Genomic DNA, 542645 nt, shown 5'->3' on the forward strand with positions numbered 1-542645 from the left:
CATTAAATCTTATTTTTAATGTTTTTTTACCAAATTAGAAAAGTCTCTCTATAAATTAATAATTATTAATTTATCGAGAAATTAAAACCTCTATAAATTAATAGTCCCAATATTATTAATTTATAGAGGTTTTACTGTACTCGGTTTGAAAAAGTGTATATTACTGGAAGTGCAAATATACAATTTTAACCCCAAAAAGGGTGCAAAGGTACATAATACCAACTTTGTTTTCTATGCATGAGAATTTATGTATATGATATATATAGTTTTATATAAGTAAAATGAGATAGAAATTTCTAACTCCTATCTTTCAATCTGTAAGAACAGAAATAATTATATATATGAAAATAGTGGCTGCTAATCTTTAGTCTCTAGTCATCAAATTTGGAAGCTTTATTTTCCCACATTTTTGATGTACCAATTCCTTAAGTTTTTTAACGGATGAAGCAAGAATCAACATGATCTAATATCACTTTATATTCTGAATATGAAATTACCTCGGAACATACGGTTGATAAAATTCGTCTATTATGTTGTGATCCCACACGAGATTTTTTTTTTTTTTTTTTTTAATTATCATCTAATCGACTTTCGACATCAACCTCACTGGGATGTCTAGAAGCCAGAATGCATGAGAGCATTTAAGAATTAAGACTATACTACACCATCTAGCGGGAAGCTCATACGCAATGAGACGTAATACCACCCAAAATGGTATGAATGTTATCACTGCTTTTATTGATACGATACGTTGTTACGATAGAGTGTCCTACGTACGGACGCTAGTCGTATTGAACCTTACTAGTCACTAGTTTTTGCGAACGACAAATGGCTAAATGCCTAAATCATCCACTAAAGTCTAATAACCCAGCCTGCTATGAATACTACTCCAAACATAACATAACCATAGATTTAGATCCGGGGGAAAAACAGACGAATATAGGATATAAGAAATCTGATAAAATTAAAGAACTTGAACACTAGTGCTCACTAAAACAAACTTGAAATTAATTCATCCGGTTGCCTCTTACTTCAAGTTACAACGACTGCAATTTGATTTTAGCGTTAGCTATATATTCGAAAACATCATAAATTAAATCCTAATGTAATTAATTTATTTCCAACAGGCGTTCCTTAATGATTTCATTTCAAAAAACAAATGCACGATGAATTAAATATTACGCGAACAACATAAATCATACGTGTAATATTTGTTTTGCTTATTCGATTAATTTAAAACGGCTGTGATAATAATATCAATATATTACTAGTTTAATACGCAAACCACGATACCAACAAAAAGTGACAGACAACGCTAAATTATATGCATACGAAACGAAAAAAGAACATTAATGTGAAAAAAGGACAGGAAGGGATCGAAAACTAAAGGCAAGTTGGTTCGACCATTACCATCTTCACGTGGAAGGGACGTGGAGCTCGAAGTTCCACACTCGATTCAGAATCCTAAGACAGCGAAGCACACGTGTGTCCTCGTTTGCCCCATAACGCTTCATCTCCTCAACTGTGAAGAATCTCCCAAAATCCAATGAGTTCCCATTTCGGACTTCATCAGATCACTTGTACTGATCTTTAATGATTAATTTTATAAGTAACCATACACCTTTTATACATAGTTTACTAACCATGTACAAAATGTATATGTTACAAAAAAAAAAAAAACACATAGCACGATCGATTCTTACTAACCCACGGTAATATACTAATATCCCACCATAAAAAAAAATAACAAAGAAACCAAAAGATTACTAATAATGGAACTGCTTTCAGTTAGTTTCCATATGGAATGAACAAAAGAACGGACAAATGTAATAGTAGCTACTTAATAGTATTAAAACTATATTTTGCGCCATGCACATATTTAACATTTCATATAAAAATACCCACTAAGGATATGTATTCTAAAACAAACAAAAAAGGATATGCAAAGTGATTATCGTATAAGATATCAAAGTGTTTTTCTTTAAAAAAAAATCACTTCATCTATTTTTATATGAATTTTATGCAAAATTAAAAAATATTTGATAAATCGCAACCTTCTATCAAGCAATGAATTTTATTTTTGATTGAATTATTTTTAATAATATTGCATATTTTAAGTGTAATAAATGATATAAAAATAAGTATACATAAAAATTTTGTGGTTTTAACCAAAACATTATAAATAAAAATTTGGTCAATATGTTACTAATTTTATTGTTATAAGTTGCTTTTCATTTATTAAAATCCAAATAATTCTAAAAAACTGGTGGAAAGATTTTGAGGATTTCTATGTCTAATCAATATTTGTTGTCGTAATACTTTGAGCCTATTATTGTACTTCAGATATGGAAATTGTGGTACAACAAAAGAAGTTTAGATTTAGATGGGATGTTCTTTCTATAGTTTCTATTTTTGATGAACCGAAAGAAAATATTTCTATTGTCATTTCATATTAACACGTAATTAATTGTTTTTGTTTTTGTTTTGGGGTCAGATTCACGCAATTACAAATTTAATTTGTTTGGTTGGATTATACAATGATCACTGAAACTTATCTGACCTGAGTCAGAGCAGTCCAATGAAAGCTGGAGCCTAGAGGAAACCACCATCGTGCCATCGTCCATCGATGACAAAATCCGCCGCACGTGCGGTTACGTGCATTTCCAAACACAAAATTAAACAAAGCTTTCGCTTTGGGAATGGGTTCTGGTTCGGGGACTGGTCTCACGTGTCTATGTCATGTGACTGGCTGAGCTGGCGCATTCGATTAACTGCTCAATCAAAAACGGCAATAATAATTTGCTTCATTAGAACCATGATCACTTGTTAATTAGTAATATGTTGCTTAAAAGCTGTGCCACACGTGCAACCTCGTTCATGGAATGGGATACGTTAGGATCTCTTTACTTTATTATATGACTCCATTGCTTCATTTACATATATAGCCCTTCGCTTATGAATAAAACTAGAATAAATTTTCAAATGTAATATGCATGTTTGGACTTTGGATGCGATTGTACCAGCATTAATGCACTGGATCCCATCAAAACTCCACACTTAAACGTGTTTGGGTGGAAGTAGTACTAGAATGGGTGATCTCCAGGGAAATCCTCGTGTTACATCCTTCAAAAAAAATGTTTGGACTTTGGAGTTTGGTCGGAATTTTAATAAGTAAAAAAAGCAAAATTTGGGACGAATAATGCTATATATGACATTAACGAAAACCTGAGTATAATCAAACAGAGCAATACCACTTACTGATTGCAATTATTGAGTGTTGGCAAAAGAAACATTTATTAGTAGTTGATCTTTTTTTCTTAGGAGTATATTACTAGTATTATAAAAGGTGGTGCGACCAATTCAACAATAAACCGAGATTTGCAATCAAATCTTGGGCATAATGATCTACATAAACAATTATTATTAGTATTATTTAACGAAGCTAAATGATAATTAATTTATATGGCCAAGCTGTCTTTCGCTTAAAATGATGGAAGTTGTTCCCCACAAACTTATATAGTACATACTGATTTTTTCATAATAAATAGTGAACATATATATACACCCACTTTAATATATTGATTCTACGTGCAATCAAGACAGAAAGGCTTTATATTATATTCTGATAGTAATTTTCCTATATAATCATTTAATCCCCATCTTTCATCTGTGAAATCACTAAACAAGAAGAACTTAAACTAAATTAACAAAAACCTTAATTATGAAAGAGGGAATATTTTTTAGTCTTTTTTTTTTCTCTTCTTCTTGGCAATGGAAAATGATTGTTTTAATTAGGGTTCTGCAAGAATTTGTCAGTAGACGGTTTAATAAATGTGTGTTACCAATGTAGTTGAATAGTATGCACCATACTTTAGAATGTGATAAAACGAGGAGAGGTCCAATGATGGATGAAGCAAAAACTATAAGAGAAAACGTGTTTGGGCAAAATGTCTTCTGTGGATGTGGCATTGGTATCATCAATATTTAGATGTATGGTCCACCTGCATTTATTATTGAATCTTCCATTAATTAAGGAATCACTGTCCTAAGATTTTTTTTTCTTCCTAAAATTTGTTGATGAAATCATTACGCACAATGCATTTATGTCCGAACCTATTAAATCAGGTCCATTAATGAGCAAAATAATCTACAATCATACTAGTATCGATCAAATATATTGACCGAGAGTATATGTCGTACACTCGTACATATCAACGTTTGTTGGTATATCAGGTTTAGCCATTTAACACTCTTCCTTCTTACTTTCTTGTTAAATGTACAAACACATTATCTTAACTACTTATTTTAATTGTCTGATCTTTAACAACACAAAATAACCCATTTAACATTTGGACCTTCAATCAACACCATGGCCCATTGGCCTTTTTCCTCATTCTTCTTCTTCCTCCTACGCACACAACACTTCCTTCTTCGCTTCCTCTTCTTCACACTCTTCCTTCGGCTTCTTCTTCTACTTTTTTCTCGTGCTTTATTAATCAAAGATGAGATTCCAACAACGTTTTCCTTACCTTCGTAAACTACATGTTAAACTCTAACTGTAATTGATTGTAATAATATCAACGGTGTTCAAAAAACTTTTTTTGATTAAATTACTGTAGTTGATATTATATTTTATGAATACATTATATGCCGCCGAGTCTACATCAAAATTAATTATATAGTTGAATTTTCTAAATTTTATTTCGATTGTCTTATTATTTTCTTTTACCGACTTTTTTTAGACAACACAAATTACACATTTGATTGTTTTGAATTGCAAACTGTAAGAGCATTTTGAGAAAACGGTGGTCCTCATATCTATTGGGAAAACCACATGAGCTAATGAAAAAACGGTGGTCCTATACTTAATGGGCCTAAAGCCCAGTGTATATCAAAACTCGTGTCAAAAAGTTAAGGAATAAAACAAAGAACGACGTCGTGCGGACATAATGACAAGTGCAGGCAGGTGCTTAAAAAGAATAACTCAAGAGAGGACTTGAGAGAAACAATGTATGAATTTGAATAGAGAGGGATAAGAAGTAATAATGGGAACGGTTCTCAAACTTCCGATCATCGATCTTTCTTCGCCGGAGAAGCTCTCTACTTCCCAATTGATTCGTCAGGTTCTTCTTCTTCTTCCTTCACTTGTCTTTTTTTTTTTTTTTTTCTTTTTTCATGGAAACAAAACGAAGTCATTGATTGTATTATCTATATACTCTCAACGGTAATTGCTTCTTTATGTTACTACGCAAATTTTGAGTTTAAACTGATATTTTGATGATTATATATATATATATTTATAAGGCTTGCGTGGATCATGGATTCTTCTATCTCACGAATCATGCGTTTCGCGGAAGAGTTGATGGAAAGAGTGTTAACGGAGAGCAAGAAACTATTCTCTCTTCCTCTTGATGAGAAGATGGTGATGGCTCGTCGTGGTTCTCGTGGTTACTCACCTTTATACGACGAAAAACATGAATCCTCTGCCACGTACAAAGGTTCTTAATTATATTATATTATTATAGGTTACGATCTTGGTTATATTCATGTTATAATGATCTCTATAATTGGCTTTGGTTGAGAAAAAGGAAAAGTGTGATTGATTGAAAATATTCATGTAAAAGGTGATTCCAAGGAGATGTTCACGTTTGGATCTTCAGAAGGAGTTTTGGGACAACTTTACCCTAACGAGTGGCCTCTTGAAGGTAAAATTTGTTTGATATATAATACTTATAAGAAGATAAATACAGTATAGATTATAGAAATTGATACTTTAATTGATGATAATAGTGCGGTATTACAATCTACAATTTACAAATTAAAGAAAGTGAGGAATTTGATAATGGAACTCCTATTAATATTCTAATAATTGTCACTCTTTAATAATAAACTATTTTCCAACTCTCGAGAATTATATATATAAAAATAGGAAAGTAGAAAACAAATAGTATACATTTAATGCGAAACAGGAAAACCAAACCGAATTTTCCAGATAATATTTGAATATCATAATTTAATAACTTAAAATATAGTACTTTATAAATATATATATATTGTTAGTTTATTATAATAGAAACTGTATTAATAATTAATGTTATCTTAAACTCTTAATAGTCTGATAACATGACTTTTTCTGTTTTTCTTGGTCCAGATCTTGATAACAAGCGAAAATTAAATAATAATTGATAGATTATATTTTACTGAAATGTTTGTTTTAGCTACCAAATTGTAAACGGAATTTCAACTGAATGAACTCAAAACGTTCCAACCAAAAGTCTTTTAATTTGATCTCCTAACCAGTCGGATCATGAAATCTAACAGGTAAACAAAACTACGGCTTTTAACATAGGACAATTGTTATAAATACCACTAAAATAGGTTTTTATTCCAAAAATACTATAATTTAGTTTTTTTTTTCCAAAAATATCACTAAAATATATATTTTTCCAAAAATACCACATAATTAAATTAAAGTTCTAATACTTAAAACTAATTCATAAATTCTAAATACTAAACCCTATCCCTAAAAATTATACCCTAAAACTAAATGTGTCAACCCAAACTAAAAAAAAAATTCTACATCCTTAAAAATTAATTTTTTTTTTGTGTTTGTGATAATTTTGGAAAAAAAACTTTTGTGATATTTTTGGAAAAAAAAACTAAAATGTGATATTTTTGGGAAAAACAACATTTTTAGTGGTATTTAAAAAATTTCTCTTTAACATATAACAAAACCATATCAGGTAGCGAGTTTAAAGGCTGACCTTGCGGGGTTGGTCTGAGGTTTAAAACACTGACAGAAACTAAAGAGCCTAACCTACAATAAAAACATATTTAGCAAGAAGTAGTCTCTGGGCCTTTGAACCTCTTTGTTTCTGCAAATACTATTTTGTTATGTTGATTATCTTATCTTATTGGTTATGGATGTTTGTATTAGAGCTTCTGCCGCTTTGGAGGCCAACCATGGAATGCTACTATAAAAATGTCATGTAAGTAGAAGGAAACTTGCTGACCAAAAATACTTCTAAATTAACTATTGTTTTTTCGTACTTATATATTGGATTGTACGTTGTGGTTTTTGTTTACTGGTCTGGTCTTTGTTGCTTCTTAGGGATATTGTTGGTAAGAAATTGCTTGGCCTAGTGGCTTTGGCATTGAATTTAGAGGAAAACTTCTTTGAACAAGTGGGAGCCTTCAATGATCAAGCAGCAGTTGTTCGTCTCATACGTTATCCAGGTCTTCCACCAAACCTGTGTTCTAAATGAGAAAACCACCACTGCTCGTTTCTGTATTTTACTCTTAGATTCCCTCCTTGTCACATTATATATAATAGGAGAGTTGGATTCATCTGGAGAAGAAACATGTGGGGCTTCTGCTCATTCAGATTTTGGAATGATAACTCTTCTTGCAACGGATGGAGTTGCAGGCCTTCAAGTATTCATCTCATATAATTTTTTAAAAAAATGAGAATTTCTTTTGTTTTTTTATCTTTTTTTTTTTTTTAGTTCTAATAATTAATGTTTGCGTACGTACTAAAAGGTTTGTAGGGATAAAGATAAAGAACCAAAGGTTTGGGAAGATGTCGCTGGAATCAAAGGGTAAGTTACATAATTAAAACCATAAAACATATGCGTTTTGATTGACTCTATTTGTAGTTAAGGCCTAAAACTTAAGATGACTTTGTGTAAATTATAATCACAGGGCTTTTGTTGTCAATATCGGCGACCTTATGGAGAGATGGACTAACGGTCTTTTCCGGTACCTAATAAATAAAACATCTATACTTTTAGTTTACAATATTTCTCATTTTTAGGATGAATAATTTGACTTAAGATATATCGCTTCTTGATTATAAGATCAACCATGCATAGAGTGGTGTCGGTGGGGAAAGAACGTTATTCGGTACGTACGATGTAATTTGTTTGAATTAGTCTCTTTTTTTTTTTACTAATCGTCATCATTATCGTGGCATAAACATGTTCGTTTAATTACTTGAAGGTGGCTGTATTCGTCGATCCAGACCCAAACTGCGTTGTGAAGTGCTTGGAGACCTGCTGCAGTGAAACTTCTCCTCCCAGGTATTTTAATAACTCTCCTTATATTGTGATAACTTAAAAAGTTTTGGTCTTCTATCACAAAGCTTAAAGGTACGGTTGATTTGTGAATTTCTTGCCTGATCAGGTTTCCACCGGTCCGGGCCAAAGATTATTTCCACGAGCGATTCAGTCAAACTCTCGCTTCGTATTCTGGTTCCGGCTAAAAGACGTATATGAGAAGCTCCTCCACATTTGCTTAAATAAGACATGCATGTGTCAAATGTTTGAGTTTTCTACGTTAATAAAACCTGTTCTAATGTTTGGGTTTGAGTCGTGTGCTTTGCGTGGACATGAATGTATTGTAATAAATTATTAAAGGTGATAAAGTACTTATAACTATATCACTGATGCTGTATTATTTGCGACTGGTCAAATATACTAGTTGTGGTCCTTATTGGACTATGATTCCGTATTGGAACAGATGTTTTCATAAAATGGTTTCATCTTGTTGAGAATGTTCTTGGTTTGGAAGAAGCATTCCGGCCGATTACATGAGGGATTACTCAGCAGTCATATGATTTCCAGGAGTTCAAGCATTCCCGATAACATGAGGGATTACTCTGGCCACTCTCCTGAGCTCTTACACGAAATCTGAGAATAGATTGGATAAAACTGAGGCTACCTTTGAGAAGATGAGAGAGCTTGGATTCCTCTTTAAAGTTTCACCCTTCAATTCGATGATTACTCTCTACGGTAAGCTCCAAAATCGAGATATGGTTCGAAAAGCTTGTACGTGAGATGCAAGAGAGAGAAAGGTCGAGTGTGACAGTCCCACAGTGAACAAGGTTTTGAGGGTATACGCAGACACAAGCAGCCAGTATGAAATCGATGGAAACACTTTCAAAATGTGGGTTGATGAACAAGGAATCAAACTGGAGGGAGGCGCTGCCGTTGCAATGGCAAAAGCGTACGTTAGATGTGGTTCTAAAGAAAAGGCGATAAAGATGTATGGTAACGTGGCAGGGAGTGAAAAAGAAGTGTACTGGTTAAAAAAAAAGTGTACTGATTAATTAAGTGTCTAAAATGTACTAAAACACAAACAAAGCCTTCAAATATTTTTCGGATTGGTTCGGTTCAAATACCGGTTCCGGTTATTTTATCTAAACCGTAGTCGTATTCCAGTATACGTCTCGTTCTCGCATATATGCCAAAACGATCAGAGCAAAATCAATTTCCAAACAGAGAGAATGGGGACGTCGCTTCCACTTCCGATCATCGACCTATCTTCGCCGGAAAAAATCTCCACCGCACAATTGATCCGTCAGGTTCTTCTTCACCTCTCTGTTACTTGTATCCTGCTTCTTCTACTTGATTAGCTGCTTCTTCTTCGTCTTCTTACCTCTTTCTCAGCAGTCATATGATTTCCATGAGTTCAAATTTTTCCAATTTCAGTTGTGGGTTAGTAAGTGATAGGACTAGTACCTGTAGCCATCAATTGACCAAGATTGGTTTTTTTTTTTTTTTGAGTGGTTCGGTCTTGGTCTGCGTTATTTAAGGAGGTCTTGTCTTGTGTATACTTAAGTTGAACTGGTTCAGACGATGTTTGTTTATGACATGTCTGTCTCTCTCTATGATTGCTGATAAACTATTTTGTTTTGTTATGTCGGTAAAATTAGGCATGTCTTGAACATGGATTCTTTTATGTCAAGAATCATGGCATCGAGGAAGAATTAATAAAAGGGGTTTTTAAGGAGAGCAAAGGCTTCTTTGATCTTCCACTAGTGGAGAAGATGGCTTTACTCCGCCGTGATTTGCTTGGTTATACTCCTTTGTATGCTGAGAAACTTGACCCGTCCGTGACCTCCATAGGTTCATTCAATTTGGTGGTTTTGTATATGGCATATGGTTTGTTTTCTTGCTGGAGGTGGTCTTTAAGATTTGATCTCTCTTTGTTAGGTGATTCCAAGGAAAGCTTTTATTTTGGCTCTTTCGAAGGCGTTCTTGCTCAACGTTACCCAAATCAATGGCCTTCTCAAGGTTATATCTTACTACCTGTTTCTTTAATCTGTTTTGATCTCAATCTCTCTTACGGATTAGGTGTCTGACTGTCTGTATATAGATCTCTTGCCATCATGGAGACACACCATGGAATGTTACTACAAGAATGTCCTGTAAGCACCTGCTTTTTAGTCGCTCTATTGGAAAATGAATCTCAAACTAAAACTTTATACTCTGTCTTCTCTATACATCCTCAGTTGATAATAGGTATTTCAAGTTCATTATCAACATTTAGATTTGAACCTCGATGGTAGGGACATATATAGTTTATTGTAGCCAATTACATTGGTACTATCTTTGGTCTCTCGATATATCAACTTCTAAATATAAGGAGATTATGATATTTTATGATTATTTTCTCCTGGATCAACTTGCTAGTTGTGTGTTTGCATTGCTGCTTTAAGGTCCGTGGGTAGAAAATTGCTCGGCTTGATTGCCTTGGCATTGGATTTAGATGAGGACTTCTTTGAAAAAGTTGGAGCCCTAAATGATCCTGCAGCAGTTGTTCGCCTCTTACGCTATCCAGGTATCTCTATGTACATCAGATTCTGGTTGGATTGATGATTGGTATTAATCTTGATTGACTTTGCTAAGAATTAGAACTTAACATACCCGAGGAACATGTATATCTAAACAAGTAAACATATGTAATAAGTGAAAACTTGATCCGTATTTGAGGAGTTCCAGTCAGGTTTTGATATCTGCACTTCTGATGATATATATAGGTGAAGTGATTTCGTCAGATGTAGAAACATATGGTGCCTCAGCTCACTCAGATTATGGAATGGTCACTCTTCTTTTGACTGATGGAGTTCCTGGGCTTCAGGTAAACTATTATTTTATTTTATTTTTCTTGTAACTCTCCTCATACTCGTCTTCTTTTAGTAACCTTATGTTCTTACACCGTCTGTTAAAACTCATAGGTTTGTAGAGACAAATCGAAACAACCACACATTTGGGAAGATGTCCCTGGAATTACAGGGTAAAGTTTAGCGTTTTTTTTATAGCTACTGGATTAATTTTGGATGCTTGTTGATTAGAAATAATTGTTGAATTCCGGGGGACTTTCTATAACTGTAGGGCGTTTATTGTCAACATTGGTGATTTGATGGAGAGATGGACCAATGGAATGTTCCGGTAAATTTTAAGAGTGTGTTTTCTAGGTAACATTTCAAGATAATTCATGTAATATATGTGAATGGGGTTTTAGGTCTACATTGCACCGAGTGATGCCGGTTGGAAAAGAACGTTACTCGGTAACTTTGCCTGATTCTTTGTAATTTCCTTACAAATTGATAAAGTTTTGGGCAAAAGTAGCTAAACTGAGGAGAAGTTTATTGTAGGTGGTGTTCTTCTTAGATCCCAATCCAGATTGTAATGTAAAATGCTTGGAGAGTTGTTGCAGCGAAACTTGTCCCCCAAGGTATTTGAGAAAACTCTTGTTGAATGAATCTTTACTCCATTGCACATTTGTTGAAATCTTTTTGATTTTGAATGGTAGAAAAATAAAAGTTTTGAGTCCGTTTCTCATATATTTTTTTATCGGTGTAGATTCCCGCCTATTCTGGCCGGCGACTATCTTAAGGAGCGTTTCAGGCTAACCTACGCAACCTCCTTCTCCTAGTCTACGTTTTTTGGTTACGAAATGTAAAAGAAATGGTGGTCTAACTTGCACTAATGTTAAATTAGTGAAATGTATTAGAGTCCAAAGTCCCACATTGGTTGGGATAGAGATCTTTGAGGAATAAAATGTCAAAGAATCCCGTGGGACTTGAAAATGATTTAGTCAAAGACGCACAAAAAAAACTCGTGGAACTTGAATGGGCGGTTACGTATATGGACCATACTTCTACACGTTGTGAATTTGTATGTGGTCTATAGCGACAATGTCTTTTGTTCAAAGCATAAATATGTTTGGTCTTTTACGATTATAATACAAAACGATATAAATGGATAGTTAACCTAACTGTACTTTTGATCGGAACACAAATCTTCATACACAGTTGACAAGTGAAAAACTCAAAAAAGACTTAAATATTCATGTACATTACAAGTTGTTTTTTCTTTTTATCTTCGAACTGCCCATAACGCAACTATATGTACGTTGCAATTTAAAAATAAGAAAACAAAACATTATCTTATCTGTTTAATCTAATTCCTTTATCTTATTTTTATCTTGTTTTGGCAACATGTTGGTCAGATTGCATGTCATTCATTATTTCATATTTTCCATACTGTGTTTTTTTTTGTTTTTTTTTTAATTATTTTAGGACAAAAGTACAAATTAATTTCTATTTGTTAGTCAAACATATATATGTTCCATATGAGGGAAAAATGGATATAATTCCATATTTTTTTGCCGACCATCTAATTTTTGTTCTCAATATACGTTGAACAATAATAGTTACTAGTATGGAAAAGAATTTCAAAAATTGATTCATTTCCACGTTTCTTATCTTGCAATTTAAAGATAAGAAAACAGAACATTATCTTATCCTTTATCTTGTTTTAGCAACATGTTAGTCAGATTGCATGTCATTCATTATTTCATTTATTATTATTTCCATATTGGCGTATTTTACTGTGTTTTTATTTTTTATTTTAGGACACAAGTACAATAATACAACATATAGATTAATTTTTTTTTCTTTTTAAGTATTTGTTAGTCAAATATATATGTTCCATATGAGGGGAAAAAGGATATAATTCCATATTTTTTGTGCCGACCATCTAATTTTGTTCTCAATATATACGTTGAAAAATAATTACTAGCATGGAAAAGAATCCAAAAATTGATTCATTTCCACGTTTTTTTTTTAATATTTATTATCTATGTCAACAGTGAGACATGGATCTGAGAGAATGAGATAAATACAAAATATTTCATCAATTTATAAAGAGAAAGAAAAACAAAAAAAAAAAAAAAAAAGGAAAAAAAGTCCTATTATAAAATTGATTTGTCTTTCTTCTTCTCTTTTTATATCCGAAATAAAAGTTTTTAATTTATATTTCGCTTCTCTCAACAACTCTTTCTTCTGCAATTAAATCGGTAGAAGAAGAACACGGCATTCTTCATCACCATCGTCATCTCTTAATAATCGCTGAGAGTTTTTTTTTTCTCTGGAAAGTTTTGAAATTTACCAAATCATGGAAGGAGTTGATCACCTTGCTGATGAGAGGAACAAGGCGGAGTTCGACGTCGACGAAATGAAGATCGTCTGGGCTGGTTCCCGCCACGCTTTTGAGGTTTCCGATCGAATTGCCCGCCTCGTCGCCTCCGATCCGGTTTCTTTCTTTTTTCTCAATTCTCCTTCTTCTTTCTTTGTTCTTTCGATTAGGATAAGGGATTTTTTTTTCATCGTGTTCGATTTGTTGAATTTTCGTGTTTTATCTTGTTTATTATATATAGGTATTTGAGAAAAGCAATAGAGCTCGGTTGAGTAGGAAGGAGCTATTTAAAAGCACTTTGAGGAAATGTGCTCATGCTTTCAAGAGGATCATCGAGCTTCGTCTCACTGGTATGGATGATTCCTTCTTCTCACGCTCCTTATTGTTTTCGTTGATTCTCAAGTTTTTTTGTATTGATCAGTCTTTGTTGGTTGGTTACAGAGGAAGAAGCAGGAAGATTGAGGCACTTTGTTGATCAGCCTGCCTACGTGGATCTGCACTGGGTACTCTCTTTATTTTGATAAATCAATAGATATGATTTCTGATGACACCATTTTGATTCGTTGATTCTATTTCTGTAGGGAATGTTTGTGCCAGCTATTAAAGGGCAGGGCACTGAGGAGCAGCAGCGGAAGTGGTTGTCGCTGGCGAATAAGATGCAGATTATTGGGTGTTATGCACAAACTGAGCTTGGTCATGGCTCTAATGTTCAAGGCCTTGAGACAACTGCTACCTTTGATCCCAAGACGGATGAGTTTGTTATTCACACACCTACTCAGACTGCTTCCAAAGTGAGTTGATGACTAGGAAGCCTTTTGATTGATTATGCACATTGATTTGACTTAGTTGTGTAAGATTCTTTATCTGCTTTGGTTTTTGAATAGTGGTGGCCTGGTGGCTTGGGAAAAGTTTCTACCCATGCTGTTGTTTACGCTCGTCTCATTACTGACGGCAAAGACTATGGTGTCCATGGTATGAACCGGAAACAAAAAAAGGTTTAGTATTTTAGTTTTGCTTGCTCCGGTATTGATTGCTTGAACTTCCTCTTCCAGGATTTATTGTGCAACTACGCAGCTTAGAAGATCATTCTCCTCTTCCAAATATAACTGTTGGTGATATTGGGACGAAGATGGGAAATGGAGCATATAATTCAATGGACAACGGGTTTCTTATGTTTGATCATGTTCGCATTCCCAGAGATCAAATGCTCATGAGGTCATCCCTCTTTGCCTTTATTGTCTGATTTTTAATAAGCAATTCACGATGTAATGATAGGTCTAGAGGGAATTGCTTGTGCTTAAATGCGGGCTTATGGTTCTGCATTTTTCTCCTCTTTCAAAACGTTTCAGGCTGTCAAAAGTTACAAGGGAAGGAAAATATGTGCCATCGGATGTTCCAAAGCAGCTGGTGTATGGTACTATGGTATATGTGAGACAAACAATTGTGGCAGATGCTTCCAATGCACTATCTCGAGCAGTTTGCATAGCTACAAGGTACAGTGCAGTGCGGAGACAGTTTGGCGCACATAACGGTGGCATTGAGACACAGGTACTCATTGAAACCCATTTCATAACCAAGGATACTCATAGCTGTGTACACCTATTGATTGATGTTGGATCATAGCAAATTTCAAAGTATTTCTACCTTGAAAAACTTACTTGTACGAATATTTTCCTGATTTAGGCAGATTGTTTGCTGAAGTGATTTTCTTTGACTTGCTATGTAGAGTTTTTTTCTTTTTCTTTACAATCATTATGTTGGCTGAAAAAGGGGATGTAATATTTTTCTGCATGTTGTTGTCACAGGTGATTGATTATAAAACTCAGCAGAACAGGCTATTTCCTCTGCTAGCATCTGCATATGCATTTCGATTTGTTGGAGAGTGGCTAAAATGGCTGTACACGGATGTAACGGAAAGACTGGCTGCTAGTGATTTCGCAACTTTGCCAGAGGCTCATGCATGCACTGCAGGGTTGAAGTCTCTCACCACCACAGCCACTGCGGTATGTTCCGGAGCTGGTCCTTTATGCTCATTAGAATAGTCTGATAGGTTTAGTTTCTCTGAGGGTCCAACCGCTCATATATTGGAACGTTTGTTCCCTCCTTGACATTGTCTTGGAGGTTTATTTAGAATTGGAAAATTCAGCCTAAGCGTTATATTGGGTGCAGGATGGTATTGAAGAATGTCGTAAGTTATGTGGTGGACATGGCTACTTGTGGTGCAGTGGACTCCCTGAGCTGTTTGCTGTGTATGTTCCTGCCTGCACATACGAAGGAGACAATGTTGTGCTGCAATTACAGGTACTTATTATCAACTGGGAGCTATTCTCATTTACTAGAATAATACTGTCAGCATATATAGATTTCTTAGCACGTGGCTCTTCATCTTATGTCTCTCTGGTCTTTCGGCGGTGAGTTCTTGATTTAACATGCTTTCATATTGTGAGTTTTGTACCTTTTTAGATATAATTATTTGAAGGTTTTTGTCTATTTCACCTGTTTCATATTTTTTGGCTTTTCTCACCTGCAACTGGTTTGTGTTTTCTTGGTTGATATGCAAAACACATTTGACAGCTTTTGAAGTTTTTTTGTTAATTGTTGTTTCCCCAGTGTTTCCAACAGTAAGAAAAGCTGTAAGCCCCTTTGTCATTTGTGGTTATTCATGCTATTGTTCGAAATTGTGTTTATAGGTTGCTCGATTCCTTATGAAGACAGTCGCCCAGCTGGGATCTGGAAAGGTTCCTGTTGGCACAACTGCTTATATGGGCCGGGCAGTACATCTTTTGCAATGTCGTTCTGGTGTTCAAAAGGGTGAGTTTTTAAGTTTATATGTTCTATCCTTCGTCCTGCTACAAAAGCAAACATATGATCTTTCCTCGATATGATTCCGAGTTAATGATAAAGTTGGTTTTATTCATTGGGCATGTAGCTGAGGATTGGTTAAACCCTGATGAGGTACTGGAAGCTTTTGAAGCTAGGGCTTTGAGAATGGCTGTTACTTGTGCCAAAAATCTCAGCAAGTTTGAGAATCAGGAACAAGGTACTGATCTAACTCCATGAATCCAGAATCTGAAGGCAAAAGACCAAACTCTCAAACATTTCTCCTGTCAATAGGATTCCAAGAGCTCTTGGCTGATCTGGTTGAGGCTGCAATTGCGCATTGCCAATTGATTGTTGTTTCCAAGTAAGCTTCTTGAAAAACCGTTTACACGGATCAAATAAGTTAAGTGGTTCTCCTCTGTGTGTCAGCTCCTGTATTTTGCCAATTTTGTCTCGGTTAGGTTCATAGCTAAACTAGAGCAAGACATAGGAGGCAAAGGAGTGAAGAAACAGCTGAATAATCTGTGTTACATTTACGCGCTCTATCTCCTTCACAAACACCTCGGAGATTTCCTCTCCACAAACACCATCACTCCCAAACAAGCCTCGCTCGCCAACGACCAGCTCCGCTCCTTATACTCTCAGGTTCAGCATCTCTTACTCACTGCATTTGATTCCTTAAAAAAGCTGAGTTCTATAGGAGTGATTTGGATAAGCTGGTTTAATGTGTTTGGTTAAGCTTAATAGAATAGAGTTCCGGTTTAGATTAGTTTCGGTTTACTGTACATTGTTGTATATAGATCAACACTGTAAAGTTAGTTAGGCTTTAATCAATGAGAAAATCATTTCACAAATCTCTTTGCTCATGAACACTATTAAGTTCTAACAATTTGTGTTCTTTCCAATAGGTTCGTCCTAATGCGGTTGCCCTTGTGGACGCGTTCAATTACACTGACCATTACTTGAACTCGGTGCTGGGCCGTTACGACGGCAATGTGTACCCGAAACTGTTTGAGGAAGCGTGGAAGGATCCATTGAACGACTCGGTGGTTCCTGACGGGTACCATGAATACCTTCGACCTGTGCTTAAGCAGCAACTTCGTACCGCTAGACTCTAAAGAGTTTGTTTTACTTGATTGCTCGATATGGTTAATCGCACGTTTGATTTGCTTCTTCTTAACGTTCCGGTTATTGCTTTGAATAAATTCGCCGGTTTAAAAACTGGCGATGCCCTTATTTATATGTAGTAATGTAGAGTAGCTAATACGGTGGAATTTAGTATTCAAGAAACATTAATAATAAATTGATCGTTTCTACTCTGAGAAGGATATGTTGTATGCTACTTTGTAATATTCGTACATACACTCCAATTTGAGGGATGTTATAATTTTGGAATGTATGTACGAAGATCATGTCATATGTTTGACATTTTTCTCTTTGATTGCTTTCGTAATTATTTAGTAATTATCTTCACACTGTAGAAATCTTTTCCTAATTTAATCAATTATTTATCATATGCTTTTTATTTAAAGTAACTATAAATTAGATTGATTTTTTGTTTCTTCTGAAAATCTTGTTTAGCTGTCATAAATAGTGGTTTGTAACTGAAAAACGTGTTTTATAATTGTTGTTTTCATAAAAAGTCTCTTTAGTTAATGCGATCCAAAAGTTTTTCTATAATACTGTATACTGATAATTAGATTTTTAAGATCATAAAACTTTTTTCGAATGAGACGGGATTTTATACGTTACCTGCAATGGCGAATCGAATTGAATTCAATTCGGCTGTGTATTAATTAGTATTACATCCGAATTGTTACCATCTTTTTTTTTGTTAAATAAAGTTAAATTGTTAGTTCTTTGTTGCTTTGGGAGTTAACTCACAGTTTGAATGTGATGCATTGTTTGCATCATCAATATATATATATATATATATATAAAAAAGGCTTTGCTGAAATTGGAACACGCATGTGAATCTGTTTCCAGGATTGTGCTTAATTTGTTTAAATAGCATCGTTTTCGGACATAAGACTTCCAGACCTTTGTATTTATTAAGCATTTAGTAACCGAATTTGGTAGGTGAATTAATATAGTGCAAACTAATGTTTTGGTTGTAATTCACTTTATCAACCAACTGTTTTTAGAAAATTACAGCAAACTAGATTCTTATCATATAGTCTTTGTAAATTGTATATCTATATAACACTTGTTACTTGTTTTTATTATTTTTTTTTGTTTCGTCTTAATCGTCAAACAGACCCCACGATAATATACAATTACTGAACTTGCTCTCTCTAAATGTTAGATAATGTACATATTTTTTCAACATCATGCTTTTGTACATATATACAGATATATACTACATGTGTTTACGTCGTTTTGCGTACGTGCATCGTCCATAGCAGCCTTCTAATCAATTTCTTTACTAAAAATGTGTCTTCTTTAAATTCTAAAATATGTCAAAAACTTCTACAATTATTCCGTATATTCGCAAATTTCCAAGTGCAAAACATAATCCGTCGATTGTTTATAGAGACTTTAAAGCAAACATCCAAGCGCATTTGACGACTGACCGGTGTTAATTACTATTGTCTCATTTCTGGATATATAAAGTTATCATCGTTTTGTCCTAAAAGATGCTCCGGAATCTCAACTTCAAACTATAATATAATTGTCTCTTTCGTTATGGTACACATATATTCTATAACAAAAATATGTATATATATCGTTAAGAAATGTCAATTTTAGAGAATTCATGAAGACGATTAATATTTAAGACAAATGCTTTCGTACTATAACCCCCGCTAAAAGGACAAGAAGTCAAGATAACATATATGATATGAACATATAGAAAATACAACTACAGTTTTACCTGATGTATTTTTTGCTAAGTTCACTTTTAAGATTTTTTTTTTTACTATTCCCTCCAATTTAAATTACTTGTTATTTTAGGTTTTCACACAAACTAAAAAAATAATTAAATTTTCAGAGTCATCCTTTTTAATGTATATTTTTATTTTTTTTAAATAGTTAGATTAAAATTATTTTTTTTATCAAACAAACTATTACGAAACAAAATTTAAATTCTAAAATGACAACTAAACAGAAAGAGAAGGAGTATATTATTATAAAACTCGCATGCACTATTAAATTTATCAACTACTATGAGATTTAGGATGTACTATCGTTAACATTAGTTGTTGTCTTTGTCAAACTTAATCCTAGTGGAAAAACGTGGGTTAGGCTTTGTAAGCAGAGACATGAGTCACGGTCGGGGGGAACGAAGATATTACAATTTTGGGGGAAAAAAAAACAAAAGATGGAAATTAGAAGAAAATTTGTAAAAGTAAAATAAAAGGAAATAACGACCCCAACTATTGAATCTATTTCTTCCCTAAAAATTACTGTACATGTAATTATTTTAAAAATGTCTTCATACACAGGAAAAAAAATAGATCTGATGTTATATCCACATGTAAAAAATGGTGAATCTACTCTCAAACAGATAATGATGGACCAAAGCATATATTAGGATTTTAAAACTATTTAAGTGTGAACATCAGTCTCGTACATCTAAAATGTAAACCTAAAACAAAATATAATTTCTATGGTTACTATGGCACATTTGAAAAAATCGAAATTAACTTATTTTTAAAGAAAAACAGGATAAATCAAACATTATTCTCCTCCACGCCCAGTTAAATATACGAGAATGAAATCATCTTCACAACAACAATCAACACAGAACCAACCATGGACATACGCAGAGAAGAAAAACAGGGACTAAGCCTACAAAGTCTTTCGTAAAATGCAACTACGATGTAGCCTTTGACCATAACACAAATCAAACTAAATGTGGATGGATACTATGAGATCAAAATGGTGTTTCTCAAGGATAGGGGGCATCAGCTTTAGGCTATACAGTGTCACCTTTACAAGCAGAAACAAATGATTCACTAGCAGCAATACAACAAAGTTGGATCAGGGGATTAACTAACGTTATGTTTGAAGGCGATAATGAGATACTAACCAAAGCTTTAAATGATCAAATTGTTGATGTATCGATAGACAACATAGTTCAAAATATAAAGACTTGGTCATCTAAATTCAGGACTGTTAAGTTTGTTTTTGCTCCTAAGGAGGGATTGTAATAATTCTGCTTACTGTTTAGCAAAATTTGGTTGTACTTTTTGTATTTTCTATTCAGCATGTTTCTTACCACCTGATTGGCTATCAGATCGGTTGTATAACGATTATTATCATTGAATAATATAATTCATTTTTGCTGAAAAAAAACAAATATAATTTCTTTTAAAGTTCTAAAAGAACTCCATGCTTAATAAGCTTAACCAATTGAATTCTCTCTTGTGTATATTTTTAATATTACTCCTAAATTACCAACTACGGAGTTTCATTCCACTTTTGATTCGTGAACATATTATCAAACCTAAATCAATGTAAACTTGGGTTATTTAAAGTTTAGAATGGTAGAATTTAGTATTTAGAATTTAGAGTTTAGAATTTAGAATTTAGAATTTAGTCATTTTATACATAGAAAAAAATATTTTTGAAAATAAACACTATAAATATTTTTGAAAAATGACATAAGAAAAGAGATATTTTTGATAATGTCCAATTAATTTATGTATCAATTATTCTCTTACGCAAGATTCTTAACAAATCATATTCATGAAGTAATATCAATTTCTATTACAATTTATATATTCTGGGTTAGTGGTTTAGTTATTTTAGGCCGTTTTCTTATTTTTATGTTCAAAACCAATCAGAATAATTTGAGCTAATACAATGCGTCCTGGTTCAAGTAGTACATATATATTTAAATGTGGAAGGAACGAGTGAAAACAGTACACTAGGAGTTGATACAAACGAACAAGTGTCCAGTTCAGGTCTAAAATAATAAATATCTTATTATATAAAAGTAAAGTAATATCATTGCAAGAAGAAAACAAAAAGAAAAAGAAAAAAAAAATCTTAAGGTAGTCAAGTCTTTTTTTTTAGCTTTTAATATTTGATTTATACATATAAGAAGAAAAAAAACAGACACACAAGAATAATTGCTTCGTATTTGGATGTATATATTAGAAGAAGCAAACCAAACTCTCACACCCCAAAATACAACCAAAAAAAAGAAAACAAAACATTTTAGTTTTATAATCTTCCTACCAAAATTTCTCTCTCTCTCTCTCTCTCTCTCTCTCTCTCTCGTTACATTAAATTTCTTTTAGATGCAAGACTCTTCTTCCCTCGGTTCACAACGTAATCTCCGGTCACCAGCGCCGGAGAGAACCGGAAAGAGTTCAAAGAGTAAAAATGAGCAGAAGGGTGTTTCTAAGCATCCGAGTTTTCGTGGGGTAAGAATGAGACAATGGGGGAAATGGGTGTCTGAAATCAGAGAACCAAGAAAGAAATCAAGAATCTGGCTCGGCACTTTCTCAACGCCGGAGATGGCGGCGCGTGCTCACGACGTGGCGGCTTTGGCCATCAAAGGTGGCTCAGCACACCTCAATTTCCCGGAGCTAGCTTACCATTTGCCAAGACCGGCGAGCGCCGACCCTAAAGACATTCAAGAAGCCGCAGCAGCAGCAGCTGCAGTTGACTGGAAAGCACCGGGGTCTCCTTCTAGCACGGTGACGTCATCTCCGGTCGCCGACGACGCTTTCTCCGACCTCCCTGATCTTTTGCTAGACGTGAATGATCACAACAAAGTCGATGGGTTCTGGGACTCGTTTCCTTACGAAGATCCTTTCTTCTTGGAGAATTATTAGCAGGCAAATTCTTGCCGGCGAATGAGTTTTCCGGTGGGGTTCCTGGTAAATAATGAACCGATGTCGTTTTGTACTTTTTTTTGTCTTTGTTGGGAATTTTTTTTTTTTTTTTTTTTTTTTTTTTTTTTTTTTTAACGTGTGAGTAAGTTTCCGAATGTGTGATGTGTAAGTAAGTACAGGTTATTTAATTTCTTTTTCTGTACAAATACGTACGTAATTACCAAAAAAGTTTCTTCATTTATTGGGATGCTTGCTATCTTCCATATTCATTATTATTATTATTTAGGGGCCTTGACCCTTTTATTTTCACATCTTTTAGTTCTGTGACAGAGACTATAAACTTTACTCCATAGAGCCGGCAAAGAATATATACATTTCGGGGGCTTATTTCGTTAACCTAATTATTGAAAGAGAATATGCACTATATACTACAAAAACAAAATATAATTAAGAAAATACTACAATTGTACAGTTTTTATCATTTTCTCTCTTTTCAAATACAATTACACTTATACCCATTTCATATACTATATATTTTTTTAATATTATATCATTTTTTTCATATAAACAACAAATTCTCTCTCTCTTTCAGCTTTCTCTATTTCTCTTTAATCTCATATCCACTCAACTTTCTCTATTACTTTTTCTCTCTCTTCTCTTCCCTCATGCTCTCTCACTCTCTCTCTCTTCTTTCATAATTGACTTTACAAACACATCAAACAACATCAATTCTTTCTTTTCCTGCTTATTTATTTGTTTAGGTTTTTCTCCTTTAAATTGCAGAAGATATCTCACTATATGTCTTTTGATTTAATTCATGGCATTTTGTTTTGTAACACGCTATTTTATCAAATTACACGCGTAGCAACATAATATCTCTCTCTTTAATAATATATTTTCTTAAATTACACGTTATTGTGAAGATTACATATGCTTTCGTTTGAAAACACGATTTTCAATATGAAAACACTTTTTTTTTAAAATGATACGCTTTTTGTTTTAGTATATACTGATATTTTTATTAACTCACATGTTTTTTTCACAAATAGCAATACGTTGTTGTACTTTTGTCTTTTGTTTAAGGGCAGTTTTGACTTTTCCCTTCTCATGAAAATGGTAGTTACCAAACTTTTCTGACAATATGGTATTTACTTAATTTTTTTCCAAAATTCTGGTATTCACTAATATTACCCTTATTGAAAAAGAGTATACGTATAACGTACTACTATTAGAATCTACATATGTAATCGAGATATACTATCATTATGACACCTTGTATTAGTTATTTGTTATGTAATAGCTCTCAAAATAATTTCTCAATTATTCGAAGGTAAGAAAAAGTATATCATGATTCATGCACTATGTACTTCTTGTATTATGACATTTATTTATAATGATACTAGTGTAAGGACTAACGACCAAAACGATACGGTTTTGTCTCAAGGCTCAAACTGTGCAAAGCCCAACAACACAAAACCTTCTCATCATATGCCCAAAGCTGTACAACGACTACCTGCAAACGACAAAAAGAAGATAATTGCAAAGAAAGACAAGTCTTCAAGTTGTATGGCAATGACACTGAAAAATAGGTTTGAAGCGCTTGGATTAGACGATGAAGTTTGTGCCACGTGAAGGTCATCAATCTCACAACTTGTAACAACCCGTACCATGGACCCCATTAGCCTCACTGCTAGCTTGCCCCTATAGGCCCAAATCTGGCCCTACAGGGCTTCGATCCTAACGCCTCACCGTGGCAAATGGAACTACTCATCCAAATCCTCAGTAGGTTATTGGTGCGCCAGGCGTTCCTTGAACCCTAGTCCCCACCCTTTAACAACCTTCCCACAGGACAAGTTGCCACCAATTGACCTGCAGCTCAATTGGTGGCAACTTGTCCTGTGGGAAGGTTGTTAAAGGGTGGGGACCAGGGTTCGAGGAACGCCTGGCGCACCAATAACCTACTGTGATTTTTATGTAACAACCCGTCCCATGGATCCCACTAGCCTCACTGCTAGCTTGCCCCCATAGGCCCAAAGCTGGCTCTGCAGGGCATCGATCCTAACCCCTCACCGTGGCAAAAGGAACTACTCATCCAAATCCACAGTAGGTTATTGGTGCGCCAGGCGTTCCTTGAATCCTGGTCCTCACCTTTTATCAACCTTCCCACAGGACAAGTCGCCACCAATTGAAGTGGGGTCCACGGGACGGGTTGTTACACAACTGGTCTATTCAAGAACAATCTAGAATCTAGGTCAAGAACCTTGCCTCACTATAAAAGAGAACAATCTTGTAATCTCATCTTTTTAAGCATCAATAATAAAGAAACAAACTTTCTATATTTTGTTTCTTTCTTCATGGTATCAGAGTCATGGACGGAACCATGGAACCCTATGCTTCTCCTTCACTACACATCTCAAACTGTGTCACCATCAAGCTCACTAAGGAAAACTACATAATCTGGAAGTCACATTTTGAATCTTTCTTACGAACACAAGCTATACTCGGATTTTTTAATGGAGCTGTCAAACCGCCACTAGAAGTAATTCCCATCCGCAACAACAACAATGGCAACACCGAAGAAGTTCTTAACCCAGACTTTGAAAGCTGGTCGAGATATGATCAAGTTGTCAAAGCATGGTTGCTTGGATCTATGAGCGAGAATGTCTTGAGGCTGGTAGTTGGCTGCTCCACTACACAAGAGGTATGGAACACTCTGGTTTCTCACTTCAATCGCACATCTTCGTCTAGGTTGTTTGAGTTGCAAAGGCGTATCCAGAATGCTGAAAAGTTAGAAAAGAACATGTGTGATTATCTTAGAGAAATTAAAGAAATTTGTGATAAAATTGCTTCTATTGGAGATCGTGTTAGTGAAAATATGAAAAATTTTGCTGCTTTAAGAGGTTTAGGCTGTGAATATGAACCAATAATCACAGTCATCGAGGACTCTATGGATAGAAAGCCTGAACCTAACTATGACAATGTGATATCTCGACTTACTGGCTATGATGATAGACTCCAAGGCTACTCTGTCTCAACTGAGGTTAATCCACACCTAGCTTTTAACACCACAAGATCACCAAGCTACCAACACCGAGGTCGTGGTAACAGAGGTAGAGGAAGGGGAGGATACTCAACCAGAGGCCGAGGTTTTCATCAAAAATTCACCTCGTCAAGATCATCTCCATCAGTTGCTCACACAAATGAGAAACATGTCTGCCAAATTTGCAACAAACAATGTCATAATGCCTTTGAATGTTGGTATCGGTTCGATGAGGAGTATCAGCAATCTGCTCGCCCTGCAATCAATGCTACTGCGTTCTCTGCTCTTCACATCACTGATGTCACTGAGGACAACAACTAGTATTCAGACTCCGCTGCAACTGCACACATCACCAGCTCCACTCAACGTCTATAAAAGGCTCAATCCTATCACAACACTAATATAGTAATGGCAAGTGATGGGAACTTTCTTCCCATCACACATGTAGGCTCTGCAAATCTTCCCTCCACATCAGGTAATATCCCTCTTAAAGATGTGCTAGTCTACCTTGAAATAGGTAAGTCCTTGTTGTTAGTTTCAAAATTGACTAAGGATTATCCTTGTAAAGTGTCTTTTGATTCTGACGATGTTGTTATAAAGGACAAAGCAACACGCAAAGTTCTGACAAAGGGAAGGAAAACTGATGGTCTGCACAAACTGGATGACTCAAAGCATAAGATGTTCTACTCCACAAGAAAAGTCAAGACGAGTGATGAGGCTTGGCATCAAAGGTTGGGGCATCCAAATCAGCAGGTCCTTCAACTTTTATCTACAAATAAGGGAATCCAAATCAAGAAAAGTACCAAGAAGGTGTGTGAGTCATGTCAGCTTGGAAAGAGTTCAAGGTTGCCATTTATTTCTTCTACTTTTATTGCTTCAAGACCCTTAGAGAGAGTGCATTGTGATCTCTAGGGTCCTTCTCTTGTATCTTCTGTTCAAGGATTTAGATTTTATGCAGTGTTCATTGATAACTACTCAAGATACTGTTGGCTTTATCCTCTAAAAAGAAAATCTGATTTCTACTCAATCTTCATCAAGTATCAACTACTTGTTCAAAATCTTCTATAAACAAAAATAGAAACCTTTCAATCAGATGGTGGTGGAGAATGTCAGAAATTTCTTACCTAGTTGGAGAACTCTGGTATCCAACACTTTGTCTCTTGTCCTCATACTCCTCAGCAAAATGGCATGGCAGAGAGAAAGCACAGATAATTAATGGAAATGGCTCTTACTCTACTATTTCAGAGTGCCACTCCACAAAGCTTTTGGGTAGAAGCTTTCTTTACATCAAATTTTCTAAGCAATCTCTTGCCTACCAGTGCTCTTGAAAGTAACAAAAGTCCGTATGAAGCTATATCCTCAAAACCACTAGAATATTCAGCCCTACGAACCTTCGGTTGTGCTTGCTTCCCAACTCTGAGGTCATATGCTCACAATAAGTTTGATCCACAATCACTCAAGTGCGTTTTTCTTGCATACACTGAGAAATATAAAGGTTACAGATGCTTTTATCCCCCAACTGGAAGTGTATATATTAGCCGCCATGTTATTTTTGATGAAGCAAGTTTTCCTTTTGCAAACACATATCTTTATCTTCAAAAATCCTCACCTACACCACTATATATACGGAGCCTGGATCAAACAACTTTCAGATGTCACAGTACCTTGTGCTCCTATTGAAGAATCTCATCCAGCTCCTGCAACACCAACCGTTTCAGACACAACGATCAACAACAATGCCATTAAAAATGACACATCAACACAAAGCATGCCTGACTCCACAAATGAAACTGGTGATGAGAGTTTTTGGTGTACGGCAAGCCTAGATCTTGTTCCTATAGGCAACAGCTCTCAATCGCCAGTCTCAAATGTGCAAAGCTAAGCCACCAATGATGATATCTGCACAACTGAAGCTACAAGTGAGTCTTCTTCAAATATTTCAACTCATCCAATGACAACACGATCAAAAGCTGGTATTACCAAACCGAACCCTCGTTATGCTCTACTTACACACAAGGTCTCATATCCAAAGCCTGAAACAGTAACTGCTGCTCTAAAAGATCCTTGCTGGACAACAACAATGAATGAGGAAATGAGTAATTGCAAAGAAGCAAATACATTCTCATTAGTTCCTCACACACCAGATATGCATGTTTTGGGCTCAAAATGGATCTTTCGAGTCAAACTCAATGCAGATGGCTCTTTAGACAAGTTCAAGGCCAGACTCGTTGCCCAGGGATTCAAACAAGAAGAAGGCATTGATTACCTTGAAACTTATAGCCCAATAATTAGAACAGCAACGGTGAGAGCTGTTCTTCATTTTGCAGTAGTTATGAACTGGGAAATTAAACAAATGGATGTTAAAAACGCATTTCTCCATGGAGATCTCAATGAAGTTGTGTATATGAAGCAACCTGTTGGGTTTATCGATAAGGAGCATCCCAATCATGTTTGTCTTCTCCATAAATCTCTCTATGGCCTAAAACAAGCTCCAAGGGCTTGGTTTGATAAATTTAGCAATTTTCTGCTAAACTTTGGCTTTACTTGCAGTCAGAGAGATCCATCTCTGTTTGTCTGCTTTAAAGGAACCGACATCATTATGTTGCTACTATACGTTGATGATATGGCTATTACAGGAAAATCTTCCAAGCTTCTCTCCACTCTTCTTGATGAACTCAACAAGCTTCACTATTTCCTCGAAATTCAGATCCAATATCATGAAAATGGTTTGTTTCTTTCTCAGCAGAAGTATGCTGAGGAACTTTTGGCTGTTGCTTCTATGTCCTCATGTAATCCTGTTGCCACACCACTTCCTCAACAACTGAACAAAGTGTCAAAACAGAATGCTCTGTTCGAAAATCCTAAATACTTCAGAAGCTTGGCAGGTCGACTACAATATCTAACCTTCACAACAGACCTGCAATTCTTTGTCAACTATGTATGCCAGAAGATGCATGAACCTCCAGTCTCCGATTTAAACCTACTCAAACGGATTCTAATGTACATAAAGGGTACCACTACGATGGGAGTCTCATTTGCTCGACACACCGACTCTAAGCTTCGCGTGTATAGTGACAGTGACTACTCCAGATGTCCGTCAACTAGCAGGTCCACTAGTGGCTTCTGTACTTTCCTTGGCCGAAACATGATTTCCTGGTCTTCAAAGAAACAACGAACGGTGTCAAAAAGCTCCACTGAAGCTGAATATAGAACCATGTCAGAAGCTGCCTCTGAAATCACTTGGATCGCTAATCTTCTTCATGACATAGGTGTCTCCCTGCCTGCTACGCCGGAACTCTACTGCGACAATCTCTCTGCAGTCTACCTTACTGCAAATCCAAGTTTCCATGCGAGAACCAAAAACATTTTGCGACGCATTACCACTATGTTCGTGAGCAAGTTGCCTTCGGTAATCTGATCGTCAGTCACATTCCCGCTGAGTTTCAATTGGCAAACATTTGTACTAAATCTCTTCCCCAAAAACCTTTTGAGTATTTCAGGCTCAAACTTGGCGTTGGCGTGCCACCTACTCCAAGTTTGTGGGGGAGTGTAAGGACTAACGACCAAAAACGATACCGTTTTGTCTCAAGACTTAAATTGTGCAAATCCCAACAACACAAAACCTTCTCATCATATGCCCAAAGTTGTGCAACGGCTACCTGCAAACGATAAAAAGAAGATAATTGCAGACAAAGACAAGTCCTCAAGTTGTATGGCAATGACACTGAAAAATAGGTTTGAAGCGCTTGGATTAGACGATGAAGATTGTGCCACGTAAAGGTCATCAATCTCACATCTGGTCTATTCAAGAACAATCTAGAATCTAGGTCAACAACCTTGCTTCACTATAAAATAGAACAATCTTGTTTTTAAGCATTAATAATAATAAAAAAAACAAACTTTCTATATTTCGTTTCTTTCTTCAACTATATCTCGAAATCCATTCGGGAATACTTCAAAAGCATAATTTTTTTAACGTTGAGGAGTCGAAATCTATATAGCAGCCAAAGTCACGGCAGGTAGAATAGATAATACAAAGAGAAAAAAATGGCAAATTAGTTCAAGAGAGACAAACTTGATGGTCTTTTCTGTCATTTTTCAATTTCCAATTTCCACTTTTATTTTCATTCTTCTGTTCATTTTGTGTCCTTATTTTTCTTAATCATTGTATTATTTTTATCAAATTTTAACGAATTCTTTTATAACTTTTTCAAATCAGTTCTCTAAATTTTATATTCTTCCTGTCTTAAGACTTTTCTTTTTAAGTTTCACATCAAACTTTCGTTATTATTTCTACAACTTTTCAATTTAATTAATGAATTTTATATGTAGCAAACTGTTCAAACTCTTTAATGAATTAGAAATATTAGTTTATTTATAAATAAAAGTTACTAAGTATGCCCTTTTTCATAACACAATAGATTTTGAATCACAATTAATACTCTCTCTCTTTATTTTTACTTGTTATTCTAGACTTAATTTTTTGTTTTTTTATTACTTATCGTTTTGTATTTACGATGCATTTTTATGGATCAAATTTTTAGTTTTACCCTTAACTTTTAGCTTATTAATTATTTATATCAAATGAAATAATATATTAATGAGAGGTAAAACAGAAAATTTGTTTTTTTAATATGTGTGAAATTGTCTAGAATGACAAATACTATAAAACAGATGAAGTATATACTAATTGCCAAAACATATATACAACTAGATTTACTTACCATTTTAATTAGATGTCTATAGCGGCCAAGATGCATTGTAAACTAGCGTGCATTTTGTTTGAGAGTTATATTGAGTGTTGATTTACAAAAAACACACCAAATATTCTTTTGTTGTTAGAATACTTGTAAAATCCAATTGCGTGAGATTTTTGTTTTTGTTAATGGGATAACAAACATATTGAATAAGATGTAGATCGAATGATGCCAATCTTTCATTCCGCCGAATAATTTCGAAAAACTGATAAAATAATAAAATTTGTAAGGCGGATTTTGTAATATAATAGAGGAATGTTTTCCTATGAAACTTTTTTTTTACGTACTGGCATTTCCACATGTCATAACATTTTCCAAATTATTACTGTTCTATGGACTTTTTTTTATACGTTCTATCAAAAAAAAAAAGAAAAGAAGGTGAGCTGGCTTTTCTCGTATTCTCTTTGTCCGTTTGTAATCATTTTGTGAACACTTCTTATACCTTTTTTCTGGAACACTTCTTATACTGTGGTTTTTCTTTCGCTCAATATGGTCATTGTAAAAGTAATGGATATATCTAAATTGTTTTGTTTTATATATATATCTAAATTGTTATGGGTTTTAGAGTTTTAGTCAACGAAATTGGTGACTAGTTGAATTTCATATATTTTTTAGCAATATATTCATAATAAATTTGAGTATTTTATTTTATTTTTGTAGATTATATATTAGTATATTACAGTATATAAAACTTAATTCAAACATTTTAAATCAAACTTAATTCAAACGTTTTATCTTTGTGTCGCGAATTAGAACACTCTGCTTGTTTTGGACGGACGCTTGATGTTGATGCTGTTGTGTATTTAGCAGCAAGTATCGAAGTAATATGCTAAAGAGTCTTTGAGATAATTGATTTTAGTATATTAATAAATTTGGGTCCAACTCAAAACGAATTGGCAATGAGTGGAGAGACTCATGTACTATATATATTGCTTCAGTTGATTTCTTTCGATGTGAGATTGTCTAATACATCCCCCTCACGCTCAGAATTGGATATCTGTAGCGTGAAGTTTGTGGGATTGGATATCTACGGAAGAAATTTTAATCCACAACAAGACATACCGCTTATATGGGCCATATAGTTGAGAAATCATTTCTTTATGGAAAATTGCTTGTTGGATCTAACCATAGGCTCTGATATCATATTAGTAAACATGGATCCAACTCAAAACCAATTAACAATGAATGGAAAGATCCATGTATTATATATATAGTGCCCCATAAATCTCTATTCTTTCTATGTGGAATATTTTAATATAGTAAAAAATATCATAAAATTCCTTAGAAAATATCATAGAATTCCTTAGAAAATATCCTTTATGTGGGAGGGTATGAGCCGTGCATTGCATAGACCACCAAATTAACATCATTGTTAAATAATAGCGACAGATTTGAATATGATTGAGCTTTGATGCTGCATTACATATGTTATTATTTATTAATTGATGTCATGTCAGTAAAGATTTTCAATTTAATTATTTAATTGGTTTGATTATACAAAAGTGTCATAATTAATATTGCGTCTAGAAACTAATCTCATGTTCATGTCGGCTGTGGTTTCTTTTTTGTTTGACCTAAGTGGCTTCTTACGAATAAAATAATAATCAGATATTAATTATTAATTTACATTTCTACTTAGTTGTATTTCTATCAATAGTTTGATGTTTAGAAAACCTTTTCGTTGCGAGAGAGCTCATTTTTATCTTCGGGAGTTTGTAAAAATATGTCTGCAGGATGGAGAATTATTCTTGTGGAGGCCAACTTCTGTTCATACTACTTTGAGCTAATTTTTGCACATAATTCTTAATGATTATTATATTTTTAATACTAATTACATTTTTAAATTTATTATTTTTGTTGTATTGATAATTTGAGAGTGGATGGATACAACAAATAATCATCTATTACTTACTCTAAAAAGAAAGCTACCTATATATATGTTGGATTTGCATCTAACATTTCTGATATAAAATTCAAGTTATGTTGCGATAACTCACTTACGTAAGAATTAAGAGGTTTGTGTATAAAATTAAAAAGAAACTCATTGAGTTTGTTCTACTTCTGATTTGATTTCATTGTATGTAAATTTTGCCGGTATACAATTTAGTTTACAAAATTATTTTACTGAAAAAATATTTATTCTAGAAATTATTTAAACTTTACGAAAATATTATACTGAAAAAATGTTCACTCTAAAAGTTAGTTAAACTTTTTTTTTTATAAAACCTGGATATTTAAGTTTAAAATGGGAGATATGGAGAATAACTGTGAACCGCATTGTTCAAAAAAAAAAAACTGCCGAACCACATTATACTGTGTAGTTAAGTCTACTTCATTCGAATCCTAACTCGAAAAAATAAAAATAATTTAGCACAGTTTTTAATTATTATTAGCACTTAGGCCATCTGCATCGAAAGAATAGTTTGGGTGTTCTTAGCCTAATAAAATCAAAAATATATGAAATAGTGGCAGAAGAACATGTTTTTTGGTCTTCAATTAGAACTGATTTTGGCCCAGTTCTATTATGACGTGGCAACCCGTGAATGTTGAGATTTTTTGCAAAGGAGAAAACATTTCATTTCTCCTTCTTTTTGAAATCGCATCTAGGTTTTCCTTCTTTCTCTCCAAAACGGTGAAAGCTACGTGGTCACCATCTTCTCCGACTAAGGTGTATATTCCGGCCATTAAAACACCAAAATCGAGAGCTCATCCATGTAGAAATCAATCTGTCCATAGTTTTTCTACCAATCCGTTAAAATTCTCTTCTTTTGTCGATTCATATGTCCGGCGATTCGAAGGCGAAGTCGAAATCCTATACTTGAGGCTTTGTCTCCTCGTCTCCTTTGTCTCGCAAATATCATCTCCGACGATATAGACAAGGTAGTCCCGTCGTTTCCTCTGTCAGTTATTGTTTCATCGATGTTTCATCGATTTAGGGTCTTGAAATCTGTGAATTAGGTTTGGTTTTAGTATCATGGTATAGGGTTTCGTCTCATCTGTTAATTAAAGGTTTTGATTAATCAATATAGGATTTTAGTGAGATTCCAGGATGTATGACTGAATTTTGAGTGTCATATGTTGTATTTGAAATCAACCTTAACAGTGATGAACATTAATCGATTTTGCTTTGTTTCTGAGGCTTGTAGGTGAGGTTGACCAGGGCAAATTAAATCGGATAACCATCAACAAACCTGCATTTACTCGAAACTAAAAGGTAAGTCACACTCACTATATGTAATGCAAGGTTGGTTTCCTGATTTGAGTGGTGTTGTGGTTTGTGTAGTAGTGTATAAGTGGTTATTCACAGATTTTATGTGATTGTAGTTGCTTGTAAAGTGTTGTTTGATTGTGTAATGAGTTTCTCAGAATTGAGTTGTGATGGTCTCGGATGTTTGATTGGTTTATGTCATGTATAATACGTTTGAGTGGTTTTGGTTTTTGTAAAATCCTATATTGGATAATGATCCCTGTTTCCACACTCACTATATAGCTAGTGCAATAATCTTAATAGTAATTGAACCAATTTTGTTTTCAGTATAGTAGTGTATTAAAGTTAGTCACATTTTTGTTGTGATTTTAGTGTCACTTAGTTTTGCTTTTTATGTTTGAGTATCTAACATGTTATCATCTGGTCATGTTCTCGGATAATAGTCTTAAAACTTTAAAAACTGATATCTACGAAAGCTTTGAAACTTTAAAAACTGAATAATATGAATGCTTTAACCCTTAAAACTTTAAAAACTGATTTACTAGATGATATGAATGCTTTAACAAAACTAGTTGAGTTCAATGCATTAACAAAACCAAACTTTTTGGTTTACATATAAAAAACACTCAATGACCATCAATTACTTCTGATTTGACTGAAGTAGGTAATGGTTATTTAGAATTAAAAGTCTATAACAACACAAAACTTTGGATTTAATGATCTTCTTAACTTCTCTATATTACATCCGAACCAAATACTCAAACTCTCATATCTTTTACTTCTCTTCTATCATCTATCTTATTTGCTTCTTTCTTAACCAATCTCTAAGAACACCCAATAATATCTCTGCCTCAGCTTCTTCCTTGTTTAAATATGATTGCTATGGAATCAAACAATACTCCTAATAGTCAGTCTCAATCCTACTTTAGCCTTCTTAACTTCCCATATGGCAGCTTTGCTCCCAATGTAAACATTGGTTCCTCTCAAATCCCTGCTTTTAGTTCACAAACTAGTTCACTGCCGAGTCAACCAGAAGAGACAGCAGAACAGCATAGGGAGAGAAGGATATGGTCCACACAAGATGACTTAGTCCTAATAAGCGGCTGGTTAAACACATCGAAGGATGCAATAGTTGGGAATGGCCAAAAGGCAGAGTCCTTTTGGATCCGTATAGGAGACTATTATGCATCAAGTAGTCATGTACTTGGTGGTGCTGAGCCAAGGCGCCCTGACCATTGTAGACAAAGATGGCAAAATATCAGTAAGGAAGTGAGCAGGTTCTGTGGAGCTTATCCTACCATTATGATCCGAATAATGATAGTTTTAACTAATTTTTTCAAGAGCAATTTAATAATCAATTTGAAGCTGCTGAAGAGGAAATTCCGGCCGAAAGGATTAAACGTACATATATCGATAGAAAACGGGAAGAAGGGCACAAACGTTTGTGGAACGATTATTTTACTGATAATCCGACTTACACGGAGAGGCAATTTCGCAGACGGTTTTAAATGAACAAGTCATTGTTCTTGCGTATTGTGAATCGTCTCAGTGAAGAAGTTCCATATTTTTAACCAAAAAAGGATGCAACCTTCCAGAATGGTTTAACACCACTACAACAATGTACTGCAGCAATTAGACTATTAGCATATGGGACTGGGTCGGACTCGGTTGACGAATATATACGTCTTGCTGAATCGACTGCTCGTAAATGTTTGGAACATTTTGTCGTCGGCATAGTTGACTTGTTTGGCACTGAATACCTACGCCGACCCACACCAGAGGATCTTCAAAGGTTACTCTTTTATGGAGAACAGATGGGTTTTCCCGGGATGGTTGGAAGCATCGACTATATGCATTGGAAGTGGAAAAATTGCCCAACCGCTTGGAAAGGAATGTATTCACGAGGTACCAGTAAACCAACAATTGTTTTGGAGGCGGTAGTTTGACAAGATCTCTGGAGATGGCACACATTTTTTGGAGCTCCATGTACTTGTAACGATTTAAATGTTCTTGATCAATCACCAATATTTAATGACATTATTTACGGTCGAGCTTCCGAAGTTACGTACTATGTCAACGAAAGTGAGTATAATTTGGCTTACTATCTGACGGATGGTATTTACCCCGAATGAGCGATATTTGTTAAATCCATCCCACAACCACAACACCCGAAACATCGTTTGTTTGTAGAACGTCAAGAAGATACACAAAAAGATGTTGAGCGTGCATTTGGAGTCCTGCAATCTAGATTCGACATGATTAAAAATTTATTTCTTTTATGGGCGAAGGATAAAATTGCATATATTATGAGAGCATCTCTCATACTCCATAATATGATTGTTGAAGATGAACGAAATTCATACACACTCTATGACAAACAAAAATTCCAACAAGAAGATGGAACCGGATCCACTCTGGATCTTACGTTTTCAGTAAATATGGCTTCAAATCTAGAGGGTTTAGGTAATGACCATACAAGAATTCGTGATAGACAAGCACGTCACAAATTAAAGGAAGATTTGATTGAGAATATATGGAATAAATTTGGACATTAAACTATGTATTAATTAAATAAAATGTTTGTGTGCTTTAATTAAGTAATATGTTTGTTTGGTTTTTTTTTATATCTTTAATGTTTTTTTGTTTCATAATAATTTGGTATTGTATTTTGAATTTTATTATAAGTTTTTTAAGTTTGTAATTTAAATATTATTTTTTAAAATTTTTAAAATTGTAATATATTTTAAAATTATTATATTATTAAATCTTATAATGTTAAACATGTTTTTGCAATAAGTAAGTTCTTAAAAATGTTCTCACAATGCAATGCCCTTACTAATCTAAATGAAACACGATGATGTGATATGACAATGATGACGAGACTAAATTGGGATAGAGGATCCTAGGCCTCTAGGCTCGAAGACCACCTTTTCTCCTTAATTCTTCCTACTTTTCTTGATAAAAATAATAATAAAAAGAGCTTTACAATCTCTATTAAAATATGTTGAATCAATGTGGTTTGTCTATGGAAACAGTTTGTTGTATAAACTATTAAAACTACAGAAAATATCATTTGAGAATATATAGTCACCTTATGACGAAAAAAGTAGACTAATACAAAACAAATAATGATTAAAATGAATTTTGGACTTAGTGGAATCATTTCATGTCTTCTTCATCTATTGTTGATTTACTTTTTTTTTATGTTCTTTATATTCAAACTCTTAACTAAACAACAGATTTTTTGAAATCAGTGTATGAAACAATTTTACCGTACATTTCTAAATCATAACAATATATATTATTACATAATCAGTCAATTCTATGCATAATTATATACACAAAGGAAATTTCATCTTCATATATTATAATATTAATTAGAAGTTTAGAACTAACATCTCCATCCTCATTTTTTTGTAAATGTCAAAAGAATAAAAATAATAAAATAATAAAAAATTGAGGAGAGAGACACAATGTCTATGCGACTTTCAATTTCAGAGATACTCTCAAACTTTTCTGGCTACATGTTAAAAGCTAATTGATTGATTTTTTAAAAACAAACAAAATATAAATTATATAATATTATTATATTAAAATAATATTATTTGAGAGCTCATTTTCAGAATATCAGCGATCTAACCAACCATACAACGATGGTAAATAAGTATATATATAGTATACTTTTTACCTGATCTGAGTAGGAGTTATCATGTACGAGAAATTAAAAAACTTAATATACAAAATTTCAAAATCATTAAATTTTGTTAGTCGAAATAGTACCATCTGATAGATAAATTAGGTGAATTGGCTACTCAATAACTATTTACCCTAAAAAATTAATCGGAAGATAAAAAACAGGAATAGAAAAGCGAGAGATAATTGATAAGAAAAAAAAGTAACAAATTGAGTGGGCCAAACAAGCCTCGAGCGTGTCTCTTCCAAATTGCTTCATTGACACCCTTTGTTTTGTTTTTCTTCCTAGAAAAACATACTACTAGATTCATTTCCAAAAATTAATAATTTTTCTCTTTAAAGTTTTTTTAAAAAATTAATAATTTTTCTATTCTATCTCTTTAATTTTTCTCTTTAAAGTTTTTTTCTATAATTTTTCTCTTTAAACATAGTTTTTTTAAAGTTTTTTTAAAAAATTAATAATTTTTCAAAAACATTGATAAGCTATTATATCTTACTCTTTAAAGTCTTTTAAAAAAAATTAATAATTTTTCTTTCTTTTTATAACCAAAAAAAAATTTCTCTTAAAAATAATATATGTGAAGCTCCATTTTTTAAATTTACCTTAGGCCTCTATGGACCTTGGCACGGCACTGATCATGAAGATGAGCACAACTTGGTACGTGACCAACACCTTGTAAAATTATATGTTCGACACCAAATTTACATATGAAAATGCTGAACCTTTTCCTTGATTATAACTTGAAAATGCTGAATTGCTGATAGTCTCTCTTATGTTTCTATCAGTTAAAAATGATTAAAACATTCTTTTCCTTCTCTAATTTACAGACGCAATTAAATAAATAAATATATATATATATATATATATATATTTTTTTTTTTTTTCTTCGACAAACACCAGTTCTACTTCTATCTTTACCACTGAAATGTTTAGTATGGCTATTAAAAGCAGTTAAAAGGGTTAGACAAACTACGAGAATAATTTATCTTGTATTTTATTACTATGACCTTATTTAAAATCATTTAAACCGCATACTACAGGATAAGATTATTTAGTAACAGAGTGACAATTAGAAAAAAATTATTATTCAGTAACAAAAGATTAATCTGTCGCGCGCTTTTTAATTTATTGTCCCTAGGTAAGTTGATGGAAAAAAAAAAAAGCTTAATTGTGTATGTGTTTGTATTTAATTGGATCTATTAAAATCATGCCTAGATAAAAGTTTAAATTTAATACGTCGAGTCTTGAGAACGACATATTGTGGTTCATGGTTCATACACTTACAAGAATCCTATTGGGAATGTGGACACTTTTACTCTCATGATGGTCTTCCACATATTTTAGTACACAAATACACACATAGTATATATATATACATTAGTTAACGTCAACAAACTTTTATTAAATACAATTTGATCGTCAACAAAATGTCTGACATCATGACATAGTTTACATAAATTTTTGTGAATTCCATTACTAAGTTGAATTCTATATAAAATCAAATTGTTGAAACGATGGCCTTTAAGGCATCTCCATTAATGGACACATTTAGGGTTTTATCGGTTCAAACGTAGAATTTGCAGTTGCAGTTGCAGAAGATTGCGGAAGCGAATGGTTACAATTTTAAACGTTATTAAATATTTTGAATGATTGATTTAGTGTTTTAAAATAACTGTGTTTATGAAAATTTTACGACTGGTTCACCAGCGAGCGTAATAATAGTTAAAATATAATAAATGTTTTTTATTAAAAGAAACAAATTAAAAATATATATATAAGAAAGAGTATAATAGTGTCTCTGCACAAACACTTTAAAACACATTTAAACCCTTATTTGCCAAATATTTATTTTTTAATAGTTCACATTTTTAATATTATATTGTTAAAATTTGACTCCATTTAAAGATATCTACTGATGGAGATAAGTTTCAGCCACCTAGTTAGTTAGAGTGAACTCTATCGTTTGCTTCTTCTTGATGCTATATAAACTTTTATTAGTCAGATATATGTGGATAAATTTGATACCAATAATATCGTCGATCAAATTTCTAGCCGAACCGAAGTTATTAATTTTTTGTTGTTGTTAGGCGTACTTATGAAATCTAGTTGTCCATAATTTTTAGGATATGATGTTAAACCATTCCAAGTTCATAGTATGTCCATATTAAATTTCTGTTTACAAGAGAGATATATACTGCCAAAAAAAAAAGAAAAAAAATGTAAGCAAACTTAAGATATTTAGTTATTTACGGAAGACAACGTCGCAATGGAGAGGTTGTCCCTGCGGTCCAACACTGTAAGCAAACTTAAGAGACAAAAAAAAAAGAAGTATCTTGAGAGAGAAGTGACAAGTGAGAATATACACTGTGACGTGTAAGATATTTTCGGTAGACACGTAGCAATGGAGGCTGTCTCTGCGGTCCAACATTGTACGGACAAAGGTTGGAACATTTAATAATCTCGTGCCTCCCAAACTGCTTTACAAACATTTGCACAACAATATTAATTACACGACAGTTTTTTTTTTTTTGCTTTTTTCTTACATTAATATATAACTAAATATTTAATTTAAACAGTTCAGCCAATAAGAAAAATATGGTCATTAATTCATAGATATTAAATTTTCCGCGTGAAAAGTTACTAAAATGCTCTAAAACACCCGTGGAACAAGAAAGGAGTATATTTTTGCAATTTTTTATTTCTTATATTTTATTCCCTCCATTTCAAAATAGATGATGTTTTAACTAAAGCACACAGATTAAGAAGTTTTTACTTTTAACAAGTTCAACCAATTAGAAATAATATAAAATACTAAATTAATCTAAAAGTTGCATAGAAACTTGAAAACATCATATATTATGTAACAAAAACTTCTCTAAATTATTTTATATTTTAAAACGGAGGGAGTATATTGTAAGATTATCTTGAATATTTACTTGAGACCATAAACCAAAAATTCGTAAATAAAAGATTTGAATTTATTAGATCTAATCTTAGCAGTTTATAGTATTAAATAAGCACATATTTCTATTTAAATGATCTTAGTAAGAATTTCATGAATTTTGAGATGGTTGGTTCCATCATTTTTATATATATATATATTTATATTTATGGATTTTTTATATAGAAAATTATGAAGTTTTTGTAAATACTAAGTAGTATTTCACTGGAATAATTTTGTATGAACTATGTCGTATATATCTATAATTTAAACGTTGTCTATAATTTTTATTTAAAATGAATATTTATAGGGTCGGGTTTGAAGGATCTAAAAATATGGGGACACTATATTAATATTGTGAAGTCAATTAAGAGTAGAAAAGGACATTGTATTGCGACATACCTTCACAATTTAATTTAAACCAATAAGTGGAAGTCAAGTGTCAAAACGTTACGTTAAAATATATGTAGGGTTATACTGACCAATATACGTAGACACAGACAATACTGCGTAGAGGACCACGGTCTATATATGGGTGTATGTATGTCAGTCTTAATAAGTCTATGTTATGATCGTTAGAGTTTGTCCTATTCTTTAAATTTGATAGGGCCATTTCAATAATATGTTACTTCAGTCCGTTCACAGAATTAGTTTTGCATGATGTACTTTCAATTTTTTTTGTTCTTAGGATATCAGAGTATTCATGTAATTATTCATATAAGTACATGTGACTGATTCCATTAATCCTCCGATATTATAGGATCAGCATATATAAAAAGGTTTTGTTTTGGGGTTTTACGATTTTTTTTTTCTTTCTATATGAACAACATCTCCCTTATACATATATCTTTTTATATTAAAGAAGATGACAGTTAAAGAGTTATTTAAATCGTTTAAAAGTTAAAAGGAATAGAAGTATATATATATATAGGCTATGAGTCTATGACTGATAACTTTTTACGAGTGCAGTATATATAAGCTATACTCTCTGCTAATATGATTAATATATAAACACAGTTGGTAATTCTAGGGGAAAACTGCAAAAATATACCCCAACTTTTTTTGAAACGCTTTTTTATACTCTAACTTTGACTTCCCACAACTAACTCAATTTTATTTTAAATATTCTACCTAAACTCTATTAAATTTGTCAATTTAGACATCCGTTCAAACGGTGTTAAGTGCAAGATTAACGGCTGCTTAGTCAGCATCGACGTGTAACTTCGGGTTAATAAAACGATGTCGTTTTATCGTTTTGGCGTGTGTTTTGCAAAGGAAAAAAATGTTGTCGTTTATCATTTGGGGATTAAAATCGATTTGGGGATTTAGGGTTTGTCTTCTTCTCCTTCGCGAGAAAGAGAGGGAGTGTGTTGGGTTTTAGTTTCGATTGTGTAGGGTTCGTGTTCGGGGGCCTTTAAGAAACTGCAAGGAATCGAGATTGTAGTGTTTGTGGTGCGAGTTATTGAGAAGACAAGATGAGGTAATGGTTTGATTTCAAACTTTCAATTTCGGGTCCGATTTCTTTTTTCGGGTTCGTGTTATGTGGATTGAATTGTTGTTTTTGTTATGTCGATTGTAGTGTGAACGATGTGGAAGTAACATTCACTATTTATCGTGGTGGGTATTGGACTAGCAATGGTGGGGAAGATGCTTATATTGGTGGTGAGATGTCAATCTTCGATTGTAAGGCTGAAAACTTTTATGCGACGATGGGAAATCGTTATGGAGAGTCTTTCTATGGGAAACAGTTGTTGTATTGTTACCCTTTTGAAGATTGTATGGAACGAAAGGAAGATTGTTGACTACCACAACACTCCTCCTAACTCTGATGATGAAGGTGGTGAGGAGAGTCATGTGAGATGCAAGGCAGGAAGTGGTGAATTAAAGATGCATCAAGTGTTTGACAGCTTGGAAGAGTTCAAAGATGCTTTAGTAGATTATGCCTTGAAGAATGGGTGTAATATTAAGTTAAACCGATGGGGAAAAGAAAAGTGTGAAGCAGTTTGTGGTGTAAAAGAGAGTGAGATCCCTTGTGCATGGAGGATCTACTGCTCCTATGAAGAGTGTATTGGAAAGTACAAGGTGAAATCGTTTGAAGATGAACATGCTTGCACTCCAGATGGATATTGCAAGATCTTGAAATCAAGAGTACTTGCGAAGATGTTTCTCGATGATGTTAGGTCTGATCCTGAGTTTAAACCGAAGACAATGGAAGAGGAGATTATGAAGAACTACAATATGATTGTCTCAAGAGACAAGTGTAGAAAAGGAAAGAAGAAATCATTAGATATCATTAAAAAGGAGCATGAGAAACAGTTTTTTAGGCTTCGAGACTACCGCACAGAGCTGATACGGTAAGTATTGATCTCCGATTCAACTTGAATATGCTTAAGCTTATGACAATGATATGAATATTTGACTAATTAAATCTTATTACTAAGTCAAACCCTGGATAAACAGTTGAGTTAAAAACTGTTTTGGATGATGAAGGATCAGAAGTTTTCCACAGATTTTATGTGTGTTTCGCAAATCTCGTAAACCAGTGAACCACATGGTGTCGTCCTATCTTTGGACTCGATGGTTGTTTTCTCAAAATCACACTTAAAGGACAATTATTGGCAGCGGTTGGGAGAGATGCAAACAATGGAATGTATCTATTTGCTTGGGCTATTGTGGATGTGGAGAATGAAGATAATTGGGTTTGGTTTTTAAGAAACCTTAAAGCAGACTGTAAAAAGCTTGGGGATGGTCAGGGGTTTACGGTTATATCTGATAGGCAAAAGGTGAGTTTTAAGTTTGAAATCTTTATAGTTTAACTCGTGTTTGTTGTTGACAGCTTTGATAAATAACTCAAGTCTGTTTGATATTACAGGGTTTGTTGAATGCTGTTGAGATCGAATTGCCTAAGGTTGAACAAAGGATGTGTGCAAGGCACATTTATGGGAATCTTAAAAAGCAGTTTCCATGTCAAAGTGAGATGAAAGGGTTGTTTTGGAGAGTTGATGAGAGTTACATAATGACCGAATATGAGGCGAATATGGAAAGGGTTAAGGCTTATGATATGCGGCTGTATGAAGCAATAATGCAAAGGAATTCACAGAACTGTAGTCTTGCCTTCTGCAAACCCACTTCATCATGTGTAGATGTGCACAACAACTTGTCAGAATCATTCAACAATGCAATTGATCCATCAAGGTATTTTCCAATGGTTGAGATGTTGGAGATAATCTAGCGAAGAACAATGCAGCGAATAGAATTGAGGATGAAGAAAGCATGTCTCCACAAAGGTAGGTTGACAAAGAGAACTGCAACATTCATAGCCGAGGAGCAGAAAAGACTTAAATTCACCAAGTATGTATCAGGTTTAGCAGTAGGTAAGTGTGAGGTTCTTGACTGTGGAAAGTCTGTCAGCTTACATATGGGAATGCGGACTTGTGCTTGTCGTAAATGGGAGATGAGTGGACTCCCATGTCGTCATGCATTACGAATCATTGCCGAGAAGAAGCTTAATCATGAGGATTACTTATCTAAATGGTACTCAAATGTAAAGCATAAACATATTTATTCTTCCAGTATAGAACCAGTTAACGGTATGCGTTTTTGGAGGAACTCAGGCGATGTTATCAAACCACCTGCTCATTTGGTTGAAGAAATTGAACATTAAAGGAAGAAAACCGAAGCCAAAGAGGAAGAAGCCGAGACATGAATCTCCAACAAAGAAAGCTACAAGGAAGAATAAGATTATGCACTCTGGACGTTGTGGAGAAGCTGGTCATAATGTAACCAAGTGTAAGAATATGGTTCTGGAGATGCATAGGCCAAAGAGGAAGAAGACTCCAACCGATGATGGATATGAGTCACAAGCATCTCAATCACAAGCATCTCAGTCACAAGGTCCATCTCAGTCTCAAGGACCAACACAATAATATATCAGGTTTACCTCCTCTCTTAAAACTCACTTTGATTTTTCTTAACTCGTTTCTGATTTAGCTTGTGTTTTTTTGAAGGAGTTGCGGTTTTGGTAGGTTTTTAAGGCATGGAGGAGTAGTGACAATTTGTTGTTTTTTGGAGGAGCTGTGATGATTTGGTGGTTTTTGAAGCATTGAGGATGCGGCTTAACTTGAATTTTAGTTTTCAAGTTTTTTATGATGTTGTTGATCTAAAGACCATGTATGGTGAACAAATTTGTCAATGTGAACAAGTTTTTTTGCAACTAGTTCTTAATTATTATCAGACATTACAACTTGTTCATTCTTATATATCCCACTTGATTACTCATTAGTCATTACATAAACACCAAAAACTAACATTACATACTCCACATTTCAAAATAGAAACATGTAAACGAAAATCATCACCAAAACACATCCGATCATATTCTTCAAGCAAGAACCTCCATTTTGCACTCTCTTATCTCCTTTTCAAGCACAGCTTCACAAACACGAGTTTCCATTTGGAGAGTTCCAATCTCTGATTCACAATCATTGACACACTTGTGAAATGTGACAGAGTCGTCTTCCACATTATCCATTTTCAATTTCAAATCCACAATCTCTTAAACCATACACTCATCAGTCCATTTAAAAGTGTGATACCATCGAGTCTGTAGCAATACACGATACTCAAATCAAAACTTAAACCAAACAAAGTGAACAAAATTTTTTCAATTTACAATACCTCATCTAAACCTCTTGGACAAGAGTGAAACAATATTCCTGGGTTTTTTCCCGTCCTCGACGTACCCATCCTTACAGCTTCACCGCATTTGTATCTCGTTGGGAACCCTCTTCCTTCATCAGCTATGTCGACACTCCCTCTCTTTCTCGCGAAGGAGAAGAAAGACAAACCCTAAATCCCCAAATCGATTTTAATCCCCAAATGATAAACGACAACGTTTTTTCCTTTGCAAAGCACACGCCAAAACGATAAAACGGCGTCGTTGTATTAACCCGAAGTTACACATCGATGCTGACTAAGCAGCCATTAATCTTGCACTTAACATCGTTTGAACGGATGTCTAAACTGACAAATTTAATAGAGTTTAGGTAGGATATTTGAAATAAAATTGAGTTCAGATAGGAATTTGCAGGATGTCAAAGTTGGAGTATAAAAAAACGTTTCAAAAAAAGTTAGGATATATTTTCGCTGTTTTCCCGGTAATTCTAGTGTATTGATATTAGTATTGTTATCTCTTGCCATAATTTTTTTTCCGTTAACGCTTATGTTTTCCAGTTAAAATAGTTTTACCATTTTGTCAATAAGTGCATGTTACGGATGGAGCGGACTAAACTTTCAACGAATTAGATGATAAACAAGAAAAAGATCGAATCTACAAACAGTTTAGGAATCCCCATTGTTGTATCCATTTAACACTCTTGTGTCAATGTAACACTAATTCGAGTCATAATAATAAATCGAGTGGAATCAGCAGAGCTTATAACATAAACATGAAAGATTAGTTTCTGCACATTCAGCTGATCAGGATCATCTATTCTATGCCATTCTATTAAGCCCATTGATATAAAAATATGGGAGCCTCTTAATCGATTAGGCCCGTTTGTTAATGGAAATATATTTGTTAATATATATTTTCAGTGCTTACATATACAGTATGTACAAAGATAATTAAGGATGATGTTGTCAGGAATCAGGATCATGATCATTAGAAGAAGTTTGGTTCTAATTGAGAAGGTTAAACCAAATGGAGTGAAGTATCATATGAAACACATCGTACTTTCTAGGTTTAGTGCTCCACAAGAAATGTCTCTGAACCATCTTCACGTTACTCTGCATCTTCAGATATCTCCTCATACGAATCTGCAACAGTATCTCCTTCAGCCGTGGGATCTCCTTCTCCGGCACAACTACTGAGAACGCTGACCAATCAAGAACATCACTGAACGGTAGCACGAAGTTATCGGCTATCACCACGGGGACGCACTCGTAGTATATAGCTTCAACGATTCGTGGACTGTTCACTTCGTAACCCATTGGACAAAGACAGTATTTGCTTGACTTCATGTGTTGCACGTAAGTCATTTTCCTAGCTACGTTGTGTGGAAGCGGACCGTAGATTTTCATGTCGTTGTCTTTGTTTCTCCAGTGTTTTAGAAGCTGTGGACGGACACGACCGTGGAGGTTTCCAGCGAAGAAAGCGAGTATGGGACGTTGGGAAACTCTGTTTCCGTTTCCAATGTAGCGTAGTGGTCTCCCGGCGTTTCTTATGGAAGTTTCCGGTAGAGAAACATCTTTTCCCGGGACAAAGACACCGTCTGATAAGTCTGCGTTGCAGAGAGCTTTAATAGTGTTTCGTCTTAGCTCAGGGTGCTCACTCACTGTGTAAGGACCCTGCACAAGGATGGTTTTGGAAACAGAGATCATAACAAAACAAAGATTGAAGTAATTTGTTAATTAAATATATAAACAATTTCTATTACCCAATCGTGGCAAGCAACGAGGAAGTGATCTGATCCGTGAGTGCGGTTCCAGAATGGGTATTTGATGGAGAGCATGTTGACGTAGTCTCTAAGAAAGATAGACAAAGGTTTGATGTTATGTGATCCAGGGACAAAGATAGTTTTCTGAAGCTGCTTCACACTGTATGGCATGTAGAACAAGTGAGCCCTCTCAGGGTCCTTTGTGACAAACTGTGTGTTCGACTCCATTAACTTCATAAACCAACCTTCTGAAGCATATATACCGTTCAAATGCGGTTGGTGAAAGATAGGTTTGTCACCGTCAGGATATATGTAGACCTTAAGTATTAATTCCATAAGCTCGTAGCTCCTATCACAAGGGTGAAAGAACATGTGTTAAGTGTTTAACTTTCGTTCAAACGCACTTGGGTCCCCCATCTGAGATTTGTATATACCTTTTGAAAACAGAGAGATTGCGAAACACCGGAGCAAACAGGTCCGTGTCATTTACGATCTCCGGGGCACTTTGAATCTCCAGTTTTGCATAAGCAAGAGCTTTCTTGGGTGGGAAGGAAAGAGCACGTCTCTGCTCAATTGTAGAGATTCTATTGGAGTGAGTTGAAATAAAAACACAGAGAAACTTATTAAAAAAAAACCTCTGATTCTGACCTCTGAAGAAGATATAACATGCCGTGGTGCTGGTGGAGGATCAGGGAGAATCAGATCATCTTTAGTCTTCTTTCTTTTCTTCCTTTTTCGCCTTTTTCTCGAAAGAGCAGTTCCACTTTCTTCAGAAGCATTCAGATGCACTTTAGGAGTCGTTGTAAGAGCATTAAAACTTTCAACTTTTGCTTCACTAACAATTTGGATATTCAAATGCAGGGAACCGTTTAAGTAAATAGGCGAAGAAGAAGAAGAAGAAGAAGACTCGGTCACTTTATCATCATCAGAGAAAACTGAAAACGTTGGTGTGTGAAGCAGAATCACAATGGTGGTCATTATAGAACCGAGAAGAAACGCGTTTCTCCATTTGATCCTTTGTCTCGTGAAACCCCTAACTAATTCCTTTATCGAAACCTCTATGAATAGCCGTAAAGGGCTTTTCACATTCACCATCTTAAAAAAAAAAAAAAAAAAATTAAGACCCTTAATTGCAAAATTTATCTATGCGTGATGAACACTCCATCACGAATTTTATATATGTATCCCGTTAGGGATTCCTTTATGTTTGTAATCTCCGAGTCAAACTCACAAACCCTAATTCCGCAATAGATCAATAAACCTGATCATTCCAAAAAAAAAAAATGATCCATTTGAGATTCTAGTAACTGCAAAAAAAAAAAAAAAAAAAAAAACAGAAAAAGGACCCTAAATCAAGAAACGGACATGTATACCTTGAATTGATCTTTGCGATTCTTGAAGTGGGCATTTTGGCTGACAGAGAAGAATGGATCGGAGATCTCTCGATCCAAAGAGAGAGATGTGGATGGAGACGTTATTGTTAAGTAGATGGTAACGGTAATGTTATGTTTTTTTTTTCCTTCCGTATTATTAGCTTAACTTGCCTATAATTAACCTTAATTAATTCCAATTTTAGGAATACAATTATAATCGGATCTTATCGTGTTTATTACTTATATCTTTAGTGAGAGAGCTGACGTTTACATACATCAGTCTATAGCCTGCTGCTAGCGTAATTCAAGAAAATCCATTTCTCTTTCCTTTTGCGTGCAATGTTATAATATATCCATACTTGGTTGAGAAAGTATTTGATATGTTGTTTTAATTTGCATAGATAATAAACCCCTGAATCTGAATGTTTTTTTCACATAAATTCATATAAAAGGGCCTAAACAAAAAATCTTACAGTATTCATTTTGTATTTCGCTTTCAATATAATCAAATGAGTAGGTAACAAGCCAGAAACCAAAACACTATTACAGGAAGGAACATTGTTAAAGCAATGGGATCAGTTGGGGAGGCCAACTTCTTCGGACCACTCTTTTTTTCTACTTTGTGGATCTCTAGGTCTCTCGGATAGAGCGTTCAGCAGTTGTATTGTACCTATGATTTTTTTAGGAAGTTGGGTAGGCCTATAAGGCATCTTTTCTTTGGTAAGAGGCTTCATGTTTAGACCTTATATTCTTTTTGTTCTTTCTTACAATTATTTTGTAGTGTTTATAACTTAAAGAATGAATTTTGAAGAATATATGTTAATACGTCATTAAAAAAAAAAATATTTTGTATAATACAAAGATGAGAATTTTGAAGATGACGTAAAAGAAAAACTAGCCACTATCCTCATTTTTTTTATACTTCTAAATGTTACAATTTGAAACCATATCTAACTTGATTTTACAAGCTCTTGATATTGAGAAAAGCTAACAAAAGTACACAATTTATATATAATTTGAGGAGAGAAGTATATATGCATCTCAACTCTTTGAACTAATCCAATATCTGTGAGTTAATATTTATTATATATTTGCACCCAAAAAAAAACATTATATATGAGACTTTATTAATTAATCGATTGGAACAGGGTGGACGAGCAAGGAGCGGACATGATCAATGGTCTTAGCTTTGTCGGGACAGCCATGGCCATCACCGTACTGATAAATGCACTGAGCCACACGTCCAAGATTAGTCGCAGCTTCTACGAAACCTTGATGTAGCCTACAACTCCTTTTCTCCAAGTTCAAGTCATCCCAAGCCACACCAATCATTTCTCGAATGTACGCACGTGACTCTGCTTCCGAAGCGCCCGTCTCATGCATGTGACATTGCACGGATTTCATGGTGTCACCTCTCGCTAATTCCTCCTGTTAAAACAACTATCTGTTTTTTTTTTTTTTTTTTTTGGACAAACAACAACTATCTGTTTAAGACCTCATTGAACATGATAAAGTTGAAACATTTGTGTGAGTCCCCAAAACGTCGTCCTACCGTTCCGGCTATTTGGGAACCCTTCTTGTATATATTCGTATAGTCACTTTCTTTCTTCAGCTTTTTTTTCTTTCTTTCTTCTGGTTGAGTTTTTTTCTTTATTTTAAAAGTCAGCTTGCAATTTTTGTTTTGAAAACACTTGTCATGATTTGTTAAAAACTTATATATTGTATGTTACGTTATGGAACCATGACTGACCGAAGAAGTGGCGAGATCATTAGCGAGACGGAGGATGGTGGCAGAGCTTCGAACAACAGAGTGATGATAGGAGACAAGAATATCTAAGGTTTGGTCGGAGAAGAGACAGAACAAGTGTAGAAGTATTGTAGGGACCGAGCTTGAGATACAACCATTTTGCCTGTATTCTTCAAAGTTGGGTTTGTAATCACTTTCGTACCACTTTGCCTCTTTCAAAAACGTTTTACACATATCTGCCCACTAGAGAGACAAAATACATTTATAAAGATATTCAGAGAAAAAAATAAAAATAAAGATTCATACTGAATTGAAAATATTATTTGACAAAAGTAAAAAGAACGTTAGTATTCGTTTGTTTCCCCTAAGATTGGAAGCAAGATTTTAATGTTTTTTTTGATCAAAAGCAAAATTTCAATGTAACTAGCGATTGATACGTTAACAACATTTATAGCTAATTAAACTTAATTAATGTACTGTATCACTAAACTAAATGACAACAATACAAGCTTAATCCATGCATAAATAGTAGTAGTAACAAGAATACGTACGGATTTTTTGAGGTAAGGGATCACATTAAATCCTTTATCTCTGAGAACAATATATCCAATCTGATTGATTTCGTTGACGAGGCAGAGAAAACATAACTTCATGTACTCGGGAAGTTCTTCAAGACGATTCACATCCCATCTACATAAAATTTCGATTAAATGAAGAAATAAACAAATAGATATACTATATAGCAAATTAAATATTTTGGTTAGTAATTACTTTTCAACTATGGTCGTGAATAGTTGGAGTTCCTCCAGTGTTCCATAAATATCATATATATCGTCGATAGTTGTGATAAGCATGAAAACTTTTGTAAGCATTTGTCGATGATAAGCAAACTCAGGCTCATAGATTACTCCAACACTCGAGAAATAACTCTCTGTTATTCGATCTCTTACGAAGTCAAGGTGTTTAGTTAATCCCGTCTTGCTCCACCAGCTGCTAATTCATACAAAATACGAAAAATATAATCAAAATATATGTCATTACCGTTTCAAACATACGTGTTAATTACTTATTAAAATATTGTGTTCATAGTTAAAATACAATTATAAAACACTCTATTTACTAAAAATCTGGATACACAATTAATCGTTTGCAACTTTGCATATATATCAATAACGTTTCGAAGATATAATGATTTTAAAGTCAATTCTCAGTTACAAAACAAATATTCTCAAGGATTAATCATGAAAATCAAAATAAAACACAATCAACACCAAGTAATTTGTATGTTATGTTTTGTCAACAATATGCAATATATATGGATCGATCGAGTGGGTTGCACAGCAACGACAGTACGACACTATCTAAACTACTAAAGCTAAGTTTAAATCATATAGATATACCATTTTTAATATGATAATTCTAACCCTTGGATAGAGCAAACTTTTTTTTTTATCGGTATATATATTCATGTTTATTTAGACTCCTAGAAAATATGAGAAATCAAGAGATTTCAGTTCAGAATTAATTAATAAACAATGAATAATATGTCCTTTTCAAAATTTATGTGTAATACTTAACATAAACATATATAAAGTGAGAAATCAGGCACACACAAAAACATAAAGAGTAAAAGGGTCAAAGTTCATGAATCATGTGTCACTTAAGTTAACGTACCTAGAGAGATATTTGAGCTCGTCTTGATGTATAACTTGTACGATATTGTAATCAAGTTTTGCGAATTCGAGCAAGATAGGGTTCATGTCGTGTCTCTCTCCGTACACGCCTATGTACCATCTTGCTTCTAGTCTTCCAACTCTCCGATGGTAAGGCATTTCTAAAGCATGGATTACCATTTTCCGAACATAAGGTTCAGTCTTCTTCATTTTCACAAAGTTTCTAAGCCGTTCTGTTGTAAAATATATGGTCTCTTTCAATTTAGTATCAAATCTGGTTGAGAGATATGAAGCTTCGTATAGTGAAAGAACACCCTTGATGTCTTCATTATCCAAACCATCTCCGAAATTTCTGTCGAAAACATCTGCAATAAAGAATTGCAGTTTTATTAGATTATATAAAAAACATGTTAATATAAAAAAAAAATAGTATGATCGTGTTCCTTTTGTTAATATCCAAAAACAGAATATAGAGTCAGAACTTGAAAACAACATTAAATTGTTCATTCCCGATTATAACTCAACCTTGTGTGATATTAAAACCATGTTGCCTTAGGAGTCGAAACTCGAGAGCAGTCGCATATAAGTCTTCCCATCTCCTTTGATCTATCCGGTTTTTTTGCGCTCTTACATTCTTTCCATGGACAATCGTTAGAATCTTCTTGATTTCACTTTCGAAAAGATAAGAAACTCCGAGTCGTTGTAAAATGTCTACGAGCTCTAGCTGTTCAAGTAAACCCTCCGTTTCGTTCAGAATTTTACACACTTCCTTCTCCAGTAACTTAGCTCTCTCGACGTTGTCGTCTTTCTGCATAGTATAAAATATTATCACTATTATAACTTAATAGTAATATACTATATACATAGCTATATTTAACGCGACGTCGTGTACATCTTTATATACGTACCACATATGTATTACCGAGCGAGAGGAGATACTCGTGCTCCCAGAGAGACGGTTGATAGTTTGCTGAGCGACGAGCAACAAGAGGCTGTGATGGTGTTTCCGACTCAGCCTTGCAAATGTAACGCGTATGAGTCTGTCGTTTAGGCATTTATTTTGCTTCAACACTAAACACTTATATATTTTGATGATTTCGTCTTTTAGACTCCACTATGGTATTTTATAGTGTCTATGGATTGGGTTTCGGACCACAGATTGTGAAGATAATTGTCATTTTTTCTGGTCTAGGGAAATAATATTTGTTTAAATCAATGTAGTCACGATTTAGGATGTGATCAACCCGCAAGAAAATTTCAGTGAGACTTCGCGTTCTCATAAATATCTTAATTTAACTTTTTCAAAAAAGAAAAAATATCTTGATTAAAACATCCTAGGAGAAGTATTACACCAGAAAGAAAAAAAGCCTTGAAGAAGTAATGGCTAAAACATTTCGGAATTATATAATCCACACAATCTTATTAGGGTTTGCTTTCAACGTCCAACAAAATATCTGAAATTTAGAAAAAATATTTTTGCTAAACTAATGTATTAAATGTGCGAAAATTAATCTCTATAGGCCTAGATATTTCTCTGCATACAGGATTTGTGGATACAAATGTTATGGAAGTACAACGCTTTGGGAGCAAACTGTAAAGCCAAGATTCAAGCACCATCTTACAAAAAGCTATCAACACAGAGCTAGCTTAAAACATTCACGTGATATAATTGTGAGCGTCTCATCTTCCACATACATTTGATCCATACCGGCTGCAGAAATATTCACAAATTAATTCTGCAAATGATTGTCGGTTTAAAGGAACGAGAACGAGTACTTGAATCTAATTAGATTTCAACCAGATTCTTCCAAAATATGCTATTTTATATATATTTACATCCATCCAAATTCTATTGGACTACAAATTAAATGGTTACATTTGTAGAAGAAAATATTCAAAATAAATCATATATAGCTACGTTTCTTTCAATTTTTACCGAGAATGTCAAAGAATTTAGCTAAAAAAAGTCCCACAATATATATACGATTAATATGTAATCAGTCAATCATCTTATCTATTTTTCCTAAAATTATTTAGTGAAGAAAATTTCGACGTTTATTATGAAATAGCAAAATCAATAGCAAATTTCGACCTTTACTTAGTAGTTGTAGTTATTGGTTTCTCTTTTTGTTTATGGGAACTCCTCTTTTGTTTCGCCAACTTAGTTTCTCTTTTTTAGATTTTAGATTCCGGGAATATCTTTTATTTCGCCGGCTTAAGTTGTATTTCACCTTGTATCCTTCTAAGTTTTATCAATAACATCAGTTGACAAAAAAACAAAATCAGTAGCACACACAAATTCAGATGTGATCCATAGCTCAAAATGTCTAAGAGCATTTCCATCTCACATCTTTGATTGAGTATCAATATATAAAAAATTAAAAAATAATAAAAAGTTAGAAACATTTTAGATATAGTGTCTCTAACCAGATAATTTAAGATATTATGGTAATGGATTTCAACCAGATGTCATTATGAGATTGGATTATATTTTTTTTATTAGTTAAAACTTAAACAAATATTTTATTTATTATAAAATTATTAAATTAATGTTTTCATATACCCTGTGACAGATGGGAATGCCCATTAGAAGTCACATAGCTAATCTTACAACAAAACCTTATCTTACTTGTGATCAAGGCCCTTTTCGGGAGAGAGTCACAACGACAACTGCCAGCGACTGAAAATCTGTTCTTAACTTTTTTTTTTTTTTATCTCTTCTTCATCTTTCTTAATAATCTGTCGCTGCTACTTCAATTATCAAATTTTAGAATCGCCCAAAAATTCAGCTACACAAGTCAAGCTTATTTTTTTGAAGATATATTGTTGTTGTTACTGGTTATAAGACTCAAGAGAGATGATCAAGAAGCAATGGGTAAACCTGATACACTAAGAGTACAGACACATATTCAGCGAACATTGCAGTGAACAAGTCTGATACGAACTCATGTTCAGACACATAAGCACTGAACAAGCTGGAGCATGTGTAACCAGCTACAGACACAGACGTAATAATTCCTCAGATAGAGAATCAGAGAATCTACCACAGCCAAGACAGCTCAATGTGAAGTCACATGGAATGAAGTGACATGCTGAACCTTGGAGTCTTATTGTAAAGATCCAAGAAGTGAGAACTCAGCCAAGATATTCTTAATCAGCTGAGGAACCTGAAAGCACATCAGAGCAGAAAGAAATGAGCAACTATAACAGAGCAAAGATATATAGCAGTTGAGTAAACCTGAAGTACAACAGAGGTGGAAACAGAGCAAACATGTTTAATGGCTGTGTAGTGCAACAGAGCTGGAAACAAGGTAAACCTCGTGAAGAGGTTGTGTAGTGCAACAGAGCGGAAAAGCGTCAAGTTGCAGCAAACAGTGGAACGACTATGTCAGAGAAGCATGCTTATGTTAGGTACGACAAGAACAAAAGTATGGGTCAAGTTGACAAAAAGAGAACAAGCTTTTACCCAGAAGACAAGAGGAAGAAGCTTGTGAAACCTAGGGTTTGTGAAGAACTCTAAGAGGTATAAAAGGAAGAGGTGGTAACAAGGAGAAGCTGGCGCACCCTAGACCTAAAATTGAGAGAAGCACACATGTTGTGTGTGGTGTTATCCCACCAGTAAGATAGAGAATCTGCTGGTGGTTTTTGTAGAGGTTCACACTCGTCGGAAAAGACAAAGAGTGGTGGTTCCTTTAGTTCATGTAGATTAGAGTGGTAGGCACAAGTGTGTGCTAGATACCATTGGCAAATGTGACTTTTGCGTTCTAATTCTAGTGAATGATTCTGGACTTGGTCCCGGGGATGTAGGTTATCCGAACCTCGTTAACAAATCTCTTGTGTCGTATCTTCAATATCATTTCATCTCTCTGTTAAACATCGCACATACAGATTTGTCATACAAGTCTGTAGATCTAGCACGCATCTCATTATTTCAATTGGTATCAGAGCAGGAAACCGATTTGAGATTATACTGTCTCTAACAGGTTAGATCCTGAGATGTGTCTAGATGAGGAAGAAGAGCTATGATCTTATTTGAAGAAAATCAAGTGATGGGTTCTCTCGAGGTTGGTGAAAATTAAGAACAAAGAGAAAGAGAGAAAGATGATGACGGCGGATCTGTTTTCAAACTCGCCGAATTTTGTTTGTACAGTTTCATCGGGATTTTCAGTGTCGTCTTCAAGATGTCTTGGTTCTCATGTCGTGAGAAATTGTAGTCGAAGAAAGGAGAAAGGTTTTCTTACATGGTATTTTGTGTTATTAGTCGGCCTTCATCTAAATTCGTAAATTAGGCCCAATAAAAGACCACAAGGAGTTGCTTTAAGGTGTTGGGCATGTGAGGGTTCTTGCCACGTGTGGATCGGGTTTTAAAGCAAATCAACAAGTCAACGAGAATCTTCTGCTCCAGGTATTTTCTCTTAAAGTTTCTGGATTTGGTTTGGAAGATTAGTGTTCAAGTTTTGCGATTGCCTTCATCACTGCTTTTGAAGTTTATGTTCCGACGCCGGACAAGCTGTGAGCCGTTGTGAATTTTTCCTTGAATATTTCATAAAATTCACTGGAGATTATGGTAACAGTATGAAGTATATATCGTGGATTTGAGGTGGAACTACATCATTTTTGAAATTATAAAGAGAGTTGGAGGCTAAGAAGATGTCACCAGATGCTCATAGTTGATAATCCAAATCTGGGGTGAGTCCTTGTCCTGTGTCTCTAACAGTAAAGAGAGTGACGAAGTGTTGTGGTTTACATCAGATTTTGAGTAAGAGAAGAAGACGTTCATCTCTCCGCCGCTGAGGATTCAATGGTTGTTTGATTGGTTCTTTGCAATCACAAGTGTTACTTGTGTTGGGACTTTAGAGAAAGAGTTAATAACACCCCTGGTTATTTTCTCCAGTTTGAAAAGAAAGGAAGTGATTCTCGGCAAAGAATTATGATCTCTGAATTTGGGTTCTATGGAAGTGAAGAAGAGCTTGTGTGAGGAATGGAGTTTGATCCTCACTAATATTGAAGGTTGTCACTGATGCGTCTTAAGAAAGATGAAGAATTGATCTTGTGTGGTTTTGTGATATGTTGGATTTATGGTAACTGTGCAAAGGCCTAGTGTGCTATTATATTTAAGCCCATTACAGAAAATGTTGAAGATAGGTCAAAGCTGCAGGTGACTATAGAGTTCGACGTCAACCACATGTTTGGGTTCAGTTTGAACCTTTATGTATGCTTGAGGAAGCACGTGGAGTATTGCGATCTGATGGAGATAGAAACAGTATGGTGAACAAGTGATCAGGGAGGGGCTGAATTGCATTAGTTGTGTTGCAGAGGTTTGTCTCAGCCTATCAAAGATGCTTCTAGCTAAAGAAGAAGACTTGAGGTCATATTGATTAGTTGAGATCACAAGAAAGGGAAGTATCATCAAAGGATAATCATTTGGATTATGGGTCTTAAAATGTTGCTAGCTTTTGAGAAAAGATCAAATGAAAGATTTTTCAGATACGGAAATATGTAGTCCTGTTATAATTTCATACATCAAAGAAATTGTTGTGTCGCTGGTATGTGTTCTTCTTCTACAATTTCCTTTGACTACAGAATCTTGGCTTCTAGTGCTGGCATATGTTATGAAAAATTGGAAATGAGATATTCTCAAGGTCATAAAGATCCCTTTATGGTTCTGTGTGATATTATTGGAATCTGCTTTTGAAGTTGGCTGTTTGCAGAGTTATCTTTCTGGTTATGTTTTGGGGATTTAGTCATAACTTCCAAACCGTAAACCCAAACCATGATCTGCTTTCACCTATGGCTCCCTATCTCTGATGTTGATCTTGCTACTAAGTTGCAGAATTTTCTGGGTTGAATTGCTGCTTCGTCGATGTCGTGTATCAAGGATGGTTAACAAGTTTTTATGAAAGATATATCAAGGTCTTTGAAGTCTACAAAGAGACAAGGTATGTGTTGTGTTGATTGTGTGTTTCCTATGAAACAGATCTTGGTTGAAACATATAATCAACATGGGGGAGAAAAACTAACTCATAGTGATAAAAGAAGAAGATATGAAGAAGTTATGAGTTTGATGGAGTTGCAGGTTCATGAAGCTGTTTTCTGTCTGACTTTGCATTTGCGTTTGACATGGCTATAGACCTCGGATTTTAGCATTGAAAGATATTTTGGAATCTTGAAAGCAGGATCTCTCCAATGATATAAAGTTATCCTTCTAATTCTGTGTCATTTGATGGGAAACTGTTCCCAAAGTTAGTTGTTCGCAGGGTTTTAGCATTTTGGATATGCTTTGGAAATTTGGTCTTAACTTTCAATCCACAAACCCAAATTGTGATCCGCTTTCTCCTGTAGTTTCATATTGCTGTCTTTGATCATCCCACATCATTTTGGAATTTTCTGGGCTGTCTTGTTAATTCGTCTATGCTCTGCATCAAGACAGGCTCTACATCAAGGCAGGAGAAGAAGCTCGGTTTAAGATCTCATGGTTGGAAAAAGAAACAGAAGTTCTTAATGTTTCTAGGTCTGGTAATCACAATCAAATTATTAAGATCCATCAATGAGTAAGACGAAGTTGATTGTGAAGAAGTGTGGAAAGTCATTTGATCTGAAGGTGAATATCTTGCTCCAAAGTCTGAAGTGTTCAAGGCAGACATTCACCTCTATGTCACTACCTCAAAGGTATGTCATTGTAAGTAAAATCTTCTGCGTGATGGAATATGTTTACAAGGAATTAATCTCTGCTGGGAGTTAGTGTCACGAGAGAAGTGCTACTATGGAGATGTGAAACCTATCTGTTTCTGTTGAAAATTTTTATGGTTCTTGGAGGTTTTAGTGAGGAATGACCTTGAAGCTCTTATCAGTTGATATTGATTTTGTTCTCAGTTGTGTCTGGTATTGGTTGGGATTGTTTACAAGTTAGTTGTTGCAGAATATTCAAGAAGACCTCTGGGTGTTAGAAGAGAAGAGTAAGAGCGCTCGATTATTAAAGTTTAAGAAAAGGATTCACTTTCACTAGTAGTATAAGATGGTCGGGATCAATCTGAGGTAGAATACTCAGAATTGTGTAACTCCGGTTCAGTTCTGCAAGGTTAGCGTAAGTGACATCTGCAAGGAGATGTTGTTCGGGATCAACCTGAGGTAGAATACTCAGAGTTGATTAAAACCGATTATGTTGTAACTCAGGAAGCTGAAGTGTCTTGTCAGTGAAAGTTGGGACATCGCTTTTGAATTTCAAGAAATTGTTGCTGCTCTAGTTTTTAAATCTGAGAATTGTTTATGAGGTTCTTCTTTTGTGTGCTGAAGAAGGATGTTCCAAATACTGAAACAACAACTGATTCAAAAGCTGCATTCGTCTATCTTATTCACTGGTTCAATGTTGGGATCAAGAGACGTTATGTAAATGTTGTCTCAAGGTGGAGTCTCAAGGAAATCATGGTTGTGGTATGTATTGTAATTGATTGATGGAAGGTACATGTCTACCTCATGAAGTACAATATACGAATCTCTAGTTTGGCTTAGTCAGAACGGTTTCTGAATTTTAAGGAGGGCATTCTGAAGGCTATATCTGAAAAATGGAAACAGACTTAAATCAAGGATACTTGAGCAAGCAAGTCTATAGAAGTTGGGGCTATTCAGTCAGTGCTACGTTTAACAAATCATTAATTCTTCGTGAGAATATATGTCTAAGTTTCCGCTGCGACTACAAAGGTATTAAGTTTGATGATCATGTTAGTTTATATTGTTCAAAGGCTGAACTTCGAAATGAAGCACAATGATTGCTAGTGCTAAGAGGTTCTGATCAAGTTAAGATTCATGAGGTTCAAAGAGGGTTTTAAGATGTTTGACAATCGTGTTCTCGAGGAAGTGTTCTCGGCTCAGTACTGGTTTGTGTTTTTGTCTTCAGAAATTAGTTGTTCTGTGCGTTCGGCAGGCTTTGATCCTGTTCCTATTGGCGACAGCGGTACATTTCTGAAGATGGGTTAACTGGTTCTGAGTTACTCTCATATGTGTCATTGTAACCAAGTGATCATTGTCAATGGTTTGATGGCTGATGTCGTGTTCTGGTTTTATGATTTTGGTATATGTGAATTTTCTGCAGTGTTCAGGCAAGTCTGAGCAGACTCTTAACATCAAAGCAAGAGGAGGATCAATATTTGCTTAATGAGTTTCTTATTGGACTATGCTCTTGATAAGTTACTTTTTACCTTAGTTATGCACTCAAGCAGGGGGAGTTTTTATGGTTGCCTTGCAGGATGAGTTAGTGCCATTGATTGCTTGAGTTTCAAACTGCGCTAAAAAGGGAGAGTTCTTGTACTTACTCCCATTTGCTAGTTGTTGGAGCTGCTATGCTTGTGTCATTGCTGCTGTCCCAACTTGAAGGTGTTTGATAAATGCAAAAGATGGTGTTACATTCAAAATCCAAGGTTTGATGATGATGAGTTGGTTTCATTGTATGAAGTGGAATATCAAACTGAGCTATAAAGGGAGACTCTTTGATTTACTCCCATATGCTAGTTGTTGTTGTTGCTATGCTATGTCGTGGTTGCAGGCAACACTTGGAGGCGTTTGATATTCACTGAAGAAGTGATCAGATCAAAATCAGGAACTTGATGGGTTATGATTAAGGGAGAGCTAGAGTCCTTCAACTCAGTCAACAAGGGAGAGATTGATTTGTGTGTTGACCGAGATTGAAGTTGTTTGAAACAGATGTGCCAAAAGAAACAAGAACATGATATGTGGAGGTTGCAGATCATCAACGTTTGTTAGTCCTACAACTCAGTCAACAAGCGAGAGATTGAAGATACATTGTGTTGACATAATTGTGAGACTGACAACAAGGCGTAAAGGAGAAACTTGTAAAATAGATAAGAGAAGATCACGATGATAGAATCCTCTCAAGGTAATGAAGATGCCAAAGTCTCAATTACAACATGAAAGCTTGAAGATCATCAAGTGCAAGAATAAAGAAAGCTTGAGTTCTATAACTCAGTAACAAAAGGAGAGATTGAAGATATATTGTTGTTGTTACTGGTTATAAGACTCAAGAGAGATGATCAAGAAGCAATGGGTAAACCTGATACACTAAGAGTACAGACACAGATTCAGCGAACGTTGCAGTGAACAAGTCTGATACGAACTCATGTTCAGACACAGAAGCACTGAACAAGTTGGAGCATGTGTAACCAGCTACAGACACAGACGCAATGATTCCTCAGATAGAGAATCAAAGAATCTACCACAGCCAAGACAGCTCAATGTGAAGTCACATGGAATGAAGTGACATGCTGAACCTTGGAGTCTTATTGTAAAGATCCAAGAAGTGAGAACTCAGCCAAGATATTCTTAATCAGCTGAGGAACCTGAAAGCACATCAGAGCAGAAAGAAATGAGCAACTATAACAGAGCAAAGATATATAGCAGTTGAGTAAACCTGAAGTACAACAGAGGTGGAAACAGAGCAGACATGTTTAATGGTTGTGTAGTGCAACAGAGAAGCTGACGCACCCTAGACCTAAAATTGTGAGAAGCACACATGTTGTGTGTGGTGTTATCCCACCAGTAAGATAGAGAATCTGCTGGTGGTTTTTGTAGAGGTTCACACTCGTCGGAAAAGACAAAGAGTGGTGGTTCCTTTAGTTCATGTAGATTAGAGTGGTAGGTACAAGTGTGTGCTAGATACCATTGGCAAATGTGACTTTTGCGTTCTAGTTCTAGTGAATGATTCTGAACTTGGTCCTGGAGATGTAGGTTATCCGAACCCCGTTAACAAATCTCTTGTGTCGTATCTTCACTATCCTTTCATCTCTCTGTTAAGCATTGCACATACAGATTTGTCATACAAATCTGTATATCTAGCACCATCTCATTATTTCATTTTTCATAGCGACAGTCGCTAGATTAAAAAAAACAAATTGTCATTCTCATATATGTAAACTGTATCTTCATCTTCACCGTAAAAACAGAAATATTTGTTGAGAGTTTGCTAAATTATAGTTATACCCCTTAGAATACCCATAATTACAAAAAAACATATAAAAAAAAAAAATAATCAGTCGCTGATATGAATCACGCGACAGTTAAAAGAACAGGGCCCAAATCACTCATGGCTAAAACACATACAGTATTTATGATCTCGACACCAACACGTCTCTCTAACTACTTTTCTTCTTAATTTTATTCTTGATAGCCTAGGAACCAAACATTGCCACATCGAAATTTAAAATAACTTAATTAAAGAGTTAAATTTCAGTTTTAAGGGAAGATCACATAGATAAGAGTATTTTGCTCACAAACTGAAAATTAATAAGAAATTATAGTTGCTAGTTGAGAGAGTTTCTCTTCAAAAACTATATTATAATGTTATTTCAAATAGAGTAAAAAAGAAGAAAAATATATATCTTACTGATTTCTTTTGATAGCAAGTTTGTGATAGATCAGTCATCAGTGTGGTTCATGGTAATTGCATGGCAAATAGTGAACCGAATTGAGTATTTTTATTGGTTATTTTAATATCCGGATCAATACATAAGAAGAGTTCGATGCAACCTTGTCTCTTGGTTCGGAAAAAAATCTTAATAAAAACCCCAAAGATTAATTACTATCGACTCGGTCGACATGTGATTATATATATATATATATATATATATATATATATATATCTAATATCTCTGTCTTGAATGACAACTGAGAGGGAAATCTTGTTGGACCACTAACAATAGAGGTGGAAATGAACAATCACATGTGAGCAAAGACGTCACGCCGATGTCCAACAGTCCAAGTAAAGACAGTACAATTGTATATAATATAGCTTTACGTTGTTATCTCATGGGACCTTCATGCTCCTCTCACTTCTCTGTCGTTCATATGTCATAATATCAGGAGCTCGAGTGTAAATGATTTGTGTTTACGTAGTTTCACCGGAGTTTTTAGCTCATAGGATTTTATAAGTTACTGCGATGTTATAACTCCAACTTAGATCTTGTGATCAGTGTCAGGCGATTCCTTTACGAGATAGATTCCAAATAGGCAAAAGAAACAAAGAAGTGAAATGGGATCTTGAGTTTAAAAACGACACAGAATAACTTTAGAGCCGTCTTATCTAAGAATGTTTTTTGAATACTAAGAAGTGGGCATCTACTCTTAAGGTTAAAAGGCGGCACAAAAAGACTAATATTATAAATCATGCAGGGAAATTATTTAAATCATGCTTTCGTAAATGTATCAGGAGTTAAAGTATAATTGACTTATAAACAAAAAAAATGAAAGTTTGCCATGAGAAATTTAATATTAAATGAAATTCAGTCAAACAACTAATTTTGTTTTTTGTCTTCTATATATTAACTTGAAATAACATCAAACGATTTTAGTATGTATAACTTGATTTCCTTTTACTTGTAACGTAGAACTTGATTTATGCGGACTCCATAGTCGTTTAGGAGACCTTAAATATGCAAGTACATCTATTTGTCAGATAGATGAATTTAATTGTTAACAACTTAACTTTTAACTCGCGTCTCAAAATGATTCAAGCTCTAGTTGGATTTAGAGAGCTGATTCCAAAACCAAAAAAAATACCCTAAGGAGAAAAGTAACTCTAAAGAATAAGGGTTTGTTCAATTATTAATTATACCAAACATTTTGTTTTAATGAATTATCTATAATACGGTAATTAAAATTACAGTCCTACAAAAGGAACGGGGTTGAAGAATAGGGAGCGGATATAATCAACGATCTTGGTCTTTTCAGGGCTGCCGTGGCCATCACCGTGCTGGTAGATACACTGTACCACTCGGTTAAGATTTGCGGCGGCTGCCACGAAACCACTAGGAAGTGAAGATGTGTGTGCCCTTTTGAAATCGGAGTTAATGACGTCCCAAGAGTCACTGATCATACTTTGCATGTGTCCACGGGCCTCTTCCTCGCTGGCTCCTGTCTCGTAAATGTAACATTGGACTGACTTTGGTGAATCTCCTCTTGCCATCTCTTCCTGTGAATAATTAAACTTTAGTGCTATATACTGTATATATATATATATATTTTCGGAGTTCATGAAACTATTTCAGTACGTACTTAGTGTTGTTTTTATTTGTCTGTCAGCAAATTAGTCTTAAAAGTTAAAACCTAATGATGTTTAATGGTAAATTATGAAGTTACAGAATTTTTTTCTTCTCATTTTAGCAATATTAGAAATTACAACGTGTCTTGGGAGTTAAATATTTTCAATATTTTGTAAAAAATTAGTTGAAACTCAATTGGTAAGACCATTTTTACCTATGAGCAACTCATTCAAATTGCTTAAAATTAAATATTTAATATTTTATTAATAAAAGATGAGTTACCTAATAAGAAAGAGAGAAAATAAGAGCAATGTTACTCGGTCAGTTCTTAAAGTACTTTAAGAAGAAACGTTTCTTTAGTTTCTCTTTTCTCAGTTATACATTTTTCATATTTTTTTAATTTTTTTAATCAAGAGCAACCCTCTACAAAACACCACTGGAGATGGCCTAAGAATCTTCATTATCTTTAATAATAAATATAATGGGGACTAATGGGGATTCCCAGTGATTTATATATTAATATATATATATATATATATTTTTTGTTCTTCATGTAATCTCCCAAAGCTTTATGACAATCCAAACTCACGAAATATTAAAAACTAATTATTGTAAATTACTGAGTTTCTGTTATTAAAACTAAGATGTCGGCATGTGCGTTACCGCACGAGAAAATATGCAAAAACTAACAAATTTGAACAGTGAATGTTGGGAGCACAACGAAAAAACACAATTGTTGGATCAAAATATTGCAACTTTTAAGATTATTAACAAATCTAAACAGTTAGAGGAGATAATAAAAACAATCTCATCCGTTATTTTAAAATTGATCTCTAAAAGTGAGTTTGCTGCAATATATAAATATATAATATATAAATCTATGAAAAAATAGAAATCACAGTCAATTACTTAGATTAATACTTGGAAGAGATGATCGATGTATGCCTAGATGGAAAACGACACCAAACAAAATTTAGATAAAGGAATCAATAAATAAAATAATCCAAACTTTAACGAAGATGAATGAATCATATTGATTAATAAATTGAAAGAAAATAATACTCATATTTTGTTCTACCGTATCTAACAGTAATAATAATCTAACTAAAACAAAATTAACAGGTTTGGTGAAGAAACACTAACAAGTCATTTACAACGAAAATATAAAATTACCTTGAATTAGAGATTGATGCTTGTTAGTTAAAAAAACACTTCAATAAAACAATTATTTAGATTTTATTTATTAACTTGTAAGTTTTGAAAATACTCAGAAAACAATTTTTCAAAATTTGTTTATGTAGTCTAGAAAAGTTTATATATAATAATAAACAAAAAGGTGTAAGACATAGAGGTGTGAAATAAAAAGGTGTAAAAATTAATGGATGTGATTTTTGAAACATACAGGTACAACAAAGAGATGCAAAATTAAGAGGTGTGATTTTTGAAAGATGGGGGTGCGATGAAAAGACACGATTTATAATTTGCAACTGTTGGAGTCATTAATAATTAATTTATATATATAATAAACAAAAAGGTGTAAGACATTGACGTGTAAAATAAAAAGGTATAAAAATTAATAGATGTGAAACATGGAGATAAAACAAATAGGTGTAAGACATAGAGGTGTGACATAAATGGTGTAAAAATTAATGGATGTGATTTTTGAAACATGGAGGTACAACAAAAAGATGCAAAAATTAAGAGGTGTGATTTTTGAAAGATGGGGGTGCGATGAAAAGACACGACTAATAATTTGCAACTGTTGGAGTCCTTAATAATTTTAAACCGTTAGATGGAAAAGTAGAACTAATACCATCCGTTGGATTAAAATTGACACGAAAAAGTGGGTTTGCTATTATATATAGATGTGTATTATTATTATATAGCAAACCCATTTTTTTAAAATGTATATGTTGTAAATGGTACAATTTACAAGAGAATCACTTTTTCTAGAATGTGAAAACATAAACAAATTATATAGTAGTATTGTTCAATAAAAAAACAAATTATATAGTACAATATAATTCGTCAAATCACCATCAATCATTTTTGGATCTGTTGAAAATTTTTGGGCTGGAAGAATCAATATTTATCTATGGTAATTATAAGTTAGATGGATATATACCAAATTTACGCGCAACTAATTAACTATTCAAGTGTACCTTTGAGGTGGCGAGATCATTAGCAAGACGGAGAATGGTGGCGCAGCTCCGGACAACAGAGTGGTGGTTTTTGGAAACATCGGTTAGGGTTTGGTCAGATATGTGGTCAGAGAGGACGAAATAAAGGTGGAGCAGTATCGCTGGGACAGAACTCGATATCACACCGTTTTGCATGTATTCTTCGAAACTTGGTTTGTGTCCAGTTTTGTACCACTTCGCTTCCGTTAGGAATGTTTTAAATAGATCCGCCCACTACGAAAAAGAAAAAAAGAAAAAAAAAAACTCTGTAACAACATTTTCTATTTACCAAATGGTTTATAGAAAAACTTACAACTTGTTTGAGGTAAGGAATGACGTTAAGTCCTTTGTCTCTGAGAACATCGTATCCGATTTGGTTGACCTCATTGAATAGAAAAAGAAAACACACTTTCAAGTATCTGGGAAGTCTTTCAACATGGTTCACATCCCATCTGAAAAAGAGTATGTATATATATTATATGGACTATAATTGATATCATATCATGGCGGTTGACCAAAAATATATAGCATCATGTGAAACACAATTCAGAATATGATATTTTTACCCTACATCATTTTAAGAAAGTTTTTAAACATCTAACTATTTATTTAAATTTCTGTCATGAATATTTGAAGCACAATTTTTTTTTTTTATTGAAGCACAATTTAATTAGAGGCACCCAATATTTATTCCATATATAAAAAAATAATAACAAAAACAATATCTATTTCAAAAACTCTATATATGTTAAATATTATATATATATATATATATCTTTGATGTAATATAATCGTTTTTAATTTCCTACATATAAAGTAGGAGACAACAGTTAGTTATTATTAAAATGATCCCATAATAGTTGTGTTATAAACATATTTTTGTATTTTTTATAATTAAATAATTCAAAAATAATTCTGAATGGTATCAATTATAGATACTGTATATACTTACTTTTCGACCACATTTGTGAAAATTTCGAGCTCCTCTACTGTACCATAGACATCGTAGATATCATCCATAATCACAATTAACATAAATATTTTGGTGAGTATCTTGCGGTGGTATTTAAACTCTGGCTCGTAAAAAATTCCAATGCTCCAAAAATAACTCTCTGTGATTCGATCTCTCACGAAATCAAGTTGTTTCGTAAATCCTGTGCTGTTCCACCAACTACATTAAATAATTGTGACAATCAGCTAATTATAAACATATAGAATCCAGTTTAAGAGACACAACACATGTATAAATATAATTCATATATAGTTACCTAGAAATTAGTTTAAGTTCTTCTTGATGATTAGCTTGTAACATGTTGAAATCAAGTGCTGCAAACTCTAGGAATAGAGGATTCATATCATGCTTGTTTACGTAAACATGTATGTACCATCTTGCTTCTAATCTTCGTATGCTCCAGTGGTACGGTGTTTCTAGTGCTCTTTCAACCATCTCTAACATATAAGCTTCATCTTCTCTGCGAATAGTTTTGCTACTTTCCGCGACAAATTCACTTAATCGCTCACTTGCATAAAGTCTATTCTCCTTGAGTTTAAAATCCGAATCAGTTGAAAAATAAGAAGCTTCGTATAGAGAGAGTAAACCTTTGATATCGCTGCTTAGAGTTCTTCTGAATACCCCGATCTCACTTTTGAAAACGTCAAAATCATCTGCAATTTGAAATCTGAATACTTATTATTTTTATAACGAAAGAATCTGAACTATTTAACTCCTTCTAGTTACTTATTTGAAAAGATTACTTGATTAGTCACACGATTGTTAAACTAGAAGTTGTTATAATATAATAGTGTTATATGTAAAAAAAAACCTTGCGAGACATCAAAACCATGTTGCCTTAGGAGAAAAAATTCAAGAGATGTAGCATGAAGATCTTGTGATTCCCTCTCAATTTTGCCGCGTTGGTCATGAATGTTTTTCAAAATATCATGGATTTCGTGTTTATAGTGATGCGAGATTCCGAGTCGTTGCAGAGAATCAATCATTTCTAGCTGCTCAACAGAACCTTGATCAATTTCACCTAGTTTCTTCCTCACCTCTTCTTTCAATAATTTAGCTTTCTCCGTGGTTTCAACTTGTTTCTATATATAAAGAGAGAGAGAGAGGGGTATAGTTATTATGATACTATGCAGGTCATGTTTAAACAAAACAAAAAAAAGTTCTACTTATTAAGCACTAATTAAACTTATAACGCCAATTTTTAGGAGACAAAAATAAACTTATAAATTATTTATTATTATTATTATAGCATAAAACAAATAAATTGTAAACGTATAGTATTAGTATGATATATATGTTTGTTTGTATGTACCACATATATACTCTGGAGGGAGAGGAGATATTGATGATCCCAAAGAGGCGGCTGATAATTGGCGGAACGGCGGCAGACTGTACTGACAGCATGAGGCGATGTCGTTTTGGAGACTGCGTTGCAAGGGAAATGCTGAGTGTTTTGATGATGACTGTTGCAAACAAAAGCTGAAATGAAGGAGATATTTTGAGCAGCCATTTGTAACGGACTTAAGAAAATGGAACACATACACTTTTGTGGTTTATTTTGTTCCCTCTCTCAAAGCACTACACTGGATGTACATTTATACAGTCTGCATGCACTTAGTTTCATATTTTCATAATAAGATTATAGGGAAAAATGCTAAAAAAAACCCGAAGTTATTTTTATTTGGACGTTTAATATCCAATGGTTTTGGATTGGAATAAAAATACATCAAATAATAAAAATGTGTCATTTAAAACCCAAAATAATAAGTATTGTTATTTTCATACCCACGATTTTTTAACAAAATCAAAATTCCTATTTTACCCTGGTTATCTAATTAATTATTAATATAAAAATTTTTGGTTTACTATTAACCATATCAAACCAGAAGTTAACCCGGTTATCTATCTTCTTCTTTCTCCTCTCTCTAATTGTTGTCGCTCCTCCTCTTATTCATCTCCACCGCCCCAAGAAACAATTTGTTTCTCTCTTCCTGATCTCCTCTCATCTCCTCTCCCTACGAACTCCTTCTTCCAAAACTTCACTCTCAAAAACGGCGACCAAGCTGAGTACTTTCACCCATACATCATCAAACCATCGGTCTCATCTCTCTCCATCTCTCACAAATCTGCTTTCTTCTACGAAGATTTCAACGCCGACATCGCCATCAACAAAACCGCAGCCAAAAACACAAGAATCTGCCAAGAACCATAAACATAAACGCAAGAAGCTTCGTAAGCGACGAGGTTTCTAAGAAATGTTTCTGTGTTGATGTGTCTAGGTTTATTACAGCGAGGTGAAACTGACCCGAGTTTGAATCGAATGAAACTGTTGAAACGTTACCGTTCGTTGTTGCTTTGAATCTAACTCCGGCTTTGTGGAGATCTGAGACTGATGGGATTGCAAGCTCTTCTACAAGAGGAGGCTTTTCGATATCCGGATCTGAAACCGATGTTGTTGTTGTTGCTGCCTCGTGTTCTTGTCTTGTGAAGAGATAATCAGCTGAAAGTTTCAGAGCCATTAAGCCAGGAAGATTTGCATATGATTCTCCACCGGAATCTCAAGATTAGATCTGCAGTTTGAGACGCAAAAAACCTTTTGAATTGATGCTTAATCTCTCTCAGAAACCTGATTGCTCTGTTTCCTCCATTGTCGTTTACTCTGTTTTCTTCGTCTTCTTCTTCCTCGAGTTCTTCTTTGATTCTCGGAACGATCATCTGATACAAAAAAAAATCTAAGATATGATTACACTCATTAAACTGAGCCTTTAAAATCTCATCATCTTCACCGATCAATCTGATCAAAGACGGCGTCTCTTCAATCAATTCCGGTGGTGGGTTTTCGAATCAATCATGGTTTTTGGGTATGATCCGGAGCAACTACGATTAGAGAGGAGGAAGAAGAGGGATAACCGGGTTAACTTATGGTTTGACATGGTTAACAGAAAACCGAGAATTTTTATATTAAAAGTTAATAATTAATTAGATAACGAGAGTAAAATAGGAATTTTGATTTTGTTAAAAAATCGTGGGTATGAAAATAACAACATTTATTATTTTGGGTTTTAAATGACACGTTTTTATTATTTAATGTATTTTTATTCCAATCTAAAACTATTGGGTATTAAACGTTCAAATAAAAATAACTTCGAATTTTTTTTTAGCATTTTTCCCTAAGATTATATCAAATATTTGTAATGATGATGTAACAGATTTGAAAAAAAAATGATTTATCTCTAATTCGTATTTAACAATATTAAAACGTCTATTCATCAATAAAAGCATACATCTGACCCCCAAAAAAAAAGTATAATCAAATGGGAAACACACATATATTAATATATGTTATAAATTGAAACACGTAAAAAACCAATGGCGTAAGCTCATACCAATTTTGTTTGATATTACATTGAAAGTTAGGTCATAAAAATGATATATAATTAAGAAAACGAAGTTTAACTACATTAACCAGTGATAATAGCTGAAAGCATCACATATACCAAATGAGAGTTGGATTGACCACTACAATTACTATGGCGGATATCAGATTTGAGAAGATTGATATTCAATGGACCAAATTACTTCATGAATATACCAACGAAAAAAACGATTTGGAAATAGGATATGATTATTAAATTGTTTTCTTTATAAACCTATGAACTAGATGGTTTTGTATTTATTTGATTCTCCGCGACAAATATAAGAAAGTGTTCCAAGTTTTCCATTTTTTTGGAATTGAGTGTCAAATTTATTGAAACCAAATTTACTGTTTTTACATCAAGTGCAACTTCTATTTAACAAGATAAAAACAAGAAAAAAATAAAAAAAACTTATGTACCCCTACAAGTTGCGAACAATAATTAAAGTGATCCTTATACGTGCGCCCATGAAGAACAATAATAGAGGAGTTTTGCATTTTCCACTAGAATAAGTCTAAAACATTGTGCACTTGTGTGGTATAGTTGTTAGTTGTTACGTAATTTACGTCTTAGGTTTGTCAAATTTCGTTGTACACAAGGAGCATGTGTTATAAGCATCCAACGAGATCAATACGAAAATGACAGAAGTTTTATCTTAGGAAAAACTCTCCATTCCATCATGCCTTAAGGAGATTATTCTTAACATGAGACATTATTATATCTTTGATAGTTTTTTTGTTCTCGGGTTAGGCGCGTGTATACACTAAACTATAATAAGATCATAAACTATGTCATTATTAAGTGTGTATCACATTAATATGTATGTTTGAAAATTTTTCTCTAATATAAGCATATAGATACCTATCTATGAGTAAAATTATTTAGTTGTTAACCTCTTCATGTTATTCATCATCACCTTTTTTTTTTTTCACCTTTTGTATACAAGCCATCATCATTCTCTATTTCACCTTTTTGTATACAAGCCATTAGCCCTGAGACGGAGCCGGATATCCGGCCAAATTGAAGGTTTCCGCATCCGTATCCGAATCCGTCGAATCCGTAATTCTACTCTCCGACTCCGACTCCGAAATACCGGATATCCGGATCCGGTGTATCATGAATATCACTTGTTTGAGTATCATGAATTCACCTGTTTTATAAAAATAAACGATTCTAGGGGTACATAAGATTTATGTTTGATACACCAGTAGGATATGTAGTAGAAGAATCAAGCCTTGAGTTTCGATCCCTCTCTATTCTCTTTCTCACAATCGCAGCCACAAGCAACCAGACAACAACAATAGCGTGACCTTGTTTTTTTTTTGAGACAGCGGCGTAACCTAAAAACAATGTCGGGATAATTGTGTTTCTTTGCCATTCACGATGAAGTGAAAATTGTTGGGCTTATGGGCTCTAATAAATTGTTATACTTTAAAATATGTTTGCCCAATTAAAATATGTTCAATTAAAACAAACATAAGTCCAATTAAAATATGTCCAACATGCAGACTCCAGATCCGCTCGGATTTGTAAAATTAATATCCGAATCCAGATCCGCCTGTACCGGATATCCGGTTTTTTGGAGCGAATATGAGCGGATCCCGAATCGGAGACCGGATACCGGATAATAGGTCTCAGGGCTACAAGCCATCATTTTTCAATTGTGTAGACCCCCAATGTTCAATAAATTGGCTTAGACGGCGACTAGACGCTCAATAGTAGCCAACACACCACGATTTATGTTAATTCAATAAAACAAATTGGTTATTTGATTTCGGTTAAAATCCGCAAATCACCTGATTGAATATTTGCTTTATTTTTTTAATTTGTTTTCTTACTTCTCTAGATACTACGTTTTAAAAAAAAAATTAACAAAAACAAAGAAATGACGTTAATAAACTCTTAAATTATGGATTGGGGTTAATTTCCTAATATCATTTTCTATTCAAGGGGTATGTAAAAGGGAAAGCTGGGACTGGGAATAATGGGCTTAATCCGAATTTCAAAGCCCAACGATGGTAGACGCTTATGGGCTATTTATATTTTTAATAAAAAGTAGCCCAATTTCATATAATATAAAGCTCCAGTGGAGATAAAACCCTAATCCTTTACTTTAAATCAGGAACAAACCCCTTCACTGCGCCAGTGTTGTGCGGCTCTGCGAAACTTCGAAAATGGGTAAATCGATCTTCTCCATCCTTGGTCTAGATCCGTTATCCTCGTTTCTTAGATCGATGTAGCGTCTCTTTTGTTGTTCAAATGATCTATGTGTTACGGATCTGTTATTGCAAACTACTTCTTAGCTTAATGATTTGATGGATTTGTGGTGAACCTTAGGTGCGTACAAGTATGTATCGGAGCTTTGGAGGAAGAAACAGTCCGATGTGATGAGGTTTCTCCAGAGGGTGAGGTGCTGGGAGTACAGACAGCAACCTTCGATTGTTCGTCTCGTCAGGCCTACTCGTCCTGATAAGGCTCGTCGTCTGGGTTACAAGGCCAAGCAGGTAACTCCATTGTACCCTAATTCTTCGTCTTCGTTCTAGTTTTTACTGATTTATTTGTTATATAATGACGGTCCGATGATTGATTTTGGTAGAAATGAGATCTTTAAGTGTAGCTAGTGAAATGTTTTTGTTGATATCTGTGTACGATCTAGCCTATGTTGGTTCATTCTGATGTTATTTTACCTTGTTAGTAGAGATTTAGATGCATTGCTCGTTTAGTCGTTATGTGGTTTCTTGAAACACGCCATTTCGTCTTTTAGAAAATTATAATAATATTCTTCTAGCGTTGGCTTTACAATCTGTTACTAATCTAGTTTGGTTGTTCATTTATGTTTAGGGCTTTGTTGTGTACCGTGTCCGTGTGAGACGTGGTGGACGCAAGAGGCCAGTGCCCAAGGGTATTGTGTATGGTAAGCCTACAAACCAGGGAGTGACACAACTCAAGTTCCAGCGTAGCAAGCGTTCTGTTGCTGAGGAGCGTGCTGGCAGGAAACTGGGTGGTCTCAGAGTTGTCAACTCTTACTGGCTCAACGAGGTACAGTTACTACTACCTTAATTCAGTACTCTTTAATTTTGTGATTCCTGGTATACAGATGTTAACATACCAATTGTTTTCAATAGGATTCGACTTACAAGTACTACGAGATCATCTTGGTTGACCCGGCACACAATGCTGTCCGTAATGACCCGAGGATTAACTGGATCTGCAACCCAGTTCACAAGCACCGTGAGCTCAGAGGACTTACTTCCGAGGGAAAGAAGAACAGAGGTCTTCGTGGAAAGGGTCACAACAACCACAAGAACCGTCCATCTCGCAGAGCTACATGGAAGAAGAACAACTCTCTCGTCCTTCGTCGTTACCGTTGATTGCCTTTTGCTTTTATTGTTACTGTTATCATCTTCTAGGTTCCATGTTGTTGCACTTTTATCTCTCGCAGGATGACTTGTTTTTGCAAATTTTGGAGACTATACAATTGCTTTCTAAGTATGCTTTAAACCTAAATTTTATATTTGCATACGTTTTTGTTGATCTATTTCCAGTTTTGAGATTTATCTATCTTAATAGCTTTGCAATGCCAATCCCATTCACAATTGGTAGAGTATTCATTCTACTTTACTTTTGTCCAATATATTAAACTCTTTATTCGAAGCTAAAAATTGTAGGTTCAGTATGATACAATAAGATACATCATTACATACCAATTGAACAAAAACTGATTATCCATTTAAACAATAGTAAAAGCTCTGCGCTCATAAAAATGAATCTATGACACCGGTTACATTGACCATCTATTCAGTTGAACCTGAAAACAAAACACATGTTTTGCATATGTCAGCTCAATCATCAGGGAATCCGAGGAACCTGTCGATGATGCGGGCAACAGGGGTTCCGTCCCCTGGAGTATATGGAACCAGAGACTCCAACTCCATTTTCGTCAAGGTTTGATGAAGAGTGTGAGGACGAGTGTAGTACAAGTGCTTCCTCTCTTCGAGTGCTTCAGCTAATTCACATTGATGATTGTCCATAAGATCTTCGTTCACTACCACAATCAATGGTTTCCCTAGCTTTAGTGTCTCAAATATGCTTCCGGATCCTGCATCATTGAGAGTTAGTTGACATTCTAGTGTTTCGAAATCAGTCTTATGTTAAAAGTTGTCAACTATACTAACCAGCGTGACTAATAACAAGAGATGCAGATCGAATATGATCTGCGATACTTGAGGAAAATGTGAAGTAATCCACAACTAATGATCCATCCGCTCCATCACACTGAATCAGTAATGATAAAACAAAACACATAAGAGCAACACAAGCAAGGAAAGATCAAAGATACATGAGTATTGTAACTCTTTTTTTTTGCTACAATGTTGTTAATTTGAGATTCATGGTGGGGTATTAAGCGTAACAGATTGAAAGGAGGGATAGCTCTGGATTTGTCTACGAATTTGTGTCGATGGTTAGTTGGTTACTCAGTATTCTCCAAATCCAATTATCATAATCACAGACCAATCAAGTAAAAAAGCGAGTGGAGAAGATGAAATAAGAAACCTTAGTTGGGAAAAAGGTACCACGACCCATCTGAATGAGAAGATGAGTGCATCCTCTCTTGAGCAACTCGTCTTGAACATGTTGAGTCACGACTGCTTTCACAAGAGCATCGAAACTTGTTGTTCCTACAGTCACAAACACTAGTCTCTTCTTTGCATTCTCTCTATCTTCCATACTTTTTTTACACACACTCGTTTCTGTCTCTGGCAATGAAGGGGATTTTAATTCAAAAAAAATGAAGGGGTTTTATACGTCACCGCAAATTATCAAAAAAAAAAAATTCCCAATTCCGAATCTACCAAAATTAGGCGAAGATGCTACAATACAATCAAAACAATAAGCTCAAATTAAAACCAAATTATGTGATAGTTTGGAGCTAATGTGTGTATAGACGAAATCTTAAATAATTCCGATCTAACATTTGAGATTTGAGGCAAACCTGAAAGCTGCGAAAACAACGATTCGTCGTGTAATAAGAGCAAGAAATACTCGAAGAAGCTTTTAAATTTCGAGTGATGGCGACGAGTCGATCGCAGAGGACGATGATCGATTTGGAGAAAGATCCCAAGTTTTTTTTTTTTGTGTGTGTGTGTGGAGGAGATCAAAGTTCCATCGGAGCAGAGTATGGTCAGATCGATGTTTTGGTTAATAACGTCGGAATTCAATGTATCGGACCTCTCGCGGTGATTCCAACATGGATAACATCTTCAACACCAATGTTCTTCGGGTGAATTGAATCAATTTTCGAATTTCTTCGTTTGTGCTCAAAAGTGTGGGCTATCAAAAGGCCCAATAAGAATAAAATGTTTTTGTTTTAGCAAGACGAGCAAAACGAAGTCGTTTTAGTAGTCGTTGAAAACTGTTTGACTCTCAACCAACCAACATAGTCAAACAGCAGGAACCCTAAAAACCCCTCTCAGAGTCAGAGCAAAAGGGCCACCGGAAATAACCGCCATGAGACCTCGATTTACTCATAATGTCTATCTGTTGGCTCGCTATACTCATCTCCGCCGCTTCCACCATACTCATCGCCGAACCTTCAGCTCTTTCCTCAACAATATCCGTTCAAATAACTTCGGCGCTCGCGCCACTCCTCTCGGAGGCAGCAGCAGCGGTGGAGGCGGAACCGGAGATTCCAAAGGTAATTCTTACAGATATGCTATGAAGCTCCTGTACGTAGTTATATTTTCCTGAGATTACAATCGAGAATCGTTTAATTTGCTTCTCCATTGTTTGCATTCTCCAATGTAGGCAATGCTTTTCTGGTGCCCGGCGCAACAATGGCTACTATTCTTATGCTTGGAGCTCTTCATGCTAGACGGCTCTATGAAGACAAGAAGGTAATGTATTGACTCTCAATTTGTTAGGTAGACATTGTTAAGGTTCTTTCCGTAGATTTTGGTACATCTTCTTAGCATTGTTTTCTACTGGTTGATGAACAGATCGAAGAGAAACGGGAAAAAGGAATAGAACTTGAGTTCCACCAAGATGTTAAGGTAAAACTCTTTTTTTGTTTCGTGTTCTCTTCAAGTTCAACGTCCGTAAGTTCTCGAATCTTGATATGTTCATTCGTGGGATTGTGATTGTCTAGGCCTCGTTTCTTGGAATTCTACCTCTGCGATCAATCTCAAGAGCTTGGGGCTCCTTTATGAGTCTGGTGAGTTCTTTTTGTTGAAGCACTTTTTGTAGTAACTATTAAATGAACATGGTTATCAATTGTTAGGTCTTTTTTCCTCTCAGGAAATTCCGGTCTGGATGCGTCCTCATGCTTATAAAGCCTGGGCTCGAGCTTTCCATTCAAGTATGATCGTTTTCCTCTTGTATACATCTGCTGTTGGTTTGAACTCTCGAGTTATGCAGATAGAGAAAAAAAAAGCTGATCTATCTGTGTGTTTCAGATCTTGAAGAAGCAGCTCGGCCTCTTGAAGAATATGTTTCGCTACAGGATTTTTTTGTTCGTAGCTTGAAAGAAGGTTGCAGGCCTATCGACCCCGATCCTTGTTGTCTGGTAACCGGTAACAATAACATTGTAACTTTTTTTTTTATGCAGACTATTTTTCGTAGTTTGCTCTCTAATATTTCGAGGATATCAGGTTAGTCCTGTGGATGGCACCGTTCTAAGGTTTGGGGAGCTAAAAGGAAATAGAGGGATGATCGAGCAAGTCAAAGGACATTCTTACTCTGTTCCGGCTCTTCTAGGAAACAACTCTCTGCTTCCCATGGAACCTGAAGGTAAGAATGAGTCCGAGGAAGAAGCTGTTGGAGATAAGAGCGACAATTCTTGGTTGAGAGTCTCTTTGGCATCTCCGAAGCTACGGGAGAACATCTCAGCTAGGTTAGTGAGAAGTCAACCTTAAACATCTCTTTACTATTATTAGAAAAACCGCAACTTATTTCATCAAGTCTTGGTTGCAGTCCAATGAAGGGGCTCTATTATTGTGTAATATACCTAAAACCAGGGGACTATCATCGAATACACTCTCCGGTTGACTGGAATGTAATGGTTCGTCGACACTTTGCAGGTTTGGTTACTCTCTGTCCTCTCATTTAAGTATACAGCCTGTGTGGTTGCGCTTTTGCAACTATTTTCGGAACCTATGCGTAATTAGCCTTTTGTAACTATTTGTATCTCTCGAAACCCTTTTTTCAGGCCGGTTGTTTCCCGTGAACGAGCGTGCTACAAGAACGATAAGGAATCTCTATGTCGAAAATGAAAGGGTAATTTTTGTGATTCATTGTAGCTGTCATAACCAAATATGTCCTGCCCATTTTTTTGCTCCAGACATTGATAATCAGCTGTTAATCTAACTAACAGGTTGTGCTTGAAGGGAAATGGAAAGAAGGCTTTATGGCACTTGCTGCCGTTGGTGCGACCAACATTGGATCCATTGAGGTAGGTCTGATGAAGTTTGAAAAACCTTAAGCCCTAGACATTAAGGAACTTGCTGACGTGTGCTTTGATAGCTTTTCATTGAACCTGATCTAAGAACAAACAAGCCAAAGAAGAAGCTGTTTCCTACAGAGCCACCAGAGGAGCGAGTGTATGATCCAGAAGGTCATGGCTTAAAGCTCGAGAAAGGGAAAGAGGTAAGAGACTAGGGTCCAAAAGAGAACGACTAAAATTCCAATTAAAGAAACGAACAAGTTTCTTTTGTTCACAATTTCACACTGGCAAATGGTTTCATGTATGGATCGATGCAGGTTGGTGTATTCAACATGGGATCGACCGTGGTGCTTGTTTTCCAAGCACCGACTGCAAACTCACCTGAGGATTCAAGCAGTTCTTCAGATTACAGATTCTGTGTCAAACAAGGAGACAGAGTCCGCGTTGGACAAGCATTGGGAAGGTGGAAAGCAGAATGACTAGAGTAACGTTATGCACTAACAACATACCACACACTGTTGGTTTTTTTGTTCTTTTAGGTTTTGCATATTATGCACAATCACGATCTGATCAAATTATAAATCAATTCCAAAAAGTGTTTATGCTCCTCTCTACTTTGAGGCTACTAATGAACAGCTTTTGTAAATTGCCGTAGTCGGACAACCAGATCTACTGTTTTGTAGTGTTCTGAAACTATGAACAAATTGGTTATTTAAGCATGTCATTAACATTTCATTTACCACAGAGAAACAGAAAATCAAATTAAAAAGTAACCCAATGCAAACACTAATCTCAATATTATATAAACTTGTGGTTCATCATAACTCTAGCCAGCGAATGATATTTTTCCACCAAAGAGAAGAGGTTGTGTACATAAATAGACCTTGAATAACCTAAACAAGAAGATTATGGTTTATGCATTCAATATCGAAGGATCTCTTACAACCCATGTAAAAAAAAACTAGAATTCCGCCATAATTTTACAGTCGTCCGTATCAATATGTCATCATCCTTCTCAATTCAGTTGAATTCAACCTTGGAGGAGCCTTCTATATCAAAACTTTGTTCCTGAAAAGTAAAGACAAGTATCAGATCATTAGTACCTATAGGGTGAGCATGATGAACTCCGGAGTTACTTGACTAGCAAAAGGACTACCTTCCAATTTTAGCCTAAACAAGCTTTAACGAAGAGGAGCAAGCAACTACAAATTTTGATCATCTATCAACCATGGATTCCCCACCTGAACTCGATCCAAACACACAAAGTACACTATAGCTTTCAGTCCCTACAAAGCAATTGAAAAGAGCTAACATTTTCAACAAAGCTTTTCAGTCTCTTATTCGCACTGGTAACAAACAGATCATTCACAACATCACATTGGCTCTAATCCAAGTTTGAGACTGGAATCAACATTCCCAAACAATAAGGATTAGAAAAACAATGCTAATTTACTTCCCTCACTTATTCAATTTCTAGACTTCAGCCTAAAACCCACAGCAACATGATTAATGATCTCATAAACACCAAACTTGTTTTTGATCTCCCACACACCAAAACTTGTTACAATACTATCCAATTCTGACCATTCTAATACATCCCTGTGAAGCAATCAACAACTGTGCCTAATGCTGCGAGTGCTTTTGCAGATCAGATGAAAGAAACACAGTAAGTGTGAAAGAAAAAGCACACCTACGTCTGTTTAGAGTACGAAGACGAGAAGGGGACGCGTTTGTTGCGGAACATCATGTAACCAGCGGGTAATACGACGCCAATCATCATCACCGCTGCTCCGATCAAGTACCGCAACAGACTCGGAGGCTCCACTTCTATCACCGTCTTATACTGCAAAATACGCAGGATGCGACAATTGAATTCTGAATCAATCAGCAAAATATTATACGGGAAAGAAACGCGGGAATTAGATCTTCTAGATCTGGAATTATACATTGCGTGAGGAGTTTACCGGCATTATATCGTCGGAGAAAAGGATTGTCGCCGGTGACGAACCAAAACTTTGGTGTAGAAGAGAAGAGAGATATAGACTCTCCGGTGAGATTCGTCAGGTGAGTCTATTTTTTCTTATTTCTACTTTTTAATGGGCCTCCACTTTACGGCCCAATTTATATTTGCTACAGAATCGTCGTAAAGCTCAATTTCAACTACTCATTAGTCCAAAAACAAGAGTATACAAAAAAAAAATAAAGAGATAACAAAAGTTAAACCCGTTTTGGATAATATATGTAACACATTTACACAATTTGAATCCTCAATTGCTCAAATTCATGTCTCATAAAATTGAAAGTTTGAAACGAAGTCCAACTTGTTTGATCAACTCATATAAACACAAGTCTATATTTGTTTGATCAACAAATCTACAATATAATGTAACACATATATATAAGACATTTAAGTGTCACAAAAGTTTCATGAAAAGAAACCTAAACAAATAAGTAGATTTGAACGAAATAACTCAATCTAGTAATTTCTAGTAACATTTGATCCTTCGTCCATTTTTGTTGAATCCAAATTTTATACCTAACAACTTTCCAAATTAGTTAACCGGGTCGCAATAAAATGTGGACTATTGGAGTAAGATTTGCAGTTATGAGAGAAGAGGAAAATGGGAGGTATGTTTCTCGAACGAGAGACGTTGAGAAACGTTTATGCGAAATAAACAACATGTGTCATTTAATTATTGGTGTCTTTATTGGAAATAAATTAAAAAACAAAATTATGTAATAAAAAAGTATATATAAATATATATATATATTTTTTTTTTGTGATACGTTGAAGTTTGAACGTACATGACCGATAGAGATGCTCTGAGATAACATATATATAACCAAGGTATCTTTTATTATTATTTTTAAAACAAGTATTTTAACAATCTTATATTTTGAAATTAATTTCTTTTGGAATATACGTATTAGTTTCCAAAAAAAAAAAAGGAAAGGTGTAATTTTCAAAATATAATACCATTTGTTTCCCAAATTTCCGTAAGTACTAGAGAGAAGAAAATAATATAAAAAATTTGGAGCGCTTGTGTGACAAAGAGAGGAGAGACGTACAGCATAGACGACAATGACAATAAAGATAATGGTTTAGGCCCAAACTGTACGTGTGGACCAAAACTGCATTCACTATTTGTGTACAAGCATACATAGATTGAGAGGCTCTTAATGCGATGGGAGGAGACGGTGGTGCTGAGCCCGTAATTCACTTTGTGTTTGTTCATGGGGCTAGCCACGGAGCTTGGTGTTGGTATAAACTCATCACTCTTCTTGAAACCGCCGGATTCAAAGCCACCTCCGTCGACCTCACTGGCGCTGGAATCAGCCTCACTGACTCTAACACCGTCTTCGACAGCGACCAGTATAACCGTCCTCTCTACTCTCTATTGTCCGGTCTTCCTCCATCCCACAAAGTCATACTCGTCGGACATAGCATCGGCGGAGGAAGTGTCACCGATGCTCTCTGCAAGTTCACAAACAAAATCTCCATGGCCATTTACCTCGCGGCTTCCATGGTTCGACCCGGATCCACCCCTTCTCCACAACCTTCGTCAAACGTGAGTCAGTGTGTGTGACCTGTTCTGTTACTAACTCACCTCTCTGTTTTTGTTCTGATATATCAATCTACGACGTACTCTCGATCGGTATTAAACTCTTTGTGATTATTTTATAGATGCATGCAGATGTAGGAGAAGAAAATATATGGGAGTTTACATATGGTGAAGGTAAGGATAAGTCACCCACCGGAGTCATCATGAAACAGCAGTTTATACGCCAATATTACTATAACCAAAGCCCTCTTGAGGTTACTCTCTCTTGACTACTTCTATGTTTCAGTACTAGTAACGTGTGGTGATTGAATATATATATATATATATAAATTAAATGGTTATTGGTAGGACGTAACTCTGGCATCTAAACTGCTGCGTCCTGCTCCTGTGAGGGCACTAAATGGTCTTGATAAGTTGCCTCCAAATCCCGAGGCCGAGAAAGTTCCACGAGTCTACATCAAGACTACCAAGGATAGGATGTTCGATTCTGCGAGTCAAGACCTGTTGGTGAAGAATTGGCCACCTTCTCAGTTGTATGTCTTGGAGGAGAGTGACCATTCTGCTTTCTTCTCTGTGCCAACTACCTTGTTCACTTATCTCCTCCGTGCGGTTTCTTTTCTTCAAAGATAAAACTTTAAAACTTTTGAGGTTTTGGTTTTGATCATATCTCATTCTTTGGTACTCTCTCATATATAGCAATCGAATACTTAGTTCAATGGTAGGAATGATTTGGGAGGAGTGATTGGAAAGTGGTTGTCTGGTTGATATGAGATTATATGAGTTGATCATCAAATAATTTCCTCTTATGTTATTTCATTTTGAGTTTCAATAAGCTTTACTTACATGTGAAGCAATGAGGGAGCTATTATATTGTAGGGGAATATTGTTTCCTTTGGGTTGGTTCCTTGTCAATAAATCTAAAGCTAAAAAGCAAAAAACAAAAAAAAATAGTTCAGAGAGGATCCAAATCTGTTCAACAGACACGAGATAGGAGATTAAGTTCAGTAGTTCACGTGTCTCTTTCAATTTCTTTTTTGAACATTTGTGATTTGTGAGTGAAACGTTATGAACTATCTTTTTTTTTTTTTTGATAATTGATATTTGGTTGAAATACTTGTCAGCTAAAAAAAATAAAAAGATAGTACAAATGTTGGTTTTGTCCAACACAGAGTGGAATAAATTGCATGCTGTTAATGTTTACAAAATTGAGTGGATTAGAGTCAAGGCACGAACATAGATCGAGAGTACGATGGGAGGAGACGGTGATGATGATGAATCCGGAAGTGTATCAAATCGATCTAACATTTTTTAAGTGTTTGTTCATGGGGCTCGGAGCTTGGTGTAATGGTGTTGGTCCCCATAATACTATACCAAACCCTGTTGATGGTTACTAAATTTAATACTGTAAATTGTATTCTTGCTTTCATATATATTATTAACTGAGAAATGAATAGTATATCATTCTATTTCATAAGATTTTACTAGGATGGTGAAAAGGAATGTATACCAAATAAGTAATTAAGAATTATTTAAATCTTGAAAATAATTTACTCCCTGTGTATCACACAATAGATGATGTTTTTGGATTTTTACATAAAATAAGAAAAACATTTAATGTTTAGTAATAAGTATATTATTTATTTATAATAACATATTTTATAATTATTAACCAATAGTATTTCATCAAATTTTTAAATTTTCATTTAATGATTTTTGAAATTTACAATTTCTTAACATTAATTGATAAAAGTATACAAAAAATCATTATTTATGATACAAAGAAAAAAATTCTAAAAAATCATCATTTATGATAAAGAGGGAATATCACTGATGTGAAAACATATTAACCTATCATATAAACAATATCATAATAAGCATGACACGTGATATAATATTAGGAGATTCTTACAAATGTCTGATCATTAAGATTTCAGATTTCTTTTTAAATTCATAATTTTTCATGTTTTAATAGCAATAAATTGTCATTATTTTGATTTGATTATGCGTTATAACAAAAAAAAAAGCAATAAAGTTTGCAAATTGAGGAGCTGACCTTTATTGCTTTTAATTTATTGCTTTTAATTTTATTGCTTTTAATTTCTAACTTTATTGCTTTTAATTTTATGCTTGGTCATCACGTTTACTTGACGTTTTTCATAAATAAAAATAAAAAAACGTAAGAATTCCCAAAACCAAATTGAGACTCTGGCCAATACGACAGCTATACATAAAATCACTTGTTTCCTTTTTTTTTGCCAGAACTATATAGATTAGGGTTTGGTTCTCGATCAATCGAAATCACAGATCTATCCTGGTGTAAGAATCGAAGAATGGAGAGCAGCAATGATCTGGAGAAGAAGACCCATGAATCCGCGGAAGATCAGGTACGAACATCATCATCATCAGATGAGAATCTCTATAAAAACAGGGAAGGAGAAGAAGAAGAAGAAGAAGAAGGGTTTATGTCGGTGGAGAAGATCTCTCGCCTTCCTGTTTCTATAAAATTCAATATACCCAAAAAAATCTCTACAAGGAAGAGAAGAAAATCTGAAGAAGATGATGATGATGATCCTAATGGCGAGGAGAAGAAAGCGAAACTGAGTTCTGGGGACAAGGTTTTGAGTAGCTATATGATTGAGATCTTGAGGAATGCCTCGAGACGAGGGTATCTCAAGGATCGAGAGAAGAAGATGGTTGAGGAGTTGAGGGATGAGATCGAAGACGAGATTATGTTGAATCATGGTGTGAAGCTTACTGAGAGAGAAGTAATTGAGTTTAGGTTTAAGAAAGAATTGTATGAGTTGTTGAAGAAAACAGAGGATGATGATGATGTTGAAAGGTATAGGATTCCAGATGCTTATGATCAAGAAGGGTGTGTTGATCAGAAGAAGAGATTTTCTGTGGCGGAGCAGCGTTATAGTGAGAGGAAGAGTGGGAGAGTTGTTACGGAGCAAGAAGCTTGGGAGGATCATCAGGCTCAGAAGGCGAGAGTGAGATTTGGTGCAAAGGATAAGCAGCAAGTTGTTGATGGGTATGAGTTTGTGTTTGACGAGTTAACATGTTTGGTTGAGGAATCTTCTAGTGAGGTGGAAACTGGGAGACACAGAGGTTGTCACTCGAAAACTGTTGCGGAGAAGGCTCGGGAAGAGAGGGAGTTTCTTCCGATTCATGGGTACCGTGATGAACTGCTGAAACTCATTGCCAAAAACCAGGTTCTTGTGATTGTTGGGGAAACAGGATCGGGCAAGACTACGCAGATACCGCAGTATCTTCAAGAAGCTGGTTACACAAAGCGTGGAAAGATCGGTTGTACTCAGCCTAGGAGAGTTGCTGCTATGAGCGTTGCTTCCCGAGTGGCTCAAGAGGTTGGTGTTAAACTAGGACATGAGGTTGGCTATTCCATTAGATTCGAGGACTGTACTTCAGATAAAACTGTTATCAAGTACATGACTGATGGGATGCTGTTGCGAGAGCTGCTCACAGAACCGAAACTTGATAGCTATAGTGTCATCATAATTGATGAGGCGCATGAAAGAACGCTGTCCACTGATATTTTGTTTGCGTTAGTTAAGGATGTAGCAAAGGTTAGGCCTGATCTTAGGTTAATCATCTCAAGTGCAACGCTTGAAGCTAAAAAGTTCTCTGAATACTTTGATTCGGCTAGGATTTACCTAATCCCAGGAAGAAGATATCCAGTTGAAAAGCTGTACAGAAGATGGCCTGATGCTGACTACTTGGAGACAGTAATACGTACTGTGTTTCAGATCCATCAGACTGAGCCGATTGGAGACGTTTTAGTTTTCCTCACCGGTCAAGAAGAGATTGAAAGAGCAGAAACAAATTTGAAGCGAAGGATGATGGATTTGGGTACAAAGAGCTCTGAGATCATTATCTGTCCTATCTACTCAAATCTCCCGACCGAACTGCAGGCAAAAGTGTTTGAACCAGCTCCTAAAGGGTCGCGGAAAGTTGTCCTGGCAACGAATATTGCAGAAACATCGTTAACCATTGAAGGGATTAGGTACGTCATTGATCCGGGATATTGTAAGATCAACTCATACAACCCGAGAACTGGAATGGAGTCACTTCTTGTAAGACCTATTTCCAAGGCCTCTGCAGAGCAACGAGCTGGTCGGTCCGGAAGAACTGGTCCTGGGAAATGTTTCCGGTTGTACGACGTCAAGAATTTGGAGCCCACCACAATACCAGAAATCCAAAGGGCTAACCTTGCAAGTGTTGTGCTTACTTTGAAGAGTCTTGGTATTCATGATGTGTTCAATTTTGATTTCATGGATCCTCCACCAGAGACCGCTCTTTTGAAGGCTTTCGAGTTGCTCTATGCTCTGGGTGCTTTGAATGGAAAGGGTGAGATTACTAAGGTAGGAGAAAGAATGGTGGAGTTTCCAGTTGATCCGATGCTATCAAAGATGATCGTTGGTTCGGAAAAGTACAAGTGCTCGAAAGAGATAATCACGATAGCCGCCATGTTGTCTGTAGGGAACTCAGTCTTTTATCGACCAAAGAACCAGCACCTTCTCGCCGACAATGCTCGGATGAACTTCTATGTAGATACAGAGAATGTTGGCGACCACATTGCTTTGTTAAGGGTTTACAATTCCTGGAAGGAAACAAACTACTCGACTCAATGGTGCTACGAGAACTTCATTCAGAGCAAGAGTATGAAAAGAGCTAGAGATATACGTGACCAGCTACTTGGACTTCTAAACAAGATTGGAGTAGAACTTACTTCCAACCCGAATGATTTTGACGCAATAAAGAAAGCCATCTTGGCCGGATTCTTCCCACATTCTGCAAAGTTACAAAAGAATGGATCGTACAGAAGAGTGAAAGAACCTCAGACAGTTTATGTACATCCTAACTCGGGCTTATTTGGGGCATCACCTAGTAAGTGGTTGGTGTATCATGAACTAGTACTTACTACCAAGGAATATATGAGGCATACAACCGAGATGAAACCCGAGTGGCTAATTGAAATAGCTCCTCATTACTACAAGCTTAAAGACATCGAAGACAGTCGGCCAAAGAAATCACAGAGAAGCAGCGAAAGAGCCTCGACGTCGAAGGTTGATACTAACAAGAAAACCCGGACATGGAAGGTTGATACTAGCAAGAAAACCCGGACATCGAAGGTTGATACTAGCAAGAAAACCCGGACATCGAAGGTTGATACTAGCAAGAAAGCAAAGAGGTAACAACCAAACTTAGTCATTTCTCTTTACTGTTTCTGAACGAAGTTGAAACAATTGTGATACTAGTACTTTTTCAATCATTCTCTCTGAAAGATACTTTTAGTCGACATCAGTTTTTTTTTTATCATTTACTAACTACTGTTCCTTTCCATCTTATAAACGCATGATTCTGAGTTATTTCGAGTATTTACTGGCGACTATAGACAACTGATAAAGAAAAGGGAAAATCAAGAATTCAACAGTGACAGAGAAACTCACGGGGGAAGATGTCAGGATTTTCACGGGTGCCGTGGGGAAACACCTGGACATTCTTCTGGTGAGATTCATTAGGCCTTATTATAATCTTCTTCATCATTATTTCCAGAAAAAAATGTTTACAACTGACTAAGATAAAAGCAGCTGAAGATGAAAAAAACATTACACATACTTACAGATATGTACATGTGCTTTAAAACAATACATATCATTGGCTTGTAATGAAAATAACCCCAACGCTTAAAAACAAGACATGACTTATGTGGTATTGGCAATGTTTGTAGTTTCAAGAGAAGTGTTGGTAACCTCAACAGCAGTTACTCGATGAAGAAGATTCCGGATGCTATCCACCCATGTCTGCTTATCAGCCTTGCTCTTGCACTTGAACTTTGTTAGACCTTTCCCAGTACTGATTCCGAAATAGAGCTCTTCTTCTTCTGCGTTTTCCGTTTCTTTTCCATTTTGCAGGCCCGAGACTATCTCGCATACATCATTTACAATGCCTGTAGTGATGTAACCATTGGATTAGCTAAAGCATTGGACAAAGTCCCAAGACTACTCGCCTTATACAAATGAACACCACAACCATTGAAAGAAAGAAGGATATCTGAAGGTGATACTATTAGCTAACCTTGGCTTTTCGTGGAGAACGCTCCTCTAACGTGTTTGCTTTTGATTTCTACAACAACCTGCAAGAAAAAACGAGTGAAATGTCAACTCTATAATTAGACAACCATAAAACTTCGTTTGCTTTGATTGAGTTTTCGCTTTTTAACCTGAGATCTCTTGTTGATGTACACTTTTATATGCTTCCACCGCAAAGCTCCTGAAAAGGTCCATAAGTGTCAGCTCTTTGTTGTTCACATTACAAAGGTCAAATAAAAACTTTCTTGAAATATATAATATCATCATCATTCACAGGAATTAGCAAAGAAGAAGCTCTCTTGCTGAAAAATATTACCGTTTCGTGTGCACTGCATTAGCTCTCCATCACAATCTAGTTTTGATTCTTCAATCCCCTCTGCAGATACATGTTCATCAGTCGTGCTAGCGCAATCGAGCTCAGAGGAACAATCATGAGTTTCTGGTAAAGCTCTTTCACAAGGGCTTATAGCTGCATTGTTCTTAGCTTCCTTTGGTAGTCTTGCCCTTAGAGCTGCTTCTCCTCTCAATGCTACAATATCAAAAATGCGATAAACATAAATCTTCTCATGAAACCAAATCAAATCTATTGTCCACTGTAGCATTCAAGAGAAAGATCTGATCAAGGTCAAGGATGAACTTACCAGTTGCAGCTGCAGCAGTTAGAGTCAGCAAATCGCCAGGTCCGCGAACATCTACGGCGGATCGGACAGCAGAGACGACGCGATCGTGACCGGCACCGGAGAGTTCCGCCAATTCGAGGCAGTGAGAAGCCAACAGCTCCGAAGCCGAGGCCAGCGCTGAACTCATCATCTTTGATTCCGTGAAGCCGTCATGGTTGCACGAAGCGGTCACGGCGGCGATGGCCGTCGCCAGAGACGCAATCGACACGGCGGAATGAAGATGCGCATTCTCCACACGAGCTTTATCTCTCTTCCTTACGGCGGAGCCCTTCCCGCCGACACTTTCTCGGTGGTGGAACCATTTACCGATCGTTCCCGTTCTCCGCGCGTTTACCACACTCGCTACCTTTCCCGTCTGTCGAAGAAAACAATTTAAAATATTGTGGGCTTTTTAAAATATATTGGTCTTATATAATATTGGGCCTATTAACATATTATTGGCCCATAAATTAAAACACCTTATTGTTGCATATGAATCATATGATATGATCGTAACCATTACTAATCATATCAACCATACAAATGAAAATGTATATTGAAGATGGAAAAGTAAGAGACGGCTTACTTGTAGCGGCGGAGGCGGTGGTGGTGGTGCCGGAGCCGGCGAAGGGAAGGCGGCGTCCAACTTAGAAATATTAGGGTTTTGTTTGATATGTTTATTAGATTTCTTAGAGGACAAAGCTAGAGAGATCTCAGACGTAGACATGCTCCATGATCTGCATAGAAACTCCATAGGCTCTCTCGGAGTTTTAGGCTGATGAGGGATCGGAGGATACGTCATCACCGGAGAAGACGAACACTCCGACGTCTCGTTTCCCGGCAGCGACGACAACGTCATGCTCTCGTCGTCATCGCCTTCTAACTCTTCTATTTCTTCTTCCTCAGCTACTTCTTGTAGTCCGTATGCTATGAAGTTTAACGTACGGTCATGCTCCATTAAAAAGATCAGATCTATATTTTGTGACAAGAATCAAATACTCGATCACTTGAGCGTACTGTATAAAATCTCTTTTACTATATGTGTATATGTGCAGGATATCTTATAAAATATATGTATGCACACACTGACACACACACCATGCATGGTTGTGATTTTTATATATAGAAGAAAGAGATGGCTAAGACTATAAAGAGTCAAAGTGAACATCTTTGACAAGGCACGTTTTAATGCAACACGTGGTTCTTGTCTCGATATCATTTTGATGGACTATTTTTTTCTTAGTAATTACAAGATCGCGGGCCATATTTCAAATTAATCTTGAAGGTGTGACATAACTAAGTACGTATTTTCTCATTAAAAACTATTTAGAGTGGCCTATTGTTATTGAAACCAACACTAGAATGACTCGAATTATTCTGGTCCCTTACATTGTGATTTGTGAGCCTTTCACCAATCACCATGAGTTGGTTATAAGAAACAAAAGAAAATTCTAAATCGTATTTATATATCAAATCACTAATTATGAAATGTATTGATTTGCGAAGAAGCCCGTTTTAGGGAAACACATATAATACGAGGGTTACAAAAAGATTATATCATAAATTGAATTCAATCACATCGATAAGACTTGCACATGGAAGCATATATATTGGATACTATTGTATACAACGAATTGATTGATATCAAATAGTGACAATAATGTAGTTGACGTAGATTAACTTTATGGACACAAATCATCTTATCAAAAGAGTACTTATGATGAAAAGTTACTTTAGAATAATCATATCACCAATCTTTCAAACTTACATTAACTTCTAGGTTGAAAACTTTCATATACAGTTGACAGAATCAATTAGTACGATAACTCATTAATCATCATCGATTGTAACCACCCTTCACACATCCATTGTTTTACTTTGTTAATTCAGCAGAACAGTAACTTTAAAGACTTTCGTATTGTGGTCATGATTTTGTTGGTTGATCCTTAATGATTATGGCTTCATATAATTCAGAAAACGAGTGGAAGCCTGTTGTTCATATCTCTCATCAAATTACGTTTATTTTTGGGAATGGTTCACATCCGTGTAGTATTTGTTTTTGACTTGTATTAGAACATAGCTGTGATCAAATCAATTGGTGCATATCCGTTTTCTTATACGTTACGTACCATTTTTTTTTTGTGGTCATGTTTGTTTCTTAAAGTTAATTATTTAATTTTGGCAATAGTTATTACTTCATATAGTAACTTTCTATATATTTCATCTTTAGCTAGTCCAATTCCAAACGAGTTTTATGTTTTTGTTTTTGTTAAAGCAAATTCCAAACGAGTTAAGTCATTGTCACTTCGGGATTGGAAGATAATAACCTGCATATATATTCTTTTTATTTAATGAAAGCTAACCAAACTTCAATAATGCTATGAGATACTGTTGTCTGGTCCTATCACAGTTTCTATTTTCTTAGTCAACTTATTTAAATAGTCAATAAGCTAAGTGATTAATTAACGTTACAATAATAGATCTAGTTTGTGAAAACGGTATTTGTTCTTACAAAAGTTTGAGATAGTTTTTACTCGTAGAATCAAAATTACGTATGAAAAGATACATACAGTCCCAACGTTTTGGCATGATCAATTACTAAAATAACTTTTCATATAATCATTTTAAATTATTTTGTAAAGAATAGAAAATTTTAGTTTTGGTTGGGTTTTATTGTCCTTGAGGAAAGTAACAAAGAAATGGAAAAAAAAGACAAAAAAAAAAAGGTGTTATTAGAGGATCAAAATCTTGCATGAATTAGGGGGAATTAATTGTTTAGTTTGGTGCAATGTCATTTTCACTTTCACATTATGGCGGTGCGGACGAAACCTTATTGATTGGAAGTTTGAATTAAATTTGCAAAGTCCCACCACACTCTACATACCAAATTATAACTATTTTTTATCTTTCAGCTTTTTAGGATGAGAGAATACGAATGATTTTGGAGTTGACGAAGCTCTGACGAAAGGATTTTTTTCATAAGTCCATCATTGAATAATCAACAAGCTCAAAATTCTACTATAATAAGAAAACAGCTGGAAGATTCACGGTAAAGACTGATCTCATTCTCATGCATGAAAACTAATTGAGAAATATTCTCTGAAATTTACCGTAATGTCTATAACATATATGATTATTGCTTGAGTAGATCAAGTTTTGGTTCAAGTTTAGTTAGTGTATATCTAAATAAACTAGAGATGTTTTTGTTTTTTTTTTTTGCATTGTTAAGTTTACTACAGCGGGATGATATGTTAATCATAATCTAGTAGATAAATTTCGGAAATATTGTACGAGTTGAGTCAAAACGTACGGTATTAAGTAATTAACCTAGAGTTTAATTCAAGATATTCGTGTTGAAAATGTTTAAAATGCCACTAAATTCAGAATATGTTTGGGTTATCAGTACGTACAATATATGTTTTTGCTTAATTACAATTTTTAAAAATCAGATACATTTTGGACTTTAAAGATTTGTAAGGAAAGTTATGTTTTAATTTAATATTGGTTCTTAAGATGTGAAAATAAAACTTATTTTTCTAAATTGTATAATAAGTATATATGTTTGGATTGAAATGGAATAATGAATTGGGTGTACGTGAGCTGTAGTGTCAAGTGTACTCAGAGCTTCAACGACATCCTCCACCTGATTTCAATGTGTTTATTATGTTATGTGTCTTTTCTTTCTTCTTCTTCTTCTTCTTCTATCTATATCTCTCACGCGTTTTTAATCATCACCTGCCACACCGACGCTTTCTATTATTAGTATGTAATTTATATCTATCTATATCTTCCCCCAACTAAGTTTTTTCATTTTTGTTTTATCTCCACCAAAAATATTAAATATTATGATGTTTGCATAATACATTAACAACAACAAAAAAATTGTGTTTGCAATTATATATGCATTAACACATAAGTTTTTTTGTTTTGTTTATCTAGGACGTACGGTTAATATGCGACGTGACTCATATAGCCCCATATAGTTCTAATCTACAAAAAGGTAGTAGAGGCCGGCGACACTATTGGTCCATCTTCCTGGAAAATTCGGACGGACATCAACTTGAACACCGAGATTTCTTATCAACTCAAAATGTTCTTACAGTCCATAGTATGTCCACATGGGGCTGACATGACACTAAATGCATTATAGTGCCTCGAGTATGTCAAGCATGCTCACCTTACGTGGGTAAAAATACATCTCATGTGCTATCTAGTTATGCCAAGGCTATCACGTCGCATCATGTTTAAAACACACTGCAATCAATCGCCTAGGATTTACGGCTATACAGCGACTTGACTCAGGCACTCAGCTATACTTGACATACAATCTCGTGACTGGGGCCTTGTTGTTATAATGTATTTTTCCTATAAATTTCTCCTCACTGTTTCCAGTGACAATGACAATGGCTCTACTACTAAATACAACAAAAAAAAATAACCGAATAATCAAGAGTGATAGCATAGCACACACACGTAAAGGTACTCCGACTTTATAATGGATATATTGCCTATATTTTGTTCATCTTTTACCAAAGTCTTTGACATCTAGTCCGTCTAACTATGTTCCATACAGTTGTTAGTGTAGGTAAAGTGGGTGTAGCAATCTATAATAATGTTTAAATGCCTTTTTAGACATGAAGGACTGATGAAAAATGTAAAATTTCACTACATTGAAGATTTTAATTAAAGGAAAAAAAAAAAAAAGAGACCAAAACTTGATATAATGAAAACAAAAACACAGAATGTGATGTAATGTGAAGAAGTTGAGGAGAAAAAAGGAACAAAATCCTTTTGGCTCATCTCAGCTGCCTAACTTTAATCCTATTTGCCATCTTAAACACACAAAATTTAGCTTTAATGAAAACTCTATTTATTATATTATATATGTTAATCAAAGCTCGTCTTTGGCAGCTTCATCGGAAGAAGAATTGGAGTCTGAGGCTTTTGATTGCTCCTCCTCCTTCGTTGTTGTGTTCTCCTTCTTGGTTGCTTTTTCTATCTTTGGCTTTGGCTTTGGGATCTTATTCACTTTTGTCACCTATCATTCATATTATATCCAAATGTCAAACCCTTTTCGCTCAAACAACTGACCTTGTACTCTTTTTTTACCAATCTCTTTTCTTACCTTGTCTTGCAGAGTAAATACTTTGGCGTACACTTCCGTGGACGTGAATACCGGTTTGCTCCACAAAGCAGTCCTGTGACAAGTTTGATGTTACTCTCTCTCTATGTGTAAATTGTAATTTAAAGACCGTCAAAGAAGAAAGGGAAGCAAAACTCACTTTTCCTGCTCAGCCACATTCTTATCCAGCCAGCTTTTTACTTTCTCTGCTTCCTTTGAGACCTGAATCGAAAAACGCAATTTAGCATTGAGCTCACCAAAATTTGTAGAGCGAGCTTTGTGTGTTTTTTCACAAATAAGAAGAGCAAAAACACACCTCGTTGATTTTTTCTTTTGGAAGCCATGTTTTGTTCTTCTCCCACTCTTTTGTAGTCTGCAGTGTGATTGAAACTCAGCGGTTTGTTTATTTATAATGAGAAAACTACAATAATCATGTTATGTCAAAGTACCTCTTTCAGTTCGTTTTCATATTTCCTAGCGTATTCAACTGCTACAGGTCGTGCTGTAAGCTCCTCTGATCTGTACAAATATATATCAAATGGTTTGTAAGAACATTTTCAGGAAGCTACTGTTCAATAAAACAAGCAGGGAACAAACCTGAAAGATATGGGATTGCCAATGGCTTTTAGTGAGTCAAGCCGCTCCAGAAACTCTGTCGCATTAGCATCCTCGCCGTCCATGTAAAGCCAATCTTGCACCTAAAACACACACGACCGTCCTTAGAATCAAACATCACACTCACCATTGGAACCAAAGATTAGATCAATATAAAATTGATACATACCTCATCAAGCTTCTCAACAAACGCCTTCCGCTCTTCTTGGGTGGATATCTTTTCAAACTCGGGTGTTTCTAGCTGTACAAGGACCAGAATAGAACCAAAGCTTTACATTTTCAGAAGAATATTAACTAACAACAATGTATAACTATAGCAACAAAAGAACCATGAAGGAAGTAGCCGAGATTGTGATCTATATAAAAGCACACACCTTCTCTTTAGTAGCATATATATAAGATTCAAGGTTGTTTTTCAACTCAGCCGTTCTTCTTCTTTCCCTATCTTTCTTGTCCAAGGCTTCTAATTTTATCTTAGCTTCGGCAAGAGACTCTGTCGTAAAAGGTGCTCCAGGTCCAACAGTTTTCTCTACTACCTACAAGTCATATCCAAACAAAATTGGTTAGTGGTACTGACATTAATCAAAAAAATCTTGGAAACAGTAAAGCCAGAATACCACCTTCAGAGGAATCCTGAATGTCCGCTTTTTCAGCTTTTTTTCTGTGCCCAGGTTAACTTCTGTTGTTGTATTTGAAGCAGTGCTGTTTCCAGCATCAGTTTGTAGGTCCTCTTTATTTTCTTCTGAATTCTCATCAGTGGCATTGCCTGTTGCTGTGGTTGTGTTACTATCAATGGTCACGTTCTTCTTAGGAACTTCTACCCATTCTGTGATTTCAATTACAGCATCTCCTCGATCTAGACTTAGAATCCCACTTCTACTTAGAGAGAAATGCAAATTTGCCTTGATAGGTGCAGATAGATTCCGAGAAGAATATCTGTCCACATCAATGAACTTACATTTATCAGCTTATATTGAGTAAAACATACTTCTCTCCAAACGGAAAGAATAACAGAACAATAAGAGAACAAATTAAGCTCTTACTTCTCAGATGTATCTGCCAAACCAGAGACAGAATACTGTGCAAAGACAGGGGAGGTGGTTCCTGGGGGTAGAATATCCTCGGACTCATAAGAAAGTGACACATCAAAATCTTTGTCAAGGACAAAGGATCTGAACATCTGTCAGAGAATCAGGTACACAAAATTATTACAAGACAGAAACATTTTCTAAGCTCAAATAGGTTCTGAATGTGATGCAGTACCTTGCTGGGTAGCTTTTTCATCCGTGGTACGAGTTGCTGCTTTGTGCTCTCATCTTTCTTAACATTAGGGCCTTCCAACTCAACTAGGAACCCATAGGGGGAACCATCAACTATACCTAGCCTACGTTGCAATTTAATTCCATCGCTCAAGTTAGCAGCATGTAGTGCTGCACCGAGGACAATAGCTTCATCAGCATCCAGATGTTTGTCTAACTGTTGTTTCCCAATAAATTCCTGGATTGTGCTCTGTAATTACAAATTAAAAATTAGATCTTAACTTCATTTGGAAAAAAAATGAAGCGAAATCCAATGATTAGCTTTGAGAGCATGAAAAACTACCTGTAGCTTGGGAACTCTAGTAGCTCCTCCTATCAGCTCCACTGCAGATATATCATCCATCTTCAAACCTGAATGCTTGAGCACATCTTTTAAAGGTGTAAGAGATCTCTCCCACAGATCTTTACATAGTTCCTCAAACTTCTCACGGGAAATTGTGCTCCTGAATAAACATAAGTACATTAGAATATCCCCCGCACATCAAAAGAATTATACCAATCATGATGCAAATTTGAGCATGTGAATCCATTATAACATTTTTGCAGCCAAAGTTTGGTGAGCTGGGAAAATAGTGAATCCTTGATAGATTGTAGTTATACCTGAAGTCACGATCATCATGAAGAGATTCAACAGATATTGGAGCCGCAGTGTTTGCACTCAAGATTTCCTTTGTACGCTTAACTTGCTTTTTCAATTTAGCCATTGCTTTGGGGAACTTCCTCACATCAACGCCATTACCGAGCTGTTTATTAAACTCATCTGCAAAGTGCTCTACCAAACGCATCTCCATACTCTGTCCTCCTAGTCCCGAGTCCCATCTAACATCCTTGACCTACATAAACATTAATAAATTATGACCCATAATGAAAACCACTCCAACTGAGAGCAGCCAAAAGAATAAGAATGAGTAGGCTGAGCTTTAAGTCACACATGTTTCCAAGAAGCAAAAAATAAAGAACCCACAAAATACAATATATCTGGAAGGAAAAAAAAAGCCTACTAATTTAAAAGAAGAGCATTATTAACCTGAAATTGGTTGACAGAAACAGTCTTGCCATATTCCTTCTCACTGTAAGCAGAGTAATAGACAAGGGCTGCGTAAGTACTACTTGAACCCATGTCATAAAATATGACATGTCTCGACCCATTAGAGAAATCCTTATCAATCCCATACTGCAAAGCAGCACCTGAATGCTCATTAACCAAGGAGAGGACATTAACTCCAGCCAACTGAGAAGCCTGGATCAAACCACGTCTCTCAGCCTGACCAAAGTAAGGTGGAACTGAAACAACCATATCCTTAACTGGGATCTTAGCATGGAACTCAGCTAGATTTGAGGCATAACCCAAGATCATAGCCAACAACTCCTCAACTGAGTAAACAGTCGAACCGTCATCGATCTTAATACCAACTGCACCTCTAGAATCTTCAACAATATCAAACGGCAAGTAGACAGAATCGATGAAATCCTTCACATGTTTGAAAGGCTTTCCCACCATATCCCTCAGCTGTGAATAAACTTTATTCGGATAACGTGCCGTAATACCCGCAGCTTCCTCGCCTAGTAACCTGTCTCCAGATTGAAACGCCACTAGACCTGGGGATTTCCTCTTTGACATTTCGTTAATGGCTACAGAGATTGGACTCTGTCCTCGCTTCAGATTAACTACGGCAACTTTAACCCATTCCGAACCTAAATCTACACTCGAAACAGCGGATTCCGATGGAAATGGGACTAAAGAGATCAATGACAAGAACACCACTAAACAACTAAACATCTTCCCCATATTCCGATCGTTAACTATAAACACCAAGAGAGTAGAGAGACCTGCACTTCCTCTGCAAGATTGAAGAAACAACCGCATTAGAATTCAAAAACCCTAGAAACAGAATAAATCCAACAAAAAAAGCACAATGCGATTAGATTTCAAAACTTCAAATCGATCACGGCCGATGAGACATAAAACACCGATTCATATCACCTCTAAGAAAGCTAAGCACAACAAGAGTCATATTACTAAACAGCACATAGAATCGAAGACGAAAACATCAAGACTAAGCAAATGTTCTCAGCAAAACACACGTAGAAAATTTCCGATACTCGAAGCAATCGAGGCAGGTAAGTGTGAAATCAAACAAAGTTGTAGAAAAGAATTAGCGATTTGTGATAGTGAAAAAGGTATTAGAGAATGACCAGTTTCCGAGCTCCGATCGCATTCTCCGGCGGAAATCGATTTGCAGATTCGTAATTTTTTTTATTTTTTTTTCTTTAATCTTCCGTCAGGTTCTGGAGAAACCTTAAGGAAAGAAAAGAAAACAAATGGAGACAAGAGTGCATATATATAAATTACTGAGAAGAGTAATACTAATACTGAGGTGGAATAAGATTCAGAGATATAACCAATCAAAATATTCCACGTGTGAAAACTGACACGTGTTGCGATGTGAGACGCTTCGTGTGTTGGTGATTACGCTACAAGTCTGGAGTGTGTTTTGGTTAATCCAGGTGAACCTTCTAGCACAACGAGAGACTCTTCTTAAACCTTTCAGGCCCATTTGTCTTTCTTTTTGAAGTTAAAAAATGCGAACTTTGACCAACCTCACCTCTGCTCATACACCTATGAGAATTATTTTGTATTCATAACATGTATGAATATTCTTTTCATGAAAGCATCTTTTTGTAGTAAACTCTGTAATATTCCGGGATATTTTTTTCTTTAAGTAAAGTTGATTGAATAAACTTGAATCGAAATCAATGCACATCTTTTCTGATATTCAAAATGAAATACAAACAAAAATGTTAGGAATCAGAGGGAAACTTGATTTTACATTTCAGGAAATCTAAGGGAATACCATAAGAAAAAAAAAAGAAAAAAAGACCAACGGGTTGAAAGACCAAAAACTAAGATATAAGACAAATACAAGATAAGAGATAGTTTTGGTGGTGGTGTTTCAAAATCAGAAAGAAACAAAGAGAAGAGCTGGGGTTATGTATGCCTATTCGATAGAAGTATCTATGAACACTTTAGAACCAACAAGTAGCTACGTGGGAAGCTCCTATTCCTCTCCTCGATCTACCTGTGTTGATCAATCTCCTTACAACAGCTGTAACAGCAACACAAAGACTTCTATTTAAATCATGTACATCTTTATGGTTGTATGTTATTATCCTCCTACAAAAAAGTTGGAATTTTGACCTTTACCTGGTTACAGTAAAATCTCCAGCGACCTATATTGATGCTGCAGAACCATTTTGCTAGTCTGGGAAAACTTCGTCACGCTCATGGTCAGCTGAAGACAAATGCTCATGTCTAGTGCTGGTGTTGTTGTGGTTCTCTTCTGGTATGTCGTCTTCTTCGTCGTCAGTTGAGGTTTTGTCATAAGAGAAGGGTCTCTGACATATGCAAGATTGTGGGTACTCGTGGAACTCACCACGTCCTGGTTTAAACTCATCTGGATCACCCATGAATCCACGCTGACAAGATTTCACTTTCTTGGCGAAAGTTTGCCACTCCATCTTTTCTCGGTCCATGAACAAAGCACTTAGCTTCTTTGCATTTGGCCTGATGGTCCTCTTGTGACCCATGTACCTCCTGTAAATACATACTCAACAGTGTCATGGTCTCGTGTCTGATGGGTCAAGTGGATTGAAGAACCAGTCAAGCAATTCATGCAAATGCAACCAGAAAGAACATGTGAATGAGGATGCACCGTGTAGCTATGACAAGCCTCAACCAAATCTACTTAATTCTCTGTGGCAGAGCAAGGGCAAGGGCAGGGCATTATATTTATATATCACCTACTTTATTCAAAGTAAGAAAATGATAAGATGCTATCGCCTGTTGTTTCATACTGGAAAACTTATTTTAACAGCAAAGCTCTAATTGGGACAAGTGGAAATTTTCCTAACCTTCGGCCTGCAAGAATCTTGGCCATATTCCCATTATTATTAGTGATAAAGACGTCGCTTTCATCACTAACAATGTAGTCAATGGCAGCAAGGCGTGAAGAATAGGGAAGCAGAGGCTTCAGCTCATCATTGGCAAGCATTTCCTTGGTGTAAAAGTTTGGAAATAGCTCTCTAAGTGGTCTCAGTGTCTTTTCACCACCATATATTTCTCCAGATGCAACATAGATATATGTGTCATTTTGCAAAGCCCAAGAGCACGCAGCATTAAGCCCACTTCATGAGGTGTAAGGGGGCATTTCCCACGCTTTCTTTCCTCCAGAGGGTCCAGATCCTGCGGTATGGTAGTGAGATATTGTAACTCCAAACAAAGTCTCCACAAGAAAAGAAAATTTGGTGTAATGCTCTTATTCTATGATAATAACATAGATGTAACAAGGTTTGTAAATATATTTCTTAATATAAGAAGCCGCAAACACACATATCAAGTTTCAGTTCACTGCACCTGTAGACAAATAACGCATAGAACTTGGATAATTAAGAAAGTTATGTAAAAGAACATAATGAACTCACAGGCAATGTGTCCCATCGTTTTCTTATTTCTGCTAGCTCAGCTCGCTCTTTTTCACCCCCACCAAAGTCACAACCAGAAAAGGCTAGCATGTCAGGCTCAAATCTGCAGTTCATCAAAGTATGGTTACATGCTTATATGACATGATTGAAAGACCATTAAGCAAAAAGCAGAGAATAACAATCTAGTATGCTTGTTAAAGAAACTTAATAAACCTCAAGTGGACAGCAATAAAACGTTTGGCCATCTTTCTCATCCTCTTGACCACTTTCATCCCAACTGACTGTATCCGCTTTGTGAATCTTAAAGCATGATAGTTGACCCTGCAGCGCAACTTTTGCATGTCTTCGTCTAGATCATTTGCTAGTCTGTAGTCAAACTTTGTCAATTGTAAAACCTGCAAGATTTCAACAAACATGATTTAGCTTCAACCATATTAACTGAAACAGAACCATAGAACTTTTGGGGATAGCAAAAAACAAATATAACTGGTGTATAATATGATAAAATTATACAATTTGATTCTTAGGTGACATAGACTTACATGTCTCCTCAAGAGAATTGGCAATACTTGGTCAAGATAATACTCAGGAGTAGACTTTCGAGGCACACGCATGGTATAAGGAGGTTTCTCCATCGAACGCATGACTCTGTCAGGAACTCTCTTTACTATAGTCACATCTTTGGCGAGAGAAGATATGAACCAGTTAACATCAAAAATGTCATTGAAGTCACTGCACAGCGATCAAAGCAACTTTTATTCAGTAAATATTTGTGTTTGATCAGATGATCCATTCCCATAAGAAATTGACATGGCTACTGTTACCTTCATTTACCAAAACTTGCTAAAAGTTACCTGTCATCTTTCCAATAAGAATGGTGATCCAACTCGGGAACAACTAAAGTAGCATTAAGAATCCGTGCAACAACCACTGCATCAGTTATCTGCTCAAAAAGATAACATTATTTTCAATTTCAAAACAAGCTGAGGAGACTTCAATGAAGAAACAACTGCTACATAACTCTATAAAGACGATAAGCAACATTCTATTGCTGATAGCCTAACATATTTATTCTTGAGACATAATATAACTTACTCCTGTTCTTTGCTGGTTAAGGCCTCCACTAGCTGCAATAAGCAAATATCCATTAGACGAGTGCTCCTGGGCAGCAGCTGTAAGATGAAAAAAAAAACAATGTTTAAGAGGACCATTGATACAAGAAGAAGAAATACTGAAGCCTAATCTTTCTTGTACATGAACAGAAACCCAAAATTGTATTGCTTATGCTTTAAACGAAACTAAAAGGGGTAAGTCAAATATGCAATTAGATCTTAATAAAGATACAGACTTTTTACCTAAAGTATTCAAGATCAATATGGAAAAAAGGACAAAACTTTCACTTTCTTATAACTTCTTTTATTCAACAAGGCAAGAACACATGTAAGAAGATCTGACTTACGAGGGAAGTTCCTTCCTCTCTCACTGCATCCATAGAAGAACTTGGAATATTTTGATTTCCATACATCAATTGGTTCTCGACGGCTCATATCCTGAGAAGAATAACAACAATCCAATTTCAAGAAATCAAAAAATTGAGCAGTAAGAAGAGTGACAATCTCAAGTGTTGAAAGTAACAAAAATGAAACACTAGTGTTAGCTTACTAAGCTGTGTTTGCTCAATTGCTGAGAATACCACTCAAGGTGAGAGACAACGTGGCCGGTTAAGAGTGAGATGACACCTAAGGAGAAAAGCATGAAACCACAAACCCATGTCCACATTACGGTTCTCTTGGGATGACTCGAGAAAGATCGCCACTTCCATAACGCAGACTTGTGATGATGTGAGCCACCGTTAAGCTGAGGCGAGTTCGTCAATAGCCTCACGCTCGACCTCCACACTTCAGCTACTACCCCCATAGATTAATTAAATTACTTCTCACTCCCAATTTCATCACTGATTTCACGGAAATGCCATCATCTCCCTCCCCTGAAACCCACGAAGAATCTCGGGGATACCCAAAACGGAATCTGACGCAAAAAAAAAAACTGAAGAAATCGCAAAGGTTAAGGTTCTTGATCGGGAGGTTGAACAGATCCGAGGATAAGGGTTTTCTGGGAAGTTAGCAAAAGTATTTGTAAGGATCTCTCTCTGTATAAAGTTTTTGAGATTTTTCGAAATGGTGAAGAAGACGGACAAGAGAAGAAGAGACAGTACCACGCTTTGCCTTTTTGTCCTAAATTTTTTTCTTTTCTAATTATTCGCCTGAATTAATTGGTTTAACTACACTAAATCACACAACAACCCGAAATTAACCTTAACCGAGCTACAATTAACATATTAAACCGGTTTCTACGCCACTTAACAGTTAAGATTTTGCTTCAAAGCCACACTTCTTTTTATTAATAGTAAGCTTAGGAAAAGAGGAAAAAAAAAGAAGGTGTAATACATTCATGTCTTTTTGGAAACATAACTAAAAAAAATAAACCGAAGAAATCACAGATGTACATGAGAATCTGGAAAAATAAAAATAAAATTCAGTAGTGAATTTAAAGGTAGTTACAGCTGAGTCACGTGATACATTTACAACATCCCACGTGTCCGTCGCAAAACCACCGGCAAGTTACGATCACACACGATAACCAAACCGGAACTAATCGAAATTTATACAGAATATTAAACCGATTTGTTACCAACTACTCTCCACTATAAGAAGCTAGAATGATTGATTGGACCACTTGATCAAACTCCTCCTGATATGTAGCTTAACTAATTTGGTCACGTTATGTTGTGCAATAATTTAATTACGTTTTTCAATTAATTAGCAGGGATATAATTCGTTTGTCAGAATCTTGGTGGCACTCAAAAAAAAGTCAAACGTCTATTTTTTAGCACCACAAATAGTCAATCTTTTTTTAAATACAGTATAATAAACTTTACAATTTAATGAAGAAATTGAGAGCACCATTTTTTATTTATTTTTTTACATTGAGAGCACCATTTTGGATGGGGAAATGTTTTCTACTTTTCTGCCTTCTTTTTGACCATTCTTCGTTTACCCATGATGTCTAACTAAGGTCCTAATTGATAATGTCTATTATTTTTGGTGGTAGAGACTTTGATTTTTAAATTTTGGCTGCAGAGAATTTCGTTATAGATATTTTGGCTATAAAAACTTTAACTATTAAAATATGATTGTTTACTAACAACTTTTAAAACTGTAACTGTTATTTATTATTATTATATATTAGTAATAAATATAATTATGTAAAAAAATAATTCATATATCAATTTAATGACAAAAATAAATTTTAACACAGAAAATTTAAAGTTCAAACTGTTAATTTTATCATTGAAATATATATATTAATAATAAATATAAATTATGTTAGAAATGAACTCATGTAGAAACTTAATGATAAAATAAATATTATTTATGATAAAATAAAATTTTTAAAAGTAAGTTCAAAAATGGTGTTTCCTATAATAATAATAAATTTAAGTTCAAAATATTAGTTTACTAACAAAATAATGTTATACTAGGTAACAATATGCAGATAAAATTAGTGTTATGAGTAAAGTTATTTTTGAGAATTTAAAATTTGTTTGTGTAAAAGCCAAATATATAACCCGTGAGAATATATGTAGATCAAAATACAGTGTATCAACTAAATATATAGTCTGATATTTCTTCAATCTATGCAAGATTTTTTATTTTGTTTAATTTTTTTGTGTAAAAATATATTTCACCCGTGAAATATTATACCAATGGTATTAAATAATATATTTCAATTGCCTATAATAATGATTATTGTGATAATTTTATTTTGGAAAATTTAAATATGTGAATAGTAATCAGTTTTTTAATAAGTGAATAAATTTAGGTTTTGAAAATGTTTTAGATCTAATAATGTTATAATAATTAACTATGTTAAAATGATTAAAATATATTTTAAAATTTATATGTTTGATTTTTTAATTAATTGAAAAGGAATATTCCTTTATCATTCAATAGTAATTATGTGTCAATATCCATAAAAATGAGGGCAATAAATTCATTGGTGTCTCGAGCTCTCCAACGACGAAACATCAGCATTTTCTTGAGAATGCTTCTCTATTAATATATAGGGAATTTTATTTAAATATTACCTTAATACGTTCATTCCACCATGCCTCGTCCCAATTGAGCATAGGGAAAATCCCATAGAATAGGTTTTAGTTTGTTTGGAAATTGAAAACAATTATTATAGTGATTATGAACAATTTTTTTCATAAACTCTTTATCACTATCATTAATAAATATTGAAATGGATCTTAAAAAAAAAGGAAAAAAAATGAGAATAATTAATTTCTAAAAATAAAATAGTGAAAAGATATATGTAAACTTGTAGAGAACTTTTAAATAGAATGGGGAAAGAACAAAATAAAATTTTTATACTTCTTTAATTTGAAAGCCTTATTTTGAGGATTATACTTCTTTAATCATATCATATTTAGAAATTAATCAAAATAAAAATAAAAAGACAAAACAAGTTAAGGAAACAAATTTTGTAGATTTTTTATTAAGGAAATTATGTCGGTTTAGGTTTATAAAATAAGGAAAAACGACCTGTATCCCCTCCAGAAACTTTCATATAGCACCACATCCACCCAGTTTTGAAACTTTGATCTATGTCCCCCTAATACATAAGTTTCAGTCCAGTATCCCCCTAATTATAAAGTTCGAAACCTCTGTCCCCATAGAATGCTAAAATGTGGTTTATCATTGGTTTACTGGTCCAGAAAAACCATTAACCGCGTGACAACAAAACTAACCCGAATTAACCCAGAAATCAATCCAAATCTACCTGATTCAACCCGTTAAACAATACCCATTAATCCTAAAATCCCCAAAACATAAAAATCCCCAATCGAAGAACCCTAGAAACACTAGAGAAGATAAAATCTCAATTGCGATGGATTCGAATGAGTTGGACCCGAATGCGATAGTCGTTCATAACGAGGCTACTACTACTGGTATTGGGTCTGTTCCGCCGATCGAAGACGATGAACCCGACGATGAAGATCCAAGGGAGCGAGACGCGTTTGACATCGAGAAAGCCGTAATGGATTTTAGAGACGAACCATCAATCGTTCATGATGAGTATCCGGTCATGCTCTGAAGACTGGATGCAACATCGCACAGTACATGTATGATAAAACCAAGATTGGATTTAGATGTGCTAGAGATGGATGTATTTAGCGAATATATTGTGCAATCACGAAGAAATGTAGTAGGTGGAGGGTGAATAAGTACATTGAAAAGCATACATGTAATCTGAATGGAGATTGTGAGATGTTGAAGGTTCATGTTATCTCTAGGTTGTTTCTAGATCAAATCAGAGAAGAAACTGGGTATTTCATTCCAATGAAGATAGAACAAACCATTAAAGCAAAATGGAAGATCATTGTATCCAGGCCTCAATGTCAAGCTGCAAGGAATAAAGCATTGAGATGGATTGAGAAAGAGTATGATGAGCAATTTGCAAGGATCCAAGATTACGCGGCTGAGATACGAGAATCAAACGAAGATTCAACTGTTGAAGTTGACACTGTGACTAACGATGCAGGAGAAGAGGTACTCAATAGGTTCTATATCTGCTTTGATGTGCTCAAGAGAACATGGAAAAATACTTGTAGGCCACTAATAGGTTTAGATGGAACCTTTATAAAAGGTAAAGTTAAAGGTCAGTTGATGGTTGCTTTAGGTAGAGATTCAGATAATGTTATCTACCCAATAGCATGGGGGGTGTGTACAAGTAGAAAACATAGTAAATTGGGTGTGGTTTGTGAGGAATATCAAGGCTAATTTGGGACTAAGAGGACCAAATGAGTCTCCTTCGAAAAAAACACCTAAACAGTTGAAAAGGATAATGCATTGTGGTATATGTGGTGAAGCTGGTCACAATTCTAGGTTTCACTCGAAGAAGAAGTCTTCTAAACAGGTTAGTATGTGTAGTTTTCTATCTACTATCCTTCATCTTCAATATTATGTGAAACTGACCTTTATTTGACTTCATCTTGTGTCTTAGACATTTGAACAAGAGAATGCTCTAGGTACTCTGATGAGGACATCAAGTCATCATCAACCAAGGAACATTCAGGAGACACATCTAACCATACAGGAGAGTTAGCTACACTTTCCCATGCTTGAGCACCCAGAGAATTAGGCGAATTTATATTTCCCTCAACTTTCCTAATTTAGCGCTAAATGCACTTACGGAGTTCACACTGCAACAGATCATTTTCTGTTCGTTTATCCACACATTTGAGACCCTCCAGCTGAAGAAGAGACACATTAGAAGCCCTTGGTTCGCATCCAAGTATAGAGGAGATCTTACTTTCCATCTTTGGCCAAGACTACATTTCTCTTTTGATCTCCAACCGGTAGGAAAATCAATGCACATGATTATCATTTATTTTCTCCTATTAGAAGACCATAATGAGCTCACCACCCATCACCAACGGCCATATTCATTGTTTCACACAAAATCTCTCATTTATGTTTCCTTTCCATACACTTTAGACCGTTTGTATTGAGCGTTATATAAGCTCTTCCATCATCATTGAATTATGCACCTTTCAATCATCTAAGAAATATACAAGTTTGTTTTGTTTTATTCAAAGAGTGTCTTTGTTTAAGCAAGTTTGTCTTTAAGTTTCATTTGAGAGATTCATTTGATTCTTGAGATTAAAGGGTTAGAATTGTTTGTGTGATTCAAACAAGTCTAGTTCTCCACCGATTGAGAGAGTCAATCAAGCCCACGGATTGAGAGATTCAATCAAAGCAACACCACCACCTTTACCGTCGTATCCATCTTCCGCCAACGCTTATTGATCAGTTCTTGATCACCGTTTGTTTATAAGATTGCGGAGTGATTCCGGATCCTATATCATACTCAAGGCACTCAAGGCACTCAAGTGGAACCGTCTCAAGGAGTTGTGATGTCTCAAGGATGATCTATCAAGGATGAAGGATTAGAAAGTGTTGGATGGGTTTGGTTTTTGTTTTCCCATCTAATTAGGGTATTTAAATCGGCTAATGTATAATTGTCTCTGTTTTAGGATGTTTAACTCGGCTTATGTATTGGTTTTAGGATGTTTAACTCGCTTATGTATTGGTTTCCCATCTGTTTTTTGTTATTTTGTTTCTTCTTATTTTGGTATCTCATTTTCTAAGGAAGGTAAATAGCAGAGCAAAGGAGAGCAAAACTGAAAACTAGGGTTCTTAATTTGTTTAAGTTCGGGATTCTTCTCAATGGGTATATATTCCGAGATGTGAATAACTCTAATCGGGTCGTGAATAACTCTAATCGGGTCGTGAATAATACTAACCAGGTCTCAATTCGGTTTACCATTTTTGGTTTTTGGTTTCGCATTGGTTTTATGTCATAAACCACGTTTTAGCATTCTATGGGGACAGAGGTTTCGAACTTTATAATTAGGGGGATACTGGACTGAAACTTATGAATTAGGGGGACATAGATCGAAGTTTGAAATTTGGGTGGATGTGGTGCTATATGAAAGTTTCTTGGGGGGATACAGGTCGTTTTTCCATAAAATAATGATTAGAGTTTAGATTTTCAATTAAACAAAATTATATGTCGGTTTGGGTTTACAAAAAAGTGGTTAGGGTTTAGTTTTTACAATTAAACAAAATTATATGTCAGTTTGGGTTTACAAAAGAGTGGTTAGAGTTTAGGGTTTAGATTTTACAATTAAATGAAATTATATGTCGGTTTGGGTTTACAAAAGAGTTGTTAAAGTTTAGGGTTTAGATTTTACAATTAAACGAAATTATATGTCGGTTTGGGTATACAAAATAGTGTTTAGGATTAAGATTTTAAATTTAAGCAAAATTATATGTCGGTTTGGGTTTATAAAATAGTGGTTAGGGTTTATATTTTACAATTAAAGAAAATTACATTTTAATTTGGATTTACAAAATGAGTGATTTGGGTTTAGATTTTCTAATTTAAAACTATAGTATAATGTTTAGAATTAATAATTTTAAAATTAATTAATATACATAATCTGATTCCTTAATCAATAATTTGTTTCCTTAAGTGAGAGGGGAAAGAAAGGTTCACCCCTAGGGGTGAACCCAAGAATTGTTAGGGGTGAACCTAAGAATTGTTCTACATATATAATAAACTAAATATTTTGTATAGTGAGCTTAGAAATAATAAGCTAAATAATGTTGGAAGCGGGACGTTTGGAACTGATTTTACTTGTGATATAGAAAATATACTAGGATTTAACCCGCGGTACACCGCGGGACAATATTTTTAATTTTAAAATTTATATTGTATTTATTTGTTATTTTATTATTATTTTATTAATTTTAAAAATATAAAATTTTACAAGTATTTGATATAAGTATTCAAAGTATAGATTTTTGTAGTGTTTTCAAGGTTTTAACCCGTGTGGTATATGTATAATCTAGTAATACATTTATCTCCTGGTACACATCTAAAAGTGTCTATCACACTTATTTAACCCGCAATACACCTCGTTATTTAACCCGTAATACACTATACCGCGGGTTAAATTTGTTACTCAAATGATGTTGTATCATTATAACGGAATAGGTCCTACAGTCACCAAACATCTATTAAAATGGATTCTCAGATTTTTATGGGATTAATCATTTACTGCATAGAGTTGTTTTAGGAACAAACGGAATGTATATATATTTTCAACCTTTGTATGGCAATAAACGTTTAAAATTAGGTTAGTTTAAATAGATCCATTAATTGAATTTCTACAAATGTTATTTTAGGAAAATTTTAAGGTTTAATAGATGTTGTGAAGATATTTATGGCAGTGAACGTATTATATTAGGTCGTTTTAAATAGTTTCATTAATTGAGTTTCTACGAAATGTTATTTTAGGAAATTGATAGGGGTTAATATTGTAAATAAAACAAAGTAATTAAGAAAAACTAAAAGGGCATAACACAAAATGTACTTCAAAAATGTTAATATAGATGCAAAGAGCTCAACATTTTTTTTTTGTTTTTTTTATAAGAAAATTCCATTTATCTCCCAAATGGGCTGGGCCGATAAATACAATTTTGATCCAGTTACAAAACAGGTTAATCATAAAAGTTGCCGGAAAAGAGAGAAAAGCTCGGATCCTGTTGAAATAGTTTAGGCGCTTTATCTAAAAATTTATTTGACCTGAAACAGAGAGTCCAGAGCATTAATTCTGGCGGATTCAAGGTCCACGGCTTTGAAGCGACATCGAGGGATCAGAAACCAAAGACGGAAGAATCCGGTTTCCGTCCATGGTCCTTTTCCGATGAGTCACCAACCCACTACAGACCTCCCAGAATGCCCAACTCTTCGACAGCCGGCTCTGCGTTATCAGATCCCGACCTAGCAATCTGACAATCTCAGATCTATCCCTTCTCTCCCAAATCTTAGCTTCTCTGATCTCCCCTGAGCATGAACTGAGAAAATTGGTCTGATGAACACAAAATCACAGCAGTTACAGCGGTAGATGGCTCTCTCCAACCCTCTGCAACCAAAACCCGCAACATCTTTCTAAGATCTAAAAAGCCTACCGTTAACCACCGAGACGAACAACGCTTGCCCACCTCTCCTTTGCCGACTTCCGCCATAGCCACAGAATCCAGATTGACGAGCGAGCTGTGAAAAACTTTGATGCTACTTTCCGGCGTCTTCAAACCAGATCTCGACTACAAAGCTCCTCTTTCGTCATATTGGAACCACAGCTACATCGACAGAAGGAGAATCTCGCCATCTCTGACAGCAAAGCAGAACATGCTCACTCCTAGATATCCCTTGAATTAATCTCGACCACTGAACATGAGGACCAACGGAATTTATATATAAGGGAAGAGGGAGAAGAACAGCCTCGTCGCCGGAACGGCGAATAGAGAGTTCAACCCCTCAAATCTACTATGGCGGCTAGGGTTTTTTTTTTTTAAGAGAGAGGTGGGAGCGTTTGCGTCTCAAAGGCCACTGAACATGAGGTGGGATTTTTCATTTAAGAGCTCAACATTTGGTGTCATCCATAATGATTAAAAAAATATCTTTAGAATTCATTTTGTCCTTTTCATTGTTATAGGGATTTTACATGATTTAGGTTCGTAAACCGAATTTTCAAATGGTTGGATTGGGTCAGGCTAGCTGTAAAAGTAGACGACTACAATCTGAACTGTTGGTGGATGAGACGTGACATTAATGACTCTTGCATGCTAGAGTAGTTTATGCGGTGTGTCAAGTATGTCCGAGATATATATGGTTTCGAAATGTTCTCCGAAGGCTAGTCATCACTATCATATTAATAATTTATCTCCCTTAGCTTTAAACAACCAAAAGTAATTCATATAATTGGTAATCTTATTACATTTGTGTTATTTACGTATCTAGTTTATAATATTGGACAATTAGTAGTTAATCAAACATAGCCTCCAACGACAAAAAAAAAAAGAATACAATGGTATCCTTCATGACATTTTTAAATTTGTTAGGTCCAGATAGTTATAGTTATGACTTATTTGGTAACTAACAAATGCAAAACTCCTGGTATTATGCGGATAAAGAGAGTTTGAATACGAAAGGTAATCTACAAAATTACAGTTGATTGGTTAGAATTGTTTATCCTTTTTGGTTCAACCTCCCTGTCTTGTTCAAGAGGAGATCTCTTCTGTTAGTTGTCTCATGTCACACGTAACCCTCTCCCCTAATCCCGAGGGATTTCTTCTTCAGACAAGTTTTCCCTATAACAAAGAATCTGAACTACTAGTAAACCTTAAGAAGGTCTTGATCCTTAAACAATCGTTATATATAAGGATCGGATATATTATTGAATTAAAACTGAAATTTACCTAATTCTGGTCAACAAACTCGTAAGACCTCAACTATACTCCAACGAACACATTCCCAATCATCTATGTCACACTCATAGCTTAATTAGCCCAAATTGCTCACAAATATCATCAATCAATTATATTAATTACGCATACATGCTATATGCTATTGACATTCTATGTAGACAAATAATTCCATTAATTTCCAATTTTCCAGTTACTTGACATATATTATATCTTTGGGATTTTGTCCTTCATCAACGATTCAACATATACACAGACACACAAAAACATCTTATATATCTCTTTTATATTATTGATACTTAAAACTCTCAAGCACAAAAGCTCCTTTTATACAATTCCAAACTCTCTCCTCATTCTTTTTGGTTAGTATTTTTTTTAAGATTTGTTTGGGTCAAACAAAGATAGTCTTTGGCTTGATTCCTTTTTTGTTTTGTTTTGCTTCTTTGTTATTCTCTTTTTTAACTCTATTACTCTAATCTGTTCCAATATTAGCTAGCTACTAAATCGTTGTCAACAAATTAGTCCGAAATTTTAAACATTGAATTCCAACTGTTGGCGGCTTAAACTTTTACTTTATGTTTAAAATATATATCCCATAATATATCAACATATGAATGCTGCATGGGTTATGGAAGTCATATACAAATACAATATGGAACGAAAACACGTACATCTAAAGTTCAGTTGTGGCTGGATTCGGAATATAAGAACTATACTAAATCGAATTTGATTGGGTTGTTAATTGTCCTACTCCTATTAGAAAAAGGAAAAAATCTACTACAATGTATTCTTAAACCGGTAAAAAAATCAGTTCACCCAACGAACCAACTTCCAAGTAGGAGTCCAAATCAAAGATTCTTTTAGGAGTATAAATGTACCCTCACGTCAGAATCTTAACATAACTCTTTCCCCTTTTCCTGTCTCTCTTTCACCTTTCTTCTCCATCGATCTTACGTACCTCCAATAAACTTCTTATTTAAATCAAGAAAAATTCCAAGAATCTTGCGTCAGACAAATGTCTCCTAGTTTAATCTATAGAAACAGAGTTCTCTGTTTTGTTTTAGTATTGTTCTGTTTCCCCCAACGTTTTGCCGCCCGAAACCTACCGGAGGAACAAGAACCATCCACCGCAAAAGCAACTCAAATAATCCACGTCAGCAACAACACGTGGCATGATTTCTCTCGTCTCGTAGACGTCCAGGTTGGTAGCCACGTCAGCGGCGTGTCCGAGCTCAAAAGGTACCTCCACCGTTTCGGTTACGTGGGTGATGGCTCAGAAACTTTCTCCGACGTGTTCGATGGTACTCTCGAATCCGCAATCTCTCTGTACCAAGAAAATCTCGGTTTACCGATAACCGGGAGACTCGACACGAGTACCGTCAGTCTCATGTCGTTACCGCGATGTGGCGTTAGCGATACGCACATGATCATCAACGACGAAGGTATCCACACAACGGCGCATTATACCTATTTTAACGGTAAACCGAAGTGGAACCGCGACACGCTAACCTACGCTATATCGAAAACACACAAACTCGATTACTTGACGTCAGAAGACGTCAAAACCGTTTTCCGGCGAGCTTTTTCGCATTGGGCAAGCGTGATTCCGGTGAGTTTCGAAGAAGTCGATGACTTCACGACGGCGGATTTGAAGATCGGGTTCTACTCCGGGGATCACGGTGACGGGCTTCCGTTTGACGGTGTTCTCGGGACGTTAGCACACGCATTCGCGCCGGAGAACGGGAGGCTTCACTTTGACGCGGGGGAGACATGGGTCGCCGACGATGACTTTAAACGATCTCCCGAGGTGGCCGTCGATTTGGAGTCTGTGGCGACTCACGAGATTGGTCACTTGCTGGGGTTAGGACATAGCTCTCAAGAGTCGGCGGTTATGTATCCGAGTCTCCGGCCGAGGACTAAAAGAGTTGACCTTACGGTTGATGACGTGGCAGGTGTACTGAAGTTATATGGCGCGAACCCAAAATTACGGTTGGATTCACTTACGCAGTCGGAAGATTCTATTCAAAACGGTTCCGTATCACTGAGATTCTTGTCGGGGAATTTTATCGGATATGTTCTGTTGGTTGTTGTTTTTATTCTGTTCCGATAGGTTTATAGGACATAAAAAATACTGTTTTTATTTTTTTAATTTATTTATTTATAACGAAATGTACATAGATAATTTAAAGGTTTTTAGGAAAAGGATATTTTTATGATGGCTTTCTCTAAGGGATTATTATTACTTTGAGTTTGTGTATATCATTATCTTAAAAATTGAAAGATAGTTATGTTTATGCACTGATATATATAGATTGGTCCCGCTCCTAATGACACTACAAGTACATAGTTGAGGTTGATCATGACCTTTATATTTGTGTTCCTACTTCGTAAGCAAAAATACTGTATTTATTTTCAATCATATAAAAAAATACATAGCTTATTTTGGAAAATATAAGCCCATTTAGATGTCGTATCATAAAAGCCCAGTCCAAGATAATGAGTTGAAACTTAAAAAAATTTCAAATGAGGGAGAAGGAAGGAAGAAAAAATAAGTTGGTTTCAGTTCGAACCAAACCTGTTTTTTTTTTATGATTATGAAATCGAACGGTTAATTTGGACAAACCAAGAAGAGATTCATATAATTGGACTCGGTTCGGTTTTTATTATAATTATTTGTTCCCAGACCTATTATTAATAAACCTCTTCATTCGATTAAACGGTGGCGGTCGTCTCTTCTGAAAAATTCCGAAAACCTCATAAACCCTAGCAATGCCGTCGAGTTTCTTCTTCGATGCTGCTAGCGACGACGAGCTCGAATTGCTACGCAATGAAGAAAATAGTAGTGGTGAAGAAGACGTAGAGGAAGACGAAGCAGAAGAGCGTATAGCTGGAGAAGACGAAGATGGAGAAGAAGAGGATGAAGATGAAGATAGCGAAGAAGACGAAGAAGAAGTTGAGAAGAGGAAACAAGATGCTGATGCTCAGTCTCCTTGGGATTTCGCATCTTATTCAAGCTCCGTTGGTGAAGAACACGCCCGCCGTCACACAACGTCTATTGATGAAAAGATCTCCAAAGCTATTCAGCATCGTCCAGTTCCCATTTCAATAGATGAAGACGAAGAAGAAGAAGAAGAAGAAGAAGATGAAGATGTCTCCGGTGCTGAAGCTGATAAACAAGTAAACCCCCTAAAATTTTGTTTTGAATTTGATTGAATCCGATTTCGAATTGTGTTTTTTTTTAAGAGAAATTGAAAGTGTGGTTTCTAACTGTGAAGGAGGAGTATATTTCGGAAGACGATGAGGCAGCTGAGTACAGACCAGAAGATGTTGTTCCCAAGCCATTCTTTTCTACAGTGGATGGAGTTTCATTTCATGCTGATACTTTCATGGAGCTTAATCTCTCTCGTCCGTTGCTTCGAGCTTGTGAAACTCTTGGTTACAAGAAACCTACTCCTATTCAGGTTCTCATTCCTGTCCGCAAGGGTGTTCTAAATTCAGTTACTGTTTAGAGTTTTTTCACCTGAATCGTTCGTTGGTGTTGCAAATGCAGGCAGCTTGTATACCTTTAGCACTTACAGGGCGTGATCTTTGTGCTAGTGCCATCACTGGATCAGGAAAGGTGTGCACTAGTTGTCGAGGCTTCTTGTGTAATTCTGTGATTGTTTCACCTTAAATTATGGAGTTTTGATAATGGTTTCAATTTACATTGTGTTTTATAATAGACTGCTGCATTCGCTTTACCTACTCTTGAGAGGTTACTGTTCCGTCCCAAGCGGGTCTTTGCTACTAGAGTTCTTATTCTCACTCCAACAAGGGAGTTGGCCGTCCAGTAAGTAGCATATTTTTGCCTCCCGCAAACAATACTAAACCTTTAAGGTTCTTTTGATTTATGTTGCTGAAAAGCTGATTTGTGTTTTTTGAAATGTGTTTCAGGATTCATAGCATGATTCAGAAGCTTGCACAGTTTACTGATATTAAATGTGGGTTGATTGTAGGAGGGCTTTCTGTAAGGGTATGGTATCTTTCTCTGAGGATGCAAATTTCTTGAAACCTTCATGTGTTTGATGTTTGATGTTTGAGAACAAACTTGTTTCCTTTCCAAGAAATGTTTCTTAAAATTGCTAATTCTATAATGTGACTTGTTTTAGGAGCAAGAGGTGGTTCTGAGGTCTATGCCAGATATTGTTGTGGCGACTCCTGGACGTATGATAGATCATTTGCGTAATTCCATGTCTGTTGATTTGGATGATCTAGCGGTCTTAATCCTTGATGAGGCAGACCGCCTTCTACAGACTGGGTTTGCCACTGAAATAACAGAGCTGGTATGCATTTATATGTGATACGATTTGCTTATAGAAAAGGATTTGATAGATTATAGAACTGGAATTACAAAAGGAACTGAGGATTTTGTTAATGGAGCTCCTCCCACTCCCCCTAAAAGACCTCACCAAATACTCGATAAAGCTCTCTAACCCTCTCCACATTGTATATATAGATAGACAAAAGAAATAAGCTAAACCAGCCCCGGTTTACTCTCACACTAAACCTTTGTTAAGTTGATACTTAAGAAAAATATGATTAAGCCATTGAACTGCTTCTATCAATACCCCTGCCTTTGAAAACAACCTTGTCCTCAAGGTTGAAATGAGCAAACTGTTTAGCCAACCCCTTCTTTGAGCTTCCCAGGACATTCAAAATATGGCATCACTTCCCGCTTCAGCAACAACTCTTCATGCCCTGTTTTCAGATTGTCCCTGGCCTCCAAATCCAAATTCAGCTCTGATCTGACTTGGAGATTTTCCTTTAGCTGCGCCAACATTACGTCTCTTGCTTGTATCAGAGTCTCACACGTCAACATGTCTTCAATTTCGTCATGACTAATATTCTCTGCAAAAGAGGACACTGAACTAGGCAACATGATTATCTGTTTGGCCGTGACATCATCCAGTTGAAACACCATTTCTATCTCCCAAGGTTTTTGCTCCAGATAACGAATTTTCCACGCCATGCCATTCTTTTCTTTTTCCCGTTCAGCCACCTTGTTTAGATAGACAACAAGAAACCCCCTCTCCATCAGCTTAACTTCTATTTTTCCACTAACAACAGCCACACTGATTTTTAGCACTATTTGAAATTCATTCGCCCTTCCACTTGCAGTAGTGTAGGCAAACCCATCCACTTGCAGTATTGTAGGTAAATGAAACTGTATGCTTCTGTTTGCTGAGACCTCCATTGCAGCAACAATTTCCAGAGAAGAATCATCACCACCCATGAAACCTGCACTAAGAACCAAGGGAACTATCTCCAGGCTAACACCCTGCCTCCCATCCAACGCTTTCAAGCCCGCACTAAATAGTTCTTCAATTCCCAGCACTGACAACTGAATCCATTTGTTAACGTCAATGCAAACTGCATGTCTTGTGGTAGCAATGGCAAACTCTTTACCGAGCGATAAGGCCCATGTTCTTTTGAAATATGTCGTTTCCATTAACCCTTTGCCTAGTGGAGTTTCTTCTTTCGTATACGTTCGCAACACCCAAGTGTTCCTGTACTTCTTTTTAAATTTGACTCTCTTCCCACTAGTCATGGAATGCTTCTTATCTACTGTCATCAATTCCCATAACAGCTTCGACTTGCGCTTATGTCGAAATTTGTGTCTCTTTCTACTAGACCAACTCATCATCTCCATAGCCGTTCTGATTCCCACTTTCAGCACGTCCAAGATCACTTGATGCATTTGTTTGTCATGCTCCTCTAAATACGCGACAACCCAGCTTATCAACCCTATTATGTCAGTCATTTCGCCAACTGTCATGTACGTCATGTCAAGGCTCTGCGATCCTCTCACTGTCTCCATTCTTTCACGTATGAACATGTTCAATCTTCGAAGCCAAATTAGCTTTGTCCAGTCCAGCTTCACAGTTTTGCACTTGACCCTATGTGGCTTGGTATAGTCTATCTTCCTCTCTACCTCAACATGTTCTCCTTTCCACGACTCTTTCTTACACCATTCCTGGACGCGTTTCTCATAATACTTGAACTTGAGTATAAAGTTCAATGTCAAGACAACCTGATTTCTAGAGAACCTCTCTTTATTCTTCTTCTCATGCTTGTTGCGTTTTTGCTTGAATTTGTGTTTCCTCCAGTTGGCGAGCTTCTTCAAAACTGTTAGATATCTCAACGACAGCTTTTCATACACCCATTGATGAACATATAGGTAGTGCGTGATACCCTTGCTCGCATACTCCATCTTCATCATGTTTTTCTTCTGTTGTGCGTGATACCCTTGCCACAACAACCTTTTGTTGAACGTTCGGTGGTGCATCTTCATCTTGACACATGTCTTCTTATTCCCCATCTCAACCGAATCTTTCAACAGACCACAGTTCCACCATTTTGCAACAATTTTCAGCATCACTCCTTCACTTTTCACACATCCCTCTGCCACTCCATGTGGGTTATAGTTATTTGAATGATTCTTCCATGGCTTCTTCTTTTTCTTTCTCGTGAGTCTATTATCTCCCCTCAACCTTTTGTTAAATACTTGGCTGGCAGATAGCAAATGATAGTTTTTTCCAGCATAGACCAATATAGTAGTGTCTGGTCTGTCATGTATGTTCTTCATCTGGATTCGAGAGGTCCCCAATTTCACTATTCCAGCTTTGTATTTAAACCCCTTAGCCTTTGTGAACTTCTTCCGAATTCTCTTCGTGGTAGTCTTTTTCCCTCTTTGAGACAATTCCTCGAACACCTGGTATACATGATTTGGCTTAGCTGCTTGTTCCCTATGGTTTCGATGTTCCTCTAACACCTGCGGCAAATAGAAGTTCATATGTTCTTCTATTCTCTTTGTCAATAGCTCCACAAAGCCTGTATCTCCTTTGAGTTTGAAACCACTTTCAGACCCATCAATCTTTGAAAACGTTTTCCATCTCTTCTTCTTTTTCTTCTTCGTGTTCACTTTTCTTTCCATAGGCATTTGATCGAACACTTGGTGGACATGTTCACTCTTCTCAATATCTGGCTCTTTTTGCACACCCATTTGTTCTTTTTGGAAGATATTATCCAACAGATCTTCTTTTTCTGCGACTCTTTGACATACCACCACTTCTGCTGCTGCAGTCTTCTCCTTCTCTTCACCACTTGGTTTTTCAAGACACTCCTCAGTCTCTAGGAGATATTTCTCTAGTTTGTCCAAACAGCTCGTCCATCTGCTCATCTTAGAGTCAAATTCATCACTCTGCGTTAGATCAGCCACAACGCTCTCTTTCCCTTTGCTGAATCGTTGAAGCAGACCGATCTTGATCTCATTCCAGCTTGTAAACGCAACATGTGACTCCTGGAACCACAATAGAGCAACACCTTCCATAAATCCATATGCAAAAGAGATCTTTGTCTCTTCTGTGAATCCATGGTCCGTGAAGTAATCTTCAACCCATGAAATCCACATCGCCGGATCTTCATCACCATAATAAACAGGAACCTCCACAGAACCATCACCATCTCCCATTGGGTCGAACTGCTCTGATACCAATTTGATACGATTTGCTTATAGAAAAGGATTTGATAGATTATAGAACTGGAATTACAAAAGGAACTGAGGATTTTGTTAATGGAGCTCCTCCCACTCCCCCTAAAAGACCTCACCAAATACTCGATAAAGCTCTCTAACCCTCTCCACATTGTATATATAGATAGACAAAAGAAATAAGCTAAACCAGCCCCGGTTTACTCTCACACTAAACCTTTGTTAAGTTGATACTTAAGAAAAATATGATTAAGCCATTGAACTGCTTCTATCAATATGTTTCATATGTTTGGTTCCTGGGACACCTCATATTGAATTGTAGTCAATTTCTTCTTTTCTTTGTTAGTTTCTAATCTGAAGAAGTGGACACTTCATAACTGACTTAACTGGAGAGATAATGTTTGACTGTTCGTTATTGGATTTATAAATGAGTCCACATCTATATGCAGGTTCGTTTATGTCCCAAGAGAAGGCAAACGATGCTCTTCTCAGCCACAATGACTGAAGAAGTTAAAGAGCTAGTCAAACTTTCCTTGAACAAACCGTTGCGTCTCTCAGCTGATCCATCAGCTAGAAGGCCACCAGGCCTGACTGAGGAGTATGTCAGCCACTACTTATCATTTTCGACCTTTTCAAGAGCCCAAATAGCTTATGATCTTGAATATACATCATGTATGCCATGAAGCTAACTTGTGATCTCTTAATTGTAGGGTGGTAAGAATACGTAGGACTCGTGAGGCAAATCAGGAAGCTGTTCTTCTGTCATTGTGCACAAGAACTTTTAAATCAAAAGTCATTATCTTTAGGTGAGACTTCACTATAAATTTGATGCCTTTCAAATCCAAGTTCCATAAAGTGCTTGCATAGTTTGGCATTTTGCATTTCACCTGAGAGATTTCTTGTACCTTCTTGCGCCAGTGGAACAAAACAAGCTGCCCATAGACTGAAAATTTTGTTCGGGTTAGCTGGCCTCAAAGCAGCTGAGCTTCATGGAAACCTAACCCAAGCACAACGTCTTGATGTAAGAAACTCGGACACGTCAGCTTTATTTGTACATGAATATTTATATTCTCTGTTTGCAAGTACTTAATGGTATCATTTTGCAGTCTCTGGAACTTTTCAGAAAGCAAGAGGTTGATTTTCTCATTGCTACTGATGTAGCCGCTCGAGTAAGTATAAGAAGCAACCAACTTATTTTCAAGATTCTCTTTTCAGTTGCTCTGCTCTTTCAGCTCTTGAACACTGTCTGGTTTGATTATTCTAGGGACTTGACATCATTGGTGTTCAAACAGTTATAAATTATGCTTGCCCGCGGGAAATAGACAGGTAAATCCGAGATATTTCCTGTATGATGATGAATTAAAAAGCTATAAGCTTTCTTCTCTTTAACTGATGTGAGGACAATACGCTTTGATTTTGCAGTTATGTTCACAGAGTTGGTAGAACAGCTAGGGCTGGAAGGGAAGGTTATGCTGTAACGTTTGTGACTGATAGTGACCGATCCCTTTTGAAAGTCATTGTAAGTGAATTTTCAGACATACATGGATCTTGCGTTTACCCAATTCATTGTTGCTCTAGTTTGGACATTTGAATCAATTTTGTTTTTTTTTGGTTACAAGGCTAAAAAGGTGGGATCAAAGTTGAAGAGCCGAGTCATCCCAGAGCAGTCAATCGTCAAGTGGTCTCAGATAATCGATGAAATGGAAGATCAGTATTCCGCTGTTATTTCAGCAGAAAGGTTCCATTAACACACTCATCAAAGAATTACTGTATCCCAGGAGAATTGATTGATCTGTATACTAAAGGCTTGGAGGTTTCATCAATTTCAGGGATGAGCGAGCTCTAAGGAAAGCTGAAATGGAATTTGCAAAGGTAGGCAGCTTTTGGTTCTTGAATTTGTTTAATTGTCTTGGGATCAACATCAAATTCTTGATTATGTGTTTCGTTATGCAGGCGGAGAACATGCTAGAGCACAGAGATGAAATATATTCACGCCCGAAGAGGACTTGGTTCATGACAGAGAAGGAGAAGAAGCTCGTGGCACAGGCTGAAAAGGTGTTCTTTTTATTTCCTGAGGTTGTTGTTGTTTTCGAGAGAGAATACACTTGTCTGAATCATTGTGGATACTTTCTCTGAACAGGATTCTGCAGGAAACCCTTCTGGAAGCGAACTAGTTAGTGCTAATATAGCAGAGGACCTCAAGATGAAGGAGAAGAGAAAACGTGAACGCGAGGTCCGTTTATCAAGAAGCTCTTTTCACTTCTCAATTGCATTATCGGTCATGTTTAGTGTTGATTTCTTCTTTCTAGAGAACTTACAATTCTCTTGATCATGCAAGTACAGAAGAATCTCCCAAGGAAAAAACGTAGAAAGCTAGAAGCTGCCAGAGAGATGCTAGAAGATGACGAAGGAGAAGAAGAAGACGAAGAAGAAGAAGGAGACGAAAAGCGAGGAAGATCAAGAGTAAGTATTTCAGTGATACACATCACTCCCTCTTTTGCAGAGATGATGAAAACATTGTATTGAATTTTAAATGTGTTTTGTTCTCAGGGGAAAGACAAGAAGAAGCAAGAGACAGAGAAGAAGGGATTGACACTAGTGGATATTGGTTACCGGCGAGCAAAAGCGGTGAAAGCAAAACAGAGAGCAATTGATTCCGGTAAGATGGATAGACCAACGCCGAACAAGAAACAAGTACGGAGTAAACCAAAAAGCCAGCCTCGAGATGAAGAGATGAAAGATCTGTTCAAGAGTGATATGAGCGAGAAGAAACAGGGAAGAGGCGGCGGCGCAGGTGGAGCAAAACATCGGACGCAGTCAAAGAACTCGTTCAAGAGCAAAGCTCGGTAAGAAACATTTCATTATAATCATAACATTTTACATGTAAATATTGTAATTTGTGGGGTTTAACTCGAGGTATTTTCTTTTGTCGTGCAGATATAAGCGTAGGTAAAACGAAATAGCATTTTTGAGAAGATATTGAAGGACAAGAACCCACGAGAAAAAGAGACATTTCTTAGCGAAGGGTTTAAACAATTTTATTATTGTTGTAATATCAAAATTTAGAACAAAGCAGGAGAAGATGTTCGAGATTTTGTTTTGTTTTTTTTTGTTTTGTTTTCCAATGGTTTTTCATAATCTTTCATAAAAAAAAGCTTACGTTGAATACCGTTTTAAGGAGGCAAGAAGGTCACGTGAGTTGGTGGCGGGTGGTAGACGCGTGAGAGGAATTTGTATGTTTCAGAACTTGAGATTGCAACCGTTGTCTGTCAGTACGTGGCACAGCTCATTAGGAATAGGAGCTATGAGCTAACAATGAATGTCTCTGCATTTTTTATGCCTTTTTCTAAATGTTCGATAGTTTTGATAAATTATATTCCAAGCAACAAAAAGGCTCGGTATCTATCTCGATATTTGCAAGGCGCAGTCCAATAAGAGACTCTCGCCTTTATATAGATAGACGCATAGTGCTTTTCGTTCCATGCAACCCTAAATCCCTCTCGATAGCTCTCCGTCGAAAGCATGTCTGGTATTATTTTCCCGGAGCTCGACAGTAAAACTATGGGTAAAGATTTTGTATCTCTCTATGATGATCTGGATTTGATTAACTTCATCTTCATCTGATCAATCTCTCATTGTTAAATCACGATCTCTGATTATTATTTTTTGGCTCTCTGATCCGTTTTGTCTCAAACCTCTCGCAGATGAGGATGCACTAATCATATGGGTCCTTGAGGATTGCTCAAACATCCCCAAAATTCCCTATTTTTATGAGGTTTACAGGAAACTCGAGACAGCTCTTAAAATTGATGGGTTTGACGGTGAGGTCACACATCGTGTTACCATTGTTGACCCAAATCTTTCGATGCTTTGCAAAAAGAATATAATGAAAAATACTCTATCTGTATAGAATTTGATAAATCCCAAGGTAGTCGATTTCTTCTTTACTTATTGAAACCCACCCTCTTTTCTTTTATATTATAGCTAGTATAAATCTAATAATGTCGTGTTGTTGGTTGGTATACTATACTATTACAGGGGATAAAGATGCAAAAATTAAATGTATGTTAACCAGCATTCTTGTTTGGTCCATTATAAGGAACGCTTCTCATTGCGAGTTAGCAAATGTGGTGCTAATCTCTAGTAACGAAAACTTTGGACAAGGCACCAAGTTCCCTTCTGTTCGTGACTCTTTGTCCAAGATAGGTTTCAGTGTTGCCGTCGTCAATCCTGATACTTTGCTCAAAAATATAGTGCTCCAAACTAGTGACGACGATCAAACCTGTGGTAGCTGTTCTACTTGAATTGAGAATGCTTCTATGATCAAAGACAAATTTGTAAATTATCTTATATATGACATCAATTTTACTATATGGGAGGTTTCTCGTTAATTTGCTAATCTATGTTTCTCGAAGAAAGACGTTTATTTTGATGTCATTGCTAGTAGACATTTATTCTCCTTTTAGACAAACACGTACCAACTCAAACAAAAACGTCATGTGTATATTAATTTAGGATCATGTTTTTGATATGGCTTCTTCTTCTTTCTCTCTCTCATCTTGTTCATTCTTCAATACGATTATATCCTCTCGCTTCTTATCAAATAGGCTCGTCAAAAACAAAGCTGATTCTTGTACAGGAGGTGGACATTTCGACTGAGGAGGTAGCCAATCCAAGCTAGTATCGGATAAAGCAACACCAAAACCTAACATGTATAACAATTGAAATCTACATCTGTGTTTTAAATGGCGAGAGGCGAGGTGAGGCTACGAAGGTGTGGCTCTCGCCTGAAGTCTAGGCGCCAATCGCCCATCGCCTTTGCTGCATGAAGCGAGCCTACACAAAAAACGTAAAGGTTAGTCACTGAATTAGCTCACTTATTCCTGCAAATGCATCTTTATACTGCTTATCAATGATTGCAAATACGTCTTTATACTGAAAAAACAAAGAAACAACCAATCCAACATCATACTCAACATCTTCCACATCCACTTGAGTGTCCTCATCTCCTCCTGTAAAGTCTTCTTCAATTTCATTCTCATCATCTTCATCTATCAAAGTCAGTGGAGTTGTAGAAGACCTTTGAGATGATCTTGGAGGAGGATTGGAGCTTGAGGCTATAATCTTCCCTTTCTTAGCTCTATTTGCCGATTGTGATGATGTTTTTTTAGCTCTAGTAAGATAGTTAGGCTCATTAGCTCCAGATGCTTTGCTTACCACATCCCATGTTAAATCATCATCTTCAAACACTAGATCATACTCAACAGTAGACTCTTCATCCATTCTTCCAACCAGCCACTCATTACAATCATCAATATCTTCTAAGATGATTGGATCAATGGTGTCTTTCAGCTTGTAACGGCGTTGTAAAGTGCGATTGTACTTAACAAACACCAGATCATTCAACCGTTCTAGAGCCAATCGATTCCTTTTCTTGGTATGGAGATGTTGAAACACACTCCAGTTTCTCTCACAACCAGTTGCACTACAAGTGAGACTAAGAACCTTAATAGCAAAGTCTCTAAGTGTTGGTGTAGATCCTCCATAAGAAGACCACCACTCAGTTGGTGCTTTTAACTTCCTTTGTCTTTTCGCCATGGAAAACCCAAAGAGCCCTTCAGCATTTTTAAACACCGTCAACTCTGTGTCTATCTTATCTTGAGATGCAAGTTCAAGAACCAACCTTTCAAGAACATCGTAGAGACCTTTCACAACCTCTTCACAGTTGACCCCAGACTCTAGATTATACTGAAATTCTGGATTCAGAAAGTAGCCAGCAGCATGCAAAGGATGATGGAGTTGACAATCCCATCACTTATCAATGATTGCAAATGCATCTTTATACTGTTCTTCCTTCTCATTGAAGGTCTTAGCAATGACCTCTTTAGCCCTATCCATGGCTTCATAAATGTACCCCATAGCTGGTTTTTTCTCTCCATCAACCAACCTAAGAACCTTAAGTAGAGGACCTGTCAACTTCAGTGCATACAACACGCTGTGCCAAAATCTGTCACTCATGATGAACTTTTTCACATTCATTGCTCCTAAATCCTTTGGCCACTTTGAATCATTCCATTCTTCAGAAGTTACAAAACTCCTCAAGTTTTTCCTTTGCTTGTGATACTGCGCAAGTGTGATGAATGATGTAGCAAACCGAGTAACTGTTGGTCTATGTAGATTTGCTTGGTTTGTGAATTTGCTCATCATATTCACAAGAGAAGTGTGACTATAGATGTAGTCGTTCATGTAGATGCAGTTCTTGATTGCAGATTTTACCATAAGAAGTTTTCCTACATCCTCCAACACGAGATCTATGCAGTGGGCTGCACAAGGAAGCCAATACAGATGTGGTCGATTCGCCATTAGCAATTGGACTACAATAGTAATAATAGGCAGACTTGTTAGTATCAATTTGGAAAAAATCAGAAAAAAACAGAACCTTATAAAGTAACAAACTCACCAGCTTTTACATAGTTTGATGCCTTGTCCGTTATCACTTGGACAACATTAGATTCCACAACTTCTTCCACCATACGATCAAGCTTATTAAACAGCAAATTAACATCTTTCACTACTGTTGAAACATCAACTGATTTGATGAAAATTGATCACTTTGGAGAGTTAACAAGAAAGTTAATAATGTCTTTTTGGACAACAGAATCACGCCATCCATCAGACATAATCGAACAGCCTTTAGTTGCCCATTCTGTCTTGTGCTCCACCATCAGATTTTCTGTTTCTTTTACTTCCTTCTTCAAGAAAGGAACCCGTAGCTCATACATTGTTGGTGGTTTAAAGCCAGACCCATATTGACCAACTAATTCAAGTGCTTCTCTAAAACTATCAAAAGTAACTGCATTAAACGGAAGCCCTGCATCATAAAACCACCTTGCAATAGCAGCACATGCCTTGTCCCTCAGTTCCTTATCAGATTTTCCAAAAACCTCTTTTCTATCCTTTCTTCCTTTCAAGATATCATGAGGAGTTGGAAGAACATACCTATCCATTGGACCCTTATGTTTCTTGGAAGGTGGCTGACTAGACTGACCTTCATCCTCATCTTCATCTACCACATCATATATATTGGCCTGTGATGGCATCATTTGAGTAGTGGCTTTAACTTTAGCCTTGTTAAACATAAAAGTTTTCACTTCTTCCCTTACACTATCTTGAACTAGTTTGCAGGCAGTAACATTCTTAAAACCACCAACGATATGATGTTTTGCACGTTGAACTCCACCATTTGTGATTTTGATACAAAAGATACACATAAAACTACCATGTTTACCCGAAACTGGAGTCGCATATTTCCATGCTGGATCTATTGGCTTAGTAGAATCAGACATGATGAGGAGTTTGAAGAAAGAAGAGTAAAAAGAAAGAGTAGGGAGAATGGAGAAATAGCTAATCTAGAAAAAGGCTGAATACGTGAAAAGAGGCTGAATACGTGAAAAGTGGTTTATATGGAGTTTATATGCACGACTTCTAATAGGTTTTTTAATTTTTAGAAATCAAATCATCTATGCATATATTTCGGAACAATATGAGGCAAATAAATATAAAACTTTAACAATTCTTACCTTTTTTTGCAGAAGGCGTCAAAGCTTTTGAGAGAGATACACCAGCGCCTTTGTCTTGAGCGAGCGACTTTAATTGTTAGCCTCGCTCCACCTTCTAGAGGCGATGAACGAGTAGCCTCACCTCGCCTAGAGCCTAGGCAAGCCTAGGTGTCGCTTTTTTAAACATAGATCTACATAGCGCTTTTTCTTCCAAGTTTTTTGAGAGTACAATCATATTTGTTGGTGCAGTATATTCCAGTGTCCACGCAAAAGCATCCACTAACAGCGGCAATGAAAAAGCATCCAGTGTAAGTAAAAAAAAAAAGATAATAATAATCGTGAAAGAGTAAGGGAATCATATATATTAACCTTTGGGGATGGTATTGATTGTGAATCCGGCATCTCGTAGCGATTCCCATTCATCCAAAAACGTATAATTCTTCTTCTTATCAATGTAAACATTGATTGAAACTTCCCCCACTAAAATTCGCAACCGCGAGTGCTGATCTGATTTTCTCCCCCATCTAACAAATATCGTGATTAGAAAGAATTGGGTAATCCTCCACGTTCCAAAAGACATGTCTTGGCATCCAAAGGCGGATCCACGTAAAAGAGAACGGGGTCAATTGACTCCTCATTTATTTGAAAAAAAAAAAATTTAGTAATACATATATATTTGTTACTTTTAATACGATTGCACTTGCACCTTATTCAACCCACATAAAAAACCCAAAAACGAAAAATACATATTTGGTGGACTTTATCATTAGTGGCCCACTAAATATTCTACTTAGCAAAACAATTAAACAGTTCTAACTAAATAACACAAAATTCTAACCTAAATAATTACGTGAAAAGATTTTTTCTTCTTTTGCCTTCAACTTCTCTTCCTCATCGTGGTCATCAACTCTTCATCTTAATTCAACTAAGTAAGTCAAACTTTCAGATCAAGCTTTTGTTTCTTTGATATTGTTCTAAAAATATATTTCATATAATTACATATTAAATTATTAACAAAATTGTGTTTGATAGCTTATTAGCTTGAGTAGTTTTGATTTACAGTTTTAACTTATTAGAAATTTATTCTTTGCAAAATTGTTTTGATTTCAGGAAGATGCAGGAAACAATGAGAAAGTTTTTGAAAAGGAAAGATCCATCTCCATCTTGCAGTAATCTAGATGATCTGCTATGGGATCCTGCTGACCGAAAAAGAATAGAAGACTATCATCCAAATCAAAGAGATAAGGTAATTCGCAAATATTTGGTTAGAGGTCCTTGCCAACCCCGAAGTCATAATTTTGAACAAAAAGACATAGGAGGTGTAATGAGGCGTTTTAACGTTGCTTGGTGTGATATGTTTCAAAACTAGTTAGAGTATAGTGTGAAGAAAGAAGCAGTTTTTTTTCTGTGTTGTTATTTGTTCAGAGATAATGCTGGTAAGGGTGGAAAAAATGAAGCATGGAGCACTGTTGGTTTTACTTACTGGAATAAGTTTTATAGAGTTTCAGAACATGTTGTATGTGGTTTTCATAAAAAAGCAGTAATGAAGTGTGAAAACTTGATGAACCAAGGTCAATCTATCAAACATGCTTTTCGAAAGCAAGCTGATATTACGAAGAATGAGTATCGAGTTCGGTTGAATGCTTCAATTGATGTTTCTAGATACTTGTTGCGACAAGGGCTACCTTTTCGTGGTCATGATGAGTCAGAAAAGTCTGTTAACAGAGGAAACTTTGTGGAGCTCTTAAAATTCACTGCTGAACAAAACGAAGATGTGAGTAATCAAATGATGTGTCCAACGATTCAGAAAGATATAGTGAACTGTTTTGCAGAAGAGGTAGTTAAATCTGTTATTGAAGAAATGGGTCATGATGTTTTTGGCTTATTGGTAGATGAATCAGCGGATGTTTCAGATAAAGAACAAATGGCAGTGGTGTTTCGTTTTGTTGATAAAAGAGGGATGGTCAAAGAAAGATTCATGAGTATTACGCATGTGAGTGATACAACTTCATCATCTTTGAAAGCTGCAATTGATTCTTTGTTTGCAAAATATGGATTGAGCATAAAAAAGGTGAGAGGACAAGGTTACGATGGGGCTAGCAATATGAGAGGTGAGTTCAACGGGCTAAGGGCATTAATTTCTAAGGAAACCCCATCAGCTTACTATGTTCATTGTTTCGCTCACCAACTTCAATTAGTTGTTGTGGGAGTAGCAAAGAAACATTTTGATGTTGGAGATTTTTTTGATATGATTTCTTTGTTGGTGAATGTGGTGGGAGCTTCATGCAAAAGGAAAGATATGATCCGAGAGAGTTATAGGAAAAAAATTGAAGAAGGAATCAATAATGGTGAAATCAATATTGGAACAGGGTTGAATCAAGAGGTGTCTCTTAATAGACCAGGGAATACCCGCTGGAATTCGCATTATAATACTCTATTGCGTTTGATTGAGCTATTCTCATGTATTGTCGAAGTGCTTGAATACATTGAGATTGAAGGTGTAGAAGATTTGAAAAGACGTCAAGCATTTGGTCTCCTCAAGTACTTTCAGAGCTTTGATTTTGTATTCTACTTGCAAATGATGATATATCTTTTAGGACTCACGGAGAACTTGTCCATGATGCTACAAAGAAGAGATCAAGATATTTTAAATGCTATGGATTTGGTAAACTCAACTAAAAGACAACTTCAGAAGTTTAGAGATGATGGTTGGAATTCTCTCATGAATAGAGTTTCTTCTTTTTGTGAGGAACATGATATTGAAAAGGTTGACATGGAGAAAGATTTTATCGACTTTAGAAGACCAAGGAAAAAACAGGAGTTTCAAATATGCATCACTAAATGGTCAATTGCCTATTTTCTGTTTTGGATTTGCAGATTCAGGAGTTCAACGATCGTTTTAATGAGGTGAACACTGAATTGTTTATTTGTGCTTCTTCTTTATCTCCCATTGATTTGTTCTCTGAGTTTGACCACTCAAAGTTGATGAGGTTATCTAAGTTCTATCCAGACGATTTTACTCATGAGGAGTACAAATCTCTTGACCAAGAATTAGATATCTACATTGATAATATTCAAAATGATGAAAGATTTACTCCTTTGAAGTCTCTTGGAGAATTTGCTCGTATGTTGGTAGAAACTCGAAAAAATATGTCACATCCTTTGGTCTACGGGCTGTTGAAGTTGGTTTTGATTTTGTCGGTTGCTACTGCAACTGTTGATAGATGTTTTTCAGCGATGAAGATTGTGAAGACTCATCGACGCAATAGGATTAAAGATCAATTTTTGAATGATTGTTTAGTTTGTTTCATCGAAAAAGATATATTTTTATTTATTGCAAATGAAACTGTGATAAAAAGATTTCAAGATATGAAAGCTCGTAGAGTGGTTTTGTAAAATATTTTTATATTTATATTTAAAAAAAAAACTTAGTTATGTTTTGATTCTAGTAAAAATAATTCCTAGATCCGCCGTTGTTGGCATCTACGGAAAGAGAACGAATACGTAATTACTATACGAAGACAGATGGACGATTAGATATACACTATATATACATAGTTAACCATGATACATAGATCATATTCAGATGAAAGCTAATCCAAATCATAGACAAAACAATTTCGATCAAGAGAAACAAGATAGATATAGATATATAAAATAATATTAGAGAGATGTTACGTACGTACCATTGTATGAATCGCAGGTAAGTCCATATATAATATATTTAGGTAACCGCGGATTAGACATAGTTTGGTCGGAGGACGGCGGATCTGACATATCTTCGTCGGGCAACTGCGTATCTGACATAGCTTCGTCGCCGACAACTATTCCTCCTCTGCGTCTAATCTTATATAAAGGCCAGAGAGTCTCTTATTGGGCTGGGCCCGGTAGTTATCACACATCTAGGTTTCTCTAACTATTATGATTTCTTTTTGCCTCGATTTCGCCGTTTCCAGGAGTTGAGTTTGGGTTCTAGTCGTCTTTTGGACCTCGTAGCAGGTAGTTCTTTTTTTGCTGGTAAGGATCCTTTAGTTCTCTTTATTTGTGAGGTAGTCTTAATTGTTAAAAGGAGAAGTCGCTGTTCTGTGTCGTGGGTTATGAGTTTGAGTTAGAGTTTTAATTTCCTCTTCACTGTGCTTTCGTAGCTTTCTTTATTTTGGTATTGTTGTCCATGTACCTTTGGGGTGATTTTGTTTGTTTCCCATCCGTTTGGGCTTTACGTCCGCGGATAGATCTTGTCACCCGGCTGCTTAATTAGTTTTCGCGGATATCTTGGCTTACCTACTGGAATCATGGATTTGATCGTCGGATATTTGCTTACTCTCTCCCGAGTAGGTCCCGTATCTGACGGAGTTTAACGCATCTGTCTTTTTTTTAACTCTCTTTTTCTTTCTCCTTTCTTTTTAGTTTATCTTTCTTTTCATTTTCTGCATATGCTTTAAAATATCACTTTATCACGTAATCTACTTGCATAAATTTGTGTGATGGCGATTTATTATCATTCGACCTTTTTTTTTTTATGATTTTACTGACAAAATAAAATGGTTTAGTCTTTTTTCTCTTTCACTTTTTTTTTCTTTTTTTTTTACCGATTATTCTATAGTCGTCTATTATGTTTAGAAAACATCGGACGAAATCAAAGAATAACTCGTTCAAGAGCAAAGCTCTGTAAGAAACATTTCATCATAATATAACATTTACATGTAAATTTTGTAATTTGTTGGGTTTTATTTTCGACCGAAAAAATTCTTCTTTTTCCTTTGTCGTGCATATATAAACGTAGTTAAAACGAAAAAGTTTTTTGAGAAGATATTGATGGACAAACAAACTCACGTGAAAAGGACATTTCTTAGCGAAGGGTTTAGACAATTTTATTATTGTTGTTGTGATATCAGAACTTAGAACAATACAGGCGAAGATGTTCGATATATATTTTTTTGTTTTTGTTTGGTTTTCCTGTAGGTTTTTGTTTTTTTATATTCGTTATATGGAGGCCAAAAGGTCGGTCACGTGAGTCGGCGACGGTTGTAACTTGTAGACGCGTGTGCACGTGAGAGGACAGGAAAGTATCTATGTTCACTGTTTAGATTTTTAGACCTTGAGATTGCAACCGTTGTCTGTCCGTACGTGGTACAGCTCATTAGAATGCGTTGAACCGATCTAGGAGCCTATTCAACATGCCTTTTCCACAATGATAGTGGTTTTAATAGAGATTAAATATCTACAAAACTTACAAGGTTCTAAACTTTTAAACGGATTAGATGTAAAAACTTAAATCGGTGTATAATAAATATTATAAGATTAATCGCAATACCGCATTATGCCATTATTAGCGTATATATTTTGATGGGGAGGAGAAAAAGGAGGCGCGGGGCATGGCTTCACAAGTCATTGGCAAAGAGAAAGAGTGACGTGTAAGGCTTCCCAAATTTTTTTTTGTCTTCCTCTGTCTTTCTTACACTCCTCTTTTATTCTCCTCTTACGCATCACCACCATATTTTTATACTCCACACAGTCCACACACAAGACAACAACAGCTCTATTATATAATCTCTACATATCCACTACACAATATATAACTAACTAATTCGTTATATAGAATCGATATTTCTTGACTTATAAACAAAAGACTTTATGTTAAAATAACTCAATAAGTGATTTTTTTTTCATAGGAATGATTCATCTGTGCTAAAAAACAATAAAATGAAAGAGATTGAATGCCAAGAAAAAAAGACTAAAAAAGTGAAGAGATGTGGACCTAAAACGAATAATAGAGGAGTAGATGGTAAGCTGTCGTATTTGTTTATCCAAAAATAACAATACAAACAACACAACACTAGCAATATAATATTAACTTCTTTTTTGGTTTTAGCTTTCTTTTCGTTTTATTTTCGGCACGTTTTCATACTTCACTTTATTTACATAATTTCATCTACTTACATATATTTGTGTGAGCGGCGATTTATGATCGTGTTCCACTTTTTCTTTTATGATTTTACTTACAAACTAAAACTCTTTAATCTTTTTTTTTTCCTCTGTATTTTGTTATTTTTGGTCTATAGTCTTAATTAAATCTTTTTTTTTTTTGTTTTCAACAATTTCGCTATCTTATTTGGCTAACTACATTTGAATAATTTGTTCTATTTAAGAAATATCAGAATTTTGGCCACAGTTTTTCAAACTCTTTATGACGTTTGAGAGCGGTTAGCTTTATCACGGATGAAAATTCATCATTTTTTTTCAAAACACAAGTCATATTACTCATATTCAAACTCACCAGATATTTATTTCTTAACAAAATTAAGCTAACCCCTCTCAAATTTTTGTTTTGTCTTATTTTACACATTAACCAAAGAATATTAAACCCACTACACCAAATTCTGAGGACTCTCTCTATTATGTTTATTATATGAACAAACATAATATAAACAATTTACAACCGTTTATTCTAATTGAATAAATTAAAATTTGGGCTTCCCAAAAAAAAAGCTACTATAATGGCGAGGGAGACACTCTATAAAAACCAATGCAGTGTAATGTCACATGTCTTCAACAAAAGCAAGAAGTGAAAGATAAGAGAGAAAGGTTTCAAACTTCAAGCATACGCATTACCAGATAAAGAGATCACAAACAAAGTGTCTCTTCTCCTGTTTTCATTTAACAAGAAAACCCAAAAAGGAAAACACTTAAAAAACTTGTCTTCTCTGCTTTTTTTTGTTTCTTTTAGTTACTTCACCACCCACAAAATCGAAAGCTCGTGTTTCCATTTGCTGCCAAATGGGTTCCAACTGATTTATCCGTTCGTTACTATTCATTCTTTTTTTCTTGTGTTGGAAAAAATGATGAAGAGAGAGACGTTACAAGAAGTAGGGATCATCGGAGGATTGGCCGGAGCTCAGGTGATTTACGCCGGAAACTCGGAGCTACTGAGTCACTTGTTGTCTCTTGGAATTGACCCTCTTCTTATCGTTATCTTCTGCACCTTTGCTTCATTTCTTCTCATCACTCCTCTAGCTTTTCTCCTTGAAAGGTAAAACCAAAGTTCCATACTTTTTTTTTTTTATTGTGTTTTGGATTTTTGTAAAATGGTTCTTGTTTTTGTCTTGTGGTTGGTAATTGGAATATTTCTATTTTTGCAGGAAACTTTGGCCGACAAGTCTAAGTTTCAAGTTGAAGACTAAACTAGTTTTAGTTGCTCTTGCTGGGTAAAATAAATCCTTTTAATTTCTGCATGTTCTTTTTATTGTTATAGACTAAACTAGTTTTACATGCTTACTTACTTATTCTGAAAAAGAAGGAGAAAAAAATAAAAATCATAACTAAAATAAAAGAGAAGTTGTGTTTGAAACAGAGTGACTCTGTTCCAGTGGCTATACTTAGAAGGAATGAAACACACCTCTGCATCAATGGCCACAGCTATGCCTAATCTCTGTCCTGCTTTAATTTTTGTCATTGCTTGGGCTGCTGGGTAAATCTTTTTATTTTCTTTTGATTTATTCTGTTTAGTAACGAAAGATTAAAGCATTAGTTAATGGGTTTTGAATAATTTGACATTGTGAAGGATGGAGAAAGTGAAGCTAAGTTGTATGTATAGTAGAGTTAAGATGGGAGGGACAGTGTTGTGTGTGATGGGAGCTTTCATTATGAGCTTAATGCACAGTACTGCTGCTACTTCGATCTCGGCGAAGACTATGCCTATTGTCCCTGACGAAGTCGTTTTAGACAAGGACAAGATCTTAGGTTGCCTCTATCTCCTCCTCGCCATCTGCTGCTTGTCCTCTAGTGTTGTCCTTCAGGTCTCACCTTATACCCCTTCTTAGCTGTAGAGCTAACATATTCATATATCCGGTTGTGCTAATCTGTTTCTTTGCTTGTGAAATCACTTTGATCGTCCTAATTAGGCATCCATACTAGCAGAATTTCCGGCGCCTGTATCAATGTTCTCGATAGTATCTTTGATGGGTGGGATCACCACGGTAGCTTTGCAGTATGCTCTTAAAGGAAGTATGGAAATAGAAAGTGCATCAGTCATCGGTTTCGGCCACCTTGTGGGATACGCAATGCTGGTACATATCTCATGAATCATATGCAAGATTTGAATGTGTTTAAAAATGTTATAATAAGTATTTTTGTTTGTAGGGAGGGTTGGTGAGTGGAGGAGGGTTGAGCTTCAATGCATGGGTGATTAAGAGAAAAGGACCAGTGATTGTGTCCATCTTTAGTCCAATTGCTACGGTGGTTTGTGTTCTTGTCTCTGCTTTTACTATGGAAGAGAGTTTCAATCTCGGAAGGTAAATTTTTCTTGCAGCTTTTCTCCTTCAAAGTAGGCCGTTTTAGACAGAAAGAGAAGTCATTTATCTTCTTTCTTTGTGTTTTTTTGTATGTGTCATATTAGCTTTGCGGGAATGGCGTTGATGTTCGGAGGACTCTACTTCGTTCTGTGGGCTAAAGGGAAAGAGGAAGATGCAGAAGGAGATGAAATAAAAGAAGATGATGAAGAAAGTGTGCTTAGAACAGAGTTTGATCTTCAGAAGCCTCTTTTGCTTTAGTTTAAAGTCTTCTCTCTTTCTTTTATATTCTTATGAATGTAGTTTAGGTTTATAGAAGCAAGATCAGTTTTACTTTATACTTTACATGTATACCGTATTCGGTTTAGTATATGTTCGTGTGTGTTACCAAAATAGTTGGTTTAAAAAAAATCACAGGCAAGTCTTGGAAAATATGGGCCTAAAAGGTGTCATGTAACACGTTGTTCAATGTGTATATATTTTGAAAAGAAAAATTGTCGGTCGAAGATTTAAGCAAATTATTTTCTTGCAAGTTCTTTGGATCGGTGATTCATTGTCTCATACTCTCATTCTAACGGTTTAATGGAAACAACGGTCAAAACCACTTGGAATACCAATGTAAATGTCTTTTGAGAAATTATTTACGTTTAGGTCGCATTCATGGTTTACCAAAGTTTTTTATACGTTATTTTAGTATTAACCCATCTCCTTCCCTGTTAAGATTAGGATATGTCGTCTTCATTTTTTTCCGGGTTAAGTTATCGGATACATCCACCTTTTGGCAATCTTTTTTGCTGTTTTTTTTTTTGTTCTTTTGGTCTATCTCATTCAGAAAAGGCATTACACAATGATTATAGATTTTATGCGACTAGCGAACCAAATATACGTAATACATTATAGAGGTCTGTAAAAAAGTTCAACAAATCAGAACAATGCTGTTTTCAGCTTGGTTAAAAGGCGTGCAGCGTGCTAACTGCTAAGTACATTACTACATTCTATACTATGTATTTAGGATATTTAGCTTCAAGCGTTTTGGTTGCTTTTACGCTATACTGAGGGTTAACCTTCAGAACGGTGTCAAACAAAAAGACTATGGCAAGTAGTTGAGTGACTTGAGTCTTCTATATCTAGTGAACTAGGAAATTGAGTTCCAAAACTTATATTTATAAGGGAACACTTTTATGTCTATTGTTATTGTTTGCATAACTTTCTTTAGATCTGTAGTTTATCTTAGAATAGGACTGAGAAAATAAAATGTAAGTAAAATGTTTGAATATGTTGTTGCATTGAATTTTCTAGAAAAGTGATATTTTCGTTTTTGATTAAAGGGGGAATTTATATAGGGTATTGTTTAAACATTTTTTTCTTGGATCATGCTTTACTGGTTGGGAATAAAGTGATGTTTTTGTTTTTCTACCGGGTTCTCTGGTCTTAATATTTAATTATTGGTGTCAATTTTTCTTGTAGTGATGACTCAATCGTACATTTATTTGGTTACCTTTCCGAATTATAAACACTGAACAGAGTTCTTTTTGTTTGAAGAGTAATGGATATCATATAGTTAAAATTGAGATTGAAGCAAAGCCAAGTAGTTAACACGAAAGATTCCATTGTGTAAGCCTCTTCTTTACTCAACTGTGTATAAAGTTCCAACAACTCAAATTCATTTGCCTTTTTTTATTCTTGGTAATGTTAAATATATGTATTCTTTGTCATCTTTTCAATAAAACCATGATTACCATAGGTATATCGTATACTTAACAATTGCATTTCTTAACTAGTGTTATGTCATCTCTGTGTATATATATGTACTTTATGACTGCAAATTTTTTGATGCATGATGTTTGTCTTTGGTTAAAAAAGTATTAGTATTAATAGCCTTTTTTACTATTTGACACCCAAATGTTCAGTATGGAACAAAACAAAAACTGTTACTATAGTCAAATACGACAAATAATAATCTTCTAATTGCTTACAAGTATAAAATCAAAGTTTTTTAGATTACCAAAAACTTTTGAACTTTATATGCGTAAATTATCGAATCGTAGAACATATCAGATTAACTAGTACGTACAGTATCATTTTGTATTATTTGCAACTGAAGTCATGATCTGTTTTATTATTCTCTCGTATTTTTATGACCAAAACATATACACCAATGCAACAGTCAAGTGTCAATCAATCCCTGTTGGAAAATTCAAAATATTAAGACACTAATCATATTCACAAGTACTTTTTTTTGTTTGTCTCTTTCTTGGAATTTTTAAATAAGAGCAAATGAGTAATAATCTCTTGGTTACAAACAAAAGATGAACGACAGCCAAGAGTTCTGAATTCAGCTAAACAAATTGGAGTTGAATGCAAAACCTGTCGGATAAACAACTAATGTAAAACAGGATTCAGAAACAAACTTCAGTTACGTTTCACATTTATATAATACGAACAAACTATACGAAATGAGACTGGACGCCCCTAATAAAAAAACCTTAGGACGTGGAATGAATGGTTTTAACGTACTTTGCACCTTGTCCTATCATCATTGTGTAGTCATTCAATCACCTTATGGGTCGACCATCGTATGTTAAAGGATATCAATCTAAGTACAATTATATACATTGTAAGATGATTAGATTAGTGTCTCAACTTTTAACTGTTAAAACTCATTACTATCAACTATCAAGTTATTAAAACGTTTAAACCGTTTAAAAATGACATTTCAGCATTTAAACCTCAACGCTCAATTAATAAATCAATGCAACTAATACAATCGTTTATATCATTAGAACCTCGACGCTTCAACCGATTTTGCCATTACATTTCCTTCAACTAACTCAACCAACATAATTCACACATACAACTTCGTTGTGCTTAGAAACTCTCTTCTTTTTGTTTTCTCTTTTTTTTTTGCTTTAAGAAGTCATTAATCAACTAAAGAAGCAAAACAACAGCTTTTTTGTTTTGTGCTTTGTGTTTATGAGTCCATCTATCTTTTAAGCAATACCACCTTTGTAGTTTAACTAATAATTCAAATTTTAATCTTTCTGCATTAACTCGAGATTCTTCACTTGGTGGTTATCGTTGTCAGCCGAGCATTAAAAATAGTATAGTTTTTAATCTTAATTTTTTTTCTTTTTACTAAAACTAAACAAAAAAACTTATCTTTACGTATCATTAGTAGTAGTTATCGTATGGACCAAAAAGTCATAATTGTTAATTTTGGGGGTTTGTGAAAAAGAGAGGAATGCTTGTTACCTACTCTTATTAACTTCTCTCATTCTCTCTCTCTCTTCTCTACACACTTACAACAGTCTCTCTAATCAAATTGAGACACACACATAGAAAGAGAGATTTGACAAAAAAGAAACTTATTAAAGTCTTCTTAGGTTTCTTTTTTTTTTCTTGCTTTTTGTTCTGTTCTTGTTCTCTTTGGCAAAAAAAAATGCAGAACAAACACAAATGCAAGCTCTGTTCCAAGAGTTTCTGTAATGGCAGAGCACTTGGTGGTCACATGAAGTCTCACTTGGTCTCATCCCAACCGTCCACTCGGAAGAAACTCGCTGACTCGGTCCTTTCATCTTCTTGCTCTTCCTCCGACGGTAAATCTCTCGTCTACGGCTTGCGTGAGAACCCGAGGAAGAGCTTCCGGGTCTTTAACCCGGATCCTGAGTCATCCACCGTTTACAACAGTGAGACAGAGACCGAACCTGAGTCCGGATCCCCGGTAAAGAAACGGGTCAGAGCGGAGGTTTCAAAGAAGAAGAAAAAGAAGAAAAAGAGTAGTAAGAGAGTTTGTGAGAACTCGAAGAAGCAGAAGACGAGCCACGAGTCACCGGAACCGGCGAGTTCTGTCTCTGATGGTTCTCCGGAACAAGATTTAGCTATGTGTTTGATGATGCTGTCAAGAGATTCAAGAGAGCTTGAGATTAAACCGGTTTTTGCATCGGAGGTAGTAGAAGAGACAAAGCCGGAAAAAATACATTTCCCGGAGCTCCGCCGCTGTATGATAGATCTGAATCTTCCTCCACCGCAAGAAACCGAAGCTGTCACCGTCGTTTCAGCCATATAAAGGTTTCAAGAGATTAGATAACATCGAAAATCAAAGAATCTTGATGGGTTGGTTTGTCTTCAAGATTATTATTCTTTAGTAGGAAAAAAAAAAAAAACCGTTTACTGGTTTTGGAACCTTTGGAATGATATTATCAAACAATGTACTTTTGATGTAAGACAACAACAAAAAGAAGCAAGCTCTGTTTCAAGTTTTCTTAACAATTTGAGCTTTTCGTGAAATATTTGGGGGTCATGGATAATAATTCTTGATTGTTTGTTGGATCTTTGTTATGTCGTTTTGATATTTGAAATTCTTGAGATGATTCTTTTGCATGATCTTTGGATCTTGGATCTTTGATTTTTATTAATGCTTTTTTTTAATGGAACTATTTAATTTCAACTGCATTTTTTTTATGACACAAGTGTGTGTGTGCTAGCTATTATAGATAATGTAAATATTATTCTTGCTCCGTAGTATATAAACTGTGGTGAGACTCAAACCATCCAAAATATGGTCACATAATAAAATATTCATAATATCTAAACCCAAAAGAGTGAGATATTTCACATAAAATACTAAAATACAATGAATAAAATAAGTATAATTCTCTTGTTGAACATGTATTAACCCTGTGAGAAACTATCTACGGGTAAAAAAAAAGAAAATGTCGTATATCATAAAATCGGTCTATATCCACCACCTTATGCATTACTACTTTTTTTCTTGAAACAACAAAGAGACAGTTACTTATTGACAAAACAAAAAAAAAAAGAAAAGAGAGGATAGTAACTTATTTGGTTCGTTAATTCCTAGTTTGTTTGTGGTGTAGTTTGTGTCGCCAGCTGCATCTGTGTAAACTCTGTCTAGTAGTAGTAGTTTGATACCAAAACAGAACCATTTATGTTTCTTTCTTGACAAAAACAAAAACCACACAACACTCTTCTTTTTTTATGGGCACCATTATTAAGTAACGTCCTAATTTAATGACAGAAGTATCCCTGCACTGAAGGCCATCTTTAAACTCACGTTTCTGCATGTTTTACCCTTGCCTGGCTTTCAGAGTTAAAATAAACAAATTATTCACTGACAGATCGACACCAGAATTTAAACGAAAGGTCTTTTTTTTTATTTTTATAATAAGTACGTTTTTAACTTTTTTAGTACGTAATTTTCTTATGAAGAAAATATATGTTGTTGCCTGAACAATTGGAAATATAATATTAGATGAAGGGTAACTTTGGTAAATGTGATCGTTGGTCATATCAGAGGTTAAAAGGGTCGGACATGTGGCACAACTTTTTCGCTTTAAGCTTCCGTTGGAAAATAAGGACCGACACCGACCCGATCATGCTAACACAAACACAATATATGAACCCAAATTCCTTTTTATTTTAATTTCTATATTTGATCTACAAAGGTATAAGTATATGAGATTTGGTGACGATCATATTTACACATAATAATATATTTTGTATAAAAAAGGTGTTCGGAATCATAACACATCGTATGTTTTGACAAAATAGATCATATGATATCCTTAGGAGTGCAGTGGCATTTGGGAAAATCTCACTGTATTGGCTCATGAATCTCTAGTGACCCATTTTAATATTCTCACTTCTCATATAAACCCCATTACTTGTGCAAATTAACTTCCCAAACCCAAAAGTGTTTTATTTAGTGAATCAAAAGCTATAAAAGGTGATGTGATTATCTTTCGTAGGGTAAATATGTCTTTGTTAATCCTCTCTAACCTTTTTAGTTTTTATACAGTAGCTATCCATCAAGATGATTAAAAATCTCACCGTCTTACTCAATACAATTTGCTGAGTCCACGGCTAATTCCGGATTCATCCAACCGCGAAAACATAACCTCTTTGTCAATCAAAACCTGAAGATGCGATGTGATTTTCACAAAGGAGACCCACAGAAGCGGTGCACAACAAAAGGCACACCCGAAAACCGACAATGCTCTGACAATGCCATCAGGATAAGAGGGAAAAGCCATCACGAGGAGCGTCCCCAAAATGCCAAGCCACGGTGTTAAGACAGGGAGCATTGGAAGCAAGAAGGCGTTGATGGGTATGGTAGAGAGAGCAAAGGAGCCGGTTAAGTAGAGCGACCAACCGATGAGCGGGTGTATCGTTTTTGGGATGATGAAGAATGGTATAATGTAGGCTGAGAGGATCAAGAGCAGTGCAACCAACTTGAAAGTTGTCTGGATCATGCCTAGATTCTTATCAGAACGTTGGTTACATAGCTTGGTCAAGCTGGGACGCACTAGACGCGTGACTAGTATGGTACCTAAGTAAAACACTGCTTGAATTAGAACCCAAGGCATCTCTGCGGAGTAACTGCAATGACAACTAAGGATTAGTGCACACCATACTTATCCCAAAAACGAGAGCATGTATCTAATGGGATTGAGACAGTAGTTGTAAGTTGTAAGTTTTAATTAGTCTCGGTTTTGGGCTGTAATAAATTCAAACGTACCTTATGGTGTAGCGGCGTTGGTGGTGCCATGAAAGGCCTAAAGGAAGAACAGGCCATGAACACCAATACCATGGCTTCAACCAAACTGCTCCTGGAAACGTGATCACACTGTTCGGTCCGCACGGTACGTTCCATCTGAGTTTAAGGTCTGATCAAGAGAATGACATGCATACACAGAAAGATTAACAAAAACGTTTTAGATATTTGGAGTTACTGAAAAGGGAGAGTAGTAGCCACTTACAGTAGTAAGATGCGTCCATTTGATATCCCAAAGGAAGCCTAAAATGTCCGGTAAGAGCATTGGTGTGGTTATCTAGAGGAGGACGAAAAAGAGGCTGGTCGAGTAAATCGGAGAAGTAGCTGACAAGAAACCCTTGGTCAGCTCCATCAGGGTTATCTCTCTTTACTTCAAGCTCATGAATCATGTCTCTAAAGACCTCCATTGACGGCTGCAACACGAAGAGGCCAGTGTGGAAGATGCAAGGGTTAATGAAGACAGCACAGAATTGGCCGCAATGGAAGAGCTCGTCCGTGTTCTTGAGGAAGAGATTGTCGACGTCAAGCATAACGACACGGCCATAATCAGAGAGAGACCAAGCATAGAGCTTGTTTAGACTAAGCTTGAATCTGTTGTCGACGTTAGTTTGTTTCTTGTATGGATTCTCAAGATTCTCTACTCTCACTACTTTAGCTCCGTCATCTTCTTCCCTACATATCCCATTAGTGTGAAATTATACTACTAATATAATCAACAATTTCTTGCATTATTGTATAAATGCAACAACAAAAAAAAGAAAACATTATATATATTTCTTACCAATTCCAGAAAAGGGAAACCAAAAAAAAAAAGTTGTGAAAAGGTCTGAGACTTTTTAATTTCTATAATAAGGCATTTGACAGCTATGCCATTTATTCCTTTTAACAATATTATCTTTTCTAATCTCTTTAAAATAAAATGAACAAGCAATTAAATACTCACTTTCCCCACTCACTAACAAAAGAAAAACACCAAACTTCCACCTAAACCCATGTCTAGGTAATAAGGTTTGAATATGAGATAAGGGTGATATGAAATTGAATACAGAAATATTAATTAACAACACTGACAAAAATAAATAAAAAATAAACCATTTTAAATGTAAGCTGAAATTTTCTATCAACAATAGAAAAAAAAGACAAGAAATTTAAAAAAGGTCGTGGAAACGAAACTGCGACGAAGACTGTATTTGTTCAGACATTTTCAAATTTTTATAACATTTTAGTTTTTTATTTTTTAACTCAAAGCTTCCTAAGCATATTCTTAATATTCTGATGTCCCTGTTGCTTCAAATCTAAAAATTATAGTAAACTATATTGAATATTGTTTTCATGCTGTTTCCCGCATTACTGGTCTGGTCTCTTCCATGTTCTCCTATATATATTTTTGTTTAAATGAAAACAAATATTATGAAATATGTTTAGTTTATATGAGCTTGTAAAAAAAATATTCTAGAAAATATTGTTTTAGCTTTGATTAAAAGAAGAAACCAAGATTATATTTTTATTTCTCTGACCAACTAAAACGGTAGCGTGTTGGAGTGGAGATGAAAAAAAGAAGAAGAAGAAAAAGAGGAAGAAGATGAGGAGGCACACTTACATAGCGTGAATCCAGTCGAGAGGGACGTCGAGGGAGGCGATGACGACGATATCAGCGTCCACGTGAAGACCCTTAAGCGATCTGATCAAGACACGTGCCGCAACGTAGAACTCATAGTCTCTTGGTGTTCCCATGTACATCATCGTCGCGTAAGCGTTCTTGTGCTCCGGCCGCGGCCTCGTCTTTAACCCTCGCTCCATCACCGCGGTCATCGCGTTTGCGTTTTCTGTTTAGAGCGGCTGAAAAAGCTGGTTTTTATCGTTAAACGCTGCCGTTTCGATGATTAAAAGTGACAGAATTACAACACAACAAGAGAAGAACAGCATAGTTCTTTGCAAACACATGCTTAATGTTGTCATCTCTACTCTACACAACATATAAGTGACTTCAAGAACTGGGTTTTGTTTCAAAGTTTTAAGATTATTTTATCCTATTATATTAATTGAGAAATAAAAATAAGAAATTAATCTAATAAAATATAAAAAATTACATTGTTAAGCCATTCGTTTTAAGACAAATGTTTAATTTTTCGCTAAGGATAAAAATATAATTGAATATTAGAGTAATAAAATCGTTTAAATAATTATTAATTCAAAAAAAAAATTCGCTATCTAATTAATTATGCACGAAAATTACTAATTAATTTTTTTTAAAATGGTAAACAATCAGAATTTTAAAAAGTAAGATTTTATATTTAAGTATCCAAATAATTATTTTAATAACTTTATTTGAAAGATTTTTTTAAGATTATAAATTATGATTCTCCTATCATCTTTCTTTTATTTCATTTACAAATTGTTTTGAATTATTATATAATGTATATGATAAATAAATATGTAGATTTTTTTCTGCATATGTTGTGATTTGAAATTAAAAAAACAAAGATATATTACTCAATATATGAAGAAAAATGTGTATTTTAATATTCCACATCAGTGGGTTGGTAAATCTAAATTTATGTGGTTGATAAATTAATAAATTTTATTTGCTCACAATTAGAATTTAATAACTAATACTTTTAAATATTTCATAAAATATTGATGCAAATACAACAAACAATAGAAAATGATAATATACATCAAAAAATAATATTCTAAAATAATTAGTACCTAAAAAAGATATATGTAGATTTAGTAAACAATTTTAATATTAAAAGTAAATACTGTCTCAAACAAAATAAATTTTTAAAACAAACGTAACAATAATTTTTATTAATATATTCTAATTTTTGGAAAAATATTGATATGTGCTAAAGCACAGGATATTTCCTAATTATTATTACTTGGGGTTGGTTTTTTACACATATATAAATGTAAACTAGGTACGGACGCGCACGTACGTGCGTGATTGATTTCAAAAACTATGTTTATTATAATATTTATTTTATATTATGTACACATAGAGTTACATTTATAGATATAATTATTTGTTAAATCATTTACAGTTCAAACTTATATTAGTTTGGTTTCATTGAGTTTGTGATTTTGAAATAATAAAGGTTTCAACATAAAATTAAGATTCACAAAACAACATACCCGAATCAAACGTTTACCAAATTAGTGATTAATCAGAATTGTATAAAACTTGTAAATTATGAAATGGATAAAAACCATCAAAAATATGAAAATTCTCGAAACGAATGACCTAAATTCTTAAGCGGATCAAACCCATCCCGGTAGCCATACTCCATAAAGACTACAATATTTTTTTATCTATAAAAACCCATCCCTCAAAATTTTTAAGAAATAATATTAAAATATATATATGATTTTATATTTTTTAATATGTTATTTGAAATTAAGGAATCTTTAATATACATTAGTCTTATATATCAGAAATTTTCTATATGGAAAACTGAAAATTAGGATTTGCATAAGTTTAAATATTTTATAGTTTAAAATAAATTTAAGATGGCGTCAAATTGTTTTTAAAGATTTTCTAATATCTATTCTTCAAAATTAATTTCAATTTTTTTTTGGTCAGAAAAATTTTAAACAATAAGAAATAATATTATTTATATTTTTGAAAATATGATTTAAATTTATATTTTTACATCTCTTGTTATATTTTTTATTATATTATAATACATATGTTTTGAAAATAATTTCGAAAATATGTTGGGGATACTATTTATTAATATTTGAATAATTTTAGAATTTATAGGAACAAAATATTGAGTATATATATAAATTGAATAGCAATGACAGTTTTACGTAATATTATAGAATATTAAGGGCAAGTAATAAATTGGGCATAGAGCTCTCTAGCGACAACACGCCAGCTTTTCTTCAAAAATGCTTCTATTTTAATATATAGGGGATAACTAAATGTAATGGAAAAATTATGAAAGAGACCTGTTTCTAGGAGACTTGGAGAAGACTTAAAAAAGGGTGTAGTTGTAAGTGGCCAATAGGAAACTACTATTTTTCAATTTCTTTTATTTTTCCCCAAGTATATACATTTAAGGAAAAAAACATTTTGGAGAGGTGTAACCAAAACTGGGGAGATTTTTGGGTTAGGTGCTTATATATATTCGAAACGAACTAGTGAAAACTGGTTGTTGAACACCCAAAATTCGATATTGAATGGGCGTGCGTTGAGAATTCTGATACATACTCTTTCTGTAAAATAGTATTCATTTTTCCTGTATCATGCATTATTTTTCTTGTTGGCCAGAAGAACATTGCATCTTGTTTCTTAAAGTTCAGTAGAGGACGCTAGTATCCATCCAAAGACAATAGGCATTTTTCCACAAAGATATAGCGTAAGAATTGGAACAGACCCACTAAGCCCTGCGTTAACAAAATCTCCACATTGTTGACAAGGGACATAATTAAGAAATAAGAATACCACAGAAATGTGACATTTGTTAAACAGTGAACCCTAGTGGAAAATTGGAAATACTAGTAAAGTTGTATGAACACTCCGAAGGTTCCATTTGGTTCGGTTCAATATTTGGAAGTTTATATTCGGGTTAAGGTTGGATTTTAAAAAAGTCATTGTCGAATTGAACCGAATTGTTATTCATTTCATATATTTGGTTTTTGTTTCTTTTTCTCTTCCATATTTCGGTTTACTCGGACATAAACTTTTAATTAAATGGGCTACACCAAATAAATGGCAAAGCCCAATGACAGTTACAAAAAAATGCGAAGTCCAATGAGAGATGGCACAAACCTCAGAAAGCTACTACAAATTTAACAGAGGCCGCAAGCTCGACGGTGAAACAATATAAAAGACATCACGCTGACATGAAATGAAGGAGATGCACGATGGGGAGATTCTTGCCAAAAATAAGTAAGATTATTTTCACAATGCTTAGGTGGTGAGCTATGCAGAAAACTCAGTTAAGTTTTATTTTCTTCTTCTTATTTAAAATGGAGATATATAGATATTTATTTTTATAACAAACATATATGAAAACATATTTTGACAAATAGCTACTCAGTTTAGAGAGAATAATAGTGGAATTATATATTAGTGCACGTACATCGTCTTTCAGTTAAGGGATGGATGATACAAATTAAAATAATGGGGAGAATTACAAAGTGGTGTATTTTTTTTAATAACTTAAATCCAGCGTGATGTATACACATTATAACACATTTAAACAAACAAAACATCTTATTCGTTATACAAACAATATGAGCTACAACATGGTGTACCTATAAATAATAATAAATAAAGCATGCACAAATGATGTGGTAATTAACCCATAATTATATAATTGGGGAAGGTTCTTAAGTTCCGACAAAACCAAAACCGGAGACGAAGAAGGCGGTGGCCTGAAGGAATAGATAGAAATGTAACCATGTGTGGCCATAAATCAGTCCATACAGTGCACATCCTAAAATGTATACCCCCACCATCACTTCCTTTGAGTTAATTCTACAACAAAATTACACAATTGTCTTTTTTGTTAGTAATGCATGTGTATTTGTTGAAAACAATACTTACTATATAACAAAAACGACAAAAAGAGGCATTATATTTTCTATAGTTCTACCATTAGTGTATTAAGAAATTTTTGAAAACTAGTACATCTCAAGATCACGAGCTCAAGTCTAAATGTTGTTAATAAAACTAAGTTTACTGTACTTGCTCTTTTTCTGATCTGAGGAAATTAATTATGGGTGAAAATTTTGTAACTTATTGGTGTGACTAATTAATCCCATAAAAATGAAATTATATGTTTTCTCACCTTTGATAACAAGATTTCCGTTGGACAGGGAGTAACTTTTTCTTCAAAGCATCACCTAATTTCTCGGTCACAACCCATTCGTTCACTCTTCCTCCTTCGAGTAGGCCAATCCAAGTTCCTTTTGTTCGATGCATAGCCATTACATTCTCGAACAAGATCCAGAATATCACGAGGTAGAAGGATCTAGTTGATTCAAATTTATACATGCATCAATTTGAAGACAGTTTAATCTTGATTATACAAATGAGTAATTAAATCAAGTAAAGGTATAAAGGTACCTTGGAGTTGCCATGGTGTGGAAGATAGTGATCAAAGAGGGAACGTAAATGGTAGACCAAGATGGGATGTAGATTTCAGGGAAGAAGACACTTGTTGGCACAACAATACAGTAGAAGAAGAATGTCAAGAAGTGTACTGCCACTTTCCTTACGAAGAAAAAGCTGTAGATCACATAGAACTTCTTCCATACTGATACTCTCTGTTCCAAATTAATTAAATATTAATTAGCCAAACTGATTTAATATACGACACCGTACATATCACACTACTCCAGTCCCACGGATGTGGAGACTCTAACGGTCTAACCAATCAGTCACCGAAACGTATTTTTCTAGATGACCCACCAGTTCAAACAAGACAACCTGCTTATCACTATCAGGGTCCTATTCATCTAGAGACAACAAAAAGAAAAATCTAGTACTAATTTCATTAATACAAAAAAAAAAAAAGAACACAGGACCATTCAGTCACTAACAGGAGGGGCCTGAACGAAGCAAAGTAACAAAAAAGGACCTTATTGTGAATGATCTCCATCGTCATCTTTCTAAATAGATTCGCCGGGCCACAGGACCACCTATGTTGTTGGAATCTGTAGGCCTTGAATTTGCTTGGAAGCTCGTTCCTCACCTGCAAACCTCCAAATTAGCCATTCATTGTTTTTGTTTGTGATAGCAAAAGGAGAATAATGTATTTATTCTTGTGGCTTCGCATGGTTTTGAGTGGTGTAACTTTACTAACTTTCTCATATATATAAACATGTGTTACCGTGAGGTCGTTAAGGTAGACAAATTTCCAGCCGTGAAGACCAACACGAACAGCCAAGTCCATGTCCTCTACGGTGGTCCTTGATTTCCATCCTCCTGCTGCGTCCAGTGCCGATATTCTCCATACACCCGCGGTTCCTAAGATTTATTTATATGTATTTGTCATGGTCCCAAACATCTGAGTCGTATGGCCAATTAGTTATTCGCCTACATGGTATTTAAAATGGGTCTAAACTGAAAAATCTATGGGGCCAAATTATAACCGCACATTCCCTTAATAATAAGTGAAAGTGACTACTATACTCTTCTTTGTATACTTCCTCATTTCCTTGTTAGGTTCCTAGCTAAACTATCCTCTCCCGGCCCTTAGATTATATGCTGGTAATCGTTGGAGTTCGTCGTCGTTGTGGATTGATCCCAAAAGAATTTTTATAGATATTTGATACTTAAGTTGGCTTTACCATGCGTAGGTTTATCAGTAGCTTAGTGCGTGGTTCGTGACCCTTATATTTGGCTATTCTTATCATCATTTTTTTATAGAAATTATATGTTATTTAAATACGGTTTGGAAATTAATTCATACCATTAAACCCAAAGAAAGCATGTCTAGTAGACCCTGATTCTTGTTCGACCTTAAAATGGTAGTTTAGGGACATCTCTTGCATCCTCGTCATCAAACATTTGTCCGCGTTCACTGCAAGAAAATCTCCGTTCATTAATATTAAAAAGCCTAAAGATCTCCATAATTGCATGGATCAGAACCAATTAATTCATAATACATATGTTTGTAAGCATATACCAAATATCCATCGAGCCTGAACTAGAGCAACCTCAGGGTTGTGGACGAGAAACGGGATGGTGCGGGTAAGGTAATCGGGCTCAGGTTGGAAATCGGCATCGAAGACAGCCACAAAGTCGCATTGCTTGACGTAGGTATGCGTAAGAGCTTCTTTCATAGCTCCGGCTTTGTAACCGTTCCGGTTATCTCTCCTTTCACACCTTATGTTTATGCCTTGGCTTTGCCATTTTGCAATCTCTACGTCCACACCTTCCTGTTCCCTCTTTCAAATTTATCATACTATACAATATATATGCATCTAAATATGTACGCGCGTAATGCAACGAATCGTCGTATTATTTTATTTAATCAATAAGTCATAATGTTAATTAAATGTTAGGCTCCCTCTTTCAATTATCATACTATACAATATATGCATCTATTATATTATTTAATCAAAAACTTATGATAATTGAATTGTACATAAATAAGGTACACTTATATTTTCCATTTATACAATTGATTTTCTATCTGACCAATTCTATCTTTTATCTATTTGGCCAAAATCGACACATTTGAATTGTGTTGGTCACTTTAAGCGACCAATTTTAAGAACATTGCAAAGTTATATATATATATATATATATATATATATATATATATATATCTAACAAGCTACGTACTTACTGATCTCCAAAAAAACAAAAAATAAGCTACTTACCCTTACGTCCGGATCCGTAGAATCATCTACAACTTGAACTACTAGACGGCTCGACGGCCAAACCAAACTGCAAACTGCCGCTATAGATAATTGATAGACCTACAACGAACCATAGATCAGGTATCATCAATCTGTGATAGGTCCCGTTATAGATATTAAGATATAGCAGAGAGTTTAATTAATAAAGGTATTTTATATATATACCTCTTTTTCATTGTACATTGGTATTTGGATAAGAACCATTGGGTAGTTATCGGGTCCAACCTCGACATCTGCTAGCATGGCCTCCCATTTGTACACTTTATGGGGTTTACGTCTAAATAACTTAACGAAGAGTATGACAAAGTTCATGTAAAAACTCTCGAAGAACACTATGATGGATAATACCAAACACATAACCACCAAACACTTGAAAACGGGAACTAGTACAACACTCCTCGTTTTTATCCACAAATATTGCATATGGAACCATTCAGACGACTGTGCAGCATTGTTGTCTGCCTCAAGCCTCTGTTGGGCTGCTGCTGCATCCTCTAGACTCCATCCATTGAACTAATTCATGCACGAGAAATAAGTATTTAGTTAACGTACAGCAAATAATAAATTATTTACTTATAGAGAGGGGAGCTATGAGTTACCAGAAGTAAGAGGAGACTAAGAGTGGTGTCGTATAGGAAGAGGAAGGGCTTCAGAAATAGAGACATAGCTAGTTGCTGCTCTATAACTGAAGCTCGACAGAGGAGAAGTGATGGACTTGATATTTTCTTTTCTTGTCACAAAATGACCCTTTTTATTGACCTATTTTTTAATTGTCATGTATTTTTACTATTCACTGGTTTGTACTTTTTTTTGTTGTTGTTGTGTGTGAAAAAATTGACTGGTTTTGTCTCCTTCTCCAACTTTCTAATTTTTCTTTATTTTTTTCCTCGCATTCTAATTTCAGTGGACGAGGGCGTAAACGTTATCGCAGCTTCTCTAAGCTGGTATCCACAGAAGGGAACGCAACAAAAAGGAATAATTTCCTCCTCATAATTTTTGTTTAGATTTTTCCACGTGATTCATGCATGCATTTTATTAGTTGTATTTTGTAATCTACTGACGTTCCAGTACGCCTATTCGTTGTATGTATTTTTGTAATTACATTTTTACTTGTACTATTTTTTTAAAAAATATATATATCAATCACACATGAATTAGCATTCATGATTGATATTTTGCCAATTAGAAGTGGGGAGAGTTTAGAAAATAAACATCAATCAGAGGAATGCGCTAAATAGTCTCCAAACATTCTTTAAAAACTAAAACTTAGATTTTGATATGTAGTAGTACTAATAGCTAGGAGATTAGTTTTTCATATATATTAGTAATCAAATGCATTATATGCATATATTCAATATTTATATACAGAAAAAGACCTTCCAAAATGGGCTCATATATATGATTTTTTTAAGGTTTAGATGTATTTTATAATGAAAAGACCCGTTTGACCAAAAAAAACAGTGAAAAGACCCTATTTCTATAATAAATATAAATGGTATATTTTAACTCTCTTGAAAAAGTGGCTATTTTTTTGTAATAATATACATATTTTAGGATAAAAAGATGCATGTTTTGTGTAAAATAATTTCAGTAGAAAATGGCAAATATAAATATAACATCTAAGTATCTAACTCTTATTTTCAGAAAATATTGCTATAAACTCAATCCCGACTAATCCAACGAATATAAAAGCATGACAAGATTTTAAACTGACCAAGCATAAATGAAAAAGTTTCTGAAAAATCAAAGTCGGAAAGAAGAAGAAAATAACGCGAGTTAAAAACGATCATACTCCATTTTTTTTTCCAACTAATTACCGCTTGGTTTTTATTTTATTTGTTAACTTTTAGTTTCTTTTTGTATTTTTATCAGTTTAGAGATATAATCGTTTCACTTGTAAATCATTGTGTCCTTTTTGTTTTGTTTATTTCATAAAAAGTTGTGAGTGTAATTCACATCCCATGTGCGTCCCAATTGCCTTGCCCCCTGTATTTTTAGCAATGGAAAATTAAATGAACTTATATGGTATAGATTTACTACAGTCGATCAGTACTTTCAAATGAATGACCAAGTTATCTTTTTAAACAATTTTTCATGATTACTTAGTATTTTAGTAATAATTAAATAAAATTAGTCAATGATGTAGCAGTCACCAACTATCGAATTCATAAACCGATATATTCCACATACATAAAAGTTAGATTAAGGTGTTAATGATATCAGTACTGAGAATTCTGTTTCACAAATTCGCTAAATTTAATTTAATTATACATGAGCCTCTAATAATTTGGGGAGTAGAAGCTCATGTATCACAGTTTATAAAAAGCGGAAACTCTTTAAACCCTATGAATGGACTATCTATTAGGGCCTAATCATTTTCTTGGTTTAGTTCGTCGTCATTAAGAGGAAAGAAAAGGTACGTTTTGTGTGTGGCTACGGTAACATCACAGAAATTGTTTCAGTTCTTAAATAATATGAAATAAGTAAAAATGTTAGAGCGGTCTAAAATGATGTGATTGTGACTTCCAAAGGTGGGATGCAGACATAGTAGAAGAGGAGATGCAGATTCACATGCACCCAATAGTATTTCGAAAAGTCATGTCAAATTTGGACAGTTTTGAATATACTCCCAATGTTATGTGCAAACTATGCCTCCTTTTTTTTTTTCTGAACTCAAAAGTACAAAAGAAAATTTTGTTTCTCTTCTAAATATTGTTCAAGTGAAACCACAAATGTTTGGGTTCTGAAGCTCTTGGTCACATGGGCTTTGGTTGATACTTCAATGGGCTTTTATAAGCCCAGTAATCGGTATGATATTTTTCTTCCACGACTCGGTGTTCTCGTTATTTTCTATTATTAATTTAATAAACGGCTGATGTATTGCCAAAGCAATGATCTAACGGCTGAGAATGACTTATATCAAAAAATATGTGAGAGAGGAACAGTCTGATCATCTCTGTACCCACCACGCGTTCATAAACTCTCTCTCTCATTCCGCAGACAGAAGAATAAAAAAAAGGATTTGAGACAATTCTAAAATTTTTTACTGGTTTGTTTTTTTTTTAGAACAAGCAAAAAAGAGAAGCGAGTTGCTTTTGACCACCAGCTTTATTTGTGTTTTGTCTTAAAAAAGATCAGATTTGGCTAGGGTTCTTTCTTGCAATTTCCATCTGGATTCTAGCCAATTTCTCTTTTCAAAATTTAATCTTTTTCTCTCTTTTTTTTTTTTTTTTTTTGGTTTCCCCTATTTTTATCTTCGCATTATCTGCTCTGAAGCCTGAAGGGTTGTGAAAAAAGAGAAGATTTTTGTTCTTTGGTAAGTTCCGAATTCGTCTTTGGATTTGAAGCTCTGCCTTTTGTGGGTCTGTGTTGGATCAATCGACGCAAAAAAATAGTGATGCTTAGGAAGATATGATCTTATCTATATCTCTGGTTATAATTATTACTGGGTTTCGAGTTTGTGCTTAAGATGTTAACTGTGAGAGAAGGTCTTCAGAAACAAGTTAAGATTTTGATTGGGTTAGCGAATTTAGGGTTTGGGGGTTATAGGGGATTGCACTCTAGGTTTACTAACCCTAACGGGTCTCTAGAACCTGCGAGCTCTGATTTGCTTTTGATTAACGAAAGGAGGAACCTTTCTGTCGTTGGTGCTGTTTCTCGAACTTTCTCTGTTCCTTCTGTATCTGGTCCAGCCTTTCAGGTCTGTGGATATCACATTGATCTTTTGCTTTCGGACCCCAGTGCGAAGGCTCCGGGGAAATCAATGGCTAGTTTAGGTTCTAAATCCTTGTTTGCGGATCGTCATTCTGATCATCTTGTTTCGAAGCGTTTTGGTGTTGGTATGGTATGTGGAGACGGTCCTAACCGTGGAAGAATCAGTATGAGACTCAGAGGGAAAGATCACTCTGAAAAGTCTACGATCTATGCGTATTTTGCTTATAGAGGTGCCAAGAGATGGATATGCATGAATCACCAAAGAAGAGGATTGGGATTTAGAGGCTTGCATAGCTCACTATCTAATCATTTATCAGCTGGGAATGCTCCTGATGTCTCGCTTGATAACTCTGTCACTGAGGAAGAGGTTAGAGATTCTTCTGATTCTGTAGCGGCTAAGCTTTGTACTAAGCCTCTGAAGCTTGTCTCGGGGTCGTGTTATCTACCGCATCCTGATAAAGAGGCTACTGGGGGAGAGGATGCTCACTTTATCTGTGCAGAGGAGCAAGCGTTGGGCGTGGCAGATGGTGTGGGAGGTTGGGCAGAGCTTGGTATTGATGCAGGTTACTACTCTCGGGAGCTTATGTCTAACTCAGTGAATGCAATCCAAGACGAGCCTAAAGGGTCGATTGATCCAGCAAGAGTGTTGGAAAAGGCTCACACTAGCACAAAGTCACTAGGGTCTTCAACAGCTTGCATCATAGCCTTAACCAACCAAGGACTTAATGCAATCAACTTAGGAGATAGCGGGTTCATGGTAGTCCGTGAAGGGCACACGGTGTTCCGTTCACCGGTTCAACAGCATGACTTCAACTTCACCTATCAGCTGGAGAGTGGAAGAAACGGCGATTTGCCAAGCTCGGGTCAGGTTTTTACTGTCGCTGTCGCTCCGGGAGACGTCATAATAGCTGGAACGGATGGGTTGTTCGACAACCTGTACAACAACGAGATCACAGCCATAGTGGTTCATGCGGTGAGAGCCAACATAGATCCTCAAGTAACAGCACAGAAGATTGCAGCATTGGCTCGCCAAAGAGCACAGGACAAAAACAGACAAACTCCATTCTCGACAGCAGCACAAGATGCTGGCTTTAGATACTACGGAGGTAAGCTTGATGACATTACAGTTGTTGTCTCTTATGTGGCGGCTTCGAAAGAAGAAGGAAAACGTTGATGAAGAGACAATTAGAGACGTGTTGATGTATTGAGTTTTTAAGGTTTGTGTTTTGCAGAGACCTCTCTTGTTTTGTTTGGTGGTGGTTTGTGAGCATTCTCCTCTGATTATATTTGATTTTTTTTATATATATGTAAATAAAAGAGAAAGAGTCCTTGAGTTGGATTAGTCCTTGATTCACACCCACCGACTCACTCAATCTGTTAACACGCCCACAGTAAAAAAGCCAGTGGAGTCTTTTTTGTCACATGTTTTACCTTTTTAAGACTTTTAATTTCTCTCTTCTCTATCCAATCCAATTAATAAATCCGTCGAAGTGGCTTCAATCATGATTTTGTTTTGCTAAAGTTTTTAACATCTTATAGTTAAGCTTAGCCCTTCAAGTTGACCAAAAAAGGGGTTAGGTCTCAACTTACGAGTCAATTTGTTCTGAGAAAGATAAAGTAACATAACAAATATGAATAAAATTTACTTACGATGGAGTGGAGTATTGTTCCTTAATTGCAATCAAGCAGCGACAAGCCAAAATATTACCAACAACCTTAGCAATTTTTGAAGGGTATATTTTGTATATGTGAGACACACATAAGTTTAGAACCAACTACAGCTTTCCTCGTAGCCTCAAACATGGATTGTCTTCATCTACTGTCACCAATATTGCGACTCTTTCGGTTGGTAATGTGAGGTGTAGATCTTCAGTGTGTCATCTCATCTGTCAAGCTTTGAGTATTCTTCAGACTGTACATGATGTTAGTTAGTACAAGTATGCGCAAATGTACCTTTGGATAATAATGGACACACCTGCACCTGCTCCTGCTCCTGGAGTTAACCAAAAACATACTGTTTCTAATGGTCACACCACCAGTTCCTAACACCCGTATTAGGAAAACCAAAACGGGTAAAACGAGATCGTTGGTCCCATTGGAGCTATATATATATATATATCAAGAATATATTATCACAATAATACAAATTCAGATTCATGTCAACCTGATCTGATCAGAAGTGCTTAAGTAACTTGTTCACATTGAAAAGCAACAAAAAGATCCCAAGAGCATATGCATATATAGTTTACTCAACAACCGGACAAAAAAGAGAATATCACCTCAAATGAAATTACGCAACAGAGAACACCATCCATAAAATAGATTAAATGTTTTGATAGGTTAAGAGAAAAAAAAACAAAGACTCACTAAATTCGAAACAACTAGTCTATATATGTTGAGGTGGAAAAAAGAAAGGGGTTCTGAATGCAGAATTACCACCACTGTATTCGCCTACAGCCAGATCGACATGCCCGGTTTCGTAGGAGTCATAGAGTTTGACGCAGTTAGTGGACACCCCGGGAAAGGAGCTAGCAGGGACACAGAAAGGTTCAGAAATTGAGAGGAAAATGCAGAGGTCTCCAATGTCTTGAGTGTAAACAGCGTTTCCTTCTTGGTCAAGCTTGAACACCATCAACGCTGTTGTTTTCAAACCTTCTGAATCCAATATGGGAGCAACAGGGTGGATGATGTTAATGGCCTTCCTGAACAACTTAACCAAGAAAGTTTCACCGGTTGTTGGCGACTCCACCAAGTGTTCGCTGGGGCAACACGAATGCAAAAGCTCGCGTTTGGTCTTGGTCAGCTCAGGAAGGTTTTCAAATCGCAGCTTCTAGAACTTTGGAATGTGGTTCACGAGATCCCATGATCCTATGAGGTGGCCTCCAGATGCGGGTATGCGAAACATGCCATCTTTCTTGGAGAACATGACTCGGGAGGAGTTGAAGCAGGGGTTTTCGATTCTAATGTTGATCCACTCGGAGTTGCTTTGAGCGGGTCTGCAAAAGCTAATTAACCAATGGTATTTTGCTAAGTTAAGACAGAAAAGGTAGTATCATAAGTATCTAATGTTGATCCACCGATTCTAATTTTGTTGCATCTTAATCAATGTACAATAAGTATCATAACTCTACACATGTTATACGACCGGTTTTCACATTTTCACATTAAAAACTCATTTTCAACTCAAACTTTTTCAAAACTTGCTTAGAATAAAATAATTTCTTTCAAAAGTTTCTTACTAAAATCAACTTTTTCAAAACTTTCTTAGAAAAATATCAAATTATTTAAATATTTTCTTAGCAAAATGAACTTCTTTCAAAACTTTCTTATAAAAAATCAACTTTCTTTCAAAATTTTCTTAGCAAAATCAACTTATTTCAAAACTTTCTTAGAAAAAATCATCTTCTTTCAAAACTTTTTTAACAAAATCAACTTCTTTCAAAATGCATCCTACGACATCCTTTTACAATTGAGGGTATGGAAGATGGTCGACGTGCTTACACATACCTGTACCAAAACCTTTCAAAATTTAAGGATGCATCCTTCAAAGATGGTCCATGTGCTTAAACGTGTTTTTCAAAACTTTCTTAAGAAAAACAACTTCTTTCAAAATTTCCAAAATGCATCCTTCAAAAATTGCATCATCCAGTTTTCTTGGGGGGGGGGGGGGGGGGGGGGTTTGTGGGTGGTTCAGGACTTGAGAGAGATTCAGAAGCGGTAGGAAATCTCTCTTTCAAGTTTAAGGATGTTGGGGTGTCCAAAAGTTTGATCAAATGTGGTGAAGAAGATCAGTGAGAAAGAAGAGAAAGAAGAAATAGGCGAAAAATATCTTACGCTTAAGTTTAACAACGATGTATGCCTCTTTGATGTTGTGATTGCATGCATGAAGGAAGAGTTTTACCTACCATATTAGGGAGCTTTGTACATGAAAGAGAAGAGATGGAAGGATCTCCTCGTAGGAGCAATCGATAAGGTCTTCAGTGGGCGATATCCATATAAAGTTGAGGGTATGGAAGAGGGTGAACTTGCTTGTGTATCCTAAAGAATACACATACACCATCGACGACATGATTTTGAGATCAAAAAAATTCTACCATATCATGGAAGAGAAGAATGAAGAAGAAGTGGAGAAAGAATCGAAGAGGAAAGATGAGGGAAAGAAATGAAAGAGACGGGAGGCCGAGGAGAACGAGAAGTGAGAACAAAATATTAGGTTACTTAAATGATTTATTATGAGAGGAGTCTTTTAATTATGTTGTTTATTTTTGGACCTAATAGCTACTATACTAGTATATGTTTACACTTCGGTAATAAATATGGAGAAAGACACTTTAACACATATTTTCTATGTTTTATTCATTTGAGACACTTTTGAGATATGAGTTAGCCTTATTCTAATGATGATTGTGCTCCCATTTTACAAAACCAGAAGTTGATCTCTCGTTAGAAAAATGACCTTTCTCTCTTTTACATCTATTTTCATTTCTTATTTTTCTCTTTTTCTATCTTCTTTCTCCAGTATTTTTTCCGAATGTAGTTGTTAATCTAGTAAGATTTTTTTGTACATTGTACTATAGTTATTATTTCTCTACATTTTATTTTTAACATCCATTTTAGGTATAGAATTGTATTTTTTAATAATCCATTTTTATTAAACATTCGTTTGTTGATTGGTAGACGGTTAATTATGATTATGACATGTATAAAAAGATACAATAAACAAGAAATAAAATAAAATTTTGGAAATTTTAAAAAAAAAACAGTGTTGTAAAAATTTTCGCTAAGAAAACATTTATATGTGTGGATGAGAATGATGGACAAAATAAGCTAGCAAAATCAAATCAAATCGTGTTTAAAAAGTGTGATAGAATGATATTGAGAAACTTAAAGTGTGTTAGAGTGTACATTTCTCATAAATATGATAGAGTTTTTTTTAATTATGTTGTTTATTTAGGACCTAAGAGCTATTATATTAGTAATATGTTTAGACTTCAATGTTTTATGATTAGGTTTTTCTCTTTTTTCTTTTATGTGATTATGTGGAGTAAGATTAGGTTTTTTTCTTTATCACCCGGATTGTGTTTTCAAATATAATAACCCTAAAAGAAAAATAGAAAGAAAGAAAGAGAAGTTGTCAATCAAAGTCATGAACTAGTCGGGTCATTGCTCTGTTTACGGTTGTTGCTCTGTTTTTACTTTTTATACAGGTTACATTGATATTGTGGAAATGCTTTTATTTTATAAAATCAGTCGGAACAAAAAAGAAAGAACTAGTCAGGTCTTAAGTTTTTCTTTAGAGTGTTTCTCTACATGTGATTTGTACTACTACTGATGCCTCTGCAAACTGTGTATGTAAACTTTTGAATCTCCAACTAACATACCTGCACTGACGGTCAAAGTTCTCTCATCGTAATTTAAGTTTAATTTAGTACACGTTTAAGCGCATGATCTTGATCTTTAACATCAATTAATGAACCATAACTATCAATCAATGGAGAAGGATCTACTTGTAAAGCTTATACTTTTTAACTATTGAACTTAGGCCTCCTCGTTGGCTAAAAAAAAAGAGTCGAACAGGATCGGAGAGCTATTCAGACATAAGTTGAAAATGGTCTTACAAAAATAGTCAAGAGAGAGTATGTGTGATGATGAGCTCGCTGTTTGAAGATAAATTTAAGGACGCTTGGATTCCTATGGATGAGGGACCTTCCACTCTCACTGTGACTGGTTTCTCTAGTAGCTTCACTCCTTGCTTCCAATACCTTTCATCTGTACGCAGACAATTTAATCAAAACGTTTGCTTTAATCTCATAACTGCTAATTATTCACCCTATAGATCATGCAATCCCTGAAACTAACATGTTGGAAAAGCCAGTCCTTTGCTAAAACACATTAAAGGACAATCCATCAGCAACTTCCTTTAGTTGTCAAATTAAATCCAAATCACAGGGTAACCGTAAGCATTAGCCAACAACTATTTCGATCCCCTTAAGAGCAATAAATGATTGGCCAGTGCAAAGAGTTGTGAGTATTGTACCTGGTCCTGTTGAGATCACGGTTGAGTTTTCCTCATCCATCACCCAATCCATCCACAATGCGATTCCATGGCATACACCAGATTTTATAAACTCCATCTGTTTGCAAGTAAAAAGCATTTCTTAACATCATTAATCCAAGTTATTTGTACTAATGATGCAAAACTGCATGAATCTGAATCTCCAACAGACATACCTCAACTTCCCCAGAACATGGACCTGTGATGGGCTTGGTGAAGTCAAACTCCATGACTGTAAATTCCTTGCTAAGTTTCTGAAAAAAATCCAAGAAAAGGAACAATCTTTACATTTCCCAACGTTCGTCAATACATAAATCTAAGAATTGTGTTTACCTTTGTCTCTCCACATTGCCAGATAAAAAAGGGCAAACAAGGACTGTCTTTACCAGTAGGTAGATCACCGCACCCCCCTAAGGTTGTATTGACCAGAGCATGGTCAAACCCTTCTACACTACCAAGGCAACAGCGGCTCTTCCAAAGATCCTGCACCAGAAGCCAATTAATAAATATAGAAGCAAACACTCTCTGTTTAATATTTGCTAAGAAACGATACAGTACTTACAGGAAGATACATAGCACAACCTCTCAAAACTCCTTTATACGGCACTACCACTGCATCTTCTGACAGGACAGAATCACAAAGAGTTCTGTCTTTCCTTCACGCATACCAGAAAGAGAATCAGGCTATTGTTAACAAACTGGCTTCTTTGACAAAGCTAAATGACCAACTCAATAGCAACATTTACCAGAATCTAAGGTTCTGCCACGGAAGCCCACTTTCAAGCCCGTAGAAATATGGCTCTCCAATCAGCAGATCAATCTGTCGACAAAGCATAGGGACACTTATCAAAATGGAACCCAAAAATCATTCAGAAAATTGGATGACTAAGCACAAGGACTGAACGAAAGGGACATAACTTTTCAAGAGTCCAACAACAAGCCATAATTTTATATGAATTTTGAATATGAAGTACATCTTGTGAAAGTGTACCTTGCTTGGATACGCTTCGGCCAACTTTGACTTTACTTCTCTGAAATATTCAAAACGATCTTTTGAAAAACCATTTGAATCAGCAACGGCTTCAAAGTATCTGGCAGCATTCTCTTGCAGCCCAGGTGACAGTGATATCACCCGTGATCTGTTGGAGGCATGCAGAGCCATAAGTGGTAATAGAAGACTATCATCAATGACGAGACATTGTGGATTAGAATTGCCCTGTAACTGGAAAAGAGAAGAAGAACCATTAAAGTGTGCACTGGAATGTAGAAGAGAAATAGTATAGTGTTTTTCTTCATTAGCATCAACAAGTCAAAATATCACCACAACCTTGTGCAGTTTTCAGAGGAATACTTTGTAAACGTAAGACAGACAAAGAAGTTTAGAACGTACAGCGTTTCTTGTGGCCTCAAACATGGATTGCCTGTATCTACTATCACCATATATTGCGACTCTTTCGGGTGACAATGTGAGGTGTAGATCTCCAGTACTCAAAGGAGAGTGTGTCATCTCATGTGTCAAGCTTTGAGTCTTCTTCAGATTGTACAAGATGTTAGTACAAGTATGAGCAGCATGCAAATTAACCTTTTCTCCTTTGGATAAGGACACACCTGCTCCTGGAGTAAACCAAACACACTGTTTCCAGTGGTCACACCATTCCCTAACACCTGTATTAGTAAAAAACAAAATCAGAATTGGTAAAAATGAGATCAAGACATCTTGGATCCCAATGGAGCTGAATGTAATGCAAGTCTGTGGAGAAAAGGGATTCCTCTACAACCAGTAACTACACATAAATTACACAGGAAGGTATAATTCACCTATCTCAGGACTTGAATCTATCCATCTCGGAGCGGTAGAGTAGAAGATTGTTCCTTCACTATCAAGCTGCAGCACCCACCTGAACCCAAAAAAAAAAAAAACGATTCCTCATATCATACTGGGAAAACAGGACAGATCTTGAGCCCTTTGCCTAGACATCTTAGCATATATATGCATCACCAAAAAGAAAAAGTATTTTTTTCATTGTAGAGAACTAACTACACCGCTATTGCGAAGATATAAGCAGTTAAAACGCCCCAAAAAGGAAAAGAAGAAAGACAGTAAAGGACATATTACCATGAAATTATAGCATGAACACTACCCGCGGTTGTTGCTTCTATGTGCACATCAAGCTCTCCATTACTTTCTGGTCGTTTCCAAAAGTCAAATTCAAATACTTTGACGGGGTCTGACAACTGGATGAATATATGAACTGAGTGTATAAACTAAAAACGCTTATTGCAAAACTGCAAGGGAAAGTTTAGGATAGTAGTACCAGTTTGATATCTTTCTCAATAGCATCGACATGCATGCTATACTGTTGTGACTTGATACCAAATAGACTCTCTAAGCCAGGAGGAACTAGACGAACACCATCAGATATTTTAGCCTCGTTATTTCGTAGATTGTGCATGTTACATAAGAATTCACTTTCAACAAGCTTCACATTGTAAAGAAAAAGAAGCAGAGAGATTCAATCAGGCACTCAAGATAAACAATGAAGACAAAACACAAATTCCGATAAAAACACAAGGACAAAAGAGCTCATGATAGATCAAGAAACGAACCTGGCAATAAGTAGTAGCTCGGTATGGCACTGTTTTTGGATTGTCAACGAGCAACATGTCATGAGCATGTTGCAAACTTGGGATCAGACCTTCACCAAGTAACTCAGAGTCCAATATTTCACTTACCTAAATGAAAGAAGAGCAATGAAAGAAACTTATATTTCGTCTGAAATTCACACTGAAAAAAAAGTATGGATCTTTGAATTACTCACAAGAACGTCAGCTCGTGAAGCAATGTCTGATCCAACTTCAATCTCATCAGATCGTTTGTTGATAAGGTTAATGTTCTTCGTCATCCCATTCTTATGCAAAACCTTCCTCATAAGCTTAACCATCGGTAAGTAGGACTCACACGCCGTCACTATTCCTTCTTCTCCCATTGCTCTCGCAGCCATCATCGATAACAACCCAGTTCCAGCACTATTAACACACACACACACACACACACACAAATCTCACATTCTCCAAGTCAAAATCAATTCAATCTAAGTGGTTTATAAAAGGGACACACTAATCTTGAATAATGGAAAATGAGAAGAAGTACCCAATGTCAAGGACATGGCAAGGTTGAGTGACCGTTCTCTCAATGGCGAGACGATAAGCTCTGTTGCGGCGAGTATCATTAAGCATGTCGAGATACGACGTCGTGGCGAGGAGGCCGTCTGAGGATGTTCCCGGTTGGTCATTGTCTTCGATGACAACCCACTCGGATTCGCCGGTGAGTGGGTCTTGTCTGAGCTGGAAGACGCGTTGACTAGACTGAGAGCTCATTGTTCGAGCAGAGAAGACGGAGCTTCTGAGGCGAGTCAGTGAGTGACGGCGGAAGGAGCGAAAAGGAATGAAGGTTTTGGGAAGTAGAGTAGAAAGAGACGACGACATTAACGGAGGAGCTCGCCGTAGTGAGAGGAGATTCTCCGGCCTTTTTGTTTATGTGTGTTTGTTTTGTTGATTTAGGTCCTCTAACTATTCTATTTATTACAATTAAACCCCATAGTTTTGAACATTAAACTTTCTTACCTCTGAATCTATTGAGATACAAAACTGCTCAGGAATTTAGGGGTTAAATCATCAATGCAAAATATTTATGGGGTTAAGATGGAAAGAACTCACACAACTAACAACTTTCCCATTTGCTCAACTTTGAAATCGAGAGAAATCCCAGTTTTCGAATTTGTTTGTGCTGCGATTTGAAATTCGTGGAACGTCAAAATTTGAAGGAAGAAGAAATGGCGGGAGGAGCGAATCAAGCGTGTATCTTCTGTGAGATCGTGCACAATCGCACCTCAACTCGTCTCCTTCACACCGTTAAGTTCTCTTATCTTCTCTCAACTCTCTTGTTGTTGTTTGGGTCTCGAGAAATTAATCAATGATCAGAGCCTAAATTTGAATAAAAATTTTGCTTACGTTTTGTTTCTTTCCGATGGTTTTTTCAGGATGAGAAGGTTATCGCGTTTCAAGACATTAAGCCATCCGCTCAGAGGTTTGTAATTTGTGTCTGCTCTATCGAACAATGTGAATTTAGTTTAGTTTGGAAGAAGTGTGGCTAAGTTTATGGTTGTTAGATGCTTGTGAATTTAGTTTAATTCCGTTTACTTAGCCTTTTCTAATGTGATCACTTGTGCATCTCCTTAGCTGCTGTTTACTAATAAGAAGCAAACAATGATTTGTAGGCACTACCTGGTAATTCCAAAAGAACACATTCCTACTGTGAAAGACCTTCAGAGAAGAGATGAAGACTACTCCTTAGGTTGGTTCGCAAGACATATAATATACATACATCATTTTCTGTTATATCTATGTTTAAAGTTTTGATACGGATGTTCGTTTTATGATTTGCGCAGTAAAACACATGCTTAGTGTGGGACAAGACCTGTTGCATAAAGATGCACCTCAAAGTATTCATAGGTGAGGGCTTTTACTTCTTAGTTACCAACTATGGATTTTGAGTTAGGATTTTCAAACCATAGTTGTACTGCTTGAAACATAATATTCTCACTGAATGCTTGATGTGTTTCTTCTCCTTGTGGTAACTTTATATTGCTTTGACGTGATCTGTACTTTCTCTCAGATTTGGTTTTCACCAGCCACCTTTTAACAGTGTTGATCATCTCCATCTCCATTGTTTTGCATTACCTTTTGTGCCCAGGTACTGATACGCTTCATAATCGTTGATCTTTCTCTTTGCATCTATCTCTCTTACTTTCCCATGGCTTGTGACTGCGGATAAGCTTTTTTAACATAATGTTTCCATCAAAACAGATGGAAAGCCATCAAGTACAAGTCTTTGGGACCTTTGGGTGGGTTTATTGAAGCAGAGACACTGCTGGAGAAGATAAGGCCTCTTCTTTCAAAGGTGTAATTGAACCGACTTACCTAACTGCATTGTGTTGCTTGTCTTTACTAAAAATTGTGCAATATCTCTTTTCTATTCTTTTGCTGGAAAATTTGTTTTGAAATGCCAAATATTATTGAGGATTTTGTATATGAAAGAAGGATATGTCAAGTAATTTATATGTAATTTCTGGCACTGTCAAATAGTTGTACACAGTGACGGCAATCTCATTGTTTCCATACTTAATGGGTATGACCGTATACATGAAGAATTCTGATATAATCTCTGGACTAACTACCATAAGATGGAGACTTAGTCGGAGACTTAGACCCCTAATTCCATATAGTATCTCTGATATATGTGGCCCTTCTTTCTTGTGTTGCTTTGATGCTCTGACATCTCTACATGTAGGGGAGGTACTGGTGCAGTTGTGTTCTTGCAACAGCATAGTTATCCGCAGAACAGATTACCACGTTTTGAATAAATTTGTACATTTCTGACCTTTCTGTGAGGTGGAAATACTAAGTCATGTAACAAATCTTAGGATGTATTAAGCACTGTAGCATGGGAACAGTAGATAGCGAAATCCTATAGGCTATATAGCATTCAAGTTTTAGAATATGGGCTATACTCAGGCCGCTGTTCAGATTGCTTATCATCCCTTTAAGGGGATCTATAGCGCGGATTAGATTTTTGATGTTATCACAACTAAAAACTTGAGCTTATCTAAGTAATGGATTCCAGTTAGATCAAATTTTCTCTGTTCACATGCAACTTGAGCAGTTAGATAGAAGTACAGCTTGCAGTTGCAATGCCCCTTTAGGCCTTTACCCTCTAGCTTCTTTGATTGATGTTCTGGCTACAGGACTACTATTTCTTAAGATAAGTTTTATTTTGTTGTTAAAAAGATAGGTTTTTCGAGAACAAGTAAAACTAAAAGATTTGTTATGGGTATAACAACATACTGGTGATGTTTTGATAGGAACCACTAGAACTCTGAGAATTTGAGCAAACAAACCAACAAACCTTCTTTATGGTGTTATGTCCTAGATGATGAGTACGAAATTTATGCAAATAATTGAAATTCTTGATTTGCCATTGTCTTAAAGGATTTAGGCCCACAAAATTATAAGCTTTTTGGATGGATTTACTTGTAATACTCAACCACCCCTGTCAAATACCAACTCTTTGTTTTGTTCTTAGTCTGTTTTTTAGTTAAATAACTTGTGTATACGACATATACACATCAACAAAGCTTCATATTTTCCTGATATTTTTAACTGGATTGGTCCTGTCCTTATATTTTTGTTAATGCCTTTGAACAAAGTTGGAGGTGATCATGCACTTCTAAAAGCAGATAATTTTGACAATAAAATAGCAAAACTGTTTGGTTGATTGGCAATGATTATAGATGAAGAGGTTGGTGAATTCGTCTTCTTGTCTGTTTGGTAATACAACTCTTATAGGTCTCTCAATATGTTACGATTTAATTTGTTGACCATTGTGAGACCTTATGATAGATACTACCACCTGTCTTAAGTATTTGTAGATTAACCAAATGAAATGTACACAATTTATGGAAGAAAATAGTAATTTAATCTCATGTATCGACTATCTTTTCAATTAAGTCAAATCTCTCTAATAACTTGTGTGTTTTTATGGTGTGACACAAGAAAGCTATTAGAAAAAAAAAGCTAAAGCTGGTGCTTGTGAGGAAAACAGCTCTGGCGAAGAAGACAGGCTTGAACCTTTTCTTCTTGGAGTGACGAGCCAAAGTTTCAGAAAACTGCAATAATAACGTCACTCTCAAGTCTCGAACCTCAGGTTTGCTTTTGCTTCATTGGTTCCTTCTCGTTTTTTGGTTTTATCGAGTACAGCTAATTTTAATTTTTCGAAATAGCCTCTCTGTTAACAGCTGTATCCAAAATCTAGGAATTAGAATATTGTTTATTTTTTTATTTTAAAGAAAACAAAAAGAATCCATGCTCTCTTAAATTAAGAGCTGACGAATCCCACATATCCAAAACGATTGACACGGTTTCGTTTCGTTTTTCAAAGTTTTGAATACCTTTTCTGTAAAATAAAGGCTAAGTTCTTCTTCTTTTTTTTTTTAATGTTCCAAATTGTTCAATTGGTTCCTCTTTAGCGACCCAAACTTATCCAGTTGTCCTGTAAATTACTTTTTCAAATAAAACAAAGTATCGGCTCGTACTGGAGGAGGTTGGTGAATTCTACATATATTGTCCCTTGTTCTCTCACTATTAGGCCTTTTGTCCTCTAGTGATTCTCTCTACCTAATTTATTAGCTAATGTATTTTATAGTTAATTTTCTTTTAATGATCGATTGGATTTAGATTATGGATATTAAAATAGGTGTTAAAATCAGAATAGGTATTCTAACAAGAGTATATACTTTCTTGGGATGAACAATGCACATTTGTAGATGAATGATAAGGTTCGGCTGCTTAAATAAGTTATAAGATTAATCAATTGGTAGTCTAGCAAATTGGCTAGGTGTTTTGTTCAGTTCGACTAGATGTTTAAATAATTTGGATATATTTTATATCTTCTATTCATTTCAGTTAATTATGTAATTTAATTTCGTTAAAAAGGAAGGGCCTTCATATTAGTATAGCAATGTTTAAAAAAAATGCAGTAAAAATATATTAGAACTAGATTAGGACTCGCGGTGTACCGCATGACAAATTATTTATAACTAAAACATGTAAATTATAAGTTGTATTTATAAGTTTAAACCATATAATACTGAAATATCATTTATTTTTTACATAATATTTATTAATCAATTTAATTAGATATGTTTATTCTCGGAAACCGATAGTGTTAACAAAATAATGAATTGATGTTTTACTTGTTTAACACCAAATTAATGATATTTTAAAATTATATAAATATCAACAAAACTCGTCCCGCTACATAACTCCTTCCCGAGATATTTTAACTCGAACTATATAATCTTAATTTTTAATATTTATTGCTTTGTATTGTAAATATTAGATTGAGTTGATATGTTATTTATTAAGGTTGTAACCATTTACATTTTATAAGATTGACGCTTCTTACAAAGTTGAAATATTTATTATACTTAGAATTCTTAAAACGGTTGAGTATTTCTCATATTTGAAGTTTTGTAAAAGTTTAAATCTATTATTAATATTTTAAAGGTCTTCTAACTTTTTTTAAAAGTTGAAATATTTATAATATTTAAACGTTTATGAAGTTTCAAATATTATAAATATTTAAACTTTATATTTTTAATATAAAGTTTAAATATTATTAATATTTTTAACATTTTATAAAGTTTAACTTTCTAAAAATAGAAATATTTATCATATTTATACTTTTTATAAAATATAAATATTTTTAAAAGTTTTAAATATTTATTGTATTTAACTTTTAAAAATCTTCAAAATAAAGAACCGGAATATACCAAATAAAAGTTTCTTAAGTTTGAATGCCTGATAAATCGAGCTTTTTACTCATTTGTATTATGAATTATTTTGGTATCTTTTATATTATGACTCTGAACTATTGCCCAATTTTTTTAGGCGATCTGAGATATTATACCTGTATTTTTAATTCATCTATTGAGTAATACTGTAATATATGTCCGTTTTAAAAAATTTGTATTACATCAAATGCAGGAAAAAATCACAATTTTTACTAACTCAATATATTATAAAATAATTCAAAATAATTTAGATATAACTTTAAATAAAAATGAAAGGGAATCATTTGAAGGAAGTACAAAGATTTCTTTATTTTTTTAAATCTTATCAATAATTAACTTTGAATTTTTGGTAACTAATATTAAAGTTAATATAATAAATGTAAAAAAATTTCAAAAAGTATTTTTGAGCAAAAATTTGCTCAAAAATACTAGTATAGATGTAGAAGAATGGTCAGGTGACCCTGAGACAATACCAAAGGAGAAGTGAAGATTTGAAGGTGTGTGTGGAAAATAGTAAGGTACACGTACCTTTCTCTCTAATCTTTCTTCTACTCTTTTACCCTGTCCATGGCATGGCCTGGCAGTGTTCCACCTGGCTTGGCTATGTGGCTTTCAACACTATTTTTAACATTTTATCACGAAATTATTATGGTGATGTTTTAGCCTCTCAAGGCTTTAATATCATCCGAGGGTGTGGATTGGATATGTTAATAGCCAATTATATATGGTTGAACTTGAATTTTAACTGGAACCTAAATACCTAATTAAGAGAAGGACAAAAAGAAAAAAGAATCGTAGATATAATAAATGTAGAAATGTATGGTTGCATGCAAAGTCCCCCATCTCATCAATGAACAATGCAGTTGACTTCTTCCCATCATCAATAAGGAGTAGCCAGACAATGAGTTAAGACTTAAGATTATACAGTGCAAAGCTTTACCATACGACTGCGATTTGTGCTTATAAGTAATGGTTGGTTAGTTTCCTTTCTAAATCTAATCCTAGGACTAACTCTGCATGCCACTCCTTTCATCATACACATACAGATACACTGCGAGTCTACGACTTTGTTTTCTTTACAAAATTATGTATACAAATATCCTCTTTTTCAACAGCATATAATATAAATATCTAGTTCTGCTGATGCTGATATGACACAAAAAAAATAATGTATTTAAATTAATTCATAAATTGTCTTTGCTCTGTCCTATATAAAAAAACACTTTGACCTCCTCTGCTTCAAATTCAAAACCAGTTTCCTTGGACATCACTGTTTCATCCGCCATGAATACTTGTTTGATCTTCTTCCTCTTCTACACAACAATTCTCAATTACTGTCTCTACTTCTCTGTTTCATCATCAACACCTCTTCTCCTCCATCTCTCTCACTCTCTCTCAACCTCAAAACACTCTTCTTCTCCTCTTCACCTTCTCAAATCATCCTCCTCCCGTTCCTCCGCTCGTTTCCGCCGCCGCCACCACCATCAAAAACAACAACTTTCCCTCCCTATCTCTTCCGGCAGCGATTACCTCATCTCCCTCTCCGTCGGCTCGTCCTCCTCAGCCGTCTCCCTCTACTTAGACACCGGAAGCGACCTCGTCTGGTTCCCTTGTCGTCCTTTCACTTGCATCCTCTGTGAATCCAAACCATTACCTCCTTCTCCTCCCTCCCCTATCTCCTCCTCTTCCATCACCGTCCCCTGCTCATCCCCTTCTTGCTCCGCCGCTCACTCCTCCCTTCCTTCATCCGACCTCTGCGCTATCTCCAACTGTCCTCTTGATTTCATCGAGACCGGTGACTGCAACACTTCTTCTTACCCTTGTCCGCCTTTCTACTACGCTTACGGTGACGGCTCTCTCGTCGCGAAACTCTACTCCGACTCGCTCTCTCTCCCTTCCGTCTCCGTCTCTAACTTCACCTTCGGCTGCGCTCACACCACTCTCGCTGAACCTATCGGCGTCGCTGGATTCGGCCGTGGACGTCTCTCTCTCCCCGCTCAGCTCGCTGTTCACTCTCCTCACCTCGGTAACAGCTTCTCTTATTGTCTCGTATCTCACTCGTTCGACTCGGAACGAGTCCGCCGTCCGAGTCCACTCATCCTCGGCCGCTTCGTCGATGAAAAAGAGAAACGTGTCGCCGATCATGATGATGATGATATGAAGAAGGAGAAGAAGAAGAAGAAGAACGAGTTCGTCTTCACGGAGTTGCTTGAAAACCCAAAGCATCCTTACTTATACTCTGTTTCACTCCAAGGAATCTCAATCGGAAAACGGAATATTCCTGCTCCGGTGATGCTACGACGAATCGATAGAAACGGCGGCGGAGGGGTCGTAGTTGACTCAGGGACGACGTTCACCATGCTTCCGGCGAAATTCTACAACGCGGTGGTGGAGGAATTCGATAGTCGGGTCGGGCGGGTACACGAACGGGCTGATCGGGTCGAACCGAGTTCGGGTATGAGTCCTTGTTACTATTTAAACCAGACGGTTAAAGTTCCAGCTCTGGTTTTGCGTTTTGCCGGGAATGGTTCCAGTGTTACGCTTCCTAGGAGAAATTACTTTTACGAATTTATGGACGGTGGAGATGGTGGTGATAAAGGAGAGAAGAAGAGGAAGATCGGATGCTTGATGTTGATGAACGGTGGAGATGAAACAGAGCTTCGAGGTGGAACCGGGGCTATTTTGGGGAATTATCAGCAGCAAGGGTTCGAGGTTGTCTATGATCTCTTGAACAAAAGAGTTGGGTTCGCCAAAAGAAAGTGCGCATCTTTATGGGATACGCTTAACCAGGACTAACATGCACTGAAGCCGGTTTGACCGTTAAACCGGATGGGTTACGTACTTACTGTATGGTCTTAGTCTTATGTCGAGACAGTAATTAAGTAAAGTAGAGATGTAGCCTTAATAATTCGATGAAACCATACTCGAAAAGTACATATATAAAAAGGGTTGGCAACGTTGTCAATAGAGTTTACAATATTAATTCAAATCATTATTTTTGTTTTGTGTCATAATTAAATTAAAAAAGGGGTTGTTATATTATTTGTTTGTTGGTTAAGCATCGCTTTTAAAAAATTAATTGAGAGCCGATTTAATAAATTAGCCGTATTAAATATACACCAAATAAGATAACTTTATACGAATGACTGGCAATTAGGGGGGAGGGCGGGGGGGAGGAACCAAAAGTAATTAATGGATACTTATCTAATCATAATGACGAGGCGACGAAGAAGCTAATGATAATTAATAAAATTTTAATTTTGCATGGCAACCACCAATAATGCTACTACAAGTGTTCATAATTGTTTTGTTTCATAGGATATCATAGTCTTTGACGATTGACATATACTAACCGTTAGGATTATTTCTCGTTTGAGAATTGTCCCGCTTGTGTTCACTCTATTTTATTAGAGGATTCTGTTGGGTCTGCGTATCATCGTCATGTGCGTGTTTAAGGTTTATTTTTTTTCAATAAAGTAAAGAGGCTATTGTCTCCTTCTGCACACCAAAAAAAAAGAAGGGAAAAAACAGAAATGACCATCAATTAATTTGACTTAGAATGAGAAACTTCTTACACATAAGAACTCGATGGTATTAATATCTGTTCAAATGATATGACATACAAAGCATATTTACAAATGTTCTTTCTACTTCCACGTTCATAAAATATACTCCACTGTATTTATTATCAGAATGCATCATCTATAAAATTGGGTAGATAATTAGCATTTTTCTTATTATATTAATTATTTTTATTCTAAGTCATATTTTTAACTGATAATAATAATAAAACATCAATTTATCTTATCAGCTCCACATCCACTTTCACTTTAAAGTTTCAATACGATGTACTGCACTAGCTAGTAAAGATTATGATAATTCAGTTCAAGGATGAACTCACACAGTCCGGTGAGCCGGCGGAGACAGCTAACACATCACACAAAGTCACAAATGCAAGTGCTTCTTCTTTCTATATTGTTATATATATCCAAATACAAGTCAAATGCACTCTACTCACTGATATAATCAACAAATTTATTTGAATTCGACCCCAGTGTCTTAACTAATGTTTATATTGCATGTTTAGTCATGAAATATTTGATACAAACCAGCTTAACCTTTTTAACACATAAAACAAACTCGATCTTTTTATAAAAATAACCCAATCACAAAGTGTACACGCGTGGAAGATAATTAAATAACAAATACTAGCTAGAAGTCTTTTTGATAAATGATAATGATATACATAGCTAATTGTATGCAATAATTAATTAAGAATTATCTTATAGCTAATTAAGGTTTAGTGAGGAACCATATCCGCGTTTACATATAGTATGATCATTATGAGCATTTTCTAAAACCAATCAGTACGAAATCTCTATGGACACGTAGACCAAACCCACGAGACCAAAAATTAAAGTCATTGAAGTTTCCGACAAATACGAGTAGGCCACGTGTATGAACAGGGAGAGTATGTCGTTTCTCACCTGACACCGCCATACTCTCTTCTCCCTCGCTGATTCACTTTGCTAATATAGCTTCATAAGACCTCCCAAAACACTAAAAACCAGAGAGAGAAAGAGTAAGAGAGATCTCAAAAGCAAAAACAAAATAAAAGACTCCGAAATCATCAGCCGTCCTAACCATGCCGATCTTGCACATTGCTCCGGCGCCTCAATTGCCTCGAGGTATCGATCTTTAACACATCAAGATTCTCATTTTCATCATCTCTTTAAAAAAATCTTTGATCTTTAGACTGATACGTTTTTTTTTTGTGTGTGTAGAATGGTTTTACGCAACAAACAATCCATACCAAGTGAGCGGACCAAAAGGGTTTACTGAGTTCAAGTACATGGAAGAGACCCATGATCTGTACGTGAGGCTTGATTTCCCTGGAATCACTAAAGAGAGCGTCTTGATCCTTCTCGAACCATCGAGGAAAGCTGTTGTCGTGATCGGAGACGCACCGAAAGAGAGCAAACACGAATCTTCTCACCGCAAGTACGGAACCGCCACGGGACTCATCTGTGACTGCTGTGTTATCAGTAACATCCAGTGTTTTGTTGGTGATGGTGTCGTTAGACTCATCCTCTCCAAGAAGGAGATCAATCTCCATGTTCCTACCTTCTGTTCCTGTAAGTTCAATATTATTAGCCTTCAAATGCATGCTTTTCCTTACCCTTTTTAGTAAATTAAAATAACATTTTTGTTTTGGTATTGATTTAGTCGGAGGTGCAAGGATGCCTACTGATGTACCAGGTAATGTCTCTAGCTACCTGTTCAAATTTTTTGATTATAATTTGTTCTTAATTATATGTCATTATGATATATCGTTTGATTATTAATTAATGTTATGTTTGTTTTGTGACTTTTAATTTGGGCAGCTAACATCATTCGTGGATATAACCCAGACGGTATGTTTTGTTTCTATTGTTTTCTGGTTAATAGATCAGAGATGATATGTCTTAATCGTCGATCTTTTGAGCTTCTTTTAGAAATCAGTCTTGACTGCTTTTATTTAGTATCGTATCTGACATTTTTTCATGGGTTTGTGTTGATTCCAATATTGTTGCAGTCGCAGGTGGCCATCCTCTTGGTATGTACCATTAATATTACATTGAAATTTGACTATACCTTTTTCACCATCCTTTTCTTTTTATCTTTGACTTGTTTTTGTTTTTTTTATAAATAATAAATCCTCTGTTATTTTGTTTGTGAATCTTGCAGCTCATCTCCGTGGACTTAACCCAGAAGGTACATTTGATTAGATATTTTTTTCATATATATACTCAGTTATTATGAATTAGCCTAATCAAAGACAACTTCATAAACCTATAAATGTGGTTGGTTAATTAATTAACTTCATTATCTGTTTTATTGTTCAGGTTGCCGTGGCACTGACCCTTTTGGTATGAACTTTATACTCTTTCCATTGAGATATAATCATAATTTCCAGTGTATTAATTGCATTAGACTACATGTATACTATAACTGTATAAGTAATCGTATGTCTATACCACATGTATGAATTAATATGATCCTCGTATATATCAATTGCATTATACTAAAACAAAAGACTTATATAGAGAGAGGCTTTACTGATACATATGTCTATGTTTTGTGTCACATTAATGACAGATCCGACGTTCACGGGTCCGACCATACTACCACACCCGTCAGTGTTGGAGGGATCCACGAGTGCTTACGAGTCAAGGCAGCTCTCAAACGGTGGTCTCTTTCTCCGTATTGACATGGCTGGTGTCCCGAGCGACAGCTTCATGGTGGCAGTGGACGTCGACGATGTTGTCAACGTCATTGGACGAGCTCCTGCGACCATGCACGACTCAAGTGGGCGTAATTACGTAGGCAAGGTCGCCATTGTCCCTAGAGGTTATGACCCCCGTCGGATCAAGATAATCGCCAAGCTTGGTGTCATCCGTCTCATTATCCCTCCCTACTAATAAAAATCATCGCTTCTTAATTAATTACTTAATTAGATCATGATTTTGGAATTTATTGTCTTGTTTCAAACAATGGACGACCATCCGTTCACCAAAAAATAAAAACAATGGACGACCATCCATGCATATCTGTTTGTGTTTTCTTTTGAATTCCCCAATATTTCAAGATCACTCATTAATTAGTAGTATGGCTTTAATATGTACGTAAGACGACGTTTAATTATGATAATATTCGCTCGTATGTTTATGATACGGTTCACCAGACTTACTATCGAAGAAGAGTGCCACGTCAGCTAAAGGAGAAAGAAGAAGTTGACTTTGGTCAAAGCTGTTGACTCTGGAAGACTTGGAAGGAAGAGAAAGAGGAATTTAAATGAATAAAGACGTTGTATCGCTTTTCATTTTTCATTATGTTGATTTTAGTGAGAGAAACTTGTGAGGACTGTTTCTAGCGATGTGCTAGTGAGAGAGAGATCTATGTTGATCTGAGAGTTCCGTTATCGAGATTACATTCTCTGTATTCTCTTCTTCATTCTAATAGCAAAGTATTATTCAGTTAACTCAAATCTATCCTTGGTGCGTGAAACTGCGATCGAAGCCTTATTGTGATGACGGATATGGAATATTCGGAGGATTTCGACGGTGCGAGCTATCAGGAAGATCCCATGGAGACTAAATTGAAGTTTCTCTGTGGCGGTTACAAGCGATTGGTTCAATCCAAGGTGGAGCACGACGATAAGCTGAATTCTCTCGATTCGACGATGCAGGAGGTGTTGAAGACCTTGTCGAAGCTCGAGATTCACCTGGGAAAGCGTCCGGAACAAGCGGAACCTTCGTTTCACTCTCCTCACGTATCTTATTCTTTAGATCCACGATCGCGTGGTGGTGAATTTGGGAATTTTCCTTTGGATAATCGTGCTAGCTTGTTACGGAAGATCGAGATGCCTGTGTTTGATGGTTCACATGCTTATGATTGGTTTGCTAAGGTAGAAAGGTTTTTTCGTATTGGTCGTTATACGGATGCAGAAAAGTTGGATTTGGTAGCGCTTAGTATCGAAGGTGATGTATTGAAGTGGTTTAATTGTGAGATGACTCGCCGTGAGTTTAGATCCTGGAAAGAGTTTCGCCAGCGACTGTTCTTACGTTTTGGCGAGGCGATTGAAGATGATCCGGGTAACAGACTGTTTGCTATTAAGCAAACTGGTACAGTGGTAGAGTATGTGAGTGAGTTCGAAGATCTTTCGGCTCAAGTGTTTGGACTGGAAGATTCTCATCTGGAGAAGATATTTTACAATGGATTGAAGCAGGAGATGAAGGAAGTGATTAAGATGAAGGAACCTCAGGGATTGGACCATCAGAAGGCTGCAGTTTTGAGGATGGAATCGAGTTCTTTCTGTCAGTTGATAAGTGAGAAGAGCACTAAACCTGGAGGTGGAACAAAATCATTTTCTTCTCGAACAGTCAGTACCTATGTGCAACCTCGTACTGTACTGTTACCGGCTGAAAGGGGACACGGTGTGGTGGCTCCAGTGGCACCTAAACCGGTGTTACAACCACGTCAACGTCATACGGCAGAGGAGTTAGATGCCATGCGTAGTAAGGGTATTTGCTTCCGTTGCAAGGGCAAGTATTCTTGTGGTCACGTTTGTCCTCTTAAGGAGTTACAAATCTTGACAGTGGTTGATGGATTGGACTTAGAAGTGTTGGATGAGACTGTGCAAGGGGAAGCTACGTTAGCAGTGGTTCCAGAGCCTGTGTTGGGGTGTTTGTCTCTTAACTCATTCATGGGACGCCATTCTCCTCGCACTATTAAACTATTAGGGGTAATTGGGAGATCTCGTGTGGTTATTTTGATTGACTCTGGTGCTTCTCACAATTTTATAACTCCTACGGTGGCTGCTAAACTAAAACTGAAAGTGGAGTCGGATCAAAACTTGGAAGTGGTCTTGGGTAATGGTGCGTCTGTTCATGGGACTGGAACATGTCGTGCGGTTTCATTTCATGTATCGGGTGTCGATTTTAAGACTGACTTTGTTACCTTAGACCTTGGTGGAGTGGACGTTATTTTGGGAATGCAGTGGCTGGAGACTTTGGGACCTTGTTTGGTTGATTGGCTTAAACAGGAATGGTCTTTCACATATCACGGTCGTACTGTGACCTTGTTGGGGGACACATCTTTACACACACGACCGTTGTCATTGAAGTCTTGTGTTAGACCGTTAGCTTGCATTACTCAGGCACCTCGTGACAGAACTTCAAGTCTTTCCCTTGCTTCCTGCTCTGAACCAGTTATTCCAGCGGCGATAGCTGCTGTTTTAGCTGAATTTGCTATGGTGTTTGCTTTACCTTCGGGTCTACCACCATATCGTGGTCAAGAGCATGCGATTGCTCTGAAACCAGGGGTCCATTCGATTACAGTTAGACCTTACAGGTACCCCCATGCTACGAAGGAGGTTATGGAAAAGATGGTGGAAGACATGTTGGTTGCAGGCATCATTCGCCCTAGTAATAGTCCGTTTTCAAGTCCGGTCTTATTGGTTAAGAAGAAGGATTCCTCTTGGAGGTTCTGTGTGGATTACCGAGCCTTGAATCGGGCTACAATACCGGATAAGTTTCCAATTCTGGTCATTGATCAGCTGTTGGATGAACTTCATGGAGCTGTAGTGTTTTCGAAAATTGATTTGAGGTCAGGTTATCACCAAATCCGTATGCGTGAGGAAGATGTTGCTAAGACCGCATTTCGTACATTGGAGGGTCATTATGAGTTTTTGGTCATGCCCTTTGGCTTGACTAATGCTCCAGCTACCTTTCAAGCCCTCATGAATAGGATTTTCAAGCAGCATCTGAGGAAGTTTGTTTTGGTGTTTTTCGATGACATTTTGGTGTATAGTAAGACGGTTGCGGAGCATGTACACCATTTGTCTGAGGTGTTGCGAATACTGGCTTCTCATCAGCTGTTTGCTAACAGGAAAAAATGTTTGTTTGGGGCAATGCAGGTTGAGTATCTTGGCCATATTATTTCGGCTGCGGGTGTGGCTACTGATGTCACTAAGATGGAAGCAATTCTTACTTGGCCTTCCCCGACCACTATCAAACAGCTAAGAGGGTTCTTGGGCTTGACTGGCTACTATCGCAAATTTGTACAAGGATATGGCTCTATTGCTCGCCCTCTCACGGAGTTGCTTAAGAAGGATCAGTTCAGTTGGACCGTAGCTGCTCAACAGGCTTTTGATGCTTTGAAACAAGCAATGGCTAGAGCACCGGTGTTAGCCCTACCAGATTTTGCCAAAACTTTTGTCATTGAATCTGACGCTTCTGGTACGGGTGTAGGTGCTGTGTTGTTGCAGGACAAACGGCCTATTGCATATTTTAGCCACGGTCTTACTAGTCGTGAGCAGCTGAAGCCTGCTTATGAGAGGGAATTGATGGCAATTGTATTGGCGGTTCTGAAGTGGAAGCACTATTTGATAGGCCGTTCTTTTGTCGTCCACACTGATCAACGAAGTTTGAAGTTCTTATTGGAGCAGCGAGGGGTTAACATGGAATATCAGAGATGGTTGACTAAGTTGTTGGGATACGATATGGAGATCGTTTACAAACCTGGAGTTGATAACAAAGCTGCTGATGGGCTGTCCAGGATTCCTCATTCGGTGTCCTTGTCAGTTTTGGATTTGACTGTTCCTTCGGTGTTACAGCTGCAGGATTTGTACAAGGAGATTGATCAGGATGCGAGTATTCAAGCTGTTATTTCTCAGTTGCGAACTCCGGCTGCGAGTAAGAGTCACTTTACATTGGTGAATGACCGTTTGTGGTATAAACAACGATTGGTTATTCCTCGTTCTTCTACTTTTATTCCGGTTATTCTCCACGAATACCATGACAGTAAGGTTGGTGGTCATGCGGGTATTCTTAAGACCTTGAAGCGTATTCAAGATTGCTTTCACTGGGAGGGTATGTATCGAGATGTGCAACGGTATGTTCAGGCTTGTTCAGTGTGTCAAACACATAAATATTCTACTTTGGCTCTGGCGGGTTTGCTACAGCCTCTTCCTGTTCCGACTGCAATTTGGGAGGACATCTCTTTAGACTTCATTGAAGGGTTGCCAACGTCTGGTGGTGTGAATGTGATCTTGGTGGTGGTGGATCGCCTGAGTAAGGCTGCCCATTTTCTTGGCTTAAAGCACCCGTTTTCTGCTTTGGATGTGGCTAATACGTTTGTGGATGGGATTGTCAGGTTACATGGGTTTCCCAAGTCCATAGTGTCGGATCGTGACCGCATTTTTTTAGGAGAGGTGTGGACTGCTCTGTTTCGCATTGCAGGTACAAAATTGAAGTACAGTACCGCGTATCATCCGCAAACAGACGGTCAGACGGAGGTCCTGAACCGCTGTTTGGAGACGTATCTTCGATGTTTTGCCTCTGCTCATCCGCGTACTTGGCGGAAATATTTGGCTTGGGCAGAGTACTCTTATAATACCTCTTTTCACTCATCGATCAAGACGTCTCCTTTTAAGCTGGTGTATGGTCGCGATCCCCCTCGCCTCTTGTCTTTTGAGGACGGTTCTACGGAGAATAAGGAGTTGGAGATGCAGCTGCGTGAAAGGGACTTGATGCTCCATCGCATTCGTGCTAATCTGTTACGAGCTCAAGATATTATGAAGCAGCAAGCGGATAAGCACCGGCGTGATGTGGTTTTTGCTGTTGGAGATTGGGTCTATTTGAGGTTGCATCCATACCGCCAGATGTCAGTGGTTCGTCGGAGTTGTCAGAAGTTGGCGGCCAAGTTCTTTGGTCCGTTTGAAGTGTTGGAGCGTATTGGTCCTGTGGCTTATCGTGTGAAGCTGCCTGATAACTGTAAAATCCATAATGTTTTTCATGTTTCCCAGTTAAAGGCAGTGGTGGGTGATCATCGTGTGATTCAGGTGGAGGTTCCTCCGGAGCATATCGTTGAGGAGGTCAAATACCCTCAGTCAATTGTGGCTGTTCGTTTTAACTCGACGGGTGGTAGGGAGTTTTTGGTGAATTGGCAGGGTCAACCTGATGATGCTAACTCGTGGATGCTGTCGAAGGAGTTTGTACGTCTGTTTCCTGCTTTCAAGCTTGAGGACAAGCTTGTTCTCCGGGATGGGAGTATTGATACGGTTCACCAGACTTACTATCGAAGAAGAGTGCCACGTCAGCTAAAGGAGAAAGAAGAAGTTGACTTTGGTCAAAGCTGTTGACTCGGGAAGACTTGGAAGGGAAAAGAAGGTTTGCAGTTGAGAAGAGAAAGAGGAATTTGAATGAATAAAGACGTTGTATCGCTTTTCATTTTTCATTATGTTGATTTTAGTGAGAGAAACTTGTGAGAACTGTTTCTAGCGATGTGCTAGTGAGAGAGAGATCTATGTTGATCTGAGAGTTCCGTTATCGAGATTACATTCTCTATATTCTCTTCTTCATTCTAATAGCAAAGTATTATTCAGTTAACTCAAATCTATCCGTTTATGTGTGCAGTTATAATACATTTTTTAATCTTTGTCTGATGCATATGGTTAAAATATTGCTCGTAATAGATAAACCTTTAATTTGGTCTGTGAAATTTTTTTGTTTGAGGAATTACGGCTTACAATGATAAAAGAAAATAAAGATTTACTAATTTTCACTGTTGATTGGGTATATAATTACAATTTTTGTTTTTATATTATTAATTTTTATGCTAAGTAAATTATAATTTTACGTTTATATATAGCATAAAATAATTTTACGTTTATATATAGCATAACATTATGAATATCATTCATATATCGTAGACAATGCAGTAATGCATTTGCCCATATATATATATATATATATATATATTTTTGCATAAGATATGTAGTAACTTTCTTAGCGACAAATAAAGAATAATAAACGTAACTATACATACATCCATTATTTATCTACACGTAGACGTAGACCAAAAAAACCCACTAGAGACGACCGCAAAAGGAATAAATATGTAAATTATTATTGCATCACGGTTCCCAAATTTTATCCTATAAATTATTTATCTGTACAGGTTGCTTCTAACTTTATCCAAAGTTCAAGGACGTCGCAGAAATTTTGGTACAATAGCCATAACTTCAACTTTAATATATCGATAAATTTCTATAAGTCTCATTATTAATTTGCTATGTACTGTGCGCATTAAACATAAATTAGTCAACTGTTTCTTCTTGTTATGTCAGTGAAGATTAATTGTATTAGTATCACACTAAACTCACTAATGCACTATACATACGTAGCAGCAAGTTAATGTTGCGCTAAGTGTATCTGTTGATGTTTTAATAGTCTTTTTGGAACTGAAAACTGCAAATATCTTTAAACATACACACCCAAATGCACTTGTTGTCTACATGCCACCACCATTATTGTCTAGCTCTCACGTCTCTTAGTTTTAAATAAAAGTAAGTTCTAGTCTACCTAACGTTTTCTATATACTATTTTCTAATTGAAGTGTTTTTAAGTACAGATTATATACTCTTGTAGAGAGAGTCTCATCCGTCAGATATTTTTCTCAATATATAAAATGTCCATGTCCATTATAATAATTCAATGCGGGTCGTGTGATTTGTAGATATTTGTTACCCTAACGCTATATTTTGTTTAGATACGAGGGAGTCTACCCAAAAACAAAAAATAGTTAGGATCCACAACCAAAAGAATGTACAATGATTATTATAGCTTTGGAGTTTTATGGCTTCCTTTGAAGCAATCACTGACCTCTCTGTCTCTCATTTGCCAGCATACTTTAGCAATAGGTTCTTCGCCTCTTCCCATCAACATCAGCATGAAATAAGTTGAATAAACTTTTTATGGTTGTAGATCATAACTATTTTTTATAGAAGATTGAGAGGTCATTCGTACTTTCTTATGGTTGTGGATCATAACTATTTTCTAATTTCATTTAAAAGGGCTTGTCATATCATCATCATTCTTCTTCTTCAGAATCTTGCTTGATCTTTATTCTTTTTGTTTTCTTTTGTTTTTTTTTTGTTTTTTGAAAAAACAAAAATCAAGGATATGTAATTAAATAGTTTTTCTTTATGTATAGATTATTGAAAAGGTGTGTTATTTTTTTTTTGTAAAGGGCCTTCTTGAAAAGGTGTGTTATGCAAAAATAACTTCGTATTTACCACACACATAAATACATTAGACTTTCTGGTAGGGTAAGAATCAAATCGATTTATAATAATTTCTGAAAAAACAAAATTTATTTTGTTAGGCTACATACATTTCATGGGTATCGTCGCAAGTCGTAAGGCCTTTTGATATCATTTAATTGGTAGCTATGGTACAACTAAAAGAAAGGACGAAATTTATTACACTTTTGGAGCTTTCTGGATTGGCTAAGAAGAGTCTCTCGAGCCTTTGTATGTGTAACCCTAAATTCATATTCTCCCATCAAAGAATTCTCAGCCAAAACCCTAAATTCATCTCCACTCACCATGGCCTCCTCTTCTACCGGACAGTCCTCGAACTCAGTTTATGGTAAGATTTGTCAAGGTAAACTTGAGCTCTTAATATTTTTTAATGAGTTTTACAACTCAAGCAGGGGGAGATGGTGTAAAAAGAATATGATTCTTGTTTATGGAGGAGTTTCCAAAATGTTGTTTGATTATGGGGGAGTCTTCAAGAAGTTTTGTTATGGATTTTCAAGAATCATGAAGTGTTGTGCTTGAGTTATAAAACTCAGTAAAAAAGGGGGAGAATGTAAGTGTATGTGGGCAATCTCAAGTTGAAGATGAAGTTCAGGAAGCTGTACAAAATATGCACTACAAGAAAACATCACCGTTTCCGACGGTCAAATCAGTCGGGAAACGGTCGGAAAGAGGCATTTCCAACCATTTACTGACAACGGTAAATCAGTCGGAAATAGCTGGTTGGAAATTTATTTGGTTAGAAATCGGTCAGGAATTTCCGACCGAAACGTTGGTTGGATTTTCGTTGGATAAAATCGGTCGGATTTCGGTTATGAAAATACCGACTCATTGCCAACGGTGTAAGTCGGTCGAGACTATATTACCGACCATTACCCAACCGTTTAAATTCCAACCGATATTCCGACCAATATTTCCCGACCAAAATATTGTCAAATTAATGTAAAATGCAGAAAATGAAAATTAACTAAAAATAAAAAATGCTAAATTAATTGAAAATCAGAAAATAATAAAAATATATAAATATAAGATATTGTCAATAATACCACATTAATAGATTCTTATATTAACCGTAACTCACTTTCTTAGAACATCATACAACAAAAAACCAGCAAAGTTAAAACGCTCTAATTTTGAGTTTCATCATCATCTTCTTCTTCTTCTTCAGGTGGACGAGAGTCTGGAAATTTGTTGAGAAGCTTCTCAGTAACATCCTTCAAGTACTGGATTGTCTTGGTATTTTCCTCTTTCTCCTTAACTAAGTCAGAAATCTGGTTGTATGCTTCTTCTAACTTCTTCTCATTATCCAAGCTGGGTAGGAAGGGAGCATTTAACTCTTCATGGTCTGGAAGAGATCCAAATCCAAATCTGTGTCCTTTCTTTTTGGGTATTGCCTGAGAATCAATGTTAAAAATATGGAAACATCATGTTATAAATCAAAAGACTGAAGAAGTGTCAAGGATCCAAGTGTTGATCTAAGATAGTAAAAAGCATGTTAAGAGTGAAAAATAAATCCATGCACCTTGCGAACCAAATCGTTTATCTCAGAACAAGAGAGCTTGGTAGGCTGAACTGATCCATCTTCAAGTGACTCTATAGATTGGAGGTCATGCACCTGTTCTTTTAAAGTCTCCACAATCTGCTTAGCCTTCTTGAAGACAATCTTGCCAGTTTTTTTTACTTTTATAAACATCCTCAATGAAATCCAGCATATTAGGCTCCACTCCACCATTTTCAATAGTCTTATATACATGGAAAAAGAACATGAGTAATATGCATTTGAATGATAATTCTTAAGAAATGTAAAAAACTCAAAATTACCATCTCATGTTTACGCCTATAGAATGATTTAGCTCCATTGAAGTGCACAAGAATTCCTTCACCATCTTGGTTGCTTCTCCTTTTTTGTGAGTTTGTTGCTGCCAATGCTTCCACTTTCTCATCACGCCAAAGATTAATGTACTCCTTCCATAAATCACCTGACATATGTATAGGTTTCTCTTTGTTGCATTTTCATTTTTGTTTCCACTCAGCTAAGTTCTTAGAGAAAGAATAGGCAGCTTGTTTCTCAAACTCCCTCTCAACTACTTTTGTTATGCTAGGATCCCAGTTAAACTCTTGCTGAGAAAAAAAAAACACATATTTGAAAAATGTCCAGTGTGAATCAAACATATATTATAAAAGTAATCTTACCGCAAAAGCTTTAAACCACCGTTCTTTTGTCTCAAGGGGAAGAGAACGATATGTCAAGAAAGCAGGTTTGACATCTGTTTTTTGCATTCTCAAGATAGACTTTGTAATTACACCATATGGATCACGCTTAAACCTACATAAAACCAGTTAATAACATCAATAACTAACCTAATCTAAACTAAGAAATCTTACATATTGGTTTAACTTTTAATTTACCAAATAGCTCCTCGCTGCACTTTGGGATGAAGATACTTGAGAGTTTCACGTCCTAGAGCAATGAGAAGGTCCTCCACTGAAGCTGGTGGAACAGAATCGTTTGCATTGGCTGGTGGAGCAGAACCGTTTGCATCGACTGGTGGAACAGAACTGTTTGCATTGGTTTCAGAGTCTGGAATAATACCTCTCGGGTCTTCACTTATGAAAGGCCTATAAAAAGTGTCAAACTCTGGTATTGAGCTACTAAACTGTTGTGACACATATTGAAGAAATGCATTACGATTGAAGTTCTACAATGAGAAAACAAAACTGTTAGTAAAAAAATAATACAAATAAGAGAATTGAAAATATGAGAAGCCTAAGTCCCATAATTGGATCATGTGTAAAGAAACACAGAATGAAAGTGGAGCCTTAATCCAAATGGGAAGCGTTCTAAGGGTTTATCGATCTATGAAGAAACAAAAACTAACCGGTGGTGGGATTGGTGGGTTCGTCATGGCGGAGCGGCGCTGACTAAACGGTGAAACGACGGCAATCAAATGCTGATTATGCGACAAACAACGGTGGATCTGCGAGGAGACTGTGAAAATAACGCTTAGGGTTATGAGAAAAGAATAAGAAGAAGAGACTGCAAAGAGGAGTGGAATCGTGGAAGCTTAATTAGTTTTATCCAAGTATTAAAAGAAATAGACAGCCTCTGTTCTGCGTTTCTTTGGTCAGGTCCAACCCTGAACACAAAGAAAGCGAAAGTGGCTTGGAAAGATGTGTGTGTCTCCCAAGAGAGGAAGGGGGACTTGGTTTACGATCGCTTAATGAAGCTAACCTGGTAAGCTACTTAAAACTCATATGGCGTCTACTATCCGCAAACTCGCTCTGGTCAAAATGGTTGAGAACCTACTTAATGAGAAAAGGCTCCTTTTGGTCGATCAAAGAAACCACGACAACATGTTCTTGGATGTGGAAAAAATTGTTGAAGTATAGGCACATTGCATCAGATTTTATAAAATACGAGGTCAGGAGTGGGAGATGCATTTCCTTCTGGTACGATAAGTGGTCGAGTTTGGGTTGTCTGTTGGACATTGCAGGCCTGCGAGGTTGCATTGATATGGGAATTCCGTTATATGCCATAGTTGTGGAAGCTTTAAACCATAGAAGAAGAAGACACCGTGTGGACTACCTCAACCAAATAGAGTCTTCTCTGGATGAGATACGTTTACTTGGGACGACTGATGCAGTTGATATAGTGTTATGGAAAGGGAAAGGAGGTCGATTCACTACAAAGTTTACAACCAAGGAGACTTGGATGCAGCTTCGGAAACCTCAGGGTAACAAAGAGTGGGTGAGAGGGATCTGGTTCTCTCAAGCGACACCGAAGTATTCTTTCATATCTTGGTTAGCAACTCTGAATAAGCTTTCAACAGGTGATCGCATGCAGTCATAGGGTGGTAATTTTAACACATCATGTGTCCTCTGCTCTTGCTCTCTAGAAACAAGAGACCATCTGTTCTTTTCCTGTCCTTTCTCCACGGAAATATGGACAGGCCTCACCGCAAAGCTCCTAACCAACAGGTTTTCGACATCATGGGGACACATCTTATCGCTACTCACGGATGCAACACAAAGCTCTGACACCCTATATCTCTTATGCTACACTTTCCAGGCCATAGTCCACACTATCTGGAAGGAACGCAATGGTAGAAGGCAAGGGGAACTCTCAAACCCTGCTCCTCTTCTGATTAAACTCCTCGACCGAAATGTCCGAGACCCACTGCTTTCTCTCTATACTCAAGGAAACGGCAAATACGCGGCTGCAATGGAGTTGTGGCTTGCTTCAAGATAATCTCCATTTCTTTTCAATTCATAAAATTTCTTTAGATAGATTTTTTTCCAAATTACTCTAAACATTTTAACCAAATGCTGATGCCAAACTATTTTTTTCCAATAAATTTTACATTTTATTTAAAAAAAAATTATTAGTGGTTTTAGACAATTAAAAAATGGGCTAAATGGAGAACACACTGGCCCATTAGAGGCTTTATACAATAAACAATGGGGAAAATAAGTTTAAAAGTATATTTACAATCATAAGTGTATACATTAATGTTGGTCGGAAATGTTGTCAAGACAATATAATACTCGCGAGTACCAACCTTAAACATAAACTAATTATATGTAATTTCGTTTTCCTAAGTTGGAAAATTTTTATAATTAAATTCAGTGGCTAAACGTGCTTTAACTATGTTAATCAAACTTCATATATTACAATTATAAATTTATGTGAACCAAACATGACGAAGCTCAATAATACACTTTATTACATCCAATAAACTATTACAGAATTAAAAAAAAAAAAAATTACATTCCATTAATTAATCAGAATCAGAAGAATATTTAGATGATGATGCTGAATTGATATATTCTTCAAATTCTTCCAGCTCAGCATCAGAATTTTCTAGTATCTCGTCAAGTGTGTTCTCTTCTAAACCGACCAAAACATTATTTTCCATGGAGATATCAATGGAATTTAAAATCCCATTAGAGCTTTGTTGCAACGGATCATGGTCATGTACCCCATTAACTCGGCCTCTTGGATGTATCTGCGTAACAGTTATCCAAGGATCGTTCTTCCGAGTTATTCTTGGGTAACTAATGTAACACATTTGGTCTGCTTGTGATCCAAGTATAGATCATATTTGGTGAGTCTCCTTCTAGAATGAACCTCTGTGATACCAAATTTATCATGTCGAACGCCTCTTCCAATACATGTATCGTACCAATCACACATAAATAATATGCATTTCAAATTGATGATGCCCGGATACTCTATTTCCATGATTTCTTTCAACACACCGTAGTATATAATATCACCCGCACATGTAGATATCCCAGAATTCACCGTTGTTTGGCTAGCTCTGTCACGAAAAATCTTGAATGTGTAACCACGTGTACAATACATTGGTGAACACATAGCAAGTGACAGTGGACCACCCACTAACTCTTCTAACCACGTTGGTAAGACTTCCCCCTGCATCTTACATGAATGCACCTATATATATTTATAATTGATAGATAGTTATTATTATATTCAGTCCCATAAATAAATTAACTGAAGAGTGTTAATTTAATATTTAAACTCACATAAAATTGCATCCATTGCGAAAACTCTTTGTATTTCATATTACCAAGTTCTTCCTGTATAATATTTGGATTAGTCATTCTTAGTTGATCAACATATATCCTGCCAAAAAAGAAAATTGTTAATTATACAATTAAAACTAGAATTGGAAAATATATGCCTAACTAAAATTAATTAATTATAAATAAAAAAATAAAATTAATTGAAAAAAACAGTTTAATCAAAATTAAATATACCTTTCATATATGAATATTTCTTCACAGTTGAGTAAGATATATGTATGCAAGTGTCTTTGTTCTTGATCTGTGAGCCACCCCTTCTTACGTTTTCCACTTAAACGTCCAACTTTTGCGAAGATGTCAGGTACAAGGGTGAGATAAACCGGTTTGTTCCCGTCATCGTCGTTACAGCCTGGCTTTCTGCTCTTTGTTTGGACTTTTGGTGCGAAATAGTATGAAGAGAAATTAGATGTTTCTTAATGCTCTAAGATACGATAAAACCTTCCACTTTGCTTAAATTTTTTACCTTTTTCTTTAGATGGAATATAAAACGCTCGAATGGATACATCCACCTATATTGAATTGAACCACCAAGTGCTGCTTCTTTAGGAAGATGAATCAGAAGATGCTCCATAACATCGAAGAAAGACGGTGGAAATATCTTTTCAAGATTACAAAGGATAACATGTATATTGTCCTCTAGATGTCGAATCCCATCTCTTGTGAGTGATCTCGTGCATATGTCTAGCTCATATCCCTAGTATTACAAAAAAAATTACAAAAATCAAGATTGCACAAATTAAAGTAGTTATTAATTAAGTATAATCTTAACTTATTTAGAATTACCTGCAATAGCTTCATGAACGTTTCTAGGTACAAGCTCCCGGAATGCAAATGGGAGAAGATGTTGCATAAAAACATGACAGTCATGACTTTTCATCCCAGATAACCTACCTTCTGAACTATCAACGCAATTTCGCAAGTTAGAATCGTATCTGTCAGGAAATCTAATACTTCAGATAATCCATTGGAAAAACGCCTCCTTCGCATCTTGATCCAATCTAAATACAGGAATTGGACCTTTGCCGTTTGCCATGATATGTAGGCCAACACGTGCACATATATCAGACAAATCTAATCTCGACTTTAAATTATCTTTTGTCTTCCCTTGAACATTAAACATTGTGTTCAGCAAATTATCACAAACGTTCTTCTCAATGTGCATGACATCAAGATTATGCCTTAATAGAAGATCTTTCCAATATGGCAATTTCCAGAAAATACTCTGTTTATGCCAGTTGTGATACTGGCCTACACCATCAACGGGAACATGTCCATTTCCACCGCAATCTGGAGTCATTTCTGCACCAAAATCTCTTAATTGCGTTAACAGATCTTGACTGCTAACCTCTGGTGGTTGAGTATCTCGAACAACTCTGTTCTTCGTAAACAACGTCTTACTTCTACGATATGGATGACGGCTTGGCAAAAAATGTCTGTGACAATCAAACCAACACGTCTTTCGGCCGTGCTTTAATTGGAATGCATCTGTATAATCCTGACAATATGGACATGATAATCTCCCATGCGTTGTCCTTCCTGATAGCATCCCGTAGGCTGGAAAATCGCTTGTGGTCCACATCAACGCTGTGTGCATCCTAAAATTCCCTTGACATGAAACATCGTAAGTTTCAACACCGTGCATCCATAAAATTCCCTTGACATGAAACATCGTAAGTTTCAACACATTAAGAGATCGCTTTGGATGTTCTGGTCCGGGAACAAGGATGATGAGGAACAAAAACTCTCGTTTCATGCACAGAGATGGCGGTAAATTGTTAGGTGTTACAATGACTGGCCATAATGAATACTGCCTCCCATGCTTCCCAAATGGATTAAAACCATCTGTACATAACCCAAGGTAAATATTTCTGCTCTCTAATGCAAAACTTGGATAAACTGCTTGAAAGTGTTTCCATGCCTCTGCATCCGAGGGATGTGCAATATCTCCTTGGTTAGAATGCTCTGCATGCCACCTCATATGAGCCGCTGTGCGATCAGACTGGTATAATCTTTCCAGTCTTTCACTCAATGGCAAATACCACACAGCTTATACGGAACTCGTACTCTCCCACTGGTTTCTTGATAACGAGGTTTGCGACAAAATTTACATGATGACCTGTTTTCATCGGCTCTCCAAAAAATCATACAGTTATCAATGCAAACATCAATCATTCGGTATGGCAAACCAAGACCGGACACCATTTTTTCCACCGCATAGTAGTTAGCCGGTGATAGATTATCTTCTGGTAAATAATCTTTCACAAAATCAGCTATTGCATCAACACAATCCTCAGAACGATTGTAATCCGTCTTTATGGTCATCAACCTAGTTGCAGCTGACAAAGGGGAATGACCTTCTCTACAACCATCATATATCGGCACCTTAGCTGCATCTAACATATCAAAAAATCTCCTTTCTTCTAAATTCGGTTTTTCTCCTATGTTTCTATCTTCTATAAATGAGGGAATATTTTCACGAAATGAATCATTAACCATTTGAACCATACCTATGTTTCCGCCTCTAGGTTCTTCTAATTGTTCCTCAAGAACCTCAACAGATGCACTAGTACTAGCTATATTCCCTAAATTAACTTCTCCGTGATAATACCACACCTCGTAATTTGGTTTAAACCCATAACTATACAAATGATTCCGCACCATATTTATATCTATAAATTTATTATTATCACAAATAGGACATGGACAGAGCATCATACCCTTTTTTTTGCAGATTTCTTGATCAGTGGCGAACTCCATAAATTCGGTGAGTCCATTAGCAAACTCCTCCGTCAAAAGCCCAATATTAGAATTGTATCCCGTATTATACATCCATTCTTTTTTATTTTGATTTTGTGAAGCCATTGTAAGTGTTTGGATTTTGTTTCTCACAACCAACGACACAACATATGTCCAAATTTTATATACCAATTTCAGATCGTAACCGACCGATTTCCGACCGAATTTGAATGTGACAACGGTAACTAACGAATCTATTGCAACAGATCAATTGCTACAGTAACATGATTTTGACCGTTTACCAATAGAATCCCAAACGGTAATCTGTCGGTCGGAAATGGGTAGGAAATAGATAACCGTTTACTGACGATTAAACCGGTCGCTTAAAACCGACCATTTATCGACTAAGTATAAAATCTGTCGAAAAATTAGTTGGAAAACAGTCGGTTTTTACCGACGGATTTAATGGTTGGTAGTTTAGTCGGTAATTTCCGACTGATGTCCAACCGTATGAATGTGTCACTAATTTCCAACCGATTACCAACCATCTTTTACTCGAGCCGCTTAACGGTTAGAAAATGGTCGTAATATAAACCGACCAATATATCGGTCGGAAATGTTGTCAGGATTGGTGATGTTTTCTTGTAATGATGTCTGCACAAGCTTCTGTCTCGGCACTTGCATCTGATGTATGCATAAGCGTCTGTCGAATGAAAGAGCATCAGAGGCCTGTTGATTCTGTTTGTATGTCTTGGTTTTGAAGATTTATGAAGATATACTTAAGGCACGTTTTGGGATATTACTTGGAGGTAAAACAAGAAGAAAAAGGAAGCTTGAAGATATTTAGAAGATTTAATGGGATTAGGAAATATTCGTTTAACAAGAATAAAGTTAAATGAAATATTTTTTCTTGATTTTAGGAAAGTTGTTAGCCTTGAGAGAGACACGAAATCCCTTAAATATAGGGTTTAGGACTTAGAAACTTATTTCTTCAGAACGTGAAAAAGAGAGGAGAAACCTTATAAGCCTTTTGGCATCTTTCGGGGAAAAAGGTGAGGGTTTTTGTTTCTAAGTAAGAATCCTGGGTGTAGATCAATGTTGTTGATCTTAGGGATCACTTAGTGGGTTGGGAATAGAGGGAACAAGGTAAGAAAAGATCTTAGATTTGTGTAAGTCCAATATTGAGCACTAACTGTAATTGTGCTCAAAAAATATTACCAACAAAGTTTGAGAACATAGGCATTTGCTGAACCTTTGTTAAAAATTGTGTATCTCTTGTCTCTTGTGCAATAACATCCACAACCAAAAGAATGTACGAAGTATTATTATAGTTTTGGAGTTTTATGACTTCCTTTGAATCAATCAATGACCTCTCTGTCTCTCATTTGCCATCATACTTTAGCGATAGGCTCTTCGCCTCTTCCCATCAACATCAGCATGAAATAAGTTGAATAAACTTTTTATGGTTGTGGATCATAACTATTTTTTAAAGAAGAATGAAAGGTCATTCGTACTTTTTATGGTTGTGGATCATAACTATTTTCTAATTTCATTTAAAAGGGCTTGTTATATCATCATCATTCTTCTACTTCAGAATCTTGCTTGATCTTTATTCTTTTTGTTTTTTTTTTTGTTTTTTGAAAAAACAAAAACCAATGATATGTAATTAAATAGTTTTTCTTTATGTGTAGATTATTGAAAAGGTGTGTTTTTTTTTTTCCTGGTAAAGGGCCTTCTTGAAAAGGTGTGTTCTGCGAAAATAACTTCGTATTTACCACACACATAAATACATTAGACTTTCTGGTGGGGTAAGAATCAAATCGATTTATAATAATTTCTGAAAAAACAAAATTTATTTTGTTAGGCTACGTATATTTCATGGATCTCGTCGCAACTCGCAAGACCTTTTAATATCATTTAATTGGTAGTTATGGCACAAGTAAAAGAAAGGACGAAATTTATTACACTTTTGGAACTTTCTGGAATGGCTAATAAGAGACTCTCAAGCTTTTCTTTATAAAGCCTTTGTATATGTAACCCTAAATTCATATTCTTCCATATGAAGAATTCTCAGCCAAAACCCTAAATTCATCTCCACTCACCATGGCCTCCTCTTCTACCAGACAGTTTTCGAACTCAGTTTATGGTAAGATTTGAGATTCTCAATCTCCTCTTGGAATTTAAATTTCTTGAGCTTCACATTCCACTCCATTTATCTGCTTCTCTTTAGATATGAACTAGGGTTTTTGTTTCCCCCATTCATCACTTGGCTATTGGCGTATCCTGAACAATCTTAGTATAATGTGTAGGCGTTTACTGTTTCTGGGTATTCTCATTTTCCTTTTCTCTTGGTTTGTAGCTTCAGCTCCTTCATCAACTTCACCTGCAAGTTAGTTTCTTCTTAGTTAATATAACTTTTTCTTGTTGCGATTTAACTCTCTTTTTTTTTTTTTTTTTTTTTTGCAGATGATAAAGTGTCTGTATTTTGGGACTTAAACACGTGCCCATTTACGAATATTTCTCAGCTCGAAAATGCAGTAAGATTGATAGAAGCATTGTTAGCAGACGTACATGAGTAAGACTCAGCTTTTCCCAAATATCGTCTTACAGGCACTAAGGTGGCCGTTGGAAATTTATACAAGCTTAGTCGAGTTTATATAATCGCCCTTGAAAAGCAAGGTTTTGAAGTACATCATGCAGTTGAAAGAGGCAATCATTGCTCTAAGCATTATGAAAAGCCCCAAGATCCAGCTCTGGATTTTCTCTTAGAATTGCATCTGATGAAATACACAATCAACAACGGCCACCGACCTCATGCGCGGAATATATTATTCATTACGAGTGATTTTTGATTTGGAGAGACAATGAATAATTTCTTTTTCTATGGAAACCTCTGACTCGTAATGAGATGAGTTTCCTAAGTGTGGGAAAGACTCTACTCTACAAGGAAGGTCTTCGGTTTGAGAAGTGTGTCACGAGGCACGTGCATCTCATGTGAGAGTGATGGAGCTGGTTTGTTAGCTCGCATACTTAGTCTCTTCTACTTCTTTGTTAGATCTTATTCGATTCAGTTGTAACAGAAGATAGAAAGAGATTGAGAGATCTTGTAGAAAGAGAGAGAAACATTGAGTTTAGTGGATTCGGGAGTGATTCCTCCGGTGAGACGTAGGGTTCCGATCTGGGGTTCGAACTCGTAAAAGCCTTGGTATTCTTTCTTTTACGCAAACACACACGAGAGTCGTGAGAGATAAGTGAGCTTGTTCGTGGATCGATTCAGTCTTTGAATCGTACAAAATCATTACATATGTTTAGCTAAACGCCGATATGCGCATACTGATATTGACAAATCTACAAACTTTGGCCGGGATTGGGAATGCATGGAGCTTGGGCTGAAGAATACTATGGTGATTTATAGAGTGTAAAAATAAAATAATAATTAATTTCCTATTTTATGTATTTTCAGATCTTATTTTTCTTGTAATTTTTTTTTCTATGTATTTTCTCTTTAAAAAAAACAAAATAAATGAAAATCTATTTTTATTTAAGAAAAAACCAAATCAATCTGAAATCCAATCAAACCTAAAGAGACTGATTTATACAAATGGTTTTATATGGTTGTAATTTAAATCGGAAATTTTGTAAAACCAAAATGAAGAAAAAAATATTAAAACAAACTGAAAAACCGAACGTTTGTGTTGAAAAATTAACCGAACATACTTGGGAAAAAGAATACCACCTGACCATCACTATTAGGTTTATACTTTTCTGTTTTAAAAAATTGTCGTATATTGTGTACATTATATTGTTGCAAATTGCAAATTACCGCTCATGACCAACCTTTTTGTTTTTTTCGTTTTTTTTTTTTTTTGGCTGTCGTCGTCTTATTAAAGAAACTTTATCTTTCACAGTGTACGGACTATATATGTATTGAAAAATGAAAACGAAACGTTTTAATGATTTTTTTTTTTGTTTGTTTTTTGAATATATTGAAAATTGAAAATTTTGGCAAATATGGCTAAGACACGCGTATAGAAATAGAGTTTGTCGTTTATCACCTGACACCACCACCACCATACTCTTTTTCTCTCTCTCTCTCTCTCTCTCAGCTTCATTTAGCTTCTTCGCCATTCATTAAAACCTTCAAAAACCCTAGAAAGACCAGAGAGAGAGAGAGGGAAGAAAGACAGATCTCAAAAAGCAAGAAAAAACCCTAAAAAGATCTTCAGCCGCCGTAACCATGCCGATCTTGTACATGCTTCCGATCCCTCAATCCCTTCAAAGTATGGATCTTTAAAACATAACAGATTCTCATTTTCTTCCATCGTTTCTTTAATAATACTAAAATCTTTGATCAGTACGTAGACTGATACGTTTCTATTTCTGTATTTGTTGTTTGTGGTGTGTTGTGTAGAAGGGTATTACGCAGCGAACAATCCATACCAAGCGAGCGGACCAAAAGGGTTTATTGAGTTCAAGTACTTGAAAGAGACCCCTGATCTGTACGTGAAGCTTGATTTCCCAGGAGTCAAGGAAGATACTGTCGTCGTCCGTCTCGAACCGTCGGAGAAAACTGTTGTCGTGACCGGAGATGCACCGAAAGAGAGCCCACACGATTCTTCTCACCGCAAGTACGGTACCGCCACGGGACTCATCTGTGACTGCTGCGTTATCAGTAACTTCCAGAGTTTTATCGAAAACGGTGTCGTTAGACTCATCCTCACCAAGAAGAAGACCGATCTTCATGGTTTTTCCTTCTGTACCTGTAAGTGATCTTCATTATTACTCTTTCCAAAATGTGTCTTTTGTTTTTGGTAATAATAATATAATCTGACATTAATTTTTGTTTTGGTATTTGTTAATTTTAATTAGTTAGGGGTGCAAAGATGCCTACTGATATTCATTCCCTTGGTATGTATAACTTTAATCTTTTGATTAATTGTGTTCTAATTTTTCATTATCTCTATCGTTTGTTTATTAATGTGATATGTATGTTTTATCTTTCATATGATGACTTTTGGCAGCTTCCATCACTCGTGACTATAATCCAGAAGGTATAATTTCCTATTATTTTCTGGTTAATAGATCAGAGAAGATGTCTTTATCATTTGAGAGCCTCTTTTAGAAATAAGTCTTTGGTTGTTTTATATAGTAATGTACATATATCTGACATTTTTCATGGGTTTGTCTTGTTGATTCCAATTGTTGCAGACGCAGATGGCCATCCTTCTGGTGGTATGTACACATTATACGTTTGAGTACTACATATATCTTTTTTTTTTTTATCTTTGACTAGTTTTTCTGAAATTTCATCTTTATGTTGTTTGTAATCTTGCAGCTGATCATCGCCGTGGACTTGACCCAGAAGGTATATTTTATTAGATATTATTCTCATCTTGTTATAAATTAGCGGCCTAATTAAAGACAACTTGGTTGGTTATATAAACTAATGAATATCATTGATTGTTTCATTGTATAGGTTCCCGTGGCACTGACCCTCTTGGTACGAACTTATAACTCTCTCCATTGTGACATAATTTCTAAATATATTTGTTTCATTAACTTAAGAGTATGAATCGTATGCCTATCAAATGCATGAACGTAACGTGTGTATTTTCTCGTATATATCACTTACTGACTATATCAATTACTCTATTGCTAAAAACAAAAGACTTAAGAGAGAGGGTTTTTTTATATATATTGATATACTAATGTTTGTGTGTTTACATCAAAATGGACAGATCCGGCGCACGCGGGTTGGACCATACTACCACACCCGTCAGTGTTGGAGGGATCCAAGAGTGCTGTACAGCCAAAGCAGCTCCCGAACGGTGGTCTGTTTATCCGTATCGACATGCCTGGTGTTCCTGACAACAGCGTCGCGGTGGTAATTGACGGGGACAGTGTTGTCACCATCATAGGACGAGCTCCTGCTACCATGCACGACTCATGTGGGCGTAATTACTTAGCCAAAGTCGCCCTTGTCCCTAGAGGCTATGACGGCCGTCGGATCGAGATAAATGCCAAGCTTGGTGTCGTCCGTCTCGTTATCCCTCCCTAGTAATTTAAATATTCATCGCATCTTTCTTTAATAATTAGAAGATCATCCATGCTTTGCTTTTGGAATTGTCTTGTTTGTTTTCTTTTGGATTCCCGAGTATTATTTATATGGACTTTAATTAATTTGTAGACGTAAGACAATTATGATACTTTCAAGTTACAATTTCGCTAATCAGTAATCATGTCCAATGTACACGAGTCTGACGTCGACCGTAGTTAATAAATGCTCTATTACTGCTAATAAAGTAGTACAGTAAAACGTAAGAAAGTTAATTTCATAAAAAGGAGGACAATGCGTGTCTAACTAGTATTGGTTGAAAACCACAAACATGTAAGAGACACGTGTCCCATTAGTGTTTTAGTCGTGTCCTTCACACCAGACTACTACACCGTCTTCTTGTTCCTTCCCTCTCATAAAGATATCCCAAAAACCCAGAGAGAGAGAGATCAGAGAGAAGAAAACCCTAATCTTTAAACTAGCTAAGCTACAAATCTCTCACTCGACGTTGAATCATGGTCGCCCCTGTTGATCCTGTACCTCAATCTCCAGGTAAGATCTTCTAACCAACCCTCAAGATCTCTCACTTACATTTTGCTCTTTTACCCATCAAAAAGTTTCCTCCTTTTTGTTTTTTTTTTTCTGGATAAAGTTCTCATTTTTTGTTTGTTTGTGTGTTTGTTGTTGTTGGGTGTTGACTGGTGGGTGGGTTTTAGATGGGTTTTACGCAATCAACAACCAGTTTCTAGAAAGTGGACCAAAAGGGCAAGTGGAGATTAAGATATTAGAGAACGAAGACACCTTCATCAGGTTTGATCTTCCCGGTGTTCCACCAAACGGTGTGACGGTTTCCATTGACGAGTCCAAAAGAGTTGTAAAGATCTTTGCCTTTGCGCCGAAGGAGAACAAACATGACGCCTCTGACCGAAGCTACGGTTTAACTTTTCAACCGAGACTCAAAATCGGCCGTACGAAGACCCATCTCGAGTGCAAATGCCATGATATCTCCGGCTTCACCTCCCACATGTCCGATGGTGTTCTCAGGCTTGTCCTCAACAAGACCCCCACCACTACACATGTCCCTACCTTCTGTATATTTCTATTAAACTCATATTTTTGGCTCACTGTTTGTTATTCTTTTCGATAATCTGATTGATGAATAATAACTTATTGAGTTTGTTAATTTCTACAGCGCTTATTGGTGGCCGAGCCGGCGATGGTAATCAGTTCGATCTGTTGTTTTCAATAATTTAACTTTCCATAATTTGGTATTTCATAAACAAACTTGTATAGTACCTACACACTGTCTTTAATTTTTTTTTCTGGTCCTATAGTTAGCTGTGACCCGGGTCATCATGGCTTTCTCCCTGGCACGGATCCTGATGGTATTAGTAATTCACATAGTTCCCTGCTTATACTATATCTTGTACTTATAAATATTCAGAATTGGTATTACTATATATAGAGATGTGGATATCCTTGTTGCCTTTAATTCGTATATATAGTGAGTTTGGTTATTCGCTAAAAGGGAATATTAATTTGTTGTTGTGGATATATTTATGTATGTGGAGCAGACCCCAACTTAACTGGTCCGATATTGATGCCATACCGGGGTGTGAACGAAGGATCGAAGATGGCCTATGAGTCGAAGCAGCTCCGAGACGGCCAACTATACTTGCGTGTAGACATGCCCGGGGTTCCAAAAGACAAGTTCACTGTCTCTGTCACGAATGGGAGAGTGAAAGTGAGCGGTGAAGCTCCTGCTCGTGACCATGACTCAGCTGGCCGTTTCTACTCCGGTGACGTGGCTGTGCTATCCTCTCCTGTTGACCTTCCTAGCCGTCGGATCAAAACCATCGCCAAGAACGGTGTGATTCGCCTCTTCATCCCTCCTGTTGATATGATTTCATGATGAGACTTTGTGTTTTTTCTTATATATACTATCTGACGTCTTTCATCTAGAATATAATGGACCCTTTTTTCCCCGGGATTTTGTCGTTGTTTTCTGGTTCATGTCGACTTATGTTTTATGGGTATTTTGGATAATGTCTCCACGACACAACTTATTTTGATAAGACAATTTTTATGTTGTCTAACACGCCTGCCCTTTATTTAATCTCTCTATCAGTTTCCAATATCTCTCTATTGAATTGCCAAGGATTTTTATAGGATTCTTGTCAACATATATTGACTCTCTCTTCTGAGCTAGAAGCCTAGAAACATTAATGGGATTATCAGCTGCCAAAGCAGTTCTCCAACCCAACACCACAAGCAGTCAAACCAAACCGAAAACAAGAACCGATTATCTCTTGGTTCAAATAGTGCTGGTAAAAGAGTTACTAATTGCTTAAGCAACTTGCTATATACTTTCAAGTTATTACAACTTCGGTAATTAGTAATTACTGTATCTGTATGTCCAATAAACACAAATTAGTAATTACTGTATCTGTATGTCCAATATACACAAATCTGACGTCGATTGTAGTTAAGAAATGCTCTATTTCAACTTAAAAGAAAGTTAATTTCAGAGGACAACGCGTGTCTAACTAGTATTGGTTGAAATTCACAAAAATGAACGAGACACGTGTCCCCTAGCTAGTGTTTTTGTCGTGTCCTTCACCAGACTACTCCGTCGTCTTGTTCCTTCTCTCCCATAAAGATATCCCAAAAACCCAGAGAAAGAGAGAGAGAGAGAGAGAGAGAGAAGAAAGCCCTAATCTTTAAACTAGCTAGCAACAAATCTCTCACTCGACGCTGAATCATGGTCGCCCCTGTAAATCATGTACCTCAATCTCCAGGCAAGATCTTCTAACCAAACCTCAAAATCTCACTTACATTTTGCTCTTTTACCAATCAAAGTTTCCTCCTTTTTGTTTTTTTTTTCCGGATAAAGTTATCATTTTTTTGCTTCTTGTTGTTGATTGCAGATGGGTTTTACGCAATCAACAACCAGTTTCTAGCAAGTGGGCCAAAAGGGTTGATGGAGTTTAAGACATTGGAGAACGAAGACACCTTCATCAGGTTTGATCTTCCCGGTGTTCCACAAGATGGTGTGATAGTTTTCATTGACGATTCCAAAAAAGCTGTAACGATCTACGCCTATGCACCGAAGGAGAACACCCACGACGGCTCTCACCGGAGCTACGGTATAACCTTTAAACCGAAACTCAAAGTCGGCCGTACGAAGACCCAACTCGTCTGTAAATGCCATGACATCTCCGGCTTCACTTCCCACATGTCCGATGGTGTTCTCAGGCTTATCCTCGCAAAGACCCACATTGCTACTCAAGGCCCTTGCTTCTGTATATATTTATCAAACCTTTTTTTTTTTTTATACAATCAAATCCCATATATTAAATTTATATATTATTGTTTGATAATCATATATAGTAGTGTTTATGAGTTTGACAATCAAACCCCATCTATTAAAGGTTTGACAATCAAACCCTTTCTTTTTATGTAGTAATGTTTATATATTATTGTATTCCATAAATGAATCTGATGAAAAAATCGATGAATTTTGTTATCTACAGCGCTTCTTGGTGGCTGAGATAGAGAAGGTAATTTTTTTATTCAGTTAGGTCTGTTGTTTTTCAATAACTTTCCATAATTTGGTATATATTTCATACACAAACTTTTAATTTTGAACTATATACTGTATGTGTATAATTTGTTAGTATAGAAGAGACAAGAGACACACAATTTTTAACGAGGTTCAGCAAATATGCTTACGTCCTCAAACTTTGTTGATAATACTTGTTGAGCACAATTACAGTTAGTGCTCAATATTGGACTTACACAAACATGTTTGATCTTTTCTTAGCTTGTTCCCAATCTATTCCCAACCCACTAAGAGATCTCTAAGATCAACAACACTGATCTACACCCAGGACTCTCACTTAGAAACAAAAACCCTCACCCTTTTCCCCCAAAAATGCCAAAAGGCTTTCAAGGTTTTTCCTCTCTTTTTCAAGTTCTAAAAAGATAAGTTTCTAAGTCTTAGACTCTCTATATTTAAGGGATTTCTTGCCTCTCCCAAGACTAACAACTTTCCTAAAATCAAGAGAAAATATTCCATTTAACTTTATTTTTTGTTAAACGAATATTTCTTTTTTCCATTAAATCTTCTAAATATCTTCAAGCTTCCTTTTTCTTCGTGCTTTACCTCCAAGTAATATCCCAAAACATGCCTTAAGTATATCATAAATCTTCAAAACCAAGACATACAAACCCAATCAACAGGCCTTTGATGCTCTTTTATCAGATAGATGCTTGTGCATACATCAGACGTCTATGCCGAGACAGAAGCTTGTGCAGACATATTTTGTACAGCTTCCTGAACTTCTTCAACTTGAGCTTGCCCACATACAATTACATAGTTTACTTCCCTTAAATGTTTACACTCTCTTTTATTTGTGGTATGTATATGTAGGTAGCTATTGCACGGCTCGTCGTCACGGGTTTGTCCCTGGCACGGATCCTAATGGTATTAACTCACATATTCCCTCTTCTGCAAGCTTATATATATGTTGTACTTATAAAAATATAGAATTGTTAGTATAGATCTAGACTAAGATCTTTGGCTTTAGTATAGTGACTAGTCTGGTTGTTCTAAAAGGAAATATTAATTTGTTGGTGTGGATATATATATGTATGTGGAGCAGACCCCAACTTAACTGGTCCGATATTGATGCCACACGCTGGTGTGAACGAAGGATCGCCGATGGCCTATGAGTCGAAGCTGCTCCCAAACGGCAAACTATATGTGCGTGTAGACATGCCTGGCGTTCCAAAAGAGAACTTCAATGTCTCTGTCACGAATGGGAGAGTGAAGGTGACTGGTGAAGCTTCTGCTCGTGGCCACGACTCTGCTGGCCGTTTCTACTCTGGTGACGTGGCTGTGCTCTCCTCTCCTGTTGACCTTCCTAGCCGTCGGGTCAAAACCATCGCCAAGAACGGTGTGCTTCGCCTCCTCATCCCTTCAGTTTGATGACTTCATGATGAGACCTTGTGTTTATTATAGTGCTGTGCCAAGCACTTGATCCTCTTCTTTGATGAAACATTAGTGTCAAGAAGCGTCACGCATTGTTTTGGGTTATTTTGTTTTTTTTTTTGTTCTGCTTTTATTATCTCTCGGTTAATAGACCAGAGATATGTCATATTATTAGTCTTTTGTTTTTATATAGTAATGTATCTATCTGACATATTTCATGGGTTTGTGTTGTTGATTCCAATTGTTGCAGGTCATCCCTCTTGGTATGTATGATTGTATGTAATGTATGTATTCACGTTTGACTATACCTTTCTCCACCATTTGTTTTTTATTTGTTCTTTTTTTCTTTGACTTGTTTTAAAATTAACTTCATTAATTGTTTGATTGTTACTTGTCGCCGTGACACTGACGACCCTCTCTTTGGTATGAATGATGACTATGAAACTTAAAATCTTGCCATTGTGACATAAAATCCAAATATAATAATAATTTCATTATACTATGAATCGTATGCATGAACGTGCTTTTCTAATTAAATTTCTCGTATATGATTTATATATATCAATGACTGAATGACACTTGCTAGCACTAAAAACAAAAGACTTACATTAGAGAGGCTTGTTGATACTGATACAGTGATACACATATGTTTTGTATTAAATTAATGGACATATCCGATTACAGAAAGAAACATGGTATATATAGAGTTACAACTTTCAACTTTCAGATAAATACAAATCTCAGACGAATAAAAAGAATACTTCATTAGATAATTACTTTACCATTCGAATTGCTTTTTGGTAATATAATTTATTTTAAAAAAAAACTTGCTACTTTCAACTTCACTAATTTAGTAAGTATGTCATTAATACACAAAACAAATGCACTATTTCTTCTGCTAAATAAAGCAACGTAATTAAGAAAGCTGTATCACAAAAAGAAAACAACACGCGTCTGATTATTATTGGTGAAAATCGCAAATAGTAAAACAACACGTGTCCCATTTGTGTTTTGTCGTGTCTTTCTTCACTAGACAGACAACACAACACTCCTTCCCTCCTCCTACATAAAAGCTCCCAAAACCCTAAACGCCAGAAGAAGAACTGAAGAACCCACAGAGAGAGAGAGAGAGAGAGAGAGAGAGAGAGATCTCAACCCTTATTAGTCTCACAAACCAAATCTCTGAGAAAAGCTTCACTCAGCCGTTGAATCATGGTCAGCCCTGTCTCTCTCGTTCCTCAATCTCCAGGTCTAACTAAAAAAATCTCATCAGTTTCATAAAGTTATCATTTTTGCTCCTTCCTTTTATTAACCCATATATAAAAATCGTTTCTTTATGATAAAAATCTAATCTTTTTTGTGATTTCCTTTGTTTGTTGGTGTTTGATCGATGATGGGTGCAGATGGGTTCTACGCAATCAACAACCCGTTTCTTGTAAGTGGTCCAAAAGGCTTCATCGAGTTCATGCCGCTGGAGAACGATGACATGTACCTTAGGTTCGACATGCCGGGAGTTCCAAACAACGGCATCGATGTCCTCCTCGACAAGCCGAACAGAGCCATTTGTATCTTGGGGAACGCTCCTAAAGAGCACAAGTACGACGCTACCGTCCGGTGTTACGACGGAACCACTCTTCGTCCCAAGCTTGCTATCCAAGGTATCAACTCCAAAATCGTCTGCAAATGCCATGGCTTCTACTCCGGCTTCACCTCCCAGATGTCCGATGGAGTTCTCCGACTTGTTCTCAAAAGGATCCACCTCCTCCTTGCATCTGTATGTTATTTATCCCCAAAACAAAAACCTTAACTTTATTTTATCATTAATTAGTTACTTTAAAAGATTCATAGGATAAATTATCTGATTAATAGATGGAATTTTGTTTTCTAACAGCGTTTATTGGTGGCCCTGACGGAGAAGGTAACTTTTCTTATTGAAATTTCTAATTTACATCAACACACAAAATATAAGTTTACATAGATTTTAATGTTTGCAGTACTCTGTTTTTCTTTCTTTCTATTCCGGTCATAGATTCCAATGGCTATGCCACGGCTCGTCACGTTATTCCTGCGTCGGATCCTAATGGTATTCACATATCTAATATTCTCTCCTCTGCAAGACTTACACTGTGTATATTATAGGAGAAGAGTGTTTGGTCTGGTCTAATTAGGAATATTTGTTGTTGTTTGTGATGTATATATGTGGAGTAGACCCAAACTGCACTGGTCCGATATTGATGCCACATCCATGTGTGGGTGAAGGATCTCAGATGCCTTACGAGTCTAAGGTGCTCCAAAACGGTGGTCTTTACGTTCGTGTTGACATGCCGGGCGTTCCCAAAGAGAACTTCACCGTCTCAGTCCAGAATGGGAGAGTGAAGGTGACTGGTGAAGCTCCTGCTCGTGGCCACGACACAGGTGGACGTTTCTACTCTGGTGACGTCGCTGTGCTCTCCACTCCTGCAGTCGACATTCCCATCCGTAAGATCAAGACCATTGCCAAGAGTGGTGTGATCCGTTTGATTATTCCTCCTGTTTGATGATGATTTCGTCATGAAGCTTTGTTTTGGGTCTCTGTTAAATCTCGTTTTCTCTTGAGTGGACCCTTTATTTGATCCGGATAGTGTGTCTCGTTGTTTTAAGGATTATGTCAGTTTTATGTTTAAGTACTTTGGATGATATCTCCACGACAAAACATATTTTGGTATGTTTGAAGTTTGAACGCCACAACTTATTTTGCAAAACGCACTGCCCTTGATGAGTCTCTCTAATTAGTTGTTTTATCTGTTTCTAAGGTCACTATCAAATGCAAATGTGTAAAAATCTACCACACTAGAGAAACAACCAAGACAAGACTAGCTCTGTAATCTATTGGGCACTGAAACCTTACAAGCCCTTGTGACAATTAGGACAGAATTCATCAACGTTTAGTCTTATGAAAATGTTCACACTTGCACATGAAACGTGACATACACTTTTTTTTTGTACAAAATGGTGTTTCAACATCTACATCTTATACACAAATAAAAGATCTTATGGTTACTATTACGATTTCACGAGTTAAAAACTTAAAAACACCAACTTGTTTGTGTATGAAGTATACAAAGACGATGATGGTTGTCTCATCTCTCTATCAAATTCCTCATCTACGGAAGTCTTTTTCCCTAGACAATTTTCTCAAAACAGTAATTTACAAATACAGAGTCGACGGCACTTCTATTGAGCGGTGTTGTGTTCTCATCAGCAATGCGTATACATGTAGTCTTCCTATAGCTTCTGGATAAAGGAAAGAACGAGATCTGTATGTACAGAAAAGAGTTGTGTATCCACGAATAGCTGTTCGCATCATAACATATAAGCAATACAGTCAGCAAAGTTCAGTCCTTATGGAAACTATTTTTGAGTATGAAGGCATCTAATGTGAATGCAAACCTTCATGAACGGGCGCTGTCGACTAGGAAAGGAGTCAATGAAACTTTCCTTCAGGAGAAGTGATACCTGAAAGAAAGAAAGGACAACTTTAAGCTTAACATAATCATATACTTGCATGATGTCTAAAGTTGATAAAGAGGATAGGCAAAACATATCTATTCTAAAACTAAGGAATGGGGCATAAGAAAGACGCCTTAGGCTGGAGATCTTTTAGTTGTAGATGAAAAAAAAAACCTTATCGTTGTTGGATTGCATATTTGTTATGGTGTGTGACTGCAGATTAGAGCAAAGGGAATCCAGGTACGACCTTAGGACACCCAGGAAGCCTTTTGCAGCATCCACCTGTGGATAATCAAACACAATTGATGACAAGTGGTTAGAAATAGCACGTGACATGGCTAATCTCTAGAGAACAGAAAGAAAGTAGACACAAGAAAGAGCGTCAGAGACCTGCACATCAGTACATTCATATACTGGTCTTTTCTTTGCTAGATAGCTTTCTCCAGCGAGCTTTGAATGATAAGGACTTAGCGCATTATATAAGTCTCGATACTGAGGCAGCTGAGGCGTACTTGGTGACTTAACCTGAATTGTCATTAGAATATAGACTGTGAACATGTTCAGGTGCTAGTAATTTTCCAAGGAAGATATGTAGCAGTTTCAATAAATCATATGAATAAGGAACTCATGATATACAAAGCTTTGTTATCAGAAATGTGATTGCTAAGAAGGATATTTTGCATTTTCAGAAGAACATAAAAAAAGCCCGTAACATGGTCAATTGGTCATTAACAAAAGATTACGAGGGCAGAGACAGAAACTGACCTGGTTCTTAAGAACTGATGCTGCTAAGATTCCCTGTGTATTTCACATAAAAGACCAAAAAAAACACAAATAAGTTAAGAGGAACATGCAGTATTAAAGATTGAAACAGTTGAATTAGATGATGTCACAGAGTATGTGCTTTACCTAAATTAGAGCAGACAAATACAATCTGTTTCTCAAGTAGTGCTCCTGATAGGATCATCAGATTTTCAGGTAATTCTGTCCAAAATGCAGGAAGTAGCATCAGTAGAAAAAATCAATTGCAGTCACCAAAGAAAGAATGCATTAGCATCATCATAAGAAACAAAGCAACTCGGCGTCTACAGAGTTCCAGCATATAACGCATATGAAAACCATATGAGACCACCGCAAAACAAGAATATCAGATTACTAGGAGATCATTAAATATGATCGTGTTTTTTTTATTTATATATTTTGTACACACAAATCAGTATCACAGAAACCGCAAAGTCAGGAAAACAAAATACGGAAAAGCAAGAAATCACATTGTCAAGCCGCAGTGATCCACATAACGAAGCAACAGCCCATGTTGATAGTGCAGCTGCTTCTTCCTCAGCCATGAGCGCATTGTGTGCCTGAAGACCAAGGAAGATAAGCGTTTCGGGACTGTCATATATATGTTTCAGATATGCAATGCAGCATATTATATGATTGTCAGAGACAATACCTCCGCGAGTTCTAGACTAGTGCAGCATGATCTTAGGTCAATTGCTGATCCAGGAGTATGGAGAGCCACCTCATCAGGTCTATGATATTCAACCGGATGAAGATGCTCCAAAGGATGAAATGTAATAGTTGAACCTCTTGCTGGGCATTTTAATTGGTAATACTCGCATAGTATTTGCAACGACCCATTTTTTTTGGACTGGTAGAGATTTTATTAAGTTAAGAGTGTTAGGAGTATGATGACGGCAGACACAACATAGGAAACTTCCAAGAGAGCAAAGTAGACGAACCTTCCATAGGATATCAAAATTACTGCTTGTGTCATCTTGACCAGAAAAGGATGCTTCATCTGTCTCCGTATTATCTGCACTAGTCCTAGAATGCCTACTCTCACAAGGAGCAGCCTGAAAGCTGAAAAAAGCAAGTTATATGCTTTGCAGCAGTTTGAAACTAAAAGTCGAACCACTAATGCACTGTAATTAAGGTTTCAGCTCAACAAATTCTTTTGATCAACGGGTAATACTTTACAAATATGGTCAACAAGATCATCGTAAAGATATGAGTACTGTTGGGCAATGGAGTTTGATGAAAAACAATCCAAAAATCTTAAATAGATATCTAATCAACAGACAGGTTAAAGGATTGCTTGTTATGCGACCAATAGATGAAGGAAAGGATTTGGTGATGTACCTAGTGCTAGAATCAGAGATCTCATCCTAAACAACTTTCTATGCCTTGCTTAATAGGTGTTAAGGAATCATCAGCTTTGACGACATGGTCGTTAAACTTTGCAAAATCAGATGTCTTCTCAACAACTCTCTTTATTGGATCCACGTTGAGGTCAACTTTCTGATTCGCCTCACCAGTCCCATTATCAGAAATTTCGTCAGCTTTAGTGAGTTCTGAACCTGCTTCAACAGTTTGTTCTTTTGTCTCCCCAATGTCTCTTTGTTGGGATTATGAATCATTTAAGCTATCTTCACTGCTGAAATCTGTCGGAGGTTCTAAAGATGCACAACTGATGCCACTCATCAAATGCTCCAGTCTTTCTTCCAAGAAGATGCTACATCAAAAAGGAGTATCAATGTGAGCACGCCTTCAAAAAGCGAAAACTGCAACAAGGAATTAAAGGATTTCTTGAAATATACAAGTCAAACACATTTGTGGGATGGTAAGATCCGTGCCATGATAGATTCTGTTTATGTCACCCTAGAATAATCTGAACTGCATGAAGGCAAACAAGATCTCAGAAGTTTAATACGCACCTATTTAATACACCAAAATGCAATTCGAAAAACGGCAGTCGGCTAAGGATGCAATAGCATCTGCGAGTTGTCATAACATAGCGACTTAATGATGAGCAAGCAGGTTGTTTGTCCAAAACCGTGGAAAGCAATCTGGACGGCTGGTTCACTATCTCTTCCACTAGTAAGCAACATCCATATAAAGTCGAATTATCAGCAACCTGAAGGGATAATATCGCAGAAATGACTCATCTAAATAGACAAGCTATAATGTAATAAAGGTTTTAAACAAAGAGGGATAGTTCGGCCAAGATGATGCTTACCTGTAACCTATATACAAATGAAAGATCACTTGGTCTAAGATGTTCCAGCAAAGTGAGCATCACCGGTTTTTAAATTAGCTTTGTGAATTGAAGTTGGCACTTGACACAATGGTGAAATCCACAATGTTTTCCCAATATTACTAAATTGAATCCACTACAAAGATCAATATTTACAATTAAACTCCACATCAGGCAAGTACCTGACTGAGAATAATCTCACTCAACTCGCTCATGGAAGGAGGTTCTCTCAACAGCATGGACCTGAAACCAACAGCCACCCGTATGAACTTAAAAGTATAAAGAAGGAATATAAAGTATGTTGTTCTTACATATAATCTAGTAAATCATCAAGGGTAATATGCAACAGAAGCATTTAGTGATCAAGGGAGATTTACTCGAAAAAATTGACTTGCATACTACCACTTTAAAAGAGCTTCAAAAGTGTGTGAATTTAAAAGTATACGTTATGTACTAGCGACGTATCATACATAGAGAACCAACATAAAATTTAAACTATGACCACCATGCGCTATTACTAGACAATGCATTATGAGGAAATTTCAGCTCAGAACTGTGAGACACGTTCTAAAGTGTCTGTGTCAACATATATATTCTAACCAGTTTCGGAGTTAATGGTTTGACCCATAGAGCACCAGAAAATTAGTTACATATTGCAGACTGAGAAGCAAAATAGGTAGGTAAAGATGAAAATGAATAAGCACCTCAGTGCCTCCAGGAAAGCAAAATGAATGAAGATCCTTGTATTTAATTGGAGGCTGCTTATCGGGAGGGTACACAAGTAAGACCTGAATATAAAGTAAATGCTTAGACTGGGCAGCTTGTAGATGAGAAGCAGCTTGAAGATGAGGAAATAATATATAAAAAGAAGATACATCACCTGTGGTTCGAGACTGGGTTCTACACGGGAATGGTTTTGAGATACCAGTGCACTTCGTAATCTTCCAGAAGAGCCTTCAGATTTTCGTGCAATGTACTGCTTCTCAAGTGCTTGAATATCACAATTAGGATGAAGTCCAACCACAACAACGCTTTCAAAAAGCCTTGATGGATCTTTTAGTGGTTTATGATCCTGTTTGAAATAAGTTATTTTTAAAAAAACGTTTACATATCCATCAAAGAGAATACATAAGTTGCTTCTCCATTAAAAGAGAATACATAAGTCGCACCTGAAATTTCGCCCACAGACGCTTCTGGCTGGTCAAAACCTCAGGATTGTAGATAACACTCTTGGTTTTAGGAGTTTCATAAAAGTTTTTAACCGCTTTAGACACCTGCCTTTGTAGCCTCTCCAGAGGGCTATCACTACCTTCATCTTTGGAGGAAAAGACAACAGAAGGCCTTGGAGGGTTAATCGCAGAAGCTGCAGCAGCAAAAGCCATAGCGACATCTTCTGAGGTGGGCATGAAAAACGAAGCACCCCAGCTCGGACTACCACTTCCTTCCTCATTCTTGGCCATCAATCACTTACTTAGACTACAACCATTATCATCAGTAACAACCACAATTGAGTGAGTATACAAACCAAATAAATAGTGATTCAACTTTAAAAATCTTGCCTAAGAAACAAGAGAGACTAAACTTGTAAAGGATCAGGCATTATATGACCAAGGTGGTCCATATTGGGGAGTCAAACAAAAGAGATAACAGAAGAAAACTCAAATTTGGGGAACTCAAAAATGATTATTCCACAGGTATCTAAAGACATAAGTTGTCTTTTACACAGCAATATTAATTAGTTCGAATATTGCCTAATGCTTATGCTATGCCTCTAGCTAGGGACGATGGCGACCTTACCTAATGCTTATGCTATGCCTCTGTACGTAATCACGCCCACTCAGTTGTACATGGTCGGACCTGTGAAGATCTGTCCAATATAAGTATGAACAAAAAACGATAAGCCTATATCTTTTGTTTTAGTAAACTGTGGCACGCAGCAGCTTGATACAAGAAGACTTTTAACATTGGGTCCATATCAAAATGCAAACTGTGTTGAAATCTACCACACTTCCAAGTGCAGGCTTAGACAACAAGTAATACAAGACTAGCTGTGTAACTCATTGGGCACTAAAACCTGATACGTTTTGTATGAGTAAAACCTTAGAACCGAACAAACGACAATGATAGGAAGTACTCTTTGATAAAAGACAACGGTTACAACCAAGAGAAATGTTTGATGGAGTCTCTTCCCTCTCCCTTACAATGTTTCACCCAAAAGATAGATAAAAACAACCTTCACCCACCTACTACATAAGTACTACCCTTGAGCCCCTTGTCCCCACACAAAAGATCCGTTACAGTCTTCTGCAGAAGGATAGTGACTCTTATTCCTTACTTTAGATAACTCTCTCTCCAAGGCCCACTACATCTTCTTGGAGCTACTGGATCCATTGTGATGGAGTACTAGCCACTTGGGCTTTGCTTCTTCTTCCTTCGGTACTGGTAGAGTATGGGAGGATGTGTGGTCTCAAACGTATCATTACCGCCCCCTTTGAAATTCACCTTGTCCTCAAGGTCAAATCCTGGAAACTGTCCTTTCATCGATTTGACCCATTCCCACGAACACTCATAATCTGGTAACCCCCTCCATTTGATCAGAACCTCAGCCTGCCCTGAAACCGGGTTCTTACGCTGATCCAGCACTGCTTCAGGTTCGGCCTCTAGCACCCCATCCTCAGTTAACTGGACTGGCACGGTTGTAGCAACCACCTGATCCCCGATAGCCTTCTTGAGTTGGGAAACATGAAAGGTTGGGTGTATTTTTGCTTCCTCCGGCAGTTTAAGGCGATATGCTACTTTCCCAACTCTTGCCTCCACCCGATAGGGGCCATAAAACCGTGCAGCCAGCTTCTCATTGATCCTTCTAGCCAGTGAACGACGGCGGAACGGACGCATTTTGAGATAGACTTGGTCCCCTACCTCGAAGTCGACCTCTGTGCGATGCTCATCAGCTCTCTTCTTCATGCGTTGTTGAGCTTTATGAAGGTGTTCCTTGATCAGACTCAACACTGCATCACGCTCCAGCAGCTGCGATTCCAGGTCAGCATTGGAGGTGGATCCGTTCTCATATCTGACCAAGGTTGGTGGTGCTCTTCCATACACCGCCTGGAACGGGGTCATCTTAATGGTTGAGTGGTAAGAAGAGTTGTAGTAGAGCTCCGCCCAAGACAGGTATTTCGCCCAGGTCCGAGGTTGTTCTCCTGCAAAACAGCGTAAGTAAGTTTCCAACCCTCTGTTTGTGACCTCAGTTTGCCCATCAGATTGAGGATGATAAGCGGTACTGAAGCACAAGTTAGTTCATGCCAAGCGAAACAATTCCTTCCAGAACTGGCTGGTGAAGACCTTGTCCCGATCCGACACAATGGACTTAGGAAACCCATGTAACCGCAGGACCTCTTGGATGAACAAGTTAGCCACGTCTGTCGCGGTGAATGGATGCTTAATCAACAGGAAATGAGCATATTTAGATAACCGATCCACCACCACCAGTATGGCGTTGCTGCCCCTTGACTTAGGTAACCCCTCTATAAAGTCCATGGAGATGTCTTCCCATACCTTCTCTGGGATTGGTAGAGGCTGAAGAAGCCCATTCGGAGCCAAGGTAGAGTACTTGTAGCGCTGACACACCTGACAAGCCGCTACATGTTTCCTTATGTCAGTCATCATACCCTCCCAGAAAAACAACTCTCCAATCCGCTTTTGTGTTTTCAACACTCCCCCATGTCCGCCAAGCTTCCCGTCGTGAAATTCTCTCATGATCAGTCCAGTAAGAGCCGACGACTTAGATATCACCAGCTTCCCTTGTCGTAACAGTCTCCCCTGAACCAGAGAGTAATCAGGGTAGGATTCCCCACCTGCTCGAAGGTCACTGATAATGTTCTGGAGCTCAGGATCCTTATCGACCTCCGCACAGATTTCTTCTAGTTGTATGGCTGTGGGAACTGAGAGAGCAAACAGCTCCGGCAAGACCTCTTTCCGTGATAAGGCATCAACGGCTTTGTTTTCCAACCCCGGTTTGTAATGAATGTCAAAGTCGAACCCCAGAAGCTTTGTCAACCACCGCTGGTACTCCAAAATGATCTCTCGCTGCTCCAACAGAAATTTGAGACTTTTTTGATCTGTCCTAACCAGAAACTTCCTCCCTAACAAGTAATGTCACCATTTCTGAATGGCAAATACAATGGCCATGAGCTCCCTTTCATAGATGGACTTCAGTTTCTGTCTATCGGTCAGGGTTTGACTGTAGTAAGCAATGGGTTTGCCCTTCTGCATCAACACTGCTCCCAACCCTGTTCCTGAGGCATCAGACTCCACCACAAATACTTCCCTGAAATCAGGCAAGGCCAACACCGGTACTGTGGACATAGCAGTTTTGAGCTTGTTGAAGGCGTCCTCCCTCTGCTCATTCCACTCAAACTGGTCCTTTTTAAGTAACTCCGTAAGTGGTCTAGCAATGTCTCCATACCCCTTAACAAACTTTCTGTAATAGCCGGTAAGCCCTAGAAAACCTCTCAGCGCCTTCACATTCGATGGTGCTTCCCATTCCACCATGGCACTAATCTTGCTAGGATCCGCTGCAACTCCCTCCGATGAGATCACATGACCCAGGTAAGCAATTTGCTCACTCCCGAACTGACACTTCTTCTGATTTGCGTAAAGCTTGTGATGTTGAAGGAGGTTAAGGACTTCCCTGAGGTGAACCTGGTGCTCTTTTCTTGAACGACTGTACACCAGTATATCATCGAAGAATACTAAGACAAACTTGCGTAAGTAGGGACGAAACACATCATTCATAAGGGATTGAAATGTCGCCGGAGCATTGGTGAGCCCAAAGGGCATTACCAGGAATTCGTAGTGCCCATCATGAGACCGGAATGCCGTCTTTGGGACGTCCTCTGCTTTGACTAGGATCTGGTGGTAACCTGATCGCAAATCCAACTTCGAGAAGACTTTGGCTCCATGTAGCTCGTCTAGCAGCTGGTCTATCATCCGTATTGGATAGCTATCCGGTATGGTAGCTTGATTGAGGGACCGGTAATCAACACAAAACCTCCAGCTGCCGTCCTTCTTCTTAACCAACAACACCGGGCTGGAAAACGGACTACCGCCCTCCCGGATGATTCCTGCAGCCAACATCACTGCTATCTGCCTCTCAATCTCCTCTTTCTGAGCTTGTGGGTAACGGAAGGGCCTCACATTCACCGGCTCTGCTCCCGGTTTGAGGGTGATGGCGTGTTCCTTGCCCCGCGACGGTGGCAAGCCTTGTGGTTCTGAGAACACCAACGCATACTCCTCTAACAGATCACAGAACTCTGCTGGAGTCAGGTCCTCTCCCTCTCCACACGCTCCCTGCCAATCCGCATGTTCTATAAAAAACCCATCTCCTTCCTTTTGTACTGTCTTCCACAGAGCCTTGAGTGAGACCGACGAGTTCCTCAAGCTGTGATCCCCATATAACGTCACCCATCCATCCTCCAAAGGGAACCCCATTCGTTGCTCCTTCCAGTTTACCTTCATATCTCCCAAGGTTTCTAGCCACTGCATTCCCAATATCACGTTAGCTTCCCCCAATTCCAGCGGTAAGAAGCTCGTCACGATCTTATATCCTGGAAGCTGCAATTCGACGTTCCGACACACTCCTCTTCCTCTAACCACCAATCATGTTCCCATTCTAACCCCATACCCCATCGTTCCCCGGGTCTCTTTTCCCAATTGTTGAGCCAAGGTCCATGATAGGAAGTTGTGGGTAGCTCCGCTATCTATCATTACCACCACTTCTGCTCTGAGGACTCTTCCTCTCAACTTCATGGTTCTGGGAGATGATATTCCGACCGCTGAGTGAATCGACAGAGCAGCGAACTCCGGCCCTTCGGCCTTCGTTTCTGCAGAATCATCCTCGTCCGCGTTATCTTCCTCCTCTGTGTCATCTACAGTAGCCACCAGAACCTGAAGCCCCTTCAGTCTACAACGGTGACCCGCGTGATACCTCTCATCACACCGGAAACACAACCCCTTAGCCCGGCGTTCATTAGCTTTGGCGTCGGTGAGCCGACGGTATTGAGATCGGCGAGTCTCTGAGGGTTTCGTCTGTAAAGTAGGGTTTTTTCACTAAACGAACGAAACTGCGTCGTTTTCGTCTCTTGAGAAGAGATGTTCTTAATATTTGACGAGTTTGCCCCTCCTCCCACGTACGCAGTCACGCATGACAATGACCTTTCCCCTGTTACGCGACCAGCTCCTCTGTTTGAACTTTCTCCGCCGGTTGAAGGTGATGTGTCACCTTGTTCATTCCACTCTTCCACAAGTTTTGAGTAACTCATCATCTTCTTAAGGTTCCTAGGTTCGAACATCTTCACCCCCGCTCTCACCTTTGGTTTCAAGCCTATCATGAAAGCCATCTCTAAGACCCTTTCGGAAATATCCGGAGCGTTCGTGGCTAACGAGATGAAGTCTTTGCAGAACTTCACAGCGGTCTCATCCTGACGAAGCAGCAGTAGTCGCTCCCCGGGGGTGAGATCTTGGGACTCCCCGAAGTTCTCCAGTACTCTGCTTTTCATCTGCTCCCAGCTCACGAAAGGATGTCGGTCTCGTTCCCAACGGTACCATGATAGGGCGTCGTTGGAGAAACACATCCTCACCGCTCGCAGTTTCTCCTCCTCTGAAAACTCGCTGAGCTCAAAGTACTGCTCCATTCGAGTCACCCACCCTTCTACATCTTCTTCCCCATCAAAGAGTGGTAACTCCAGTTTCCGAGTGAGAGGCTCTTTTCTTTCAGGGGATTCGCTCCTTGACCGAGTTTGTTCCCTCGTTGGTGTCACAATCTGAGTTGTTGGACGTTGCACCACCTCTTTTGGGCTCATGTCCACGCCGGAGATCTGGGTTTCATCTTCTACCCTCGGTTCTGTTTCCCCTGTTCTCCGCTCTTCCCCCAACAACCGCTTTTCCAGACGGTCTAGGATTTCAAGCTTCGACATCTGCTTCTCCATGACGTCCAGTTTGTTTAGTTGTTTCTTGATCTCCTGGACATCGTTCTCCAGCACCGATATCTGCTGAACATCCTTCTGGAGACTCTCCACGATCTTCTCAAGTTCTTCTACTTTCTTTGCTGGTGGCATTTTGAATGTTTCCCAAGATGGATCTTGCTCTGATACCAAGTTGATACGTTTTGTATGAGTAAAACCTTAGAACCGAACAAACGACAATGATAGGAAGTACTCTTTGATAAAAGACAACGGTTACAACCAAGAGAAATGTTTGATGGAGTCTCTTCCCTCCTCCTTACAATGTTTCACCCAAAAGATAGATAAAAACAACCTTCACCCACCTACTACATAAGTACTACCCTTGAGCCTCTTGTCCCCACACAAAAGATCCGTTACAGTCTTCTGCAGAAGGATAGTGACTCTTATTCCTTACTTTAGATAACTCTCTCTCCAAGGCCCACTACATCTTCTTGGAGCTACTGGATCCATTGTGATGGACTACTAGCCACTTGGGCTTTGCTTCTTCTTCCTTCGGTACCGGTAGAGTATGGGAGGATGTGTGGTCTCAAACGTATCAAAACCTTCCGAGCCTTTATGAAAATTAGGACACGACAATAATAGACTGTGTGATATCTGCAAAACGAACTCTTTAATTATATCTATCATGGTTCTATCAGCACAAAATGAAGTACTATGGAATAGCCAGGTTCACAATCGTAATTATCAGCAACCAAAACAGTTCTACAACCCAATGTTAATTGAAACATGTAAATATTACCCACATAGTTCCAATTTTCAGGGTCTATATATGTACGGGTCGTGGTTCTATATATCAGCATTAATAACGTACAAGCATCGAGTAGCGTTATGCAATAAACCAACACTTGGGACATGAATCAAGCAACAGTTAACTACTAAACAGCAAACACTATGAAAATATGAGTACAATCGGAACCACCAATATAACTAAAGACTCACCTTCGGGAAAAACCACCGTCTTTCTGACTCTGTTTCATGAAAAGGGCTCTCTCTCTTTCCTTCTCATCAGTCCTCTCCCTCTTCAGCCATTCCTCTCTCACCTCTATATCCACCATCATCCTTCTTCTTCTTCTTCTTCTTAGCCTCATCATCTCTATATCCACCATTATCCTCACCACGGACACATATCATCTGTGACACAGAGTCCATATCTGCAACAATTCACTCCAATATACATGTGTGTGTGTGTGAGAAGTAAAAGGATTTGAACCAAACTGATATATAAACAAGGAGAAGCACGAACCAGATTCAGCAGAATCCTCAATGGAAGACATCATAACAAAGTAATTAATCAAACGCCAATAAAAACCATATCCGACAAGTTTATATAGAATTGGCCATCACATAACATTTCTCAATTTAACAGTTAAGATAAATACAAAAAAAAAAAAGAAAAAAAGAAAGTGTAACGAAATTGTGGAAGAATGATATCAGACCAAGCCAAAAATAAATGGCACTGAAGCTCTGTTGGTAATGATAGAAATGTGAATGGCCTTCCATTCTTTCATTCATCCTCCAATTGATAGGATGACACTTTTTATTTTGTTTGTTTACAAAAAACTGATGTACCTCGAACTATATATAATTAAATGAAATACGAAATACGAAAGCCAAAAGAATCAACGTAAAAGCAAAAGAAACCTAACCTATAGGTCAACAGAAGTAACTAGTATAACATTTAGTAACCCTGTGGAGTTTAGAAGTCATCATCTTGTCTGCAGTTTGAACGGCATCCTCGACCCTTCCAGACTCAGCAAATGCACGAATCATTGCTTTATAAGTTTCATCGTCTGGCAAGACTTCTTCTTTCACCATATCATCAAACAAACTCTCAGCCTCGGACAGCCTCCCATTCTGACACAACCTTGTAATAAGGTTCCGGTATGCTCTGACAGGCAGCGAGTTGTAATCAACCTTTGCCTTGGCCTTGGTGAAGATGTTGAGGGCATCGCTGAACCGTCCCACCTGGAAACACTCGTTCACCATCAAATTAAGAGTATCCGCATCAAACGGAAACGAGCAGCAATGATTGTCAAGCATATACTCGAACAATGACCAGGCCTGTGTTTTCTTGCCGTACTTGAGCAAGAGTTTCAAATACAGATTGCCCACAGTTTCATTTGCTGTCAGGCCGTCCTTGTTCATCGTCACTGAGCTCCTGTATAGATCCATGGCCTCCTCATCCTTGCCTTGCTTGAACAAATACTCTACGAATAGTGATTCCAGGATTGCGATTTCATTGCGAATGGAACAAGTCTTGAAGTCGTCCCGGAGCTGATACGCCATGTCGAGATTCCCCTGTTCCAAGTAGCCACGAATAAGATTCATGTACATGCCTGGCTTTTGGAAATTGAACAATTCAGCTCTTCCTTTCAACAAGAGATCCAGAGCTTGGTCCATCATCCCGGCATCGACCATGGCTTTGGTCAAGATGTCGTACGTGTTGTGGTCCGGAGAAGGTTCTTTGGAGAGGAGGTGGGAGTAGAGTCGAAGAGCGTCATCAAGGCGGCCTTGATCGCAGAGGGATTTGATGACGAAATTGCAGCAAGCGATGTCTGGCTTAATCTTGGATTTGTTGAAAAAGAAATCGAACAGATCCAAGGCGTCGTCGGACCTCCCAGCGTTGCACATGGCTCCGATAATGGTTTTGCTGATTAAGGTGGCTTTTTCAGGGTCCATCTTCTTCTTCCTCGCAGCTAAACGGGCGTGCTCGGCTGCAACGTCGAGGTCCTCAATGTCATTGATCAGGAACCTGACTCGACTAAGCAGAAGCAGTGATGATGGACCCTTAAAGGCGGCGGGTCGTTGCTTCAGAGGAAGATCCCTCCCAATCGGATAAGGTTTTGATGAAAACATCATCCTCTGGAGGATGAACCGGCGGCTGCTTGACATCGCCAGCGAATACATTTTTTTTTTTTTTTTTTTTTTTTTTTAACCTTACATCATCTTGGACACGCCCAACATAATAAATATAATTTATAAACGATGTCGTTTGTATGTATTTATAACAAATCCATATATATTATCAAGTAGTTAAAAGGGTTTGTATGTTTATTATTCATGATCATTGTAAATTAGGTTCTAATTCATCCATGTCCTGCGAACCAAATTGTAGAAGGCGTTATTTGTGAGAGCATATGGTAAAAACGAGAATGGGTAAGCCAGAGAAACAAGCATACCCAAGGATTTAGAAAATATATATTGAAAAAATCTAGTATGAGATATAGTTGTTACCACTTAAGCAGTCCGGGCATAAGTTATGTCCCCTTGAACCTGGATAACACCTTCAATTGGAGCCATATATAGGCTGCAAATCTTTCTTTGGCCACTATATGATGAGGAAGATCTCCTTCATCTGCATCTCTCGTTTCAGCAACAACAAATCATTCTCAACAAGTGAGTTATACACTAATCGAATCTAAGTTGTCAGCTAAGTGAGTTTGCAACTCAATCACACTCCTATGCAAATAGAACACTGCAGTGATAAATAAAATAAACCATAATTAATAATCTCACAAGCTCTAATATTCAAGCTATAGACTTTTTAAAAAGAGATTTCTTTCTTCTATGAAAAATGGTCGGTGGTAGTTAACTTGTTTACAGTGGACATGTAAAGAGACCTGCTAATTAGTCTGACTAAACCGGATCACATAATGTCCAACGTGAATAAAACAAACTCAAGATCACCAGACCTGACTCCAGCTAGCTACCAGGTGCAAGCACATAAATCTACAACCCTCTTCAGTCCTGCATACGTACAGAAACAAAGTTTGGAAGTTCTAAGTAGTCGTTCTTTGATATGTGTCAGTCACATTGTTCAGCTGCAAACATTTCACCCAAAAGTACAGACGGTTCATGTGAGACTATTTCACTGACCATGTAATCCAAATCGGGAAGAAAAAGATTAAGAATTGACTCTCACCTTCAAACAATTTTGAATTCTGCATCAATCTGAAAAAGCACGACGAGTTTAGTAATCTTTCCCCGAGAAATGTGCACTATTCGATTTAAGCTCTTAAGAACCAAATAAATTGCAAGGCAAACATACCGTTTTGTCCCGAGAAGCTAAAAAAGGAAAATGAGTTGGTTAACTGCAAGGTCAGCGAAAACTGAATGGAACATGGGATAAGTTAAAGCAAACAAAAAAATGGATGTCTCAGTGGCACTCTATCGAACACATTAATTCATAACCAAACCAACATAATCAGCTCTTATGTATAACAACAGGACAATGCTCCAATTCCATGAGCACAAGCTTCGAATCTTGAGTACAACAACAATCACCGGCCAGATCTCACTTTGTTACAGGTAACTTCTATAGAGATCATCTTCGAGCTCTTCTTCCCCACTCTTGTCTTCTTCTACTGTAATGAAATGTAATCTGTATACATTGTGTTGCTACTTCAATTTTCTTGCAGTGCGCCAGCGTGATAAACAATCTCAGTATCTTTCCCACTTGATGAGTCCAGAAGACCAACAAGTAAAGAAAAATTAGAGAACAAGTCCATGTACCAAACAACAATACAAAAACAGAAAAGAAGGAGAAGAAGTTCAAAGCATTATAGATATATATATATATATATATATATATATATATGATAAAGAGGACATTAATGGTTCATAATACCAGTTTGATATCTTTCTCAATAGCATCGACATGCATGCTATACTGTTGTGACTTGATACCAAATAGACTCTCTAAGCCAGGAGGAACTAGACGAACACCATCAGATATTTTAGCCTCGTTATTTCGTAGATTGTGCATGTTACATAAGAATTCACTTTCAACAAGCTTCACATTGTAAAGAAAAAGAAGCAGAGAGATTCAATCAGGCACTCAAGATAAACAATGAAGACAAACCACAAATTCCGATAAAAACACAAGGACAAAAGAGCTCATGATAGATCAAGAAACGAACCTGGCAATAAGTAGTAGCTCGGTATGGCACTGTTTTTGGATTGTCAACGAGCAACATGTCATGAGCATGTTGCAAACTTGGGATCAGACCTTCACCAAGTAACTCAGAGTCCAATATTTCACTTACCTAAATGAAAGAAGAGCAATGAAAGAAACTTATATTTCGTCTGAAATTCACACTGAAAAAAAAGTATGGATCTTTGAATTACTCACAAGAACGTCAGCTCGTGAAGCAATGTCTGATCCAACTTCAATCTCATCAGATCGTTTGTTGATAAGGTTAATGTTCTTCGTCATCCCATTCTTATGCAAAACCTTCCTCATAAGCTTAACCATCGGTAAGTAGGACTCACACGCCGTCACTATTCCTTCTTCTCCCATTGCTCTCGCAGCCATCATCGATAACAACCCAGTTCCAGCACTATTAACACACACACACACACACACACACAAATCTCACATTCTCCAAGTCAAAATCAATTCAATCTAAGTGGTTTATAAAAGGGACACACTAATCTTGAATAATGGAAAATGAGAAGAAGTACCCAATGTCAAGGACATGGCAAGGTTGAGTGACCGTTCTCTCAATGGCGAGACGATAAGCTCTGTTGCGGCGAGTATCATTAAGCATGTCGAGATACGACGTCGTGGCGAGGAGGCCGTCTGAGGATGTTCCCGGTTGGTCATTGTCTTCGATGACAACCCACTCGGATTCGCCGGTGAGTGGGTCTTGTCTGAGCTGGAAGACGCGTTGACTAGACTGAGAGCTCATTGTTCGAGCAGAGAAGACGGAGCTTCTGAGGCGAGTCCGAAGGAGATAAAGGTTTTGGGAAGAAGTGAAGACAGAGCCGACGACATTAACGCCGTTTTAGTCGTCGTAGTGAGAGGAGTTTCTCCGGCCTTTGTTTATGTTTGTTTTGTTGATTTAGGTCCTCATACTATTCTATTTATTGTAATTAAACCCCATAGTTTTGAAAATTAAAATTTCTTACCTCTGAATCTATTGAGAAACAAAACTGTTACAGGAATTGAGGGGTTAAATCATCAATACAAAATATTTGTGGGGGTTAAGATGGAAAGAACTCACACAACAACAACTTTCCCATTGCACCAACTCTGAGAAATCGAAATCCCAGTTTTCGAGTTACTAATTTGCTTAATAGTAAGAAACTTGCTATATACTTTCAAGTTATTACAGGGGAGGTATTGGAGGCGAGAATGTTAAAGAATTTAGTAGACATTTGAATTCCAGAGTTATTGGATTAAAATTTTTATCAAGTCTTTTAAATTCATCTGTTATTAGATTAAGTACTTTTAAGTAGTCTTTTAAATTATTTCGGAATCTATTGTTATTCAAGTCGTTAACTTTTCATTGCTATTAAATTCTAGTGTTATTGGATGTTATGTATTTTTTAATAGCAACTAGATTTAACTAGAATGTTAAAGAAATTGTTAGTGCAAATTGTGAAGAAAAAAGTCTGAGCTTTTAAGGTAGGATTTGGATAGTACTTTGAACGAAATAATAATAAAAAAAAGGCCAGAAAACTCATGCAAGTTCTTCAGTACGATTCTTACAGCGGTGGTGCGGCTGGTTTGAAGGTTCTTTTTCTTGTCGCGGGATTGAGGTGAGCGACCAAAAAATTCAACGTCATGTCATTCATCACTGGCAATCGACGATACTTTACAGCGACACTTATTAATTATTTGATTCTAACTATAACGGGTGTCGCTAGTTTTCTCGGCGACTTGGTGAGTCGCAGCGTGTCCGATATTAACATTGGCGTTGTATACTCTTCCCAGATATTGCCTTCCAAAAACTTATTATTATAAAGCATTTTTTTGTCGCTACTTGTTGTTGCTAGCGACATGAATCCGAACAGGCTCTCTCTCTCTTTTGTACTGTTTCTCAAGCTGCTGCGTTATTTCGATTCCAACCATGCTTTCGGTCGATGTCGTTGTCTCCTCTCTTACATGATGCATTGATTTCAAAACTTTTGCAAATAGAGTCATGTATTCGTATGTGATTTACATCTTTTACTTCGATCTCTTTGTTCTCAAAACTAATTGGATATTGCGTATAGAGCATACGTCTTTTAAACATCGAGATATTGAAAGTGAGACTATTATTATTAAAAGAGGAACATTATTAGTATTTGTTTTAATTCAGACTGTGATTTGGTAAAAGTGTTACTGACTAAATATTCTTTATGGATATTCGAAAGATTAGTGTGAAGTTTGTGTTCTCATGTATCGGATAAGCTGATAAATATGGATATTCTAGCATGTTTGTTTTCAAATTTGAAATTACCATATGCTCTTATCAACTATATATCATAAAATCCCTAAAAAGTAGTATTTGTTACAATGATTCTTCTCCTATATAATATTGGAGATCCTTTCACTTCTCAAAAGCAAAACAAACAAATATCATCTGACGAAAACAATTTGAAGAAAACCACAGTCATCCTTCGTAAATTCTCTGTTTCAGTTTTATATAATTATTTACATTCCCATGTTAAGTCATTTCCATATGTTTTTTTTTTGTTTCTTTCTCTTTAGAATCAATGCAGGAGAAGAGTCCCACACAAAAGCAAAAACTAAGAAAGGTCCATACTTGGACATATGAAGAGAGTCAAGAGTTGCAGGCTATATTAGTTGAAGCTATCAAACGGGGGTGGCATGACAAAAACGGTTCGATAAGTAAAGCTACGGTAGAGACAAAGATACTACCAATGCTAAATAAAAAGCTTAAATGCAATAAGACTTACACTAATTACTTAAGTCAATGAATTCTCTCTCCTAGTCAATGAATTCTCTAAGGAGAGAATATAATGTGTATTCTGAACTCTTACGCTTTAGCTCTGGTTTTAGATGGGATCCCATCATAAAACAATTTACAGCTCCAGATGATGTGTGGGCAGCCTACTTGTTGGTAACTCTCCTTTGGTTAACTTTCCCAACTTTAAATATATTTTAATCATGATTGATAAATAATAATTAATGTATGATGTTTTTTCAGGGGCATCCAAGGCATAAAAACCTGAGGACCAACACTTTCGAAGATTTTGAGGATTTGCAATTGATTTTTGAAACTGTTATAGCAAAGGGAAACAACACGTTTGGACTTGGTGGTGATTCAAATGCTGAAACTTTTGAAGTCGAAGATGATGATCTTCAAGCAAGAGATGATTTGGAGAATGACGACAAGGTGAATGAAGTCTCTGTTAAACCAAAGTTACCTACTAGGAAAAGAGCTAAATCCGGTCGTAATGGAGATCCATCAAATTCAACTAATCATGGTGAGTCTTGAGAGAAGGCACTAACTGAAATTGTTGGAGTTAGCACTCATATCGTAAATCTGATTCAACAAAGAGAAGAAAGACAACAAAGAGATTAGAAATTCATTGATAATATTTGTTTCTGTTGAATTTTCAATAAAATTGCTACGAGGATGAATGAGCGAAGGGGGTCTTCCCATTTGTTGTTGGGACTAGTCTACTCTTTTATTAAATTTTGTAACTATCTTTCTAAAGTTTACATCAAACTTCGGTAATTCGTAATTATTAGTGTCTAATATACACAAATCTGACGTCGATTGTAGTTAATAAATGCTGTATTGATTTCAACTTAAAAGAAAGTTAATTGGTTCAGAGGACAACGCGTGTCCAACTAGTATTGGTTGGAAAATTAATGAATTTCGTTATCTACAGCGAAGGTAATTTTATTATTCAATTCGGTCTGTTGTTTTCAATAACTTTCCATAATTTGGTATATATTTCATACACAAACTTTTAATTGTGAACTATATATGTGTATAGTTTACTGAAAATGTTTACGCTCTCTTTTATTCTTTGTGGTATGTATATGTAGGTAGCTATTGCACGGCTCGTCGTCACGGCTTTCTCCCTGGCACGGATCCTAATGGTACTAAATCACATATTCCCCCTTCTGCAAGCTTATATATATATGTTGTACTTATAAAAATGGTATTTAAATGGTGTTTCTACATCTACATCTTATGCACAAATAAAAGATCTTATGGTTACTATTACGATTTCAAGAGTTAAAAACTTAAAAACACAAGTTTGTGTATGAAGGATACAAAGACGATGATGGTTGTCTCATCTCTCTATCAAATTCCTCATCTACGGAAGTCTTTTTCCCTAGACAATTTTCTCAAAACAGTAATTTACAAATACAGAGTCGACGGCACTTCTATTGAGCGGTGTTGTCTTCTCATCAGCAATGCGTATACATGTAGTCTTCCTATAGCTTCTGGATAAAGGAAAGAACGAGATCTGTATGTACAGAAAAGAGTTGTGTATCCACGAATAGCTGGTCGCATCATATCATATAAGCCATACAGTCAGCAAAGTTCAGTCCTTATGGAAACTATTTTTGAGTATGAAGGCATCTAATGTGAATGCAAACCTTCATGAACGGGCGCTGTCGACTAGGAAAGGAGTCGATGAAACTTTCCTTCAGGAGAAGTGATACCTGAAAGAAAGAAAGGACAACTTTAAGCTTAACATAATAATATACTTGCGTGATGTCTAAAGTTGATAAAGAGGATACGCAAAACATATCTATTCTAAAACTAAGGAATGGGCCATAAGAAAGACGCCTTAGGCTGGAGATCTTTTAGTTGTAGATGAAAAAAAAAAACCTTATCGTTGTTGGATTGCACATTTGTTATGGTGTGTGACTGCAGATTAGAGCAAAGGGAATCCAGGTACGACCTTAGGACACCCAGGAAGCCTTTTGCAGCATCCACCTGTGGATAATCAAACACAATTGATGACAAGTGGTTAGAAATAGCACGTGACATGGCTAATCCCTAGAGAACAGAAAGAAAATAGACACAAGAAAGAGCGTCAGAGACCTGCACATCAGTACATTCATATACTGGTCTTTTCTTTGCTAGATAGCTTTCTCCAACGAGCTTTGAATGATAAGGACTTAGCGCATTATATAAGTCTCGATACTGAGGCAGCTGAGGCATACTTGGTGACTTAACCTGAAATGTCATTAGAATATAGACTGTGAACATGTGCAGGTGCTAGTAATTTTCCAAGGAAGATATGTAGCAGTTTCAATAAATCATATGTATAAGGAACTCATGATATACAAAGCTTTGTTATCAGAAATGTTGCTAAGAAGGATATTTTGCATTTTCAGAAGAACATAAAAAAAGCCGGTAACAGGAGATAATGATGGCAATTGGGCAAAGACAGAAACTGACCTGGTTCTTAAGAACATCCACTACGATAACATTTGTTAGTTTTGATTGAACTTCGCTTGTCTTGTTCTTTACCCCAACCTAGAATGAACTAGCTTGTTAAGCAACATAAAGAATTATGATACAGATCTTATAACATAGGAATCATGATCACAAACTCACTATGTATGGGACTGGGGCGTCCAAAAATTCCAACATATCATCTGGCAAAACCTGGAAATCAAGGCCAGTCATTAATCCTACAGGTTTTCAGTTGAAAAGCAGCAGTTGAAAATGCAGGATAATACCGGCATTAAAAGGCTCTGCCACCGAAATGGACGGATTACTGGGATAATTGATAGAACTGATGCTGCTAAGATTCCCTGTGTATTTCACATAAAAGACCAAAAAAACACAAATAAGTTAAGAGGAACATGCAGTATTAAAGATTGAAACAGTTGACTCAATAGATGATGTCACAGAGTATGTGCTTTACCAAATTAGAGCAGACAAACACAATCTGTTTCTCAAGTAGTGCTCCTGATAGGATCATCAGGACCTGCAAAGAAAAGGGTAATATCAGATTTTCAGGTAATTCTGTCCAAATGCAGGTAGCATCAGGAGATATTCAGGTAGCATCAGTAGAAAAAATCAATGGCAGCATCAGTAGAAAAAATCAATGGCAGTCACCAAAGAAATAATGCATTAGCAACATCATAAGAAACGAAGCATATAACGCATATGAAAACCATATGAGACCACCGGAAAACAAGAATATCAGATTACTACGAATCAGCATCACAGAAACCGCAAAGTCATGAAAAGAAAATACGGAAAAGCAAGAAATCACATTGTCAAGCCTCAGTGATCCACATAGCGAAGCAACAGCCCATGTAGATAGTGCAGCTGCTTCTTCCTCAGCCATGAGCGCATTGTGTGCCTGAAGACCAAGGAAGATAAGCGTTTCGGGACTGTCATATATATGTTTCAGATATGCAATGCAGCATATTATATGATTGTCAGATACAATACCTCCGCGAGTTCTAGACTAGTGCAGCATGATCTTAGGTCAATGGCTGATCCATGAGTATGGAGAGCCACCTCATCAAGTCTATGGTATTCAACCGGATGAAGATGCTCCAAAGGATGAAATGTAATAGTTGAACCTCTTGCTGGGCATTTTAATTGGTAATACTCGCATAGTATTTGCAACGACCCATTTTTTTTGGACTGGTAGAGATTTTATTACGTTAAGAGTGTTAGGAGTATGATGACGGCAGACACAACACAGGAAACTTCCAAGAGAGCAAAGTAGACGAACCTTTGCCCACTCAAGGATATCAAAATTACTGCTTGTGTCATTTTGACCAGAAAAGGATGCTTCATCTGTCTCCGTATCATCTGCACTAGTCCTAGAATGCCTCCTCTCACAAGGAGCAGCCTGAAAGCTGAAAAAGCAAGTTATATGCTTTGCAGCAGTTTGAAAGTCGAACCACTAATGCACTGTAATTAAGGTTTCAGCTCAACAAATTCTTTTGATCAACAGGTAATACTTTACAAATATGGTCAAAAAGATCATCGTAAAGACATGAGTACTGTTAGGCAATAGAGCTTGATGAAAAACAATCCAAAAATCTTAAACAGATATCTAACCAACAGACATGTTAAAGGATTGCTTGTTATGCGACCAATAGATGAAGGAAAGGATTTGGTGATGTACCTAGTGCTAGAATCAGAGATCTCATCCAAATAAGGGCACCGAAGCAGTGGGCCAGGATCTGGTAAACAACTTTCTATGCCTTGCTTAATAGGTGTTAAGGAATCATCAGCTTTGACGACATGGTCGTTAAACTCTGCAAAACCAGATGTCTTCTCAACATCTCTCTTTATTGGATCCACGTTGAGGTCAACTTTCTGATTCGCCTCACAAGTCCCATTATCAGAAATTTCGTCAGCTTTAGTGAGTTCTGAACCTGCTTCAACAGTTTGTTCTTTTGTCTCCCCAATGTCTCTTTGTTGGGATGATGAATCATTTAAGCTATCTTCATTGCTGAAATCTGTCGGAGGTTCTAAAGATGCACAACTGATGCCACTCATCAAATGCTCCAGTCTTTCTTCCAAGAAGATGCTACATCAAAAGGAGTATCAATGTGAGCACGCCTTCAAAAAGCGAAAACTGCAACAAGGAATTAAAGGAATTCTTGAAATATACAAGTCAAACACATTTGTGGGATGGTAAGATCCGTGCCATGATAGATTCTGTTTATGTCACACTAGAATAATCTAAATTGCATGAAGGCAAACAAAATTTCAGAAGTTCAATACATACCTATTTAATACACCAAAATGCAATTCGAAAAAAGGCAGTCGGGTAAGGATGCAATAGCATCTGCGAGTTGTCATAACATAGCGACTTAATGATGAGCAAGCAGGTTGTTCGTCCAAAACCGTGGAAAGCAATCTCGACGGCTTGTTCACTATCTCTTCCACTAGTAAGCAACATCCATACAAAGTCGAATTATCAGCAACCTGAAGGGGCAATATCACAGAAATGACTCATCCAAATAGAGAAGCTATAATGTAATAAAGGTTTTAAAACAAAGAGGGATAGTTCGACCAAGAAGATGCTTACCTGTAACCTAAATACAAATGAAACGTCACTTGGTCTAAGATGTTCCTGCAAAGTTAGCATCACCAGATTTTAAATTAGTGCATGTTTTCATATATAAATCTTAGCTTTCGAATTGAAGTTGGCAGTTGGCACTCGACACAATAATGAAATTCAAAATATTTTCCCAATATTACTAAACTGAATCCACTACAAAGATCAATCTTTACATCCACATTTCACATCAGGTAAGTACCTGACTGAGAATAATCTCACTCAACTCGCTCATGGAAGGAGTTCTCTCAACAGCATGGACCTGAAACCAATAGCCACCCGTATGAACTTAAAAGATATAACAAGTAAAAAGAAGGAATATAAAGTATGTTGTTCTTACATACAGTCTAGTAAATCATCAAGGGTAATATGCAACAGAAACAATTAGTCATCACGGGAGATCTACCAGAAAAAAAAGACTTGCATACTAACACTTTAAAAGAGCTTCAAAAGTGTGTGAATTTAAAAGTAGTTGTTATGTACTAGCGACGTATCATACATAGAGAACCAACATAAAAATTTAAACTATGACCATCATGCGCTATTACTAGACAATGCATTATGAGGAAATTTCAGCTCAGAAACGCGAGACACGTTTCTAAAATGTCTACATATACATTCTAAACCAGTTTCGAGTTTAAGGTTTGACCCATAGAGCAGCAGAAAATTAGTTACATATTGCAGAACGGAGAAGCAAAATAGGTAGGAAATGAGGAAAAATGAATTAAGCACCTCAATGCCTCCAGGAAAGCAAAATGAATGAAGATCCTTGTATTTAATTGGAGGCTGCTTATCGGGAGGGTACACAAGTAAGACCTGAAAATAAAGTAAAATACTTAGACTAAGAAGCTTGCAGATGAGGAAATAATATATAAAAAGAAGATACATCACCTGTGGTTCGAGACTGGGTTCTACACGGGAATGGTTTTGAGATACCAGTGCACTTCGTAATCTTCCAGAAGAGCCTTCAGATTTTCGTGCAATGTACTGCTTCTCAAGTGCTTGAATATCACAATTAGGATGAAGTCCAACCACAACAACGCTTTCAAAAAGCCTTGATGGATCTTTTAGTGGTTTATGATCCTGTTTGAAATAAGTTATTTTTAAAAAAACGTTTACATATCCATCAAAGAGAATACATAAGTTGCTTCTCCATTAAAAGAGAATACATAAGTCGCACCTGAAATTTCGCCCATAGACGCTTCTGGCTGGTCAAAACCTCAGGATTGTAGATAACACTCTTGGTTTTAGGAGTTTCATAAAAGTTTTTAACCGCTTTAGACACCTGCCTTTGTAGCCTCTCCAGAGGGCTATCACTACCTTCATCTTTGGAGGAAAAGACAACAGAAGGCCTTGGCGGGTTAATAGCAGAAGCAGCAGCAGCAAAAGCCATAGCGACATCTTCAGAGGTGGGCATGAAAAACGAAGCACCCCAGCTCGGACTACCACTTCCTTCCTCATTCTTGGCCATCACTTACTTTGACTACAACAAGACAATAATAACCATTATCATCAGTAACAACAACCACAATTGAGTGAGTATACAAACCAAATAAATAAGTGATTCAACTAAAACAATCTTGCCTAAAAAACAAGAGAGACTAAACTTTGTAAAGGATCATGCTTTATATATAATTTGACCAAGGTGGTCCATATTGGGGAGTTAAACAAGAGATAATATAACAGAAGAAAACTCAAATTGGGGGAAAAAAAAAAACTTATTATTCCAGAGGTATCTAAAGACAGTGATAGGAGGTAGGTGATGAGAAACTCTCTTGCAATATAAATCATAACACCAAAATTAAGCCTTTTTTAAGTGATTGATTAAGAATTAGTACAAAACATAAAGGGACAAAAAGCGACGTCGGTAAGACTGAAACTTAAATCCATCTGTTCAATTATTAGAGACTTGAAACCCTCTTAAAATCCTTAAAGCCTTAGATCGCTAAAGTATCAAATTAAAAAAAAAAATATATATATATATATATATATATATATACGGAATTTGAAGATACCTATCCGATAAGCTTATGAACATAAAACAAAAGTAACTTTTGGAATTAGAGAAAACAGAGAGTAGTAATCAGATAAACGAAGATAACAAAAAAAAAAGGTAAGAAGATCTCACCTACGCAAAACTTATTTGTCAAGCAGACAAAACGGACATAAGTGGAGGAGGAAGGAGAAGAAACCAATTGAAACTTTAGTGACCTAGGAATTAAAGGTTCTTCAGAGCTTTATCATGAAACAAACAAGGAGGAGGATGATCCTCGTGGGTTCAACTTTGAAGGGGTCTTTCTTTTGAGAAATTACAACAACCAAAAAAAGGCTGCGACCAGCGAGAGTCGAGAGAGACCAAAGAAGAGACGGTCAGTTTCTTTTCTTTCTTCTTCTTCTTCGTAATAATAATAATATTTACAAAAGAAGTTTTGTCGTTTTGTGTCGTGATGAATTGATGCTACTATTTGACCAATCATGACATAATGTGGGAATTTGCCTGTTGAAATACCGTTTCTACCCCTTTCGTTTTTTTTTCTTTCTTCTTTTTGCTAAATTTTTTTATCTATTTTGGCCAATTGCATACTGTACTACTTTCTCTTCTCTACGATGATGATAGCTTTGCTTGTTCACAAATATATAAAAATCAAGAGTTCTTCAGCCTCTAAAATCAATGGCAACTTTTCAATCTGAACCAAAAAAAACCGAGGATACATCAAAATTGAACACACATAAACAATCTCAATTTTTAGTATCTTATACATTTTAAGTATGCTATGGCCCAAAAAAGTCTAGTATCTATGGACAAACTCTACTCCTCTTCAAGACTAAATGAATGAGACTGCAAAAAAAGGAGAAATCGTGTTTGTATTCAAAACCAGTGAATGAGTGAGAGACTGCAAAGCAAGTTTGTGATCATCTTTCTAATAACCAAAAAAATAGGAAAAATCGTGTTTGTGAATTGTGATCAAAACCACAAAAACCAGTTTGTGATCAGCTTTTATCATAACCACACAAATGAGTCCTTTCATTTGTTCTCATCTTCCAAAGGTCTCTCTTGAATTGCAAAAACATTTTTACAAAACTGTTGCTAGGGGATAAATAACTCTCTGAGAGCAGGAAGCAATAATAAATGATTCCACTCACTAATTACATCCTTTCCATTTTTTCTATCTGTAGAAACATCTCTATACACACATATAGATAGACGACAAAAGGGGCATCTGAGATTGAGACGTGGAACCACCTTTGAATCTTTGCATCAAGTCTTCTTTGTCATCTTTTTGATTTCCATCACCGCCTGCAGGAATTTCACAAACTAATTTTAGCAATCATCTATGATACCCTTCTACTCAAAATTATCACTTTGGTGTGCCTATTCAAAGTAGGAACCAATGGGATTTCAGCTACCAAAACACTTCTTCAGTCTTGGTACTGATATGTCATAGTAGCAGAGATAGTGTGTCTGAAGTGGTTATGAGCCTAAGGTTATATATGCACACACTCACCAAAAATTAGGCTACTTAAGTCTCTCTACCTCGCACCCATTACTGACTCTGGTATTGGTAGTGCAAAGAAGCTATTCAACTGTCGAAAAGGAGATTCTCGTTTTTACTATCAACGGAGGAGATACCTATGAGTCTATGACATTGATACAAGAAAACTCTTAACATTGGGTCCATATCAATTGCAATTTGTGTTAAAATGTACCACACTTCCTGTACAGGCTTAGAGTACAAGTAATACAAGACTAGCTGTGTAACTCATTGGGGACTGAAACCTTCTGAGCCTCAATAGAAACAGAGTAAAGAAATGCAATCAGAAACTCAAAGAAAAAAGCAGCATATACATATCTTTGATGATTAAACCCTTGAGTAATGAAATCATATATACACATGTGAAAGATGTATTCTTTTACCTATACTCGAATTGCGGCTGCTTTTCGGTTTCGAGTCACAGTTGGGAAAAACAACTTCAGCTACAAATAAAAGGAATTAAACTATATATATCAGTAAAAGCGACAGTAAAATATTATGAGCACAACATCTAAACTTACTTGACAGTTAAATTCATGAGCATAGCATCTAAACTTACTTCAGTAGTACAAGAGACTTGTATCTTTTCCGCGGAATATCTTTGCAATATATTTTCCACCTTCTTTAAGAACATAGGTTACAATCGTTAAGCCCTGTCAAAAAAAGGTTTGTTTGTTATTTGTTAGTAGTCATGATCATATACTTCAAGTTACTGCTAATTTTTGTACTAACACGACACACACTTGTAACAGAATCAAGCAACTTACCGCTAGAATGAGTTGGGACTGGACAAATTCATCCATGTCATGCAAACCGGTAACTGCGAACCAAATTGTTAAACGTGTGATTGTGAGAGCATATGGTAAAAATTGAACGGCGAAACAGACATTGTATATGCTGTTTTACCATCTGGAGCACCATCACAGACAACCAGGTCCGCTTTACAGCCGTCAAAGTGTCTAATGACATTGAGATAAAACGAAAACGGGTAAGCCAGAGAAACAAAGACAACTCCAAGCATACCCAAGGATATAGAAAATATATATATATATATATATATATATATTGAAAAATCTAGTATGAGATAGGAATCAAGAAATTTTACCACTTGAGCAGTCCGGGCATAAGTCATGTCCCCTTGAACCTGGATAACACCTTCAATTGGAGCCATAGACTGCAAATCTATGGCCACTATAAGAGGAATTAAGATCTCCTTCTCTTGGTAGCGTTTCAGCAACAACAAATCATTTCAACAAGTGAGTTACTAAACTAGCACAATTAAACAATGAAGAGAAAGGATATGTTGAAGAGAAACAGAGTGTAATAAATTAAGCAATATGAAACTTACTTTGACTCAGCTGACGTCTTTGCAGGAATATATATATAAAGGAAGACTCGAGACCTACAAATGAAGTGCACTGATAGGACTCAGAACGTGTTAATTTTGATTCTATCCACTAGAAAAGGAGGAGCAAGCAATAAACTAAGAAGAAAAAAAAACACCAAAGAACCTTTAGAAATGAATTTTCATTGAGCATCCCCCTGCTCTCCCAAGTCAAAATCCCCATGCCAATCAATTTCTGTTTTCCTCTATTTAAATCCAACTAAACTAATCGATCTAAGTTGTCAGCTAAAGTGAGATTGCAATTCAATTAACACTCCTATGCAAAAAGATCACCGCAGTGATAAGATAAGCCCTAATAATCTCAATAGCTCTATTTCAAGCTTTAGTAGACTTTCCAAACATTTTTTTTTTCTTTCTTCTATGCAAAAGTACTGCATTCGTTCAATTAAATAGGTTTTGGCTAATATCTATCTCTTCAGATCAGAATTTGGAGACTGTGTATGAGGGCTCATGTGAGACTATTTCACTGAACATGTAATCCAAATGGGAAAAAAAAAAAAAAAAAAAAAAAAGAATTCAGAGATCACCTTCAAAAATGTTGAATTCTTCATCAATTTGAAGAAGCAAATTCTGTAAGGCAGACAATTCGGAGATTAGCTCGATACACAATAAGGATACCGCCACGTTACTGCACAAAATGAAGCAGCTCTCGCTAACTAAAAAGAAATCAACTAGTCAGTCACTGACTATTTCACTGAACAAATAAAAATTCAATGAAATCTAGAAGAATTTATTAAGTACAGGAGGTTTTGTTTTCCTTCGGTTAACTCTTTGGTTCAACCGAACCGAACCGAAATAACCGAGAACCAAGCACTTCACCCTCCTCTTTGATAAAAAAAAAAACATTATTGGGTGTCAAAGAAGCCTTGGTTGACCGATGTTGTGATATTGTCTACTCGATTGAATGGCACATTATAATCTTCCCTTAATCAACATTATCCCAATCTTCACATATTCTGATTGTTTTGATAGTTTCACAGGTTTCAAGAGACTGGTTTTGTTAGTGTTGTCACTAAACAATGATGACAAATGTATTAGAAATACCTAAGTCCAAAATAAAACCACATACAAAAATTTTAAACATGTTCGTTGTACTGTATGTTCAAATATTTTTGTAACTGATTTTGTCAAATTTCTCATAAACGCTTAAATAGTTAAATTCCTTTTCTATTTCTTTTTAGTTAGACATATCCATTATCATCATATGCAAGTATAACATTAACTTAAGACCGAGAGACTCAACATCTCCCTTTATACACTTATCCCCCTTAAGGACAATTCCTTGATTTTGGGCCTAGTGTGTTTATTTTCCACTCTTTTATTTGATTTAAATAATGACATTTTTATTAACTCATAGAGATGATTTCATTTTTTTTGGGACCATTCATAGAGAGAGATGATATAGACCGTAACAACAGTAGACACATTGTACATTGTGTCACAGTAAAATGTTAACATAACGACAAATGGATCAATATAATATGGACCGAAATTGTTGACACGTAACAGCGATATCCAAAGAAATTTATATTCTAACTGAATATCAAACCGTTAACAACATTGAAAACAGTTATTAAAATAAAATAAAATGTGTATATATATCACTAAATGTGTATATATATCACTAAATAAAATAATGGATTTCAGGAAAAACTAATGTAAATTTAAGAAACAACATCAACACAAAAATCATATCACTAAATTTTCATTTATAATATTGATGGTATTATATATTTCTATAAGGTTTTCAAAAAAAAATTCTTTCTTTTTTTATTGAATTGTGTTTAAAATTATATTATATTCTCATATCACTTCGTCATAATAATATTTGTTTATGAGTAATATAAATCTCAATAATTGTTATGATGCCTTGTTACCTTTTACAATAATTTGTTGTACAATATCTTATACTTAAAATACATACAAATTATAAGTAGAATTGTCTGATTCATCATGATTTTTTATTTGATTTTTCTAACTAGAATTTAGACTTTTTACTATATTTTTTTTTTTATTCTCAAGTTTTTGTTTTGATGGTTGTGTTTTTTAAACTTACAATTATATATATTTATGAAGTTTTAGCTTTATTTATTATTATTTTTTTGAGATAATTTTTAGTTTTATTTTTTACTATATATTTTTAAATAATTTTATAATATATAATTCTAAATTTAAAATTTAATAACGTGTTTTGAAATAATTCAAGGGGTCTGAACGTCTCTCTCCAAAATAAAGCCGTTACGGAGTTTCCAATTAAAAACCCTAAATTGAGACTCTACTGGCTTTATAAAACCCCCAAATCACATTCCTCTGTTATGTTTTTAATTACTGAGTTTGAATGCAAAAGAACCCAGTTACTTGTTACTTTGGAGTTTGTATTTGATCTGACTGTTGTTATTCGCTATGTTGTAATGATAGACTTCTGAGAGAACCTTGGATGCACCTGACATTGTGGATGATTTCTACCTCAACTTGCTTGACTGGGGAAGTGAAAATGTCTTAGCCATAGCCTTGGACCACACTGTATACTTATGGGATGCTTCCACTGGTTCTACTTCTGAGCTTGTCACCGTTGATGAAGAGAAAGGACCTGTCACAAGTATCAACTGGGCGCCTGATGGTCGTCATGTTGCTATTGGACTCAACAACTCTGAAGTGCAGCTCTGGGATTCTGCTTCCAACCGTCAAGTAATTACTCAAATTTCTCTTCTGGTTAGATATCATAACCTGGTTGTCATGTTTTAACGACCCTGATGTGTTTATCATATTTCTGCAGCTGAGAACATTGAATGGTTGCCACCAATCAAGAGTAGGATCATTGGCATGGAATAATCACATCCTGACTACTGGAGGAATGGACGGGCAGATTGTCAACAACGATGTACGAATCAGATCACATATTGTGGAAACTTACAGAGGTCACTCTCAAGAGGTTTGTGGTCTGAAGTGGTCAGGATCTGGACAGCAACTAGCGAGTGGTGGCAACGACAATGTGGTGCACATATGGGATCGCTCTGTCGCCTCCTCAAACTCAACCACGCAATGGCTACACAGGGTTGAGGAACATACATCTGCAGTAAAAGCTCTTGCCTGGTGCCCTTTCCAAGCGAACTTGCTTGCAACTGGGGGTGGTGGAGGAGACAGGACCATCAAGTTCTGGAATACTCACACCGGAGCTTGCCTGAATTTAGTAGACACTGGTTCCCAAGTTTGTTCGTTGTTATGGAGCAAGAATGAAAGAGAGTTGCTTAGTTCACATGGGTTTACACAGAATCAGCTTACACTTTGGAAGTACCCATCCATGGTGAAAATGGCTGAGCTCACTGGGTCATACATCAAGAGTCCTATATATGGCTCAGGTAAATATAAATAAAATCTTCTTTATCTTTAGCTGCCAAGTAGCTTTGTGTTGTGAGGTCTTTGGTCCTAAAGTTGTGTTGTTTGTTGTATTTTTTTACAGAGTCCGGATCGGATGGTTGTACCGTGGCTTCAGCAGCAGGAGACGAGACTCTGAGATTTTGGAATGTTTTTGGAGTACCAGAGACCACCAAAAAAGTTGCTCCAAAAGCTGCTCCGGAGCCATTTTCTCATGTGAATCGTATTCGTTGAAATTGTGAAGACTAACAACGAGAAGGAAACCCATCGACAGTTGTGTTAATACAGAAGCCAAAAGAATCATCTTTTTTTTTTCGGATTCATTCTTCATGAACTGTATTGAGAAGAAAGGTGTAGTTGTACAATTTTATATCTGTGAATTGTTGAGTCAAACTTAATTGCTTTGCACAATGCTGAATAGAAAGATTTTATTTTACATGTGTCAGATGATACAAGAATTATTTATGTACACTTTATCTGGTTAGAAAGATTCATCAATCTCCTTTCGGAAAGTCTATAGCTTGAATTGGAGCTTCTGAGATTATTAATTATGGTTTATTTTTATCACTGCAGTGTTCTTTTTGCATAGGAGTGTGATAACTCACTTAGCTGACAACTTAGATTCGATTAGTGTAGTAGTTGTTAAACAGGGGGAAAACAGAAATTGATAGGCATGGGGAATCTGACTTGGGAGAGCAGGGGATGCTCTAGAAAAGGTTCTTTGCTTGTTCCTTGATTCGTAGTGGATATCAGTAAGAGAACACGTTCTGACTCTTATCACTTCACTTAATTTCTAGGTCTTGAGTCGTTAATTGTATCTTCCTGCAAAGTCGTCAGCTGAGTCAAAAAAGTAAGTTTCATATTGCTTAATTTATAACACTCTGTTTTCTCTTTAATTGTTTAATGTGCTTGCTAGCTCACTAACTCACTTGTTGAGAATGATTTGTTGTTGCTGAAACGATATGCAGAGAAGGAGATCTTACTCTTATAGTGGCCATAGATTTGCAGCCTATGGCTCCAATTGAAGGTGTTATCCAGGTTCAAGGGGACATAACTTGCACGGCATCCTGACCAAGATGATGATGAGTCTGGAAGGGTTGAGGATGCCGTTCAAACTGCAAACAAGATGATGACTTCTTAACTCCACAGGATTACTTAACTGTTTTTCTAGTTACTTCTGTTGACCTCTAGCTTAGGTTTCTTTTGCTTTTACATTGATTCTTTTGGCTTTCGTATTTCATTAACTATGTAGTTCGAGTACTTAACTTTCATCAGTGTGTAAACAAATAAAAGACAAGTGTCATCAACTGGAGGATGAATGAAAGAATGGAAAGTCATTCACATTTCTATCATTAGCAACAGAGCTTCAGTGCATTTTTTTTGTTTTGGCTTGATCTGATCATGTTCCACAATTTCCTTACACTTTTTTTTTTTGTAATTATCTTTACTGTTAAAATGAGAAATGTTATGTGATGCATGGCCAATTCTATATAAACTTGTCGGATATGCTTTTTAATCGTTTGATTAGTTACTTTTGTGATGTCTTTCACTGAGGATTCTGCTGAATCTGGTACGTGCTTGTCCTTGTTTATATCAGTTTGTTTCAAATATATTTACTTCTCATACACACATCACACATGTATATTGGAGCGAATGGTTGCAGTTATAGACTACCACATGTGTCACAGATGATATGTGTTCGTGGTGACTGGTGAGGATGATGGTGGATATAGAGATGATGAGGACTGAGAAGGAAAGAGAGAGAACCCTTTTTGAAACAGAGTCAGAGAGACGGTGGATTTTCCCGGAGGTGAGTGTTTGCATAGTGTTTATATTGGTGGTTCCGATCGATTTGCTTCATGACGAAGTTATACTCATATTTGCATAGTGTTTGCTGTTTAGTAGTTAACTGTTGCTTGATTCATATCCCAAGTGTTGGTTTATTGCATAACGCTACTCAATGCTTGTACGTTATTAATGCTGACAGAACCACGGACCGTATACATAGTTTGGAATGTGATAGATTTCTTTCTGGAGATCAACAACTTACTAGGTTCTAGCCTTTTGTATATATGACAGTTTAGTGAAGCATGGTTGTTAATATGTTAGTTTAAATGTTTGTTGGTAGCATATAGACCCTGAAAATTGGAACTATGTGGGTAATATTTACATGTAACATTGGGTTGTAGAACTGTTTTGGTTGCTGAATTATAATCATGATTGTGAACCTGGCTATTCCATAGTACTTCATTTGTGATGATAGAACCATGATAGATAATTAAAAGTTCATTTTGCAGATATCACACAGTCTAGTATTGTCGTGTCCTAATTTTCATAGAGGCTCGGAAAGTTTTAGTGCCCAATGAGTTACACAGCTAGTACTTGTATTACTTGTTCTCTTGGAAGTGTGGTAGATTTCAACACAATTTGCATTTTGATATGGACCCAATGTTAAAAGTCTTCTTGTATCAAGCTGCTGTTTGTCACAATTTAGTAAAACAATGATGTACACTATACTAAAACAAAAGATTTAGGCTTATCGTTTTGTGTTCATACATATATTGGACAGATCTTCACAGGTCCGACCATGTACAACTGAGTCGGCGTGATTACGTACAGAGGCATAGCATAACCATTAGGCAAGGCCGCCATCTTCCCTAGCTAGAGGCTAAGCCATGCATGTAGACATGTAGTGTCGTCCGTCTCATCATCCCTCCGTACTAATTAATACATCGCATCTCCATGCTTACGGAATTAATTAATCATCATATTTAAAACAATGGACCATATATATGTATCTGTTTGTCTTTTGCTTTGGATTTCTCAATATTCGAACTAATTAATATGGGCATTAATAATATTGCTGTAAAAGACAACTTATGTACTGAGAATTACTATATGTTTGAGGAATTACGGCTTATATTACAAAAAGAAAAGAAAAAGGAGTTATTATGTTTCTTAAGAAACTTGCTACTTTGACATCAAGAAACTAGCTACTTTCAACTTGACTAATCAGTAATTATGGCTTTATAAAAAATGTTACGTCAGTAGTTATTGATAACTGCCCTATGGGTTTTTGCTAATAAAGCAAAGTGTAAGACAGTTGTTTGAAAAAGAAGAGGACAACATGTGTCAAACCATTATTGGTGGAAACCACAAATGAAAAAGAGACACGTGTTTACGAGGTAGTGTTTTGTCGCGTCTTCACCTTACAACTCCGTCTTGTTCCTTCCCTCCCATAAAGATAACCCAAAACCCAAAGAGAGAGAGAGATCTATAAATGAGAAGAAACCCTAATCCCAAAGCAGCTAGCTAGAAATCTCACAAAAAAACACATCATCACTCGCCGTCCGTTGAATCATGGTCGTCCCTCTTAGTTCTCTTCCTCCATCTCGTGGTTAGTAGATCTCTCAAACCAATCTCAAATTTTCACTTACATAGTTACATTTTACCCATCAAAGTTTTGTTTTTCTGGATAAAAATCTCATTTTTTTTTTGTTGTTTATTGGTGTTGATGGGTTGTTTGGCAGAAGGGTTTTACGCAATAAACAACCAGTTTCTAGCAAATGGACCAAAAGGGTTTATGGAGTTCAAGATGCTAGAGAACGAAGACATGTACGTTCGGATTGATTTTCCCGGCGTTCCAAAAGATGGTGTTAGGGTTTTTCTTGACCAGTCCAAGAAAGCTGTTTGTATCTTCGCCGACGCACCAAAGGAACACAAATACGACTTCTCTTCCCGGAACTACGGTACCACCACCGGACTCGTCTGCAGATGCTGTGAAATTTCCGGCTTCATTTCCCTCATGTCCGACGGTGTTCTTAGGCTTCTCCTCACCAAGACCAACATCACTCCTCAACGCTCCTCCTGCATCTGTATGTTTTTACCCTTTCTCTTTCTTTATTTTAAATTACATTTATGTTGATAATAAACTCTTTTGGTTACTAACAAAAACTCTTGAATTAATTTTATGTGTTTTCTACAGCGTTTCTTGCTGGCCCAGATTTCCGAGAAGGTATTTTTAATTTTGTTCGATATGATCTGTCGTTTTCACCAAACTTTCTATTTTGATATATCGTCTCTGAGAACATTACAAAGTCTTCATTATTTTTGGTCAAAAAAAGTCTTAATTTTTCCTTCACTAACGTTTGAAAATGTTCTCTCTCTCTATCTGTGGGTCATAGATCTCCGTGGCGATGGTCCTCACAGATTCCCCCATGGCACAGATCCTCATGGTATATTCACATTTCTTACCCATACATATTTGTTGTATATATTGTAATAGTGTTTGGCTGGTCTAAAAATAAGAATATTTGTTGTTGTTTATGATATATATATGTGGAGCAGACCCGACGTTAACGGGTCGGGTATTGATGCCACACCCATGTGTGAACTACGGATCTGATATGGCTTATGAGTCCAAACAGCTTCAAAACGGTGGTCTCTTCGTGCGTGTAGACATGCCGGGCGTTCCCAAAGAGAACTTCACCGTCTCAGTCGTGAATGGGAGAGTGAGGGTGACTGGTGAAGCTCCTGCTCTTGGCCATGACTCAAGTGGACGTTTCTACTCTGGGGACGTAGCTATGCTCTCCACTCCTGTCGTCGACATTCCCATCCGTAAGATCAAGACCATTGCCAAGAACGGTGTGATCCGTTTAATCATCCCTCCGGTTTGATATTTCATCATAATGATGATGAAGCTATGTTTTCTGTTCCTTTAAATTCGTGACCTTTTGTGGACTTTCTTTAAGGATTATGGTCATTATTTTGAGTTAGCTTATGTTATCAACTTTGGATATGTTTTATTAAAAAGACAATCTTTTTTTTTGTGTCAAATATTTGGTAAACCTTTGGGTCGTCTTCTTAAAATTGTTACCATTAAAGGTCTATTGATTTGTAAAATGATACTCCAACAATTACAAAATTGTTGTCAAATAATCAACAATAAGACAGTATACGTAACGTGTAGACAACAAATACGATGCGAAATTAAAATAATTCTTCAAGTGTGAAACCAAATAAGATTGGACGGCTGTGATTTCTGCAAGTGATAATATGTACCGTCGGATTCACTTTCAGGTTTTTAAAACATTTCGTCGAAAGGTCAAAAGGTCAAAACTAAGCATGCCACGTCAGCTAAGAAGTTTAGATATTTTCCCTTTGTTGCCTTCTTCTTCCATATAAAGTTCCAGAAACTACTACTAAACCCAAAAACCCTAAAGCACTGAAAAGCTTGACTCTTGACTCTTTGTTGAACTCTCATCATGGCCATGGCCGTTCCTCTAAGTCCTCAACCTCAATCTCCAGGTATTACGATTCTTTTCTCAAATCTCATTCCCATTTTTCACTTTTTACGTCGCCGATTCGAGCTTTCATTTCTCTGATTTGTATTTCTCTCTTTTGATGTTGATAAAAAGCAGAAGGCTTTTACGCAATCAACAACCAGTTTCTAACAGATGGGCCAAAAGGGTTCTCTGAGTTCACGATGCTGGAGAACGCAGACTTGTTCGCGAGGATGGATTTGCCTGGAGTTCCTGAAGAAGGCGTGAGTGTTTCTCTTGAGCCGTCGAAGAAAGCTGTGGTTGTTTACGCCGAAGCACCAAGGTTCACAAACACGACTCCACTGACCGTCGATACCTTACTATGACTGGACTTGTCTGCAGATGCTGTGAGATCTCAAGGGTCACCGCTCACATGTCCGATGGTGTTCTTAGATTTCTCCTCTCTAAGACTCCCATCTTTCCACAACGCTCTTCTTGCATCGGTAAAATACCCATTTCCTTTTTTTTCCTCTATGTTGATTTATTGTTGGCCGATAAGCTTCTGATAAGAAGTTGATGTTTTGATTTTGACAGCATTTCTTCGTGGCCGGGGTCTCCCACAAGGTATTTTAATTTCCATTTTTATTCAGATACTTTCTAAATCTAAAAGTCCGTCTTTTCCTACACAAACTTTTGGAAATTGGTTTACTCATGTTTATATGTTTGTTAGATCTCCGTGGCAGTGGCACTCACAGATTTCCCCATGGCCGCATTGGCACCGATCCAAATGGTATTCTCCTCTGCCACCTTATTGTTGTTATTATTATTATATTAGTACTGAGATTGGGTGTTTAAAAACAGAGTATTTGTGTTGTATCATGCATGTATGTGTGGATCAGACCCGGCGTTAACCGGTCCGGTATTGCAGCCACATCCATGGGTGACCCCAATATCGGTCATGGCTTATGAGTCGAAGCAGCTCCAAAACGGCAAACTGTACGTCCGCGTAGACATGCCGGGAGTTCCAAAAGAGAACTTCACTGTCTCTGTCACGAATGGGCGAGTGAAGGTGACTGGTGAAGCTCCTGCTGTTAGCCACGACTCAGGTGGCCGTTTCTACTCTGGTGAAGTGGCTATGCTCTCTGCTCCGGTTGACATTCCCAGCCATCGGGTCAAAACCATCGCCAAGAACGGTGTGATTCGCCTCCTCATACCTCCAGTTTGATCATTTCGTGATGGATCTTTGAGTTTGTGGATTTGTCTTTTCTAGAGTGGACCCTTTTTTCTGGGATTGTGTCGTTTGTTTTGTGGATCATTTCGTTTGATGTTTTTTCAGTACTTTGGATGATGTCTCAACAACAAAACATATTTTCAGTACTTTATGATTCCTCTCATTTGTTTATCATTTTCCAAAGGTCTTTGTTGAATTGCAAAGCATTTTTACAAAACCTTTGCTATGGGTATCAAATATAGGGGACAGAAATATGACTCTTAGAGCAGGAAACAATAATAAAGGTTCCACCATCAAACTCACTACACATCCTTTCTGCTTTTCTATCTGTAAAAACATCTCTATACACACCTATAGATAGACGACAAAAGGGGCTTTTGAGACGTGGAACCACCTTTAAAATCTTTGCATCAAGTCTTCTTTGTCATCCTTTAGATTTCCATCACCGCCTGCAGAAATTTCACAACTAATTTTAGCAATCATCTATGATACCCTTCTACTCAAAATTATCACTTTGGTGTGCCTATTCAACGTAGGAACCAACGGGATTTCAGCTACCAAAACAGTTCTTTAACTTCACTCTTAGTTCTGATATGTCATTGTAGCAGAAATATTAGTGTGCCTGAAGTGGTTATGAGCCTAAGGTTATATATGCACACACTCACCAAAAATAAGGCTATTTAAGTCTCTCTACCTCACACCCATTACTAACTCTGGTATTGGTAGTGCGAAGTAGATATTCCACTGTCGAAAAGAAGATTCTAGTTTTTACTATCAACTGGGGAGAGACCTATGAGTCTATGACATTGATACAAGAAAACTCTTAACATTGGGTCCATATCAAATGCAATTTGTGTTTAAATCTACCACACTTCCTGTACAGGCTTAGAGAACAAGCAATACAAGACTAGCTGCGTAACTCATTGGGCACTGAATCCTTCCGAGACTCTGTTTCTATTAGGAAAGGACAATAGACTTTGATGTCTGCAAAACGAACTCTTAACTATCTACCATGATTCTATCAGCACAAATGAAATTAATATGAAGTAGACAGGTTCACAATCGCCTACACAATTTCACAAACGAATTACTAGATCATTCAATTGTATACTCTTTTCTGATGACCATCAGTTTGCTTTGCTTGTTCCACTTGGAACCAATGGGATTATCAGCAACCAAAACAGTTCTCCAACCCAATGTTGAAACAAAAATAATACCCACATAGTTCCAACTTTCAGGGTCTAAATGCTACCATCAAACATTCAAACTAACAAACAACCATGCTTCACTAAACTTTCATACATACTAAAGGCTATGACCTGGTAAACCATTGTCTATTGATTCTTAGATCCCCAGTTATCTATCACACTCCAAGGATCAAGTAGCACTATGAAATAAAACAACACTGAGGATAGGAATCAAGCAACAGTAAGTACTAATATGTACAAACACTAAAAAAAGCAGAACCACCAACGTAATCAAAAGACTCACCGCCGGGAAAAACCACCGTCTCTCTGGCTCTGTTTCATGAAAAGGGCTCTCTCTCTTTCCTTCTCAACCCTCTCCCTCTTCAACCTTTCTTCTCTCAGCTCCATCAAGCTCTTCTTCCCACCACTCATCTTCTTCTTCTTCTTCTTAGCTTCATCACCTCTATATCCACCATCATCCTCACCACGAACACTATCATCTTCATCATCATTACGTTTCTCAAGATACCAAGGACGCTTCACACCTTTACCAGCAACACCATACCCCAATCTATACTTCTCCTCATCTGGATCACCCGCCCTCGCTGCAGCATCCTTGGCAGAAGCTCTCGCCGTCGCAGCCGCTTCTTTCCTCATTTTTTTCCTTCTCTGATCTTCCTCCTCCGCAGGCTTATCGTTCTTGGGGATCTCAATCGGATCAAAGATCCTAATCCCTTCGAACAGATTAATATGACCAGTCTTAGGCTCCTCCGGTTCAACACTCTCCACAACAACAGCGGTGGATTTAACAGCAGCAGCCACCACCGCCTCGTCCTTACCCTTGTCTGCCTCCGGAGAAGCTCGTTTGAGAGGCGCTAAGCCACGGACGTTACGAAGCACCTCGAGACGAGACTCAGCATCCCGTTTTCTAGCTTCCTCGCGTTTGATCTGCTCTTCTCTAGCGGCAGCTTCTTCGTCCTTTCGGACTTTTTCTCGGTTGTCGAAGTTGTAAACGTTCCATCGCTTCTGTGGAAGAATGTTCAAACCACCGTGACCTCCCATGGCTGGGCTAAAGCTCCCAACTTTGGTGAATTTTGTGAATTTCGAAACCCTTCAACCAAATTATTATGCTTCTCAACAATTTGAACTTCCAAAACGATTGAAAAATTGAAAACTGAATTGAACGAAGAGATGGGGTTGAGAAGATCTTCAAATCGAATTGAAAAATTAGGTTTAGCAACGCCGAGAATAATTAATAAACTTGATCGGGATTGACTTTGAGGCCCATTACGTGATATTTTGACAACTATAGGCCCAATAAGTCCTCCTTTTTTTTATGTTATTGGTCTCTCTCTCATAGAACATGACCAGATTAAGCCAAAGTAAATGGCACTGAAGCTCTCTGTTTCTAATGATACAAGTATGAATGACCTTCCATTCTTTCATTCATCCTTCAATTGATGACACTTTTATTTTATTTGTTTGTTTACAAACTGATGAAAGTCAAGTACTCGAACTAACATAATTAATGAAACCAATCAGGTAACATAGTTAATGAAATATGAAAGCCAAAAGAATCAATGTAAAAGTAAAAGAAACCTAACCGGTTAGCTCAACAGAAGTATAACTAGAAAAACAATTCAGTAACCTTGTGGACTTTAGAAGTCATCATCTTGTTTGCAGTTTCAACGGCATCCTCCACCCTTCCATACTCAACATATGCACGAATCATTGCTTTATAAGTTTCATCATCTGGCAAGACTTCTTCTTTCACCATATCATCAAATAAACTCTCAGCCTCGGACAGCCTCCCATTCTGACACAACCTTGTAATAAGGTTCCTGTATACTCCCACAATCACCGAGTTGTACTTAACCTTTTCCTTGGCCTTGGTGAAGATGTCCATCGCATCGCTGAACCGTCCCAGCTCGAAACACTCGTTCACCATCATATTAAGAGCATCTGCTGCATCTTCCCAAATGTAGCACAAGTCGTAATAGTCAAGCATATACTCGAACAATGCCCAGGCCTGTGTTTTCCTGCCGTACTTGAGTTGAGCAGCAGTTTCAAATACACATTGCCCACAGTTGCATTTTCTGTCAAGCCGTTCTTGTTCAACGTCACTGAGCTCCTGTATAGATCCATAGCCTCCTCATCCTTGCCTTGCTTGAACAAATACTCTACGAATACTGATTCCAGGATGGCGATTTCATTGCGTATGGAACAAGTCTTGAAGTCGTCCCGGAGCTCATAGGCCATGTCGAGATTCCCCTGTTCCAAGTAGCCACGAATAAGATTCATGTACATCCCTGGCTTTTGGAAATTAGACAATTCAGCTCTTCCTTTCAACAAGAGATCCAGAGCTTGGTCCATCATCCCGGCATCGACCATGGCTTTGGTCAAGATGTCGTACGTGTTGTCGTCCGGAGAAGGTTTGTTGGCGAGGAGGTGGGAGTATAGTTGAAGAGCGTCATCAAGGCGGCCTTGCTCGCAGAGGGATTTGATGACGAAATTGCAGCAAGCGATGTCTGGTCTAATCTTGGTTTTGTTGAAAAAGAAATCGAACAGATCCACGACGTCGTCGGACCGCCCAGCGTTGCACATGGCTCCGATGATGGTTTTGCTGGTTAAGGTGGCTGTTTGAGGATACACCTTCTTCCTGGCAGCTAAACGGGCGTGCTTGGCTGCAACATCCAGATCCGAGATGTCGTTGATCAGGAACCTGACTCGACTAAGCAGTGATGATGGACCCCTAAAAGTGGGTCGTTGCTTCAGAGGAAGATCCCTCCCAATCGGATACGGTTTTGATGAAAACATCATCTCCTCTGGAGGATGAAGCGGCGGCTGCTTGACATCGCCGGCGAAGACATTATTAACCTTACTTTTTCCACACGCAAACATGTAAAGGAAATTCGGCGCCTCATATAAAGCTTTTTAGGCCCGTTTACGTGATATAAGGCCCAATAAATCTGCTTTATAAAGTGAATGGCAAACGTCAACAACAGTGGTAAGATGTGTTTCTTGTGCTCTTTGCTTCGTTGGAAACCTCTAAAGAAATGGCGAGACTAGAGGAGGCATTACTGATCAAAGATTTTATATGTGATGAGGTTCGCTTTGAGATAAAAATTTGAATAGATATGATTCGATGATACATTTATTACGTTCACAATGCAAACACATTACACAAATCCTTGGAACTAATTGAGAACTGAAACAGAGGCTATGAATTATACACTCCTTCTTTATGTGATCTATTGGCATATCAACGATTGCTTATGTTGTAACACCATTGTCTTGTATTATATGGTCAAGCTACAGAAACACAGAACCTTGAATAAAAGTGTGAAATGATAGAAATTAAAATAAAAACAATGAACCTTGAAACGGATCAAGGAACAAAGTATATTAAGGAATCCATTAATTAACTCCAACGATGCACAGATTTATCCAAAAAGAAAAAAAAAGTCTAATAAAAAGACCCTAATTAAAATCCCCAATTTGTTTTTTAGTCTTCTTCAATTCCCAAACCAAACCAAACCAAGAAAATACAAGCCCTGATCAGCTACGGAGCTACCACAACCAATTTTACAACAAAATCCCGATCGAGAATTGGCAAACCCGATCAACTGACATCGTCCTTGTTGTTGTTGGGTTTGCGATAATTCTCCTCGATGTGCTTGGCGATGACGAGACCAGTGTTGGTGAGCTTCTTAATATTGGGAACGTTGTAATTCTGGGCAACGTATACGCCATAACCCGTTCCAATCATGAACAAGAACAAGGTCTTCCCTATGCCCATCCTCTCTCTCTCTCTCTACTCCCCGGTTCTTCTTCTTCTTCAGATTTTCAGGGTCGACGGGTTCATCGGGTGGGTTTGTTTATGCAAAAATATTCAAAATGGGCTGCTTCTTGTTTCTAATGGGCCTATACTAAAGCCTTAAAAGCGACACGCTCAATTTCCATTTGTTACCCTTCGTTCGTTTAGTCTAGGTGCCAACAGTTTTAAGGGGTAAATGTGTCATATCGTATGCAGAAACGTGATCCCGGCATATCGGTTCTATTTTATCATCTTGTAGAAGCGCGACTCTAATGTGCACAGGTCTATCTACACCGTCAGTATCTATAGACGGTTGAGATTTCTACTCCAGTAAATTGCTAATTATCTACCGTCAGATTTTCACTTAACAGATTAAGCAATACCACGTCAGCTGAGGTGTTCAGATGTTGCCATACACCATCTGTAGATAATCTCTTGCTTAATTGCTTTTTCTTTCATATTCTTTCGTTAATTTGTTGTTGTTATCTTCAACGATAGCGTTGTGAGCTCTGGGGAAAAGTGTGTGATCGCAGAAAAAAGCTTCGTTCTTTGTAATCTACAGGTTTGATCATTGGGTTTTACCCTCTATATTTGGTTTGATTGCGCATCTCGTACTTCGTTTAGATTACTTAAAGGTTGCGTTTTTAGGTTGATCAATCGATGTAGGTTCGTCTGTGTCTGTGTCAGGGTTTTGGGGAGTTTTCTATGTCTGATACAAAACGGTTCTCTGGATTTCGTGTATTTTTTTTTTGGGATTTTAGATATTAGTCTCGGAACTGTTGTGAATCGTGGCATGTGGAACATGATCGAGTGATAGATAGATGAAATCTTGTGTTTAGTACTTAAATTTGAGGTTTTGAGTTTATTTTTGGGAACCGATGATTCGATTTTAAGTGTTGAGTTTGTTTGTTGATGGTTGTCTGATGATTGGTGGAGTCACCTATTTCTTATGTATGTGTAGGCGTGGAAGGAATGGCAAAAAGCTCGTTCAAGCAAGAGCATGAGTTAGGTTTGGATCCTAATTTTTTGTTCTTGATTTGATGTTTGATACTTGAAACCTTGCTTTGATCTAATATGATCCTGTTTTTGAACCTTCAGAGAAGAGAAGGGCAGAGGCTGCTCGGATTAGAGAGAAATATCCAGATAGAATTCCGGTGAGAGCTCTATATATTGATACACTATACATATTCAAAGTTTTCTGTGATTAGCATATTGTCCCCTTTTCTTTGCTCGGACCAATCATTTGTGTTTCACTGAGTTTATGCAGTTTTAAGTTGTTGTGTTTCCCCTTTTTGTGGCTCTATCCTTTCACATTGTTTGTTTCTCTCTTGGTTTTGTAGATAGCATCTGGCTTTTTAAGTGTCCATCCGACTAACAGTTGGTTATCATGCTTGTCACATATGTTTGCCACTATATCAAACTACACCATGGAGTTGTTTAAATTGCAGTGTATGACAACATTAGGACTTTGAATTTTATAGTTCTTTTTTGGAATCTGATTTTCTGAATCTCGATTCTTATTAAGTGCTTGCTTGGTCATCCTTACGGCTTAACAAGTAGATTTGCATATTTCATGTGGCTAAGTGCTTTATGATTAATATGTGGTAAAAATGACACTTTTATTGATGATAGCCACACATTTGTATTTTGGTGGGATCCAGGTGATTGTTGAGAAGGCTGAGAAGAGTGATATACCAACCATCGACAAGAAAAAGTAAGTCTATTAATAGGGGATCTGTTTCCTTTTCATTCGGACCTGACTTGTGATTGATGACTAAGCTTCTTCTGGATTTCAAATTTGCAGATACTTAGTCCCAGCTGATCTGACAGTGGGGCAATTTGTGTATGTCATCCGCAAAAGAATCAAACTGAGTGCAGAAAAGGCTATCTTCATATTTGTGGACAATGTTCTTCCTCCAACAGGTAAACAGATAGATCTCCTGTGTTATCTAAAGAGTTCTATCCTCGATACAAGCAACACGAGCATGAATGATAAATACACGTTTTACAAAATGGCTGAATCTGATAACTTCGCAGGTGCCCTCATGTCTTCTGTGTACGAAGAGAAAAAGGATGATGATGGTTTCCTCTATGTCACTTACAGTGGAGAAAACACGTTTGGATTTGGATCTCCATAGATCTCTCTTGCCTGGATATTTCATATAAACCATCTCTATTTCACCGAATATTTCATCTTCTTATTAATTATTAAGCAAGCCACCTATGTACTTCTTCTCTAAGGACCTTTGGTTGGGCGTTGTTAATGTGTACAGTAAACATAAAATAATGTATATAATATCCTTTGCTACTATCTACTTCTCTCAATGATAACCTACTTTTTTAGGAATCCATCTATCACATCTCCTCGGCTCCTCCCTTGACTTAGTTGTGTGTTTTTTTATGTCTTCAATCTATAATCCGACATCACATGTCGTAGGCCATGGCAGTTGCAAATTGCAAGGCCTATAGGAAATGAGAGAAGGTTATATGACCCAACTAAATAGAAGTGCAAGCACAAGGAGACTGTGCCACGTGGCAGACACGGTCAGTACAGGTTGAGGGGTGTGGCCGGTGATGTTAGTAAAGGTCCCACATTGTTGTTGACGGAGAGAGACGGTCGGACCATGCTGCCTTGCTTCTTCTTCTTATTTTACACTTTTCAGTATTGATTTTGTTCGTAGTTTCTAGCTATCGACGATATGCATAATAATTATGATCCTCAAAGATTCTCTCGATCAAGGTCCCCAACCGGTCACGTGGAACATTAGAAACGCGGTAGTGCTTTTACGGATTTTAGACAATTGAAGTGAAGTTGAAGTGAAAGTTGAATGTAAAAGCTTCATAACTTAGAAGAGTGTTTTGTCCAAAGACATCAATGTCAAATAGTGTCATGATAAGGTGGTGATCTAATACGACTTAGGAGAGTACCACGTCAAACTGTTTTGTAATAGTTCGATCAAACAGTAATGGCGCTGGTGAAAAGGGGGAAGAACCGAAGAATAAGGTGAGCAAATGTGGAAGAAAGGAAAATGAGAATGCATGAGATGATGACCCCACGAAGACTCTCAAGTAGACAAAAGGTTTGGCCGATCAAGACACCCATATACATACGATGGATATGTGTATAAATGCAGAAAATGAATGAAATATATTTGAATAATTAGAAGATAGACGATTGAAAGAAAGGAAATTAAAGAGAGAGGAACAATAGCATGTTATGATAATGAAGGACCCCCCCCCCCCCCCCCCCCCCACCTGCATTCAATGTTTGTCTTACTCTCTTTACTCTCTTCTGCCTACAAATACTCCTTCCCTCTTCTCTTCTCTTACACCAAATAACACATTTTAAACTGTATTTGTCCTGCTCTAGTCTCATCTACAAACACAGCATATATAGAAATACAAGTATCCCAAGAAGAAGAAGAAGACAAAGAGAAGTCATGTCTTGCTCTGTGAGGAGTGGACTCGCGATTGTGTTCTGCTTCATTCTTCTGCTTTTGTCTTCCAATGTTGGATGCGCTACTGCTTGTCGTCTAGGGTCACATAAGCACCATCATAGGGTTGCTTCTTTGGTACACAACGTCGTCAATGGTGGAGGAAGGAGGAAGGTGTTGGGTGGAGTCGAGACAGGGGATGAAGTAGTGGTCATGGACTACCCTCAGCCTCATCGTAAGCCTCCCATCCACAATGAGAAGTCTTAATTACCCGATCTATACCCCTTTCTCTATATATCATACTTTTAAATGCATGTATGCATTCACCATGTGTTGGTGGTTGTAATGACTCTTGTGCTATCTATATATATTCACGACCAACTTCTTTTGTTCTTTATTTCTCCTCGTATACAACAAACAAGGTGCATCCTTTTACTTAAATCTGTTGCATGTGGATGTGGCACAAAAGAACTTTTCAACATTTGAGATTGTAACAGAACTGTGATACTCCTTCATTAAGCTTGAACGAACCGTACAAGAGATCTTAAATTCAGCAACTAAACTCTAATAATAGGTATATAGACTCTAATAGGTCACTTTATCGCCATTTAGCTCTAAGTAGCAGGTAACCTTCATTGAAGCTAAAATCTTATGCTAAGTGTAACATTTGATAACAGGGAGAAAAAATAGTGTTACAAATATTCTTGATTTCAGCTACAAGGAACTATGAACGGTTTCACAAATTCAAGGAATTCAGAAGTTTTGACACCGAGCTTCAGATCGATTTCTCCACCACCCAACCAGAAGAAATCTGGTTTAAGTTTGGCTATGGCCTCATCCAATATCACCTGACATTTCCCAAAGCCCCCCATCTTAAGTCGTCAGTATCAATATATCGAAAGTATAGTTCAATTTCAAACCAAGATTAGTCTGAATATTCAATGTACACTCTAAACAAGCACTTTATCCATATCTCAAATAATACAAACTTCCTTCAAAAAATAACAAGTCACTCTGCACACATCGAATTGGGATCGAGGAATCCATCATGAGAGCACAAGCGTCAAACAACATAACTAATTACCTTAAAAGGGAAAGCCCATTTACTTAATACTGAGGTGTAAAGATGATTTTGAAAGACTGATGTGTCACAGTAGAATAAATAGTGTGTTGTCTGAAGTGGGGCACTTCCGGATAAGGAAAGGAAGATAAACACATCAATGCAGTAGGGTACGTGCCTAAGATTATATATACACAGACCAAACATAACGCCATTTAAGTTTCTGCCTGACACCCATTACTAACTCTGGTACTGGTAGTGCAAAGAAGGTATTGAACTGTAAAAATCGGAAGTTATAATTTTTTTTACTATCAATGGGGAAAGTACTAAAGACAATGAGTCCCAATCACTCAATCAGGAGCTGGCTCACAAGAAAACTCTAACTTCTGCTCCGTACTAATGCTAATTGTGTTATAATGCACCAAACCCTCCTGTCCAGACTCAGAAAAACAAACAAGACAAAACTTAGCTGTGTAACCCATTGGGCACTGAAACCTTCCGGGGCCTCTAGGACAGGACAATAAACTGTAGTGTCTGCAAAACGCTTGGCAAGAACATGTGTATGAAAGGGAAAACTCTCTGTAAGTATTTCTGAACACAAAATACAGCACTAGACTGGTTTTTCTAGGAGAAGAAAACACAAGTGGGTAGAGGTTCCTCTCATACTACTCCTATGTCTTATATGTAATTAATAGTGTAGAGAGCAGCAATGAGCAAAAACACCAAGAGACTATTGGCAGAACATGCAAATAATGCAAGATGTAGAAAAGTCGGTCAGCGTTCAATCAAACAAAAGGTCTGAATTGTATCACAGAAATAACGGTGAGGAAACAAAACTTACCGGTATGTTTGTCTTCATACCTATACAGGTTACCGCATTGTGCTCAAACCCTGTCAATTTAATCGACGTCTCCTCAGGAGCAAGTCTCACTATACACAGAGATTAGCACAAGCCTCAGCATAAAGAAGCAACATAAAAACATCAATAAGTTAATAGATCACACATATGAGAAGCACTAACAGTTAAATCTTTTCTTTGGGATCTTTCCCTCATTTAGTGTATAAAGAAACTGCTTTACTGCTTCGGCATTGAATCTGGCTGTATACTGCCATAAAAAAAAAGAACAACCAGATCAATAAGATGAAAGACGAAATAAAAGTGAGAATGCAATTCAACAAGTCAAGAACCATCAAGACCACCTGAACCACGACCACATAGTATTTTGAGTTGTTTCGATCACTGCAATCCACAATGTCCGATGAAGCTTGAGTATTAACCTGTAATAATGTAAGCACTTAGTGAGGAAACAAACACTAGCATCTTCAACAGAGAATATACTGATTCTTGAGTCAATGTGTAGTTTCATATATCAAAATACTGTTCCAAGACCTCTGAAACACACGAGATTCGTAAAGAGTTCACTGAATACAAAGAAGTACCAGAACAATGCTTTTGCAGAGATGGTCAACTGAGGAAGCGCCGAGAACGTCGCGGCGAGATTCGAGAGGCCAGTCGTAGTAATCTCGAGCGACTCTCTTGAAGCAGAAGTCGTTAACGCCGCCGGAACGGAGAATGGATGAGAGGCGAGCCACAGTTTCGTTTTCATCAACCGGTAGAGAAGGCGACGGAGCCTGTGGGAGAACATTGCTCTCGAGAAGGGAGATTCTACGGAGAATATCAATTTGGAGTTTTTCAAGCTCCGCCGCAGCAGCATTCATGCCTTCTCCTCCGTCTTCCATTTCGAATTTTCCGATCGTCGCCTCGCCGCAGCAAGCTAAGGATTGTTTTCGTAAGTCGATTTCGTTCGTAATCACCTGTGATCATATATCTACGGTAAAGAAAACAAGAACAAAAGAATCGGAGCCATTGATCTAAAAAAATCAACAATGCAACAAAACTACAAAGCGACGTCGTATAATTACTGATAATAATGAGTTGCCGACGCGATTCCAAATCGGCCCAATTTAACTTGTATGGGCCCATTTAGTGCTCTGCTAATATAATATAACTCCACTACGAGTCTCGTGACAAATACACGTGACGGGACAGCCCTCGTTGACTCTATAACGTGTTGTTGCGCCACGTGGACTTTATCCAGTTGTTAAATCCGACGGTGTGAAAGAAACAACTCACTCTCGTCACCGCGTAACACGATGATTGGGATCTCCGTTAATTTCTGGAACTATCATCTCTCTCTCTCTCTGCCCACATTCCAAAGCATCTACACAAGTCTCTCTTGGCTTATAAAAACATCAAACCTACAATACAGTTAAGACCCCCCGAAAACAAAAACAAAAAAGGTTAAGTAAGGAAACAAAAAAAAAAATGATGATGATGATGATGAAGTCGTTGATCTGTATCTCTCTCATCCTCCTCCCTCTCGTCTCCGTCGTGGAAGGTGGTCGTCTCGGTGGTGGTTACGGTAGCCAGAAGCCGATCAAGAATCTATCGGATCCGAACGTCGTAGCGATCGCCAAGTATGCCATCGATGAGCATAACAAACAATCCAAGGAGAATCTTGTTTTCGTCAAGGTTGTCGAGGGAACGACGCAAGTGGTCTCCGGTACAAAGTACAATCTGAAAATTGCGGGTAAGAGTGGTGGTGGTGGTAAGATCCAGAACTACGAGGCCGTCGTTGTTGAAAAGTTGTGGCTTCATTCCAAGAGCCTCGAGTCTTTCAAGGCCGTATAGATCTTAATTAATTTGGTGTAGATCGATCTCTCGGAATATTTAAATCTATCTACATATATGGCTGTTTGATGATTTGAAATGTTTAACATTTATGTTGTTTATTGGAAAATAACAAATAAATTAGAGAGATATGTTTTTGAGATCTCTTCACTCTGATTTGCGTTTTTGAGTTGGATCGACCGACCGACTCGATCTGATTTTTGTTTTTGTCGCTACTCGGTAATAATTCGAGAGATTGTTGTGATTATACTGAATGTGTAAAACTTCCACGTGCTAAACGCAGACGATCAAGTTATCGCTGCGAACTATTTTGTATAGAGATCAATCCTTGTTATCTCTTTCCTAATCCATAATGAAATTTCAATAAACTGGCCAAAAGTTTCTGTTTTGAGTTGTTTAGATCACTGCAATCCAATATATTTGACGTCGGGCCGGGATTCGAGAGGCCAGTCGTAGTAATGGAGAGCGACTCATTTGATGCAAAAGTTGTTAACGCCGCCGGAACGGAAAATGGGGATATAGACGAACCACCGTTTCGTATTCACCATCCGCTAGAGAAGGCCGAGGAACTCTGTGGGATAATAGGGTCCTCGAGTATTAACTTTGACGTAAATAATATTTCTCATTAATGAATCAATGTAGAGGTATAAGAGTATTTATACGAAACATTACTATGTCAGAATAGTAAGTTAAACGAGACTTAACTACTCTCATGTAAAACCATAAACTTATATGATATATAAGTTAATATCGAGAACATGGACTCTATTGAGGATTTCAATTTGGAGTCTCTTAAGCTCCGTCTCTGCCGCCTCCATGCCTTCTCTGATCGTCGCCAGCTCGCCGCAGCAAGTATTGTTTCGTCGTAGGATTGATTTTTTCTTAATCGTGTTTACCGTAGATAAGAAAGGAGCAGGATAATCTGAGCCGTTGATTTATTTTGTTGTCTTCGCTGGCGAACAAACGACGTCGTACAGTGTCATTATTGATTATTCTACATGTCTTCTCTACTTTAATTCCATTTAAATTTTCTTATGGGTCGACCTCAATTGTTATACAAAAAGTATTATTGACATGTATTGAATACGAATATGACTCAATTGTTACTATAAGAACCCTCGTTTACCATCATATAAACTCAACACGTGAAGTTGATGTAAAGTAGAAAATGATGATACTGATTACTAAAAGAGTTATGTAATTTTTGAAGGTTCCATTTGAAGATTTTTTTCAACATGTGTAAGTAAAGCAGACCGCTTTGTTCATTCAACCTTCTTTCAAATTTTCTCCTAATTGCTATAAAATTATCGAATATTTAGTTTAAAAAAAAGTTGATCGTAAATAATTTCCCACCTAAATCTTTCATCTGGAATTTCAACAAATGAAACCTTTTCCAAGAGTTTGGTTTAAAGCAGATGACAAAACCTTTTAAAGTAGAATTCAGAGTTAGTCTTGTAATTCTTTTTTTTTTTTTGGTAACATGTTAAATTTATTACCGTTTTCTGATTTTCTCGGTACACTGTTGATACAACTTATTTAAAAGAAAGACAACTAGAATGGTAAAAAACTAGAAAGGGAAAGAAATATAGCCAAAATATAAAGCAAGAAGAGATCATGGGACCGTGATGAGCCTATCCCTGATAGCACGATCCAAAGCTGCTTGCACTGACGATCCGGAATAGTTGATGTTGTTGAAGATCCTCGCGTTTCGTTCTTTCCAGATAAGGTATCTTGTTGTTTGCAGAAGCAGCTTGACTAGCGTCCCTTCACCTAAAAACCTTGGGTTTCGGAGGGGATGGAGCTAATTGATGCTGGCGGGTTACTCCAAATTCTTGAGGCAAAAGATTGCCAAATCCCTGCGGAGAAAGAACATTCAAAGAACAGGTGTTCGTGTGTTTCCAATCCGTTTGAACATAAAACACAAGCTGTAGGAACATTTAGTCCCCACGCTCGCAGCCTGTCCCTCGTAGGCAGTCTTCTTTTCATCACTAGCCAGAGGTTAAAAGAGAATCTGGGTACTCCTTCTTTAAACCAAACCACCTTCTTCCACGGTACCATAGGGGAGATTGTTCGCAACTGCTCCCAAGTTTCCTTGGAAGAGAATATTTTTGAGAACGAACATGTCCGTCGTCGCCATAGATAAACATCTTGACCCTGGAGTGCGTGGGGTGGAGTGATTGTTGTAAGTGTGATCATGAGTTGCTGGTGCGCCTCTGAGCGAGCTCCGGGCATCCACCATTCAGCGTTTCTCACCGCCTCTGCTACCTTGGCTTCCTTCCTAATGCGGAGATCTCTTGGCCCATTCTCGCCGATGAAAGAAATCAAAGGACCATGGCTTGTCCAATTATCAAATCAGAAAGAAGCTGACCTACCATCTCTTACTTCATACTTCATGAACTCAACCATATGAGAATTCAGGGAGATCATTGATTTTATTGTCCTGGATAGCCTTGGAGAATCCCTTAGACCCCAGAAACTCTTTCTTTGTAGAATATTCCCTCTTATCCAAGCTACCCATAGAGAACCAGCATTTGTAAATAGATTCCAGATCAACTTTAGTTGAAACACAATTGCAAAGTCCTCCAACAAATGAATACCCAACCCCCTTCCTATTTAGGCTTATAGACGTCTATCCAGGCAACTCTTGTCCCCACTGCTGAGGTGACTTTGTTTTTCCAAATAAAAGCTGCGCAAAGAGAGTCCACTTTGGCATAAAACCGCTTTGGAAGATTTAACATTGCACTCCAGAAGTTGACCATGCCATAAATAACCGAGGATATCAACCTTATCTTCCCTGCGAATGACAGAAACTTTACTGTCCAAGTATGCAGCTTGTTTGTGATTTTCTCGATGAATGGTTGCAGTGTAGCGAAGGATATTCTAGCTGGATTAAAAGGAAGACCCATATACCGAGTAGGAAAAACACCCACTTTAATACCTTGCATTGCACTAAGTACTGCCACCTGGATCTTTGAATAGCCTCCAAAGAAGATTTCTGACTAATCCGCATTGACATCTAATCCACTGATGCTCTTGAATTTTTCCATTGTCTAAGCAATTCCAGTAAGAGAGTGTCTTGCTCCATCCGAGAAAACCAGTAAATCATCAGCAAATAATAGATGTGTTACCACTGGAGAGGCAAAAAGAGGGTGAAGCCTAATATGTCCTTTATCTGCGGCATGTTCAAGCAGTTTAGAGAGCACGTCCATGACCATAATGAACAAATATGGAGAGAGGGGATCTCCTTGACGGAGTCCTTTTTTCCCTGGAAATAAACCCGCTAGTTCACCATTTATTGATATCGAGAATCTTGGTGAAGAGATGCATTCCTTAACCTAAGTACAAAAAATAGTTGGGAAGTTTTGAGCTTCAAGTACCTTGAGCACAAAATCCCAACACACCGTGTCAAAAGCTTTCCTTATGTCTACCTTGAGCATGCAACTCTCACTACAATTTTCTTTTTGATAATCCCTGATTAGCTCCGAAGCCAATAGCACATTCTCCCCTAAGCTTCGTCCTTTCAAAAACGCCGCTTGGTTTGGACTAATGCATTCCTGGAGAAGTGGTTTCAATCTGTTGGCGATGATCTTGGAGATGATTTTATATGTCAGATTGTAGCAACTTATCGGTCTGTAGTCACCCAGTTTGCATGCTTCACGTTGCTTTGGAATAAGAGTGATAGCCGTATTATTAAAGTCTTTCAACAGTCGGCCATTCCTGAAAAATTCCTGCACTGCAGAGATAACATCCGTCCCTACTGTGTCCCAAGATGCGCGATAGAACTCCACTGAAAAACTATCTGGTCCAGGGCTCTTGTCCCTCGGCATTGCAAAGACAACACTCTTGATTTCTTCTGCTGAGACCATTTTCTGTAGCTCCTGTCTTTGAGTGTCATTGCATCTAAAAGAAAGCAGATCATGTATCTCGGTTGTTGAGATAGGAGATATGGCCATCTCTGTGCATCCTATTATACCCTAGAAATAATCTGCAGCATGTTCCTTTATATCCTTAGGATCAACAAGCTTTCTATCATCTGAGTCTCTAAGGTAGTGAATATGGTTCTTTGCAGCTCTCTGAGAGGCGGACTTGTGATAGAAAGTTGTGTTCATGTCTCCAAGATTCATCCAAGTAGCTCTCGATTTCCAGCGAAAGAATTTTTCCTCTGCTGCCTTTAGAAAATTCTAGTGTTCCCTAGCTTGATGTTCTTCCCTTACTGTTTGAGCATCCGGGTTAGAGAAAATGTTCCGCTGCAAACTTATGACCTTTTCTGCTTGAGCTTTAACCCTTGTTGTAATCCCACTGAAGTGCTGCTTGTTTAAACCCCTGAGTACTGGCTTCAACTGTCAAAGCGACCGTACAAGCTTGAATTGACATGTGCCCTGGATCTCTTGCGGGTTCCATGCTTGTCTAACTGACTCGTGATAATCATTGTGTGCAACCACATGTGTGAAAAACTTAAACGGCTTCCTAACCTCGCGTTTAATAGACGACATCTGAAAAAGGCAAGCTGCATGGTCTGATTGCAGTGGCGCTAAGAAATCTGCATAAGAGTTTGGGAAGACTTGAGTCCAAGGTTGATTGATGAATGCATGGTCAATCTTCTTGGAAGCCGAGCTATCCTCTTGATTATTCCACCAGGTATATGTTAGACCTTTCGCTTGAGCTTTAAACAGATCTGCATTCTGCATAGCTATGTTGTAATTCATTTTAAAATATATAAGAAAATATAAACAAAATCACAACGACAAAAATGTTCAATTAACATCCTAGATGAGACGTGTTAGAACGTCCTCGTGCGACGCATATTTGCTGGTTATTATCACGTCAGCCATTGATGTTAAACGTCAGTAAATATTAAATATAAACAAAAAAAACTACAAAAGACAAATAAATATTGGATATTAAGAGAAATAACCAGAGGAGAGGTATGATGATATACTAGCCATGGAATGGTGTAGTGAACGAGAAAAATATGATTGCAAGCACCTGCAATCGATCGAGTGTGTTTAGTTAAGGAAGCACTAACAGTTTAAGGAATGACACTATAACAGTTTATGGAAGCACTAAATGCATAGTTTATGGAAGCACTAACAGTTTATGGAAGCACTAAAGGCACAGTTTATTGTAACACTAACAATTTAAAGAATAAATAAAGGCACTTACCCGTAACAATAGTACATTCCTTCATAGACTGAGTTCACAGGTCATACCTGACAACAGTCGGCATATACAGTAGAACATCTATAAATTAATACTCTTTAAATTAATATTCGCTATAAATTAATAAATTTTTCTGGTCCCAATTTGGGCCGATGTAAAAAATGACACATTTCGATAAAATGATAAAATAATATTTTTTGAAAATCTTATGTACAAATATAGTCTCATCAATATCATAAATTAATAATCAAATAAACTATATATATATATTTTTATATATCTAAGAAAATTTAGTAAAATATGACTTTATTGTTGTTTGTCTATTCTTGAATTTGCATTCTTGTTGGAACTCATCTCTAATCTATTTCATTGTTGTCTTCTCAATCGCATCCAAAAATTGTGGAGTGTCTAGATGAGATAATTGCTTATTTAGTAACTGTATCTAAAGGTACCGCAATATCTTTTTCGACTTCATCATTACTATAAAGGATAATAGTAGCAATTTCTTCTAAACTCTAAACTTTTAACATTTATTATTTTTATCTAGAAAATTTAGTAAACAATTGAAATTCATCCTATTATGATAGCCAATTGTACATTAAGAAAATTCTTTAAAAATATAAATGATAACAAAAGTATTTTATGTTGTAATAGAAAATGAAAAAAAGCTCTACATAAGTTAATAAAATATTAATTTATCGATAAACTAATAATTATTAATTTATCGATAAATGAAAATCTCTATAAATTAATAAAAATTCATGGTTCCGGCCTTATTAATTGATAGAGGTTTTACTGTAATAGCATAAAACAATCTGGAATTCAGTAATCAATCAATTATACTTGTTAAACTTACAAATATCGTCAAGGAAGAGTTTGCAGATTGCGCAAAGACCATGATATGCAACCCATGAAGTAAATGATTCCCACTTTTCCAATTGAAATCAGATCTACCTCTCTTGAGGTGGGCGAATCTTCCACCACTCTCTTAACTCATAGGCAAATGCTTTATTCATCAACTTAATGTATTGGTTTAGGTTAGAACCATGTAACATTCTGTCTTGAAGATCTGATTGTTGAAGATTTCTTAAAAGGCAAGTCATGGCATCAGCGAGAGACTATCTTGGTACAATGAAGTGTCTCCAAAGGTCCATGAAAGATAGGCAGTGTATAGATGATTAAAGTGGTCCACCAACCGAGCGTAAGAGCCTTTAATAAGAAGATTCACTTCAGGTTTGAAGCACACCAAAATTTGCAACCAACGGCAAAAAGACAGCACTTTTTTCATCTGAGAAAGCAAAAAAAAAGGCAAAAAAATGAGAATAATATCATCAATCAATAACAATTAATAGTAATCCAATGAAACATTTAGTTTTGTACCTCCTCGTGTAAGTGTAGAAGATCTGGATATCCATTAAACTCGTCGAAGCAGTCTTCTACCAACTTTTTCTTCCACCCAAGTAATTCTTTAGGCATCCCCAAAAGAGAAGACACATATGCCTATGTGTATTTCACACTAGCTATGATCGTAGGATCCTCCTCGAATCATGAGAACAATTATAATACACATAGTAAATACAAACATTCTAAACAGTGATACATGTGTTGGACTAATAATGAATAAACCAATTTATGTTTTGATTTCGGTATTTTCATTTTGATATTTAAGCTTATTGGAACTAAAACTATAAAATGATTTATATAATGATGATATTTCAATATGATCATATGCTGAAAGGAAGAAGTAACAACAATCATCGTGAATGACCTTCATATCTAACACCATGTAGATGATCCACATCCAAATTTTGTGCAAATTTATTATATTAGCAATATGTTTACTAATAGATGCACATGTTTAGAAATAGATTGACATGTAAAAAGGAAAAATAAATACAAAAAGTATTATTCTACATGTCTTCTCTACTTTAATTCCTTTTAAAAAAATTTATGTGTCGACCTCAATTGTTACTATAAGAACCCTCGTTTACCATCATATAAACTCAATATGTGAAGTTGATGTAAAGTAGAAAATGATGATACTGATTACTGAAAGAGTTATGTAAATTTTGAAGGTTCTATTTGAAGATTTTTTTAACATGTGTAAGTAAGGGAGACCCCTTTTGTGCATTTAACCTTCTTTCAAATTTTCTCCTAATTGCTAATAAGTTATTGAATATTTAGTTTAAAAAAAAGTTTATCGTAAATAAAACAATATAATATTTGACTTTTTTCCCACCTAAATCTTTCATCTGGAATTTTAACAGAAGCGATGTCGTATAATATCAAAACCGAGTTGCCGACGCGAGTCCACATCGGCCCAAACCAACATGGCACTTCACTACAAGTTTGTCTGTGACCAATTCACGTGACGGGACAGCCCTCGTTGACTCTTAATATGTTCGTACATTACTATTATGTTGCGCCACGTTAAAAAATATCCAGTTGTCAAATCAAACGGTGCTAAAGAAAAAAAAAAACAATTTACAATTCACTCGTCTCCGCATATTTGTGGAGCCTTTACATTTCGCCAAAGCAAAGCAAATTCTACGACTACAAGTCTCTCTGTCTATATATATATATAATAAACACCAAACCGACGACACCGTTAAGACCTGAAAAGAAAAGGAAAAGGAAAAAAAAAAGGATGATGATGATGAAGTCGTTGATTTGTCTCTCTCTCATCCTCCTCCCTCTCGTATACGTCGTGGAAGGTGGTCTTCTCGGTGGCGCGAAGCCGATCAAGGATCTATCGGATCCGAACGTTGTCGCGGTCGCCAAGTATGCCATCGAGGAGCATAACAAACAATCTAAGGAGAATCTTGTTTTCGTGAAGGTTGTCGAGGGAACGACGCAAGTGGTCTCCGGTACAAAGTACGATATGAAAATTGCGGCCAAGAATGGTGGTGGTCAGATCAAGAACTACGAGGCCGTCGTGGTTGAAAAGTTGTGGCTTCGTTCCAAGAGCCTTGAGTCTTTCAAGGCCGTATAGAGATCTTGATTTGGATTTCCGTAGATTGATCTCTCTCGGATGTAATTTAAATGAATCTAGCGTATGATGATTTGAGATTTTGACGTTTGTGTTGCTTATTGTTGTTGGTAATATTTTCTGTAATAAAAAAAAATAAATAAATTAGAGATATGTTTTTGAGATCTGTACATGTACTTTGAGTTGGATCAGATCAACCGACACGATCTGATGCAGTTGGAGACGTCAACCGGTCAACGACACGTGAGTTGTTCGTGACATATCTGAGTCTTTTTCATGTCGCTACTCGGTAATAGTATTATAGATTATAGAAGATGAGAATTGAGATTATTGTGAACTTGTGATGTGCATATTTATGAGCGAAGTTCCACGTTCTAATTAAACACAGCCAATCAAATTTGTTGCAGCTAAGACGCGCGATCTCTTCCTTATCTCTTGTAACATTTCAGTAAGATGCTAAAAGCTTCGGAAGTTTAGTATATGAATTTGATTTAGGATTCTGGTCATCAATACAAATATTAGATACCTTGCTCATCGAGATTCAAATTGCATGTTATGATTCGAAAAAATAATTAGAGATTGGAAATTATTAAGAGACTAATTAGTTCAAACGGATCACTGTTTAACATGGAAAGATATCATGATCTCGTATAACTTGCGATTATATCATTATTTTTATGTTTTTTTAAATAAATGTTCTCTGCTCTCATTCATTGTTTGTTGTGTGAATCACTTTGTAATATCCTTGAAGCAATTAACAGATATAAATGGAGAAGTTTTGACGATTTTGTGTTTGATCGCCGCGGCTCTTAAGCTTCCAAGAAATTTTGGGTACACAATGATAACCTAATATGGCTCCAAGTACACATTGTTTTTTTTTTTTTCCTTCCAATGACTTTATTAAGATCCAAAAATAAGGTCTGAGTTTACAACAGGGTACAAAAACATTGGACATACATTAAACAGAGCATATAATTGATTACTGTCAACTACCATTTTGCTTAAGATATCTGCACATGAATTCTGCTCTCGAAATGTGAAAGTGAATCATATAGCAGTAAATCTTGAGCACCACGCCATAATAGTATTCAGATAGTGTTGTAAGCGAGGATTTGTCATCTTATTATTGAGTAATCTGGTAATGGTGGAGTTGTCACCTTCGAAGTCTACAACACGATATCCTAACCCCCATGATGATTGAATTGCCGAAATGAGTGTTGTACATTCAGATTCTTCAATGGTAGCTCGTCCTTGGAATTTTCCCATTCCTGCTTCAAGAAAAGCACCAGTTGTAGTACGGAGGATCCATCCAAGACCTGAATTGCGATCTCCGTCATGGTGGGAGGCATCATAGTTACATTTAACCCATCTTTGGTCTGGTGGAGTCCATTTTGTACCTTGTGATCTGGCTCTGTGAACCTCATGTCCTTCGTCTGATTGTGGAGACATATTGGTAATCCATTCCTCTACATCAGAAAGTATTTGCGTGCTGATGATGTTTTGGTCCATCATTTTGTGGTTGAAAACCAGATTGTTACGACTCTTCCATAAGTACCACAACAACCAGAAAGAAGCATATCTACTAATTTGAGGGAGGTTAAGGTCTTGATGGATGTTGAAGAGGTACCTGAGTTTGTTATCTACTGCAATAGCCGGATCTGCTAGCATTGTGGTAGAGATTCCTAGTGTTCTCCAGATCGCAATAGAATTAGTGCATGAGAAGAATAGGTGTTCACTCGTTTCCAGTTCGGTACAGCAGATGGAGCAGTACGGGTTGACATGAATGTTTTTGCGTCTTAGGTTATCAACAACGCCTAAAGCTCTTGAAGCCATTCTCCAAAGAAAATGCTTAAGTTTTGGACTAATATCCAATTTCCAGATGTTAGCAGCAATATCTGGCGTAGTAGCTAGTGGAGCTTGAGGTGTATCTTCAGTTCTTGTCATAGTTAGGGTCTGCCAATAACCAGATTTCACTCTGTACAGACCATCCGTTGTGAGATTCCAGAGATAATTGTCTGACTCATCAGTCTAAGGGAGATATATCTTCCGTATAAGATAATGATCACTCGAATCAATATATGCGGCTAGCTTAATCTCGTCCCATTGTTTGGTGTGTTGATCTATCAGTAGTTGCACTGGTAGCTCAGAACTATGCTCATTGAGGATAGTCGGAGGGCGTGGGGGCGAGGTTGGTAACCAGGGGTCGACACCCATCCTTGTTCTTTGACCATTACCGAAGGTATATTGGATTCTTGTGGCTAGTAACTCACACCCAAAACGGAGGGAATTCTATCCATAAGAAGGCTTATGACCTTTTGAAGCATTAAAAATGTCTGTGTCCCGAAAGTATCTAGCCTTGAGAAGACGGTATAGCAAGCTCTCCGGTCTCTTGATGATTTTCCAAATATGATTAGCCAGAAGTGCTTGATTGAATAGATGAAAGTCACGAAATCCTAGTCCACCATCTTTCTTTGTTGAGAGAAGTTTTTTCCAAGCCACCCACGAGATCTTCCTTTTATCTTTTGTTGAGCCCCACCAGAAGTTTGCTACTAGACTATCCAGTTCTGAGCATAATTCTAAGGGTAGTTGGAAACAATTCATTGAAAATACTGGCATTGCATATGCAACAGCCTTAATAAGAGTTTCTTTTCCTGCAGGTGATAAGAACTTGGTTTGGCATCCACCAGTCTTTCTTGTTACTTGTGTGTGAATATATTGCAACATCTCTTTCTTTTTCCTGCCAAATTGCTCTGGTAATCCTAGATATTTGCCACCTCCTCCAACATTTGGGATCTGCAGTTTCTGTTTGATGATCTCTCGAGTATGTTGATAAACTCTGTTCCCAAAGGTAATCGACGATTTGTCGAAATTGATGATCTGACCTGAAGCATCTCCATACTCTTTGAATATTTCCAGAAGATTAGAACTATTTTTGTGGTCCGCTTTAATGAAGAAAAGAGAGTCATCAGCAAACAATAGATGTGAAACTCTAGGTCCCCCATTACTGATTTGAATACCCTGGATACGACCTTCTCGCGTTGCCTCACTCATTAGAGAGCTTAGTACATCAGCACACAGTATAAACAGAGCCGGTGATAATGGATCACCTTGACGTAAACCTCGACTTGGAGAGAATAATCCGTATGGACTGCCATTAACGAGTAATGAAAAAGTTACCGACCGTACACAGTTCATTATCCATTTGATCCAAGTAGAAGCGAATCCTTTCTTAACCATAACATCTTCAAGAAACCGCCATTCAATCCGATCATAAGCTTTGCTTATGTCTATTTTACCCGCCATATATGAATTCGCACAACGTTTCCGAACTTTCAAAGAGTGTAATATCTCATGGGCGATCATAATGTTATCAGTTATGTAGCGACCATGGATAAAAGCAACCTGACTTTCAGAGACAACAACTGGTAGTACTGCCTTTAAGCGTTTCGTAAGGATCTTTGAGACGATCTTATAAGTGACATTGCAGAGACTGATGGGCCGTAAGTCTTTCATTGTCTTTGGTTCAGTCACCTTTGGAATAAGGCACAAATTAGTATGGTTCCACTTCTCCTGAATTACTCCAGTTTCAAAGAAAGATTTCACTGCTCATAAGATTGATGGTCCGACAGTCTCCCAATATTGTTGGTAAAAAGCCGCATTAAATCCATCCGGTCCGGGAGCCTTTGTTTTACCAATGGAAAACAACGCAGTTTTAATCTCCAAGACAGATATCTCCTTTGTTAAGCCTTCATTCATTTCATCTGTGACTACACGATGTATATTACGGAGGACATGGGGATTGAGAGTCTGACTTTGACTGGTGAATAAATCCTGAAAATAACCAGTTGCTTCTGAGGCAATATCCTTATTACCGTAAACTTGTATCCCATTGGAGTCTTGTATTGAAGTAAGTCGATTCCTTGCTATTCTGTTTTTTGTTGAGGCGTGAAAGAACCTTGTATTGCGATCTCCATGGTTCAACCATAAGTTACGGCTTTTTAAATGCCAATATTTTTCCTCATCTTTATATGCCTTGGTCAAAGATCTGCGGAGTTCATGAAGTTGAGCTGTTGAAACTGATGCATCTGTGTGAGCATCGTCAATTTCCTGGATGAGCTCTTTAATACGAAGAGCAGAGTTGGTACCATGAGTTCGTTTCCAAGCAGAAAATTCTCGTCGACAATTCTGAATGCTCTCATACAGAGTGAGATCATACGAAGTCAGTCCATTCCAGCTCTCCTTAACAACATTTTCGAAGTCTGGATGTTGACATAGTCTTGTATCAAATTGAAATGGCTTGAAGCCACTGTCTGTGGTACGCTTTATTTTGATGATAGCAGGGTGGTGATCAGATTCTATCATTTCGAGATAGATAACTTCAGAAGCAGGGTAAGTTGCCTTCCACTGATCATTTGCCATTGCACGATCTAGCCAACACTGGACTGTGTGTTTACGTCTTTTACCAGCCCAAGTCATATTGTTTCCTTTGAAGGGAAGATCAGAAACTTTGCACGCCTTTACCATGTTCTGAAAATCTTCAAGACCCCAATTTCACGAACAGGGCCTCCACGTTTTTCATTGGAGTGTAATATTTCATTGAAGTCTCCACACATTAACCATTCTCCATGTCTAGTAACAGAAATTCTTTGTAAGCGTTCCCATAATATATGTCTTAGTTTGCGAGTCGGATGGCCATAAACACAAGAGAAGTAGAAAGAAACTTCTTTATTATTGATTTTGCAATCGATTAGTCGGTCGTTTGCATCATAGAAACAAACTGAAACAAAGTTCTTCCAAAGTAAAGCTAAACCACCCCTGTCCCCAACAGAGAAACACACTTAACATTATCATAACCCAACTGAACAGCAACATCCCGAACAACATCATCGGGATTCTTGGTCTCGACTAGAAAGAGTAAGTAGACTTTATTCCCTTTAGGCATCGAACTACCAGGGACCCTTTCAAGCCCCGGCAGTTCCAAAATGCTGTATTCATGGCGCCTCCGGTGGCTTATGGCCCACCGTACCATCACTGTTAGTTGTTGGGTTAATCGGAGTCACTCTCCCTAGTCCTTGTGTTGCTTGTGCGGATGTCTCCTGTGGTTGAAACCAGTTGCGAACCTCATACACTTCTGACTGACGAATGTTACGCTTAGAAAAGCATTGTTGAGTATCATCTGTAGCATAAGCGTGTCGCATATCACAGCAAAGTAGAGGCCAAGTAACGTAGTTTGCAGAAGTTGAGGCCTCTGTTTTCCTCTTCTTAGGTGCATTCGGATTCCCATCTTCAGGCTTGTCCTGTGTAGTCTGTCGAAACGGTGCAGGTTGTTGCATTTCAGGATTGTCTGCAGGGCCATCAGGATTGTAGTCAATGTCATCATCATCATCCTCCGGTGGTGGTGGCGGAGGAGGGTTATTCCCATTCGGACAATCAGATGCATCATGAGTCATTAGACCGCAGATAGAACAAAAGTTTCGGAGTTTTTCATACCGAAACTTCAGAACACAGGTCCTATCCCCAAACTGGAATTGTCTCTAGATTCGCAGAGGGGTATCAACATTCCACATGAGGCGTATACGAACATAGTCCACCATCACAGCCGCATCTCCGCCGAAGTCAGTTTCCATGAATTGGCCTAGTGTTTTGCCAATAAAAGTCACCATACGTAGGGTGAGATAATGAGTAGGAATTCCTCTAATCTGGATCTAGAACGGGATTGAATGAATCCCATCCTCCGCAATCGCTGGGTTCCATCTTTGGGTCACACACATCCAATCGTTAAACGACCAAGGGCCTCGTCGGAGAACTTCAGCCATGGATTCCTCCGAGTGAAACAAGAATTGAATTTTCTTGTTTTCCATTATCCGTCCTGAAACTTCATCAGGGACGCCCCACAGCCGTGGTAATGTGCTCAGCATTGCACGGAGATTTTGCTTGCGAAGGTTGACTGGCTTCACAATCAGACTGAAGCGAGTCTCTTGGATCGCTTCTTCACACAAATCAACAAGGAGGGTGATCGCATCATCTTCGATTCCTAGGGCAATTTCTTGCATTTGTCGCCGGATCTTGTCCGCCATGATCAATAAGAACAAAGGAAAAGAGTAATTTTCACTCTGATCAACCTGACGGATCCAAAAAACAACGCAGGATTTAAATAGGTTTAGATAAAAGACAGTTATGGAAGTTGTAACCGTTTTACCGTTATTATCCCCTGAAAAAACCGCCGGTAACCGGCGATCAACGCTCATAAGTGAGAAAAGACGCGACGAATCGATGCAATTATCGCGAGAGGGAGAGTATGACATATTTTGGTTTGTCGTCCATGTTTCCAAGTACACATTGTTTTATTGTGCTTTTGGCAAAACGAATAATCTTGCTCGCACTCTAACAAATGCGTAATTTGGACGTAAAATATGCACTGCGAGAGTCGCAGTCGTTGAAGTTGTTAATAGACATACCCACCCAAATTTCAAACTCTTGCTCTTATTGGAAGCCCATTGGACCATCAGACGAAAATAAGGAGGGATTAAGCTTTTCCTCCCCCACGATGCTTTTGCGGATATCGTTTTCAGTTATGAGAAAAATATCCAAATTATAAAATTATTTAGTTTTCGATGAACTTAGAATAATACTAAGAAAAAACTTGTATTTTAAGAAAATCAAAAAGAAAACAAAACGTCAGTATCTAACTAAATTCTAGACTTTAATTGAAAGAAAGAAAAAACTTAGAAACTATATATATAGTATTATTTCTTGGTTGTGTTAAAAACTTGAAATGTTAAATTTATTGGAAAATAAAAAGAAAAGGATGAGTTGTTTTCACACATAAAGCTTACTTTGTCCTTTCCAAAAACAAGAAGTTAAAAACAAAAACAGAAGGGACTTTATTTTGAAGTGAAAGGCTGATGATATATGGAAAAAAGAATAGTATATGGACCCTTTCATTATTGCGATATTTAATTTTTGCATACACTTTATTTGGTCAATCTTTCTTTGCCCTCCCACTTCCACTTCCTTTCCTTATTTTTCTATTATACTTTAAAGTCTTCTTTTATTTTTCAAAACCCACTTAATTTATTTTATTTTAGTACACTATCCGGCATATGTTTTATGTAGGGCACACGTGCGAATTTCAACTTCATTCTCAGATAAGTAAAAAAACGAAAATGTAAAAAATGATAACGTTTGAAATGTAAAAAAAAAAAAACAATTAGAAAGCTAATCATGAATATTCCCTTAATCCTTACACCGGCACATTCTTTTTTGGGCTGTCCGAACGAACGAAGACACGCATGTAGTTTAAATCAAACTTTGTAATTATTATTATGATGCATTCAAAATGAGAAGATTGGATCCACTTACTCCCTCCATTTCAATAATCTTTTTTTCTATTTTATTTGGCGGCATGTTTACTCATTACATGAGTGGTGTGATGATGGCCTTTGTTTGTGTGGCATTATATTAGTTGTGTTAATGTTGAATTTTTCCATTATTGGGATTGGTAATCTGAAAAATAAACAACATGTATACGAAAATCTTGTGGTCAATAGAACATTATTTACACGTGTGTTTAGTAATGTGATGACCACAAAAAAGAGTTGACTAATTAATAGTTATTGAACTCTTCTTAACCAACTCACTTTGATGTCAAGCATGATGTCATATAAATGTATACTCCCATCCCATTCTTTCTAATAAGTTGAGATGTCCCTTTATTTCTTCTTCGCCACCATTACGTATGAAACCTAAAGACTTATCCAGAACTACATACTTCTTCCACATATAATTGAGCATTAAAACATTTTAGGATCACTTCTTATCGTAACCGATACTTGGAATGTTGATGTTCTGCCAAATGTTCTTCTAATTGACCAGCGCAAATTCCATGATATCTTGTTTTACAATGAGTACTGATGCTATAATATAAATTAAAATTGTTTTACATTAATTTTTTGTTTATCAAATTAAAAATATATAACATAAAGTTGAATCATGGATATGATGAACACGTAGTATGAATTGAGATCCAATAAATAATCCTCTTATTTAGCAAAAGCATGGACGGAAGCTTCACAATCACAGGCACAGACTAGATTCTAAAAAATATTTGATAGTAAAACAACTAAAAGAAAAAGTTGCTAGCTAAAACTATTGATATTGATTCTTTCTAACAGTATTGTGGACATGCTTTTGTGAATTCCAAGCTTTTTGTTTTGGTCCAAAGAAAGTGAGCAACACGGTTCGAACAAAGTGAGTAACGCGTACCTGTTGTTATTATTGGACCATTAACTTTATGATATGATTACTATATAACTAACTAAACTAGATTAATAATGCATCGTACTGATAATATATCAAAACGCTATGATCAGTACCAAAACTGCATCCAATTTTGTATAATTTTTTTTTTTGGAATTATAGGATTTTAACTTATAGTACAATTGGTATAAACAATTTGCTACATTAAACACCTTTATACATATTGTATTTTTCTGTTTTTTTTCTGCCGAACCTAGCCAACATATGTGGCATAGGGTCGTAATTAAGGAGTGAGTACTGAGTAGTCAAACGAAGTGAGAGACATTACTGTTAAATCTCACCTACGAGTTCTTCACAATAGTATCGACCGTATGTATATCTATTTAGAATTCCAATAAACTGGTACACAAACATGAATACTTCCCCATTTCACATAATATTAGAGTCCTAATTAAATAGTAGTATTTAACAATAACAAGCATCGGTTATCTTGCACCTTTTTGGGAACATCTCAATTTCCTGCTAGTCACATGGTTATACTTGTGAATCGATCGAGTGTTGCATTTTTTTCGCCAAAAGATGTTTCAAGAATTTATTAATCTTCTTTATACACATTTGTTTCGTTTGCTCTCCAAAAGTCACACTTAAACACACGGACGCTTGCTCATTTTTTTTCCGAATCCTACCACCTGAAGAATTTGACCGAAGTTAATTATTCAAACATAATATATCGCCATTCATGCATTTTAAGTTTTCTAAAAATCTCAAACTTCTATCTATATAACCAAAATATATACAAAAAGGAAAAAAAAAAAATCAAATTCCTGGTTATGGTACAATACATTTTTAAATTTAATTAAACAAGATATCTCAATCATCAATTTGTCATTTGGTTTTTTGCTTGTCAACTTCAACATTTTTTACTTAGATAGCAGTAATCATTTATTAATATATAAGCATATAATATTGATGAACATAGCATGTACGCGCAGAAAATAGACATACAATTATGTACAGATTAATGTACGTACATACACCCAACTTTGCAGAAAATGACATTTAGTGATGGAAACATTCATCAAATATCAAAATGTTTAATTGCATAAAACGACAAAAAAATTTGTCTACTTATAGTTTAACTAATAGACACTTGAGAATATCATAATTATACATGGATTACGTAGTTCTTTATACAATAGTAGTATTTCCCCTATTTTGGTCGCCGTAATAAGGATATACCTACTCTCTCTATACGGCTGTCTAAAAACGATTGCTAGGGTGGGGACAAACACAATCTTTACAATCACATTTATTTAATTGCATTATTAATCATTCCAGATTCTAGTTGGGGTGTTGAACAACTCACCATATTGTATAATTACACATCACATTATTTAAAAAATGATCACACTGACATGGTTTGCCTTCGAAGGCAATACGAAGTAATTTGCTATAACACTAAAAATTGAGATTATATATATAACCTTTGACAGACAAAAATTAAACATGATTTATAAGTGTTTTTATACGTCGCTTTGACGGTTGATTGTTCATGTTTAATTTAATCGTATACGTGCGCTAGCTTATTCTTGTGTTTGACTATAAAATCACATAGTATTATTACTTATAAATTGCTTCAAGTTGATGTCTTACTCAATTAATCGTCTAAGCATATATCTAACGGATTGGTTAAGAAAAAGAAGAGTAACTCAATTTTTGGAACTTACGTAATTGCATGCGCAAACGTACAAGACTTGATTTCAGAGAAAAAAGTTATCCGATTCTATAATGATACTACTTTGTAAATTAAAGGACAAGATTTTTTTTTTTTTTCCTTATATTCTCATTGAAAATGATAATGATAAATAGGTATGACGAGTGATTATGCAGCATCCTAGTGAATTTCTTAGTGACAGAGAAGGATCGTGTTGATCAAATTCATATCCACCACAGAAGTGTGAGATGTTAACGTTTTAAACCACTAACTATTATATAAACTCGCAATTCTTCGTTTTGTTGGTACGCTATAAAAACCCAAACCGACCTAAATCAATCAAAGATCCCATTGCCAATGGTGAAGCTGATGAGAAGACTGAAGAAGTAGTGTAAAAACCAAGTCATTGGGCGTATCTATGTCGACAAGCACTGCACGTGGCATCGAGGTGTACCATTCAAACCTCTAACAACCGTTGGATTACATAATCCAACGGTGTAAAAACATCTCTCCTGCAAAACCGTTCATAAAACCCAATCGGCACACACACACACACACACAGAGGCCACAGCCGTGTAACGGAATTACCAAAAAAGCCAACTGTCCCCACGTGTCTTCTGAACTCGACTCTTCTGTTTGCAGGGGCTTTTTCGTAGTTTAAAATTTACAACCTTTTGGACCCAGTACACCTAAAAGTCACAGTCACATGGCTGGTGAAAACACAGACATGCAACCAATACGCTGCTCTCTCTAAACCGTCGATTTAATCACATCCAGCTCAAAATCTCGCCACGTGGAACCGTGATTTAAGAAACTCGTCACGGTCCCGTGAGTGAAGAGTCACCCAGATACCAACAGCTACAAGCTTTTAAAAACCTTCTCATCCTCTCTTCTTCAAGCCTCCTCCTCCTCCTCCTCTTACCAATGAACCTTCTCAGAAATTAGAATTAACAAATTCGTGAGTTCACTCAGATAGATAGATCTTTACGAAGATGGTGTCAGTGGAGGATCCGATATCTCATTTGAATTCTACTCGCTTCCCGTTATCAACCGACTTCTACGGTTCTTCTTCGCCGTCGGCGGCGAGGTTACATCGACAAGCTGGCCGTTCGATGAGGACAGTGAGATCTAATTTCTACCAAAGCGGTGATCAATCTTGCTCTTTCGTCGGCTCAATCGGCGATAAATCTGAGTACGCCTCGGAGTTCCTTTCCGATTCCGTCATCGACATGAGGCTCGGCGAACTCGCTTTGAAAAACAGTAATTCTCTTAATTCAAGCGCTTCCTCGGTGAAAGAGGAAGCGTTTCTCGACATTTCTCAGGCGTTCAGTGATTTCTCCGCTTGTAGTAGCGATATCTCCGGCGAGCTACAGCGTCTCGCTTGCTTGCCGTCGCCGGACGCTGCTGAGAGGAATGAGAACGGCGGAGATAACGAAGCGGAGCAGGATCCGGAGCCGTGTTTAGGGTTTCTACAGAGGGAGAACTTCTCTACGGAGATTATTGAGTGTATTTCGCCGGAAGATCTGCAGCCAACTGTGAAACTCTGCATCGACGGACTTCGTTCTTCTTCGGTGGCGATTAAGCGATCTGCTGCGGCGAAGCTGCGGCTTCTGGCGAAGAATCGAGCGGACAATCGTGTGTTGATTGGGGAATCTGGAGCTATTCAAGCTTTGATTCCGCTTCTTCGTTGTAACGATCCATGGACACAGGAGCATGCAGTCACAGCTCTCTTGAACCTCTCTTTACACGACCAGAATAAAACTGTAATCGCCGCAGGAGGAGCGATTAAGTCACTAGTGTGGGTACTCAAAACCGGGACGGAGACTTCAAAGCAGAACGCAGCATGTGCGTTGCTTAGTTTGGCACTATTGGAGGAGAACAAAGGCTCAATCGGAGCATGCGGTGCGATTCCGCCGCTTGTTTCTCTTCTGTTGAACGGATCTTGCAGGGGGAAGAAGGATGCTCTGACGACGCTTTACAAGCTGTGTACACTTCAGCAAAACAAGGAGAGAGCGGTTACCGCTGGAGCGGTGAAGCCGTTGGTGGACCTTGTGGCGGAGGAAGGAACTGGAATGGCGGAGAAGGCAATGGTGGTTTTGAGTAGCCTTGCAGCGATAGATGAAGGGAAAGAGGCTATTGTAGAGGAAGGAGGCATCGAAGCGCTTGTTGAGGCCATCGAGGATGGATCTGTTAAAGGGAAAGAATTTGCGATCTTGACTCTGTTGCAGCTTTGTTCTGATAGCGTTAGAAACCGTGGGTTGCTTGTGAGGGAAGGTGCGATTCCTCCACTTGTGGGTCTCTCTCAGAGCGGCTCCGTCAGTGTTAGAGCTAAGCGGAGGGTAAGAACTGTGCTTTTAAGCTGATTTCTCATTGCATCATCTTTGTTCGTTTAGCTTGATACAAAGAGTCTTCTTTTACGGATTAGAGTTTTAATATTGTGTCAGTGGTGGTGTCTCTGGTCTGTGATTTCTCAAGAGATCTCGAATCAGATCTAGTCCAACAAACCAGATTCATAGATTTAGTTGATCCCATTTGAGGATTGTGATATGGATTCCATCGATTCGCAGGGTCAGTTTGGTTCAAATGTTTGGTAGGATGTATGAAAAGCTTGAAATTGATCAAGATTCATTGTTTTGTATTGTGTAGGCAGAAAGACTTCTGGGGTATCTTCGGGAGCCAAGGAATGAGGGATGTTCAACAAGCCCTTGAAATGAAACCATGTGGACGTTTCATCAGTCTAGTAATGTATATACTGAGTTGTATGTTTGGTGGTTTTGTATAGCTGTCTTTTATGTAGACTGTAAAGAGAGATCAAATGATTAGCAGAAACTTGACTGACTTTTTGATCTCTCATGTATTGATGGTTAAGCTAGTTTTTGAGGGGGTTTCAAGGGAGTGCTTATTTGGATTACAAGTTTAGCATTTTCAGGTTTTGGCTTCTGGTTTGTGAGGTGTGGGGAGTATGCCTGATTTTTAAGGCAAAGAAAAGGCTTGTTCAAGAACTAAGCAATTTTTAATCGATATTTCTTGATCAATTGCTTTACTCGATTTGCGATCAATTATTGTTGGATCTTTCGAGCTTGTCTGTGGATCTGTCTGAGTCTGACGGTGGATTTTGTAGATGATTTGTTTGTCAGCATATCTGGCACCACTTGTATTGTCTTGTCCTACAATAGTAATTGGTTATCGTTGAAACAGTTGTTTGCCCCACCACTTTGACACTGATAGTTATGGCTTTGTCTCAAAAGTAAGTAATTCACTTGTTTATTTAACCTGATGCTTTGGGCTACACAAAGCTGTTTGCCTAAGTTGGTCGTATGCTCTTGCAAACTCATTTTTTTGGGGGTAAATTCACGTTAGTATTAGTGCTCTTATGGTCTTTGAGAAGCTTTGCTTTCAATCATGTTTTCTTTGAAGTTTTTAAAGGTCTTCGATACAATGTTGAATTTGGAATTGGTTGCGAATAACAATAAAAATATAGAGAGAAAGGTCAGTGATCATCATCGTCTTAAGCCGTATCGACCTCTTTGCCCTTCTTGTTCCTCCGCCGCAAGAGACTGGGCTTGTAGCCGGCCTCAAGCAACTTCTCAACCTCCTCAAACTGAAGCCCTTTGGTCTCAGGAACGAGCAGCCAAATGAAGAAGAGCCCGATTGTGGAGAAGCCGGCAAAGAGAAGGAAGGTCCCAGAGGAGCCGAGAGCGTGGGTGAGTGAGAGGAAGCTCTCACTCACAATGAGATTGGAGACCCAATTCGAGACGGCAGCTATCCCTCCACCAATACCTCTATATCTGAGTGGATAGATCTCAGAGTTGACAATCCACGGGACAGTGCCCATACCTGGAGCATACACTATGATGTAAAGACCCAAAAACACTATTGCTAAGAACCCAAACTTGCTTGGGCATCCATCTTTGAAATATGTTCTTCCTCTTGAGCCGCAAGTTGCTTTCATATCATCCGACAACACCACACATGCTCCTGGTGCATACGGCTGTACTCCGCTGGCACAGAATCCACATTCGGACCTGAGACACTTCATGCAGTTCCACCTTGAAGGAGGAGCATTTTCGGCTGCTAGCGGGACATACGCTGGACAAGTAGCATTTGGAGCAAACGTCCTCGACTCCATCGGATCAATCTTGGGGGCGTGAATGGCCGCTTGTGAGAACACAGTGGCTAATATGATAAGACATGTAATGATCCCAAACATAGAGATGATCATCAGCTTCCTTCTCCCGTACCTATCCACAAACATCATGCTCACTATCGAACCCACCGCGTTCAAACCAGAAGTAATGAGAGATAAGGCCATAGCTGTCTTGTTTGAGGCGTAACCAGCGAACTGCACAATTGAAGGACTGTAGTACATGACAGTGTTGATCCCCACAAACTGCTGTGCCACTTGCACTGTGATACCAGCCGCGAGTCCACGTCTAACAACAGGATTCCCGAAAGCTCCTTTGATCTTTGCGCTGAAGCTATCTCCGATGATCGCCTCGTCCGCCTTCTCCGCCTCGACTGACTCTTTCAAAGCTAACATCTCCGCCTCCACTTCGTCCGCCGGGTAAATCCTCTCAAGAATTGCTCTCGACTCCGCAATCCTATCCTTTCTGTATAACCACCGTGGAGATTCAGGCAGAGACAACATTAGCACAAACTGAACTATCGCCGGAACTCCCGCAACTCCCAACATCCATCTCCATGTTCCTGGAGTCTGTTTCAATCAAGATTTAGAGACTTTTCTCATTTTTTTGTGAAATAACAAACAAAACAGAGTTTAAATAAAAACAGAGAGCTAATCATTTTAACTTACATGGACAAAAGCAAGATTGATAAGGTAGGAGAAGAACTGTCCTCCGGTGATGAGAAGACCATTAGTACTAACAAGTGCACCTCTAATCCTCGCCGGAGAAGCTTCAGAGATGTACAACGGCGACGTCATCGAAGCCATACCAACACCAAACCCAACAAAGATTCTTCCAACGATGATAACCCACGGAGCAGGAGCAAACGCCATGACAATAGCACCGATCAAGAAAAGAACATCAGCGATAAGAATCGACATCCTCCTACCAAACTTATCGTTGATCCAACCTCCGACGGCAGCTCCGACGATGGCTCCGGCCACCGCCATACTAACAATAGTAGACTGAAGCCATGTTTTCTTATCAACTTCATCGAAATCTTCCCTGATGAAGAGAAGAGCTCCTGAGATGACACCGGTATCGTAACCGAAGAGAAGACCTCCGATACCAGCGGAGAGAGCTAATCTCATGATGTAAGGTGTCTTCCATGTCGTTCTCCAACACTCTGTGAACTCTGTTTTGTCTGCTTTAGCTATCCCTCCTTCCACCATTGTTGTATTGTGATCTCTGTAGATGTGATTCTTTCGGTAGAGAAATTAGGGAGAGATTAGCCTCTCAATCGTTGCCTGTAATTATATAGAGAAAGAGATTTAAACGAATATATTCGAAATCGGAAACTTAAAAAATCCATGATCATTCAAAGCTTTTGATATTTTTTTTTTTTTTTGTTCCTTTCCATATTAACAGATCTTAACAGTCAAAACAATTAAAACCAGACCAAATCGAATAAGACAGGCAAGTGAGAAAAAAAACATAATAAGTTAAAACAAAAAAAAAATAGAAGTCATCCGTTTGAGATTTTTTGAGTCGTACCAGTCACGAAAAATGTTACGGTGTTTGAGTGTACGATGAGATGAAAATGGAATCTTTGAACACACGAGACGAGAGGATAGAATTAGAAGATGAGATGTATTTTGGATAAGTGGGACCTACATTGCCTAATCTTTTTGACCGTTTCGTATTAATAAATCTACAAACGGTTAAACGTTTTGATAGTATCCTCTCCTTTTTTTATCTGGAAACTAAATACATTTGAGTTCAATAGATTTTGACCCTTGCACACAACTCGAAAATTTATTTGCAGTGGATAAATAATCTCAGTAATTTAATCTAAAGTAAAAAAAAAAAAATCCAAAACATAAACATGAGCCTATATCAACCCTAATGCATGGATGCCAGAAATGTAACTTATGTTTTGGTAACTAAACAAACCTAAAAAGAAAAAAGAAAAAAAAAAATCGAGCAGGGAAGAATTTGTAAGAGTTGATATCTTCAGGGCAATTTTTCTTACCTGGGAAGTTAACACTCTTGAATACGAGTTTTTCCTGCCAATACTTGATTTGGGTAAACAAATAGTTTTTTTTTTCTCCTCGGAATTGAAGTTTACAATATACTTTGAAACAAACACAAGAATGTGAGTCTTAAGGATACGTGAAACTGTATATATATAGATAATAAAGTCAGGACTCAAATGCTAAATTTAGAAGAAAAAGATAACAGTGTGATATGCTAAAACAAGTGGTCTAATATCCAATAATTAAGGATTAACTTTAGGTCAATATTTGAGATAAGAATGATTCACTGGAAAAATGGTTATGTAATGTTTTAGTGGTTGTGTTTTCTTCTGACAATCCCATTAGTCAAAAAATAAAAACCCATCTCCTATAGTTGTGTTAGTTAATAACTGTAACAGTTAGATCTGGCTATTATTGGTATATGACACCATCATAAGTTTATCAAAGTTTCGAGTTGGAATAATTTTTTCTTGTACGAGGGAGGAACTTCATCGACATTTACCTGTCTAATAGTATAGAAATAGTTTTATTCCTCTGTCTCTTTTCTTCTCTCCTATTATCTTATCTCCTATACTTTTTGTTTATTTTGGTTTGGAAATTGGATAAACATCTCTCAGTAACATGAACTTACTAATTATATATATGCATTACTGCATTATATAAGATTCAAATTTTTCTTTCATTGAATGTTTGTATGCTTTATATGTTGGATTCGTATGAGTCTTTTTTTAATTGTTCTTCTTTATAACTTTTGTTTTTTGGTAGCTGATAAAACTAAGAATCAGTGACATGTAAAAACCTGATGATGCGGGCAAACTCGACCAATTCCATCGTAATACACATTGTAAATATCATGACCACAACAATTTTATTTTCTTCATAGAAGAATTTGTTTTTTCACCTTTCTTATTTCTTCGGTCTTTTTATATTTTTGATTGTCATTTTCTTTTGTGGATAACCTAACTAGTTTCGTACGTGTAGATTCAAACAAGAAGGAATCTTCTTTTTTTTTGTCAAGAAGGAATCATGTTCGAAAGACGAGGCCATTTAGGCTAGTGATCCTCTCCACTTGACCAAGTCCTCTATCACCAAAGGGATTCGATCCCCAACTTTTCCTAAATGGGATAATATAATTGGTTCTTATTGTGGCCTTGTGGGTGCCAGACAAACATAAATATACATATGTGAACAAAGAGAGGAATCATGTTCCGAAGTTTATTATACCAGACTATCATTACTTATTCGAGATAAATAGACAATCATTTCACAACGGATATGCAAAGGTAAATGTTGGACCCAATATATACATATTTTCCAAATAATAAATAAAATTGTTATTTTCAAAGATCTATTAATACATATTTTAATTTTAAACTCAGGTGATAGCTGATAAGAGAAGATATATATTTGACTGTTTATTATAAAAAAAACAATTAAAAAGAAAAAAAAAAACAAAAAAAGATAAATGTCAAGAGTGGGATTTGAACCCACGCCCTTTCGGACCAGCACCTGAAGCTGGCGCCTTAGACCAACTCGGCCATCTTGACTCTTTGATATACGACTTACAATAACCTTTATATAATAAAAACATTATAAACCCGGCTTGAACCCTAAAATCGAGAAATCAAATTGAAGAAGGGAACAAACTCAATTTCTCCATTGATGGGAATGTTCGTTTTCTTGAATGAGAACACTACAAATCTCGTCTTCTCTTTCTCACAAATCCTATTCTTCTTCTATCTGCTTCACGCTGAACAGGCTCGCCATGGTTGTTTACACTCGGGAGTTACAAACAGAGGCGCCTCAGTCTTCGCCTTGTGGTGGTCCTATGTTTTCCGGCAACGCGACCACGATCCTACGCCGGATGCTTGCCGAGAGGATGATTAGCAGGTTTCTCTTCTCAGATCCTATCCTTTTTTCGATTACTCAGTTGCCTTTTCGTTGTTGAATCTGGTCTTAGTTCTTAATTCACACCCTATGATCATCTCTTATGATGTTGTAAAGTCTGAATCTTTCCCTTGATTAAGTTTGGTTCGTCACCTGAAACATGTTTCTAGCTTTCAGGTGGAGAATCAGAGAAAGAAAGAGAAGCTGGATAAGACACTAAAGGGTCTGTGTGTTACTGGGAGATTGAAAGAAGCTGTTGGGCTATTGTGGGGTAGCGGGTGGTTGCAAGTCCAGCCTGAGACTTATGCTGTGTTGTTGCAGGAATGTAAACAAAGGAAGGAGTATACAAAAGGGAAACGGATACATGCTCAAATGGTTGTTGTGGGATTTGCTCCCAATGAGTATTTGAAAGTCAAGTTGTTGATACTTTACGCCTTATCTGGGGATCTTCAAACTGCTGAGATTCTCTTTCGTTGTTTGCAATGTAAGGATGATTTGATTCCATGGAACGCCATGATATCTGGGTATGTGCAAAAGGGTCTGGAGCAAGATGGGCTTTATATATACTATGATATGAGACAGAACAGAATAGTTCCGGACCAGTATACCTTTGCTTCAGTGTTTAGAGCTTGTTCTGCGTTAGCATCCCTGGAACACGGAATGAGAGCCCACGCTGTGATGATTAAGTGCCATATCAAGTCCAACATTATAGTCGATAGTGCCCTTGTTGATATGTACTTCAAATGCAGCAGTTTCTCTGATGGCCACAAATTATTTGATCAGTTGTCCACCAGAAACGTTGTTACATGGACCTCATTGATGTCTGGGTATGGATATCATGGAAAAGTCTCAGAAGTGTTAAAATGCTTTGATAAGATGAAGGAAGAAGGTTGTAGACCAAATCCTGTTACATTTTTGGTGGTTCTCACCGCGTGTAACCATGGAGGTTTAGTTGATAAAGCTTGGGAGCATTTCAGTTCTATGAAGAGAGATTATGGGATTGAACCTGAGGGACGACACTATGCAGCTATGGTTGATACGTTAGGGCGTGCTGGTAGGATTCAAGAAGCGTACGAATTTGTTATGAAGTCACCTTGCAAGGAGCATGCTCCGGTATGGGGTTCGTTACTTGGGGCTTGCAGGATTCATGGGAATGTGAAACTGCTAGAAGTCGCAGCTACAAAGTTTTTGGAGTTGGATCCAACAAATGGGGGGAATTACGTGGTGTTTGCCAATGGATATGCGAGTTGTGGATTCCTAGATGCTGCGTCAAAAGTTAGACGGAGAATGGAGAATGCAGGAGTTAAAAAAGATCCCGGGTATAGCCAGATCGAATTACAAGGGGAAGTTCATAGATTCATGAAGGATGATACGTCTCACAGACTATCTGTAAAGATATATGAGAAGGTCCATGAGATGACTTCATATTTTATGGATGTTTACTGCTATTCAGACGACTTAGACGCTAGCTGTCCTGTTTGATGGACTGATATCTCGTCTTGCATTGTTTGACCAAAAACAACCTGCAATTAGCTAAAAAAATTTTGAATCCAAAGATGTTGTTGGAGTTTCCAAACTACTATGAATGTAGTTGTACGGTACGAGTACGACCTATGTTTGGGTTGATTCACCCGTCTACGTTCTTTTGAAAGGTATGAAACGTATGATCTTCTAATGTCTCGTAAAAAAAGTACAATCTTTACATTTATAATAGATTATATCTAGATACGTGTTGATATGGATAGCTTATACTCAACTACAACAATGGTAGACCGAAATGGCTCTTTGTTAGCGACATTCAATAAGAATCATAAGCCAGTTGGAAGAAGGACCAAGTTTCGAAACCATTTTTAAGTAGATTTCGAGATAGTCTTGTAATTCATTTTAAAATATCTAGGAAAACATCACAACGACAAAACCTTTCTAAGTAGATTTCGAGATAGTCATTTTAAAAAATCTAAGAAAACTAGGCAAAATCACAACGACAATGATCTAGTTATTGTAACGCCAGCCATCGACGGGAATCTGTGAAATATATTTTACCTCATCAATATTAAAATATAAACAAAAAACTGCAAAAGACAAATATAAATATTAGATTAGAGACATACCCACTGGACAAGTACGTTGTTTTGTTAGCCATGGGCTGATGCACTGAACGTGGAATGTATGATTAACGCACTAACAGTTTACATATGTCAAATTACGCATTAAGGAATAAATAAAGGCACTAACAGTTTATGCATTTCAAGATATAATTAAATAAGACTTACCAGTAACAACAGTGCATTCCTCATGGCCTGAGCCTCCTGACACGACAGGCCTAACAACAACCAACACATAATAACGAAGTTAACCTAAAACAATTTGGAATTAGATACAAGTAGATCTGTATCAATCAATTATTTGTAACTTATATTTATCCTCAAGAAGGACTTCGCAGATTGGGCACACAAAACAACTATCTACAACGACCAAATACACAGATGAACCAAAAAAAATACAAAAGCAACAACAAAGGCTTAAGTATTTTGAGGATTACCACCCAAGAAGCAACAAAGTCCCACTTTTGCAATTGGAATTAGATCACCCTCTCTTGAGGTTGACAAATCATCCTCCACTGTCTCAACTGAGCAGCAAATGCTTTATTCATCAACCTAATGTCTTCAAGACTTGTTCTCTGATTGGTCAAGAGGTGATACATAGCTTGAGCGGTAGAGTCCCTTGGCTCAACAAAATTGTTCCAATGATAAATGTAAAAGGGAGACATAGCATCAATAAAAAAAACTATTAATAGTAATCCAAAGAAATGATTTGATGTTCCAATTATGCACCTTTGCTTCCTATATTTGGAGGAAATGATTCAATGTTCTACTAACAATTTTAATATAAACTATAGTTTATATAAGATTGATTTAGTCTTAAACCTGTTTTAGAGTATTGGATGAAGATACTTTAAAGTTCTACTAAACACTTTTTGTTGTTGTTGTTGTTGTAAGATCTAATAAAGTGTTATAATTCTTTAACAAGTTTGGATGAAAAAGTATGTAAATAATAACAAAGAATCGTATAAAATTGATTAATCAAAATAAAATTATAAATAATACGCAGTATAATCTTTATATGTAACTTTTAAACGCTTTTAGCTCATATAAGCTAGATTTCAGAATTTTGAATGTAGATTTGGATTTATCATTGTTGGAGTTTAGATGATAAATAAAAAATTTGATGATATAACTATAAGTTATATTGTATATTATTTTTTACTTTATAAGAGTGTTTTCCTTATCCATTATTGGAAGTTGAAGAAAAATTTTATTCAAAATAGAGATGTGAAAATTTTATTTACATGAAAATCCTCGTAAAAAAAAAATCGGTTAAATTTGATTTACACAGAAAAAAATCCTTTAAAATCAGTTGACTAGAGGTGACAAGAAAAGAAAAGGAAATTCTCATAAATAGCATTAAAACAAGTTTTATTTTCTTCCATTTTAGGTAACCAAAACTGTGAGATTTTATTTTAAATTAATATTTAGTTGACAAAAATCTAGCACAACATCTTTAAAATTCCAAAAATAACATTATATTTTAAAATTAATTTTAAATTCAAAATACTAAACTCTATCTCTCAAAACTAAACTCTTAATGTGAAATTGATAATTTAAACCTAATTTATTTAAAATATTGTAATATATTAAATAATGTTATTTGGAAGTTTATAGAATGTGCCATGTAATTATTATTGGTATAAATCTTTAATCAATCAAATTGGTTGACTGGAAGTAATATGTGATATACCAATAGCAATTATTCCGAAGATTTACTTCCAGTCAACCAATTTTCTTCCGGACAAATGTACTTCTCTTTCTTTACTCGGAAGATTACTTCCAGTGAACCAATTTTTAATCAACCAAATTTTATATTTAAAAATCTTTAATCAATCTTTCTACTTAAATATCAAAATTTGAAAATTAACCTTTTTGGTATAAATCTACAGTTTTAGTCTTGTAAAGGAAAATTACAGAGGCCAGCTTTGTTATTTATCCTTCTTTTAAAGGGTATATCAAACATTAAAAAGTTATTTTGTAAATTTTTGAAAAGTGAGAACAGTTTTGAAATAAGATTCTGAAAGCATATTTTGTAACCAATTTTCTTAACAAAAAATCAATACCAAAAAGTTAAATAAAATATACCCACAATCATTTAAAACAGAATAGTATCTTTTGAATTATGTGAATGTCTAATATGATAAGATTATTGGCTTAACTACAAGGACGAGCAGTGCCACTTTTCCATGTCAAAAATAAAAAATTAGATAAATAAAAATTTTATATAATTAAGAGGGTTCTGTATAGTTATTTATATCATAAAATAGATCCTAAAAAGAAACTTTGTGAAAAAATAATACATAAATTGGTACTAATTTTTCTTACTATCAAAATAAATGGAATTTATTTTAATATATTAAAAGATATAGTTTTAAATTTTACGAGTGTGCTACAAAATGTTTGAGCGGACACTCATGTTATATTGTTAGGGAACTCTTATTGTTATGTAATATCTTGATAAAACCACAAAAGGATAGTTGATAGTTTAATAAAAAAAATTTACGTCGATGAAAGTTACGTCGCTTTCGTAACCGACGTGTATATTTAAGTCAGTTTATTACCGACGTGAGATATTAACGTAAATAAATAAATAAAATCGAATATTCGAAAATATTTAAACAAATATAGATAATCAATGGGTCAAAAAGTCTTGAATTTTTGAAAATCAAATTTTCCTAGAGCTCATCACATTTTTGTTTGCCCTCGATGATTTACATAATTGTGCACTAATTTCTTTTTTTTTTTTTTTTTTTTTGTCAAAGTTACAACATTGATTTTTTTGTTTAAGGAGTAATACTAATACACTTAGGATAAAGTAATTATTGGTTTCGAAATATAATTATAGAAAACTAATAATAATAATAAACCTCCCAAGAATAAGAACATCGTCAAGAGTATTACAGAGAGAGAGAGAGAGAGATTAGGATCACACATATTAAAAGATATGTTTTAAAAGTTAAACGGAGTCCACGTCTATCTCCCCACCAAGCTCTCTCACGAAGACAGCGACAGTGATACGACTCCTTTATGGCCGGCATTGTAATGTGCAAGTGACTTGTCATCCCGTAAAACAAACCCGTCATTTACCGTTAACTTGAGTCGGTTTGCCAACGGACCCTGGGAGGTTCAAGCAGTAGCGTCCACACAAATTCATGTGAATCAACCGCAGCTAACTCAGCTCCCTCAGGCAACTTCTTCTGTTCCTCAAAAAAGCGTTGGCAGGAATCTTCATAAGCGGCCATCGCAGACTCAGAGGCCACCAAATTGCTTTATTCAATATCTGGCACTTGTGAGAGACTTTTAAGTCTCAAAAAAAAGAAAAGAAAATTGCTTTCATTGAGAGTTGAACTCAAGACCTCCCGCTTACTAAACGGGTGCTCTAACCAACTGAGCTATGAAAGCTACGCGACAGTTATTGCACAACATACTATAAATCTGGTACAGGCGTTGGACGATCATATTTGTTGCAACATGTCTTACTTTTTGATGTATGCAAGTAAATCCAGTGACAGTTCTTTTATAAAATCGAAATTCCTGTTACCAAATATGTTATATATAATAATCTCAGTAGAACTTATTTTTTAACAGTTCATTTGAATCTTACAATGTTAGCATTTTTTTGCTCCACAAATGCTTTTTATCAGCAAACTTCCATCCTTCTCTCTTTATAATCCATACATACTTACTACTTTTATCCGGAGCTCCATGATTGGGACTACCAAACTTCATCATCAAAATATTTAATTTTACGAGATAGCCCCCCTAGTCATACCAAACTTCTTATGGCCATCCTTCCTTCTCAAAGATTCAAAACCTATTATGTAAATCTTTACATCCATCAGTCAATAACAAGAGAATTGTCACATTGTCAAAATTATTATCTTGTCTGCAAAATAGGTTTACTCAACTATGATATGTAAACTCTCGTTTCTTCTTCCGAACTACAAATAATGATAAATGTCGGATAGGAAATGGCTGTGACAAGAAAAATACCGAAGAATATGATGTATTCTCTCACTTGCATTTGAAAACAAAATATGGTGAGTTTCCTAGATGTATCTCCAAAACAATAATAGGTTCACTTTTACAAACACTAGTTGATGATGAGGTTTCTCGTTCAAGTTGTACACTCTATTGAAGCTCAGGTTCTGTTAACAAAAGAAGAAGAAGAGAGTCAGTTAGTATATTAGTTGAACGGAGAATATTGGAGAGAGCTAAATGATGCATGAGAGAAAGAAGTGACTTGATTTGTAATCATCCAAAAAAATACCAACTTTATATGTGAATTTGTCTTAATTTGCAAGTTATTAACCAACCTTGCGTTTGGGAATGCGACAATGACCCTTCTTGCTGGCCCTTTGATCTTACCAGTCGTTTCATCCGACTCAAACGTAGCCCACTTGACATTGCACCTGTCCATTGACGTAGCCTTAATCAAGTTAGATCTCTCTCTCTCTTTCTGAATATAGTGTTGTTATATATGTGAGTTAGCTAGCTTAATTACATCTGGTCTTTGCATCTGATGCTCCTGTGTTGCTGGACTCTGCACCATTAGTACTGGACTTATTCAATGTCCTAGCCAGATGTTTCAGACGGCTCAGCCTTATACTACCCATCATTTTAGCCAGCTCCTCCACTGGTATTCCCACACCTGCAAGTCACCAAACACACACACACACATGATATACACTTTCACAACTATCTAGTTCTGAATTTACATTAATTACCTTTAGATGGAGCTAGAGCCTCACTCTGATCAGACGACTCAACCAAGCTGGCTCCAGAATCAGGCGGTGAATTCATTGCTCCTTGGCTGCATCCACTGATTGGTTGGATCTGAGAGTCAAGACGGTTTATCTCAGCTCTCTGCCTTCGCAGCTGATAGTTTTTGCGGCGCCTAGCCAAATGCTTTTCCCTCTCATCTTGGCTCATAGATTGTCTTCTTTCTCTGTCTCTTAGACGCCGCCTTTCTCTTTCTTGCTCCTTCCTACTCTTCCTCGATTCCACAGCCTCTTCCTCCATTCTACTGCTCGCATATGACTCTGTATCTACTTAGAATCCAATTCGATATAAAAGGGTTACGATGACACCAAAAATCAGAATTCGATGAGACTATAACACTATACCATCCAAATTGACCGGTCCAAAAGAATGAGGACAGATGATTAAAAAGGATCCACATTTGCGTGTGGATCTATTGAACCAATAAACCCTAGACTCTCGACTACTTGATAAACACGTTTTAGAACCGAGGAGCCCTAATTTCGGGAATAAGCACATATAGAGAAAACAAATCCTTGGCGAACAAAAAAAAATCTTTTATCCATAACACGGCACTGGCAAAAACTGTGACGAGAGGGGGAATCAGAACTACGAAGACAACGGGCGTGATTGATTACACAATTGACAAGGGGCGAACGGAAACGATGCAGAGAAAGATTCAACAACTGACCTGAACAACATATGTCACCGAGTTGAAGCGTCGGCGATGGAATCGACGAACGTTTTCTTGAATTTTTTCCAACAAATGTGTTTTTTTTATTTATTCGATTACCTTTTTAATCAACCGTTACCATATGTGATTTATGACATTTCCATATTGCATTATCGTATTTGCCTAATTCCTCACAACTTTATATCCCTACTATATTATTTAAACTGTAACATCTATATATACATTTTTGAAGTACATTTTTGGTTCTACCCTTTTAATTTTGTTTATTTAAAATTTTACTTCCTACAAAATTGCACTAAAAGCAATAAGTAAAATTTGCTAAATTGACAAAATCAATTTTTTTTATAGAAACTAATTAATTCTACTTAAATTCCATATTAATAGCAAATTTCTTTTCTATATATGTGTTCCAAAATAGAAAAATCAATCATTAAACTGTATACACTGAAAAATAAACAATCAGTTAAATTAATTAATTATATATCAAACAAAACAATAATAGTATTATTTTAAATAAATAAAACAGTTAATTATTCTGATTAATTATACATTATACAAAAAGTTATAATTCATAATTTTAGTGTTTTATCCTGATAAAATTATAATATTATAAGAATAATTATATCACTAAATATAAAAAATATTAAAAATTAAAAATATATAATTTTATTACTAAATAAGTTAAATCCTAGTGACTTTTTATAATAATAAATTACATGTGAAAGTTTTGTTAGGAGATTATGTCATTCAAATTTAATTTACGACTATTATGACATTTAAAATTAATAAAAATATAGTTTAGCAGTTTCCTTTTATTTTGTTAAATTAAGAATCAGGTTTTCAGTAAAACCAATCAAAGAATTATTTCCAAATTTTGACCAGTTTTTAAATCTACCACGAAAGAGAGAATATACCTTTCCCTTTCTGATATTTTCGTTCTTAAATCACTAAAAAACAATATTTACACGTATTAAACCTTTTACAAAATTAAAACCAAATATGTAGCATATTTCTCAAAATCATCTTGACCGAGAAAGCATACCAAACAACATAAACATACAAAAAAAAACACATACATAAACAAATTTTGATGGCATATAATAAAAAAATAACAATACATATCTTATAAAATATATGAAAATAGCTGCTTCCCCACGCAACGCGTGGGTTGTGGTGTAGTTGGCACTTTCTTGTTTTTTTTTTGTCTTTTTTGTTTTCTCTTTTGTATTATTTCGTTTTAGTTAGGCATATACGGGCTTCGCAGTCACTTGTATTTATACACTATATCTTTATACCATTTCGTTTAGATGTGTACAATTGTGGCGTTTATTTCTTATGAATCATGAGGATATTGTTTTTTGCTTTTGAGGATCCAATCTTATCATTGACTGATATTGTTTCCAATACATTTATTGTATTTTAGATTTTCTAATTAACTGCTTATGTAAACCTTCATACGTTGATGTTGCAATAATAAGTTATTTTTTAAAAATAATTATCTTTGTGTAAGTGATTATGTTTGTATGCCCATGTTTTGGTCTAATATCAATAAGATCGTTTCTGTTTTTATTTAGCTGGCTTTGAAACCAATTTTGAGTTAAGCAAATAATGGGTCGAATTATGGTGATAATAAGTAATATAAATTCTTAAGTATATATATATTGTATATATGTGACTATAAGTTTAGCTAACTAAAAAATTCTGTAATATTTAAATATAATCTTGAACATATATATATATATATATGATTTATGGGAGGAATGTATGAAATTATTGGATAGAAGTTATTTTTGAGTTAAATGACATTTTATGCCTTTAAAGTGAGTTAAATATTAATAAATTTTTATATGTGTCTTGACTTTTTTTAAAAAGGAATACCAAGTGTTTCCTTCCAAATTTGAAGTGACATAGTATTTTAGTTTTCTTATATGATTTTATGAACTTCAATGTAAAAGTTTTTCAAAGTAATAAGTACACTCACACTGATTGAATTAAATTTTTTTGAGAAATGTTTATTTTGATTAATCATCTGCTCTTTTAAATATATTAAATAAATATGTTGTTGTTCCTACAAATAGGACAACATATGTTATAATTTAACCATAGAGTTAAGCAATGGAAATAGAACTTGTGATTGCAAGACAAAATGCTTATATATATTATGTTACATCGTTTAAAAATGAATAGGAACATCTAATTATCAAATAAAATTAAATTTTTTGTAAAAACCAACATATGTGAATTTAAATTTAACTATGCAAATTTAAAAAATAAATATGAATAGATTAGAAAGGCAAGAAATATAAAAGAAATATTTTATTTTTATATAAATAAAATAAAAATTGATACAATGTTAAATATATATAATACTTTCTAAATTAAAATATAGAATCAAACTCTTACAAGTTACAACACATATGAGATATAACAACATTTGATATTGGTGGGAGAGAAGGAGAGAATGATTACTATAAGATGGTAATCCAAATCAGATAATGGAGATGAATCTTTAAAAAATAGAACAATGTAAAAAAAAAAAAAAAATATATATATATATATCTATATATATAATACTTTCTAAATTAAAATATAGAATCAAACTCTTACAACACATATGAGATATAACAACATTTGATATTGGTGGGAGAGGAGGAGAGAATGATTACTAATAAGATAATAATCCAAATTAGATAGTGAAGATGAATCTTTTAAAATAAGAACAATGTAAAATATATATCATGTAGTCTCGAAAATTAAAATTTAGCATTAAAAATTTACAATGATATTTCATTTGTTTTTTCCAACCCATAAACAAAAATAAGAAATCAAAAATAAATAAAAAACGAAAAATGATTTGAGGTATTGTAGAAGAGAATGAGAGAATGTGAAAATGAGATAGTAAAAGAATGCCAATATGAGAGAATGCTTATTTATATGATAAGAAATAATGGAAGTTACATTTAGAATTATGGAGTTACAATAGTAATTTATTGTGTTTGAATAAAATTGAATGGTAGAATATGGTTAATGCATAATTTATTTTATTATCAGTTATAATTTTATTTTAATGTGTGAGTTAAATGTATTGTATTTATTGGGTCTTAAATATTGTTTAAAGCAATTAAAAAGCAAATAAAAAATTAGAAAACATTAAATAAAAATCAACCAATAAGGAGAGACCAAAACCTTACTTTTATATATATATATATATATATGATATATTGCTTTAAACTTTGAAATGATAAATATATTATAAACAATAATTTTACATGAGAAATATATTAATTTAGCCCACCAAAATATGAATATAAGTTTAGCCAACCAAAATAATTAAAAAATATTATAATTTAACAAAAAATATTTCTCTTGAAAGATAAATAAGTTAGTTGGAGGAATGAATTAATGTACAATTATTGGATAGGAGTTACATTTGAGTTAAATGGAGTTACATGTCTTTAATTATAAAGAAATATTTTAATTTTTTATAACCTAAAATAAAAGGAATACCAAGTGGCCGAATCAAAATTCACATGATTTGGTTGTTTGTTGATATAAACTCAACACTTACACATAATATTTCAAAATAAAAAAATATTACTTTTGAAGTGACAAACTAAATTAGTTTTCTAATAAAATTATATGAATTCTTCAATCTCAATAATTTTTAAAACCCCAAGGATAGCTTATTTTTTTGGTTTTTTGTTTTTGTTTTTCACTAGTTAATTTAATTTATAGTGCTAGATTTCATACTAATGGTTTCATCTTTAGAGAATTTAGTTAAAAGGTATTTTTGAAATTATATTTTTATTTTTATATTTAAGTTTTAGTTGAATATGATTTCTTTTTTTGGATCATTTTTTAATGTGAGATCAGGATGGTACATCCAGCTCAAGTAATCGTTCCACTTCTAGTGTTCATTTTTCAGGAGCAGCTTTTGATGAGGAGAAGGAGGGGGGATCCGAGGAAATTGATAAGAAGAAGTCTAAAAAATCAAGCAAGGAAGCAACCTTAGGTAAGAGTAGGTAGAAAATGAGATGATAGGTATGGTAGGTAGGGATGGAAATGTTATGATTACCTTAAGGAACAATAGTCGGTTGAGATGAAGGAGATGTTATGATTACCTTAGAGAACAGTAGTCGGTTGAGATGAAGGAGATGTTATGATTACCTTAGGGAACAGTAGTCGGTTGAGATGAAGGAGATGTTATGATTACTTTAGGGAACAGTAGTCGGTTGAGATGAAGGAGATGCTATGATTACCTTAGGGAACAATAGATATCTAAGAGTCGGTTGAGATTGAGATGGTACTGTGTAGATAAGGAGATGTTATGATTACCTTAGGGAACAATTGAGATGGTACTGTAACAATTATAGCTATTAACTGTTGGAGATGTTTGGCTTATTAAAATTATCTTGTTGTATTGTTTTGCAGATGAGCATGTGGAGACACCACCACCATGCTGATCGCTACTCATGTTTAATGATTTTTGATGATCCTGTTTACTCCTATTTGATGATCGCCACAGTCATCAAGGAAATCCACCTTATCTACTCTTTATCTCTATTGTTAATTCAACTGTTTCCCTTTCAACTTTTCCATTTCAACTGTTTCTATTACTACTCTATCTATAACTCTGTTTCGTTTTCAATCTGTTTTCGATTCATTCTGTCTTGCTTCTTTAGACTCGTAATTGTCTCCACATTTAACCCTTGTTTTGATTAGTTCTTCACATAATATGAATAGATATGGTGATAAATATTTTAGGGGCAACATTGGGGAGCCATTGATTAGGATTAATTATCATATAAGACACAAAAACCAATTGTTTAATTATATTTTTTTTTTGTTTTCAAAAACCTCAAATCATAAAAAAAATATATATTATATTGATCTTTGCAGATTTATCAATTGGATCACAAAACAAAATAGTCTTTATAAATTGATAAATGGATAATTACATTGATCTTTAAATATTATATTGAAATTTATAAATGATTAAAAATGATACATGAATATGTGAGATAACCAGAGACATAATAGATAATTAGATATTGATCATTTCAACTTCATGATCTTATTGTGTGGTGAATATTGTAAGAAAGTATGAAAATAATGACTTATAAGATGTTATATAAAATAGAAAATGGAGATAAATCTTTTAAAAGATTAAAAAATATATATAAGATATACATATCATACAAACTCTAAAACTAAGCTCTTACAATGATATTTGATTTGATTTTTTATTACCCATACAACAACAATAACAGAAAAAAATACAAAAGAAAACAAAAAAAAAGATTTGAGAGTAGTGGAAGAAAATGAGAATATGAAAGAGTGATAGACTAAGAGAATAATATAATGAGTATTTATAGGAAGAGAAATGATGAAAAATTACATTTAGAAAAATGAGAATTACAATTCTAATTTATTGTTTTGTTTTAATACAATTGATTAATACAACTTAGTGGAGAAATAAAGTTAATGCATAATTTATATGATTTCAGTTTTCTATTATGTGAGTTAAATGTGAAAATTAATTGTTTTTAAATTTGTGTTTTAATATAATTATTTGTTTTTTGTTAAAATTGCATTACCAAGTGGACCAATAAGGAGAGAGTTAAACTTTACTTTTATATATATGTGATTTTCATAAGCCAAAACTTAGCATATGAGGTAACAAAACTTTTAGATGTCAAACAAGAATTTACCTTCCAAATATGAAAAATTAGCTATAAGTAATTTTTTTTTCAAAACAAAACAATAATAAAATACTTTTAAAACCAATAAAATAAAACATATATGTTAAATTTATTTAAAATTACAAAAAAGCAAAAAAAAATATCAGCATGAATCCTATTCTTGTTATTACTTGAATAATTCAAACAAGCCAATCCGGGGAATATTATTCATACATATGAAATAAAATGCGGTTGTATACTATCAATGTGCTCCTATTTATACAATTTAGCTAGCTCAATGAGAAATTAAAAGATATTGAAAAAAGAGACAGTTTTATTTCAGTTACATTTCATTTAATTATTTGTTTTGTAGATTTCACACGCTTAAAATTTAGTAAAATTTAAGGTGGTATTGTTTAATTTGATATAGTTGGCACTGTTTATATGAGTGAACCGATTGATGTAAAGTCAATTAATTGTAATCAAGTTGCATAATAATTCTTATCTTTACTATTATTTGTAAAGTCGTTTAACTAATAAATCTTTGTTTTGTAAGAAATTACAAGAGTATGATATTGGAGTTATGACCAAATATTCGATTTAATTAAAAGGTACAAAGGAAATTTCTCCACCCATCTAAACGGATGAAGACGCGGATCATTTTTGACCCGCTTATATTATTTTGGATCATTCTATTTAATCTTGACTGTTGATTCATTTTGATCGTGTTCGTCAATTTAAAAGACCTAAAAAAAATTGTTTCTCTCTCTATGCTCTTTGTCGCCGTCTCCAAGTTCTTTTGCAAAAAAATTGTTTGTCTTTTGCCGACGAAGCTGCACAGATGAAGCAGGATTCGGACCAAGCAGCATCGACCAACAACAATTATTATTTGTATTTGGATTGTTGGGTAAAAGCTTTGCAGATGGCCAAAGGAATCTATCTTTTGGTTTGGCTCAACTTAAAGATAGCTTACAGATCTGATCCTCATACTGAGTTTTAAGTGTATTCTTATTGCGTTAGTGTTTGTAAAAATTTTGTTCGTAAAATTCCTTTTTTTTAACTTAAAAGAAGATATGAAAGTTTTGTTTATGATGTCTAAGAACCGTAAGAGGTAGGTCGAAAACTTTATCCCAAACGAAAAGTGGGTCTTCTACTAATGTTTTTGATTGAAGTTTGGAATCAATGGTGAGTTTTGGATCTGTTGATTATGAAATTCAGCTAGTGATGTGAATTTCTTTAAGTTCGTTAGACTTGGAAAGATTAATCGAATCCATAGTTATCATCATAATCACTTAAGATATTCCCCCACATTCTCACTATATTTGATGCTTTGTTCGTTGCATGCGTTTTAAGAACTCAGTTTCGGATATGTTGATTTGGAGGCGATAGCTATACAACAGTTTATATGCAAGTTCAGCTCAGAATTCTGCAATATGACAGGCTACCTTTTGGTGATAAATGTTTGAGCTTGCTGTGAAATTTGCACTGAACAATTGCTTATAAGATAGTTACAGTATGCTCAGCTGTTGTATATATCTAGCCTTTCTTGGCTAATGTTTGGATCTATCTTTCTTTCTATTATTTAGTTTCACACAACGATTCACTTTTCTGCTGTGCCAGCTATATTTCAATCCTGCTACTGTTAAGATGCTCAGCAATCTAAAGGTTCTGGTAATTGCTGTACTACTGAAGATGATAATGAAGCGACGGTTTTCCATCATACAGGTCAGGTTCAATTATTCTTGGTTACTGTATGTATAATTTTTTTAGTATTACACATATTCTATTTGACCTTCCTTACCTCCAACTCAATGGGATTTAATTTCTTATTTTTTGTTGTAGTGGGAAGCACTTGCGCTCTTGCTGATAGGGATTAGTGTAAATCAGCTGCGTTCTCTTCCTGAAGGTGCTACTGCTGTGGCTGTTCCAATTGCTACGGGTGCATACATCTGTACCTTTATCTTTGTAAGTTACATTTCTTGGCTCTTATATATCCTTCCCTTGGAATTTAGTATGGAAGTGATTTCATGCACATAGTCTGTTGTAAGTAATGCAATTGCGAACCTGTTGCTGCATCAAAGAAAAGTTGTAATTCGTGCTTACGCTTATTCAGCACATCATCATGCAGGTTACTATACATCTTTGGCATCCGTCTACAACGAGTATGCTCTAAAGAGCCAGTACGACACAAACATTTATCTTCAGGTTTGCTAATCTTGATACACAGTTTTTTTCTCCATATAGCATCAGAGAAATGAACTCTCTTTTCAGTTCTCTGGTTGAGTTGGTTGTGTTAACTAACGCTGTGGTCAGTTACTGTCTAGATCAGAACTTTTGGCTTGTGTTGTTGAACTTTCTCTGTTCTCTGTTCTTAGGTAGTGAGGTCTTTGTATGAACTTGATGTGAAGACACTATTCTCAACTGGTATCACAAAGGAACCAACCCGTTGCTTTTCTAACGGCAAGTTCAGATGACTTAAGTGGATAATATTTTATATTTCATTATTGTTTACTTATTAACTCTTTTTAAATGGTATATTTTTGTGAATATTTTTGTAACATTTCTTCAAATCTAAATTATATATCTGTTTCACAACATTGATAAATCGGATATTGAATGGTGTAGAAGATATTCGGTTTTTTTAACTTCATAGTTAGGTAAACTCTTCGTTGTTATTCGAAAAGATCTCATATACTATTCAAGATTTGTTAATAAACATGACCCATTTTCATTTCAAAATAATTAGTTTTGGATTTTATGTAATTCAGTTGAACTTGATATAACTTAACAAAGAGTTGTATTAAAACCGTTTAAGATTTTTTTTTTAATCAATTACTAGAACTCCAAAATAATAATTTTAACATTTTTGAGAAAAATGATGAATATTTTAACTTGAATACAAAGAGTTTTCGTTACATAAATTCATTGTTACATTTTTTTGTCTATCACATAAATTATAAATATTAAATTTGGAAATGAAATATAAGTATTCCACTTATGAATTATGCCATTCAATTTTCAAAAAAAAGAATTTAAATATGTAATTGGGAAATTATTTACCCAATGAATTAACACTGCATATTATAATATTACAACTTTAACATATTTAGTTATTAACCAGCTGTCTTAATACGAAAAAGGGAATGATAACGATGATCAACACAAAATAATCACTATATTGCATACTAACACCAACAGAACTAATTAAATAAAATTATTTATAAACAACAATAAGCTAATTCGCTCTTTTAGATCATTGTACCAATATAATCCACGGGCCACATCCATCATCACAATTTAATATCAATCTAATAACACAAGTCACATGGATTACAAACTAACAAAACAAGTATATTATAATTAGATAATATATTAAAAAAATAGAAAATTTAAAAGAACAATTAGCCTGCATTACATTCTTAATTAATGCAATGTCGATTTTTTAAATTAAAAATAGTATTCAATTGTAGGTTGTATGTGAGTTTTAAAAAATATAACAAAAAAATCTAATTAGATATATTTATCTAATATAAAGTCTTAAAATATTTAAATAATTTGTAGTGTATATCAGTACTTATCAAATTAAATTATTTTCAAAGAATATGTGTATTAATGTTTAAAATTATGTATTATTTTCTAGCTCCAAATATATTTTATAAATTAACAAGAGCGATTTATTCATATGTAAGCGTAAATGGTATGAAGCAGACATACTATTTACTCACGCGAACGCATGACATATTTGACATGTTTAACAGTTTTACCTTAAGCCACTTTAAAATGTACATTATGGGGAAAATTAGAATGTATGTAAAAATCTTATCCCACATGTCAATATTTTAAAATGTTTAAATCGTTTAATTTGCATAAAAACGACAAAATTTCAGCCTATGCAAATATATTAGCGAATACGAAACGTGACGGAAAGCGACAGGACGAGAGGTGAAAATATGGGATAAGAAGGGTTTCCTGTTCCAAAATCTAACTAAAATCAAAGTGGAATATGATATTCTGATTTAACACCTCTAAGCAAACTATGAAAAATATTTTGATTAGTTTGAAAATACATAAGTAAATCACTTAATATTTTTAACAAACACGGGGTGTGTTTGGTTTTTATGGATATCATAAAAACACTAAATAATTTCAACCGAAATCGAATCAAAAGATCCAAAAAAACACTAAATAATTTCAACTGAAATCGAAATAAAAGACGGATTGAAAATCTTTAATCATAAGATTAATATTTTTCTTATAAATATACTCTTAATATAATCAGAAACATATTAATGTTTACGCATATGATTTCATATCATAACAGAACATGTAAATTAAACTATGATTAAAATTCCAGTCTATTTATGGTATTGCGATGAGAAATAGTGGAGAAATGACAGAAATGGGTTATTCATATAATAGAAAACATTGTACTCAAACGATTTTCAAAATTTTTTTGAGTAATATTATACAATTAAAAATTTAAGACCCTAAAAGGGTTTATTATTTAACTTAATATATGTTTTACCACTGTTTTTGAAGTAATTTAATTTACTAATTAAGTACATATACTTTAAGAAACAATAATTAAATTTTGAGAAAAATTCCAGTCTATTTATGATATTAAGACAATAAATAATATATATAAACTGAAACGGGTAAGTCGAATAATGAAAAACAATAAATTGAACATTTTTAAAAAAGGGACATAAATTTTAGATAAAAATAAGAAATAAAAAAATATAGGTAGATAAATTCAAATGTGACGCTTTCACTAATTTGGATAAGGATTAACTATGCAACATGTAATTAACTGTTTTGGAACGAGCACTTAGAAAATTTTGGTATTTTTGAAGACAATTATATAGTTTTTGAAATTATATTTTTGATCATTTCAACTAACTAAAAAAATATAATCAATGGAGAACTCTGGTATCCCGTCTAAATTTCTTACTCAATCTCTTTTAATAGATATTGTCTAACGAGTAATTATTTAAAAGAAAAAAACATTATAATGATACAGGATGCAACGAGAGACGAGATGAGACGAGAGAAGATGAAACAAGATAAAACAGGTCACCAGGGATAGGTTAGGACGAGACGTATTTCCCGTTCCAAACTAAACACGTCTAAGTTTGAATTTTATTAATTTACATGAAAATAGCGCACATGTGCTATGACGCCCGAGTTAATATAATTCTTAGTCATTTGACGAATTTAAAATTTATATTAAAATGTTTTGTCCCGTGCTGTAGCACGGGTTACTACCTAATTTTGTTTTATTTTGGAGGCATGAATCCTCTGAAAGCTAAAGAAATAAGAGCTAAATAGTGTAGTTCTAAACTTTCAGGTAAAGAATATAATAATAGCTGAAGCCTCCACATATTGACCATGGTGCGTCGTTTACATATGCAACACATTTTGGACATCTATGTAGAAAGTGAGAAGGGGAAAATATGATTAGGCATGGAAGCAATGCACATGAGACCAAAATAAAGAGGCAGATCAAAATATAGTTGTTGTTGATGCATCGAAGTGTTAGAGATATAAGTCCTGGCCACGACAACCACTTTATTCAGTCAAGGCTCGAGCCAGCCACATCAAGGAATTCCACGAATTAGAAGGTTAGGAGGAGAAGGAAGATCGCATATTCCATCAACAATGCAAAGTCCATCTCTATCCATTGTTGACTAACTCTTTTGTTCACGACCGTTGAAAAAAAAGGGACTGAGTCATGGATCTTGAACAAGAATCAGAACACTACGAGATGGAAAGACAAACTGACAGCAAAAAGGGTTTCATCGATAGAAAGGTTACATAGAGCAGTATCAATTAGATCGACTTTCTCACTTCTACCCATTGGTACTTCCTCTCCAAAAGCTACACAACAACTAACCAAATCCAATCAAACCACAGGCAAAGAAGCTACAACATCTGATTCCTTTGGGTGCACCAATCCCCTCAAGGTAGCTTTTGCACCATAATGTCATAGGAAACATTCCAGAAGCTACACCACAAGGACAAGGTATCTCAAAGAGATTCGAATGCAGTTGCTCCTTGTTTCATCTGGGACTGTTAACACTGGTATATACACATCTATCTACAAACCAATACTTAACACAACAAATATCATACCTATCAAGTCACTAATCTGATTGCAGAACCAAAAAAATCCTTTATTGCAACATCACTCAGAATCACAAGAACATATATATATATATATATATATATTCATCAGAATTTCATTGTCACAACAAATCTTATTTGATCATCATCATAAGTCATAACAAACAAACAGAGGAGGCACATATTATATCCTCAAACAGCAGAGAAAATAAGAGTTTTCAAATGAAGCCCAGATCCAGAATAACACAAACAAAATAACACTAAAGTCGTCACTTAGAGAAACCACCACGCTTCTGGTAACTAGCAACCTCACCGTCGTTAGGGAAGAAACCCATGAGTCTACCAGCTGAGTTCTGGTACGCATACATGAAACCACCCATGAGTCCGATCAGTCCTCCAGTAACCATTGACGGTCCTTTAATCCCAGGCTTAATCCCTACAGAAAACACACCAAATCAGCACATTCTCAAAACACATATTTCAACAGTGAGAGGTATAGAGAGAGAGAGAGAGGTGTGTGGACCAGAGAGATAGCCGACGGTGACGGAGATGCCGGTGATGGTAGAGAAACGGAGGTAATCGAGGGTGCTGAAATTGCCAACGACTTTAGTAAACGCGGGGTTCCGATCAACGACTGGGTATTGTGGCTTCTCCAAGGCAGTGATGTCTGTGTTCATCTTCGATCTATATCTCAAATCTACGAATCTCTCTCTGATTCTATCTTCTTCCTTCTTCCGATCAAAATCCTATTTCTACTAGGTTATATTCATTCATTTCAACAGGAAGCTGAGAGAGCTTCTACTTCATCCAGAGACACTCTCTCTCTCTTTGACAGACCCTTTGTTGGGCTTTATCGTAATAGACCCAATGGGCCTAAATTAAGAACATTAGCATCTCTGAATGTCGTTGCAGTTCTTCAAATCAGTGCTTGTTTCAAGAATCATATCACTTTTTCAACTATAACCATATTTTAGTCCATTTAATCTCAATACTAATCGTTTCGATCGTAACTCAACGATCAGATCGATCAACATTACAAATATTATCGCTGAAGCTATTATCATTACATATTTGAGATCTCTAGCGATATATATATATATATATAGATAGAGTCATAGAGAAAAGGAGATATCTTGTTTCTTATTCGAGCAATGTGCATGGTTTTAAGTTATATTACTACTTATGTTCTATACATGGTAAAAATTTCGATAAATATTGCGCGTTGATTGCAATATTTTTGTGTGGTTTTATATATCTCCAATTGTATAGATAGATCATTTCTTCATTGAAATTCATGTTAATGAACTAATTAAAGAATATTTCGATTTTTGAAGAAGAACAGATTAAATCAAGTGTCTTAATTAACTTGTATTTGAATAACAATATGGACTTTGAAATCTCTAAAATCTGATATATTTACAAATATCATATCACTACAAGAAAACATGTCTTTTGCGATGGACAAATATATCGCGAATCCCTCGCAAATCGACAAAAGCGAGAAATTTGCGAGGAAAGTCCGTTCCTCGCAAATCGCGTCTCGCAAATCGGTCAACGTTGCAATTCCCTCGCAACTTTTGCGAGGAAATGTTGTCCCTCGCAAATCCCACGCATTTTGCGAGGAACTATTATTCTAGCAAAATCCTAGCAATTCTGGATCTAGTAAATCCCTCGCAAATTTGTGATGCTTTTGCAATTAAAATTTCCGTTGCAAATTTTAATAACGGTGCAAATTGTAAAAAAAATTAGAATTTTCATTTTGGTAAGCTTCATTAAATTAAATCTGTAATTAAAATTAAACCTGGAATTATAATTAAACCTTATACTTAAGTAAATTAATGCTGTAATTAGAAAAACTAAGTTTACAATAACAAAACATAATAACCGATTTTGTTCTACACAAAAAATAGATATGAGAGGATAAAGAGTACTAAGTTTACAAAACAAGTTCATCAGTGTTTACTGTCCGGTGGTTCCATCTCCAGTGGTTTCATCTCCGGTGGCAGGTCTGGCCGGTGAATCTTCTCGGCAAAATCTAGCAGCAAACTCTGGATCTTTAGATGCAAGATAATCAAAGTATGCATCATAACTATGCATCTTCTCTGAATTTTCTTGCATCTTTTGTGCATTGGCCTGTAGTTGAGTTGCCTGAGTTTCAAGAACAGCTTCGGCAGCAGCAAGCTTCGCAGCTAGAACAAGTGGATCTTCAGAAGGAGGAGGCGGTTGAACAATATGAGCTGAAGATGCTTCTGCTTGCATGTTACCAACACCATATATTCGGTTCTTTTTCTTCGGAGCAACCTGCCAACAAAACATATAGACACCATAAGTGTTTACACAAACACAAACATTAACATAAACAATGAAGCATGTTTTACCTCGGCATAAATTTGGTTCTTCACAATTAGTGATAACCTATAGAAGCACTACTCTCCATGTTATCCACTGATATTAGGGAAGACTCAGCTTCAGCTATCTTTGACGACACTTCATTGAACACCTTCTCAGACAGTCCATCAACAAACGACCCATCAGGTTTCCTATGAGTATCTTCTAGTACTCGCAGGAAATCAGGTAGTGGCTCACCAGTACTCTCAGACTAAAAACAGAGAAATCAAACAACTATATTACTATATTGTATATATGATATGATTAATGAACTTGTGTTAAACATAGATACTTACAAGCTTTCGTGCTCGGGCTTTAAAAGAGGTCTGACCAGAACGGTGCTTATGTACTCCGGTGCCATCAGGATCACTATAGCGAGCATTAAGGCTATTGATACTCTTTGCTTCTGATTTTGGTTCACACCAAAAGTTGACCAAGCCATCCCATACAGTAGGATCAAGCCACCGCGACATTGCGTCATTACCTTTCTTCCTCCACTTACCCTTCCACCAAGACACTTGATCACTCATCCGGGTCTTCAACTTCTTTTCAAACTCAGCTCTAACTCTTCCATTGATGGACGCATCCCAATTGTATGTTTGCTTGTAAAGACATAAAATGAATCAGAAACAGAATCAGAACCAAATTCGAATGATAAACACACAAAATCTGTAATTTAAACACAACAACAATTTGTAACTTACCGCAAAAGTTTCAAACCACCGGTTTACAACCGGACCTGGTGTTTGGGTCCAATTGGCATGAGCTGACTTGAAATCTCTTTCAAAAATGGCCCGGACAGTAGCAGCAACCGAAGAATCCTGGTCAAACCTACAAAACATAAGATAAAAGGAATTAGGATCATTGAAAATACAAAACATAAAGATAAACTATATGTTAGATACATAACATTCTCACCAAATAGTACCCGGAGGTCGCTTAGGATCCAGTTTTGGTAAGCCAGCATGCCCGGGACTTGCAAGTAACTCTTCCAAAGTGAAAAACACTTAAGAGGCACTTGCACCGTTCACACACGACGTTGATTGCTGAGGAGGATCATTTTGCTGAGGAGGAAGATCATTTTGCACCGGTGAGATACCTTGAGAAGAGGCGTTAGAATGTAGCCTTTGAGCAGAGCCAGTAGAGCGTACCCCTCGAGAAGGGACGGGAGGAGATAATCCTTGTGAAGATATGAACCTTGTGTAATGGTTTTCGTTGACAGATCCGTTTTGGTCTCGAGAAGACATCTGAGAAGAGAAGGAGAACATGTAAAATTAATCATTACCCTAAATTAAAAACAAAAATTAAAACCCCTAAAATCGAATCGAAACCCTAATCCCAATCGAATCGAATTAAAACCCCTAATCCCAATCGAATCGAATTAAAACCCCTAATCCCAACCGAATCGAATTAAAACCCCTAAAATCGAATCGAAACCCTAATCGAAAAACCCTAAATCGAAACCCAAAAATTGAAATAAAAACCCTAAATCGACAAACCCTAAATCGAAACCCATCTAAAAAACAACAGAAGAAGAGAGAGGAGGAGGAGATTAGTCGGAGAAGGGATGAGAGGAGGAGTAGACTAACCTGAGAAGGGATGGGAGGAGGAGTAGACACCGGAGAAGAGATGAGAGGAGGAGTAGACAACCAGAGAAAGGATGAGAGGAGGAGTAGACAACCGGAGAAAGGATGAGATGAGGAGTAGACAACCGGAGAAGACAACCGGAGAAGAATGAAATCGGAAGAAGAAGAGAAGTTTTTAGGGTTTGTCAGCTGCGGGTGTTGGTTTGAGCTTCGCTCAAACTAGGTTTTTTACTTATATAGGAAATTAATGGCGTCGCAATTCCAACGCAAAATTTGCGAGGGATTTACTAGAGTCCCTCGCAAAAGCATCACAAACAATAATTAATATAAATTTTCTTATTACGAGTTTTTTGCGACCAAATTGCGAGGGAACGTAGCAAATCCCTCGCAAAATCTTTAGGGTTTAGGATTTGCAATTGTCATTAGTGCCCTATCTTATATTATAAATATTGAATTATATCAATTTAATAATTATTAGTAATGTAATTAGTCTTAAAGGTCAAGGTTCAACGGTTTAGGGTTGTTATTTGCGAGGGAATTGCTATGTATTGAGTCCTTTGCAATGGATTTGCGACGAATGTGCTATGGTTCTAGCAAATCAGTCGCAAATTTGTCGCAAACCTTGAATATCTAATTTGCAAAAACCATCAAAATAATTGTAACAAATTAGTCAAATTAACTTTCAAGTATATTATAAGGTTCAATGGTGTCATCATACTCTTTTCTATCATAAAACTTTCCAAAATTGTCCAATTTTGCATCTTACTCTAAACATGATGATGTTCTACACTATATCACATATATGTTCAATACATTGAGACAAATATTTGCCAAATTGTCCAATTCTCTAACAATTTTGTGTTGCACTGCTATCTTTGATTAACAATTTTGGATTCATCTTTTTTATTCATTAATAGTAATGTAATAAGTCTTTAGGGTTTAGGGTTTAGGGTTAAGGGTTTAAAGTTTTTTTGCGAGGGAATTGCTATGTTTTGAGTCCTTTGCAATGGATTTGCGACGAATTTGCTATGGCTCTAGCAAATCAGTCGCAAATTTGTCGCAAACCTTGAATATCTAATTTGTAAAAACCATCAAAATAATGTTAAAAGTTAGTAAATTCACCTTATGAACACATTCAAATGTATTTCAGAATAATTCTATTAAGTTTTGTAATATTTATAAAAACTTATTATCCTAATTTTGCAATGGATTTGCTATGGCTTTCGCAAATCACTCGCAATTCAATAGCAAATTTGCTATGGAGTTTGTTCTCGCAAAATCGTCGCAATATTGCGATGGATTTGCGAGGAAAGGGACCTTCCCAGCGAATTTGTCGTAAATGCGTCGCAAATGAGCAGCGGATTTACGACGACCGAGTTCCTCGCAAATTTGCGAGGGATGTGCTACGGTTTTTTATTTCCTAGTAAATCCCTCGCAAATCTATCGCAAATTTGCGAGAGCTGTACTCCGTCGCAATGTGTCCTCGCTAAAGGCTTATTTTCTTGTAGTGTATCTAATAACACTAAAATTTAAGTATATAAGTTAAGATAACTTTGAACTAATAGTAATAATTTGTACTTGAATTTATATCCTCTTTAACATCAATGCATGATTGAATATTGTCGACACTTTAGTTTCTATCTCTCTTTATCTCAATTATTACTGACATATATAAGAGTACTGAATCGAATACGATGCAAGTAGCTAGGTTTTGATTGATTTGTCATGACTCGTTATAATGAGAAATAATTTCTTCCTTTATGAAAAAAATCGTCAATATATAAAAGCAAAGCTGCAAAATCAGGGTTTCAACATGCGCAAGCGGAGCCCAACTGAAGTCGAATTTCAAGTCTGTCTCCTTAACCAGTCAGGACATATTTACCTTACCTTTTTTTTTTTTGGTGAAGTTAAGTTACAAATAATTAAAATTATTTATAACCACATGCCTTTATAGCTAGAGACTATACATATCACCACCAGTTTGACAGAGTCAAATGCTGACTTAGGTCTTTTTTCTTTGTTCATCTTAGTAATTTTAGTACGAACAAACTTAGGTCTTTTTTCTTCGTTCATCTTAGTAATTTTAGCACATATACATGTGTGTGTGCTTCCATATGCAAGACACCTTTATCTATCTTACTTACTATTGGGGTTTGGTTGTGGAGAAGTTACTGTGTATATATAACATATTAAGGAAATAGGAAGGCTGATCAAGCTCTACATGGGGTAAGAAGAGACTTGAGGAATTAATGATATGGTAACCATCAACAAAAAAAAAACTCAATGAGTAGATCGTTATCATTAACTTCGAACTAATCAAAATATAAAACATAAACATAATCATTAACTTCGAAATAATCAATATATATATATATATATATATATATATATATCTGATTTCCATTTTAACCATACATATCACCACCACCTACATGACTCTTTAAAGGATCATACCGACCAAAAAAAAGGTTATACATACATATTTATAAACTAAAAGGAAAGGAAAAAGATGGATCGGATCGGAACAAGTTTTAGAGATGGAGAGACGTGTCAACATCGTCGAATCGATCAAACCCACCAATCTTCTTATCGTCTTTAGTTGGCCACTGATGACAAAAGCTTGGTTTTTCAATGGATTCAGAGGTGGAGTGTGGACATAAGGAGAGGGAGAGAAGCTGCTGTGACGAGGATGTTTGAGAGTTTAGAGGTAGAAACTGGAAGAAATCAAAGCTCGTGGGTTCGCTGTAATATTGCAAGATGTTGTCTTGGTTGTTAGGTTTAGGGTTAAGGAGCTCTCGCTCAGCTCTTAACTCCCGTGCTCTCTGAAGTTGTCGGAATCTTTCTTGAAGCAAGACGATGGAAGACTGGATCACCATTTGTTCTTTTCGGTCTCTTGCCATTGAACTCATGACGTACAAGTATAATATTAGTGGTAATGATATGAGTCGTTGAGAGTGTTTACTATAGGGTTTGGGTCCATGTTTACGTGTATTGTGCCTATTTATATACGGAGGAAAAAGGTCTATTTTTCTGATTATTTAATCTGCATGAGAATATTGCATAATAAAATAAACGTAAATAGGGTTGTTGAGTAGTTCGATGAAATTCCGAAAGGAAGAGAATCAGGAGTAAAGTGGGAAGAGAACAAGAGGAAGAAGGCAAAAGGGACAATCTAAGGATTGTAAAAAGAGAATGTATAATGTGTGAGTGGAGATTTGCATTTTTATTTTTCTTTTCTTTCTAAGTAACAAAAGAAAAAAAGTTGGCCAAAGTAGAAAATGGTTGGGAGGAAAATGACAAGAAGAATGTCTGAAGGGATGCACATGGATTGGTTTGTCTGGATGATTATATTGTGAAGATATATAAACCCCTTTTTTCATGCACCCCACTTACCTCCCTCTACGGGCTCTTTTTATTTCAAACGGAAACTTTATTATTTTCCCACGAAATATATATTTAGAGTATTATGTAGGGGATTGTCTTGTTAATGTCTGATATGATTTGATTGTATGCATAACAATGTTTTCAATGAATAAATTTTCGATTTTAAACACAAAAACCTTGCGTACGTATATTATGATCTAAGGACATTTCAAATCATAATGTACGTAGAAGACTAATCTATGTTTACATATTCTTACTTTTTCTTTGTCAAAATTTTGAATATATTCGTATTTTCTATGTTCAAAATGATCGATGTTTAAATATTCCTTGTAAAAAAAAACGTGAATAAGAAAAAGGGAATGACAAAAGGGTTTAGGAGAGATTTTGGTGGCTTGGGAGATGGTGAAATGGAGCCACTTCTTTGTCTCCACATCAAATCTTCTCTCGGTGGGATTTAAAGTTAATATTATTGGCATTCAATTTAAAATGAAACACACTTTAAAGAAGAGTGTCAAAAGTTGTTAATGGTTTCTATAAATTATCTGATCCACTTTATAAGTTTTAACTTCTTATGATTTGGCAAGGAGGAAAAAGTATATGTAAAAGTGGGCCTATGTATTGATAAAATGACAAAAGGAGTTCAAGAGTAGGGAATAATTATATCATCAGCATATATATGAGATGTGTTTTGTGTTTTGTTTGACTGATAAAATAATTGTGAAAAAGACCACTCGTTTTCACACAAGACATTCTCTCTCGATCTCCTCATTTTCTCTCCAATCGAAATGCTACTCTAAAGCTCCCTTCCCATAATGAAATCATCCATGCATGTAACATTGCCATAAATGTATTTACTTATCTAAGGAAAAAATAATTTACCAAAGTAAAATATAGATTTGTCTAATATATATGATCAATATATGTATCATGCGCAAAGCCGAGGCAAACTTATATTTGATCGATTGTGATAATCTATGTTTGATATGAAGTCTCAACATATATACATATACATATGATCATAACTTTCCATTAGCATAATTCTAACACCCATATAATGTAAAATTTTATAAGCCACCTCTAACACACGTGTACGTTTCGAATCTCACTTCATAGTTGGATTTCAACCCACATTAAGTAGTTGGTCCACAAGGTACAAAACTTAATTATCTCGCATAATATCATATCAATAATACACTGCCTTATAATGTATCACTGATCTTGATTTTGATATTAGATCAAATTGGTAAATATGTATTCTTGTTACGATCTCTAGACTCTAGCTAACGAAAAAAGAAAGAAAGAAAGCGAGACAGTATACCTACAAAACGGAGCGGGTTGAAAAAAAAGAGGAAGAGGACAATGGGGATACAAAGTTTGAAAGGCACATCAAAAGTGGTGGGAGCAAAAGTTTGTCGTCAAGTAATTGGAATATAATGGCATGCATACACCAAAGCTGAAGATGCTACGACGTTTAGGATTTGGATTTACATTGTGCCTTCTTCCCTTTTTTTTTCTTTGTTTTTCCACAGCTTCGGTATCTGCGAAGTTACCGATGATAATGCTCTGATTTGGTGGTAAACCCAATTAGATAGATGGTTTTTAACATAATTATAATTAAGTGGGAGGGAGGGGATCGGATGAGACAAAACATAAAACGTCTTTAGATTAGTTGAAGAGAGATTAGAGACAAAGCGTGCCAGTTCTGGTAAAACCATTACAACCACTCCTACGTAAAAAGAATACATTATTATGTTTTTGTTATATTTTCACCTTTTTTTTTTTTTTTTTTTCTTATCGTTTTTTACCCTCCTCCTCCATGTTGTGATTTATTCATGTCTATTTTTATCCTGTTTATTCTAAATTTGGTTACTCACCTTATTTGTTTTATACTTGTAGCTTAGTGATTGTTTCTTTTCACATGTACTCAAGCTTAATTGTATTTTGTAATAAAGTTAACCAAAGAGGTCAAGTGTTAACATAATGGGCCCAATAGAGCCTGTTGAAAAAGGATAATTCCTTAGTTATCTATCATTTGTTTGCTTTACTAAGGGCTTGATTTTTTGTTTATTATACGAAAAGAGTAGATACTTTTTTAATTTTACAATTTAGACCTCTCCTCCTCCTCTTTTGAGTTTCAGACACCAATCTAAATTCCAAATTTCGTTTGAAGGCTTGAAGTTTTCTGGGAATCTACGACGGAAACTGTAAGTTCCGATCATATTCACGAGGATCTCGTTCTATCTCCACTCGCATATTTACCTTCCTCCATATATTTAGGTTTTATAGAAGATGATGGATCAAATTAGGGCTTTTGTTCTTTTTGCGGATTGTGATTGTTATCGAGTTTTGAATTGTTCAATTTTTGGGTTTAGCGGATTGCTAGAATTTGATCAGAAGAAGGGGTAATGGAAGGAGAGAAGCTAATGATAGAAGATCGCGGCTTTTTGGCTGCTCCTCTGACCTTCTTCGTCGTCGTTGTCTTCCAGTTGCTATCCAAGTGGCTTGAACAATTGAAGAAGGTAACAAAAAGATTAAACCTTTTTAGGCGTTTTTATTATCCACCCGAACAATCCAATTTAAAGTCCCCTTTTTCCTGAAATAATTATCAGAAAGGGTCGAAGAACACGAGGGAATCAGAGCTGCGGTCTGAAATTAAGCAGCTTTTGAGAGAGGCTAGTGCATTGTCTCAGTAAGCTGTTTGTTTTCAAATTTGTGACATTTTTGTTTTTTTGTTCAGCTGATTAGAGTTAAGGGAGGTGCAGTGATTGAAACAAACTAGAGAGTTTATTGTCTATGGTTCTCAATTGCAGGCCAGCCACTTTTGCTCAAGCGGCAAAACTTAGGAGGTCAGCAGCTACTAAAGAGAAAGAACTTGCACAATGTGAGTATGCATTCCTTCATATTAGCTCTACATTCTTATTGATTGCTCAGTGAGCGTAGAGTTTACGATATTTTAGAAATATATGATGCAACAGTTAGTTAGTTAGCTTTAGAAATGAAAATTATCTGGTAGCAGCTATACCTTATTGGATCATAGTGGTCTAGTATAGGTGTGTATACCTATTAATGCATCTTTTTTGAAATTCAGATCTGGAACAGCATAACAAAGTAATTAATCTCTCATATGATCTGTATGGAAAGGTTCTGCTTGTTTCAAAGGTAACTTGAGTGGTGTGTTTAAGCTTCTCTTTTCTTCGTAATTGAGGTGTGCTAAGAACTTTGTCTATAGGTTGTAATATACCTAATCCTGGTATTTTGGTTCTGGAGGACTCCAATTGCCATTATCGCTAAGCAACTTGTTCAACCGTTTGGTGAGTAGTTACTTTTACAGGTTTAAAGCTCACATTGATGTAACATATAGGTTTTAAAAAAACTGAATATGGTGTACTTCACAGGGACTTTGTTATCTTGGGGAACAGGAGGTCACATAACAGGCCATGTGTTGGTATGTACCTTCTTCTCAGTCCATTTCTTTGGGCTTGTGTGAATGATAGTGTAATTTTGTTGGGTGACAAATGCAGGTTGGGATCATACCATGGCTGATACTCTCAACCAGAGTGAGCAAGTATGTGTGTAGGTTCGTGGAGTTCTAAATCACATCCCTGAAGAGAGTGGAGATTAATGGTTTGAGTTTAAAGTTATAGCGTTTTAGGAGACACTTGACTTGTGGCAGAATTGTGCCTTTTTGTTCCTCATCTATATCTACCTTGAATTTTTTTTTTTTGTATAAATATTATATGAATCTTATTCTCAATTTTGGTTTTTTACATATAACAAAGTTGTTAGGTTTTTAACCTTTAAGAGGCGGGTAAGAATTAAGATTGTTACTCTTGAAGGAGTCCTATATAGTCCCCAATGTGAGAACTAATCATTATCATCACAGCACATTGTCACCACTCCCCCATTCGTGTTGTCAATTTTTATCTTTTAACACCGAATTTTGTATAACCATATTCAAAAGACGCGTGTACTTATCTAACACACGCTGCAATGCATGTGGCTCATGAAGATGTTGCATTATATCACCGAAAATGGAAGAAACACAAAAAAAGAGAAATAAAACAGTTACTACTAGTATAAAAAAGTGGGTAGCTTTGTGAAGGCACTAGATTAATGGGAGAATCTTAGCAATTAATTGTAGGGCATCATTATAATATTCACTTCTCCACCCACCTTCACACACTCATGCACTAGCGGGGATTTTCTTAATTAATTTAAAGAAAACAACTTAAATCATACTATGTTGTTTGATAGGAAAGGAACGTGCACGTGTCACACCATCCACACTTGTCTTTCTAAAACAAAGAAACTTGATTGGATTTGGCTTAAGTGAGAGTTTAAAACTAAGAAAAAAAAGGGTTAGGTTTTTAATGCCTAAATTGGGAGATGGGAAGTGCAATAAATAAGGAGGAGGAGAAAACCAGGTTCATTAAATAGTGTGTATGTGTATGTGTGTATGTGTGTGTGGGCATCCAAAGTCCCATCTTAATAATTCAAAAATCCCTCTCGGGATATCAAATCTTCTTTTCAATTTTTTTTTTCTTTTGTTATCACCACTTTCCTAGAACATTAAAAGACAAAATATGGAGCATCGTAATTGTAATTAATCCTAAAGCTTCATTGTGATATTTCACTTTCGTCTTTATGGGAGAGGAGGGGGATGTTAGACAAATGTGTGTGTGTTTTGGGGTTGTGATGAGAGAACCCACATTTTCAATTGAATGCATCTTCATAATACGTATTTAACGTCTTCAAGAACATTTCTACCACTTGGCAGATTTAGGAACTATGTATGTTTCCGTGTAATTCAATATCATATCACAATTCAGTACTTTCTGAACAACAAGTCACGACAAAATGAGATAATTGTGAAGGTAAAAAAGAGTTTACTAGAAAACATCGTGGATATCATGCAGTAAAAAGTACAATGAACTATCAAGTGAATTCATTCTACCTTTATTTTCTTTTCTAAAAGTGAAAAGTGAAAAAAATGGAATATCAAGATGGTGATGCTAGGAAACATCTTTATCATTTTTGAAGAACATGATTACAACAACTAAAACACTTCACTTAAACTCTAGTAGTATAACCTTTTGTATGTAGTTTATCATGGTGATGATATGTAGTCTATATAATATAGTAAACATATTTTTCAGTCTTGTAGAAACTGATTACATTAACTAAAAACACTTCACAAACACTCTAAGTACAATCAACATAAACTTTTAAATATCGTTTTTTCTCATGTATTTTCAGAAAAAAATATCTCTATATATATATATTTATCAAAAGGATACACACAACAGGGTAAAATGAACACTGTAGTAAAATTGATTACATAATATGTATGTGGATCAAGACTTTTCTTAAACTGATTGATATTTGTGAATATTTCTTTTTCTTTTTCATTGAATTATTGTGGATATCTTTTTTCATTTCAGTAATAATTAAAAAGAAAAAAAAAATATCATCCAGCTTTAATTTACACAAGAACTAGTAGCAATGTTATGCACTCAATATTGGTGATATTTGTTTTCAATAAAGGAATAAGGGACCCCAAGCGATGGGTGAAGTTAAAGCAATGAAGCTTCTCTCTATTTAAGTCCTCAACAAAGCCGACTAATCACACTATTATCTCTCTTGTCTCTCTACGGAACCTGTCTTCCTGTCTTGTCCAAAATCGGAATTTAAGCGTACTTACTTGAGGGGGGTTCAGAATCAGTCCACGGAAGCAAGATGAAGCTTATTGATCGAAGACTGAGGCTAACGGAGCTGCTCTTACGGATCTCCATCAGTGTGCTCGCTCTTCTTGGGCTTATTCTGATTGTTACAGACTCTGAGGTCAAGCTTATATTCACAATCAAGAAGACGGCCAAGTACTCTGATATGAAGTCGGTTGTGTAAGCTCGTCGATAACCCATTTCAGAATTTTACTACTTATCCAGCACCATTTCACTTGAGGGAGATGACAAAGTTCGCAACTTTTTGTTTGGTGTGGTTCTTGTTTGGGATGCAGGTTCTTGGTGGTAGCTAATGGGATAGCTGCGGTTTATTCTTTGTTGCAATCAGTTCGTTGCGTGGTGGGTACTATGAAAGGAACAGTTTTGTTCAGCAAGCCTCTTGCTTGGACCATATTCTCTGCTGATCAGGTGAGTTTAGTTTAGTTTTGTGTTTCTCTTTATCCCTACATTTTGTTGCCTAAATTAGTGTTTTGAGTTGTGAGATTTGTGGCTTTTTGCTTTGTCATTTTGAGATCTCGGGGGTCAAATTAGAGAAAAAGTAAGGTACTATGTTGAAAAGTCTCTCCAAGCATTTAATTTGGTTTGGTTGGATATTAGAATTGAATTAACTTATTAGGTATGAAAATGTTGCCTTGCTTTGTTTGCAATTCGAAAATTGAATCTAGGAGACGAAGTTTTGTTGGGGCATTTAAGAGTGTAGTTGGCAGCAAATGTTTATGATGTGATTTTGTTGAATGAGCAGGTTATGGCGTACTTGAGTGTGGCGGCCATAGCAGCAACAGCAGAGTCTGGTATGATTGCTAGGGAAGGAGAGGAAGACTTGCAATGGATAAAAGTGTGCAATATGTATGGCAAGTTCTGTAACCGAATGGCTATAGGAGTCTCCAGCGCCTTGTTTGCCTCAATTGCTATGGTTTTCGTCTCCTGCATTTCTGCTTTTAGTCTTTTCCGCTTGTACGGTGCGACAAAGGACCGCAGAACCTCGCCGTGGTGAAGGGAAATGCGCATTGTCTTTAGTAGTGTAGGCCCTTGTTTTTCTTCTTCTTCTTCTTGATGAATGATGATCTTTCTATGTGACAAATCATATGTAAAACTGATATGTTCTTTGTGCCCTGTGATAAAAAAAACAAGACTATGAGCTTTGTTTTGTAACCTCTTAATGGTAAAGAATGTACTGCTTCTATAGTTATGTGTAGGGAAAGATCATATCCATGTCTTAGGGTTATTGACGTATTGAGCAAAGCACCACCAAACCTCATAGTGTTGTTTCTCTTTTACACTACACCGACCTATATTGCAACTTTAATTATATTTAGGCCCTTTTACACAATAAGATTATTACGAGGCCCGTTATTGCTATTTGCGTTTTTGACTATTCAACCCTTTTTTTTATTAAGGTTTTGAGTTCGTTTATCTCTCTCTTTCGTTCGTCGCTTTGATCGAACCCAAAAAGGAAGAAAGAAATCACCTTTCGTCGCCGTTCTGATTTTCCGATAGCCACAGCTTCTCTGATACCAATCCTTGATCGTCGCCCTTTTGTTTTGGTTCTGCTTCGCCTCCAAAGTTCAGTAATTGTAAGTTCTGAATAGAAAGCGATATGTCGAAGAAGTTTTCGCCGACCTTGAGGCTCGGAGATCTCAACGATTTCATTGCTCCGTCTCAAGCTTGTGTTATATCTCTTAAGGGTACAAAACCTATTATTAAGAAGACTGATCGACCCCAGGTTCGAAATTTACATGCTTTCCCCAAGATATATATATATATATATATATTTGGTTGTGTTTAATTGCTTCGTCGAGTAGTCATCTCTTTCATTCTCAACTTTATATTGCTTACTGCCTCTGTTGATATGTTCACCAGCTAATAAAAGTGTTCCCTCTGTTTGCTGATTTTGTATTTGAAGGTTGTGATTGCTCCAAAACAAGAGAAGTTTGAACCGGTCAAAATTTCTCTTAAGGATTGTTTGGCTTGCAGGTCAGTTCTACTCACTTACTGATTCTGAGTTAGTATAGAGACTTTATAGAGTGTAATGGTTTTTCATATGATGATGATACAGTGGATGCATCACATCGGCTGAGACTGTTATGCTTGAGAAGCAAAGCTTAGACGAGTTTCTCTCTGCACTTAGCAAAGGCAAGGACGTGATTGTGTCTATTTCCCCACAGTCCAGAGCTTCCCTTGCGGTTCACTATGAGATCTCTCCTCTTCAGGTTTTCAAGAAGCTGACTACGTTTTTGAAGTCTCTGGGAGTTAACGCTGTGTTTGATACTAGCTGCAGCAGAGACTTGGTACTTATTGAAGCTTGTAATGAGTTTGTGAGCCGTTACAAGCAAGCTAATTCTGAAGATGGCGAAAATTCACTATCCTCTTTACCTGTGCTTTCCTCTGCCTGTCCTGGTAAGCAGCTTTACTCGTTTGATGTAATTGAATGTGTCTGTCTATGTGAGAGTAATGTGCAAAATTTTCTGTGTGTCAAGGTTGGATATGTTATGCTGAAAAGCAGCTTGGCTCTTTTGTTCTGCCGTATGTCTCTTCTGTTAAGAGTCCTCAGCAAACTATTGGAGCTGCGATCAAACACCATTTGTGTCAAGCGTTGGGACTCAGGTACTGTGGTACTCTTGAAACTTCGGTTATCATTTAGTTGGTTTCCTTAATTTTTGGATTTATGGGTGACTGTTCCATGGAACTAGACTGAAGGAGGTGTACCATGTGACTGTGATGCCCTGTTACGATAAGAAGCTCGAGGCAGCGAGAGATGACTTTGTCTTTGAAGATGGAGCAGATGATAAACTGACTGAGGTTGATTCCGTGCTAACATCTGGTGAAATCTTGGATTTAATAAAGGTGAGACTGTGATAGAGATTAAACCCTGTTTTCATTGTAATTTTGCAACCACCCCGCATAAATTGTGAATTTGGTTCTGGATTATTGCAGTTGAAAGGAGTCGACTTTAAAGATTTGGAGGAATCTCCACTCGACAGATTGTAAGTAGGATCATTATTTCATCTTCTCTGCTACTGAGTGATGAATTCATGTGAAGTATAACATTTTAAATTTGCATTGCAAAATCAGGTTGACGAATGTTACCGAGGAAGGAAATCTTTATGGTGTAGCTGGGAGTTCAGGTGGCTATGCGGAAACAATATTCAGACATGCAGCAAAAACACTATTTGGACAAACTATTGAAGGTCCTCTGGAGTTTAAAACTCTCAGAAATTCTGATTTCCGTGAAGTGACTCTTCAAGTAAGTTCCTAGCCAGACCGTAACAGTTTTGAATATTTCTCTCATTAATCCTTGGTTTTTGTCTCATGTTCTTCATGTTTTGTCTCGCAGTTGGAAGGTAAAACAGTGCTGAAATTCGCGTTGTGTTACGGTTTCCAGAACCTTCAGAATATCGTTCGGAGAGTGAAAACGCGCAAATGCGATTATCATTATGTAGAGATTATGGCGTGTCCTGCAGGTTCATCTTCTACTTTGCAGAAAGCAGACCCTTGTTGATAAACGTATCCTATATGTTGAGTTATTAACAATGCTCTATCTAACAGGTTGCCTAAATGGTGGTGGGCAAATCAAGCCAAAGACAGGGCAGTCTCAGAAAGAATTGATCAACTCACTGGAAGCTACTTATATGAATGATACTGTAAGTTACCCGTCTCTTAAATGATACCATGCAGTGTCTAAATTCATTAACTAAGCTAATAATAACTTTCCTTTTTTGGATCCAGACTTTGATTACAGATCCATACCAGAATCCAACAGCCAAGAGATTATACGAAGAGTGGCTTAAAGAGCCTGGTTCCAACGAGGCCAAGAAGTACTTGCACACTCAGTATCATCCGGTGGTGAAAAGCGTTACAGCGCAGCTCAACAATTGGTAGACAAACCGGAGGTGGTGTTGAAATTTTGACTGGCTAGGCAAAAGACGTTTCTATATTTGTGTACTTTAGATATAGGAGACGAAAGAAGCTTTTTTTGCTCAAATTTTTATGTATGTAAAAGACAAATCTCAACATTACATAAAAGTACAATTAACACATCTTACTAATGAGTTTGTTTTAATCGGCTGGTAATAATACATTGATACAAGCCAACACTTTTACTCTATCACATAGCAGTTACTGCGCGAGAGAGGCAAGGAGCCTGTCCTTCAATTGCTCAGCGGTGCAGCCACCCTGAGGACGGAGAGTGAATGTGTGAACCACACCCTCCTCTGTGACAGCCACATTGGAATCATGAGGTGTAACTTCATTCTCCCTCAAAGTTTGTATCACCTTTGAAACAGGATGAGTTTCCAACGGACAGCTTAGCCTGACCACTGCGTCATCGTGCCTCTGTTGATAATCAACCTCTGCTGGAGTTATCTGATTACTCTCCCTCCTCTTCATAATCTGCTGCTCTGTTTCGTATACCCTGATTTTCTTCTGCATATCCGTGATGTACGTGATTGCATCCGCAAGGAGCGAAGCCTTATCCATCTTGGAGATGTTAGGCACCACAGCTCTCAATGCGTAGAATCTCTGGTTCAGCTTCTCCCTCCTCTGCCGTTCTGCTTCCACATGGTTTAGAGCCTCTTCTCTTCCGTTTGCAGGTTTTCTCCCTCTCTTCCTCGGCTTCTGCTCGTCAGTTAGATACAATGTCTCATCTTTCCCTTGTTCATAAGGGTACACTTGATTAGAACCTCCGATTGCTTGTACCTCAAACGATTCCAAGGAAAAGCCAGAGTCATCCTCTGTCTTGGGGGAGAAATTAATACTCATAGACCGTGGTTTCGATCCACCAAGGCTCAACTGTCGACCAAAGATTTTGGGAGCTTCTTTAGCCTGAACAAAGTCAGATCCACCAAACACTGATTTGACCATCTCAATCACACTCTTGTCTTCTGGAATATTTCTCAAAGAACCAAGCTCAACAACCCCACAATTCACAGGTACAGACAAGACCGTCTGAAAACCAGCAGATCTAGCCAAGAAAGACCTAACCCTATAATAACTCAAGCAGCTAGGCAAATCTGCAGCCCAGAGAGGCTTCCCAGAGACATAGGTTCCAGCAGGACCGTACTTGTTGGAATCACACCTAAAGGAAAAGTACAAAGAAGCCAGATAAAACATGTCGAGATCAGTAAGAGCCCCTGACTTGGCCAAACGATGATCCTCATCCGAACCAACAAATGACAAGTGAAGCTTGCGAAGCACACGCCTTTTGGTCTCATCTTGCTGAGAATAGTCCTCACCTGATGAAACCCCCTTTTTGACACGGCAATGACCATCTCCCCAGATCAAGACACAACCATCGGAGCTATTAACGTTGGAAGCTAGCCAGAAAAGTGCATAGTCCCAATCAGAACCTTCAACAACGTGACGTAAACCTTGCTGGAGATTGGAATCGCTCGGCGGCGAGACTAACTTGGTCAAGGCAGTGTTGGAAGCTGAAGCGGTTGAGATGAAAAAGTCACAAGCTTCAGAGCCTATGGTGGATTCCACCATCGCACGATCTTCCAGATTCTCCCAAAACTTTTGACCCATTTCTCCTAAAACGTTCACTGAAATGGATTACCCCACAACAAATTTAGGGTATAGAATCAAAACGAATTTAAAAGGTATTATTGGGTTGAAACCGCCGCTTACAAAAGGGGGGAAGAGGAGATGTGGGGAAGGATCACGTGTTTCTTGCTGGGGACACCGATTTTAGGGTTTGCTGATATGAATGCAAATCCCTTTAAACCAAAGACTTATCTCTAATTTATATTGCCCGAGCTAAAGACTGATCAAAGAGAAGACAAAACCTTGAGCTTTGATTCACTTAGATCTGTACTGTAGTTTACGTTTGTCTGAAATTGACGAAGAAACAAGAAATGAAAGATGTGTGAACGTGAGTTGAATCGTATTTAATACTAAGGACAAGATTTCCTTTTTTCTTTCGTTTTCAACTGCAATGTTTTCCTTTTCTTACAAACCAAACCCCAATAATGTAATTGGATTTCGTTTAAACCCCATAACCTCAATGCGTCGCTCTCGTGGGAACTTTCAGAATTACGAAGACCCTAACTCAGAGGTTTCTTCCTTAAATTCACTCACAATTTATTCTTCCCCAAATGGTTTTTTTTGCTCGTGTATTTCTCTTTTGTAATTGCCAATTTCTGCTGAAATATGATTTGAATTTTAAGTTTCTTTGAATCTGTAACATTGGGACAATGAGCATCGCCTCAAAATTGAGGCTTTTGAAATCTTTTTTTTTTTTCATCAGTCTCTTCTATCTTCATCTATGTAGTTAGCACTTAGCAGTATCTGCTGAATTGATTGAATTTCGAATTTGTTTGAATCTGCGTTCATTGCTTTTATTGCTGGGACAATGAGATCATCGCTTCAAATTTTGTGGCTTTTGAAAACTTTCAGTAGCTACTATAGTCTCATACTATCTTCCTCTCTGTGATTGTCTTTTTACAACTGTTGAAGCTGACGGGAGAGATATTGTGTTTTGCGTGTTTTGTTGCAGAAACGAGGAAAATGAGAAATGCGCTTGAACCGTTAAATCAAGAAATTTAATTGGAAGAAGGCACAACAATCAATTTCTCCGTTGATGGAATGTTCATTGTTTTTTGGATGAGAACGCCACTAGTCTCGTCTTCTCTTTCTCAAAAATCCAACTCTTGGTCTATCTGCTTCACGCTGAACAGGCTAGCCAAGGTTGCTTTCACTCGGGAGTTTCAAACGGAGGTGTCTCAGTCTTTGGCTTGTGGTCCTATGTTTTCCGGCAACGCGACCACTATCCTACGCCAGATGCTGGCAGAGAGGAGAATTAGCAGGTCTGATTCTGGTCTTACTTCTTTCATTTGCCTGATTCTTGTTTTACTTGTTTTGTCGGTATGAATGCTGAGCCCTGTTATATACTTCTGCTTGAATTGGTTCAATCACGCTATGATCATTTCTTATGAGGTTGTATAAAGTCGGAAGCTTTACGTTGATTGATAGATCAAATTTTTGGTTCTTCACCTGACCTGCAACATGTTTCTAGCTTTCAGGTGGAGAGTCAGAGAAAGAAAGAGAAGCTGGATAAGACACTAAAGGGTCTGTGTGTTACTGGGAGGTTGAAAGAAGCTGTTGGGTTATTGTGGCGTAGCGGGTGGTTGCAAGTCCAGCCTGAGACTTATGCTGTGATGTTGCAGGAATGTAAGCAAAGGAAGGAGTATACAAAAGGGAAACGGATACATGCTCAGATGGTTGTTGTAGGATTTGCTCCCAATGAGTATTTGAAAGTCAAGTTGTTGATACTTTACGCCTTATCTGGGGATCTTCAAACTGCTGGGATTCTCTTTCGTTGTTTGCATTCTAAGGGGGACTTGATTCCATGGAACGCCATGATATCAGGGTATGTGCAAAAGGGTCTAGAACAAGAAGGGCTTTATATTTACTATGATATGAGACAGAACAGAATAGTTCCGGACCAGTATACCTTTGCTTCAGTGTTTAGAGCTTGTTCTGCGTTAGCATCCCTGGAACACGGAATGAGAGCCCACGCTGTGATGATTAAGTGCCTTATCAAGTCCAACATTATAGTCGATAGTGCCCTTGTTGATATGTACTTCAAATGCAGCAGTTTCTCTGATGGCCACAAATTATTTGACCAGTTGTCCACCAGAAACGTTGTTACATGGACTTCATTGATGTCTGGATATGGATATCATGGAAAAGTTTCAGAGGTGTTAAAATGCTTTGATAAGATGAAGGAAGAAGGCTGTAGACCAAATCCTGTTACATTTTTGGTGGTTCTCACTGCGTGTAACCATGGAGGTTTAGTTGATAAAGCTTGGGAGCATTTCAATTCTATGAAGAGAGATTACGGGATTGAACCTGAGGGACAACACTATGCAGCTATGGTTGATACGTTAGGGCGTGCTGGTAGGATACAAGAAGCATACGAGTTTGTTATGAAGTCACCATGCAAGGAGCACGCTCCGGTATGGGGTTCCTTACTTGGGGCTTGCAGGATTCACGGGAATGTGAAACTGCTAGAAGTCGCAGCTACAAAGTTTTTGGAGTTGGATCCAACAAATGGGGGGAACTACGTGGTGTTTGCCAATGGATATGCGAGTTGTGGATTCCTGGATGCTGCCTCAAAGGTTAGACGGAGAATGGAGAATGCAGGAGTTAAAAAAGATCCCGGGTATAGCCAGATCGAATTACAAGGGGAAGTTCATAGATTCATGAAAGATGATACGTCTCACAGACTATCTGGGAAGATATACAAGAAGGTCCATGAGATGACTTCATTCTTTATGGATGTTGACTACTATCCAGATGACTTAGACGCTTGCATTGTTTGACCAAAACAACCTGCAATTAGCTGAAAGAATTTTTTTTTGTGTGATGCTATTGCAGTTTCTCATATTAAGCCTGGTAAAGAGAAAAAGGTACAGTTTGTGGAGTCAAATATCAGGTGGGTATAGAGAAACTCCAGTGACAGGCTCTGGCAAATCTGTCATGGTTCAGACAAAAGTTTAGGTTTGGATGGGCATTAACAAATTGGTTTGTAAAATGTGATTTGTAGATAAGTTTCAAAACTCAATACAATTGATGTGATTGGTGATGGAAACACGATTCTTTGTATAATACATTGCAGACTAGTATAGTATCGGTGGTGGTTATATAACAAACCATAGACAAAATCATATATTTACTCACATCCATACATTAAAGATATGTTTTAACATTTAAAGAAAAAATGAAACAGAGTTAAAAGATTGAAAGGCAGGGCCGCAGGGGGAACTAAATCAAGGTCTTTCTCCCACATACATTGTAGTATGCAATTTAAAAACACCTTTGCCTCTTTGGCTCAGACTTGGGAGGTACTAGCAGTAGCGTCCACACCAGTTCATGCGAATCAACCGCAGCTAACTCATCTCCCTCATGCAGCTTCTTCTTTGCCTCGAAAAAACGTTGGAAGGACTCTTCATAAGCGGCAGTCTCCGACTGCCCTCCTCATGAGAAGAACAAACAGTGGCAGCATCAACGATTTGGTTTAACATGATGAACATCCAAAAACCTTTAAAGTTGTGCTCTTCTTTCTTTTCATATCCTTAAACCAAAAATATAAAAAGCTAACACAATAACAGAATCAACAAGGCATAAAATCAAAGCAATGATGATATGGTAAAACCCACCAAAGATGCGTAAATGCATTAAAGAAGGAGGATTGAAACTCCCAGTTGCCACAAGCACTAGACAAGTTTTGTCCCTGATTCAGACAAAACAATCGAATAAAATTCAAACATCCAAGCAGATCAAACCACAAAAAATCGAAGGAAAGAAACAAAAATAAATTCGTAGAAGCTAAAAAATTTATTTACTCATCTGGGTTTGAATCAATGGATGATAATTTATCAACTGGTGAAGGGACATCCATTGAAGTCTCTGATGATCGAATCTGAGTCTCTAACGATCACTCCGGCGAATGTTCCAACCTCCTTTGATACATGAATCTACCACAACATACAAAGAAGTTATGAAACTGTATTGTTGCGATATTTTATAACTCTAAACCCTCAAATGGATTTGGAGAATCAAAAAAGACAGCTTTAAGATTCTTCCCTAACTACTGACTACTGTAACATTGTTGTTTCTTCTACTCAAGATTGCATCCAACCGTAAAAAAGCAAACGTTTTTTTAAACAAGATTGGCAAGAGAAGAGAGCACTACTATTCTGAATCTAACCAGTATTCGATACTGTACTAGTTTCTCAAAGGTTCGAGATTGAAATTCTAAAAAGTGAAAACTGTTTTGATTTTGAGAATCACACTGTGTGATTCACAAAAACCAAATTTACTGACACAGAACAGAACACAACTTTCCAGATTCGACTAGACAAACAATAGACATTTTTGATTATTATAATATTGCAATATTGAATTGAAAACAAATAAACAACATGAATCTCCAAGATCGTTAAACAGAGAATAATAACAAGGTAATTACGTAATGAACAGATCAAGTTAGAGTTTAAAAAAATATTAAAGGACGGTGCTTAAAGGACTGGTTCTTGGAATATACTCATTATGTCATTATGTCACTCTGTTTCCCATAAAGATTCAACAAATCCATCATCTTGTTTCAGCAAGTAACCGGATGATGAGTCGCGGTAGAGATCTTTAATAGCGAAGGTATGGTTTTGGTCATAGTAACAAGTAGCTTGTGATGAAGGCTCGCCACAGATCTTCTCGAGGGAGGAGAAAGTATAGTTCTGTTCAAAAGAAGCAAATTCATCACAGGAAGATGGAGTAGAGGACTTTGGGTTTTCGTCGAGAGAAAAGGAGCTAGGGTTTTGATGATCAGAATTGGAAACAATTGTGATTTTTCTTTCTTCTCAAGGCAATCCATCAGATGCTTCCTCGTTCTCATCATACGATCCTCGATCACGTTTAACTCAGAGATATCGTTACGTCGCAATAACGGTAGAGATCAGTGTCTTCCCACCAAAACCCTAGCTTGGATTGGGGGTTAATAGAAGTCGGACGCTTGCCGTTGAGGTAACAGTCAGCAATTTCAGAGGCAGGAGAGTAACCGGAGAAGGAGTATACAACGTCTGAGTTCTCTGCCGGAGAGGTTACGAAGACGGCGATGTTGGCCCCGGAGAGAAGGCATAGATCAGCGGCTTTGGAGAAAAGAGTTTGACGGCGTTTGCTGCAAGCCACCGAGCGTTGTTGTTTAGTGTCCCGTTTCTTAATCTCAATCTTTCTCTTTGTTCCTCCTCTTTTCATCGCCATCGTCATCGTTAGGGTTTTTGTTTCCTTACCGAGAAAATAAGAGAGATGAAAAACAGAAAGAGAGAGAGAGACTGAAGCAAAAAGTAAGCAAACTCATATTTATAGATTCGATATCCTAATTAGTAATGTGTTTTCCATTTTTTCTCCTCCTTATATAATAAATTCGACTTGTATGCACTTAAAGAAATTATTTATTTTTACTAAAACTCAGTTTTCTTTTCTTTTTTTCTTTTGTATGAAATAGGAGACAATGTCCCCTATGTTTTATTAGAAGAAAAAGAAAAGAAATTACAACCGAACATTACATGGGATCGAAGATCCATTAACATCCTCAACCATTGCGGAACGAACAACATCCGGACAAATAGAAAAAGAATGATACCCAAGCGGTAAAGAGAACGCATAGTTCGCTAACCGTCTTCGCTAACCCATCAGCAAGACGATTAGCTTCCCTATACACATGAGAAATACGGACTAGCCAGTCCCTTGAAATACAGCCATAGCACAAGCGTACTAGGAAGGACAAAGGATGCGAATCATCGATCCTTTTCTTAAGAAAACCAACCACTACCTCCGAATCCACCTCCAACTCCACACAGGTGGCACAATACTCCCAAGCAATATGTAAACCATAATAAACTCCCCACACTTCCGCTAAAGTAGCAGAACATACCCCAATATTCAAACTAAATCCAGTACACCACACCCCATCCGCGTTCCGCAGCACCCCTCCTGCAGTCGCCAAACCAGGATTACCCCTAGAAGCCCCATCAGTATTTAATTTCCGCCAGTTCTCCCTCGGTTTAGTCCACGAAATCAACCTCTCCACCCGAACACCCGTCCGCCTCTGGGATCGTGACTTCACATGCGCCTGAATCACCTCCTTAGCCAACTCTTTAATGAACTTCACACGATCCCTGCACTTACCATTAGTTCCAAAAACGTTTCCACAATGCCATTTCCATCCCCACCATATAGACATCACAAATAAGGTAGACCACAGACTCTCACCCACTACCATGTTGTCCCTAAGATTGTCATACACCCATTCAATTAACGATTGTGTAAAAAAGCTATCCCATTGTCTCCGTGGAATGATTCTACTCCACACTCCAGACATAGCAGGACAATCTCTTAACACATGAAGAATAGTCTCTTCTCCACCCTTACAGACATGACAAATACCATTATCACAGAGATGTCGCCTCTTCCTCTCCATATTAGTCATGACAACCTGATTTACTCCGAGCCACAAAAAGACCTTCACTCTTTCCGGGGCAACCACCTTCCATACCTGATCATACAATTTGCTAAGATTTAATCGAGGTGTATAATCGCGAGTTAAAAAACTATACGTCGACCGAACCGTGAATTTCCCGTCCAAGCCCTCACCCCAAGAAAATGCGATCCTTCGCCCCAGTAACATTATCCAACACGACAGAGTACAAATGCAACCGGACATGCTCTGGCACATACTGAGCAATCTTGTCCAACCTCCAACCTTGCCCATTCCTCCATACCTCTGAAACAGTCACTGAAACTTATACAGGCTGTAACGGTTCTATCAAAACATCACACAGCGGTACATCTAACAACCATCTATCCTGCCAAAAGAGGATCCTCTGGCCATTCCCCAAAATCCAGCTTAATCCCGGTATCACTACTTCCCTCAAGCCTAAGCCCACACTCCGCCAGGTAGAGGACCAAGTACCTTTTGGCACCAGCCAAGAGAGATCATGCACATCTTTCACTTTATATTTGCTTTTCAACACCTTAGCCCACAAACTCCCTGTATCATTCAACAATCTCCACCCTAACTTGGCCAATAAAGCAGTATTCATCATCCTAGCAGACCGAATCCCCAAACCACCTTCTTGTTTAGTCTTACAAACCCGTGTCCATGACAACAGATGTTGCTTCCTCTTCTCAGGCGTGGAACCCCATAAAAATGATCTTGAAATCCTGTCCAGTGAGTCAAGAGTTGATTTAGGTAGTGCAATAGAGCTCATCGAGTGAACAGGGATTGATGATAACACAACTTTGGTTAAAGTCAAACGCCCTGCAAGGCTCAAAGATTGACCTTTCCAGCCTGCCAATCGTGAGGAGACTCGTTCAAGTACCTCTCCAAAGGTGTTCTTGTTTATCCTCTTTTGGAGAACTGGCATCCCCAAATACTTCCCCAAATCAGTGGTAGAATTAACGCCACTTGCATCACTAATCATCCTCTTCAAGTCTTTATGCACATTACCAGAAAAATAAATCTTGGACTTTTCCAAACTAATTTTCTGACCTGAAGCAACACAAAAAGTCTCCAAAACTCGACTTAACACTCTGATTTGATTAACAGAAGCTTCAGCAAACAAAATGAGGTCATCAACAAAACAAACATGAGAAAGCTTTGGTCCTCCTCGCGAGAGACCTATCGGTTTCCACTCTCCAACACCCACAGCTCTCTCAATCTGGTGACATAACCTCTCAAGACAAAGAACAAACAGGTATGGTGACAAAGGGTCCCCCTGGCGAAGTCCCCTCAAAGGTGTGAAGGATTCTGGTTTCTCTCCATTCCACAATAAGGTCATCGAAGGGCCCGTTACACACTTCATAATCCAATGGACCCACTGTTCTGGTAATCTAGCTGCATAAAGCGTATCCTCAAGGAAATCCCACCTGATCCTATCATAGGCTTCTCTAAATCCAATTTTAACAACAATCAACCCTTCCTGCCTTTCTTCCTACGCATAGAGTGAACCGCTTCTTGGACCAGAACAATATTATCCACACTCAATCTCCCTGGGATAAAACTCGACTGTGCAGGACCTATCAAATTAGGCATCACACGTTTCAATCGCATCACCATCGTCTTAGTAATCATTTTAAACAAGACATTACAGAGACTTATTGGTCGAAACTGTGTCATCGTCTCTGGTTTTCCCACTTTAGCTATAAGAGTCAGCATTGCATCGTTCGTCCCACTTGGTAATAAACCAGTCTCCAAAAATTGCATCACAAACTGTGTTGCAGATGCTCCCACAATCTCCCAACAGTCTTGATAGAACACATGTTGAAATCCATCTGGTCCCGGGGCCTTAAAACGCCCCATACTCCTTACTGCATTCTCAACATCCAGACCTAAGAAGGGTTTCCTCAAGTCTGTTATCTCCGCAAAGCTTAACGAAGGAAAACCTACAGGATCCAACTTCTCAACAAACTCATCAACATCGTCAAGAGAATAAAGTCGTTTGTAAAAACAAATGGCCAATTTTTCTGACTCAGAGGGATCATCAACCCATCTTCCATCATTATCCCGCAACATCTCGATCCTATTCTTTTGCCTACGAATAATAGTGGAAGTGTGAAAAAGGTGGTATTACGGTCCCCCAATACGATCCACTTTTCACGCGACTTCTGAAACCAAATGATTTCCTCTTGTTCAAGCACCACATCAAACTCTGTTATTAGATCGTCCTCCTTCTGAATTAAATCATCAGTCTGTACCACTTCCAATAAATCTTGGACCTCCTTTATCTCCTTCACAAGTTTATCTTTGCGTCGCTGAACATCTCCAAAGACTTCTCTATTCCAGACTTGGAGCTTCATACGTAACCCATCCAATGCCTGTGGAGTAGACAAATCTCTGCTCCAAGAGGTATCTAACAGATCCTTGAAGCTAGGGTGGGTTAGCCACGCAGCTTCGAACTGAAAAGGTCGCCTAGTAGGATCCCTGACTACCACGGGACTCAACTGAACATAAAGGGGAGTATGATCAGATGACAAAAAGGTAAATGTGTCACAACCGCCTCTTGCCACTTTAGCCTAGTATGACCACAACAAAACACAAGGTCCAACCTTTTTGCAATGAAATTATCCCTTACACGTCCTCGTTTCCAAGTAAACTTTGGCCCCTTGAAACCCATATCAATAAGTGACAATCGGTTAATCCAGTCACCAAATTCTATGGAGTCTGGTGAAAGACGACCATTCCCACCAGTTCTTTCATCAATCCTAACAATGGTGTTAAAATCACTCCCAATAACTAATGGTTCCACAATGCCCTGAACCACACTACTGAGATGACTCCACAACCCACTCATGCGACTAACAGAAGGAGCCGCATACACAGAAATCAAGTGTATCACTTCCAACCCATTCACTACCTTAGCATGAATGAACTGATCCGCTGATTCCACTATTGTCAAATCCCCAATTCCATTCCTCCAAAGCAACCATAAACCCCTACTCTGTCCCACTGCATCCACTCGAAATGCGTTTTCAAACCCCAATCCTTGACAAATACGTTGCGTTCTATCACCATCGGCATGTGTTTCAAAAACTGCTAAGACATCCGTGTGAAACTTCTTCAAAATATATCGAATCGATCGTCTGAAATTAGGTTTATTTGCCCCCCGACAATTCCACATCAAACAATTAATCATAACTAAGATAAACATCCATGAACGAATTCCCGGGGCATGCTCCTACAACCTCCGCCTCACCCTCCGGCGTCACACCAAACATCACAAGCTCACGACTTTGAAAATTCACCAAATCACCCGACTGACCGGTTTCCACGCGATCCTCCTGGTCATTAGTCGTGCTCTCTGTCACTCCTTTCTCCACTAGACCAGCCATCAACCCCTCTCCTTGCCGACCAACAAACTCAGACTCCATCAGTAACCTTTTCCCGGAAGCTGACATCTCCAAATCTCCACGGAGTGGACCAAACACCAACCCCCTAACGGGCCTTACAATATTATTTCTTTTTGTCTTAGACCCATAAGCTTTCAATCCAGTTTTCCCAATGGGCTTAGAGTGAACGGCCCGTTGTTCCTTAAAGACACCAGAGAAACCTCCTTCACTTTCCCGTAAACTCCCTCCAATTGAATTATCTTTTCCTTGCCCAACAACCCTTCCTTGACGAGGGTTCTCCAATATTTTCTCATTTTCCTTATCTTCCTCCCTCATAACCACACCTTCCTTATGTGCAGAAGCAATCTCATCAGCATTCAACCTTCCAAATCTGTTCGAAGTAACAATATTCTGGAATACTTGATTGATCGGAATTTCCCGAAGATTCCTTTCCTGGACATGTCCATCTCCACCGGCACCCGACCGTCCCTGCCCGGTCCCCGATACTAGTTTCTTACTCGTTCTCCTTACCACTGTAAACCCATCGCCAAGAGGCGGTTCCCCACCAACCCCCATAGACTCGTCTACCGGAGGTATAGCCACCACCGCCGGTGCTCGCACTCCTTGAGGACAGGCATTCACAGAATGTCCATACACTCCACAACCAGAACAAATGTGGCCTAACCCCTCATAAGAGACATAGTACCTCTCACCATTAATCAATACTGATCCCTTAAGGGGCCTTTTCAAATTCACCTCCACGCAAACGCGAGCAAACCTTGCTCTCTCATAATTAAGTGTCATAAGATCCACCTTCACAGGATTTCCCAAGCCTTTCGCAATGCTTCGCAAAATCTCCCTATGATAAAAATTAACCGGTAGATTTGACAACCTAATCCACACTGGGGTCGTGCTAATTTCATCCCTCAGCGGGTCGAAATCAGGTGACCAAGCCTGCGTTAACAGGTAGCTCCCAAAAATCCTCCATGGACCCCAGTTAGTGCTGCCAAATACTCCTCTTCCCTCTCAAAACGTATCATAAAAAACTGCCTAGGAAGATCCATAACAAACATCGCCCCCATTGGTTTCCACATCTCCCTCAACTTCCGAGACAAAACAGCAACCGCCATGTGACGTCCCAACACCTTAACGATCATACATTTCTTCCACATGCCATTCATTGCAGTCAACACCTCCTCCCCAATCGTTATCACAGGCTCCCCATCCTCCCCATTTGGGAACTCCAACTGTACTCTCTCCGTCACAAAACTATCCTCCAACACCGCCTCCGGAGACAAAACACCACCAGAACCACTCCCTGTCACTCTACTCACCCATGACTGCTGCCCATCTGGAGGATCTCCTGGTGGACGAACGTTAACCCCGACATCCATCATAGTCGCATCATGGTCACGTGAAACCCTAGAATCGCCTTCAGCAGCCGTCATTTTATGAATATCCCCGTTTTTTTTTTCTTAAACAGCTAGCTACTAAAATTCGTTTTTTCTAAAATATTGTTCTTTTTTTTAATAATATATTTTGATAAAACTAAAACAAAGTTATAATACATTGCAGACTAGTATAGGTTCGGTGGTGGTTATATAACTAACCATAGACAAAATCATATGTTTACTCACATCCATACATTAAATATATGTTTTAAGATTTAAAGGAAAAATGAAACAGAGTTAAAAGATTGAAAGGCAGGGGAAACTAAATCAAGGTCTTTCTCCCACATACATTGTAGTATGCAATTGAAAAACACCTTTGCCTCTTTGGCTCAGACTTGGGAGGTACAAGCAGTAGCGTCCACACCATTTCATGCGAATCAACCGCAGCTAACTCGGGGCTCCCTCACCCTCATGTAGCTTCTTCTTTGCCTCGAAAAAAAGTTGGAAGGACTCTTCATAAGCGGCAGTCTCCGACTCTGACGCCACCAACTCTATCTTGTCATCCCTCCTCAGGCTCTCGACGAGATAAGCAGCAACAAGTTTCTTGAAGTATAGATGCCTCCAATCACCTTGGTTAATAAACTGAAACTCATGAGGATTCAAATTCAACATATGAGACATCTCATGCTGAGCCACAGACTTGGCAGTGGACTTGATAGTTTCAAGATCTTTGGCAGTGATCCCTTGAGGGAGTATAATGACATATTTGCGAGGTGGTAGAGGCGGACGCCTTATTCTAGGTGGAAGCATCATTCGAGGTTGGAGCTCCAGGCGAATTGGAAGTGGCAGCTCTGGAATCTTGCAAGGAACCCTCACCCTTAATGGAGAATCACCTCCTAACCCATAATCACTAGCCTTAATCTTGATATGATCAATAGGTCCATCGTGTTTCATAGCACGGTATTCAGCAAGCTTCTTCTGGTAATAAGCGTGATAAGGATCTGAGCTCCACAAGAAGGAGTACTCTTTGTTCCCATCTTGATCTCTCATCATCTTTCTCTCCATCTCGATCCCTTTTTTGGTAACAAAAAGAGCGGAGCTATCGGCATAAAATCTACTACATCCGCCATGGGAAACGACTTACTTAATTAGGGTTTTGGAGAAGTAACAGACACGCCGCGAGAGCTTCAGTGACGTCGTTAAGAAGCCAACAGGGCCGTCTCTACCCCATGGCAGAGTAGGCAAATGCCATGGGTCTATCCCAAATATTAAAAATTTTATTTAAGCAAAAGGGTCCAATTTTTTCAAAAAAAAAAAATATTAAAAGTTTTTAGGTTTTTTAAAAATTTGACAGAGGTCCCATATTTGTTTAAGACGGGCTTAGCCAACTATTGCAAAGAAACGGAGAAGATCCTCAGAGAACAAATCAACGGAGCCCTAGGCGTAGCCTAACACTTGTATGAACGTGAAAACACAAGAGCTAAGCGATTGAACGATATCACACAAGTAACACAGGGGATTAAGCAACTCTCTATCGATTTATTAGAAAATAAAGAACCTTTCAAAACCCCTTAACCCTCCTTGAATCTTCAAGCTATTATTTCTTCAAGTTTAAGATTCAATTGGTAGGAATTGTGAGTTTTTCTCTAGCCTCAGTACCCTATTTATACTAATAGGTCTAAGCCATACAACATGCTAATTCCCTATTCTAAGTAAAATAGAGATTATCAATTTCCTTTTTCTTTATTATCAAATAAGAAATTAACAAAAAAAAAAAAAAAAAGAAATTAACAATCTTTGCAATCTTTTAGTTTATGGAGATAAAAGGAAAGTATTCAATTATTCTTTATGGATGTCGAGTACTATCTATTCAGATGACGAATCATGCACTATATATGGTCTCGAAGCTGTAGGAATCATTTACCAACCAGTTAATCACGTTTGTTTTTTTTAACAACATAAGATAAGGATATTAACCGCGTCCAACGTACTTCCACACCATCTTTTGCAACATAATTACACCAACATCCCATTTTAAAAACCTTATCCAATTTTTTTTTTTTAAATTTGAAATATATTCGTGTAACCTTATAAAAGCATACACAAACTATCTTTATACTTTATAATTCTCCTATAAATACCGTATAAATATTATTAAAAAAATCTTATAAAAACTTTTAATATCTTGTAAAACTTTATAAAAATCTTCTAAAAGTTTATAACACTTTACAAAAACTTGATTGAGTTTTTAAATAACTGTTATCATCAACAAATACTTTCAAAACCTTATAAAACTTTATAAACATTTCAGTAGTAATATTTTTGAAAATTGTCACCTAAAAACAATATTTTTGAAAGAAACAAACTAAAAGGGCATTTGTCAAAAAATCTCTAAAAACTTTCTCGTTTAGCAAAACAATATTTTGACAAATGCCCTTTTAGCAAAACAATATTTTGAAATATATAGGAGAATATATTTCAAAGAAACAAACTAAAAGGGCATTTGTTAATAATGGGAAAAAACCATCTCTATAATGGGAAAAAACCCGAAAAATACGCCATCTAATTTTTTTTTGGCCGTTTAATTTCTCTATTTATTAAATTTCCTAAAAAATACCTGGTTTAATTTCCGTTGTCTTTAAAAACCTTCATTTAATTAATAACGGTAGATCCATACTTACGACATAACGACTGTTAACTCTAATGAAGGAAATGTTAACTAGGATTAAAATATAACCCCACATGGTTAATTAGAGGGAACTAAAGACATTGTTGCCCTCTTCTTCTTCCCCCAAATCGATTTCGAGTTTTAGAACCCTAAAACCCTAAAAGCGATTTTTCTTCTCAAACTTCAAATCCCGAATTCCTTTGATTGCGATGATAGTTGCCGTCTGAGTAGTTGTGGTTATAGTTGATTGTGTGGTGTGTTCGTTGCAATAATCGACTGAGATGAGGTATGAAACCGTTGTTAATTTCAATTGTAATGTTTAGGGTTTTAGGGTTCAACTCGAAATCGATTTGGGGGAAGAAGAAGAGGGCAACAATATCTTTAGTTCCCTCTAATTAACTACGTGGGGTTATATTTTAATTTTGGTTAATATTTATGTCATTAGAGTTAACAGTTGTTATGTCTTAAGTATAGATCTACCGTTATTAATTAAATGAAGGTTTTTAAAGACAACGAAAATTAAAGCAGGTATTTTTTGGAAAATTTAATAAATAGAAGAATTAAACGTCTAAAAAGAAATTAGATGCCGTATTTTTTGGGTTTTTTCTCTCTCTATAATATAAATACAGTTGACAAAAAAAAAAAAGTTTAGGATTATTGCGTTGACATAAGTAAAAATTTGTTTTTTTTTTGAGCAAAGGTAAATTAGCAATGCTTATTAAAAAATATATATAGTAAAGAGAGCATCACCCGAAAAATCTAAAAGCACAGTGCTTTACAAAATTTCGTCAGCTTCCCTAATTTTTCTCAGGTCAATTTACTACACAGATCCGACCTGACAAATTCCGACCGAGTTGAGTTTTGTTCAATTCCGATTAGATCTTTCTTCCGTAAATACTTAGTTTTAGCGAATACCCCACAAGCTAAAGTACCCTTCGATCTTGTCTTCGATGCTGGTGGCATTACGTTAGGGTTCTTCAATCCTTTTTGGTTTTCGGCATAATTCCCAAACTTGAGAAGCATCAATGGGTCGCTCTCGTGGGAACTTCCACAATTACGAAGACCCTACTCAGAGGTTTCTTCCTTTTAAATTCACTCACAATTGGGTTTTTTTTTGGTCTCTGTTGTAATTAATTTCCCAGTTTCTGCTGAATTTGATTTGAATTTCAAGTTTCTTTGAATCTGTATCATTGGGACAATGAGAGCATCGCTTCAAAATTGAGGCTTTTTTAAATCTTTTTCACTAGTGCTGAATTGATCGAATTTCGTATGTGTTTGAATCTGCGTTGCGCTATAATCATTGCTTTTTGTAGTTGGGACAATGAGTGTTGCTTCAATTTTTGTGGCTTTTCAGTAGCTATAGTCTCTCCTATGATCTTTGTGATAAAATTGTGTTTTGCCTTTGTTTTGTAGAACGAGGAAAAAGAAAAATGCGGCTAATGTGGAGAACTTTGAGTCGACATCTACGGGTACAAATTACTCATCAAACTTTTTTTTTTTTTTTTTGTTCTCCTGTCAAGATCCCACTTTTGTTCTAACGTCTCTACTTGTGGAGACAGTTCCAGGTACTGAGGGAGGAGGCAAGTATAACTGCGATTATTGCCAGAAAGACATTACTGGCAAAATTAGGATCAAATGTGCCGTCTGTCCCGATTTTGATCTCTGTGTTGAATGTATGTCTGTTGGAGCTGAGATCACTCCGCACAAATGTGATCACCCTTACCGAGTTATGGTTAGTTTGGCTTTCCCTTTCCCTTTACTTTTTAGGTTGCAGCAAAAAGTTTGATTCTTTGAGAGAGTGATGAGTTTTCTCTTTACTCTCATCACCTAGGACTCAGTGGATAGATCTTTTGTTTGAGTTCCAATCATAACCAATTATATTTCATTTGCTTTCTCAGGGAAATCTAACTTTCCCGCTTATTTGTCCTGACTGGAGTGCTGATGATGAAATGCTTCTCCTGGAGGTACCACTTGCTTTTATCATAATGATATGTGGTTCTATAAATTCTGTTTCTTTCAGTGGAAAGAAAAGTAATTTCTTTTAATCTTTCAATTCAGGGACTTGAAATTTATGGCTTGGGAAACTGGGCGGAGGTCGCGGAGCATGTGGGAACCAAGAGTAAAGAACAATGTCTCGAGCACTACAGAAACATTTATTTGAACTCGCCATTTTTCCCACTTCCAGTATGCTACATCGATCTGTTAAGATAACATATATTTACCACAATAATGCTTAGCCTTGTGCAACTTATTGATCCAGGGGAGATACGTTTTATTTCCCAGGATATGTCACATGTAGCAGGGAAGAACAGAAAAGAACTTCAAGCAATGGCAAAAGGACGCATTGATGACAAGAAAGGTATGTGCTACTCTACTTTAATTGATGGCTGTGTAATTCTTCGTTGTACGTTTTGCTATCTTAGTTCTGATATTGATGGGGCTTCTTATTTGGCAGCAGAGCAGAACATGAAAGAAGAGTACCCGTTCTCTCCTCCTAAAGTCAAGTATGTCTCTCGTTCTTCACAGATACTGTACAGTGATACCTTATCATTTTCTCATCTTTTATCCAATTTTCTCGCAGAGTTGAAGATACACAAAAAGGTGGGTCCTTTGCTTGGTATGTTATATGTTTGGTTTAAAATATAGGTGTGCTTGTTGTTGTATTATATAGTTTCTCTAGTTTACACCAATAGTTATATCTAGATCACAATCTCGTAAATGGAATCATCTGGCTCTTGTACGTAAGAAGTTTAAAGATCCAAAAAAGGCCCAATATCGGTCATTGTATTTATACTGGTTGATATTTTCTCCCTTTTTCTTTGTTCTGACGTGCTTTGTGGGTAGAGTCTCATATAGACAGGAGTTTTGGAGTAAAGAAACCTGTGGCCACCCCGGTAAACAACTCTTTGGTTGAATTGAGTAATTACAACCAAAAAAGAGAAGAGTTTGACCCTGAATACGACAATGATGCTGAGCAACTCTTGGCTGAGATGGAGTTCAAAGATAATGATACTCCTGAAGAACATGAGCTGAAGCTGCGTGTGTTGCGTATCTATTCGAAAAGGTACATCCTTTAAGATAAAACAGTGAACATAGTCTCTTTTTTTTGCCGCTGCCCACTCTGACACAGGTGAGTGTGATGTTTGTAGGCTTGATGAGAGGAAACGTAGGAAAGAATTCATAATAGAAAGAAACTTGTTGTACCCAAATCCCTTTGAGAAGGACCTGTCTCAGGAGGAGAAAGTGCAGTGTCGACGTTTGGACGTTTTTATGCGTTTTCATTCAAAAGAGGAGCACGACGAGCTACTCCGTAGTGTTGTAAGCGAGTACCGCATGGTGAAACGACTCAAAGATCTTAAGGTAAGGACATTGCTACTCTCAAACTGTGTGTTTGGTTCCTTGGACTGGATGTGACTCACTGTTTTGGGTTGGATGGGGCAGGAAGCTCAAGTGGCAGGGTGTCGTTCGACGGCTGAAGCGGAGAGGTATCTTGGGAGGAAGAGGAAGAGAGGGAATGAAGAAGGGATGAACAGAGGGAAAGAGAGCGGTCAATTTGGTCAAATTGTGGGGGAAATAGGCTCTAGACCTCCTGTGCAAGCTTCTTCAAGCTATGTGAATGATTTGGACCTGATTGGATTCACAGAGTCGCAACTGCTGTCTGAATCCGTGAGTATCTAGATACTGAACAGTGTGAAATGAGTTTTTGTTGTAAGTTGTAACTGAAAGAAGAGTTGTTTGTTTTGCAGGAGAAGCGTCTGTGCAACGAAGTCAAGTTGGTTCCACCGGTTTATCTACAGATGCAACAAGTGATGTCACATGAGATATTCAAAGGGAATGTGACGAAGAAGTCTGATGCATATAGCCTGTTCAAGATTGAACCAACCAAAGTGGATCGAGTTTATGATATGCTTGTGAAGAAGGGCATTGCTCAACTTTAAAGGCTTGTGTAGTGTTGTATCATATATATATGTGTGAGCTCTGTTGAGTTATTTGTTGACATAACCTTGTTTATTACACCTTGTCAAAATTAGTTTATAATAGAAAAACAATTAAGTTATCCACAGATTGTGAAAAGAGATAAGGTGAATGATAGCCACACAATCTAAACCCCAATGTTTTAGTATATAAGAAAGAATCTGACTCCTACAAGTACAAGGAAAGGAAGAGGTGAGATGACGACGATGATGTCTCTCCCCAAAATGAAACTATCTTGTCTGCAACCACACCTCCATTTTAGCAGTAACAGATCATTTGAAATAGCTCAAGCTTTTCCGAGCTCAAGCATAAGGAACAGAACATCATGTCTTGTTCGGTGCGGCTCAGCCAGAAGAAGATTAATTTCAAAAAGGAGCAGAAGCAGCAAGCTTGAAAAAGCACCAGCACCACAACCTCAGGGTTTGGAGCGGCACTGGAGACATGCTGTGGTGGGTGGAGTTTCAGTAGGGTTGATGATGGCTTTGGTATTGGGAATGGATGCAGAGAAAGCTATGGCGCTTGGACCAGAAGGTCCTTTAATGGAAGAGTTTTGGGACAACGTAAGAAGGTACGGTCTTTACGCTCTCACGGTTAGCACCGGAGCCCTCTCCGCAGTCTTTGAGCCTATCTTCGAACTCCTCAAGAACCCAATCTCCGCTGTTCTCATTGTGATCATCTTAGGTGGAAGCTTCTATATCGTCTCCCAAGTTGTCTCAGCAATGATCGGTGTAAACGAATTTGCTTATGATTACAGTTATTAACCAACCTATAGTTTGTTTTGTTCTTCTCTTCATTAATACTCTGCTTTTATGCTCTTGTGTTTTTGATCTATTTATATTTTTGTTACACAATCATCAATCACATTTTATTTGACATAAAAGTTACACCAAATCATGTACATTGTAAAAAGCTCTTAGAAGATGTGAGAATTGGTTGTCAAATGTTTTCAATAGTATTTGTAAGAATCTTCAGGCCGTCCGGCGACGTAATCCATCAGTCCCTCGCCGGTGGATTCTTCTGAGACCTGTTGAAAGCCACCGAAGGTGATTGCCATAGCCAAGAAGGCTCCAGTTGACGCAAACAGAGGCCAGAAATAGGCTAAAATGTTCACAATCCTTGGTGCTGCGTACATGAGCGACACCACAATCACGCTCACCATGATTGCCACCATGAAATGGAATCTGTATTCCATTAGCTTTGTTTGGATCTCCATTTCTTTGTGATTGAACTCGGTTAGAGAGAGAGAGAACAGAGGTGAGAGAGGGAAATTGTTGAAGCCAAAAGAACTCTGAAGACTGCAATTTATGAGGAAGGAGATTGAGATGGTTTTGATTTGAAAGTTGGTACCTTTGGGCTATGTTGATCAGACGCAAGTTCTCAAGTCCTTTTCAAGTGGCTGTGTGTTTGGTGAGATTCCATTGTTTACAATAGTTTAACCCACTAATCAATGATTACTGACTTGAATACCCTATCTTTAGTGAATGTTAAGGGACATAATCGTCATTATAAGATGATGCTTTTGTCCGGAAGATGGGTTTTGTCTCTTTTTCTTCATGATATGATTACCAAACGAAAGACTTTGTGTAAGAGAATAAAGAAGGAATAAGGAATCGCTGATCGCTTTGCAAAGTTTCTTCCTTTTCTTCATATCCAATGGAAAGGCATAACATCCTCTTTCTTTTCTTAGTTTACATTATAAAACTCCACATTGGAACATTACCACTCAAGTAATTGATTAACATTATAAGATTTTTAAACAAAAACTCTTAACCATCAGAACAACTCTGACATTCTCCATTAATGGGTTTTTCAAAAACAAACCCATTATTATAAGAATTAAACAATTACTCAGATGTTATCCAAAAGTTGGTTTATTATTCATATGTTATTAATCCAAGAAAATTACTCAAATGTTTAGTGCCCTAAGTGTAATTACAATTTACCCCTGGGTTTAGTTTTTCGATTTTGAGTAAAAAAATTAAAAAAAATACACATCAGCAAATTAAAATACACATCAGATCGACACATAAACAGTTTTTTTTAGATTGACAGTTGTTTTTTCTTGTTTATATCAAAGAGAGGGAAAGTGAATAGTTTTCACTGTTCACAAACCGCAAAATTAAAAAAAAAACTCTCTCTCATCGTCTCTTGTCACCGGCGATACTCGCTCTCTGTCTACTCTCTTGCCGTCAATCTCTCGCCGTCTTTGCTCACAAAACCCTGATCTATTCGTCGTCGCTCTCACTCTCTTCGTCGTTGCACTCTCTCTCTTCGTCGTCGTGTTCGTCTTCGTTTAAACGTTCCGGTATGTGTCGAGTGTTTAGTTTCGAGTTTTCCAGCTGAATATAGGGTTTTATCGATGATTTACGGCTGATTATCGCCGTCGTTAATGACGGCTGATTATCGCCATCGTTAATGACGGCTGATTTGTTAGATCTATTTGATTCGATGGCTGATTTACTTTTAGGGTTTACGGCTGATTTGTTAGATATATTCGATTCGACGGCTGATTTGTTAGATATATTCGATTCGGTGGCTGAGTTATGTTATACTTTGTGTATGAGTTTGTTTTATGTTATGGCTGATTTATTTTATGCTTTACTGCTGAATTATATTATTTATCAGATGTCGATGGTGATTATTTCTGAAGAACAAGCAAGGGATTACCCCCAAGAATATACGCTGAAGGAAACTCTAATCTAGAGTTAAGAGATATTAATACCAATTTCAGGATAGGAGAATTCCCTGCGATTAGGGAAGCAATAGGACAAGATGTGTGGGAAAAAACGAAAGATCTACCTATTGGAATAATCTCTAAGCTAGTTGATAGTCAATTCGTCTGGTCTGGTAAGCTAGTACATTTCCTACTTTGTAACCAGTTAAGGGTACATAAGAAGGAGCTTTGGTTTGTCGTCGGCGGTCAACCTATCAGGTTTGGGTTAAAAGAATTTGCTCAAGTGACGGGGTTAAACATAGACCCAATGCGGACATAACAGTTTGAACTTGAAGAGGAACACAAAGAGTTCTTCAGACTTTTGAAAGTGCATGGTGGGGAAGGTCCATCATTAAATGAACTCAGGAAAGGAGTGAAAGTGTGCCGGTCATGGATAAACCATGATCACCGTAAATGGTTGGGGCTGTTGCTTCTTCAACACATTGGACTTTATGGTTTGCATCATAACTGTAGAATTCCATTTGAAAGTGCCAAAAGAGTTTTTGATGATGAAAAAATGAAGACTTATCCGTGGGGTCGGTCAGCATTTGAAGCCCTTGTTGATGGTATAAAGTTGTTGAGGCCTATAGGGAAATCGTACACCCTTAGTGGGTTTACACCCGTGTTACAGGCTTAGGCGTATGAGTCCATCAAATGCTTTGGAGATCGGTTTGGGAATGCATCAGCTGAAGATGATGCCATACCGTTGCTTCGATGGCATGGAAACTGTACACGTTCAACGATGGAAACGGTTATTGCTGAAGAGATCAGAGCGCTTGGTGAGGTAAGGTTTTGATTGTGTTATGATAGACTGATAGTTACTGTCTGAGTTATTGTTTTAAATGATGGCTAAGATATGGTTTATCAGTGGTTGAGTTATTATTTAGTTTAGTGATTGCTGAGTTATGGTTTGGTGATTGCTGAGTCAAGGTTTAGTGATGGCTGAGTTATGGTATGATTGCTGATTTATGCTAATTTTATGGCTGATTTATGTTTATGTTATGGCTGAGTTATGATTTAGTGGTGGCTGAGTTAAAACTTACTGATGGGTTTCACAATCTCTTATGTTATAGTTGCGTGTCTGTAAAATGGTTATGATGGAAAATGGTTGCGATCTATTTCATATGTAACCAGATCAAGAAGACGACCCAGCTGTGGATCGCCTGATCGAGGACATACATATGGATACCTTTGTTAAAGGTTTTGGGAGGCTAAGGGTGGGAGTGATAAGAAGAAGAAGAAAAAGAAAGCTATCGCAGCGGTTGAGCCTGAATCTCCTCCCCCAAAGAAGCGGAAAGTCCAGAAGGATGAAACTTCCACCTTTCAGGGTGGTGGATCAGGTGAAGGGGCAGGAGCTGCACAGGAGAGGAAGAAGAAAGGAAAAAAGGTAAGTTATGTAGTGTATAGTGAGTTTATATTTTATGTAACCTTTTGTGTATTTGTTTTAGTTGGCTAGTGAGGAGGAAGATGCGGGGGAAGATGTGTCTTTTAGAACTCTTGCTAACTTGGTGATGAAGTTAAACTCAAGGTTTGACACCCTTGATACAAACATTGCCAATATGCCTTCTGATCTGGAGAAGAAGATTGGAGATAGTTTGGAAAAGAAGATGAATGAAAGGATTGAAACCAGGTTTGGGTCTTTTGCGCGTGATCTCGAACAGATGAAAGATCACGTGCTTTCCATGGGTGTTGGACAAACTGGCCAAAAGACGGAACCTACGGAAAACACAGCACTTGAGGATTCAAATTTCAAAATAAAGACCCTGGTACCACCAAACCTTCAGGCAAAACTACTGTCACCGAAAGGTCCACCAGTCATTCCAGGAAAAATGCAAGAAAACTACTCTGTCAACAGTCCTCCGATAATGTCTGATTTATGTTAATTTTATGGCTGATTTTCCAGAATGTTTAGGTTGAGTTATCATTAACTTTAATTGTCTTTGCTATGTTATACAGGAAAAGAAATCTGTTGTTGGGAGTGGTTTGGATGGGATCAGTAAGAATCTGATGAATGATTATGATAATCCTCTTGATTTCATTCAAAGGTCTCCAGCTGCTAAGGATTCTCCAGCTGCTAAGAAGTCTCCAGCTGCTAAGAAACCAGCTGATACGATAACAGGGCCTTTCACGAGGAGAAATGCCAAAGAGTTAGAGGCGGCTGCAAAGAAGGCCAAAGAAGTAGCTGCGGCAAAGAAGGCCGAAGAAGTAGCTGCGGCTAGAGACATTCAGGAAAAGAAGAGAGGTAGAGGTAGAAAGCTAAAAAAACCTACTGCTTTTAGGTCGTTGAATATTGTACCATATGTAGGTTTGACAAAAGAAGCTGGTGCAGAAGCTGATGCAGAAGCTGATGCAGAATGTCTATATGATATGATAGCCGAGTATATTGCTGAATCCAACAAACTTGAACCTGAATCTGAGGATGATGAGGAGGAAAAGATTAGGCTTGATAGAATTAAAGCTTTTAGGCTTGATAGAATCCAGCTGCTAAGGAAGTGCATTGAATACACAACAAGCTACATAAGAGAGGATTTTTCATTATATTGGAGATGACGGACTGACGTGCATGAGGAATAACTGTGTACCTGGACCTAGAATATATGATCCTCTGGCACCTGTTGATCCGTTCAAGTTGAAGAAACTTTTGGAGTTCCTAAAGAGCGCCGAGTATGACCCTTTAGACCCTTTTTCTTAACAGCTTGTTAATCACAGCTTGTTAACATTATATTAACTTGTGTTTATTTGTTTGTTAGGAATATTCCGTTAGAAAAAGGCGAAATCGAAATTGAATTCTATAGGAAGCTAATCACCGAACGAAAGGACTGGCCAGTGAGGACAGATAAATATGGTACATATGAGTGGCTTACTGATGAAGTAAGTTTATCTTAATGTCTTAGTTATTGTTGTCGATGTCTGAGTTATTTAAAACATAGTGGCTGAGTTGTTGTTTTTTACTCTGTTACCTTTTTTACAGCACCTGGCCGCGTTTATGAGACTCCTTAGGAAAAGGTACAACCGAGATCCCTTCCCATATCACAACAAACGCATTGCGTTTATAGACCCGTGGTTCAGTAGTATGATGGTGTTTAGCTATGATCAGTTCAAGATGAAACCCAAGCTGTTTAAATTAACTGGCAATAGTTTTGAAGAGGTAGTGAAAGGTCAATCACGTTCAGATGAAAAAACTAATTTGAGGTGGATTGAAGATGTGGATCACCTGTATATTACTACACAAACTGGAGGCCATCACTGGGTGGCGCTGCACATGGATCTCATCAGAAGCCATATTGATTGCTATGATAGCATCGTCGGACAAGTAACCAAAGAAAGTGAGGAAAAAATATTGAATGCTTGTAGGGCGTTTACGCGGATGATTCCAGAAATGATGAACGAGAACGTTCCTCACGAATTTCGTACACCTAGGCACAAACAACTTACCTTCAGGAGGAGGACTGTCTCCAAGGTCCCGCAAAACGTACAGGTTGGTGACTGTGGCGTGTACGCTTTAAAGTTTATAGAATGTCTAGCGCTTGGTGTGTCTTTCGATGGCATCTGTGTTGAAAATATCCAGGCTCTACGCGTTAAAATGGCAGCAGAAATCTACGATGAGGCACCTGATTTTATGAATCAGTTCAATTAGAAAACATTTGTATTTCTTTTGGTAGGACTTGTACTTGGATATTGAAAACATTTGGATTTCTTTTGGTAGGACTTGTACTTGGATATTGAAAACATTTGGATTTCCTTTTAGTAGGAATTGTACTTGGATAAGAAAGTCCTTTGTTTAGTATCTTTTTAATGTTACGGCTGAGTTATGTACTTCACACGGCTGAATTATAATTAATCATTAAATAAACATATATGTTATAGCTGAGTTATGTACTTTTACGACGGAGTTATGTAATTCGTACGGCTGAGTTATGTATTTGGTACGCCTTCGTTTAGTCTTTCGTGGTGTGCCTCAAAATTACAAAAAGTGTTGTTGGGAAAGCACAAACAATAAATCTGTGCCTGCTCAGATCCACACGCGTAATAAATTTATAAAGTTAGTTTTTTCACAATATATTATACAAAATAATTAAAAAATTGAACTCCATAATTCAAATAAAAAATAAAAAATTCCGGGAAAATGACCAAGTAATGGGTGAGTTATTGACTTATACGACTGACTAATGAAATATTTGTAATTTTACATTATTATAACTCAATATTTAAATGTACAATTGAAATTTGAATATTACAATTATTATAACCAATAAAAAATAATAATTATAGAGAAAAATTGAATTTTACACATTCTCATCAGAATGTGTAAAACATAAAACAGATGTCGTTTAGGGGTTAGGGTTAGGATTTAGGGTTTGAGGTGTAGGGTTCAGATGAGTAACATTTTTTTTTTTTGGTTTTGGTTCTAATGTGTTTTAATGTGTTTGGTTTAAGGTGGTAATATGGAGAAGTCTAACATTATTATCATTTGAATATTTTTTAAAAAAAACAAAAAAAAAATTTGGTTATTTCCGGTCATGGGTCGGTTAGATTAATATATAACCATAAATAACCCAAAATATATTGTAATTACGTAGATTAGCCTGATATAACCAAAAGTAAGCCGAATATAACCGAAATTAACCAAACATACCAATACAAATTTACCAAATTGGAAGAAATTATTTTTTCTGTTCAGTTCGGTTTGTTCGGTTATTTACTCATTTTAATTTGAGGGTTGACTGAGATATCGTTTATAATGGCTGAGTTATGATTAATCATGACTGAGTTACTAAAATGGATTGATAAAACACCACAACATAGAAAGTTCATATCAATTCCAAATAAAAAAAAACACCACAACAGAGCTTGACTAATATCACAGATACTTGTTCAAGCTCTCAAACTTCTTCTCCAGTGCGTCATATTTTTTTCCTATATTGAAGATCATTTCTTCTTGAATCTCAATGCGCTTCTTGGCTGCATCCAAGTCCTTCTTCATCTCATTCTTCTCCTCCTGAATAACCCTAAACTCTTCGCGCAATGCATCAGTCCACCACTTCCTGAAACCGCATCCTTGACCGGGACCCTTACAAATAGTACATAATTCATATTACACTAAATAACAAATCAGGAGCAGAACACAAAACTCAAAAATAAGAGTACAAAAATCTTTACATCTGTGATGTCATACGGAAAACTGAAATAACGTTCTCCTCTCGTGCTAGGATCATTAGAAGTGGCAATGAGAAGCACCGCACCGCAACTACACCCGATTGGAACGCCCTTGTCACTCCTCCGGATTTTACCGTACCTCATTTTCATATTTATTTCATTACGATTCAGCTCCTACAGTTCCACAAACACAATATTAAGATATTGCTTTGAGATTTAAGATAGTCCAGAGATCTACCTCAGCTAGAGCTTCAGAAGGAGTTTTCTCATCAGCCCTGGAGTTGCCGCCGTAGATATCTCTATGCGCCATCATCTCTACTCGATCTCGATTACTAAAGCAATAAATCACTTAAAATCCCTTAATTTATACTAAAACAATATATCGAACGACGTCGTTTAACAGTAATATACGTGAAGGCTGAGTTGTGTTCTTTACACGACTGACTTAGGATAGTCGGTTAAATTAACATTGATGTTACGGCTGAGTTATGCAACAACCATAACAATGGTGTTACGTCTGAGTTATTCAATGACCATATTTATTTATTATATATCCGCTCGGGAATAAAAAAAGTGTTGTTGGGGAGACGCAAACAATAATTATGTTTCTTGTTATTATCCACACGCATAATGAGAATATTCTAAACAATTTATTATTAAAAAGGAATTCAAATTTTTGATTTTTTAAATTAAAAAAAGGCCCAGTAATTTGACATAGTAATGGCTGAGTTATTGATCTAAATGGCTGAGTTATGAGATATTTGTAAAATAAGATTATTATAACTAAAAATTTAAATTTAGAATGGAAAAATGAATATTACTATTATTATAACCAGTAAAAAATAATAGTTATAGAGATAGAGTGATTTTTACACATTCTGATCAAAATGTGTCAAACATACCAAAACATGACGTTTAGGGGTTAGGGTTAGGGTTAGGGTTAAGGTTTAGGGTTTAGGGTTTGATATGTAGGGTTTAGATGAGTAATATTATTTGTTTTTAATTTAACAGTTTGGTTTTGTTACTAATCTGTTTTAATGTGTTTGGTTTAAGGTGGTAATATGGTTATACTAATATGATTACCATTTGGATATTTTTTAAAAAATTAGAAATTAATTTTTGGTTATTTCCAGTTATGGGTCGGTTAGATTAATATATAACCATAAATAACCCAAAATATATTGTAATTAAGTAGATTAACCTGATATAACCGAAAGTAAGTCGAATATAACCGAAATTAACCAAACATACCAATACAAATATACCAAATTGGAAGAAAATATTTTTTTTGTTCAGTTCGGTTTGGTCGATTATTTAGTCATTTTAATTTGAGGGTTGGCTGAGATATCGTTTATAACGGCTGAGTTATGATTAATCATGACTGAGTTATTTTTTCTGTTCAGTTCGGTTTGGTCAGTTATTTAGTCATTTTAATTTGAGGGTTGGCTGAGATATCGTTTATAACGGCTGAATTATGATTAATCATGACTGACTTATTAAAATGGATTAATAAAACACCACAACATAGAAAGTTCATATCAATTCCAAATTAAAAAAAAAAACACCACAACGGAGCTTGACTAATATCACATATACTTGTTCAAGCTCTCAAACTTCTTCTCCGGCGCGTCATATTTTTTTCCTATATTGAAGATCATTTCTTCTTGAATCTCGATGCGCTTCTTGGCTGCATCCAAGTCCTTCTTCATCTCATTCTTCTCCTCTTGAATAACCGTAAACTCTTCGCGCAATGCATCAGTCCACCACTTCCTGAAACCGCATCCTTGACCGGGACCCTTACAAATAGTACATAATTCATATTACACTAAATAAAAAATCAGAAGCAGAACACAAAACTCAAAAATAAGAGTACAAAAATCTTTACATCTTTGATGTCATACGGACAACTGAAATAACGTTCTCCTCTTGTGCTAGGATCATTAGAAGTGGCAACGAGAAGCACCGCACCGCACCGCAACTACACCCGATTGGAACGCCCTTGTCACTCCTCCAGATTTCGCCATACCTCATTTTCATATTTATTTCATTACGATTCAGCTCCTACAGTTCCACAAACACAATATTAAGATACTGTTTTGAGATTTAAGATAGTCCAGAGATCTACCTCAGCTAGAGCTTCAGAAGGAGTTTTCTCATCAGCCCTGGAGTTGCCGCCGTAGATATCTCTATGCGCCATCATCTTGACTAAAACTCGATTACTAAAGCAATAAATCACTTAAAATCCCATAATTTGTACTAAAACAAAATATCGAACGACGTCGTTTAACAGTAATATACGTGAAGGTTGAGTTGTGTTCTTTACACGACTAACTTAGGATAGTCGGTTAAATTAACATTGATGTTACGGCTGAGTTATGCAACAACCATAACAATGGTGTTACGTCTGAGTTATTCAATGGCCATATTTATTTATTATATATCCGCTCGGGAATAAAAAAAAGTGTTGTTGGGGAGACGCAAACAATAATTATGTTTCTTGTTATTATCCACACGCATAATGAGAATATTCTAAACAATTTATTATTAAAAAGGAATTCAAAAATTTGAATTCAAATTTTTGATTTTTTAAATTCAAAAAGGGCCCAGTAATGTGACATAGTAATCACTGAGTTATTGACCTAAACGGCTGAGTTATGAGATATTTGTAAAATAAGATTATTATAACTAAAAATTTAAATTTAGAATGGAAAAATGAATATTACTATTATTATTACCAATAAAAAATAATAGTCATAGAGAAAGAGTGATTTTTACACATTCTGATCAAAATGTGTCAAACATACCAAAACATGACGTTTAGGGGTTAGGGTTAGGGTTAAGGTTTAGGGTTTAGGGTTTGATATGTAGGGTTTAGATGAGTAACATTATTTGTTTTTAATTTAACAGTTTGGTTTTGTTACTGATCTATTTTAATGTATTTGGTTTAAGGTGGTAATATGGTTATACTAATATGATTACCATTTGGACGTTTTTTAAAAAATTATAAATTAATTTTTGGTTATTTTCGGTTATGGGTCGGTTAGATTAATATATAACCATAAATGACCCAAAATATATTGTAAGTAATTAGATTAGCCTAATATAACCGGAAGTAAGCCGAATATAACTGAAAGTAAGCAAACATACCATTACAAAAATACCAAATTGGGAAAAATTATTTTTTCAGTTCGGTTCGGTTTAGTCGGTTATTTAATCATTCTAATTTGAGGATTGCCTGAGATATCGTTTATGACGGCTGAGTTATCTTTCCAGAAACGACAGTTTCTTTGTTTATTTAAATGAGAGGGAAAGTGAACAGATTTTAACTGTTTAGAAACCGCGAAAAAAAACTCTCTCTCGGCGAAATCTCTCTCTCTCTCGACGAACCGTAATTCTGCCGGCGATAATCTGTCTTTCTCTACTCTCTCGTCGTTACCTCTCGCTGTCCTCGCTCGATATTCTCATTCACTCTTTCTCTCTTCGTTCGTTTCCGTCTAAGCCGTCTCGTTTTCGAGTTCCGATATGTGTTTTCCTCTTTATTTGTTAGATATATTCGATTCGATGGATGAGTTTGTTTATTGATGTGGTTGAGCTATGGTTAACAATGAATTTTGAAATGAGTTATGTATTACTGCTGAATTATATTTATCAGATGGCTTAGGATATTTCTGAAGAAAAAGCAAGGGATTACCCCCAAGACTTTGGCCAGAAATGAAGTCTATTCTTTATAGTAAGCAAGTTAATACCAATTTCAGGATGGGAGAATTCCCTGCGATCAGGGAATCAATAGGACAGGATGCGTGGGATGAAACGAAGAAAGTACCTATTGGAATAATCTCTAAGCTAGTTGATAGCCAATTCGTCTGGTCTGGTAAGGTTGTACATTTCCTACTATGTAACCAGTTAAGGGTACGTAAGAAGGAGCTTTTTTTGTCGTCGGCGGTCAACCTATAAGGTTTGGGTTGAATGAATTTGCTAATGTCACGGTGTTAAACATAGACCCAATGCCTACTGAACGGTTTGAACTTGAAGAGGAACACAAAGAGTTCTTCAGACTTTTGAAAGTGCCTGGTGGGGAAGGTCCATCATTAAATGAACTCAGGGAAGAACTGAAAGTGTGCCGGTCATGGACAAACCCTGATCACCGTAAATGGTTGGGGCTGTTGTGTTTTCAATCCATTGGACTTTATGCCATTCATCAGAACTCTAGAATACCATTTGAAAGTGCGAAAAGAGTTTTTGATGATGAAGCCGTGAAGACTTATCCGTGGGGTCGGTCAGCATTTGAAGCTCTTGTTGATTCTATAAAGATGTTGAATCCTACGGGAAACTCGTACACCCTTAGTGGTTTTACACCCGTTTTACAGGCTTGGGCGTATGAGTCAGGCCAAATCTTTGGAGAATGATTTGGGGCTGCACAAAAAGAAAAAAATGGTGGCTTACCGTTGCTTCGATGGGGTGGAAACCGTACACGTTCAACACTGGAAACCGTAATTGCTGAAGAGATCAAAGCGCTAGGTGAGGTAAGGTTTATATCTGGTTGAGTTATAGTGTAGTGATGGATGAGTTATGATTTAGTGATGGCTGATTTATGGTGTAGTGATGGCTGTGCTATAGTGTAGTGATGGATGAGTTATGATTTAGTGATGGCTGAGTTATTCTTTACTGATGGGTCTCATATTCTCTTCTGTTACAGCTGCGTGTGACTAAAATGGTTATGAAGGATGATGTACGCGAGCTATTTCATACGTGGCCAGATCAAAAAGACGACCCAGCAGTTGATCGCCTTATCCAAGACATACATGAGAATAAGTTTGTTAAAGGTTTTTGGGATTTTAAGGGGAGTGATAAGAAGAAAAATCTAAAAGCTAAATCAGCTGTTGATTCTGAATCTCCTCCCGCAAAGAAGCAGAAAGTCCAGAAGGTGGAAGTTTGCAACAGTCAGGGTGGTGAATCTGGTGAAGGTGTGTCGGTTGCTAGTGGAGAAGATGTGTCGGTTGGGTCGGTTGGAACTCTCATTGAGTTGGTGTCTAATTTAACCTCAAGCTTTGACACCTTGGAAAAAACATTGGAGATAGAATAGAAAAGAGGATAAATGAAAGGTTTGAAACCAGGTTTGGATCTGTTGAGAGTGATCTCAAACAGATGAAAGAGCACCTGCTTTCCATGGGTGTTGGGCAAACTGACCAAAACACTTTTGATGCGTGTTCAAATTATAAAAATTTCAAAATAAAGAACATGTTACCAGAAGACCTTCGGGAAGGACTGTTGACACCAAAAGGTCCACCAGCAGTTCCAGGCAAAATGCAACAAAACTACTCTGTCAATAGTCTTGTGGTAATGTCTGAATTATGTTAATGTTTTGGCTGATTTTGCCAGAATGTATAGGTTGAGTTATCATTAACTTTAGTTGTCTTTGCTATGTTATACAGGAAGATGGCAGTGGTTTGGCTAGGGTCAGTAGGAATCTGGATAAAGATTTTGATAAAGATGATCCTCTTAATTTCATTGAGAAGTCTCCAGCTGCTACGAAACCAAATAAACGGCCTCACACACGGAATAATGCCAAAGATGCAAAGAGCCACAAAGAATTAGATGCAAAGAAGACCAAAGAGGTTACGGCCAAAAAGGCCAAGGATGAGGCGGCGGCTGCAAAGAAGGCCAAAAAGGTTGCGACAAAGAAGGCCAAAGATAATGCGGCGGCTGCAAAGAAGGACAAAGAGGTTGTGGCAAAGAAGGCCAAAGATGAGGCGGCGGCTGTAAAGAAGGTCACAGAGTTGGCGGCAAAGAAGGTCAAAGAATTGGCGGAAAGGAAGGTTGGAGATAATCCGCACAAGGAAAGAGGTAGAAAGACTACTAAGCCTACTGCTTTGAAGTCGTTGCAATTTGTAGAACCTGTTTTGAATGAGGGAGATGCCGATGGTGGTGCAAACGCTGGTGCCGACGCTGCTGACAGCAGTCTATGTGATATGACAGCCGATGTTATGGCTGAAAACGATGTCCTTGAACCTGAATCTGAGGATGATGAAGAGGAAAAGATTAGGCTTTATAGAATTAAAGCTTTTAGGCTGGAGAGTGTTAAGCTGTCCCCGGATGGAAGTGCATTGAATAAACAACAAGCTACACAAGCGAGGATTTTTCCTTATATTGGAGACAACGGACTGACGTGCATGAGGAAGAACTGTGTACCTGGACCTAGAATATATGATCCTCTGGCACCTTTTGATCCGGTCAAGTTGCAGAAACTTTTGGAGTTCCTAAAGAGCGCCGAGTATGTCCCTTTAGACCCTTTTTATTAACAGCTTGTTAACATTTTATATTAATTCTTATTTGTTTCTCAGGGGTACACCATTAGGCAAATTCTATAGGACTCTCATCACCGAAAGAAAGAACAGGCCAGTGAAGGATGGTACCTATGGGTGGCTGTCTGATGAAGTAAGTTTAACTTGATGCTGAGTTATAATATTTACGGCTGAGATATAATACATAATGGCTGACTTAATGGAAATTTACGGCTGAGATATAGTACATAGGGACTGACTTATTAGGTTTAAGTATGAGTTATAATACATAATGGCTGAGTTGTTATTATCTGTTTTACAGCACATGAGCGCGTTTATGATACTCCTCAGGATTAGGTACAAACGAGATCCCTTCCCATTCCACGATAAATGCATTGCGTTTATAGACCCGTGGTACACCACTACGATAGTTCGTGACTATGCTCAGTTCAAGATGAAACCCAAAATGTTTAAATTCAAAGGCAACAGTTACGAAGATTTAGTTAATGGTTTGGCTCCACTAGATCAACCGACTAATTTGAAGTGGATAGAAGAAGTGGAGCACCTGTATATTACTCCACGAACTAGAGGCAATCACTGGGTGGCGCTGCACGTGGACCTCATCAGAAGGCATATTGATTGCTATGATAGCATCGTGGGTCAAGCAACCAAAGTAAGTGATATTATAATGATGAATGCTTGTAGGGCGTTTACGCGGATGATTCCAGCAATGATGAACGATATAGTTCCTCACAAATATCGTACACCTACTTTTGATCAGTTCAATATCAGGAGGAAGAGTGGCTCCAAGGTCCCACAAAACGTACAGGTTGGTGACTGTGGCGTGTACGCTTGGTTTGTCTTTCGATGGCACCTGTGATCAAAATATCCAGGCTATACGGGTTAAAATGGCAGCAGAAATCTACGATGAGGCACCTGATTTTATGGATTAGGTGCGATAATGCATTATGCCATTCGTTTTGTCTCTTTTGGTAGGAATTTTACAATGATTTGTAAAACATTTGGATTTGTCTTAGTATGAATTTTACTTGGGTATGTAAAACATTGATTTGTCAATTTTCAAAGTTATGGCTGATTTACGGTTGAGTTATATACTTCACACCTCTGAGTTATGAATTTGCGGTTGAGTTGATATTTACGCCGTAGATATCTATCTGCGCCATCATCTTGACTCGATCTCGATTACTAAAAACAAAATCATTACAATCACATCATTTATACTAAAACATTAATTTATTATATTCCATCTTGAGAATACAAAAAGCGTTGTTGAGGAGACGCAAACAATAATTACGTCTCTTGATATCGTCCACACGCGTAATAAACACATTTTCTACGATTTATTATTAAAATAAAAAAAAATTTAAAATTTGAATTCAAATTTCTGAACCTTTTTTGATTAAAAAAATAAAACTCCAACAATTGAATAGTATGGCTGAGTTATCGTCATAAACGGCTGGCTTATGTAATATATGTAAATTTAAATTATTATAACTCAAAATTTAAATTTAGAATTGAAATTACTTTTCGGTTATTTTCGGTTATGTGTCGGTTAGATGAATATATAACCATAAATAATCCAAATGTTATCCAAATTAGGTCGATTAACTTAATATAACCGATAGCAAGACGAATATAACCGAGAGGAGGAGAAACCATTGTCTCTTAAAGTGCAAGGGAATCAAGGGGTACGTCGGCCACGCATGGTGCCAGTTGTGTTGAAGTATTCCTCCAATCGCAATAGAGATAACGTGAAGGAACTTGAACCACGTATCAGTGGTTTTGTCAACCCAGTAACCCACACCAGGGTTTAGAACCGGAATATTCTCTCGATCAGTGGCGCAAATGATCTCTTCGACGTCTCTAATAAACTGTCCATCGATATGAGGAACAACTTCCATGTCGATAGGAAGATGTAACAAATAGAAAGATCTGTGATCTAGGAGAGTATTAAGAGAAACAATAGTAACGAAGAATGAGATGAAAGAGAGACAGACATATAAATGAGGAGAATATAAAGAAAAACAATAGGAAAACGAAAGACCGCGTGTATTATTAGGTTAACTTATGGTTTCCCGCCAAAATATGGCCTATCGGCTGAGTTAATGTTTTACGGGAAAACGAAAGGTCTCGTTGATTCATGTGACGGCTGAGTTATAGTAAAATTTATGACTGAGTTATCCGTAAATTAATAACTCAGCCGTCTAGTTTTATATCAGCCTTAGGTCATTATAACCCAGCCGTCACATTACCTTTTGCTCTCCCGTAAATATAAAAACTCAGCCGTAAAGCGATATTTTGGCGGGAAACCATAAGTTAACCTATTAATTGACGAGACATTATCTTTGTATACATATACCTCTCAACTACAAATAGAGCCGTCAAGTGACTGAGTTATAATATTCCCATTTCTTTAGACTATTACCTCTCAGCTACAAACCAAAAAAAATTATTTTTTGCAACACTATGTCTGCTCGGGCACCCTTATTGCCGGATCTCCCCAACGATGTTTTCATAAAAATCGTTTCCCTAGCTGCGAAATATCAATGGTGGTCACTTGGTTCTATTTTAAGGGCTGGTCGTAGGGGAAGAAATGCAGTATACATGAAAGAAGTTCTGAAGACAGCTGCCATCTATTGCCTTTGTACTGATCCATCACATATCAACACATCCAATGCCCCTGATGGTGGCGTCCGGCAACCCCATTGCCATCTACTACGAAGGGCTAAGGGTTGTGGCTGAGGATAGAGATATCCTCCGTGGGATTGATATTCTCAGTCGTATTGTACCGGTTGATCGAGATGCCACCTTCGCACGTGGGGTACTAAGTATTTGTCTAGGGAATGAGGTTCTGGCCATCTGTTACCTCCAGCTGTTTGTTGCACATCATTATCATCTGGAGTCTTCGGCTGCTATGGCAACCGGTAATTCTTTTTTGTTTGAATTATCTCGTTATAAGACGGCCCGGAAAAACACATACATGGCCTCCCATCTCTATCCTGACAGCCCGTTACTCCCTTCACCCGCTTGTGCTGTGATATGTGCTTTGGATAACCGTCCCTATTGTATCTTTTTTGGAGACTATGAAATCATGTGCAATAACTGTTACCTTTGGTGGTTGTCTCTCAAAGTCTCTGAGATCCTTTAGGGTTTCTAGCAGTGATTTCCAGTTTATGATAGAGAATTTTGTTTTTGCTTTTATTCATTAAATGGAAATATTTTTATTGAGCATTTCCAATCCTTTCGTTATAGTAAAGTTATGGCTGAATTTATCCGTATATTTTATAACTCAGCCGTTTGGTCATATATCAGACATAGTTTAATATAACCCAGCCGTCACATGACCTTTCGCTTTCCCGTAAATATTATAATTCAGCCGTAAAGCGATAATTTGGCGGGAAACCATAACTTAACCTAATAATAGACTGGTCATATATCAGACATAGTTTAATATAACCCAACCGTCACATGACCTTTCGCTTTCCCGTAAATATTATAACTCAGCGGTAAAGCAATAATTTGGCAGGAAACCATAAGTTAACCTAATAATAGATTGGTCATATATCATACATAGTTTAATATAACCCAGCCGTCACATGACCTTTTGCTTTCCCGTAAATATTATAACTCAGCCGTAAAGCGATCATTTGGCGGGAAACCATAAGTTAACCTAATAATAGACTGGTCATATATCAGACATAGTCTAATATAACCCAGTCGTCACATGACCTTTCGCTTTCCCGTAAATATTATAACTCAGCCGTAAAGCGATCATTTGGCGGGAAACCATAAGTTATGGATTTGAAAACTAAAGAAGATGTAAGTAAAGTAGCACACACCACAGACTGAAATATTTTATTAATAAGATGTAAGTAAAGTAGCACACACCACAGACTGAAATATTTTAAAATAGATTTGAACTATTCAAGTTCATATTTCAGTTTATTTAGCAAAAAAAAGTTCATATTTCAGTTTCCACTCCCAGCGTATTGGTTTGTCATCTCTCTAGTCATTGCTTCAAACCTTGTCCTATCAGATTTGTAGAGGTTGGCAAGTTTTTCATTGAATTTCTCCTCATCATCGACCTCTAGTTCAATCAACTTCTCCACTAATATCTTGAAAAGCATATTAATCGACATGGGATGCCAATAAGTGGGCTTCAACACTCTTAGGTTATGGCTCCGTGATCTGATATGTTTGGGTGGCAAACTTTTGTGACGAAAATAACCTACATAATCAAGAAATTATATTTAAAAAACCATTGAGTTGCTGCAAAAAGAGGAGTCCTAATACACATGCTTGCTAAATAAAAGGGAGTATAATCAAAACAGATACCTTTGGGAGATTATTTGGGTAATCAGGCGGAAAATGAAGTCTCATTTTAAACACTCCCCCTTCATATGGGGTGTTCACCGGTCCGATTAAAGTAGTCTCCCAATGGAAAATGTTGTCATCAACAGTTACTAACAAAAAGGCAAACACACTCAATCTCTTTTTGATCCTTAACAGTAAAACAAAACTAATCTGAAAATATATGCGTTTACCTGATGTGACGTTTGTCGAATGATCCTTGTTCAGATATTTCAACCCCAACCTTAGATGGCTTGAAGAAAGATGCGACATTTCTGACGGATTGAAGGAAGAAGGTAATAGGATTTGTCAACTCTGAGAGATGATTTTTACGATTTCGTGAGACAAAGGTTTGATGTGTAAGTCAAGAGCAAAAAGTATTTATAATACACGAAGCGTCGCTTTGGTTTACAAAAAGTACCCCTTCGGCTTCATAAATACATAATTCTTACCCCTTCAACGCGTAATTATAACTGAACCAAAGCGACGCTTCGCGTATAACGCCTTCAATCAATTTGGCGGGAAGCGATAATTTGGCGGGAAACCATAAGTTAACCTAATAATAGACTAGACCTTTCATTTTTTTTATAAATATTATAACTCAGTCGTGACATAGAAATAAATCAGCCATCTATTTTTATGATACGACTGAGTTGTATTGATTTTTTTAGGTTAGAAACATTGAATGTTTATTACGGTCTTCTAGAGTGATTCTCGGGACGCAGCGAAAATACTGTCGCAATCTGATTGGTGGAAGGGGATCGCAGTTGCGTTCCAGCTTTTATTTATTAAATGGGAATATTTTTATTGACCATTTACAATCCTTTCGTTATAGTAAAGTTATGGCTGAGTTTATCCTTAAATTTTAAAACTCAACCGTCTAGTCATATATCAGACATAGTTTAATATAACCCAACCGTCACATGATGATATGATCATAAGACCATCCAAGAAGATCCTTGAGCCTTGTTCAACACGAACAAAGATGAAGATCAATTATTCCAGCCAAACAACCATTTGCGATACATTCCATTTGCCAAAGGAGGTTAATCTAGTTGTTCACTTGAAGAGTTTTAGGTCCAACTGGTTTAAGAGCTTCCAGAATTATGTATGGCAACCAGGTGTTGTTTCTACTAAGCCAAAAGTGAAGAAATGGTACAGCCCATGTTGTTTCTCATCAGGAAAATTGGACCAAGGAGTTAAAGAGAGAGAAGTTCAATGTTGCACTTATTGGGCTAATTCAAGAGATTATGGGCAAGGAGAGCATATGAAATTCTATTGGGGATGTTGTCTACCAAGTCCAGTCCATTTTGAGCCTAATTCAATTCCAAGAAAGCCCAAAATAATCACTTTATTTTGTGGTCAAAGAGGAGTGACGAAAATGGAGTTCAACTCACCTTGGGAAAGACATCTTGGGAAGACAAAGTTCAAGAGTTGAATCTTCATTAAACTATCTATCTTTATTGTGTTTTAGTTTCAAGAATAATACTTGGCTTTGTGACCAAGTTTTCTATCTCTATATAAACTCATGTAATCTCATTTGAGAATAATCAATCAATTTTCCTTTTCATTTTGTGAGTTTATCTCTTTGTTCTTTGTCTAGAACATTTATTTGTTTCTTGGTGTGTAATATCCAAGCAACAGCCTCCTTTTTCTGGACTACTGTGTCATATCTAGCAGTGATTGGAGTTGGGAATATCAGCAGCCTTCCGCAACTGTTGTGCGACCCCTCAATCCATCAAATCTCGCTTGTTGCACCTTGCACTTTGGCGAGTTTCTATCCTTTTTATTCCGGCTGAGTGATCCTCGAATTTTGGGCGTATCAAGTGGTATCAGAGCCACTCAACCGGTATTTGTCCGTTCATCTTCTCATCTATCCATCTTTTCATCTTTTTCTTTCTTCTTCTATCTTTTCATTTTCTATCATTTTCTTTCTTTCATCTTCTATCTATTCATCTTCTTTCAAAAAAAAAATACAGAGAAAGAGCAAAAAAAAAACAAGAAACAAGAAAAAAAAAACAGAAAAAAACAAAAAAAACAAAAAAAAAAAAGAGAAAAAAAAAGCAAAAAAGAAAAAAGAAAAAAAAATGTATAATGATCGTCGAGAACGTGGGATCATCGAAGACGAAGGGCTTGGGATTCCAAATCTACAGTTTCAAGCACTTATGGAAGAGACGCGGCGGTTGTTAAGGGTTAAGATGAATGTCCTCTACGAGAGGTTGGATGTTAGTTCAAGCGGAGGCACAACCGAGACGACCACAAATGTTGCATCATAGAAGGGAAAGAGATCAACCTAGAGTAGCAAGGTCTGACGATTATTACAATAGTCAATCATCAAGAGGGAGCCATATGAAACCAAGAAGTGCTAGAGAAGCAAGAGGAAGAGTGGATGCTAACATGGGTATTTTGAAGTTGAAGATTCCTACCTTTCAAGGCAAGAACGACCCAAATGCATATCTTGAGTGGGAGAAAAAGATTGAGTCGGTTTTTAGTTGTCAAAATTATTGCGAGATGAAGAAGGTACGATTTGCAGTCACCGGATTTTATGATTATACTATTACTTGGTGGGATCAGTTGGTGATAAGCAGGAGGAGAAATGGAGAAAACCCCATTGAGACTTGGGCAGAAATGAAGTATATTTTGAGGAAACGATTTGTTCCCCACCATCACCATCGTGGTTCAAATCATATTCTAAGGAGGACTTCTAGACCAACTGATGGAGCATCTACTGTCACGCCAAGTTACCAACAAGCAAGGACGTCTCTTGTTTCTAAGGAAGAGCAAGTTGTATTTGATTTGTTACCATCACCAAAGAATCATAAGGAGGTGCTAGTTCAGGATAATCTGTTGGAAATAACAAATTCACCAAGTGAGAAAACAAGAGTTGAGGAACCAAAGCAGAAAGAGATCAGCAAAGATCAGAGTGAGGAAGCCGCAGAGGAAGGCATGATCATCAACAACCTTGGCAGTATGGATGATTCACCTAATGCACCAACAAAGAGAGAAAAGTCAATGGTACACTTTTTGTCAAGTAAGACGGAGCAAGTTTTGGATCTTGAAGGGAAAAAAAAAGGTCTCACAGAAAGGGGTGCATTTCTGCTTCATGGTATGCAATATGGACTTATATTTTCTCTCAAAGAGAAGCCACCAAAATCACTTCAACACTCTCCAAACCATGGCCGTACAGTTTTGAGGACGAAACTTTTTCAAGGGGAGGGGTATGATATGATCATAAGACCATCCAAGAAGATCCTTGAGCCTTGTTCAACACGAACAAAGATGAAGATCAATTCTTCCAGCCAAACAACCATTTGCGATACATTCCATTTGCCAAAGGAGGTTAATCTAGTTGTTCACTTGAAGAGTTTTAGGTCCAACTGGTTTAAGAGCTTCCAGAATTATGTATGGCAACCAGGTGTTGTTTCTACTAAGCCAAAAGTGAAGAAATGGTACAGTCCATGTTGTTTCTCATCAGAAAAATTGGACCAAGGAGTTAAAGAGAGAGAAGTTCAATGATGCACTTATTGGGCTAATTCAAGAGATTATGGGCAAGGAGAGCATATGAAATTCTATTGGGGATGTTGTCTACCAAGTCCAGTCCATTTTGAGTCTAATTCAAGTTCAAGAAAGCCCAAAATAATCACTTTATTTTGTGGTCAAAGAGGAATGACGAAAATGGAGTTCAACTCACCTTGGGAAAGACACCTTGGGAAGACAAAGTTCAAGAGTTGAATCTTCATTAAACTATCTATCTTTATTGTGCTTTAGTTTCAAGAATAATACTTGGCTTTGTGACCAAGTTTTCTATCTCTATATAAACTCATGTAATCTCATTTGAGAATAATCAATCAATTTTCCTTTTCATTTTATTAGTTTATCTCTTTGTTCTTTGTCTAGAACAGTTCTTTGTTTCTTGGTTTGTAATATCCAAGCAACAGCCTCATTTTGCTGGACTAGTGTGTCATATCTAGCAGTGATTGGAGTTGGGAATATCAGCAGCCTTCCGCAACTGCTGTGCGACCCCTCAATCCATCAAATCTCCCTTGTTGGACCTTGCACCTTGGCGAGTTTCTATCCTTTTTAGTCCGGCTGAGTGATCCTCGAATTTTAGGCATATCACATGACCTTTCGCTTTCCCGTAATATTATAACTCAGTCGTAAAGCGATAATTTGTAGGGAAACCATAAGTTAACTCAGCTGTAAAGCGATAATAGACGAGACCTTTCGTTTTCTTATAATTATTATAACTCAGTTGTGACATAGAAATAAATCAGCCATCTATTTTTATGTTACGGCTGAGTTATATTGATATTTTTAGGTTAGAAACATTGAATGTTTATTACGGTCTTCTAGGTTGCGTTCCAGGTTTTAGTATAAATAGAAGAAGGGTTGGAAATGTTCAGAGCAACACTAAAAACTAGAATTATTAGGTTAACTTATGGTTTCCCGCCAAAATATGGCCTACCGGCTAAGTTAAAGTTTTACGGGAAACGAAAGGTCTCGTGATTCATGTGACGGCTGAGTTATAGTAAATTTTATGACTTAGTTATCCGTAAATTAATAACTCAGCCGTCTAGTTTTATATCAGCCTTAGGTCATTATAACCCAGCCGTCACATTACCTTTTGCTCTCCCGTAAATATAAAAACTCAGCCGTAAAGCGATATTTTGGCGGGAAACCATAAGTTAACCTATTAATTGACGAGACATTATCTTTGTATATATATACCTCTCAACCACAAATAGAGCCGTCAAGTGACTGCGTTATAATATTCCCATTTCTTTAGACTATTACCTCTCAGCTACAAACTAGAATAAAATTATTTCTTGCAACAGTATGTCCGCTTGAGCACCCTTATTGCCGGATCTCCCCAACGATGTTTTCATAAAAATCGTTTTCCTTGCTGCAAAAGATCAATGGTGGTCACTTGGTTCTATTTTAAGGGCTGGTCGTAGGGGAAGAAATGCAGTATACAGTAAAGAAGTTCTGAAGACAGCTGCTATCTATAGCCATTGTACTGATCCATCACAAATCAACACATCCAATGCCCCTGATGGTGGCGTCCAGATTGAAGGGCGGTACTTGCCTTTCTTCGTCAAATGCTTTGACGCCGGCAACCCCATTGCCATCTACTACAAGGGCTAAGGGTTGTAGCTGAGGATAGAGATATCCTCCGTGGGATTGAGGTTCTCAATCGTATTGTACCGGCCAATGCTGAAGCCACCATAGCATGTGGGATACTAAGAATTTGTCAAGGGAATGAGGTAATGGTCGTCCATTACCTCTAGTTGTTTGATGCTCATCATTATCCTCTGATGTCTTCGGGTGCAATGGCAACCGGTGATGAGTTTGTGTTTGAGTTATCTCATTATAAGATGTCCCAGAAAAACACATACACAGCCTCCCATCTCTATCCTTACAGTTCGTTACTCCCTTCACCCGTTTGTGCTTGGATGTGTGCTTTGGAGTATGGTTTCCAATCTCTCCTCTATGGAGACTATGAAATCGTGTGCAAAAACTGTTACCTTTTGTGGTTGTGCCTCAAAGTCTCTGAGATCCTTTAGGGTTTCCATTTCCAGTTCTACCTTATCAACTTGTGACTCTAAAATAAGTATTTTCCATTTCTGCAGCTAGTATCTTTTTTTTCCTGTATTAAAGGTCCCTTCTTTGTTGGTTTACCTATATATGTTCTACGTATCCACCTTTTATGTTTCCACATTTTAGTATCTACTCTCACTTTGAGGCTGAGTTTTAATTTTACGGGAAAACGCGGTGACGTCTTTCTTTGGACGGCTGAGTTATAGTGACTAATGGCTGAGTTATCGAAATGAATAATCTATGACGGATGATTTATCAAAAGGAAAGGTCGCGTCTATGATTAGGTTAACTTATGGTTTCCCGCCAAAATTTTGCTTAACAGATGAGTTATACTTTTACGGGAAAACGAAAGGTCTCGTTGATGGCTGAGTTATAGTAAGTAATGGTTGAGTTATCATACGGAACAATCTGAAAGTAGATAGCTGATATATATGACTTGACGGCTAAGCTAACAAAAGGAACAATCTGAAAGCAAACGACTGGTTTAAACGACTTGACGGCTGAGTTATTACACAAAATAAAACAAATCTCCCTAACTACATCCGACAAGTTTTCACATTGTGCCCAACTTGCTTACATCGCGAACATGCTGGTTGCTTCCTAGGGCGTTTATTTCCAATGGCAACTTCCAAAAATGATTTAATCCTACGCTTCTTGGGCCTTCCTGGCTGGTTCACAACAATCGGAGGCAAGCACTTTTGATTATCCACAGCTTCAGGAGCCGGGAATGATTCATCTGGAGGCATGATTGAACCGGCCCATCCGTTAACCAAATCGACACTCCTAAATTTTGAATCGCACATGGATATACGAGACACATCCAAATGCTCTGCAGCTGCGATTGCATGGATGCATGGTATTTTCTCGTGGTCAAACGACGGCATGTGCATTTTTTTAGTTCCAAATTTACAACATGCAAACATGATCCATAGCTCACTTGCACATGTACAACATCAATCGTTTGTACCTCCATAAGTCTTGCTGCAGTGACATGTTCCTAGTAGGGAGTAGAACAAAAAAAACGTTTTAGGCTGAATTATGAAAAGAATAACAGCTGAGTTATGGAAACTATAATGGATGGCTGATATATGGAAACAGTTACGGCTGGTATATGAAAGCTGTTATGGTTGAGTTATGTAAACTTACCTGTAACAGTTTCTCAACACCTCGAGTGATCGTTGTTAGCTGCGATTTCGCATCCTCTCTCCGTTCAGCAAACCATCTGGTCATCATATTCCATATCGATTCTAGAAGTCGAACTATGGGAAGACTTCTAGCATTTGACAGTGCATGGTTCATTGATTCTGCAATATTCATTGTCATTAAATTGTACCTTTCAAACCGGAAATGAACACGCGCCCACATTCGGACACCAGCTCGTTGGAGGTATCCATGTAATTCGGGATGACGTGCTTCAATCTCAATGAAAGCCTCATTAAAATCAGACAGCCTAAAACACCTTGCCGCTTTTTTCACCAGAGGGAACAAATGTTTTCCTTTGAACTTCACCAAGATGTTCTTATACAAATGGTAAGTGCAAATTCCACGCGAAGCCAACGGATACACTTGACCAATCGCTTTCCCTATTGACTTATGTCTGTCGGAGATTATCGCAAGATCCTTTTCGTCAAGAATGGCAACTTTGAGTTGTGTAAAAAACCAACGCCAAGACTCATCATTTTTAGTGTCAACAACAGCGAAAGCTAATGGAAAAAATTGAAAGTTACCATCCTGAGCTAGAGCTGTTAGAAGCGTCCCTTTGTAACTACCATGGAGAAACATTCCGTCGACAACAACAACTTTGCGCATGAAAGCAAACCCAGCAATACTCGCACCAAAAGCAATAAAAACATATTTGAATCTGTCTACATTATCTATTTGAAGACGAGTGACTGTACCCGGATTTTCCCTTCATAACTTGTATATGTAAGAGGGCAACACGCTAAAACTATCCTCAGGAGTCCCCTGATCGATCTGCCTTGCATTCAGCAGCGTTCGATATGCCTTCCAATATCCCATCTGTTGACACCAAACAAATTAATAAATCATCCATAACATATAGATTACTCAGCCGATACATTCGAATAAGTCAGCCGTAAATAATGAATAAATCAACCGTAACATGTAAATAACTCATCCTATACATACCTATAAGTCAGCCATTATTATCAATAAGTCAGTCGAAACATAGTTATTACCTTTAGACTAAATTTCTTATTGAAAATGACTCCAACACTTTTAGGTTTAACATCCGGACCAAGATCACCAAGATAGTCCCTGTAAAGACCTGTCAATACATCAGCTGTTGATTGGCGGGATCTAATAGAACGTTCCGTCACAGAACATGTGTGTTCCGAATCGTACATACGAACATGAAAATCTGGGTCATTCCCTTGTACAGATGCACGAACTCTCCAAAGACATCCTTCAACTCAGCACCTAAAAACCACTTGTCTCGGATTTGATACTGGTACATTCAAATCAAATCCATCCCTAACCAAAATAAGTTTCACGTGATTCCTGAACTCCTTTTTGCTCATGTATCTTTGTCCTACAACAATTTTTAGCGTTGACACCTCCAACCTAATAGCCTCCGGATTCGATCCGGCAAAGTTATCATCTTTATGAGCTTTCTTCTGAGGAGGCGGAGTTAGTGGGTCTTCCTCTTTACTCTGAGGCTCGCCCAATATAGAAAATTGCTCGTCATCAGATGACTCACCATCGGAGTCGTCGAAAAAATCAAATCGGCTTGAAAATTCATCGTCTTCTCTTCGTCAGATGCTACTTCGACAGCTTCTTCTTCTCCTCGTTTTCTTTGTCAACGATCTTACCATAATCAAAACAAGTTCCTTCAAATCCCCCACCGTACACTTCGTATGTAGGTTCTACTTTCAAGTCACTGCTAATCATACTTCCTCTAGCTCCACTAGTTTCTGTAGACTCTTTCGCCGAAAATTCTACACAGAGACGTAACTGATCGGTTTTCCATAGCCCCAAAAAACATTGCAACTGTCGATCATTGGAGACAAAAACTGGTGGAGAAAAAAAAAAGATGACATGGAATGCTGACATGGATGATGCGTCCGACGTGGCAAGTCAGCCATCAAACAATAAATAACTCAGCCTATATAAAACTCAGCCACAACATGAAAAACATTACAATAATAAAAAAAACATTACAGTAATTAAAAAACAAAAAAATTGCTGCCAAATTCAGCCGTATCGTTTAATAAGTCAGACGTATCGTTTAATAAGTCAGCCGTAACTGAATAACATTCTAGTAATTAATTTTTTGTTAATAAGTCAACCGTCAAATGGTTGAGTTGTATGATAAGTCAGCCTATCACGACTGAGTTGTACGATAAGTCAGCCTATTACGGTTGAGTTGTACAATAACTCAACCGTAACAGTTGCTCATAAGTCAGCCGTGTCGTAGTGATAACTCAGCCGTGTCGTAGTGATAACTCAGCCAAACTTTTGACAGCTCAACCATCAGGTGAAAACTCAGCTGTAAGGACGGTTGAGTTATAGCATAACTCAACCAGATTTTAATAAGTCAGCCGTAAGGACGGTTGAGTTATAGCATAACTCAACCAGATTTTAATAAGTCAACTGTAACGCTTGGTTGAGTTATGCTATAACTCAACCGTCCGCTCTTACTCAAATGTTTTTTTCCATAACTCATCCGCAACATTTATCTGTAACGCGTTACGGCTGAGTTATGGTTACACGTCAGCGATTTCTGACGTGGGGTCTGACGTGGCAATGACATTTTTGTAATAACGTTTTTTCCGGTAACATAAAACAAGGGCACGCTGGGTATTTTGAAAATATCCAAAATATTCTAGTAATAAAATCTTATTTTTTGGATTCTGTTAATATTACCTAATTTGGATAACACTTGAGTAAATCACCCTTATAAGAATAGTATTGATCACTTCACATATATCAGAAGTCATAAGTTCTTCTGAACACAAAATTTACAACTACTAGACTGAGTTGTTACTTGTTATCAAAACTTCTCTCCTTTCTGCTACTCAGCTTCAAACCAAAGCGAGATTCAAAACGATACAGCAAAGCGACTATCAAAAGCTATCTACCTCTACTATTGTTTGCAAAGATGGCTTCCATTTCTGCTGAAACAAAACGCCTTGTGGATTTTTCCGCAGCAGCAGCTCGAGCTGTTTCCTTGTCAGCGTGATCTTTATGCACCGCTTTCTCCCAGGTTTGCTCTCAGCTGCATCCTGAAGTGATTCCTTGGCCTTCTCTGTTGATGCCTCATCATCTGACCAGACATCTGTGACCTTGTTTCCATGCTTGCAGAGCGATGAGTGAATACAGTTTCCCATGGTTCATAGTTTATGTGATGATGCCATGAATCAAACAATTTATATTCAGCTCTTGGACCAACGTGCAGACCATCATATGCCCACTAACCCTTTTCTTTATTGTGGTCAGCTAATGTAGCAGCACTTGATAAACATATCTAGTTGCACATGCAAATGTCAAAGTCTTAAATATTAATGAAGCATGCTTCCTAGGAGGAAGGCAAAGTCAAATCAACACCGCCCCAGTATTAAACTCAATAGGAGGATATGAAGAGAAGACCATGAATTAATTAATGAGAAGGAGACTTAATCAGCTCTCTAAATTGTTTCAAATGTGTATAACCCGAGTTTGCTAACATTACAAAATCTTTCCTGATCCAGAATATACTGGTATCAGGAGAAAGAAAGCTAAACAGTAGATAAAGCTCGAAGCCAAATAGAAATATCAAACCTACATACCGATTACAAAAGCTACACAGAAACTCTTCCAGATGAGCGTCTAGACTCCAACCATGCCTTTGCCGCAACACTAGTAGTCAAAAACCAGCCAACCTTATCTGGGGCTTCATGGAAAGGAGCATTTAGCTCTTTTAAGTGAGACTCGAAAACAGCTGCCAGACCTTTGTCTGAGTATTTGTGTTTCCCATGTCCAGTGTTGATTCCAAGCAACGGAGGGAACTCTTCTCCAGATTCCAGAGCTGCCTCTGATAAGTCATTCATCCAAACATGAAGAGCTGTCAAGGCTGCCCCCAGAGAGAGACTTTTTAGATGTAAGGACCATTGGGTAGCAGATTTTGATTGGAGACCCGTATAAATGTCACACTCAAGTCCCAGTTGTAGGATCTCACAAGCTCTTTCCAACTTATTGAGATTGACACAGAGATCAATCAAGCAGTTCAAATATGCTTTCTTTACATCAGAGCCAATGGAATCAATCAACTCAGATGCTTCCTTCTTGAACACCCCTTCCTCGCAGTTTTGCTCCTCGACCAACATCTTTACCACTTGACCAAGCTTTGGCTTGGCCTTCTCGACACAGCCAATGAGTTTACCAATTTCCTCACTCGGTGTCTGGGTCATTACATTCAGAAGGCACCCACAGAATCTATCATCCGGAGTAATGCCCAATTCCAACACTTGATCGAATGTCCTCACAACGTCATCTACCTGTTTTGCTTTCCCATAACACTGGATAACTGACGTCAGAACAAAAAGAGTAGGCTCAAAACCAGCTTCTCTCATTTGAAGAAGAGCCGCCTCAGCCTCTGAAACCCTCCCACTGCAAGAGTACACAGTGATCAACGAAGAGAAGGTCCAGCTGTCCGGATCACAAGACCCACAATTCTTCATATCTTGAAAAATCTCAAAAGCCTCATCCACATATCCAATATCAGCACACATGGACAAGAGAGTATTGTAAAGAATCACAGTTAAAGACAATCCTTTATCCTTCATCTCGCGGTAGATAGCAAGTGCATCATCCCCATAACGAGCTCTACCATAAGCTCTAACAAGAGCAGCATAAGTACTCCAGTTGGGTGTAAAGCCATTGCTAATAAGATCCTTGTAGATTATCTTAGCCTGCCAAGGCCTCTTAGCTCTACCCATTGAATCTAACAACCTATTGTAAATAACAAGATTAGGCTTCACCCCAAGAGCCTTCATCTCTTCATAGATATTAAGACACCCATCATAGTTTCCAGAAACACCATAAATCCTAATCAAAGTCGAAAAAGTAACAGCGTCAATACGCCAATTCTCAGTCCTAGCACGGTCATACAAGCTCAAAGCCATCTCAACATCACCAGAACGCCCGTAAGCGTCAATCATAGCTGCCAAAGTGACATTATCAGGCTCACATCCAAAGGAAGACATTTTCTCAAACCACTCAACAGCTCTCTTAGGTACACCACACTGCCTAGCACAGCTAATGATCGTAGTGAAAGTTGCATTATCCGGTTTAACACCGCTCTCAAGCATTTCGCCGAACAGCTTCTCCGACTTTTCAAGATCCTTGCTTTTCCTAAACACCTTCATGGTAACATTGTAGAGAATCACTTCCCTGCTAGGTTTCATCGTCTCCAAGAGATTGTTCAACACAAGTGGCGCAGTTTCAGGGTTATTCATGTTATTGAGAGTAACAACAGCATCTTGCTCAAACAATTTACCACCAAAGCCAGTAATGACATCGCAAACATCAGCGTCGTTTGGTTTACAGGCGTCAAGAGACTCTGCTAGTTTGATAAGAGAAGAGTACCTCGAATCGTAAGATTTCCTACGGAGCTGAGAAGCTCTGGGGCTTTTGGGGTTAACCCAGACGTAGCTTTTGGAAGCTGCGGGAGGTTCTGGTAATGGAAGATCCGCATCAAGTTTGGATTTTTCGGTCCGGGTTTCTTGCGGAATCGCTTCTTGTACTGAAACATGGGTTGCTTGGAGAAGGTTTCTGGAGTGGGAAGGAGAAGAATTGGGGTTGTAAGAGCAGAAGAAGCTTCTTGGAGTGGATTTGGGATATACTGAGAGAAGGTTGCAGAGAGGGAGAGGGTCATGGAGAAGAGATGAGGGAGACGAGCATAGATGATGAAATGACATTTTTGGGGTGTTACTACTTCTTCTTCGTAGTTGCAGTGTAGCAGCCTCGAGAGACCTTATCCAACAGAGCGATTTTTGTAAGAGAAGAAGGAAAGGAAAGGAAGAAAGTTGTGCTGTTTAAGTATTCCTGGATATAACTGCGTGCTGTTTTAAAATGTTGAAATCCACACCGCGTAGTGCGACTAGCTTTGTAATAGATGACGGCGTATTGGGTTTGGTATAGGCCCCATTACGGCTAAATAATAAAAGCCCATAATAGTACGACTGTAATAGTTTCAAGAATTCAAGAATTGTGGAAGGGATATATATACAGTTAGGTTAGGAGATCAAAATATAGAGTTAAGAGACTTTATTTCAAACGAGGCTTTATAGTTTCGTTGAAAATATGGTCTCACGAAAGAAAGTTAGATATCTAAACAAATTTAATAGAGCATTGGCAATAAAATTAGATTTCTAAACAAAGCATGCATCATGCCTGTAGAACAGTAGAAGCTAGCATTTTCATGATTAACGTTAACCTAAAGGTCCTATGGGTGGAAAGGATGAGATGTTCTGTATTTGTCACAGTCGGATACTATTTAGTCCATACAATTTGAAATCTTATGAGAGGAGTCACTTAAAGAAGCCAACATAAAATGAAACATCTCAAGATATATATGTAGATCAGTTTGTTATGTTCTCGTGTTTAACTCTAAAAAAGTAAAATCGGAATCAAATTAAAGTCAAAGAAATGGTATCTTGAGACACGCAAATATATCATGTCTCTTGATGTTATATTTGATGAATTTTTTCTCATAGTCTTGATTGAGTAAAGAAAGTTCTTCAAAGACCGATAGGTTAGTGCTAACAAAGTTTCTTTATAGTTAATTAGTTATTGCTTATTTAAAGTACCACAAATAGCACATTCGAACACTTGGCACATACGAAAACCATTCACATATGGTGTAACTCGTCTTTGAAATGTCTACACGCTAATAAACTATAATCCTAATTGAGGGCCGACATACAATCTTCGAACTAACATGTATAGTAGTTCTGATTCAACTTATGACAAATCTAGTTCTAGTAAAGTTGACCTTAGCAATGCGTTCACACATAAAAGATATGGAACTTGTTTGTGGACCATCAGTCAATCCTTTTACACCCGTATTGTTTCTTGGTTTTTTCTCTTCATTGCTTCTTAAACATATTTTGTGGTCATCCTTAAGAGTTTGTTTTTCAATAACATAAACTCTTAACCTCCTTTCTCCTACGAATATTTTTAAATGGCATCATAATAGATTAATAGTACTAACTTCGTAAAAGAATAAGGTACTCTATAGTCTATACTATACAGCTCATGTGCACGAATCCTTCGTCAAACTTGTAATAAAGAAGAAGAAAAATGTCACACATCCCGATAATTACCACCGACGCTACTTTGGAAAGTGAAAAGAAGAAAGAAAGCTAAATCAGTGGCACATCACAAAAGGCATAGATTAAAGAAATAAAGCGAAGTACTATTATGGGTTCAAAGAGTATAAAGAAGATAATGAAACAAATTTGCTTTAATGTTTACAGTTGTTTTACACATCTTTCGAATGGGACAACCAAATATTGAAAATGGCTACCAAATTACAAAATACAACGACCCTTCTTCCTTCCTTATTGGTTCTCATAATCACAACATTACACGTAAATGTCTCTATAATATGTATAGTAGTTCTGATTCTTATTATTATTTGTATAATAAAGAAAAAAGATTGAAGTAAATTAAAAGGATATTTTAAAAGGTAATAAAAAGAAGTCAAATCACATGATGGAGCAGCTTTGTGGATTCTCTTCGCTGAAGTAATCACATCTGGTGACGTGGCATGTTCGGTAAGCAGGTGGCGGTGGGCAGCCCCCACCCCAGCTATCGTAGACTGGTCGTCCATAGCACTCGTATGGCTGCGGCGGCGGCATTCCATATCCATTGAACGCTGGCCCTCCGTAACCATCATAGTATGATGGTCCACAACACATTGCTGGCTGCCCTTGCGGCATCATTGGGATCACCTGTGGTGGTGGTCCCGGCTGCTGCTTCGGGGCAGGAGCGGGTGCTGGCGCAGGTGCGGGAGCTGGTGTCGGTTTAGCGGCGGCTGCTGGCTTCTCGGGTTCTTTAGGCTTTTCGGCTTGCTTCGGCTTTTCGGGTTCTTTAGGCTTTTCGGGTTCTTTAGGCTTTTCAGGCTGCTTAGGCTTCTCAGGTTCCTTGGGCTTTTCTGGAGCTTTAGGCTTCTCAGCATCTTTAGGCTTCTGAGGAGCTGGTTGTGGCTGAGGCTGAGGAGGCTTGGGTGGCTCGACGATCTCGATGGTCTTTATTGAGCCGCCGCCTTTGGAACATAGTTTGTCCATGATCCTCTCAGGACTACAGCAAACCACCTTGATGATGACAATGTTGGCCTTTTCATCGAACAATTGGTCTCTTATTTCTCTTGTTCCCAATCACATAAGATAAATCCACTCAGTCCATTTCCAACAAAAACAGACAAAAATAATTCACCAAATAAAGAAGAAAGAAAAAGAAAGAAGTAACTCACGAGGGAATTTGCATAGAACCTTCTTCACTTTCTTGTAACACTTGGCACAATCAAGATCCACCTTCAACTTCATCATAGTAACCTGTTTTTGAGATATCAACATCACTAAATCCTCAGCTTCTTCTTCTTCTTCCATAGTTTTTTTTCTATATATTAATTGTATATACTTTGGATTTGACATTTATAAGATCTTATTACTGTAATAAACAACCAACACCAAAAAAGAGGGTAGAAGAACAGATTCGATCTCTGACACAAAAAGAGAAAGAGAAGAATCTGATCTCTTCTTCTTTTTTCTTGTTTTTATTTTGGGGTTAAAGAGAATCTGATTTCTTCTCATAGTTTCCACAAAGTTGGTGCTGTCTTTTTTAATCCACACAAAAACAAACACAACCCACATATACAAAAAAAACTCTCCATGTTAATAATAAATAAACAAAGAGATATATGCCCACAAAGATGTTAAATATCCTCAAGACCCACATCATATTAAAACTCACAAACTAAACTGAACAAAAGAAGAGAAGAGAAGAGTAGAGAAGAAAGAAACCTTTTCCTTGCCCTTCTCGGTCATGGCTTTGGTATGAAGAGCTGAGATCTGAGATCTGAAATCTGACGGTGGCTCTAGCTTAGAGTCTACTTCAAGAGAGAGAGAGATAGATGGGTGGTGGTGAGAAGTGTAACTTTTATAATACAGACTCAAATCCTGCTCAACCAATGTTATGGTGACACGCGTTACTAGTTGGCGTCGATTTTGATTAATCAGAAAAAAAAGCTTTCTCATATCTCTTATAAAAATAAAAAATGCTGCAGCCTAAGGTAGTACAATAATGAATCACCAGAACCCTTTTCACATCTCTAACTTTCATAGTTGCCATTATTTGACTTAAACCAAGATCTTTCTTTCTTGATTTGTTTGTTTTTTTCATCTGTTACCAAATGCCAAATGATATTTACTGCTCATCTCTTAAATTCATTGTTTCTTTTCTAGTTTTATACTTTTAATATTCAATGTTTCTTTACTAGTTTTACTATAAACACATTGACATGCAAGAAAAAAAAGATTTAGACTATTTTAAGTAAAGGAGTGGGATGTGAGTCGGCTTATATTCAATTTTCTCAATCATTCTTCCTTCAACGCAACTCTTTGTCTCCTTCTATAATTTTGTTTGTTTATATAATACTTACTTCTTCTTTTTTTTTCATATGGTATCTTTGTAATTTTGTATATCCAGCTCGATTAATCAACCACTCCAATAGTCCAACTCCCACATCACATGTTTTGTAATTATCTAATAAAAATTAAGAGAGATAGACATAAATTTTGTATGTTTCTATCTTTTAATATTTTCATTTTTAACTAACGAACAAAGAGAGCAATCATCATCATCATCAATTCTTCATACGTAAGAAGAAGATAGAACGAGAGAAAAACAACAACAAAAGAAAGAGCTGGAAGATTCGTCACATGCAGAATAGTTGGTCGAATAATAACACTTTATCTTTTGAGCGTTTTGTATTTTTTTTACAAAGGCCAATAGAAAAAATGTCCCTATGTGATGCATATTGGTGGTATATGAGTCTTGAATATATCATTAGACCCAATGGGCATTTCGTAATACAAAAACATAACTCTTATTGGACTCTCTCTACCTTTAGATCGGAAACTTCAATCCTACTCACCGAGTCCAACGGGCCGTTTCACATTCATTTTCATTTTCATACACAATGTATGATCTAAAATATTAGGGGTAGGACCGTAGGAGGATTACCAGTTTGGATTCGATACGGTTCAGTTAATTGGGGTTTTATAAATCTTTAGCAGAAGGACTCTAACAAAAATTTGTATTTGACATTTTTAATTCGATACAGTTTCAGTTTGGTTGGAAGATCTTAGCCAAACAGATTGCATATAAACTGTCGTTCGATTTAGGTTGGTTTGGGCTCGGTTAATATGAGTACGTCTAATGAAGCTGGAATTAAAACATCATGATAGGTTACATATGAATAAAGCACTTAAACATCATAAAGTTTCATGAAAGAAAAATAAAACAATACATTTTCTAACAATATGTGTTTGTTTCAGTGACGATCATGCCCCAAAAAGTGGCCTTCTAAGTACCAAAGACCAAAGTGGCTATGCCTAGTTATGATGCACCTCATACCCCAATTCTTGCTCTCTCTTATCTTATGTCAACTTTAAAGTTTCTCCTCTTTTATATATCTTGCAAGACAATTTTTCAGTTGTTGTAGTTTTTTTTTTAAAAAATAAAAAAAGAAGAGATACCATTATATATATGGAGAAAATACAGTGTGTTTCTTTCTCCTGAGAGATTACATTAGGGGAGCATCCAAAGAGATTGAACTTAAACCGGTTGGAAATTTGAAAACCAGAGATAGAGATAAGTGTCTTGTGGTGATCTTGGTGGAGTAGATTTAGTGTTAAGTATACGATTTAGTTGAAACAGATTGACAAGAATATATAATACTGAGAGAGACACACGGGAATGTACAAAACAAGGAGTCGTCGTCGTCACGGCTGAAAATTCAAATAAATAATGAGATTGGAAATCTGTTGGGTCCCAATTTTGCAACTCAAAAGTCAGGAAGACTTTGATAAGATTCTGTCCTTTTTGATGTGATTGCCAAGATATATATCCTCTCTACTTTGTGTGGCTCCGAGACATGTACTACTTAGATACTTTCTACCTTATCTTTTATCCATTCACGCATTAACAAATTTGATTGGTATCATTCTATTGTTTTTTTCGCTATGTAAAGAAATGGTACGGAGTTGATGATGAGTATTTTTACCATACAACGTTTTGTACCCTCTACTTTTGTTTGTGCCACCACTTTTTTGTGACGGCAATTTTCAAAATATTTTAGTTTAACGTACGTACATCATTTTTTCTTCAACTTTTATCTCTTATCCATTATTTAATGTCTCTATTTTATATATCACTAGTTTGATCCGACAACATTAAATCTTGAGCGAGCATCTTTCAACTCAAAAGATCATCTATGAAGTATAAAGTAAACTATATACGTATCACATATACAGTATATTGAAAATGAGAAGCTGGTCCGAGAACGACAAGCACTCGAGACAATGAAATGTTAATGGAATAGAAGAAATTCGTTTTGGTCGATGCAGAAGCATGCCCGGCCCGCAAGGTAGGTGATGTCTCGTTCGCTTTTTGCCTTAATGAAAAAAAAAAGATATGAACGGTCCAAATGAAATGATTGCTGTAATTTTTGTGGTGCGTAATTATTGAATGATTTACGGTTCGTGAACAACAATGTGTATACATAGTATTTGTTTTAACTTTTATGTGATAATAAGGGAAAGTGAGGAGGAAAGCGAAGAAATATAAAAAGAGGCTTTTTAGGGGTTTAGGACTGTAACGGAATAAAGGGAAAATTAACAATAAGGAAAATGTCGTTTTCTGTGTGGAAGAAGAATAATGAATAATAGTGTGGGGGATTGTGTGATGATGTGTCATTCGCTCAATTCGAAAATTCATTGCTTCAAAATTACTCAAGAATCATATTAACTAGTAGTGGTGTTTGTCTCTACAACGATCTCTCTTACCCTCCCATGGACTTATTCCTTCAAACAGAAAGAGAAAATAAAAGACAATAAATATTCCTTTTGTTAAAGTTCTTGATGTTTTTTGTGTAGAATTGTGCATATTTCTTTGTTGTTCAACTAATATAGACCTTTGTGTTTTTTTCTTTTCTCATAGCAAAGTTGAAAGCCAAACAATGTTTTCATATATATGTCAGGAGGCTCATTTTAACCAAAACGATAGAGCTTTGAGACATGTCACTGTCTAATTAACACTAATCCATCTTGCATTTGTATAACCTTCATTCTAAAAAACATAGTATTAGTTATCTTTTGCCTTTTTTAATTTGCTTAAAACGTTTGAGTGCTTTACTCTTATGTAATCCATTTTCCTAAGAATCGAGTGAATAGTTTAACCACTTTAACCCCCTTTTACTTTAATATTATTTGCCGTCGTCTCCTCAAATCACTGTTTTTTTAATTGGACTTTTCACGGACACAACCAATGGAAAAGTGCAAAAAAGCATATTCAAAGGTTCTCATCTCAAACCCACTCGGACAAGTCCAAGTGTCACAGCAGTCAGCAGCCCACTCTGTAAATAACACGTTAGCATGATTGGCACGTGGATGGAGTTTTGTTATGTGCGCACCACGAACTTACCACGCCTACGCAACACGACCTCCGTGAGAATACTAACGGCCGTTCACTTCCACTTGCCTATTTCTGAATTGCAATTCTCACGGCGTTGGAAACGTGAAACGTTGCGTCCTAGTCGAGTGTCAAAAACAGGCCCACTCGAGACAAGCATCGAACTAGACAGAGTCCTGAGTGTGTCGGACGTCTAAAGACACGTGCGTCTCACAAGCTTGGAAAAAATAGGAAAGCCAGACCATTTAGAACCTCCCAATGTGCCTTTGCTGGTCTTGCAGATCTCATCTTCCTTAATTTAATTCTTTTTTGCCTTTTTACCATACTCCTTAAGTCCTAATTAGTCAAAGATCAGTATCATTTAATTGTGATTATATGAGTATTTATTGACAAAAGATTTTGTATTCGTGAAAAAGTGACACGTAACGTATAGGAAAAAGGGGTAATAATGTAATTCGAAACAGCATTCACAATTTATGACAGTAGTTCCCCTGTCTTGTCCTTTGGTTATATATAAACAAGAACAACAACGAAACATTGTATCTTTGTTTGGTACTTCAGGGAAGAAGAAGAAAGAAAGAAAGAGATGGACGCCGAGAAGGGTAGTGATAAAAACAGTGCCCATCTCTCCTCGGACCACGAGCGTTGTCCCGTGGAGGAAGTGGCTCTGGTGGTTCCTGAGACGGACGATCCAAGCATACCGGTGATGACATTCAGAGCTTGGTTCTTGGGTCTGAGCTCTTGTGTTCTGCTCATCTTTCTCAACACTTTCTTCACCTACCGCACGCAGCCGCTCACCATCTCGGCCATCCTCATGCAGATCGCTGTCTTGCCCATCGGCAAGTTCATGGCTAGGACTCTTCCCACCACTTCTCGCAACCTTCTTGGGTGGAAGTTTAGCCTCAATCCTGGTCCTTTTAATATCAAGGAGCATGTCATTATCACCATCTTTGCCAATTGTGGCGTCGCTTACGGTGGTGGTGATGCTTACTCCATTGGGGCTATCACTGTTATGAAGGCTTACTATAAGCAGAGCCTTAGCTTCATCTGTGGCCTCTTCATCGTCTTGACCACTCAGGTATCTTTCTCTCTCTCTCTTTGGCTTTCAAGATTCGTTTAAGATCTGTTAGTTGACCAACAATGGAAATGAAATTTTGTAGATTATCGGTTATGGTTGGGCTGGAATTTTGAGGAGGTACTTGGTTGATCCTGTTGACATGTGGTGGCCTTCTAATCTTGCTCAAGTGTCTCTCTTCAGGTTTTAAATCCAATCTTGATTCGTATATTACCTGCACTGCGAGAAAGCTGATTCCGTTGAAGTTGAATTGTATTGTTTCTGTGTTTTGTTTCAGAGCGTTGCACGAGAAGGAAGAGAAGTCTAAAGGCTTTACGAGGATGCAGTTCTTTCTAGTGGCTCTTGGTGCAAGCTTTCTTTACTATGCGCTTCCAGGCTATCTATTCCCAATCTTGACCTTCTTCTCATGGGTTTGTTGGGCTTGGCCTAACAGCATCACGGCTCAGCAAGTTGGCTCAGGGTACCATGGCCTTGGTGTTGGAGCCTTCACTCTTGACTGGGCTGGTATCTCTGCTTACCATGGTAGTCCCTTGGTGGCTCCATGGTCCTCTATCCTCAACGTTGGTGTTGGTTTCATCATGTTCATTTACATCATCGTCCCTGTTTGTTACTGGAAGTTCAACACTTTCGATGCCAGAAAGTTCCCAATTTTCTCCAATCAGCTCTTCACTACCAGCGGCCAGAAGTATGACACAACCAAGATCTTGACACCGCAGTTTGATTTGGATATTGGTGCATATGACAGCTACGGGAAGCTTTACCTCAGCCCTCTTTTCGCACTCTCCATTGGATCCGGGTTTGCGAGATTCACTGCAACTCTAACTCATGTGGCATTGTTCAATGGCAGGTTTGTTACTTTTGTGATTCAGTTTTGTTGAGTAGGTAGGGCACTGTGAGAAGAGAATCATCATCACTTGGCGTGTTTGTGCAGGGATATATGGAGGCAAACTTGGTCTGCAGTAAACACCAGGAAGCTGGACATCCATGGGAAACTGATGCAAAGTTACAAAAAAGTGCCTGAGTGGTGGTTTTATATATTGCTGGTAGGAAGCGTAGCTATGTCTCTCCTCATGTCTTTTGTGTGGAAGGAGTCAGTGCAGCTTCCATGGTGGGGAATGCTCTTTGCTTTTGCATTGGCCTTTATTGTCACACTCCCTATTGGTGTTATTCAAGCAACTACAAATCAGGTTAATTAGTAGTTTATATGAGAGACAAGGCCTCCTCCAGTAACTAATGCTCATATCTTTGTATATTGTTTTCTTAACATTTGCAGCAACCAGGGTATGATATAATAGGGCAGTTCATAATCGGTTATATCCTGCCTGGGAAACCCATTGCAAACCTGATTTTTAAGATCTATGGGCGGATCAGCACAGTCCACGCTCTCTCATTCTTGGCAGACCTTAAGCTTGGCCATTACATGAAAATCCCACCGCGCTGCATGTACACAGCTCAGCTGGTTGGCACTGTGGTAGCTGGTGTGGTGAATCTGGGAGTGGCCTGGTGGATGCTGGAGAGCATTCAAGACATATGCGACATCGAAGGAACCCACCCTAATAGCCCCTGGACTTGCCCCAAGTACAGAGTGACGTTTGATGCTTCAGTTATTTGGGGATTGATAGGACCAAGACGGCTGTTTGGACCAGGAGGCATGTACCGTAACCTTGTCTGGCTCTTCCTCATTGGAGCTGTCCTGCCTGTTCCAGTGTGGGCGCTGAGCAAGGTCTTCCCAAACAAGAAGTGGATCCCTCTCATCAACATTCCGGTTATCTCCTACGGCTTTGCAGGAATGCCTCCAGCCACTCCAACCAACATTGCTAGCTGGCTGGTCACAGGAACCATCTTCAACTACTTTGTGTTCAATTACCACAAGAGATGGTGGCAGAAGTACAATTACGTACTCTCTGCAGCACTCGATGCAGGGACTGCGTTCATGGGGGTACTCTTGTTCTTCGCCCTGCAGAACGCTGGACACGACCTTAAATGGTGGGGCACAGAAGTAGACCACTGCCCTCTCGCCTCCTGTCCCACGGCTCCTGGAATCAAAGCCAAAGGCTGTCCTGTTTTCTAAATTCAACAACTTTGATTAGATTCAGACATATAAATCACATGTTTTGCTCTTTCTATTGCTTCTTTCTGTACAGCCTTCTAAGGTTAGATAGTGGCCATCAGAATGCAATAAACTCTATTTAAGATTGATTTGAGAAAAGATCTCTCCTGCAGAAAGTGATGCTTTGTTACACATCTTTTTATGTTCTGCTACATATAGCTTTTGACCAAGGACGTCAATGTTATAGATATTAGAACAACCACCTAGAGACTCGAATAACGAGCAATAGGAAAATGCGGAATTGGGACTCTAGCGAAAGCATAACCAACATCTTCCTAAACAAGAAAAGGATCTCTCTCATCAACATTCCAGTTATCTCATACAGCTTTGCCAGCTTGCTTGTCACAGTAACCATCTATATCTACTCTGTGTCCAATTACCACAAGAGGTGGTGGTAGGAGTACAATTACGTACACCGACCGCCGTAAGTGGGGGTGCTGTTATTCTTTGTCCTGCAGAACGCCGGACATAACCTCAAACAGTGTCCATCAGAATGCTGTACAGCCTTCTACTGTTAGATAGTCGCAATCATAATACAATAAACTCTACTTTAGATTCTTTTGGGCCATTAAGAAATCTGTCATCTTCTGCTTTTCACCGGTATATAGTTGATCTGCATATGCTTTGTTGCAGAAGCATATGATCATCTGTCACAATCACACTTGACTTTGCTAGATTTGAAACCAAACAATAATTTAAGAAGACTGGCAGGTGACAACTGTTGTGAAAACTTGAAAGCCCCAAAACAAAACCATAAAAAAAGATTTGCCGGTTTTACAAGTGAAGTCGTTCCTGCATTCTTCTTTTCTAAATTATACTAAAAAAAACAGATGATGAAGTCTTCGAATCAAAAGATTACACAGACACTGACTGAATACTGCATCTTCATTCTGTTGGTAAACCTTATTGACAACTTTAAAGACAACAAAATTCGCCGTATCGAGGGAATACTTTGCCTGCAAATAACTCTCTTCGTGTGTCTCCTTCCTATAGCCTCACCCATTCTCCATGAGTTTAACTTTTAACACCAAATTAGATAGGGAGCATGTCGAGTTTCCACATACTACCCATTTGGAATTGGCATCATATCTTCTCACCTCTGCAATGACTTGTAGAGCACCACAGTTACATACTTTGCTAAAAAGCGGTGAGTGGAACCAAGCGCAACCACAGAGGGACCACTTTTGCCCTTCTGCATGTAAAGATGATTGAGGATGACATGCTGAGGTCTCGGCAGCGGAGATGGGATGTCAGGATTGGCTGCTGGCAAGTTCAGCAGTGTCATCTGTAGGTGCGGGGGAACCACAGGCGGTTCTTTGGAGTAGTCCTCAGCTCCCAAAAGCAAGTTGCTGTAACTATTCTCAGGAGATTGCGGAGGCTCAAACCCAGATATGCTTTGAATGTCTTCAGGAACATAGTCCTGCATACATCAAAGTAACTCTGCTGTTTTCACACGCAAAATCGAAAAAAGGAACTACAAAGCCTTGTTTTTTAAACTTGCAAACCAACATAGATCTCTTTTCCATTCCCTATAATCCTGGTTATGCAGTTCCAATAGTCTCTCCTTAAATGTTTCACTTCTCCACCTACTAACCGATTCGAAAAGCTGATGATATATGAAAAGGTACCTGAAGGTCCAAAATGTTGAAAGTGTTCCCAGCATCATCTCTTGCCAAGGGAAGCTCAGGGGCATGCCTCCACTGTCCATCAACAATGAACCTGTACTCATAGACTCCTGAAGGCAACACTTTCATGATTGTGAAATCTTTCCCAGATCTCTGCAGCCGACTTCTGATCAAACCCCCCAGAAGAACAACATAAGCTCAGATTTCGAAATGATAAAGAAGCCAAATAAAAATTGAAAACAAAACATTGAGCTGATAAAAACCTTGTCTTCCAATTGTCCCATGATCCTTCAACAGCAATCTCCTTGCCACCATGGCACCAAGTGATCATCGTAGGGATACCTTGCTCGTTACAAGCCTCTTCATACAACGAAGATGGCGATTGCATCCACGACGGATTAGGGATGTGAATTTCATCAGGTCTTTGAAGTGGAAGCACCGGAACCTTAAAACAAAAAAAAAGACACAAACTTTTTCAAGCTCCAGATCTCTCTCTTTTCATTACATCCTTCCAGATAAAGACAGCGAGAGCAAAAAGCGAATCTGAAAACCTGAGGAGCGAACATGAGAGGAGACTGAGTAGCTCGAGGGCTATGAGGAGGAGATTGACCCATAAGCTCAGGAGGAGCTACATGGTGGTAGTTACCATCGGAAGCAGCAGACATGGCTTCACGGGAACAAATCTCAGCGTCGTCGTCTTCAACCGCAGAGGCGTTGTTACTATTCGCTTCTTCTCTCGCGTTCACGTTACCCATATCACACAAATGATAAATCTAATCTCAATCTCTCTCTCTCTCTCTCTCTATATCTCCCCCTTAAAAAAAGCTCCTTTTTTTTTTTAACAAAGAGGTAACTTCTCAAACGGATCTCAACAACACAAATTCATGAGTGACAAGAGCACACTCGATTACAAGGACAGACCCGGGTATGAAAAAAGATTCGAGCTTTATCGTTAGAAATTGATCAAAAGAGCAGAGTAGGGACGGAGAAATTGAGGGGGGCAACACAACAATTATAAAAGCTTCTTCCTGACTGACTGAGAGAGAGATCAGAGAAAACTAAATAAGAAAGCAAAAACAAAAAAAAAAGCAGGAAAGAGAGGAAAAAACGACCAATCTTTTGATTTCAACTCAAGACTCTTCTTCTCTCTTCTCTCTCTCACACAAATATCATATTGAAACGATCCTATATTTGTTGTTGTTTTGTCATTTCATCAATTGTTGTTGTTGTTCCCATACACTCTCCCATCTTCCCCCACTCACATTTTTTTCCCCCATCTCTTTTACTTTCATCTCTTCGTTTTTCTTTATTGTATTTATTACCCTATAATTTGATTTGGTTACATTTACCCCCCCCCCACCCCCCCCCCCCCCCCCCCAACCAACATTTGGTCTCCAGTTAAATCAGTGGTAATAGGCATATCAATCACCAAATACTTCAATAAGTCACTCATTGCTATGCTCCTACACCAAGATGAAGCGACTTTTTTTTACTATTTAATAGTACTTTTTTCTTTTTAGCCATCAATTACGTTTGTTTTGGCAAAGAGGCTGTGGCTAACAACAAGGTGAGTACATATACTTCAGCTTTTGACTTTATCAAATTTCTATTTTTGGTTAATGTATGTTCCCCACTACTGAAAACTAGTAGTGCTCATATATAGATGATGGATGGAATCAAAATAATTATGAAGAGAAGAGATGGAGTGGGAGAGCCTAGCTATACTAGCCTAACTAATATGTGTTTCAGTCTTTGGAGAATGGAAGTGGGCATTGTGATGGTTCCTGCAGTATAAGCTCGGATGTGGTTGCCAAAGGATGAAAGGGGTTTTAGCTTTTGCTGTGACTTGGGAGCACTTTTTTGAAGCTTATCACAACAAAAACAAACAATCACCTTTACATCAATAAAGTCGAATGGTGGGTTTGTCTGCTGTAAAATAAAGCAAAGTCAATATCTTTACCATCACTTTCGATTGACTTGTATTCAAAGCCACAAACCAGAGACTAGTCAAAAGAAGTAGCACTAGAGGATCAGCTAAGTTTGAGATTGAAGCATATATAGATCGTTGGTGGTCAGAGGGGCAGGACTCATTCTGTGCCAAAGCGTATTAACTTCACCCTTCAAGGCTTGTTTTGTGAATGTTGTTCCCTGAAACCGACATTTTATGGTCTTGAGTATCTTATTAGTTATGATGAGTCCATCATAGTATCTTCTTCCTCTTAATTTTTGTTTTCTCTCTCTCGAAATGTCAACTTGTTAAAGTGGTCACCAACTAATTAGAGTTGACTTATTTAAGCCAACGAACTTTAGATCCTTTACCATGTCTCAGCAGCCAACTACAAACTTTTATGGAGAGAGAGAGAAAGATAGATCGTGGCCAAAATAAGAAAAGACCCTTGGAAATAGTCGTAATCTGAAGCTTCTCTACACGTTAACGAGAAGAAAAAAAGGAAAGGTATATTTTCTTGGTGCATCATCTTCTTCTCTGCTCTCAAAAGTCAAGACTACATTCACTTGATGTCTGCATCGGATCGGCAAATTTATGTTCGATTCTTGAATTTTTATTTTTATTGATCCAAAACTTTAGAGGGTTTCTGTTGATGTTCAATGGGATTAACCATTTATTTTTCATGTTTGTGGTAGGCATGGGAATAGTGAGTCGTGGGAGAGATGATGATGCAATGCTTAGATGGATTAAAGCACTTATCCTTAATTCTGTTGACTTGTTGTGATGCTGATCCTCCCAAGGGTCGTCAGAACCCTAAGGATGTGGCTAGAGGCACTGTGTGTATGTTTTATTTCTCTTCCAAAAACTTTACTACTTTTGATTCTAGCTCACAACCCCCAACAATAATGTCTTAATGTACCAAATGCAGTTACTGTGAATGAAATTGAAGCTCTTTACGAACTGTTCAAGAACATTAGCAAAGACGGGCTTATCGATAAGGTAAGCCTTAATTCGTACTATGTCTTTGTGCTCCTCTACATTATAACATTAACTAGGATCCTTTCAAATGAATTTCAGGAACATTTTCAATTCGTACTATTCAAGATAAACACAACAAGAAGCCTTTTTGCTGATAGGGTAAAAAGACTTGGTAACTTACCCATCTGGATTTCATTGCTGTACGCTTTGCAGGTGTTTGACTTATTTGATACCAAGCATACTGGGATTCTAGATTTTGAAGCCTTTGCTCGTTCTCTTTCCGTCTTTCACCCCAACGCTAAATTTGAGGATAAGATTGAGTGTAAGTGGCAGAGTCTTCACCTTTTGTTATTATTGTTTTCATATCCAAACCTTGGCATGCTCATCTTTTGCCCCTGCAGTTTCTTTCAAGCTGTATGATCTGAAGCAGCAAGGCTCTATAGAGCGACCGGAGGTGAAGCAAATGGTGGTGACGACTCTAGCTGAAACTGGCATGAACCTTTCTGATCATGTGATTGAGAGCATCATAGACAAGGTTGGTTTGGTAGTTGATCTCCACTGACATTGACTAGGCCTTCTCATATATATTTTTTGAAATGAGATGTAAAAATTTATTGGTGTAGACTTTTGAAGACGCTGATACTAAAAAGGACGGCAAGATCGATAAGGAAGAGTGGCGGACTCTTGTATTGCGCCATCCCTCTCTGATACAGAACATGAGCCTTCAACATCTCAAGTAAGTCATGTCTTTGCCTTGTTATCTTCTTCGGGTGCAAGGCTGATAGGTTTATGTGTTTGTGTTTGTGTAGGGACGTAACGAAGACGTTTCCAAATTTTGTATTTCACACTATAGTGTCAGACAATCATAGTGAGCTGGAGGCATATGGATGTTCAGGGATATGAAGAAAGGACCAAAAACTTTACAAGATTCATTCTTTCTCCTATATTTCTTCTCCATTAGTCCATTATTTTTAACAAATACAAGATCACAAACGTTTTGAAAACTACATTGTCTCTTCACAGGTTTGTTATCCGCAAACTTGTCCCGTTTATCTTATCTGTTGGATTGTGCAAGTTGATAATTTTACTTGGCATTAAGAGATTATGATATCCTTCTATGTATGTATAAACTTTGTTTTCACACCAATCTAATTGTACCTGAAAACTTGTCTAGTATTAAATTTTTGTAACACATACAAAGAGCAGTGTGATATTATGATTTTTGGAATCCACTTTTCAAGTTCAGTTCCTTTGCTCCAATAGCTTCTTTGCTCAAAGAAAGTGTAATTTTTGAAACCGTACCTTTGTTGGTTAAATGAATCTCATTCAAGCAGCAGAGGCAGATTTTAATCTCCAAACCAAAGCCAACATTTTGTTGGTTTTCATGAAAAAATGCCAATTTCATTGAACCTTTTGACCGGTTCAATTTGATTGGTCATTAACCGGTTTAAATCAAAATATTCGTACATGTTTTCAAGCTCGATTAGATGGAATTCTGTCAATCAATTTCGTTTGTCTTGTTTTTTTTTTCTTTTCTTGAGTCAACTTAAATTTGTTTTCAGACTTTCAGAATATGTAATACTTTTAAGGCTAGGATCTGGTAAATTACTGATTCCTGAATCTTAGTTTTAAATCACTCTCCAAACTATATATATCAACCATCAACAAGGATGAGAATGAAGTACGCATGCAATAAAACAAAACGTGCTGCAATGAAATAGACTGTGATGTATGCAAAACGGACTCTAGACAATCTACCATATTATCACCACAAATGAGGTCTTACGCAAGTTCACAATCCCACTCATATGTTGATATGTTTCAGATTCCCTTCTTTTGCAACCAATGCCTAGTTTTCCGTCTCGGTTAACTCCTAATTCTCATGCCTCAACATGGAAATAATTTACCTCGGCGAGATTGACATTTGGAGCTGCAGTCCGCCTTCCAATCAATCTTACAACTCTGACATAACGTCCTTTGGCTCGTACGATTTCACGAAGCTCGGGAAAAATGCCCATCATAAAGGTTCTTGATTCATTTGATATAGCAGGTGACCCTCTTTTTTAAAGACTTGAACAAGAGAACATGTGGGATGATGTTGGTATCGTCCTGCCAAAATGAAAAAAAAGAAAAAGAAATACACAGTTAGTTAACAGATGGACTTATTCACAAAATCATATGAGATTGATTAGTAAGAAAGGAAAAAATACATGAAAGTTAGTTCGGCCTATAGCAAGAGCAGGGGCGGATCTACAGCCAAAAGGGGTGGGGCACATGCCCCACACTCATTTTTAATAATTATTCAAATAGACTTTGTTGTAATGTATCTTTTAGCTCATTTGGAAAGGAGTGTCTTATGTTGTGTCTCAGGACAAGGGTTCAAATCCTCTCATCGACATTACTTGTGCTCCACATAATTTTTGATCCTGGATCCGCCATTGAGCAAGAGTGCGAGACGAAAAAAGGGTTGCGGCAGCGAGTTGTCCATCAGTATATCCCAACGCGGGTGTGAGGCTGGTCCAGTGGCTTCTAATGCCTCGTAAGAGCTCTTTTGCAAGTTCACCTTCAGCGTTGATACAATGAAATCCCAGCCAAACAGAGATTTTGTTTGCAAGAGCTGGATCGCCGACAGCTAAGGTTTCACCAGCATCACAATTACGTTGCAAAAAATGGATCAGATGTATGTTTAGCTCCCCATCCCTCAGGTCGCGCAGCTGAATGTTAACTCGATCTGGGGTACTGCCATAACGTCTGAAAGCTGTGAACACCACCATCTGTGATGCTCCCTCATAAGAATTGAACTGTTGAGCCAAAACCTCGACATCATCTATCTTTTCTTCTTCCAGAACTCTAAAGAGGAGGAAACCCATTGGTGATTCGAACAGTGCCTTCATCTTTTATGAGTATGCACAAAGAAAAATAAAAAAAAAGAACCATCAGAACTGGAAAGATACATATCATAAAAACCTACAACAAACCATAACGAGAAAGAAAAAAAGAAGAAAATATGAGATTGATTAGTAAGAAAGGAAACAATACATGAAAGTTTGTTCGGCCTATAACAAGAGTGCGCGACGAAGAAAGGGTTCCGACAGCGAGTTGTCCATCAGTACATCCCAACGCGGGTGTGAGGCTGGTCCAATGGCTTCTAATGCCTCTCAAGAGCTCTTTTGCAACTTCACCTTTAGCGTCGATACAATTAAATACTTAGGTGACATAACAATGAACTAATCTTGCACTAATCTAATCGACCAAGGAGCAAAAGATTTTGATCTCCAAACCAAAGCCAGCATTTTGTTGTTTTGCGTGAACAAGTTCAATTTGATTAATTACTAACAGATTAAGATAAAAATAATCTTACATGCCTGAACATTTTTTTTTTGTCAACAACTTAAATTAACAAAAAAAAACCCTATAACACATGTTTTCAAGCTAGATTATATATTCTGGAATTCTGTCCATGAATTTAGTTACTTTTTTTTTAATGCGTCAACTAAAATATTTAGAGGGGTTATTGGTTCTAAGATTTTAATGGATTTGGAAATCCAAACAAAAATCATGTGTTATTCAATCATTGATTTTAAAATACTTATCAAAATTATGTGTTGTTGGTTATATGATTTACAAATACTTGTTAAAATCCTCTGTTATTCATTTAATGATTTGTTTTTGGATTTCAAAATCCACATTATGTTTTAAATAGATTAGAATGGATTTGAAAGTGTAAAATAGAAGGATTCAAATTAAAGGATTCAATAAAACATGTTATTTCAAAATCCATGTGTTTATTTTTAAAATTTACAATTCCATATGAATTTAGAAATCACCTCTCCAATAACAAACCCTAGTTTCTGACATCAATTACTTAACATTTATTTATGCATTAGAATTTTTAGTTTCGCTAGCTAGTGTTTAAAATGATAAAACCTTAAATAAAGACCCTTTGCCTGAATAAGTTCAAAATATTCTAGCACTTTACAAAATTTTAGGAAACTAATCAACAAAACTCTTTAGCAATCTTTAACAATCTTTCACTTATTTACTTTTAATGATTTTGTTGAACTTTTCAAAAATCTTTATAAATTAGAATCCAATAACACCCATTATGTTTTTCTGCCTGATCCGGCTTTGTCAAAAAAATTCATTCGACAATTTTAATTTACGTTTCTGTACGGTTAGATTTTTGTATTTACTGGATGGATAGTTAATGTTGTGGTAGTAAACTGATTGATAGTGTTCACCGGAAAACTGAAGATGCACTCTCTATAGCTGCGAGGAAACAGAATTCTGCATCAGACCACATACATATGCTGTTCGACAAGGACGCAGAGCTGACGTGTCACAGTTAGATTGGTTAAGATGATGTGTCGTTAAAGTGCTGTGAGTTAAATATGAAGATAAAGCCGAGTCGGGAGAGAAGATATTTGGAGAATATTCATCTCGACGTTTAAGGAATGATAAGACTTGGAGCACAAGCGGTTACTATAAGAAGAAGATACAAAGATATTATTGTTAAGGTTTAGAGAAGCTTAGTATAAATAGCTAGACCCGCAAAATGTTTTTAACACTTAGAAACTATTGTGTGAGATTGTAAAACTTCTAGGCTAGCAAAAAGAGCTGAGAATAAGAGTGTTGGGTTTCTTCTCTTAGATCTACACTAGGGTGTGCTTCGATAGAAAAGAGAAGAATGCTTAGATTCAATCTTGTATTCAATAACTTTGTTTAATAAGATTGAGTAGAAAAGTGTTTGCTTGGCATGTTTCCAAGCAGAACTCTGTGTTGTGATCTCTATACCCCTTTCAATTGGTATCAGAGCGGACACTTGATAAAAGTTCAAATATCTTTTCAACAGGTGTGATCTTGCGACAAAGGTATTGAGAAGTCACTAGGGTTTGTTGCGCTATCAAAACTGAATCCGGAGCACTATGGACATTGGAAGGTGTCAGTCAAGGAGGTAATTTAGAGCATTGACATGGAAGCTTGATTCGCTGTGGAAGATGGTTGGACATAGCCAATGGAGAAAGATGACAAAGGTGAATTGATGCCAAAAACAAGAAAGAATTGGACAGAAGAGGAGAAAGTTGAGGCAAAGTATAACTCACAAGTCTTTTCCGTTATCTTTAACGCTCTACCATTGACTCAGTTAAACAGTTTTCAAGGATGTGTATCAGCTAAAGAGGCTTGTGATATTCTTCAAGTCACCTTTGAAGGAACTAGCAATGTCAAGCGAAAACGTCTTGGCAATCTGGCCTCCTATTTCGAGAACCTATCAATTGGAGAAGGTGAAACCGTTGCTGATTACAGCAAACGTCTGAGCTTTATAGCACATGAAGCTGTAGTTTTGGGAAAACGGTACAAAGATAAGAAACTGGTGGAGAAATTTCTCAGGAGTTTGCCACATAAGTTTCAATAGCACAGATCTGCTATTGATGTATCATTAAACTCATATGAGATAAAGTTTAATCAAGTGGTCGAGAATATGCAGGCATATGAGTTGTAGTTGAAAAAAAAAGAACAGCGCACTGAACGATCATTTGCGTTGAAAGCTGTTGAAACACAAAAGGTTGAAAAGACACAGGCTGCTGCGCTGGTAAGAAAATTCTTTCGAAAAATGGAGTGAAGTCAGCGCAGAGGAACTTCATCAATTCTAGACCTGAATCAGAGAAGAATTTTAAAAAGGGTGATAAACAAGAGCGACAATGTATGGAGTGTGAAGCGTATGGACATCTCAGGATGGAGTGCCCCAAAAATAAACGCAGAGGGTCACTGCAGTGTTATGGTTGCAAAGGTTACAGACACACCAAGGCTGAGTGTCCTACGAAAGAAAGCAAATCCAAGTTGTTTGTTATATGGAGCGATAACGAGACAGATGATGAGGAACAAGATGGTGAAATACACAATAATTATGTTGCCTTACTAGATGTTATTGAAGAAGATGAGGAAGATGAAGGCATTGAGATGACTGAGGAGGTCAAACAAACCGTTGTGTCTGACTTAGAAGATGATGAACCAGATCTATCCGATGAAGAACAAGTTGCTTTACTTATTTCAAGTTTGATTCAGAAGAAACATGAGAATGATGAGCTGATAGCTGAAAAAGAAACTTTGACAATGAAGTTAGCAAATCTGACTTTAGAGCTTGATGAAGAAAGAACTAGGTCTCAGAGACTTGAGAAGCAACTGGAAGAACAACTGAAAACATCAGGATGCTGAGCAAAAGAACAAAGGATCTCGACACAATTCTAAGCAGTGGAAGGTCAAGTACTATGAAGTGGGGTCTCAGCTATCAAGGCGAAGATAACTCAACATACACTAAGTTTGTCAAAGGTTGGACATCAGAAGACAAGGCTGCTGAAGTTCAAGGATCGTCACACATGACACAAGGACCTGCACCCTCTAAGGCTAAATATAGGAAGACCGAAGGAGTTTTTCCTCAAAAAGGATCTCAATCCGCTTACAGAGCTAAGTACAGAGTCACCCCTTGAATTCAGACACTTGCTACATATGGTCTATCGGGTAATCCTTATTCATCACAACATGCTTATGGAACAGTCTTCAACATACATCACAGTCGGAAAAATGGATGTTGGTACTCGTAAATCTTAACCATTACAAGGCTCAGTGCTATGGGTACAACAATCTTCTATCAGGGGTCATGCAGCATAAGAAATGCCATGGAGTCACGAGACGGAGTAAGCCGTTGTATGTCAAGAAGAGTGACTTTTCTGTAATGTTGCATGTACTGCTGAAAAGATTCGGTATGATCAGAAGAAATGGTACTTTGACAGTGGCTGTTCTAGACACATGACTGGGACCCACAACAATCTTACTGATTTTGAGAATGTTACAGCATGAAGAGTTACCTTTGGAGATGGTGCTATGGCAAGATCAAGGGTAAATGTGTTACAGGTGGAGAAACACAACCCAGTCTTAAAGATGTGTTTCTTGTTGATGGGTTGAAAGCTAATCTCATTAGTGTCAGTCAGCTATGTGATGAAGGTCTAGATGTTACATTTACTAAACATGACTGCAAATCTGTTGATCAACAAGGGTTTGTGAAACTCAAAGGCAAACGATCAGAGAACAATTGCTATATGTGGAAGGCAACAAGTCACTGCCACCATGTGTTTGCAGGGACAAACACAGAGCTGTGGAACCATAAGCTAGGACATCTAAACATCCGCACAATGTTAAAGCTGGCACATCAGGAAGTTGTTCGAGGGATACCAAAGCTTAAGGCTGATCAACACTTGGTGTGTGGACCATGCAATAAAGGGAAACAAGTTAAGATTTCACATAAGCATGTTTCTGATGTTCCAATCAGTCATGCTATGGAGTTGGTTCATATGGGTCTCATGGGTCCCATTCGTGTTCATAGTCTGAATGGGAAACGTTTTATCTTTGTTATGATGGATGATTATTCTCGCTACACTTGGGTCAGATTTCTTCAAGAGAAGTCTTATACACTTGAGTGTTTTCGAATTCTCGCTTCACAGATCAAGGTGAGAAGTGGGCCATCAAGACAATTCACAGTGATCATGGCGATGAATTCCAAAATGATCTATTTGACCAATTCTTCACAACACAGGGCATTATTCACCAGTTTTCAGCGCCTAGAACACTAGAGCAGAATGGTGTGGTTAAATGTATGAACAGAACTTTGCAGGAGATGGCCTGCACAATGCTACATGGAAATCATATCTCCCAACACTTTTGGGATGAGGCTGTCAACACGGCATGTTACATTATCAATCGAGTGTATGTTCGACCAGGCATAACCAATACACCTTATGAATTGTGGAAAGGAAAAACACCTACTGTTAGCTACTTTCATGTATTTGGGTGTGTCTGCTACATATTGAACGACAATGATCAGTTAGGGAAGTTTGACTCCAAGAGTGATGAAGGTTTTTTTATGGGATATTCTCGAAACAACACCGCGTTTCATGTTTACAACAAGCGCACACAGACTGTTCAAGAGACTGTTAATGTCGTGTTTGATGATTCTTCGTTTCAACGAGTATCACTGATCCCTATACCGCATACCAATGATCTGGTAACTAATACACTTGCGGACTCTTAATATTTGGATGTACCTCCCACTGCAGCTGTTGATGAATCTGCCGCTACTAGTTGTTTCTCAGAGCCCTGCCATCTTCCTCAAACCTCTCAAGTGCATCAGAATCACTCTACTAATGATTTTATTTGCGAGATTCAGGGGGTAGAGTTACCAGAGGGAAGCAGATCGATATTTTGCATTTGGCTGGGAGGAAACGAAAACCTGTACCTGAGCAGTTGCCTATGGACTCTGAAATAGTTCCATTTGCCAGTTTTGTCTCCTCAATTGAGCCTAAGAATCACAAAGAGCTTTGGTGGATTAGTTCTGGATAGCCGCGATGTAGGAAGAGCTTGAATAGTTTGCTTGAGGTGATGTGTGGGAGCTCACAAGGCGACCTGATGATGTGAATGTTGTAGGAACTAAGTGGATCTTTAAGAACAAGAGTTATGGAAATGGATGCATTGTAAGGAACAAATCACGACTAGTTGCTCAATGTTATTCACAAGTAGAAGGAGTCGACTTTTATGAGACCTTTGCACCAATTGCAAGGTTGGAATCTATCCGATTTTTGTTTGGAATGACATGCGCTCTGAAGTTCACGTTGCATTAGATGGATGTTAAGAGTGTATTTTTCTATGGAATCCTTCAAGAAGAAGTCTATGTGGAGCAACCGAAAAGGTTCGAGGACCCTCAATATCCACAATATTTGTACAAACTAAAGAAAGCTCTATATGGGCTTAAGCAAGATCTATATGGGCTTAAGCAAGCACCTAGAGCATGGTATGAGAGATTGACTACATTCTTGTTAGATCAAGGGTATGTTCGAGGGAGTGTGGACAAGACCCTGTTCGTGCTCAGCCATAATAAAGATCTGATGTTTGTTCAGAAATTTGTTGCTGACATTGTCTTTGGATCAACTCATCAACCGCTTGTGGATCAGTTTGTAAAGAACATGACATATGAATTTGAAATGAGCATGTGTGGTGAACTAACTTACTTTTTTGGGTTTGTAAGTACAACAGTCTGCTAATGGGATCTTTGTTTCTCAAAGTACATATGCTAGGAGCTTGGTGGCAAGATTTGGTCTAACAACTAGTAAGGAAGGTAAAATACCCATGGGGGTAAACGACAAACTCTCAAAAGATGAAGCTGGAGAGGCTGTTGATGAGAAATTATATCGTGGGATGATTGGCAGCCTGCTGTATTTGACTGCAAGCCAACCAGACATTTGTTTGGCTGTTGGAGTATGTGCAAGATACCAAGGAAGGCCTAAAAAATCTCATTTACTGGCGGTAAAGAAGAGCACCAAATACATCAAAGGGACAACAGAGCTTGACATCTATTATACCAAGGACACAAGTACCAGTTTAATAGGATATTGTGATGTAGATAAGGCAGGCTCGGTAGATGATCGTAGAAGCACAAGTGGTGGATGCTTCTTCATGGACAACAATCTAATATCATGGCAAAGTAAGAAGGAGAACAGTGTATCCCTATCAACGGTTGAAGTTGAGTACATTGCCTTAGGAAGCTGTACACAAGAAGGGAGAGATGTTGACTCGGACTTTGATGAGTGAAGGGGGGTTTAGATTATGGGGGAGCTTGTGTTCTGTTTTTGCTCAATTATGTTTTTTTTTGTGTGTTCACAGAACTAGTTTTTTTTGGCTCTGTAATATGTTTGAACCTGGTATTTTGGAATGACTCAGCTATGATTGTTGCATTAGTTTTTTTGGTCTTCGTGTTGTGGTCCGTCTTTTGGTCTTGTGGTTTTCAGGATGAGTTGCATGGAGTGCTTGTTTATCAAATTGAGTCAAAAAGGGGGAGATTGAACTAATTGATAATTTTCATTAGAAAACTGAAGATGCTGTCACCGTAGCAAATCATTGTGCGGAGCAAGGAGCTGCGAGGAAACAGGACTCTGCATTATACCACAGACATATGTTGTTCGACAAGGAAGCAGAGCTGACGTGTCACGGTTAAATTGGTTAAGATGATGTGTTGTTTAAGTACTGTGAGTTAAATATGAAGATAAAGCCGAGTCGGGAGAGAAGATATTTGGAGAATATCCATCTCGACGTTTAAGGAATGATAAGGCATGGAGCACAAACGGTTACTATAAGAAGAAGATACAAAGATATTCTTGTTAGGGTTTAGGAAAGCTTAGTATAAATAGCTTAGGGGGAGCCGCATAATGTTTTTAACACTTAGAAACTATTGTGTGAGATTGTAAAACTTCTTGGCTAGCAAAAAGAGATGAGAATGTGAGTATTGAGTTTCTTATCTTAGATCTACACTAGGGTGTGCTTAGATAGAAAAGAGAAGAGTGCTTATATTCAGTTATATTCAATAACTTTGTTTAATAAGATTGAATAGAAAAATAGTTGTTTGGTGTGTTTCCAACCAGAACTGTGTTGTGATCTCTATACCTTTTTCAAAAACATTTTTTTTTTTGGTTGGGATCATAACGACCACATTAAACAGTTTAAACCGCTATGTTAACTAACAAAATTTTATCCTTTTATTTTCAGTCAATTGGGCTTCCTATTCGATAATTAAACGAGTCTAAGACAACAACATCCGATAAAGAAAAATATGAATTATCATCTTGGAAACTGTCTCATACCCGAAATCAGAAAATTAAGAGACTTTCTAACTAGTCAAAAATTAAGTCGAGATAACAAAAAAACTAAAAATCTAATCCTAATATGCCTTTAGATAAGCTAGAAAGAGTTTTTTTTTTTTTTTTTTTAATAATAGAAATTACAACCGAAATATGAACCTGGTAGGTACACTATAATGACAACCCTGAACCATGGCTAGATTACCGAGATTCACTGTGGATCCCAAAGAACGTAACATCAATCCTACTTTAAAAACACAGAGTGTGACAATTAAATTCTTTTACTGTGTACAATAACACTCCATTGTATCTTAGTACAAAGGAGCATTTGGTCGTGTCGGAAGATATGGTTAGTTGTTTGGTATAGTGAGAATTGGTGAAATTGGTTACTTACTCCAATTCTATGTTCTTTTATAAAGTTGGTTCAGGTGAGGGGGAGGCTTCGTCTTGGTCGTCCCAATGATTGACTCTTAATTAAAAAAAAACAAAAGAAAAAAGGACAGTGGAGTTGGACTCTTGTTGGAGGACTTTTGACGACTCCAGCTCGACTTGGGTGGGGGCTCCCCTCTCTCTTTAGTTGAGTAATCTTCACACTTTTTCCCCAACTGCTTCCTCTCTTTCTCACGGATCTCTCTCCGTCTGCGTAAAGACAAAGATTCATCCTTTAAGCTCCACACCCCCACTCAGATCTACACCAAAATGTACTTTTTCTAGGTTTTCACAGTTAACACAAAACCCCCAATTTGTTTTCCCACAGATGTGGTAGCGGACATTGTATTTAGATCTCTATCTCTTTGTCTCCGAATTCGGAAATGGAGAACAACAATCTTGGTCTTCGTTTTCGTAAGATACCTCGTCAACCTGTTGCTCTCCCCAAGCTCGATCCTTTGGTAACCGCCTTCCTTAATTGTCTTTTCTCTCTCTCTCTCTCTCTCTCTCTCCTTAATGTTTCGTTAACCTGATTGATGTGTGTTTCCTCTTTTTTTGTTTAGCTTGATGAGAATCTGGAACAATGGCCGCATTTGAACCAATTGGTTCAATGCTACGGCACTGAATGGGTTAAAGATGTTAATAAATATGGACACTATGAAAACACTCGACCTGATTCTTTCCAGAGTCAGATTTTTGAAGGACCTGACACTGATACTGAGACTGGTAAGCTTGCATTGTTTTTTGCCTTTTGTCAAGTTTTGTGCTTCAGTCGTCAATTATTGTTATTAACTTTCTTGCTTCTTCAGAAATTCGTCTTGCTAGTGCTAGGAGTGCAACCATTGAGGAGGATGTAGCTAGCATTTCTGGGAGGCCTTTTTCTGATTCTGGATCCTCCAAGGTGTCTTCTTCTTCTCAATTTCATTGCCCTATTCTATTTATTTCTTCTCGTTTGGTTCTTACTTTGAATTGCATGGGGGGGTTTTTGCAGCACTTTGGGCAACCTCCCCTCCCTGCTTATGAACCAGCTTTTGACTGGGAAAATGAAAGAGCTATGATATTTGGACAGAGAACTCCCGAATCACCTGCAGCTAGCTATTCCAGGTTCTTATGCATGTCACTTTACTTGTTCTTTTTTTTTTTATGTTTGAAATCTTACTATCTTTGTCTGATTTATCCTTCTGTTCCCTCTATTATCTACACAGTGGATTGAAGATCTCGGTCAGAGTTTTGTCTCTAGCTTTTCAGTCTGGCTTAGTTGGTGAGAAAACTAACTAAATCTTATTATCTTTGACCGATTTATCATTCTGTTCCCTGTAATTTTAGTTAGTCTTACATCTTTAAGTTCCCTTTTGCCGCCCTTCCCTGCAGAACCATTTTTTGGCTCGATTGCATTGTACAATCAAGAGAGGAAGGAGAAACTCTCTGAGGATTTTTATTTTCATATTTTGCCGACGGAAATGCAGGATGTAAGTCACTGAACAGAGCAAAGTGTCCCCTTTTCGGCTTTGTCCTTCTCATGGTTTATAAAAGTTGGTTTAAGTTTTATCTCACTTCATTTTTGCTAACTTGCGCCGCCCCTTGTACATTATCTTGCAGGCTAGACTTTCTTCTGAAAATCGTGGAGTATTTTATCTAGATGCTCCATCAGCTTCTGTTTGCCTGCTTATTCAATTAGAAAAAACAGCAACAGAGGAGGGAGGCATTACAACATCTGTCTATTCCCGTAAAGAGCCTGTAATTTCCAAAATCCTGAATTTTCCCTTACTGTCTAGTCTCTTGCTCATGTGTATGGTGATTGTGGCTTTCAAAATTGATTTCGAGTAATTTGGAGACAGCCTGCGACGTGCGACACTGCGACGTATAATATCGGCTGTCTTTACTGTGTGTTTTGAACTTTTGATTATATATTTTAGAGTAGTCATGGTGATAGCTGGATCTATATATCACAATTAGGAAGTACCCTGTTATTAGTAAGTTAGTAACTAAGTTCTCTGGCCATTTGTGAATCAGGTGCACTTAACTGAGAGGGAAAAGCAAAAGTTGCAGGTCTGGTCTCGCATCATGCCTTACCGAGAGTCTTTTGCTTGGGCAGTTGTTCCACTTTTTGATAATAATATCACCACAAACACTGGTGAATCTGCTTCCCCTAGCAGTCCACTTGCTCCCAGTATGACTGCGTCAAGTTCTCATGATGGTGTTTTTGAACCCATTGCAAAGATCACATCAGATGGAAAGCAAGGTTATTCAGGTGGAAGTTCTGTCGTAGTTGAAATATCTAATTTAAACAAAGTTAAAGAGAGCTACTCCGAAGAGTCAATTCAGGTAGGATGTTTAGTTTTCAAATCCCACACAGTTTTTATTTTGTCTTTATGATTGATTTTACATTGCTTTGAATTTGAGATGGTGTGGAATAGTTTTTATATATTTCGTTCAATTTGAAAATCCTATTACGTCTGTCACTTGCTAGGTACACTTCGGTTGGTTGACATGTATGTAAGCAAGTAGAGTTGCATGCACAGTCGATTGAATACATGCTTTGGTAATTTCATAGATGATATTCTTTTTGTTTCCTATTTGAATGAATCGATTTTGGTAGCATTTGGCAATCAGGTCATGGGGTTTAATTCATTAGTTTTGAGAAAGAGAAGTTCCTCATTTTTTTTCCCTTTCTGAAGTGTAGTTAGTAACAGTTATATATACTAGATACAATCACAAGGAAACAAAATTTGCGAGCTGTCTCTTCTTTTACTCACATGAAAAGAATTCAGATACTAATTGTTTTGGTAACTTCATCAGTCATATAACAGGAATGCTTTATTGATATAACAACATACTGCATATTGTTGCTTTCATCTGGAGGAAACGCATATCTAAAATCCCTATAATTCGTCTTGATCAGTTGGACTTATTACATGTCCTAATGTGCTAATTATCTAATAGATTATTGTTTGATTTTTACAGGACCCTAAACGGAAGGTTCACAAACCTGTTAAAGGGGTTCTAAGACTGGAAATTGAGAAACATCGGAATGGACATGGAGACTTTGAAGATCTATCTGAAAATGGAAGTATCATTAATGACTCCCTTGATCCGACTGACCGCCTCAGTGACCTGACACTTATGAAGTGTCCCAATTCTGGTTCTGGTGGACTCCGTAGTGGCTGTTCGAAGTGGAATTCGGAGGACGGAAAGGATGTTTCGAGAAACCTAACAAGTTCAAGTGGGACTCCTGACTTAAATTGTTATCATGTAAGCACATCAGCTTTATCATTCTTTCTACCAATTCCCTGATCTACTGCTTATAGTTATACTTCGTCTTTAGCTCCCATCTCTTTTCAACAACCTGTTTTCTCAATAGAGGATAAAAGTGCAATAGAGATATTCTTTTTTCTAACTCTAGTTAGATGCTGGAAAGCTGTGTATAGTCTTCGGTGTAATTTACTCGCAAATTGATATGTTTATCGTCTTCCAGGCTTTTGATTTCTGCTCTACGACAAGAAACGAGCCTTTTCAACATCTCTTCCATTGCCTTTATGTGTATCCTGTAGCTGTTACTCTAAGTCGGAAGAGGAATCCCTTTATTCGTGTAGAATTGAGAAAGGATGACACAGATGTCCGAAAACAACCCCTCGAGGTAATTATTTTGATTATCACAAGTCCTGTAAACGATCTGACCTTTTTCTTGAGTCTTATTTGTTTCTTACTATTGATTTGGCTAGGCAATTTATCCAAGAGAGCCTGGTGTTTCACTTCATAAGTGGGTTCATACACAGGTTGCTGTTGGTGCTAGGGCTGCTAGCTACCATGATGAAATTAAGGTTTCTCTTCCTGCCACATGGACGCCATCACATCATCTGTTGTTCACTTTTTTTCATGTTGATCTCCAGACAAAGCTAGAAGCTCCAAGACCAGTAAGATTTACATAGAGTTATGTGCTTGCTTCTCTCTGATGAATCTATCCCCCAGTGTCTAACTATCTTTTCTTTTCAGGTAGTTGTTGGATATGCATCACTTCCATTATCTACCTATATCCAGTATGTATATGATATTCCCTATTTGGTCTCTGAAATCTTATGTACTGCTAAAGAAGGCTTCTCTTTTAAATTTCCTTATCACTAATTGTTAAGAGATGCGTTTTTTCATCTGTATGAGCGAAAATGCTAGTATACAAACAAAAATGAAATTTTGAAGATGCAGTATATCATTGATGTCAAACTTATCTGAACAACTAGATTACTTAATAAGCTGGGAGAAGTGTATGCCTTGATTTATTCATTTTTTCTTGTTGCTGACAATTTGTTTGATTACTAATGCAGCTCACGGTCTGATATTTCTCTACCAGTAATGAGAGAACTGGTTCCCCACTATCTTCAGGAAACCACCAAGGTATGTTGTCATAATTTGAAAGCATCAGAGTTAGATATATTTTTTGCATGTTAAGCTAGTATAATAGTTCAAATCCGCATGAGTGTTTGAAATTCAAAAGTTGGAAAGGGATTATGGAAAATTTCATGCATGCAAGGAAGATAAAGAACAATAGGCTAGACTGTTAAGAAGGTTCTGTAGCTGATGACTAATTAAGGGGTTGTCACCTGCAAGCATTGCAAACCTTTAAGAAATCAACAAAAGTATACTCTGCAACCACATTGAGAAGAAGAACTGACTAACAGGTTTTGGCGTTTGTATTAATCTAGGCTGTAGCTTCTCACGTTACAAAAAAGGATTTAACTTAGGTAACTCCAAACTTTCCATCGTCAGAAAATTACCATTGTGCATATCCTTCAAGAGATCAACGAAGAATACAAGGGTGGTTGTAGATCATCTCACTGTGGCATCTATTGGTGGAAATGAACATTAAATTCCGCATAGTGCTGGAGAATTGTGTATAATTTGGTATTATATCCTAGGAATATTGGTTGGTGGACCTGATAATCAGTTCTAGTTCTCAACTTTGGTATAACTAGTGAGATAATTCTATCTTAGGTGTCTTTTTATTATTTTTACTCAAGCTAGGAATTGTGTAATAACATTCTTATATATTGATCATAGCAACATTACTTTAAACATAGTTTTACAATTATACTCTTTGACAATTACAGGAAAGGTTGGATTATTTGGAAGATGGCAAGAATATTTTTAAGTTGCGACTGAGACTTTGTTCATCTCTTTATCCAACCAATGAACGTGTAAGGGATTTCTGTCTAGAGTATGATAGACATACCCTCCGGACAAACCCTCCCTGGGGTTCGGAACTGTTGCAGGTATCCACAGGAACTCTGTCTCATTTGATTTATTTTCTCCACTGTTATTTTTAACATGTTCTTTTTATATCTCTTAAGGCAATAAACAGTTTGAAGCACGTTGATTCTACTGCCTTGCTTCAGTTTCTTTACCCAATTCTTAACATGCTCCTTCATCTTATTGGCAATGGTGGAGAAACTCTTCAGGTTTGTTTGAAATCTTCTAGTTCCTTTATCATAGATTTTTGATATAAGCATTCTTGACTCTTATTTCTGTCCATGTGACTATTTCGCACATCATTTAACAATCAAGTATTTTCAACTTGCTTCAGGTTGCAGCATTCAGAGCCATGGTGGATATTTTAACTCGGTATGCATTTCTTAGTGTTAAGCTTAGCTACGTTTAATCTAGAACAAATAATAAATTTGTAAAAGGGCTTGTCTAGTAGGATATATAATCTGCTCCAATTGAAAATTTAACCCAAAGGATCAGGGGACACTATTATTAGAACATTTATACAACAAGGGTTAGAGTTTAGCTAAATGACCAAAGAATGTTATGTCACAATGTCATTGGCCTTTAACTTTGAATGGTCTATTATCAGAATATCATTAGAGTTGCAAATAATGTGTCTAACTGGACGCTGGTAAATGTATTACAAGCACACGAACCCTTGTTCTTACCAGATCTTTCAATTTGTTTCTATAGGGTGCAGCAGGTGTCGTTTGATGATGCTGACCGAAATCGTTTTCTGGTCACCTATGTTGATTATTCTTTTGATGATTTTGGAGGCAATCAACCTCCAATTTATCCTGGATTAGCAACTGTATGGGGAAGTTTAGCTAGAAGCAAGGTACAAATTGCACATGTTGTCTGGATGAAACTAGCTTATCTTTGTTCTAATGTGATATACATTTCATTATACTTTTCACCAAAGTTGAGCAATCTCCATGTTACCTATTCGTTCAGCTATCTGCTGTGAAATTTCTTAGTTATTTCGCTTTTGGTTGATGAACACTTACTGGCCTTACAGGCTAAAGGTTACCGGGTTGGACCTGTATATGACGACGTATTATCAATGGCGTGGTTTTTCCTTGAGTTGATTGTTAAATCAATGGCATTGGAGCAGGCACGTCTTTATGATCACAATCTACCTTCAGGTATTATTGGGATATTCAGTTTCCATTTTCCATAAATTTTTCATTGTCAAGTGGACATGCAATACTGTTTTAGGAATTGGTCAATGAAAAAACTGGATGATAATATTTAACGAAGAACCTGATGACATGTAATATGAGTGTTGTTTTGAACCTAATGGCCAAGAACTCAAGTAACTATTTGCACCAAAATGACGCATATGTTGACATATAAGAAAAAATTTATTAAAGTTGCTCTCTGTTCTACTTTCTAAACCTGAATGTATACGAGAGTCTCAACAAATTATAAGTGCATATAACTCGAATACAAGTTCCAATAATGATCACTCATCATGCCAGTGCCACAATGTAGTATGCTTATTAGTGGTTGTAATTACAAAATACATTGTGGCCTTAGATTAATCATGGTCTATCTATTGCCCTAAATTGTGCGTTAACTAGTTTCAGAGTGATTAAGGTATTATACGGTTACCAAGTACCGTGCTCATTTTTTCTTCTTTATCATAGGCGAGGATGTTCCACCCATGCAGCTCAAAGAAAGTGTTTTCCGATGTATCATGCAATTGTTTGATTGTCTTTTAACTGAAGTACATGAACGTTGTAAAAAGGGCTTAAGCTTGGCAAAACGTCTGAACAGCAGTTTGGCCTTCTTCTGTTATGATCTTTTATATATCATTGAGCCCTGCCAAGTCTATGAACTGGTATGTTTTTGTTTTGTATCTTTCAGATTATCATACGTCGCAGCAACGGTTTGCATTACTAATTGATCGATCATGTGCATCTGTATGGTTTTCAGGTGTGGAAATTGTATGCTAATATTGTTCATGAAAAAAATCTTTAATTCAAAAACGTTTATTATCTTTCAACTGATTTTTGGGACATATCTTTGCCATCGGTAGTCAGTAGTTTAGAACATGGGAATAATTTATCCTTCAAATAGTTTTGATAGTGATAACAGTTACACGTCCTTCTCGCTCTCAACAGGTATCATTATACATGGACAAGTTTTCTGGTGTTTGTCAATCTGTTCTACACGAATGCAAGCTCACGTTTTTGCAAATTATCTCCGACCATGATCTTTTTGTAGAAATGCCTGGCAGAGACCCATCAGACAGGTACTCCACCCTAGATACTCGTTACCTGTTTATTCATTTTTGCGTTGTCAAACATTTGCATTTTGTAGCACACTTGAGCTCATAGAAATAGAACATAAAGAGGCCACTTCTGCAGTAAGCATATGAAGTCTTGAAAAGATGCAGTAAACTGAACTACAGTCTTCCATCTTCTTTTATGTGTGTGTGCATCCGGATGGATTTTTTTTACTCAGCTAACTCTATTTGTATGTTCTAGGAATTATTTATCATCCATATTAATACAAGAATTATTTCTCTCCCTGGATCATGATGAGCTGCCTCTGCGGGCGAAGGTACTTCTAATTCTAAATGTCTGTACGTATAAGATACATATCATGTAAGAATTTCACACTGTGAATCGTTTCCTTTTTTGGTATCCTTTCAGGGAGCAAGAATTTTAGTGATCCTCTTGTGCAAGCATGAATTTGATGCGCGGTACCAGAAAGCCGAAGATAAGCTGTATATTGCACAACTATATTTTCCTTTCGTCGGGCAGGTATGTTACAGTGGCTTAATAAAAATAATGCACACATTCTTTCATTTAGGAAGTCCTTTTCAATACTTCTGCTTTGAATTTTTTTGTGGTCAATGGTATTTAGGAAGTCCTTTCCAAGGCTAAAAAGCAGCTCAGAAGCTTGTGTAATTCCCTCAATAATCGTGTCATAAGCATCCATTATTACAGGAACATTAATAATGTGTTAGGATTTAAATGGTGTGGCAACCTTTTGACTGATTGCTTTGTTTATAATTTATACAGTAATAGCTAAGGTCAGCTGATAAATGCTTCTGACATTTTATGTTGATTTCTTCCTTTTGCAGATTTTAGATGAAATGCCTGTTTTTTATAACCTAAATGCTACTGAAAAGCGTGAGGTTTTAATTGGTGTGCTGCAAATTGTTCGTAATCTGGATGACACATCCCTTGTCAAGGCATGGCAGCAGAGCATCGCTCGTACTAGATTGTATTTCAAACTCATGGAAGAATGCCTCATACTTTTCGAGGTTCCTTTCCAACAACCATTTCTTTAAATTTGGGAAAAGGCTCAACTATTTTATGTAACTCACTGTTAAAGGAAGCCAAAGGAAATTGTTATCCATAGAACTATGGATACTGGTGGTCTATGGTAGCTATTATATAACTTATCTACCATTCTCCTTTTTTTTTCCTTTTTTGGGAGAAAATTTTATTTTAGCTAGTTGTGTGGATGTGGTAGAATGATTTGGGGACTGCCTACAACCTAGTAGAACTTAGAGTTGATGTATTACCTCAAAAATGTTTGTATTTGTAGTCCACTTACTGTTCGAGTCCTAATGTCCTATGGTGATTTGATAATGTTGAATTAAAATAAAATTTCAGCACAAAAAGGCTGACAACATCCTTGGAGGCAACAATTCTCGTGGGCCTATTAGTGAAGGAGCTGGATCACCAAAGTACTCCGAGCGACTTTCTCCTGCTATTAACAATTATCTGTCAGAGGCTTCTCGCCAAGAAGTCAGGGTGAGTTGCTAAATTTATCCTGTATGTTTGTTCCTCTCTTCTAATTTTTGGTATAAAGTATAAACCTACAAGTTCACCTAGAGTTCCATAACATTGTTGCTTTCTTTTGGTGGGCTTCTCAAAACTAAGTTAGAAAGTTCGACACTTTTTACTTATTTTATGTTAAACCTAAGGACCGTTCAAATGCCTTCTGAATTTTTACTGCAGCTAGAGGGAACACCTGATAATGGGTACCTGTGGCAGAGAGTTAATTCTCAGTTGGCCTCCCCTAGCCAACCTTATTCTCTAAGAGAAGCTTTAGCGCAAGCACAATCTTCGCGGATTGGAGCTTCAGCCCAGGCACTAAGAGAATCGCTGCACCCTATTTTGAGGCAAAAACTGGTATAGTTTATGTTCCCTTCATACCTCTCCTGAATGTTACTCATCATTTTTCTCGCATAGTCTTCAATGAGATTGCATTCACTCTCACCAGGAACTTTGGGAAGAGAATGTAAGTGCAACTGTTAGCCTCCAGGTTTTGGAGATCACTGAAAATTTTTCATCAATGGCAGCCTCTCACAATATTGCGACAGACTATGGCAAATTGGACTGCATTACTACAATATTGACGAGTTTCTTCTCTCGAAACCAGTCACTAGCCTTCTGGAAAGCCTTCTTTCCAATTTTCAACAGAATCTTTGATCTACATGGGGCTACACTAATGGCCAGGGAAAATGATCGCTTCTTAAAACAGATAGCCTTCCATCTTCTCCGGCTTGCTGTTTACCGCAATGACAGTGTCAGGAAAAGGGCTGTTATTGGTCTCCAAATATTAGTTAAGGTGAGACATCCAGATTCCTGTAAAGACTTATCTGTTTCTTGCGAGCTGGTATGAATTCAATTGCTTTGTTCTTGCAGAGCTCGCTATACTTTATGCAGACTGCTAGGCTGAGGGCTTTGCTGACAATTACACTTTCAGAACTCATGTCGGATGTCCAAGTGACTCATATGAAAACAGATAATACATTAGAAGAGAGTGGAGAGGCACGGCGGCTTCAACAGTCATTAGGCGAAATGGCTGATGAAGCTAACAGTGTCAATTTGTTGAGGGAGTGTGGTCTTCCTGATGATACACTGTTGATAATTCCCGAGAAATTTACTGAGAACCGCTGGTCATGGGATGAAGTGAAACATCTTTCTGACAGCCTTGTTCTTGCTCTTGATGCCAGCCTCGGGCATGCCCTTTTGGTATGGTTTATAATCGACTTTGCATTTCGTAAAGATATTGTTTCTGGTGTTAGTGAGGAAAGATATGTCTTCTGCTCGTCTGTCTTGATTGCTAAATTGATCCTTGCCTTGTTATGTGGTGGAAGTGTCATGTTTTTTACTCCCCGTCAACACCTATTTTAGTATTTTCATCGAATTGATAGGTATATAAGATAACACAGGATCTAATTTCTGTATGGAAGTTGGAAATTGACACTGATGAAAGTGTGTCCGAGTACATCTGCATTTTCCTGTCATGATTGTGTGGTCTCATCATATATAGGAAGATAATTTTACGCTTATAGAGAGTTGATTCATGTCCCTCCCTTCTCTTTCCTGATATTTCCTGAACTTTTAACTTGGGAATTTTAGGTGAGTTTAGATATTACTGTGAATGACTGTTTTGACATCACTGGTCTAAATTCTCACAGACCGGCTTGCCAAACTTACATAAGTTTGCTAATCCTGTTTTGTGGCATCACTTTCATGTTTGCACCATTTCCCATTTCGTTTCTTCTTTGTTCCTATCGTGATGAAGGAAAAACTATTAGACTCAACCAGTCTGTATGTTATTCTGTACTTTTCCAATGCAAAATCTGTTATTACAGGGATCTGTGATGGCTATGGATCGATATGCTGCGGCTGAGAGCTTCTACAAACTTGGAATGGCATTTGCTCCTGTTCCTGATCTTCACATAATGTGGTTGCTGCATCTATGTGATGCCCACCAGGAAATGCAGTCTTGGGCTGAAGCTGCACAGTGTGCTGTGGCGGTTGCAGGTGTTATAATGCAGGTACTAATAATATATAAATCTAGTATGTGTTTTAGATGTGCAGTGAATCATCTCTGCAGTATGGTTGGCTTTTATGCTCTACAGTCTTCATTCTAGTCTTCCCGTACACTAAATACTACTTCCAGAACTTATGCGCATGTTTTGGTTTTCGCCAGGCCTTGGTGGCTAGAAATGATGGTGTGTGGAGCAAGGATCATGTGTCTTCCTTGCGTAAGATTTGCCCGATGGTAAGTGGCGAGTTTACAACAGAGGCATCTGCAGCTGAAGTCGAGGGTTATGGTGCTTCAAAGCTAACAGTTGACTCCGCCGTCAAGTATCTACAGCTTGCTAATAAGCTTTTCTCTCAAGCTGAGCTCTACCATTTTTGTGCCAGCATTTTGGAACTTGTTATTCCAGTTTACAAGAGCAGGAAGGCTTATGGGCAGTTGGCTAAGTGTCACACTTTACTTACCAATATATACGAGTCTATTCTTGACCAAGAATCAAACCCAATCCCATTTATCGATGCTACATATTACCGGGTGGGATTTTACGGGGAAAAGTTTGGGAAGTTGGACAGGAAAGAATATGTATATCGAGAACCACGAGATGTGCGGCTAGGGGATATAATGGAAAAGCTGAGCCATATTTATGAATCAAGAATGGACAGCAACCATATTCTGCACATTATACCAGATTCGAGACAAGTGAAGGCAGAAGAATTGCAGGCAGGAGCGTGCTACCTGCAAATTACGGCTGTTGATGCAGTGATGGAAGATGAGGATCTTGGGAGCAGAAGAGAAAGAATATTTTCTCTTTCGACTGGAAGTGTTCGAGCACGAGTGTTTGATCGCTTCTTGTTTGACACACCATTTACAAAAAATGGTAAGACACAAGGTGGATTAGAAGATCAATGGAAGAGAAGAACAGTGCTGCAGACGGAGGGTTCATTCCCTGCCCTTGTGAATAGGCTGTTAGTTACCAAGTCTGAATCCCTTGAGTTCTCACCAGTGGAGAATGCGATTGGAATGATTGAAACGCGGACCACTGCTCTGAGAAATGAGCTAGAGGAGCCTCGTAGCTCGGATGGGGATCACCTACCACGGCTTCAAAGTCTGCAGAGGATTCTCCAAGGAAGTGTTGCAGTGCAGGTGAGTTTTGTCCCATATTATCTGTAATAGATTGTGTTGTTAAACGTAGAAATGCTTATCATATGCCTTTCCATGGAAATATGCAGGTGAACAGTGGGGTGTTGAGCGTGTGCACAGCTTTCTTATCAGGAGAGCCTGCAACTAGATTGCGTTCGCAGGAACTGCAGCAACTGATAGCAGCACTGCTTGAATTCATGGCAGTTTGTAAGCGTGCCATTAGGGTTCACTTTAGATTAATTGGGGAAGAAGATCAGGAATTCCATACGCAGCTTGTCAATGGATTTCAGTCTCTCACTGCAGAACTCTCACATTACATTCCTGCTATCTTGTCCGAACTTTAGATTCTTTGTCAGGCTTTTTTTTTCTTTTGCTATGAGTTTTGTGCTTTTTCTTCCACTATTTTGGTTTGGCTATATGTTTGTCATTAGCTTATTTCTTTCTTTGAGAGAGTGATTAACAAAGAAAAAAAAAGAGTCAATTCAGTAAATGACAGCGAATGAAAGATAAACTAGAAAGGTAACAAATGGATTGACGTCTAATTCAGAAACATTTAAGAAAAGAAGAGACACATAAGAGACGTTGAAACACAAGGCATAGCTTGTAACTCGTCAATCATCTTCTGTTTCTCTTCAGGATTGCAGGTTGAATTCATCGTAATTTCTGCCCTTTTTAAACACACGGAGTTTTCCAGAATGTATCTCATGAGTTGTTTTTCAACTTCTCTTCCTTCGTATGCTTTCCATTTAAAGATCATGAGATGAGACGACAAGCATTTGGGAACAGAACTCGGTTGGTTCCATAAAACTGGAACATGATTCTCAGACCAATCAGTCTTAAATTTGGAGTCGACCATTAAAACCTCTAGTTTAGGACAATTAGAGAGCAAAACCACAAGTGACTCACACCAGTCCGGGTGAAATCGATTTATGACACACTCTTTAAGTAGAGTGTAAATAACAGCGTTGCACCATGGAACCATTGTATGAGATCCACCTGGAGATAGCTGAAGATACTCGATCGAGGAAAGAGATGTCAGAAAATTGTCATCAGGGTAAAAGTCAACACCAATAAATGCTCTCATAAGACGAGGCATATGGTTAATCGAGGAAGAGTGTCCCGATCCGTTAACAATGTGGAGATACTATTAAATCTGGGGTGTCTATAACCAAAGACGCCTCGGTATCATCATCGTCTTCCTGAAAGAATATATTCGTATAAGTTAATCTCAGTAGAGAAGGCACTTTCACAGTAAACTTTCTCACATTATCATACACAGAATAACTTCGAGTCACATCCAGATCCTTGAGAACGGGGCAAGTTGATAAAAGCCTGACATGAGAATCTTCGTCTCTGAATACAACATCTTCAAGAACAAGCTTGTAAAGTGAAGGGAGATCAGCCTCACAAGGAACATCCACAAGAATCTCGCCCATGAGAACCAATTTCGTAAGCGTTTTGCACGTGTAAAGATTCTTCGGCATTGTAATCGGCTCGCCAAACCAGTCGAGGTAGAAGTTTAGCTTACGCAAACAGCGATCAACTGCTTTTGCAACACACTTTGCAACATCAGCATCAACGGGACATTGTACACCGAGATTAATACGCAACTTTTCTATTGAAGGTGCATTGTGAAATCGCATTGACTCGTCAAGAAGCCACCAGACGCTCTTGCTACTACTGTTTCCCGTTTCTTCGTAGTCAAGTCTAGGCAACTTTCTCCACACAAACCGCCATCGTTTAGACAAAAACGTTGCATCTTTTGTCGGAAGAAACAGTAGTATCTCTATTAGTAGATCATCCGACAACTCACTGATTCTGTCTTCACCGCCCATCGATCGATCTCTTCAACTTTTGTTGGAGAACGTTCAGCTTCCTTCCGCCACAATTAAACAAAAACCCTAATTAGAGAATTGGCTTCGTCTCATATGTAATTAGAGTGCCACGTCAGCACCATTTGATAATTATAATCTCCTCCGCTCGATTTCAGATCACATCAGATTCAGCTATGGAAACAGCGGCGGCGTCGTCGTCGTCGAGAGTAGAATTGATTGTTAAAGGCAACTTACCGGAGGTTCCTTGTCAGTACATTCAGCCACCGGAAGCTCGACCTAATCTCCATAACTCCGTCGATGGAGCTTCGATCCCAACCGTCGATCTCTCGAGCTCCGATTCGGCGAAAGAAGCCATCGGTGACGCTTGTCGCAACTGGGGAGCCTTCCACGTGATCAACCATGGCGTTCCTATCCATCTCCTTGATCGGATGAGGTCTTTAGGTCTCTCTTTCTTCCGAGACTCACCCATGGAAGACAAGCTCCGCTACGCCTGCGATTCCACCTCCGCCGCGTCCGAAGGCTACGGCAGCCGTATGTTGCTGGGAGCTAAAGACGACGTCGTTTTGGACTGGAGAGACTACTTTGATCACCACACGTTCCCTCTCTCTCGCCGTAACCCTTCTCGTTGGCCGATTCATCCTCCTGACTACAGGTACGGTTCATCTCTTCACTAAAGTTCTCATCTTTCGGTTAAAGGTTTCATCTTTCTGTAAATTGATCCTTGGGGTTTGGTAGACAAGTAGTTGGAGGATATGGTGATGAGATGAAGAAACTGGCTCAGAAGCTGTTAGGGGTAATCTCAGAGAGTTTGGGTCTTCCTTGTTCGTCTATAGAAGAAGCTGTTGGAGAAATCTATCAGAACATCACTGTGAGCTATTACCCTCCTTGTCCTCAGCCAGAGCTCACTCTTGGTCTCCAGTCACATTCCGATATGGGTGCTATTACTCTCTTGATTCAAGATGATGTTGGAGGTCTTCAGCTTTACAAGGATGACCAATGGCTCACTGTTCCTCCTATCTCTGATGCTATTCTCGTTCTTGTAGCTGATCAAACCGAGGTAGTATCTATTCTATTTGATTGAGGTCACACAACAGATTAAGCTAGAAAAGTCTCTGACCATGTCTGTCCTTTGTGCAGATCATAACCAATGGGATTTACAAAAGTGCTCAACATAGAGCCGTAACTAATGCGAATCGGGCGAGGTTATCAGTCGCAACCTTTCATGATCCTTCCAAGACTGCAAGGATAGCACCAGTTTCTCAACTCTCACCACCGTCCTACAAGGAAGTTGTGTATGGTCAGTATGTTTCTTCCTGGTACTCCAAAGGTCCTGAGGGTAAACGAAACCTCGATGCTCTCCTCTGCTAATCTTATATCTGTTTCACTGGCCATCTTTTATTGTTCTTAAGTTTATGCTAGCGAGTGTGTGGATTTCAATTGCCACGATTTCACAATGTTTGTGTTATGACTATTGTTTACAACACAAGAAAGGGACACATTGGCTGTAAAAAACTCAGATGATAAATAAATAGTTGAATGAATTCTGATCCCACTGTTTTCAGTAACGACGACTTTGTTTTGCTTTGCACAAAAATAAAAGAAAATATTTGATATAATAGACGGTAAAGGTTAAGAAAATATCATCAGAGACTACCTTTGCAAGTACCAAACCTGACGATCAAACTGAATTTTGGTGATATGAATCCATCATAAATTTGATCCTTGATTAGTGGTCATATATGTAAATGCAATTGAAAATTTACAGAAAAACATGGTAAGCATATATGTACCTCCCATCAACAAGCAGAGTGATTTTTTGAATCAAGGTATCTATATCTTAAGTCGTAATAGCTTCGATTACAAAGATTCCAGCTGTCAGCAACATGGGTCAAATTGTATTCAGCCAAGTCTTACGTTTCCTCTCCTGCTAAAGCCATCATCAAACTCTGCACAAGCGAATAGCAGCAGTCAAAGCAATCTCACTCTACCAAGACCCTCCAATGTAAGTTTCTACATAGATTGTTTTGTTTCTACATAAATTATGGTAAATTACTTTTAATGTAGATTGTTTTTTTTTTTTGTTTTTTTTTTTTGTTTCTTGTATCATGTAGGTTATTGTTCAATCAGGGTTAACTTCACTTATGGGCAGGGTTAAGTCCTTGTGCTTAGATGTTGAGGCAACTTATTGTTATTATTGCTTGCAATTTAAGTCCTTTCAGTCGGTCGTCGTGTTAACAAAGACTACTTGTCTGTTGAATTCAGGAAGTTGCCGTAACAAATAAGACGCTTGTGCTTCAGAGTCTCCCTCGCGAAGCAAAATTACCAGATATGTAAGTATAGGTGCTAATGGCTTTAATTTCCACTGTCCTTCTCAGAGCATGACTTATACTCCTCCGCTTTTACTACAGCATCTCTTTCTTCAGTGATGTTGGACGTTGTTCATGCTCGACTTATTGTGCACCACTGGCGAAAGCATAAGGGCTATGCCTATGTTGAGCTTGATTCTGCTAACGAAGTAAAGATGGTGAGACTTGTTTTGTAGTAACGATGTTTCAATCAGCAAACGTACTTGTTTGAAAGTGCCAACTTAAATACTTTTCTCATCGTTACTACAAAAACAAGTCTCACCATGTAAGTAACACTTTAAAATTTCCACTTTCTTTAGATAGGAGCTAGTTTTCCGTGACTCATATTTTATGCTCCACTTTTGCAGCAAAGGTTTATTTAAAGATATTGGAGTTGTTAGTGTTCGACTTATTGTGAACAACCAGGGCAAGCATTTGGGCTATGCCTTTGTTGAGTTTGCATCTGCTTACCATGCAAAGAAGGTGAGAGCTGTTTTGTAGTAATGATTAGAAAAACCATTAAAAGAAAAAATATATAAATAGTCATTTGACAATTATAGTGTACGCTTATGATAAGTGGGTTATTTGAAAGAGCACTATAGCTGATTATATCTTTTATACTGTAGGCTTTGAATGAGAAGAATGGTGAATATCTGCACGATCATCAGATTTTTTTGATGAGAGAACATGATGAAACTCCCGATTATGTTGAGGTACCTCTTCTTATATATATATTTTTTGTTTTTGCAGTTCAAGTATTTTTATCCTTGGAATTTTGCTAATTTGACTTGGCTGTTAAATTTAGGCAGTTTCCGTACTAAAGAAGACTATCTTTGTCTCCCATCTCTCTCCCCAAACTGAAATATCACACATGTAAGTAACACCTTTAGTTTCCTCTTTCCCTTCTTGGAGCAAGTTCTTCATGACTAATATCTTATCCTCCATCTTTACAGCATCAATTTCATCAAAGATGTTGGAGAAGTTGTTCATGTTCGACTTATTTCAGACAAAAAGGACAGGCATGTGGGTTATGGCTTTGTTGAGTTTTCTTCTGATAAGGAAGCTGAGAAGGTGAGACTAGTTTTATAGTAATGATGAAATATATATATACAAGTAGTTAATTTGAAAGTACGATTGCTGATTACTGATTAGATATTTGATATTGTAGGCGCTGGAAAAGAAGAACGGTATATTTGCATGATGGCAAGATTGTTCTTGAAGTGGCTGAAGCTCCATATTATCCACACAAGTAAATTGGTTTTCCATGTTATGCAGATTTGTTTATGTAACAGTACTGGTTGTAACTTATTGCTAGAGTTTTGATGCCATTACAGAAGACTAACGCTGTGTTTTTGTTACTTAGGTATTGCATAGATTACAATGTTTGGTAAGGGGTTTTTAACTATTTGCCTTTTTTCACCAAGAGCATATTGGGTGAAGTTTTTGGGTCTACATAGGGTTTTTGATGTTCCAGGCACGAAGACTACCTTAGACAAGAAAGCCTTCCGTTGGAAGAAGAAAACGAGGCAGTGAAAGGACTTGATGAAACTCCCGATTTTGTTGAGGTATATACCTTGTTCTTAATATGTCAGGCTCAGAAGAAACACTTACCCTTTAATAACAGAACTGTTTCCATAAAGTCGAAAGATGATTTATTCTGGGGATGAATCAGAATCTTCAGATGAGTCTACTTTTTGTTGTTATGCAATTGAAGTCCTTTTTTCTACTTTGAGTTGTGCTAACACACTTGGCGGTTAAATTATTCAGCCATTTGTCGTAACAGAGAAGACGCTCTTTGCTTCCGGTCTCTCTTGCCATACTCAGTTATCAGATATGTAAGTAGCACCTCAAATTTCCACTTTCGTTTGCGGAGCATTTTTTTCGTGACAGATATAATATTATCTATCTAATTTTACTAGCATCAGTTTCTTCGAAGATGTTGGAGAAGTTGATCGAGTTCGACTTATTGTAGACCACAGGGGTAATCATGTGGGCTGTGGGTTTATTGAGTTTGCTTCTGCTGAGGAAGCAGAGGAGGCTGTTGAAAAGAAGAATGGTGTACCTTTGGGCTACTATAAGATTTATCTTCAATTGGCAGAGATAGCTGCTCCATACCCTCTCCCACCCAAGTAAATTGATTTTCCATTAGGAGATTTGCTTGTCTTATAAGTTATTGCTATATATAGTTTTGATGTCATTACAGAAGATTAAAGCTATATTTATTTTTGTTAATTAGGTATGACCTTGTAGAGAAGCTTTGGTAAGGGATTTAACTATTTTCATTTAAAGTTTTGTTATCATCACATTGGGTGAAGTTTTTGGTATACATGGAAAGATCACAAGAGTCTTATATATATATATATATTCCAGGTATGAAGACAAACTTCGAGGAGGAAGCCTTGATGTGGCGACCAAACCTAAACTGAAGATACCGGAGGTAGCTGAATTCTGCGGTAAGAAGATTATCTTCTCTTAACGAAGACTGATGGTAGAAGGGCTTTGGTCTTTTCTAAGAAGAAGGTTGGAGAGGTAGATGGAGAGGAATCATTGAGATAGCGCAGACAACTAAACTATGGATGCATGACCAGTTGTGACGACTAACGTATTCCCTAAATATTAAAAACTTAAAGTAGCTGAGGCTCATATCTTTTTTTCCTATTTCTTTTTCTTATCCATCTTATTCATATTAGAGCACTAAATGGAAGCAAAAAAAGTCAGCTAATAATATAATTATAAGACACTAATGGAAACCTTCATGTGAAATCGTATTTTAGTTGGTTTAACCTGTAATAACGTAACACAACTCTCTTGTTGGTCACAAAGACAATGCGCTTCTATGGAATAAAGAAATGCTCTTGATCATAGCAATCAGATAAAGGGAATCTTGAGGGTTCCCTGAATATTTATGTACAGCCAAAATGCCAACTTGCTTCTGCTAGGTGAAGGAGCATCTGCAAACCCATATAAGAAACATAATTCAGAGTTTCGAGCATGAGTGGCAAGCTTGACCTAGAAGAATGTAAGCTTGAAGCTTGCTGTAATATTCTTTACAACATATTGCAATAACTTAGAATTTAAAACTATTAAGATTGAAATCTTAAATAATAGGATACTCAGACTTGTAGTCATTGAAATCCTTTAAGGAAACTGCCAAAGTGATCATGTTCAATATTAATAGTAAGAAATATGTACCCTGTTTTGCCCGTAGTTGCAGGAATTGACCATTAGTTGAAAGCTCCTGAGCTACTCATACCCAAAAACATCTACTGAGAATATCAAATGGAAGGGATTGTGAATCAGATCTCTCCATATGCGATTCCCGATGGCTGGAACGATTGAACTTTTCCGTATAAACCGATCTTTGTGCATTACTCTCCTTAATGTAGACATAATTTTGAAACATTAGCAACATTCTCGCTCTCTTTTTTTTTAACAACCCCATTTGTTGCAAGCCATCGGTGACGCTTGTCGCAACAGGGGAGCCTTCCACGTGATCAACTATGGCGTTCCTATCCATATCCTTGATCGGATGAGGTCTTTGGGTCTCTCTTTCTTCCGAGACTCTTCCATGAGCTACGCCTGCTATTCCACCTCCGTCCGCGTCAGAGGATAGCACCAGTTTCTCAACTTTCACCACCGTCCTACAAGGAAGTTGTGTATGGTCAATACGTTTCTTCCTGGTACTCCAAAGGTCCTGAGGGTAAACGGAACCTCGATACCTCGGTCCTAATCTTAAGAACACTGGCCATCTTTTATTGTTCTTAAGTTTATACTAGTGAGTGTGTGGATTTCAGTTTCCACGACACTGTTGTTTCACAGATGTTTCTGTTATGATTATTGTTTACAACACAAGAAAGAAACACATTGACAGTAAAACTCAGATGACAAATAAATAGATTGAATGAATTGTAATCCCAGTGTATTCAGTAGTAGACTTCTTTAAAGTTTCAATAACGACTTTGTTTTGCTTTGCACAAAAATAAAAGAAAATATTTGAGATAATAGACGGGAAAGGTTAAGGATTGCTCAGACGACACTAGGATATGAAGGAGAAGGGGAGGTACTTGCAAAACTGAACACTAAAATTGGCAATATTATTGAATGAACAATGGCATGAAAATCATATATAAATCCATCATAAATTTGATCCTTGATCAATGATCATATGTAAATGCAATTGAAAATTTATAAAAAACATGGTAAGCATATATGTACCTCCTCCCATCAAAAGCAGAGTGATTCTTGAACCAAGGTATCTATATCTTAACAGCTTCGATTACAAAGATTCCAGCTCTCACCAACATGGGTCAAAGTGTATTTAGCCAAGTCTTAAGTTTCCTCACCTGCTAAAGCCAGCATCAAACTTTCAGCTACATTGCGGACAAAGGCATCATTAAGAAAATGCTGAAGTAACACACACAAAGCAAAGAACCTGCATTTTTGCAGTTCCTGTTCCACAAGCTGCTCCTAAGTCTAAGGCACTGAAGAACATCAATCCCGAAATGCCTGGGAGCTGAACCAATCGTTACTTTCCATTCTTTGATGATCCATCTTTTACCTGCAAGAGTAAAAGTGATACACCTGCAGCAGGGGTAACTCAGAATTCTCCTTCAGAAAGATAGGGAATGAACTTACCAACGGAAGTATGGCTGCTGCTATTATAGGAAATTCAGAACATAATATCATATTGGCATCTCTGACTTAATCCATATTATCATTGACATTATAAAGTGAAAAAAAAATTCTCTTGGGTTCAGAAAATGTCATATGAATCTCAAGAAATGAATTCAGATACCTAAAAGTAGAATTTGTCTAACGGGGGTTAACACTAAATCTTGAGCTCTATACAATTACTAAAAACAATCAGGGTGAGTTGAGAACATGTATCATCCAAGGGGATAACTTATGAAAGACGCATCCACTAGACGGAACCTTGATCAGAAAATCCTCAGAACATTGTCCCCAGGAAGAGAGAAGATGCTTCACTCATACCTTCCAACATAGCAAGACCAAATTCTTCATCATATCATGTTAGTACCAAAAACTTGTCTCTGCCAATCATATAGTATGACAAAATCTCATGCAAAAACTCTCTTCTGCATCAGACCATCTGCTTCTTTGAGATAACCTTCCTCATAAAATGAGCGATGATATGTGGTTTCTATAAAGGGGCTTGCCCTCCCATCGGATACCAACTCAACCATTGGACATTACTGTAGATCCTAACGGTCATCAAGGTTTTGGAACTTGAGCTATCGCCATATACTTGTCAACTTGTTTGTCCACAAAGTCACGAATCTGTATACACATCAATCAAATGAAGTGACAATTAATCAGAAACTGTTCTAACATAGATGTAACTATTTGGTTATATTTACTATGAGAACCTATGACCAAGTTTATTCATCACAAGAAAAAATCGATATTTCGCCTACACCAGAGAGATGGATAAACTAGAAACTTAAGAGGCCATAACTGTGGCAAAATAAAAATCTGAAATTTTTGAAGCTTTTACAAACCTTGTTTTTCCGCTTTGAGTCGAGGAATTGCTGAACAGCCATGGCTTTCTCCACATCTGTTGTATGTTGCATAACCTGATAAATGTCCAAGAGTTTCAGAAGACTCATTTTATAAATTCAGGAAGAAATAAGAATCGCAATATACTGGTTAAAGAATTTTGAGAAGAAGAAAACCACAAAGTTACAAACCTTTGTTGCGGTCTTCTTCATTATTGACTTGTATACATCTCTATCAATTTTCTTTGCTTTATAAGGGGCCATAAGCAACGATGCAACAAAATCTACAACCCCCTGTTTCAAACGATCTGCACTCCGGATATGAGTTTTATGTGACTCTTTATTCACTGTAACCTGTGACACAGAGCATTCATTCGCTTGTTGGTCATTCTTCCAACTCGGAGGGCCTGTTGAACATGCAATCGAATCTTCATCATTCTTAATATGCAAAGTACGATTGAAAAATTCAGGATCAGCAGCAGCAGCTTGAGATTGCCATCTATCGATAGCCTGGGAATCCTTGAAACCATCACTACTACCACCAGTATCAACCCATGCCCCAGTTAAAAAACTGGTATCCGCAGCCCCACTTTCTCCAGAACATTCTCTGAACTTGGAATGAGATACAAGCTCATTTGAATGGCTACGCTGTGAATAGTCATCGACTGGAATCCTTGAATTGTCAAGGTCAAGACACGAGGCAGGAAAATCATACCAGTCCCGAACTTTGCAGTTCCTCGAGTCTATCTCTGACATACAATCTTGTCTTCCAAAGACATTGCCAGGAAACTTTTTCCTGAAATCAGATTCGTCCATCTTTGCATACTGCTCTCGCCTGGCAAACTTATGAAACGAGGGAATCTTAGGAAGCTGCAATGAAGTATTATGATAGGCCTCAGAAAATGCCTGCAACACAAGAACATATAATTTATTTGTTAATAAACAAATAGAAAAAGGGTTGACTTGATAGGAAATCACATTCCCGCCCCCAGAGAAACCAATCAGCAAGCATCGATCGCTACATTTCATTAATTTGAAGATTACAAAACTTGCCTTGGCAGCTGCTTCTGCTGCTGCACGAGCTGCCTCAGCTTCAGCAAACACAGCCTTCTCTTCCTCTGACATAGGTAGCTGGTTGTCTTCAAGCTCTCCATCTGTTTTCCCATCGTTGCCATCGCTCAGTTTTCCCTTACTGTCTGTGTCCGCACTATTCAGTTTTCTTCTTATTCTAGAGGTATTTATAGTATTCGCTTGTCTCGATGATTTCTTTCCACTATTAGCTTTTTCTTTCCGGTATAGTTCCAGCCACACATTAACAAGCTGACTTGCAATGGCGCGGATATCACGGCTCGTGTGTGCACAAACCTTTTCTTTCACAGTCTTTCCAATGCCTGCATCAGAACGTGGAAAGTAAACAACTTAGAGAAAATTAAACAGGGCTAAAATCATGAAACAGATAACAGATAATATGGAGTCTTAAGACAGAACTGATTGTATGTAATTTGGGACAGAAAGTGAACTTGGAAGAAATAACCAATACCTGAGAGCCTCACGGCAAAGAGATCACTCGTAACTCGAACAAGAATATGTACACAGTGACGTAAAAGTTGGGTTCCATTCTTCCCCATCGAATCCTAATAGAAAATTTTAAATAAGCAAGACTATGTAAAAAGAGCCAATAGAAATTCGTGAAACAAACATATAAGCCAGGGAAAGTTGTACTATGTGCTTTGGGTAAAGAAACCATCTCACTGAGCTTACCAGGATCCAAGAGTTCAGCACTGCAAGCCCCTCTTTTGTACCTGCAAAGGATTTCAAGGCTTCACCAGGTAGATTAAGCAACTCCTTGGCTAAATGCAAACGCCCAACAGTTGTTTTAGCAGAGAAGAACATGTTCCGTAGCAATGATTGCCTGGCCAGCACATTAGACAGCTCAACAACTTCAAGCCTCTTTATTAGGTCTTTGACTTCATCCCTTACAGGAACAGATTTCCTCTGCGCTTTTTCTAGTGTTTCTATTTCTGCTGTGTAATCATTTCCACTTCTAAGTATATCAATTATACGCACAGCTTCCCGAACTCCAGTCATCATTGCACCACCAACTGTGTCAGGATGCTCTTTGCATGTTGCCTCACCAGCAAAAAACAAACAATTCTGAACAGGCCTTCCCAATACATCATAATCTTCACCAGAAGCACCAATAGCAACATATGAGTAGGCACCATAACTGTAAGGATCAGTGCCCCAGTCAGTAACAACAGAGGCAACAGGATCAGGAACCAGATCCCCACCAAAAAGCTTACGAAGAACCATCATTGCATGGTTCACGTGCTCAGACTTACTCTTGTTTGTATATTCAAAAGCAGCCTTCCCAACCACCAAAGCTATCAGGACAGGAGCACCAACAGTTTTTTTGACATTCCAAAACATAAAGCACTCACCTCTTAGATCTGCTTCCTCCGCCGTTGCCCCAAAATAATCAACACTATCATCCCAAAATACCTTTGGGAACTCCAACACAACTTTATTTAAAACTCCAAAACCAAGTTGCTTGATTGACGAATACTTCCAGTCCGGCAAGGGTGGTGAAAACTTAATAGTTTCTGCTTTCAAGCATCCAAGAGGAACAGTTACCAGAACAGCATCTCCAAAATACTCACAGCCATTTGATGTACTAACTCTGACTTTATGCTTGCTGTTATGTGCGGCAGAAACATCAGAGGCGTAAGATACCTCAGAAACTATTTTGTTCAAGTGAATGTCAAGTCCTTCTGCAAGCGACTCAACAACTCGGCTATAGCCACCCTTAATCATAGCATGTGGCCCTCCAAATCCGCCATAAAACTCATCTTGATTCCAGTGAGGAAGCGACACTTCCTTGAGAACAGCAGCGCAACCATATTCTGTGTGAGCAAAATGCCAATTTATAACTCTTCGCTCCAGAGGATTCAAAAAATCATCTTTCGAACAGGCATCAGTTTTTGAGCAGGAAGAATCCGTTGCATTGACAAGCCCAATTTTTTCAATGTTCACCTTGTCATGTGGCATTCTCAGCCGTTGAAGGCCAAATTCTAAACCATCCTCGAGGGACAATTTATCTGCTCTTTCCTTGCCTATTTCCTCAACAAGCAAATCCACATCATCAATTAGACTGTTGAACTCTGCTTGTAGAGCATCATCTAATTCTGCAGGAACCTTTTCCCCTGTTACAGTATCATAAAGAGGACAGAATCCATGCAACACGCTCAACTCCAGACCTAACTGGTTACAGACCAATACCGAAGGATCTGGCATTCTTTCAGATGGCACATCAGCCTCAATGCCTGTAATTATGCTAGCCCCAAGATCCACAGGAACTGAAAGAGATGACCGGTCCGTATATACACGACCACCTACTCTACGCCTTGCCTCAAGAACGGTTACAGAAAAACCCTGGCGCTGTAAATGACGTGCTGCTGTTAATCCAGCAGGACCAGCCCCAATTACTATAACTTTCTTCTCATCTCTAACCTCACATTGAACCCAGTTCCTATCTCTCGTTTGATTACTATTTGCGGACGAGAGTGTGCTAGACAAAGCAGGTTTCGCTACTGAAAGTGTTTCAGGATGCTTTTCAACCTTAGATGCAGTACCATCCTGTAAAGCATTTATGCTCACAGAATGTTTGCAATCATCAACTATGTCTTCCTCGCATGTTTTCCTGGTAGATCCCAACATTTCCGAGGTCGCGCATCCTACCAGGTCCCTTTCATCATTTTGGAGAGCACATTTCTTATCCTCACTAGTCGATTCAACGGCTTTGACCTGACCAAGGATAAAAGCAACTCCCTCTTCAGAGTCTGCCACAGAAGCCATATAACTTTCTGCACGCTTTTTCCCTTGGAGGAGATCATAGTCTTGATTTGTCGAAGATCCCTCTTTCCCCTTCACAGATGAAATTCCCGCATTTATATAACCCTGTAAAAAAAAAATACCGTTTCACATGTGGCCTATAAGAAACCAGTACTTTTCAATTATGCTTACAAATTAAAAAGAAAGTAAAGAAAAAAGTTAAGCATCTCGAATTAATAGGAGACAGGATAGAACAGCACAAATAAAGCAACATCACAGACTTACTCTCTGATCAAGAAACTTATAGACTTCTCTGATAAGGGAAGCTGATGGCAATTCACTCTCAGGAGGGCCACCAGTAACACCACACTCAGTGACAGGTAAGATTCGAGTGACATTTTTACTCCATAGGCCTAAGATATAATTCCTGTATAACAACATATATCAGTTATAATAAATCAAAATAAGGGGGGTTATGGTCTTCAAGAGGATGAATGAAAAATAAAATAGAATAACAACTTAAAAAAATTCTTGAATATCATTGCAACAATACAGTAAAGTGAAAACGGGATTGACATCTTAAGGTACACTCTTCTTATAAGATCATAAGAAAAATACAGTCTATACAAAATATGAAACACTGAAACATTTGAAAACATACAGCTACGAAAAAGGAAACTAACCTGCAAACTAGGTACTCCTGATGGCTACCTTTGCGCTTCAACACCTCTTTAAGTATAATCTTCTCAATTGGACTTACTGACTGGGCTTTAAGTCCAGCTGTCACCGCAGCTGCTCTACCAATATCAGTTACCTTGGGAATAGATGGAACAAAATCACACTTGTCGCTTCCTTTAAAGGACCTGTCACTTCGACAATCAAGAAAGCCTTGCTCATTCTCCCAATTCATGTCTCCTTCATACACCATGTTTCCAAGCTTACGCTTTCTAGCAATACGCTCTGGGCGTTGCAAGGTAGATGTCTTCCCAGAAAAAGGTAAAGAAACTGCATCACCACGGAAATGTTCATCTTCACAGGGAGTTACAGAAACCGGGGAAGCTTCAGCAGTTCCATCTTCTAGAGTATTAACTTGAATACCACTTCCATTAGAAGCATTATGATGTGAAGAATACTTGCACTTATGACAAAGAGTAACCTGAGTATTAGACTCAAAGGAATGATCCTCCACATTAACTTGGATGCCACAATCACACATAACTAAATTTTTCTCTCGCGAATAACCAGACTCTGAAGCTGGCTCTCTCAAGTGTCTGTGCTGATCAGGAGCAATAACTGCAACTTCTTTTCTATCAGTAGGAGAATAAACTTCGCCATGGACATCTGCCATGGGAACAGCCACCCTGGAAAGCTCCACAGCCTTCTCCGACAGTGGCCTTTCGGATTCCTCATCTGTAATATGATGAACGACATTTGCTTCCTTCTCGCTGGATACTGTCATAGGTATTTCTAATTTTTCATGACCGGGAGAGGCTGCCTCATCCTTACCATAAATTTTATGCAGGAGGGGTCCAGTTTCTGAAGCACACTTTTGAATAGAACTAGAGGCACCGTTTTCTGAGATGCAATCCATTCTTTTAATACTCGTGCCGGAATCTAAGAGAGTCCTATGAGTTTGACATTCTACTGTTGAATCAACCATCTTCTTGACAGATATGTTATTCAAACCTTCCCCAAGTAACAAACTCTGCACCTCATTTGTGTTGCCTTCCTCAATCAGGTTCAAATCCGCATTTGTTACAGTATCAATAGGAGGAACCCGGGTTCCTGATCCAACACCTTTCTTGGTGCCTTTCAATCTCTTCCTAAAACTGGCTAAGGTGTCATCCATATCTTCAGAAACCTTGTCCAAAGCACTCAGTTTCTTCTCCACAGCCTGTTTGTGCCTCCGTTTACCAGTACTTTCTGTCTCAGCCTTATTCTTCTTGGAAGTTTTATGCTTCATGACCTCTAAAAGAGATCCGATAGGTTCATCATCATCAGCATCATCTTCAAACTGAAAAATCTTGGATCCTCTCTTGGAAGCAGATTTCCTCCCCTTACCATCCATCTAAAGACTTAAATTTGAACGCAGAATTGACAAAAGCTACCCCTAAGCTTCTCACCTGAAAAATCAACCCCGTATATCACAAATTCCTCAAAACCAACCTAGTAAAATGTGCGCCACTAAGAAGACGAGCGCCAATTTAACAAACGTACCTTGATAAAATTCAAGTCTGCTCTGATTTGAAATTCGCCAGGGGAAGTTTACAACATCAAATTTTAGGGTTTTCTAGCAGAGTGAGCTCGAAACCTAAAACCAGAGTAAAACGAAATGAACAACGGCAGAGACGGATTGGGGGCAATCACAAACAAGAAACAGAAAATGATAACGCAGAGATGAATACACTGATGCAGAACGCTAGAATCAGTGGATAGAGAAAAGGAAGCTACTTGTGAAATGAGAGAGAGACGGGTTCAAGAAAACTCGAATTTTAGGGTTTACAAAACATCCACTCCCATAGGATATAAATCGAGAAATTGAAATACCTGCCAGTAGCCGAAGAGCTTTTTTTTTTTTTTTTAATCTTCGTCGGAGATCTCAGAAGCTAAGAGCCACGCTTCAATGTTCAAAACAAAACAAAAAGTTAAAAAACCCAAACGAACATGGTGAAAGAACTAAATTAGGAAATCAACTGATTAAAGAGAAAAGGAGTATTGCGACGTACCCCAAATCAAGAAACGCTTATAAACGCCGCGTTTAGTTTAGTTTCGTATCGTATCGCCTGCGGCTGACAAAAAATGTTATAGACACGAACTAGGCTTACGTTAGCATCGGCCTTGATTGATTATATATATATCTTTACAACCGTACGACGACGGGACAGCAATGGTTGCAACATGTGTCAACCTTTTTTAAAAAAACTTATTACATTTTGAGGGACGACTACCCAAGTCATACCTTTTGAAAGATTTATTTTATACATACAAAAATCATTGAAAAAATTATTTAAAACTAAGAGAAAGAGATTCACAAAACAGCTTAATAAACCAACCATTTCCCTCAAATTCATGAATTGTGCGTCGTAAGAATTTCAAAAAGCATCATAGAAATGTCTAAGTGACCACCCTACGCATGTTTATTTTTCTCTCCAGCTCTCAAGGATCTGAAGAAGCAACTATTTAACTGTGATATAGTAGTACTTAAAAATCTTTTATAAACAAGTAATATTTAATATGTATCTAACAAAAGTATTCAACTTTTTTAACAAAAAAAAGTATTCAACTTTTTTAACAAAAAAAAGTATTCACCTTTTTTACTTTTAGTGAATTACTGGATTACCTTAATTAATACTAACAGTCAAAAATATACTATATATTAAATATCTATTTAGTTGAGTGACCTTTTAAATTTAACTTTCATCTATGCATACTCTTAGTCTTACCAATTGTTGGTGCGGGATTTAGCACCCACGACATACCGATCTAAACCAAATAGACTTTGTACATTAACTAAACCGAGGGACCCCTTTTTGGGCTAGCTAAACTGGCCCAAAAGCAGAAGCTCGGCGAAGTCACTTGACCGACCTCCGAGACCGCCCCCTAAGCCCGACTAGATCATCAGAAGAGGAAATTTACCATATTTGAAGATCAGAGATTTAAGGAAAATAGACTTATTTTATAATTAATGTATTCATATAAATAGGGAGATATCCTCTCATTGTAAAGTATCCAGCAATTAATACAAAAACCCTAGTTCTTCATTGTTTTTGGGCAAAACCCTAACTTCTTGAGTGTTTTTGGGCAAAACCCTAACTTCTTTCTCAAGAGATCAAAACCCCTCTTTATTTTCTAGTTTTAATCCATTATTTTAGAGGGAGATCTTAAGTGAATTTGTCCCCCACTCAAACAAATTCATTGTGTAAATTCTAGATTCAACAATTGGCGCCGTCTGTGGGGAACCTTACACTAAGTTCTACGTTTCTTCTCTCTACTACCAAACCTAAGACAAACCAGAAGATCAAGTTCAACCATCGGAACCGCCACCTTGCAAGGCGATTTCCCGGTAGCTCCCGACGAACTGGAAGATGAATAACCCATCCACGGATTGCCCCGAAGACCAGCTTTCCATAGAACTCAATTTCATTTCAATCGGAGCTATATTCAAAGAGATATCGCAGTTTCACAGCAGCATACTCTATCCTTCAAAATACAGATCCGCCTGCTTACCGCTAGTCAGCTTCGGGATCGATTTTTCAGCTGAATACGACGAACCACGTTACGCATAACCTAATCATAGATCGCCCCGAGAGTCATCTTTCCATAGAAACCGGTTTCATATTGATCAGACATGTCTGCCGAAAGATATCACCGTTTGTCTGCAGCATATACAATCTGTTAAAACACAGATCCGTCTTCATCGCACCAGGCAGCCTTCGGATCGATTTCCCGACAAATTACTATGACCCAGATTACGCACAACCCATCCATGGATAGGCCTTAGAGTCAACTTGCCGGAGAAGGCGACCTCAACCCAATCCGAAGTGTCAATCGAAAGTTATCACCCTATTTCCGAACTGACACATCTTGTTCGAAACCCTAGCTATCAGCTCGTCATCACGAATTGGAGTGTAGTTTACCGCCGATCTAGAAGAAACAAAAAATCGGTATTCATATGAAACTGAAGCCCCGAGGCTTAGCTTTCTAACAAGATCGACCACGCCTCAATCGGTGCTCTATATCTCAACTTATGACCAGTTATCTTGATCAGATGCAGCCTGTTCGCAATTGTCAGATCCTCTTCCATCATGAACTTTTTCCCATCGATCTAGAAAGAACCAGGTGTCATAATGCATATACATCTTAAGCCCCGAGTCTTATGTCTCTAAAGAGATCGACCTCGCCTCAATCCGAGCTGTTTCAAGAAATATATCACAGAATTCCCTCAACTGGTGTGATCTATCGAAACCCTAAAATCGCAGATCCGACCTTTTAAGAGAATCGACTTCGAAAGCATTTTTCTATCGTTCTAGAACGAACCAGACGCCGATCTACATATCAAATTGAAGCCCTGAAGCTTATCTTTCTAACAAGACAAACTTCGAGTTGATTGGCTATTCCTCGCGAAAGATATCACCGTATTTCTGGAACAGGAACATTCAGCCCGAAACCCAAAAAAAAAAAAAAAGAGGAAGCAGATCCACCTTATCAGTTCGCCCTACTTCATGGCCAATTTCGAGCAACCTAGATGAAACCTGTAGTCTATCTACATATCAATCCAAAGCAACGAGGCTTACCTTCGCAACAAGATCGACCTTGTTTCAGCCTCGTAATTCATGAGAAAGCTGTCGCTACATCTTCATATTACTAGCAAAATCATAAACTTCATTATCTCAAGACGCTTGGACGAACAATGGAGAAAACAGTCACAACCAACGGTAAATTAATCGATACTTTTCTACTCTTCTTTGGAAATTATCAGCTCTCAACAGCTCACTACAGCTTATCAATGGGATTTTTGTAACTCGTCCCAAAAAGCGGAGCCATGCCTTGCTTATAAAAAAAAGGGGACCAGTTACGAACTCGTTAGTTTTTTTAAAAAAAAAAAGTCGAGCCATGCCTCGCAAAAAAAAAAAAAAAAAAAAAAAAAAAAAGCCGAGCCATGCCTCGTATAACCTCAGTTCGGAACTTCGAACTCATTAGTGCTAAAAGCCGGGCTCCACGCTTGCAAATCAAGAATGAACATCCTTTTAAACGAAAACTTTTCAGTTCATCCTTCGGACAACTTCTCAGTTCGTTCTTCGGACAACTTCTCAGTGCGTCCTTCGGACAGCTCCTCAGTTCGTCCTTCAGACAGCTCCTCAGTTCGTCCTTCAGAAAACTTTTCAGTTCATCCTTTGGACAACTTCTCAGTTCGTCCTTCGGACAACTTTTCAGGTCATCTTCTGACAACTTCAGTTTCAGTTCATCCTCAGACAACTTCAGATTCAGTTTGTGTTCAGACAGCTTCAGTTTCAGTTCATCCTCAGACAACCTCATAATCAGTTTGTGTTCAGACAGCTTCGACTTCAGTTCAACTTCAGATAGCTCTAGTTTTAGTTTTTCTTCGGACAGCTCCATTTTCAATCCATCTTTAGACAGTTTCAGTTTCAGTTTGTCTTCAGATAAGTTCAGTTTCAGCTCGTCTGCATACAACTTCGATTTCAGTTCATCATCAAATAGCTTCAGTTCTGTTTGAATCTTTGTGAGTCATACAGAATCTTTCGACATCCTGGCCAGATGCTCGACTCGCGTCAAACCGCAAAAGGGGAATAAGCCGAGCCCAGTATCTCGCTCTCCTCAAAATTTTAAAAGGGGAATAAGCCGAGCCCAATATCTCGCTCCCCTCAAACTTTTAAAAGGGGAATAAGCCGAGCCCAGTATCTCGCTCCCTTCAAACTTTTAATCGAGGAATAAGCCGAACCCAGAGTTTTTATTTCGCACCTCAAACTCTCTGACGAGAGATAAGCCGAACCCAGAGAATTCTTTTTTGAATTGTTTCGCAAGTTCCGGTTTGGACGGATATGTAAGCCGAACCCAGAGTTTTAAATTCGCCGTCGACTTCCAAACTGGAACAAAGAAGGTAAGCCGAAGTCCCGTACTTCGCCCTCCGCCAAAGCGCATGTACGCTTGGGTTAAATTACCCAATAAGGATTACTTGATGTAAGCCGGGAGACGTCCCGCCTCGTGTAAAACTCCGAATAGAGTGAAAACTTTATTTCTTGCAAAAACAATTCTTCCAAGAAGACTGAGAGATCGACGCAGCCAAGGCAACCATCGGCGAGACCGTCTGTATGAGGGCGCTAAAGACGTTAGGATCATGACTCGTACTCTTTTTCCTTACTTCGGGTTTTCTCCCATGTGGTTTACCGGAGAAGGTTTTAACGAGGCGACGAGTCCTGACGCACAACATCAGTTCGCGTGCTCGGAATTCAGTTTTCCTAAAGTTTAGATCAAATATTTTTTCCTATAGTTCGGAAACTCGAATGGATAATCGAATCTACCGAACTGGGGGGGGACTAATTGTTGGTGCGGGATTTAGCACCCACGACATACCGATCTAAACCAAAGGTAAACCAAATAGACTTTGTACATTAACTAAACCGAGGGACCCCCTTTTTGGGCTAGCTAAACTGGCCCAAAAGCAGAAGCTCGGCGAAGTCACTTGACCGACCTCCGAGACCGCCCCCTAAGCCCGACTAGATCATCAGAAGAGAAAATTTACCATATTTGAAGATCAGAGATTTAAGGAAAATAGACTTATTTTATAATTAATGTATTCATATAAATAGGGAGATATCCTCTCATTGTAAAGTATCCAGCAATTAATACAAAAACCCTAGTTCTTGAGTGTTTTTGGGCAAAACCCTAACTTCTTTCTCAAGAGATCAAAACCCCTCTTTATTTTCTAGTTTTAATCCATTGTTTTAGAGGGAGATCTTAAGTGAATTTGTCCCCCCACTCAAACAAATTCATTGTGTGAATTCTAGATTCAACACCAATCTTTTAAGTATGTAAGTGTTGGAGTTTTTAAATGGGTTTTCTATTAGGGAAAAATTAGAAATAAAGGATACAAAAGGTTTTTTTTAAATAAACTTTTTTATTAGAAATAAATGGGGGTTTTAATTGTCCTTTTTTATTAAGAGATAAAAAAATACAATTACGGTTTTCTCACATGTACTTGAGATATTAATTTACATAAGTATAAAATATTAGGGAAAAATTAGAAATAAAGGATACAAAAAGGTTTTTTAAATAAACGTTTTTATTAGAAATAAATGGGGTTTTTAATTGTCCTTTTTTATTAAGAGATAAAAAAAATTCAATTACAGTTTTCTCACATGTACTTGAGATGTTAATTTACATAAGTATAAATTTACATAATTTAATATCACACAAGTTAGAAAACACGCGCTTCTTTCTGCCATCAGCTGTCGTAAGAGAAGATAATCTTCTTACGGCAGAACTCAGCTACCTCCGGTTTCTTCAGTTTAGGTTTGGTCGCCACATCAAGGCTTCCTCCTCGAAGTTTGTATTCATACCTGGAATATATCAAAGACTCTTGTGATATCTCCATGTATATATATATACCAAAAAATTCACCCAATGTGCTGATAACAAAACTCAAAAATGAAAATGGTTAAATCCCTTACCAAAGCTTCTCTACAAGGTCGTACCTAATTAACAAAGATAAATAGCTTTAATCTTCTGTAATGAAATCAAAACTATATATAGCAATAACTTAAGACAAACAAATCTCCTAATGGAAAAATCAATTTACTTGGGTAGGAGAGGGTATGGAGCTGCTATCTCTGCCAATTGAAGATAAATCTTATGGTAGCCCAAAGGTACACCATTCTTCTTTTCAACAGCCTGCAGTAATAAAAGGTTAAATCAGAAATCGTACTTTCAAATAACTACTTGTATAATTTTCATCATAGGTAGGTATACACTACTTTTTAAATGACTATTTTTCATCTATTTTCATCATTATATTAAACTACTCTCACCTCCTCTGCTTCCTCAGCAGAAGCAAACTCAATAAACCCATAGCCCACATGATTACCCATGTGGTCTCCAATAAGTCGAACTCGAACAACTTGTCAACTTCTCCAACATCTTCGAAGAAAGTGACACTGTAAAAATAGAAAGATAATATTTTATCTGTCACGAAAAAATATGCTCCGCAAACAAAAGTGGAAATTTAAGGTGTTACTTACATATCTGATAACTGAGTATTGCAAGCGAGACCGGAAACAAAGAGCGTCTTCTTTGTGACAACAAATGGCTGAATAATTTAGCCGCCAAGTGTGTTAGCACGTACAACTCAAAGTAGAAAAGGACTTAAAGTGCATAACAACAAAAAGTAGACTCATGTGAAGATTCTGATTTATCCCCAGAATAAATCATCTTTCGACTTTATGGCAATAGTTCTATAATTATATGACAGATAATAAAAGAACAATACCTCAACAAAATCGGGAGTTTCATCAAGTCCTTTCCCTGCCTCTTTGCTTCTTCCAACAGAAGGCTTTCTTGTGTAAGGTAGTCTTCGTACCTGGAACATCCAAAATTCTAGTGATCTCTCTATGTAGACCAAAAACCTCACCCAATATGCTCTTGGTGAAAAAAAAAAGGCAAATAGTTAAAAATAAACTTACCAAACATGGTAATCTATGCAATACTTATACCTAAGTAACAAAAAAATAGCGTTAGTCTTCTGTAATGGCATCAAAACTCTAGCAATAAGTTACAACCAGTACGGTTACATAAACAAATCTCCATAACATGGAAAATCAATTACTTGGGTGGATGGTTTGGAGCATGAAACATTTCAAGAAAAATCTTGCGATCATGCAAATATTCACCGTTCTTCTTTTCCAGCGCCTACAGAGTATTAAAAGATCTAATCAGCAATCCTACTTTCAACTTGTCTATATTTCATTATTACTATAAAACTACTCTCACCTTCTTTGCTTCTTTATCAGAAGAAAACTCAACAAAGCCATAACTCAGATGTCTGCCCTCGTTGTTTGAAATAAGTCGAACATGAACAACTTCTCCAACATATTTGAAGAAACTGATGCTGTAAAAATGGAGGATAAAATATTAGTCATGCATGAAAAAGTACTTGCTCCAAGAGCGAAAGAGGAAATTTAAAGGTGTTACTTACATATGTGATATTTGAGTTTGGGGAGAGATATGGGAGACAAAGATCGTCTTTTTCTGTACGGCAAGTGCCTGAATTTAACAGCCAAGTTAAATTAGCACGACTCCAAGGAGAAAGGGACTTGAATTGTATAGAAACAAAAAGTTGCCTCATCCCCGGAATAAGTCATATCTGTCGACTTTGTGACAACAGTTGGTTCTGTTAGTAAGTAAACACTACGCTTCTTCTGATCCTGACATGTTTTAAAGATAGTAAGAGCAGGTACCTCAACATAATCAGGACTTTCATCATGTTCTCTCATCAAAAAAATCATATGATCGTGCAAATATTTACCGTTCTTCTCTTTCAAAGCCTACAGTAAAAAAAGATTTAATCAGCTATAGTGCTCTCAAATAACCATTTGTCATAAGCGTACACTAATTGTCAAATGACTATTTATATACTTTTTCATCTAATGTTTTTTTTCATCATTACTACAAAACAGCTCTCACCTTCTTTGCAAGGTTAGCAGAAGCAAACTCAACAAAGGCATAGCCCAAATGCTTGCCCTGGTTGCTCACAATAAGTCGAACACTAACAACTCTCATATATTTGAATAAACGTTTGCTGCAAAAGTGGAGGATAAAATATGAGTCACGGAAAACTTGCTCCCAGAAGGAATTTTAAAGTGTTACTTACATATCTGATATTTTAGTGTAGGGAGAGAGATTGGCGACAGCAAGTACTTTCTGAAATTAAAAGGTCAAGTGTGTTAGCACGACCCTAAGGAGAAGAATTTTTAAATTACATACAGACAAAAATAACAGTAGCCTCATCTAAAAGAATAAATCATCTTTAGACTTTTGTGGGAAGAGTTGTGTTATTTTGAAGATAATAAGAACATGTACCTCATTGTAACCAAATCCTACGTCTTCTTCTGTCAGAAGGCTTTCTCCTCTAATGTAGTTTTCAAACCTGGAATATCAAAAACACTAGCTAGTGATCACTCCATGTATACCAACAAAATCCACCCAATGATAACAAACTCATCAAAAGGATTATAGTTTATATGAATTATAATCCTTTGGATCTTCGGATTATTTGAGAGCTTTGGGTTTACGAAACTATATTTAAATTATGTATAATTCATTGATTGATATAATATATAAGTTTATTTTATGCAAAAAACTTTTACAAAACCATAAAAAAATATACATAATATTCCGACAAAAAGAACATAAGAAATACCGAAACTGTATCATGCACACAAGTTAGAAAACACCAAAACGCTTCTACCATCGGTCGTCGCAAGAGAAGATATAGACATATAGTCTTACCCTTTTAACAAAATCACGTAAGGTTTTAATACTAGTGCAATTGTACAAATGCTCATACACTATGCATCAATAGTTTTGTTATCTAACGCAGATTCCTAAAAACTCTCCTATTCACCTCCGTCTCCAACCTTCTTCCTACATAAGCTGTGTAGTGAAGCCCATTTCATTAGCTACGCCCCATAGTCTCCCGCATCAAACCTAGCTGCAAGAATGCACTTCGCAGCTAAGGACCGGGAGATTCATTTGATGAGGTTTTTTTTGGATGAAGAAAAAAAAAACAGTTCCCTTAATTTTATCATCCCCAATATTTTAAATAAGGCTTAAGAGAAAGAATCCAGTTCATCAACGTGATTACAATACCTGTCTTGAAAGAGAAACTTCTGCTCGCCTAACCTAGTCAACAAAGCTTCATATCCCTCACCTGCTCTTTTGTAATCTGTTCATACAAGACCATGAACTCTAGTAACTAGTTCGAATGTTCACAAATATAAACCACAGATTACTAGCAAATCGACAATGATCATGGTTAAGAGTCGTAAAAACACTAGATTTAAAAATGTGAGCCAAATGAAATTAAAAAAAAAGGTGAGATTAGACTAACTAACCACCCATCCTGAGCCTTGCACAGCAGTAACTTCAGCACTCATCTTTCACCAAACCTTCTAGGGAGCCAAAGTGAGTGTCAATATCGCTGCCAAGAGATCTCTTCATCCTCTCTAGCACAGAACAGAATCAAAAACTTATTTCCCCATAGCTTATCAAACCAATCCAACTGGTTCTGAGCTCAAGACCCAGGAAACCCCAAAGTACTTCTAAGCCAGCGAGTGTTTGATTGACTCTGATACAAACCTTCATCCCAATTTCAGACTCTATTCATCAAAACTAATCATCAGCTTCATAACTCAAAACCAAATTTTCTCCACGAAATCAACTGATTAAATTCCTAATTCCTTACGCTCAATTCAATGGATCACGAGGCCGTAACATGCAACTTATTCTAAATTTCAACAAACAATAACCCCATCCAAACACGATCAAATCATTCAAAATCGAGATCGGAACAAAAAACGTCAAACACACACACCTCCGCCGTTGAATTTGATAGGGCTCTGCAACTTAACAACAGCAGAAGCATCATCACCCTTGTTCACAATCACAGCCTTCGCCGTCGAACCAATCGCCAAATACAGAAAGAGAGAGAGAGAGAGAGACGCGACAAGGCAACGAAGAGTAACAAAAAAAAAAAAAACTCAGCCAATCATCTGTTGACACGCATGTGGTGCACCACCATTTCCATTGGAGCTGCTCTAAAAGTTCAATAAAATCAAACCGGTCCAAATTTGAACCTCACCACCGGTCCAAGTAACTACTAGACCGCTTTTATTTATTCACACTTGGACCAAAAAAATCAAAAATTTGATATAGGAAATTGGAATTCTCAGCTTCGATATTCTTTCTTTTTGTTTCATTCAGATCCCAAATTCTAGGGCTCCAAAGTCCTTTGATTGATTCGCCTGGAATTGCCATTTTTTCTGAATTCCCCTAAATTTCTTCAAGCTGGATAGGCACCGAAGGGATCGCCACGAGAGTGGCGGCTACGATGATTCCTACCATAACCACCGATCTCATCCTAGAGGTCCGCCTCGTCCACCAGATTCACGCTTCGAAGAGGATGATGATGACTTTAGCCGCCGTCGTCGTCGTCGTGGAAGCAGCCCTAGCAATTATCGAATTGGAAATGGGGGTAGAGGTGGAGGTCGACGCTGGGAAGGTGACAGCCCTACGGATTTTGATGGTCCCGGAGATGGAGGTGTCCGTCAGATGAATGGTCCTTCTGATAGAGTAGATTTTAAGCAGCCCATGGGTCCTCCTCGCCATGGTGGTGGTAGTTTCCGTCCTATGGGTTTTGGTGGTTTTCGTCCCATGGGTCCTAACGGTCGCGTAGGAGGAGAAGGGAAGCGGTCAATTGCTGGAGCTGGCGTTGGCAGAGGTGGATTTCGGTCTAGCGGGCATGTGAAGTTCCCGCCTTCAGAGAGTCCTGATGGAAGGAGATTTATAGGTAAAGCAAAGGATTCTGATTATTCTGTTAGACCGACTACACCGCCGGTTCAACAATCCCTTTCGGGTCGTAAAAGAGGGTATCCTATCTCAGAGCATGATAGCTTTACTGGAACTGGTAATCATGAGTTCACTCTTCTTTCTTCTATATGTCTTTATTCTTGTAGTCTTTTAAGGTTCCCGAGGTTCTCTTGATTTTGTGGAAATCAACTATTTCCCATGTATGTATCCTTAGCTCGGTAATTTTGATTTGCAGATGTTTCTGATCGTAGCAGTGTTGTCAAGCTTTTTGTTGGCTCCGTACCAAGGACAGCTATAGAAGAAGAAGTGAGTCACTCTGGGATATATTTATTTAATTTGCTATCTATATATGCACATTGCTGATGTATTTTATACCTGACTCTTTTCGTACCTAGATAGTTCTTAGGTGTGATTTTACCTTTTCTAATATCTGTCTGTTGGATTTTTGACATTCCAGGTCCGTCCCTATTTCGAACAACATGGAGATGTTCTGGAGGTTGCTCTGATCAAGGACAAGAAAACAGGACAGCAGCAAGGTATGTTACTCTCAATTTCACTAGGATATAGTCGTGATTTATACTTTTTAAAAATTTCAGGTCTCCCTGAAAAGACTGATGGGAAGCAACCCCAGTCTCGTCAATGGCCTCCATTTGTTTGCAACCATTTTCGGGCTTATTGCTTATGCTTACGAGCGTCTTATCTGTGTTCGATTCTGTCACAGAAGAAGGCTACCTCTGTAGTTTGTTACGAAAGGGTTTATGTACTGACCTTGGGCAAATAGTTTGTGCTCCTTGTGTCTATTCTAGAACTTTAGATGTGTTTGAAAAGTGTAGCAGACTTTATTGAGGGTGTTTTAGAGTTGGAATTAATGTACAGAAAACTGAAAAGATGGTTTGCTGTTGCCTTTATAGTGGGTGTTGGTTCAAAGAACATCGCTATTTTCCTCTCCTATTGAATGCATATATCTTTACTCTTCCCTTACATTATTTGAAATGTCGTGTATGGTCTTGACAGAATGAATGTATTCTTAGGCTGGTAGTTCAAAAGATGGTTTACCTTATTTGCTACCCATACGGGTCAAGATTTGGCCGATTCTTATTAATTATATAATGTTGGATGTTTGGCGTCTTCATTTCTTTTTATCCATTTTTGGATGTTCTGTCTATTGGTTGATGAAGGAGTTCCCCTTTTACCTTTTTGGATGCTTGATGCCGGAATGAATGTTTTCTTTTCCTTTTCCTGTGTTAATGACCTGAGGAACTAGAATGACTGTTTTTCTTTCCCCTCTCTCTGAATGGTCTGAGATATCATTTTTATGTATGGTCTTCCCTCTCTCTATTTTTTGGATGGTTGTGATATGATATACCACATTCCGTCATAGATGAATGAATGTTTTGTTGGGTAGCTCTTATTTTTCTGTATGTTCCTTGAACTATTGATCTTTATTTATGTGGAAGAGATGTTTGATGGTAGATTTTTTTGTATGCTCCCTTTCGGCCAACCAAGCCTCTCTGCTTGCTGCAACTATTCTTTTTATATTGAATTTCCTCTTGTACAATTACATTTAGTTCTGTCTTCATTTTATCAGAGTGAAGAATTACTAGATGATGATTGGGCCAAATGGCGTGATTGTATGTGTTGCATAGTTATTAATTAATTCTTGACTTTCCAAGAATTTTTGTATCTCTAACTGCTACACCTTTGTGGATGGCATAACAAGTGCATCTGATTGTGGTTGACATAAAAATTTTGATCTCAGTTTGAATGTAGTAGATTCCATACAACTCTTTCTTCAGTCATGTGAAATGTTAGGTGGTGCGAACACATGGAAGGAAATTGATTGTTTTAGTTTCTTAGAATAGTTTTTAGAATTAGAGTAGTTTTTAGAATGATATCTTGATTCACTTGCTCTCCCTGGATCGAGCATCAGACAGAAGTCTAATTATGTACCACATGAAGAATGCATATTCTTTCTGAATTGCAATTATTTTCAGTGAATACTGATAAATTGGGGTTATTTTGCTCATAACTGTAGTTTATTTTTTGAAGTTTTCGAACGCTTGATGTATGGTGACGAAAATGTGATATATGTTCTTGTTTTAATTATCTGTTACTTATCAGTGGTTGTGATTCTACATGGTGAATCACCTTGGGCATGTAGTCAAATTATATGTTGGTATTAACTTGTACAGCTCTCTAGATTTTTTTCCCAATGTATGGATCTTGTTTGCACAAAATCAGCCACCCTTTGTCTGAAAGTCCCTCTTGTAGATACGTTATTTGCAGATACCGATTATGCTATTTACAAAATATTTTATTGCCATACGCACCATTAAAAGACATTAATTGATTCTCTCCAACAACCTTACCAATGATCTAAGTGGAGGCCGTCAGGGCATCTCTTATGACTTTGAACAGTGCCAGTTATTTCTTCAAGATTGTGGTTGTGTGGCTTGTACATTTATAATGCAGTTTTTATTAGTACCACTTGATGTTGATAGGGGGGAAAGTTGAACTTTAAAACAGACAGCTTAAGTATCATATTTAATGCAGGCTGTTGTTTTGTAAAATATGCAACGTCTAAAGATGCGGATAGAGCCATTAGAGCACTGCACAATCAGATCACTCTTCCAGGGGTAATTACAAATGAGGCTTTCTCTTATCAAGAACAGGAAAATATAGGTCGTTTCACCTTTCATATTTTGTTAATTTTCAGGGAACTGGTCCTGTTCAAGTTCGATATGCTGATGGGGAGAAAGAACGCGTTGGTAACTAACTTCCGCACATATTATATCTATGTGGCTGTCATTTTCTGGTGTTCATAGTGATGACCAGACGCTGTATAATTTCAGCTTACAAAATTGAGATTATGTGGAAAAATGCTATGATTTTTAAGGATGTGGATCTTTGTTTTTTTTTGTTGTCTTTGCCTCATACTCAAGTCTCAACTGATTTAGTTATCTTCTTCTGAAGGGGCGCTAGAGTTTAAGCTTTTCGTTGGTTCACTAAACAAGCAAGCCACTGAAAAAGAAGTTGAGGAGGTATGTCTCATATTCCTACCTTTTGAAGTTGTTACTTACTTATGGCAGATTAACAGAACATGGAAGAGTTTTAAATTTCGATATTATAATGTCCCTTGTTGCAATGCTGATAATTCTAAATGATTTGATGATGCTTTAATTCTTAATGATTTTATGATAATTCTTAATGGTAAGTGGCTGGAAAAATGATGTCAATAATGCAAGCGCTTACCCATTTTACTAACTGATTAATCTCTTCCTTCAGTTGGATCCAACTGTTTGAATGTCAGGATTCTTTTCTTACTAAATAAAATTAATAAAGATGTGAAACGGCTACTCAATTCAACTCATTCGTTTTCAGTTCTTCCTATATTTTTTTGACAAACCATTGAATTGATTTTTCGTTAACAGATCTTCTTACAATTTGGCCGCGTTGAAGATGTTTATCTCATGCGTGATGAATATAGACAGAGTCGTGGTATGTCTTGTCACTGCTACTAGATTCTATAACTTTTTTGATGCATGCTGGGTGCGAAGATGGTCATACTGTTTTTCACTCATGTAGGATGTGGGTTTGTTAAATATTTAAGCAAAGAGATGGCGATGGCAGCTATTGATGGTCTCAATGGAATTTACACCATGAGAGTAAGCTGTGAAACACATAAGTATTTAACTTTTTCACGTTATAACCCTTTGGACCTGTTTTGTTTACTGGCCTCTATCCCTTCCCCAGGGTTGCAATCAGCCACTAATTGTTCGGTTTGCTGATCCAAAGAGGCCTAAACCTGGCGAGTCAAGGTATTGCCTTGAAGACTATGTTTTGATTAATAATAATTCTCTTATCAGGAAAATTGTAATATACCTTTATTCTTTGTTCTGTCTGAGTTACATTTCTATACGTATCGACAAGTAGTTTCTATTTCCAGGGACATGGCACCTCCTGTTGGACTTGGTTCAGGGCCTCGATTTCAAGCTTCAGGACCAAGGTAACTGTGAAAAGATCATAATTATGCTCATCAAGTAATTATATATTTTGACTAACTCTGGTCTCCTCATCTCTATTTGTTAGGCCTACCTCTAACCTTGGTGACCTTAGTGGAGACGTAAGCCACACAAATCCTTGGCATCCGCCGAATTCACCAAAGATAGTCCCTCGTAGTAACACTGGGATCCGTGGTATCGGAAATGACTTTTCCCCTAGACCATGTCAAGCATCGTTGCCTTCAAATCAGGTGAGAACAGCTTGATGATCATATATATCATCTTAAATCTACAGACTTATACAAGTAACCGCTTGCGTGTTTGTTCATATAATGCAACAACCATGATATGTGTTGCAGTCAAATGATATTGCCTTGGTTTGCAGTTTGACAGTTACTGAGGCAATTTTTTGTTTTCAATAACTTGACCTTCTGAGGATGTGATTTGTTATATGTGACATTTATAATGTTAGGGTGGTCCATTGGGTGGTTACGGTGTTCCTCCCCTTAATCCTCTTCCAGTCTCTGGAGTTTCATCTTCTGCCACATTGCAACAGGTAATTTAGCTAAATTTTTCCAATTACGCAAATCTGAACATGTTGTGATGATTAACTTGGAGTTCCAACTGTTTCTAGCAAAAACGGGCAGCTGGCCAGCAAATATCAACATTACAAAAACCTCTTCACGGTCCACAGGATCTCCCCCTCCGTCCACAGACTAATTTCCGTTGGGGCCAGGCACCCTTGCAGAATCCTTATGGTTTTAGCAACCAGTTGCCTACCTCTCAGCTGCCGCCACAGCAAAATGTCACTCTTGCAACTGGTCCTGAAACTCCATTGAACATTAATCTACGACCAACAGCTTTGTCCTCTGCAACTGCTCAATTTCCCCTTCGTTCCCAGCAGCAACCGCTACAAAAGATGCAAAATCCTCCTTCTGAGCTAGCTCAGCTCTTGTCACAGCAAACTCAGAGCCTACAAGCAACATTCCAATCATCTCAGCAAGCAATTTCTCAGCTGCAGCAGCAGGTGCAGTCCATGCAGCAACCAAACCAAAATTTACCACTCGGCCAAGCTGGTAAACAGGAGGTTCGTATATAATCTCTCAGTTTCGTCTGCCCTGCCGGGTTTTTCAGCTGCTGTAGTGTTGTTTTAACTATTATTTCCTGATAGACATCAGTTTTTTATCCTTCTTGTGTATAGTATTCTCTCCCGTTTGTAATATACCTCCGTACTACTTCTTTATCAGTGGGCTGGATCTGCAATTCCAACAGTTGTTAGTACCACTGCTTCGACACCAGTTAGCTATGTGCAAACAGCTGCACCTGCAGCAAGTCAGAGCGTGGTTTCTGTCAAATGTAACTGGACCGAGCATACCTCGCCTGATGGATTTAAATATTATTACAACGGTGTAACGGGTGAAAGCAAGGTGAGAACTGAGAAACGTTGTTCCTTTTTAAGTATATTTCCTTGTGTTTGTTGTGCTATTTATAATCCTTAAACAGGCAATACATGTATATATGAAGTTCGTCAATATGTGCCATAACATGTGTATAATTTGACTTTTTCAGTGGGAAAAACCTGAGGAAATGGTAGTGTTCGAACGAGAGCAACAAGAACAGCAACAGCATCAACCGAAGCCAACTATACAGCAGCCCCAGACCCAATTACAGCCGATGCAGCAACAACCACAACAAGTTCACCAACATTATCAGGGCCAGCAGCAAGAACAGCGACAGCATCAACAGAAGCCAACTATACAGCAGCCCCAGACACAATTACAGCCGATGCAGCAACAACCACAACAAGTTCACCAACAGTATGAGGGCCAGCAACAACAACAGCAACAGCATCAACAGAAGCCAACTATACAGCAGGCCCAGACCCAATTACAGCCGATGCAGCAACAACCACAACAAGTTCACCAACAATATCAGGGCCAGCAATTACAGCAGCCGTTTTATTCTTCACTGGTTGGTTTCGTTTTTGTGCTGGTTACATTCATATAGTTGTCTCACATGGTCTCTAACATGCATATTTACTCTTTCCAATTGGAGTTGCAGTATCCAACTCCAGGGGCCAACCATACTGCTCAGGTGTCTATCTCTTAAATATGTTTGCTTATTTTCTATTTGGATGGCTAATCTTGTGGTAGGAGGAGATTGACCACCTTATTTAAAATGCGATAAGCCATAGTTTTACCAACTTGTTCAAATACAGATAACAATCTCTAACGTAAATGTCTGTTTTCCATTTCAAAATGCAGTATCCATCATTGCCACTTGGTCAAAATAGCCAGGTACATATCTGAACTGTGAACTTATTTTCACATTGAACTGATTGATGGAAAATCATTTTTTCTTTTCTGGGATGCAGTTTCCTATGTCAGCAATTGCTAAAAATACTCAGGTATATATCTTATTATGTATAGCAATCTCTCAGATCTTCTGATTACCTTTAAATTTAATCGAAGAACAAACATGAATTTAATAACATTTCGAAAAGAAACATAATTGATATGAGTTCCTTGGTTAGAAATGGTAAGGGCAGAGATTATTTTCTAATCTGTTTGGATTGTCTAGGAATATGGTCGGACACATATACCCATGGGAGCTGCTTCAGTGAATGATCTGTCAAGAACCCAACAGGTGATTATAATTTTGTCTTCCTTTGGTATTCAGATGTTCTTTTTTGTTGAAACCTTTTTCTTATTCTCTTACAATCATATCTCTGTTTCCAGAACCGTCAATCTCCCCAAGAAATCATGTGGAAAAATAAAGCTTGAGGTTCCTATCTTCCGTTTCTCTCCTGTCTTGTATCATTTTTTGTACCGAAACACAATCCGCCGTTATGATGTTTTTCTAGTTTGAAGTTGCATCTATTTCTGTGTTGATCAATAGTTCAATACTGTCCAGGTACATGAAACGAGGAGCTAAAATATCTCAGTAACTAAATAGAAGAACTTCTGGAACTAATTAGTCAAGCAGAGGAAAAACAGCAATGGCAGTGGTCTTAGTATATGTATTTCTAAGTTAACCCCTTCAGGTATTATAGATAGGTGATTCGACGACCATCTACATTCTTTCTTTTCTCTAATCAGATATTTTCTTCTTTTTCGTTTCAAGAGTTGCCGAACAATGGCTGTTGTAACATAGCTATCGCAAGTCAAGTTTCATGTTTTGTTAGTATTAGTAACTTAGCTGGGAAAACCAAACTTTGATCCAGTTAGGAGTCATATAATTATACGTACATTCATTAATTGATAACAGCCCTGTTTTAGAGTTCGAACTTGATTGTTCATCCATGTGTTCGTTCCTTCCGTAAATTTTGTTAAACCACAGTCCTATGTAGTCTTCTTTAAATTTTTATATAAATATCAATAAGTCTGGACTTGGATATACATAGTTCAATCCATTTATTTTTAGTTAATAACTCTGCAATTCCTCCTAATCTCGCTATTAGCACCACCAGTTATCCCTCCCATTTTAACCATAGCATTCTTAAAATCCTCAAAGAAAACAGACTGATCCGCTGCGTAAGTTCCAACAATTGCCCTCGTTCCTGGGTCCTGAACCGCCAAAGCTTGGTCAGATGGAAGCAATCCCTCACCTGAGAGGAGGTTAACATAGTACTGGTTGTCAAATGTTGATGGCGTCACCAAGTCAAGCTGAGTGATAGCTACAGAGGGGTCAACGGTTGAGCACAGCTGCTGTAGTGACTCGAGGAAGTCAAGGTTATCTCCATGGTTAGCCGGTTCTCCAGTTTGTAGCGGCAGCAATCGAGCTGTAAACGAAGTGCAACGTGCCTTTCCCAATGTATGTCCACCTGGTTTACATTATGGTTAAGTTTCATTATCTTGGGTTTTCTTCCAAAACGGTTGGTCTAGGTAAAGAGAAAGAAGGGTACTGAAGAATGCATACCGGATAGAGCAACCATGTCGGTTTGTGAAAGGCCGAGCTTTTGGAAGATGGAGATGAGAGTTGGTACGGTTGAGTTTGGTGAGGGCAAGCCAGTTGTTGCTGCCTGTTTGCTCGCTGTTCTACTGTCTTTTCTGCCTACTTCCACCTCCCAGCTTGGTCCACCCGACTTCAAAAACCCAATTTCAAAGGTAATCAACCAAAACGTTAAAATGGAGTTCAAACGGTTTATAAGATTATATGACTAGTAAAGGCTGAAGATAGGTACCACAACGACTGAATCTCTAGCAGCCATAGCAAGAATATCTGCGCATGAGACGGTCTCTGGACATACAGATTCAAGATCAGACTTTATAGAATCGATAACTTCGAACCCTCGGAGAGAATTAAGATTAGGAGGCGCCGTCTTTTCACCGACCAGTCCTTCTGTGTCATCCAACAACACCGAAGCATCACATCCCTGTAATGCAAGGTAAGTCAAAAACACACATACCGGTTCGTACGTACTCTTGCTCTGCTTAACCGGCACCAATTAATTTGGATTTGTCACTTTTTGACCGGCATAATTAAATGGTATATAAAAAGACGGGGATTAGTTAGTTAACCAAAAACTACTAAAACAAAGAGATGAGACTTGCATTAACAAAACAGTCGTGAAAATGAAGACGGAGAAGAGAAGCTGCCATTCTTGGATCCTGTAACACCGCTGTTTGGACCCACGAGTAGACGATAGACTCTGCTTCAGGGCAGCTATTCCGGTACAGACCGAAATCAAGAACCAAACCAAACCCTATACCGAAGCTAGAACCGGTTTCTCCACTTCCGTCTTCGCAAGTCTCGCTGAAGTTGGTTGGATTAGACTCGGAGAGTGAGAGAATTGGCATTGCAGCGAAAAGCATAAGGAACAAGTTAAAGACCTTCTTCATTATTGCCGTTATAAGATATATGATCTCTCCACTTTCTTCTATGTTTTAATATTCAATGGAGTTGGTCCTATTTTTTAAAATCTAGTGAATGTGTGTCCATATTTATAGAAACACATACATAACACGTACATATATTGTATATATGTTATATGTGTAACTGCATGACTGCATCTGCATGTGCACTTTCAACGAACGAATTACATATATATACTTTCCTCGTCAAATTTATTCATATATACGTCAATTAATAATGTATGTATATATAAAACAAATACAAACTGTGAGCGATGTGTTATAATATAGGATTACTGATTCGCATAATGCAATCTATGATCATCATATATGAAGACAATTAATGCATTACTTGATAAAAAGCCTTCAATTTTTTGTAGGTAGTATATAAAAAGTCGCAAGATAAAATTGAAACCAAATTTGCAAAAGGTAGGTCTCTTTTCTTCATTCTTTATTTGTCTTTTGTTTTGTAATTAGTTGTTAAAAATACAAATAAAAAATAAAGGAGGAACAAAAGAGTTGTAAACTGTAATGAATGAAGAGGAAAAAAACATAAATAAACCATGTTGCTGCTACTAGACAGAGAGAGAGAGAGATGTGTCGGTGAACACTGTAGAGTTAAAACTTGAAAATGAGAGACCAATTCAATAGTTGGAATCTGAATGAGGTAATAAATAAGCTACTTGTATGAACGAACCATTATGATTTTAACTTTAGAAAAGTAATTAAGTGGACAAAATAATTACAGAATGATGATATAACATAAGGTGCAAGCCTGCAAGGGGGGTATGCATGTGGTTGTTCATGTCAGTAAAGAAAGAAGATAAAAGTACATTACACATCAATGAAGAAAGGGTCAAAATTTATTTCGTCTTGTCCTCTCTTCGTATTTCTCTATTTATTTGTTTTACCGGTACAATTTATATGGGCCGTCGGCCCATTAGCTTTACGTAAATGCCCGAGAAAGTTTGTGAAATTACATACGATTGCCACTACACAGTCTTTTTACTGGAGCTTGACCTGTTTCTCTAATGTCCGAGTGAACGATTGATCCCGCCAAAGACACTTAGCTGAGGAGAGTGAGTAATCAAGAAGCATTCAAAAACTCCTTAGCTAAAGGAAAGATTCTGCGAAGATGAGTACTATGAAATTTTGTCGCGAATGGTACGAATCTGTTCCCTTTGTTTTTTGTTGTTGGTAAAAAACGAATCTGTTCGTCTTCTTCTTTTATACTAATCTCTTAGTTCATCTTGAATTCTGTATCGCACCCAGTTCGTATAAGTCCATAAATTTCTGAAATTTCATCGAATGTTTTAGTTTTTTTGTTTGTTTGGGGTTTTTGATTATGTTGTCAAATTCGATTAAAGTTCCATTTTTTTTTGTGCTCTACTTTGATATTTGTGTATTGGGAAATATTGCAGTAATAACATTCTCTATCCCAAGGAAGACAAGGAGCAGTCGATTCTACTCTACGCTTGCCGTAATTGTGATCACCAGGTAAGAAGTTTAATATGCTGCCTTTGATAAAATTAGGGTTCCATAGTGTTAGTAACATAATGTGGTGTTAAATCGTCTTGAAACTAGGCCATGGCTGAGAAACTAATAGACTTTGAAGTTGTTCACTGGTAGAGATTTCTGTAAAGAGTTCATTTTAGCTCTCTTATACGGTTAAGAGTCGAATGTAAAATTTATAATGAGTTTAGAACTTTGGATCCTCATTCCAGCTCATTGTCATTGTCTTTTAGATCATGATACTGATTGGTAAAGATAATGCCATTCAGTATAGAGTTCCTTGAGACCTTTTTGAACAAATGCAAACTCTAAAAGCGTTTAGACAACTAGTTATGCAACTTCTTACTGTTTCTAAAAGCGTTTTGAGTTTCAACAATAGCCATTGGGTGCACAAGCATTTCTTGTTATGGAACTTCTTACTATTTCTGAGTCTTTTGTGTTCTGTTTGTTAATCCGATCATTGAGCCTTTGTTAGCTTCTGAAACTTATGATATCCCATATGCCATCTTCTGAAACTGGACATGCTAACCGAGCTATCAAACTTATTGTTAGCTGGATGCCTGGATTTACTGTCCTGTTGCTATGAATGTACAAGATTTTGAAATTTGTATTCTTTTTGAGCATTTGGCTTTGCAGGAAGCAGCGGATAACAACTGTGTTTACAGAAACGAGGTTCATCACTCTGTAAGTGAACAAACTCAGATCCTATCCGACGTTGCTTCCGACCCTACTCTTCCACGTACCAAGGCAGTGCGCTGTGCCAAGTGTCAACACGGGGAAGCTGTCTTCTTCCAGGTGAATCATTAAACTTGAAAGCTTAATCGTTATTTCTTCATCATTCAGGACTTTTTCTGATCTAACTTCAAGATCAAAAGAGATCACTTTCTCTTGCTTATCCTATTTGGTTATGCTACTGCTACACTCAACATCTGGCCCATTCGGTTTATTAAATAGCTTGTGCGTATCATTGAATTTGCAGGCCACGGCTAGAGGCGAGGAAGGAATGACGCTGTTTTTCGTTTGCTGCAACCCGAACTGTAGTCACCGCTGGAGAGAATAGGAACTATAGAAACATTACATTTTTTCCTAATTTCATGTGTATCTGAGTTCCTCTTTATGAGTTTCGTGAAATCCAATTTGGAGTTTTATGTGTACTTACAAACATGAATATTGTTGAGGAATGTTCTCGGGTTCTTGAACTTTCAGGGTCTTTTGTGATCATTTCAGTTTTTAATTGGGTCTAATTATAAATCTATTGGTATCTTGGGGGTCTGATCCGAAAGTTCGTCGTTATCCATGGATACGTGGAAGCTTGAAATCGTCGGAGAGATTAGTAGTGACTTCTACTTCTAGTTAGTCTAAGCCGCCGGCTGCTCTAACTTTGCAATAACGTGTGATATTATTAATAGTAAGTTGATTAATTTAATCTTCTAAATAAAATTATTATCATAATGCTGTGTTTACTTAGTCAATATTGAATTTGAAGTTTTATGTTCAAATGAATGATGGTATTCGCCCTGGGATAAATAACCGACCCGACCCGAACCAAAAAAAGTCGGTTCGGTTCAACTTCGGTTATTAAGGAGAAACCGATCGGAAGGATTTCAAATGAGATTCGGGTATCACTTCGGGTCGGGTTTGTTCGGGTATTCCGAACGGTTAACCGATATTTTAGCCTAATACCACCTCGACACCACCTCCTTAGTTGTTTACCCTAATATCACCTCGACACCACCTCTCTCTTACAATTTCTCACCGAGTCACGACCACCGACGAAGCTCAGTATCACCTCATCTTCTCGTCTTCTTCGTCTTCTTCATCTCTCTTGGTAAAGTATAATTTCTCAGTTTGTGTTAATTTGGGAATTAGGGATTGAGTTTCTGCTAGTCTTGGCACAATTTCTCAGTTTCTGCTAGTCTTGGCACAATTTCTCAGTCTTGTACTCTTGTTTGTTCGTGTAGATGTCTATATCAGACGAAAACACACCCAATGTGTTGGGTGAAGAAGATGAAGTTAGAAATACAGAACCATCTGTTTGAGAGAAAAGAACAAATACAGCCCGATCAAGAAGTGAGGGTCCTCCGAAGATAGCAAAGAAGAAGAAGAAGCAGGTTCATAGGGCTGAGGTTTGGCAACATTTTTTGGAGAAAGATGATGTCCAAGGTTTCAGTTACTGTCAGTATTGTAACCAAGAGATTGGTTGTGATACTAAGTTACATGGGACAAGCTCCATGAAGAATCATCCGGAGAGATGCAAGTTGTACAAGGCATATCAAGAGAGTGATACTCAGAAGGTTTTCACAAGTGATACCGCTGGTGCAGTTGCAGTTGTTGCAGTTAAGCATGATAAAGCTTTGTTTAGGAGGTCAGTGAATGAGATGATTGTTTTGTATGAGTTACCATTTGCATTTGTCGAATCAGAAGGCTTTAGGAGGTTCTGTGCAAATATGCTCCCAATGTATACGGTTCACTGTAGGAGGACAGCAACAAAAGACATATATGCTATGTTCTTAAGAGAGAAAGCCGCATTGAAGAACCTGTTTTGCGCCGAGAAGAAGAGAGTGTCTTTGATGACTGATCTATGGGTAGCTCCTACAACTGCTTGCAGCTACATGGTGGTGACTGCTCATTGGGTTGATAAGAAATGGGATTTACAGAAAAGGATTATCTGGTTCAAGCCTGTGACAGATCATAAAGGGGACACCGTTGCTGAGCATTTGAGTGCATGTCTACAAGAATGGGGCATTGAAAAGGTATTCACCGTGACACTGGATAACGCTAAGGCGAATGATAAAGCACTTAGGCAATTCACAGATGCTTGTAGGATGATGGGGCCTGATGCATTAGTCAGAGATGGTTCAATGATCCATATGCGTTGTTGTGCGCATATATTGAACTTGATAGTCATGGATGGTTTATCAAAGGTAAATAAGAGCATTGTGGGCATTAGAAATGCAGTCATCTAAGAAGTTCAATTATAGTGTAGAGAGCAATCATCTAAGAAGTTCAATTATTCGGAAAGTGATGAAGAATTTGTATGAAGAGTATGTGCAGCGATCCAGTCGCCATTCTCAAGCTGAAAGTACAGGAACCCGAAATGAAAATGTGCCTGAAACAATTATCCTTTTCGAGGATGATGATGATGACTTGGAGAGCAGAGATTCTTTGTATGAAGAGATGGAAACAGAGACAGTAAATGAAGAAGTTACAAGTGAGCTTGACATTTACTTGATGGAGAATCGTGTGCCAAGAAAGAAAAACCCTTTGGGTATGGATTTTGATATCTTATCATGGTGGAGACGCAATAGTCATAAGTTTCCAATATTGTCAGAACTTGTAAAAGATGTGCTTGCCATTCAAGTGTCGTCTGTGGCTTCAGAGTCGGCATTCAGTACAAGTGGAAGGATTTTGGATCCTTTCCGGAGTTGTCTATCTCCTCACATGGTTGAAGCTCGCATATGTACTCAACAATGGCTGAGAAATACCATTCAGACAGAGAAGCTTGATAGTTTGGTTCAAATGTTAGAAGAACTGGATTTTCATGAGTCTTTGGGTAAGCAAGTTTGATGTTTGTCAATCTTTCTTATGATATACAATTTATGGCTGAATTCTTTTATCTTTAATTGCAGTAACCAAGACATTGGAGGATGTGGATGGACCTATGGAGAAGTCGTAAACACCAAACTTCTCTTTCACTTACTCTCTAATCTCTATTCTAAGTGAAATGGTGGATTATGCCTTGGTTTGTTTTCTGTTTTGAATATTTTGCTTGTGATTCAGTTTTTTTGGATTTGGATAATGATGAACTTATGATGACTTGTTTCAGTAGAATGGATATGATTGCAGTTGCATTTAGGTTATGAAAGCATGAATTAGGCAATGTAAGTGATGAAAATTTGAAAATACAGGTTTTTCGGTTCAGTTCGGTGGGTTTTCCAAAATTTCGAATTACCCAAAACCCGAACTGAACCGACATTTTCTAGATAACCGAATAACCGAAAAACTGAGATAACCAACTCGACCCCACCCGAATACCCGAACTCATAGGCTGAGATGGTATACACTTCACGATTTGATGATGATTAGGTTTATGTAATGGAGGTCTCCTGGGGCTGCTCTCAACTCTCATCAGTCATCATATATGAAAAAAAAAGGTAAATAGCCAACTTGGTCCACCACAAAGTCAAATAATCAGTTAAGAACCTCATTAGTGGAATTATACTTGCTTTTGATTCAATGACACTGATTAGGAGCTTATCCTTTTGTTGGGCAGCGATTAGGAGATTATCTAAATTTCACTAGTTAGAAGTTGTTTACACGTAAAAGCAAAATATCAAATGTTATATTTTGTGATTGAAGTTGTTTTACGAATTTGATCGATCCGTTGTGTAATCGAGTAATGTTTCTCGTCATTCATTATAAACATTGATTTAGTCATAGAGAAAAAATTAAAAGCAGAATATAGCTAGGTTGATTTTGTCAAAGTTTAGAAAATATAAGCAATGTCTTAATTTCTCGAGTTTAGAAAGAGACATTTCTCTACCCAATTTTTTGATAAGATCTTCTCTTTTGCATAGATTGTTATATTGACCATATGCTTGCAGCCTTGCACTCAAGCTAACGTTATGTACTCAATTACTTGACCTGACCAATGACTCATACAATTTGAATTAATAAACAAAGATATTTGTCACACACTTCTACAGTTCTACGTATATGATACAACCTATACCCATCCATATTTTAAAATAAATAAAAGAACTTAACGTACGTACCAATGTTAATTAGTATATAAAGAACAAATCTAATTAGACAAAACTCGTTCAACATTAAATCTCAAGATGTCACAAATGACCCCAGCAATATTTCTCCTTATTGCTTTCTTCACAACCATCCTCACTCCAACATGTCTCTCTCTTAAATCCTACATGATCTATTCTCATTTTTACTTGAAGATTATAAACTTAACTAACCGTAGTTACGTTTTATGATGAAACCAGGTGGAGAACCAGTAGGTGTGTGCTATGGAATGATGGGGAACAACCTACCTTCAAAACCAGACACAATCACTCTCTTCAAAGAAAAAAACATCAGACGTGTTAGACTTTACGACCCAAACCAAGCCGCTTTAAACGCTCTTAAAAACACCGGCATCGAAGTCATCGTCGGCGTTCCAAACCCCGATCTCCGTTCACTCACTAACCCTTCTTCCGCTAAGTCGTGGGTCCAAAACAACGTGCTTAACTTTTACCCCGCCGTTAGCTTCAAGTACATCGCCGTCGGTAACGAGGTCTCTCCCGGGAACGGTGGAGATCTTGTGCTCCCTGCCATGCGTAACGTTTACGATGCTCTAAGAGGTGCGAATCTTCAAGATCGCATAAAAGTGTCAACGGCCGTTGATATGACCTTGATTGGGAACTCTTTCCCTCCTTCCTTGGGAGAGTTTCGTGGTGACGTTAGGTGGTACACGGATCCCATCATCGGGTAATTATCATCACTTAACTATTATCATACTTCTTTTTCTGTGGCGTCGACTCTAGAACAATTACCAAACCATGTCTTTTTTTTTAGTCTAATGGTTTTATATCAAACAAACCAAATAATATTATAACCGTGTAACGAGTTCAAATATTCACTACACAAAATAGCTTAACTAAAATAGTTATGGTATCACTTGTATAAAACATTACATAGACTTTTGTCTTTTTCACATAAACCGATTCTGAGAAATGAAAAAAAGTTCAAATATGCGAAATTACCTAAACTCTTAATAATCAAATCCTATATATCATGTCACGCTCGAAATACTATTTATATTGTATTTCTTGTAGCTTTGGCCATCAAATCACCTATTATGCCATACTATTTTGTTTTACAACGTGTTATTTACAAATATTTTTGTTAAACAGTTTTTTATTTAATAGGTTCTTACTTCTTAGAGTTCATGCTTGTTTGAATAATTATTTGCTCTTACGTAGGTTTCTAACGAGTACAAACTCAGCGTTACTAGCCAACATCTATCCTTACTTCAGCTACGTAGACAATCCACGTGACATATCTCTCTCTTACGCTCTCTTCACATCGCCTTCCGTTGTCGTATGGGACGGCTCTCGCGGCTACCAAAACCTCTTCGACGCCTTGATTGATGTCGTTTACTCCGCTGTCGAACGATCAGGCGGCGGATCTCTTCCCGTGGTCGTGTCCGAGAGCGGATGGCCTTCGAACGGAGGAAACGCGGCGAGTTTCGACAACGCGCGAGCTTATTACACGAATCTTGCGGCCCGAGTGAGAGAGAACAGAGGAACGCCGAAGAGACCTGGAAGAGGAGTTGAGACGTACTTGTTTGCTATGTTTGATGAGAATCAGAAGAGTCCTGAGATTGAAAAGAACTTTGGTTTGTTTTTCCCTAATAAACAGTCGAAATTTCCGATCACGTTCTCCGCTGTGAGAGCTGGTACGGCTGTTGAGTGATGATTTTTATATGTAAGCTCGTCTGAGATTTATGTGAATGTTTGCACTAGTATCGACTTGGGAGAGATAATCCCATATAGATAAATTCCAAATAAAAATAAAATTTCAAGATCATGCACAAACTTAATTCGTCATATATATATATATATATATTTATAGCTAGAAAAGCAAAGTTGAAGATTTCTTTGTTCTTTGAAACCGAACAACAAAATCAAGAGAGAGTTGTGAAGATACCAATAGAAACAGTACTCGTCTTTGAGGCAAACGTATCATGTTTACAAGAATATTTCCCAATTCCTCAATCATATAATAAACCTTCTCATCATTAATTCTTTGTTTTATACTAGTTTGTTTCTTATCATTCTTTTCCAAAATTGAATAACAGGACCATTGGTCCATTGGAATATTTATCTCTTTTAGATGTGCATTTGTTTTTACAATTCTACCATATTTGATTAGACCAAACAAATAAAAATAAAATAAACTAGACCTTAGAATATTTCTATTATCGAGTAAAAGTTGAAAATAATTCTATAGTTTTGAAGTAATTCCAATTGAGCATAAAAAAAACTGTAAAATAATTATTCAATACATTCAATAGAATTTGATTTTAATATTTTACTCATTTTCAGATTATATATCTATGATTATTCCTTTTTCGGTTTCTAAAATAACCAGTCAATGTTAAATATGAATTAAGTTTAGCTATTATTTTTTGTATAATATGTGATGTTATACAACTATTTTCACGGCTCCAAAATATATATACATATTTGTCACGATTGATTATTTTCTATTTGGATACAAGATTGATTATTTATATTTACTATGTTTTGAACCCACGCTATGCGTGGGTTTATTTGATATATTTTGGTGGAAAGTATATATGATTGATGACAATTATGAATATTAACTTATAGAAAACTTTAAATAACGATTAAGGCAAAATTTTATTTCATATACACAAATTATAAAATATATAAAAATTAGTTGTACTAAAATCAAATCAGATCAAAAGAATCATGAATTTAACTGGACGTCTAGGTGAGACAGTTCAGACATTCGAACTGGTGATCTTGCATATACTAAACCATTTCTTTAACCACTAGACAAACAAAACATTTTTAGAATAATGAATTAATCTCGTTTTCTCATATTTAATTGACAGCCACCATCTATGTCTTCATGCTCTTTTTCCACTGTTTTCTTAGTCTTCGTATTCTTTCTCTTCATTTTTATAGTCAAATTTCATGATAATTGTCATCATTACTTTTACAGTCCGGTTCTTCGTTATACTCTTCTTCTTCATCTTTTTCGTCAGCTTCCTCACATTCGTCTACTGAATAATCATTTAAAACTTTTAATTTAACTACCACATAACTTGTTAACCCATCAAACTCCAAAACCAAAATCATTGCCTCTTTTTCGAAAAATTTCATGGATCAGCATAGTCACCACATGCACTCAATTATTGATACTTTCACCCATATATTTACCCAGTTTTAGATCCACATGTATTTAAATCTTTAATACTACAAAATTGCAAATTACTTGCAGAGAAAGTAATATAAACACATACTAACAAAAATGTGTTTGTCGTTGATCTTTTTTCATTAAACCTCAAAAATTAACTCAAACAACATCAAATCAAGGTCTTACGATATTAATCTTTCCTCCTTAGACCCAAAAATAAAATTTTTACTGAAACATTATCAAATCACCTATAAAATCATACACAAAAACATGTTTTACAACATAAGAGATGTAAAACAGAAAGAGAGATAAATAAGATATTTTCAAGATATTAAAAAATCAAATATATCATATTTAATAATACTTAAATCTATAATTTTAATAGAGTTTAAATATTTATAATATTTTAAAATTTAGATGTAGTTTAAATATTTATAACATTCAATATTTTTAGAGTTAAATATTAATGATACTTAAACTTTTGATAGAGTTTAAATATTTATAATATTTTAAACTTTCTATGGGGATATTTATAATATTTTTAAATATTCTATAAATTTTAAATATTTATAATATTTGAACCTTTTAAAAGATTCAATAATTATAATACTTTAAAATTTTATTTTTAAAGTTTGGACGCATGATAAATTAAGCTTTCTGCTCATTCGTAGTTGGAGCATATTAATCTTATGTATAATGGTTCTCAACCATTGTCTAAAATTTTCTAGCCGAGGTGGGATGTTGGACATACACTTACTTATATGTATTTAATATAGATTTTTTTTCATAATTTCAAAAATGTTAAATATTGAGATGTGTGATTTCAATTGGTCGTTTTCAAAATGTTAATATAGAAAATCCTGAAAATTTTTTAAAAATGTCAATTAGTGATATGTCGAATCCCTAAAGGTTGTTTAAAATCCTATGTGGACAGCCTTAGAAGCTTATAGCTCCTACTTTTATTTAGTATAGATTAACTTAATACATTTACTAAAGTTTTTGATGAATAATTTTTTATATAGTATCTTATTATATAAACCTTAGTTTTCAAAGTTATTAATTCATATAATCGATACATGTGTCAAATATATCAATAATATTTTGACATGTGTGAAAAAATAATTATTTAATAGTTACAAGAAAATTATAAAATCCTAATAAATAAAGGATTACAATTAATATTTTTGAAAGTACATAAAACCAAAGGTAATCTATTATATCACTAATTATAATAGGAAATTTATCTATTAAATTAATAATTTCAATAGAAAAATCTATGCAATTAATAAGGAAAATATTTGCTATTTAATTGCAATTATTATTTATTGTAATCATATAGTAAAAATAAATTTATGCAAAAAGTGATTAAAGTATGAAATGTTTTAATGTGTTAAAATTAGTGATTAACATATGTACATATGTTTCCAAAACATTTCCAATTCCTAATTTTTGAAAAAACCGTTTCCTGTTTCCGAAACGTTTCGTTTCCGCGTATCCGTTTCCTTTTCCATGCAACCTAGCTTATGAGATTACAAAATATGAAACAAATATATTTAACATATGGTTACTTTTTCAAATATGAGATAAAATTAGTTTTCAGTTTTTTTTTTTGAGAATTATGTTTTATTAATTTTTAGTTTTTATAAAATATTAAGTAAGGTATAATTTGATAATCGTCCTCGTCATTCTTCTCTAGGGTTTCCCATGTTTATATATATATATCAGAGTATACACTCGCCGCCTCTCTGTAGATTTGGCGTTCTCAACGAAACTCTGGGTAATAATTCTCTTTCTGTTTGTTTAATGCATTTCAACATTTTTTAACATTTTTCATCGCATCTCTTTCATCTCTTGTCCTCAAAAATTTCTGCATTGATGGTTTAAGGCTTCTCAACGAAATTACGTATCCAGTTATGATTATGGTATGTTTCCATGACTGAGTCTTTAAATTATTGAATTTGCGAAATCATTTTTCCTTATTACTGCAATTACAATAGGAACTTGATCAAAGAAAATAAATGATCTATTTGGCAAACTAGTCATTGTTGCTAATATAAGTGTAGATTCATCACTCTTGGGATCCATGTGAAATCGTGTTGACTAGTAAATTTTATGTACCTCATATATAATTCTTTGAGTCCTAAAATGTTGCTATTTGTGTTTATCTCTCTTTTTCCCAGGAGTTGGATTTGAGTTTTGATGGTGCTTGCGAATATTATTTGGGTGATCACATTAATCCGCTAGTATGAATTCACTGCGAAGCGCCTTGAGTTTTTGCCTGTTCGTCAGACTCTTTCTAGTCAAGAGCTCTTGAACATTACTCCCAAGGAGTTTCTTGTCATTCTTTTCCAAAAGTTGAATAACAGGACCATTGGTCCATTGGAATCGAAGTTCTTTATGGGGATGATACCATTAATGATCGATCAAAGGTTTTGATTAATAAATTTAGGTGACAAGGTTATTAGTTTAGAAGGTTCAAAATACTATTAGACTGATAGGTGATTTTGTTTTAGAAGATACTCTCCATGGAAAAAGAGTAATTAAGAGAAAAAAAATTCATTCATTTGTAGATATTTTTGGTATTGGTGTATTATGTTCATGTATTTTTTATAAAAAAAAAATCCTATAATTCAATTACATAATACAACAACATAAAGAGGTAAAGGAATTCTTCAAAATAATACGTTTTGTTTTTCAAAAATACCATATATTTTTTTCTTAAAACACAAAAAATAAATAAATTGACTTTTAAGGATGTATGATCTATTTCTTTTAGGTTTGTGTTTACTTTATATATTTGGAGATCACTTGATGACATATGAAATCAAAAATATTAAAATGATATTACAATTTTTTTCCCCCAACATTTATTGATTATTTTCTAAGCATTTTTCATCGCAGCGGTGAGCACGGTTAGAACGTAACCTCACCCTCGAAAGGATGACTTGACTTAATCATCACTAAACGCTATAAGATGTTTAGTTTGTAGTTTTATTTTAGCAACATAGATCTAAATAATTCTTATTATTCAAAAGTTTTACTCGTTGAACAGTAGTTTGATGTCATAAATGGAATTGAATTCCAAAACTATCTTTATGTGATATGAATGTTCAACACTAGATATCACCCTTGTCATGATGTTTTTTCTGTACAAAATTTTCTTTGAGATTATTGGTATTTTGAAAGATATTCGTTGATAATCATAAATATAAAATAGTTAGAATTTTTCCCGGTCAATAGATTCATGAAATCTGATTTTTTGTTGGGGATGATACCACTAAAGGATCAAAGCAAGGGTTTGATTAATAAATCTAGGTGATAGTGATTATTGGTTTGAAATATTCAAAATACTATTTATATTTGATTGTTGATTTTGTTTTAAAATATACTACCCATAGTATAAGAGTATTTAAGAGAAGAAAAAATAATCATTCATTTGTAGACATTTTTTTTTGGTATTGGTGTATTTATGTTCATGTATTTCTTATAAACGAAAATCCTATAAATCAATTATATAATACAAGAACATAAAAGAGGTAGAAAAATTCCTCAAAATACCAAGTTTTGTTTTTGAAAAATAAAACAAATATTTCCAAAAATACCACTTTATACCAAAAATAAAAAATTGACTTTTAAGGATGCATAATTTATTTATTTTAGGTTTGAGTTTACTATCTATAATTGGAGTATGAGATCAAAAATATTAAAATGATCATTACTATTTTGATATCATTTTTCGTTGTATAAAAAAATTCTAAAATATGATTTGAAATAAGAGGTTTAGTCTATAATAATAAACAAGCCAATATTCTTAAATTCATCGATGTAGAATCAATGTGTGGGTTCAACTAGTACAAGTAAGAGAGGAGGAATACATATAGATGAAAACAAAAAATTGACCAACTTATTTAAGATGCTTAAATATAAATTAATTTTTTCTTTGATTTATTTTTTTCTTTTTCAAAACTATATATATATATATATATATATATATAGAATTTGAATCACGAGCATCATAATCTCTTGTTTTGATGGAAAGGGGGATATGAGATTTTAGTCCTTTACAATTTTGAGTTATAACCTTTGTAAAATTGTTAACTCAAAACATTATTCAACATCATGGAAATTTCCATGAGTTAAGATGGGGTAAGTTGAGTGATCTTTTTTTTTCTAATTAAAAAAATAAAATTCAGTTATATAATACAAAAATTATTGTTTTTGTTTTGATTTAATTCATATATCAATAAATTTTTTTTTACTGTTTTTCTTTTATTTAATAACTTTTTAATTAGTTCTATTATATTTTTCCTAAATTATTATTTTTATTATCATTTGAAATGAAAATAGACATAGACCTAAATATGATAAGATTGTAAATATTATGGCATGCATGTAGTTAATTTTTTAATTTGCAATGTAACAAAAAAGTTTAGTTAAATTTGTGTATATTAAAATTATTTTATTATTTATATACTTTTATTTATTTATTTTTCTATAATTTTATAATATATTTACTAATATTTTTAATAATTATAATCAAATAATACATACTGCAACATCTACCACAAAAATGTCACCAATAATTTTGATAAAATTAATAAATCATAATTTTACTGCGATCTATTACATCAAACTGCTATTTTTACCACATAATTTTTACTGCAACTTACATCAAATTATAATATTTTCTGCAATTCAACTTCAATAAATCATATTATCAATTCAACTTAAATAAATCATGTTACCAATAAGAGCCAACATCATCATGATTAATTTATTTTCACATATTTGAGAATTTTTAATAACTTAATGGGCGTGATGTGTTTCTTGATTAAGGCCCGTTAAATACTATTTGCGACTCTGTATTCTGTTGACGTGGCAATTTGATACATATTATTATTATTAACTTTTCGTCATCTTAATGAACCAAACGCCAATCAAGGGTTGTCACGTAATCAATCTTAAAGGACGATGACGTGGTGAAAAGCATAACTACTACTTCTACTTTCTATTAATTCCTAAATTGGGTAGTTAAATTATTTTTGTTGACATTTCGACCTTAGCGAACAATTTGGCGGTGGTTTTGATTTTTTTTTTTTTTTCCTAGGTGAGGTGAGGTCGGCGATAAACGATGGCGGATGAGAGATTTAACCGGAAGAATCCGGCGGTGAAGAGGATTTTGCAAGAGGTTAAGGAGATGCAAGCTAATCCTTCTGATGATTTCATGTCTCTTCCCCTCGAGGTACGACATATTTCGAAACACCTTCCTCATTTCCTCCTTCTCTTATCTCTCCATGTTTGATCTCACGAAATTTTATCATCTCTGTAGTAGTATCCATGTTTCAATTTGAACTAAGGTTAATCAGAGTTTATGTGGCCCGATTTGAATTATGCGTTTTGTATTGATTAGCTCCATATATTGTTTCTTCTATTCATTTCATTCATTAGCCTTTCAGATTGTAATTTGAAAGTTTTTGGTATGCTTTTATCAATGGTTGTTTTGTAATGTTATTGTTCAATCTTGTGCTGTTCAAATAGTTACCTTTGGTTGCTTTATATGTGCTAACTTCAGGAGAATATATTTGAGTGGCAATTCGCGATCCGAGGTCCTGGTGATACTGAATTTGAAGGTGGGATTTATCATGGGAGGATTCAGTTGCCTTCAGACTATCCTTTCAAACCTCCTTCATTCATGTTATTGACCGTAAAGATTCATTTTTTTCTCTCTTCTTTAGCGTCTCAAAGGAGACTATATATATCTCTAATGAATCTTTCTTTGTCCTCTTGTTTTCAGCCTAGTGGTCGTTTTGAAACCAATACCAAGATTTGCTTGAGCATCTCTGATTACCATCCTGAGCATTGGCAACCATCATGGAGTGGTAATGTCACAAACTCTTAAAGTGGACCTTTTTCAACTATGAAAGACTGAACTAAACAATTTAACTAAGGCTGATTTGAACAGTTTAAAGCATTTGTATCATTAGAAACTTCGATCATGATTTTGTTCTTGTTTATTTGTAGTTCGGACTGCTTTAGTGGCTCTCATTGCGTTCATGCCTTCAAACCCTAATGGAGCTCTAGGCTCAGTAGATTATCCAAAGGAGGAGAGACGTTCACTTGCCACTAAGTCACGCGAGACACCACCCAAATATGGTTCTCCTGAGCGTCAAAAATTAATTGATGAGGTACTCCACTAGATCACCCTTCTTGTAGAGCAATGTTTGAATTTTTTGATTTACTAGGCACATTATTCAGATAGAGAAATGTGATTCTGGCTACATATTTAGAATGCTTTTGATTATTTGAACCAATAAATTGGATATGTGGATATACTTTGTTTTTAATAAACGACATAGAGAGCTCTTGATCAGCTTGAGCGACAAATTGCTCTGCATATTGTTCATCGTAAACGGGTTTAGGTTACTAATGATGTGTTTAGAATGCAAAATTGTGATGCCATTTCTCATTAGAAATTTGTTAGATATATTGATCCTAAGATGCTACAATAACTATTGTTGATCTTGAAGCAAAATAAACATATTAAAGGAATCTTTGAAAGATAGTAACTTCAAAAGACACAATTGCTAGTACTATTATTATCAACCAAAAGTAGTGTCAAGAATCTCATTTGATTTTAATATTATTGACTACTTGTTTACAATGTTGACACGGTTAAACATGGCTAATTTGGAATCCTGTCATAACATTATTTGATCTTGTCCTTTGATTGATATACGCAGATTCATCAATATATGCTCAGCAAGACACCATCTGCTCCAAACCCTAATCCTCAGGAATGCAACAAAACGCCTTTGGTTTATTCAGACAATCAGTCCCAGACCAAGCCACAGGACTCTGCAAGGGTTATATCAGAATCTGATACAATGGTTGAAGAGAGGGTAGTTGATCAGATCGCTGAAGAGGCAGCTCAGACGGTTTTTCCAGAAGTGAATGCAGCTGTAGAGGTTGCAGAGGGAGATAGCAGAGGAAGCGGCTTGGTGAGGCAGCAGGAGAGACGTGCATCTGTTGTCAGGACAGCTCAAAGACCGGGTGATGATAGGTTGTTCACTTGGGCGGCGGTTGGACTCACGATCGCGATTGTGGTTCTCCTGCTGAAGAAATTCGTAAGATCAAGTGGTTATGGCGCCGTGTTTATGGATGAGTCGTGAACGCTGAACTCATACTGGGAGATGGTCTAAGAAAATAAAAGCATCAAAAGTGGAAGTGTTTATATATCATATACGACTGAGAAATGGGGAAATAAGTAATTAATTAGTTTATGTTAAGGTATTATGATTATGTGTTGATAACTCTTGTTAGATGAATGTGTCATGTAAACGCATTGGACCCGTTCCCAAAGCTATACTCCACGTCACAAACTCAAAACTTGTTTTATATTTGTAAAATACAGAAAGTAATCATGGATACGTAGCACAAACATTTATAATGCTTTGCGTCTACACCTAGATGGCTAGATCTATCCCTAATCGAGATGCCACATTATTGGTAGAGATTTAGTGATGCAATAAAGTATGAACACTTCTTCATACTTTTAACTCTGAGATGATCAAGTTATCAGCCGTTGCAACTCAAATACTCGGCATCTGTTTTGTCCACTTTAAACTTTGGGTTCCCTTCTTTGTAAGAACTTTGGTAAAGTAGAGATAGATTGAGCAGAACTTGATTTGATATTAGATACACCACCCTTGGGAACTCTCACAAGTCACAACCATAGGCCCACTGCCCACATATATCGATCTCCTCCTCTAGTAGTCCCTCGTGCGCCTACACTAGCCGGGATATTCCAGAAAAACCCCACATGATCTCGGTCCCTCTTAAAACACAGACATAGAGAGTTCAAAAAATTACGCCGAAATGTAATCTTAATCTGGGTTAATTTGATAATAAAACAAGATTTGGGGGTTTTAAAGAAACTTTGATAAGTAAAGGAGCAAAGAAAAGAAACCGACACCAGCGTCTTCTTAAACCTTTCACGCTCCCTCACTGCCTCTTATTCTTCGTTTTAATTGGCTTTGAGAGAGCCCAAAGTAAATTTCAAATTGGTTTCTGTTTTTATCAGTTTGAGAAAAAAAACTTTGCTCGTTAAGCTATAGACCGTGATAAGTCCAAGCTTCTCAAATTCCTTACCATAATTTTATCAGGATATCAGTTTCAAATTTTAAGCATAATTACGCAAATTTGGTCTTCTCAGGTCCGAATCCGATAATTAACGACGATGTTCTTCGTCTCTCATTGTAATTCTTCGAAATTTTAGAGACGAATAACTGAGAAAAATGGTCTCCGGAGGCGGTAGCAAAACCAACGGCGGAGAAGCAGCTTCGTCAAGTCATTGCGTCAATCGTAGTAGCCGCCACACCAGCGGAGAACAAGCTCAGTCTTCGACAAGCACATTTGCATCACACATGGGCTCGTTCCATACCTTTTCCTCTGAGGTACGCTTGCGAGTTTCTTATGCAGGCCTTTGGCTTACAGCTAAACATGGAATTGTAGTTAGCTTTGCAGGTGTCTGAAAAGCGCGTTCTGAGAATGCAGACGCTGTTATGCGATATGTTACTGCGTGATTCACTAGCGGGGATTGGCATGTGTTTGTACCGGGGATTGCACAACTTAAACAAATAAAGATTTTGTGGAAAAGAGCATGCAAATTCTTTTATTAATTGGGGAAAACGTGAGATCGTCACTTGAAACAAGTCGGGATCGAACTCGTTAGTTCACAAGCGAACTAGCAAGCTAAAAGTGACGAACTGAAAATAGGAATAAATTATACGAAAGACAATAACAGTTTTCGATGCAAAGTGTTGCTCTTTAGGTATTGTTCGCTCGTCCGGCTCCTGATCCCAATAAATGCTTTCTCCCTTTATAGGAGACTGTTAACCTAGAGTTTCCTAGGGTTCCCGATACGAATTGTCGAGATTGCCCTCTGCGGAAAATGAATGGCTTTCTCACAATCTTGTTGGGCTGAAATTAGAATTAACTTGTCTTGTTGGGCCGAGTGGCATATTGGGTACAACCCATATCCAACAATAGTCCCCCCCTTAGTCCGGAGAGCGGCAATTCTTCTGCGATCATTGGGCATACTTTAAATTGGCCGTAATATGCCTGCTCGGCACAGATCGTTTCGGGTTGCTTTCGAGAAGAGATTGCTACAGTGACTTTTCCGTTAACTCCAGGCTCGTCTTCCGAGAGACACTCGGGATATCCACTGGTCTGAAATCTTGAGTGCGATATTCGATGAATTTCCGGAAAAGAGCAGATCGTAGATCGAGGTGACGGATTTCGACAGTAAAATTTTCGTTTTATTTACTTATTTATGTCTCCCCATCTTCTCCTTTTTCTTCACTTCCTCCTCTCCATAAAAAGGTAATTTTCTCTCTCAATCCTTTTATTTTTATGTTTTTACTTCTTTCTCTCTCTATTTTTCTCTCCCCTTTGTTTGGTCACATATCCTTGAAGCCCTAGCAGCCGCCGCCGAGCGAGCTTCTCATGGGGAGATCGCCGATGGTCGGCGGTCGGCGAGGCTGTTCGGTTAGGGATCGGCACAATGCCGATACAGGGAGAGATGGAAGTCGCCGTGCTGGCTCGGGCTTGAGTGGGTTTGAAGGTCATCAGATCGAGCTGGTTTTCGAGGGCGGCAGAGAGAACGAGGTCGGCAATGGGATGGTCGGAGATCGGTGCCGTATGGATTCCGTGAATCCGGCTGAGAGAGGCGGAGCATTTGAGTCTAGTCGATCAGCGGAGATCGGCGGATTAGATCGAGAGGGTTCCGGGTTGAATGGTGTGGTCGGCGCTTTTCTGCCGAGAGTGGCTGGATCTGGTGAGTTCGGCGTGGGAGATCTCGGATCTTGGCCTAGCGTCAGTGAGATCGGGATGAGAGATCTCAGAGGTCGGCAATCTGTCGGCGAGATCGGGATGAGAGATCTCGGAGGTCGGCAATCTGTCGGCGAGATCAGGATGAGAGGTCTCGGTTCTCGGCCTAGCGCCCGTGAGATCGGTGTGAGAGGTCTCGGTTCTTGGCCGTCACGCGATAGGACTCTAAACGAGAGAGATTGGCGAGGGGGTATGAACGAGGTCGGCACAGATGGCATGCCCGAGGTCGGCATAGGAGACGAACCGGAGATCGACATGGTTGAGGGCACTGCGACCACTCGTCGAATTGGTGAGATCGGCAGTCTCGCGAGCAGGATGTCAGCTCGGTGAATGGGTGCTCCTGAGGTCGGCGCAGTTAGTCGCTGGGTTGAGGTCGGTTCCGATCTCATGGTGGGTGGTCGCGAGGTCGATTCTGACGATGGTGATGCCGATCTCATGGTGGGTGGTCGCGAGGTCGGCATTTCGTGCAGAAAGGAAGGTCATCCTTCGACGAGCTCCCAAGTTCTAACGTATACGCGTGGTAAAACTCTTGCGGGAATCCAGCGTGCTTTTTCCGAAGAGTTTGCGGCTTATAAAGACGTTTTCGATGATGTTAGCGTCGGTATTGGAGCAGAGTGTGAAGGTTTGGATAGTTTGGCCAACGACTATAATTTTGCTGATATTCTCGAGTTCAGCGAAGATAGCGACAGTGGTTCTGATGGGAGTCCTATGGACGTTGTCCTGGCCTAGGATACTGGTCCACGTTCGGCTGTTTTGGGTCTTAGTGCTGCGTCGATTGGTGCCAATCTTTCATCCAGTCCGGCCGATCATGGTCCTTCGTTGTGCACATCGGATACTATTGCTGAGATGGCGCGGTGGTGTAGGATGCCCGAGGGATTGATTTTCCGGGTTCCTGAGTTTCACGAACGTCCTTGGACGCCTCCAACAGGTTTCATCTCGCTTTTTGAGCATTACTTTACTGAATGCGGTCTTTGGTTCCCTTTACCGAAATTTTTGATACGTTATTGTGCGAGGCGTAGGATTGCCATTTCTCAGCTTTCTGTGGGAGGTATCCGTAATGCGGTCGGTTTGGCGATACTTGGTACCAATTGTGGTGTAGAGGTTGACGTGCATTTTCTAGAGGAAGCCACCAAGTTCACAAAAGTTAGAGGTAGTCCGGGATACTTCTATACCAGCGCTAAATCGGGTCATCAGATAGTCATCGGGGCTGAAAAGAAGATTCGTCATTGGCAACGTTATGTTTTCTTTGTCAAGCGGGACGAGATTTCGGTTGATGATCTCGATGTGTTTTGTGCTACTGAGTGGAACATGTTTCCCGGTAGCTTCATAGTTTCTCACTCATACTTGTTTGATTGCTACTAACTGGTTTCTGACCCTTTAATTGTTTTTGTTGGTGTTTGCAGAGCCTGTCGTCCACTTGCTCGCTCATCCTCCAGGTTTTTTCGTTAATCTCAGACAGATCCAAACACTAGGGGCGCTCAATTGGCCTTCGATTACTCAGAGATCTCGTGAGTTTCCTGCTTATTCTGTTGTATCGATTGTTGCTCTCCTTGATGGTTATTGGGTCGTCACACTTTTGTTTTCCTTTTTAGGTCTACCTCGTTTAGGGATGGGAAAAGTTAACACTCGTCTTCCTCGATACGCTGATCAGTTCAAGAAAACTGTTGATGCTGGGTCCTTTTCCCGCGCTGCCGACACTGAGGTTGTCGATCCGTCAGCTGGCGGAGGTGCCGATCTGCGAGTTGCAGGAGATGTGATATTGGCGGAGGTGGCCGCTGCCCGTGCCGACAAAAGAGCTGCCAAGGTTCTTGTTGTTGTTCTGCGTGCGCAGAAGTCACGTGGTGACGCTTCTGATGCCCTAGCGATCGTTGTCGCTGATTCTTGGCGTCTTACTCCTGAGCCCGACACCACTGAGATTGATGATTCGTTCTCCTTTTCTTACAAGACGAAGGATGAGTTGTTCATCAACAACGCTGCTGCTTGTGGTGAGCTCGCTAGCAAGGTTTGCGGCTCTTTCGACCCGCTTCCCTCTGTGGGTTCTCTCTATGATCCTGAGCTGTATCGATCGTGGGCTCGGAAACACTTCCAAGTTGGCATTTCTCTTTATGTTCTTGATTGAATTTTTCCAATTATTATCTTGATTCCTTATTTCTTGCATTTCAGGATGGTGGTGGTGTGAACCGCATGGTCGTCTCGTACGAGCGTCGCATTGCCGAGCTAGAGAAGCAACTTGCTGATTCTCGCACTTCTGAACCGTCGAGGAGATCGGGTGAGGAGCTTCATCACGATCTTGAAAAAGAGCGGGGGGTTTCTGCCGTTCTTACGAAGCAAACTGCCGGTTTCAGGAAGCAGGTGGCCGATCTCAAGGCTTCTCTTGACGCTTCCCGCTCTCGTCTCGAGCAGTTTGAGGTCGATCACGCATTTCAGAAGGCGCAGTTGCAACAGCTGCAAGCGGAGCGACAGGGCGTCGATGTCAAGATTGCTGGCTACAGGTATCGTATTGAGAGGATGAGGGAGCATATTATTGACAACAGAGCGGCGCAAGAGTCTCTTCTGACTTTGAGCCAGGTGACCGACACCTGTGACTGTCTTCAGGGGCTGGTGAAGGGTGGTACGGTCATTCCGTCGAAGACTTTGCTCGGTTTGGAGGTTGATGCGAAGATGTGGGAGGAAAAGGTCCTTGGTTTCGAGATCACCGACGTTTTGGACAGCGACCTCGAGGCTCTTCCAAAGACTAAGATCGTTCCTGCGAATCTTCAGGCGGCGGAGGTTCCCGCGACCGTAAGAGAGGAGGTCTTCATGGCAGGGACGCCTACGGCCTCGGACGCTCAGGTTGCTGCCGAGCAGTGACTTGCTTTTGTTTTGTTGTGCTATTAGAACCTATTCCCGTTTTGTAGCGGATGTTGAGCCGTTTAGGCGCTGTATTTTCTTTTTGGACCTTTGCATTATGACTGGACTTGCTTTATGTGTTGTCCTCTGATTTTATGATATATGTTCATCATTATATGGATGTGTTTTTCGAGAATTGCTATATTGGTCGCTTCGCCTCGAAAATCGTACTATTTGTTCTATAAATTAGTCTTCAAGTTGCTCATTTCTCATCATCCTCCTTTCTTGTTTTTAAGATAAACCTCTCCTCTTGATTTTAGAGTAGTTGAGATCGGTCATATGCATGTGACAACGAGGTCGGCGTGGCTGAGGAGGGCGCGAGAGCGGCTCTCTATGAGATCTGGTTACGTAGTTCGTTCCGAGATGGAGTTTTATCGTGCTTGGATCCAGAGGTTGAGAGCTTACATTCTCGCTACGCGTCGAAAGTTCGAGCGTCATTTCTGGTTTCATCGTGTTGACGGAATTATCAGATATCTTGAAACTATGATCGACGAGGGGTTCTTGGTTCCGAAATGGAGAAGGGATCGTTTGTTAGATGAGCGCTTTCGTCGTGAGGCGTCATTAGCTGAGGTGGAGATTCCCGTCCTTGAAGCGGGCGATCTCAAGCCTATTGGGAGCAGGCCCTTCGAAGGTCGACCCGAGCTTGATACTTGTCGGATTCGGGTTGACATATTGCGTCGTTACATTATTCAGCTATAGTGTACGGACCATTTCTTCATTGAAAGCAACCATGCTGAGGGGATTCGCTCGTATCTCGAGGAGATGGTTGCTAGGGGTGCGAATGTCCCGATGGACACGCTAGAAAGTCTGCGGAGGGAGTGCCAGTTCTGGCACGTGAAGATCGGCGAGCTTGAGTTTGATGAACCCACCAATGCTGATCTGGAAATTGAAGACTGAGTTTGCACTTGAGACTTGTTTGTTCTGTTAGTTTTTTGTGCCGAATGTGGCCTTTCGTATTTGGCTTTCGTTGCCTTGTCCTTGTGTGCTTTTGGATTATGGAATAAGAATGTTTTTGTGTTTTTCCTATCCTTGGTATCCAGTTGTACTTTACGGTGCAAGACGTCTCCTGGCTTATCCTATTACGTGTATCGAATACCAAATGTTTGGGGTGGTAGTCGAGATGAGCTCGTCGTACCTTTTAGGTGCGGCTCTGGTGTCCGGCTTACCCTGTGTGTGCCACGAGGTCGGCAAGAGAGTGCAAGTAAGAACTTGACTTATACAAACTTAACCGCCTGCTAGCTAAATGCGATCTGGGTCGGCTTATTTATGCGGATTATTTCACCGCTGCATCCATGAGGAACGCTTTTTAAATCGTTCCCTTGGCCAGAGGGTCGATGTAAGAGCTGGACATCTCGCAAAGACGGACTCGTTCGAGAGAGCTCATGTGTTTTGATGGGTTGAAACTTTTGTTTTTAATTTTTGGTATAGCTGTGCCTTGTGAAGGGCTGCCTACGTACCCTTAGAAAGGGATCAAGTCATTCGTAATTCATATTACAAAGGCGCGTTTTCCAATGGTAATAACGTTTAAGGTTGCCGGAATTCCATGAGCGAGGAATTGGTGTGCCATCCATGGAGAGCAGCTGGTAGACGCTGGGAGTGACAACCTTTGAAATCAGGTAAGGGCCCTCCCAATGAGCGCCCATTTTTCCTGCATTGAGCTCCGCAGTGTTCTCGAAGACCTTTCGGAGGACGAGATCGCCTTCGTCAAAGTGGCGTGGCTTCACCTTCTTGTTGTAATATTTAGCGGCTTGTTGTTGATAGTTCTGAATTCGAAGAAGTGCCTTGTCGCGTTCTTCTTCAAGAGTGTCGAGGGTATCGAGCATCATCTTAGTATTGAGAGTAGGATCGTGAACGAGCATTGAGCGTTGTAATGTCGGTACGCCAATTTCCTCTGGTGCAAGGGCTTCCATTCCATGCGCAAGGGAGAACGGTGTCCTTCATGTTGATCGGTGCGGGGAGGTTCGGTGTGACCATAGAACGCCATCTAGCTCGTCGGCCCAGAGACCTTTCTTATCTTCGAGTCGTTTTGTTAGTCCGTCAATGATGATCTTATTGGTCGCCTCAGCTTGTCCGTTGCCTTGTGGATAGCGGGGGGTCGACTTGCACAAACGGATTCTCCACTTCGCGCAAAAACCTTCGAATTGGAGCGAAGTGAACTGCGTGCCGTTATCGGTGACAAACTCATACGGAATTTCGTGCCTGCAAATGATGTTTTTCCACACAAATTTTTGGACTTCGTTTCTTCTGATTTTTGCATAGGCTTCGGCTTCAACCAATTTGGTGAAATAATCCGTCATAATAAGAATGTATTTCTTCTGACGGGACGCAGGGAGAGGTCCAACGATATCCATTGCCCACCTCATAAAGGGGTATGGTGGAGAGGTCGTTCTCAATAGTTCGGTTGGTGCGTGGATGATCGGAGCGTGGCGCTGACATTTCTCATCTAGCAACGAATTTTTCGCAGTTATCGTTCATGGTCAGCCAAAAATAACCATTAGTGCGTATGCGTTGTGCGAGCGCGCGACCTCCAAAGTGATTACCGCCGGAACCTTCGTGAACCTCCCGCATGACATCATTGATTTCTTTGGGACCAACGCCAGTCAAGAGTGCACCAGATTCTGTCCAACGTAAGACGTTGCCATCCAAGAGTGTGTAATGCGCGCAGCGAGTCCAAAGGCGTCGGGCCTCCCACTTGTCCGAGGGGACAATGCCGTCTGCGATAAAACAACGGATTTCTTCTTGCCAATCATGTGGTCATTCTTTGCGGGGTTCGGGATTAGGTTGGGCGTGCGACGATGGCGACGCTTGTTCTTGAGACAACGAAGTTTGTCCCTCTTCGATAGAAGCGGATCCTTGCTCGACCAAGCACTCAACATGTGTTAGTGGTTCACTTGGCGATGGTTCAATGACGAATAGCGTGAGAACGGAAGTGCCATTATCTGTTCTTTGTTTTTGGAGATTTGATCACTGAAGCTCTCATCTTCGATAATCTTTTTTTTCTTTTTTATTATCTTGATTGTTTCAAGAACACCTGTTGACGATAGCAAAGTTGGGGTATGCCAATTTTTTTTTTTTTTGGGGTCGGCGGTTCTGGACGGTTCGTCCTTGATGCCCTTTCTTTGTCTAACTCTATGTATCTGTTAGCACGGTGCAGTGCATCATCCAGAGTCAAAGGCTCATGTATTATGATGTCCTCCTTGAACCGGGAGCCGTGAGCGAGAGCATTACGGAGAGCTGATATTGCTGTGTCGTCAGCAATCGAGAGCTTCGAGACGATTCTTTTAAACCTCTCCATGAAGTCTCGGAGAGATTCGTTGTTCCGCTGGAACATGTTCCAGAGATCGACGTTCGAGGCACCTCGAATCATAAACGTAGAGTGATGTTGGAGAAAGGCGGTGGTCAGCTCGTGATAGCTCCCTATCGAGTTCAGCGGGAGCCGAGAGAACCACCCCTGAGCTTCGTGGGCTAGATTCTCGACGAATAGCTGGCAGCAGCCAGCTTCGTACTCTTCGTTGCTGAAATGAGTTCGGCTGATTGCAAAACTCATTGAAGTTAAAAACGGTTTCGGATCATCTAATCTGTTGTACGGGGTGAACTTGAACTTGTTTACGTAACGAACTTGAACGCGGGAGATCTGTGATGTAAACGGTGAGCGCTGGACTTCTTCGAGCACTCGATCAAGGTTGGGGGTAGAGCTCGTGGCTCGGTGGACTCTTGAAGATAGTTCGTGGACCATTTCCTCTAGGCGTCGTATGGTTTCATCTTCGAGATCGCCCTCAGACTGTCGGATCGGCAGTGTCGGAGTCGGCGGGTTTCCGCTCCTCTGGCCTTGGCCGTCTTGCTGCTCGTCATTTGGCTCCTCTCTACTGCGTCGATCAACGGATCCTACGATAATAGACGCCGGGCGGCGTCTGTGGTTGTCGTATCGGTCGTCCACCGATGGCTGTGGTGGGGGAGGATTCTCGTTCTCGCCGGCGGGGCTGCTGTCGTTTCGGCGCTCGCCCCTCCTTCGCTGGAGCTTGCTGATTTGGTTCTGCGAGGCCTCTTGTACGGCTGCAATCGCCTCGAGCCGTTCGTTTGTTCGTATTTTCTGGCCATCAAGACGATCGAGAATGACCTGCATCATATCATCGAGTCTGTTTCTCTTCATAGGTAAGGGGAGGGTGGCGTTGGGGAGAGTGGTAGCGTTGGGGAGAGTGGTAGCGTTGGTGAGAGCGGCAGTGAGGAGAGCGGCGGCGCTGGTGACCAGCTGGTCTGCGGCAGGTCCGGCTTCGGCGTGTGCAGCTATGAGAGGCTCAGAAGGCGCGTCGGGCGCTGGTGGAGAGATTGTGCTCGGCAGTGAGCCTTCGGTTGGGCTCGGCAGGGAGCCTTCGGTTGGGCTCGGCAAGGAGTTCGGTAGGGAGCTCAGCGGGGGAACTGTTCGTGTTCTCGTTCGCCCCCATCGCTGTTCCGTTGGCTGCTCTGTTACTTCGTTGAGGTTTTCGCCGGGGTTCGTCATGAGTCTTGAAACTTCGAGGAAGTGAGGATCGTCGGTCTTGATTCGTCAAAAGAAGCGCTTTACTCGGCCCCACGGTGGGCGCCAATTGTTTGTACCGGGGATTGCACAACTTAAACAAATAAAGATTTTGTGGGAAAGAGCAAGCAAATTCTTTTATTAATCGGGGAAAACGTGAGATCGTCACTTGAAACAAGTCGGGATCGAGCTCGTTAGTTCACAAGCGAACTAGCAAGCTAAAAGTGACGAACTGAAAATAGGAATGAATTATACGAAAGACAATAACAGTTTTCGATGCAAAGTATTACTCTTTAGGTATTGTCCGCCCGTCCGGCTCCTGATCCCAATAAATGCTTTCTCCTTTTATAGGAGACTGTTGACCTAGAGTTACCTAGGGTTCCCGATGCGAATTGTCGAGATTGCCCTCTGCGGAAAGTGAATGGCTTTCTCACAATCTTGTTGGGCTGAAATTAGAATTAACTTGTCTTGTTGGGGCGAGTGGCATATTGGGCACAGCCCATATCCAACAGGATGGTAGTCGCGTATATCACAAAAGGGACTTCCTTTTCTGGTTTCGGTCTCATACCGAGAAAAAAATCAAATGGGGAGGGGCTAAGCACCATCCAGAGGACAAAGATGATGGCCAGCGGATGCATCCAAGTTCTTCGTTCCAGGCTTTTCTCGAAGTTGTTAAGAGCCGCAGCCATGGGAAACTGCTGAAATGGACGCCATTCACTCGCTCCAGCTTATTCTAAGAGACTCTTTCAAAGAGTCTGAAGCAATGGACTCTAAAGCTGCTGCAGCTGGGGCGGTTCAGCCACATAAAGATTATATGGCAGATCAAGGGATGCAGGAGATCGGTGCAGTTGCGAGATAGATGGTTAGGCTGATTGAGACAGCGACTGTCCCTAGCTATATTTGCTGTGGATATTGACGGCTGCATCAATGGGTGGAACGACAAGATCGCGGAGCTGACCGGTCTCTCTGTTGAAAAAGCTATGGGAAAGTATCTGCTTCAAGATTTAATATACAAAGAGTACGAAGAAACAGTTGATAGGCTTCTTTCTTGTGCTTTAAAAGGTTTATGCAGTTCTTAAGACTTCCAATCTGTGCAGGGCTCTAACATGCAAATTCTTATAATGTCTTGCGTTTTCAATTATGCAGGAGATGAAGGCAAGAATGTGGAGGTCAAGCTGAGAACTTTTAGTCCTGAGCTGCAAGGGAAAGCGGTGTTTGTGGTTGTCAACTCATGCTCAAGTAAGGACTACTCAAACAACATCGTTGGGGTCTGCTTTGTTGGACAAGATGTAACTAGTCATAAAATTGTTATGGACAAGTTCATCAACATATAAGGCGATTACAAGGCCATCATCCATAGCACGAACCCTTTGATCCCTCCAATCTATGCAGCAGATGAGAAAACATGTTGCCTTGAGTGGAACACCGCAATGGAAAAGCTCACAGGCTGGCCTCGCAGCGAAGTGATTGGAAAAATGCTTGTTAAGGAAGTGTTTGGGAGCTGTTGCAGACTAAAGGGTCCTGATGCGTTAACTAAGTTCATGATCGCTTTGCACAACGCGATCGGTGGTCAAGAAACAGAAAAATTCTCATTCCAGTTCTTTGACCGCAATGGGAAATTCATCCAGGCTCTCCTGACTTTGAACAAACGGGTCAACCCAGATGGTCAAGTCACTGGGGCTTTCTGTTTCTTGCAGATACCAAGTCCCGAGCTGCAGCAAGCTCTAAAAGTCCAGAGGAGACAAGAGAGCGAATGCGTCTCGAGGAGGAAAGAGTTGGCTTACATTTTTCATGTTATAAAGAATCCATTGAGCGGATTGCGTTACACAAATTCATTGCTGGAAGCCACGGATTTAAACGAAGATCAGAACAAGCTTTCTGAAACATGTGTTTCATGGGAGAAGCAGATTTCAAAGATTGTAGGAGACATGGACGTCAAAAGCATTGAAGATGGGTGAGAGTTTTCATTCGTCTTTGTAAACACTTAATTGTTCTATAAAGCTTCATCGCACTACTAAACAAATAACCTCTATTTTTGCTCATCAGTTCATTTGTTCTAGAGAGAACAGAGTTCTTCATTGGCAGCGTCATTGACGCAGTGGTAAGCCAAGTCATGTTGGTAGTGAGAGAGAGAAATCTTCAGCTCATCCGTAACATTCCCAAGGAGATCAAATCCATGGCTGTCTACGATGATAATATAAGGATCCAACAGGTTCTGGCAGAATTTTTGCTAAGTATGGTCCGTTATGCACCCATGGAAGGCTCAGTGGAATTCCATTAACGCCCGAATCTTAAACAAATGGCTGACGGGTTCTCTGCTAAGTTCAGGTACCTTCATCATTCCTCTGTTGACTCTTTCTCTGAGATCAAAGATAAACGCGAATACATAGCTATAACCATCCATTGGATGATATTTTCTTTTTTCACAAATGTGACTGCTGCGGATAAATTTCAGTTTTTGCTAGCTATCCCGTATTAAGAAGCTTGTGACTCGGATAAACTAAAAAGTTAAAAACGCAGTCTTGACCAAGAGCGTTGTCAAATTTTAAAGCCTTATCAACGATTGATTAGCAAACAACAAACACTCTGACTCATTTTGTTAATGTATGTTAGAATGGCGTGTGCAGGGGAAGGTATACCGCCAGAGAAAGTGCAGGACATGTTCCATAGTAGCCGATGGACGAGTCCAGAAGGATTAGGGCTAAGCGTTTGCAGAAAGATTATGAAGCTGATGAACGGAGAGGTTCAGTACATAAGGGATTTCGAACGCTCTTATTTCCTAATCGTTATCGAACTCCCGGTTCTTCTGATGATGATGATGCCTTCTTAGTGATTGGCGGTGGAAGTTTTGACTCTGTTCCAGGTAGGTTTAGAAGGAACGGTGAGGTTATGCGGCCAGAAAAACGTAAGAGGAGTTATAGTTTACGTACACTGTATATATTTTTATAGTCTTATAGAATGTGATGGGAGCTCTTTTGATCATAATAATGTAATATAGAAATGGAAGACTGTTTTTGATTTGTGCAGATAACATTTGAGCGTCAGAGATATCAAATTTGTGCAGATCTCTGTTAATTTGCAAAATTTGCCAAGAAAATTACTGTATACGTTCATTTACTGTCCAAAATACTATATGCAGAGTTCAAATTTGAGCGAACTTCTTAGCCTTAGGGTACTTCGTTCTGTATTTTGAAGCTCTGTTTTATCAAATTCCAAGCTAACGGTTTTTAGTTGTAACTGAACCATTTTGTCAGATGTGTCGTAATTCCAACAAAAGCAAGAATTCAAGTCCAGGTAAGGTAAAACACTATTCATATTCTCGGCGAAACACCTTCTAAGCACCTTTGTTCATCATAGGTTTTTTAAAAATTGGTTATCCAATAAAAACTGCTAATAATGATGATCTCGGACTTGTTTGATGACATTTAGCTTCGACTTTAAAAACTTTTGGTACTATACATGTTTGGAAAGTCTATACACGTCAATCCAAATCGAACTGTGTAGCCATCACAGAATTTAATTGTCTCCCAAGAGACCAAACAAAATATCTCTTGACGACAACCTTTCTCGTTCGTAGTAAAACTAAAAAACTAAAAACAAATAATACTTTTAAAGTTATGTAAATAGTACTATATTTTAACCCGCGGTGTAACGCGGACATATAATTTCTATTATAATTTATATTTTATGTTGTATTTATTTGTTAAATATTGAATATTTTGTAAATAGAGTAATAACTAAATTTTCTAGTTGTTGTGCGGCTAAATATTTATATTATTTTTAACCCGCAATACACTTCATGACCATTTGTTTGTTATATTTAGTTTGTTTTGTTTAGGGTTTGAGATTATATTTTGATTTTTAATTATTATAACAAAAAATAAGGGATCTAAATATATAATCAGTAATTATACGCTGTGATTAAGTCACATTTTTCCTAATGATTTAATTATTTTATACAAGCTTAGTTAAATCAACTTGATTTTATGTCAAATATTCTAATATTAGTAGTATTGATAAATAATTAAATGAGAGTTTAACCCGTGTTAACACACATTTAATAATATTTTATTAATTTCAACATGTTCTCTTTATAACTCATCTACTATATAACCACATTATATAGTATTTTAGAATTTTTAAAATTTATATATTCGTAATAATTAAAATTTTTATGAAGTTTATATATGTTAATTAAATAATTGTCAATCGAAATTTTTCTTACGTTAAGAATCAAAGCTCACAAATTTTGGAAAACAAAATGGGAATCAAATTGTTTTTTTCTTTGTTTACGAAGGATTTAGATATATAATATCTTCAAAATACAACATAATGTATGGTTAAATATATGATAGTTTATATTTTCATATTGATTGCTGTTATTTTTTTAATTAAAATGAAATGTAAAATATTTAGGAAACAAAATCTGGAATAATATTAGTTTTGGAAATTTTTTAGGGGTTAATGTTGTAAATAACTTTTTAAATAAACAAAACTAAAAGGGCATAACACAAAATGTACTTCAAAAATGTTAATCTAGATTTTAAATTTATAGCAATACAATATTTAAAATTTGATACATTAATATTTTAGATGTCTTGAAATTTAAATAACTTTAAATAAAGCATAGTATACCTAAAAAAAAGCCAAAATTCTGATATTTATTTTGTGTAAGTCCTTATAGAAATAAGCATAAATATTCATATGCAGAAAAATTATAAGAAAAATATGTATATATATATATATATATAAAGTATATAATAATAATAATATGTATATAGTTTAGAAATTTACTGAAAATAACCACACAAAAAAAAAAAAACTCGATGGCTGATCGAGCAAAACAAAGAGGATCGACTGTATAATTCAGTTTATATGTTGATCGTTCTTCATATATATAGTTTTATTCGATGACATCGATTGCTCTTGATTACTTGGCCAACTGCTAGCCTTCAAAACTTCGGAAATCTACAAATATTTGAAACATACGTTTCAAAACAGTTGTAGCATTTTTTCATAATAAGAACGATCTTCACATGTGTTTACCCGTTCTCCATCGGTTATATAAACTAAACTTTGAGATTGCTGTAGTTTGTCTTGAAGTACTCGATCTAGTACATCTGGTATCCTTCTTGGATGATAGTAGACGCGCGTCTTTCCCGAATGACTTAATTTTTATAGTAACGAATAGGTAATTACTAACATAATCAGAATATCCGAAACAGAAGCAAACTAACTTATACGTGCTATGTAATTTATGTATGAAACTTACGCATGGACTTATTAACGGGACCGTCTTCATTGCAAGAAAGAAAAAGAAGATGAGAAATTAATACATAATCTGGTGGTTCAAGAAACCTTCATATTCATCTTGCAAAGTTTAAGGAAGATCCCAAATGGAAGAGGGCAACAAATTAAATGGTTTAAATTCCTGGACTCGTCTGAAACATATAAACATATATATGCAACAACAACAAAAAAAACGTAACTTCCCTAACATGTACTATATATTTTCTGCGTACATTAATGAGAATGTTGTAGTAGTTAAGCAATTCCTTCTTCATTTAGTACTCTGCGATTAGCTTTACCCCTCTGATAAAAACATATTGTATATATTCATATATTTACTCTATCATACCATATTTTATAACTAGTACTATTTTATATCTAATGAGATTTTGTTATGTATGATTAGTGGATGCCCATTAAAAATCCATTAGAAGTCCATTAGGTAAAACCTAATGCTTGTTCACCAAGTTGTATCCCTATATATAATATATTATGTTTAATGAATGAGATAAGCTTTCTCCTAAAATCTATTATTATAACACGTCATCAGCATGCTCTAACCTTAGCCGCCTAAAAAAAACCTAAATCTAAACCATATGTCTCTCATCGATGCCGTCTTCTTTTTCCGATGATGTCTCCGACCTTCAGCATCACTTATTCTCATCCCGTCATCAAGATAAAATTTGCTGTTGCAACATGAGTTGATGGACAAGCAATTGGTGGAGGCTAGGGTCTTTGTCTCTGAGTTCTTATGAATAATCTTCATGTTTATCGAGATAAGTACCATCTTCATGTTTTATGATTAGCAAACTAATAAGCATCGTATAGCTTCATCGTGAATAGCTTATAAAAAAATAATATATAAATATATATATTATATTTGTTGATGATACATATATGCATATTATACAGACGGAACGTGTATGTGTATTGTGCATATGTAATAAAGTAAATAATTTAATTATATTTCTTTGTAAAACTTTTTAGATTTTAAAATAAAATCTTTAAAGAACAAAGAAAAAAAAAACATTTAATAAGATATGATGCTTAATATTTATTCAGCGTTCATTATATGATTGTTTATAATGTTTATGATTTACTTTATTTGTTTAATCACAAATTTAAGTCTAATAATAATTAGATATAATAACATGATTTAAATCATATCTCCAACCCTCTTTAGTGATTATATTGAAAATTTAGTAATAAATTTTTAAATAATAATTATTGGTCATGTTTTCTTGAGATCACTTCTATAAGAAGGTCTAAGTCCAAGTATATGATCATAAAAATTCACTTATTTTTTAGAATAATGTAAAGAAAATAAATGACTAAAAGTCTATAAGAGAATATATACTAACAACTTAATTCCACTTATAACCAAGATTATAATAGAAGATAATATCATTTATGGAAAGATATTAGAAAATACATAATTTACTTGTCACAAAATATTGTTGTCATGTAGATACAATATAGTGAATATATTTTTAAAAATACAAATTTTGTTATCTGTGACTAGTAAAATTATGAGATGTTGATGAATCATCATGAATCACATCCTATTGACTTGGTTTATTCTTTGAAGTGAATATTTCTTTATACTATAAAGTAAAAAGGAAAATGATCACACTAATGATAAGAAAGTTACTATCAAAATGGTCATGATGTGGATATGATATATATATAAGGTCGCGGTTAAGTCGACTAGTATCTCCATTATAAGTGGATAATAAGTACATGAGGTACTTATCTCATATATATATATATATATATATATATATATATATATATGACGATGAAAAGAAGTAGTAGAAAACGTATTAAAAGCTCTTGAAGAGTATATATACTATTGTCTATGGAAATACAATTTGATATTAATGTGTTACAGTCTCTCAATTAGTCTCAAAATCATAAGGGTCTAAGATATATAATACATGACCCAATTTTGAGAATGTGATTGATTACAAAGTGGGATTCAAATCGAGATTGATAGACATGAAGTGTCATTAATCTCGAGGGGAAGAATTACGTAATCCCACATACAAAGGTGATGAAACAGATATAAGATTATGTTCACATCAAAAATGAGTTTAATTACTCATATGATAGTTCAAATTTTGAGGATTTGAAAAGTAATCATGTTGAGACAATAAGCGAAAAATACTTTGAAATCATAAGTATTACCCAAGACAAGAAAAATATTTTAGAGATTACATGCATTATCTAGAAAAAAATGCTTTGTGAAAATCTCACTGTTTGGCATGACCGGTTAAGTCATTCCGGTTCAGTAATGATGCAAAAGAATAATCAGAAATTTCTGAAAAGATTCATTAGAGAACCTAAATATTTTTCCTAGTGATTTCTTATGTGTGCTGATAATGTCGATTTTCTGGTACGTATACAAAGGAATATTGTGGACTGATCATCCACTATATATGTTTGTTATCAATATGCAATCTTGAGTTTGCGAAAGTATTTGGTTAATTGACAATGGTGGTGAAACCATGCTAAATAATTGACCGAAATGACTCTACATGTCAAGAAATTCGCATCGGGCCAATGAATTATCATGAGTATCCCCATTATAATTGGTTTGGGTCAGAAGCCAGATATATTCCATCTAAAATGTGTTATTTGAGTTGCTCCACCACAGTGATATAAGATGGGATTTGAAAAAAAACTGTTGGAAAAATGTTGGATAGAAATCTCTTTTAAAGATTGAATATCTCGAGAGTTTGAGGCTCGAGATGCAGAGACTGCTGTTTCAGTGAGTCAGTCTTTCCAACATGAGGGAGAGAAAATAAACAGCTGAAAATAAATATATTGAGACAAATTATCTTGATCCTCATACTTTGAAATGTGCGCTAGAAATTGAAAAAATAATTTATTTGCAAAGAATAGCAAATATGCTAGGAGGCATTTTCTGATCTTGAGTGACAAAGTCACATATACCAGCTGTGCTCCAATTGAAATTATATCCTAGAAGTATAAAATCAACTGCTAGTAAGTCTAAGGATCGCATGAAGTGTGATAGACTTATGGTTCCATTTATAAGAATACTCGGTAAAGAAAAGGAGCATAATTTAATATGGCACCGAGGAAGCAAAGAGTTATGAAAAATCTCTAAAAGAGATGTAGACATGAGTAAGAAAAGAGATTCAGTTACCTGAGAATGATAATAAAAGGAAATCTCAACAAGTTGAGTCATGTCTAGAATGAAAAGGAACCAATAAGCAAATCGACGTCGTAATATGTTTGCATGCAGTGTTGCAGTTGATGATGTTATTGATGAAAATCGAGGATCATAAGCCGCGGTTAATAGAAAATGTTTTATTGAAAAGTGTACACAAAGAATAATTGGTTAATCATTGAAAGAAGTAACTATTTGAGATAGTTCAATCTCTTAAAGAGATAATATTTGGACTTGTAGTCCTTACACTTGAAATTGTAAAATGAGTGGAACATAAGTGGATCTTATGAGAAATTATGTACGTGTAGTAGTACAATGATTCTCAGAAAATACTTATGAGAGATGTACTCTCATTTGGTGGAAGCAATATTTTATAGTTCCCGAGAAATTTTTTTTTGACACCTTTGAGGAGAAAATGGTGAAAGTTTATCTCTATGAGAGAATCATGGGTTGAGATCATTGTTGTTGATCTTTGGGATCTCATAGTAGGTTGAAAATAAATCGGTAACAAGATAAGTGAATATCTTAGGGTTGTGTAAATCCGAGATTGAACACTAATTGTAATTGTGTTCAAGAAATATTTTCAAGAAAGTTTGAGGACGTAGGCATTTGTTGAACCTCTTTAAAAGAAAAATTATATGTGTCTCGTCTGCACTTACAAGTGGTTCTTATTAAAAGAAAGCTATAAGAACAAGTGCGATATATGTTGATCATGAAAAGATTATCTGATATCCAGTAGAGATTTCACATACCAAGGAATATATGGAGAAATAATCAGTGATGAAATATTACCCCTGAAAGATGGAGAAATCAGATTATATAAGATCAGATATTTCATGAAATTACTTGAGGTTACAGATTTGACATCTGATGAAAGAGATGTTATCTCAGGATGCTTACATCATCTTACATAGAAAAATTGTCTTGTAGTACCATATTAAGAAGAAGAGTTAAAAGAGAAAGTTTTACAAGGAGATTATGAATAACTCCTTTGCATAAGATGATTTTTTGGAAGATTCTATGTAATAAAAGAAGATTTGGGCTTAAAGTTCAAATATATATTCTATATGAAACAGGTTCAAATGACTTGAAGTTCAATGACCCAGAAGAATATATGATGATCATATGAGCTTTTACCTGAAAGCGCTGTTTATAACAGTTCATAAAAGATGATATATATGATCATAATGTATAACCTGAAGATGATGCTTTCAGGGGGAGAAATATGATCATGTGCGTGGTTGTACTCTTTTTCCCTTATCATGGTTTTTATCCCATTGAGTTTTTCTATGAAAGTTTTTTAACGAGACAACAAAAGAACACGCGAAAGATAAACACCTGAAGAGGAATATTATGATTCCAATGGTGAAAGAGTATCATCTTTAAAGTTTTTGACATACATTGATGATATCGTGAGAGATGACGATAATGATCAAGATGAGTCATTTAGGAGACCAATAGCCTGCAGAAGAATGGTTATGTACGGTGATATACATGTCCTACAAATTTGTTCAAGTGAAGATTTGGTGAACCATTTACCAAGGCATATCCAACAATTACTACTAAGAAGCTACTTCATCATATTGGATCGGTCATCTCAAAGATTTCAAGTAATGTACTCAAGAGGGGGAGTAAAAGCGCTGCATTCTTTTTCCCTTAATCATGGTTTTTCCCATAGAGTTTTTCTGGTAAAGTTTTTAACGAGGCAGCATCTTACGCGCATTTACTTCTATTCTTTTACAATGGACATCCAAGGGGGAGTGTTATGTATGATTAGTGGATGCCCATTAAAGATCCATTAGAAGTCCATTAGGTAAAACCTAATGCTTGTTCACCAAGTTGTATCCCCTATATATACTATATTATGTCTAATGAATGAGATAAGCTTTCCCCTAAAATCTATTATTATAACAGGTTTCTATTTATAATTTATAAAAACATGTACATTACTTAATTAGTTGGAACGATGTATTCTAGACCATGATTCAGATTTCAGAATCTGTAGGCGCATTAACCCCCATTTCTTTCATTACGTCTAGATCTGCCTGTAAAACCATACTGGTATGTATTATGTATACATATTATCATTGTGTAAATGGGAACAATATTGAATTGAAATAGGAAAATCAATAGTGAAACCTTAATTATAATGCCGGTAAGAGCCAGCGCCGACTTCTCCAGCTTTTCTTTTTTCTTCCGGTCATATTTACATCATAGAATGTACTTATGTTACACGCAATATTAATGACATTATATAGGTAACACCAGAAACGTAATTTATTACTGAAACAGCAAGTTACCTGGTACATGGATATCGTTGTGTATTACACCAAAAAAAAAATGGATATCGTTGTGTATAAGTATTTTAGCATCTTCCTTGGACACCCTCGATCCGAAACCAAATGCTAAATCAGCTAAATCTTTTATATTCTTAAAATTAAACATGCGCACACACACATACACACACAGACATATATAAAGACATGCTCGGTTAAGTCATAATATTTGCACATGCAAACTAACGTAATTTTTTTGTATTAGAAAATTTGTAGTAAGGAAACCCTTGTCGAAGAGAGATATCATTGTTGAAACTTCCCGTAAAAGCATCAATAGTTTTCGATCATTAATTGGTAATTTTTCGCATTAGATTTGTATTTTTATCTCTTTTTTTCACTTGAAACTTGCAAGTACTTTGGATGCCAATTTTTGTTTGTTTAAGTGGCCTTTCGGATATTTTTCTCCATTTTTTTGGGAGCCTTCTTTAGATATATCGAATTGGTAAGGCATTTCTCACTATAAGTTGTTAAGTTATTGGTAATGGGCATTCAATATAGAGAATTAAGAGACATTTCTAAATAATGTAAGGTACGTTTTAGTTGACGTTTAGAAAATAATTCATTTTTCTTTCTTTTTTCTTCTTTCTTTTTTTGGGTGAAAACTAACTTATCTTTCTTGTTAACTTTTTATTCTTGTCGACCTAGCACAACTCGACATGTGCCATTCATGTTTCTCAAGAAAACATTTGAAGTAGTCTCCTATATCTTCGTTACAAGGTAGTCTTGTGTACGGTCCATTAGAAGAGAGAGATACACAACCTAATAAGAAAATGACAAATCGAGGTCGATGACCATTGCTCATATAGTCATACCTATCTACATACATGTTTTGGTGGTGGTGTGTTAAGGCAGGCTAGTACGCTAAACTTACTTTTTGTAGGCGACTCATTCAAGACAAAGACACACTGCACCACATCAAATTATCCCTAGACACATCAAATAAATTTTCATCGAATGAAACTATTTATTTCGTTTAAAAGTTTAAACACATTTATATTTTATAGTTATTCGTGTAAAACATTCTCAAAATGATCAGCATTCTTTTTTATGATATTACCTGAGCATTGATTTTCTCTGTAAAATGTTATAGGACTCAATAATCATGTAAATTTATTTTGACAGGTAAAATCTTCATTTCAATAGTATATATATATATATATATATATATATATATATATATATAAAGCCAAATAAAACTCAACACACGATAACAAACCTTTAAGTCAAATATTTTAAATTTGTCGGCAGATCATAATTATTGATAACGATTTGTGGCTGAATATAAACTGCATGATTAGGATAAAAGATCAAATGTTTTTATAAACCAAATGGTAAAGTAGTTGGGACGCGGGGAAAAAAAAAGAGGAATCTCAATTAATTTCACCACCTGCCTTACCCTACTCTTTTTTAAACCATGTTGAAATTCTCGTTAATTTGTCCTTTTTTTTCAAAAACAATGAGATACCCTTTTAATTTGTTTTCTACAACTCATACATCATAGAAAAATCGAAAATTAAGCATCGATGATAACATTTAAAAGAAAGAAAAAAAAAACTAAATTTGAAATCTTGAGTACTGTCTTTTTAGTTAATACGCTGTAATCTTTTTTCTTCTAAATTCGTGTTTCATCCATGTATAACATTAGTTCATGTTTGGATTGTTTAACAAATTATTTAGCAAACCCTTTTTTTTTTAAAAAAAAAAACAATGTATGTCTCATAATTTAAAGACCTTCGCATTTTTTATGTGTTTAATTAATCAAATAACTTTGTATATAGAAACATAAATTCGTAGTTTAATATTGTATCTTAACTCTTAATTAAGTATATAGAAACATAAATGAATAATATTTAATAGATACGTATTATGTATATGGCCTTATGTTAAAAATTCGTGTATATATTTATTTTTAAACTAACGTGCATATATAATATAAGATTGGTACGGTGAATTTTTTTTGAGTTTTTAGTAAGCTTGATTAATAAGTACACATTTGGAAATTCCTGCCTAGGAATACGTCAAAACGACATTGATCAAGGTATACATAGTCTATACTACATGTTATAACTTATGACTAATGACTCTATCTTTGGTATTGACTTAGTCGGTGATAAAAAATACTCTAGCTACACATGCATTTTTTTGTTATGATTAAAGAAAATGATATATAACTATATATATAGGGTTGAAAAAACATGATAGGCAATTTGAAAAAGAAACACTTGCTTCGCACTCATTAATTACCTTGAAGAAAAAGAAACACTTACATGAGGAATTGTATGAGAAATTCAAACTAGTGTATGATGAATGTATAAGGCCTCAACCAATTCTCATTAAATGCTCATTTTTGCTCCTATAAATAGATTTAGTAAGTAGAGTAAGGTGAGTAACCAATTGCACTGAACAAAGAAGTGAAGAACAACCAACTGATTCTGAGAGTAGAAAAAAAAATGGGGAAAGTTTCTAGGCGATTAGGGTTTTTGGGTTTGTTGCTTGTGGTGCTCATTATTGGAGTTGCGGAATGTAGGAGACTTGAGAAAGAGACTTGGGGAGGAGGTGGTTTTGGAGGAGGTGCTGGAGGAGGATTCGGTGGTGGAAAAGGTGGTGGTGGGGGTATTGGCGGAGGAGCTGGTGGAGGGTTTGGTGGTGGTCACGGTGGAGGACTTGGCGGTGGTGCTGGAGGAGGTCATGGTGGCGGTTGTTTGTACCGGGGATTATACAGTTTAAACAAATAAGATTTAGTGGGAAAGAGCGAACAAGTTCTTTATTAATCGGGGGAAACGTGAGATCGTCGCTTAAACAAGTCGAATTAGAGCTTGTTAGTCCACAGACGAACTAGTAAGCTTAAAAATGACGAACTGAAAACAAGAACGAATTATACGAAAGATAATAGCAGTTTTCGATGCAAAGTATTGCTCTGTGGGTATTGTCCGCGGGTCTGGATGATCATCCCAATAAATGCTTTCTCCTTTTATAGGAGACTGTTGACCTAGGGGGGTCTAGGGTTTCCTTCATGAATTCCCGAGATTGCCATTTTGCGGGAATTAGTGACTTGTTTCCAATCTTGTCGGGCCGAGAATACAACTAATGATTCTCGTTGGGCCGAGTGGCATATTGGGCGTAGCCCATATCCAACAATAGTCCCCCCCTTAGTCCGGAGAGTGGCAGTCCTTCTGCGATCGGCAGGCATACTTAAATCGTCCGTAATATGCCTGCTCGGCACAGATTGTCTCGGTTTGCCTTTGGGGATGAAATTGCTATAGTAGCTCTTTTTGTAAATGCCAGGCTCGTCTTTCAAGAGACACCGTGAATATCCAACGGTCCTTACTTTGAGCGCGGTATTCGATGAATTTCTGGAAACGGGGCATGTCGCAGATCGAGGTGACGGATTATGGCAGTAAAATTTCCGTTTTATTTACTTATTTATGTATCCACTCTCTTCTCATTTTTCTTCACTTCCTCCACTTCCATAAGAAGGTAACTTTCTCTCTCTTTCTTTTATTTTTATGCCTATGCTTCTTTCTCTCTCCATTTTTCTTTTGTTTGCTCTCTCTCAATCCCAAGCTTCCGCCGTCCGATCCCTTGTGTGAGGTCTCCCATAGTCGGCCGAGATGGTCTTCCTTTGGTTACCGATCTCCGAGAGCGGATGGTTACCGACGACCATGCTAGATCGACGGATGGCGATCTTGAGATGGACGGCGATGGGGTCGCTGGCGGTAGAGAGAGGGGTCGGCATTCTGAGCCGAGATCGATGGTGGACGGCAGGCAGATGAAATCTCGGAGATCGGCGGTCGTTGGTGCCAACAAGGGCGTTCGTGAGGTCGATGCCGCTCTTCTTGGGGCGACCTCAACTGAGGTGGATGTTGAGCTCGGCATTGAGCGGAGGTCGGCATCGATCTTTGGTTCCTCCGATCGCGAAGTCGGCGGTTTGGAGTTGGAGATGATTCGTCGCGGCATGGATCGAGGCATCGACCTGCACTTGCTCTGCGGATCTGGTAATTTTCGTGGCATTGAGAGTGATTTGAGTGAGGTCGGCAGCTTGGTCGTCGGAGGGCGGCGCATCGTCGATAATGAGGTCGGCGGACTTCGAGAAAAGAGCTTGCGCGGCGACATGGAGGTCGGCACTCCGGACGATGCTGAGGTCGGCAGCTTGGTCGTCGGAGGGCGGCGCATCGTCGATAATGAGGTCGGCGGACTTCGAGAAGAGAGCTTGCGCGGCGACATGGAGGTCGGCACTCCGGACGATGCTGAGGTCGGCATCGCCGAGATCGATGCTCAGGTCGGCACTCCGGACGATCATCATGAGTGTAGCACCACCCGAATCGAGATCGACGACATGATCGATCGGTGTTGTTCGAACTCCGACGCGAGAGGAACTCTTGGAGCGTCGACTGCTGCTGTTCCTTCGACTTCGCTGATTAAGGGAAGATCTCGGCGAAGGGACGAGGATGATTTTCGCGAAACAGGGCGGCACCAAGGTCGGCGGGATGGTGATTTGGCTGCTGAGATCGGCATTCCCGTGAATGGGGCACCAGCTCGGCGGAAAGGCGAGCTCGAGGTCGACATAGTTGAGAGCATTGGTCGACTTGATTCCGGTTTCGTTGATATCTCCCACGAGTTTGATTCCGACGATGGCGACCCAGATCTTATGATGGGAGGGCGCTGAAACACGGAGATATTGAGAGATCGGCATGATTTGAGCAAGTTCGACACTCGCGATATTGGGTCGATCGGAGGAGATCACATTGAGTTCGACTTTCGGGAGAGAGAGCGGCTGAGAGCCGTGGTCAGCCAAATATCGGGGACTGGAGATCGGCCCTCGCCAAGACCACCAGTTTCTGTACGCACGCGTGGCAAGACTCTTGCAGGAATCCAACGCGCTTTCTCCAAGGAATATGGGGCTTATAAAGACGTATTCGATGACGTTGGTGTCGACATTGGAGCAGAGTGTGGAGATCTTGACAGCTTGGCCAAAGACTACAATTTTGCTGATATTCTCGAGTTCAGCGAGGATAGCGACAGTGGTTCTGGTGGGAGTCCTATGGATGTTGTCCTGACTGAGGATACTGGTCCTCGTTCGGCTGTCTTGGGTCTTAGTGCTGCGTCGATTGCTGCCAATCTTTCAGTCGGTCTGGCCGATCACGGTCCTTCGTTGTGCACATCGGATAGTATTGCTGAGATGGCGCGGTGGTGTAAGATTCCCGAGGGACTGGTTTTCCGGGTTCCTGAGTCTCACGAACGTCCTTGGACGCCTCCGACAGGTTTCATTGCGCTTTTTGAGCATTACTTTACTGAATGCGGTCTTTGGTTCCCTTTGCCGGAGTTTTTGATACGCTATTGTGCGAGGCGTAGAATTGCCATTTCTCAGCTTTCTGTGGGAGGTATCCGTAATGCGGTCGGTTTGGCGATACTTGGAAACAACTGTGGTATAGAGGTTGATGTGCATTTTCTGGAAGAAGCCACCAAGTTCACAAAGGTTAGAGGTAGTCCGGGATACTTCTACACCAGTGCTAGATCGGGTCATCAGATAATCGTCGGGGTTGAGAAAAAGATTCGTCGTTGGCAACGTTATTTTTTCTTTGTCAAGCGGGACGAGATTTCGTTTGACGATTTCGCTGTGTTTTGTGCTACTGAGTGGAATATGTTTCCCGGTGGCTTCATAGTTTCTCACTCATACTTGTTTGATTGCCATTTGACTAGTTTCTGACCCTTTCCTTGTTTTTGTTGGTGTTTGCAGAGCCTGTCGTCCGTTTGCGCGCTCATCCTCCAGGTTTTTTCGATAACCTCAGATAGATCCGAACGCTAGGGGCGCTCCATTGGCCTTCGATTACTCAGAGATCTCGTGAGTTTCCTGCTTATTCTGTTGTATCGATTGTTGCTCTCCTTAGTGGTTATTGGGTCGTCACACTTTTGTTTTCCTTTTTAGGTCTACCGCGCTTAGGGATGGGAAAATTTAACACTCGTCTTCCTCGATACGCCGATCAGTTCAAGAAGGTCGTTGATGCTGGGTCTTCTTCGCGTACTGCCGACACTGAAGTCGTTGACCCGTCAGCCGGCGGAGGTGCCGATCTGCGAGTTGCAGGAGATTTGAGATCGGCGGAGGTGGCCGCTATCCGTGCCGACAAAAGGGCTGCCAAGGTTCCTGCTGTTGTTTCACGTGCGCAGAAGTCACGTGGCGAGGCTTCTGATGCCCTAGCGATCGTTGTCGCTGATTCTGGACATCCTACTCCATCGAGGAAGAGAGCTTCTCATGGTGAGGTGGTTGTTCCCGAGCCTGAGTCGTCCAAGAGATCTAGGAGGGATAGCATACCGCGCGACACCACTGAGATTGATGATTCGTTCTCCTTTTCTTACAAGACGAAGGATGAGTTGTTCATCAACAATGCCGCTGCTTGTGGTGAGCTTGCTAGCAAGGTTCGCGGCTCCTTCGACCCGCTCCCCTCTGTGGGTTCTCTTTATGATCCCGAGCTGTATCGGTCGTGGGCTCGGAAACACTTCCAGGTTGGCATTTCTCTTTATGTTCTTGATTGAATTTTCCCAATTATTATCTTGATTCTTTATTTCTTGCATTTCAGGATGGCGGTGGCGTGAATCGCATGGTCGTCTCGTACGAGCGTCGCATTGCCGAGCTGGAGAAGCAACTTGCTGATTCTCGTACTTCTGAGCCGTCGAGGAGATCGGCTGAGGAGCTTCGTCAGGATCTTGATAAAGAGCGAGGGGTTTCTGCTGTTCTCACGAAGCAAACTGCCGGTTTCAGGAAGCAAGTGGCCGATTTCAAGGCTTCCTTTGACGCTTCCCGCTCTCGTCTCGAGCAGTTCGAGGTTGATCACGCATTTCAGAGGGCGCAGTTGCAGCAGCTGCAAGCGAAGCGGCATGGCATCGATGTCGAGGTTGCTGGCTACAGGTCTCGTATTGAGAGGATGAGGAAGCACATTATTGACAACAGAGCGGCGCAGGAGTCTCTTCTGACTTTGAGCCAAGTGAGCGGCACCTATGATTGTCTTCAGGAGTTGGTGAAGAATGGTACGGTCATTCCGTCGAAGACTTTGCTCGGCTTGGAGGCTGATGCGAAGATGTGGGAGGACAAGGTTCTTGGTTTCGATATCGTCGACGTTTTGGACAGCGACCTCGAGGCTCTTCCAGAGACTGCGATCGTTCCTACGAACCTTCAGGCGGCGGAGGTTCCCGTGGTCGTAGGAGAGGAGGTCGTCATGGCAGGGGCACCTGCGGGATCAGACGTTCAGGTTGCTGCCGAGCAGTGACTTGCTTTTGTCTTGTTGTTCTATTAGAACCTATTCCCGTTTTGTAACGGATGTTGGGCCGTTTAGGCGATGTATTTTCTTTTTGAACCTTTGAATTATGATTGGACTTGCTTTATGTGTTGTCTTCTGGTTTTATGATATGTGTTCATCATTCAATGGATGTGTTTTTCGAGAATTGCGGTATTGATTGCTTCGCCTCGAAAATTGCACTATTTGTTCTATAAATTGGCCTTCAAGTTGCTCATTTCTCATCATCCTCCTTTCTTGTTTTAAAGATAAATCTCTCCTTTTGAAGGGTAGTTGAGATCAGTAATATGCCTGTGACAACGAGGTCGGCGTGGCTGAGGAGGGCGCGAGAGCGGCTCTCTGTGAGGTCCGACGACGTAGTTCGTTCCGAGATGGAGTTTTATCGCGCTCGGATCCAGAGGTTGAGAGCTTACATTCTCGCTACGCGTCGAAAGTTCGAGCGTCATTTCTGGTTTCATCGTGTTGACGGAGTTATCGGATATCTTGAAACTATGATCGACGAGGGATTTTTGGTCCTGAAATGGAGGTGGGATTGTTTGTTAGAGGAGCGCTCTCGCCGTGAGGCGTCAATGGCTGAGGTGGAGATTCTCTTCCTTGAACCGGACGATCTAGACCCTATTGGGAGCAGACCCTTTGAAGGTCGGCCCGAGCTTGATGCATGCCGGACTCGGGTCGACATATTGCGTCGTTATATTATCCAGTTAGAGTGCAGAGACCATTTCTTCGATGAAAGCAACCGTGCTGAGGGGATTCGCTCGTATCTCGAGGAGATGGTTGATAGGGGTGCGAATGTTCCGATGGACACGCTGGAAAGTCTGCGGAGGGAGTGCCAGGTCTGGCATGTGAAGATCGGCGAGCTTGATCTGGGATTTGAAGACTAAGTTCGCACTTTGAGACTTGTTTGTTTTGTTAGTGTTTGTGTGCCGAATGTGGCCTTTCGTATTTGGCTTTCGTTGCCTTGTTTTTGTGTTCTTCTGGAATAAAAATGTTTATGGAGTAAGAATGTTTTTGTGTTTTTCCTATCTTTGGTATCGAGTTGTACTTTACGGTGCAAGACGTCTCCTGGCTTATCCTATTACGTGTTTCGAATACCAAATGTTTAGGGTGGTAGTCGAGATGAGCTCGTCGTACCTTTTAGGTGCGGCTCTGGTGTCCGGCTTACCCTGTGTGTGCCACGAGGTCGGCAAGAGAGTGCAAGTAAGAACTCGGCTTATACAAACTTAACCGCCTGCTAGCTGAATGCGATCTGGGTCGACTTATTTATGCAGATTATTTCACCGCTGCATCCATGAGGAACGCGTTTTAAATCGTTCCCTTGGCCAGATGGTCGATGTATGAGCTGGACATCTCGCAGAGACGGACTCGTTCGAGAGAGCTCGTATGTTTTGATAGGTTGAAACTTTTGTTTTTAATTTATTGGTATAGCTATGCCGTGTGACGGGCTGCCTACGTACCCTTAGAAAAGGGATCAAGCCATTCGTAGTTCATATTACAAAGGGAGAGCTCGGTAGTACGAGCGTTCTTTTTTTTTCTTTTTTTTTTTTCTTTTTTTTTTTTTGGTAGGCAAGTTCTAATGGTAATAACGTTTAAGGTTGCCGAAATTCCATGAGCGAGGAATTGGTGTGCCGTCCATGGCGAGCAGCTAGTAGACGCCGGGAGTGACGACCTTGGAAATCAGGTAAGGGCCTTCCCAATGAGCGCCCATTTTTCCTGCGTTGAGCTCGGCTGTGTTCTCGAAGACTTTTCGGAGGACGAGGTCGCTTTTGTCGAAGTTGCGTGGCTTCACCTTCTTGTTGTAATATTTAGCGGCTTGCTGTTGATAGTTCTGAATTCGAAGAAGTGCCTTGTCGCGTTCTTCTTCGAGAGTGTCGAGGGTATTGAGCATCATCTTAGCATTGAGAGTAGGATCGTGAACGAGCATTGAGCGTCGTAAGGTAGGTACGCCGATTTCCTCTGGTGCGAGGGCTTCCATTCCATGCGCAAGGGAGAACGGTGTCCTTCCTATTGATCGGCGCGGGGAAGTTTGGTGTGACCATAGAACGCCATCGAGCTCGTCGACCCAGAGACCTTTCTTATCTTCGAGTCGTTTCTTTAGTCCGTCAATGATGGTCTTATTGGTCGCTTCGGCTTGTCCGTTGCCCTGTGGATAGCGGGGGGTCGACTTGCTCAAACGGATTCTCCACTTCGCGCAAAAACCTTCGAATTGGAGCGAAGTGAATTGCGCGCCGTTGTTGGTGACGATCTCATACGGAATTCCGTGCCTGCAAATGATGTTTTTCCACACAAATTTTTGGACTTCGTTTGTTCCGATTTTTGCGTAGGCTTCGGCTTCAACCCATTTGGTGAAATAATCCGTCATAATGAGAATGTATTTCTTTTGACGGGACGCAGAGATAGGTCCAACGATATCCATTGCCCATCGCATAAAAGGATATGGTGGAGAGGTGGTTCTCAACAGTTCGGTTGGCGCGTGGATGATCGGAGCGTGGCGTTGGCATTTCTCGCATCTAGCGACGACCATTATTGCGTATGCGTTGTGCGAGCGCGCGACCTCCGGAGTGATTACCGCCGGAACCTTCATGAACCTCTCTCATTACATCGTTGATTTCTTCGGGGCCGACGCAAGTCAAAAGTGTACCAGATGCTGTCCAACGGAAGACGTTGCCATCGAGAAGTGAGTAATGCTAATCGCATTCCGGCGATTAGGGCTTCGTACTCGGCCTCATTGTTCGAGGCGGGAAAGGCGAGCCGGAACGATTGCTCGAGTACTTCACCCGTTGGTGAAACGAGGTGAATGCCGATCCCGGAGCCGTGTCGAGAGGATGCGCCGTCAATGTGCAGTGTCCACTTCTCTTCTCGCGGACAGCCAAACTCTAGCTCGGGGGGAGTTCGATCAAGAAATCAGCGAGCACCTGAGATTTTGCACAAGTGCGGTTTTTATATTCGATGTCGTACTCGCTGAGTTCCACTGCCCACTTCGCCAGGCGGCCCGATTGACTGGGGCTGTGGAGAATGGTTTGCAGGGGTTGGTTGGTTAAGACTTCAACAATGTGGGATTGAAAATACGGCCGAAGCTTCCTGGCCGAAATAACTACAGCTTAAGCGAGTTTTTCCAATGTGGGATATCGGAGCTCGGCTCCGTCTAAGCTTTTACTCACATAGAAGATTGGGCGTTGTTCTCCTCTGTCCTCCTTGATTAGTACGCCACTGACCTCCGAACCGGAGACAGCGATGTACAAATATAGAGTTTCGCCCTGATCGGGCTTTGCTAGGACAGGGGGAGTAGCTAGGTAGTGCTTGAGTTCTTGGAAAGCAGACTCGCACTTATCGTCCCATTCGAACTTCTTGTTGCTACGAAGCAACTGGTAGAAAGGTAGACACTTATCGGTAGAGCGTGAAATAAATCTGTTCAGTGCAGCGATCCGCCCAGTGAGGCGCTGAACTTCTCGGGTGTTGCGTGGAGATGGGAGGTTGGTAAGCGCCGAAATTTGTTTTGTGACGAGGTATCCTAAGAATTCTCCAGAAGTCACGCCGAACGAACACTTGGCTGGGTTCAGCTTCATATTGTATCGGTTTAGCACTTCAAAACACTGAGCGAGATGCAAGACGTGATCAACGGCCTGGGTTGACTTGCTCAGCATATCATCGATGTAAACTTCCATGGTTCGTCCGAGCTGCTCGGCAAACATGCGGTTAACGAGGCGCTGATAGGTTGCACCAGCGTTCTTGAGGCCAAATGGCATAACCTTGTAACAGTAAATTCCCTGATCGGTGATGAAGGCCGTTTTCTCCTGATCGTTCTTGTGCATCATAATTTGGTTGTATCCTGAGTACGCATCCATGAACGACAAAAGCTCGTTCCCCGCGGTCGCCTCGACTAGTTGGTCGATGCGCGGCAGGGGGAAGCTATCTTTTGGACACGCCTTGTTGAGATCGGTAAAATCGACACACACCCGCCACTTGCCGTTCTTTTTCTTCACCACTACAGGATTGCTCAGCCAGTCGGGATACTTAACCTCACGGATGGATCCAGCCTCGACTAATTTCTTGACCTCCTCGTTAACGGCGGCGGTATGCTCTAGCCCGAGCTTTCGACGCCTTTGTTTGATCGGTTTGAACGTCGAGTCCACATTGAGCTCGTGGTAGGTTATGTTTGGGTCGATGCCGGTCATACTGTTCATGCTCCATGTAAAGGTCGTTGCGTTCTGGCACAAGAACTTTACGAGCTTGTCCTTGATTGGTTGTGGTAGGTCGGCCCCGATTCCCACGCATCGAGTTGCGTCGGAAGAGTCAATGTTTACTTGGACGATTGATTCAGAGTTAGGGCGAACACGACTGTCTGGGCGCTCGGCTGAGTCCGAAACGGTGAATGTCCGGGTTGACGACTGTCTGGGCGCTCGGCTGAGTCTGAAACGGTGGCGTTGTTGACACTCAATGATGAAGCAGGTTCGTGCTACCAGTGGGTCCCCTTGTAGTGTAAATATTCCTCTAGGAGTTGGGAACTTTACGCACTGGTGGTAAGTTGATGCCACGGCCTTCATCTTATGCAGTCAAGGAGTGTCGAGGATGACGTTGTATACGATCGGCTTGTCGACGATAGCAAAGTTGATGCAATGCATCGTCCCGCCCACATAGACTGGCAGCATGATCGTACCTTCCGTCATCACCCTGTCGCTGTCGAATCCGGTGAGAGGTTGAACATCGTGCTTGGTGGCCCGCAAGTCGATTTCCATTTGAATGAGCACGTCTTTGAAAATGACGTTTACCGAGCTACCTGTGTTGATCAAGATTTTGGTAACCATGCTTTCGCCGATCGCCATCTCGACCACCAGTGGGTCGTTATGAGGTCCAGTTAGACCTGATGCGTCGGCTTCTGTGAACACGATTGGATCGGAGTTCGTAGTAGGTGGCGTGCTTTGAGCTAACCATCCTCGCTTGGCCTCTAGTCCCCGTCGATAAGCTTTGATAGAACGGACCGAGTCGCGGCAAGTCGCCAGACCACCCATGATCATGTTTATTCTTCGGCGTGGAGCCGGAGCGTTGGCATCCTCAGTTCGCTCGTGATTCCTTTTATGGGTTGGTGGGGGCGGAGGTAGAGTTTCGGGTCTCGGTTGTGGCGCGGGGGCGGTGTTATATTGCTTGCTTGGGTTTTCGTTCTCAGGATTGAAGAAATGGTTATCCCTGTGAACGGCTATTTGTCGTCGCTCGAGATCGACGTCAATTTGGCCTTCTGTAAATTTGTCGAGCAATATTTGTTGGAGGGTGCGGCACTCTTCTGTTGAGTGTCCTACTCGCTTGTGGTATTCGCAATATTTGTTGCCACCCTTTCCTGATGGGTCTCGGACCCACTTGTTATTCCAGGGCCTTGATGAAGATGCCTTGGGATCTTGACTACTAAATGCAAACGTTTGGACTTTCTTTCCTTTGTCCAACTTATCGGCGTATTCTTTGTCAAAGTGTTGACGAGGCTCGTGATGCTCGTCTTGTGCCTTCTCTTTCCCTTTGGACGATTTGGGGGCCGGGGGTTCTGGACGGTTTGTCCTTGATGCCTTCTCTTCGTCTAACTCTATGTATCTGTTAGCACGGTGTAGTGCGTCATCCAGAGTCAGGGGCTCGTGTATTATTATGTCTTCCCTAAATTGGGAGCCGTGAGCGAGAGCATTTCGGAGAGCTGATATTGATGTATCGTCGACAATCGAGAGCTTCGAGACGATTCTTTTAAACCTCTCCATGAAGTCTCGGAGAGATTCGTCGTTTCGCTGGAACATATTCCAGAGATCGGCGTTCGACGCGCCTCGAATCATGAATGTAGAGTGATGTTGGAGAAAGGCGGTGGTAAGCTCGTGATAGCTCCATATCGAGTTCGGCAGGAGACGGGAGAACCACCCTAGAGCCTCATGGGCTAAATTCTCAACGAATAGCTGGCAGCAGCCAGCTTCGTACTCTTCGTCACTGAAATAAGCTCGGCTGATTGCAAAACTCATTGACATCAAAAATGGTTTCGGATCGTCTAATCCGTTGTACGGGGTGAACTTAAACTTGTTTACGTAACGGACTTGAATGCGGGAGATTCATGCCGTAAACGGTGAGCGCTGGACTTCTTCGAGCACTCGATCGAGGTTGGGAGCAGAGCTCGTGGCTCGATGGACTCTGGAAGAGAGTTCGTGGACCATTGCCTCTAGGCGTCGTATGGTTTCATCCTTGAGATCGGCCTCAGGGTGTTGGATCGGCAGTGTCGGAGTCGGCGGGCTACCACTCCTTTGATCTTGGCCGTCTCGCAGCTCCTCATTTGGCTCCTCTCTACTGCGTCGATCAACGGATCCTACGATAATGGACTTCGGGCGGCGTTTGTGGCCGTTGTATCGTTCTCCACAGAAGGTTGCGCTGGGGGAGGATTCTCGTTCTCGCCGGCAGGACTGCTGTCGTTTCGGCGCTCGCCCCTCCTTCGTTGGAGCCTGCTGATTTGGTTCTGCGAGGCCTCTTGTGCGGCTGCGATGGCCTCGAGCCATTCGTTCTTTCGTGTTTCCTGGCCATCAAGGCGACTGAGAATGACCTGCATCATATCGTCGAGTCTGTTTCTTTGTACAGGTAAGGGGAGAGTGGCGCTGGGGAGAGCGGTAGCGTTGGTGAGAGCGGCGGTTAGGAGAGCAGCAGCGTTGGTAACCAGCTGGTCTGCGACAGGTCCGGCTTCGGCATGTGCAGCTATGGGAGGCTCGGAGGATGCGTCAGGCGCCGGCGGAGAGACTGTGCTCGGCAGTGGGCCCTCGTCTGGGCTCGGCAGGGAGCCTTCAGTTGGGCTTGGCAAGGAGTTCGGCAGGGAGCTCGGCAGGGAGCTCGGCAGGGGGACAGTTCGCGTTCTTGTTCGCCCCCATCGCTGCCCCGTTGGCTGCTCCGTTGCTTCGTCGAAGTTTTCGCCAGGGTTCGTCATGACTTTTGAGATTTCGAAGAAGTGAGGATCGTCGGTTTTGATTCGTCAAAAGAAACGCTTTACTCTTGCCCCACGGTGGGCGCCAATTGTTTGTACCGGAGATTATACAGTTTAAACAAATAAGATTTAGTGGGAAAGAGCGAGCAAGTTCTTTATTAATCGGGGGAAACGTGAGATCGTCGCTGAAACAAGTCGAATTAGAGCTTGTTAGTCCACAGACGAACTAGTAAGCTTAAAAATGACGAACTGAAAACAAGAACGAATTATACGAAAGATAATAGCAGTTTTCGATGCAAAGTATTGCTCTGTGGGTATTGTCCGCGGGTCTGGATGATCATCCCAATAAATGCTTTCTCCTTTTATAGGAGACTGTTGACCTAGGGGGGTCTAGGGTTTCCTTCGTGAATTCCCGAGATTGCCCTTTTGCGGGAATTAGTGACTTGCTTCCAATCTTGTCGGTCCGAGAATACAACTAATGAATCTCGTTGGGCCGAGTGGCATATTGGGCGTAGCCTATATCCAACAGCGGTGCTGGAGGAGGATTTGGCGGTGGTGTCGGAGGTGGCCACGGAAGTGGTGCTGGAGGAGGATTAGGCGGCGGTGGTGGTCATGGCGGTGGTGCAGGAGGAGGATTTGGCGGTGGTGCTGGAGGAGGACACGGTGGTGGTGTTGGAGGAGGATTTGGCGGTGGTGCTGGAGGCGGCCACGGTTGCGGTGGAGGAGGAGGATTTGGCGGTGGTGCTGGAGGAGGTCACGGTGGCGGTGTAGGAGGAGGATTTGGTGGTGGGGCTGGTGGAGGTCACGGTGCTGGAGGAGGCTTTGGTGGTGGTGCAGGCGGAGATCACGGTGGCAGTGCAGGCGGAGGTCACGGTGGCGGTGCTGGAGGAGGCTTTGGTGGTGGTGCAGGCGGAGGTCACTGTGGAGGTGTTGGTGGTGGAGCTGGAGGAGGGCACGGTGGTGGAGCTGGAGGGGGCTTTGGTGGTGGTGCAGGAGGTGGAGGCGGCCATGGTGGTGGAGCTGGTGGAGGTTTTGGTGGCGGTGCAGGTGGAGGAGGAGGCCATGGCGGAGGGTTTGGTGGTGGTGCTGGAGGAGGCCATGGTCGTGGATTTTAAATATAGCTTTATAGGTTACTTACTTGTGTCCCAAGCCAGATAAAAAGGAAGAGATTATATATTTGTTTGAGAATTTTATTATGATGATATAAATGATATTGAAAATATAATAACTATTTGTTGTTCATTTCTTCACTCTAATGAACAGACCAGATACCACACTAGTATATAGATGAAAAATATCAAAGATAAAACGTTGTGAAAAAATGGTCTGCAAATAAAGCAGGGAAATAAAGCAAACATGTTTAAATCAAAGAAAGAAAGAGGAACTTTTGAAATATAGTAATTGACTAAGAGTCTAGGATGATTACTTGCTGACTAGTGGAATTCATACAATTTAACAAAGCTAATTCTTAGGCCCTAGATCACAAATGTACACTAATTCACTTCTATGATACTAATCTCTTCGTTAATCATCTAATCATCAATAACTTTTATTCGCGATCAAATGATCAATAAGCATGAATAACTAGCATAAATAGCCACTAAGCAACCATAATCACCGATTGCCATTTGATTTTTTTGTTTTTTTTTTTGGTCACCAATTTCCATTGGCTAAATTCGTAAAACTTTTAGTAATTTGATTCACGAATTTCATTTAACACATTCCTAGCTAGTATGAAATTTCCTAAAATTTAAATCAATATGATCAAAGTTAATCTAGCTGAATACATTCTAGACAAGGATATAAGATATTCTAACCTTTAACTCCAATAATCAACTCATAATAATCCTAAATCTATCATATCCAAGTAGTCAAGAATTCTAAAAAGACTACTCAGGAATGAGTGAATGACCATGATAAGACAAATCATAGAGTTTGATCTTTGCATTATATAAATACAGTAGTAGTTAAAAGGAAAATAGATTTGAGTATGAAAACTCTTAAGATTCATAAAAACTTCATTTTGAGTAAACCTTCAAAAGATTTAAGGGAATTATCAATTTTGATTTTTTGATGATACTCACCGGGTATTGGTATCTAATGTTGTCACTACTTCTTACAATGACTACAATTTTGCTACTAGATTTTCGTCACTAATTGTGGCAATTGTTTGCTACAAATAATATGTCTGACATATGGTGAATCTATATCATCTAAGATCTGTAGTGCTCTCTTACTTATATTATACGCAAATTACACAAACAAAAACACATGCGTTTTTTTTTTTGTCCTTAAAGTCGAATCACATATAATTTTGCATGGGTGAACTAAAAAAGTAGAACAAAATATTAAAATAAATGATTCTGCCCAGGATCGAACTGGAGACCTTTTGCGTGTAAGGCAAACGTGATAACCACTACACCACAGAATCGCTATATTAACTGTGACATCATTATAACATGTGACGCTATACGTTTACCGTCTTCATTCTAGTATAAAGTTTAGAACTACACATAAATTCCTTACATTTTATATTACTGGTCGATTCCTTAAATATTGTATAGTATTTGTTTTGGAATCTCATCAAATCTTGTAGTGTAGGAAACGCAAACCTTCTCCCTTGTACGTAAGTAGGTCTCTTCCTAGAACCTTTTTTCAATTCCCTTATAAATTTCAGAGATATAGATGACATCAAGAAAAGTTACAAAGCTTCTAGCCATAAAATTTGGTTGTTCTAGAATATACTATGATAAATGATATTTCTGTTTGTTAAAAAGTAATGAAATATTCAACATATTCTTACGTCGTTATATATTATTTTATAGTAAATTAATTACTTGTAATTACATTCAAAAGTGACGAAATAAAAATGACATATCACTACTGCATGAGACGCATCATCCTTTGAAGTTTGGAGCATGCAAATTTAGTTAACCACGAAACAGTATAATTTACATTTGAAAATGCTTTCTAAAACAAGACAAGACAACTAAATATATTTCATTAAGATAGTGTTTCATGCTCTCATTATACACCATTTAATGGAATGCAAGGATTCATACGTCTTCCACGCGTACCGAAAATCAGATTAAGAGAGAAATTCACTTACTTCTCAAACGAAAGCTCACTGCCCTTGATAAAAAGACTATTCTCCCAAACCACTCTCAGGAATCATTTTCTCACACTCTGGTTCTCAAATTTTCATGAGCTTTAAAAACTATCTCTCTCTCTCTCCCTTATTCCTTATCAACACCACTCCCTTATTCCATATTCCTTATATTTCATTTCTCTCCTTAGTGGAGCAGATGCATGTCTGTCATTCCTTTTGTTGCTTTAAGAATGATTGTCTAGAGTTTTCTTATATATTAAAACTAATAATTACTTATATCTACATTTTTCTTTTACACTAAACAATATACAATAGCGATGAACCAATAAAAATTTAGTTATTTATAATACGTCTTAAGTTTACAATTTATTAATAGCCACCAATAAAACATAAAGAAAATCTTTGTTGAACATGATAAATAACTAATAATCAAACTTTTTAAGAACAAATGGAGTTAAAATACTAAGAAAACTAATGTCTCTACATTCTAATTAAAGCTAGCTACCAAGCCTTACACACACAAAAAAAAAACACAATAAGGAGCATATCAAGGTGTCATAGAACTGAAAATAACTTTATCAAAATGCAAACGCCAATAGCCAAACCAACGTAACCCTATATAGATGAGTTTTTTTTTTCCACGGTTCATGCGTTTATCTTGAGGTTAGCGAGTTGCCTGATATTGATAGGAAAAATATCGGAGGTGTCGCCAGAGAGGAGACGGCGGGCAATGATGATGTTAGCAGCTTCCGAAGGATGGTAAGGATCCCAAAAAACGTATTTGGAACGGTCCATACACACTTTTGAAGTCGGGCCACATGGAATCAGCCCACCTACTTTCCCAAGTAACAAACAACACGGAATCTTCTCACTCTCAAAACCTACAATATTGAATTACAAAATTCATACACGTTAAAAATCTGAAAATAAGTATCATAACATTATTAAACTATATAAAATGGTTGAAGTCACGCACCGTAAGATGAATAATTTTGGAGAATATCATAAACAATGCGAAAAACATCAGCATAGACGAATCTTGAGCCTTGTAGATTCTTGTTTAAATCCTCAACGAGGGTTTTAAGCTTGAGATTATACATTTGTGCCATTTCATTAGGTTCAACTGAACATTCAATTCCAGCCGTTGGATCAGATGACTCTCTCGAGAACGGTATGCAACCAACTGGACCAATATTAATCACCACAATTTTCCTCGCACCCAACTGGTACAATCTCTGGCAAAACCATATACAGTAGTAAAAAAAATTAGTTTATCAAACCGGTTTGGTTTAAATCCGGTTTAGTTGAAATTAGAGAAGAAATTAGTTACGGTGAGTTGTAATCGGAATCTTGAGATCATTGTATCAACGAAGACTTCTGGAGATACGACTTTACGTTGAACGCTTGATATGACGGGAGTGAAATAATTGTTGATTAGATCATTAGAACCGGTCGTAACCGAGAAAATTGCAGACCGGACTAATTTAGCCGCATCGAATTCACCAATCCAAGAAATTATGTCTTGTCTCGTGGTTGCAAAATTGTCTAGTTGTGCATCCACATTTACACGTTCCCCCTATGATCAAATTATTATAACAATGAATAACAAAATATGTGAAAAATAAGAAAATATGCTTACAAATAACTTCCCGGTGGAATTGAGGATTCCACTTCCGCCGGAAGCATAATTGACACCGTTGAGAATGAGGGATCCTCTTGTTGTTGGAGCTAAGTACGGTGGAGTTAACTCATCAGACCCCAATGCTTGATCTGCGCTTTACCAAAAAATTTCGGTTATCTAGTTAGCCGTATAAGACACTAACAAAATTTTGGTTTTAAACTAACCGGTCCAAAAATGCAAGAACATTGTTACATGTTGGAAGTCAACTCAGTTTGAATAATGTTTTCACAATAAATACAATCTTTATTATTACGGCTTGGCGCTTGACCATTGCATTGTATGGAAACTTGTGTATATAGTTATTATTGAAAATTTTACATAAGAAAATTACTCAATAATAACAAATTACTTACATACGATATCAACGATTGTTCTTCCATTGGTGAATCTCCCAGTAGGCGATCCAAAATCGATCCCATTAGGATCATAATTAGCTTTAGACAATGTGGCTAAGTAGTTGTTGTTTCCGGCGTCTACCAACGAATCTCCGAAGACAAAATTCGCCGGAATGTTCTTACTACCGGCAAGACACAGTATCTCGGTGAAGAACAAGAACAATAATGCTATAACTTGGCAAAGAGAAACAAGAAACGACATTACTGATTTTTTGTCAGTTTTAAAATAGGTATCTCGAGACAAAATATTAACAAGAAAACAGGACTCTTTTTTGTGAAGAACCAAAGACGAATATTATTTTGAAGAAGAGAGGTGCGTATCAGAATAAAAGATAAAGAAGGAAAGGTTTATATAAGAGTTTTTGTTTTGTTGTTTGTTTCACAAATGGAGTCCTTCATTGAGAATAGCACAGAACCACTGTTAGTTTGATTGAGAACTTTTATAAATAAATAAAAATTGGAAATAAACAATAAAGATTATAGTGTGTATATATATATCCACTAATTTTAATCCTTTTTTATATATGAAAAGGTTAGAGTCTGAAATAGTTGGCACGTTTAGTATTAATGGCCTATACGGCTATACCTACAAAGCTACATGCCTGAGCGTGTACGTAGGATCAAGTAATTATAATGAATTATGTTATCATCCAAATTCAGATTAATCTATACGAAAACTTTTGTATTTGTCAAAAATGTCCGATGCAATTTGGACTCAGAGCGAATTAAGAGACATTTGAGTAAAAGTTATATCAAACACAAATCAATGAGTCTTAACCCTTTATATATTACTCAAGTCCCTTTACATCTATGATATTTTCCCCACACAAGCTAACAAAATACTATTTATATACCTAACGGTGAAGGACTCATTGATTTGTGTTTGATATGAATATAATAAAAAGTTTCCCGGGACAATGAAACTATTGTTGTTCTTGAAATGAAAAATAAAACGAATCACTCTATATATGAATTAACTGTATACATTCATACTCTTCGCGGTTGTCTCCAAGATTTTTTGTTTTGATAATATAATTTGTTTCTTAATTTATAATGTGACGAGATTAAACGTAACTGATAAACCCAATAATTATTATGTATTTTTTTTGTTAACTCTCATCTTTAATCTATTCATGAACCTTACATGTCACTTTAAATATACACAAAACCCATACTGATAATAATGAGACGAACGTGGGAATATTTTGATTTTGCAGCAATAGCGAAGTTAATATTGTACTTTGCAACTGCGTTGCAACTTCCACCGAACTCTGGGTGTACAGCAAAGAAAACAAAAATGAATAAAAGCTTCGCAAAATTTAATATTGTGTCTGGATAATACAATTTGTTATATAAAATATGTCAATAGGAGTATTGACTAGAGTTTAAGGAAAAAAAGAAATAAAAATTCAAACAAGTGGTTGTTTTTGAATTATGTAGACAACTTCTTGTTGAGATATTAGCCTTTTAATTTTACCACATAGAGTCAAGAGAACGTGACATTGGATAATTAAAGCTGCTCCAATGGAACTCTAAGATTCAATCGTAGAGGTAAATTATAAAAACTCTAAGATTCCTATCCTAAATATCATTACTGTGGCGTGCGACTCCAAAGGCGATTTAGGGTTTTTTTTGTTTGGCTCACAAGTTTGATGCCGTCGGTGGATCTGTCGCTTTTACCGCTGTTTGCATCGGGGATAAACGGGAAAGTGTTTCTGATGATTCTCTGACAAGTTCAACTATGATAGTGCACTCTCCAATGTTCGAGGGATCTATTTCTGCGGATGAGGTCTCTACTATTTTTGCTTCAACACCGAAGACAACGGATACAATTGATCAGAGGTTATGGGTGAAGGCGGTTCAGACAAATAAGTTCACTAAGCAAGACTTTCTGGTTTCGGAAATTGATGGCAAACATCGAGTGGTGGTACCTAAGGATGTATTTGTGGATGCTAAGCCGCTTTGGGAAGATTTTCTAATTGGGAAATTCCTCAACGCTTCAGCTCCACAAGTCGGAAAAATCCATATGATGGTGAATAAGATACGACGGTTGGGGGACAAATCTTCACTCATTGATGTGTTCTCTGTTAACGACACGACTGTTAAATTTCGGATTCGCAATGAGGGTATGCGACATCGAATACTTAATAAAGGTATGTGGAATCTAGTGGGGATACCTATGCTTATGTCAAAATGGAACCCCTTTGCAGAGGAGGCGCAACCTGCTATGAAGTCTGTTCCTTTATGGATGGTGTTGAAGAATATTCCTCCCTTTTTGTTCACGGATAAAGGGCTGGAGTTTTTGTCACGTGCAGTGGATAAGCAAATACGGTTACACCCAAAAACTGAGGTGTGTACTAGGTTCGAGGAAGCCCAAATACTAGTAGAAGCAGACCTTACTAAGCCACTACCAGAGGAGTACCATCTGGCTGGTGAAGAAGAGGGAGAATTGGATGTGGTGATAAAGTACTCTTACCCATGACTGCCTCCCCAATGTCACAAGTGCAAGAAATGGGGCCATTTGTAGTCCGCTTTCATAGTTGAAGCAAAGCTTCCTGAGATTCCCCCCTCTAAACGGGTCAATGAGACATTTGAGGTGGTTCCTGCGGGTGCTGATTTGTCGAATAAGGAGAAAGACCGAGGGTTAGGAAACTTTGCAATGGTACCAGTGCCAGTGCAGGAAGGGACCAAGAAAATTATCAAGGCTGGATCACTCCTAAAACACAAAAAACAAGCCAACTAACAGTCCTGGAAAAATAGCAGTAGGTCTGAAACTTGGATATGGCTCACTCTTGTCAAATACATACTCAGTTCTTAGCGGGACAGAGGAGGACAAGGTGAAATAGGAACAGTAGGACGAGGCAATTGGGCAGAGAGTCATGCAAGAGACGGTAAATGATGATGTCTCTGAGGGTGAAGTTCCCTCCACCGAGGCAGACCCTGCGCGTAACGTGGTTCCTACGGTAAACACATGCTTTAGTCTCCCAGGATTCTTCTAAACTTGGTTACAAAGATTCTTCTAAACTTGGTTACAATCCTTCTATTCCAGCTCAGAGTAGGAGACCCTCCATCCAATAATTATGTCGAGCTTCTTCTGGAATGTTCGTGGTTTCAACAAAATGTCTAAACATTATGTTGTTCGAAAATGGATTCAACATGAAAAGTTTCTTTTTGGTTGCTTGCTTGAGACAAGAGTGAAGTAGGGTAAAGCTGCTAGCATTATCCAATCTGTCTTCCCGGACTGGTAGTACTTGTCAAATTACTCTTCCCATCGACATGGTCGTATTTGGGTTGTATGGAGTCCACATGTGCGGGTTACACCATTTTTACGAGTGCTCAATAATCACTTGCTCAGTTTTGCTTGATGGTATGGAGGAGGAGTTCTTTGTATCTTTTGTTTATGATTTGAATATTGTAGAGGAGCGGAAGTTCTTATGGGATGATCTGAAGAACTATCAGGATTCGTCTATAGTTCGCAGTAAACCATAGATGATGTATGGAGATTTTAATGAGATACTAGAAGGTGATGAGCATTCTTTCTACGACCATGGTCTACCTTTTTCCCCTCGTATGCGAGATTTTCAAGAGGTTGTTAGCTACTGCTCTTTCACTGATATGTAGGCTCATGACCTCCCTTTACTTGGTGTAACAAACGAGAGGAAGGGCTAATATGTAAGAAGGTTGATAGGGTGCTTGTCAATGCTGTTTCGATTCACACATATCAGCAATCTTATGGAGTTTTTGAGCCTGGTGGCTGCTCTGACCATCTCCGCTGCCGTATTAAGATAGGATCGGAGGAGACATACCACGCCCACATAAGCCGCTTAAATTCACAAATGCCTTGATCCATGACCCCGGGTTTAAGCCTATGATTAAGGAGTATTGGGATAGCACTGCGCGGCTTTACCACTCTACTTTGCAATTTTCCGTTTCTCAAAAAAGCTCAAAGAACTCAATGTTTTAAGCCGTGATCATCTAGGAGATTTAACAAAAATAAAACAAAGGAGGCCTATTCCAATCTTTGTCACTGCCAAGGTGCAACTCTAACTCAGCCCACGGAGGAGAACATCCGTCGAGAATCTACAGCTTATAGTCGCTGGTTACATGTTTTGGGGTTTTGTGGCTACATTAAATGAACATCTGGTGTGTAAGCTGAAAATGTCAATATATGGACTTAAACAACTTCAAGACAATGGTATTTAAAGTTTAATGATACCATTACATTATATGGGTTTGTAGAGGTTATCGTTGACCGATGCATCTACATAAAGGTCACTAGAAGCAAGTTTGTAATTTTTCTTATATGTTGATGATATTTTGCTTGCTACGAATGATATGGATATGCTACATGACATAGAGAAGTATCTATCTAAGAACTTTGAAATGAAAGATATGGGTGAGGCATCTTATGTGATCATAATAGAAATAATTCGAGATAGATCACGAGGATTACTAAGTTTGTCTTAGAAAGGATATATCAATAAGGTCTTAGAGATATATAGAATGAGTGAATGCTTTGGTGGTAAAATTCTAATTCAGAAAGGGGAAAAGTTCAATAAAATGCAATGTCCAAGAAATAAATTGGAACATAAAGAAATGGAAAGAATTCTGTATGCATAAGTGGTTGGGATTTTGACCTATGTTCAGACATGTACTCGACCAGATTTCAGTTTTGTTGATTGGTATGTTGGGTCGATATCAAAGTAATCCCGGAATGGATCACTGGAAGGTTGCAAGAAGGTTCTCAGTTACTTGCAAGGCAACAAAGAGTTCATGCTTACATACAGGAGATCGAATGAACTCGAGGTCATTGGATATTCAGATTCAGACTATGTCAGATGCGTTGATAGTAGGAATTGACGTTTGGATATTTGTTCTTGTTAGCTAAAGGAGAAATATCATGGAAAATTGAAAGCAGTCTGTCATTGCTTCTTCCACTATGGAGGCCGAATTTGTGGCATGCTTTGAGGCCACAATTTATTCATTGTGGCTATGGAACTTTATCTCAGGGCTTCAGATTGTCGACAACATAGAGAAGCCACTGAGAATTTATTGTGATAATCCTGCAGCTGTCTTCTTTTTAAAGAATGACAAGTACTCAAAAGGTGCTAAACATATGGAGATTAATTGCCTATATGTCAAAGAAGAAGTGCGGAAACGTAGAGTGTCTGTTTTTTTATTCACCACTAGGTTTTCACTCGCGGTACACCGCGAGACTAAATTATAAATTATTGTATTTTAAATAATATATTTTAATATATTTATTTTTCAAATTCTCAATTATTAACTTTTATCTAATTAAAAACTACACCCTAAACATAAAATTGAGAATCCAAACCTAAAAAAAAAGATTCTAAGAATTAATTTAACACATTGTAATTGTGTAAAAGAGAGTAAAAATGAAAATGTTCAAAAAGAGGTATTTTGAAAATAGGTATCTCAAAAAGGGTATTTATAATAAATTCTCATTTATAATTTTGTTTATAATGTTTTTTCTTCTTCTTCTTATCGTTTTATACAATTTAGAACCTAATTATATTATATTTGTTATTAGATAGAATATAAAATTTTAAAACACTTAATTTTGTTTTCTATAATTAAACAGAGGTATATGTCTATGTGGTATGCTAGTGTATATTTTTATGTGTATACAATTTTTTTATTTTTTGGAATATTAAGAAGTATGTGTAATATTTTAATACTAAATAATTTATAAGTTAATTTTCCAAACTATGACTGCAAATCTATAGTATATGAAATAAACTAATAATTTTAGTGTTGGTTCTATAGTCCAAACCCACCATTTTAGGCGGATCATACAACATGTTTAAAGATTTTTAATCTGCAAAACTCATCATATGAAACCAGTGAAAGTAAAATATAGTACGTGAGACTAAAACTCACTTTTTTATCAAATCAATTTTTAAAATTTTTATCAAGTAAAAAACAATACTTGGATTCACGGGTTTACTTCTAGGGGTGAACTTCTTCATTCACCTCCTTATAAAATAAGGAAATAAAATCTGTATACATTTGCAATTGTGTTTGGTACCTTTTAAAATACTTAGTTGCTATAATAAAAAAAATCAAATATAAGTATAGTTAATTTGTTTATTAAATTAATTATTTAATGTCAGTGGCATGCTTGTAAATATGTATGAACTTCAGGATTTATTCATAAATATCTCCAAATTTTATATATAGATGTTATCATTCAAGTATGTGTACACATTTATGGTTTATAGATAACATAACTATTTTGAGAATTAAGGTTATTCTCAATATAAAAAATAATATAAAATTGGAATTGATTTGTGATACATGGAAGGGAGCATGTCGTACAATGACGTATGACCGCCATGATTCGATCAGTTTGATTTTATTTAAGTCATTAAAGGTTAAGAGAACTTGATATTAAAGTGCACATTAAAGTTATTAAACCATTAAGTTGACACAAAGGCCAAGTGGGTGAATTTAGAAATATTTTATATTCTATGTGGCCTATGTGGTTTAATAATAAAGTTCAAGTTTATATTTAATATTGTGGATTCTAATATTAAAGATGACACCGTGATGCATCAGTTGCGATTAATGTATTAGAATTTGGGTGTATTGATAACCGTCTTCCCTTCTCTTAATTTTATTATATGATTTATATATATACATATATATGTTATGTCTATACATTATGAAGGGGTGCTATTACGAACCAGTATAATTCTTCAAAAAAGTGATTGTATATACATGTATATATGTGTGTGGCTGTTGAATCGTTACTGCAAAGGTTGTGTTCTCATAACATGAGAAACACTACTAAACTAAATACACATCAGAAAAAGGGATTAGTGTTCTTCTTCATCAAAGATCACGTGAAAGCAATAAGGAGTAAGGGAAGAGAGAATCAATTTCTTAAGACTTGGATCGATCATCTAGAATAATCAAGCAATGGATCAAAGTTAATGTTTATTCTTCTCTAAAAAAGTGTTCATAGTTGAATTAGATCAAATCTAGATGATCTTTGGGAGATATAGATCTCATAAATATAGAAATCTAAATTTATAAGAGGTCCGTGCTTGACAAGATTACCATCGACCTGATCTTCATCAGCAGAGACAAGGATGAAGTTAAACACGCTCGTAGCGATCTTGCTCTTATCGAACTTGCATGCGAAATGATCACATCCTGTATAGGGATATTCTTTTTCCTTCATAAGACCATCAGCTTTGAAAGCGTACTCAAAAGCGTTGTTCATTAGTCCTCCGCTACAACCAGAGTCACATGAATTGGCTTCTGCTGAATCACACTACAAGAAAACAATGTATCTTATTATATAAACTTTAGTTTTGAAAGTTAGTAATTTATATAATCGCGACGTATGTCAAATATATTGATAATATCTTGACATGTGCGAAAAAGAAATTTATTTAATAATTATAGGAAAATTATAAAAAACTTAAAAATAAAAGAATTACAATTAATATTTTTGAAAATATATAAAACCAAAAGTAATCTATTATATCACTAATTATAATAAGAAATTTATCTATTAAATTACTAATTTCAGTAAGAAAATATGTGCAATTAATAAGGAAAACATTTGCAATTTAATTGTAATTATTATTTATTATAATCATATAGTCAAAAGAAATTTATACAGAAAATGATTAAAGTATGAAAAGGTTTAATGTGTTAAAATCTATGTTTTATAAATCACTAGGCGGTAATCGGGCGGTGAGGGTGGGCCTAGCGATTAATGAAAAAATCAGATTTAAATCAGGGATTAATCAGGGACTAGTTGTAAGGTTTTTATCTATATTTATCTATAATAGATTAAAAATATATTTGAATTTTAGTTGTCTGGTTGCTGCTAATTAATAAATGCCATACTGTATTTGTAGAGTATTGCATTATGTAAATGAATGAATTTGAAACAGTAATTACCACACATAACAACATTCAAGTACATTTTTTTGAGTTTATTATAAATGTATATATATATATATTTACATTAAAAATTACATGATTTGATGTCTAATTATTATAATTAGGTTAGACCTCGCGCTACGCGCAGTATGATTTTTATTGTTCTTTTTATATTATTTATGTATATATTTTCCACAAATTAATATCATAATTAATTAATTTTTTGATAAAAAATAATTATTATTTGTATCATCATATGATAGTTGAGTTCTTGATTTCATAAATTAAAATTTTGAAGTAATTTTATTTACTATATAAGTATAATTTATACAAATTAAAAATGATTTATGATTAATAATTTTTTATTTGCTTCAATTTTAGTAGTTTTATTTTACTACATTATTACCAATTCATACATTAATAAATACATGTTACATATAGTTTTACTCAATAAATATATTTTAAGTTTTCTACATGTTTACATTTAATTTCGTATACAATTTATAGACAATATTTCATGTAATATATTCAAACTCTTAACATCTTCATACCACTTGAATTGCATGAGTTCAATGCATTTGTCTAAAAATCATATGCAGCTTTTTAGCAAAGCATTGCAAAAACTTAAAATAGCTAGAGAAGTTATATAAATGGACTTTAAATAAACTTTATTACGAGAAGAGAACATTATTTTTAATGGACAGAAAAACATCATGAGAGTAACATATGAAAAGCAATGATCGGAGATAAGAAGATTCTTAAACAGCCTCCAAACCAAACTAAAGCAATAGGTTATGGTACTTTTACATGGCGATTAATGTATGTACCCAGCAAGATCCTATCCCCAATCTACAAAAATTCAGCTAAACACCAAAGATAGCTTCGTAGAATCAGAATCCACAATTTCAATCTCACAATTATCCCAGATTCAGCCAAACATCAAGAAAACATTCAAAATTCAAACCTCGATAGATTCGTCTAGTCGAATCTGGTCCATGTTCATTTTTCGAAGCTTCTTAATCAAATCCTCCCCAATCTACATCTTAAGATCGTCCTCCACTAGATTCATTGAGTTTCAAAAACCTTCGAGATATTTTCAAATCCCCATGCTTCAGATCAATCGTGGCTTATCATAGATCATTACGAACATTGGGTTTGAGGTCACAATGAAAAGAAGAAGAAAACGAGCATTCAACAACACAGTCGAACCATTATATCACGACGACGAAGAAGAAAGAAATCGAGCAATTGATTAAAACGCTCCCTCTCTCTCGTTTTCCTATTATTTTGTCCACATAAAAGTAAAAATAGTTGACATGTATTTATGTTATAATCTAATTGGTTAAAGAATTTAACTGATGTATCAACACCAGCTGCTGACATGTATTAATGCTATAATCTAATTGGTTAAATAATTTAACATAAATGCCATATCCTTCTTTTATTGTATTGATTTTTGTTTGTTGTTTGTATTTTTTATTATAACCAAAACCCTCATACTATTATTTCAATATTTTTATTATAATCAGTGTTCGAAAAAGCGTTCTAGGCGTTCGCCTCCATTCCGTCTAGGCGCTAGGCGCTATAGCACCGCCTAGACGGCTGCTTTGGCTGCATAAAATTGTAGTATCATCATTTTCGTGTATTTTTAAAAAGTTTTAATTGCACAAATTTAAAATTAATAAGGTTTATTTCTATAAACATAATTATAAATGTTTAATATATTATTTAAAATGAATTGAAATAATATTTTTATCTATTGTTTTGTTTTTAATTTAAAATATTTATTATTCTTATACATATTTTGTATAATTATGTATATAATATCAGATATATATTAGTTTATAGTGTAAACTCCTGAACTGTCTAAAAACGCCCAAATTTCGATTAGGCGTTCAGGTGGATCATTTGCTAGTTAACGTGTAGTGATACATATTTTTCAAGCTTACTTAATATTAGTCCAAAGTGATTTTTTTGTTATAAATAAGACACTGATTGGATTCTTCTCACCAAGAGTGCTCCAAAATAAATATGTATAAAGAAGTATACCTGTGGCGCATTCTCAAGTGCTCACGATGTGATGCTGAGGGAGAGATCACCTCTTTTCATATTTATTTCTACCAAAAATTTTCTACTGGCTTAACAGTGAAGTTTTTTTTTTTTTAATTAGTTAACTTACCACATTGTGTAGATTGTGATGTTATATTTTAAAAATTTATTGAAAGAAAATTAAATTGTAGTACTCATACGTGGTAAGACTAGACTAATCACTAATGTTTTAACAAATTAACGTATTGTGGTGCATGTTGGATTGGAGGATTAGCTTTGCTTTGGAGGGGTCTCTAACTTTTCTGGTAATAGAAACATAGTTAAACATAGTGAAACTACGGACTTTGGTTCAAAACGTTCTTTTAAAAAATTTGGTCCAAAACGTTCTTTAAAAAAAGGTTGCTAGAAATTAACAAGAAAGAAAAAAAAAGAAAAATGCAATTGTGAAATGAAATCAAACATTTAAATGGTTTTGAACCTCTTTATTTATTTATTTTCTTTTTTTTTGTGTCAACCATCTCTAATATTCTCTATTGCATAGAAAAATCTGATAATGTCTTCTTAAATTGCATCAACAATCGTTGAATGATTATATTTGCTTTATTACACGTAAGTGTTATAAAAAATATATAGATTATAACCAAAAAAGAGGTTTTTAAATAAGATTTTTTTTAAAAAAGATATATAAATTGATAAACTAATACCTCTATAAATTAAGAAAGTATCTGAATTCTCAAAATTATTCATTCATTTACAGAGATATATTAAACTGTATATGTTACAAGATTTGATGTATCTACAGGTCAAAATACTCCAAGTTCTCTTTGTTAAAGCTGCCGTTTTCATGTTCCAGAAACAAAATACGCAGCGTCGAAAGAGCGGCCAAAAACGGGACGCAGTTTACTAACGACAAAACAATGGCACACCAACCCAAGCAAGTTCTTCTTCTTCCTCATCTCTTTTTCCTCATTGACTAAAATTTTTAAAAAAACCCGATCAGAAAACTCGAATACTCGTTCATAGAAATCGAAATCGTCGAAAAAATGGATCAAACAGTACCGGAAAATCTCATCATGGTGAAGAAGGAATCAGGCGGGATCGCCGTCATCACAATCAACCGTCCGAAGTCTCTCAATTCGCTCACGAGAGCGATGATGGTGGATCTCGCCAAGGCATTCAAGGACATGGACTCCGACGAATCGGTCCAGGTCGTTATTTTCACCGGATCGGGTCGATCTTTCTGCTCCGGCGTTGATTTGACTGCTGCGGAATCTGTTTTCAAAGGAGACGTGAAGGATCCGGAAACCGACCCGGTTGTGCAGATGGAGCGGTTACGTAAACCGATCATCGGAGCTATCAACGGTTTCGCCATCACCGCCGGGTTCGAACTCGCCTTGGCCTGTGATATTTTGGTCGCTTCTAGAGGAGCCAAGTTCATGGATACTCACGCCAGGTTTATCTCTTCTCGTACGACGTCGTTTCAATGTTTTAAGATCATGATCATATTGTTCTGAAGCTCTCATTTTCAACATTTTCAAATTTGTATTCCTCTTTATGCCTGTAGTGTTGGCTTAAGATGAATCTTTGTGATGGTATGAATGTGAATCCTCTGTTTTTCGTTGTGAAGGTTTGGGATATTTCCTTCATGGGGTTTGTCTCAGAAGCTGTCAAGGATCATTGGAGCAAACAAAGCTAGGGAAGTTTCTTTAACATCGTTGCCATTGACAGCTGACGTGGCTGGGAAGTTAGGGTTTGTGAACCATGTGGTTGAAGAAGGAGAATCTTTCAAGAAAGCTAGAGAGATCGCAGAGGCTATAATCAAGAATGAACAAGGCATGGTTCTGAGGATTAAATCTGTTATCAATGATGGACTAAAGCTTGATCTTGGACATGCTCTCGCACTCGAAAAGGTTATTAAACCTTTTTTTTTTACCATTTTTTTTTTATCAGTCCTTTTATTGAGAGAGAGAGTCTAAAACTGTAATTTGAATTGGCAGGAGCGAGCTCACGCGTATTACAGTGGGATGACCAAGGAACAGTTTAAGAAGATGCAGGAGTTTATAGCTGGACGTGGATCCAAGAAACCTTCTTCCAAGTTGTAGACAGTTTCTCTTCTATGGATCTTAAAATATTACTATTTTGTACCATTATGGTAGTTTACGTTTTGATTACTATCCTCAATAATAATATCTTTGTTTGTTTCAGAAGTGTAACGCAAATCAAGTAAAGTTGGGTAACCTCAATGTAGTCTAAGATTCGCATCTCTCAGACATATGTATGTCTCAGACAGAACAAGCTGCAAATATCCAAAATATAACTTTAAATTTAGTAAATAAATCCTTCATCTAGCATATGCATAAGCCTTGTCCATCTCTTTGTCTCATGCAGTAATAGGATATCTCGTTGTAATAAGCAAGTGACCTGCTATTGTCCTCTAAAACCCCGTATTTACTACAAGAAAACAGGCAATCGGCCACTGTAGAAATAGTCACTAAATAGTTGTTGATTGAAAATTTGCGACTATTTTGCGACTATACACTGTTGTAGATAATATTTTGTCGCTAATACAGTTGATCGTTAATTAGTCGGTATTTAACGACTATACACTGTTGTAGGTAAATTGTGGTCACGTAGTCGGTATGTAGTAACTCAATTTAGTGACAATTTGACGACTAGTGTACAACTATATTAGTAGTTGTCGTGTAATAGTCGTTAAATATGACGACTAATTTACGACTTTGTTACATGAATAAAATTGCAATACTAGGTTGTCTTTAAATATTCGTCATATTTAACGACTATTTAACGACAACCTAGCGACAATGTTCCGTCTAAATGACGACTACATAACGACAACTTTGTTTTAGAAAATAATAAAATTAACTGGTTATTATTGTTTTGTAATCCTGATATTAATCCTGATTTTAATCCTGAAATTAATGAAATGGAGAACAAACATAATATACAAGTCCAAAATCTAATGAAAACACGCTATATAAATAACCATAATTTTATTGAAACCAGAAAATACATTAGTCCAAAACAGAAATCAAACCAAAACCAAAGAGAGAAAGAGTTTATAACACATACAAACTGAACAAAAGAACTTGGTTCATGAGTTAAGAGAATATAGGAACCATATTGGAGTTGATCATGTTGTTGGTGAATGTTGATTGTCCGCCTCAACTGATTGAGAGGCTATAAACTCCAAGTAGGCTGGATTAGTGTCGCGCATAAACTTTGCCATCAACGACAACTCTTTGATCTCATTCTTTTGCTCAACCACAAGGAGAGCAGTCTCTTTTTCTCGAGCAGCAGCTTCAGCATTGAGAGTCGCCTGAATTTCAATTTGTCGTTGGGCTTCCTTGAGTTGCTCTTGCAATGTAAGAAAGGCTTCAGTTTGTGATCGTTGCTTGCCCTTGCCAAGATTAGCTTTGAGGCTTCCCAGACCATAAGGAGTTCCTCGTGAATCCTTCTCAGTGCACTGTTTTTACCAAAAAGAAAAACTGTAAATAAAGAGCAAAACAAATTCATGATCGAATAGAAATGGTACTTTACCTCAAGGAAGATGGCAGTACATTCATCGGTGGTGAGCTCTCGACGGTGTGAAGTACCATCTGAAAGGCTTGAATCTGCCTCAAGCTCAGCCATCTTCTCCTGCAACTTCTGCTGATAAGCTTGATGAATTTTCTCTGCCTTGCCATTCACATAAGAACCATCCAGCTTTGTATGTGTTTTGAAAAAAACTTCACCCATACTGACCTCTCTTCCCAACTCTTCTTCCTACAATGTTACAAAATAAAGAATGGTTATGAAAGTGTTTAAAGATAGAGAGGATATAAATGTAACTAACAAATTAGAAATGACTTAACCAGATCATCTTGGATTTCTCTATATGACTTGGGTCCTGATAAGTGGATGTGAGGACCTAGACCATTACGGTCAGACAAACAACATTTGGAATAGGTTGAACTCCTTTGTTGTTGTTCTTCAGTATCCCAATTATCAACCATCTCTTGCCAGAGAGTACCTTCAATCCATGAAGGTTTAATTCGAGACGTCCTTGCATCGCTAACCATGCCCTTCATCCGACGGTTACAAATGGTGTTGAAATGTTCTTGAACGGTTCCTGTTATCAATGGATCCCAGGTGTGAGTTTTCTACATAACAAAAGAGAGAAGGACTTATGTTAGTGAAGTTAGTGAAAATAAGCAATAAACACAAGTAGAAAACATGTTACATTGTACTATTCTTACCACAAATTCCATGAAGTATCTTTCTTTTCGATCGGGAGGCACACAAGTCCAAGTATAATATGGACCATCGAATTTGTTTGTAAAATCTTGGTAATCTTCCGAACAAGTTGACCTTTTTTGTCCCGATCAAACCTCCACACATTTAAACAATGCTAGTTAGTCAGATCAGTTATAAAGCAAAAAAAAAAAAATAATAATCAATCAATATATGCTAAAGAGATTATATTGCATCAATTGTTTCACATACACTACTATAACGAATTGAAAGCAATAAGAATGACAAACCAATTGAAAGCGACGAGATTGACAAACAGATTGAAAGCGAGGAGATTTACAAACAGATTGAAAGCAACGAGATTGAAACATTCAATCAAACAAACCAATTTAAAGCAACAAAATAATTGAATCCGCAAACTATGAGAACCAAAGACATCCTAAGTATGACAAACCAATTGCTTGCACCAAACCAAAACAATTAAATCGAATTATACATAAAACCAAAGCTAGAAACATTACCAAGTCGTCGTCTCCAACGGTATGGGAGAGAGAACAGTCGTAAACTTCTCACGGCTAGGCATCGTAAGCAGGGCAGTTAGAGATTGCATCGTCTCATCCTGGAGTTAAGGCTCGTAGTTGTTACCTTGAGAAGACGGTTGTTGACTATGACCATGAGAGTGCTGCGTTGGAGATAGCAGATGATCCTCCGGCATGTGAGCAATATCCTTGTGAACCTCAGGTGTCGAAATGGGCGGATCAGGAACTTGATTGGCTGAGTTCTGGAAAAGCGTCTGTGGCGGTGGGAAGTTCCGGAAATGTTGTTGCTCTTGGGGCGTGAACGGGGAAGGAATTCGAGCCGTTGGCGTGAAATTGTAATGAGGTGGAAGAGGGTTGGGTCTTCTAATGACGGGTGGGGGTTGGTTAGAGGGTCCGGCTCTCTGAGAAAGGTTAGGTGCAACCTTTCTCATTTTGGTTTTCTTAACAGCAGGATTTGACGACATAGAAGATGGATCGATTGAGGAAGAAGGAGATGGATCGAAGAAAGTTTAGGGTTAGGGTTAGATTGAGGAAGAAGGATGATGTATCAAAGAAGGTAGATTGAAGAAGAAGGAGATGGATCAAATTGATGGATTGATTTAGGGTGAATGGAAGAAGGAGATGAAGTAGTGAGGAAGAAGGAGAGATCGAATGTTTTAGGTTTAGGTTTAGGAATAGGTTTGTCTCAGATCGATTTTGATGGATCAGATCGAAATGTTGTTGGGCCCAAATTTCTTTTGCCCAAAATATAAGAGGAGTGTTACAGAATATAAGCAATACGTTTTGTTTATATTCACATAAAAGGAATTGGTTCAGATGGTTAATGTACCCTAATTAATATCATCAAACCTAGGTTCGAGTAACCCCAAATTCAAATTGTTAAATTTTTTTTATGACACAAAAAAAAGTTATACTTATTGTATAAAACAATAATCTTAAAGAAATTAACAAGGTCTTCCAAATGTTTATTAAACAGTAAATTATTTTACATATCTTATACATAATTTATTTTACATATCAGGGTTCTTCGACGTCTTCTTCTTCATCATCCGAAGACGATAAATTACACATAAATTCATCTTCAGGTTCCGCGTCTGCAACATCATAAACGAGATTTATTGGGTCTCCCCTTTCCAAATTGTAGTAATCAATACAGCATCATCAGTTTCTGTTTGCAAAAGAGTTGGTTCTCCAGAAATATTTCCCCTCGGATTTACTTTTAGAACATTGAGCCACAAATGCTTCAGTTTCTTTATGTATGGGTACGGAATATAACAAACTTGATGGGCTTGAGATGCTGTTTTGCAATCAACGTGTAAAGGTTACACATATTATATATAAAGGTGATAGTGACAATATATAATTAATGTGGAAATTTATATACATACCTAGAATAAATGGTTCATATTTATTGTACTTTCTGGATGAAAGAACGTCTACAACGCCACTATTACTTCTGCGAGTGCCTCTACCAATAACAGGGTCATACCACTTGCACTTAAATAGTGTGATCTTCAACCCAAGCATCCCCTCATACTCAAGTTCTATGATATCAGTTAATGTCCCGTAGATATCTGCAGCATCAGATGCATTCACATAATTTTCACCTTTAACAGAGACCCCATAGTTACATGTCTTTCGTCCAGCACCATGATTTTTTGTATGAAACAAATAACCTTTTGTAAAATACATTGACCATGTTTTAGCCTTGTTCAAAGGTCCATGGACAATTTCTTGAACCCAAGTAGGAAATGGATTGGAGGCGTTCCAATAAGTAACCTGCATATAAGTCCCGTTATTTTAAATAATAACAATAAGTAAAATAGATATCACGAAAAATTATTTAACATACATATTGTTTAACCCATGAATGATATTCATCAGCTCTTTTCAAGGAGAGTTCTTTCTCGCTAAGTCCTGGATATTTTGCCGAAATATAATCCTCGAGCATACTAAATATAGAAAGACCAGATCACCACAAATGTATATGAGAAAATGTAGTGGAATTAGATATCTTAAAATGTAACTAATTTTTGACATGTAACTAATTATATACCTCTCAATTGGTTGAAAATAGTCACAATTCTGTAAAACATATGCGTGTGCGCAACGATAGTCATCACCTGAAAGCCATATTTCATTCATTTCTCCACTGGGACGACCAACTTGAGTAAATATAGAGGGTACTCCAGGGACATGATATTCAAACGCTTCACCTTCATCAAATCTTGTTAATCTGACCATAAAATTAAAAAATAATTATTATGACTATTAAATTAAATATCACTTTAAAAATAATTACTCTTAATTGCTCACCTTGATTTTGTTTGTATGTTCGCAGCAAAGTAGTGCTAAGAGAAATAAGCAATCTCGTCATTGATATATGATTCAACAATTGATCCTACCGCATATCTTTTGTTCTTTGCTTTTTCTTTCAATTTTTTGAAAAGCCTTTCAAAAGGATACATCCACCTATATTGGACAGGGCCTCCCAGTTCAGCTTCGTAGGGAAGATGTATAGGCAAGTGCTCCATCACATCAAAAAAGGATGGTGTAAATATCTTTTCCAAATTGCAAAGGATTAAAACAATTTTCTGTTTTAGAATTTGAAGTCGACTTGTTTGCAAAGTTCTTGAGCATAAGTCCCGGAAAAATGCTCCAACCCCTGCAATATTATATTTATTCAAACTTCATCACATTAATTACGGAGAAACCTTTACTCATTTCATATATATATATATATATATATATATATAGAACTTTAAATAATTAATTAATATACCTGATAACGCAAGGTGGACATTCCGGTCAAGGAGTTCTGCAAAGATAAATGGAAGTAACCGCTCCATGAAAACATGGCAGTCATGGCTCTTCATGCCTGAAAACTTTCCATTTTCCATATCAACACAACTAGCTAAGTCTGCCGAATAGCCATCTGGGAATTTAACCGAGTATTTCACACATTCCAAGAAGCTTTTTCTGGCTTCGTCTGTCAATGTATAGGGCGGGAAAGGTGCTTTACCCCTACTATCAAGATGTAAGTGTGGCCGGGAAGAGAACTTTGCTATATCCAATCTTGTCATGACGGAATCTTTTGATTTACCTTTCACACGCATAAGAGTGTACATTATGTTGTCCAAAAAAATCTTCTTTGTATGCATCACATCAATATTATGTCGGAGATTAAGGTCCTTCCAATACGGTAGCGACCATAAAATGCTTTCCTTTTGCCAGTTATGGTGCTTTCCATATCCATGCATCTTCCTTTCATAACCATTTCCACCGACGTCCGTGGTTCTTGGTGGATTTACAGAATTCAACTGCTCAGAAGAAACTTGCTCACCGGTCAAGTACTCTGGTGGATACTCTCTTGTAGCGTCTTTTCCCTTCAGGAAGTCTTTTTTATTCCTCCTCAGAGGATGATCAGGAGGAAGAAATCTCTGATGACAATCAAACCAACATGTCTTCCTTCCATTAGGTAGATAGAAAGACTTTATATCGTCCATGCAAACTGGGCAAGATAATTTACCATGTGTTGTCCATCCAGAAAACATGCCATACGCAGGAAAGTCGCTTATCGTCCACATCAGTACTGCTTTTAGGTTGAAATTTTGGCCCAAGAACACATCGTATGCATCGACTCCAGTAGACCACAACTCTTTTAACTCATCAATAAGAGGTTGGAGAAAGACATCAAGACTAGCTCGCGGATGGTTTGGACCAGAATTTAGAATTGTAAGAAACAAGTACTCAGTATCCATGCACATACCAGGGGGTAGATTATATGGCGTCAATATCACTGGACATAATGAATGGTGACATCCCAAATGGATTGAAACCATCAGTACACAATCCCAAATACACGTTACGGGGTTCTTCAGCAAATTGAGGATTTTGTTCTTGAAAATACTTCCACTCCGCTTCATCAGATGGATGACTCATTTCTCCCACCTTTGCTTGGTGCTCAGCATGCCATCACATTGTTGTTGCAGTCTTGTGACTCTGATACATTCTCTTCAGTCTATCACCAATAGGTAAGTACCACATACGACTATATGGTACTTTGGTTCTGCGTCGGTCATTCTTAGGCTTCCATCTTGGTGCATCACAAAACAAATATTTTTCTTCCTTTTTGTCATCTTTCCAGAATAACATACACTTGTTTATACAAACATCAATTGTATGATATGGGAGTCCTAAATTGCGCATCAGTTTCTCTGTCTCGTAATGAGAACCCGTAGCCTGGTTTCCTTTTGGTAAATAATCACTCAACATTTCACATACTGAATCCACTAACTTTTCACTCATACTATAATCTGCCTTATTTTGCATAACTCTAGCAGCTAAAGATAATTGTGAGTGACCTTCACGACAACCATCATATAATGGATTTTTTGCACCTTCTAACAAGTCATAGAATTTTTTTGAATGGTTAAGTACTGGTTCTTCTACACTCTTATAACCCCCATCCCATTGATAGTAATCATCAAAACCCACATTAGAAGGAAATGCATCATTCACCATATCCACATATCTATCTTCTACTACATTACCCACTTCCTCACTCCCACTAATAAATGTTGGATCAACAGTGCTCGTTCCTATATCCATATTTATTTCTTCCCCATGCTTATACCAAACATAATAATCTGGCATAAACTCATAACTAAAAAGATGATTCCAAATTTTAGTCCCTAGAAAACGCTTCTCGTTTTTGCACCTACTACAAGGGCAAAAAAACTTACCCCCGTTTTCTTGTGCAAAAGGCTGGCTATTTGCAAATTGCATGAACTGCTCCATCCCGGCTCTGAACTCTTCTGTAAATTTTTCCGTCACCTCATCGATCCTCTTGTACATCCACTCCCGGAAATTACTATAATTGTAACTTCCTGACATTATTATAAATCTCTATGATCTCATTTTTTTTGGTGTTGCTTTGTGTGTTTCTGTGAGTGAGAAAAACGTTTGGTGAGCTCAGTTTATATAGGTATATTTAGCGACTAAAAAGTGACTATATCACGTAGTCACCAAATACAGGTACACCTACTCCGGATTGCTAAAAACGTGTTTTAAACCAACTTTTAGCGACTATTTTGCGACATAAGCGGCGGGTCGCAAACTTTTGTGGGAAAATAGTCACCAAATTTACGACAAAACAGCAACTACACAATCAGTCGCTAAATTAGCGACTAATGTGCGACAAAATTTTGCGACCCGCCGCATAAGTCGCAAAATAGTCGCCAAATTTACGACAACAAGAGCGACTACACAATTAGTCGCTAAATCAGCGACTATTTTGCGACAACATTCACAACTTCCTTACTTCGTCGCCATTTAGCGACTAATTTAGCGACTCAATATTTTTGTCGCAAATTAGCGACTAATACACGACTATATATGATTCGTCGCAAAATAGTCACAAAATAGTCACGAAATAGTCGCTAAATTTAACGACTACGCATTTAGTCGCCGATTGTAGCCGGAAAAACGGTGTTTTCTTGTACTGATTTTCCAATTAACTTTTGTTTGTATGTTGGAAAATGGAACACCGCAGCTATTTTCTCCTTCAAACTTGCTACGTCTCAGACAATTACTGCAATGTGATCTTAGTTGCTTGCCCGTCGGCATCACAAACCACCCTAATTGTAGTCAAACCCTGAAGTATGTCTCACTGCTAATTAGATACAACTCAGACCAAAGGGAAAAAAAGAAGAAAAAGAGACCTAGTATGAAGAAAATATTACCGGATGTTGAGCAAGAAACTGGTCTTCTGGAACAAGGAGCTCATCCAACATTTGTTGAATCTCTGGCGGAGGCAGAGGAAGAGGTGGTAGTTGCATCATTGGCAACTCTTGATTTATCTCCTCCTCGTCGACAAAATCTTTGGACACAGAAGCATGCCAATCAGTCATAGTCCTCATACCTCCCGCCAGCCATTCAATGACTTGGAGAAAACCGTCAAGAACGGCCTCCTTGTAAGCGGCGCTCTTTGTCAGCTTTTCTTTTCAGATATTTGGGAGGATTCAAGACTTGCGAGTAGGCCACGACAAACTCGTTGTAAAAACTGAACCTGTAATCAGTTGGCTTCATAAACTCAAACTGATGGTTGGCCATCACTCTTCACATGAGATTCCCCTGAAAATCATCCCCATACCACCCCACAAACTGCGCTGTGACCTTAACGGTATCAAGTTCCTCAAGCTCATCCCTTTAAGAATTCTTCACTGTAGAAATTTAGGCAGAACAAGTCTTTCATCACGCTGAACAACACTGGATTGAGACTGAGGAAGTCTATCACGATCCAGTATTTATCAAGCTTGCGATAGTAAGCTTAAGCTGCGTGACCACGACGCATTGGTGAGGACATTACTTCTGCAGTAAGAAACATTCAAATCACAATCAGATTCTATCGATCGCGAGAGAGAAAAAAAAAATCTTCGAATTTGACCTAAATTATTGGTTTTAAAAATAAAATAAAACAAACACTGAGTTGATCACATGGAGATAAGGTAGATGTACTGGAAGATAAGATCGATATGAAAATAAGATAATCTGCGACGTTAAAGGACTGACGTTAAAGGAGGCTTTGAAGAGAAATGAGAAAACACCGTACCTTACTACCTTAGCCGCGAGAACCACCGAGAAGAAGCCGACAAAGAACGAACGACTTCGAGGTTTTTGAAGCTTTATAAATCGACACAACCGACCTAATATAGATTTGGGATAACTCCTTCACTGGGGTTTGTCTCAGAAGCTGTCTAGGGATCATCGGATCAAACAAAGCTCGGGTTGTTTCTTTAACCTCAATGCTATTTACAGCAGACGTGGCTAGAAATTTAGGGTTAGTAAAACCATTTGGTTGAAAGAAGGAGAAGCCTTGAACAAATAGGGAAATCGCAAAGGCTAACCCAAGAATGAACAAGGCATGGTTCTGACTTCTGAGGATTAAATCCGTTATCAATGTATGGATAACTAAAGCTTTTGATCTTGGACGTGATCTCACTCTCAAATAGTCTGATCAGTTTTTGATTGAGAGAAATGTCATTTAACTCGCAGGAGCGAGCCAATGGGATTACAAAACGAACATCAAGAAACATTTTTCCAAGTTGTAGACAGTTTCTATGGATCTTAATTAAAATAATTCTAGTTCATCTTGGTTTACATTTTGATTACTGTCTTCAATAAGAATACATATATTTCCAAGTTGTAGACAGTTTCTATGGGATTAATTAAAATAATTCTAGTTTATCTTGGTTTACATTTTGATTACTGTCTTCAATAAGAATATATATATTTTGTTTGTTTCAGAACTGTAACAAAAATCCTTGTTCCAGATTTTCAACTAAAAAGTAAAAAGTCATTCAAAGTCAATTAACATCCCTTTAAAACGTAACTTAATTTGACCACATGCATTAATTTTAAGAAACGGTATATTCGGATAGAATATATATGGAACAACAAATTATATTAGAACCCATTTCAACGAGCACAAACAATATATAATGTTCCCATCAAAAAAAAAAAAATATATATAATGTTAGCTTAAACTCCCCTCTATAGACACCAAAAAAAATGGATACTCCAAAGCAATACCTTCCACCACTTTTCATATTGATCATCTTCTTGACTACAACATCATCACATGCCGGCCATGAAAGCAACATTCTGGTTACCAACGATCCACCATCAACAAATTCTGTGTTTCCTACCGGAAAATTAACTGTGGAAATCATAAACGATCTCGGTAATCAGCTAACGTTATTGTATCACTGTAGATCAAAAGACGATGATCTTGGCAACAAGACTTTGCAGCCAGGTGAGTCGTGGTCTTTTAGATTTAAGCGTCAATTCTTTGGAAGGACACTGTTTTATTGTGATTTTCGATGGCCGAGGTCTCCAAATAAATTGTATTGGTTCGATATATATAAAGACCATCGAGATAGTTCCGGTGATAACTGGTGCGAGAAGTGTGTATGGAAGGTAAGACAAACCGGACCTTGTAGGTTCAACGATGAAACTAAGCACTTTGATATTTGTTATTCTTGGAATAAGTCTTTGTCTTGACAACCATCGATATGCTATTTGTACTAATGGATTGCATTTTTTAATAAATAACAGAACAGATAAACTTAGTTCTTGCTGATGTGTCTTCTATGACTGACGAGTTTCACTGTTTCAAACATAATATAAAACATAAGATTTCTATTATTCCCAACTTTTTATATGTTGGTAATCAGTATTAACTTCAGCATTCGATGCTACAAAGATAATATACCCAAGCTATTTTACATTAAAGCTGAAACACAGAGACAATACTAACAATAACAGTTCATAGTATTGTTTATGCATCCATCCATACATACATATCTATATACACAAGGACATGCAAAATCCAGTTGTGTCCTAATAATTCTACTTGGTTGTGGTGTGAACAGCTGCAACAGTAGATACCATTGAGTCCATACCACACATATTGTGAGGTCCTCTGCAGATTTTGTAGTAACCATGCTCTCCCCACATCGATCCCCACGAGTTCTTGATAATCCAATAAGGCTTCTCCTTAAGACGGATTGGTGCATAACCAGCCGAACCAAACCCAACCAAAAGCACTCCATGGTCTTGGCTCTTTGAACATACATATGGGCACGAGACTCCTCCTATGTATGTTTGCATCCACATCGCATTGATAGCAACTGTTTTTGAGCAACAAAGATTAAATTAATCTCTAGCTAATTCTTAAATCAGTAACAAGGAAAAAAGAGTTTTTCAAACTTACTAGCTAGAGGTCCGTGCTTGACCAGATTAGCAGCGATCTGATCTTCATCAGCAGAGACAACGCTGAAGTTAAACACGCTCGCAGCGATCTTGCTCTTATCGAACTTGCAGGCGGAATGATCACGTCCTGTATAAGGATATTCTTCTTCCTTCATAAGACCACCAGCTTTGAGAGTGTACTCAAAAGCGTTGTTCATTAGTCCTCCACTACAACCAGAGTCACATGAGTTGGCTTGTGCTGGATCACACTGCAGGAAAAGGAAAAGAAACATATATACAACAACCACATCACCAAAACACATCAAATGGATCCTCATAGAAACAAACCTCATGGTCACAATCTATAAGCTGCTGCTCACTGAGGCTAACAAGCTCTTTAGTCGCAAGAAAATGAGCTCCTTCAAGAGCTCCAGTCGCACTAAACGACCAGCATGAACCACACATACCCTACTCACAATCAAACACACACACAGACTCACTTCTTCTTCTCTACAGATCCATGAACGGTTATAAGATCACACGAATTCGATATCTCTATCAAACAAACCTGGTTTTTAACAGGAGTGACGGCTCCTTGTTCACGCCAATCAAACTCCGTGGGGAGATCGGTGGTGGGAAGAATCGGCGCCGTCTCAGTGTCAGTAGGAAGACGAAACTTGCGGCGTTTAAGCCCCAGGAACTGGCGGCGGAACTCCTTGGGAGTAAGATCTGAGAACTGCGTGACGCCGTGAACAGCAGACGGATCCAGAAGCTGGTTACGTCTAGCTCGCCTTAGGTTAGCCTTGAACACACGGAGGCGATGATCGTGCTCTTGCTGAGTAGCGTAAGTCTTCTGGTACTTGGATTTGAACAGAGAGAAGTGATGCTCTGCGTTGAGGAGTTCATCGTTCTCCTCAGGGACGACTTGCCTGATCGGATTATCCAAACCTTCGCCGGATCCGAGAGAAACTGCTAGTAACGCGGCTGCGATGAGGAAGAAGAAGACCACACGATCCATCCCTTACTTCTTCTTTGGCTTTTCCGAGAGATAAGGAAGAAGAAGAAAAAAACTGTTACGAGCCTTTGTTTTAAGGAGTTGTGAGTAAACACGTGGCGTGTTGTAGTTGGTTGTTTAGTTTGGATATTTCTTGGGGTAAACGACGACATGACAAGCGACACGTCGCTTGTTGCTCCTTCTTCTTCTTCGTAAGCTATGACGATATTTTCCCCCCTCTCTGTTGTAATTTTGGCTAAAATATGAGGGTATAATAATAATTTAGCATTATTCATTCTCAAAGGTAAGTCTGGTCGATTTTTTTTGGTTGCTTCTTTTTCATTTGGAGAAGATTGCCGAACGCCACACATGGTTAAGGTGAATGCATATCATGAGTTGAAACATAAGCCATATTTTGAACGGATGAGAAAAATGCAAGACCATGGAGGAGCGGCTGTTAGTCATCAATTAGCTTATGAGCACAAGCGTCTGTCTTTTGCAACTGATAGCTAGCGAAAGGTGGACCTTTATCAAAAGAGGTTGAGGATCTACTTGCTGGATGGTTTTGATCACCACATCTCATTAACTTTTCTTTGCTATATGGATAAGTTAATATTTGAGTCAATAGGACATGAATAGTATCTTAACCATTGCATATTTTACATCCTCTAAAGAATTGATTTTACTTCAATTATAAAGTGTACTTTTATTCAATCAAAGTTCAGATCACTTTATCAAATCATATCCTACCAATCCACTTGTTTTATAGCCAAATCAAACCAGAACTTGCGTCTGAACAACGAACATTTTACTAGAGCCTAACGATGTAGTAGCAGATCATGGAGGAGTGGCTGTTAGTCGTGAGTCATCACTCATCAATTAGCTTTTGAGCTCAAGCGTCTTATGCAACTTATAACTAGCGAAAGGGAGAGCAGAGAGTGGACCTTTATCAAAAGAGGTTGAGGATCTACTTGCTGGGTGGTTTTGATCATCACATCTCATTATCTTTTCTTTGCTATATATATATAAGTTAATATTTGAGTCAATAGGACATGATACCATTACATATTTTACATTCTCTAAAGAATTGAGTTTACGTCAATTATTAAGTGTACTTTTTATTCAATCAAAGTTCAGATCACACCATCTTAACTTAACCAAATCATATCCTACCAATCAACTTGTTATTATAGCCATCCAAACCAGAACTTGCGTCTGAACAACGACAGATTTGCTAGAGCCTAGAGCCTAACGATGTTGTAGCAGTCTCTCATAATAGCCCAACAGCCCGTGATACACTGACCATATAATGTTTCACTTTCTCTCTCTGATTTTCCACCTGAAAATCAAAGAATGTTGGGACAAGACCAGATCCATTGATAATATAAGTTATGAACTGCTTGCCTGATTCTGCTAATTCCCCAAGCCATACACGCAGAGCATACGATTTGTAACACACAAGTATAAGTAAGTGACATATAAAAAAGACTTGGACACTTGGAATTTTTCATCAAAATAAGGGAGAGGGGCAGATAACATCTACTGTATCAAAATTGTAGAAACCTTTTAGAAAAACTGACTCGAGGGGTATATTAGTAATTAGCTTTCATCTTTCAGTTCTTCGTCCTCCCTCGCCGTAAGCGATGACTTGTAGCGACTCTTAACCTCTCCAGTCCAGTCCAAATTGGGAAGTGAGCGAAATCTCCGGTTTTTTGTTTTCCTTTTCTTTTCTTTCAGTCATGGAGTTGAGATCGGATTCACGATCGACTTCGTTTTCTTCTCTCCTATTCGTCGTGCTTCTCTCGGTTCTCAGCGGACTCGTTTCCCGTACCGACTCAGCTCAGCAACCTTTCCGCCGCGAGCCTGGTCATCCTCACTGGCATCACAGCGCTTTCCTCGACGTACGAGAGAGTGTTCGATCTGATGTCCGCCGTATGCTTCACTCCCGTGCCGAGGTAAATATCTCATCCTTAAATTATGTGAATCTTCATCATAATCACTGAGTCTGGATTTACTAGAATAAGTAGAAGAAATCGTTGATTAATTTGGCTTTGTGGAGTCACCGAATTGCAATTGAAAGTGTCTAGCTCATGCCTATGATCATAGCTTTGTTCGTGAATATGGTTTATTAGATTGGCTGATTTTGGGTGACACATTGAGAATTGAAGTTCCACATTATGAAACTTGTCTTGTTTATGCTCCATTCTACTTTTTGGTTTGGCAGGTACCATTTCAGGTTCCTCTAGAAGTGAATATAGTGCTTGTAGGTTTGAATGGAGATGGAGGATACAGGTACTCCATGGATCATCATAAGTTAGAGGAGTTCTTAAGAGCTAGTTTCTCAACGCATAGGCCCTCATGCCAAGAGACGGGAGAGCCACTTGATATTGAGCATCGACTTGTTTACAATATCTTTCCTGTGAGTATATATATCTTAAACCAGTCTTCACGAATTTATAGCGCTTCTGCCTTCCCTGTTTCAAGATCCGATTATTCTATATGTAGGATAGTAGCTCTTCGTGTTTTTGAATTGTTCACAAACGAATCTATGCAAGTTCTGTAATCGTGTATTTGCTTTAGCTGAAATGCATTTTGCATCTCGAGCAGATTATTACTGTACATGCACTTGTTTGCGCTTGATATTATGTTTAAGTGACTCCTGAAGCCATGATTTTCACTGTTAACCCATTGACTAAAATATTCGTCATTTTTCTTATGTTAGAGTGGGCAACCCGAATTAATAGCTCTGGAGAAGGCAGTGAAAGAAGCCATGGTGTCTGCTGGAACTGCACTAGAGGTTGCTTTGATCTTATCATATCTAATTTTTTCTCATAACCCACCTAATTAATTACATGTCAAATATGTTGATGAAGTGTAAATTTTATTGCTGTAAAATCTGCATCTTAATGTAAATGTTGCTAAGTTGCTTTTTTTTTTTTTTTTTTTTTTTTTTTTGCATTTAGACGGATTTTGGAAGGCACTTACCTGCCTATGACGTAGAGGCAACAAAAGTTGAGTCCGCATTTAACCAGCTTTACTCGTATATATTTGATATGGATGTGGGAGCTGGATCAGCAGCAACGGCAGATAAACCTATACCAAGTGCCATATTTGTAGTGAATTTTGATAAGGTATGGCTTCCAGTACTCTTCTTACTTCTTGTATCTTGCTTATGGTATGCAGAATGTCTAAATGTGTTACCTGTTCTTGCTTCTGTTTGCTTTGTATTGTTTGGAGTTTTTTTTTATGCTTTCTTGAGTTTATAACCCTCCATATTTCTCTTTGTTCTTGAAGTAGCTTGTGTCTTATCATGTTTGGGCAAATGATTATATCCTGCTGTATTTCCTAACTGACCCTTTCTTATCTTAACTCATTATTCAGGTAAGAATGGATCCTCGAAATACAGAGATCAATCTAGACAGTTTGATGTTTTCAAAGCTACCAGAGCTTAGTGATGCAGACAAACAGAAACAAGAGGCAGATTATATTTATCGGTATAGATACAATGGTGGAGGAGCATCCCAAGTTTGGCTTGGATCAGGCAGGTAAACTTATCTTTGTTTTTCTTTCCTCGTTGCAGTAAAATAAGGACAAAATTACTCAGTGGGTTTTCCTTGGTTTCTCTTTGTTAGCACTATGAGTGACTGTGCCGTAGATGTGATCAAACAAAATTTACCTTCCTATTCTGAAAGTATTACATCTATCTAGGTATCATCAAAGAAAAAAAGATAAACAAAAAGCTTTAGAACTTGTTATTACTTCATTTCACTATGGCAATCATAGATTATTGTATTAATAAACTTTTTTGTTCTAAATTAATATTCAAGATATTGTTGACGAACTGTTTTTGTTCTTATCTGCTACAGTTTTTCATTGAAGCTCTCAACATGATTTTATTTCTGATTTATCTTCCCTTTTTGATAGATATGTTGTCATCGATTTGTCTGCGGGACCTTGCACATATGGGAAGATTGAAACTGAAGAGGGAAGTGTTAGTCCCAGAACAGTGCCAAGGATACGAAACATTGTCCTTCCAGGAAACGTTAGCCCTGTTGGTCATCAGTCTACCAATGATATCTTTTCTGGTCAATTAGCAGCGTTAGTAGCTACTACAATTGAGCACGTCATAGCTCCTGATGTCAGGTAATATGATAAGTGAAACTTTACTTTCTTCTAGCAATGAAAATTGTGCTTAGATGATTCATTCTGAGTGCAACCAGGTTTGAGACGGTTGATCTAGCAACTAGAGTGCTGGTACCTATCATTGTACTCCAAAACCACAATCGATATAATATCATGGAAAGAGGACAAAACTACAGCATAAATATTGAAGAGATAAAATCCGAGGTAAAGACTTCTTGTGTTAAATGAATGATGTTTAAGAATTACTAGAAGTTCTTACCTTTTCTTTTGTTCTCCGAATGGTGTTTTCACCCCTATGAGTCAATGTGATTAGTAAAAAGACATGTTTGCCTAGTTTACCGGTATCAGGAAGTTAGCACCCATAATATTTTCCAAAATACGCTGAAAGATTTGACTCTGTTGGTTTTCACATGCTAACTGTCCTGAGTCGTTACAGGTAAAGAAAATGATTCATCATGGACAAGAGGTAGTCATCGTTGGAGGGGTTCATCCATTACATCGTCATGAGAAGTTAGCTATTGCCGTCTCAAAAGCCATGCGTGGGCATTCCCTTCAGGAAACTAAAAATGACGGAAGATTTCATGTGCATACCAAAACATACCTAGATGGTGCTATCCTCAAAGAAGTGAGTTTCGGTATTTGGGTAACTGTGGTTTGCGAGTTAGGATAAGCTGGGAATAAATAGTTCTTAACCTGCTGTTACTGTTCCAACCATTGAAGTCTCTTGTGATTGTTTATTGGGTATTGCAGGAGATGGAAAGGTCTACCGATGTTCTAGCTGCTGGTTTGCTCGACGTGTCTGACCCTGGGCTTTCTAATAAATATTTTCTCCGTCAGGTAATCTCAGAAAATTTCATCCTAATTTGTTTCACAAGTTTTGTTCCTTTCATGGCAAAGATTCCATATGTTTTTGTACTCAGAGCTGGGATGATGAATCTGAAGGTTCGGGTGATTCTATAGTAAAACATAGGCCTCTCTGGTCATCTTATAGCTCGAAACTTCAGAAGGGAAAGAAAAAGAAAGCAGTTAAGAAAAAAGGCGATCTCTACCGCACTTATGGAACAAGAGTTATTCCAGTGTGAGTTGATTAATATAAACCACCTTATCAGATTATTCATTACACTGGCCAAGCTATATCCAAAAATTAAGTGCGAATTACTCTTTCAAACTAAACAGCAACTAATACAATCTTTGATCAATATATAGGTTTATCCTCTCATTAGCTGATGTGGATCCAATGCTCATGATGGAAGATGAGAGCCTTGTGTGGGCGAGTAGTGATGTAGTCATTGTGCTCCAGCATCTAAACGAGAACATACCTTTGAGGTGAGCAAAACACAAGAGCAATAAAAGTATAAAACAATGATAAACCTGCTACACTTTTCATCATATTGATATTAATATCTTGTTTCTGCAGTTATGTTTCTGAAACAGAGAGGCAGCACGCTGTTCCAGCACAGGTACAGCGGCACATACTTGCTGGCATAGCTTCTGCATTAGGCGGTGTAAGTGCACCGTATGAAAAGACCTCTCACGCGCATGAAAGACCTATCACCAATTGGCTTTGGGCAGCTGGTTGTCACCCGTTTGGACCATTCTCAAACGTCTCCCTGATCAGTCAAATGCTTCAAGATGTTGCACTGGTGAGCCCGAGTCCAATCATAATGATTTCTGAATATATATTTGCATTGAAATCCTTCTGAATCTCGGGAAATATTTGTATGTTAAATACGCAGAGGAATACTATTTATGCACGGGTTGATTCTGCTCTACGCAAAATCCGTGAAACCTCAGAGGTCAGCCAACTGAAACTTTTAAATTCTTTTAGTCTCCTCCGGAGAGAATGCATCAATTGTGGTTGGTGTATTAATGTGCAGGCAGTACAAAACTTTGCATCTGAGTACCTCAAGACTCCACTTGGAGAGCCCGTGAAAGATAAAAAGAACAAAACCAAAACGGAGCTATGGGTGGAGAAGTTCTACAAAAAGACAACCACATTGCCGGAGCCTTTCCCACACGAGCTAGTTGAAAGAGTGGAGAAATATCTAGACGTAAGTGAAGAACACTCCACGATTTCAGTTTTCTTACCAGAATGGGATTATATTCTTACACTCTGTTTTTTGTGTCTATTTTTTGATAACAACAGACTGTAGAAGAACAACTGGTGGATCTATCTTCTTTGTTATACGACCACAAGCTATACGATGCACATCTCAACAGCTCAGAGATTCTTCAAACCACTATGTTTACACAACAGTAAGTTTTAAAACCTTTTGTTTTCTTTCCTTCTTCTGTTTACTAAACAAAATGTAACATTACAGAATCAACGTGGTTGCAGGTACGTAGAACATGTATTGGAAACAGAAAGGGAGAACATGAGATGCTGTAAGATTGAGTACAAATACACAGTTGGAGTAAAGTCTTATCAAACGTTGGTGTATGGAGGAATACTTGTAGCTGGTTTTTTGGTATATTTTCTCGTCATTTTCTTCTCTTCTCCTCCTTCTCGCTAACTTATTTACTCGGTCTCATAGATTCTTGCTTAAGAGATGTATTTTTGTAAGATAGTAACTTCTTGGTTACTTAATAATTTTTGTTTATTTTATTGACTTGACTAATTCGCATCGCACTAATTCAACTTATGAGAATAATTTCTCTGAAAGGTATATTAGTTTTATATTTAAATGCATAAAATTAATCCACCATTCACCGTGTTAAGAGCATGCAAGGTTTTTCTTATTTTGTTTTTACAACTTTTTAGTATGTCAGCATTCGGAACATCTACTTTTATTTTGTTTTTACAACTTTTTAGTATGTCAGCATTCGAAACATTTACTTCCATTAGCAAATATATTCAGACACTTTTTAGCAATCTATCCATATTTGGTAATACTATTTACAATACATGCCATTATATGTTTAACCAAAAAATAATAATAATAAATTTTGTTAAATTTTTCTTTTTTTTTTACCTGTACTATATTTTGTTAATGTGTACTTTTAAAAAAGTTATAAAATGTAACATCTAATTTTATTAGTAAAAATAGTTATTCATCAAATAATATACCAAAATTGTTTCCCAAAAACTAAAAAAAGAAATGAATATAACAAAAAAATCAGCAAATTAAAATACAAATTTGAACTTAATAGTACTCATATCTTTACATTTTATGTAAATGCATATTACACTTCTGAAAATTTCCAAAATTTGAAAAATATCTTTTTTATTTATTTAATCATTTGTCCTGTTTCAATAAATTGAACAAAAGACATATTATATCAATATTTTTCCAACTACGTTAAAACTTTTTTACGTTCAAAGATTTCACGGGTAAGACGTATTTTAACACGAAATAAACGAAAATTTGAATTAAAAAATACTTTAATTATAGATTACGACAAAAACATATATTAATTCAATAATTATAATTTTAATCATAATAATTTTATTTAAATTAATTTATTCCGCACATTAGTGCGGGTTGTTACCTAGTTTTCCTATTAAAACAGAAATCAAACTATACTGAGCTAAATAATTAAATTGTATAAAAATACAACAAATTAGTATCTTAGACACATATCTTCCTACATAAATTCTTTGTTTTCTTTTTCATCATCTCAAGTGAAAACAAAAATCAAAATTTATATTATGCGAAATAAGTAGATTGTCACCTAAATTTTTTATTATACGAAATATGAAAGAGATTTTTTAAATGAGGAGGGGCAAGTTTGCAACAAAATTATTTATTGCATCATTATAAGCTTCATTGATCAAGATCAAATTAGAAGAATAATGTAATTTTGTAACTCCAATAAGCCAACATGAAGATTTGTGGATAAAAATTTTCCGAAGATCATTTGTATTCTACAAGCATCTTCTCAATTATCCAAAAAATAACGTCTTGTTCTTATCTAAAATCATGGATTTGATTTGGTAACTAAATATTTTAACATTTTAATGCTCTTAGGTTTGTGTTAAATTTTAAAACATTACATTAACAACGGAACAAATATTCAGTTACCTTTTGTTTCTCTAATAAAAAATTTCAAACCTCATCCCAAAATTTGAATTTAAACTGAAAGATTTATTATGTTTATCTATTTTAATGTAAGTGTCACTATTTATAGTATTATGCATAAAATTATTATACTAAAATTCAATTAGTTTATATTTATTATACCCAGGTTAGGATTTCTGACTATGTAAATATGTGTGCGATTTTTTAGCAAATTTTATGCATATGTTATGAAGAAATAGAGCATTTTTGTGGTTGTTTGTCTTCATCTCATAGTCCAAATATAGACCACCAAATCAATAGAGTGGCTACAACTAGTGCAAATGGGTAAAATATATCGATCAAAACATTATAAATAGAGTGGACAATTGTTTTACACTGTGTAAATATAACACAAATTTGCCTCATATTCTTATTTTGTTTTTTACAAAGTTAGCATTCAAAACATTTACTTTCATTAGCAAAACTATTTTCTTAATCCGCATCAATGTGCGGTGTGCCATCCCTTGTGGATTGTCTACAAATTCAAGTATCAATGTTACGCTTGAACAAAACCCCAAAATCTAAACCTGAACCTAAAAATCCAATCATGATTCAAACACATTAGTGATAAATATTTGAATAGGGCTAGTGTTTTGGTAGTTCGGGTTCGGTTCGGATGATATTCGATAACATGAACATACCTGAATGTATATACATGTTCTTTTTAAAGACTTGCTTTGAGAAGTTGATAGATGTATTCTGTTGACATGTGTAATTTCTATTAATTTTCCTATTTTTTTCCTTCCCATCATTTAAAAGCTAAAATAAAAAACAAACTATATTAAGCTAAATAATTCAATTGTATAAAAAATACAACAAATTATGGTATCCTAGATACATTTTTTATTTGTTTTCTTTTACATCGTCTTAAGTGAAAAGAAAATCAAAAATTAAATTATATTATGCTAAATAATTAGATAGTCACCTAAATTTTCTATTATATATATACATATATATCATAAGGTTTTGTTTTTAGCCAAGTATTTTAAAGAGATAGTTAAATGTAAACGACATTTAATTTTGAATCATTAAAACTTCGGCGTTTTGATGTTAGTTTTAACTTGACCTTCTTTTAAATTCTTATATTGTTATTACTTCTTATACATTTTTAACAGAAAATACACATGAAAATGATCAAACATATCATCCACGAGTAACACTTGCAAGGATTTATGGAAGGTCATATATCAAGTGTAAATGTCATAAACTTTTTTATTATATGAATTATGAAAACTGAAATGGATTTTTTAAATGAGGGCATGTTTGCAACAAAATTATTAATTGCATCATTATAAGCTTCATTGATCAAGACCAAATTAGAAGAATAATGTAATTTGGTAACTACAATAAGCCAACATGAAGATTTGTGGACGAAACTTTTCCAAAGACTATTTGTATTCTACAAGCATCTTTTCAATTATCCAAAACAAAATGCTTATTCTTATCCAAATACATGGATTTAGTGGATTTGTTAACTAAATATTTTAACAATTTTAATTCTCTTGACCATATTTGTAACTCCATTATTTTAAATTGTTGATTTTTTATAATCTATGTTTTTTTGTGGAAGCATGATATATGTTTTCTCATAATAGTTTAATGACCAAATGCAAGAAATCAAAAACTAATATGAACCAAAACGACAACAAATATTATAACATATGTTGTTGTTATGGTTAGCATTTTTATGAAAATAATCAAAGCTTTCTCAAATATATATCTTAATATATTGCAAACAAGCTGAAGAAATGTTTTCATCATGATTTTATATGTTTTCTCATAGAAAAATCAAACTATCTAAATCTTATATATTTTCATTTGTTTGTTGACATGTCATAATTTTCATTTTTTCATCTAACATGCTAAATTGCTAATATAATGACGTGATGTTGTTGGAAACCTTGATATTTTGTTTAGTAAATATGTAGTTCTACATACCACATGAAATATATATTATCTCAACGTATATTCTTAAGCTTGTTTGATAGTTTCTTTAGGTACTTACATTTTTTTTTGGTTATATAACTATATTCCTTAGTGAAAACAAAACTTGAAATTACACAACAATAAAAATTAGTTTGTTTTTTAATTATAATTTATAAGAAATGAAATGGATTGTTTAAATAATGAGCATGTTTGCAACAAAGTTATCAATACTTCCAAAATTTGTTTGTTTTTTTTAATTATAAGAAATAAAATGGATTGTATAAATAAGAAACATGAGATCTTGTAAGATAGAGTATAAATACGCAGTTGGATTTTAAGTCTTATCACACGTTGGTGTACAAAGAAATAGTTGTGGCTGGTTTTATCGTATATTTACTTGTCATTTTCTTCTCTTCTTCTCTTTCTCGATTACTTATTTACTCTTCTTTTTTATGGTCTCATAGATTTTGTAAGTTTAACGGTTTTTTGTTGAAGAGATGTATTTTTATAAGATACTAACTTCTTTCATCACTTAATAGTTTTTGCTTATTTTATTGAGATGATCATTAAAATGATAATATGTAAGAAAATAATCAAACTTTTATCAAATATATATATCCATATATGACAAACAAGATGAAGAAATGATTTCATATGTTTTTTCAAAGAAAATTTTACTTTAAAAATTTCATAAATACTTTCTTATGTTTATTAACATGCCATAATTTAAATTTATTTTTTTTGTCATCCAACAATCTATTATAATGACATGATGTTGTTGGAAATCTTGATGTTTTGTTTAGTAAAAATATAGTGCTACTGACTACATAAAATATATATTATCTCAACATTTCTTCTCAAGCTTATTTTATTGTAGCTCCTTAGGTAGTTGCAATTTTTTAGTTAGATAAATATTTTCAATTAGGTAAACCAAAAATTTGATATTACAAAACAATAAAAATTAGTTACCCTATTTTCATATTTAAAATTTTAAGTTCCATTTGTCAAATGCATTCTTTTAATTCATAACATTTTACTATACCAATATTTTGCTACAATTATTTTGTCTTAGAAGCTAAAAGATATTTTTTTACTCTAAATCATATAAAATACAAAATAATCAATTTCAAAAACGTTAAATATATCTCAATAAATTTACTTTATATTTCACTATTAATGGTAAATCCACGCAACAGTTGAGATACTACTTATAAGTTAATACAAACAGTTGAGCTATTAATATAACATTTAATTATAAGATCATTTGATTTTTTAATTTGATGTAATATAATATTATAGTTTCATATTTTTCAGTTATTACAATTACTATTTGGTTCCAAGATCATTTTATTCTAAAATTTTCAAGATTTAAGAGAAGGTTCATGGACTTGTGTTTTTTCTTTCTTATTTGCAGACTTGGATTTCTCTTTCATTAGCTATACAAAGTTTGTGTTCTTTGTTTTGTATTAGTTTTTAGTTTGAATCTCTCTTTTATTAGTTTTGTAGACTTGTGTTCTTGATTTCTTGTTGAATGTAAGATTATATGAACTATGAATTATTGGACTTTGAACACAATTTATTTTGAAAAATAATAACTATTTCGGGTTAACTCAATCAAAACATAGAAAATACTTTGAAGGCTAAAAGCCTAGCTAAACCAAAAAAATCTAAACCAAATGGGTATATGAACGTCCAACCTTATCAAGATAATCATCTTCTTGTAATTAGTGTATATGACAATGATCTCAATATTACACTAAACCACATACAAAAACATATTTTCCATTTTCTCTCAAAGTCGAAGTTTCCAAATCTCATCCATACAAAATATTTGCTCATTTTACACATTATCAAATTTAGGTTTTTTAGGTTTGACATAATCATATATGGTGCATGTTTTAAACATTTTGCGCATTTTGTGATTGTTTTTTATTTTTCTAACTTATATGATGGTTTATTCATGTAATAAGACATAATTATTAACAAACATTTACTTGAAACAATAATATTGACGTTAAATTATATTGGAAAATAATTATTTGCTAACAATATGTCCCACCATATAAGTTGTAGTAGGAATGAAATGACAAATAACATGACTACTTATGATTCTCACAAGTATATGAAAATACTTTCAAATTATGACTTTTGAGCAAAATATAATACTTCTTGAAATATTGAAATAAAATTGTAGTCTGCTAAAGTAATATTGAGTTTTGGACAAATTACTTGCATAGCAAACCAAATTTCTGAAATCATATTTGATATACAGTCAGTGTCATCTCGCATGAGTTTTCAACATATTCCATTATCAATCAAGTTATTTTGTGATTAATTATATATGATTCCAGAGAGTACTCAAACTTGTAGTAAACTTTAAAAGATTACAATAATAAACAGGCGGAACAAATTTTCAGTTACCTTTTGTTTCTCTAATAAAAAATTCCAAACTTCATCCAAAAATTTGAATTAAAACTTAAAAATTTAATCAGTTTATATATTTTAATGTAATTTTCACTATTTATAGTATTATGCATTAAATTATTATACTTCAATTCAATTAATTTATACATTTATTATAGTTAGGTTAAGATTTTTGATTATGTTAAATATTGTGCGATTTTGTGAAACTTTGTGCATATGTTTTGAAAAATAGAGTATTTTTGTGGTTGTTTGTATTCATCTCATAGTTTAAATATAGACCACCAAATCAATAGGATGATTTTATAATTACTAACAGCTTAGGTGTATGAAATAATTATATTAGAACATAATGAGTTGTATACATAAATGCGTCATAAATTTATATTTATATCACATTGCATCAAAGATGTTTGGGCCTGGCATAATATTTCTGCATCTAAATAGCATGCATCTATAACATGATTCAAATGAAAAATGTCAAGATTTAAACAAATTTTCGTAAAGGTTGAGATAGTTATGGATGATGCATGTGAGCTGGAAAAAATGAAGTAAATGAGAAAACATTTTAAGTTTGGAATCGACACACATCATTCGTCCATGTGAATTTACTATGATAAATTTTTATAACAATATAAATGACCATCTTTGAAATAAGCTATAGAACTTATAGATTTTGCTAACCTCTTCTTCCTTTTGATGGTTATAAATTTTGTAAGTGTAATTGTTATTTGTAATCGAGTACCAAATTTTTAGTCACCTAATTATATATTATACTAACTTATAGTAAGACTTTATATGTCAATCTTTGCAAACGTGATCTGGAATGTGAATCAAAGTATTTTTTGGATCAAACTTGTTACGACCGCGGATTTTAATATGTAAGTACGTATTTACAAGTTTTAAAACTTCTATACCATGTTTCGATAATGTGTGACAATAATGATAACATTCTAAATCTTATTCAGACCAAACAAATATTAAAATAGTACTTAGTTGTTGATCATGAAGATAATATGATGATAAAACATCACAACTACAAATTTTGGCTAACAATATCACAATTTCTCTCATTTTCTTTTGGTATCGCCTTGATAAACTGTTTGTGAAGGTTTGACTCATTTATAGTTTCCTAATATGTTCAACAAAAAATAAATTAATGATTTTTTTTCATTGTTAAATCAGTATCAAATCATCATTAATATTACGAAACAAATTTAAAAGTGTATTCTTTAAATACTCTATATTAATTTGGAAAATACTTTTGGAAAGTCATTGCAAAAATAATAACAATAATCAAGTTTTCAATTTTAGAAATCTTAAAAACGTAATTGAAAGTATATATATTTCTTTAGACATCCTACATTCATTTGCTCTAATTTTACGGAGATATCCTATTTCCATAGATATTTGGAACTTAACAATCATTATATACACTATATTTTTGCATGAGCAAACATACAAGATTCTAGCTTGCGCAATGGGCATAATGTAATCAAATACTTTACTTGTTTGCAATATTGATTGGATTGTTTATGAAATATAACATGTATGAAGTCTAATGTATCTTTAGCCATTGTTACTTTTGTTATATGGTAACCAATAGCAAATAAAATTATTTGTTATATCAAAGATGGTTATCTAATTATAACTTTCAACTGATAATGATCATTATTTATGATCCTGAATTATTCAATTTGGATGAGATGTTTTAGAGTTGGCCTGAAGAGTGGTCATGGTGGTGGTGATATTCCGGTGAGGGAATATGGTGGTTGGTAGATCATTGCGATGTTTTACGCGAACCACAGGAGGTAGTTCCGGTCGGGAGATGCTATTGACGGTAGGACTTGTTTTATCATGAGGAGATGATTAGTTCCCCGGAGGAGATGATTAGTTCTCCTGGGGAGATGATTAGTTCTCCTGAGGGGATGATTAGTTCTCCTGGTGCACCGTAGTCTTGACGGGTTGCGACCCTGAGAGCGGCAGAGGAGATGATTAGTTCTCCTAGGGGATGATTAGTTCCCCGGAGGGGATGAGTAGTTCCCTTGGTACCGAGATCTCGAGGGTGACGATCCAAGAGTGAGACGGTATGGCTCGAGGACGACGGTCTGAGAGTGCAGGCGGTGCAATTCGAAGGTTGCGATCTGAGAACGTATGAGTGAGAGAGCAAACAATGTCTAGGAACGTGAGTATGAGCATAGTGACTGGATGTAGACCTCGAAATTTGGGATTGACCTCGTATTTTTGTGTTGTGCTGACTAGTGGAGTCAGGGTTGTGTGGACCGTTGAGTCACGTGGATGTGCGGGCTGTTGCGACAGTTGCACGAAAAACTTTGGCTGACAATGTTCAGTCCTGTCATAGGATGTGCGGGCCGTGGTGACAGTTGCACGGAGGTCCTTGGCGGATGGACAAAGTTGTCGGATTCGAGGATGAATCCTTGTTGGTGGGGGAGACCTGTAACGCCCGTGTCCCAAAAAATAAAAATATTGGATTTTTACATCAGAAATTTGGTGGAATCGGTTTAATATCGGTCTAGTATCGGTTTAGATAAATTCTGGTTTAATTAATATAAACGAAGGAACCCTAAATTTCTCTATAACTCACGCTTCTCTACTCTCTTTTGGGGTTGTGGTCGTTTTTGTAGAGAGGAAAAAGAGAACTTGTTTGTGGAGAAGAGGTGTGAGGAAGGAGAGGTTAGATTTTGGTTTGTTAGGCAAAGGACCAGAATCGTTAGGGTTTTGGAGGAAACAGTTTCGAAAAATCATACTCAAAGGTAACGAAATTTGGTGGAGTTATTACCAAGCCTTTCGTCGTCATTCTAAGTTTTACAGAAGTGGATTTGGATTTAAACTCGATGAGTTATAAGCAGTTTCGTGTGGCATTTTGTCTCAGTCGCGGATTGAGACCAGCGGGTGTTTTGGGATCGATTGCCGTTTAACCTGAGTTCTGATTGTGCTGCAATTTTGTGGGAAGCTTCATGACGTCTAGGAATAGCTTTGCACCGGAGGGATTGGATAGTTAACGGTTGGTGTTTATTTTAGGGTTTCGTCTTTGAAACTGTTATTTTATGATGTTTCTATCTAGTTTTGCTATAAAGTCGTTTTTGGTTTTGTGGTTTGTTGTAGGGGGTTTCTGGGCTGTTGCAGACTTTAGGAGAGTCTCAACTTGTCATATTTGTTATAATCAGGTCGAAAAGGTGAGTGTGTGACCATGAGCTTATCTAAGCGATTGGGTTGTATAACTTGTTTTGTGTGATTGATGTGTAGGTGTGGTGAATGTGTTAATGGGTGTTGTGTTCAATGACTGGTTTGTTATGTTTTATTTGCGGTTGTACTCTTGATTTGCTTGTGTGTATAGCTCGTAGATGGGAGGATCGCCTCAATGGGTATTTCTGGTAATACTCACGCATCTCATTGTGTTTGTGGTGCAGGTAATGTATAGCGTGGAATCATGGCAATGAGGAGGAGGATGATCTAGGGTCTCGGTTTTGTGATGTCGGTTTTTAGTGTTTGTGTTGTTGGAACCTGGTTTAGAAACATGTTAGGTTGTTGGTTTATATTGGTTATGATTGGTAATGTATTTAAATTGAATTGGAGTTGGTTTGGTTTGTCTTCCGCTGTGCATGTTGATTTTGTTATAGGTTTATTGTTTGGGTTGTAATTAAATATTATGGGGTATTTCATTATTATTATTAAAAAAAAACGGGTCGGATCGTTTCACTTCCCCACGCAACGCGTGGGTTGTGGTGTAGTTGGCACTTTCTTGTTTTTTTTTGGTCTTTTTCGTTTTCTCTTTTGTATTATTTCATTTTAATTAGACATATACGGGCTTCGCAGTCACTTGTATCTATACACTATATCTTTATACCATTTCGTTTAGATGTGTACAATTGTGACGTTTATTTTTTATGAATTATGAGGATGTTGTTTTTTGCTTTTGAGGATCCAATCTTATCATTGACTGATATTGTTCCCAATACATTTATTGTATTTTAGATTTTTTAATTAACTGCTTATGTAAACCCTTCATATGTTGATGTTGTAATAATAAGTTATTTAAAAAAAATAACTATCTTCCATGTAAGTGATTATGTTTGTATGCCCATGTTTTGGTCTAATATCAATAAGATCGTTTCTATTTTTTTTTAGTTGGCTTTGAAACCAATATATGTGACTATAAGTTTAGCTAACTAAACAATTCTGTAATATTTAAATATAATCTTGAACATATATATATATATATATTATTTATGGGAGGAATGTAAATGTATGGAATTATTGGATAGAAGTTATTTTTGAGTTAAATGACCTTTTATGCCTTTAAAGTGAGTTAAATATTAATAAATTTTTATATGTGTCTTGACTTTTTTAAAAAGGAATACCAAGTGTTTCCTTCCAAATTTGAAGTGACATAGTATTTTAGTTTTCTTATATGATTTTGTGAGTTTCAATGTAAAGGTTTTTCAAAGTAATAAGTACACTCACACTGATTGAATTATAAAATTTGGAGAAATGTTTATTTCGATTAATCATCTATTAAATAAGTATGTTGTTGTTCCTACAAATAGGACAACATATTATAGTTTAACCATGGAGTTAAGCAATGGAAATGGAACTTGTGATTGCAAGACAAAATGCTTATATATATATTATGTTACACATTGATCTTTTAAAAATGAATAGGAACATCTAATTCTCAAATAAAGTTGTTTTTTTTTGTTAAAACCAACATATGTGAATTTAAATTTACCTATGCAAATTTAAAAAATAAATATGAATAGATTAGAAAGGTAAGAAATATAAAAAAAATATTTTATTATTATATAAATAAAATAAAATTTGAAAACAATGTTAAATATATATAATACTTTCTAAATTAAAATATAGAATCAAACTCTTACAACACATATGAGATATAACAACATTTGATATTGGTGGGAGAGGAGGAGAGAATGATTACTTATAAGATAATAATCCAAATTAGATAATGGAGATGAATCTTTTAAAATAAGAACAATGTAAAATATTGTAACACCCGCGAACCAAAACTTAGCGTTTTGGGGGTGGGTGTCGATCGACACTCTTGGTGGTGTCGATCGACACTCTTGGTGGTGTCGACACCACTTATTCTAGTTCGACCAGATCGATTTAATTATCGATTTGAACCGGTTTGGTTTAGAAAAAACCATTGGACCGGGTTATATAAGGGAATTGTCGACCAGAAGGGTTTTGGGAGTTTTATTTTGTCTGCCGCTTTGTGTTTTTTGAGAGAAAAAGGAGAGAAACTGTTCTTGAGGTTTTAGAGAGAGTTTGTGGGATTTGAAAGTGTTTTTGGAGAGATCTTGTTGTGAGAGTGAAGATCCAGGGCTAGGAACGTGGTGGGAAGGTTTTTGTGGTGGTAGCTTCGTCTTTTGGGCTTAGATCTCTTTGTTGGCTAAGGTGAGTGCATGACCATGGCTTATCTAAGCTAAGATATCTGTTTCTGTGATATTTGGTGTTGTTTGGTTGTTTGTTTCGGTTGTTTGTGAGTTTTTCGTAGCTCCTGAGGCTTGGATTCGTTCTTGGGATTGTGTGGGACGAAAAGGAGCAGTTTGGAGGCGAGATTTGGAGGTTCTGTTAGAAGGAAATCACTGCTTGACGGTGGTGTCGGTCGACACTAACGCGAGGATGGCTCGGGATCTTAGCGAGTGTCGGTCGACACCATGTGGAGGTGTCGGTCGACACCGTTAGGGTTTCGGGGGTGTCGAGCAGGTGTCGGTCGACACCCAATGTCGGTCGACACCTTCTGGTATCGGTCGACACCCTTCTGATAGTAACCGGATCATGTCGGGTCACTTGTTCATGTTCCTGGTTTGTTTTATTGTTGTTGTTTGTGGCATGAGAGATCTTATTGCTTGTGTGTATTACCCAGTAGATGGGAGGATTGCCTCACTAAGTATTTATCAAATACTCAGGCATCTCAATTTGTGTTTGTGGTGCAGGTAAAGGCAAAGTGTGATTGTGGAATCAAGGCAATGAAGAGAAAGATGTTCTAGGGACTCGATTGATTGTTGTCTGGAATTGATAGGTTGCTAGAGTTAGGTGTTTAGAACTTTCTAGGTTGCCGGTTCCTTGTTTCCTGTTGTTTGACATTGAAATGGTTAAGATTGGATATTGATTATTCTATATTGGATTATTATTGGTTATTTAATTGGTATTGTTATTCCGCTGTTGTTTGTGATTGTTGTTAGGTGGCTAGTGGGTATGGGACCACTAGTCATAGTTATATTATTATTATTTATTATACAAAAAAAAACGGGTAAGGTCATTTCAAATATATATCATGTAGTCTCTAAAATTAAAATTTAGCATTAAAATTTTACAATGATGTTTCATTTTTTTTACAGCCCATACAACAAAAATAAGAAAAAAAAATTGAAGTATTGTAGAAGAGAATGAGAGAATGTGAAAATGAGATAGTAAAAAAATGCCAATATTAGAGAATGAGAGAAATCTTATTTATATGATAAGAAATGATGGAATTTACATTTAGAATTATGGAGTTACAATAGTAATTTATTGTGTTTGAATAAAATTGAGTGGTGGAATATGATTAATGCGTAATTTATTTTATTTTCAGTTATAATTTTATTTTAATGTGTGAGTTAAATGTATTGTGTTTATTGGGTCTTAAATATTGTTTAAAGCAATTAGAAAGCAAATAAAAAATAAAAAAAATTAGAAAACATTAAATGAAAATCAACCAGTAAGAAGAGACCAAAACCTTACTTTTTTATATATATGATTACATTTGGATAGTTAACTACATCTATATTGTAAAAAAAATTAGCCTTCTTTATTTTTTTGCCTAATTTAATGATTGTGATAAATTTAAGAAACCATAATTAATACTATTATGTGATAAATTTAATCTTATTTAATAAACATGTTTTTCTAAGAAACCATAATACAGTAAAACCTCTATAAATTAATAATGTTGGGACCAAGACATTTTATTAATTTATAGTGATATTAGTTTATCTATAAATTAATAATTCTTATTTTATCGTGTAAATTAATAATTATTAATTTATAGGTATATTTTTAATTTTTATAAAATTATGAATTGAGACAATTTTTGCAAAATAAGATTAGAATTTTGGATGTTGTAAATTTTATGGTATTGGAATTTAATTTGAAATAATTAAAAAAATATTATTGACAATGAATTACAAATATTATAGACAAATTTACTTATACAAATGACGTAAATATTCAAATTTATGAATAAGTATATCAATTATCGTATTTTAATAGTCTATCAAACTATCAAAATACAAATGATGCATATATAGATATTGAAAACTTTTAAAAGTCTTACCTGTTTTATGAAATGTTATAGAATATTTTATATCATTAATATAGTTTGAAGATACAATATAACAATTATTTAATAATATGAGGTTTAAGAGAAACATACTTTACTATATAAACATATATATATATATATATGTAAATTTACGCAGCAGAAAAAAAAAGTATATGTAAATTTGCATGATTATCAATTTATGATACTATTGGGACCATATTTTACATGAGGATTTCAAAAAAACTTATTATCTTATTATCTTATTGAATTTTGTTATTTTTTACACTGTTCCGACTTGGGACTATCAAAATTTATTAATTTATAGTGTTTATTAATTTATAGAGTATTAGTTTATAGAGGTTTTACTGTACTATTTTGTTTAAACTTCTTTATTTCTTTGCCTAATTCATTCTAATATTTTAAATATTAGACAACTAATTCATCCATAACTCAATATAAAACTATTTCAAACTGTAGATATGGGTACTATGATTGTACAAAGCTGAAACTGGTTGGTGCTAATATGGGTACTATGATTATTAATACTCAAACATTTCATGTCAAATTTTTGAACTCAGTACAAACATCTCACATAAAATAATTTTTATTCTTAAATCAAATAATCTAGGCTACTAAAATTTGGTATCAAAAATTTCGGAAATAACTAGAAGAATTTAAATTACTACTTAAGTTATAGAGTTTTGGAATGTCATGTATGCCTGAAATAATAGATATAAAAGATAAATAACTGTAAATTGAATTGTAAATACATCAAATAATAACTCAAATTTCTTCAAAACTCAAACAATCAATATATCTTTCTATAAACCAAGCGAAAAAAAAAATCTATATTATAATTTACTAATAGAAGAAAGAATTTAAATGAACTGAAAAATATGATAAAATAATTTTTCTACCCAAATATAAGGGTCTCTAATCCTAGTCAAAGTTGAAAACAGTGGTAAAAAGCTTTATTCATATTCCGAACTTATTAAGAAGTTTGAAGTTTGATGAAATGAAAAGTACACAACTCAAAGCACGAAGAGGTTTAATTTTAGTTTTCGTTACATGTACATAACACAATGTAACGACTTAATTTCAGATGCAATAACAGAAAATGAACTCCCATATCTTCTTCATATTTATAGTGCTTTTGCTGCGTCGATAGAAATGTAAGAAATAAATACTATTAATGGACCTGGATAAAAAAAAAATAGGTTGAAAAAATTTACCTGGATCCACGGATATAGCCGATATGAGTGGACCGTAAACACCTTTGTCGGGAATAGCTATAGTTCCTTTCCCCGCCCAAGACAACCGTATCTCCAACTTACCATCTGTAATCGTAACTGGAATTGTCTTGATGACAACTTTTCCGACACCTCCTGCCTCCTCTACGATGTTGAAATCCTTCACCATGAGCTTTCCCTGGATTTATTATCATTGCATTGGAAATGGCATCAAATTCACATTTAAGCTATGATTTTCAAACTATTTAATGCAAGTTCTTCGAGTTACCTGGATGTATATGTCGAAGATACGTCTACCCAAACTTTTACAAGTTTGGCCATCCTTCAACATGATCTCAGCGAAATGGAGATTAACATTGTAATCTCCATTAACAATACACATTGCATAATAAGTGAGTGAGACGGCTGAGAGGCGAGCTTGTGCATAGAGTTGAGGATCTATCATCTTGAGCTCAGATGTATTATTCCATATATTTCCTGATCCCCCGGGAACTCGATGGTCATCTATAAAGTTTCCTGTGTTGCTTGAAACCCAACCATTTATTGTGCTTTCGAAAAAATGTGGGGCTCTATCATATGTATCAGCATTGTACTTAGTACCATTGATTATCACCTCATCCCCACCACAGTTTATATGAAGACCATAGAAATCTATTTTAAAAGAGAAATCATGTAGAGAATGATAGAGTCAGATACATGCATGGAAATAGAATTATAGGTTCAGGGTTGTATGCATGTTCTTACTTTTAGCGCACTGGTAGCTCATCTATCGATCCATGTGTTTGGAGTAGAACACTCGATGGTCATTAATTATATTAGAAAGCAAAAACTTACGAGTTGTTTGTCATTGAAGAGGAACTTGCGAAGAGATTCCTATAAGCCACATGATGATGAACAAGAAACCGTGAGATTCCTTGTGAAGTATCATAATGACAATTTTTGAGAATTTGGAAGGTACTTACATTCTTTCAAAAAAACATTCCTGAGTGTTTGTGTCTTCGGAGAAATTGTTGTAGGACAGATCACTGGGAAAAAAAAAGAATCGGAACAGAGAGGATTTTGTCTGTATCGCACAAATGTATTAAAAAAAAAATGAGGGTTACACAGGTGAGTGTGAAAACTCACATTGTATCTCCATCTCTTTCCT

General features: G+C 37.0%; 86 protein-coding genes, 2 long non-coding RNA genes, 3 other non-coding genes and 24 pseudogenes across 181 annotated transcripts in view; 60 read left to right on the forward strand and 55 right to left on the reverse strand.

Annotated features, from left to right (window-relative positions):
• The first annotated feature begins 4954 nt into the window (after positions 1-4954).
• LOC104718680 (azadirone synthase LFS-like) lies at positions 4955-8508 on the forward strand. Its single transcript, XM_010436469.3, has 11 exons — positions 4955-5123; positions 5305-5498; positions 5625-5705; positions 6938-6989; positions 7112-7236; positions 7334-7434; positions 7540-7598; positions 7702-7758; positions 7857-7902; positions 7999-8078; positions 8182-8508. Exons 2-11 carry the CDS (start codon positions 5318-5320, stop codon positions 8258-8260), a joined length of 861 nt encoding a protein of 286 aa, XP_010434771.2. The 5' UTR covers positions 4955-5123; positions 5305-5317; the 3' UTR covers positions 8261-8508.
• Positions 8509-9211: 703 nt separating this feature from the next.
• LOC104718682 (kihadalactone A synthase LFS-like) lies at positions 9212-11872 on the forward strand. 3 transcript variants are annotated; one of them, XM_087468243.1, is made up of 11 exons: positions 9212-9361; positions 9713-9905; positions 9993-10073; positions 10156-10207; positions 10499-10620; positions 10820-10920; positions 11018-11076; positions 11175-11231; positions 11305-11350; positions 11438-11517; positions 11646-11872. In XM_087468243.1, exons 1-11 carry the CDS (start codon positions 9284-9286, stop codon positions 11716-11718), a joined length of 942 nt encoding a protein of 313 aa, XP_087324369.1. In that variant the 5' UTR covers positions 9212-9283; the 3' UTR covers positions 11719-11872. The 3 variants fall into 3 exon arrangements, with proteins under 3 accessions (XP_087324369.1, XP_087324370.1, XP_087324371.1); XM_087468245.1 differs by lacking the exon at positions 9993-10073 and having other exon boundaries at positions 9277-9361; positions 9713-9927; positions 10134-10207; XM_087468244.1 differs by lacking the exons at positions 11305-11350; positions 11438-11517; positions 11646-11872 and having other exon boundaries at positions 9225-9361; positions 11175-11235.
• Positions 11873-12506: 634 nt separating this feature from the next.
• Positions 12507-17518, forward strand: LOC104718683 (peroxisomal acyl-coenzyme A oxidase 1). Its single transcript, XM_010436470.3, has 14 exons — positions 12507-13379; positions 13504-13612; positions 13704-13765; positions 13844-14053; positions 14147-14234; positions 14315-14477; positions 14612-14810; positions 15068-15265; positions 15432-15563; positions 15953-16073; positions 16192-16302; positions 16377-16446; positions 16544-16727; positions 16991-17518. Exons 1-14 carry the CDS (start codon positions 13242-13244, stop codon positions 17198-17200), a joined length of 1995 nt encoding a protein of 664 aa, XP_010434772.1. The 5' UTR covers positions 12507-13241; the 3' UTR covers positions 17201-17518.
• A 3674-nt stretch (positions 17519-21192) lies between these two features.
• Positions 21193-22109, forward strand: LOC104718684 (ethylene-responsive transcription factor ERF039). The gene has a single exon (XM_010436471.3). It carries the CDS (start codon positions 21329-21331, stop codon positions 21866-21868), a length of 540 nt encoding a protein of 179 aa, XP_010434773.2. The 5' UTR covers positions 21193-21328; the 3' UTR covers positions 21869-22109.
• A 2127-nt stretch (positions 22110-24236) lies between these two features.
• On the forward strand, positions 24237-25229 carry LOC104720295 (uncharacterized). The gene has a single exon (XM_010438223.2). The coding sequence runs from the start codon at positions 24237-24239 to the stop codon at positions 25227-25229; it is 993 nt and encodes a 330-aa protein (XP_010436525.2).
• A 15914-nt stretch (positions 25230-41143) lies between these two features.
• LOC104720296 (uncharacterized) lies at positions 41144-43434 on the forward strand (annotated as a pseudogene).
• A 1630-nt stretch (positions 43435-45064) lies between these two features.
• On the reverse strand, positions 45065-47447 carry LOC104718685 (putative glycosyltransferase At5g25310). The gene is made up of 5 exons (XM_087469102.1): positions 47319-47447; positions 46594-47206; positions 46380-46510; positions 45946-46294; positions 45065-45856 (listed from the first exon to the last, which is right to left on the reverse strand). The coding sequence occupies exons 2-5, from the start codon at positions 47038-47040 to the stop codon at positions 45188-45190; spliced, it is 1596 nt and encodes a 531-aa protein (XP_087325228.1). The 5' UTR covers positions 47041-47206; positions 47319-47447; the 3' UTR covers positions 45065-45187.
• A 701-nt stretch (positions 47448-48148) lies between these two features.
• On the reverse strand, positions 48149-51986 carry LOC104720297 (terpenoid synthase 3, chloroplastic-like). Of its 2 annotated transcripts, none has more exons than XM_087470072.1 (7): positions 51647-51986; positions 51264-51546; positions 50740-51103; positions 49837-50055; positions 49617-49755; positions 49069-49308; positions 48149-48746 (listed from the first exon to the last, which is right to left on the reverse strand). In XM_087470072.1, the coding sequence occupies exons 1-7, from the start codon at positions 51791-51793 to the stop codon at positions 48450-48452; spliced, it is 1689 nt and encodes a 562-aa protein (XP_087326198.1). In that variant the 5' UTR covers positions 51794-51986; the 3' UTR covers positions 48149-48449. The 2 variants fall into 2 exon arrangements, with proteins under 2 accessions (XP_087326198.1, XP_087326199.1); XM_087470073.1 differs by having other exon boundaries at positions 48149-48762.
• A 10335-nt stretch (positions 51987-62321) lies between these two features.
• On the reverse strand, positions 62322-67585 carry LOC104718686 ((E)-beta-ocimene synthase, chloroplastic-like). Its single transcript, XM_019230896.2, has 7 exons — positions 67290-67585; positions 66789-67059; positions 66234-66630; positions 65918-66136; positions 65279-65417; positions 64948-65199; positions 62322-62715 (listed from the first exon to the last, which is right to left on the reverse strand). Exons 1-7 carry the CDS (start codon positions 67515-67517, stop codon positions 62404-62406), a joined length of 1818 nt encoding a protein of 605 aa, XP_019086441.1. The 5' UTR covers positions 67518-67585; the 3' UTR covers positions 62322-62403.
• Positions 67586-67632: 47 nt separating this feature from the next.
• LOC104718687 (putative UPF0481 protein At3g02645) lies at positions 67633-69194 on the reverse strand. The gene is made up of 2 exons (XM_010436476.3): positions 68283-69194; positions 67633-68173 (listed from the first exon to the last, which is right to left on the reverse strand). The coding sequence occupies exons 1-2, from the start codon at positions 68494-68496 to the stop codon at positions 68079-68081; spliced, it is 309 nt and encodes a 102-aa protein (XP_010434778.1). The 5' UTR covers positions 68497-69194; the 3' UTR covers positions 67633-68078.
• A 2266-nt stretch (positions 69195-71460) lies between these two features.
• On the forward strand, positions 71461-72900 carry LOC104718688 (large ribosomal subunit protein eL15z). The gene is made up of 4 exons (XM_010436478.3): positions 71461-71571; positions 71731-71897; positions 72235-72432; positions 72519-72900. The coding sequence occupies exons 1-4, from the start codon at positions 71568-71570 to the stop codon at positions 72762-72764; spliced, it is 615 nt and encodes a 204-aa protein (XP_010434780.1). The 5' UTR covers positions 71461-71567; the 3' UTR covers positions 72765-72900.
• A 115-nt stretch (positions 72901-73015) lies between these two features.
• LOC104718689 (uncharacterized) lies at positions 73016-74670 on the reverse strand. Of its 2 annotated transcripts, none has more exons than XM_010436479.3 (4): positions 74387-74670; positions 73948-74150; positions 73569-73668; positions 73016-73492 (listed from the first exon to the last, which is right to left on the reverse strand). In XM_010436479.3, exons 2-4 carry the CDS (start codon positions 74119-74121, stop codon positions 73236-73238), a joined length of 531 nt encoding a protein of 176 aa, XP_010434781.1. In that variant the 5' UTR covers positions 74122-74150; positions 74387-74670; the 3' UTR covers positions 73016-73235. The 2 variants fall into 2 exon arrangements, with proteins under 2 accessions (XP_010434781.1, XP_087325495.1); XM_087469369.1 differs by having other exon boundaries at positions 73948-74144; positions 74387-74653.
• A 34-nt stretch (positions 74671-74704) lies between these two features.
• LOC104718691 (phosphatidylserine decarboxylase proenzyme 1, mitochondrial) lies at positions 74705-77566 on the forward strand. 2 transcript variants are annotated; one of them, XR_015568588.1, is made up of 12 exons: positions 74705-75088; positions 75199-75287; positions 75390-75443; positions 75539-75604; positions 75688-75748; positions 75846-75955; positions 76041-76282; positions 76363-76469; positions 76598-76665; positions 76776-76840; positions 76912-77034; positions 77149-77566. XR_015568588.1 is itself a non-coding variant. In XM_010436482.3 (12 exons), exons 1-12 carry the CDS (start codon positions 74902-74904, stop codon positions 77308-77310), a joined length of 1347 nt encoding a protein of 448 aa, XP_010434784.2. In that variant the 5' UTR covers positions 74705-74901; the 3' UTR covers positions 77311-77566. The 2 variants fall into 2 exon arrangements, 1 of the variants encoding a protein (XP_010434784.2); XM_010436482.3 differs by having other exon boundaries at positions 76763-76840.
• Positions 77567-77609: 43 nt separating this feature from the next.
• On the reverse strand, positions 77610-78933 carry LOC104718692 (uncharacterized). Of its 12 annotated transcripts, none has more exons than XR_015568591.1 (4): positions 78796-78933; positions 78526-78674; positions 77988-78072; positions 77610-77899 (listed from the first exon to the last, which is right to left on the reverse strand). XR_015568591.1 is itself a non-coding variant. In XM_010436483.3 (3 exons), the coding sequence occupies exons 1-3, from the start codon at positions 78799-78801 to the stop codon at positions 77881-77883; spliced, it is 174 nt and encodes a 57-aa protein (XP_010434785.1). In that variant the 5' UTR covers positions 78802-78933; the 3' UTR covers positions 77610-77880. The 12 variants fall into 12 exon arrangements, 6 of the variants coding, with proteins under 6 accessions (XP_010434785.1, XP_087325498.1, XP_019086097.1 ...); XR_015568593.1 differs by having other exon boundaries at positions 78522-78674; XR_015568592.1 differs by having other exon boundaries at positions 77988-78117; positions 78522-78674.
• Positions 78934-79830: 897 nt separating this feature from the next.
• Positions 79831-81205, forward strand: LOC104718693 (pFDCC methylesterase MES16-like). Of its 2 annotated transcripts, none has more exons than XM_087470533.1 (3): positions 79831-80410; positions 80527-80648; positions 80743-81205. In XM_087470533.1, the coding sequence occupies exons 1-3, from the start codon at positions 80017-80019 to the stop codon at positions 81022-81024; spliced, it is 798 nt and encodes a 265-aa protein (XP_087326659.1). In that variant the 5' UTR covers positions 79831-80016; the 3' UTR covers positions 81025-81205. The 2 variants fall into 2 exon arrangements, with proteins under 2 accessions (XP_087326659.1, XP_010434786.2); XM_010436484.3 differs by having other exon boundaries at positions 79831-80400; positions 80517-80648.
• Positions 81206-82536: 1331 nt separating this feature from the next.
• Positions 82537-87641, forward strand: LOC104718695 (putative pre-mRNA-splicing factor ATP-dependent RNA helicase DEAH8 pseudogene; annotated as a pseudogene). The gene is made up of 4 exons (XR_015568594.1): positions 82537-85920; positions 86144-86472; positions 86887-86946; positions 87104-87641. The product of XR_015568594.1 is annotated as a putative pre-mRNA-splicing factor ATP-dependent RNA helicase DEAH8 pseudogene (transcript).
• On the reverse strand, positions 85938-89542 carry LOC104718694 (uncharacterized). 2 transcript variants are annotated; one of them, XM_087469373.1, is made up of 7 exons: positions 89289-89542; positions 87750-88308; positions 87146-87539; positions 86821-87033; positions 86636-86685; positions 86491-86548; positions 85938-86362 (listed from the first exon to the last, which is right to left on the reverse strand). In XM_087469373.1, the coding sequence occupies exons 2-7, from the start codon at positions 88119-88121 to the stop codon at positions 86118-86120; spliced, it is 1332 nt and encodes a 443-aa protein (XP_087325499.1). In that variant the 5' UTR covers positions 88122-88308; positions 89289-89542; the 3' UTR covers positions 85938-86117. The 2 variants fall into 2 exon arrangements, with proteins under 2 accessions (XP_087325499.1, XP_010434788.2); XM_010436486.3 differs by lacking the exon at positions 89289-89542 and having other exon boundaries at positions 87750-88516.
• A 483-nt stretch (positions 89543-90025) lies between these two features.
• Positions 90026-91877, forward strand: LOC147936006 (uncharacterized). Its single transcript, XR_015568595.1, has 2 exons — positions 90026-90212; positions 91103-91877. It is a non-coding gene; the product is annotated as an uncharacterized LOC147936006 (long non-coding RNA).
• LOC104720298 (heat shock 70 kDa protein 17) lies at positions 91847-96561 on the reverse strand. 2 transcript variants are annotated; one of them, XM_087469375.1, is made up of 15 exons: positions 96416-96561; positions 95247-96060; positions 94820-95052; positions 94503-94662; positions 94164-94409; positions 93944-94080; positions 93521-93836; positions 93275-93436; positions 93070-93141; positions 92883-92983; positions 92735-92804; positions 92602-92658; positions 92446-92507; positions 92289-92361; positions 91847-92201 (listed from the first exon to the last, which is right to left on the reverse strand). In XM_087469375.1, the coding sequence occupies exons 2-15, from the start codon at positions 96006-96008 to the stop codon at positions 92055-92057; spliced, it is 2598 nt and encodes an 865-aa protein (XP_087325501.1). In that variant the 5' UTR covers positions 96009-96060; positions 96416-96561; the 3' UTR covers positions 91847-92054. The 2 variants fall into 2 exon arrangements, with proteins under 2 accessions (XP_087325501.1, XP_087325500.1); XM_087469374.1 differs by lacking the exon at positions 96416-96561 and having other exon boundaries at positions 95247-96075.
• A 401-nt stretch (positions 96562-96962) lies between these two features.
• LOC104718696 (O-fucosyltransferase 29-like) lies at positions 96963-101133 on the reverse strand (annotated as a pseudogene). The gene is made up of 10 exons (XR_015568596.1): positions 100364-101133; positions 100161-100251; positions 99797-99873; positions 99556-99644; positions 99244-99433; positions 98915-99096; positions 98702-98804; positions 98132-98462; positions 97425-97814; positions 96963-97326 (listed from the first exon to the last, which is right to left on the reverse strand). The product of XR_015568596.1 is annotated as an O-fucosyltransferase 29-like (transcript).
• A 9178-nt stretch (positions 101134-110311) lies between these two features.
• Positions 110312-111906, forward strand: LOC104718698 (metalloendoproteinase 1-MMP). The gene has a single exon (XM_010436488.3). It carries the CDS (start codon positions 110618-110620, stop codon positions 111710-111712), a length of 1095 nt encoding a protein of 364 aa, XP_010434790.1. The 5' UTR covers positions 110312-110617; the 3' UTR covers positions 111713-111906.
• Positions 111907-112257: 351 nt separating this feature from the next.
• LOC104718699 (DEAD-box ATP-dependent RNA helicase 28-like) lies at positions 112258-120501 on the forward strand. Its single transcript, XM_087469377.1, has 19 exons — positions 112258-112779; positions 112878-113063; positions 113153-113221; positions 113325-113431; positions 113536-113614; positions 113751-113924; positions 117580-117728; positions 117841-117936; positions 118049-118151; positions 118237-118299; positions 118395-118456; positions 118553-118649; positions 118750-118868; positions 118960-119002; positions 119084-119185; positions 119271-119363; positions 119474-119593; positions 119681-119976; positions 120068-120501. Exons 1-19 carry the CDS (start codon positions 112372-112374, stop codon positions 120081-120083), a joined length of 2382 nt encoding a protein of 793 aa, XP_087325503.1. The 5' UTR covers positions 112258-112371; the 3' UTR covers positions 120084-120501.
• Positions 113953-117275, reverse strand: LOC147936007 (uncharacterized). Its single transcript, XM_087469376.1, has one exon. The coding sequence runs from the start codon at positions 117110-117112 to the stop codon at positions 114260-114262; it is 2853 nt and encodes a 950-aa protein (XP_087325502.1). The 5' UTR covers positions 117113-117275; the 3' UTR covers positions 113953-114259.
• A 541-nt stretch (positions 120502-121042) lies between the features above and the next one.
• Positions 121043-128740, reverse strand: LOC104718702 (uncharacterized). Of its 8 annotated transcripts, none has more exons than XM_087469379.1 (5): positions 128376-128718; positions 125059-125213; positions 124711-124968; positions 123591-124218; positions 121536-123504 (listed from the first exon to the last, which is right to left on the reverse strand). In XM_087469379.1, exon 5 carries the CDS (start codon positions 122726-122728, stop codon positions 121991-121993), a length of 738 nt encoding a protein of 245 aa, XP_087325505.1. In that variant the 5' UTR covers positions 122729-123504; positions 123591-124218; positions 124711-124968; positions 125059-125213; positions 128376-128718; the 3' UTR covers positions 121536-121990. The 8 variants fall into 8 exon arrangements, 2 of the variants coding, with proteins under 2 accessions (XP_087325505.1, XP_087325504.1); XM_087469378.1 differs by having other exon boundaries at positions 125059-125271; positions 128376-128515; XR_015568602.1 differs by lacking the exons at positions 121536-123504; positions 123591-124218 and adding an exon at positions 121043-121421 and having other exon boundaries at positions 125059-125271; positions 128376-128702.
• LOC104718700 (uncharacterized) lies at positions 126060-128085 on the forward strand (annotated as a pseudogene). Its single transcript, XR_015568597.1, has one exon. The product of XR_015568597.1 is annotated as an uncharacterized LOC104718700 (transcript).
• Positions 128741-129852: 1112 nt separating the features above from the next.
• LOC104718703 (WAT1-related protein At4g16620) lies at positions 129853-133495 on the forward strand. The gene is made up of 7 exons (XM_010436494.3): positions 129853-131719; positions 131829-131894; positions 132041-132157; positions 132251-132485; positions 132591-132755; positions 132829-132980; positions 133085-133495. The coding sequence occupies exons 1-7, from the start codon at positions 131529-131531 to the stop codon at positions 133236-133238; spliced, it is 1080 nt and encodes a 359-aa protein (XP_010434796.1). The 5' UTR covers positions 129853-131528; the 3' UTR covers positions 133239-133495.
• Positions 133496-136215: 2720 nt separating this feature from the next.
• Positions 136216-137264, forward strand: LOC104718705 (zinc finger protein ZAT9-like). The gene has a single exon (XM_010436495.3). The coding sequence runs from the start codon at positions 136417-136419 to the stop codon at positions 137041-137043; it is 627 nt and encodes a 208-aa protein (XP_010434797.1). The 5' UTR covers positions 136216-136416; the 3' UTR covers positions 137044-137264.
• Positions 137265-138675: 1411 nt separating this feature from the next.
• On the reverse strand, positions 138676-141559 carry LOC104718707 (putative glucuronosyltransferase PGSIP7). Its single transcript, XM_010436496.2, has 4 exons — positions 141152-141559; positions 139757-140223; positions 139516-139663; positions 138676-139376 (listed from the first exon to the last, which is right to left on the reverse strand). The coding sequence occupies exons 1-4, from the start codon at positions 141361-141363 to the stop codon at positions 138836-138838; spliced, it is 1368 nt and encodes a 455-aa protein (XP_010434798.2). The 5' UTR covers positions 141364-141559; the 3' UTR covers positions 138676-138835.
• A 3197-nt stretch (positions 141560-144756) lies between these two features.
• Positions 144757-148900, reverse strand: LOC104718708 (putative glucomannan 4-beta-mannosyltransferase 1). The gene is made up of 10 exons (XM_087469380.1): positions 148533-148900; positions 148099-148446; positions 147895-147993; positions 147195-147447; positions 146979-147089; positions 146397-146533; positions 146145-146258; positions 145631-145830; positions 145353-145535; positions 144757-145039 (listed from the first exon to the last, which is right to left on the reverse strand). Exons 1-10 carry the CDS (start codon positions 148596-148598, stop codon positions 144892-144894), a joined length of 1659 nt encoding a protein of 552 aa, XP_087325506.1. The 5' UTR covers positions 148599-148900; the 3' UTR covers positions 144757-144891.
• Positions 148901-150514: 1614 nt separating this feature from the next.
• LOC104718709 (putative protein phosphatase 2C 55 pseudogene) lies at positions 150515-153068 on the forward strand (annotated as a pseudogene). Its single transcript, XR_015568604.1, has one exon. The product of XR_015568604.1 is annotated as a putative protein phosphatase 2C 55 pseudogene (transcript).
• An 864-nt stretch (positions 153069-153932) lies between these two features.
• LOC147936008 (uncharacterized) lies at positions 153933-155716 on the reverse strand (annotated as a pseudogene).
• A 1435-nt stretch (positions 155717-157151) lies between these two features.
• Positions 157152-161444, reverse strand: LOC104718710 (protein arginine N-methyltransferase 1.6-like). Of its 4 annotated transcripts, none has more exons than XR_015568606.1 (14): positions 160854-161253; positions 160522-160729; positions 160310-160435; positions 160018-160182; positions 159819-159937; positions 159521-159600; positions 159093-159367; positions 158694-158924; positions 158449-158522; positions 158265-158353; positions 158036-158185; positions 157879-157956; positions 157685-157781; positions 157152-157416 (listed from the first exon to the last, which is right to left on the reverse strand). XR_015568606.1 is itself a non-coding variant. In XM_087469381.1 (14 exons), the coding sequence occupies exons 1-14, from the start codon at positions 161186-161188 to the stop codon at positions 157274-157276; spliced, it is 2175 nt and encodes a 724-aa protein (XP_087325507.1). In that variant the 5' UTR covers positions 161189-161444; the 3' UTR covers positions 157152-157273. The 4 variants fall into 4 exon arrangements, 1 of the variants encoding a protein (XP_087325507.1); XR_015568607.1 differs by having other exon boundaries at positions 158261-158353; XR_015568605.1 differs by having other exon boundaries at positions 158261-158358.
• LOC147936009 (bifunctional adenosine 5'-phosphosulfate phosphorylase/adenylylsulfatase HINT4) lies at positions 161435-162836 on the forward strand. The gene is made up of 6 exons (XM_087469382.1): positions 161435-161613; positions 161743-161789; positions 161980-162056; positions 162151-162214; positions 162378-162455; positions 162569-162836. The coding sequence occupies exons 1-6, from the start codon at positions 161536-161538 to the stop codon at positions 162666-162668; spliced, it is 444 nt and encodes a 147-aa protein (XP_087325508.1). The 5' UTR covers positions 161435-161535; the 3' UTR covers positions 162669-162836.
• Positions 162837-167270: 4434 nt separating this feature from the next.
• Positions 167271-169206, forward strand: LOC147936010 (putative aspartyl protease At4g16563 pseudogene; annotated as a pseudogene). Its single transcript, XR_015568994.1, has one exon. The product of XR_015568994.1 is annotated as a putative aspartyl protease At4g16563 pseudogene (transcript).
• Positions 169207-170758: 1552 nt separating this feature from the next.
• Positions 170759-172574, forward strand: LOC147936011 (putative 57 kDa heat shock protein). The gene is made up of 8 exons (XM_087468554.1): positions 170759-170801; positions 170898-171248; positions 171340-171372; positions 171498-171527; positions 171689-171709; positions 171841-171867; positions 171999-172022; positions 172252-172574. The coding sequence occupies exons 1-8, from the start codon at positions 170759-170761 to the stop codon at positions 172572-172574; spliced, it is 852 nt and encodes a 283-aa protein (XP_087324680.1).
• A 9650-nt stretch (positions 172575-182224) lies between these two features.
• Positions 182225-184004, forward strand: LOC147936012 (uncharacterized). The gene is made up of 5 exons (XM_087468555.1): positions 182225-182316; positions 182885-182990; positions 183141-183538; positions 183652-183733; positions 183825-184004. Exons 1-5 carry the CDS (start codon positions 182225-182227, stop codon positions 184002-184004), a joined length of 858 nt encoding a protein of 285 aa, XP_087324681.1.
• Positions 184005-184533: 529 nt separating this feature from the next.
• LOC147936013 (uncharacterized) lies at positions 184534-188224 on the reverse strand (annotated as a pseudogene).
• Positions 188225-192212: 3988 nt separating this feature from the next.
• On the forward strand, positions 192213-194351 carry LOC104731951 (putative 57 kDa heat shock protein). The gene is made up of 8 exons (XM_087470353.1): positions 192213-192378; positions 192510-192860; positions 192968-193006; positions 193120-193149; positions 193307-193330; positions 193434-193463; positions 193575-193598; positions 193837-194351. The coding sequence occupies exons 1-8, from the start codon at positions 192336-192338 to the stop codon at positions 194154-194156; spliced, it is 861 nt and encodes a 286-aa protein (XP_087326479.1). The 5' UTR covers positions 192213-192335; the 3' UTR covers positions 194157-194351.
• A 317-nt stretch (positions 194352-194668) lies between these two features.
• Positions 194669-196288, forward strand: LOC147936014 (putative 57 kDa heat shock protein). Its single transcript, XM_087470354.1, has 4 exons — positions 194669-194705; positions 194870-195283; positions 195488-195538; positions 195728-196288. Exons 1-4 carry the CDS (start codon positions 194669-194671, stop codon positions 196063-196065), a joined length of 840 nt encoding a protein of 279 aa, XP_087326480.1. The 3' UTR covers positions 196066-196288.
• Positions 196289-196914: 626 nt separating this feature from the next.
• LOC104733580 (putative 57 kDa heat shock protein) lies at positions 196915-199143 on the forward strand. The gene is made up of 3 exons (XM_087468556.1): positions 196915-196951; positions 197081-197524; positions 198818-199143. Exons 1-3 carry the CDS (start codon positions 196915-196917, stop codon positions 199141-199143), a joined length of 807 nt encoding a protein of 268 aa, XP_087324682.1.
• A 1108-nt stretch (positions 199144-200251) lies between these two features.
• LOC147936015 (putative 57 kDa heat shock protein) lies at positions 200252-201873 on the forward strand. Its single transcript, XM_087469391.1, has 5 exons — positions 200252-200395; positions 200550-200920; positions 201038-201064; positions 201176-201229; positions 201355-201873. The coding sequence occupies exons 2-5, from the start codon at positions 200830-200832 to the stop codon at positions 201681-201683; spliced, it is 501 nt and encodes a 166-aa protein (XP_087325517.1). The 5' UTR covers positions 200252-200395; positions 200550-200829; the 3' UTR covers positions 201684-201873.
• Positions 201874-202284: 411 nt separating this feature from the next.
• On the reverse strand, positions 202285-207136 carry LOC147936016 (uncharacterized; annotated as a pseudogene). The gene is made up of 15 exons (XR_015568237.1): positions 206842-207136; positions 206553-206744; positions 206377-206460; positions 205856-205915; positions 205655-205700; positions 205353-205552; positions 204778-205150; positions 204378-204498; positions 204089-204286; positions 203907-203996; positions 203401-203433; positions 203026-203160; positions 202810-202917; positions 202576-202641; positions 202285-202479 (listed from the first exon to the last, which is right to left on the reverse strand). The product of XR_015568237.1 is annotated as an uncharacterized LOC147936016 (transcript).
• Positions 207137-212874: 5738 nt separating this feature from the next.
• On the reverse strand, positions 212875-216319 carry LOC104731956 (pentatricopeptide repeat-containing protein At3g60980, mitochondrial). Of its 4 annotated transcripts, none has more exons than XR_015568611.1 (3): positions 214341-215656; positions 213634-213845; positions 212875-213288 (listed from the first exon to the last, which is right to left on the reverse strand). XR_015568611.1 is itself a non-coding variant. In XM_087469384.1 (2 exons), the coding sequence occupies exon 1, from the start codon at positions 215599-215601 to the stop codon at positions 214348-214350; it is 1254 nt and encodes a 417-aa protein (XP_087325510.1). In that variant the 5' UTR covers positions 215602-215635; the 3' UTR covers positions 213548-213845; positions 214341-214347. The 4 variants fall into 4 exon arrangements, 2 of the variants coding, with proteins under 2 accessions (XP_087325510.1, XP_087325509.1); XR_015568612.1 differs by having other exon boundaries at positions 213634-213825; positions 214341-215633; XM_087469384.1 differs by lacking the exon at positions 212875-213288 and having other exon boundaries at positions 213548-213845; positions 214341-215635.
• LOC147936017 (protein arginine N-methyltransferase 1.6-like) lies at positions 215658-218502 on the reverse strand. Of its 6 annotated transcripts, XM_087469390.1 has the most exons (8): positions 218158-218502; positions 217826-218033; positions 217614-217739; positions 217322-217486; positions 216743-217149; positions 216571-216645; positions 216315-216441; positions 215658-216169 (listed from the first exon to the last, which is right to left on the reverse strand). In XM_087469390.1, exons 1-5 carry the CDS (start codon positions 218382-218384, stop codon positions 217135-217137), a joined length of 741 nt encoding a protein of 246 aa, XP_087325516.1. In that variant the 5' UTR covers positions 218385-218502; the 3' UTR covers positions 215658-216169; positions 216315-216441; positions 216571-216645; positions 216743-217134. The 6 variants fall into 6 exon arrangements, with proteins under 6 accessions (XP_087325516.1, XP_087325511.1, XP_087325512.1 ...); XM_087469385.1 differs by having other exon boundaries at positions 215658-216441; positions 216617-216645; positions 216743-217075; XM_087469386.1 differs by having other exon boundaries at positions 215658-216441; positions 216617-216645.
• Positions 218503-219160: 658 nt separating this feature from the next.
• On the forward strand, positions 219161-221009 carry LOC104720299 (uncharacterized protein At2g29880 pseudogene; annotated as a pseudogene).
• A 622-nt stretch (positions 221010-221631) lies between these two features.
• On the reverse strand, positions 221632-227946 carry LOC104718712 (uncharacterized). Of its 4 annotated transcripts, none has more exons than XR_015568610.1 (19): positions 227621-227941; positions 226673-226975; positions 226384-226575; positions 226225-226308; positions 225695-225754; positions 225463-225507; positions 225160-225359; positions 224551-224958; positions 224152-224271; positions 223863-224060; positions 223681-223770; positions 223327-223389; positions 223143-223213; positions 223014-223064; positions 222855-222932; positions 222495-222629; positions 222279-222386; positions 222044-222109; positions 221632-221947 (listed from the first exon to the last, which is right to left on the reverse strand). XR_015568610.1 is itself a non-coding variant. In XM_010436502.3 (19 exons), exons 2-19 carry the CDS (start codon positions 226961-226963, stop codon positions 221879-221881), a joined length of 2340 nt encoding a protein of 779 aa, XP_010434804.1. In that variant the 5' UTR covers positions 226964-226975; positions 227621-227946; the 3' UTR covers positions 221632-221878. The 4 variants fall into 4 exon arrangements, 1 of the variants encoding a protein (XP_010434804.1); XR_015568609.1 differs by having other exon boundaries at positions 223139-223213; XR_015568608.1 differs by having other exon boundaries at positions 224152-224278.
• A 574-nt stretch (positions 227947-228520) lies between these two features.
• Positions 228521-231139, reverse strand: LOC104718711 (uncharacterized). Of its 5 annotated transcripts, none has more exons than XR_756430.3 (8): positions 230958-231139; positions 230374-230427; positions 230131-230238; positions 229932-229984; positions 229793-229845; positions 229585-229678; positions 229409-229468; positions 228521-228790 (listed from the first exon to the last, which is right to left on the reverse strand). It is a non-coding gene; the product is annotated as an uncharacterized LOC104718711 (long non-coding RNA). The 5 variants fall into 5 exon arrangements; XR_756429.2 differs by having other exon boundaries at positions 230131-230243; positions 230958-231132; XR_756432.3 differs by having other exon boundaries at positions 230374-230443; positions 230958-231130.
• A 195-nt stretch (positions 231140-231334) lies between these two features.
• On the forward strand, positions 231335-234095 carry LOC104720300 (cell division cycle 20.2, cofactor of APC complex-like; annotated as a pseudogene). Its single transcript, XR_015568238.1, has 4 exons — positions 231335-231424; positions 232849-233118; positions 233207-233789; positions 233893-234095. The product of XR_015568238.1 is annotated as a cell division cycle 20.2, cofactor of APC complex-like (transcript).
• Positions 234096-237045: 2950 nt separating this feature from the next.
• On the forward strand, positions 237046-238641 carry LOC104718713 (putative 57 kDa heat shock protein). Its single transcript, XM_010436503.3, has 5 exons — positions 237046-237202; positions 237336-237680; positions 237791-237820; positions 237990-238040; positions 238153-238641. Exons 1-5 carry the CDS (start codon positions 237166-237168, stop codon positions 238479-238481), a joined length of 792 nt encoding a protein of 263 aa, XP_010434805.1. The 5' UTR covers positions 237046-237165; the 3' UTR covers positions 238482-238641.
• A 764-nt stretch (positions 238642-239405) lies between these two features.
• Positions 239406-240742, forward strand: LOC104720301 (putative 57 kDa heat shock protein). The gene is made up of 4 exons (XM_087469392.1): positions 239406-239569; positions 239661-239690; positions 239797-239856; positions 239966-240742. Exons 1-4 carry the CDS (start codon positions 239449-239451, stop codon positions 240289-240291), a joined length of 537 nt encoding a protein of 178 aa, XP_087325518.1. The 5' UTR covers positions 239406-239448; the 3' UTR covers positions 240292-240742.
• LOC104718714 (uncharacterized) lies at positions 240461-242753 on the reverse strand. Of its 2 annotated transcripts, XM_010436506.3 has the most exons (2): positions 241789-242753; positions 240461-240746 (listed from the first exon to the last, which is right to left on the reverse strand). In XM_010436506.3, the coding sequence occupies exons 1-2, from the start codon at positions 242544-242546 to the stop codon at positions 240740-240742; spliced, it is 765 nt and encodes a 254-aa protein (XP_010434808.2). In that variant the 5' UTR covers positions 242547-242753; the 3' UTR covers positions 240461-240739. The 2 variants fall into 2 exon arrangements, with proteins under 2 accessions (XP_010434808.2, XP_019086094.2); XM_019230549.2 differs by lacking the exon at positions 240461-240746 and having other exon boundaries at positions 241785-242729.
• A 678-nt stretch (positions 242754-243431) lies between these two features.
• On the reverse strand, positions 243432-244385 carry LOC104720302 (pentatricopeptide repeat-containing protein At3g60980, mitochondrial-like). The gene has a single exon (XM_087468557.1). The coding sequence runs from the start codon at positions 244383-244385 to the stop codon at positions 243432-243434; it is 954 nt and encodes a 317-aa protein (XP_087324683.1).
• A 537-nt stretch (positions 244386-244922) lies between these two features.
• On the reverse strand, positions 244923-245283 carry LOC147936018 (uncharacterized). The gene has a single exon (XM_087469394.1). The coding sequence runs from the start codon at positions 245281-245283 to the stop codon at positions 245107-245109; it is 177 nt and encodes a 58-aa protein (XP_087325520.1). The 3' UTR covers positions 244923-245106.
• Positions 244992-247612, forward strand: LOC104718715 (autophagy-related protein 8f). The gene is made up of 6 exons (XM_010436507.3): positions 244992-245863; positions 246263-246310; positions 246400-246455; positions 246963-247015; positions 247106-247224; positions 247339-247612. The coding sequence occupies exons 2-6, from the start codon at positions 246274-246276 to the stop codon at positions 247437-247439; spliced, it is 366 nt and encodes a 121-aa protein (XP_010434809.1). The 5' UTR covers positions 244992-245863; positions 246263-246273; the 3' UTR covers positions 247440-247612.
• Positions 247613-248616: 1004 nt separating this feature from the next.
• Positions 248617-249132, forward strand: LOC109126763 (protein GOLVEN 1-like). Its single transcript, XM_019230472.2, has one exon. It carries the CDS (start codon positions 248742-248744, stop codon positions 249000-249002), a length of 261 nt encoding a protein of 86 aa, XP_019086017.2. The 5' UTR covers positions 248617-248741; the 3' UTR covers positions 249003-249132.
• A 210-nt stretch (positions 249133-249342) lies between these two features.
• On the reverse strand, positions 249343-251737 carry LOC104718716 (uncharacterized). Its single transcript, XM_019230471.2, has 6 exons — positions 251719-251737; positions 251236-251610; positions 250996-251073; positions 250817-250901; positions 250637-250725; positions 249343-249583 (listed from the first exon to the last, which is right to left on the reverse strand). The coding sequence occupies exons 2-6, from the start codon at positions 251533-251535 to the stop codon at positions 249446-249448; spliced, it is 690 nt and encodes a 229-aa protein (XP_019086016.2). The 5' UTR covers positions 251536-251610; positions 251719-251737; the 3' UTR covers positions 249343-249445.
• Positions 251738-251989: 252 nt separating this feature from the next.
• Positions 251990-252629, forward strand: LOC104718717 (cysteine proteinase inhibitor 4). Its single transcript, XM_010436509.3, has one exon. It carries the CDS (start codon positions 252122-252124, stop codon positions 252485-252487), a length of 366 nt encoding a protein of 121 aa, XP_010434811.2. The 5' UTR covers positions 251990-252121; the 3' UTR covers positions 252488-252629.
• Positions 252630-254099: 1470 nt separating this feature from the next.
• On the reverse strand, positions 254100-256440 carry LOC147936019 (uncharacterized; annotated as a pseudogene).
• A 21-nt stretch (positions 256441-256461) lies between these two features.
• Positions 256462-257193, reverse strand: LOC147936020 (uncharacterized). Its single transcript, XM_087468558.1, has 2 exons — positions 256846-257193; positions 256462-256656 (listed from the first exon to the last, which is right to left on the reverse strand). The coding sequence occupies exons 1-2, from the start codon at positions 257191-257193 to the stop codon at positions 256462-256464; spliced, it is 543 nt and encodes a 180-aa protein (XP_087324684.1).
• A 2973-nt stretch (positions 257194-260166) lies between these two features.
• LOC104718719 (cysteine proteinase inhibitor 4 pseudogene) lies at positions 260167-260800 on the forward strand (annotated as a pseudogene). The gene has a single exon (XR_015568613.1). The product of XR_015568613.1 is annotated as a cysteine proteinase inhibitor 4 pseudogene (transcript).
• A 4827-nt stretch (positions 260801-265627) lies between these two features.
• Positions 265628-266728, reverse strand: LOC147936021 (uncharacterized; annotated as a pseudogene).
• A 4182-nt stretch (positions 266729-270910) lies between these two features.
• LOC104728002 (uncharacterized) lies at positions 270911-273644 on the forward strand. Its single transcript, XM_087469181.1, has 2 exons — positions 270911-272948; positions 273256-273644. The coding sequence occupies exons 1-2, from the start codon at positions 271602-271604 to the stop codon at positions 273316-273318; spliced, it is 1410 nt and encodes a 469-aa protein (XP_087325307.1). The 5' UTR covers positions 270911-271601; the 3' UTR covers positions 273319-273644.
• A 354-nt stretch (positions 273645-273998) lies between these two features.
• On the reverse strand, positions 273999-276898 carry LOC104718720 (inositol transporter 4). 2 transcript variants are annotated; one of them, XM_010436513.3, is made up of 3 exons: positions 276766-276898; positions 275423-276040; positions 273999-275323 (listed from the first exon to the last, which is right to left on the reverse strand). In XM_010436513.3, exons 2-3 carry the CDS (start codon positions 275963-275965, stop codon positions 274118-274120), a joined length of 1749 nt encoding a protein of 582 aa, XP_010434815.2. In that variant the 5' UTR covers positions 275966-276040; positions 276766-276898; the 3' UTR covers positions 273999-274117. The 2 variants fall into 2 exon arrangements, with proteins under 2 accessions (XP_010434815.2, XP_010434814.2); XM_010436512.3 differs by lacking the exon at positions 276766-276898 and adding an exon at positions 276288-276456.
• A 1337-nt stretch (positions 276899-278235) lies between these two features.
• On the reverse strand, positions 278236-278316 carry TRNAL-CAG (transfer RNA leucine (anticodon CAG)). The gene has a single exon. It is a non-coding gene; the product is annotated as a tRNA-Leu (tRNA).
• LOC104731967 (pentatricopeptide repeat-containing protein At4g16470-like) lies at positions 278281-280398 on the forward strand. 2 transcript variants are annotated; one of them, XM_087469395.1, is made up of 2 exons: positions 278281-278659; positions 278827-280398. In XM_087469395.1, exons 1-2 carry the CDS (start codon positions 278454-278456, stop codon positions 280136-280138), a joined length of 1518 nt encoding a protein of 505 aa, XP_087325521.1. In that variant the 5' UTR covers positions 278281-278453; the 3' UTR covers positions 280139-280398. The 2 variants fall into 2 exon arrangements, with proteins under 2 accessions (XP_087325521.1, XP_087325522.1); XM_087469396.1 differs by having other exon boundaries at positions 278396-278659; positions 278834-280398.
• Positions 280399-284092: 3694 nt separating this feature from the next.
• On the reverse strand, positions 284093-284166 carry TRNAT-AGU (transfer RNA threonine (anticodon AGU)). Its single transcript has one exon. It is a non-coding gene; the product is annotated as a tRNA-Thr (tRNA).
• Positions 284167-284279: 113 nt separating this feature from the next.
• On the reverse strand, positions 284280-286457 carry LOC104718724 (uncharacterized). Of its 5 annotated transcripts, none has more exons than XR_756436.2 (6): positions 286217-286457; positions 285492-285812; positions 285269-285415; positions 285081-285176; positions 284758-284912; positions 284280-284578 (listed from the first exon to the last, which is right to left on the reverse strand). XR_756436.2 is itself a non-coding variant. In XM_010436516.3 (5 exons), exons 2-5 carry the CDS (start codon positions 285784-285786, stop codon positions 284896-284898), a joined length of 555 nt encoding a protein of 184 aa, XP_010434818.1. In that variant the 5' UTR covers positions 285787-285812; positions 286217-286457; the 3' UTR covers positions 284663-284895. The 5 variants fall into 5 exon arrangements, 2 of the variants coding, with proteins under 2 accessions (XP_010434818.1, XP_010434820.1); XR_756437.2 differs by having other exon boundaries at positions 284280-284591; XR_015568614.1 differs by having other exon boundaries at positions 285516-285812; positions 286217-286410.
• Positions 286458-292608: 6151 nt separating this feature from the next.
• Positions 292609-294497, forward strand: LOC109126970 (CMP-sialic acid transporter 2-like). Its single transcript, XM_019230981.2, has 4 exons — positions 292609-293625; positions 293743-293865; positions 294029-294105; positions 294276-294497. Exons 1-3 carry the CDS (start codon positions 293548-293550, stop codon positions 294071-294073), a joined length of 246 nt encoding a protein of 81 aa, XP_019086526.1. The 5' UTR covers positions 292609-293547; the 3' UTR covers positions 294074-294105; positions 294276-294497.
• A 3640-nt stretch (positions 294498-298137) lies between these two features.
• LOC104718725 (uncharacterized) lies at positions 298138-298844 on the reverse strand. The gene is made up of 2 exons (XM_010436519.3): positions 298547-298844; positions 298138-298459 (listed from the first exon to the last, which is right to left on the reverse strand). The coding sequence occupies exons 1-2, from the start codon at positions 298698-298700 to the stop codon at positions 298293-298295; spliced, it is 321 nt and encodes a 106-aa protein (XP_010434821.1). The 5' UTR covers positions 298701-298844; the 3' UTR covers positions 298138-298292.
• A 5430-nt stretch (positions 298845-304274) lies between these two features.
• LOC104718726 (uncharacterized) lies at positions 304275-305132 on the reverse strand. Its single transcript, XM_010436520.3, has one exon. The coding sequence runs from the start codon at positions 304904-304906 to the stop codon at positions 304529-304531; it is 378 nt and encodes a 125-aa protein (XP_010434822.1). The 5' UTR covers positions 304907-305132; the 3' UTR covers positions 304275-304528.
• A 2231-nt stretch (positions 305133-307363) lies between these two features.
• LOC104718727 (protein GET1) lies at positions 307364-309159 on the forward strand. Of its 2 annotated transcripts, none has more exons than XM_010436521.3 (8): positions 307364-307585; positions 307754-307900; positions 307991-308070; positions 308192-308262; positions 308470-308540; positions 308611-308692; positions 308777-308826; positions 308903-309159. In XM_010436521.3, exons 2-8 carry the CDS (start codon positions 307787-307789, stop codon positions 308972-308974), a joined length of 540 nt encoding a protein of 179 aa, XP_010434823.1. In that variant the 5' UTR covers positions 307364-307585; positions 307754-307786; the 3' UTR covers positions 308975-309159. The 2 variants fall into 2 exon arrangements, with proteins under 2 accessions (XP_010434823.1, XP_087326865.1); XM_087470739.1 differs by having other exon boundaries at positions 307413-307658.
• Positions 309160-310541: 1382 nt separating this feature from the next.
• On the forward strand, positions 310542-312307 carry LOC104718728 (CASP-like protein 2B1). The gene is made up of 3 exons (XM_010436522.3): positions 310542-311281; positions 311398-311530; positions 311865-312307. Exons 1-3 carry the CDS (start codon positions 311118-311120, stop codon positions 312114-312116), a joined length of 549 nt encoding a protein of 182 aa, XP_010434824.1. The 5' UTR covers positions 310542-311117; the 3' UTR covers positions 312117-312307.
• A 152-nt stretch (positions 312308-312459) lies between these two features.
• LOC104718730 (protein NAR1) lies at positions 312460-315168 on the forward strand. The gene is made up of 10 exons (XM_010436526.3): positions 312460-312845; positions 313026-313096; positions 313179-313519; positions 313600-313726; positions 313813-313966; positions 314057-314106; positions 314195-314366; positions 314457-314583; positions 314669-314763; positions 314849-315168. Exons 1-10 carry the CDS (start codon positions 312720-312722, stop codon positions 314999-315001), a joined length of 1416 nt encoding a protein of 471 aa, XP_010434828.1. The 5' UTR covers positions 312460-312719; the 3' UTR covers positions 315002-315168.
• LOC104718729 (transcription factor bHLH3) lies at positions 315049-316975 on the reverse strand. Its single transcript, XM_087470140.1, has 2 exons — positions 316748-316975; positions 315049-316650 (listed from the first exon to the last, which is right to left on the reverse strand). The coding sequence occupies exon 2, from the start codon at positions 316643-316645 to the stop codon at positions 315239-315241; it is 1407 nt and encodes a 468-aa protein (XP_087326266.1). The 5' UTR covers positions 316646-316650; positions 316748-316975; the 3' UTR covers positions 315049-315238.
• LOC104718731 (pentatricopeptide repeat-containing protein At4g16470) lies at positions 316895-319773 on the forward strand. 2 transcript variants are annotated; one of them, XM_010436528.3, is made up of 3 exons: positions 316895-317174; positions 317616-317925; positions 318135-319773. In XM_010436528.3, exons 2-3 carry the CDS (start codon positions 317705-317707, stop codon positions 319441-319443), a joined length of 1530 nt encoding a protein of 509 aa, XP_010434830.1. In that variant the 5' UTR covers positions 316895-317174; positions 317616-317704; the 3' UTR covers positions 319444-319773. The 2 variants fall into 2 exon arrangements, with proteins under 2 accessions (XP_010434830.1, XP_087326265.1); XM_087470139.1 differs by having other exon boundaries at positions 318142-319773.
• A 1369-nt stretch (positions 319774-321142) lies between these two features.
• LOC104720304 (uncharacterized) lies at positions 321143-321901 on the reverse strand (annotated as a pseudogene).
• A 4404-nt stretch (positions 321902-326305) lies between these two features.
• LOC147936022 (uncharacterized) lies at positions 326306-327954 on the reverse strand (annotated as a pseudogene).
• A 265-nt stretch (positions 327955-328219) lies between these two features.
• Positions 328220-329149, reverse strand: LOC147936023 (putative splicing factor 3A subunit 1; annotated as a pseudogene).
• A 2112-nt stretch (positions 329150-331261) lies between these two features.
• LOC104718732 (transcriptional adapter ADA2b) lies at positions 331262-334622 on the forward strand. Of its 5 annotated transcripts, none has more exons than XM_010436530.3 (12): positions 331262-331640; positions 331979-332034; positions 332125-332297; positions 332464-332529; positions 332624-332749; positions 332849-332924; positions 333024-333069; positions 333147-333166; positions 333410-333629; positions 333715-333925; positions 334007-334231; positions 334312-334622. In XM_010436530.3, exons 1-12 carry the CDS (start codon positions 331591-331593, stop codon positions 334501-334503), a joined length of 1461 nt encoding a protein of 486 aa, XP_010434832.2. In that variant the 5' UTR covers positions 331262-331590; the 3' UTR covers positions 334504-334622. The 5 variants fall into 5 exon arrangements, with proteins under 5 accessions (XP_010434832.2, XP_010434831.2, XP_010434833.2 ...); XM_010436529.3 differs by having other exon boundaries at positions 331268-331640; positions 333021-333069; XM_010436531.3 differs by having other exon boundaries at positions 331268-331640; positions 333021-333069; positions 333422-333629.
• Positions 334623-334701: 79 nt separating this feature from the next.
• Positions 334702-335420, forward strand: LOC104718734 (uncharacterized). The gene has a single exon (XM_010436533.3). It carries the CDS (start codon positions 334738-334740, stop codon positions 335299-335301), a length of 564 nt encoding a protein of 187 aa, XP_010434835.1. The 5' UTR covers positions 334702-334737; the 3' UTR covers positions 335302-335420.
• Positions 335378-335896, reverse strand: LOC147936024 (uncharacterized). The gene has a single exon (XM_087470142.1). The coding sequence runs from the start codon at positions 335751-335753 to the stop codon at positions 335487-335489; it is 267 nt and encodes an 88-aa protein (XP_087326268.1). The 5' UTR covers positions 335754-335896; the 3' UTR covers positions 335378-335486.
• A 27360-nt stretch (positions 335897-363256) lies between these two features.
• Positions 363257-365700, reverse strand: LOC104718735 (pentatricopeptide repeat-containing protein At4g16390, chloroplastic). The gene has a single exon (XM_010436534.3). The coding sequence runs from the start codon at positions 365575-365577 to the stop codon at positions 363460-363462; it is 2118 nt and encodes a 705-aa protein (XP_010434836.1). The 5' UTR covers positions 365578-365700; the 3' UTR covers positions 363257-363459.
• A 1491-nt stretch (positions 365701-367191) lies between these two features.
• LOC104718736 (uncharacterized) lies at positions 367192-368906 on the reverse strand. Its single transcript, XM_010436535.3, has 3 exons — positions 368686-368906; positions 368136-368217; positions 367192-368027 (listed from the first exon to the last, which is right to left on the reverse strand). The coding sequence occupies exons 1-3, from the start codon at positions 368707-368709 to the stop codon at positions 367369-367371; spliced, it is 765 nt and encodes a 254-aa protein (XP_010434837.2). The 5' UTR covers positions 368710-368906; the 3' UTR covers positions 367192-367368.
• Positions 368907-371807: 2901 nt separating this feature from the next.
• On the forward strand, positions 371808-375639 carry LOC104723487 (oligopeptide transporter 3). The gene is made up of 5 exons (XM_010441866.3): positions 371808-373433; positions 373516-373613; positions 373708-374277; positions 374362-374617; positions 374704-375639. The coding sequence occupies exons 1-5, from the start codon at positions 372942-372944 to the stop codon at positions 375499-375501; spliced, it is 2214 nt and encodes a 737-aa protein (XP_010440168.2). The 5' UTR covers positions 371808-372941; the 3' UTR covers positions 375502-375639.
• A 577-nt stretch (positions 375640-376216) lies between these two features.
• Positions 376217-378372, reverse strand: LOC104723488 (SNF1-related protein kinase regulatory subunit beta-2). Of its 2 annotated transcripts, none has more exons than XM_010436537.3 (4): positions 377717-378372; positions 377429-377610; positions 377169-377331; positions 376217-376960 (listed from the first exon to the last, which is right to left on the reverse strand). In XM_010436537.3, exons 1-4 carry the CDS (start codon positions 377918-377920, stop codon positions 376634-376636), a joined length of 876 nt encoding a protein of 291 aa, XP_010434839.2. In that variant the 5' UTR covers positions 377921-378372; the 3' UTR covers positions 376217-376633. The 2 variants fall into 2 exon arrangements, with proteins under 2 accessions (XP_010434839.2, XP_010434840.2); XM_010436538.3 differs by having other exon boundaries at positions 377169-377328; positions 377717-378230.
• Positions 378216-381341, forward strand: LOC104718738 (calcineurin B-like protein 6). 4 transcript variants are annotated; one of them, XM_087470143.1, is made up of 8 exons: positions 378216-378732; positions 378829-379620; positions 379809-379953; positions 380042-380112; positions 380191-380413; positions 380493-380626; positions 380715-380827; positions 380901-381341. In XM_087470143.1, exons 3-8 carry the CDS (start codon positions 379836-379838, stop codon positions 380992-380994), a joined length of 753 nt encoding a protein of 250 aa, XP_087326269.1. In that variant the 5' UTR covers positions 378216-378732; positions 378829-379620; positions 379809-379835; the 3' UTR covers positions 380995-381341. The 4 variants fall into 4 exon arrangements, with proteins under 4 accessions (XP_087326269.1, XP_087326270.1, XP_010434842.1 ...); XM_087470144.1 differs by having other exon boundaries at positions 380305-380413; XM_010436540.3 differs by lacking the exon at positions 378216-378732 and having other exon boundaries at positions 379486-379709.
• A 3764-nt stretch (positions 381342-385105) lies between these two features.
• LOC147936025 (uncharacterized) lies at positions 385106-385504 on the forward strand. Its single transcript, XM_087468559.1, has one exon. The coding sequence runs from the start codon at positions 385106-385108 to the stop codon at positions 385502-385504; it is 399 nt and encodes a 132-aa protein (XP_087324685.1).
• Positions 385505-389265: 3761 nt separating this feature from the next.
• Positions 389266-389727, forward strand: LOC147936026 (secreted RxLR effector protein 161 pseudogene; annotated as a pseudogene).
• Positions 389728-391196: 1469 nt separating this feature from the next.
• LOC104718739 (guanine nucleotide exchange factor SPIKE 1) lies at positions 391197-403887 on the forward strand. 5 transcript variants are annotated; one of them, XR_015568255.1, is made up of 31 exons: positions 391215-391660; positions 391763-391925; positions 392009-392100; positions 392191-392303; positions 392405-392460; positions 392571-392668; positions 392799-392936; positions 393213-393524; positions 394164-394451; positions 394675-394836; positions 394922-395113; positions 395193-395236; positions 395519-395588; positions 396302-396463; positions 396542-396649; positions 396775-396812; positions 397152-397296; positions 397477-397603; positions 398108-398301; positions 398585-398715; positions 398951-399026; positions 399119-399229; positions 399333-399445; positions 399553-399735; positions 400091-400231; positions 400439-400612; positions 400704-401051; positions 401129-401458; positions 402085-402270; positions 402426-403400; positions 403487-403887. XR_015568255.1 is itself a non-coding variant. In XM_010436543.3 (30 exons), the coding sequence occupies exons 1-30, from the start codon at positions 391583-391585 to the stop codon at positions 403739-403741; spliced, it is 5490 nt and encodes a 1829-aa protein (XP_010434845.2). In that variant the 5' UTR covers positions 391197-391582; the 3' UTR covers positions 403742-403887. The 5 variants fall into 5 exon arrangements, 2 of the variants coding, with proteins under 2 accessions (XP_010434845.2, XP_087324955.1); XR_015568256.1 differs by having other exon boundaries at positions 400783-401051; XM_010436543.3 differs by lacking the exon at positions 399333-399445 and having other exon boundaries at positions 391197-391660.
• Positions 403888-403950: 63 nt separating this feature from the next.
• On the reverse strand, positions 403951-404493 carry LOC147936027 (putative F-box/FBD/LRR-repeat protein At3g49480 pseudogene; annotated as a pseudogene).
• Positions 404420-405232, reverse strand: LOC104720308 (putative F-box/FBD/LRR-repeat protein At3g49480 pseudogene; annotated as a pseudogene). The gene has a single exon (XR_015568262.1). The product of XR_015568262.1 is annotated as a putative F-box/FBD/LRR-repeat protein At3g49480 pseudogene (transcript).
• Positions 404533-406784, forward strand: LOC104718741 (jasmonate-induced oxygenase 4). The gene is made up of 3 exons (XM_010436544.3): positions 404533-405884; positions 405968-406289; positions 406370-406784. The coding sequence occupies exons 1-3, from the start codon at positions 405406-405408 to the stop codon at positions 406598-406600; spliced, it is 1032 nt and encodes a 343-aa protein (XP_010434846.1). The 5' UTR covers positions 404533-405405; the 3' UTR covers positions 406601-406784.
• A 1014-nt stretch (positions 406785-407798) lies between these two features.
• LOC147936028 (polyadenylate-binding protein 2-like) lies at positions 407799-410321 on the forward strand (annotated as a pseudogene). The gene is made up of 11 exons (XR_015568261.1): positions 407799-408060; positions 408204-408290; positions 408383-408450; positions 408531-408648; positions 408746-408826; positions 408941-408964; positions 409052-409142; positions 409345-409412; positions 409497-409706; positions 409814-409837; positions 409948-410321. The product of XR_015568261.1 is annotated as a polyadenylate-binding protein 2-like (transcript).
• LOC104718743 (lysine-specific histone demethylase 1 homolog 3) lies at positions 410277-420585 on the reverse strand. 6 transcript variants are annotated; one of them, XR_015568258.1, is made up of 14 exons: positions 419472-419643; positions 419142-419235; positions 417608-419047; positions 417210-417351; positions 414855-417050; positions 414634-414727; positions 414147-414484; positions 413286-413999; positions 413097-413171; positions 412570-412875; positions 412010-412135; positions 411793-411920; positions 410770-411218; positions 410277-410528 (listed from the first exon to the last, which is right to left on the reverse strand). XR_015568258.1 is itself a non-coding variant. In XM_087468830.1 (11 exons), the coding sequence occupies exons 4-11, from the start codon at positions 418990-418992 to the stop codon at positions 412810-412812; spliced, it is 5010 nt and encodes a 1669-aa protein (XP_087324956.1). In that variant the 5' UTR covers positions 418993-419047; positions 419142-419235; positions 419472-419542; positions 419651-420585; the 3' UTR covers positions 412275-412809. The 6 variants fall into 6 exon arrangements, 2 of the variants coding, with proteins under 2 accessions (XP_087324956.1, XP_087324957.1); XR_015568257.1 differs by having other exon boundaries at positions 412010-412158; XR_015568259.1 differs by having other exon boundaries at positions 411793-411923; positions 412010-412158.
• A 4156-nt stretch (positions 420586-424741) lies between these two features.
• LOC104718744 (uncharacterized) lies at positions 424742-429298 on the reverse strand. Of its 7 annotated transcripts, none has more exons than XM_087470147.1 (18): positions 429031-429298; positions 428552-428662; positions 428307-428382; positions 427518-427584; positions 427309-427358; positions 427122-427236; positions 426896-426982; positions 426779-426808; positions 426634-426701; positions 426429-426546; positions 426265-426347; positions 426122-426151; positions 425929-426018; positions 425681-425748; positions 425471-425596; positions 425242-425333; positions 425114-425137; positions 424742-425002 (listed from the first exon to the last, which is right to left on the reverse strand). In XM_087470147.1, exons 2-15 carry the CDS (start codon positions 428556-428558, stop codon positions 425523-425525), a joined length of 963 nt encoding a protein of 320 aa, XP_087326273.1. In that variant the 5' UTR covers positions 428559-428662; positions 429031-429298; the 3' UTR covers positions 424742-425002; positions 425114-425137; positions 425242-425333; positions 425471-425522. The 7 variants fall into 7 exon arrangements, with proteins under 7 accessions (XP_087326273.1, XP_019086705.2, XP_019086706.2 ...); XM_019231160.2 differs by lacking the exon at positions 426779-426808 and adding an exon at positions 428062-428148 and having other exon boundaries at positions 429031-429227; XM_019231161.2 differs by lacking the exon at positions 426779-426808 and adding an exon at positions 428062-428169 and having other exon boundaries at positions 429031-429168.
• Positions 429296-437312, forward strand: LOC104718747 (flowering time control protein FCA). 2 transcript variants are annotated; one of them, XR_015568989.1, is made up of 21 exons: positions 429296-430122; positions 430261-430331; positions 430483-430561; positions 432579-432661; positions 432742-432793; positions 432999-433066; positions 433457-433523; positions 433611-433690; positions 433779-433843; positions 433972-434031; positions 434115-434277; positions 434499-434582; positions 434661-435113; positions 435228-435453; positions 435596-435997; positions 436088-436120; positions 436291-436323; positions 436401-436433; positions 436607-436672; positions 436765-436810; positions 436940-437312. XR_015568989.1 is itself a non-coding variant. In XM_087470146.1 (21 exons), the coding sequence occupies exons 1-20, from the start codon at positions 429768-429770 to the stop codon at positions 436807-436809; spliced, it is 2472 nt and encodes an 823-aa protein (XP_087326272.1). In that variant the 5' UTR covers positions 429296-429767; the 3' UTR covers position 436810; positions 436940-437312. The 2 variants fall into 2 exon arrangements, 1 of the variants encoding a protein (XP_087326272.1); XM_087470146.1 differs by having other exon boundaries at positions 435274-435453.
• A 37-nt stretch (positions 437313-437349) lies between these two features.
• LOC104718746 (peroxidase 40-like) lies at positions 437350-438937 on the reverse strand. Its single transcript, XM_010436549.3, has 4 exons — positions 438580-438937; positions 438210-438401; positions 437945-438110; positions 437350-437849 (listed from the first exon to the last, which is right to left on the reverse strand). The coding sequence occupies exons 1-4, from the start codon at positions 438865-438867 to the stop codon at positions 437446-437448; spliced, it is 1050 nt and encodes a 349-aa protein (XP_010434851.1). The 5' UTR covers positions 438868-438937; the 3' UTR covers positions 437350-437445.
• Positions 438938-439829: 892 nt separating this feature from the next.
• LOC104718748 (DNA-directed RNA polymerases II, IV and V subunit 9B) lies at positions 439830-441590 on the forward strand. Its single transcript, XM_010436555.3, has 4 exons — positions 439830-440043; positions 440301-440376; positions 441028-441186; positions 441371-441590. The coding sequence occupies exons 1-4, from the start codon at positions 440015-440017 to the stop codon at positions 441449-441451; spliced, it is 345 nt and encodes a 114-aa protein (XP_010434857.1). The 5' UTR covers positions 439830-440014; the 3' UTR covers positions 441452-441590.
• Positions 441591-445177: 3587 nt separating this feature from the next.
• LOC104718750 (putative glucan endo-1,3-beta-glucosidase At4g16260) lies at positions 445178-446984 on the forward strand. The gene is made up of 3 exons (XM_010436556.3): positions 445178-445299; positions 445392-445875; positions 446370-446984. The coding sequence occupies exons 1-3, from the start codon at positions 445233-445235 to the stop codon at positions 446860-446862; spliced, it is 1044 nt and encodes a 347-aa protein (XP_010434858.2). The 5' UTR covers positions 445178-445232; the 3' UTR covers positions 446863-446984.
• A 6364-nt stretch (positions 446985-453348) lies between these two features.
• LOC104718751 (ubiquitin-conjugating enzyme E2 32) lies at positions 453349-455782 on the forward strand. Of its 2 annotated transcripts, none has more exons than XM_010436557.3 (5): positions 453349-453577; positions 453908-454039; positions 454130-454214; positions 454357-454520; positions 455076-455782. In XM_010436557.3, the coding sequence occupies exons 1-5, from the start codon at positions 453467-453469 to the stop codon at positions 455502-455504; spliced, it is 921 nt and encodes a 306-aa protein (XP_010434859.1). In that variant the 5' UTR covers positions 453349-453466; the 3' UTR covers positions 455505-455782. The 2 variants fall into 2 exon arrangements, with proteins under 2 accessions (XP_010434859.1, XP_010434860.1); XM_010436558.2 differs by having other exon boundaries at positions 453353-453577; positions 453908-453965.
• Positions 455783-456348: 566 nt separating this feature from the next.
• LOC147936029 (uncharacterized) lies at positions 456349-461248 on the forward strand. The gene is made up of 2 exons (XM_087468384.1): positions 456349-456788; positions 460387-461248. The coding sequence occupies exons 1-2, from the start codon at positions 456630-456632 to the stop codon at positions 461071-461073; spliced, it is 846 nt and encodes a 281-aa protein (XP_087324510.1). The 5' UTR covers positions 456349-456629; the 3' UTR covers positions 461074-461248.
• Positions 461249-462587: 1339 nt separating this feature from the next.
• Positions 462588-463022, reverse strand: LOC147936030 (uncharacterized). The gene has a single exon (XM_087468560.1). The coding sequence runs from the start codon at positions 463020-463022 to the stop codon at positions 462588-462590; it is 435 nt and encodes a 144-aa protein (XP_087324686.1).
• A 3168-nt stretch (positions 463023-466190) lies between these two features.
• On the forward strand, positions 466191-468643 carry LOC147936031 (phytochrome D-like). 2 transcript variants are annotated; one of them, XM_087468386.1, is made up of 4 exons: positions 466191-466687; positions 466772-467579; positions 467672-467953; positions 468239-468643. In XM_087468386.1, the coding sequence occupies exons 2-3, from the start codon at positions 467056-467058 to the stop codon at positions 467904-467906; spliced, it is 759 nt and encodes a 252-aa protein (XP_087324512.1). In that variant the 5' UTR covers positions 466191-466687; positions 466772-467055; the 3' UTR covers positions 467907-467953; positions 468239-468643. The 2 variants fall into 2 exon arrangements, with proteins under 2 accessions (XP_087324512.1, XP_087324511.1); XM_087468385.1 differs by lacking the exon at positions 466191-466687 and having other exon boundaries at positions 466910-467579; positions 468253-468643.
• Positions 468644-479705: 11062 nt separating this feature from the next.
• Positions 479706-483875, forward strand: LOC147936032 (uncharacterized). The gene is made up of 3 exons (XM_087468229.1): positions 479706-482285; positions 482370-482944; positions 483019-483875. The coding sequence occupies exons 2-3, from the start codon at positions 482387-482389 to the stop codon at positions 483703-483705; spliced, it is 1245 nt and encodes a 414-aa protein (XP_087324355.1). The 5' UTR covers positions 479706-482285; positions 482370-482386; the 3' UTR covers positions 483706-483875.
• Positions 483876-488282: 4407 nt separating this feature from the next.
• On the reverse strand, positions 488283-489716 carry LOC104720310 (uncharacterized). The gene has a single exon (XM_010438233.2). The coding sequence runs from the start codon at positions 489714-489716 to the stop codon at positions 488283-488285; it is 1434 nt and encodes a 477-aa protein (XP_010436535.2).
• A 564-nt stretch (positions 489717-490280) lies between these two features.
• Positions 490281-491879, forward strand: LOC104720311 (uncharacterized). The gene is made up of 2 exons (XM_087468561.1): positions 490281-490651; positions 491187-491879. Exons 1-2 carry the CDS (start codon positions 490281-490283, stop codon positions 491770-491772), a joined length of 957 nt encoding a protein of 318 aa, XP_087324687.1. The 3' UTR covers positions 491773-491879.
• Positions 491880-493015: 1136 nt separating this feature from the next.
• On the reverse strand, positions 493016-493088 carry TRNAV-UAC (transfer RNA valine (anticodon UAC)). The gene has a single exon. It is a non-coding gene; the product is annotated as a tRNA-Val (tRNA).
• A 998-nt stretch (positions 493089-494086) lies between these two features.
• Positions 494087-496231, reverse strand: LOC104718753 (GDSL esterase/lipase At4g16230). Its single transcript, XM_010436560.3, has 5 exons — positions 495801-496231; positions 495406-495536; positions 495097-495342; positions 494743-495001; positions 494087-494647 (listed from the first exon to the last, which is right to left on the reverse strand). The coding sequence occupies exons 1-5, from the start codon at positions 496042-496044 to the stop codon at positions 494412-494414; spliced, it is 1116 nt and encodes a 371-aa protein (XP_010434862.1). The 5' UTR covers positions 496045-496231; the 3' UTR covers positions 494087-494411.
• Positions 496232-506676: 10445 nt separating this feature from the next.
• Positions 506677-508018, forward strand: LOC104718754 (putative enoyl-CoA hydratase 1, peroxisomal). The gene is made up of 3 exons (XM_010436561.3): positions 506677-507267; positions 507442-507724; positions 507812-508018. Exons 1-3 carry the CDS (start codon positions 506858-506860, stop codon positions 507914-507916), a joined length of 798 nt encoding a protein of 265 aa, XP_010434863.1. The 5' UTR covers positions 506677-506857; the 3' UTR covers positions 507917-508018.
• A 3596-nt stretch (positions 508019-511614) lies between these two features.
• LOC147936033 (uncharacterized) lies at positions 511615-514158 on the reverse strand (annotated as a pseudogene).
• A 410-nt stretch (positions 514159-514568) lies between these two features.
• LOC147936034 (uncharacterized) lies at positions 514569-515505 on the reverse strand (annotated as a pseudogene).
• A 2615-nt stretch (positions 515506-518120) lies between these two features.
• LOC104718755 (S-protein homolog 2 pseudogene) lies at positions 518121-519132 on the forward strand (annotated as a pseudogene). The gene has a single exon (XR_015569328.1). The product of XR_015569328.1 is annotated as an S-protein homolog 2 pseudogene (transcript).
• On the reverse strand, positions 518790-520552 carry LOC104718756 (putative cysteine protease RD19C). Its single transcript, XM_010436563.3, has 4 exons — positions 519927-520552; positions 519707-519826; positions 519381-519627; positions 518790-519297 (listed from the first exon to the last, which is right to left on the reverse strand). Exons 1-4 carry the CDS (start codon positions 520374-520376, stop codon positions 519017-519019), a joined length of 1098 nt encoding a protein of 365 aa, XP_010434865.1. The 5' UTR covers positions 520377-520552; the 3' UTR covers positions 518790-519016.
• Positions 520553-521689: 1137 nt separating this feature from the next.
• On the forward strand, positions 521690-527113 carry LOC104720314 (uncharacterized). Its single transcript, XM_087470771.1, has 16 exons — positions 521690-522307; positions 522577-522771; positions 523075-523149; positions 523316-523483; positions 523734-523897; positions 524277-524495; positions 524573-524699; positions 524932-525120; positions 525246-525332; positions 525416-525573; positions 525702-525821; positions 525913-526138; positions 526232-526291; positions 526373-526546; positions 526642-526751; positions 526834-527113. Exons 1-16 carry the CDS (start codon positions 522092-522094, stop codon positions 527006-527008), a joined length of 2463 nt encoding a protein of 820 aa, XP_087326897.1. The 5' UTR covers positions 521690-522091; the 3' UTR covers positions 527009-527113.
• A 13780-nt stretch (positions 527114-540893) lies between these two features.
• LOC104720317 (putative leucine-rich repeat receptor-like serine/threonine-protein kinase At3g14840) overlaps positions 540894-542645 on the reverse strand; it is a 4024-nt gene continuing 2272 nt past the window's right edge. The window contains exons 12-16 of the mRNA XM_087468562.1: positions 542624-542645; positions 542477-542523; positions 541767-542149; positions 541481-541676; positions 540894-540967 (exon numbers count right to left, since the gene is read on the reverse strand). The exon at positions 542624-542645 is cut by the window's right edge and continues 50 nt beyond it. Of these exons, the coding sequence (XP_087324688.1) occupies positions 540894-540967; positions 541481-541676; positions 541767-542149; positions 542477-542523; positions 542624-542645 (722 nt within the window). The remainder of the gene's footprint in view (positions 540968-541480; positions 541677-541766; positions 542150-542476; positions 542524-542623) is intronic.

Source organism: Camelina sativa, chromosome 10, assembly GCF_030686135.1.
Source record: "Camelina sativa cultivar CO46 ecotype springtype chromosome 10, ASM3068613v1".
In the NCBI taxonomy this organism is placed as follows: Eukaryota; Viridiplantae; Streptophyta; class Magnoliopsida; order Brassicales; family Brassicaceae; genus Camelina; species Camelina sativa.

Bases quoted from the DNA above. Each gene is read 5' to 3' on its own strand.
- LOC104718680 (XM_010436469.3), top strand. From the start codon at position 5,318: ATGGATTCTTCTATCTCACGAATCATGCGTTTCGCGGAAGAGTTGATG. The intron at 7,759-7,856 runs GTACCTAATAAA...CTTGATTATAAG, and splicing joins TGGACTAACGGTCTTTTCCG to ATCAACCATGCATAGAGTGG. The intron at 7,903-7,998 runs GTACGTACGATG...AATTACTTGAAG, and splicing joins TGGGGAAAGAACGTTATTCG to GTGGCTGTATTCGTCGATCC.
- LOC104718682 (XM_087468243.1), top strand. From the start codon at position 9,284: ATGGGGACGTCGCTTCCACTTCCGATCATCGACCTATCTTCGCCGGAA. The intron at 9,906-9,992 runs GTTCATTCAATT...TCTCTTTGTTAG, and splicing joins CCCGTCCGTGACCTCCATAG to GTGATTCCAAGGAAAGCTTT. The intron at 10,621-10,819 runs GTATCTCTATGT...TGATATATATAG, and splicing joins TCGCCTCTTACGCTATCCAG to GTGAAGTGATTTCGTCAGAT.
- LOC104718683 (XM_010436470.3), top strand. From the start codon at position 13,242: ATGGAAGGAGTTGATCACCTTGCTGATGAGAGGAACAAGGCGGAGTTC. The intron at 14,235-14,314 runs GTATGAACCGGA...TTCCTCTTCCAG, and splicing joins CAAAGACTATGGTGTCCATG to GATTTATTGTGCAACTACGC. The intron at 14,811-15,067 runs GTACTCATTGAA...TTGTTGTCACAG, and splicing joins ACGGTGGCATTGAGACACAG to GTGATTGATTATAAAACTCA.
- LOC104718684 (XM_010436471.3), top strand. From the start codon at position 21,329: ATGCAAGACTCTTCTTCCCTCGGTTCACAACGTAATCTCCGGTCACCA.
- LOC104720295 (XM_010438223.2), top strand. From the start codon at position 24,237: ATGGACGGAACCATGGAACCCTATGCTTCTCCTTCACTACACATCTCA.
- LOC104718685 (XM_087469102.1), bottom strand. From the start codon at position 47,040: ATGGTGAATGTGAAAAGCCCTTTACGGCTATTCATAGAGGTTTCGATA. The intron at 46,511-46,593 runs GTCAGAATCAGA...ACAATTGAGCAG, and splicing joins ATGTTATATCTTCTTCAGAG to AGACGTGCTCTTTCCTTCCC. The intron at 45,857-45,945 runs GTAATAGAAATT...ATCCTTGTGCAG, and splicing joins TCGTTGCTTGCCACGATTGG to GGTCCTTACACAGTGAGTGA.
- LOC104720297 (XM_087470072.1), bottom strand. From the start codon at position 51,793: ATGCCTAAACGACAGACTCATACGCGTTACATTTGCAAGGCTGAGTCG. The intron at 51,104-51,263 runs GTTGAGTTATAA...TCTTTATTGCAG, and splicing joins TGGTTTTAATATCACACAAG to ATGTTTTCGACAGAAATTTC. The intron at 48,747-49,068 runs GTCAGTCATGGT...TTGTTTTAACAG, and splicing joins ATGATCTCGCCACTTCTTCG to GAGGAATTAGCGAGAGGTGA.
- LOC104718686 (XM_019230896.2), bottom strand. From the start codon at position 67,517: ATGTGTTCCATTTTCTTAAGTCCGTTACAAATGGCTGCTCAAAATATC. The intron at 65,200-65,278 runs GTAAGTTTTTCT...TCTTTTTCGTAG, and splicing joins TTCCTTACCTCAAACAAGTT to TGGGCGGATCTATTTAAAAC. The intron at 62,716-64,947 runs GTACACTTGAAT...AATTATTCACAG, and splicing joins ATGATCTCGCCACCTCAAAG to GAAGAGATGGCAAGAGGAGA.
- LOC104718687 (XM_010436476.3), bottom strand. From the start codon at position 68,496: ATGGCTCTGAAACTTTCAGCTGATTATCTCTTCACAAGACAAGAACAC. The intron at 68,174-68,282 runs GTCAGTTTCACC...GGTTCTTGGCAG, and splicing joins TTCATTCGATTCAAACTCGG to ATTCTTGTGTTTTTGGCTGC.
- LOC104718688 (XM_010436478.3), top strand. The intron at 71,898-72,234 runs GTAACTCCATTG...ATTTATGTTTAG, and splicing joins TGGGTTACAAGGCCAAGCAG to GGCTTTGTTGTGTACCGTGT. The intron at 72,433-72,518 runs GTACAGTTACTA...TGTTTTCAATAG, and splicing joins ACTCTTACTGGCTCAACGAG to GATTCGACTTACAAGTACTA.
- LOC104718689 (XM_010436479.3), bottom strand. From the start codon at position 74,121: ATGGAAGATAGAGAGAATGCAAAGAAGAGACTAGTGTTTGTGACTGTA. The intron at 73,669-73,947 runs GTTTCTTATTTC...TTACTGATTCAG, and splicing joins GTACCTTTTTCCCAACTAAG to TGTGATGGAGCGGATGGATC. The intron at 73,493-73,568 runs GTTAGTATAGTT...TCAATGATGCAG, and splicing joins TCTTGTTATTAGTCACGCTG to GATCCGGAAGCATATTTGAG.
- LOC104718691 (XM_010436482.3), top strand. From the start codon at position 74,902: ATGAGACCTCGATTTACTCATAATGTCTATCTGTTGGCTCGCTATACT. The intron at 75,749-75,845 runs GTATGATCGTTT...TGTGTGTTTCAG, and splicing joins GGCTCGAGCTTTCCATTCAA to ATCTTGAAGAAGCAGCTCGG. The intron at 76,470-76,597 runs GTTTGGTTACTC...CCCTTTTTTCAG, and splicing joins GGTTCGTCGACACTTTGCAG to GCCGGTTGTTTCCCGTGAAC.
- LOC104718692 (XM_019230552.2), bottom strand. From the start codon at position 78,801: ATGCCGGTAAACTCCTCACGCAAT. The intron at 78,675-78,777 runs GTATAATTCCAG...CGTATTTTGCAG, and splicing joins CGGTAAACTCCTCACGCAAT to TATAAGACGGTGATAGAAGT.
- LOC104718693 (XM_087470533.1), top strand. From the start codon at position 80,017: ATGGGAGGAGACGGTGGTGCTGAGCCCGTAATTCACTTTGTGTTTGTT. The intron at 80,411-80,526 runs GTGTGTGACCTG...AGATGCATGCAG, and splicing joins TTCGTCAAACGTGAGTCAGT to ATGTAGGAGAAGAAAATATA. The intron at 80,649-80,742 runs GTTACTCTCTCT...GGTTATTGGTAG, and splicing joins ATAACCAAAGCCCTCTTGAG to GACGTAACTCTGGCATCTAA.
- LOC104718694 (XM_087469373.1), bottom strand. From the start codon at position 88,121: ATGGAGCATGACCGTACGTTAAACTTCATAGCATACGGACTACAAGAA. The intron at 86,686-86,820 runs GTAATATTTTTC...GGACCTTTTCAG, and splicing joins AATGCAGTGCACACGAAACG to GAGCTTTGCGGTGGAAGCAT. The intron at 86,363-86,490 runs GTTAGCTAATAG...ACATCACTACAG, and splicing joins GTTCTCCACGAAAAGCCAAG to GCATTGTAAATGATGTATGC.
- LOC104720298 (XM_087469375.1), bottom strand. From the start codon at position 96,008: ATGGGGAAGATGTTTAGTTGTTTAGTGGTGTTCTTGTCATTGATCTCT. The intron at 94,081-94,163 runs GTACTGCATCAC...ATTCTCTGACAG, and splicing joins TGAAAAAGCTACCCAGCAAG to ATGTTCAGATCCTTTGTCCT. The intron at 93,837-93,943 runs GTAAGAGCTTAA...TGATGTGGACAG, and splicing joins TTGGCAGATACATCTGAGAA to ATATTCTTCTCGGAATCTAT.
- LOC104718698 (XM_010436488.3), top strand. From the start codon at position 110,618: ATGTCTCCTAGTTTAATCTATAGAAACAGAGTTCTCTGTTTTGTTTTA.
- LOC104718699 (XM_087469377.1), top strand. From the start codon at position 112,372: ATGCCGTCGAGTTTCTTCTTCGATGCTGCTAGCGACGACGAGCTCGAA. The intron at 113,615-113,750 runs GTATGGTATCTT...GACTTGTTTTAG, and splicing joins TAGGAGGGCTTTCTGTAAGG to GAGCAAGAGGTGGTTCTGAG. The intron at 119,594-119,680 runs GTAAGTATTTCA...TTTTGTTCTCAG, and splicing joins AAAAGCGAGGAAGATCAAGA to GGGAAAGACAAGAAGAAGCA.
- LOC147936007 (XM_087469376.1), bottom strand. From the start codon at position 117,112: ATGGGAGATGGTGATGGTTCTGTGGAGGTTCCTGTTTATTATGGTGAT.
- LOC104718702 (XM_087469379.1), bottom strand. From the start codon at position 122,728: ATGGCGAAAAGACAAAGGAAGTTAAAAGCACCAACTGAGTGGTGGTCT.
- LOC104718703 (XM_010436494.3), top strand. From the start codon at position 131,529: ATGATGAAGAGAGAGACGTTACAAGAAGTAGGGATCATCGGAGGATTG. The intron at 132,486-132,590 runs GTCTCACCTTAT...CGTCCTAATTAG, and splicing joins CCTCTAGTGTTGTCCTTCAG to GCATCCATACTAGCAGAATT. The intron at 132,981-133,084 runs GTAAATTTTTCT...GTGTCATATTAG, and splicing joins GAGAGTTTCAATCTCGGAAG to CTTTGCGGGAATGGCGTTGA.
- LOC104718705 (XM_010436495.3), top strand. From the start codon at position 136,417: ATGCAGAACAAACACAAATGCAAGCTCTGTTCCAAGAGTTTCTGTAAT.
- LOC104718707 (XM_010436496.2), bottom strand. From the start codon at position 141,363: ATGACCGCGGTGATGGAGCGAGGGTTAAAGACGAGGCCGCGGCCGGAG. The intron at 140,224-141,151 runs GTAAGTGTGCCT...TGGGATATGTAG, and splicing joins CTCGACTGGATTCACGCTAT to GGAAGAAGATGACGGAGCTA. The intron at 139,377-139,515 runs GTACGTTTGAAT...TTGTCATTGCAG, and splicing joins CAACGCCGCTACACCATAAG to TTACTCCGCAGAGATGCCTT.
- LOC104718708 (XM_087469380.1), bottom strand. From the start codon at position 148,598: ATGTCTCTATTTCTGAAGCCCTTCCTCTTCCTATACGACACCACTCTT. The intron at 145,536-145,630 runs GTACCTTTATAC...TGAATCAACTAG, and splicing joins CACACCATGGCAACTCCAAG to ATCCTTCTACCTCGTGATAT. The intron at 145,040-145,352 runs GTGAGAAAACAT...ATTTTGTTGTAG, and splicing joins CGGAAATCTTGTTATCAAAG to AATTAACTCAAAGGAAGTGA.
- LOC104718710 (XM_087469381.1), bottom strand. From the start codon at position 161,188: ATGTCGTCGTCTCTTTCTACTCTACTTCCCAAAACCTTCATTCCTTTT. The intron at 160,436-160,521 runs GTGAGTAATTCA...TCTTTCATTTAG, and splicing joins CTTCACGAGCTGACGTTCTT to GTAAGTGAAATATTGGACTC. The intron at 159,368-159,520 runs GTGAATTATACC...TTACTAATACAG, and splicing joins AGATTCAAGTCCTGAGATAG to GTGTTAGGGAATGGTGTGAC.
- LOC147936009 (XM_087469382.1), top strand. From the start codon at position 161,536: ATGGCGGGAGGAGCGAATCAAGCGTGTATCTTCTGTGAGATCGTGCAC. The intron at 162,215-162,377 runs GTGAGGGCTTTT...ACTTTCTCTCAG, and splicing joins GCACCTCAAAGTATTCATAG to ATTTGGTTTTCACCAGCCAC. The intron at 162,456-162,568 runs GTACTGATACGC...CCATCAAAACAG, and splicing joins GCATTACCTTTTGTGCCCAG to ATGGAAAGCCATCAAGTACA.
- LOC147936011 (XM_087468554.1), top strand. From the start codon at position 170,759: ATGCCGATCTTGCACATTGCTCCGGCGCCTCAATTGCCTCGAG. The intron at 171,249-171,339 runs GTAAGTTCAATA...GTATTGATTTAG, and splicing joins TGTTCCTACCTTCTGTTCCT to TCGGAGGTGCAAGGATGCCT. The intron at 172,023-172,251 runs GTATGAACTTTA...CATTAATGACAG, and splicing joins CCGTGGCACTGACCCTTTTG to ATCCGACGTTCACGGGTCCG.
- LOC147936012 (XM_087468555.1), top strand. From the start codon at position 182,225: ATGAGAAGGTCCTCCACTGAAGCTGGTGGAACAGAATCGTTTGCATTG. The intron at 183,539-183,651 runs GTATTCTTTCAT...CTTGCTCTCTAG, and splicing joins TTCTCTCAAGCGACACCGAA to AAACAAGAGACCATCTGTTC. The intron at 183,734-183,824 runs GTTTTCGACATC...TACACTTTCCAG, and splicing joins GCAAAGCTCCTAACCAACAG to GCCATAGTCCACACTATCTG.
- LOC104731951 (XM_087470353.1), top strand. From the start codon at position 192,336: ATGCCGATCTTGTACATGCTTCCGATCCCTCAATCCCTTCAAA. The intron at 192,379-192,509 runs GTATGGATCTTT...TGTGTTGTGTAG, and splicing joins GATCCCTCAATCCCTTCAAA to AAGGGTATTACGCAGCGAAC. The intron at 193,007-193,119 runs GTATGTATAACT...GACTTTTGGCAG, and splicing joins TACTGATATTCATTCCCTTG to CTTCCATCACTCGTGACTAT.
- LOC147936014 (XM_087470354.1), top strand. From the start codon at position 194,669: ATGGTCGCCCCTGTTGATCCTGTACCTCAATCTCCAG. The intron at 194,706-194,869 runs GTAAGATCTTCT...GGTGGGTTTTAG, and splicing joins TCCTGTACCTCAATCTCCAG to ATGGGTTTTACGCAATCAAC. The intron at 195,284-195,487 runs GTTATTCTTTTC...CTGGTCCTATAG, and splicing joins ATATTTTTGGCTCACTGTTT to TTAGCTGTGACCCGGGTCAT.
- LOC104733580 (XM_087468556.1), top strand. From the start codon at position 196,915: ATGGTCGCCCCTGTAAATCATGTACCTCAATCTCCAG. The intron at 196,952-197,080 runs GCAAGATCTTCT...TGTTGATTGCAG, and splicing joins TCATGTACCTCAATCTCCAG to ATGGGTTTTACGCAATCAAC. The intron at 197,525-198,817 runs GTTTGATAATCA...TATGTGGAGCAG, and splicing joins TATTAAATTTATATATTATT to ACCCCAACTTAACTGGTCCG.
- LOC147936015 (XM_087469391.1), top strand. From the start codon at position 200,830: ATGCCATGGCTTCTACTCCGGCTTCACCTCCCAGATGTCCGATGGAGT. The intron at 200,921-201,037 runs GTATGTTATTTA...GTTTTCTAACAG, and splicing joins TCCACCTCCTCCTTGCATCT to CGTTTATTGGTGGCCCTGAC. The intron at 201,230-201,354 runs GTATTCACATAT...TATGTGGAGTAG, and splicing joins TCCTGCGTCGGATCCTAATG to ACCCAAACTGCACTGGTCCG.
- LOC104731956 (XM_087469384.1), bottom strand. From the start codon at position 215,601: ATGTATTCGCTGGCGATGTCAAGCAGCCGCCGGTTCATCCTCCAGAGG.
- LOC147936017 (XM_087469385.1), bottom strand. From the start codon at position 218,384: ATGAGCTCTCAGTCTAGTCAACGCGTCTTCCAGCTCAGACAAGACCCA. The intron at 217,740-217,825 runs GTGAGTAATTCA...TCTTTCATTTAG, and splicing joins CTTCACGAGCTGACGTTCTT to GTAAGTGAAATATTGGACTC. The intron at 217,076-217,321 runs GTATTATGAACC...CAATGTATACAG, and splicing joins TTGAGAAAGATATCAAACTG to ATTACATTTCATTACAGTAG.
- LOC104718712 (XM_010436502.3), bottom strand. From the start codon at position 226,963: ATGGCCAAGAATGAGGAAGGAAGTGGTAGTCCGAGCTGGGGTGCTTCG. The intron at 224,061-224,151 runs GTTCGTCTACTT...AATCTCTACCAG, and splicing joins ATATCCTTGAGTGGGCAAAG to TCCAAAAAAAATGGGTCGTT. The intron at 222,110-222,278 runs GTTTTTTTTTTT...TCTTTCTTTCAG, and splicing joins TGCAATCCAACAACGATAAG to GTATCACTTCTCCTGAAGGA.
- LOC104718713 (XM_010436503.3), top strand. From the start codon at position 237,166: ATGGTCGTCCCTCTTAGTTCTCTTCCTCCATCTCGTG. The intron at 237,681-237,790 runs GTATGTTTTTAC...TGTTTTCTACAG, and splicing joins TCAACGCTCCTCCTGCATCT to CGTTTCTTGCTGGCCCAGAT. The intron at 237,821-237,989 runs GTATTTTTAATT...TGTGGGTCATAG, and splicing joins TGGCCCAGATTTCCGAGAAG to ATCTCCGTGGCGATGGTCCT.
- LOC104720301 (XM_087469392.1), top strand. From the start codon at position 239,449: ATGACTGGACTTGTCTGCAGATGCTGTGAGATCTCAAGGGTCACCGCT. The intron at 239,570-239,660 runs GTAAAATACCCA...TGATTTTGACAG, and splicing joins ACAACGCTCTTCTTGCATCG to CATTTCTTCGTGGCCGGGGT. The intron at 239,857-239,965 runs GTATTCTCCTCT...TGTGTGGATCAG, and splicing joins CATTGGCACCGATCCAAATG to ACCCGGCGTTAACCGGTCCG.
- LOC104718714 (XM_010436506.3), bottom strand. From the start codon at position 242,546: ATGGGAGGTCACGGTGGTTTGAACATTCTTCCACAGAAGCGATGGAAC.
- LOC104720302 (XM_087468557.1), bottom strand. From the start codon at position 244,385: ATGTTTGCGTGTGGAAAAAGTAAGGTTAATAATGTCTTCGCCGGCGAT.
- LOC147936018 (XM_087469394.1), bottom strand. From the start codon at position 245,283: ATGGGCATAGGGAAGACCTTGTTCTTGTTCATGATTGGAACGGGTTAT.
- LOC104718715 (XM_010436507.3), top strand. From the start codon at position 246,274: ATGGCAAAAAGCTCGTTCAAGCAAGAGCATGAGTTAG. The intron at 246,311-246,399 runs GTTTGGATCCTA...TTGAACCTTCAG, and splicing joins CAAGCAAGAGCATGAGTTAG to AGAAGAGAAGGGCAGAGGCT. The intron at 247,016-247,105 runs GTAAGTCTATTA...TCAAATTTGCAG, and splicing joins CCAACCATCGACAAGAAAAA to ATACTTAGTCCCAGCTGATC.
- LOC109126763 (XM_019230472.2), top strand. From the start codon at position 248,742: ATGTCTTGCTCTGTGAGGAGTGGACTCGCGATTGTGTTCTGCTTCATT.
- LOC104718716 (XM_019230471.2), bottom strand. From the start codon at position 251,535: ATGGAAGACGGAGGAGAAGGCATGAATGCTGCTGCGGCGGAGCTTGAA. The intron at 250,902-250,995 runs GTGGTCTTGATG...TTTTTATGGCAG, and splicing joins ACTATGTGGTCGTGGTTCAG to TATACAGCCAGATTCAATGC. The intron at 250,726-250,816 runs GTTAGTGCTTCT...CTCTGTGTATAG, and splicing joins CCCAAAGAAAAGATTTAACT to TGAGACTTGCTCCTGAGGAG.
- LOC104718717 (XM_010436509.3), top strand. From the start codon at position 252,122: ATGATGATGATGATGATGAAGTCGTTGATCTGTATCTCTCTCATCCTC.
- LOC147936020 (XM_087468558.1), bottom strand. From the start codon at position 257,193: ATGAATTACAACATAGCTATGCAGAATGCAGATCTGTTTAAAGCTCAA. The intron at 256,657-256,845 runs GTACGGTCGCTT...AATTTTCTAAAG, and splicing joins GCACATGTCAATTCAAGCTT to GCAGCAGAGGAAAAATTCTT.
- LOC104728002 (XM_087469181.1), top strand. From the start codon at position 271,602: ATGGTGTCAGTGGAGGATCCGATATCTCATTTGAATTCTACTCGCTTC. The intron at 272,949-273,255 runs GTAAGAACTGTG...TGTATTGTGTAG, and splicing joins GTGTTAGAGCTAAGCGGAGG to GCAGAAAGACTTCTGGGGTA.
- LOC104718720 (XM_010436513.3), bottom strand. From the start codon at position 275,965: ATGGTGGAAGGAGGGATAGCTAAAGCAGACAAAACAGAGTTCACAGAG. The intron at 275,324-275,422 runs GTAAGTTAAAAT...TGATTGAAACAG, and splicing joins TCAATCTTGCTTTTGTCCAT to ACTCCAGGAACATGGAGATG.
- LOC104731967 (XM_087469395.1), top strand. From the start codon at position 278,454: ATGAGAACACTACAAATCTCGTCTTCTCTTTCTCACAAATCCTATTCT. The intron at 278,660-278,826 runs GTTTCTCTTCTC...ACATGTTTCTAG, and splicing joins GCCGAGAGGATGATTAGCAG to CTTTCAGGTGGAGAATCAGA.
- LOC104718724 (XM_010436516.3), bottom strand. From the start codon at position 285,786: ATGGAGGAAGAGGCTGTGGAATCGAGGAAGAGTAGGAAGGAGCAAGAA. The intron at 285,416-285,491 runs GTAATTAATGTA...GGTGACTTGCAG, and splicing joins GGCTCTAGCTCCATCTAAAG to GTGTGGGAATACCAGTGGAG. The intron at 285,177-285,268 runs GTAATTAAGCTA...GTCAATGGACAG, and splicing joins ATCAGATGCAAAGACCAGAT to GTGCAATGTCAAGTGGGCTA.
- LOC109126970 (XM_019230981.2), top strand. From the start codon at position 293,548: ATGCTCAGCAATCTAAAGGTTCTGGTAATTGCTGTACTACTGAAGATG. The intron at 293,626-293,742 runs GTCAGGTTCAAT...TTTTTGTTGTAG, and splicing joins GACGGTTTTCCATCATACAG to TGGGAAGCACTTGCGCTCTT. The intron at 293,866-294,028 runs GTAAGTTACATT...ATCATCATGCAG, and splicing joins ACATCTGTACCTTTATCTTT to GTTACTATACATCTTTGGCA.
- LOC104718725 (XM_010436519.3), bottom strand. From the start codon at position 298,700: ATGAACACAGACATCACTGCCTTGGAGAAGCCACAATACCCAGTCGTT. The intron at 298,460-298,546 runs GTCCACACACCT...TGTTTTCTGTAG, and splicing joins CACCGTCGGCTATCTCTCTG to GGATTAAGCCTGGGATTAAA.
- LOC104718726 (XM_010436520.3), bottom strand. From the start codon at position 304,906: ATGAGTTCAATGGCAAGAGACCGAAAAGAACAAATGGTGATCCAGTCT.
- LOC104718727 (XM_010436521.3), top strand. From the start codon at position 307,787: ATGGAAGGAGAGAAGCTAATGATAGAAGATCGCGGCTTTTTGGCTGCT. The intron at 308,263-308,469 runs GTGAGTATGCAT...TTTGAAATTCAG, and splicing joins AGAGAAAGAACTTGCACAAT to ATCTGGAACAGCATAACAAA. The intron at 308,541-308,610 runs GTAACTTGAGTG...CTTTGTCTATAG, and splicing joins AGGTTCTGCTTGTTTCAAAG to GTTGTAATATACCTAATCCT.
- LOC104718728 (XM_010436522.3), top strand. From the start codon at position 311,118: ATGAAGCTTATTGATCGAAGACTGAGGCTAACGGAGCTGCTCTTACGG. The intron at 311,282-311,397 runs GTAAGCTCGTCG...TTTGGGATGCAG, and splicing joins TCTGATATGAAGTCGGTTGT to GTTCTTGGTGGTAGCTAATG. The intron at 311,531-311,864 runs GTGAGTTTAGTT...TTGAATGAGCAG, and splicing joins CCATATTCTCTGCTGATCAG to GTTATGGCGTACTTGAGTGT.
- LOC104718730 (XM_010436526.3), top strand. From the start codon at position 312,720: ATGTCGAAGAAGTTTTCGCCGACCTTGAGGCTCGGAGATCTCAACGAT. The intron at 313,097-313,178 runs GTCAGTTCTACT...ATGATGATACAG, and splicing joins AAGGATTGTTTGGCTTGCAG to TGGATGCATCACATCGGCTG. The intron at 314,764-314,848 runs GTAAGTTACCCG...TTTTGGATCCAG, and splicing joins CTACTTATATGAATGATACT to ACTTTGATTACAGATCCATA.
- LOC104718729 (XM_087470140.1), bottom strand. From the start codon at position 316,645: ATGGGTCAAAAGTTTTGGGAGAATCTGGAAGATCGTGCGATGGTGGAA.
- LOC104718731 (XM_010436528.3), top strand. From the start codon at position 317,705: ATGTTCATTGTTTTTTGGATGAGAACGCCACTAGTCTCGTCTTCTCTT. The intron at 317,926-318,134 runs GTCTGATTCTGG...ACATGTTTCTAG, and splicing joins GCAGAGAGGAGAATTAGCAG to CTTTCAGGTGGAGAGTCAGA.
- LOC104718732 (XM_087470141.1), top strand. From the start codon at position 331,591: ATGGGTCGCTCTCGTGGGAACTTCCACAATTACGAAGACCCTACTCAG. The intron at 332,750-332,848 runs GTATGCTACATC...TTTATTTCCCAG, and splicing joins CGCCATTTTTCCCACTTCCA to GATATGTCACATGTAGCAGG. The intron at 333,630-333,714 runs GTACATCCTTTA...TGATGTTTGTAG, and splicing joins TTGCGTATCTATTCGAAAAG to GCTTGATGAGAGGAAACGTA.
- LOC104718734 (XM_010436533.3), top strand. From the start codon at position 334,738: ATGACGACGATGATGTCTCTCCCCAAAATGAAACTATCTTGTCTGCAA.
- LOC147936024 (XM_087470142.1), bottom strand. From the start codon at position 335,753: ATGGAGATCCAAACAAAGCTAATGGAATACAGATTCCATTTCATGGTG.
- LOC104718735 (XM_010436534.3), bottom strand. From the start codon at position 365,577: ATGTCATTTCATCATCTATGCTCGTCTCCCTCATCTCTTCTCCATGAC.
- LOC104718736 (XM_010436535.3), bottom strand. From the start codon at position 368,709: ATGACCGAGAAGGGCAAGGAAAAG. The intron at 368,218-368,685 runs GTTTCTTTCTTC...TCTCAAAAACAG, and splicing joins CCGAGAAGGGCAAGGAAAAG to GTTACTATGATGAAGTTGAA. The intron at 368,028-368,135 runs GTGAGTTACTTC...TGGGAACAAGAG, and splicing joins GGTTCTATGCAAATTCCCTC to AAATAAGAGACCAATTGTTC.
- LOC104723487 (XM_010441866.3), top strand. From the start codon at position 372,942: ATGGACGCCGAGAAGGGTAGTGATAAAAACAGTGCCCATCTCTCCTCG. The intron at 373,434-373,515 runs GTATCTTTCTCT...GAAATTTTGTAG, and splicing joins TCATCGTCTTGACCACTCAG to ATTATCGGTTATGGTTGGGC. The intron at 374,278-374,361 runs GTTTGTTACTTT...GTGTTTGTGCAG, and splicing joins GTGGCATTGTTCAATGGCAG to GGATATATGGAGGCAAACTT.
- LOC104723488 (XM_010436537.3), bottom strand. From the start codon at position 377,920: ATGGGTAACGTGAACGCGAGAGAAGAAGCGAATAGTAACAACGCCTCT. The intron at 377,611-377,716 runs GTTTTCAGATTC...TTTTGTTTTAAG, and splicing joins CTCTCATGTTCGCTCCTCAG to GTTCCGGTGCTTCCACTTCA. The intron at 377,332-377,428 runs GTTTTTATCAGC...GGGTTTGATCAG, and splicing joins TGGGACAATTGGAAGACAAG to AAGTCGGCTGCAGAGATCTG.
- LOC104718738 (XM_087470143.1), top strand. From the start codon at position 379,836: ATGATGATGCAATGCTTAGATGGATTAAAGCACTTATCCTTAATTCTG. The intron at 380,414-380,492 runs GTAAGTGGCAGA...TTGCCCCTGCAG, and splicing joins ATTTGAGGATAAGATTGAGT to TTTCTTTCAAGCTGTATGAT. The intron at 380,828-380,900 runs GTAAGTCATGTC...GTGTTTGTGTAG, and splicing joins ATGAGCCTTCAACATCTCAA to GGACGTAACGAAGACGTTTC.
- LOC147936025 (XM_087468559.1), top strand. From the start codon at position 385,106: ATGGAGAAAGATGACAAAGGTGAATTGATGCCAAAAACAAGAAAGAAT.
- LOC104718739 (XM_010436543.3), top strand. From the start codon at position 391,583: ATGGAGAACAACAATCTTGGTCTTCGTTTTCGTAAGATACCTCGTCAA. The intron at 396,650-396,774 runs GTTTGTTTGAAA...AACTTGCTTCAG, and splicing joins ATGGTGGAGAAACTCTTCAG to GTTGCAGCATTCAGAGCCAT. The intron at 397,297-397,476 runs GTACAAATTGCA...CTGGCCTTACAG, and splicing joins GAAGTTTAGCTAGAAGCAAG to GCTAAAGGTTACCGGGTTGG.
- LOC104718741 (XM_010436544.3), top strand. From the start codon at position 405,406: ATGGAAACAGCGGCGGCGTCGTCGTCGTCGAGAGTAGAATTGATTGTT. The intron at 405,885-405,967 runs GTACGGTTCATC...GGGGTTTGGTAG, and splicing joins ATTCATCCTCCTGACTACAG to ACAAGTAGTTGGAGGATATG. The intron at 406,290-406,369 runs GTAGTATCTATT...TCCTTTGTGCAG, and splicing joins TTGTAGCTGATCAAACCGAG to ATCATAACCAATGGGATTTA.
- LOC104718743 (XM_087468830.1), bottom strand. From the start codon at position 418,992: ATGGATGGTAAGGGGAGGAAATCTGCTTCCAAGAGAGGATCCAAGATT. The intron at 417,352-417,607 runs GTTAGTTTCCTT...GTTGTTATACAG, and splicing joins CAGGAGTACCTAGTTTGCAG to GAATTATATCTTAGGCCTAT. The intron at 417,051-417,209 runs GTAAGTCTGTGA...TTTTTTTTACAG, and splicing joins ATAAGTTTCTTGATCAGAGA to GGTTATATAAATGCGGGAAT.
- LOC104718744 (XM_087470147.1), bottom strand. The intron at 427,359-427,517 runs GTACATGTTCTT...TTTTAATTTCAG, and splicing joins TAGGATTTGGTTACAATGAG to AAAGTACTTGCTGTCGCCAA. The intron at 426,809-426,895 runs GTACCTGCTCTT...GTTGTCACAAAG, and splicing joins AAAGTCCTGATTATGTTGAG to TCGACAGATATGACTTATTC.
- LOC104718747 (XM_087470146.1), top strand. From the start codon at position 429,768: ATGAATGGTCCTTCTGATAGAGTAGATTTTAAGCAGCCCATGGGTCCT. The intron at 430,562-432,578 runs GTATGTTACTCT...TATTTAATGCAG, and splicing joins GAAAACAGGACAGCAGCAAG to GCTGTTGTTTTGTAAAATAT. The intron at 436,324-436,400 runs GTACATATCTGA...TCTGGGATGCAG, and splicing joins CACTTGGTCAAAATAGCCAG to TTTCCTATGTCAGCAATTGC.
- LOC104718746 (XM_010436549.3), bottom strand. From the start codon at position 438,867: ATGAAGAAGGTCTTTAACTTGTTCCTTATGCTTTTCGCTGCAATGCCA. The intron at 438,111-438,209 runs GTACCTATCTTC...GGGTTTTTGAAG, and splicing joins CTAGAGATTCAGTCGTTGTG to TCGGGTGGACCAAGCTGGGA. The intron at 437,850-437,944 runs GTATGCATTCTT...AATGTAAACCAG, and splicing joins CGACATGGTTGCTCTATCCG to GTGGACATACATTGGGAAAG.
- LOC104718748 (XM_010436555.3), top strand. From the start codon at position 440,015: ATGAGTACTATGAAATTTTGTCGCGAATG. The intron at 440,044-440,300 runs GTACGAATCTGT...GAAATATTGCAG, and splicing joins ATGAAATTTTGTCGCGAATG to TAATAACATTCTCTATCCCA. The intron at 441,187-441,370 runs GTGAATCATTAA...TTGAATTTGCAG, and splicing joins GGGAAGCTGTCTTCTTCCAG to GCCACGGCTAGAGGCGAGGA.
- LOC104718750 (XM_010436556.3), top strand. From the start codon at position 445,233: ATGTCACAAATGACCCCAGCAATATTTCTCCTTATTGCTTTCTTCACA. The intron at 445,300-445,391 runs GTCTCTCTCTTA...TGATGAAACCAG, and splicing joins AACCATCCTCACTCCAACAT to GTGGAGAACCAGTAGGTGTG. The intron at 445,876-446,369 runs GTAATTATCATC...GCTCTTACGTAG, and splicing joins TACACGGATCCCATCATCGG to GTTTCTAACGAGTACAAACT.
- LOC104718751 (XM_010436557.3), top strand. From the start codon at position 453,467: ATGGCGGATGAGAGATTTAACCGGAAGAATCCGGCGGTGAAGAGGATT. The intron at 453,578-453,907 runs GTACGACATATT...TGCTAACTTCAG, and splicing joins TCATGTCTCTTCCCCTCGAG to GAGAATATATTTGAGTGGCA. The intron at 454,215-454,356 runs GTAATGTCACAA...GTTTATTTGTAG, and splicing joins TTGGCAACCATCATGGAGTG to TTCGGACTGCTTTAGTGGCT.
- LOC147936029 (XM_087468384.1), top strand. From the start codon at position 456,630: ATGGTCTCCGGAGGCGGTAGCAAAACCAACGGCGGAGAAGCAGCTTCG. The intron at 456,789-460,386 runs GTACGCTTGCGA...CTTGCATTTCAG, and splicing joins TCCATACCTTTTCCTCTGAG to GATGGTGGTGGTGTGAACCG.
- LOC147936030 (XM_087468560.1), bottom strand. From the start codon at position 463,022: ATGGAAGCCCTTGCACCAGAGGAAATTGGCGTACCGACATTACAACGC.
- LOC147936031 (XM_087468386.1), top strand. From the start codon at position 467,056: ATGGAAAAGCTCACAGGCTGGCCTCGCAGCGAAGTGATTGGAAAAATG. The intron at 467,580-467,671 runs GTGAGAGTTTTC...TTTGCTCATCAG, and splicing joins GTCAAAAGCATTGAAGATGG to TTCATTTGTTCTAGAGAGAA.
- LOC147936032 (XM_087468229.1), top strand. From the start codon at position 482,387: ATGGGAAAATTTAACACTCGTCTTCCTCGATACGCCGATCAGTTCAAG. The intron at 482,945-483,018 runs GTTGGCATTTCT...CTTGCATTTCAG, and splicing joins GGGCTCGGAAACACTTCCAG to GATGGCGGTGGCGTGAATCG.
- LOC104720310 (XM_010438233.2), bottom strand. From the start codon at position 489,716: ATGAGTTTTGCAATCAGCCGAGCTTATTTCAGTGACGAAGAGTACGAA.
- LOC104720311 (XM_087468561.1), top strand. From the start codon at position 490,281: ATGACCTGCATCATATCGTCGAGTCTGTTTCTTTGTACAGGTAAGGGG. The intron at 490,652-491,186 runs GTTCGTCATGAC...TATATCCAACAG, and splicing joins TCGTCGAAGTTTTCGCCAGG to CGGTGCTGGAGGAGGATTTG.
- LOC104718753 (XM_010436560.3), bottom strand. From the start codon at position 496,044: ATGTCGTTTCTTGTTTCTCTTTGCCAAGTTATAGCATTATTGTTCTTG. The intron at 495,343-495,405 runs GTAAGCATATTT...ATTTGATCATAG, and splicing joins ATTCCACCGGGAAGTTATTT to GGGGAACGTGTAAATGTGGA. The intron at 495,002-495,096 runs GTAACTAATTTC...TGGTTTTGCCAG, and splicing joins GATTCCGATTACAACTCACC to AGATTGTACCAGTTGGGTGC.
- LOC104718754 (XM_010436561.3), top strand. From the start codon at position 506,858: ATGGATCAAACAGTACCGGAAAATCTCATCATGGTGAAGAAGGAATCA. The intron at 507,268-507,441 runs GTTTATCTCTTC...TTCGTTGTGAAG, and splicing joins TTCATGGATACTCACGCCAG to GTTTGGGATATTTCCTTCAT. The intron at 507,725-507,811 runs GTTATTAAACCT...TTGAATTGGCAG, and splicing joins ATGCTCTCGCACTCGAAAAG to GAGCGAGCTCACGCGTATTA.
- LOC104718756 (XM_010436563.3), bottom strand. From the start codon at position 520,376: ATGGATCGTGTGGTCTTCTTCTTCCTCATCGCAGCCGCGTTACTAGCA. The intron at 519,628-519,706 runs GTTTGTTTCTAT...CTTTTCCTGCAG, and splicing joins TTATAGATTGTGACCATGAG to TGTGATCCAGCACAAGCCAA. The intron at 519,298-519,380 runs GTAAGTTTGAAA...GCTCAAAAACAG, and splicing joins CAAGCACGGACCTCTAGCTA to TTGCTATCAATGCGATGTGG.
- LOC104720314 (XM_087470771.1), top strand. From the start codon at position 522,092: ATGGAGTTGAGATCGGATTCACGATCGACTTCGTTTTCTTCTCTCCTA. The intron at 523,150-523,315 runs GTTGCTTTGATC...TTTTGCATTTAG, and splicing joins CTGCTGGAACTGCACTAGAG to ACGGATTTTGGAAGGCACTT. The intron at 525,333-525,415 runs GTAATCTCAGAA...TTTTGTACTCAG, and splicing joins ATAAATATTTTCTCCGTCAG to AGCTGGGATGATGAATCTGA.